At 39.6% G+C, this 572528-nt stretch overlaps 5 protein-coding genes and 1 long non-coding RNA gene across 11 annotated transcripts; 3 read left to right on the plus strand and 3 right to left on the minus strand.

Moving 5' to 3' along the window:
• The first annotated feature begins 14606 nt into the window (after positions 1 to 14606).
• On the plus strand, positions 14607 to 111447 carry GRM3 (glutamate metabotropic receptor 3). Of its 2 annotated transcripts, XM_047695768.1 has the most exons (5): positions 14607 to 15214; positions 34413 to 35268; positions 85435 to 86501; positions 96933 to 97107; positions 110877 to 111447. In XM_047695768.1, the coding sequence occupies exons 1-5, from the start codon at positions 14747 to 14749 to the stop codon at positions 110948 to 110950; spliced, it is 2640 nt and encodes an 879-aa protein (XP_047551724.1). In that variant the 5' UTR covers positions 14607 to 14746; the 3' UTR covers positions 110951 to 111447. The 2 variants fall into 2 exon arrangements, with proteins under 2 accessions (XP_047551724.1, XP_047551725.1); XM_047695769.1 differs by lacking the exon at positions 85435 to 86501.
• On the minus strand, positions 54476 to 67569 carry LOC125081225 (uncharacterized). The gene is made up of 3 exons (XR_007121619.1): positions 67438 to 67569; positions 64936 to 65059; positions 54476 to 54550 (listed from the first exon to the last, which is right to left on the minus strand). It is a non-coding gene; the product is annotated as an uncharacterized LOC125081225 (long non-coding RNA).
• Positions 111448 to 115279: 3832 nt separating the features above from the next.
• ELAPOR2 (endosome-lysosome associated apoptosis and autophagy regulator family member 2) lies at positions 115280 to 290249 on the minus strand. Of its 2 annotated transcripts, none has more exons than XM_047695726.1 (22): positions 289940 to 290249; positions 206242 to 206362; positions 191761 to 191956; positions 186326 to 186473; positions 183222 to 183308; positions 181189 to 181294; positions 180116 to 180268; positions 179398 to 179486; positions 168843 to 169023; positions 166982 to 167110; positions 159556 to 159646; positions 158774 to 158876; positions 155047 to 155184; positions 153326 to 153589; positions 152452 to 152625; positions 150640 to 150829; positions 149355 to 149451; positions 148571 to 148672; positions 138387 to 138513; positions 132169 to 132347; positions 130998 to 131163; positions 115280 to 119170 (listed from the first exon to the last, which is right to left on the minus strand). In XM_047695726.1, exons 1-22 carry the CDS (start codon positions 290129 to 290131, stop codon positions 119111 to 119113), a joined length of 3093 nt encoding a protein of 1030 aa, XP_047551682.1. In that variant the 5' UTR covers positions 290132 to 290249; the 3' UTR covers positions 115280 to 119110. The 2 variants fall into 2 exon arrangements, with proteins under 2 accessions (XP_047551682.1, XP_047551683.1); XM_047695727.1 differs by lacking the exon at positions 289940 to 290249 and adding an exon at positions 206491 to 206509.
• Positions 290250 to 374308: 84059 nt separating this feature from the next.
• DMTF1 (cyclin D binding myb like transcription factor 1) lies at positions 374309 to 419890 on the plus strand. 3 transcript variants are annotated; one of them, XM_047694080.1, is made up of 18 exons: positions 374309 to 374449; positions 385359 to 385481; positions 387077 to 387193; positions 388920 to 389042; positions 393773 to 393867; positions 397376 to 397490; positions 398724 to 398800; positions 404268 to 404425; positions 405594 to 405626; positions 406531 to 406640; positions 408552 to 408780; positions 410003 to 410154; positions 411399 to 411608; positions 414252 to 414337; positions 416606 to 416761; positions 417280 to 417654; positions 418189 to 418336; positions 418516 to 419890. In XM_047694080.1, exons 3-18 carry the CDS (start codon positions 387085 to 387087, stop codon positions 418623 to 418625), a joined length of 2286 nt encoding a protein of 761 aa, XP_047550036.1. In that variant the 5' UTR covers positions 374309 to 374449; positions 385359 to 385481; positions 387077 to 387084; the 3' UTR covers positions 418626 to 419890. The 3 variants fall into 3 exon arrangements, with proteins under 3 accessions (XP_047550036.1, XP_047550038.1, XP_047550037.1); XM_047694082.1 differs by lacking the exon at positions 411399 to 411608; XM_047694081.1 differs by lacking the exon at positions 388920 to 389042.
• Positions 419715 to 439335, minus strand: TMEM243 (transmembrane protein 243). The gene is made up of 4 exons (XM_047694083.1): positions 439203 to 439335; positions 422711 to 422761; positions 421619 to 421723; positions 419715 to 420325 (listed from the first exon to the last, which is right to left on the minus strand). Exons 1-4 carry the CDS (start codon positions 439278 to 439280, stop codon positions 420203 to 420205), a joined length of 357 nt encoding a protein of 118 aa, XP_047550039.1. The 5' UTR covers positions 439281 to 439335; the 3' UTR covers positions 419715 to 420202.
• Positions 439336 to 515880: 76545 nt separating this feature from the next.
• On the plus strand, positions 515881 to 570122 carry CROT (carnitine O-octanoyltransferase). Of its 2 annotated transcripts, none has more exons than XM_047695442.1 (18): positions 515881 to 516033; positions 516630 to 516722; positions 519670 to 519805; positions 530371 to 530495; positions 532027 to 532208; positions 532380 to 532504; positions 539634 to 539742; positions 542568 to 542661; positions 543905 to 544030; positions 545380 to 545481; positions 551578 to 551661; positions 551742 to 551849; positions 552564 to 552694; positions 563052 to 563175; positions 564131 to 564209; positions 564299 to 564392; positions 564517 to 564636; positions 569266 to 570122. In XM_047695442.1, the coding sequence occupies exons 3-18, from the start codon at positions 519691 to 519693 to the stop codon at positions 569384 to 569386; spliced, it is 1839 nt and encodes a 612-aa protein (XP_047551398.1). In that variant the 5' UTR covers positions 515881 to 516033; positions 516630 to 516722; positions 519670 to 519690; the 3' UTR covers positions 569387 to 570122. The 2 variants fall into 2 exon arrangements, with proteins under 2 accessions (XP_047551398.1, XP_047551399.1); XM_047695443.1 differs by having other exon boundaries at positions 515960 to 516142.
• Positions 570123 to 572528: the final 2406 nt, after the last annotated feature.

Raw genomic sequence — 572528 nt, forward strand, 5'->3', positions numbered from 1 at the left:
GAGTAACCGCACAGCTCTGCTGGTAAACACGAGTGTACCTATGATAACGGTACAAAGCTCACCAGGTAGCGTGGACCACACTATATGACCAACAGCTCACTTGTGAAATATGGACTATGACCACACATGTAACACAAATATTCTCTAGAAGAATTCAACCTGGACAAATTAAGTGGTGTCAACGTTATGAGTCCCGTAAGCTAAAACACTGAATTATTTGTCCAGATTTGGAAAAATAGGCTGAATTAAGAATGCAAAGGAAAAGCACAAAATATTATATTTGTGTTCTCTGGGGGCTAAAGAAAATGGGTCGTAAAAGAGAAAGAAGCAAATGGGTAAACCGATAATGATGCTAAGACTAACTTTAGTGAGACAAGAGATATTTGAATCTGTTCAAGGGGCCACAGGTAAGGCATACAAGTTTAGAGCAGTATCTCAAATAAGCTGGTGGGAGAGAAGACAGGTGTGTGGAATTCAGCACACGAGGGCTACAGTGGGCAGAACCGAACCACAGAGGAGATGGATGCTATCCAAGAGTGGTAGCAGGGAATTGAAAGCCAAGCTTGGAGCTACTGTGATCAAAAGAGCAACTAGGATAGGAGGAAAGCTTGAGTTCTGAGAAAATAATATGTACCTAAAAGATTAGGATAAGAAGAATAATTAAAATTGGCTTTCTATAAAATTATTTGTGAACTTTTTAAATGAGAGTCCATTGAGAGCAGAAATATGAAGCATCAGGAAGATATGAGAAGCAGATGCCTCCTTACACACTCTCACATAATAACTGATGGTGGGCATTAGTTTCCCAGTTGTCTGAAATAGCACCAGGACCCACAGAGGCAGGGTGGAATACACTAAAAAATTAACCATATCTGGAAAGGACAGTTGTATCTGCAGCCCTGGGAACTCTACCCTGACAGTTTGCCATCCTACCCTGATATGATAATCTGGTCCAATCTGTGTGGTAGAGGCAAACAATTATGGCAATGAGAAGAGGCATCTTTCGGTCCTTACAGGTTTGGCAACCTGGAGTGCTCTGCCAACATTAGTTTGGATGACATTGCACATTTAACTTTTAATGGCTATCATAGTCCCCAGAAACCATATTTTCTTGAATGTAGCAGGGATGCTGTCCCGTGAACCCTTATATCCTTAGAACCTACTAGAGAGCCTGACATGTCATAGATTCAGTAAGTGATTTTTAAGAAATTATTCTTTGAGTTGAATTTCTTAAACACTGGAACATAATAAAGTCCAGGATTAATTCCATTCACTTTTCAGAACACAGAGAGTAAAAGCAGTGGTTGCCACACCTCAGAATGGGTTCCTCTGATTGGAGCTTATCACCCCTGTTGCCATTCAGCATGAGTTGCTAATTGTAGATACCATTGTCAGGCTGCAGGTGACTGGTGTAACGGCCAATGGCACGCTGAGTCCTGATTTCTGCTGACACAGAGGAAGGAGAACACAGTGCCTAGCTTCTAGTCATAACAAGAAGGAGCTCTCTGCATGGCCAGCACTCACTCACTAAGAGGGAAGACCCCTCCTTGCACACCAGTGTCTCTCCCCAGGCAGTAAGGGATTCTCTCTTGAGGCTGAGCATCATCAATAAGCCCATAGTTGCAAGTTTATGTCATTACCCTGCAGCCAATTTGTCATACAAAACTAATTTTTAAAAAATATAGTTACTCTAGGCATGTTTCACTTTAGCCTTGTTTTTTCATTTTAACTTTTCACTGAAGTGTAATATACAGACAGAAACATGCATCCACCATATCAATGCAGCTTGATGAATTCTCACACACAGCACCCCCCATGAAACAAGAGCCCAGATCAATAAATAAACAGGAAGTTACCAGCACTCTTTGAGAAGGGCTCTTGAGCTTCCTTCCAAGCACTAACTTCCCAGATCCCCAAGAGTGAAATCCATCCTGACTTGTAACACCAGAGATTACTTTTGCTTGGTTTTGGCTTTTATACAAGCAGATTGAGACCAGGCACGCACCTTTGTGTCTCACGCTACCCCTTTCCTACCTGGGGAAACGGGCCTTTGTGTAATAGCAGAGTGCCATAATTCCATGCTGGAATTACTTGGTTGTAACACAAGGAAAGGAAAGCCCGCGTTGAGGCTGTGTTAGAGGAGGGTTTTGTGTTCTAGTTGGTCTTTTGTAAAATACAGATAAAGTCAGAGCCAGTTTAAAAGTTCAGGCTCTATAGGAGATACGTTAGTCCTCCTGTTGAAAAGCTCTAAGCCTCCAGTTACGGCATCGTGTTAGCAGTTTCCCACATTTAGCTGTGTAGTGAGACAAAGGGATCAGTTCTCCCTGAAAAGCATTCAGGGAAGAGGGCACAAGGCAGTCTGGATTTGTCGGCATAGGCATGAGCAGTTGCCATCGAATTTAAAGACTAATAAGCATTATGGCCACGACAGCCCAGACCCTTTGTACCTGAGGCTCTAATGCTTTGGAATAATGAAAATTAAGACCATTTGTGGGCAGAATCATAAACATTCTGCTCTCAATATACAAGTCAATGAATGTCCTAGTCCAGTCAGATTCAGAACAAGAGGTGTCCAGCCCTCCTTCCATAAAACTCAGTCTAAAGGAAAGGATCAAATGAGCATCAAGGGACGAAAACATGTTTTTCAGGAGAAAGGGAATAAAACAATTCGCTATGAACACCTTGCTCCTTTTTCTTAAGTGATCACTTCCCCTCTTCTCCTGGCAATTTAGGGTCTCTAGCACCCAAAAACGCCAAGCAATCCAGAATTTACTGGACATCGAGGAGCTATTAGGTCCCACCTGGCATCATTCAGCCAGCTAGGGATTCTTCCAAGATCACTCCTAAACATCAGCCAAGCAAAAGTCAGTGTAATAGAGGATGACCACGAGGTGGTTCTGGTCACTGACTGAGGAAATAGAGACTGGACAATTAACATGATCCAGTCCTGACACAACACTGACTTTGGACTCCAGCTGGTTACCTAGAGAGTCCAGAATACCCCCAACTGCATTGGAGCCAATGGCAAATTTTAATAGTAGCTAACAGTTACTGAGTTAATGTTTTGTATTATTTCATTTAATCCTATAAACAAGCCCATGAGTTAGGTACCACCATTGTCTCCACTTGACACATATGTAAAATGAGGAACAGGATGGTGGTCATATGCCAACATTATACATTCAAAAATGTGTTTGACTAGAGCCCACATTGTAAAATGGTGGCTTTCAACCTTTTTTTGGCCATGAGCCAGTAAGAAATTATTTTACATTGTAACGGAAGACATACACTCATACACACTAAAAAAAGTTTTAGAATACTCAGCCTTACTCCATGTCTTGGATCAGTGTTTTGGTATTTTCTATTCTATTTTAAATTCTTCTATTTCCTTTTAAAATGCTCATTTCAAGTCACTAATGTATTTCATGACACATGAATAGCTTGCGATCTGCAGGCAGAAACCTTGACTGAAGAAGGTATTATGGGATATTGCTTTCCCAGGCTTTTCCTATTTAATTCTCTAGGAACAGATTTTAAGACCGTATTGTTAAATATACCACCAGTGGTGTGCTGGTAAATGTTTAAGTACCTGATCTGTAGGATCTGTGAGGAGAAACTGATTGTTAATGTTTGCTGATTTCTACAGTGTAAATACTCCCCTCATGCTAATTTGAAGCTACCAATGTGGTATCACTGACACACAGAATTCAGAAGAAATATGAATACGTGGCCCTTGAGAGCTCACACCATCTGACTAAAGCCCACCAATAATTTTCTCTAAAATTTTTCAACACAGAAGAACTGGGAAATGTCCTTTAAAGTCACATCAATGACACAGAATTCCAACACACTGGAGATAACTTGTCAATGGCATTTCATTGCATGGCACTGAATTGTCTATTTGATGAGGGAAGCATTATTTTAAGCCCAAAATTTCACAGTGGCTGATATGTACAAGTTGTTTCTATTTGAGTATGGAGTTCGTAAGTGCTATAACTTGAAGAAAACCAAGTAGGCCCTCATACTGCACTACAGGTACACTGAGGTATCTAAAATTCCATGATTTAAAACATTTCCCTTTTCCTTTAGCCAATGTTTTGGCCCACTGAAAATCTGAACATTCCTAAATGGTTAACAAACTAACTTGCATTGATGTGCTGAAAACTGACAGCTGAATATATTAGATGATTTCACTTATCATAAGTAAGTTTTGAGTAAATGGGAATCCTGATAAAAGTGTGAAAGAAGGGATGACTATAGTAGTTGCATTTCTAGAAAAACTCATTCACAGATGGGGTAACACAACAGGAATCATCACAAAGCCTGGATCCATCTGAGATTCTGGACAGAATCAGGCATCTATGGAAGGACACACCTGGGTAGGAGGAAAACTGCAGGATTAAATAAAATAATCTACATAAAACATTAATCACATTTTCTGGCAGAAGGTAGGTGCTCAATATATTTTAGTATATCTTTAATGGAAAGGGAATAGGAAAAGATAGGTCCTATTCAGGAATCATTTAGTGACAAGTGACAAAACAGATTTCAAACTGACTTAAGCAGAAAGAAGAATTTCCTCTCTCACATAACTGGGAAATCTTAGCTGGATTAAATAGCACAGATAATATTGTCAGGTTTCACTGTTTCTCTGGCTCTTTGCTTTGTACCTCAGGCTCTTGACTCATGGTGGTAAGATGGCTGCCAACAGCTCTGGGCTATATCTATTTCTCTAAGTCACTCTAACAGAAAGAGGATGCTTTTCTCTTGATGGTTCTAAAAAGTTCTCAGATTAACCCCGGTTGGCAATGATTTGGTCACAGACTCATCCCAGAATCAACTGCTGTGTCCAGGGACACATAGCACATTCTGGTTCATCATCTGTATCACAAGTCACCTATCAAGCCAGGGAAGGATTAACCCTACCTTATGAACATATGTGTTGGTTCCCCATGAAAAATTGTGGTAGATTCTGGAATAAAATTAGAAATGGATGCTAATCAGTCAAACTATAAGGTAAAATCCAGTTTTGTTCTGGTTAGTGAGAATTTTGCTTAAAACTGAAACTTTCCCCAAATTTCCCAACATTTTATTCAGCAAGTCAATTCAGGAATGATATTCAAAATGTTTAACAACTAGCACCATGTAATGAAAATGGACAGCAATCATACCGTTGGCACTGGAACCTAAGATCCTCCTGTGCCAGCATTTAACATTTTTGTTCCTAGGTCATGAGGAAATTGGGAAAGGTGATAGAGATAGGCCAGAGGAGGAACCACAGCAACTAGGAAAGTGGAGGAATATTCAGAGGGCTTAGCGGATTTATTGTTCCCAACCAGTTGGAAGTATTTTAATATTTTAACAACTAGTACAGCTGTGCCAGTGTATACCAGTTGGGTTTCATCCTTCACTGAATTCTATTAGCAGTTATATCATAAAGAAAAATATGTTACTGGCTATTACCTATCTTACTTTCAGAAGCATGGCTTTTGAATTATGAGATTGCTCTTTTAGCAGGAGGACTCTAGAAGGTGTGAAAAATTTTTAGCTAAGATCCTGTTAGTTTTTGGCTAACAGGATCTAGGATAAATGCAAACAAATACTAAGAGAGATAAAATCTAACTATAATAGACAAAATGGTAATGGAACCTGTATTTTTAAACCATTTTTTATTTGTGACAAATACAGTTTTCATGAAAGTCTAACAATACCTGGTACATAGACTTAAAGGATATTCTTCTCCATTAACCCATACCTTTACTATTTCGGGTGCTCTTCATTCCTTCCTACATTTGAATTTCCATCTGGTGTCATCTCCTCTTTGAAGTAATTCCTTTAACATTTCTCATATTTTAAGTCTGCTGGCAATGAAATCTCTCACTTTCAGTTGCCTAAAAAATCTGTATTCACCTTCCTTCTTGAAGTGAATTTTAACTGGAAATAGAACTTGGGGATGCTTGGCCAGTTTGCCCCCACCCCAGAACTTTAAAGATGTCATCCCACTGGGTTATGGCCACCAGTGATTTTGAGGAAAAGCGAGCCCTCATCCATATTGTTACCCTGCACATATGTGTTATTTTACTCTGTTTTCCAAGTTTTCCCTTTATTGGCTATGATTTGTCTAGAAAATTGGCTATGATTTGTCTAGAATATAGTTCTATTTGTATTTATCCTATGTGGGGTTTGCTGAGTTCCTTGGTTTTGTAAACTCAAATTGCATGTGTATTAGACCACTTAACATGCTTTGGCCAATTTTTTTCAATGTCTCTCTCTCTGGTCAGATTGGATAATTTCTTTTCATCTGTCTTCAAGTTTTGTTGTTGTTGTTTTTGTTTGTTTGTTTGTTTTGGTTATTTCTCTTTTTCCATCTCCAATTTGTTGTGCCCCCTCACACACATTTTACACTCAAATATACTTTTGAGTTCTAGTATTTGTGGTTTTTTTTTTAAACTTTCCATTCTCTCATGATATTTCTCATCTATTCATTCATATATTTAAATCTTTGAACATATTTTTAATAGTCTACTTATAAAGTTCTTGCCTGCTAATTTCAAAATATGAATCATTTCAGGGCCTATTTCTTTTTTTTTTTTTTAAGATTTTATTTATTTATTTGACAGAGAGAGAGATCACAAGTAGGTAGAGGCAGGCAGGGGGGATGGGGAGCAGACTTCCTGCCAAGCAGAAAGCCCAATGTGGGGCTCAATCCCAGGACCCTGAGATCATGACCCGAGCTGAAGGCAGAGGCTTAACCCACTGAGCCACCCAGGCACCCCTCAGGGCCTATTTCTACTGAATGCTTTCTCTCTGTACTCTGGGTCACATACTCCTATTTTCTTATATATCGAACAATCTTTGATTATATACTGGTTATTGTGGAATTATACTGAAGGCAGTCTAAATTATATCACCTTCCTTTAAGAGTTTCAAATTTTGGCTTAGCAGGCAATTAAGTAACTGGTGGATAATTTTAGTTTTAGTTTTGTTAGAGTTAGTTTTAGTCTCATTAGGGTGGGTCTATTTTAGATGTCATCCTGCAAGATACCCTTCATTCATGAGCTTGGATCTTACTTATACAGGGTAGCCTTTCTGGGAATTTAATTGGAAGTACAATAATGCCTGGTATGGTCTCTCCACTGGAGCTGGGTTAGAACTTCATTAATTTTCTGATATGCATGACCTCTGATATTGACATTTATCTCTCAAACGTCTTGTAAGCAGGTGATCGCTGCCAGGCCTCACTGAATCTCACTCTATATATAACACGACCAGCTATGTAACACATTGTTCTTATGCTCACCATCTCTATGCAGCATTCTACCCTACAAACTGCAACCACTTCAGAAGCCAATAGCTCTAATCTCTGCCTTTTGATGTCAACAATACTGTCACTGGCCCAGGGCAGAAAGGCGCTCCCATGTAGAATGTTGGGAAATCATGGAGTTCCGCTCCTGTGTTTCATTCTCTCAAGGGTCATAGTTTGCCTTATATGTTTTGTCCAGTTTTATAGCTATCTTTCAGCTGGAAGGCAGATTCAATACCAATTACTATGATTGGCCAGAAGCAGAAGCCAGCTACAGATATTCTAACAACTTCTTTGGCACTAGGCAAAGATGGTGGTGTTTCAAACATTTTACCATTTCCCTATGGGTATGATATTTTGGGGGAAACAGGATGATGTGTTGATATGTGTTCTCTTTTGTAAGACTTTATGGGGCAATAATGATTTTTTTTTAAACTTCCTTAGGTCCTAATTCTATATTTACTTCTACTACTGTGAATAATTTGTATTATAAATTTCTCCCCACCCCCACCTCAGCAATAGATAATGTAATTCTTTCTCAACAGGAAGCAGTAAAAGTTAATTCATTGTGGAAAATACTTCAATATTATTCAAGAGAAAGGACTATATACACCCAGAACATTATAAATAACAGCCAAGCCAATTGATAGATCACATGACCAACAGGTAAAAATGTTCTCATATGAAAAATATTTCTCCATTTCTTCTCCTTTACCATTTTGTCCAGAGCTAGAGGGAAAGCTTTTGACAAACCCAGTTTCTGTACTCTCTGTTCATGCTGACAAACCTGTAACTTCTATTAGACTTGGCAGCTTCTAAGAGGAAAAGGACAAAGGTGGACTGCAGAGAATTTAGGGAGGCTCCGATTCTAAGGCTTTGTAAGGAGGTTAGGAAACTTAAGGATGAAAAAACAGCTGACATGGCAACACACACACACACATGCAGGAAAATACTGTGCAGTTTGGTGTTTAGAACAGTAAAGATTTACTTTGATGAAACGTGAATAAATCTTTCATATACTCTATATTGAATGAACCAAGTTAATATTATTGACTGGAAATAAATTACCAGCAATTACCCTAAGGATTAACGTTTAGCACAACTGTAAACCTGTTTGCCTACCTCATAAAAACACTTTTTTTTTATATTGAGAAGAAAGAGGAAATAGTATATGTGATTTTTTGCAGGGGGCAGAGGCAGAGGATTAAAGTTGAAATTGTGAAGTGGGCATTTCTCCTCTTGGCATCATCATCATCTCTTTCTGGCTCCATCAGCCCAACTGGCAGCACCTCTCTCCTCCAGAGAGCCACCTAGAGTTTGCGGGTTTCCTCTGCCTTTACTGTGACTAAAATAGGATCACAGGAAAGAGTGTGGTCAATTCATTTCTTGACCTATGTTTTTGGTTATGTGAAATTTTATATAGATTGTGGTATCTCAAACTTCCTCAAACTAGAAAAAGTTGAGAGAAAGCAAAACTTTCCTCCATAACCTCAAATCTAAATACATTGGCCTGGCCTCCAGTCTCCTGCCTTTTCATTCATGCATCATGGAATCTGACCTGTAGGCCCTGTGTTGTTTCTCATTCTTCTTTCTTCACACCCCTGTATGTCCTAACTTTTCTAATTTCTCCAAGTGCTCTCAACTTTTCTAGTTTTACTTTATATCTTTTCCTTTAAAAACTCAGCAATTCAAAGTCAAAAGAAGATTGAAAGCTATTCCAGTCAAGTTTCTCTAAGCACCATAGTTGAATCTTGACCTATTATAAGGTCACTTGGGGGGGAAAAAAAAAGAAGAAGAAAAATGGTCTTTTCCATTATCTTCTTCATTCTCTGCAGGGAATTTCCTAATTATTTTTCCAATCCTCTGACCAATCTCTCAAAAAATTACACGCTATTTGGAATTTATCATTTAACCAGTATGAGACAACTATACATGTGAGGCACTGGGGGAAGTAGAGAAATGACTAAGGCACTGTCCTTGATATTCAATAGCTTACAATCTAATGAGGAGGAAAGAAAGAACAATTTCCAATTACTAAATTTCAATTTAATAAATGAACAAATAAATATAAAACAAAATATGATCACGATAATAAACACAGCACAAACTATATGGGAATTCAGCAAGTAGAATTAAACCACTTTATAGTTGGAGTAACTTAAGCTAGAAGTTTTAAGCTAGATTTGCTAAAAATAATTGGATTTTAAATAGTCAGCTATTCATTACAATTTCTTAAATGTTTCTGGTGGAAAAAATACTTCTGTCGCCTAGTAAGAGTAAAGGAATTAGAACTGTACATGTTAACATCCTGCTCTTAAAAATGTCAGTAAGCTACAGGCTCTGTTTACCCAATTGAAAATGGCAGTTCAAGGACAAAGGCCATGTCTTTTATTGCCTGTAATTATGGCAGCTGAAAATTTTATAACCAAATGTGCAACCAAATTTCATACAATATCACTAACCCTAAATTTTCTCCAGATAGGTTGGATGTGCAAGGCTCTGAACACTCAAAGCCCTTCAGCAACTTAAGGGTTTCTTTTTAGGAGAGCGTGGGCATGGGGGATGGCCTTATTATCTCCCCTGAATAACTACTTACTGAGTCAAACTGGATTTCATTTTCAACACTGTGTCCCTGGGCAAAGTCAAGGGAGGAAGGAAAATACATATTAGCATATGCGGAGTATACAAATGCTTCTTGCCCACGTATTCCAGGGGTTATATTCACAGCAAACCTCTGAGATTCGATTAATGCACCAATTAATAAAACATTGGTGAGCAGGTTACCTACAGAGAGGTCTACGCATGCTTGTTTATAGTTGACATATCACTCATCATCCCTGAACAGAGAACTTTGACTGCAGAGCTGCTGCTGTTCTCCAGCTGCATATGAATGTGGCTACAGTAGGGAGCCTGTTTATCTGGGGAATGTGCTGCTGGCTGATTTATAATGAAAGGAACCTGAAAAGAAGTGGTTGGTGCCCTTTCCCACAATCCGATAAGCTGTTACTCAGAGATAAACAGTTGTATTAAATTAAGCATGTTTGTCTATTTTTCGATGTTAAATTTTAATTTCCTGTTCTTTTAGCTCTTAGGGCTTCATTTTAAATAATGTTAAGTGTTTTTAAATTATTCATGGCCCTACGGTCTTAATCATTTTAAATTTTGCTTTAAGGAAAAGGTAAATAAGAAAATATTAAGACTGTGTATTTAAACATTACTCTAATTGATTTTTAATTTGTAATTCTCTAAGACCACATTAAATGTTACTCAAAGATGCCTTGTCAGAGGGCTTAAAGGAAAAATATTTTACATAATATTGTCAGTCAACTTGTTTTTAAGATCTGTATATCTAATTTTTAAATGTATGTATTAATATATAATGGATTGCTTTTTGACTCAGGCACTTATTGACAATCACCATGGGGAGCTTATTTTTAAGATTTTCACAAATGACAGCGATAGTTGGTAGAAACAGAGATGAGTAGATTTCCATAACTTTCTACATCAAAATACCTAAGCTTTTAGAATGTCATTTGATAGAAGAGATAACATCCATTTGTTTGCAATTAAAGTTTATATTCTGCAAAGCCAGCTGATGGCCTAGCACACACATAGTAGGTGTTCAATAAATATTTGATGAGCATCTCTGATGCTTTGAAATAGGACAATATGCATGTTCCTAATTTAGCATTCTCCTGACTAAAGCTTTCAGTTAAGTAAATGTAGGTCAATCTGAGGCCACATCTCTCCCAGCTTCATAGGGATCCAGCCCAGCAGCAACTGGCAAATACAAAGGCAACATTACGCTCCAGCATCTTTACAGAATAATTCCTTTCGTTCTACCTGTTAGTGATCCTACCATCAAAGAGCGTAATAGGATAAGAGCCCTTGAGATGATTAGGGAGGTGATGAAATAAAATAACCCCTTTCTCTACTTTAGTTCCCTTTTACTGTGCCACAAAAATAGTAAACAGTCATCTGCAGGCATAATAGCCATGGATTTCTCTATTCCTTCAAGAAATGCTTGCTGAATACCTTCTGGATTGCAGGCAGACACTATGCCAGGCCCTGGATACACAGTGATAAATAAAACAGAACGCCTACCTGTACAACAGATAGACTGCTCTGTATTAGGACTTTCAGTGGAATGTGATGTTCCCTTTCTAAGTCTGCTTTAGAGAAGAACATTTTCTTGAGAAAATTAAGTTTTCCATAAACTATAACGTCATCTTTATTATTTGAGCAAACTTCCTTCCGATGCAAAATACATCTTCATTTTTTTTCAGAGACACATGGTAAGATTGTGTTGATGACCTTCTTTTAATTAGCTATTCTTTTATTAGATCCATTAAAAACAATTATTGTATAGAGCAATTTCTGCTGTTTATCATTAACGATAATGATCACAGTGTCTTTTGCCTTTCATGGCAGTTTTACTTCAAAGGGAACTGCACGTAAAGATCAAAGACTAGAAATTGATATGAGACATTTAAAAAAAGAAAAAAAGAAAAAACCTACCACAGTGTCAACTTTTTTTAAAAAAATTGTTATTATTAGACATTCTGGTGCGCTGTAGCAGCTCTCCCAGATAGGCTCTGGGCTAACACTGAGCACTCCAGTGGCTGCTGTTGTCACTGCTGAGGTTCACACCTAAACAAACAAAACAAAACCCAGATGACTCGTAAGTCTCAAGAAAAGAACCCATCACTTGCTCCACGTGAAAGGAACAGAAAGCATGTGGAAAGCCAGGCTTTAAAGGGCACTGCTAACGTGAGAAGGAAGAAATGTCAAAAATGTTGAAGTACACACTAGACTAGTTCCTGTCTCTATTTTTTTCTTTGTTGAGATTTGATTTTTTTTTCTTCATATTTAAAAATCCTCAACGTTGTGCTATTTTATTTACTCCCAATGAGCAGACAGGGAAACAAGTAAGAATAATAATAGCAACAGCAAACATCTCTGGAACTAGCTAGAGTAGGAATATAAAATAGGCAGTAAACAACTGGGGGAAAGAAGATAGGAAAAAAATTTTCTGGCCTTTCGGGTGGCGACTACTGAGTTTTAAATGATAAGCGGGGTTTCACCAGACAAATGGCTATAGAAAGGCATTTGCAGCAAAGGGAGAAACAAGCAGAACCAAGGAGCCATCAACATCCAAGATGCCCTCTCAGATAAACATGGTTTGGTAACAGCTGGAGCATAAGATGTGAAGGCAGAGGTGGAATGGAACTGACAGGCCTGGTGAGCAGTGAGACTTAAGAGCCAGACAGGGACAAGATCATAGAGCATAAAGAAGTCAATTCTTCAACCTAGAAGCAAAAGGAAGTCAGTACAGATTGAAAGGAGATGGACCATTCTGAACAGCAATTAAAATTATGCATTATTCAAGTGCCTCCTCCAGTGGGACCCCATTCAGATGATTAACATTTGCTAACCTATCTGACAGCACACAGGTGGTGTGGCTTCCAGACATCCTAAGCTGAGATGCAGCCAGGAGAGTCTCCTCCTTCATAAGGCCCCACATAATCATGCACAAAAGCAGGAGAGCAGACAGGCACACCAAACCACACACAGGGACAGGCACCTATACCGGGTCAGGAGAATGTGCCAGGAATCTCTGCTATCACTTCTCTCACCCAATTCTAAAAATATTAAGCTTGTGTCATCTGGGGAGAAGGGCAGTGAACAGGCACAGTGAGGGCACTGGCCAGTGTTTGCTCTAGTCCTAGGGAGCTGGGTGGCAAGGAGTACAATAGGTCTACTGGTTTGTGTGCATGCAACTGGGCTACTCCACATCAGGATTCTGGAAAGCTCTCTGGGGTACCCCTATCGTCAAAAACATGATCTTCATAGCAGGGCTTTGTCTGATTCCTTGAAAATGCATATGTTCTAGCCTTTTTGTAAAAAAAAAAAAAAAAAAAAGCTTGATTTATGGAACTGTCCTAAATGACAACCTACTGTGCAAACCCCCATACTAGTAACCACTATACTCCTCTAACTGTAAGGGCCACATCGGGAGTTACCTGTCACTGGTTGGAGAAGGCAGCAATCAGCAATTGGACTTTACTCAGCATCTGTAGTCCAGGTTACACAATAATAAATTTTGAAAAGTTTGTACTTGAAGAAGGTTATCTTCTCCTAACTCACAAAAATGTGCTTATTGGGCCTGCAGGAATCTACTGCTATGGTCCTGTTAGTGATAACAAGAGCCTAGCGCAGTGGGGTTATAAATAAGGAGGTGGCTTTGAGAGATGTTCAAAAAGTAGATTTCACAGGACTTAGTGGCTAATCAAGTGTGGGAAGGAGTTAAGCGGGAAGGGCTCCAGCTTGCAAGGTTTCTAGCTTGAGAACCTGGATACAGAGAAGATCCCTTCACAGAGATAAGGGAGAAGTTTCGACCTAGAGACTTTGACATGTCCAAAGGATGTATAGGCAGAGCTGTTTAGGAGGCAGCTAACCTAAGAGTCATTTCAGTGACAGATGAAACCATGAAACTCGATGACCTACAGGAGTGGAGGTGGAGAGGAGGGCTTCAACAATGGAATCTGAGATGTAAAAGCAAGAGAACAGAAACCTAGGAAGTTGCAACAGACAGAAAGGAGTCAGAATTTCAATTAAGGTCAAGTAAAATGAGGACTACAATGGGGTCAGTAGATTTGGAAACTAGTAGATCAATAGTAGCTTTTTCCAGAGGTGGTGGTGGTGGTGGTGGTGGTGTTTTTGGAGCGAAGCAGTGAAGGCAGAATCTTGACTGCAGTGGGCTGAGAGAATCTGGAATGAAGGAAGGACAGAAATGTGGTGGCAGAAATGCAGAAACAGTGAAAGAGTTCCCACTGTGTTTTGTTACGTTTCCAATGGTAAGAAAATAGTGAATAAAAAGGGGTGGAATGTAAATGGAACTGAAAGAGAAGGGATCAAGACTCATATCCAAGTTACTGCCCTACCAACAGCAAAGTCAATGACTGAGTAGATTGAGTACTGAACTTGGCATTTGGAAAACCGGAGTCTAAACACTACCTCCATTCTAGGTACACTTTGTCAAGTCACTTTACCTCTTTAGTCCTTGGGATCCCTTTCTGGGAGATGGAAGCACTGAACTCTATGTCATCACATGTTGTAAGGACTGGGTGAGGGTATCTGTGAGAGAGTGCCTGGTGCAGGCGTGGTGCAGTAGTGCAGTATGTGTTTGCTAAATGTTAACTTGAGTCATGATCCCTTCAAAGGTCTGATTGGGGGCCATCCATGTAATCACTGTTGTTTTCTTTACTATTTTTATTCATATAATTTTTATCTCCTTAGGAATTTGGGGACAGGCTCTGTTAGTCTGTTCCTCCCTTGTTTGAAGGACAGGCCAAAGATCCAGTTTGGAAATGAGAGAGGAGGACTAGCGGGCAACATTGGCTTCATCCATTGATATCTCCCAGAGGTACAGAAACAGGATTCATGAAGATGTTGACGAGACTCCAAGTTCTTACGTTAGCTTTGTTTTCAAAGGGATTTTTACTCTCTTTAGGAGACCATAACTTTCTGAGGAGAGAGATTAAAATAGAAGGTGACCTTGTTTTAGGGGGTCTGTTTCCTATTAATGAAAAAGGCACTGGAACTGAAGAATGTGGACGAATCAATGAAGACCGAGGAATTCAACGCCTGGAAGCCATGTTGTTTGCTATTGATGAAATCAACAAAGACAATTACTTGCTGCCAGGAGTTAAGTTGGGTGTACACATTTTGGATACATGTTCAAGGGATACCTATGCATTAGAGCAATCGCTGGAATTTGTCAGGGCATCTTTGACTAAAGTGGATGAAGCTGAGTATATGTGTCCTGATGGATCCTACGCCATTCAAGAAAATATCCCTCTGCTCATTGCAGGGGTCATTGGTGGCTCATACAGCAGTGTTTCCATACAGGTAAGATAGGCCAGTGCTATTGCTTAAATGCTATGTCTCTTTGGTTTTTTGTCCCAGGGAAACATAAAGAAAAAATTCTAATGATTTCATTAATGGATAATATTAACAATGTAACTGATGACTTCTTTGGGTATTTTATAAGACAGGTTTGCAGAAGGAACATTTCTCTAGCAATGAAAATTGTTTAGAAGTGTATCAGGTAGCTACTATAGCATAGCAAACTACTCCAGAATTGAATGACTTAAAACAACAATTATTTATTATTATAGTTTGTAATTCTGAAGATCAACTGGAATGAGTTGATTGAGGTGGGGTTCAGCTATTGGTGGCTATACTCTAGGTTGTCCCTTACCCTCCACCTCGAATCAGTGGGCTAGCCCAAACAAGTTCTTCTCAGGGACATGGCAGAGGTGCAAGGGAATGCAAACTTCACTACACATTCCCCTTCCAGGCTCCTGCTTGTGTCATATCTGCTAGCAGCCCATTAGCCAAAGCAACAGACATGGCTCAGCCCAGAGTCAAGAAGCAGAGAAATGTGTCCTGCCCACAGCACAAGTGCTGCAAAGTTATATCACCAAAGGATGTGTGAATAAGGTGGTGTGGTGATTTGAATCCATCGATATAATCTGTCACAAGAAGAAATAACATCTAAACTCTATTTTTTTATACTAGTTTTTTACTAAGGCATCATTTTGTTCAGAGATAAATCGTCAACAATTTCTCATGGTGTAAATCTGAAAATGTACACAGAAAAGCCACAAATGACTACCATAAAGAAAAAAAGGGAACAATTCAGCATGCAACTTAAATTAGAGAGAAAGATGATAACCGGTTCTCTTACTTTTGTTGGAAAAAGAAGGAACATATTATTCAAACTCTAGCAATGCTCACTTTTAGGGTCACAGAACTTTAGAGATAGAAAACAATTAAGAAATTGTCTAACTCAAAGTTGACACTTTCCCAAGCCCCAGAAAGACTGGTTTCATGAAAACACCCATCGGTAGGTAGCTCAAAAACTAGAACTCAGATCGTGCGTACTTTTGTGCTCTTTCAATTGTCCCATATGATTCCTGTATGTTAGTTGCAGTTCAATATTTTGTGTCACAGTAATAAAAATCCAAGATTCTAAGTCATGTACTTTGTGTCCTACCAAATTACTATAATCAAAGCCACAAGAACTAAAGGAAGTCAGATTACATTCATGTCTTTATATGTCACAAACCACTGAAATTGGCTCTATTTGCATTGGAATAACCTTATTTCTATCTCACAGATTCCTTGCATTTAAAATTCTGTGCTGTTCTAAATGAGGTACTTCAAATTTCTTTCCTTCTTCAGAACACACCCTCATATTATGAGTAATTAGGATAATTGGTTTTTCATAAACACCGTTTGACTTCATTAGGTGGATAGAAAATATTACACATCTCAAAGCATATTATGTTAATTTTGCCACTATTTCTATTCTTGGATCAGAAGAGATGGGATATGCTATTTGAGAAGAGAGAATTAAAAATATGTATCTGTCATCTTTCAATAATAATTTCACCAAATAAGTGTCAACCATTTTATAAATTTTATGTTATACTCAATATTAGCACTGGTAAGGGATTACATATACGCTTTTCTGACCTTAGTTTCTCCCAGTGCAGTAAATAACATTCTATAGCAGATGTGTAAATAACTATTTATCCAAAGTAATTAACAAACTGTGCCAGGCCAATAGATTTTTTTAAATCTAATGTTATTCATTTACTACCTATGTACTCCTCAAAAAAAGGGCAGATTGTTTTAGAAAAAAAAAAAAATGGGCTATTAAAATCCTGTACAAGTTCACAAGGGAAGAAGCCACTTCTTTTTTTTTTTTTTTTTTTTTTTTTTTTTTTTTTTTTTTTTTAAAGATTTTATTTATTTATTTGACAGAGAGAAATCACAAGTAAGCAGAGAGGCAGGCAGAGAGAGAGGAGGAAGCAGGCTCCCTGCTGAGCAGAAAGCCCGATGTGGGGCTCGAACCCAGGACCTGGGATCATGACCTGAGCCGAAGGCAGCGGCTTAACCCACTGAGCCACCCAGGCGCCCCAAGAAGCCACTTCTTAATCATCAAAGGACCTGGCTTATTATTTCATTCATCTGGTCAATATCACCATCAAGTCACAAATGCTGATATAGGTTCTGTCTCCATAGTGTAAATAAGGAAACCAAAACTATCACACTATAATGAAAAGGATATCAATTTTGGCACCAGAAAGACTTGGGTTTTAATTCCAACTCCATCATTTACTAGCTCACCTATAAAATAAGCAAAATAGCATTTATCTTGACAAGTTGTTGAGAGGAAAAATTTAGAGTATCTGTGGGAAATGCCTCACCAAAACACTAAAAGATTCAATAAATGGTGACTATTATGTCCCCACAATGATAGGAAGTCAGTGGAAGAGCCATACCTAAAACCAACTCCACGGCTCTCCCCATGGCCAAATCACTGTTGGAACCCCATGTATTTTAGCATCAAATCAATCCGTATATATCCCCTTCTGCGTGTCCTACACTTCAACAAAGGTAGAAAGACCACTAAAGTAAGAGAGAACACAGCCTTCGCCTCAAGGAACTTAAGATCTGACTCCAGGTACAATACTTCTATGAAATAACAGTAACTATAATTTAGAATGTGTTCATGTGGCTCACAAGGTCAGAAACGACATTTAGAAAGGCTTTGAGGAACACTGATAGAATGACAGTTCCACTGAAGAAAGGCTATGTGGGCCACATTATGAATGAGATGCTGGAGGCCAATTAGAATATTGGTGGCAAATGTTTGTGTGCCAGAGAAAAAGGCCTTGACAGAAGTAATGGGGTGAGCTGGAGAGGAAGTACAGAGAAAGCTTCATTCCCTCCTAAAAGGACACCTCCTGGTGTCCTGAATACTCAGGATCTGACTAGACTACACACTGGTCCCATCCAAAGTAAGCTAGGAGGAGGAGCCATATGTATACACACTAGATTCCAGACAACCTTCCAAGGGATCCTTCCCCACAGGGCCTTGCTTTCAGCTAGGCAGAGTGAATGAAGAGAGGTCCTAGAGGGCTCTTAACTATAGACCTAAGAATTAAAGTGTATTACATATTTGAAACAAACCTTTTAATAAGAATTTTAAAACATATAGTCGAAGGCAATCCAAAGTGATACATTTCTAATGGTGAATTGAAAGCACTCTAGTACATTAAGGAAGAAAACATTTTAGGAGAGTGGCTTTTTCAAGGTACCCCCACACTTACCTACTGATCCTGGACTGGAATCTCATCATTAACCCTGGTGTCTGGTAACTGTGGTGACAGTGTGTAGCTGTCCACAAAGATTCATTCACGTCAGTCAACACTGCAATCTATTTTTAACTACTTCTGACTCCCTGAATATTTATTGGAAAGTATATTTGCTTGAACTGAGCAGAGGGAGAAAAGGAGGTTAAGCTGTAGTAGAAATGTACTATCACGAATCCACCACAGCTAAAAACTTCTATTGTCTAATTGTAGTGCCCAGTCCCAAACTAATGCACAGTTTTCTGTCACAAAATTGCCTGGTGAGAGAGAGAATGATAATAATCTCCCCATGTGAGCCTAGATTATTTTATTGGTGGGATTGCTCCAGGAGATGCTTTCTCTCCAGCTTCCTCTTCTTTCATTATCTCCTCACTAACGGAAAAGAACTCTCCAGAAGTCAGCAGAGGAGATGCCTCCTACTGAGCTAACTCATACAATAGGCATTGTTTGCAGGGAGTAAAAACTGTCTGAAAAGGGAAATTCTTAATGATTTGCTGAGTTAAGCTGTATCACCATGGATGAAGACCTTAATAATTGTTTTCCCAACATTCTTATTAAGCAGTGCAAACTACTCTGTGGTTGTCCTTTTTATGAAACAACAGTATTGATTTCTTAACTGGATAATCAATGAAAGCTAGCATCAAAAATCCTTCTTTATTAGCAAACATACATGGGGTCTATTCACCCCCTCTGGTGAATCGGTTTCTTTTCAAAGCATTTTTAAGATGATGCTGCTCTTCTCTATAAGCCTGCAGTCCACACACTTCGAGGGAAAACCGTATTTATTCAAGAGGAGGATCAGACTGGTTGCCTTTAGCGGGCCGTTGTCTATATGGTACTCATTTTGAAGCACTGTTTATGTTTGCGCCTTTTTAAATAGACTGTAGTTAGAGCTTCTCAATTCTCCATTCAAAAACATCCCTTGAATCCTTCCAAAAAATGTTCCTCACTCCTCTTCAGAGGCTGTATCATTTTTTCAGTCTTTCTTGCCAACCAGTCACATTTTAACTGAAATGACAGGTATAAATTGACCCAGTAGTGTCTTTGAGGGTTAAAGTGACCCCACAACAAATGGGGACATGGATGAGATGGCATCTACAAGGTGAGCTCAGAGAAAGGACGGAAGAGAGTGTTGAGAGCATTTCACTTCCTCTTTCTCATGCGTGGGATAGTCAGGTGCTTTAACAGAATTTTTAGCAATACCCACATCCTAGGACCTCTCTTACCGTGGGAGAGGGTCTTTATAACATTCTTGTTTATCATGACATGGATTTGGACATGCCATGCGTTGCTCACATCATGTCTCTGACAAGAATAATTCCTTAGACTAAATCCTTTGCAGATTTTATCTAGATGGGGCGAGGGGGACAGCACATCAAGACACACTCTATTTTTCCTCCACCCACGTCCACAGTGTGAACGTGGCCCACCACAGGTCAGTTTGTCTGAAGTACTGCTCTCCCTCAAGGCTTCCCTCCTTTACATTTTAATGCTTTGGGAAGAGTCACACATGAATTGCTGGTTTTATTATAACAGCATTAGAAAAACAGTCGAAGGACTTGGAGATACAAGAGCCTTCATGCAGTTAACTGTGTCCAAGTATCAGACAGGCAGTGGGATGGAAAAAATTATACTTATTCCACAGATAAATAAGGTGAATCAAGAGCAGAGTTTCTTGGCATTGGCACTATTGGGCCGGAGCTGCCCCTATGCTTTGGGGGAGGGTTACAGCATCACTGACCTCCACCCACTAGACTGGATGCCAGCAGCATCCCAAGTTGTGAAGTTGTGACATCCAAAAATGTGTCCATGCCTTGCCAAATCACAAAGTTATGGCCCTTCCCCACTGGCAATCACTGACCTAGAACAAGGCGCATTTAGGGCCAACTTAAGGGAGATGTCCTAGAAATGAAAGAGCAGGGAATATGAGGAAGTGAGTCTTCTGTCATTGGAATTACTCATGCAAAACACCCATTTTTGAGGAGAATGAAGCAACATATTGGTATGTGAACTATATGGCATTTAAGGGCATTTCTTCATTTTTATAATTACATGCTGTACAAGCAAAATACTCTACTATTGGGATATAAAGGATTACAAAGGGAAGTAGTATCTAAAACATGAAGCAAAATAAATAACAGGCTCTTTTCTGTCAGGATCACTTTGATGAAGCCCAGTCGATTGTTATTTCACTTGATTATGGTAGTACTTCTATGAGCTCAGTGAATCGAGCATCTCAATTACCTACATATTCAACTAGGACTCTCATAAAATCATTTTTTATCAGAAAATAAGCATCTATTAAGCATTTACATTTCAGGAGTATCAAGAACACTGTTGTGTAGAGTCTAGCTAATGTGGAGAAGAGAGAATATAAAATAAAATTTAAAAATAGACATCTTACAAGGCCCTGAGGCCTGGATAAGCAAATATCACTATTTCCTGGATAGGAAATATCAAATCCATACATAAAACAGGGACCAGAAAAGGACCCGAGTATCACTTGACATCGTAAGCCCTAGGAGACTAGAGAGAATAACAGAATGAGCAGGAAGGAATGGATGTGAGCAGGAAAAAGACATTCAGATCAGTGTAAACAGAAAGCCTATTTCTGAAGTCTCCTTGGAAAGTCACTTTTTCATAGTCTCTGAGATACCATCTGCACATTCTTTCATGAAAAAGAGAACACAGCATTTCTTCCACCTGGAATGTAATGTTCTTTAGCTCTCTGCAGGCCTTGCCTTCAGTTCTCAGTTCTCAGTTCCAACCCTACCCTTCTTGAGAAACCTTTCCCAAGTTCCCACTACATAAACACCCCCCTGCTACTATCTTATTAAGTATAATTGTTTATTTGCATATCTTTTCTTCCACCAAACTATAAGCCACCTGAGTTTAGGAAACACATCCTTTAGCCTTTGTACCAAGGGCACTTAGGACCAGGCTGAAAATAAACTTTTTTTTAATGAAATGAGAGAATTAACAGGATGATAACCTACTACATGTCCAAAAGATTGAAAATCCCTAAACAAATCTTGGATTGGTGGGTCACAGCTATGACCCACCTATTCTAGATCAATCTAGATGTTCATAAGTTCAAAATAAGCATTTTCTGACAGCTGAAAACCTGGGTTTGATGCAAAAGAAAGATGATGCAGCAAAGTGAGCATGTGGGACAAAGGTCTTCCCCCATTCTCCCCTCCTCCACTGCCCACACATGTGCCACAAAAGATGCCTTGATTTGAGAGCAGCTCTAGGGGTTCTACTTCACTTGTCCTTAGAAGCTGGGCACCCAGGGCCACTCCAGATATAGTAAGGACTGCGTCCCTAGTCCAATCTAGTTCTACATAGTCTCTCCGCGCACAGAGTCATCAGAGCACCACATACTATGTGCACCGCTAATGCAAAAGAGAAGGAAACATAACCCTATCCTCAAGAAAAGCAGAGTGACAACTTTAGAGATCCATTGAGGAATCCATCTTTAGTGTGTCTTTCAGCACAAAAGGAAAGATGAGAGTTTCATTAGTAAGCTTAATATTGCAGCTATAGTGATCATAGCACAGATATGTTACAACTACACATTTTTATCATGCCTTTCTTGAAAAATTTCAGCTCACTGATTTAAAACTCTACATGTAGACTGATGAGGATTTATTTAAGCCTTCATTGCCTCTTTCCTCATGTCTAAAATGGAGATATTAATAGCACTCCCTTACCAGCTTATCGTAGGAATTAAATGAATGAGAAAATACATAAAATCCACAAAAAATAGTGCTTCACACATAATGAGCATTTAACATTTTAGATTTTAGCATATATTATTACTGATAGTATAATAATCTGTTAGCTTTTTTTGTTTTTAACTTTTAACAGCTCCAGTCCAAGAGAAATAATTCCTAGGGGAACTGAGGGTCATAAAGGTCAGGCACCAAGTTAAAGTTTTTCCACTCTGCAAGTACTGGAATCAACATTAGGATCCCCACAGCCTGCTGCCTCCCATACTCTATCCTGATCATCCAAACACATAGCCTAAGCTTCAGAAAACTCCAACTCAAAAGTCATCTCAGATACCATCTTTTTATTTATTTCCTTTCTAGACTTTTCATTCTAAAGCAATCTCACAGAGCTGATTGTTTTGAAACCTCCCCTCATTGCTCCTGCTTCCTCTCCTCCAAGAAAAGGACAACACTGTTCAAGGACTTTTTCATAGGGAAGGAGGCAAAAGCAGTTTTTAAAATGTTTTTGTTAACACTGTGACATCATAGAAATTTTTCACCAGAGGTAATTATCTAAGATGTACTGTTTTTTCCCTTGGCTTTAGGGTTAATTTAGTCCTTAATTAATTCCCCTTCTGTCATGTGTTTATTTGGAAACTACTCTTGTGAGAAACAAATGCCATCAGGACCAACATCCACTGGGCAACAGAATGGCCCATGGCTGAGAACCAGCTTGTATTGTGGCCACATGGAGGAGGTTATAGGATGACAAGCAAGGAATGCAGACATTCCTGATGTACAGCAGGTGTTTTATACTATGAGATAGATGAAGAACTAAGCTAATTGAAATAGGACTCCTTTAGCTAAACCTGAGATATGACTTTGCTTTAACAATACAAAATTCTCTTTTCAAATACAATTAAACATGTGCCTTTTAAATGGATCAATATACATAAAGCTCAGTATTTCAATATGGAAGGAGCCAACACTTAGCAGTTTATAATAATGAAATTTCATTGATTTAATGTAGTAGAAGTGCTTTTACTGATCTATGAAAAATGCAGGTGAAAATGTAAGGAGCATTTTTCTAATTAATGGACTTTGGAAATCTAAGAATAGTGTTCCAAAAACACTTGCAGTTTAACTCTAAGCAAACGTTGATACTCCAGGCAGTATATCAGTAGGACTTTGGACACCAAAATTGTGGTGTTGCTATTTTCGACATCACCACCTGGTATATAATGGAAATCCCTCTGTTACTAGTGACAAAGTCTTGATTCTTGCCAGCTCTGACTTTACCTTCCAACAGAGGGAACCAGCAACACAGGGGAGAATACAATAGAATCAACACTTTCAAAAATTATATTCCAAATATAGACCAGATTTCCTTGCCAAGTGGTCAGAATGGCAAAGCATCTTGAAACATTTGCCATCACTTAATAGGGTTGAATGTGTAGGGCATGCATCCCTGGGACGAGTTGGTTTCTCCCAGGCACCATGCCTCCAGCTTGGGTAGCTGCCATCAGGTTCACAGTGAGGCCTCACAGAACACAAACTGGGCAATTAAGCTTTCCCAATGTGGAAAACAGATGTGACTGAACACATAATCTACAATGTGTTCTGAATTTTTCTATAGAAAAGTAACTTTCCATAGAAGTGAAAACTGTATGTTTGTATTAAGCACAGACTACCTATGCTTACACAGTAGTTGTAAGGAATGTCACTGAGAACCAGATTTAAAGAAACGCAACAATAAACAAAGGTTGATGCCATCCAGCAAATTTCAACTTCTACTGACGGCTATTTAACTGACTCTCAATTTTCATTTCCACATTCAAGAAAATCTTAATGTTCACTTTTCTGAGATGCTTCCAGGGATTTGAAAGTTCTTCAGCCTTTCTATACTGTTCAACAACCAATATTATGTATGACCTGCTTCCTTCCAAAAGGAATTCAAGTGACCCGTAATGACATGAACAGGATAACAAAGGGGACTAAGTATTTGAGTAATTACTACCAATCAAATAAAACAATTTTAAGTGGACTCAAACTTTTCTTTACACCTCCAATCTTGATATTCCTAGTACGAATTTATTCATCATTACTAGGATTACATGAACTCACAGCCAAGGCTGGAATGCAAGTTTTGTCCTTTTCATCATCCTTCCCTGACTCTTTCTTTTTAAGTTGGATATCATCCACTACGGCCTTTTGAAAACACAACTTTGATCAAGCCATTCCCTTAATTAAGAATTTTAATAGCTTTTTATCTTTTAAAGAATAAAGTCCAAAATCTTTAGCATAGCATATAAAACACATAGCAGTCTAGCCACAGTCCCTCTATTCTTCTTTACCGTTTACTAAATCTTGCAGAGCACTGGTTGCCCCAACAATACTGAATTAAACTATTAAAACAAATACTTCTTGGTGTCCAAATTCTTCCTTCTGCCTTAAAACTTCCTTTCCTTTCTCTAGCAAAATTTCACTGACCCTTCAAGATCAAGGCTAAATGTCTCCTCTCTACGGGAGTCTGCCATGACTTATATGAGTATCATCATGAGTTGCTCCTTCACCTGTCTTTTGTTTAAGTTTGTATACATGTACCTCAAAATCTTAAACCTTGGTAATGTTTCCTTGTCTCGTACCAGACTCTAATTTCTTGGAATATAGTAGGAGTACATTACTCATCACAGAAACCTAAATTTTAGAATACTGCCTGGTACCATTGGCACTGATCAAAGTTTGCTGGATGAATGACTTTAGGGTGAAAAATTATCAGCATCTCTATCACTTTTTGAGCCCTTACTAAGTGCCAGCGAGTGGGTTAAGTACTTCATATGTGCTATCACTACATCCTCATGTAACTTTTCAAGTAAAGGACTACTATTATTTCCTTTCTACAGGTGGGAAAACTGAAGCTCAATAGTTAAAATAATTTGCCTAAGTTCATGCAGCTAGTGAGGAAAGGAACTGGAGTTCCAAATGCTGGCCTGTTTGATTCCAACGCTGTGCACTGAACCATTACACTATTTGCTTTCATCTCTGACAGCTCTGTTGAAGGAACAGAGAAACCATGGATAACACAGTTCTATTTGCTACACATAATATGGCATAGAATCTTCCGCCCTAAATTATTGCCCCAGGGCCTCAGAAGTAAATATTGACCTTTTTTTTTAAATTAGGCGATAGCCCTCAGCTCCCCTCAAGCATATCAACAACTTTGGCCTTTGGTTAAAAACCACAAGAGTAGAAACGTCTTTCTTATTGGTAAGGCCATATTTGTCATATTGTGATACAAGTAACTTCCGGGTCACAGAAAATATACTTCAGTGCAACTTGTGCTTCTGTTAGACCCTCATCAGGCATTGTCAAAAATAAATACCCAAGGTATTAAAGGACATGCTTCTAACAGGTCTGTTGGTGTCAGGTCTTCCTGGGAACCACATTTTTGCAAGTGTAGCTGGCAAACATCAATATACTGTGGACCAGATCTGACATAGACCTTTTGATCCCACTGTCAATGCCTGGAACTCAAATGAATTTGATTCCATGACTGCTCTTGAAAATACACTCACGGAGGGAAAAGGGAGCAAAAATCAGATGCAGACTGATTCTGTGAGCAAATGCCTTCTGGTTCTTTTTCTGAGTACTTCCCAAGTCAGAGTGGAAACAAAGTTATTCCTGAGATAGTGCCTTGTTAGTAAGGGAGCAAGACAGATACCTGCCCAATGCAGACTGCCACTGTCATGATGAGAAACCTGACGTGTCTTATAATGCTAGTCTCCTGAAAAAAAAAAAATGTGACTTAAGGGATCCTATGTGGTCTGCATATCATTTCAGTTATGAGATGTCAAAATGGATAAACTTTCTATTCATAAATCCCTTTGTCACAAATGAAGAAAATGAAAGTGTATTACTGTCTAGGTTGTAAACCACAGGTGTTGAGTGCAGTGATTTCAGGAGGTTAGATATCAGGTTAGAAATCAGGTTAGCTTCAAGCCATTTTTGTAAGTTTTTGCCATGAATAAGGAATCCTTTGTCTGGACTATCTATACAAAATCATGGGGATTGAGTCATGCTGTTGAATGGGAAAGGCAATATGAACCTTTGCCTAGTGTGGCCACAGCATGTAAGAGTTAGTGACTTTCGCAGATTATACTGAGTAAACTTTGCTACACTCTATTATGTGATTTCCTAAATCCAGATTAATCTCTGGCCTTCCGACATGGGCTGCAGTCAACTGTTTCCATGCAAAATGTTCCCAGATGTGCTGCAGGTAGTGTGGTCCAAAAAAAAAAAAAAAAAATGACTAATCCTTTCCATAATAATATGATTGGCATCCTTTATGGGCAGATAACTCATGTGATGTGAACAGCTTGAATTCCTCAGGCAGTTTCTCAACTCTACACCACCTCCAGTTGCAGTTTAAAATACAAGCCAATCTGGGATTTTGTACTTAACAGTGCAACTCTATCCTTTGGAATAGAGGGGTCACTGAGGTCTCTTACCATCACAACTTTTAGAACCTGCTTTATGTAATAACATGTGTTATGAGGCAGCAGATGGTTCAAAGTGCAGCACTCACTGTTTCTCTTCCAGGCTTATATATAATCATGTAATTAAAAGAATGAAACAAAGCTTTCAGCATTGCACATGTGATAAAACAATTAAAGTTATAGACTTATTCTTAGAAAACAGACCCAAAGAGATAAGTGAATAGCAAAGGATACAAAGGCAAACCCATGGAGTCTATTATTGAGTCTCCTAACTCCCAGGACAGCCATAAGGAGTTATTTTTCAAATGTATATACTTCAGTGCCGTAGACCGCACTTCTCTGGGAAAGTAAGCATTTGATACCTCTCACCATCTGGAACTCTTAGGTAAGTACAGATCCACATAAAAATCAGTCATTGTCATTCCCTTTAATATATTAGCACAGCCTCAGAAGCCAATGACAATGAAAGTGCTGAAAAGCATCCTTGTGAATGGACAATCATTTGAGTAGGTAATCTGTTTCTACCGGATTCTAAATCTGTACACCCCTTTTTGTCTTCTGTTGAAAAAAAAAAATATCTGGCATTGTGCCATCACAGAAGGCAGAAAGCTTGTGTTTCAAATGGGTACATCATGGGGACGCCTGGGTGGCTCAGTTGGTTAAGCGGCTGCCTTCGGCTCAGGTCATGATCCCAGCGTCCTGGGATCGAGTCCCACTTCTCCCTCTGCCTCTGCCTGCCACTCTGTCTGCCTGTGCTCACTCTCTCTGACAAATAAATAAATAAAATCTTAAAAAAAAAAAATGGGTACATCATGGATATCCTAAGTGGGAAAGGTGACCACAGGACTGATGTGCAGGCTCACACGGCCCTGAAGTTTCCTATTCATATTCCCTTTTCACAACCTCAGAAACAGACTACCTGAGCTCTTTCCCATAGTTCATACTTTTTCATTCTCATAACCAGAACATCATTGAAATGAAGCATGACACCTGGAATCCTAAAAAGAAGAGTCCCTCTGACTAGCTAAAAAAATGTTAGGAGAAGTAAAACTTCCAAATAAATTTGTCTTTAACTCAAAATTCCCAACATAAGAACGGTTTCAGTGCCTACAGTAGCATCCATCTACAATCAGCTGGTTATTGGAAAAGTAAACTTTTAAACATCTCAAGAAAGAATAAGTAAGCAACTATAAGGACAGCTCTGGGGTTTGGCTACTTATGTATCTTGTACAGGAAGCACTTGTCTCCAGAAAAACCTTACCTTACCAGCAGACCTTACTATCAGTTTATTTGTTGAAACCTGCCTTAGATATACATTTATAGGACTCCTACTTTTGGTGTATGATGTTCAAGAATTAAGGTTTCATGGATAAGGCTCTTAGTTTGCTTCTCTTAGAGTGAAAAGACAGTTACTTAGCCCAAAAGGAATTGGTTCAGTGGCCCAATGCAGTTGATATCATATTGACTTCCTTTTGTAAACTCCTAGTTAGTGACACAGAGATAATTTGAAGAAATCAGTGTTTATAGTATGAAATCCTTTGCTTCAGATTCCTAAATGTCTAAGCCAATTCCATGTCTAATCTGTCATCTCATTTTAGTGGAATGAACATAATTAGTGAAAGATCCACAATGCAGAGCAAATTATTTATCAATAGTGTTTGAGAGTATCTTTACATTGCCTGCTGGTAGCCAGCTATTTTTTTCCCACAGAAATCTATGCTTGTAATAGAAAAGATTACATAGGAGAGCAGCAAACTACTGACTCATTCATCAATTCATTCATTTAACAAACATCATGGAGCACTTCTATACTGTGCAAGACACCGAGAAAACAGAAATTAACAATACACATCCCCTGTCCTTAAGAGTTCTCATTTCAGTAGAGGAATTAGCAATTAGAAATCACTATTATACTTTGATTTGTGCCATGAGGAAAATACATAATGGAGGACAAGAGTCTCAAATAATAGGGCACCAACTCAGCTTGAGGTGAGGCATAAAGAAAGGTTTCCCAGAGAAGGGACCCTTGAATGGATTCGCTGAGCAGAAAAGTGGTAAAGGTCATTTTAAGCAGAATGAACATTATGTGAAAAAGAATGTAAATTTGAGAACATCATTTGCAGTAAACTTTATGCATAGACCCAGAACATAACACATTGAGGAAACTACATGGAACCAAGCTTCTCCGGAAGGGACAAGAATGGGAAAACAGTGTCAGATGTTCAACAACATGTAACAATAGTTGTTTTGGACAATGACTGCAAGTGATGCCCATCCTAAATAACTCCAGCTGGCAACTACAAAAATGAGAATAATACAAGAAATCTTAATTTTAGACCATATCATCTGCGACGTGCATGATAGTATGTGGCCAGGACCAGCATCCCAGGATCCTAAAAGTTTCTCCTTTAGCCAACAGGATCAATAATATATTTATCACTTAACAGGTTACAGTGAAAACCTGGCAATGGCTAGTCCTACATAAATTCAAACCAGCCAGAAAATGAATACTCCAAGGTGTGCAAACACTGAATATCAAACTCTAATACACACCACATAGGGGAAAGGGTTCCGTTAAATCTGTGTGCAGCCTCTCCAGCCCCTGGAAATAACAGGTTTTGCCATAAGGTCATTGTATTTCTCACATAAATCATGAAGCCGAACATGATCATGATATTTATAGCTTGAAGCTTTCAACCTCACAGTTAAAATTTCCCAGTGGATTCTCAGACAACTGCTGTTATCTCTGAAGATGGTCAATCAGAAAGCAAATGCTCACAGAGCCACAGGAAAATATAGACTGAAAAATGAAAAAAAAAAAAAAAAAATATATATATATATATATATACTTTTGATAACAAGGACTGATTACTCATGGCCCTCAAATCAAGGAGTTTATGCAGTCAGAAATTTTAAAAAAAGACAAATATGTTATAACTTGAAATATATCACTGCCATAGTGTAGTGAGAAGAATCACATATGACAGAGGTGCAGGGCTTGGATTGAGAACGGACTGAGTCTGGGAAGGTGACCGTAGTGCCAAATCCTATCACCTTTGGGCTCTTTAGCAAGATCTGGAGAAACTCTGCTTCTCAGTTTCTCAATCTGTACCACGGGCTAATGGTAGTATCTACTGCATAGATTGTTATGAGAGTTAAGGCAGATAAAACATCTACAACAACTAGAATGCTAGCTGGCACAAAAATATTAGCACTATTAAAAATATGAAAGATCTTTAAAAGGCTTCCAAATAGGGCAGTCCACAAACAGTAATTCAGAAAATAGGGACTATGGGATAGTTCATCCCTGTTCACTCTTGAGGAATTGTGAACTAGTATCTAAAGGGGGTAAACCCCTCAAAAATCCATCTTTGATTTTAGCTCCCCTTGGATTTCTGGTGCTGAACTGCAACTTTGCATTTGTAACCTCATTTTCCCCCAAGTTTTCTTCTTCTTTGTTCACTTTTGTCACTTTAACTTGAATCCAGAAATTTACATCTCTTTCTGTGTCATATCATCTTATTGCCAGAGAGAGTCTAGTCCTTTGGGAGAAATCAAGAAATTGGGCTCTCATCTTAGCTTTTCTGTTTATTGGCTGTATAAATTCTGGAAAGTCACTTCACCCTGTGAGCTTCAGCTTCCTCACCTATAAAACAAAAGGCTTAGATCATCTTCATGGTTCCTTCCAGTTCTAAAATGTAAAGATCTTGTAGCTTATTTACATTTTTTTCCCCAAAGTCTGATAAAAATTTAACCTGACTTGACCACCTCACACAGACTTTGTTTCAAACTATTATCTTAGAATATATTCAACTTTCTCATCCAGTTCCTATCACTTTCTCTTTTCCATAAGAGTCCAAGTAATGTCACTGATGCCTTATGGAAGTCACAGTCCTTCAGGGCTACACTTTTTCCCTAAATTGTTCAACTAATGCTGAGATGTTCTCTAGTGAAATCCATTCTTTATGAATTGGTGCTGTGTCTTTCTAAGCTCTTGCATGACCTCAAAAAAAAAAAAAAAAAAAAACACTCTAGAGAGTTACTGAAATATATCCTGCTTATTGATTTATTCACTCTTTTTCTGAATTTGCCCTTCCTCCTTCCTTTTTAACCCTCTGACAGTCTTCCCATTATTGATTTCTCAAAGATGACTGATGGTGATTCCACAGATTCATCTACTAATTCTTCCAGAACTCAGAACTGGAAGCAAACTCAAATAACATGATTATGGGTTTTTGTTTGGTCTTCTCTCCCACACTGATGTGAGATAACATTTTCATATAATTGATTTACCATCTCCAGGTTAGGACAAATTCTCACTGGAGAGATAGAGGATGACAGAGGGACAGAACAAGGTCTTTTCTTTCACATTCTGGAACCACCTTCCCCAGCCAATGATTCTCCCTTCTCACCAAGTCTTTTGCTGAAGCATAATTTAAACACAAAACAGAAAAAACAATCACTTGGTTCCATTTTCACATTTTGTGTTTTAGTCCCACTACTTCTCCTGGGTTAATTCCCATGTTTTATGCTATCCATGGGGATGCCCGAGGACCCAGCACACCTCTAGCACCTATCCCTTGTCACTAGTACCGTTACCAATCAAATGCCTCCATGCAGTCTAACCCAGTGGTTCTTTGAAGGTCTTGTCTTTTCTGTTTTTTTTGCAATGATTGTATATGGTTGGAGTTATTGTTAAGTCTTTCTATTTCTCTTAACCTGTGTTCCTTTTTAGAGTCTCTGGCCATGAGAAGTGTACCTCTACTTTTAAACCATTTTTTCTAAAGCACATGTAACTTGATTCTGGTTTTCCTTCCTCCACTCCTGCTAATAATATAACTGAATAACTTTCTCTCAAAATTTCACATTAAGTCCCCATCCTACAATGGTTCTTCTTTTACTTTTAAAATGATGTCCAGTGTAGGAGTTCCCCTTATTCCCTCATGCTTTCTCAGAGAAACCATATGGCCAGTAAAGTAAGTCAGGAATGCCTCAGATGCCCAGTTTTGAGACAAATGAGATAGGAAACATCCAGCTGACAACTATCTGGATTTTCCCCAATCCTAGTTTCAAGTTTTATGTCAGTAAGAAAGCACCTACTAACAACAGACAATCCAAGCCTCAACATCACTTGTGTTCTTCTCTCCTATTCTCCCCACCTGGATATCTTTCTGTGATTCACCCTTCGTATTCATAGTCACACGCTATGAATAATTATAATAATTGTAATGATCACAGTTTTATTCTAGCCTACCACCCTCCCCAACGTGCCACACCTCATTGTGGCCCTTCCCAGTGCAGGGAATCTTTTCCGTATCCATTATTCTATGCATGGTTCCTTCTCTTGTACAGCCTACCTTGTCTGAAAATTGTTTTCAGACTTCCTGGAGAGGTAGACATGAAGCCACAGGATCTTATCAGTCAACAGACAAGAACTCTTTTCTTAAGCAACTTCTCATTACTTGTACCCCTCTGGGAGAAGAAAGTTTTGGCAGCTTAGGATCCTTTCACTTGGCTCCTAGCTGCCAGAAAATAATATCTCTGGGCATTTTTCAAGTCCTTTTATTTCCTGCCTCCCTGAGGGGTTAAGGTCATGAAGAATGTAACCTGATGATGAGAATAAACTACAGCATTAAGAGAAGACACTTTCTCCACCCAGAAACACCCAGAAACACCATTACCAAGCCAAGCCTTTGTACGGGTGGGGCTCTCTCTTATTGTACATAAATCCAAAGGAAGCCAGATCATCAGTCTAGAAGTAATGACAGTACTTGCTTATTCCCACATCTATCAGGCTGAGTAAACAAGCAATACTCCTGTTTTCAGATGAAACAGTGTAGGCCATTGTGTTCAGGGTCTGTGCTACTGATGAAAGAATAAATAAGTGGCATAAAAGCCTTCAGCTACCCAGCTACCCAGACACTCACCTCTGTGCCCACAAATTCATCCATATCAGAGGATATTAAAAAAAAGAAGTTTTTACCAAATGCAAGAAAGATTTAGGTCTTAAATTTGCTTTGTTTTACATGGCAAGTGCCATATTTTCTACCTGTTCTATATGTAGTTAAGGAAGAGGTACCAGGATTTGAAAAGATAGAGAAAACATTTTTAATAGCTCTGGGCTATCAAGTGTTGGTTTTTGTTTTTTTTTTTTAAGATTTTATTTATTTGACAGAGATCACAAGTAGGCAGAGAGGAAGGCAGAGAGAGAGGAGGAAGCAGGCTCCCCGCTGAGCAGAGAGCCCGATGCGGGACTCGATCCCAGGACACCGGGATCATGACCTGAGCTGAAGGCAGAGGCTTTAACCCGCTGAGCCACCCAGGCGCCCTCAAGTGTTGGTTTTAATAGCAGGACAGATCTTCAAGAACATGCTGTGTGACTGTGTATGAACTTGGCTGCTGGTTTCCTTTGCCAGATGAAATGATGATTAATCAGGACTCAGATGTCAGTTGTTTTATGTTACTCGTGCTCTTTGCTAAGAGCTGCCTTTTTCAAGCTGTGCTTCCTACATGTCAAATGTAAACCTGAAACCACAATTTCCAGAAGGAAAATTTCAAAGTACTCATAGAGTATATCAGAATACTCAGTGTTGTTTCTGATTAAAGTACAATTAGAATATTACATAACTTAGCTGAAGTCAGTAAAGAGATAGAAGGGTTTGGAACACGCAAAGTATTCAGGAAAAAATAAAATAAACTTATTATTAGGTATACATACAATGTTTGTAAATATTTTAAGATAATATTTATGCAAATATTCAATGCATAAAATGCTCTGATATGCTAATATCACTTTAGTTTTTTATTATGCAAAAAATAAAAACAGTTAAATATTACTGGTAGGTGAATTATAACAAATTTAAATTCTTTATTAAAGCTTTAAAATTTTGAAGTAGGTGGTTCTTTCTTGATAAGATCTTTAGTGTTTCCTATTTGCTTTTTAATTAAAAATGCCATAAGAATCGCATTTTTATGCTTTCTTTTCATACAGCCCAAACAGAAACAACATTTTAAAAGGAAAAAGAAAGCAAAGAAAATGTTGGCCTATCTTTTTAGAAGTTGAGAAAAGCATATGCCTAAAATTTGGAGTGGACCAAAACGAATTTTTTTTTTCTTACCCTAGATAATAAATGTCTAATTTGGACTGTCCATGTGGCATAAGGTTCCCAAATTAAACTCTTTCAGAGATTGCCATTTTTAGCAAAAGAGGGGGAAGTGAGAATCAGACAACACCCAGGCTCTCTCTATACAACCACAGCCAAGTTTTCTAAAAACCAGTTTGGCCAATCCCCTGTAGTTCATCGCCTGACTGGGGTATATAGCAAGACTCCAGAAACTTAAAACAACCACACAGAAGACACCTGAACAGGGCTCATCGTAGCCCGGGGACTAGCATAAAGTCTGGGAGACAGGGAGGACTGCCCTTCTCATTTCTCTCCTAATGCCCTTTCCCAAAGCATAAACTACCTGCTTGAAACCCGCTCCCTGATAACCAAAACACAGTATCCAGGGAAGTATCTGTTGATGTGCTAAGAAAACTTCAGTGATCTAGAGGTGAAAAGGAAGCTGGGTCAACAGTCTGGTATTACTCACTTTTCATGTCCATTTACCTCCAGGTTTCTAAAACAAGTTCTTCTCCCTTCCTCCCCTCCCCCACCCCCCACCCCCTCAGGTGGCAAACCTGCTGAGGCTCTTCCAGATCCCTCAGATAAGCTACGCGTCTACCAGCGCCAAACTCAGTGACAAGTCACGCTATGATTACTTTGCCAGGACCGTGCCCCCCGACTTCTACCAGGCCAAAGCCATGGCCGAGATCTTGCGTTTCTTCAACTGGACCTATGTGTCCACAGTAGCCTCGGAGGGCGACTATGGGGAGACAGGGATCGAGGCCTTCGAGCAGGAAGCCCGCCAGCGCAACATCTGCATCGCCACAGCGGAGAAGGTGGGTCGCTCCAACATCCGCAAGTCCTACGACAGTGTGATCCGTGAGCTGCTGCAGAAGCCCAACGCACGTGTCGTCGTGCTCTTCATGAGAAGCGATGACTCGCGTGAACTCATCGCTGCCGCGAGCCGCGCCAATGCCTCATTCACCTGGGTGGCCAGCGACGGCTGGGGAGCACAGGAGAGCATCGTCAAGGGCAGCGAGCACGTGGCCTACGGCGCCATCACGCTGGAGCTGGCCTCGCACCCGGTCCGCCAGTTCGACCGCTACTTCCAGAGCCTCAACCCCTACAACAACCACCGGAACCCCTGGTTCCGGGACTTCTGGGAGCAGAAGTTCCAGTGCAGCCTCCAGAACAAGCGGAACCACCGGCGCATGTGTGACAAGCACCTGGCCATCGACAACAGCAACTACGAGCAAGAATCCAAGATCATGTTTGTGGTGAACGCTGTGTACGCCATGGCTCACGCCCTACACAAAATGCAGCGCACCCTCTGTCCCAACACCACCAAGCTTTGCGACGCTATGAAGATCCTGGACGGGAAGAAGTTGTACAAGGACTATTTGCTGAAAATCAACTTCACAGGTAAGTTAGGAGCCTTTACTCATCTTCTGTGGGGTAAATAGGTGGAATCAAATAGGAATCAAATACTTCTGTCCCTGTCCCAGAAATCTTTGTTTCAGGGCCACAAAAAGGGTTCAGACTGTTACATATTTCAAGATGCAATATGATGGCCATGATGTTCTTACTTATTTTTGAGTGAATATCTTCGTTGATACACTACATGAAATTGAAAGGCTCCCTAGGCTAGGCTGATCTGTGGTAGCTGCCTATGTGTGGGCCACACTACATTTGCTCTCTTTCTTGTTAGCTATGGGATATGACACATGTGATATGGGCATTTAATCTTCTTTAGCAGAATTGGCAACTCTCTAAGGAAGATGAACTTCCAAGCCTCCTTGTGGGTGATTTGAGCAAAAGAATCTCATAACTTTCACAGTGGGTGAGAGAAAAAAGTCGCTGTTTTCCCAGAGCTTAATTAGGGGCAAAAAAGAGAAAAATACTCAGACCATGGTGATTTCCAGGCATTTTAGTTAATTTTATACAGAAACATTTCCATGTCGACATTAAGAATTGTAGATTTTCTCAAATGATGTGATGAAATGAAACTTTTTCTGGGAGCCTGAGTATAAACAAATTGAAGGCTGATGGAAGTCATTCCAAGAGAGTAGTGAATAGGCAAAGGTGTATTTGAAGTGGCTTTTGTTTCCTCTTCATTTGAGTCTAAATATGGTAAAGTATTTCTAAAGATAGCATTGCATTTCAGTGCATTAGTAGCATAAAAAGCACAAAATTTTTAGGTTTGCATTCTCTAAGAAGGCACATGTGATACATTAAAGTGCTGGTTCTGAGGACTTTAGCTTTACCCCCAAATCATTAATGGTAAGTAATATTATAGAGCACAAAAAACGATGCCAGAAAATATTACAATGATAAAATGCTTTCATTTGCCTAAATTGCTAATAATCATCTCCCATGCCATTAGGGCATCATTCAAATCTACATAGTCTGTTTCAATTGGTTTCTCCCCCAAGATATGAAAGTTTGCATGCTCAAATCATACTGTTATTGGAGTAAGCAGCAGTTCTCACATCTCCTCTATAGGATCACTTGGCAGTCATATGACCTAAAAAAAATCACTGGTAGGACTTATGCCCATTGGTTCATACTACAAAATTCTAATTCCTAAACCAGCCTTGAAAATAAGAACAAATTTATCTGCCTGCATTTTGCATATCTTCTCCTCATTCTACCAAGAGGGAGCCAAAAGTAGTAGAAATCAGTTATGTCAGTATTTTCTCCTATTCCTCTACTAGAGATGTCTCTTACCATTGGAATGACTGTTTATAAGTGGCAAAGATTAAACTCTTTCTATGCCCTGTATTCCCACAGTGCATTCCACATAGAAATAACAAATATATATTTTATATATAATATCAAATACCATTTATCTCAAAATCCCAGATCAGTTTCCACTGACATATCCAAAAAATAAGAATGGACCACAGAATCAGTAAAAAATAGTATCTTTGCTCTAAATATAAATGAATTTCACAGGTATCTGTAAATACCATCTACAATGCACTTAAGTCTTACAGATAAGTAAGATAAGAAGCCTCCATACCCACTTCTCACTACCCCCGGGTTTATTATTGATCTTTATTCACTACATGTATTCATTAACCTTATTATTCTAGTCCATCCCTCACTCCTCAGTATGCAAATATACAAATCTATCTGCTCATCAGCGCAACTATAGAGGGGGTTCTTAGATTTCAGTGAGCCCTTGCAAGGTATTTTATATAACCAAATATTTTCCTTCATTTCCCAGACTGAGTCTTAAATGGCAAAGAAAAGTGAAGAAATAAGGCCATTATTTGGATAAATGAAACAAAAGTATCTTCTTTTTGTCTGTCTTGTTCAATTACTGACTTTGATTCTACAATTTGGTTCAGCTTTGTAAACTTGACCACAAAGTGCTATTTTAGCCTTCTCAATTTGTTCAACATTACCAATAATTCTCCACCTCTGAAGACAGAAGAAGGGTGAAAACCAGGTGGAAACTACAGAGAAGACAGGGAACTTCGACCAGCCCCCACTGCCACAATGCTTAGTAATGTGGGAATTGGACCAGAGAGTACCTTACTATGAGAGGACACTGAGATGCTAAAGGAGCTAAATATGTATATTTTAAAAATAAGGTTAACCTAGTTATCTCTTGAAAAGTAGGTTTTGTTTTACATTTTTTTCTGAAATAGTATCTCTGTTTTTCTAATTTGAATATTGACCCAATGGACTAAGTACAATAGTAAACAACAAACAATCTTTGCTCAACTGGGTTGAAAAAGTCCTCTTCCAGCCATCTGCTTGTGCTTAGCGCATTTACTCCAAGATTGTTCTGACAAGGGATAGTTGCAGCCAGCCTCCTAAGGGCTCTACTCATTACAGGATGGAAAAGCTAAGCCTCCTGAGAATTTTAACTATATAAATTAAAATACTCTTTGGTTCCTCAGTATGTTCCTACTAGCTAGTTCCAGCACTGGCCAACATGAGTATCCTTGGAGTTAACCCAGTTTGATATTCCTTTTACAAAAAGAGATTTTTGCAGAACTATAGTTTGTAAAACATTCTTCAGAAGAGTGAGCTCTCCTGTCATAGGATCTAACCACTATCTACCGCTTGCTATGCACCCTACATTCACCCTTCCTTCCATAAAGACTATTTGCAGTTCCCCAAGCACATCATACCTTTACTTTTGTCCTTGTATCTACTGTACATGAGATGTACATGTAATGTGTACATGTGTTTCCTCCACCTAGAACCTCTCACCCTGTCCCCATCTACCCTATCTAGTACCTTCACTCACTCGTTCTCCATTGCTACCACCCTGGTCCTAGCCACCAAGCCATCTCTAGGCTACAGTTCTACAACAGCCTCCTAACTGATTCACTCTGGCCCCTCTCCATCCCAGCCTCCACAATCCATTCTCTCCACAGCAGCCAGGATGCCCTTTTAAAATTTCAAAAGAAATGAAATCTTGCCATTTGCGACGACGTGGATGGAACTAGAGGGTATCATGCTTAGTGAAGTAAGTCAATCAGAGAAAGACAACTATCATATGATCTCCCTGATATGAGGAAGTGGAGATGCAACATGGGGGGTTAAGGGGGTAGGAGAAGAATAAATGAAACAAGATGGGATTGGGAGGGAGACAAACCATAAGTGACTTATAGTCTCACAAAACAAACTGAGGGTTGCTGGGGGGAGGGGGGTTGGGAGAGGGGGGTGGGGTTATGGACATTGGGGAAGGTATGTGCTGGGGTAAGTGCTGTGAAGTGTGTAAACCTGGCGATTCACAGACCTGTACCCCTGGGAATAAAAATATATTATATGCTTACAAAAAATAAAAATAAAAAATAAATTAAAAAAAAAAAAGAAAACTTCAATCAGAGCAAGTCACCCCTCTACTCACAAACCCTTAAAAAGTTCCCCCATTTCACCCAAAACTAAAAGTCAAAAAATCTTTGCAATGCCCTACAGATGTCTTCCTGGATCCACCTCCTCCCTGTCCTTCTTGCTCTCCTGTCATGACCTTTCATTCCCCCTGTCTCCCTTCACTCCAGCCATCCTTGTTTCCAAAGTCACGGTTCTTTCCACTGGCAGCTCTAGCCATCTGTAATGCCAATCCCCAGATATCCCTGTGGCTAGTCAGTTCCCTTACTTCCTTCGGGCCTTTACTTTAATGTTAGCTTTTCTGAGACCCACCAGGCAATCCTTCCACCCCTACTCCACCACAGGCATCCCTATTTCTCTCTAAGCTGCTCTACTTATTTTATACACAGTGATTTTTTTCCCTTTTCTCTTATACCACCTCATTTATTTTTATGTTTATTCTCCACTGTTTGAGCTTCATACTTGAATATAAACACCATGAAAACAGAAACTGTTACCAGTTTTTTCACTGACACAGCTCAAGCATAATGGGTGGTCAGTAAATATTTGTTGGTTACGAATATCACTTGACACCCAAACTCATATTTCCTTCTCGGTCTCCACTACTACACTGTGAGCTTTTTCAAGGCAGAGAACGTATGTTTCATCTCTGATCTCAAATATCCAACACAGCATCTGGTATAGAGTGGGTATTATATAAATGTTTACTGAAGGAATAAGGAATGAGAAAAACAATCAGTAGATTTATAATATTCTTTTTATAAAAATTTAATGTATATACTGTGTTCACTAACAAGTGAATTTGAACAAAGAAAAGTATATGACTTCTAGAATGGCTTGCATTTACTTAAACACTGTCCTTTGATTATGTCCTATCATTGTATTTGAGATCAATTTAAAACCTAACAGCAATAGCTCTGGCTCTATTATCCATCCCTGTTATACAGATGAAGCCCCAAAACTCACAGTGATTTGTCCAAGGTCATCATCTGGTTAGTGGCAGGAGCAGAGACTGAAATCCAGTCACGGGGTCTGGGGCTGCTTTCACCAAGGACCCTGGGATGTTGAGGTCTTTGAGGCCAAATACCCAACATCATTTCTGACATATATTAGAACTTAATGGTATGTTGACTGAAGGAATGAAAGACAGTCAACCAGTTAAGTTTGAAATATGTTTCTTTCTGGGCTCTTTCTTATGATTCCTTTAATGCTCCTGGGCCACTTCTCCAATTAGTTGGAGCTGAGGTGGTTCATAAAACACCCACACTTTGGAAGCTAAGCCTTAGAATCTAAACCTTAGGATATTAAAAAATTTTTTTCAAAGATCTTTTTTGTTGTTAGTAAAGTGATTTCCATCTGAAAGGGCCATATCATCCAGAATTCTGAAAGAAATATTTAAATGCAAATTGTTGACATTTGACTCTTCATAATGACTTTGAATGAATTCCATGTGCTAGTCATGTAAAAGGAAAGCTTAAACTACCAAGTGAGTTAGAAAGAGATGAAGTAGAGAGGGATATTAAACATCCACAGACATGCAATATCACTCTCTGCTGTGTGCTCACAGTACAGTGCAATCTCTCTTTTTATTCGGAAACCAATTCCAGAAAGTGGAGGAGAATAAAATCATAGAGTGACAAAAGTCCTTCCCCAAAGATGAACTCGTCCCTACCTCTCAATTGACAGAGGTGGAAATTCAGAATGTCAGTATTATTATCTTCACTTACTGAACCACATAAAAGTGAACTCAACTGTCAGAATGATGTGGAAACCTGAGTACACCCAATTCAAAAGAAAAAAGGAAGAGCTCCCACTTACTGAACATACTGCCAGGGGTGCTCCAAGACACATCCACTGTTGAGGAGGCATTCTCTTGGAAATAAGACTCATAGCATTCTTCTGTGTGATTTGCTGGGGTGGGTGGGCTAGAATGTTTAAGAAGGGAAAAACTGAGAACTTGGCAAAATAGGAAATATATCCAAGATCACATAATGAAATAGGTCACGTGAAGGTCCTCACGTAGTCATTCATTCCACAGATGTGATTAGACTTCATGCTGGGACCTGGGGACACAGCAGTGAACAGGAGTAATGCAGTCCCTGCTTCCTGGAGCCACTCAAGTATAGAAGCAGGATGATCGGGGCCTGCAGTATTAGGGTCTTGCCCTAGTCTTTGTGTTCTGTTTTAAGTTTTCATTTTGAATTAGAAAATTGTTATGTATCTTAAGTTAAGCCCAGAAGCAATTTCCAGCTCACTGAACAAATCTCCCAAGGTTTGACTTGCAAGTGAAGGGGACAACTCTTATGCTGGACTTGTGGTCCTAATAGGACTGATAATAGGACACACAACAATGACAGTTTTTGTTGTTCTTGCTCATTTGGTTGGTTGCTTGTTGTTTTCTTTTTTCTTTTTTGGGGGGGAGGTGGAGGGTGTTGAGGTGAGGTACACTCATCTCTTGGTGTCAGCAAGGAGGCAGACTGCTGAGATCAGAGACCTGGAGCCTGGGGGGATGGTGCAGCCTTGTTCTTATGTTTACAATTCTCCACACCTAGAAGAGGACCAGAGGCAGAAAATGAGTAGTCCAGCCTCTCTGTCCCACTCACCTCTGCATCTGACTCTTCCAGTAGGTCCAAGGATCACTCCTGGTTGAGACTATAATCACAGAACACAGGCCAGGAAGGGCAGATTTTCTGGAACACTGCACTCCAAGGAATATGTTTGAGCTGGCCCCAAACCAGCAAGGCTCTCCTCTTGAAAAGTACAGGGCCATCCAAGGCACAGTGAGGAAGCCAAAATGGTAATGGCCACATCTTTAGATGAATGGGCTTTGAAGTCCCTGAAAGAGCAAACTGCTCTTGATCTTGCTTCCTCTCCTGGAACATTTGTAGTTCCCACAAAAGCACAGAAACTTGTTCCAGCTCTGCTGATCAAAAGCATTTCCAAAATGTAAAGATAAATATCCTGTATTTCTTTCTTCCCTTTTCTTTCTGGTCAGCTTCCTGGGGTCACAGGAATAAGATTTAAACCCCCAAAGGACACCACTAATGTGGTTACTTATTTGTTTATGCACCATGCATCTGTGCTTTGGTGTCTTAGAAGCTTGAGAAATGATTCTCATTTTAAGGTCACATGGTGGAGAACAGGAGTCTCTAGAAGACCTCATTTTCCACTTGGCCCTAAGCTTTCTGCTGCTGCTGCTTATTGTTCTTATCATACAGCTGTTGTTATTATTATTATTTAATAATCCTTATGATTCATTTGAAGAGCCATCCTATCTACGAAGCAGAAAAAAGTAATCACCCCTCATGAAGTATGAAAGAAGTGAATTCTACCACTTTGCTAACCAGAAAAAAGTACAATAAATACGCTATCTTCTAGATGTTTCCGGGCTTTTTGGACACTGTGGTATATTTATAGGAATATCATTTGCAAAGGTGTCTGGAGATTGAGGAAAATATTCTGAGCTTTTTCTAGCACTATAGCTAACATGTAGTTTAAAAATAAGTTTAGCCTATGTTCCTGACCTTTGGGACACCTGGTGTTATCCCACAATAACCTAGTCTTTCAAGGTTTCTAATCTCAGTTGAATGGGAAACACGTGTTTTTCTACTTCGTCTACCTTTGTGCTACTACTCATCTTCGACAGAACACTAGAGAGCCAAAACAGATAGTTTCGAATAGATTCAGAAAAAAATTTCTGCTCATGATGGCAATCATATTTTTAAATAAAGACTTTTCTGTGCAGAGTTTAAAAGATTAAACTGTCATCAAATGAAGTAGGAGATTATGGGGGATCCTTCCCAGAGTTGGGTTTGGTAAACCTTCCTAGAAACCTAAGGGAACCTCCTAATACTGAGCAGTGAGCACAACTTCTAGAGATTAAGGATGTAAGGTTGCATCCTGAGGAGCAGGAACTGAGGAGGAAGGCTAAAGAACTCAACGCAAGGTCACCATTCTCACCTCCCTCTTATTTTAAATGTTCAATGAGTGTCCATACTGTTGTTAGTCATTCTATATGATATCTCCAGGAAAGATTACATAGTCATCCTTCACATTTTTTCTCCCAACCTCTAGCATTATACCTGGGGTAGTATAAGCATTCATTTGTATCTAGTTCATTCCAAAACTATCATGGTGAAAAGGATTTATCCCACTGTCTTGGATAAATTAGAATTTGAGAAGGTGGCTGAGTCCCCAGAAGTTACAGTACTCAGTAACATTTTGGAGTATTCAAAAACTTAATTCCATTAAAAAAATTATAAACAATTTCACTAGCACAGAGTTGACTACATATTACATTTCCAAAATAATATCTCCAATACAAAATTATGTTCAAAAAAAAAAATTATGTTCATACACATACTAACCTGAACCAAAGATGATTAGATATTCTATGGCCATTAATATACTTTTATTTTTTAATTTTTTAAAATTTTATTCCAGCTCTACTGAGATAAAATCGACATGTAACTTTTTTTTGGATAATTTTTTTCCATTTTATTTTATTTCTTTTCCATGTTCCAGCATTCATTGTTTATGCACCACACCCACTGCTCCATGCAATACGTGCCCTCCATAATACCCACCACCAGGTTCACTCAACCCTCCATTCCCCTCCCCTCCAAAACCCTCAGTTTGTTTCTCAGAGTCCACAGTCTTTCATGGTTCATCTCCCACTCCAATTTCCCTCAACTCCCTTCTCCTCTCCATCTCCCAATGTCCTCCATGTTATTCCTTATGCTCCACAAGTAAGTGAAACCATATGATACTTGGCACTCTCTGTTTGATTTATTTTACTCAACATAGTCTCTTCCAGTCCCGTCCATGTTGATACAAAAGATGGGTATCATCCTGATGGAGGCATAATACTCCATTGTATTTGTGAACCATATCTTCTTCATCCATTTGTCCATTAAAGGGCATCTTGGTTTTTTCCACAGTTTGGCAACTGTGCCCACTGCCGCTATGAACATTGGGATACAGATGGCCCTTCTTTTCACTACCTCAGTATCTTTGGGGTATATACCCAGTAGTGCAATTGTAGGGTCATAGGGAAGCTCTATTTTTAATTTTTTAAGGAATCTCCACACTGTTTTCCAAAGTGGCTGCACCAACTTGCATTCCCACCAACAGTGTAAGAGCATTCCCCTTTCTCCACTTCCTCTCCTACACTTGCTGTTTACTGTCTTGTTAATTTTGGCCATTCTAACTGGTTTTGATTTGAATCTCCCTGACGGCTAGTGATGATGAACATTTTTTTCATGTGTCTGTTAGCCATTTGTATATCTGCTTTGGAGAAATGTCTGTTCATGTCTTCTGCCCATTTTTTGACATGATTATCTGTTTTGTGTTTGGAGTTTAAGGAGTTCTTTTTTTTTTTTAAGATTTTATTTATTTATTTGACAGAGACCACAAGTAGGCAGGGAGGCAGGCAGAGAGAGAGAGGAGGAAGCAGGCTCCCTGCTGAGCAGAGAGCCCCATGCGGGGCTCAGTCCCAGGACTCTGGGATCATGACCTGAGCCGAAGGCAGAGGCTTTAACCCACTGAGCCACCCAGGCACCCCTAAGGAGTTCTTTAATGATCTTGGATATCAGCCCTTTGTCTGTACTGTCATTTGCAAATGTCTTCCCCCATTCTGTGGGTTGCCTCTTTGTTTTGTTGACTGCTACCTTTGCTATGCAGAAGCTTTTGATCTTGATGAAGTCCCAAAAGTTCATTTTCGCTTTTATTTTCTTTGCCTTTGGAGACATATCTTGAAAGGAGTTGCTGTGGCTGATGTCAAAGAGATTACGGTCTATGTACTCGTCTAGGATTTTGACAGATTCCTGCCTCACACTGAGGTCTTTTATCCATTTCAAGTTTATCTTTGTATGGTGTAAGAGAATGGTCCAGTTTCATTCTTCTACATGTAGCTATCCAATTTTCCCAGCACCATTTATTGAAGACTATTTTTTTTCCACTGTATATTTTTTCCTCTTTTGTCCAAGATTATTTGACCATAGAGTTGAGGGTCCATACCTGGGCTCTCTACTCTATTCCACTGGTCTATGTGTCTATTTTTGTGCCAGTACCATGCTGTCTTGGTGATCACAGCTTTGTAGTAAAGCTTGAAATCAGGCAACGTGATGCCCCCCAGTTTTGTTTTTCTTTTTCAACATTTCCTTAGCAATTTGGGGTCTCTTCTGGTTCCATACAAATTTTAGGATTGTTTGTTCCAGCTCTTTGAAAAATGCCAGTGGAATTTTGATCAAGATGGCACTGAAAGTATTGATTGCTCTAGGCAGTATAGATATTTTAACAATGTTTATTCTTCCGATCCATGAGCATGGAATGGTCTTCCATCTTTTTGTGTCTTCTTCAATTTCTTTCATAAGTGTTCTGTAGTTCCTTGAGTACAGATCCTTTACCTCTTTAGTTAGGTTTATTCCCAATTATCTTATGGTTCTTGGTGCTATGGTAAATGGAACTGATTCTCTCATCTCCCTTTCTATATTTTCATTGTTAGCATATAAGAAAGCAACTGCTATCTGTACATTGATTTTGTATCCTGCAACATTACTGAATTGCTGTATGAGCTCTAGTAGTTTAGAGGTGGAGTCTTTTGGGTTTTCCATATGAAGTATCATGTCATCTGTAAAGAGATTTTGACTTCTTCATTGCCAATTTGAATACATTTATTTCTTTCTGTCGTCTGATTGCTGTTGCTAGGATTTCTAGTACCATGTTGAACAAGAGTGGTGAGAGTGGACATCCTTGTCATGTTCCTGATCTCAAAGGGAAAGCTGTCAGCTTTTCCCCATTGAGGATGATATTCGCTGTGGGTTTTTCATAGATGGATTTTTGAAGTCGAGGCATCTCAACTCTATCCTCTATACTTTGAATTGTTTTAATCAGGAACAGATGCTGTATCTTATCAAATGCTTTTTCTGCATCAGTTGAGAGAACCATGTGGTTCTTCTCTCTTATTGATTTGTTCTATCACATTGATTGATTTGCGAATGTTGAACCACCCTTGCATCTCATGGATAAATCCCACCTGATCATGATGGATAATCTTTTTAATGTACTATTGGATCCTATTAGCTAGGATCTTGTTGAGAATCTTAGCATACATATTCATCAGGAATATTGGTTTGAAATTCTCCTTTTTGGTGCAGTCTTTGCCTGGTTTTGGGATCAGGGTAATGAAGACACTTCAGTCCAAAACCTATGGGATACAGCAAAGGCGGTCGTAAGGGGGAAATACATAACCATCCAAGCCTCCCTCAAAAAATCTGAAAAATCCAGAATACACCAGCTCTCTTTACACCTTAAAGAACTTGAGAATCAACAACAAATTAAGCCAGCCCCACACACAAGAAGGGAAATAATAAGATTAGAGCAGAGATCAACGAGATAGAAACTAGAGATACAGTGGAACACATCAACGAAACTAGAAGCTGGTTTTTTGAAAGAATCAGTAAGATCGATAAGCCATTGGCCAAACCAATCCAAAAGAAAAGGGAGAGGACCCAAATTAATAAAATTATGAAGGAAAAGGGAGAGATCAAAACTAACACCAAGGAAATAGAAACAATCATCAGAAATTATTATCGACAATTATATGCCAATAAGTTAAACAACCCAGATGAAACGGATGCGTTCCTGGAAACCTATAAACTTCCAAAACTGAATCAGGAAGAAATTGACAACCTGAATAGACCAGTATCTAGTAACGAGATTGAAGCAGTGATCAAAAACCTCCCAAAAAACAAGAGTCCAGGACCTGATGGATTCCCTGGAGAATTCTACCAAACATTCAAAGAAGTTATACCTATTCTCCTGAAGTTGTTTCAAAAACCTCCCAAAAAACAAGAGTCCAGGACCTGATGGATTCCCTGGAGAATTCTACCAAACATTCAAAGAAGTTATACCTATTCTCCTGAAGCTGTTTCAAAAAATAGAAACAGAAGGAAAATTTCCAGACTCTTTCTATGAAGACATAACTTTTGTAAGTGTAAGGAGTACAATGTGTTGACTTGATATTTATTCATTGAAGAATGATAACCACCAAAGCATTAGCTAACATCTCCATCCCATCACATAATTACTATTACTTTTTTGTAGTAAATACATTTAAAAACTACTCTCCTAGCAATTTTCAAGCATATAATATAATATTATTAACTGTAGTCACCATGCTGTACATTAGGTCCCCAGAACTTATTCATCTTGCAACTACAATTTATATTATTTGACCAATCTCCCCCAATTCCCTTGACCCTTGTAAACAACCATTCTAATTGTTTCTATGAGCTCAGCTTTTTTAGAGTTTGCATATAAGTGATATCATACAATATTTGTCTTTCTCTGTCTTACTTCATTTAGCATAATGTTTGTAAGGTCATTTACGTTGTCACAAATGGCAGGATTTCTTTCTTTCTCATGGCTGAATAGCATATACATCTTATTTATCCTTTCATCAGTTGTTAATTTGGTTGTTTACATATCTTGGGTATTGTAAATAATGCTGTAATGAACGTTGGAGTGTAGAAATCTTCTCGATATCCTGTTTTCATTTCCCTTGGAAATATACCTAGAAGTGGGATGACTGGATAATTCAGTAGTTGTTTTTTTTTTTTTTATTTTGTGAGAAACCTCCATATTGTTTGTCATAGTAGCTATACCAGTTTACATTCCTACCTTGAGCATACAAGAATTACCTTTTCTCCATATCCTTGCTGACACTTGTTACCTCTTGTCTCTTCAATGACAGTCATTCCAACAGGTATGTGGGTACATCTTCTTATGGTTTTGATTTGCATCTCCTTCATGATTACAGATGCTGAACATCTTTTCATGTACCAGTTGGCTATTTTAAAATCTTCTTTGTAAAAATATATATTCATTACAGTGCCCATTTTTAATTTGTCTGTCTGTTGCCATTGAGTTGTGTGAGCTCTTAATATATGTTAAATATTAACCCTTTATGGCATAGATAGTTGGCAAAGTTCTTCCATTCCATGGGTTCCCTTTTCATTTTGTTGATGGTTTTCTTTGCTGTGCAAAACCTTTTCATTCAATGTAGTTTCACTTGTTTATTTTTGCTTTCGCTGCCTTTGTTTTTGGTGTCAAATTAAAAAACCTCATACCATGACTGAGGCCAAGCAGTTTACTCCCTATGTTTTTTTCTAGAAGTTTTATGGTAGCAGGTCTTATATTCAAGTCTTTTTTAATTTCAATTTGATTTTTATGTATGGTATAAAATAAAGGTCCAGTTTTCCCAACTCCATTTATTGAAGAGACTATTCTTTTCCCACTGTATATTCTTGCTTCCTTTGCCATGAATTAATTAACCATATATGCTTGGGTTATTTCTGGGCTCTCTATTCTGTTCCACTGATCTATGTGTCTGATTTTATGACAGTACCACAGTGTTCTAATTACTGTAGCTTTGTAATACAATTTGAAATTAGAGTGTGATACCTCCAGCTTTGGCTCCTCTTTCTCAACATTGCTTTGGCTATTTGGCATCTTGTGTGGTTCTGGGCAAATTTAATTCTTTTTTCTATTTCTGTGAAAAAATGCCATTCAAATTTTAATAGGGATTGCACTGTATTTGTAGATTACTTTGGGTAGTATGGACATTTTAAGAATATTAATTCTTTTAATCCATGAGCACAGAATATCTTTCCATTTCTTTCATGAACATCTTATAGTTTTTAGTTTACAGATTCCTTATCTCTTTGGTTAAATTTATTTCTATGCATTTTATTCTTTTTGATGCTGTTGTAAATGGGACTGTTTTCTTAACTTTGCTAATAGATCATTGTTAGCGCTTGGGAACACAGCTAATTTTGTATACTGATTTTGTATCCTGTAACTTTACTAAAATTTTTTTATTAGTTTTACGTTTTTTTGGTGGAACTTTTAGGATTTTCTATATATAATATCATGTCCTCTGCATATCGAGACAGTTTTACTTCTTTCTTTCCAATTTAGATCCCTTTTCCTTCCTTTTCTTTCCTAATTACTCTGAATAGGACTTCCAGTACTATGGTGAATAACAGTAGAAAGGGTAACCATCATTCTCTTTTTCTTGATCTTAGAGGAAAAACTTTCAACTTTTCACCATTGAGTATTATGTTTGCTATGGACTTATATATGGACTTTATTATGTTGAGGCACTTGCCCCTATACCCAGTTTATTGGGCATTTTTATTATGAAAGGATGTTGAATTTTGTCAAATGCTTTTTTTTCTTGTATCTATTAGGATGACCGTATGATTTTTATCCTTTCTTTTGTTAATGTGGTATAACACATTGATTGATTTATAGATGATGAAGCATCCTTGCATCCTTGGAATAAATTCCACTTGATCATGATGTGGAATCCTTTTAATTTACTATTGGGTTTGGTTTGCTAATATCTTGAAGATTTCTGCATCTCTGTTCATCAGGCAGGAATATTGGCTTGCAATTTTTTTTCTTGTGTGTCCTTGTCTGATTTTGCTATTGAGGTAGTTCTTCATAAAATGAGTTTGGAAGTGTTCCCTCTTCTGTTTTTTTGGGAAGAAATTAAGAATAATGGTATTAACTCTTTTTTAATGTTTGGTAGAATTCACCAGTGAAGCCATCTGGTCATGGACTTTTATTTGTTGGGAGGTTTCTGATTATGGATTCAATCTCCTTACTAATAAGGGTTTGCTCAGATTTTCTATTTCTTCATGATTCAGTCTGGGTTGTATGTTCCTAGGAATTTATTTAATTCTTCTAGGTTATTCAGTTTGTTGGCATGTAACTGTTCATAGTAGACTCTTATGGTCCTCTGTGTTTGTGTGGTATCAGTTTTAATGTTTTCTCTTGCATTTTTTATTTTATGTATTTATTGTATGTAGTTAGACCCCTTCCAGGGTGTAACTAGGTGATGGATGTTTTCTGTCTGCTCCTTCTGCCCTGAACCCTGGAGTAATAGCTATAGTGAGAGCTGTCCATTAATAATAGCTTCTCTGTTTACTGTGCATTTTGTTGTTACAAGCCCTGTTGGCTCTCAGAGGTAGGCATTTGGGGGACCCTTTCCTCAGATGGAAGTCTTAAAAGTTGGGATGCTATATGCTGAGTCCAAATCCTTTACTCCTCTGGGAGAAGCTGAAGTTGGGGGTTCCCTCCTGACTGTGTGACGCTGTGCTAGGGGTGGAGTTTATGGCAAGAGTGCATCTCAGCCTTTCCTATCCATTTCAATATAAGTATTTTTTTGTTTGCCCAATGTACAGACATCGCTCAGCTGATTTCTGGATTTCTTTAGAGGGAAATGCTCCATGTATAACTGTAAACTTAGTGTGACCATGGGAGAAGGAGAGTTCAGGAGCTTCCTATGTCACTTTCTTTAAAGACTGCCATCTGGTTTCATTCTTACAACCAACAATCTTGATGAGTATAGTATAATTCCTTTATGAATGTTTGTCTCCTAGTGGCCATTAACTGACTACTTGCCCATTCATTCATTCCTCCTAGCAGATATGCAATGAGTTAACAAAAGTTTTTAAAATATCATAGAAAAAAAATTAGGCAATTGAATGTGACTTTAAGTAGTGAACCAGTTCAGAAAACCTCATTATTTCTATTTCAGTTGTAGAATGAATTTAGCATGTGTAGAACCCAAGTGAAGATTTGTTTGAGAGCCATTGGTCTAGGTTACATAGATTCATTTTTGAGATAAGACTATACCCTCTACCTCTACAAGAACTCCGTTGGCTAGCTAGTTCTCATATTTGACCACTGCAAACTTCTTACATAATTCATTTTTCATGGCAAAGCACTAACAGAATTAGGAATTCCTAGTGCTGCAAGGGAAAAAAAAATTTTAAATATGGAGAGGATTTGTGTACTTTTCAAAGAATCTTTAGTATTCAGTGCAATTTAGTGTTAGATCCTACAAAGGATGAGAAAAAAATGAGTAAGTAAGTTCTTTCTGCCCTCAAGTAGCTGCACAGTTAGTACAGGCAATGCAAAAAGATAGCTTTTACAGCCCAGCAATTTATCTTGGGCATCTTGAAAGGGTCTAGTAGCATAGTATAGACATACAAAGGAGGGGTCAGCAGTGAGCAGGGAGTTAGGAAAGACTTCCTAAAAGATGTAACACTGGGTATGAGTAAGATTTGTCAAGAAGGAGGAAGGGAGAAAAAGATTTTCCAAGTGAAGAGATCATGCCACACAGGCATGTTCATAAATTTTCAAATGTTTTACTTCTGTTTAACCTGCATTAAAGTTCACAGCTCCTTTGGAAACTAAGATTAAATTGAAACAGTGAAGTATTGATCTGCTTTTTAGATTAAATCTAAAAAGTACATTTCTAGTCCTCTTATATAAAAATGTATAAATTTTTCCAAAATCATACTGTTTATGGCCACTAGTCTATCATCTTTATCCTGAACTTCAGCTAAAACCAATGAAGGAAGTTCTAACGTGAGGAAGGGGAAAAAAAGAAAAAGAAAGTAGCATTTATTGACTACTACAATCCTAACAATAACCATTTTATATATTTCATTCATTAATTCTTAGAAAAGTCCTGTCAGGTAAGCAGATATTATTCCCCTCTATTTTATTGATTTAATTGAGGCTCAAAGGACTTTAAAGGACTTTCTCAAGTTTGCAAAGCTAAGTAGCTTCTAAAGATAATCCAAAACTGTCTGTTTCTTAATCATGTATTGTCTTCCATTATTGCTTCCTAAGAAGAAAAAATAAGTTTGTAGCTAGAACAAGGATATAGTCCCATCATCATTTGGCTCAACTTACTATGTGCAGTTGCAGCAGTAATAAACAACTGCACCAAAATGTTCATTATTCAAAAAGGAAACTGTTAACTCTCATTAACTGCCATAATGATATCTTCAACAAAGAATGACTCATAACAAAGACCTCCAATTATATACTTCACTTCTTCCTCAGAGAGCATCAAACTGTAGTAGATCAATATATGCAGTATCATACTGTTATTTCCAAGAACCAAATTGAAAAAAAAAAGAAAAGTTATCAGCCTACAGGTCACTGTGTCTTAAATGTTAAGACTACGTATTTTCCATCATTCCATTCTCTCATTCTAATTATAAGCCTTCTTACTTAATTAAAAGTAAAATAATAAAAGAAAGGGGGAAAATAGTGGATCTGAAACTCTTCCAGAATTTTGATCTATGACCCTAATAATTTTGTGGGTTTGTCTGGTGTAGTGGTTAAGTTTTTCTCATTGTGTTCATGTTGTTGGGTCATGGTGGTAATTTTTTTTATAGTACACATCACAAATCAAGTTTTCTTTGTAAATAAAATTTAAAAAACCATTGATACTTTCATAAATTAGAACCTCTTAAGAATTTTCTACCACAAAGTTTTGTTTGTAGGCTATCCAGTCACCAATAATCATATAGTAGCACTGTACCACTTCTTGGGGTACTTAAAACATTTTCTCTGTCCCTAAAATGCTCCTGGTCTAATAAACCTCTAAACCTTGATTATCTCAATTTTTTAAAAAATAGAAAACAAAGAAAATTTAACATTTCTTAATAAGCAAAAGCAAGTCTTTGGATACTATAGTTATTTATATATTCATCAAGAACTTTGTGTCAGCTCCAGAAATATTTTAAACAGAAAAAATATAAATAAAATGTTCCTAAAAGAAAAGCCAGAGCACCAATTTCCAGAGATGGGTTCCTTCACTGCTTTTGCTTACCTAAATTCTCCCTATGACTTTACCCTGTGCATGACTCTCTCTCACTCAATCCGTCCCTTTTCAGTATGGAAATTTATTAAGCTCTTTTTCTGTTATTTTGCCTGGCAAGGGTCTTCTGCTGCTGAATTAATGCACTAGCTAAATAATGCAAAAAAAGGAAAAGGAAGGTATACTTTGTCTTATTTTTCTTCAGAACATTATATCACAGTTTCCTTTAAAACACTGTGGCAGACAAATAGAGAAATGAAGTAAGATCAATTAATTGACAACAGAAGTAAGGAAACAAGAGCTTATCATTCCACTTTGCTGGCATCTACAGTTTAAATTTAGCCATCTAAACTACTAGACCAGGGACTGAATTAATTAATACAATTCCCTGAGTGTGCAGGCTCATCCCTGTTTACCACATCTCAAGCCGCAATGTGGCACGGAGTGTATTTTCCTGTCCCTCAGGTGTGATGGGCCATCGCAAGAACTCACATAGTCAAGAAGCTAAAATGAAGACGTTGCCAAAAAATCAGAATTCTAAAATCTTAATAATAATTATAGATGTAGATCAACGGTCACTTTATCATTTTAAAAACACTTTTAAACTCACTATCACTAGACCCTTGCCACAACCCTCTGTACTCAACTGAGCAGATGTTATTATTATTGTTATTTTCTTGATGAGAAAATGGACAACGGAACAAGTGGTCACTTGCCCAAGGTCAAAGAAAAAGGACCCCTCCTGGATTGGAATTCAGGTCCTTTGATCATTATCCAGTGATATATCCCCTCAACTTCCAGTGTAATAGGCAGGTAATGATACCTGTCTAACAAAGCAGAAAAATGTTACTGAAGGCAAAAACCAGTCTGATTATATTTGTTGTTGGAGCCTTGACAGAATATTGACACTAAGCAGAACAAAAATTCATCTTCATTCTAGATTTGCCACTGCATGGTTCTGGGGCTTGGGCAAATCACATAGACCCTCCAAGACTCATCTGTTAATATTTTAGAAACATGACAGATCTGTTGCTTGCCAAATAGAACTAGCAGATAGGGTATTTTTGCCCTTTTCTTCCATATGACTAAAGTGTTCTGCTTCTGGGAAGATTAAAATTTCTGGATGTAGTTAAAGAGGATGGTAATCCACATTCCACTCACACTAGGAAGACTTCCTGAAAGAAACAGGATTAGAAGTGGACTTTGAATAACCAGGTCAATTTCCTGTAGTCATTCAGTATTTATTGCTGACTTTATATACATCATCTCAGCCCTAGACCCTAGGAATTAAGCAGTGAAACCTAAGAAGGCCCCTCCCCTCACAGAGCTTCTGTTCCATAAATAAGCTAGTAAATCCATAGCATGTCTCATGCCACAGAGAAATACAAAGCAAGGCAAGTAAACCAGAGAGTCCCATGTAAGTGTGTTGGGAAAATGGGGGCAGGTAGGGTGTTACTGTTTTATATAAGGGGGTCAGGGAAAACCACACTGACAATTTGACATATGATCAGAGAACTAAAGGAAGTAAGGGTACAGGCCATGTGGAAATATTGGAAAGAACATCCCCAGGAAGGGAATAAGGAGACCTGAGTTAGTAGGAGAGCCTACCTGATGTGTTTGAGGGGAACCAAAGAACCAAGGTGGCCAGAGGGACTTCGCATGTATGAGGTGGAGGAAGTAAGGTTAGGGACATGGTGGAGTCCAGAACTTGGAGGACCTTGTAAGGACTTCAGTTTTTACCCTGAGTTAGGTTAGAAGCCACTGGAAGCTCCACAAGAGAAGTGACAGGAGCAATAGCAAAGATTTAGAATAGGGCACATTTTAAAACTATGGTTACACATTGACAAAGCTAATAAAGAAAGCCTGTCAGTGCTGACATCCTAATACATATCTTCTACAAATACTGAGGAATCTGAGACATTTTAATTTCTGAAGAGTAAGCTTTTTGTTAAATTTTCCAAGGTACTCAACTAGAACCCCAATCAGTTCTGTCTGTCGTATGTAAGGAGCTAGGCACTGATGAATTTACTTTTCATATTCAGTGGTAATTTTTATACTCCACCTCAAGACTGGACAAAAGAACTTACCAAAATCACTGTGTGATTCTGTAGAAATTTCTACACTCTCCATCCAGGATTCCTACCATACAATTGTTGATCCTACCTACACAAAGAAAAAAAAATCACTTGAGTGATATTTGCTTAGCTCCAAATATTGGTATGATAATAGGATATTCTTCTCTCTGTACTCCTATCTTCCCCACAGCACAGAACCCCTAATCTAAGTGGGCAACAACAGGTAATCCACAAGTTGTTTTGGCCTCTTGCACTTCCTGTGCATAACAGTTGATGCAAAGTGGCGTACTTCTCTCCCCATAATATTTATTATTAATGATAGGACCATCATGTATGGGCTTCATTGATCAAACTATTAAGTCATTTCTGCAACAATTAATGAAGCATCTTTCTTATGTTAGAGACTGGAGAGAAGACAAAGAAAAAGATATGCTCATTACCCTCACTGCTAATCTTCTGGAAGAGACAAGGATATATCCTGAAACAATTAGTATGAGACAGGATGCCTAAAGAGCTATAACGAAGTATTAGGGCAATAAAATCAATTGTTTGGTACTTCACATTTAAAAATATACACGTACATATAGCATTTCATTTAATTTTTATAACATTTGCAAACAAACTGTGCTTATTAATCATTGTTGGAAGTAATGCAGTTTCCACTTACAGAGTGAAAGGAGGGAAGGAGTAGTTCAAGAAAGGCCTCTTGAGAGGAACTTAAAAGTAATTCATTTTAAAATCAGGTGAATATTTGTATAAGTTTAATATGTAAGGCATGTTAAAGATCCCAAAACTAGAGCCAGTGCCTTCTCAGCCGAGGTTGGGAGCTCCTGTTTTTTGGTTTGTGATGACCTTGGATTTTTCTCTTTTAGGGAATAATTGCACAGATTCTGGCCTGTAGTGGTTTACTCAGTCTTATCCCTTGTCAAAAGATCAAGAGGCTAGACACTTCTGCTTAACAGTGCTTAAGAAAAAAACATTGAGACCCATTATGTGATTGTGGTCATTATCTACATTTGATAACCTGGCAAGCACAAATTTTGTTCTCCAGAATAACATGGGTATAAAGTGAAATGAAGATAAAAAGGCCTTTTTGCTAGAAATTCATGATTACTTACTGCTTTTATTATGAAGAAAAATGATGTTGATGTATTCTTTTTCCTCAGCAGTTTCATATTCTGGTTCTACTTGACCAAAAATGACAAGGTAATCTTACCTGATTCTTCCAAATTGGAAACCACTCACATAATATATTATCTGAAAATATTCCCTCTTTATATTTGGAGATGTCTTCTTTCCTGAGCCAATCTAACTCTAATTGAAGGTAACTTGCATAAAACCAAGTATTGTGGCACTGAACAAAGATTCAGGGAATGTAGGTTCGCCCCAGGTTGTGTCATTAACTAGGTCTGAAGCCTTGAGCAAGTTACCCAAGCTCTCTGCGCCTCAGTTATGTCAAAGATCAAAGAATAAACTCTTCTTGAAGGAACCTTCTTTTTTTTTTTTTAAGAAAATTTTAATTAAAATACTAATTTCTCTCTCTCACACACACACACACCCTCCCCACATTACAAATACACCCATTGGAATAAGTTCCTATCTGGTTTCATAAAATCACCATAGAACAGGTGTGTTTGTTTGTTTGTTTTAATTTTTTAGTACCACTAAAACAATGGGTCAATTTTCCCACTTCATCAAAATTTCATGTAGTCAGTTCTGTTTCTTGTCCCGTCCTGTGGGAGCATCTTTAATCGATAATGGCCAGTGTGTCATTGTTCCTGTTTGTTTGGATCTCACAATAAAATGGCCTAGAACATCTACTTTCATGTGATTTTCACCATAAGGGGAATATCAGGTAAGAAGCAGGGAAAGGAGGGCAGGAACTGACAACAACTGATTTCAACCATAAATTTTTGTTTATAGCACATGAGGTGCTATCCAACTGTTTCATAAGCTACATCGTTAGAGGAGAAGTTCATGATAACGGACAACAATAAATTTGCTGAAGGGCCAGGAAAAACCATTTAGCTTTATGTCTTTTCAAATTCTTTTTCAGATTGCTAATATAAAGATTCAACTTTTCGAACTTTAAGCCACTTTTAGCCTGTTCCTAAAAGAACTAATAAAAAGAATTAAAGTACTCCATGAACTGTTTTGTTTCTCTGTCCTTGGTATTTGATTTTTCCTTCCTGCAGTGTCCCCACTCACCCTCCAGGAAGTTCACATCCAGGGACCAGTGAAGGTAGATGAGTAGAGATTCAGCAATTTGGATGACACTTTTACCAATCTGATGCCTCCGTGGCAAATAGCCTCGAACCTTGAACTATGACCTTGACGCTACCTCATATTCATCTGACCCCATACCTGGAGCGGTTTCCAAAGAGCTCACAAAGTGGATCATTTGGGCAAAATGGGAAGGAACCTTCAAGATTACTTAGCCAAAGTTTTTGAGCTCTTTAAAAATATTAGCATAATTATTTTTAAACACTATTAAAAATATACTTAAAACAGATAAAATTGAGAGTCATTATCATTGAACTCAGGAGGTGTTGGGAACCCTGATAGCCATCAGATAGCCTGCTTTCCTTCCCTTCCCCCACTTCCATCCCTTATACTCATTTACTGGAGGAAGAAATCAAAGGCATATTTCTATCTATGTAATAGAAAGTTTACATAATAGGTATATAATTATCTACTGATATCTCAAATATATATATATATATATATATATATATATATAATATTACATAATACAAGCCTCTCTACTTACTGACTTTGTTGTTTTGTGGTTTTTTTAAGATTTTATTTATTTATTTGTCAGAGGGAGAGAGAGAGCACAAACAAGCCGAGTGGCAGAAGGAGAGGGAGAAGCAGGCTTCCCACTGAGCAGGGAGCCCAATGCGGGACTTGATCCCCGGAACCCTGGGATCATGACCGGAGCCAAAGGAAGACGCTTAACCGACTGAGCCACCCAGGCTCTACTTACTGACTTTAAACTTACTACTTTTTACTCTGACTAGCAAACTTAGGGTTTTTTAGAAAAAAAAATTGTACCCACTCTACCCCAAGCAAATGAGGGTGCGAGCCATCGGCTGTGGTCACTGTGTCCACAACCAATGCAGCTTGTTCATTTGAACTGTTTGTATGGAAATTACACTATTTTGAAAGGTTAAAAAGTAGTGAGAATGATTCAAGGTACTGATAAGAAGATACATATGATTGTAAAAGAAAAGGCTGAAATAATTTTTTTTCAGTGGAGAAAAGTGGCCAATTTTGCAAAGCACATGTGAGGTTAAGCTTGGGAGAGTCCCACAGATTCTCAGTGACAGAGTGTGACTCAAAACTTGGCACAAACTTATGAACTTGTTTTGATACATTTGTACATCAGGAGAAAAAAAAGAAACCGAGAAAAGATGGTCAACTTTGGAGTGGGTGGCTACAGAACTGGTATTTACCTCTGATGCCTGTTCACTTTGTGTTAATTCCAAAGTCTGTTAGAATTATAATCAAGAACTTGAAATTGACTCACCTTAAAAGCGTTACTGTTGAAACTTTTGTTTCTAGCCACAGGTGACTCGGGGTTTTAAAGCCTGTTTGAATTCTAAACAGAATCAAAGTGGGCATCACATTTGTGATGGGGAATACAGCTGCTGAGAAATCCCTCACAGCATCTGCGGGGAACCTCAAGGGCAATAGCCTCCTGGCATATTTTTCAAGTGTAAGAATTAATCCATTTAGAAAGAGAATAATATATCTATTATTATAATAATATATCTATTTTACTACTTCAGATGTTTAGTGAAAACGATGTGATTGTGTATAAACTTCCCTTGGTCACTTTGGATTTAGGACCAAACGGATTTATGAACACTTTTTTGGAGCCTCGCTCATTCATGTATTGAGAACCAGTTTGCTTTGCATAGTGAACAAGTAAACTGAGTAACATCAAAAGCCCCTTATCTTGAATAAATTGGTCTATTTAGAGGACATTATACTTAAATTTTTATTTTCCTTGGAGATACAATTTGATTGAGAGAATGAAGCCTAATCATAGTGAGCCTCATTATTATCAGAACTTCTGGAGTTATTTCAGAGTTCCAAGATTACTTTCCTTTCCCCCACAATTTAAAAGTACAACATAAAAATAAATTGTATTGTTTCAAGTAATAAAATCTATACTCATCTGCTAAATGTGCAAAAGTCTCCCCATAAAATTAACTAGATAAAAGGTCCATATCGGGCTTGAAGCAGTTCCTGTCTCCAAGGGCCTAACTTGGTAATTAATTATGTTTCTGAGAGTCTCTGAACGCTTTTCCAGCTTCATGGGTCCTTAGAAATGAGACATCTTGGGCATCATCCAAAATATCTTAATCTCTCAATCTGCTTAGAGTCAAGTCCCTACAAGGATGCAGAGTTAAATGTCTCTAAAACGAGGCCTATATAGCCTCATCATTTAATCAGTTACTTATCTCAGGGTTCAGATAACACTAATTGAATTCTAATCAACCTCATTTTTAAAACATTGTTAACACTGACCATTCATTGAGGTCTGTGTAGCCTGTTGGCTTGGCCGAAATCAAAGATATTAACAAAGCATCAGTTTAGCCCTGAAAGTGTATAATGCCACACAGATGTGCTGTTGGTGAACAGGACACACCGTGGACCCTATCAGAGCTTCAGACATTAGGTGGGATGTACGAGGACACGTCCCAGTGGCCAGCCATCTCATCGTGTTAACTTCACCCCTCTAGGGAGGAAAATACCTTGCCAATTCACGACCTCCCAAGAGACAGGACATTTTCTCAGCTAGAACCCTGGTTGAGCACACGTGCTGTTGAGGGCAAGATCCTAAAGAAATGCACTTAGAGATGGGGTCTCCAGGAACAGGCACCAGGGAGGGAGGAGAAAGTCTAAGATCATCTTCCACACCACATCATTTTGCCTAACCCTCCACCTTGGGCTTCCCTACACAGCCAGACCAGATGGCTTTTTAAAGCTCCTCAGGGGGAAATAGACTATAAACCATATAAGCATAATCAAAAGGCATTTACAGATGACACCATTTCTTTATAAAGCCCATGACTTGGAGTCAGTACCTCAAATTATATGACTGTGTCGCTGCTGCCATCTGAATGTTCTCACCCCCCTATAGTCGTCTCCAGATTTGAAAAACTTTCAAGTTATTCTTAAAAAACAAAGGTAACATCAACTTCAAAAGCAACTAATAACGGATGGGATAGACAATACCAGAAGAAATGCACCATCTTGAAGATGTAAGCCACCCTTCCAAGACTGCTTAAAATGAAACTTGCATTTCTCCCCTTTCCCTTCAGATTTCATAGTGGCACCCTAAAGAAAGCTTGAAGAGGGTCGGAATTTTTAATTACAGGCTCCCTTGCAGTGTTTACCAAACAGCTACTAGCCCTGAGTGTGGAGTTAGGCTGTTCAAAGTCACATTTTAATCTCCTTGGTAATTGCAATTTGATTGCTGGTATAAATTACCTAGTAGGCTTGCCACCTTCAGTGCCAGCCATTTCCCAGAGTGCATAATTTTGAATTAAAAGGCTGATCTCCATCCAGAAGTTTCCCAGAATGTTTCATGGGCTCAGTGAATTATGCATTAAACAGAATTCTTTAAAAAGAAGGCAAGAGGTTCCTTTGATGTCAGCTGGGGTTTTTCATCATATTATGGACTATTAATTTCTAGACTCTTTTAGAGGTGGTTTTTTGAAATCTACGTTCAATTTAGGACTTCTTACTGATCTTTCTCTAACCTTTATATTTTATTTTAACAGCATCTTATGTCACCCTGAATACAGCAGGTTCTGGCAGAAACCTAGTGGTTAAGTTCTTAGGGGTAGGGGCGGGGGAGGATGGAGAAAAGAGCAATTTGCTGCAAACACACCATCTGCTGGACAGAACATGAATATACTTTTAGGAGCTGGCCCTGGTATTAAGAAAATACTTTAGCAATCTCATGAGGATAAAACCAATTAGGGAGCTGAGATGGATATGGGAACTCTGCTGTGCGACATCTCTAAGCTGTATCCAAATGCCAATGGTCTCCTGTGACAACTTTTTTTAACACCCCATAGAGATAACCTTTGGTTGTTATGTTTGATTTTGAGCTGTGTTCCCCATCCAAGTGTAAGATTACAGTTTATAGTAAGCAAAATTGATCCCAAGAAAATAAACAGCCCAGCCTTATGTAAAAGGAAATAAAGACAAACAAGTTTTCATCATCATATGCAAATGCAGATTCTGGGAAAATTATTACACAATTCCATATTACTATTCTCTCTCTCTCCTCTCTCTCTCTCTCTCTCTCTTCTTTCCTGAACACAGAGTACTTTGAAATTTGTCAAGGGCTGTGCTTTCCTACACCCTTTTAAATTGAGTGAACATCGACTTATCATTTACCACAGGCTCCGCTCAGAGTAAAAGCGAGCACTATAAATAATTACATCAGAACAACAGGCACAGACCAGGAACTGTCCTGGGCAAATCAGGATAAAATGTTTCTCTCCTCACAGGTAGTCAAATCTCCTCACAAAAAGAAACCTTCCCTTTCAGTCTGTACCACCTGCCAACTCATGCTAGAGAAGAACAAAAGAAAAGGTTGAAATGATCCAGTATAGTGTAAAGATCCCGGACGGGGGCAGGGAGGAGAAAGACTTAGGTTTTTGTCACAAATATGTTCAGCACTGACATGATTCCATTTTAATATTCATGCATTAATTTATCTATGGCTTTGTACCAGAAGAAAGGTCAGATACGGGTGCTACCTGGATTTACTGTGGTGATCATGGTGCCATATATACAAATATGGAATCAGGACATTATACACCTGAAACTAATATAATGCTTTGTCAGTTAGACTCACCTTAAAAATAAAAGGGAAGGTAAAGTTTCAGCAGTATCTAGAAGAGAGCTAAGTCAGGTCTAGCTGACTGATTCGTACAGAAGGCAGCATTTAAATTGAGCATTGAATGAGAAGCAGGATTTGGCAGATGGGCACTCTAGCAAAGGCAGAAGCTGTCAGTAATTAACTGGGCAAACCAAGAACAGTATGCTGCCGCATCACATCCTTACTATGGCTTTTCGACAAACGTTTCTTAAAGCTTACCAAGTATCAAGTGCTTTTTGACATGCTGATGGATAAAACAGACAGCTATTCCTACTTTCAAGAAAATACAGCCTGGGAAGCAGTAGGTTTTGATGATCTGTTTTTCAGAGTCCTTTTCCTAATTAGAGATAAATTTGGGAATTGTTGGCATATTTAAACTGACAGGAAATAGGTAAAAATCACTTAGGGAAAAGATATAGAGAGAAAGTTAAAAAGACACAGAACAGAATCCTGAATTATTCCAATATTTAGAAACAGGATGAAGTTCTCAGAGGGAAAAACAGGTGTTCTCAGAACAGTAAATTAGGAAGAAAAAAATCTTTTCTCCAATTTAAGAATATAGGTAGAGCTCAGAGGAAATGAAGCTTGTCAAGATGTAGATCAGATAGGGCTTTAAGCTCCCTCATTATCCAACAATTATCACAGTAATTTCAAAATTATGAATAGCTTTCTCCAAGGAACCCTAAATGCTTTGTGTCCCTTCTAATGTATCTCCTTAGGACTGTTATTAAATTATAAAATGATACATTATTGAAAGTGAAGCAATAGGCCATTACCATCTATGCTATATTCAGTTTTAGATTTCCTGTGGGGAAATACTCCATTCTCTCCTTTCACTTTCAATGAGGTGAATCAAAGCAGAGCTACGATTCCAATCTTATTTATGAATATAAAATTAACTCAAAATACAGCTCATTCTTCTCAGCTCCCTCCTGGATAGTGTACTCTGTCATGCTGTCCATCATTTTTTAATGAATATTATTCGATACACTGTTTGGGTCCTGTTTCTGATCACTTTTTATGTTAACTATTACAGAAAATTAAAATATGACTCAGGCTGGAGGTCAGTGCAAGGAGCAGCAGATATTTCCCAGAATTGCTAAGCCTCATCAGAGTTCAGCTGTCATCCTGTTAGGCTTTGGTATTCATTTATCCATTCAGATCATACTTATGAATCACCTACTATGTGTCAGGTCCTGGACTGATGAGCCAGGTAGGAAAGGTGTCAGTCTCTACCTTTAGGAACTCAGAATCTCTTGGAGAATACATGGGAATAAAGAGGAGATTATAATGCAATGTGACAAAGCGAATCCACTTTGGACACAATGAACCATTCACCATGTTATCCATTCCTCTTTAGGCTTCTATGGCTTCCATTCCTGTTCACAACACTATTCTATGACTTCCACGATCCCATGCCCTCTTTCTCCTTGTTCACCGGCCTTTCTCTCTCAATCTCCTTGACATGCTTTCTTCTCCTCTGCCTGTGTCCAAACTCTAAATGCTGAGCTGCCCCAGGGCCCCCATCCTACCAATCCTCTTTGTAGTTATCTGATCAAGTCCGTAATATGGAGCATCAGCCATGTAACGGTGATTCACAAATGTCTTTTCTCTATTCCTAATCTTTCTGCTGGTATCTAGATTTATATATTTAATGACTTCACTGACATCTCATCTTGGATATCTAAAATAATCTCAAGTTTTACCTATCCATTTCAGAGCTCTTTATTTTCACTTCTCCTCTCACTCCCCATCCCCAGAAAAAGCACGCCTGCTCCTCTACCTATTGTTCTCAGTTAATGGCACCATTATCTATCCATTAAATAAAAATCTAGAGTCTATCAAAGATGGGCTCTCTTTTCCTCACTCCTAATGTTCAGTGCATGAGCACCACTTCAAAAGATATATCCTAACTCTGACCACTTCTTATTATCTGTACTCCTCTTCCAAACCATTCATCTTCATCTCTTATTTCTTTCTTTATTGGTTTTCCTTGTCTTCATTCTTAGGTTCTTGGAGTTCCTTTTCCACATAGTAATCAGAGTGAGCTGTTAAAAGTGTAAATCTAGGGGTGACTGAGTGGCTCAGTGGGTTAAGCCTCCGCCTTCGGCTCAGGTCATGGTCTCAGGGTCCTGGGATCGAGCCCCACATCAGGCTCTCTGCTCGGCGGGGAGCCTGCTTCCCTTCCTCTCTCTTTCTGCCTGCCTCTCTGCTTACTTGTGATCTCTGCTGTCAAATAAATAAATAAATCTTACCCAAAAAAAAGTGTAAATCTAATCATAATATTCTCTGAACACTTTTCATTGATGACAGAATAAAATCTAAACACATTACCAGAGTCCCTATGACCCTCCTAGGATCCAATACCCTATTTGCTCTCTTCAACTTTCTATCTTGCACCACTTTTCCCTTATCTTCTACACATGAATGACACTGACTGTCTCTCTCTGTCCATCAATTACTCCCAAGAACATTCCAACCTTAGATACTGTCTTTTCTGCTCCTTCTGGGTAGAATATTCTTCCTCTAGAGCCTCAAATGCCTAGCTGCTTCTTATCTTAAAGCTCCGCTGAAATAGTGCTTCCTTAAAGAAGCCTGCCTCGATCACCCGATCTAAAGAATCCTCCCAACCACCATGACTCATTGTTCACCATACCATTACCTTCTCTTAGTTTTTGTCATGGCACTTAGCACTATTTGAAGTTACTTTATTTGTTTGTTTGTAGCTCACTAGAACAGCCTCTATGGAGACAAGGATCATGGGTATGTTTTTGATGCTTTTAGCCTAGGTGCTAGATAAATGAATGAGTTAAGGTTAGAATCATATACTAAAAGGATATAAAAGAGTGTCATTTTTTTTTTAAAGATTTTATTTATTTATTCGACAGACAGAAATCATAAGCAGGCAGAGGCAGGCAGAGAGAGGAGGAAGCAGGCTCCCTGCCGAGCAGAGAGCCCGATGCGGGGCTCGATCCCAGGACCCTGGGATCATGACCCAAGCCGAAGGCAGAGGCCTCAACCCACTGAGCCACCCAGGCGCCCCAAAAGAGCATCATTTATTCTAACTTTAGGAGGTTAGCAAAAAATTATACATACCTTGAGCCATAAATAAGAATTAGTAAAGATGGACCCATGCAAAGTGTATGAAAGATGCAAAGGAACATAGGCAAATAACATGGATTTTTCAGCAAATAGAAAATTGTTTGGTTCTCATGGAGCATAGAGCTTGAGAGGATGGTCTGGGGAGGGGAGTGGAGGGGACAAGTATTGGGGAGATGGAAGGGGTATAAGAGAGTAGTAGTTAAGCACTTATTAGGGAGGTAAAAGAATCACACTGTCAAAAGCATCAGTTCTCCAGCTAAAGAGTTTGAACTATTAAGGTTTAGACCTAGCAAATGTGATTTTAGGAAGATTTTTTCCTGCTGCAGTGTGCAGAAGGAATTGTGGGACAGAGGATATTTCTCAGATAAGGTCTGGGAAATCATTTCCAAGGCTGAAAAATCTCTGGAAGTACAACACAGTCTTTTCTGAGCTGCTTTAAAAAATGGGATAGTAAGGGAACTCACCTCATGGAGTTGTTATTGAACATAAGAGAATTCCTATGTGGTGAATCTGGGAAGATGAAGAGAATCTGAGGCCTTCTAACCTTTTAACCTTCTAACCTAATCTTTCTTAACCTCTTCCTTCACCCTAATTGAAAAGATGGCAATTTTTAAATTATATTCATAATCAGAACTCACAAATACGGTTTCAAAAGTTATCAATAATGAGATGCTCACAGCAATTATGCTAAATTTATCCAAGACACTGATACCACAAAAGGAACTATCTGGTAAGCAGCCTAGAGCCAGAAAGGGAGTTTGGAACTGCTGAAGTAGACATGCAAGCTATTCCCATACATGTCCCCTGGGCATGTCTCCTTGGGCTTATCTCATATTGCCGACCAGGGCATTCTTTCCAGTCTGGATCACTGCTTTCTATGGGGACAGCAAAAAAATGAATTCTTCCTCAAATGACCCATTTATAGAAATCCTCAAATCATACTGTGAGCATGTTCATTTATTTAGCCTCATCATTCATTATCATTCCTCATCATTCATTTAGTGAACAATCCCTGAAATGCTTACTATGTGCTTCCTACTGTGCTAAACATTGAGAACGAATAAGACATGGTTTCTGCCTTCAAGACAACCAAAGCAGTGTGTGAAAATGACTATGACAGATACATTCAGTGCTTATGGAAGTACCATGAACAGATATGTAAATCAGACTGGGGGGATCCAGGACTCAGAGTAGGATAGGATTGGCCATAGTTAGAAACCAAGCACTGGATTCATGCACCCTGGCTTTGCTTCTGAGACTTTCACTTAGTAGTCCTGTGACACAACCCCTTTCATGCTCAGTCCCCACATCTGCCAAACGTCATTTAGGACCTACTTTGTCAGGTTAAATTAAATGAGGTGATGTACGTAAAACACAAAGCTGGATACAAAGCATTACTCAAATAGATACTCAAATACTCAATAGTGTAAGATTCCTTCCTTGTATGATTATAAGGAAGTGTCAAGAAGGTATCCAGTGGAGTAGAGCAAGGGTATTTATTATTCAGCAAAAGAAGATGCATGCACGCCAAATGGTTCAATACCCAGCAGACGCCAGCAGCTGTAGTCACGTCCCAGCAGCACCTAAAAGTCCAAAAACTAATTACTACGACCAGCAATAAAAGAGGAAGTTCTGATCCAGCAGTGCTGTATAATGTGGGTCAACTTCCTAGGCAGGCAGATGTACACTGTGAACCAAAAGCTTCTCTTCCAGCCACAGAATCCCTATCTCATTGTTCAGACCTCCGAAGGGCACTGGGCAAAGAAGGCTGAGGCTGTTCCCCCGCCATCACAAGCTGATCCAAAGCACCCGACCCGGACCTCCCCACTGTAAGACCTGTCCGCTCGTGAAATGGATGCCTGCGGAGCCCGCTCCCACAGCTCCCAACTCCTCTGCTAGAAAGAACACTTCACTTTACATGGCAATTATCACAGCCAGAGATACCTGTGCCATTCCCTGAATTCACAGGATGAAAATGAAAAAGAAAGTAATAGCTGTCATTGTTTGTATGTCTTTATGCATGTGTGGGAAGCAGCAACTTTAAGGGAGGGGAAATCAGTTTTTCACCTTTCCCCTCTATTCTTGAAACAAAGTTTTTGCAAATTTCTTCCTTCTCTAATCATACATTATTAAGAGAAGCTTTGAAAAAAGGGCTTTATATTCATTCCAATTGCTACCTTAAAAATGTTATGGCTTGTGTTTCGAATGAGTTACCACATCGCGCATTCAAGAAGGACAATCACACACTCGAAAGCCAACAAAAGAAATGCTCCAGGGACAATTCTGAAACAGTTTGAAGAAAAGTATGGAACCCTGACCATTGTGGCGGCAACAATCAGGGCTGGAGAGGCTGAGTGGAAACTAATGCCACGCTGCCCAGCAGGCCCAGGGGCGCGGACGCATGGCAGGGCTATGATCAGCGAGCGAAGAATGGACTGGCCTCAAAGTGCGATTTCGGCGGAGCAGTTCCTCAGACGCCTTTGATCCAAGATGTATAACGTTCTAACCCGTGAATGCCTGAATCGCACACTGTCTCCGCCTCCTTCCAGAGTCCTCTGTCATTAGCTGTGAAATAGAAAGCCCTCGCTACCACGAAAATAGTAAAAACCGAAACAAAGGCAAAAAAAAAAAAAAAAAGGGAAAGAAGAAAAATCCTGCCCATTCCACACTCACAGAACGTACCCTGAAATCCACATGAAATCGAACTAGGAGGAGGAGATGTGAGGATGACCTCCGCCGGGTTCCAGGTGACCCTGGAGATGACAAAGATTCCCCGCTGCTGTTGAATGCATTCTTCCCACCCTTCCAACAATTACCTGGTCCCAGAGGGCCGTATTCAATTCCATTAACTAGAACAAAGCTTTCATTTTCCACAATACGACTGAAGAGTTTTACCAAATAAACCTGCGAGCAGGTTCTCACAGTGACTTAAATTTATACCCCGGTCTCCATACCCCGATACTCACACTTCTTTCTGTGGGTAAGTTTTGATGCGGAGAAGGTGTCTGCCTCACAACATAGGGAAAGGGTGTGAATCTTGCGGGTGAGAAGACTTGGAGGTCAAAACTCGAGGGTGGCGACTTTTCTGACAGAGAGGTGCGAGCGGGGCCTGTCATGGCCGGCGCTAAGCGAGCTGCGTGCGCAGCAGGGCGGGGCCCGCACTGACTTCCGGCAGGATCCCCGCCTCGGGGCTCGACAGAGGACAGGCAAGAAGGTATTACCTTGTTTCAAAGTCATTGTTTTACAATAAATAACAGGAAAGAATACCTGAAATAGGCTTTTCCAAATAAATTCAGCAAGTAGTATACGTTGAGTACTTTTCACAAGCAGATAGTCAATTTTCAGTTTTCACGCAAAAGCCTTCAAGTACTAGCCCCAAATATACCAGGGCCCTTCAGAATGGCAAGACCATACTCACTGCACCGTGCAGTAATATACTCTTACCTTACGTGTTTGTACATGAGTTTCATCAACGTATCAGCTGATGTTTGGGGAGGTTCCTTGCTTTCTGCCTTATATTGTTCATTCTTTTTCTGATTCCTTTATCCATTGCCCCAGCACACATTTGTTAAGCGCTAGGTACTAAGGTGATCACAGTTAGTAAGACAAAATCCCGGTCATCAAAATTGTATAGGTTCTCCGAGAGAAAAAAACAGGGAAGGAAAGCAGGCACGTCTACAGACCAAAACAGACTCCCCAAAGCAAACGCTTCCAGCCTTCCAGTACCTTGCCCTCTCAACACCCTCCAGTGGCCCCCCTCCAGCAAAAACGTCCCTAAATGTGCAGAGAGACAAAGTCCGGGGTTCTTTCTTCCTCACTTCCATAGCCAACATTAGGTCCTACAGACAAAGTCTGACATTTCTTCATTACCTCTTGTTTTCTACATGGGTATATGTGCTGAGGTTCCTGTGATGATGCTTTGAACAGACCTAAGCCATTTAACTGAGGTAAAAACCAGCTGGCTGACCACACAGTGGCTTCACAACTGCGCACACTGGTGCACTTACTTATGTATTCATTCAACAAACATTTATCAACCGCCTACCAGAGGGTGCTCTCTTAATTAAGCCAGGAGTCATGGGACATTCTCTGTGTGCTGGACACTGGACTAAACACACCCCAGCGACGTGACCAGTAGGTGATGAGACAAATTCCAATGCAAGCAGTCGATTAGACTGCAGGAAAAGTGATGCATGTCACAGCCCAGCCCGGAGCATGCTCTCCATCCAAGCAAGGAAACAAATTAGCGAGGGTGAAACAAACTCTGCTGGAGGTGAACACATGGGCTCTGAGACCCCAGAAAGAGCGTTCACTGACGGCCAAGCATTTCTGGTGTATTTGCATTTTCCACCAGCAGCCTCCTTAATTCATTCTCCCTCTGCTCATTTCAAAAAGAAAATCAAATTTAAAAATCTGTAATTTTCTTTCTAACTAGTGGGATTTTTTTTCCCCCTGTCCCTTGAAATTTAGTGAGGTAATTACACTTGGCTTAAAACACCTGTTTTCTCAAGAACCTATTCTGTATTAGACACAATCGCTGGGGTGGAAAGACAAGTACATCATCAGCAGGCTGGTCAGCACCGGGAGGAAGCAGGCAGCCTGGAATTCCTGCCAACAGCCTCTCTTGCTCCACAAAGGCCCAGGGTCACCACATCTTCCTGTGTTTCAAAAAATAAATCTACACTTTTTATCTCAATGTTTTAATAAAAGACACTACTTCAGATATTTTGGAAATACAACAGAGGACAAATAAGACGTATTCTTCAGGCTGGACTTAGCCTATAGATGCAAGGTTATAATTCCTGTGTGAAAGATGGTAAAGTTTGGCTTCTGCCTTTGAGGGGCTCATCACTTAGTGATAATAAAATATAAAAGTGGAAGAGAGATACATGAAAAAAAAATTATAATGTGAGAGACAGGTGGTGAGCACCAAGGAAAAGGAACATGATGTACACGGGATGACAAAGAGGAATGATGCTTTCAGCCTGGAGGCAGCAAAGGGCAGGAGATGCAGTATCTGTGCTGGCCTTCAGGAGCGTGGACAACTTGGCAGGCATTCCAGGGAAGAAAGGGCATAGGAAGCACGGGGAATGATTTGAGTGAAACCTCTACAGGTGGAAAAGTACAGCGTACACATGGGTGAAGAGGAAGTAGGCAGTGAGGTTTCCTTGTGGATTCTGAAGGGACAGGGCAAGAAGGATGCGGTGGCAAAGGGTGGGCGCGATGGTGCAGGACTCAAGAATTCGCAGCCATGCTTGATTCTGTGAGGTATCGTTCCAAGACACACTGTACATAAGATGGTAGGCTCCTTTAGTAAAGTGAACACATTAAAATAAAATTGGGCAGTCGGAAACGTTGGGAAAGGCTACACATACTATCAATTTCTGGATGATTTTCAAAGCAGACTGACTCACAAATTAGATGCTCGAAGGGCTAAATGCTACCTTCAGAAATGAAACTCATTTAGCTATGTTAATCCAGTTTATTTAATCGCAGAACTTTTTTTTCCTTTGGACATTTATATTTACCCTAAAAAGAACAAACAAACAAAAAAATTCAGTCACTTTTGCTAGATGCAGCAGGAAAGCAATTTAGCCCTTCATGCAGTGGTGTGATGAGATTTTGGTGGTTGTGGTACTTTAAAGACATTTTAAGAGGAACCAGAAAGACAAAGGCAAGAGACTGGATACAGAAAATCAGCTAGGAGCCTATCACAACAGTCCACAGGAATATTAATGGCCTCCTCTGATAGAGCTCTCTTTATATAGCAGACATCACTGAAGCTGCTATTCATATTCTGCATATGGTCATGAGAACCAGAACTAGGATGAAAACAAGGATCAATATCCAGTTTCAGGGTAAAGAAGGATCAGCCAGAACTCACTATCACATCACCCTCCCCATCCTCCTCTCAGTTTCTTCTTTTTCTCTCTCTCTCTTTTTTTCTGCTCTGTTCCTGCCTTTTCTGGCCCAGCTCTGTACACCTGCCCGGTAGCTCAAATTTGAAAGAAAACAAACGTTTGATGCTGCTGTTAGATTCTTTTTTTTTTTTTAAGTTATTTATTTATTTATTTATTTATTTGACAGAAAGAGAGCACAAGCAGGGGGAGTAGGAAGGGAGAAGCAGGCTCCCCACTCAGCAGGGAGCCTGAAGCAGGACTCAATCCCAGGACACTGGGATTATGACCTGAGTTGAAGCCAGATGCTTAACCACAGAGCCACCCAGTCGCCCTGGATTACTTTTTTGACTGAGATTCATTTCCCTCTCTTTCCTGCTTTCTGCCCTTTTCTTTAAGACATTATAGGTTAGAACTAACATGGAAAACAGATGGTTAGCTCTGTGGTGGGGCCGGTAGAGGAGGGCGGAGTTCAGAGCATTAGGATGGGATTTTTTGCCAAATCCTCTTTCTCCTTTTCTTCTCCTGGGTTCTAAACACATAATGATGGATCACCAAGAGGAAACTAATTTCAGTTTTTGTTAATAACTAAGCCAGTACCCAATCTCCTCTCCCTACATCCTCCTTCATAGAAGACTTTTCTGATATTATGGCTAGAATACTGGGCAAAAGCCTGAGAGCAAAAAGGCTCTGGTTTCCCACAAGCCCTTTTGAAGGGGCTGGATCATTAGAGCAGATTCCAAGCTTACTAACCCAAATATCCATTTGTATGAGTAGCAAATGACAAGTCTTTCTCCCCGCCTGTCCTGTCACAGGTGGCACAGAGAGCTGAGGGCTCTCTGGTGGGGGCACCACCAGGCAAGTGCCACCCCTTCTGTGCACCCCGGAAACTGTCCATGTGTGGTGGACATGAACACGGAGGTGAGGTTGGCCCCTCCATCAGTAGGTTATTGGAGATAGAAGACCATCTGCCTGTCTCTTTTAGTTATGGTGATACTGTCATTGTTCTCCATGGAGGAGAAAAAATATTATGGGAAAGGATGGAAGTTAAGGAGGAGAAATTCCCTTTTCTAAGGGCTGGTGCTAAACAATGAGCCAAGAACAAAAGTGTTCCCCTTTCCCCAAATGGTATTATTTTAGAAGAGTTGAACAAACCTTCTGGCCAAACTTCTTTCTCCCCTGAGAGAGCAGATTCCACTCTCCGTGAACACTGTCCTTTGACAATCTCTTTCAATAAGAATATCCCTGAAAGGCTTAACATCAACAGAATTTAGAACTTCAATGGGAATTGGTTTTGTTTAGGTCTACATGGGAACCTTGGGTATTGGGAACAAGAAGGAATGCTGAATAAAAAAGAGGAAGAGAAAAAGGCAGTAGAAGATCCCCAAGGTTCTTTTGTCTACTTCATGTGGCTTGGACACTTCACCTGCTTGGACACTGATATAAAAATACCCTCATCATCTCCAGTGATTTCAAGGATGACTTTAGATAAAGTCCTGGGTGTGAACAGTGCCTTATCCCCTGGCTTTTCAATAAAAACACTGTATGGAGGGGCGCTTGGGTGGCTCAGTGGGTTAGAGCCTCTGCCTTTGGCTCGGGTCATGATCCCAGGATCCTGAGATCGAGCCCCGCATCGGGCTCTCTGCTCAGCGGGGAGCCTGCATCCTCCTCTCTCTCTGCCTGCTTCTCTGCCTACTTGTGATCTCTGTCAAATAAATAAATAAAATCTTAAAAAAAAAAAAAAAACACTGTATGGGAAACATGGGAACATAAGCAAGAAAAAATATGTATATGATTTTGTAATAGATAAAGTTAATTTGGTGATAGAATAATAATATATCCCTTAAGCATAACAATTATATAGCATATGTAATATAGAATTAATATATTAATATATAAGTATATCTATTTGTCATATAATATATAAATATATATTATATACTAGTATATAATAATTTTATCTGATATATGTAATTGTTATGTTTAAAGGAATATGTTTATCTACCACCCAGTTTTTTCTATCTTATGAATAACTGGAGGAATGGCAATGAGATTTGTATGAGCTAAAATTATTTCTAAGGTTGGTCGCTTTCTAGAAGTATTTTCTATGAAGGAACAAAATAGCCAGATTTATGATACCCTTATCATCCTTACTTTTATAATAATTCAAAATAGAAATTATGGCACAAAGTGAAGAGAAGTTACTATTTTCAGATTTGCCACCTTAATTATTTCCAGTGGAATGGAAACCCTTTCAGGAAGATGTGAGTTTGGAATTTTTTTCAGCAATATAGGCATGTGCTTGATGACCTGACAAGGTCACTTGAAGTCTTGCAGTTCAAAAATGCAGCCCCTCTCTGCGCAGACAGAAGACAAGCTATGTATGCTAAAGCAGCTTAGGAAAAACATGACAGGCCAACAATAGACTTGCATGCTGGGAGAAGTCATTTATTTTCCCTTGTATTCTCTTCACATGATACCACACAGAGAGTCACACGCATGTCCATGCATGCATAAGACAGGAGAAGAGAAATTAATTTTCTTCCCCCGTAGAAAATTTCAGTTACCTCGTGCTAAGCTGCTGAGCTTATCTTTGGAAAGTTCACCCTTGAAGAATATAATTTCTGCTTTTCATAGAAAGTAGTATGTTGTTTGCTTAAAAATGGAAAGTTGGATTTATTAAGCATGCTTACTGTGACTATGTTCTTCAGTATATTAGCTCTGCTCCCATTTTTCAAGTTGGCTTTTTTTTTTTTTTTTAGTTGGCACTACTGAAATCCTCGAACTCCTCTGAATGGGATTTTCTCAGCCATTTTCACCTTCTGTCTCTATCACATTGCACTGAATTCTGCCGCATCCGAATCTGTGGCATTGCAGGGGAGGAGTGATGCAGGGCAAACCAACATAAGCCTTCTCTTCGTAAAGCCATGGATGGATATATAGTTCCATCTGCTTTAGGGGGAAGACTTTTCCCCCCTGTTTTCTTCTTCTTTTTTTTTTTTAAATCTATGCTCTACTACTTGATGTAGTCACGTAGTTAAAAAACATGAGAACAGATTAAATTTGTTGTCAGAATTCACAATGTCTTTCCCCCAAATTGAAAACCTTTGGTGAGGGTTGCAAATCACCAGTGTTCTTGGGTGCTTTGGTTTGTGCAAGGGACATCCCATTAAATCAGAGAGAAGTCCCACCTTAGTTCTCCCCACTAACATCTATTCTCTGTGTTGTGAGTCTGCTCCAAAGAGCGTGGGTCACCTACCCCAGCTACGTGCAAGAGCTCCCATCTCTCCTAGGACAGGATTGATGGCCAGGACACATCCAGCTGAGGTGACTAGTTGTTCAAAAGGGGAGGAAAGGAAAACCAAGGAGATCCCTGTGAAATGGGGTCTCTGGTAGAGGTGGGGAGAACGCTCAGCACAGCTCTCATTGTGTGTGGAAAGGAGAGGACTTTGAAGGAGAATTGAAGGGAGCGTGTAAGCTGGAACTGTCTGCAGGGAGAAAAAAACCCCAGGTAATAGGAAACTCCATATTGTAACACCATAAAGAATCGATCTGGTGTGAGGGTTTTCAGTCCCTAAAGAAGTGAGCCATTATCAGATAATCTCTAGAAATCCCAACATGTATTACCCTTGATGAGTATTTCTCTGTCTTGGTAGCGGTGACATTAATGGCTGGATAACATTGGCCGTGGCAGTGTATTCTGTGCACCATAGACTAGGTAGCCCCACACTTACCCCCAAGGAGGTCTCTACCCCCGCTGGGGCCAGTGGCAGCACCAGCCCTGAGACCTCAACCAAAAATCTCTTCAGATGTTGTCAAATATTACCTGGGGGCAAAATCACCCCTGACTGGGAAACTACAACCTAGACCCATGGTTTTTAACCGTGGTGGCAAAGTGATAGAGTAAATCATCAAAACAAAGGGGCAAAGGCCCATTTCCCTAAGGTTAGTATTTCATTCAGAGATCCAAGTGTCTTTTAAGTTCCTAAGATGATGCTCTTCAGTCTAATAAATGTACTCATCAGTTTTGGAAACAATTAGTAAAGACCTACTATGTGCCCAGCATTGCCTCAGGTGACCAGGGAACAGAGATGAACGACACATTGTCAAGGGGCTTAAGATTGAGGAAAGAGATGGACATGAAACAGCTACTCCTCTAATTTGTTATACTTGATTCCCTTAAAGCTAAACATACAGGACACTGTGTCAGCGCAGCAGGAGACCCTGATGACACGATGTCCAAGATGTCACTACACTTCCACCTGCATGGCTCAAATTCAAAGTCAGCGACATCAGGGAAGTGAAGCCACCAGAGCTCAAATACGTAGCTCTTTCAGGACATTATGCTTATTCATACATTTACACACTTTTACACACACACACACACACTTCACTGCTATGTACATACCCATACAGATAAGCCCTGCACACACACACTTCGCTATCATATGCATACCCATTCATATAGGCACTTGTATACCACTTGTCACTACTGTATACACACACACACATATGTACTTTATACCTCTCCCACATTCACTTCTGTGTACATGTACATACCTATATACACTTGTACACACACCCATCACTACTGAGTACATATATACACCCTTGTACACATACATGCACTTTAGTACTATGTACATATACATATATGTACTCATACACACACATTCACTAATGTGCACATATACATACATAATACACTTGTGCCCCCCCACATGCACACTTTACAGCTGTGTACATATCCATACATATATGCCCTTGTACACACACTTCATTACCATATACATAAACATGTATATACACTTGTACCCTCACACACACACTTTATTACTGTGTACAGATATACACACACTATCCTACTACATATGTATACATACTTAAATGGGTTTGTACACATATACTTCACCACTGTATACATACACGTATGTTTATACGCTTGTACCCACACACACACCCCACCATTCTGTTCATGTATGTACATACACACACTTGTTCCCACACACATATGACAAATGCCATGTGTATAGAACTAGTCATAGCAGCACGTGGAGGATGCTCTCGGTGACTTGCCCACATCACATTCACACTCACTAACCTCATCTAAGACAGTGGCTTCCATGTAGAAGCATCTGCAGTGCTGCCAGGAGCTTTCCTGGTCACAGGTCACCTGTAGCTAGAGCAGGTTGAAAGTGCCATGAAGCCACCATCGCTGGAAAGACTATCACCAATGACAAACAAGAGTTGTGCTCCCCAAGCTGGTGGGTAAGCTGGGGTGCTGGGTCTCTACTCCTAATTGATGTGGTTTCCCACATCAGTGAGAACTGAGGTGACTAGTTGTTCACTAGGACCCCAGTGAGAACCAGACCCACCGGCACTCCACGAAGCACTCTGTGAGATTTTTTTTTTTCCTGTCCACACCTTACTTTTCTACTCCCCTGCAAGCTCCCACATCAACTTTTGAACTCAAATCTAGTCTTGGGATCTGCTTCTGGGACAACCCAGTCAAAGATACAGCATTATTTATATAAGCTCAAGATGTCATGAAAAGGGGGGGAAAAAAAAGGAATGCCCCTCCACAGAAGCATGGCTAAAAAACGCATATAACAAAATACTATAGCTTCTGACCACTGTTTGAATGAATCTCACCAAAATTAATTTTGAGTGAAAAATGTTACAAAACAATATATACTTTATGATGACATTGGTATAAAGTTTAACATCAGGCAAAACTAGTTCCTTGTACTAAAATGTATGATGGTGGCGCCCTTTGGGGAGAAGGAACAGGAACGAGGGGATGGGTAATGCTCTATTTCTTAACAGCTGTGATAATACATGCATATGTTCACATTGTAATAATTCACTTATTTTTGTAATTTTTCTATATATACGGTCTGTTTAAAAGTTTTAGAAAGTCTAAATATTCATCACAGAGTCTGTGAGAAAAGCCCGTACATTATGTAACAGGGGCAGTGGGAGTGGGAACGGGTAGAAAACAATAGGATAATAGCACTATTTCCCATTAAAGAGGATCCCTAACCAAAGATTCAGTGGCCACCCTGAGACTTCCAGCTGAAGTAAACCGAGTAAGCAAAGGCTGACCCTGAGCCTGACCTCTGAACTGGGAGAGAAAGGGACTGGCATCTTACTAATTTTGACTCATTGTGCCTTTCCTCCCCACTCTCCACTACTATCTAAGAGCACATTGGTCCTTGCTGAGCTGTTTTTTTTTTTTTTAAGATTTTATTTATTTATTTGACAGACAGAGATCACAGTAGGCAGAGAGGCAGGCAGAGAGAGAGAGGAGGAAGCAGGCTCCCTGCTGAGCAGAGAGCCCGATGCGGGACTCGATCCCAGGACCCTGAGATCATGACCCGAGCTGAAGGCAGAGGCTTAACCCACTGAGCCACCCAGGCGCCCTGCTGAGCTGTTTTGAGGGCTGAAAAATTCAGCAGTAATATGTGGAATAGATATAGGAAAACCAGAATAATATGTAATAAAGCATTAGAAGCATAAGCCATACTAACTTTTCAGGACAACTTAAGAGAGTCCTTTTCCAAAGTCATTAATACCCACTTCGCAAGAAAACCTGATGTTCTTTCAATAGCTTCTCTCAAACACTCCCTTTCACTATGGACTACAGGTACTTACTAAGCATTTTTTCCTATGTGAGACTGACCACTTTAGACATCTAGATGGTGCTTTGCCCCAGCAGCTAGGTTCCGCTGATAAATAACTATGAGAAATGCATCCACAATTTTCTTCCTAATCGGTAGGGAAATTAATTACTGATACCAAGGATTCTATTTCCTATTTCCTATCTCTCTGCTGCATGATGTTTGTAAATGATTGTTTGCTCTAGCCAAAGGATTTTGGCTTCTTTACCTCTTGACCTCCAATAAGTAAGGTCTTTCAAGGGAGATGCCATTTTCTGTCCTTTCATTTATGTCTTTATTCCAATTCATCAGATTAGTCCACTGAAACCTCAGTGATTGCCTGGCTGGAAAATGTTGTAACTTGGAGCCGTATTGCCGTTAGTAGCTTTTGCAATCTTCATTAGTATTTATGAATGTGAACCGAGGCCGTGGCAGTAATATTCCCATTACTGAAAGCCTGTTAAGAGCCACATTATTGTCTTACCTTAATTGGACTTCTGTCTGAGAGGCAAAAATAAAGAACTGATTTAATTGTCTCCTGCCATTGACCTACGATATTTTTAAAGCACGGGCTCTCTTCATCTCTACCAAATGGGCCTTAGGAGAGCTGGTCACGTTGGCACTAAACTTCTCAAATAAATCCATTAAAAACTGAGGTCAAAACTAATTGGATAATGAGCTGAACTAAGAAGTTATTCTCCTGACTTCGGGCCACATCAGCCTTCTTCTGAAAAGTTGGGACCTGATTTTGAGGAGGCAGATAGTGAAAGGACTTGAAATTGGGTTTTGGAGGTTACAAATCTTTCCACAAAAGAATTCTGCCATCCTTTGAGTTCCTTTTCCCTCCTCTCATTTGGGTTCTTTCACACTATTGCAACAACAAATGGATTTCTAATGATGTTTGCTCCCTTGGTGAAATTCAATTTTAGAAACAGGCAACTCCCCGAAGTCTCCTCACTCCAAAGACCCGTACAACTGATCTCCACGATTCTGGTTCACTGGACTGTATTTCCCAGGTGAGCCATTTGACTCAGAGGCAACTCTAAATGTGTCGAGAAGGCAATGAGATCAATACCCTAGAGCTTCCAGGCTCTCTGTCATTGGAGTGACTCCAGCAGCACCTGAGAAAGAGCCTGGTTTTCCTCCCTGCCCCCGCACTCCCCAGACTGGGCATGTGTGGAATAACCTCAGAAACGGGATTATTCTCTCTTGTGGAATATTTGACAGACACGGCTCATCTTTTTCTTCTGGGTTCTCCTTTCAGGCTTTGTCGCTGGAGTATAGACACGGCAACCTTTCATTCCAAGCTAACGCTTCTGCTGAGGGTTCAGAATTCGTGATGCATTTATGTGAAGTGTTTTGCATGTACTTTCTGCATTCAAATGATTTAGACATTAGACCATACCTTGCAGTATATTGGACAAATTTAGTACCAGGTACACCGGTATTAAAAAACACAATTTCACCAGAAGTACTATTTGTCCACCACCCTCTTTATCAAGCACTTGTTACAATATTTGCAAAATATCATTTCCGTAAGTTACTTTGCAAGCTGTTGTGCGTGACCTTGCTCAATTATTCATCATGCTTTTTTAACTTCATAGTTTTATTTTTATCACAATACATGCACATAATTTTTACATGAATTCAACTAGCTTATGAGAAAGAACAACTGTCTCTAGCTTTTCTCTTTTCCAGCCACATCCTTTCTTCACAGATATTCACTTTGACTCTTGATAATGTCCTCACTCCATTTTCTCTCTCTCTTTCTCGAACTCTCGTTGATTGAATGTTGAAATTCCACAGAGTAGTCACTAGTTTTCCTGTTTTTCCTGCTTTTCTTCTCAGCATTTTTGTCAAACCTTGAGTTTTCTCAAGTGTACCTTTCATCCTTGTATTGAATTTCTAGTTCTGCTGTTTCTTTTCCAGAAGCTCATGACTGTTCTCTGATTATTCCTTTTTAAGAGGATGCTGCACCCTTTTCTTGTCTCTCAGAGCACATTCCTGCTTTAAAGCGTTTGCCTTGCTCCTTGTGCTGTCTCTGTGGACTTCACGTTTCTTTGTTCTACTTGTCTAAGTCGCTCTCAGGTTAGAAGTTCACTCAAATGTAAAACTGATCAGCAATTTCTGTTTTCCTTTTTTTATTATATTTTGAATAGGTAACATATTCACATGCCTCAAAATGCGAAAAGTCTATGAAAGAATTGAATAAAAATTTCCTTCCCATCTTTGTCATGCAACTGTTCTTTTCTGATTCTGTGCCCATTGGTAACCACTTTCTTGAACATCCTTCTGGAGTTCCTTTGCATATAATAAAGAAAGGAATAGATTCTTCTATTTTTTCCATTTACATAAAGATTGCATATGAAATATTATAGAATATATGTACTGCTTTTGTTTACTTCTAATGGTGTCATTTTTATATTTGTTATATCTCCATAACATGAGACACCCAGAACGACTCCTCATTTCTTTTCATAGCTATACAGTATTCAGTTTTCTCATTACTGATCATATCCAGTATTCTTCTATTATAAAGATCTGAAATAAATAAAACATTGAAAACATCATTTGACACAAATGCAACTATGTATATAGGATACATTCCACAAATTGGAGATGCTGGGTGAAATTCATGTGTATTTATAATTTTGAAAATCTATGTCAAGTTGCCCTCTGTTGGGGGCACACCAATTTACCTACCCACCAGCAGTGTGTAATGAGGCTTCTCTAGAGCCTCATTAGCAGAATAGGTGCACACATGTGACATAATTTTAATGTGCATATTAGTTTTCTATTGCCTTTGGAACAAATTATCACAAATTTAGTCACTTAAAGCAACATAAACTTATTAGCTAACAGTTCTTAAGGTTAGATCCAAAATGGATATGAAGTAAATTGCACCTTCACATATTTTGTTAAATGTATCCTGAAGTTTTTTATTGTGTTTGATGTCATTTAAATGGAGTGGTTCTTTCCCTGATTGTAATTAATATATATAAATTATTTATATTTTCCGTTATATCTTAGCAAATCTCCTAGTAATTCATTATATCGACAGGAGCAATTGATTGTAACTACATGCTCAGCCCCCAAATGTGCTAATCAGGAAAAATAAACACTAGCAACATTAGTCCCCTCGAATGACAAGATTAATTAATACATCTTATTGTGTCTGGAAGAGCATATTCTCGCATTTTAATATTTTAGATATTTTTATTATGAAATGTTAAACCATACAAAGAACATACTTAGTTCAGTTTATGAAGTACAACAATAAAATAATTATTCACAGGAAACACTTCATCTGAACAAGAAACAGAAGATAATGGGTAACCATCTCTGCATTCTTCCCGGGCCCATCCTTCTATATACGTCCTTCTCATCCAATATGCATTATCCTGAATCTGGTCTTTATCATTCATTTGCTTTTTCTTAAAAGTTTATCACTTCTGTATGTATCCCCAAATGGTATATTGAGTTTAGTTCATCTCAGAAGTTTATAAAAGTAGAGTCACATTGTCTTCTCACACAATATTGTTTCTAAAATACATCCATCTTTGTTCCCATTGCTACCGTTAGTTTTATTTCATAACAATATGATATTGTGAATAATACACAAAATATTTTTTTGGTGCCAATTTTTTGGAAACTGAAGTTGTTTCCACTTGTGTTTCCCTTATACACAGTACTCACACCATTCATCTACATGTCTCTGGTACACATGTACAAGAATTTCTCTAGGGTACATGTATAAAAAACATGTATAAAAAAAAACAGATACATGAGTATTTAACTTTACTACCACATTTTATGCTCCAAATTGCTGTGTATGGGTTCCTTTTGCTCTATATATTTTGATATGGAATGTGCCAATTTTTTATAAAATAAAAGTTTATATGATTTTGATGAAATGTATCATATAGTAAATATTTGGGGGCCATACAATCTCAAGTACAACTATTCATCTCTACTGGTGTAGTGGGAACACAGCCATAGATAATATGGCTTAACAAATGAGCATGATATGTTCTAATAAAACTTTATTTACAAAATGGGTAAGAGGCAGAATGTAGCCCATGGGCTAGAGCTTGCCAGCTCTGCTCCATACATACTTCAGTATAGGTATTTCACTTTTAAAGAATTTTAATAGCAAATATATTAGCAAAAAAGAAATAGAGATAGATAAAATAAATATGACAAACTATTAACAATTAGTTAATTCTAGGTGATCCCAATACTGTGGTGTCCCCTATAATTTTCTTTTACCATTTTGGTAGGTTTGAAATTTTTCAAAATAAAAAGATAGAGAGGAAAAAAACTGATGAAAATCTAAATATATTCTGCCCCTCAGCTTTAAAATAGTCTCATGAAAATAATGGCAACATTCTGCAAAAGCAAGAGCTAAAGTCTTTATCTATGATATTTAAAAAATGTATTAATGGTCAACATTTTCCAACAAGAAAAAATGTGGGAATTGAAATGTTATTAGCTTAGCCTCAGAAGTAGGAAGCACTATCAAAATTCTTATGTTAACATCAAACTCAGTTTCTTTATTTTATGCTTAACAAATCATTAAAAATTTTAAAGATTCCTTTCATATTTCACAAATAAGTGAAATCTTGAATGTTTTAACATGTTTTACATCAAATGCAAGAACCTCAGATGTGTTATTTATTCTGTTAACCTCAATTAGCCAGTATCCCCCAATATCCAGTTGATGACCTTAGATCATTTCCGGAAAAGATTTGTAAAAGGAATGTTTTCTATTTCTAGTGCTTATACTGTTAGCTCACAGGTCAACAGTCTTATCCATAACACTTTCCAGCTCAGAAAAGACAAAGCAAGCATTTTTTATCATCTATCAAATACATTACTCTTAAGAAACTTTAAAATATTTGTTAAAATAACGAAGAATTTGGGGCTCCTGGATGGCTCAAGTCATTAAGCAGCTGCCTTCAGCTCAGGTTATGATCCCTTGATCCTGGGATCAAGCCCCTGCTCAGTGGGGAGTCTGCTTCTCCCTCTCTCTCTGCCTGCCTCTCTGCTTACTTGTGATCTCTGTCAAATAAATAAATAAAATCTCTGAAAAAAATAATAAAGAATTTAAATTAAGAATGTAAAACACATTCGTTTCACAAATCTTTTACAGAATAATCTAATATCAGTTGAACATTGGTGGAGATTGATTGCATAGCTGAGAGTAAACAAATTAATAACACATCTGAAGTTATTACACTTGATGTAAAATTGTTAAAATATTAAACATTTCATTGATTTGTAACATAAATGGAGTAACATATGAAAGGAGTCCCTAAAACTTTAGTGATAGACCAAACAAGGTTAGTTTTATGTAATGTAAGAATTCTGATACTGATTCCTACTCCTAAAATTATAGTAAGAAGTTGTTTCAACTCCTATTTTTACTCATCCCGACAGATATTAAAGCATAGTCGAAAGTTGTATCAATGGCAAAAAGATTATACCACTGTAGAAAGAGATGAAGAGAAAAAACAAATACAATAGACTTAATTATCATATAGGTTCATATCTGGCAAGTGCTAAAAATAAGTAGAAAATGTTCATTTTATATTTTTATATTACTTTATTTATAATTTTCATTTATAATTTGCAGATTAAAAAAACGGAGCCAGAAAGATTAATCTGGCTAACTATTAAAGGACAGAGATGAGAATCACATACAAGTCATCTAAATCCCAAACTGTGCCCTCATACCACATCCCTCTGTTTCACTATGAGCTCAAAGCCACTTCACAGCTAGAATATTGACACACATAGGCATATGTGATGGGGTCGTGGAATGTGACAGAAAGCTAGGTAAAGATTAGTTAGTAAAGTTGAAATGTAAAAAAAAATCCAAAAACCAAAAAGAGAAAAAAAAGAAAACAGTTGAATTGCAACTAAGATAACAAAATCATTAAGAGAAAAAAAATCATAAATGAGGAATAAATTTGGCATATTGGACTACACTTGCTAACAGATTTTATATGTGATCTGAAACATCATGGTAAAGCACCCAATGCAGGCCACCAGGGGCATCTATGAGCCCTAAGCAGGAGAGGGCTACTTGGTAAATTGTCAAGTCTCCTTTCACCAAAGACCCAAGTAAGTCACTGAGGGGCTCTTCTCCTTCATAAAGTATCTCACCCAAGAAGGGTAAGACGTTTGCCCACTGGCTGGAACAACGTGAACCCCAGAGAAGGTGGAATGGAGTTCAGGAAGAAGACAACAAAGACAGAAAACCCCTGCAGAGTAAGGACACAGTGTCTTCCAAATTCCATTTTCTCGTTGCATGGCAGGGTTCTAGCTGCACACATTAGCTAAGCTATATTTCTCAGGCCCTCTTGACATGAGTGTGGCCCTGGAAAACTCATTTCTACTGAATGAGATGTGAATGGAAACAGAGGCACTTCCAGGTTTACCCTTTTAAGAAGCAGGGACACCTGCTTCACATTCCCTCCCCCCACTGGATGGATGCCGATGAAGAGGAGACCCTGCAAATTGGCACAGCCTCAAGACGAAAGGAACCTGGGCTCCCAAATCACCCTGTGGAGGAGAGACACCCACCAACCCAGATCTCATGAGGGAGAAATAAACTGTTTTTGAGACATTGAACAATTTTGGGTCTACTTATTCACACAGATAAGCCTAGTCTAACTAGTAGGGTCTGCCTGTGCACCAGTAGATACCAGCAACGTTCTTCTTCTACACCCACTGAAAGCATAAAGATGGACAATGTGAAATAGTAAGCACACAGACCAAAGCAGGTAGCATAAAAACGTATGGTCAGGGTGGCCCAGACACTGGCAAGAGAACCATGATGAACAAACAGCTGGATGAGAGGAAACATAGATGCTCAGAGAGCTGCTCTTCTTGAATCCTTGCAGGAAGCTGTGAGACAGGGAGAGGGCTCTGGACACTGTATCGTCAGGAACAAACTTTAATGCACTGTCACCTAGCTTCCATATATTGTTGGTGCCTTTAAGGTATCCAGGCCACGTATGTTTATGAGAATATAAACATGCTACATAGAGCATGAATATACCCCAAAATATGAAAATATTAGGGTTAAAGGATTGTGGGTGGGTTACCATTTTTTCCCTTCTGAATCACCTGAACTGTTTAAAAGCATACCATAGGCAGCCACTGTAGAAAACATTATGGAGATTCCCTTAAAAATTACAATAATTCCACTACTTGAATATTTACCCAGAGGGGGGAAAAAACACTAATTCGAAAAGATAGTGTTTATTGCAGCTTTATTTACAGTAGCCAGGATATGGAAGCAACCCAAGTGTCCACTGACAGATGAATGGATAAGAAAGATGTGGGGTGTGGGGTTTATTGGTTTTACCATGTGTACCACAATGAAATATTACTCAGCCATTAAAAAAAGAAACTAGATTTTGCCATTTGTGACCACACGGATGACCTCAAAGTCATTATGCTAAATGAAATAAGTCAGACAGAAAAAAGACAAATACCATATGATTTTACTTGTATGTGGAATCTAAAAAGCAAACCAGATTTTAAAAATGCAAAAACCAGACTCTTAAATACAGAGAACAAAATGGTGGTTGCAGAGGGGAGACAAGTGAGGGATAGGGATTAAAGGTACCGAATGGGATTAAGAAGTGTCAACTTGCCCTGTAAAGTAACTAATTCATGGAGATGTAAATTATAGCATAGGGAATTCAGTCAGTAATATCATAATAATGTTGTATGATGACAGATGGTGACTATACTTATTGTGGTGAGCGCTGAGTCTATACCATAAGGACTGTTGCATCCTTATGGTATAGACCTGAAATGAACATAACATTGTATGTCAATCATACTTGTTTTAAAAACCGGTTTAAAAAGGCAGCATACTGTACATTTGTAATGAAAAGCTTTTTCTTCATTTTGAGAGAAAAAAATTCTTTGTATTAATTCTCTATTTTCATGAAAACATCTAACACTTTGTTGTCTATACACCATAAATACATAATAAGGATGAGATACAAAGTTGTGCCCGGTTCCTATGGTGAAATCTTTAAGGGAATGAATATTTACACACTGCAGAGACTCCAACTACGTGTTTGCCAGTTCCTCTGTTACATAATCAGCTCCTTTGAAGGCAGGCGCTGTATTGTGCTCAGGATTTTCCCGAGCACTTGGCACACAGGAGGCACTTGGAAATGTGAAGTGAATGAATTCGTAAATACACGAGTACTCTAGTAGCTTTTAATGTGTAAACTCCATGGTTGTCAATTATTTCAGCCTTGGAATCCCTGTTTGCTGTTTTTTCAGTTTTGCTAGAAATGGGGCATCAAGTCATTGATCTCTCCTTCAATGCCTAAACAGTGTTCTTTTTTTTTCCCCCCTTTCACTTTACATGTCACAGCTCCATTCAATCCAAATAAAGGTGCGGATAGCATTGTCAAGTTTGACACTTTTGGAGATGGAATGGGACGGTACAACGTGTTCAATTTCCAGTATGTGGGTGGCAAGTACTCCTACCTGAAGGTCGGTCACTGGGCAGAAACCTTATCCCTGGATGTTGACGCTATCCACTGGTCCCGGAGCTCAGTCCCCACTTCCCAGTGCAGTGACCCCTGTGCCCCCAATGAAATGAAGAACATGCAACCAGGGGATGTCTGCTGCTGGATATGCATCCCCTGTGAGCCCTACGAATACTTGGCTGACGAGTTTACCTGCATCGACTGTGGCCTCGGGCAGTGGCCCACTGCAGATCTGTCTGGCTGCTATAATCTTCCTGAGGACTACATCAAGTGGGAAGACGCCTGGGCCATCGGTCCGGTGACCATCGCCTGCCTGGGTTTCATGTGTACCTGCATAGTCGTGACTGTTTTTATCAAGCACAACAATACGCCCTTGGTCAAAGCCTCAGGCCGGGAGCTCTGTTACATCCTGTTGTTTGGGGTCAGTCTGTCCTATTGCATGACCTTCTTCTTCATCGCGAAGCCATCACCAGTCATCTGTGCGCTGCGCCGACTAGGGCTAGGAACATCCTTCGCTATCTGTTACTCAGCCCTGCTGACCAAGACAAACTGCATCGCCCGCATCTTTGATGGGGTAAAGAATGGCGCTCAGAGGCCAAAATTCATCAGCCCTAGTTCTCAGGTTTTCATCTGCCTGGGTCTGATACTGGTGCAAATTGTGGTGGTGTCTGTGTGGCTGATCCTGGAGGCTCCAGGCACCAGGCGGTACACCCTCCCAGAGAAGCGGGAAACAGTCATCTTAAAATGCAATGTCAGAGATTCCAGCATGTTGATCTCGCTGACCTACGATGTCATCCTGGTGATCTTATGCACTGTGTACGCCTTCAAAACTCGGAAGTGCCCAGAAAATTTCAACGAAGCTAAGTTCATCGGTTTTACCATGTACACCACATGCATCATTTGGCTGGCCTTCCTCCCTATATTTTATGTGACATCAAGTGATTACAGAGTAAGTCTTTGAATGGTTTTTTCTTTTCCTTCTTCCCTTATCCTGCCAATATTTTGCTATGTAGGATTTGAAATAGACCTATTTCATCTCATTTATTAGGTTGGTAACTGCAAATGCCATGATGAACCATCATATTATATATGGAAATCAATCCAATATATTTTAAAAGCACTTAATTAGTGAGTATAATACACAAAGCACCGTGCTAGTCACAGAAAGGAAAATAAATGTAAATGACATGGTCATTTAAGCAATTTGTAATCTAGTAGGAGAAAAATAAAATACATTCGCCCACCTAAAACTTTTAATTACATTTAGAAAGTGATTCACCAGAGGGTAAGAATTAAACCACTAAGAAACTGGTGAGAATACTTCAAGTAAGATGAAAGAGGACCTGGCTGCCACAGATTAATCCATAAATTAAAAGAGACTTCCAACATTAAGCCAATATCAGATCTAAACACTGTGACTCAAGCTTCAAATAAGCATCATTACTTCTCTAAAACAGATTAAAACATAATGTTAATTTGTTACACTTGTTATACAATTTTAGTTTCTGTAGGTGTATGCTGCATATTCCTTGAACTAGTTAAAAATATTACTGCAGGGGCGCCTGGATGGCTCAGTGGGTTAAGCCTCTGCCTTCGGCTCAGGTCATGATCCCAGGGTCCTGGGATCGAGCCCCACATCGGGCTCTCTGCTCAGCAGGGATCCTGCCTCCATCTCTCTCTCTGCCTGCCTCTCTGCCTACTTGTGATCTCTGTCAAATAAATAAATAAAATCTTTAAAATATATATATATATATATATATATATATATTAGTGCATAAGTTCAAGTAACCTAATGAAGTCATTATTCATAAAGTCTCTAGCAATGCATAGTTCAAATATCTGGGCATCAATATAATTCTTCTCTTCTGAAAGAAACAGTTTGTCATTCTACCATAATTTCTCAAATTGTTGAAACCATCCATCAGTTACTTTTGCATATATTTCTGATTTTAGCATCTTCTAAGGAGTGGGTTTAAGAATTTTTTTCTCTTGAGGCAACTGGTTTTAGTCTCCATATTTCTTAAGTTGTCATAAAGTTTTCCAGAGGCAAAACGTTTCCTTGTTACCTCATAATTTCACAAAGTAAAGTGCTACTGTAGGCTGTAACCGTCCCCAAATCTTCTGTTTACCAGCAATTCCTGTATTACCGAAATCTTGAATATTGCCGCTCAAAAAGAAGACAAAGCTATTTAAAATATGGCCTCAAGAGACTCGCAAAGCTCAATGTTGCTTGTCTTTTAAATGATTCGCAACCATGTGACTCAAACTACAGACTAAACTAAAGGAAGAATAGGGAAAATAACTTAAGTTCAGGGTTGGGGTAATGGTCAGGCATGCTACGACCACCGTAAAAAAAAAGTTGGAAAATGTGTCAGTAGAGAAAACATCAGAACTGAATCAGTAAAATGAAAGGTCATATCACATGAGCCACAAGGGGGTTAGAACCGAGAGAGTCTGGGGATTAAGATGGACAGCTAGAGCTAATGCATTTTAATGCTGCCATCCCCATCCTTTGTCTACATGTTCACAGCCGCTCCTACAGATCTGGAAGGACTTAAGTTCTTAGGAAGCTATCTTCAGCAGACATGATTTAGGGTATGGAGACTGTGAACCAATTACTATATTAATAATTTAACCCTGGATATGTGATTTGAAATTATTCATTCTCCAAAAAGCTACCAAGAAAAAAGAAAAGGTGATGCTACTGAGAATAAACAAATAGCATTATGAAAATTTAATTTTATTGAATGAATTAATGTTTGTTTCTAAAAGACAAAAAAAAATGACTTTTTTCCTATCACAGGATAGCAATATAGGAGATCAACGGACTCAAAGGAATTAGCGGACGATACCAGAAGTTTTACCATGTGGCCTAAAGCAAACGGGCAGAGGTTGCAGAGCATTTTCGGGTCTAAGCTAATTAAGGCACCCAATCACACTGAAATCATCTGAGGCCTCACTCCTTGCAAATAATTCCAATCCTAAATTTGCAAAAGAAACAAGAAGATAGAATGGAGACTCCAACACATTGGTTTTCAAATTCGACTGTGCATTGAATCAATGGGGTAGCTTTGGAAAAAAATGTATTGGTACCTGGAACATGGTCCCAAAGATTCTCATTTAATTGGCCTGGGCTGTGGCCCGGACAACTGGATTTTTCAAAGCTCCCCAAGGGAGTAATTTGCAGCCAAGCCTGAAAACCACAGCCCTACTGAATCATATGCTCTTATTGTCTCACAGATGTTTTTAGGTCGGTGTGTGCTGTTTTGAAATTCTTTGAAATATTTGTCAAAATTAGAAAACTGAGGAATTTTATACACATATTCAAATTCTTGGTTTTTCTCTCTCTTTTTTAAAGCTGGTTCCTTTAATATTTTATTTTTATTGATTTAACAGACAGAGATCACAAGTAGGCAGAGAGGCAGGCAGTGGGGGGGCGGGAAGCAGGCTCCCCGCTGAGCAGAGAGCCCGATGCGGGGCTTGATCCCAGGACCCTGAGATCATGACCTGAGCCGAAGGCAGAGGCTTAACCCACTGAGCCACCAAGGTACCCCTTCTTGGTTTCTCTTAACGGACTCAAATTCCTGCATGCAACATTGAGCCAGACATTGGTGTTTATGCCTCTAGACAGAGCACACAAGCTACCAATCCTGGAATGCTTACAACTGGCTCCCTTCACTTAGGCATATGCATGAACCTATAAGCACTTGAACTTGAGACCACTGTTCTAGAAATTCCAGTACAAGAATGAGATTTAAAATGTCCCAGAGGGAGACCAGGTGTTTCAGACAGAATGAACAGCATTAGAAAAGTACTCAGCCAAATATTTACAGGCAGCCAGTAGGAGTTTGGCCATCAAACAGTCAACAAGGTCCATGACTCAGTACGTTGCCACCCCTTGTGAATTATAAATAAGTATAAAGCACTACTCTAGTCTTCTAAAAGCTCATATCCCAGATGGGAAAAAAATTAACAAGCATGAAAGAATTCAAGATTAACACGGGAGAATTTATAATTAAATTGGTGAAACAGGCTCTTAAATGCCTACTAGTTTGAAAAAAGAGTTGGATCAGTAAGAATGGTCTTTCCAGGAATACTCCTTCAAGAGGAGGGAGTTCACACTGTACCTTGGTAGGAAAGTGCAGTTGCAGAGCTTAGAGAATATAAGGCATATAGGGAATATTCTTGAGGCAAGACAGGAATGAACCAAGCAGAACACAGGAATACTGGTCGTACTCAAGTAGAAAATGGGTTCGGAGGAGGAGTCTAGTGAGAAACTAGTGGAAATTGGCCACTTGGTGAGATTTTTAACAGGCAGAGGAATTCATTTAAATAATGAGTAAGGGCTCTGAGGTCCTGCTATTTTTAAATTTTTATTTTCTTTTGGTTGGTTGTTGGCTCAGGCAAAAAGTGACATGATGAGAAGTAAGAGGGAAAGATAGGAACTCGTACTGATCAACCCTCAACCTTATGCTAGATACTCTGCATATGCGAGTTCACTTATCCTCATTAGCACCCCGAAAGGCAAATGTTAGTATCCCTGTGAGTAAAGAAACTCAGAGGTAATTAACTTCCCCTGTGGCACAGGTAAGAAATAGTAGGACAAGTTTTTCCAATGCAAATCCATGCCTTTCATATTACACCCCAAACTTATCTATCCTTAATATGGCAGATGAGTTTGAAAAAATGGAGTCTAGAACAAGCAAAACTAGTTGAAACTATAAAAGCATCCAAGACCTAGCAAGCAAGAACGTGAGGTAAGAATCCAAAAATTCAAACATCTTTGAGAAATATCCAGGCCATCTCCTTCTGTACCACAAGATAGCATAAGAATCAAACACTGAGTCATCAGGGATCCAATCACAGTTGAAGTGATACAAATAAAAGCTAGGTCATGTTTGGGGGAAAATCATCCATAAAGGATTTAATAGTAATTATGGAGTGTTCTGTTCATTCAAGTCTTCCCAAAATATTTGAGTAATTATTATGGGCCTTGAAGATAGAGCTATCAACACAAACACACCTTTTATAACGTTTATAACTTACAGGCTAGTGAGAGCGAGGGGAGGATAGGGATGGAGAGGAAATAACAAACCCATGAAAATGCAAGGTAATTCATGCAGTGCTTCAAGGGCTGTGATGGCAGAAAAAGGGGGTGATGTCACTGCAGTGTTCCTAAAGCTTCAATGTACACAGCTCACCTGCGTACCTGGCTAAAAAAAAGATTCTGATCCAGTAAGAAATGAGGCAGGTCAAGATTCTGGGTTTCTGGTAAGCTCTCAGGTAGTGGAGATGCTGCTGGACAAAGGACCATACTCTGCATCTCAAGATGATGGATTTTATAGGGTGTGGCACAGGTGGGCACTTTCCCCACAGTAAGCAGAGCCTCTGGAGGCGACTGGAATTTTGACAAGGTTCAAATACTCACAAAGGCATTCCAGTTTTCCATGTTGACTATTTTGAAGATTTAAAAGAAATATATCAAATCTCAAAGTCTTTCAAAACCTGCCACCCCTGCTAGTGCCTACTTCATAATACTCTGCTGAAGGATGGGAAGGAGTTAGCAATGGGGATTCTATGTGCTACTCAAAAGAAACAGCAAGGATGAACACCCCCACGCAAAAAAAAAAAAAAAAAAAAAAAAAAAAAAAAAAAAAAAAAAAAAAAAACCTCTTAGAAAAGCAAGGTATTTATGGCTGTAGTTTAATGTGTAGTTTAATGAGTAGATGGAAGAGTGATTTTCTCTGCGAGGTGGGCAGGGAAGCTAAATCATGTAGGACTTTACAGGCCACAGCAAAAAAGTTTAGATTTCATCTATATGGAAAAAGAAACCATTGGAAGATTTTAAGCAGAGGAGTTAATCTCACATTGTATGATCTCACATTCTATGCCAAAAAGAACAAAAAATATCAAGTTGCTGAAGACACAGACTTAAAGGTAAAGGCGGGAGCAGGGAGACCGGCTAGGCGGCTGCGGTGGGTGTTCCCATCACATGGTACCATATTAACAATGGAGATGGAACCTGTCAAGAACTGCCTTGGGTTTTTACCCATCTTGCAATCTACCAGGTTAGACTGTGAGGCTTCAGGGATGCTGCCAGAAGACATGGGACTGCCGATTCAGAGACAAAGGACTTTACTACCCACAGCCACAGCTGTAGCCAGAGTGCAGCATTTAGGGACGTCCCCCAGGCCCCAGTTTTCACTAGGCAATATAAACGGGGCTAGCTGAACCTTGTACAAACAGTCCTCAACACAGGATCAGTATCTGCCTTAAGACTGATTATGTCTTGCCACAGCTCTGTTATTGATTCTGTCCTTATCTAAAATGTTGCTAGTGTGTTCATCATAGGGGTTTACTTTAACTATTGACTTCTTTATTTGAGAGACAGAGAATGCATGTGAGCGGTGGGAGGCGGGTGGAGGGAAAGGAACAAAATCTTAAGCAGACTCCCCACTGAGCACGGAGCCTGACATAGGGCTCAATCTCAGGACCCTGAGAGCATGACTTGAACCAAAACCAAGAGTCAGATGCTTAACTGACTGAGCCACCCAGGCACCCCCATCATAGGTTTTTAGCATTCATTTTTATTTCTAAAAATTATTGCACCCAAACATTATTTCTGTCCTACCACAGCTCTGTTATTGATTCTGTCCTTATCTAAAATGTTGATAGTGTGTTCATCATAGGATTTATTTTAACTATTTACTTCTTTGAGAGAGAGAGAGAGAGACAAACCTGAGTATCCTTCTCCTTAAAGCAGTTAAAATCAGGGTGGTGGGTGAAGGAGGCATCAGCAGCAGAGGGAAAGAGTAGCTCCACACTAGTGAGTAAAGAACATTAGCTTTCGATTTTAAGCATGCAGAAGCTACTCTTAGCTCAGTGGAACAAAGGTCCAGTGTCTCTGAACCCCCTAAACCCTAGACAGCACAGCAAGATCATCATTACTGTCACTTCATTTCAACTTTGGGAACTCCCTGACTCAGAAGCCAGAAGGAGATAGCTTTCTGCCTGGGGCACATGGTTTGTGCACTTAGGCTAACTCAGCCTTGACTTGAGCAGCAGTGACTTTTTTAAAGAAGTCCATCTTAATCCGGGGCATTTGCTGTCTCATCGTGATAACATCTCTCAGAGTCTCGCCTGGTTTTAGCCAAAGGGCTGGGGAAGTTTTCCAGTGCCGCAGCCAACCACAAGAATTTATCTAGATTTCTTTGTGTCACTTTCATTCTTTCATTCTGGAATGCAGCCCCTCTGTCAGCATTTTAAATCCAATCCAAGTCAGTAAGAACCCAAATACTAATCAGTGCCTCATCTATGGTTTTCCAGAGCATTTTTCTGTCTCAGAGAAATCCTGCAGACAGGTAAAGCTCCTTTTTCGCTGCCAGGTTCTGCTACAAAAAACTAAGAGACCGGGGCGCCTGGGTGGCTCAGTGGGTTAAAGCCTCTGCCCTCGGATCAGGTCATGATCCCAGGGTCCTTGGATCGAGCCCTGCGTCAGGCTCTCTGCTGGGCACGGAGCCTGCTTCCCTTCCTCTCTCTGCCTGCCTCTCTGCCTACTTGTGATCTCTGTCAAATAAATAAATAAAATCTTAAAAAAAAAAAAAAGATTAGGGAGGAAATCCACCCCATACCCTAGGGGAGAGTTAGCAACAATTACAGCACTGATCCGGCCGCTCTATCTGAACACTTCCAGTCACTCAGCCCTCGGCCCTTGCCCAGATCCACCTCATTCATTAATAGGGAATAAGGGAAGCACTATTACTGCCCCGTTGGCCATAGAATTTGGTCAACACTTCTGCTACTGATTCTCTTGTACTTCTCTCAAATTTTGTTAATTCAGCCCCTAAGGCCCTCAGACTTCCTCTTTGAAAAAGCCATTCTGACCTCATTGCCAAAACTGTCAAAGACTGTATCATCTGAGATTTAACTCTACTTATAAGGTAACGCGTTAGCTTGCCACAGTTTTGTTGACCCTGACTTTAAGACTTTATGACTGAAAGCAATAGTGGTAGCCGGAGGGTGAGCTTTGGCTCTGGTTCCTTGAGCTCCACTCCCCATGGGCTGTGCAAAGTGGGTCACGTGACCACTGCACAGACAGTGATGATGGAGAATTGTCTTCCAAAGGATCGAACGGAACATCCTGGACTGGATGAGTGGGTGTAAGAGAAAAGGCCAAATCAAGCATGACTCCCAGGTTTTGGGCTTACACACTGGGCGGGGATTTGATGTCACTTACTCAAGGGGAGACACTTGGAGGAAGGGATCAGTTTTGGTCACCTATTAATCCCAATATGCCTGCTACATGTCCAAGACAATATGCCAAGATAGCAAATGAATCTATGTCCGGAGACCGAGAAGACAGGTTGGAACCAGTAATAAATATTTGAACTATATGAACAGAGGAGGTACTTAAGTAAACTCAAAGAGAGGGTGAAGAAAAGACAATCCAAACTGAGGTCTGGGACATTCCAGCACTCGAAGTTCAAGGAGAAGTGAAAAAGCCAGCAAGAAAACGAAGATGAGGAACTTGCAGTGAGGGAAGTCTGTCTAGGAAGCCAAAAAGAAGGAATTAACCACGTCCAGTGGTGCTGGGAGTTTGAGGAAGGTGAGAGCAAAGCACCATGAAGAATTATAGATCAAGACAAATTTGCAGTGGTGTGACTTATTAAAGGAACTGGACACATGAATTTATGAGGCTACTACTTGGACTCTGTAAAAAAAAAATTAATATGCTGTATAAACTATGATCAACATGTATCTTTAGTTCTGCTGCCTTTGCCTCTTTAGTATTCGGTGAGAGTAATAAGTCCCCACCCCTGGAAGAAAATCCCAGTGGGCACATTTAAATCCTGCGCGTTCACCGCAGGTGAGGCCCCTTTCTGGTGCTGGGGACAGAGCAATGAATGAAAATGCTTACAACCCTGGCAAGGCCATGAGTATGTGTTCTTAGGTGAGATGGTTCTACAGTCATTTTCAGTGGAAAATAGTCTCTATTAGGAAATTAAAATGCCTGGTCCTGTGTAATTATCAAAACCATACCTTGACTTAACATCAATCCTCATTTTCTCCCAAAGTCTGGCCCGCCTCCGGCAGAGAGCCTGCACTCCCTGACTTTTCTTTTCCCCTTGTTCACACTCCCCAGTCCACCAGTTGTTGTTTCCCTCTCAGCCCTGGTTAAAAATAAGGAAAGCGCTAGAAAATTCTTAAGTAACTGGATGGTTTTGTGATCTCTGCAGTGTTTTCTAAACACACGTTCTTAGGATACCTGATGGTGATTAGGGTTGTTTTTCATGCAATATTCAGAAATTTCCAGCTGCTTTCTTTTCTCCTGCTAGTCCTTGAGTGAGCTGGCTGGCAAATCCTACCTTAAGTTGTCCCTTGGGGCTCTGTGCTCAGTCCCAGGGCACCCAGCTATACCCCGCCATTGGCCTCTTTCTAGGAAGGACTCCAAACTCCTCCACCCGAGCCCAAGAGTACCCATGATGGCTCTTTTTAGTGTGGCCCATCTTGCCCATGCATGGGACTCACATATCTTTTGTTCTGATAAATTCTTACAGTAAAGGACAGTCTCTGTACAGTAGCAAGCTGTGCCAAGAAAGTAATTAGCCTTTTCTCACCTTCTAGATTTCCAAGACAGGAATCAGGCTCCAAGCCAGGGCATCCTCCTCCCGCAAGGAAAACCTTAAACCTTCTGTGAAAGGCCATAAGGAAGCTCTCCTCTCTAGGCCTTATAGCAAGGAGATAAGCTCAACCTTCTTCCTTCAGGGAGGAAGGGTCTACAACTCACAGCACAACTTTTCCAATACATCTTCCTCATAAAAGCCTCTCCTCTCCTTGTAATGTCTTCAAGTGTGGGAAGTTTCAACATTAAAGGCACATTTTTAGAAAAGGTTTCCTTAAAAACTGGCACATCGGAACGTGCCTTGCCCTCATTATAATATCTGATATCTCTCCTGTCAGCTCCATAGTCAAGGCTGAGGAGGGAAGGGTAGAGCTCTAAAGGAAGAATACAGTCCTGATATTGTTTATCTATGTAAAAATAAAAACAAATTATGCTGGAAATTGGACTTGCTATAAATAACACCGTTATGATTTATCAAGTTTCTTACATCGTGGAATGAGATAGTTGACTCTTTTCTGAGCAGTTAGCAAAAGGGAAAGGAGCCTGCAATGTGGGGGCCAAGTAGGACAGTTAAAAGGGACAAGAGGTTTAAAATAGAGAGGACAGATTGTGCTTTTAGCATATAAAGTAAACCCAGAGTCTGAAGAATTACGCTACAAGTATAACATGAATTTTTTTAGTCACAAACAGAATGCAGCCTTCTAACGTTATGTGGCTTCTCCAGTTAATTGTTCAGTCTTCAGCTTTCTTTGATCAGGGAAGAAGGTAGGACACTTTAGGGCATGAAAGATTATGCTATCTAGTAATAGCATTGCCTGGAGAAAGAGGACAAAGAAATCTAAAATTACTCTAGGATTTACCGTAGCTACTCTGAGTAGAAACTGAAACAAGAAATAATTAATTTCTGTTTTTCAGTACTGAAAGCAATAAAATATATAGAAGCTAATTTAGAATTTTCCAGAAAATGTATGGGAGCTAAAGTTAGGACAGTTGATGAGATCAGTGAAGATGAAGAGTGAAAGTCAACGAATGAAAAAAAGATGATAAAACCTAGTTCTGAGGTGTACTTTCAGGGGAGGCAAAGAGGAAGCAACAGAAATTCCTCTGTCAAAAACAGGTGTATGGAAGCCTAGAGAACAAAATGATTGAACAGGGAGTACCAGATGTATCAAAATTTCAGAGAGATGCCAATGAAATAACTAAAGATGGAGACCCCAGAAGAAAGTTGACGATGTTCCCCGATTTTGAGTAGGGAAACCAACGGCTGATAGGCAGAGAATTCCCAGAAAAAAAGAGAGATGAAGGAAAGTGTAAAAGACCTCAATTTGTTCATGATTATAGTAAATCTTAAACAAGCCAACTTGATTGATTGACTGAAACCATCAGCAACCTGGTCAGTTCATCACTGAATATTGATATTTTACTATTCAGGATTCTGACTTAGGGGGTTCTGCATAAATGTCTTTCTACAAATATAAAGAAGAAAACAAACAAAACAAGAAAATCCAGGTAAAGTCTTGGCAAGCATTCAGGAGCACCCGACACAAATGTGTTTGCTTACAAATCTTCAGTGACGTTTCCATGAACATCCCAAGCCCAGAAGATCCTATTTAATTATTATATTGATTTGGTAATACTAATGATTTTTTTGTTTGTTTTTGTTTCCTTTTTTAGTTTGGTCTTTTCTCAGTGTTCTTTTTAGTAGCCACATGATTGAATTTGCCGCCAGACATTTAACAAGACAACCCTTTCTTATAGGTGCAGACAACAACCATGTGCATCTCTGTCAGCCTCAGTGGCTTTGTGGTCCTGGGCTGCCTGTTCGCACCCAAGGTGCACATCATCCTGTTCCAGCCGCAGAAGAATGTGGTCACACACAGACTGCACCTCAACAGGTTCAGCGTCAGCGGAACTGGGACCACGTATTCTCAGTGTAAGTACGGAACTCGGCGCTGACCTGTCCGTGACTAACCCTGGAACAGACAACAGGCTCAGAGGGGAAGCCAAGGACATAGTCAGGCGGGGACAACAAAGGGCCATCGCCAAGAACAATCTCAATTCCATTTTCGGAAGTCCTGGCTCAACCCCACAAGTCAGGGGCCGTGCTAGGTGCTAGGGATACGGAGGGGAGTGGACAAGTCAAAGCGCCTATTTTGGTAGGGCACGCGGTCCAGCAGGGAAGGCAAACATTAAATTCACGGGGCAGTTAGGGTGTCTGGCCATGCTATGGAGTCTGAGAACTTACTCCTTAGTCCTGACTCTGTGACCAGGTCGGGGGGTAACCTGGAGCACCTCACTTTACCATTTGCAGTCCTACTTTACTCACGGGTCTGGAGGGTTGGATTAGACTGGTGCTCTGTAAAGGATGTTCTGTGTCACCGAGATGATGAAGGTGCTTCACGAAAAATTAAAAAGGGAAGATGACTGAGTAAGACGGAAAATGGTACATCCTGAATACCGCTTTGGAAGTTCAAAGCACCTCCTTGAACATGAAGTGTTTGTCTTAAGAAACCGTACAGCCACGCAGCCTGTTTAGCTGTGATTTACTGTTTCTTAGATGTAGTAGACCACATTTAAACCAGCTAATGTGTTCCCACGGAACACACGGAAAAATGCTGGAGTACATCTGCCTCCTGCTTCAGTGACACGATGCTTTTCGGTCGCGGGCCGGTTAAGAAGCAGTGTCAAGTGCAGGACAGCAGAAGAACCCCCCCCAATTCACGGTGGTTTCCCCTGCTGACCTGCAAATATCTGAACACTCCCCTTTGTGAATCACTCACGTAATTCTTGGCCTCAAGGAACCTAAAGGGGACAGGCTTTTAAGCCATTTTCAGCTTCTCTGTGGTACAAAGCCTGAGAAATTCACTGACAGAAGGGGAGGGAGGAGGAGGGGCAAAACCACAGGAGGGGGAAGGAAGACTGGAGTGACAGAGACAAATGACTGCTTCACTGTTTTTGCTTCGAGTAGATCAGAAAGGATGCTTCAAAATAGCTCAGCACCACAGAGTGAGCAATCACATTAGTGCCCCAGATTCGGCAACAAAGTATGAACTATAACAGGGCTGCCCTTCCCCCAGCAAACACAGGCAAGGCTGCTGGCTGAAAGGCGGCTTTCCAGGATGCACCGTTTGTATCTACCACTCCCGTGTAGAGACAGGGATGTGACTGTCTTTCCAGATGCCATTGCCAGGCGTCCCCATGGTTGAGTCCCAGGACATGGTACAACTTGTAAAACGATTTTCCCTGGACCTTAGAGAAACCTGCTTACTTCTTGAGCAAACAAATCTCTTTTCTAGAGCCCGACTCTTAACAGCTAACGAGTCCAGACAAGAAAGAACTGGCAATAACAAAGAACAACAATGATAAGAGCGGGGAACAGGGACTGTCATTCGTTGAGTATTTTCTATCTGCTGGGTATGGTGCTCAAGGTTATACACACGTGTGCACCTGTGCCGTATCTTATTTAATGCGCACAATGCCAAATATCAAGAAACCGGCATCCCGCATATTGAAAGTGGCAGAACCGGAATTGAGAGTCAGTTTCTTTGATTTCAAAGGCAGTGTGTCAAACCACTGGATGGTGCCACTTGACTCAAACTGCAAGCTGGGAGATTTCCCGGGAACTTAGGTCCATGGTAGACTTTACCGGGAGAACAATAGGAAAGTTCCCCTAGGCTGGGCAGCAAGATATACTTCTGAGAAAAAGTCATCTTGTTCTCTGAGCTCAGAGTTCCTAGTTGTTATTCAAACAATTTAACAAACTCCTTAAATCTTCCACAGACATGGATACATGCAGACCTCAGTAATTTTGAAATGGCAGCATTTCCTGATATATATATAGGAATTAACAAATTCCTCCAGGAATAACAAGGGCACTTGACCCAACCAAGTCTCTCTTCAGAATTTCAAAAATATCCATTTACACAAAAGTAACGTCTGTTGACCACAATGGATCTGCTTAATCTTTCTCTCAGAATGCTAATCTCTCAGCGGCCCAGTTAATTCTTCAAAGTCAGCATCTACCCAGCCCAACATTTTAGAACAATTTTTTCACCCAATGAAATTTTAAGTAAATATTTTTCTTCAGAAAAGACCTCATTTTTAAAAATAGCCTTTCTCTAATTTATATTAATGAAGTGGTATTAAAATATTAAGGTGAAGAATTTTTCATGTGATACCTCTGGGCATTTCAAAGTATATATGTAAACAAATACATTAATCCATTATTTATAATTCTTTATCTTTCAATCAAAATAGTTTTACTTGTGGGCTCATTCTATCCCATGAGTACTAGACATTACAATTTCTGATTCACAGATGAGAAAATATAGGAGGTACTTCTCAAAGATATACAATGATTCAAGAATCGAAACTGGGTTTCCTGACTTGTGATTAATATCTTACCCATTTTAAGAAATTGGAAATACAGTCACTCATGGAATTCACTCATTCATTAAATGCTTGAGTACCTTCTACACAACAGAAATATCTAAGCACCTGTGTACATAGTGGTAAAAAGGACAGATGCCCTGGTCCCATGAAACTCAGTGTCTAGACAAGTGTTGTCCTTACTGTAGTATAGGACCCATTAATGGGTCGTGAAATTTATGCAGCATGTTTGGCCAGCAGTTTTCAGAAGAAAAAAATTAAATATATCAGAGTTCATTATATGTAATAAGGATAAGTAGTATTTCATGAAGTTTGCTCCAGAGGTGATATATGTATACAAGGTCCAGATAAAATGTTTATTACTATGAATTGCAGCCAAAGAAGTTTGAAAGACACTTGCCTCTGGGACCTAGTTTATGGATGGACATGTTACTGACCCACTATGACAATAGTTAAAGCAACCGGTTTAATTCTCAGTGCCTGTTTCCTACATTAAATAATCAGCTCAATTTATATTCATTTCCTTCCTAAATGCCAGGAAGTACACGGTTTTGGAAATCAAGAAATATCCTTAAATTGCTCCGAGTTCATTAGGTAAAGCATATGTTTTACTTAGTTGGCATGTAATTTATGTTCTGCTAAGTATTATGCAGGCATTTTACTGTATTGAGTTATTATTACCAATATTGCTGCTGGTTTTCTAATTTAATCCCTCCAGATGGAAAACCAACAACTCTATGTGTTGATGAGAATATCTTAGTGCAGCATCAAGGTTACCCCACAACCCATACATACATGTAGGTAACTATTCCCACATAGCATACTTCCCCCAAGCTTTGTGACTTCAAAACAATAACCTTTAAAAAAATACAAATGAAAATAAAACAATATAATGCTTTTATCATCTTAGGATTTGGTGGGCCCAGAATGCAGACAGGGCTTGGCTGAGCAGTTCATCTGCTCTTGTGAGGTCTGGACCAGGTCCTTCTGTGGTTTCAGCAGAGACTGAGCTTAGCTGGAGGCCCACAGTCACTATGATCTCAGACTTCACAGCTTGGCAGGACGACTTGCCACGTGCAATCCTAGAGAGGATGACAAAGCCTGTCCAAATTTGAGGGAAGGGACATAGACGCCCCCACCTCTGAAATAATTCATGGCCATTTTTATTATGACACATTCGCCCAAGCCTTCCCCCAGTACTGCAGTTTTATCAGAAATCACAAAGATGAGACACAAGCAATCCTGTTAACGCCAAGAAGTTACCCAGGCCAGAAGGTGCGGCCAAATTCATTCCCACTTAATTCTCAGGCAAGAATAGGAAATGCCACCTCAGGTAGGAGCCTGGGTGAGCCACCTGACAGCAGCTAAGGTGGCTGAGAGCGGACAAAGTACTAGTATTGGTTTTTAAAGCTGAGCAGTTGCTCCAAAAAGATGGAAAAGCATGACCAAACTTAGAGGCATGCATGGACAAAAGGACATGTTTAAGGACATCTTGGAAAACTCATGGTCTGTGAAATGTTTACATCCTGCTAAGTGCCAAAAAGAACAATTTTAGTTGTATCTGATTAACCATATACGCAGTGGGAGTCAAAATAACAAAAATGAAGGTAACGTTCATTTTTCTCTAGTAAGTACACCACTAGGCCAATGGCTCCCAATATCTGTGAACCAAAAGGACAAAAACCAAACCAAACCAAACCAAAACAAAAAACCCTCTTTGAAATGAAGTTCCCAGGCCCCACCTAGAGATATGCTGAGTCATATGGTCTGGGTCAAAAGCAATCTGGTTTGTAACAGATACTCCAGCTGGTTCAATGGAAGTGGCCCAAGGGACATATTTTGAGAGCCTCGGCCTTAACCATGCTGACTGCTTCACCCACTATTATCAGTGTGGGCCAGGGAGAGCCTCGGAGAGGACCCTCATGGAGGGAGCAGGCAGTGGGTTCAGAGGGGGCCAGGTGTTCTGAACTCCTGTCCTCTGTCTCGTGCCACAGCCCCGTGCAGCTACGATTTCCCCAGCTCTCTCTGGAACCCTCCAGAGAACGCATTTCTAGCACAGAAGTACCTGTCCACACAGAAGACATTTAGTGAAACTGGGAATACTCCCTCAAATAACATTTAACTCAAAGACCCTAAAATCTTCAACTCATACTTGTAATGCTGCTCATATACCCCCACACACAAGCAAACATTCTTCGTATCTGAATGAGAAGGAAGAGACCATCTTTGTTCAGCTTCAGAAGCACAAGGGCTTCCCAGAGCTGGTTCCCAAAGACAGGCAATCAAGAACATAAGCTGCAAGTGTAAGGAGAGCTGCCTAATCACAAAGGACACAAGCTGGGTGTACACATGAGGTTATGCAGCAGAAAACCCTAGGGCCTCCGTGCAGGTCGGAATGTTGTGGACACTAATACGAGTTCTAATCAGTGCAGACTGGGGAGGGAGAGGTGAGAAACAGGAGTGTGTCCAATTGTCTTCCGAGCCATTCTGTATCCAGACTTGGTCCTGTGGGGATGTGTGTTTCTCCTGCTCGTGGTGATCATTCAGAGATATGCATGCCATTATCATTAAGAACAGTCAAGAGGGTTCTACTAACTAATCATGTTCAGATTTGGGTCCCGGAGGAGCCGCAGGCATATGGAGATTGATTTCTTCTGCCAAAACCTTATTCAGAAAGTCGCTTGTCTAGGTGGTGAAGTGCAAATGGCTTCATTAACAGAATCACTCTTTATTACAAAGGATTTTCACATTAGAAGGAGCAGAGGTATAAAAAGATCAAGTGAACAGTCTTCCAGACTCACACTCTAATTTCCCACAGAACTACAGCAACTGAAAGCAAGCCCATGAGGATCAGACTTGGCATTTGTCAATGGCCAGGCCTTTGAAGATACCCCAGTTAAAAGGGGTAAGCCATTACGCAAGTCTGAATATGACTTTATACAAGGAAAAAAAAAAAAAGGCACATCATGTCCAAGTTCCTTCTCAACAGCGCAAGTCCAGAAAATGAGCATAATATGCCTGCACTTGACAGTCGAGGGAGTCCCATAATGACACTATGTACTAGACCGGCCAGGAAAATTAGCAAGTTATTTGACGACACAGATGGAATTGATGGTCTTTTCTGCCACAGGCATAAGTATATTATAAACATAAATCCTGCTGGCCAATCCAGGAAGAGCCAGGAGTTTTCAGCAAGCTAAGCCATCTGCTGCTTCAAAGCAGAATAGACCTAGTGCATCCACATCAGAGAGAGGTCAATCCAGTTTTCCTTTGGAGGGGAAAGTCACAAGATGCCTGAGAACCTCATTCCATCCTCCTGAGGGTGGGAGTAGAGGGGGGCCCTGACTCTCACAAGTAACCCTGCCTGTATCAGGGAACAGATGTTCACACTCCCCCTTTCTTCTACCTAACATTTCCATTGTGTTTGTCTCACAATTGCCTTTTTGCAACCCCTAAGTCATTTTCTCTTTACCTCTACTATTTCACTAGGTTTTCCCCTAAGCAAATATAGCCTACCTTCTTTAATGACAGTGACCAAAGGGACTTGGGCTGGAAGAGAATGCTAACCACATTTCGGGATGGGAAAACCAGAGCCCTCTTTGTTAGACACTTTAAGGAATTTGATAAGTGAAGTCACAGATAAAATTCTCGAAAGCAGTTATGCGGCTATTCTGCCTCTCTGGATTTTCTGCCTCAGCTCAGTTACCAAATGCATCTCAGAGATGATTCTGACAGTGAGAACTTTAGCATCGCAAGTTCAGTGATTTCTTTTTTAAATTAGAAGCCTTCTCTTCAGTGCCACACATGACAGCATCTTGTTCTACTGGCAAAGGTGCGAACATGTATTCCTCTCAAAAGCCCATTCCAGGGAGTTCAATGGCATAAATCATGTCCATCAGAGACCCCAGCGACCCCGCACCCGGGCTGTGCACAGGGAACGTGTGCTGTTCCCAAAGGGCTAGCCATAAGGCTGCCCAGAAAACGTGCTTTGGTGAAGACAAAACGATGTCATTAATGGTGACTGGCTAAATGTTTATGTCCATGATAAAATTTCTCTCATTTAAATATAGTTTAAAAGTAAGCATCATTTATTTTGGGGTTTTTATTTTTTTAAAGATTTTATTTATTTATTTGACAGAGAGAGAAAGAGAGAGGGTACAAACAGGGGAGCGGATGGCAATGGGAGAAGGAGAAGCAGGCTCCCCACTGAGCGAGGAACCCGATGCGGAGCTCGATCGCAGGGCCCTGGGATCATGACCTGACCCAAAGGCAGTCAGTTCAACAACAGAGCCACCTAGGTGCCCCGCATCATTTGTTTTTGTTTTTTTTTAAGGCTCACTTTCTTGCATTAAATGACACTGTACAGTTCCCTTCTGTCCTGTGTCATTGAATATAACAGAAACTCAGTACCCCAAAGAAAGCCCCTTAACCAGAGATGCCAAAAGTCACATGCATTTCCATGTAACCCCAAATCTATTAACACCTTTGGGGACATGGTACAATGCTCACAACTATGTAGCTATGTTAAATTAAAAAGGAAATATGCATATAGTCAAATACTGCCCATACACTGACTTCAGACGGTCAGCTCCTTGAAGCAAGCAAAGAGTCTCACATCAATTTATTCTGTACTATTTTTCCTTCCAGTAAGTGAAATTCACAGGAGAACATTCATAAATGGAAATATCTATATCCTCAGAATGGGAAAATGCCTATATATAGAAAAAAATTTTTTAACATCTTCCCTACCTAGAATAATGTCAGAGGCTTTGGGAGAGGGACTCTTAGTAGGTAACTGTGATCAATTTGAAGGATAATTTACTCCTTCATTCAAGAAGCTTTTGGGTTGAGGCTCAGCTCTAGGCACTGGGGATATAAAGAAAAAAATAGCCAAACCGAGAATACATAATAAGTCAGGTTTTGATAAGTGACAGGGAGAAAATAACATGAAGCAAGGACAAATACAGCCACCTGGGGATGCACGGTTCCTCTTTTTTATACAGTGGCCAAAGAAAGCCTCTCCAATACGGCACCATTTGACCAGATGCACAATGGGAAGGGGACAGGGGAGCCCTGTCCGTATCTGGGGAAATGCAAAAGTCCACAGCTGGAAGAACAACAGAAAGTCCGAGAGGGAAATGACCAAGGATGAAAATAAGAGGAGAGGAGGACAGAGAGGGGCCAGAGCAGGAGGACCTTAGAAATCACTTGTTTTCTGAAAGAACTGGGAAACATGCTTCAAAGGTACGGAATGACCCAGCTGTAAAAGCATTGCCCTCCGCACTTTGGCTTGTGGGCAGGACAGAGGACGGGGAGCAGGCAGAGACGTAACTGAGGAAGCTATGGCTGAGTCCAGATGTCTGTGGTTCCCGTCAGGGCGGCAGTGATGGAAGCTAGTCAAGTGTCCAGATGCTGTGTGTAGTTCGAAGGTGAAGCTGACAAGATGAGCTGCCCTAGAAGGGAGGACGAATGCCTGACATTATTTTACTTTTTTTTTTTTTTTAAAGATTTTATTTACTTATTTGTCAGAGAGGAAGAGAGAGAGAGCACAAACAGGCAGAGTGGCAGGCAGAGGCAGAGAGAAAAGCAGGCTCCCTGGCGAGCAAGGAGCCCAATGTGGGACTCCATCCTAGGATGCTGGGATCATGACCTGAGCCGAAGGCAGTGGTCCAACCAACTGAACCATCCAGGGCCTGACATTATTTTATTAGTGCTGGACACTGGTGGCCTGATTGATCCCTAGACAAAGTAGCACATACATCTCTTAGCAGCTGTTTGAGCCTCAGGGTGAAGGGGCTTCCGTTCCTTGCCTGAAAACACATTTGGGTAAGAAAGAGGAAAACCCAGAGATGTTGGGAAAAACAAAAACAAACAAACAAACAAAAAACCCAGAGATGTTGGGCAACTAAGGGGAAGCCAAAAGAATGCAAACTAGAATAGCACCAAAAAATTATTAAGTCCTTCCATTTTCAAGTTATTTATTGCACTTCCACTTTCATACGTCTTCAGGGAGGAAGAGAGTAACAGAACGTGACTGAAAGAAAGCCTGACAGGGGTGCCTGGCTGGCTCAGTCGGTAGAGCATGTGATTCTTAATTTTGGGGTCACGAGTTCGAGCCCCAGGCTGGGTGTTGAATCTACTTAAAAAATTAATAAATAAAAATATTTTTTTAAAAAAGGAAAGAAAGCATGACAGTATATCTTGGCCACAGTGGACTGGGGTGTTTAGTCAGAGACCGAGTGGAATTTCTGTTGATAAGGTAATTACGCTGTATTTTGGGTTATAAAAAAGTGTCTGCCATATTTTCTTTCCATGAATCTTGTCTCACAAGAAATAAGTCACTGAATGAGGAAGGCTTTGCATTCATAAGTTCCAACTCCACATTTGGAAATTAGATCTTGGATCTGTAGATTTTTATCCCACATCCTCATGAATATGATTTCCTCTAAAATCTACCTTTAACAATTTAAGACCAATACCTAGAGAATCTTAGCCTCATTTCTTAATAACTTCCACTGTGAAATCTGACATAGCAAGGCTACCAAAACAGTGGCCAGTAGTGTCCTCATTGGCGCAGATAACCTGTATTAATCAGCAGAAGAACACCTGGAATGGGACCTCAGGGCCCCAGCCCAAATAAAATTAAGGTGATGAGTAAGAAAACAGGTTCGATAACAAAGCAGGAGGACAGAGCAACAAATGGCTGTAGGAAACTGAATTCCATGACCATAGCATTAAAATATCTCAACAAGCAGACATGCCGGGAAAAATTATTTGGGGTTACCAGGAGCAAGGAAATAGAACAGATGGGAACAAAGTAGAATGTCTGTTCTGTTTAAATGTTTGTTTTCCTTTTTTCCCGAGTCTGCTGTATTACACAGTTAGAAGAACACACTCAGGAACCAAGTCTCAGCCACTCAAATGACTAACAGACTTGGCATCCGTAAGAATCTATTAAATATGTTTAGCATTGACTGAGGGCTCAGGTCCCTGAAAAAAACGGGGTCCTTTTCTCCACAGCCTGGCCAGCCTGTGCATGACAGGTGGAGGAGAAATGGATTTCACAGTGCGAGACAAAGCTGCCACTTGGCTGCATTGATTTCCAATGCCTCCCCAAAGTGTGTGAAGTGAAATCTGCCTTCTGATGGGTGTGAATCGCCCTTTTGTGATCAATGGTGGAACTTACTGGGTCCTTTTCCACAATCTTCTGTTTTCATTTTGCATCACACCACTTTAGCCTGGAAGGACTAACAACTGCTGCTCACCCCCCACCCTCCCCCCCAACCCCTGACAAAGCCCAAAATAAGCCACCATACCTCTTGTTTCTGACAGAAAGTAGGATTATAGAAATTTGCTTAACTGCACTTAGGAAAATGGGCTAAACTTACACCATTAAAAACCTCATGAGAATTTCATTAGAATAATAGCAAAAGCTCATCACAAACACACACATGGAAATGATAGTACTTTGCTCTCCCCCAGATTTCACTACCTTGGGGAATAACAGATGGGCTAAGACAAGAGGCGTATGTAAAATATTTATGAAAGGCAAAGTAATTGAGATAGTAAACTCATAAAACAGTAATTTCCTCTACTATATTCAGCAGCATGGACAAAAATGAGGATATTTTTTACATAATAAAATAAAAGGCGCTGGCAGAAGCTGCAGATGAAACACTAAAAGAGAAGCAGAAAAACACGAGTTACCATTCCCTTCAATACACTGAAAAGTGGTTAGGGAAGAAGTGACTACAGAAAGAGTCTGGGTGGGGGTGGGTTTCACTGTCGTTATTCCCGGTAAGACAACCTTGAGTTCATGCGATGTGTATTATCAAGGCCTGCCATTGCTGTGAGTTTTATCTTCTTTGCAAAGAATTTGGACGCTCTAACATAGGGCATTCCCTTCAATGTCCCTGTGATACAGGCAGGTGAGTTGAAGTTCTTCTGCAGATTCCCATAATGGTATCAATGTGGGGGCAGGGGGGAGGTGCAGGGGAACCTGATGTGAAACTATAACTTGGGATTTTCCACATAACCACCTCTGTAGCCCCTGTCCTTCCTACCCACCTAGTCAAGATACACTGAATTTTTTAGACATTTAGAATGCAGTGAGCAAGAAAAATCGTAAGCTCGAACTTAAGAACAGCATGACACTGAGCTCCAGAATAGTGTGGGAATATCACAGTAGGTTTCCAAAGTGCCGACAGGAAGGTTATTAGACTGATCCAAGATGAACACAGACAGGCATGAGCGTATCAGTCCCTGGTTCTCCTACACGTACCCCACCCCCCATGACCTAGGATTCCTCGTCAAGCTCAGAAAATAAAAAATGGGCACAGAAATAATAAAACTTGATCCTGGAAAAGATGAAGAGTTTAGTCAGAATGTCCAAGGCATTATGCTTGCCACATGGATGTACACAGGATGTACACAGCCTGAGCCAGCTCTCCCTGCAGGGGTAGGGGGTGGTCAATGTCACAGTGTGGTTGGAGCAGCAAAAAGGCCTACCTGTCCCAAAAGAAGGCTGCCCATGTGCCTCCTATCTCCTGGTCATTTCTTCAGGTAGAAAAATTATTTCCTTCTCGAAACTTCTGTTATTTGAAATACAGCCATTTATATGGTCATTCAGAGAATATTTAGAGAGGATCTATTCCATGACCAGCAATTGGGATGAAATAATGAAAAAGACAGAGCCTAGCATATTTTCCAGTCAAGAGTATTCATAGACTTAAAACACTAACAACAACAACAACAATAACAACAACAAAAATAGGCCAGGAAAAAAAATCTGCTTTGAAATTAGGTAATGTGGCAGAGAATAACTGGTCAGCTCTTTAAATTACGTGGCCTGATGATAGCCTTTTTCAGGAGGCATTATTTCAGATGCAGATGACAAGAAGAAGCCAAACACATGATGGGGAGAGGGAAAAACATTCTTGGCAGAGGCGGTGGCTACTGCCAAGGCCTGCCATCGCTGGGATTTTCCATGCTAGAGGACAAACACAAAAAAAGTGAGGGAAGAAATCACAGAATGAAACAAATACAGAGAGATAGAGGCACGATCTGACACACCCAGGGATGTGTCATATGGAGGAAGGAGAGCACAAAGGGGATCATCAGAGGAGCCCAGGGCAATGACTGACATTTCAAAATCTCACTGCCATATGGGGAATGTGTGGCAGGGCAGCAAGTGTGAAAACAGAGACGCCAGCGGCACAACTGTCCCAGGAGCCACATGATGGTGGCTTAGCCCAAGGTAGTGGAGGCACAGAAAGATGGACGGATGTGGGGAGTGAGTTGACTGGGCACATGACTGGTTTGATGTGGGAGGAAGGACCAGAAAGGAAGGAAGTATAACTGTTAGACTTCTGGCTCATGTCACTGGCTGGAGAGTGAGACCATTCACTGAAGAAAGGAAGACTAAAATGGGGACAAGTTCGGGGATCAAGAGTTACCCTTTGGTCACCTGACTGTGAAAACGCAGGGAGAGCCACCTACGGAGGAGTCTGGCAGGCCTCCCACGTTTCCACCCAATGATGGTTGGACATCACCTCCCCTTGTTCTTTCTCTTGCCTTCCCTAGCTTTCATGAAGCGAGGGTTACATAAGTAGGAAGAAATTTCACAAGGAGTAAAGGAAAACCCTCACATTTGAAATTATCATCATCATCCTTTTCCCTCTAGTATTTGTCTAGCACCCACTGTGTTCTTCACTACAGAAAGGGAGCTTGTGACATGTTTTCTCCCAAAGTTGTACATTTTTAGTGGGATCATATTGTAAAGAAAATTGAACCTGATCCTACAAATGATCGAAGGAATAATATCTCCAAGAGTTAGCGTGTCACTGGACTCTGCTTAACCTCAGACAATCCCAGAGACTTGTCTTTATGGCTTTTCTTACACACCTAGCAGAGTAATCAATGCAAAATTGAGGAGTTGTAGGCTCCCTGGTGGGGAGCCTGTTGAAAGACGTCAGTGTCCAAGATTGGTGATTGAGCATATGATCTCAACATTTATAATTAGTTTCTCCTTTGTGTTTAAAGAAAATCATATGGAAAAATGTCATTTTATGGGGCAAGAATATTTCCACTATCAGGCATGAATACTTCAGCAGGAAATGAGCTTATATGATTATTAACCAAGCGATGTACTTAAAGAATGGGATAGCTGACATCAGTTTGACCTGGGCTTTGGTCAGGTAGCCAAGAGGATCAGTTCCTTCTCAGCAAAGCCTATCATCATGGACAGGCCAAGGGATGCAACATGAACAGCTCTGAAAGGAAATGTAAGGTCATCTCTGATTCTCTTGGCTACATAGTTGCACAGCCCAGGAAGAATGGGGCTCCTTGCCTTTGTTGTTGTTGTTATTCTAATTCAGTAAAAAGACAAAGCTGTATGTAGATTTCTCATAAAAACAAAACCTTTAAAGTAACATAAGATATGCCTTGCATTGAGGAAAACTAAATGCCATATACCGAATGAATATACACACCCGTATTATACTCATACCCTGACACTGTCATCACTATTGTCATTAACAAGAGCCTCATGCCTTAGGAATGTCACCACTTCTGAAAATTGTTAAGAATCTGAGTTCTCAGCACCCCAGCCCTTGCTGGAGTGTTCACAGAGGTTATCCACTTGAGCAATGAAAATGCATCAAACCATTCTGTAAGGCAGTGGAGTTCACAGATGACTCGTGAGACTACCCAGAGAGAGCAAATATAATTGAGGTCCTAAAACTGTAACTAATTGGGGCACCTGGGTAGCTCGGTGGGTTAAGCCTCTGCCTTTAGCTCAGGTCATGATCTCAGGGTCCTGGGATCGAGTCCCACATCGGGCTCTCTGCTCAGCAGGGAGCCTGCTTCTCCCTCTGCCTGCCTCTTTGCTTACTTGTGATCTCTCTCTACCAAATAAATAAAATCTAAAAAAAAAAAAAAAAGCCATAATTAAGTTATCAATCTTTAAGAAATTTGCAGTGAACTCTCAGTTTTGCACATTCTATCTTAACCAATGTATAGCTTACCAGAGCTAATTTTAAATCCATAAGCGACTCCTTTCAACAATGATGATGCTTATGAACTCTCCAAGAGGGATGACATTAGCAGAGGTATGCGCCAGGTACAAATGAATTTTGAGCACAACACATTTAGAAGGTTGGCCTACTACAGCATTAAATCACTTATCTTTTTCCAAAGTTAAATTAAAAATGGGTTTTTGAACTTAATTTTAACAAGGGTCTGGGATCATCCGTTCCATCACCTACGTGGCTCACTCGACTAACACCAAATTTTCTGACCTGTTTTGTTTTCCAGCTTCTGCCAGCACCTATGTCCCCACGGTGTGCAATGGGCGAGAAGTTCTCGACTCCACCACCTCATCTCTGTGATTGTGAATTCCAGTTCAGTTCTCGTGTTTTTAGACTGTTAGACAAAAGTGCTCGCGTGCAGCTCCGGAATATGGAAACAGAGCAAAAGAACCCTAGTACCTTTTTTTAGAAACAGTACGATAAATTATTTTTGAGGACTGTACAGTATATAGTGATGTGCTAGAACTTTTTAGGCTGATTTTAGCGCCCCTATTATTAATGATTCCCCGGGACACGGAAATAACCATTGTTTACAGAGCTGAGCATTGGTGACAGGGTCTGACAGGGTCCGTCTAAACAAAAATATGGTGGCAATATTAGGTAACTTTTTTTCCTATGAAGTTTTTTGTAGGTCCTTGTTGTAACTAATTTAGGATGAGTTTCTATGTTGTATATTAAAGTTACATTATGTGTAACAGGTTGTTTTTCTCAGCACAAGATAAAAAGCATCTGTATTAATGTAAAAATACTGAGAATAAAACCTTCAAGGTTTTCCAGCATGGTGGATAATGGCTTATTCTTTTTTAGTCACTTTAAGAAACTGGAATAATATGTTGACTTTAGATTATTTCTACATTTAATGTCAGCTGTAATTTTCTATTGTGCTTCTCTTTACACCTACGTGTGCTCTGAACACAAGCTGTAACCCTTCTAGACAGTTCTGAGCAAATCTGGACTTTGGAGATCACAAAGGTCAGAATTTCACTGATGACACCACAGCTCTCCGGCAATGTCAGTGGCCAAATGACAAAACATACGGGGTTCTTTAAGCCACATCCGTACCACAGCCCAGAATTTGCCCAAATCAGCCTCTGATATAGTCAGGAGAGGGTTCTTGCATTCTGAATGCAGGCACTGTGGCCTGCCAGGAAAGGCGGGATAGCTCTCATTTTCAAAAGCATAAAGATGGGAAACTATCCTAATACAACTATTCTAAACTAACCAGGAAGTTACTAGGAAGGAGGCTGGGAGAGCATCTTGTCAACCCATTGGAAAAACACCCTCACCAATGAGAGCTAAATGGGGCAATAAAATGCAGGATATGTTATCATCCAGGGCGTTTCCGAAGTCCCCATTCATGTTTAGTGACATGCTTGTCACTAAACTTGGATATTTTACAAAGCTCAATGCAGGAATGAACAGGGAAAGTGTGGATAAAGTAAAACTGGCTCATTTTGTACCCACACTTTCCTACTTCCCCTTGTAAATCCTTCAGTCACAAATAGTTTATCAATGTCGGAAAATTCACTAAGAACTCATCTTCCTGCCAGGTCCTGCACCATGTACCATGACTAGAGAACATATTCATGTCCTGTGGCTGATTTAACAACCTACCACAAATGGGATCACTTAAAGTAACAGAAAAGTTATTCTCTTACAGTTCTGGAGACCAGAAGTCCAAAATCAGAGTGTTGGCAGCACTGTCCCCTACCGAAGTTCTAGGGGAGAATCCATCCCATGCCTCTTGTAGCTTCTGGGGTTGTCAGGTTCCTTGGCTTGTGGCCCCATCACTTCGGTCTGTGGCTCCATCTTCACATCACCTCCTGTGTGTCTAGCTTCCCCTCTGTGTGCTTCTGATAACAATAGTTGTCACTGCATTTGGGGCCCACCTGGATAGTCCAGGATAATCTCATCATAAGAGCTTTAAATTGTTCATATCTGCAAAGGTCTTTTTTTCCAAATAAAAAAAACATTCCCAGGTTCCAGGGGTTAGGATGTAGATCTATCCTTTGCAGGGTGGGGGGGTTACTCTTCAGCCCATGGCAGAGAGAAGATGTCATGTAGTTCCTGCCTTTAAGGACCATAAAGACAGGAAATGATGCTAATGGAAGAAGTGTGACTGAGGAAAACAGTGAGAGGAAGGAGGAGGAGATCAAGGATAGAAAGGGCACACGGGGGGCACCTGGGTGGCTCAGTGAGTTAAAGCCTCTGCCTTCGGCTCAGGTCATGATCTCAGGGTCCTGGGATCGAGCCCCGAATGGGGCTCTCTGCTCAGCAGGGAGCCTGCTTCCCTTCCTCTCCCTCTGCCTGTCTCTCTGCCTACTTGTGATCTCTGTCTTTCAAATTAAAAAAAAAAAAAAAAAAAGGGCACACAGGCTCAATAATCAGGGCCTGGTTCATTAGGACGTACCAATGTTATTTTTAAAAAATTTAGAAATTGTGAGCAATGGCACACAGCCAACAGGAGTGGGCTTGGAGGACATAAAATGAGGAGTCAGATGTTTGAAATTCTCTCCTTCCTTCTGAATGCATTTGGATCAGCAATGGAACCAATCCATCCAGAAGTCACCAGATGCTCAAAGACAGCAGTGCAAATCAGTCTCTGAAATTCATATTCAAGGAAGAACCTGTACTGGGCGGGAGTGGGTGGGGAGGACTGGATAGTAGATTCAAGGCAGTAAATGGCAGAAGAGCATCCTGCTGTGGGGAACAGTGGTGGGAGTGCCAGATATGTGCAACCCAAATGAGCATCTGTTCAAGGTAAAGACTGAGGCCAGGCTGATGGGAGGGAGAATAAACATAATCCATTGATGGGATGTGACAGCTGGAGGAAGGCCGTGTCAGATGGGTGGTTCAGAGACACAGCTGATGCCTAAAACAATCAAACTGATCATGGATCTTCTTAAACAAGGCAATGAGGACATGGGTGAATCTTGAGAACACTAGACTGGGGAGGAGGGTTTTGACCTACGGGCCACTGTACCTTTCACACTCCGCCTGCACACTGGACACAGAGTAACTGACAGTTCTCGTCATTTTCTCCTTCTTTGCCCTAAGCCTTGTTTCCTATTGGAAAGAGCCTGACTTAACATGTGATCCCTAGAAATAATTTTTTGGAAAAACATTCAGAGTATGTATGAAAAAACAGCAACTGTAAAACAATTTTTACATAAGCTATTTCGAACAAATAGGTTTTGATTTTTTTTTTTTTTTTTTAACTCTGGTAAGAACATTTCATCCTTCCAGAATATAAAACTGGTTGAGCGGATCCATCTTTGCAAACTGTTCCTGAGTTTCAGGAGGTCAAGCAGGACGATCTGCCCTACTTATTAACATATCAGAACCTAATGCTATGGGTGACAACCGTTGGCATTCAGAGTGTTTACAGTCCCTGAAGCGCTCTGGGTCCTCTCCAGTTTAAATACTACTAGATCCTCTTGCCCACTCAGATTCATCATGGTAATATAAAAAAGTCCCGTTTTCAAGTTGTGGGGCAAGCTGGTTGGCAGACCACACAAGGGACAGATTAAGAAAGAAGCTGAGAAAGAAGGTGATTCAGACAGTGCACTTTTACAACCTTCACCTCCACTTTCCCTGGGCTAGCCCCTGCTTTCCTCACTTAGCCATCACGATAGTTTCAGGTCCCAGAGCTCTTCGCTATAAGCCTGGAGAAGCCAAGAAAAGTGAGGTGCCAGGAACATGGAACGGCAGTGTGGGTTCTAACCGCCATAGCTCTAATAATAAAGGTCCAAACCTGTGAAGAAGGCCATGATCGCCCCTGCCTTGTGACACAAAGTTGAGGTTTATAGAACTCCCACTGGTTTAACTCTTTTACTTCACGCAAACAATGTAATCTGAAAGCAGCCATCTGAGATAAAGGAAGAATTGCTCCGCTCCACACCGAATCTACGAATCTACCGATACCCACAAGCTATTTTGGACAGAGCTCTTCTTCTAAGACTCATTAATAAGATGAAAATTCCAACAGATTAAAAGCTGAACTGGGACATTTTATTCAAGGAAATTAGAGGTCCATTTCTCAAGCCACCATCATTAAAGGAATCCCGTCTTTTTTAGCTCAGTAGGTCTTAAAATAGGATTTGGTAAACGTGTGTGGATGGAGCTGTGTGCTTGCCTGGATGCAGGCAAATGGATCAGGTGAGCCTCTCTGGTCAAGATTCAAGCTGGGATTCAAGATTTTATGCTGAAACTACTTGTATACATCAACAGCCCCTACTTGGGGATAGTACGGTTACTTTAAATGGATCTTTATGTAAGACTGAGTAGTATCTCCAAATCCAGTTATCTTAGCAATAACTATTACACAAATCCCAATAAGAAAAGGTGTGTAAATCAATCTTGCTGGTTGAATTTGAACCTACTCACATACTCTAGCTTTATCATTTGCTAGTCAGTATCTAGAACTGAGTCCCAAAACTACAAGAGAAACGCAGAAGAGTATCTGGCTTTGCCTTTGTGTAGGTGATTACATCATCAAGGGAACATGATGGGTTATTTCCTTCCTGCACATCTCTAGAGACTTGAGAAACTTTTTGAGGTGCTAAGCACCTAACAGGCCAAATCAGATTCTCCTGCATCGTTTTGTTTGTGGGTGGCAGTGATTAAAACTAACGGTCAGCAAACCACAGCTCGCAGGCCAAATCCTAGTCCAGCACCATCTTCAGAAGGCCTGTGAACCAAGAATGCTTCCACATTTTGCAATAGTTGAGGAAAGAATCAAAGAAGAATATGTCATGACAAGAGAAATTTAAATGACACTCAAATTTCCATGTATATAAATAAAATTTTATTGGCATGCAGCCACGCCCATTGGTTTACATTATTGTCTGTGGCTGCTTTCATACTACAGACTTGCAACAGAGACCACATGCCCTGCAAGGCTGAAAATATTTACTATCTGGTCCTTTACAGCAAAAGTTTGCTGGTCTCTCTGATCTAGACAACTACAATAGTAGTATCAATTGCAATGGTAATATCAATATCCACTACGATAGTGTTATCAATTTTCAAATATTTGTCCCCATCTTCAAGCTTTACTTCCTTCATTTATAATCCTAAAAGGAACTCATCTGAAAATGTTAAGCTAAAAGAAATAAAATCCAGCAAGAGTGTCATTTCTAGCCAGTCAATGTGAGGGTGAAATCCATTTAACATTCAATGAATGCATCAGATGTTGGGTTGTTTTTTTGTTTTGTTTTTTTTGTTTTTTTGCTGTTTTTTTTTATTTGGGGGTTCTTTTTTTGTTGTTGTTTTAAAGTTTGCTCACCATGGGACATCTTTAGGGCAACCTGAATTTAGGACTTCATCCTGTAAATCTGAGCTAACATCCATCGTTATGGTAAGAGATGTGAGGATATTTTCTCTCAAGAGGAAGACCTACTCTACATATCTTCTATTTAAAAAAGATAAATGTGAGCATACACTGACTTTAAACTTGCCAGTGAAGTCATCTTCCCACTCCAACTTCCAGGAAATTTACTTTCATGAGGAAGAGAGAAATGATCTGCACATAAACCTTTCATTAGGAATCACCAAGAGCCACATGAAGTAGTTCTACTAATAGATGTCAAAAGACAGTTGACCCAATCTGTCTTGAAGAATCAGTCAATCATGACCCATCACCTGGGAACCTAGAGACTCCAGTTCATAAATGACTGGAGCCAAGCAATTCCTCCACATCACCCTTTAAACCACCTTTTCTCCTTGGGAAGAAAATAATCACAAAACTCTACACAAAAATACTATGAACATTTTTAATCCTGGAAAGGACTTGATTTACTAGTAACCAAAAAGGGGAAAAGTCAACAGGAATAAAATTCAGTCTTTTAAATCAAGTGGACACATATCAAATTGCTCAACATTGTTAAATGGCATGATGTAATTTATCCATAGAAGACATTGTCTCATCCAGGGGAGAAGCGATTTAAATATGTTTTGACAGAGTGCTAGGAGATATTATAGGCGACAGTGGGCTTAATGTAGTATTTAAGGCTTCAAAACCTATGCCTTTTAGAAAAATAATCTAGAACTTCTCCTACTATTTATGAGGGGAAAAAAAACAAAAAATGTCTATTAAAAGTCACAGAAACATGATTAATTTGTTTATCTTCAACATTCCACTAAGCTCCACAAAGGCAAGACATAAAATTATAGTGAATTTTATAGCCAAGATTGGTCTGAATATTCTCCTCATGATATTATTTCTTTCATACTCCCTCAGTGCTTGGAATAAAATGACAGATCACTGGGATCCAAAGGGGGAAAGGCAGCTCCTTTCCAAAGATGGGACTGAGATGACAAAATCTATTTTATATATCTAAAATTAGAAATAAAATAAATTCTTCAATACAAACTACATTTTCAGAGAGTTCATTAAAATTTAAGGCATTTTTTGACATGTCAGAGATTTTAGTCTGGTGACAGGAGAAGAAAGAAGCTACCTAGGAGCAAATCCCAATTATCTCTATGGCTTGGTACATACACATGGAACACAGCTGAAGATGAAGAGAGGTGACAAGTGACTATGTGGAACCTCCTAGCTCTGTCCAGCCTGGACACCTTTGCCAGGGCTCCTCTGAAAAGAAGCATCTCCCATGTAATGTCATTCTTCTGTTTAAATTTTGATCAAGATGGGAAAGGTTCATCAGCACAGTTACCAGGATAAATGTGAGCAATGCCAAAATATTTTCTTATTAAAAAGCAAGATTTAAGAAACTGAATGTGAAAAAGGTTGATGCTAAGTGACGTCCATCCTGAATTTCACGACAAACAACAAAATCATGGCAACCTCACCTATACTGATGAATCCCACAGCAAAGATGTACACAAAAACGAACATTCATCCAATGATAACAGGATGGTTCAGGGTTTCACCCACCAGTCGAGTAACTGCAATTATTTATTTTTCTCCCACTTTCCACCAAAATAAAGACATCACCTGCCGAATCAAAAGTTACAAGTCATACTTCCTTGAAAGGCTTGGGGCAAATCTTACACAAACCCTGCCCCTATGGCCTGCCTCTCAGGCAATCACCAGTCTTTTTTAAAAAATTCTAGATTAAGATCTACAAAGATTACTGTTTATTGAAAACAAACCAGAGCACCTTAGATCATCAGTGGTCAGTAAACTCCCCTCTTTCCCAGTTCTAAAACAATAAGAGGTTTACACACAATTAGTCAGAGCCAACTTCATTCAAACTTCTTTCAACAGATAATATTCAAGTCGTGCTAATTCTTGTAACCCATCCATCAGAGGAAGTATCACAATTACCTGGATCAATTTTGAGTAAGAACAACACGTATTTCCTAATTACTTATGGTACAACCACATTCTTATTATGAATACAATTAAATGCAGTTTCCCAAAATTGAGTTCCTTCCTTATTTACTCAAAAAGAAAAACTTCTATGGAAGTCATGATCCTCAATGTCTTAGCAGAAAAATAACCATGTAACCTTGAATCTTGATATAGGGCCAGTGTCCCACTGCCATTTTCTGTGAACCATGAAATTATCCCAATACCTTTGCACAGTTATGTGTATTTATACACAAGCCATCCCACTTTCTTCTTCATGGTTTTGCATGTCATCTGATAAACAAGACTTCTCACTCATTTGAAATTATACTTCCAGCATTACATAAATGGTCTTAAACCATTTGATTTCCATAATACCATCAGCTTATTTGTTTTAATGGAAAGTCTGGCTTCTCTTTGCCTTTTTTTTTTTTTATATTCCTTCAAGTCTTTCAGTCAAGCCCTTCTTACCAGTTCTAACAAGGATGAAATTCCAAAGGCAAATATAAGTTTAGATAACCCAAACACATGTTTACATGTTTATTCTTCCTGAAAGGTCACTGCTTACTTAGGCTTCTGAAATCAAGAAAGACCCTATGGAAAAATGAAAAATTTATTGTCTTTCTTTGTTCACCATTTTTTAATAGAAAAGATGTTTTTAGGTCAGGAAAATAAATAATGGGAAAAAAACTATACCTTAAAATTTTTCAAATCTTCCCCCAAACTATAAACAAAGAAAAGACATAAACAGAATCACAATGCATATGCTCATATCTGCCCTCCAAAGCACACTTTTTATGTAGAAGTTATAAAGAATAAAAGTTACCCATTAATTATATGGCATGCATCAGCAGTGCGCTGGTGGGCTTAACCTCGGTTTTCAGTTATGTCTATTTACAGATTAATCTCTTCCTGAGTTGAGTTTCATCTTCCGTTGAGACCCAAGCCATTTGCTTTTGTATTTTTGGCAAAATACTTGACCATGTGATAAGGCAATCAAACGTTTCAACCTCCTTCCCTTTTCAGCGGCATGGCCCTCTGTGAGATCACCAACGTGCTGGATACGAAGACAGGATCTAAGCTACAGTCCTGTAGAACTAGAGATCAGGTTTCTGTGTTCTTTAGTCTGAAGGCTACATATATTTTCATATATTTGGAGATCTTGAGGATTTCAGCTGAACAGATTCAAAATGGTCTTCTTTTTCCTATGAAGAAAAAAACATTGAAGCAAAATCAACTCATTCAAATTTCACTAAGATTTTAGGATCTTATGGGTCCAGAAGGAAAGTTCTGGCAATCATTTCAATCTACATACCTGCCAGCTGTGATTAGGATTTTACATTTAAAGGACAGTGGCAGATATAAAACAGATAGCATCCCTACCCTGAAAGATGCTTTTGATGGCCAAGAAATAAGACAGACCATCCAAAAATAGAGGCAAACACATGATCGCAATAGATAACCAAAAAATACAGCTTCACAAAAAAATATTTTAGCGAAGAAACCACTGAGACCAGACCCTTCCTAAGGGGATATCTGACCTGGGTGCTGAAACAGATGACCTTGCCATATGAATTTTGGACAAGAGAACTGACAGAAGCTATATATTCACAAGATGCATAGAATACGTAGTAAGGAGGACAGCAGAAATAAATAAGGAGAACAGCAGTAAGACACAAGATCCTTTGGGTTTGTTGACATGTTTTAGGAAAATCTGTTGGGTATGTATATACTTTCTAAAGATTAAAAACAAGTCATCTTAGATAATAAATCAAAAATTTAACTCAGATATATCATTGCTGACTTTTGTTGCATATTACATTCAAAACGCAGCCTGTTAAAATCAGTACTTCTTTAATGGGGAAAAAGAGAATTAAGAGATTTCTCTCAATGTTGCACTGTGAAAGTCAGGAAGAACTTTCTGGAGTCTGCTGGAATGGAGTGGGGGGACTATGCTTTCAAAGAGAATAACAATGAAGAGAACTAGGAGTATTTTAAAATAAAGGAAATAGGAGGGGGGCCAATCCTAGGTGCAAACCAATGTGTGTCTGAAGTAGAGAAGTGAAATGAGAAAATAAAAGTGAGTAAAGCCTGAGTACGTGTCAGAAAAAAATAAGGCAACTTTTGTGCTTTCTCTCATTTGAGTGGAGAAATCCAAGACTTCAGACAAGCTTTCGGGCTACAGGGAAAGGAGGATGTGAAAAACGTCATGTGAACACCACCATCTCACTTTCCCTTGCCTGCACTGAGACGATGTGCCTGCGGGAGGGAGGGCAGACCTCACATCTCCTCCATGCTCTCACTCACTCATTCTCTCGCTCTGAAGAAGTTTGCCTGGAGTCTCATGTTCACCAGATGGCATTTTGTTGAAATAACCATTGATAATTCCAGTGTTTATTAAGCCCCAAGGCACTGCAGGAACAGGACTAAGCTTGAGGACACAAACTGTCTGTCCTCAAGGAGCTTACATTGTATTGTGGGAAAGAGCATTAGGGTACCAGGAATAAACTAGAAAGGAAATCTGAGATTTTTATGATCTTTCCTTGAGAAGATTTGATTCAATATGTTCCAGACGGGAGGAGGGGAAGAGGCCTGTTGGTGATCCTAAAGCTGTGATTTGAAAAAACACTGAAAACACTCTATAAAATCCTGTTATTAGCATCCTAGGGCTTTAGATGTTGTGTCCTCTTTGTTCACATGGGATTTTGCTCCTATTATTGAGAAGGTGGGATATACATGTACTTACGTGTGTGTGTGTACTTAACACCACTAACTGAGGCTTATAGATGACAAGAACTGTATCTTATTCATTTTTAAAATTCCCAAAACATGGCTCCAGGCCTAGTACATGGTAGGCTGTTACTGCTTATGCAAATGTACTGAAATGCTACATTTCAGAAGGGAGAACACCGGATTGAAACTCAGGAGATGGGTTTTTAATTTCTACCTAACCTTCTCTTAGACAAAGAAGGGAACCTCTCTAGATATCAGTTTACTAAAGTATGACATAAAAATGCCATACAAATGATTTTTCTGAGTTCTAAATTCAAGAATTTATTTAAAAACCAACTTCCCCCAGAAGCTTCTCCTTCCCTGTCACAGCCTTATTGCACTCCTTTCTCTGTACTTTAAGGGACCCTGTGTAATGTTCTCATCACACTGGATAACGGTATGTGTCTGTGAAGGATGTTCATGTGTCGTGTACTAATAAACCAGATATTTCTGACATAAGAAACAGCATCTAATTTGACAAAGCACCAAACCCAGGCAAGATGTCTATCAGATAGTATCCCATGAGTAATGATGGAAAGAACAAAAAAAAAAAAGAAAAAAAAAAACCAAAAAACCCTGAAGACACATTTTTATGGTCGCTGAGAAAAGCCAAGAAAAGTAAACCCGTAAAAAAAATCTGACACATCCAGTGTATTGGGAGGAAATACCAAATAAGGTTTGACTTTAGGACAGGAATAAACATACATATAAGATAAGCCAGATCTTAAATGACATAACAGTTAAGAAACTTTACAACCTCTTAATTTCTCTTTCTTCCATAAGTGACTCTTAATTCACAAAACAAACTGAGGGTTGATGGGGGGAGGGGGTTGGGAGAGGGAGGTGGGGTTATGGATATTGGGGAGGGTATGTGCTATGGTGAGTGCTGTGAAGTGTGTAAACCTGGCGATTCGCAGACCTGTACCCCTGGGGATAAAAATATATGTTTATAAAGCTGTAAAAAAAAAAAAAGAAAAAGAAAAAAGAAAGGATGAATACCCAAGTTTTGTAGCAACATGGACGGGACTGGAAGAGATGATGCTGAGTGAAATAAGTCAAGCAGAGAGAGTCAATTATCATATGGTTTCACTTATTTGTGGAGCATAACAAATAGCATGGAGGACAAGGGGAGATGGAGAGGAGAAGGGAGTTGAGGGAAATTGGAAGGGGAGGTGAACCATGAGAGACTATGGACTCTGAAAAACGATCTGAGAATTTTGAAGGGGTGGGGGGTGGGAGGTTGGGGGCACCAGGTGGTGGGTATTGTAGAGGGCACGGATTGCATGGAGCACTGGGTGTGGTGCAAAAATAATGAATACTGTTATGCTGAAAAAATAAAAATTAATTAAAAAAAAAAAAAAGAAACTTTACAACCATTTTTGCTCCACAGAGCCAGGCACAACACATTTTTTAAATGGGAGACACAGAAAGACTTGTCTAATGATATTAATAGCAGATTTAGCCATAGCTACATATTGGAAATAGCCCAAGTATTCATCAAGAGGAGGACGGTAAAAAAATTTTGGCAAATCCATACAATAGAATACTAATCCTGAATAAAAAAGAATCTACCACCAATTAACACAGGGTAGATACATCTCAAAAATGTTTTTCTGAGTGAAAGAAAACTTACACAAAATACTACATACTGTGTAATTACAGTTATATGAAGTTCTAAAACAGACAAAACAAATCTACGGTTTAAAAAAATCACTACAGTAGTTTCCTCTAGGGGGTGAGGATGAGGATCAATTTCATGCAAAAGTACATGAGTCCTCTTTCAGGGATGAGGTTAATATTCTATTTTTTGATAGGATTTGGGGTGACACAAGAATATGCACTTCCCAAGGGTTCATCGGGTCGCATACTTGTTATGCGGGCGTTTCACTCTATGTGAACATTGTCCCTTAGAAAAAACTGAAAATATCGAATTCTCTCATCAATTATATGTATCCTGCAGTGCTTGGTTGTGAAATGTATTGAATCCCGCAGTATACTTTGAAATGCATCAAAAAAAAATTTATTGGTAAATGAATAGAGAGAGAGAGATTTAGAAAGATAGGTAATAAATCAAAGAGAGTAAAATTTAGGTGGTGGGTATGTGGCTGTACCGTGGCACAGTTCTTTCAGGTTTTCCACAGCATTTTAAATTTTCATTGAAATGATTTTTTAAATTATTATGGCAATTGAAATTGCTATTCAAAACAAAAAGAGGTGCATTCAACCTTCTCAGGGAGAAAGACTTTATCCTCCACCATGCTTCCTGTGACTGTTTTCAGGAATCTTTCAAGCTTTCAATTTTATGGTTATAAAATAACAATGAAGGAGGTACTGCAAGAGGAGGAAACACTTTATAGTTTATTAATACTTGTAATTCCTGGGGAGCCTGGGTGGCTCAGCTGGTTGAGCGTCTGCCTTCAGCTCAGGTCATGATCCCAGGGTTCTGGGTTTGAGTCCCACATCGGGCTCCTTGCTTGGTGGGAAGCCTGCTTCTCCTTCTCCACCTCCCTCTGCCCCTCCCCTTCCCCTGCTTGTGCTCTCTCTGGCTCTCTGTCAAATAAATAAAAATAATCACTTTTCCTCAAAATCTTTCCTGGGGCCTGAATGCTTCCTCCATTACAAGACAATTCCCTCACAAAGAGGGAATCACAAGATCAAATCAGGCAAGAGAAGTCTAAGTATACTGACGATGGGAGATCATTCTCCATGGGTCTCTCCTGTTTCTGCAAGTCTTCTGAGGAAGACATTAATTGCCCTTCATGGTACACAATCTTCTCAAAGCTGTTTATATTACAAAAAGCCTTGGAAGAACACAAGAAAAGTTTGCTTGCAGCCCTGATATTGTCTCTCCCTGCAGAGCCAATGGCAGACATGTTTCCTGACTGTTAGAAAAGATTCAGATTCCCCAAGCTAAGCGCTCATTTCTGCAACATAACACACTGTGTATTACCTAGGCCACCTCACTCTGTGGGAGATGGGGCCTGAGGAAACAAAATAAGCATTCATTTTGGCCACTGCTACTGCTATGAATAATAGACTTGTTTATTTCTGACCCAGGTGACTCCTTTCTTCAAAATGTCCACAAAAGTATGCAGGCTAATTTGTTGGCTAGCAAATATAGTGCAATTTCATAACCATTGTAGTTCCTTGCTGTTTTGCTGATGAGGATGGAAAATTTACAGGTGTCTTTTTAGTAGAATAAGTATGACAGCTTCACACATTGTTTAGCAAGATTTGAGCAAAGTCCATGAGATTTAGCAACGAACATGGTGACCAAACTGTATGATCAACAAGGCAATTAAAGTTCTCCATTTCACTGCCTGGAAGTGGAAAGGAACCGGAGAGGTGGTTGTAGGCTGAATTCTGGGAAGTGGTTCCAAGAGTTCATGGTTCGGCTGCCTGAACGGTAGCCTGGATGCTGTTAATCCTCCTCTGGGGACTTCCTCACCAATCAGGCCATCAATTGCAGGTGTGCTCCTTGGTAACAAGTAGTACTAAAATACAACCTGATGGGAAAAGGTTTCACCCCCTTTCACAAGAGGTTACAGAGACATGCACCAACAATGACCCTTAAAGAAAAAACAGAAACCACTTACGGCCAGAAACTAGGTGAACTGTTATATTTTGGCAGATTCTCTCTGGAGATGATGTGGCAGGAGTCAATGATTATTAAGAATGGCAAGAGCTGGGTCATCCTTGTGTTAAACACCTCTTGTGCTCTATCATGCCAACTTTGGATGTGTTCAAAGATGACAGTAAAAGGTCTCAGAGATTTTGTAGTGGGTCCCCATGGCAGTAACAGAGCTTTGGCCTTCTTTAGCAGATTTCCCTGAAAATCAGTAGAAAATCCCCACAGGAAGTCTAGGGAGGGACTGATAAGCATTGGGGCTTTTAGTACCCCAGATTGGGTTACTATGTGGAAGGTCACTGGAGAATGAGAAACTGACCCAAAGGAGTCTTAATAAGTTAATATGATCAGCCCCACCCTAGAAGCTTCCCCTATCCTTTATTTTAAAACAAGGCAATAATTTAGATTTATGAAAATGGAACAAGAAATAAGGTAGATTCCCTTATTTTAAAAAAGGCTCCAATATGCAAGTCAAGCCTAAATCAATAAAAGACAAAACACTTCCAGTGTCAGTCCGAAATCAATCCGGCTGGGACTGGGACAAGAAGAAGTCCTAACACTGAAATAGATGATGTCGGGAATGATAACCTTGCCATGCAACATAGGATTTTAGGTGGACCAAAACATTGGAAGTTTGCTTGAGCAGTGCTGCTGAAAAACAAAAGCAAATGCTTTTGCTTGCTATTGTCACAGAAACTGTCTTTCTCTCTGCACCCTTAACCTCTTCCTCCTTATCTCTCTTGACCCTGGCTGCTTTATGGAGAAAGATGATTAGTTTTTCTGACACCAAGAGGGACTGAAGGCCAGGCACAACCATCTACATCAGTTAGGGAGCCTTGAGGAGGGGAAGGATTCAAACATTTACGACCATCCTACCAGAACCTGTGACAGGAGAGGGACATGTGAATTCCATTAATGGGGGTTAAGAAGGTTCTCATTGGGGAAGCTAAGATAATGGGACCTTGTGTGATGAGTTCTGCAGGACTATCCAAGAAGCTGCTGTTGTTGCTTCTACATCCAGAAATCTAGAAGGAATTGATGGTACATGCATACACATCCTCCTCTCCTAAGTACCAGCAGTGATTCCCCTGGTCAAGAGCAGTCCCATGGAAAGGAGAGATAGCAGGGCATTGCAAGGGCTCCTAATTCCTCCACCATTTGCAACAAATGTCTGTGTCAGGATTACACACAAGTGTCTTTACTTGCCTGTGCCAAAATGTGTCATGACATAAATGATACAATGTCAGTATCAAGTCAAAAGTCTCAGTCTCAATAGCATTGCCTCTTCTGTCAGACTTCTGCCAAAAAAGGTGGCTGATAACACTCCCCCACCACCACCAAAATTCAGGAAACTGCTATGTAAGTAAAGTTTCTTGAGACGATGTGACCAGACTTGCAATGCTAACTCTATTGGCTAGTCATGCAGGAACAGTTCAGCACTTGTTTAGACACTCTGCTACTGGAGACAGCATGGACTCACTTGAACAGGCTACCTGGTCTTCAGCAAGCTGAATCATGCTCTCCACCTTTGTGGACTCACAGCCCTAATGACCAATTTGGGACAGAATTCTCAGTGATTGCTGATTCTGACAAAGACTTCAGCAATGGAAAGGAGCCTGCCCCAGAGGCATCTTTGGGGATTTTAGATTCATTACCTTGATATGGCTACCAGGTATAGCCCTTCTGAAAAGCAGCTATTAGCTTATAACTGAGTTCTTGTCAAAACTGAAAGCCATTCCTGTGCACACCTTGTGAGTCTACAGCCCGATGGTCACACTGATGGTGGGTCAGCAAGGTGGCAAAGACCTAATAAGTCTCACTTATCAAATATAAGTGGTATATTCAAGAATATAGCTGGTCCTGCCCAGCAGCATCTCAATCTCACATGAAAAAATGGCAGCATACCCCTTTGGGGCAACTTTGTCTCTTACTCTACCTCCAAAAATGAACCCACTGGCTCTAGTCCTTGGTTTATCTAAGTTCTACCTTATGTCTGGGCCTGATTCACTGATGGTTTGCAAAAGTGGAAACCCAGTGGGTGTCCACCAGCAGCTGTAGCTGTCCTATCTCAGCACCAAGTATACATAACTGAAAACCTACAAAATTGTTTGGTCTAGTGGGCTGAACCCACAGCCATTCTCATAGCTGTGGCCAGTACTTATCTTGATAAATCTCATTAGATCACCACTAACTCTTGAGCTATCACCAAGCGTCAATACACTATTTGGTCTGCCACTTGGAAAACTATAGACTTAACACATCAAATTTACTCCTCTCTGTGCAAACAAATTCCAGAAACAAATCTCAGCTGATCAAATCATCTGGGTCACTCATGTAGATACTTGCATTAAGGACTCGTGATCTGAAAAGATCAAAGAGAATTAAGCACACAATAGAGATTGCATAGGACAGACTGCCACAATGCTGCATGGACCCATCATTCTGCCCGCCATAGCAATGAATCTGCTATCCCACACTGGGCATAAAGTAAAGGACTCTTTTGCAGATGCAGAGTTTACCAAGCATGCAAGACTCGGGATTCAGGCCCAGAACTGACAAGTTTTTCCATAGCAAAGTGATGGTCACACCTCTGATCACTTCTTTGGGGTATCAGTAGCACCTTACCTCTTTTGACACCTGTTCACGGTATGGGGTTGCTGTTCCAGTCAGATCTGCTAACTCGAGCCACACCATTATGGCCCTTGAAAAAAACCTTTTTCGTGTTTGTGACTTTAAGGATTGTTTTCAGTCTAACAATGGCGCCCTTTATACCACAAAAGCTACCTGAAAATGGGCTGACCAAGAGGTGTTCAATGGATCTTCAATACCTCATACTGTTGAAAGGTATCACTGAGCACAACCAGGGCCTTTTCAAAATTGAATCAGAAACATTTCTGACTCTATCTCCCCATTACCTCATCCTGGTCCACATAGTTAATAAGGTCATTCAGTTACTAAACATGCTTGTCCCCAGAAAGGGATCATCTCCTCTTGGCTGTGTCATGTATAATTATTGGTAAAAAGGTTATATGCACTTATATAAGGTTATATATACTTACATTAAAACCCAGGATTCTACCCTGTCCACTCACGGACATGAGGTGTCCTTTTTACTAAGCAACCCCTAGAATGTCAGGTGGTAGCTCTGCCAGAAGGTAGTCTAGGGGATTCAAATACAATCCTAATGTAGCCACCTATATTGTTTTATTGAAATGTCATGATTCTAGATCAAAAGGATAAAAACCACTTGGTTGACTACACAGCTCATCAAGACCTCCTACCATAGCCCACACAAAGGTAGAAGACCTATTTTGTCTCCATCATAAGTTTTTTTAAATGCCTTTGTCCCTCTTGCACTTGAATGTTCTGGAGCAGAGGTCTAGGTTCCAATAAGGGATAAGCAGAAATAAGATGAAGTTTTAGCTAAAATGGGGGAAACTTATTTTTGGCAGTGGAAGAAGATCAACAATGCAGTCTGATAATGAGGTGCCTGGAGGGCAGATACCTTAGACCCTGAGAGGTATGAAGGATGGAGGGATATTAATGATAATTTGTTTTTCAGAGTCTCCCTGTCACCTTCTATGAAGGATAGTGCATTAGTGTTCCTCTCTCAAACTGCTGCAAGTACTTTAAACTTAATCAAAGACTAGGTCCACCATACCCATCAGATAGAAGTCCCTTTAAACTTACTGAGAAATCTATAAGAAACAGCAGGAAATGACCCCACCTTCTGCCCCAAGTAACAACATCAACACCAACATTCCCATTGCCATTGCTCAGTCCTTCCTTGGAGTGAACAAGCACCACCCAGTTTCCAGCGTAGACCAACAGGAGAAGTTGGACTGACAGTCCTTAAGCAGCCTCTCAAAAACAAAGAAGAGACACAAGTATGTGAAGTGAATTGGGAACCCTAAGGTTTATGGGTCAGCAAGGGGGCTGCAGGCACCATCAGACAGTATTGCCTAACTAATGCAGGTCCCACTTGGGTGTCTCCAACAACCGTCTGTAAGACTTTCTTTCCAAAGGCACCCTGTGCACCTTCAGGACTGTACTTCTTGTGTAGAAGCCAGTCATTAACTTGTACCCTACGAGGGGTCATAAGTGGTCATAATTCAACTATTCATGAAAATAGCCCCAACATATCATCAACCTTTAGACAACTGCAAAGATTTTCAAAATGAGACTACTGTTGGTTATTCAGAGATCTCTGAAGGGGTAACTGGTGTTATTCCTATTCATCCTATAGGCAGTTATCCAAACAGAAAAGATGGTAAAAAAATTATCTCTGAGTTAGCTAGAATATGACATGCCACTACCTCAGCCTCTGATGACATTTAGGTCAACATCAACTCATGGTTCAAACATTATTATGGACAATGTAATTGCCCTCAACTTTACCCTTAAGGGTCAAGAGGAAGTCTGTGCAGTCACTCATCTCTTTTGGGTATCTGGAATGCCATCATCCTGTTCACTAAGTTCCCCTACCATGGCCATGTACACAAAAGTGGGAGATATGTTGGGCTCTGCAAATTTCTGAAAATACCTTTGACCCTCTTCCACATGAATCTTACACAGGAAAGATCTCAGTGCCAATGCAAAGGTCTCAGGCTGAGTAGAAAGGTCAATACTGGGACTTAAAGCTGCCTAGCTTTCTAAGGTGGACCCTCATGGTTTATGGGATTTATTCAGCTAGTTGGATCTGGGAGCCTGGGGCTATGTTTGAAGTCAATAATTCAGGTTCATCTCATCTTGCTGTTTGGTGTCCTAATGGTAGTAGCTTTATTTAAATGATGTATGCAGTAAATTGGCCAGATTTGAGCCCAGCCTCAGTCAAACAGATTAAACAGAATGGTGGATAGCATGCTGTACTAACGGGAAAATTTACCAGGAGCCAAGATGGTGTAGAAATAAGGTTTGGATATCTTGGGGAGATAATTCTCCATGGTTCCTTTGCATTTCTGTAGATCTTATGAGCAGGACAGTGATTTACCATTGTTTAAGACCATCTTTTTAAGGATCTTTGTATAAAAAGCAGCCTTAGAAGCTCAAGGAATTGTATTTTTCCAGAGCATATGGCAGGAAATGGAGTCTCCCTCTGAAGCAATGAACACACACACTGTCTAGTATAGTAACAGTAATATCTCTCTTTGCAGAAAAGGACTGGCATGATTACTGCCCATTCAAAAAAAGTCAGGTTCCCAAAGCCTAGAGTTCCTTTCCTGTAATGCAAGCCACTGTGTGTGTGTGTCATCTGTTCCTGTTCACAGAGCCCCGAGCAAAGTGGGGTTTGGGGAACTGGTATGAATGCTAATACCCTGGCTAGTGTGTCCACTGGGAGCATTGAGTGCTTTTTCTCTGACCAGGAGTCTTGTGCCTCCTAAATTGTCCATGAAAGAGTGGCAGGCTCATTTGTTACCTTGCAGGTAGGGTGAAATCCCAGTTCTTGACACTAGCTATACATTTGTTATTCCGTAGCAAAAACCTCCTTCCTAAAGTACGACAGTGAAAACTAACAAAGTTAAATCACCATTAGAAGGGGAATATGGCTTATTCATTTTGTTTTAAATCATCCTTTATACTATATTTATGTGCTTAAATTAGGAGAGTAAAAGGAAATAGTTACTGAAACATTCTCAATAAATGTAATCTTTTGTTACCTGTCCTTCCTGCTGAAAATCATTTGAAACACATCTTTTCTTCTGTTTCATTCTATTTTTAAAGCTGCGTGTAGGTACACTGGTAATTTCTCATCTTTTAAGTCAATGGTGAAGAATGTCAACAAAATGTGTTTACAAATAATATTTAAGGCTTAGTGTTAATCTGTTTGGATACCGTAATCATTTCAAAGCTGACAAATGTGATGGCATCTGATAAGGTACCTTTAATACCTCAACAGTTTATATAATTTTACTTTTTCTATGTGAAAAAAACATGTTACAAAATAAAATACAAAACAAAACAAACAAAAAGAATGAGTGGATAAGATCTTTTTTAACCTAAAATTTTTAATATTAGAAAACAACACATTATCTTTGTGAAAATTCAAATATTATAAAAATGTACCACTTCAAAAACTAAAGACTCCCATTGGTTCAAGCCTCCCCCAAAGCAGCCATTGTTTATAGTCTGCTTTGCAAAGACTAACATAAATTGATCTTTAATAGATATTAATAGTCTTTGTGTTGTTTTTATTTCTTTTGGACCTATGGACATACATATGTCCATTTCTACTAGTCGCCTAGTCACACAGGACTCCATTATTTTGCTACGTGGAAATTTCTTATCAACTCCTTCTTCATGGTGTATAAGGTTGTTTCGACTCTGTTAACAGGGAGGGGGGAACAATGCTGTAGTGAATAATCTTATATGTATATCCTTGTGTACTTCCTTTTTTTATTATTAACATATAATATATTATTTGTTTCAGGGGTACAGGTCTGTGATTCATCAGTCTTACACAATACACAGTGCTCACTCCCCAATATCCTTGTGTACTTCTAAGAGTATTTCTGTTGGATACGTATCCATGGAGAGAAAGACTTAATGACAGGGTTGTATGAAAGTTACTCTTAGGTTACGATGGCCCTTTGTTAGTAAATGCACAGTAATACAGGTTAAAATTTTGCTCTCACCTTTGTTGCCAAGGATTTAAGTTTTCCCAGTAGTGACTGTTTATTGGAATAGACAACTTCTTCCTCATTGTCTTCTCCTTCCATGATAGCACAACTGTCTGCCGCTGGGAGTTCACATTCTTTTGAGTTAGTTGTCATCACCAATTTGGAATATTTGTACTCCAGTCTAAGTGATGGTAAACAAATAAAGTGGCTGTTTAATACAAATTAATACCAATTTAGGTGGTCATACACCACCTTGTTAAATGCTCTTGTGGTAAAGTTGCTCTACTAAGCAATGTCCCTCCTTACAGCCAAAGCACTATGAGCTCCCATTTACCTACCATCGACACACAAATCTCTTCCAGGATTTCAGAGAATCATGGCAGTATAGTTAGCTCTATCAATTATTGTACATTGATTAAATTCTTCAATTATGAAGAACTTTTTAAAAATGAAGAGAAACCGTGAAGTCTGAATGCGTTTTCTTAATATATCAATATTTGGAAGCTTGGGCACTATATGATTTTCCAAAGTTTAGTTCATAAGAATAAGAATACCACTGAGGTCAGTGATATGGTCTTTCTTGTTTCTGTACATACCTCATTCCTTTCAATTCACCACCTTGGATATTATAATGGCCTTGTGATACGACAATACAGAACTTTCAGAGCCCTGCTGATATATAATCATTTTAGAAGAGTCAAATCTCATAACAGATCAATATGTATTCAGGAAACAGACTCAATATTCAACCCTAGATTCCTGAAGTCCTGGAGTAAATACAGATTGCATTTGCCTACATACTTAGTTGTCTCACAAGAAACTGAAAAAGAAACATCAGGGCAAGAAGACACAACATGGTCATGAAAAGAAAAATACAGGCAGAGAGAAAACCTGACCTCTCATCTCAGCTCTGCTCCCATTTACTTGAATAACCCAGAGCCTCCATTTTTCTCTATTTTGTAACAAATAGGTCTAATCCAATCACCTCTAATGTTCTATCATCTATTAGCAGAATAATGATCATTCCCGTTCCCTTTCTTAAAGGTCTTTCCTATAACTCCTTCAGAGGAGCAGTTTCTTATCTTTCTGAGAAAAACTATTGGATGTAACAACAATTAGGTCTAACATTTTCACAACAAAAGAGATCCTTCAGTTCTTACATGGTCACTCCAATGAAGTTACTTACTTCTGATTCTTTTTCCAGAAGTAGCAAGTTAGAGCCACCAGCAAAACCGCGGTGAATGCTCCCACACCTGCTCCCACTTTCAGCCAGAAGTCAACTGTTTCGCAGGTTGACAACTTTTTCTCAGGCAAAGAAACTCCTTTAATGCACCATTTAGGTTCATTCCATACATACAAGGTTTCCTTTAAAAACACACACACATATAGATGACATGTGAAATGAGATTCAGAAGGAGAAGGGTTCTGCCCCTTATTCATAGTACACATAGAGGATTTCTCGGCATGCATCTAATAGAAGAAGCTCCAGAAAGAGAAGAAAGAGATAGAGAAGAGAATGAAAAAGGGAATAACGAACAAAAACACAACAAAACCAAATAAAAACATGAATTGCTAGATCACGAGGCTTCGTCCATCTGAGGAGTTTGAATAAAAAGGTATGTCTGGACGTACCATTTGAGCTTGTTTGGTCAAATTTCTTATGATCCCTGACTTTTTTTTTTTTTTTAAGATTTTATTTATTTATTTGACAGAGTGAGAGAACACAAGCAGGGGGAGCAGTGGGGAGAAAAAGAGGTAGAAGCAGACTCTTTGCCAAGCAGGGAGCCTAATGTGGGGCTCAATCCCAGGACCTTTAGGATCATGACCAAAGCCAAAGGCAGACACCCAACCATCTGAGCCATTCAGGTGCCCGATTCCTGACTTCTTAGTCATGATTTTAATTGAAAGCTTAGGTTGTTTAATATAGTTAAGGGGAATAGGTATCACCCACCCATGCTGTAGGTCCATTTCCCCCACCAAGTATCTCCCCTGAGAAGAAGAGCAAACTCTGGACCCAGGACAGGCAGGCACACCATGATGAGCAGGCTTGGGTAAGAGGTAGGGGGGCAGGCACACAGACCGCACCCTTATTTTCCCCACATTATTCTGGGTCATTACTGCCCACGGTAGGTCCTTATTTTTATCCTCCCAAACCAGATGATTCAGTGTTGTTAGAACAATGTTTTTCTTTTTCTTTTTTTTAAAGATTTTATTTATTTATTTGACAGAGAGATCACAAGCAGGCAGAGAGGCAGGCAGAGAGAGAGGAGGAAGCAGGCTCCCCGCTGAGCAGAGAGCCCGACTCGGGGCTCGATCCCAGGACTCCGAGATCATGACCTGAGCCGAAGGCAGCGGCTTAACCCACTGAGCCACCCAGGCGCCCCTAGAACAGTGTTTTTCTGAACTGCAAGTTGCAACTAACTAGGGAATAATAAAATCAATATACTGAATATTAATGATTTTTTTAAAGAATTTATTTATTTGTTCGACGGAGAGAGAGAGCTCACAAGTAGGTAGAAAGGCAGGCAGAGAGAGGGGGGGAGGGAAGCCGGCTCCTCGCTGAGCAGAGAGCCCAGGACCCTGAGATCATGACCTGAGCCAAAGGCAGAGGCTTAACCCACTGAGCCACCCAGGTGCCCCAATCTTAATGATTTTTTTTTCAGATAAATAGATCAAATAACACTAACCACAAACAAAAATTAAAGGACCGGTGGCACCTGGGTGGCTCAGTGGGTTGGGGCCTCTGCCTTTGGCACGGGTCATGGTCCCGGAGTCCTGGGATCGAGCTCCGTGTCGGTCTCTCTGCTCGATGGGGAGCCTGCTTTCCCCTCTCTCTCTCTGCCTGCCTCTCTGACTACTTGTGACTCTGTCTGTCAAATAAATAAATAAAATCTTTAAAAATAAAAAAATTAAAGGACGGTGCATGCTTTTATAGTTCAACAAATATAATCACCAGTAGTAATTTTTGTGATGATTATATCCAGGGACATTAAAGGACATGGAAGACTCAATTTTTTGATCATTGTATCTAATTAAATTTTCTGGTGTCTGATGGTCACTTTAATAATATCCTAACAGGGGTTGCCTGTGTGGCTCAAGTCAGTTAAGCGTCTGCTTTGGCTCCATTATGATCCTGGGGTTCTGGGACTGAGTCCTGCATTGGGCTACTTGATCAGTGGGGAGACTGCTTCTCCCTCTCCCTCTGCCTGCCTCTCCCCCTGCTTGTGCTTGCTCTCTTTCTGTCAAATAAATAAATAAAATGTTTAAAATAATAATAATAATAATAATAATAATATCCTAACAAAAGGATAACACCCTAATGTGTAATTTTACTGTACAAGCACACATATTTCTGCAATTAAACATGAAGTACAGGAGAATAGTATTTACTTTAAGGAAAAGTTTCAACCAAGTTTTGGATAAGAATTCTCAGGTTTTTTAGAAAAGTCATTAGTAATTGAAATTTTTTTTACTGCATGACAACTCTAACATTTTCATTAAATTTAATGTAAAAAAACACTTTTAAAATGGGTCACATTATTTTTATAAGAATGAGATGAGAAATGAGGGGCATGTTCAAAATACAAATGCTACATCTCTAAGTGTAAACAAGGACAACAGAGAGAAAAACGTTAACTCTAGTCAGCACATGTTGGCTTCATGTGAAGCGCATTCTAACAAAAAAAGACCCTGCAGAGGCGCCTGGGTGGCTCAGTCTGTTAAGCGTCTGTCTGTCTTCCACTCAAGTCCTGATCCCAGATTCCTGGGATGGAGCCCAGCACCCTGCTCAGCAGGAAGCCTGCTTCTCCCTCTCCCAGTTCCCCTGCTTGTATTCCCTCTCTCGCTGTTTCTCCCTCTATCAAGTAAATAAATAAAATCTTTAAAAAAATAAAAGACTGTGCAATACATTATATAGTTTTATCAAATGTGCAATAGCGGTGAAATTGGCAAAGCTCTAATGTCTAATGACAGTCATAAACAAAATGTTAAAACTTTGGATTAAAAAGATACTTGTAAACCCAGAGTACTTAACTTTTCCATAAGCTCCCAAATTGTTCAGGGAAAAAAAAAAAAGAGCAAGCTATTGGCCAAATTTCTGAGTCATTCCCTAATTATTAATTAGAATGCCTTATCACTTCATCCAGTCGCATGTCATTGGCAAAGGAGAAAATGGCTGACTCCGCAGCTGAAAATTGTCTTCTTCCAGCATGCTGGGATATTTTGCAAACAGGGTGAGATAAACTTGATGATAAACTTAAAAATACCCCTCTCAGTGATAACACAGTATCTCTTCAAATCTGCATGACTGGGTGACATTTAGAAGTAATGCTTACTACACACACTGAGAACCTGGTATAGATTTCTAAGATCCAAGTTGATAAGAACACTTTCCCCACAAGTTGTGCCACTCTCTTAGTTTACAAACCTCTCTGTGGAGGGCTTGTTGTAATGTGTAAACTTAACTTCATACACACCTGGATTAGATACATTTACAGAATTGGGAAAATATACTCTTAGTCAAGACAGAGAGAAAACTTGTATAGAGTATAGAGCAGGAAACACAGGGAAATTGTTAAAAAATTAAATAATACACATTAGCGATATTTTGCAATCACTGTATTTTTCTCTCCCATGAGGCTTCATGCATCCAAAAAAAATCTACCCTTGCTCCTGAACCTACTGCAGTCCTCCCTTATCTGCAGTTTGACTTTCTGTGGGTTCAGGTAGGAAGCACATAATCTTTCTGATTTATCATCAGAAAGTCCACAGCAGCCTCATGCTCTGTCACGTGCCTACGTCACTGCCCTCACTGGATCTCATCGCACAGCATTTCACCATCTCACGTCATCATGAGGGTGAGCGCAGGACAAGAAGATATTTTGAGAGAAAGAGCACATTCACATAACTTTTATTACTGTATATTGTTATAATTGTTCTCTTTTATTATCAGTTGTTTATCTCTTACTGTGCCTGATTTAGACATTAAACTTCATCCTAGGTACGTGTGTACGTACGTAAAAGGAAAAACATAGTATACATAGTCCTTGGGACTATCTGTGGTTTCAGGCATTCATTCACTGGGCGTCTTGGCACATATCCCCCAGGGGAAAAGGGGGGAGGGTCTACTGTAATGGAAAACAGTGAAAGCTGTCATTTGTGCAACATAAAACTCACTAAACAGCAGACTTTTGCGGGCACCTGGATAGCTCAGTGGGTTAAAGCCTCTGCCTTCGGCTCAAGTCATGATCTCAGGGTCCTGGGATCGAGCCCCACATCGGGCTCCCTGCTGGGCAGGGAGCCTGCTTCCCCCCACCCCTGCCTGCCTCTCTGTCTACTTGTGATCTTTGTTTGTCAAATAATTAAATAAAAATCTTTAAAAAAATTAAAAAATAAATAAAAAATAAATTTAAAAAGAGCAGGCTTTTTGAAATCTTTTATTCAGAGGCTGGACATAAACACCCACTTACCGGGTCGTACCCATTTGTTCTGCTGTTGCAACTGAGCACACTAAGCAAGGTACATTCGCTTCGGAATAACATTTCTATTTTTCTAACTGAAGCCTGATCTCATTTGGCAAATATTTTCAAAATCCATATCTAAGTATAACAGAAATGTTGACTTACCTATTTCTCAAGGTAAATTTAGAACTATAGGAGGGAAATTATGTACTTCAATATGACAAACACAGCAAAGTGTTCCTAAAGATATCTTGAAGGCAAAAGCAAATATTTAAAAAGAATCACCTTCTAACTATCTGTTCCAAACATTCTTAAAACATGCTGAACAGAATTTTGGCAATAAAGAGAGTTAAATTAAAGAGATTATTGCAACCCCTTGGTCTTAATGTTCTCATCATTGCTTTCCAGAAGAGAAATGGTGAATATTAGAGAATGTTTACATAAAAGGTCACCTGACTTTTCAAAGCCCTTGAGTTAAAGTGATGGTCAAAGAAGGGAATGCATCCTTTTCTCATTTATTCCTTAAAAAATGATAAGGGTATCATCACTTTAGAGAAACGATCAAGAAGACTTTCCACTGTGAGACATAAAATGTGTATCATTAGTATTATGAGGACTAAAAAGAAACCATTTTTTGGTAAGCCAAGATTTTTCATCCTTGATCCACTAAGAATGTTAACAAGAAACTGGCTCACCTGTGCACAAGATGCACACTTGATGAATGAAATAAAACATTCCTAATTTTTCTTTACTTGTTGTAGATTGGGAACCTTTCCCGTTTTATATTCAATTATTTCATGACAACACATTTTATATTATCTTTATGCTTAGACTTTATCATCAAATACAAAAATAATTATTGTTCCAGGAAATTTCACTTCATTTTTAGGCATATTGCTATGTGTCTGAGTTGGCGTCTGTGTATTAGCTTTGCTTTGCAATGTATTTCTTACTATAGATTCAATGTCATTAAAGATTGAAAAATCCCTATGTAGAGAACAGCTCTCTGTGTTTTTCCCCCAGAGGTAAAGGCTACTGCTAATACTCTGACTGCAGGAGATGAGGTAGGGCATCCTGACTTCTTCTTGTACTCCTGCCCTCTGACCTGCCAATAATATGCTCCTCCAGACTTTCCTGGAAAAAATAGCACTCCCTCTCTGATCCCTTCTTGCCACCAGCCTTCTAGCACGCTTCCCACTCCAGGAGACCTGAACGTCAGGCCTACTCCAACTTTATCCCAGTTTTCCGAAATCCCATCAGAATCTGATTCTCTGATGCCAATTCCCCACTATGGTTACCACCACTAGCAATGATTTATTATCATTTGTGTTTTTTTCTTGTCGTTTCAACAGAATTCAGAGAGGTTCAAATAGGAAGACATCTTGAAGGAAGAAAAGTTTGTGTTTTTCACACAACACTCCTCAAAGCTTGTACGGTGACCTAAGCACTCTCAGACACTACTCCCAGAAGTGCAAAAGGATACCACCAAAGCATGTTAGTAATATGGATCAAGAACCTTAAAAATGTCCATCTCCTTAGATCCAATTAATCTTTTTCTCATAATAAAATCTAAGGAAATCATCACATTCCCAACAGAGATGTTCATTACAGTTGTTTACAAAAAGACTTCTCAAATTTTCTCTCAAATGTCCAACAGGGGATTTATTAAATCCCAAAATATATATAATAGAGTATCTGTCAGTAACTAAAAATCATGTTTTTGAAAAAAATTAATGACAAGAGAAATACATGCAGTGTAACCATTGATGGTGGTAATGTTATTGGTGGTAACAAAACTTGATTTTAAATGCATACTAATGAGACATTAATTTAACTATAAGCTTTAGCCACAGTTTTGAACCTGAGTTTCTGTGACTTAAGTGACACCAGACTCATCAATTTCTCTTTAATCACACAGCTCTGCTTAGATGGATTTGTCCCTTACCTGAACTCCTCTCTTACAGGCTCCCTCAATCTCATGGAAGTCATGCTCTGTGCACAGAGGGCAAGCTTCAGCACTCTCCCACAGAAAATAGAATGAGCATCCATCACAGGTACCTGCTGGGCACTTGCTGAAATAAAAAAATGAAGTGACAGTTCTTCTAACACATTCAATCAAGTCCAAGCAACATTTAAGTGCTCACTGCATACTGGAAAGCAATGTATGGGTGCCGAGAAGACCAACAAACAAGAAACTGAAAGGAAATGAAGCCACACCTTCATACCTACTAGGATGGCCAGAACAAAAAGACAGATGATCACAAGAGTTGCAAACATGTCAAGAAATTAGAAACTTCAAACATTGCTAATGGGAATGGAAAAAGGTGCAGCTGTTTTGCAACAAGCTGGTAGTTCCTCAGATCATCAAAATGAGTTACCACGTGATCCAGTAACTCCATTTCTAGATAAAAATCCAAGAGAAATAAAAACATATGTCCACACACAAACTTGTACATGAATGTCCATACGAGCATTACTCATGAGAGCCAAAAGGTAGAGACAACTCCAAGGTCCATGAGCAGATGAACAGACAAACACTATGTGCTATAACATTCTGTGGAGTATTACTAGGTCATAAAAAGGAACGCAGAACTGATCCATGTCCCAAATCGGATGAACCTTGAAAATACACTAAGTAGAAGAAGCCAATCTTCTACTAACACATAAAATATAAATCTTCTACTAATATATAGACTCTTCTTCTAATATATAGAATATAGACTCTACATATTAAATGATGTTATTGGGCTGCCTGGTGTCTCAGTCATTCAAGTGTCTTCCTTCAGCTCAGGTCATGATCTCAGGGTCCTGGGATCGAACTCCCTACTGAGCTGGGAACCTGCGACTCCTTCTCCCTCTGCTTGCAATTCCCCCTACTTGTGCTCTCTTTTTCTCTGTCAAATAAATAACATCTTTAAAAAAAAATAAATGATGTTATTTTTATGAAAGTTCAGAATAAGATAATCTATAAAAACAGTAGGTTAGTGGTTGCTTGGGGCTTGGAAGAGAGCTAAGGTGATAGCTAAAGTGTATAAGGTTTCTTTTTAAGGTGAAGAAGAGCTCTCAAAAATGACTGTGCTGATGGTTGTACCTATCTATGAATATGCTAATAACCAGTGGCTTATCTGTTTTAAGTGAGCAAAGTGTATAGCATGAGAATCGTATCCCTATAAAGTTATTTTTAAAGATGTAGAGGACAGATAGAGATAATGACAAAAAAATAAAAAGAGCTCTGGGAAGACCTCTTGATGGAAGGGGTGCCTAGAACAGATATCGAATATTCAGTAAGATTTAGCCAGAAGAGAAAAGAAGAAAGCAAGGGGATGCCTGCTGAGAGATGAAGTGGTAGATGAATTGTAAGGGAAGTACAAGCTGGTCATTATCATAACAGCTTCAGGAGCAGGGCAGTGAGTGGACGCTAGGCATACAGGCAGGAACCAGGTGGGAGAAGGGAGGTGTCATTTCTTTTTAAGGTGACGTACTTAGGGGGTGCCTGGTGGCTCAATGGGTTAAAGCCTCCGCCTTCAGCTCAGGTCATGATCTCAGGGTCCTGGGATTGAGCCCCGCATTGCATCGGGCTCTCTGCTCAGCGGGGAGCCTGCTTCCCCCTCTCTCTCTGCCTGCCTATCTGCCTACTTGTGATCTCTGTCTGTCAAATAAATAAACAAAATCTTAAAAAAAAAAAAAAAAGGTGACGTACTTAGGCAACGGCTCTAAGAACAGAATAATGAACAGGATCATGGTCTAGAGGGTGAGGGCAGCAGGGGGGTGTGAGGTAATTGTTGAAAATAAAACTGCCTAAAGTATAAAAGCAAACAAAACAACTATCAGGTCCACACAAATCTCAGTGGTGCAAATGACTGTGCAAACCTGGGTTTCTTCAGTCTGATGAAGACGTCTTTCAAGAGGTAGTGACCATCACCACTCAGTGACCACAGATGGGGCTTACACACAGGTGCAAGATGGCAGAGAACCAACCACCAGGTGGGGCCTGAAGAGAGACCTTTTGAAACTGCTCTGTGGTACGTGGGTCTATTATGTCAACTTGCTTCTTTCATTTTAGGGACAGATAAACACAGCATGGCTCAAAAATTAAACCGCTATTACTGTGTACAGGATCCTTATTCATTGAAGCAAGAAGTTATGTGGAAAGGTTCTGGTGGGCATGGCTGTTTTGTTCATGACTTCGTTAAAACTAGGGGAATCGTGTTCCGTTCATATGTGTACTAGACTTCCCTTAAGCTGTGGACATACACGGCACTGCCCTGGAAACCTTCACACCTGGGCTGCTGCCACGTACAGGTGTCCTAACACATGTGGGGCAAAAAGACAGACACACAATAAAAGGGAGAACCCCAACACACCCCTTCTTAACTTTTAACTTCAGATGACTTTGTGATGATATGCAGTCTAAAACTGTAATTTCTGGGGCGCCTGGGTGGCTCAGTGGGTTAAGCCGCTGCCTTCGGCTCAGGTCATGATCTCAGGGTCCTGGGATCGAGTCCCGCATCGGGTTCTCTGCTCGGCGGAGATCCTGCTTCCCCCACCCCTCTCTGCCTGCCTCTCCATCTACTTGTGATCTCTCTCTGTCAAATAAATAAATAAAATCTTAAAAAAAAAATTTAAAAAAAATTAAAAAAAATAAAACTGTAATTTTTGGTCTAGCAACAAAGTAAACTTTCATACTCTTAGTATATATTCTAAGGTCATCCTACAATATGAACACTGAAAGAAAAATCTGCCTGCCTAAAAATTGTCTACATTTTTATAGGATAATCCTTCTAAATGTCAAAATGCCTGTAGTATGCTATAAACTAAGTAATCATGCGTGGGATGTAAAGAAAAGCACAGCTCTGTGTAATGTACTTAGAAACAGAGGTCCAGTACTTTCGAGCTGCGAACAGCGACGAATGGGAACTCTTAGGAAAAATAGCTTAATAGCTTGATTTCTGTTTGTAAAAGCCTTAGTAAAGTATTTTCAGACCAAGAAACAAAAAAATATTTTTTTTTAAAGGTAAGTACAATAGATGAAAATCATGCCACTTAAAAAAATTATCACTATTTCCCACCTTCCACATCAGGAAAACCAACTCAAAACTGCATTTTTGAAAAAAAAATCGGGCAACCAATTAGAAAACTTCTTCAAGGGGCACCTGGGTGACTCAGTGGGTTAAAGCCTCTGCCTTCGGCTCAGGTTCTGGGCCCAGGGTTCTGGGCTCTCTGCTCAGTGGGGAGCCTGCTTCCCCCCACCTGTCTCTGCCTGCCATTCTGCCTACTTGTGATCTCTGTCTGTCAAATAAATAAATAAAATCTTAAAAAAAAAAAGAAAGAAAGAAAAGTTCTTCAAGAAAACAATTATTTGTACAACAATGAATTGAAATTTTAAAGGTAATTAACTTTTTGATCATTTAGCATAAATTACCCAATATACTTTCCTGCTGAAGTCTCTCCTTCCCAAATTATTTTATCTTTCCAACACAGGCACATTTTCAAGGGCAGCGAGGGCTGTTTATCTTGGGAAAATAAAAGAGTAAGTCCAGTACAGTTTGAGAAAAAAAAAAAAAACCTCAATAAATAAAGAAAAGGGGGAAAATTAATTAAAGTTGCAAAAACCTCTGGAGAGAAAACTCGGGTTACAATTCTGGCTGGACTTGCAAGTGATTTGTGTTTTTTTTCCACCAGTGACTTAGTCCCTCCCCCCCACTGTTTCATATTTATAATTTAGCGGAAGCGAAATGTCTGTTTCACTGCCTTCATAGGGTGGTTATAAAGGACAAAATAAGAGAATAATTTGGGAAAGTTTCAAGTACTGCAAAATATAAAAGGCTATTAACAATGCACATCACTTTCTCAAGAACTGGTAGAACTACAGAAACCAGGGGGAAAAATCAAGACATTGATGTAGCTTACAGAGCTGCCAGTACGTGTCAAAATACTACAATGATTCACTGCCTTTCCCTGGGAGAATTTACTTTTTAAAATCTGCTCTTAGGTTAAAAGTAGTTTAGTTTAGAATCAATTCTTTAATTCTTTCAACCCAACGAATCAGTTAAAATGTGGAACATCCAAATTCGATTCTTTGTTATAAACCCAAGTTTCACAGTTTGAATCAGGCCTTCCCTATGAAGTGACAAGGGTGTAGGAAGCAGTACTCGTTTCAATAGTGCTTACATGGAAAACGAAAATAGAAAAAAAAAAAAAAGCAAGAGGAAAAAAAAAACACAAAAAGATTTTCTTCTACTAAGAATAAAAAAGCATGTAGTAAGATAGACAAATGCTTTATCGCCAAATATGTGAAACTCTTTTCCCTTTGATGACCTGGGTCACCATCATCTCCATCCTCCCCACACTGGCTTTTCAAAGGTGTCACTAACTGAGCTTCTCTTTTTAAATTTTTGGTCTACAAGATCACCATAGAAACCAGCAAGTAAGTGTCTGAAGAGCAGTACGTGAATCGCTGACAGTTGGAGCACAGAAGACTAGAATTTCACAGGATGACCCCTGTAGGGTCACACCCCTGTCACCAAAGGCCGTGAATTCTAGGTACAGAAACCACCATCGACAAGGAAAACCAGGTGCACCATAATATGGTTTTACTCTTAAATAAGGAAGACTTTCCAGTTTCCTTATTTTGTTTCTGGGCTTGCCATCAGGATAGCACTGGTAACGTGAAAATTCCGATCAATCATTTTTTAAGTAAGTTCTTTTTAAGTTAAGTAAGTTCTATCTTGGATTCTAAAATGGGATACATATTCTGGGGGGGAAGAGGACAGAGCTACGAGTTATTAGTGTCCTCCTTTATATGAATCATCTTACCTAAGACAGGATCTCTTTGGTTCACACTAAAAATTCATGGACAATAATCTTATTTTCTTATGAACTACTACAACCCTATACCTAATCAATTGTTAATTGTAGGGATAGTTGATAAAACAATGTAACCTTGTTTTTGCCTAAACCTTATTCAAATAAGGTACATTGTCAGTAGGGTTCTGACCCTTCTGGAGTTGGTCTCAAGAGACTGGGGGGAAAGTCCATAGTTTTAAGTGCCTCAAACTTTCTCATTTGGTGTCAGAGCACGGTTGTTACTCAGCTTCTTTCGTGCAAGGCTTTTCTGGGTTTCTTGGGGTTTCCCAATCTTGGAGTTCAGAGACTGGCATCCTCTGGCATGGGTGATGCTCTCTAACCAGCTGCTGGTAACCCCTTGGCTTTGGCTTCTGAGAAGTTCAGCCTTTCTCAGGTGAGAATGCCAGTGGACAGAGAGCCTTCCTATGTGGGATCCATAAAATGGCTTTGGATCTTGCTACCCTGACTGAGGCTGAAGAGTATCAACCACTTATGACTGAGTTTGAACATAAGATTTCTGATCCATACCTCTTTGATCCAGGGATCTAAAATTCTACCAGTGTCCTGCAAAAACCTCCCTTTTTGCAGATTCTCCCCTAGGTTAATTACCAAAAGCCAGAACCTGATCAAGACCTATACAAACTACATTAGCTAACACTCTCCAGACCCTTTATCTACAGGTCTGCAAAACCTGTCAGAGTTTTATCATCCTTATTTCAAAATGGATCCTTAAACTTTTTGACTGTTTTGTAATCTTTTTATGTCATGTCCTACGATTACTCATTAGTGCTTGAATTGTTTAACTTTAACAATTCTGTATTCAATTTTTCCATTTCTTGATCATAACGGGTTTTTACTTATGCTCATAGAGCTTTTATATGCCTCCTCACTTTTCCTTGTTCTAAGAACATACTTGGCTTTTATCTTTTAAATTCCACTGCCTTTTAAACTTAACTTGTACCAATTTAGATATCTATTATCTGTCCATAAGTGGTTCAGAGGAAAAAAGAAAACAAGGAATCCACTTAACCAATCATCATCCTTTGCCTCTTACCCCCTTAAAATGGATAGACTTTTGGCTGCAAGAGACCTCTCCCAAAGACCAAAGAAAACACAAGTGTCCTGCAGGTCCGGTAATTTTGACAGAGCAAACTCTAAATCAGAGCCTGTGGAATAAAGCTCTGGCATGTTCCGCCTGTGAATGCTATCACGACAGACCTCTGAAGCATCCGTTTTGTGAGATACAACATTCTCAGAGGCTAAACTCTTTTTTTTTTTTTCCTTTTAATGATCAGTAGCCCCTCTCCATTTGGCCTGGAACCACTCACTAGCTGGACTCTCTGAGCCCAAGGCTACCCTTATGATAAAGATGAATTTGGATTCTGAAGGAGGTTTTGGCAAAAACAGTTTTAGACTGATTCATAAACTCTCCAAGCAGTTAAATATAGTTACATAAATCGAGACAGAGAGAAAGAGAGGATGATGATTTTCCTCTAAATCATATCATTACTAAAGACTACCTCGTTGGAGGAAGAATGACTCATGTTAAACAAAGCACCAATAACTTGCAGACCAATTGAGTTATCCCCAGATAAATGTGATATTTGCCTCTGGGCTTAGTGCGCTTCTTTGTAAATCTCTACCTATGAGAAACTGGAGGGACAAAATGGCAAGATGAACACATGATGGGAAGAAAAGAATTATCGACACAGCCAGGACATCCTTCTGTCTTGACTGTGCCACCACAGCTGTATACCCAGGGTCCTCAGTGTTCCCTACTGCGTCAAGCAAATGCGTCTGATGCAAGTCTCTCATCAGAGTGAAGATGACTCCTTTTTCCCACTTTCTAATAATGCTTTTTTAACCTTTCCATTCACAGAAATTTCTTATGCATTTGAAAGAACACTTAGGACACAATGTTTATTTAGTTCTAAATTTTTCCTATTGAAAGGTGAATCTTTGATTTTCCTAACGACCTAGGATCATGACTGGAGGTTTGAAAAGTTTCTTAGGCAGAGGCTGGAGGGCAACCTATTTAGGGCTATCAGCACTCTAATATGTTAGAAATTTGTTCACTGGCCAAGATGCAAACTCCACCAGGAAATCCCCAAAAGTCCACTCACTCTGGCTCTCAGATTTCTTCCACCACAGATACCATGCTGTTAAGTTTTTATCTAAAATGTCTCACACACCCCCCCAGACACTTTGTGGAATTAGAAACCAACTGCATTTGCCAGACCAAACACAGACAGGATGCAGTTTTCCAACTGCAGGTTAGTAGGCGGCCCTGATAATTTGCTATTCCCTCTGAATTTCCTACGAGATACACAGAGAACACACATTGTCCCTTTCCTCCTGCCCGCCCACGCTCTGTTAAGACCTTCTCATTTTCCCAAGACTAAGGGTCTTATGACATTTTCTTAGGTCACAAGCTTCAGAGCCCCAACCAACATCACTACTACTCCAGTCTCCTTTGCCTGCTTTGCCAAGATTGTTGGCCAAGACAGGAGAATTCCCGGGGGTGGCATCCCTTCCAAACTGCTAAAGTCTGCCTTCTGAGACTTTTTGGTCACAGCATATGAGACTTTTTTCAAGCCAAGTGCCTGGTTAGCACCTTCTTCCCTCTTCTGGAGATCTTAAAGCTCCCCACCCCCAGCTCCCCCAAATTGCAAAGTAAATCCTCTTCAAAAGTAGCCGGAGAAACCTGGCTCTGTTAACATTTCCTCACTGTTAGTAGGAAATCTTTATTCAGCCCCAAAGCTAAAAAAACTCTAATTATTTCAGAACAAGCTGCTGTTTTTCATATGCTGATGCCAGGGCTCCCCCTTGTGCCTTCACGGGGAACTGATTCAAGTAAGAACAGAAGGTTAGCTCATTAGGTTGTGGGGTTCCGGCTGTTCCCTAGAGCAGTGGTCCTCAAACCTCAATGTGCATCGTAATTACATATAAAGTTTTACCAAATATTGGTGAAGGACTACCCTGTAGACCAAGACATTTTAAATGAGCTTTTCAGAAAACTAAAACGCAGAGCAAAGTTTGAGGATTTATCTCAGAAAAAAGCAAGCCAAATCACCAAAATACCAAAATATGGATTAAGATCAGTAGTTCCAAAATTTTTATCTGCACAGAATTGCCTTGTGTTTTTTAAATAATATTTTAAACTAATCCCTCCCCCCAACGTGGGGCTTGAACCCACAACCCTGAGATCAGGCGTCATACGCTCCACCAACTGAGCCAGCCAGGCACCTAAGAATTGCCTTGTATTTTAAAAAACATTCCTATGCTCAACACTCAAGAGATTGTTTTGGTTTCAGGAAAGATCTAGAAATTGATTTTTAAAATAGACACCCCAAGGTATTCTGCCACAGAGTATCTTGAGAAACCCTGGCAAAGACAGCTAAATTCTGTGAAGAGAAAAAACTGCTAGAGGTCAAAGGAAAAACTTAACTTTTCCTCTTCTCACAAGGCAAAAAAACCCCAAGTTTCTAAATGGTATCATCTAACAACATGAGACTTTTTTTTTTAATTATTATTATTACCTTAAAACATCAGAACCCACGTTGGGAGAGTGAGATACTTTCTTAAAGGACAGACCTGGGGGCGCCTGGGTGGCTCAGTGGGTTAAGCCGCTGCCTTCAGCTCAGGTCATCGTCTCAGGGTCCTGGGATCAAGCCCCGCATTGGGGTCTCTGCTCACCAGGGAGCCTGCTTCCTCCTCTCTCTGCCTGCATCTCTGCCTACTTGTGATCTCTCTCTCTCTCTGTCAAATAAATTTTAAAAATAAAAAAATAAAGGACAGACCTGACCTTCGGTCATATTATCTGCTTGGAAGACATCAGAGAGACTTCCTGAGGCCAGACTCAGGGAAGCTAGTTGCTAAGTCCAAAAAAAGGACCTTAGAGGTGCTACCATAAACAAAAGCAGCGTCTAAACTCAAAGCTCTATGGTGGGATATTGCCGAATAATTAAAGCCACTCGAACCACACCTTCTCCTAAACAAAGTGTGGTTTGCTGCCCTGACTCCAGCCTGGATGCCGGCGCAGGAACCCTCCGCCACATGAGGCTCTTGGACATCAGACTCCCCCTGTCTCTTTCACTTGACACCTATTACCTTTCATTGTGTTCTCCTCTCATCATATACTTCTCTCACCTTGAAAAGGTGGAAAGAAAAATTAATTCCCAGATCCATCAGACAGAGAAACACAGCTGGTGAGAGATGAATACTAGTGTACCTTTATGTCCCAAAGTAAACCCGCAATATTGTTAGCACTGCTAATCTTTTTAAGATATCAAGCAGTTGCCATAACACTTAGACCACTGATTTCCAATACTGCGGTGACATGAGCAGAAGAGCTTCAAATCTCTCATGGGTTATGGTGAAACTATCAAAAACAAAATTAAGTCAACCATTTTCTTTTTTAAAATATACATTTTCACTAGCTTGATGGAGAAAAACCTGCAAGTCAAACTGTGCTCCAAAGGTACCTTAATCCCACACAGAGATTAGAAATAATCTACATACGGAACAATAAATAAGTGCAAAGAATGAAAATCAGCAGACATCTAAATGGCACTCACGCCATGAAAACAGTAGGTAAGCTGACAGTTCTGAGTCTATGAAATTGCTCGTTCTCTCCTAGAGTTCCCATCCAGGTGGACTGTATTAGTCAGACTGAGACTGTGGAGAGCTGTTCTCTCAATGCCAGTAAGTTAAATGAATTGTATTGTGTATTCTACAGATGAGACTCTACCTCGGTCATTCTGCCGCCATTCATCAGAAAACGAAGGAGCTGGAAATGGAGCATACAAATTATCTACTGTCCGCCACCCCCCCCCCCCCCCGCGCCTTACAGAGAAAGAAGCTATGATTGGGAGGGTAGATTACTTCCGTCTAGACCACCCAGGTAGTTCACTGATGAAGTACTATCAGACAGGTTATGTATAAAGCAGCTCTTAGGGAAATTAGGACTAAACACTATGAATTAATACGAGGATACAAACACAATAATTATATAATTAGTTAAATAATTTTCAAGACAAACAGACACTTAGGCAAACAGGAGGAGAATATGGCCTTGAGGAGACGGGGAAGTACTGAGATTGGTGAAGACCTACTCCTCTTAAGAGATGCTCAGCACATCCCCACAACAAAAACCTACATATTCTTCTGTTCTTCCTGCTTTGCATTTCTAGAGGATATGTCTTAAAATAGTAGGATTCTGGAGAGTTTTGCTGCCTCACAATAAATACAAATGTGAAATTGACCACATAGAAGTAAGAATACCTGGGGACTGAAATCACTCCTGCTCCTGGTTTAGTAGGATTGCACCTCATTTTCACAGCAGTTGACCGGCCATTGACACAAGATGTCGTAGTCGTAGAAGACCTATTGCAGGGCAAATGGCATTTTACAGAACAGACACAACACAGATCACCAAGACATAAATAACCTGTGTGTAACTGCTCCCACACTCTGTGCAACAGTGAATAAGAAAAATGTGTCCGAGTTCACTAATTAAAAATTTTAATACAAACTGAGCTCATTTGCTTTCACTGCCTAGGAAAAATGGACTATTTTCTCAGGTAAAGTAATAAGCTATCATCAAGGTGTTTAGGCAAGTCACCATAATTATAATCAAAGTCATAATCACAAAAATTTTTCAAAGGGAAGAGAGGTTGTGTCTACTTTGGCTAATATTGAAATGTCTGAATTACAAATACTGCCTGGACAAGGAAGTAGAGTCTCTTTATTGCCCAATTTATAAGAAAAAAAAAATATATATAAAGTATATGTACAAGAAATAGATATAAAGTAGAAATATAGAAAAAATATAATCATAAAAAAGATATATATTATACATACCAGAACTTATATAACATTTTCAAAATAGTTCATGTTTCCTGCTTTACACTAAGTCTTCTATTTAAGAACTAATCGTTGAGTATCTATTAAGTATAATAAGCTACTATTCTGATCGTTGAGTATCTATTAAGTATAATAAGCTACTATTCTAGGTACCAAGATACTCTTGATTAAAATAGTCAAGGGAAGCAGCATCTTCACTTACTTATAAAAGAAATGCACATCTGGTATTTGGCTAGAGGGAACTGGGAACATTTCTTCTTTTATATTAATATTTTGCAATGTTGTTTCAACGGTCACTCCTAGATGACAACAAAAAAGAAGCTGTTAAGCAATACGGAAGAATGAGATTTATTTAGTCTCTGTGTATCTGAATAGAAACCAGCTTTACTTGGATACTGTCATTTGACCAGAAATATTGTATTAAATCTATGCATTCACAGTAAGATAAAGTACCATTCCAAACTCTAAGGAAAAAAAGAAAAGAATCAACTCTATAGCTCTGTAATTTTGCTCAAGTCACTTCACATCCCTGGGCCTTATGTCCTAAATCTGTAAAATGCATGAAATAATTGAGATGATCTCTAAAGCCCCTTCCAGCTCTAACACTTCAACATCCTAACATTATTAAAATTTTCGGCTTCTAATGAGTTGTATTGTAAGAGCTGGGCTGTTTTGTTAATACAGCTTTTCACTCAATATAGACACACCTGAGAAAACAAAAAAAGTTTGTACCCAATAACTTCTAGAAAGCAACTCCAAATTTTGTTTAATCTAAAAGTCAGGCACTTCTCCCATCCCTTGAAGACAAAATGACCACAGAGCCAAAATGCAAGCAGTAACAGCAACCTCTTCAGCTGACTCGGTAACTGACCACGGTGCTGAAAATTAAAGCTAAATTCCTCTGGAGTAGATAGCAATGGTTCTCAACTCTGCTGTACATTAGAATCACAAGAAGCTTGTTAAATTGTTATACTGTTATATCACCATCCCAGAGGTTCTAATGAACTCGATCCATAAAAATCACTAAGTGGTCATTCTTAAAACTTTCTTATGCCTTCTAGTCTACAAAGACAGGAAAGACAGACGGGGAATAAAGCTCCCCACATTCACCTTTACTAAGTGTCACCAACTTACTTATGAAAACTGGTGGTGGATATTATGATTTATGTTTTAAAATATTTGTTTGCTGTCCTTTTGTTTATAGTTTTGGTTTCTAATCTTATTCTGCTTCTTAAGCTCCTGGAGAATTTGATGAAAAGCATAGACTCTCAAAAAAAAATTATGCATAAATTCAGGAGATGCTTGCACTCACTTAGATTGACCAATAGATCTCAACTTCAGGGGCTTTGGAACATGTTACAAAGTGATGATTTAGAATTACCTGCGGCCGTCATCATCTATGGCAAATACCAACACAATGACAAGTTACCAGTACTGTAATTTTAGAATAACTGCATGCATACATACAGGAACCAAATGAAGCTTACCTAGAAATGTATCTGCCAGAATGATGGACTGTGATGATAAGGCTGCTCGGAAACCCTTACTTTCAGAAGGAATAATAGTTGACTGGCATACATAGGCTCCTACCAAATTCGTATAATCATCGGACCCCGCCACTATTTCCTTTACTGTGAAGTCTGTTATATTGTTGGTACAGAGAGCCATCTTCTTCCCCTAGGAAAATAAAGTCATAAAGAGAAATCTCTTTGTGTATGTGTATGTGTATGTGTGTGGAAGAGTCAGTCCTTACATTAGATCTCAGAGAGCTCATGACCCTCGTAGAGCAGTGGCTCTCTCCTCACTGCAGACATTCTGCTTTAATTGGTATGGTATGGGGCCTAGGCACTGGCATTTTTTTTTAAAGCTCTTGAGGAATTCCAACGTTTAACCAGGGTTGAGTCATTTAAATTACAATGAATATAGAAATTCAAGACTGCACTGCTCTTCCAACTACAAGCATCATTTGTGCTGGATGAAAGCCATCTAACTTAAGGAACTAAAAGTCACCCATGAAACCATCAATTCAAAGGATAACAATGTGTTCAAAGAGACCAGATAACTCTTGGTGAAGGTTTTAATGTCAAAGAAAAAGATGTGCTCTTCCTTCTCCTTTATTGGTCTATTGTGGCAAAAAGGTAATATGAAGTCTGAAGAAGAAAGCCTAAAAGTCCTATTGCAGCAAAATTTAGGACACCATCTAAATTCTTAATAGTTGGTCACTACAAGTGTCTTCATTCAGCTACTCAAACTCAATGACGTATAACTACTCAAGGAAGGTGAAGGGAATACAGGAGTTTACTTTTTGAATCATTCACTCAGTTGGAATATGTAATCTATAAAAATTGGAAGACTGTTTAAATATACTATAGTCCCACTACAAACAACTATAGCTTTATAATTTCTATGTAGGACAGTATAAAGGGAAAAAGGAAGACGATTTTATTAGTCTTAACTGTAGGGTGAGCACACATGGGCCCAAAGAAAGGAACGTCGACTTATCTTTCATCATGCAGTTAGCAGTCTGAACTTAAAAGTTTCTTCCTCCACTAAGCCTTCTCACAACAATACAGGTACAATATATTGTTACTAAGCTTAAATTGTTGAAACTGAGAAGAGGAAAACAAAGGAAAAGATCAGAGAGAAACTACTGAGGAAAGAAAGGGGAAAACAGCAACAAAAGGAAAGGAATTAGAATAGAAAAAGAAAGGAAGAGAAAGAAGACAGAAAAGAAGAGGGGATAGAGGGAAGGCAAGACAGTGGTAACAGAGGCATAAGGACAAAAAGAAATGTAATATGTAATGTAAAGAATCTCATTCGCCGCTTCACTCAATATTTAGCAAAACACATATTTAATATTTATTTATTTATTGAATGAACTGAGTGACTAACCAGCTGAGTGCTTTAGATCACTCCCTGTGAAATCAGAACAGGACAAACACCACACCATGTAAAATTTATAGATCCCTTTGCCTGAAAACATCTGTGGTCATCAGATCTCTTTTTATTTTCTTTGCATAAAATCTGGCACAGCATCTCATAATGAAGATCATTATCTCTGGGGTTCCAGGGGCTGGTGAATAAGTGCTCTGATGGACAGAGAGGCAGACAAGGCTGGCCCTGCTGGAGAAAGCTGCCAACATGCTAAGAGGCAACGCAGGATTTAAGCAATCACAGCTCAGTTTCTGACATTTGGTTGTTAGTTTCTGTAGAGATTTTATTGGGCCATCCACACAGAAAATATCAACTCAATCAGAGCTGAAATACAGCTCCATCTCATTTTGACAGCCAGAACTCACCTCATGCCCACATAAACTAATATTGAAGAAGTGGAAATATTTGGTTCCTTTGGAGGTAAAGCTGGGTCCATTCATCAATGAGCCCACGCTGCTGAGGTTGCTGAAGTCATAGTGCAAACTCTGATTTTCTTTATCGTGGTAGAAAAAGCAGTCACTATAGCAAACTGAGTGGTCCTTTGATTAAAGATTAAGAAACAAAAAAAATATATATATAGTAGAAAACAAAATATTAGCTGCTATGAAAAATGTGTTTCAAAAACAGTTCTATGTTTAAAAATATTTTTTTGTCTTAGTTATAGTTTATCACATGAATATAGAGAATTTCGAAAAAATAATTAGACTTTCCAAGGCAGAGTACAGAAAAATCAGCATTTTTTAAAGTAAGAGCAAGGTTATTCTAAGACCAGTTTCTTGAAAAAAGGTATTTTAATAAATAGCCAAAAGTCCCTGTTATGCCAGTTTCAAGAGACAGTAAAACTACTTTCTCCTTCACCCATAATATAACATCAACCTTTGCCCTTAAAATACTCTAAGATATACTTGCTGCTCTCCCCATATTCCTATGGCCAACCCACAGAGGGAGTTTACTTGCTCTCCCCTAAGAGATTACACAAAAATCTAATTTTAATATTTTTGGAAACCATTCTTATTGGAGTGCTTTTCTTAATATCTGATGCCCCCAGGAACTCGGGCTTTCATGGCACATAAAACATGTTCATGTGCTGCATAAATGTAAGAGGAGAGAAAACAAGAAGAATGAAAAGGCCATTTCTAAATAGAATTACAACATAGTTCCTGGAGAAATATTAAGGGGATCTTATGAGTGTCTCTATTAAAGTTTTCCTGGGAATAACAGAAACACACACTCACTTACCTGAGTGCTTCTACTCCCAGGCCCACATGGGATACAAGCCTCCTTGCCATAGACCTGATGTATGGACAGGTAGGTGTCAGGTGGACACTCCTTGCACTGGTTGGTTTCTTTCTCAATGTAGTGGCCTGGGGGGCAGGGGACACACGATGAGCCCGACTGTTCAGAACCGAGGGCACAGGCACGGCATGAGGACGCCACCCCATCAACTGCGTTAGTGGCAGTGATAGAATAAATCTTCACCATGTCATTGATGAACCGTCTATTCTAAAAAGAGAGCAGAAAGTAATGACTTCTGCCTTGGGGCTTAATTGTACAACCAGATCGTTTTGTGTGGATATCACCAAAATAGCTAAGCAGAGTGTTCCAGACTAGCAGTTTATAATCGATAGTGGATTAAAATTACTTCTTCTTGGTTCTTTAAAAAAAAAAATCTTAAATCTTAACACTAGGAGCTAATCTCCATAGTAATGGAGTTCCAGGAGGTTATCCACAATCACCGCAAGATCAGGCATGTTTATAGGCTTTACATCTGGAAGAACTGGTATGGTTTAACACAGGAGCAACTTTATCTCCCATGATGGTTTATTCAGAGATAAGCCTAACTGTAATGATACAATAGGATGTTTGCAGGGTAGCAAATGGTAAAGTTTTTGAAGAGGGGTTAGCCTTGAAAGACTAGGACTCTGGTCCTCACCAAACACTGACCATGATGCCATCACACCATCCCTTTGGGACTTTCTCTCTCTCTCTCTCCAGTACTTTCCCTGACCTATATATGGATTTCTAGTGAAGGGTTGCAGAGTAGAGAACAAATCCCTCGGTCTAACTATACTTTTTCTTCTTGTAACATTGGGTCAATCAAGAACTAGTTCTCACCAGGCAGTGGCACCACTCTATCAGTAGAGAACAGAGCTACCCTAGACTATTAATGTCTTTTGTCTGGGAGAGGGACAACAAGAAGATGAGGAAACATTCCACAGCACGTTCATGCCCCACGTGATAGTAACCCAAACACCCATCAACAATCAGAGTCAAATAACATCTGGGAATGGGTTCCCCAGGGAAAGCCCAAAGAGAAAAGAGAAAATGTTCTGCATGTGTCACCACAGCTTTAAGTGGTTTACCTTGTTTTCACCTTGGGAAGGTCACGTCTATGGAGATCCACAAAAGTAAGTCTTGTTACTATCAAAACATACAACGGAACTTACTTAGGGGAGAATTAAGGTCTACTCTAGCAGGGACAGTAAAAGAAAATAAATAATTCTGTGTGTAAACCCAATCATGTGTACATACACACTCTCCAGGCTATAAAAGGCGACATCACTACAATGAAATAATAAACCAACACCAGTTAATGGCTCCAGGACAAATGTCAGACCATTCAGAAAAACAGGAAGACAGTCACCAGCCTTCTCAAAGTCTTAGAAACCCTTAAAGACACCTTTTAATAACTGCAGTCAGATTTTCTTTCTCTTAAGCTTTCAGCAAATATATCTGTTTAGTGTAGAACAATCCAAAGGATATGTTGTGTTATTCAATTTCATACGTTCTTGCTCTCAAACCATTTTAATACAAATCCTCTCCATAACCAAATGATTGGTCCCATATCAATAGAAAACTAAGTCTTTTCCTCCAAGAGAGATAGGTGATCATTTTGTACAAATTTCCATCAGGAGCATGATCTTTGCATTGGAAAAAAAAAAAAAGTGCTTGGAACTTACATCTTGACCTTGATTGGTTCTCTGGAATGCCCATGTAAATGTAAATGTTGCATTCTTGAATATGATGTGGGTATAAGCTTGCTTTTCTTTGGTCCCACCCCATGATTCCACCACATTGGTACTTTTTCTATTAATATCCTAATATATAGTAGAAAATATAAACAAAAAAGCACAAACTCAGGATTAATATACATGTGTATACATTACAAATATGTCTTTACAAAAACCCCTGGAGGGTCAATGAATATTTATCTGCAGAGCACGTCACCCTAGAACTCTCAAAACCTCCCTCCAAGTCTACGCAAGCACTTACCAGCTTAGTAATTACAGTTTTTCAAACACATTGTCAATATAACCTGAAAGAAGTCTCAAATTGTAGTACATTTAAGGGTGTGTGTGTGTGTGTGTGTGCGCGCGCACGTGCATGTGTCTGTGTGCAGGTGACTCTAGCTTAGGAAATACACTTCCAGAGCGCCTGGGTGGCTCAGTCTGTAAAGTGTCTGCCTTCAGCTCAGGTCATGATCCTGGGGTCCTGAGATCAAGTCCCGCATCGGGCTCCCTGCTCTGTGGGTGAGAAGGGAAGCCTCTCTGTTTTCCATTTCCCCTGTTTGTGTTCTCTCTCAGTCAAATAAATAAATAAAATATAAAAAGAAAAATGGGGTGCCTGGGTGGCTCAGTGGGTTAAAGCCTCTGCCTTCAGCTCAGGTCATGATCCCAGGGTCCTGGGATCAAGCCCCGCATCGGGCTCTCTGCTCAGCAGGGAGCCTACTTCCCTTCCTCTCTCTCTCTCTGCCTGCCTCTCTGCCTACTTGTGATCTCTGTCTGTCAAATAAATAAATAAAATCTAAAAAAAGAAAAAAAAACAAACCCTTATAAAAAGATATATAAAAAGAAAGAAAGAAAGACACTTCAAAGGGAAAACAAATTCCTCCAATTTCTCACAGTAAACGACTAAGCTCCTCACAGAAGAGCAAGGCTTTCCATGTTTGCCTTTTTCCTTGAGAGATTCTGCTAGGCAGCTCTTACACAGGAGTTCTAAGTTCCCCTTGAACTACACTTGCAACTTCCAGGCTTCTCCAAGTATTTATTAACCAGAATGTTATTTTAAGTCCAAAGAATCATCTTCTGCTGCTTAAACTTGAATTCCAAAGGAATATGTGTAAATATTTTATTTCTGATTTCCTTAGCTAAATTCAATATTTAGAATATCCTACAAATGTGTGACATTCTAACCAATATGCTGTCATTAAGATGATTAGAAAACAAATATAGTAAGTCAACCAAATAATGTAATACACAACTAATTAATTTGAAGTGAAAATCAAAGCCAGCCTTGAATTTTCTAATTAGTGGTCCCTATAGAAACCCTACTAGATGACTTAGAAATTCGGATGGGTTTCTGTTACACTATCCGGGATGTTGACCATATGGTGGCATGAGCTCAAGATATGTCTGTTTCTTTCTATGATATAAACATAGGAGTCAAACATTATAAAGTAATCACATATGCTGTAAAGAGATGTGTCTTGAGTTCACACCACAGACAGGAATAACAGAATGTGCTTGTCATACATTACAGAATTCTCCACGTTACCAAATGACCAAACCACCATACATGCCGCTTCCTAAAAGGAACTCAGAATACACAGACAGTTCTCTGTTAAAACATCATCTTTCTACATGTTTATTCCAATAATAAATGAAATTTATTGCATTACCACAAATAATGCCATCTTACCTTTGTAAAAGGTTTTGAAAACCTGCATGGTTTTGAGAGCATTTCTATACACTATTTAATTGACATCACAAAAAATCCTGTGAGAAAACCGAATCAAACAGAGAGGAAAGAAAACTAACAGATTCTGCAATGAGCTAAACCTCTAAGATTGATTTACAAAAATAAATAGCTATGATTCCTACCCTCAGGATTGCTTGGTCAAATGAGAGAGACAAAAACATCAATACAGTCACATAGTTAAAACAGAGTTTTCTCAAGGAGTTTTTGGAGCACACTGGAGAGAACGGCTAATTTCACTTAAAGGACTAAGAGAAAGCTTCCCAGAAGAGTTGAAGTTTGAGCACCCCTTGAATAATGTGTGGGAGTTTACCAGACAAAGGAGCAAAAGGAAGAAAGCCATTCTGGCTCAGAGTGCCAAGTATGAGAACTGAAGTACAGAGCGGCCCTCTAACAAATTCAGGATGTCTAAAGAGGTGTGAGTAGTAATGGTCGACTTGGTAAAAAGAAGCTGGGCAAAGAGGACAAAAACCCAAACCGAGCCATGCTAAGAAATTTTAAGTGTATTCAGAGGCTATTGGCACTCAAACCTTCGTTGATGTTAGAACCACCCTTGTGGCTGGCTAGAACACAGATATCCGGGCCCATCGCCAGAGCTTCTCATTAAGACCAGGAGGGGGCCGAGAAATCTATGTTTCTAACAAATTCCCAGGTGATGCTGGTCCTGCGACCACACTTTAATCGCTACTGCCATAGGCAGTAACCAACCAGCAAGGGGAAGAAGGCAGATTCATTGTAGACGTCTCCATTACTGTTTTGATGCTTATAAAGAACATTTTGACAGTAGCATATATGAGAGAATGGAGAGAAAAAGAATACAGATGGCTACCGAGAAAGAGTGGGAGTCAGGACCTCAGTAATGGCACTGACGGTGAAAAAGAATGAACAGATTAAAGAAATACGGAGGCAGAGCTGGGAATTGAATTATTGCTTATTTGTAGTGTATCAAATGGATGTTTTGGGGCGTCTGGGTGGCTCAGTGGGTTAAGGCCTCTGTCTTCGGCTCAGGTCATGGTCCCAGGGTCCTGGGATCGAGCCCCTTGTCGGGCTCTCTGCTCAGTGGGGAGCCTGCTTCCTTCACTCTCTCTCTCTCTACCTGCCTCTCTGCCTACTTGTGATCTCTGTCAAATAAATGAATAAAATCTTATAAAAAAAATAAATAAATGGATGTGTTGAAGATTATTCGTGATCTTCTTTTACTATGACAAAGTCCTTTTTTTTTTTTTTTTTAGAAGAAAACAGCCTGCCTTCCCTTAAGCTGGCAGTAATTACAAATATTAAAATCTTCATCTAATTTGTCTGTCACAGAGGAAACTGTTAAAAGACTGCTAACTAGCTACTAAAAGACTTGGGAGAAAAGCAAAAACAATGTCTTTGAAGTCACTACTTACAGTGTTAAAATCTTAGCCAACAACATCGTAATACCCACAAAATATCTTAATAAATTTTTTGTTGCTACTTTTCTCAAGCTAAGAGTTGAAATGTATAGGCCATCTAGAAAAAATTGGGCAGAAGTATGACATGCACATAGTAAGTCCTTTGTCTACATTTATTAATTTAACAGTGAAGAGTTTCCTTATAGAGGTTTTTCCTTCCTAGTGGTTTGAACTACAGAATGGTTATTAGAGGAGAGTTTTCATTGTGCTGATGGCATATCTTTATGAAGGAGTTTTTAACCAGATTACTATCCCCCGACTTCCATCAATCACCCGAGCCCCCTTGCTTAGTCCTCCCCATGAGGAACACAAGCTTTCTTTGTGGGCTGCACTGCACATTTCTTAGTGACTTCTTTAGATATTTTTTAACTTTCGGCAAGGAACTAAGAATGGGAAGAAAAATGGGATTCTTATCCCAACTTGCATGAATGAATTGGCACTTGAAAGAAAATGCCAAGCTTAGAAACCTGCCTTTGAAAGCCTCTCTTTCACTTACCACCATGAAGTATAGAACACAGTCAGCCGAACAGAGGGTCTCAAAGACAAATGTTATTCTTCCCAGTTCAGAACCCATGGCTCCAGTCATAGACGTTGGTGGCCTATTTGACAGATTAAAATTATAATATTTATTGTATATTCTAAATACAGTATGACACAAAACTAAGTCACTTTCTTCATTAAGCTGAAAGCAATGCTCTTCTCTTCCCCTAATCAATGGCTTTCCACAGCCACTTCTTCCTTGCTCCATCTCTGTGTCCCCAGACCATCCCAGTAAGGAGCTTACACAATGATGGTAATATGCTTGAATCTCCTGATTTAACTATTACCATCCATCCTAAAGCAAGCAAAATATGCCTATTGGGAAATATCAACATGGAGAACTAAAGCAAAAAAGGATTTGAACAGTTATAACATACTACTTTACAGATAAAACTGAGAAAAAATAAATTTATAAACCAAAAAATACTCCCACAAACAACAACTTGGGCAAAAACTTCTTCATTAAGCATCCAATAATCATGGTTATTGTAACATTTGGATAGAATTATTGTTAAAAACTTTCAGCTTCATCTAAACATACAACTAATGGTTACAGTTTCTCAATCACCAATTCTCAGATATTCTTAAATGTAATACATTATCCTACAACAATTCGTTATTTGCTAAGTCCATCAAAACATAAGTATATTTTAGGAAAGCAGTCCTACTGCATCTATTTCTATAGGGAAACAGGCATGAGGATTCTTACAGAAAGTAATCAGAATTGGTTTTCCTTACTTAAATCCTGGGATATGCAAGTTTAAGATCAGGTAATCATTATCTGAACCTCCAGCTCCACTCTGGATATGATCTCCAGCCACCTCCCAACCTGGAAATGAGATAAGGTAACTTTATCAGTAAAAATCCCATTGATTTCCAACAATATTTTTAAATAGGGTAAAAAAATTAAAAAGACTATTAGTGTTTATGCTCAAAGTTAGAAATAACTCCGTGTTGATCTTCTACTTAGAGGATCTGTCCATTATAGTGAGTAGGGTGTTGAAGTCCCCTATTATTGTATTATTATCAATGTGTTTAATTCTGTTATTAATTGGTTTATATAATTGGCTGCTCCCAAGTTAGGAACATAAATATTTATAATTGTTAGATCTTGTTGGATAGACCCTTTAATTATAATATAGTGTCCTTCTTCATTCCTTACTATTGTCTTTGGTTTGAAATCTAACTTGAATGATTTAAGGACTGCTATCCCAGCTTTCCTTTGATGTCCATTAGCATGATAAATATTTCCCCTCCCCGCCTCACTTTCAATTTTGTAAGTGTCTTTAGGTCTAAAATGAGTCTCTTGCAGACAGCATATGGATGGGTCTTGCTTTTTTATGTACCTGATACCCTGTGTCTTTTGATTAGGGCATTTAGCCCATTTACATTCAGAGTTAACTATTGAAATGTAAGAGTTTAGTGCCATTGTATTACCTGTAAAGACCCCATTTCTGTAGGTTGTCTCTGTTTCTTTCTGGTCTGTATTACTTATGGGCTCTCTCTTCACTTACAGGATCCCCTATAATATTTCTTGCAGGGCTGGTTTAGTGATCACAGTCTTTTAGCTTCTGTTTGTCCTGGAAACTCTCTACATCTCCTTCCATTCTGAATGGAAGGAGATATGCTGGATAAAGTATTCTTGGCTGCATGTTTTTCTCATTTAGTACCCTGAATATAACATGCCAGCCCTTTCTGGTCCTCCAGGTCTCTGTGGATAGATGTGCTGTCAGTTTAATGATCCTCCACCTGTAGGTTAAAGAGTTCTCTTGAGCTGCTTTCAGGATTTTCTCTTTACCTCTGAAATTTGCAAGCTTCTCTATTATATGCTGGGGTGTTGATCTATTTTTATTGATTTTAAGGGATGGGTTCTCTCTACCTCCCAGACTTGAATGCCTGTTTCCTTCCCCAGATTAGGCAAATTCTCAGCTATGATTTGCTCAAATATACCTTCTATCCCTCTTTCTTCTTCCCCTGGGACACCAGTAATTTTAATATTATTTTGCATTATGGTATTACTAATTTCTCAAATCCTCACCTCATGGTCCATTAGTTGTTTTTCTCTCTTTTCTTCGGCTTCCTTTCTTTCCATCATCTTGTCTTCTATGTCACTGACTCTCTTCTGCCTCATTTACCCTACCTGTTAGAGCATCCATTTTAGATGGCATCTCAGTTAAAGCATTTTTAATTTTGGCCTGATTAGATTTTATTTCTGCACTAAGAGGTTCTCTAGTGTCTTTTCTGTTTTGTTCAAGCCCACCTAGTATCTTTATAATCATTATCCTGAATTCCAGCTCTGGCATTTTACTTATATCCATATTGATTAGATCTTGGCAGAGAGTAATACCTCTGGTTCTTTCTTTTCTTGTGAATTTTTCCTTCTAGTCATTTTGTTCAGAGAGAATGGATGAACAAGAGAATAAAATCAAAAGTATCAACCATGGGGTGCCTGGGTGGCTCAGTGGGTTAAGCCGCTGCCTTCGGCTCAGGTCATGATCCCCGGGTCCTGGGATTGAGCCCCACATTGGGCTCTCTGCTCAGTGGGGTGCCTGCTTCCTCCTCTCTGTCTGCCTGCCTCTCTGCCTGCTTGTGATCTCTCTCTGTCAAATAAATAAATAAAATCTTAAAAAAAAAAAAAGTATCAACCATGACCCAAGCAAACTACACACTAGACAAATCTGAAGAGATCAGAAACCAAAAAAGAAAAGGAAAAAAAAAAAGGGTGGGGGGGGTAAAAGGAGAGAATATAATCTCCCAGGTGGACAAAACAGGTGATCCTCCTGGTTGTAAGTATATTTTGGTCTGTTTGTTAGAAGACACTAAATCCTAAAATTGTAAAGAAAACAAAACATACATATATACAAAAATAAAATTGAATACAGTGAAAGGATGCCAAAAATGAAGAACATATTTATAAATGTAAAAGCAAAAGTTTAAAAAAGACTTAAAAACAAAGAGTTGATAAAATATGAAACTAGCTGAAAAGGAGAAAGAGACAAAAAGGAAAATTCTAAACTGAAAGATAAAAGAATCATGAGAAAAAAAGCCCTCAAATTCTACATACTATTTTCCCCTAGCACTGGAGTTTTGGAGTTCTTTGCGCTCGGTAAACTTTGTATTCTCCTGATGTTCCAGCTGGTCTTCTGGGGGAGGGGCCTACTGCACTGATTCTCAGATGTCTTTGCCTGAGTGAAGTTACACCGACCCTTGCCAGGGAGCCAGGGTCAGTGTAAGCTGCTCTGGGTGCTCTATGTGGCTTTTGTTCCCTGAAGGCTTTCTGCCCCGCTTTAGAAAATGAAAATAAAAATGGCAGTGCCTTTTTTTTTTAATAATCTGCAAAGAAAAAAATATTATAAAATGAATAATCCATTTGGGGGTCAATTCCATGTGCTTGATAATGGCATGCCATTTATCAGTGGGTAATTCCTTACCTTCTGTGTTGTTTTCTTCTGAATAAATTGCAAGTCATTAAAAAAAAAAGTCAGGAAAAAAAAAATGGCAGTGCCCTGATCACCAGCCCTGGAACTGAAAGATTGGGGCCCCTCCTCTTTAGTAAACCCTCAGGGAATATCAGTCTTCACTCTTGTGTGTGCCAAACTCCAAAGAAGACTGCATCTCACACCTGCATCTTTACTCAGGGGACCAGAGAGGGAGGAGAGAGGGGAGGGAGCAGAGCCCCATAGGGAGAGCTGTTGCTGGATCATTCTGCACCCTTGTACCCTGCCTGGGGGAAGGAGGAGGTTGCCATGTTCTGTCCTTTGCAGGGCACCCTGTTGCCATGGTTTGTGGTTTATAGAAAACAGAGCTGAAAGCCCACTTGCAGGCTTGCTGACCATAGCCAGTTTCCCCGCTCCAGTGCTTAGGAACTTTGTCAGCTCAGACACCCCCATTCTTTCTGTGACCTCAGGGACCCTGAGACCACGCTGTCCCACCTAGGACTTTGCCCAGCTTCATGACCTGAGCACCTTTCAGGCAGGACTGTCTCTCCCTGGAGCAGAATTATAAAAGTTCCAATTATGCACACTGGGGCTATATTACTTTCCAGAAGCTGGCTTTTAGAGGCTCCCTCCCTCCTACCCCGACCCATGGTTTATCTTCCAATACATCACCTCAGATTCATGTCTCTGCTCCTCCTGCCTTGCAAAAAGTGGTTACTTTTCTATTTGTAGAATTCCAGCAATTCTTTTCTTACATCTCAGATTGAATTCATAGGTTTTTAGAATAATTTGATAGGTATCTAGCTAAATTCAAGGGATCGGATGAAATGAGATCCCCTAGGCTTCTACCATCTTGCCTCATCCCCTCCAAAGTTAGAAATACTCCAAAAGAATTCCCTATGTTTACACTGCAGTTGTAAATTGCATGCAGAGGCAGACTCCTAATATCAATAAAGACGTTCCATATGATTCCTCAGGAAGAATCAAGTAATGCATATTTTTGCACAGAAGCTATTTAAGGGAAAACTAATAGCAGTTTTCTAAGTTCAGCTTTTTTTAAACGAAAATAGATGGTCTTTATCTTTTCCAATAAACTGAAATGGAAAATCTTAGTCCTCAGATAACCAACAGAAACTAGAAATTTCAAATTACTTAAAGAAGATTTGGGGTCCAGAGTTCTTTCTTATAGTTTGCTGTATTGCTGGTCCCTAATTTACAACTACTATTCTGCATTCATTCACTTATTCACCCGAGAGGCCTTCATGGACTGCCAAGAACCATGAGAAGCGCTAGGGTTAGGAAGACAAGGCTGGGTCTCCCCTCTCTGAGGGTCAGTAGCATCTAAGAAAAAACCTATGCTAACAATTGACAAGAGAATGGGGAGACAGAGCTGCACATAGAAGGTGATGGGAGGTCTGTCCTCTGCATAGAAATAATCAACATACCATAGTCTGAAATGGCCACATTAAATGAGGAAAGGAGAAATATCTCCCAAGTACCATTATTTATTTGTTTTCAGAAATCATATTATAAATTATAAAATTTTGAAACCACAGAAAAATTTTAAGATGAAGACTACACTTACTTTTAACCCCATCACCCAGAATAAGACCACTGCTTATATTTTGAGTAGTTTCCTTTCATTATCTTTGGATGCATAGGTTTTTACATCTTTGAGATTGTGTTGTTGATAACATTTAGTGTCACGGTTTTATATGTTAACATTATTGCATAAGCATTTTTATGCATAAATACTTCACCAACATATTCATGATTGAATTAATAGTTTATCATGTAGACGGACTAATTAATATCCATAATTAATAATTAATATCCATAATTTACCAATCAAACTAACAGACTTACCTCCTTTGACCACACACTCAATTTAACCATTTGGATTGTTTTTACCTTTTAGGTGCTATAAATGACACTGTAATAATAAACTTATTTTTGGTAAAGTTTTTCTGTATTTTTTTAGAAAAGAATCTTGGTGAAAGAATTACTAGGTAAAATAGATATATTTTTAAACCAGTGTTTTGTGCTGTTAAGGTGATTTGGAAAGCAATGTGAATCAAGGAGGAATATTTGTTAAATATGGCAAAACTAAACAAAAAAATATGAAGCAATTCATACTTCCCTGTAACTTCCCACTTCCAAGTGAGAGCCTCTTAACATTTCAATGTATTTCTTTTCCATTTTTTTTTTAAGATTTTTATTTATTTATTTGACAGAGAGAGAGAGATCACAAGCAGGCAGAGAGGCAGGCAGAGAGAGAGGAGGAAGCAGGCTCCCTGCTGAGCAGAGAGCCCAATGCGGGGCTCGATCCCAGGACCCTGAGATCATGACCTGAGCCGAAGGCAGCGGCTTAACCCACTGAGCCACCCAAGTGCCCCTTTTTCCATCTTTTTTTAGTGCACACTTTAACATACCTTAGATTTTCATGGATACTCTATTTTCTGGTTTTTTTATTTAGCACTATCTTCTGATTTTTCTCATTAGTATTATTTTGAAAACATTTTCCCATTAAAAATCCTTACTACATCTAATTTTAATGATTTAACAATAGGTTCCATGATTACATAATTTAATTTAATCAAGTCCCATTGTTGAAAATCTAGTTTGTTTCCTCTTAATTAGCACTAAAGTTAACATATTTTTCCATAACTTCTTTCTTTACATCTTTACATTGTTACCCAGGTATAAATTCCCAGAAATGGAATAAATGGGTTGAAGAAGAACATTCAAAATTCTTGAAACACTGTCAAATTGTTTTCCAGATGACTGCCATTTTAAATGTTTGCATAATATTTCTTCTATCAGTACAGCATAACTTTCATAAACATAATCTTTTGCTGGATACTTAGACTATTTCAATTTCTGTTATTACAGGTAATGCTCACTGAACATCTTCATACATAAACAGTAACTTCTCTCCAACTATGGGTAACTTTAAGGCAAACTTGCAATACATGAAGATGTACTTCTGTGTATCTGGTCTGCAATTATGTACAATTCAGACTGAGAAGACATGAATCTCCAAGTACTCCAAGTCACACAGTCAATTTAGCCAAAGCACATCCACTTGAACCCATGACTGGGTGATCCCCTCATGACACAGGCTGTTCCTGGGCCTCTCATTTTGGTCCCCATTCTTGTCAGTGCTATTCCTCTCAAAGCTGAACTGTCCGGGCATAAAAATACACATCACCTTTTATCTTCATTTTTGTATTATATTTTTCACATGACTATTTGTTATTCTAATATCACATACTAATAGTGAAGAGATGTCTATTTTTCAAATTAATAATTAAACATTTCTGAAAATTATCAAAAATGTACATTTTAGCCTCTAAGTAAAGGAGGAAGCAAGTGGCTACCATTGAGTATTATCATGAGAGTTAGACCAAGTTCTCCAAAAGATCAAGTAAAAGTTCCAGATAATCTTTACTAGTAAGTGAATACACACACACACACACACACACACTCGATGCTTTCATGAGTTCTTTCAATTCTCTGGCCTTCCCAATTTTATTTTTCCTCCATAAGTCTTAAGTTCTTCAACTTAGAATTCAATCATGGGATCTTTTAGGAACATAAACCCTCATGGTCAAGTAATTACTACTGTATTTTTTTCTTCTTCTCCCTTAGGATAACTTCCTAGAAGTGGAAGTATTCAAGGACCTACTATTTTTCAATCTTCATTTTCATGTGTTCACCTTACTTCCTACATCCCAAGTATATTTATTTCAGATAGGTACTGACTTAAAACAGAAGCAATTTAAAAGAATTTTTTAAAACAACAAAATGTAATATGGAGAAAAAGTGGGCTCATTAAAATTGCTAATGAAATGATGAAAGTAAAAGGATGCATTTTGGTATAAAACCCTAGTATTTGTGAATAGCTACTCCTAGCATTAAGTTTAAAAATACATGTATAGGGGCGCCTGGGTGGCTCAGTGGGTTAAGCCTCTGCCTTTGGCTCAGGTCATGATCTCAGGGTCCTGGGATCGAGCCCCATATCGGGCTCTCTGCTCGGCGGGGAGCCTGCTTCCCCCGCTATCTCTCTGCCTGCCTCTGTGCCTACTCATGATCTCTGTCTATAAATAAATAAATAAAATCTTAAAAAAAAATACACGTATAGATACTGTCACTCATTCAACCAGAAAATATTGCAGAAAACTAAGTGCTAGCCTCTCTCTGGTCTTAAAATATTGGAACAAATAAAATTCAGCCACAACTTATAAAACTCTGTCACATTTTCAAGTTTTCAATAAGTGAGGCTTACATATATTTTGTACACACAATCATAGATTTCACAGGGAAGGGGACTTAGAGCTGACCTCACCTCTCAACACAGCTCAGTCCTGAGCCAGACGCAATGCTGGCAGAAATGCTGTCATCCTGTTCTTCGAAATAGCAAGTGACATGGATTTCATTACATCCCTTGGTGAGCTACTCTAAACACATTTATAACCATAAATGGTGAGCCTGAATATCTACTTCAAAGCTGACTCCAAAAAAATGCAAAATAGTTCATACTGTTACAGAGAAGTCGACTGGTTGTGACACCCCATTCACCACTTCCGTGTGAGGGCTGGAAGGCAGACAAGTAAGCCAATGGACAAGAATGAAGTTCCTCATACCCACATTTGGTATGTTTTTAGAGAGCTGGGCCCAAGAGTCTCTATGACCCAATATGTCCAGGAGGCCGATTCTGAACTCACCATTCATTCCATCGCACTTTGAATTCCCAACATTAAAGCAGGAAGTTTTCATGTTGCCAGGAAGGACATTCCACCATTTATATTCAAACCCAAGCGCAGGCTCCATTCCTGCTGGACACGGCCTACATTCTATGAGAGACAGGTGAAGGAGATAATTACAGTTAAATTGCATTTGGACATCTTCCTCTTCCTTTGTTCTAAATACTACTAAACTTTAATTAGCAGAGAGGAATGCAGGAAGGAGAGATAGTAGAGCATCAATTCTCTTAAGAATTAATAACTTTTTCTAAAATAATCTGGAAAGATAAATATTTCTGGATATAGTTTACCCATATACACTTGATTAACATGAAAAAGAAAAGGGATCAATATAAAATATTTTAAAATTATTTTTTTCCTTCATTTCTGAGAGTAACTGCTAATATCAATCACCCTGCACAAGAAGGGTAACCTGAAACTAGTTCTCTTGTATGTGCTCTTAAGATCAGTTCCCTCTACCTCATGAACCAGGAAATATTTCAGCCTTCCTATTGGTTATTAAACTTAACAGAGTACCATTTAATTATGGACTCATTACTTGAAATACAAAATATTGGCTATGTTGAAAAATGATACTGGGAGTTGAGAGTCATGTTTATCAATAAACCTGATTTAAATTAATATGTGCAACAATGAAATGGAAGGATACTGTCCAACCCTTTCCAAATTTATCCAACACACTTGCATTAATCATGTCATTAGAAATGTTCACTGAGCAAACACTTCTTGATACCAGAGTACTTTAGACACATTTTTACATAACCTGTTCAAAGAATACAAGCTAGATATTATTACTCACAATTTTAAGGATACGAAAATTAAGGTTTAAAAGATTTAAGGAACTTGGATTAATCACACTAATGGCTGCCTGTTCTATGTGGATTCAAAACCAAGTTAATCAGACTCTTAAGTCCCTCTTGTGCTATCTACCAAAGGCTCTGGGTAGTAAGCAGATAGCCTGGCTATATTCAAGAGAGATGACCACAACTGAAATACATTGTAATTTTTGTCTATCAAAATTAAAACAAACTCTGCAGCGCTTTCTATATTATTTGGTAAGCACTAACGTTTTCTCAACTGTACATCCTGAAAAATTAAGAGACTATCTTCACTGCCATATGTTCAAAACAAGTAATTTTTTGCTATTACTATAGCACAAAATGTAATTTATGATTCCAAAGCTGAATTAGAAGGTTATAATTTATACTTGTATAAATATATCACTGGAAAAAGAGTGCCTATCCTTATCCATACCACTCACTGGAAAAAGAGTGCCTATCCTTAACACTTAATATGGTGGAATGGTTTTTTAAGATTTTAAGATTTTATTTATTTGAGATTTGAGATTTTATTTTAAGATTTTTTTACTTGAGAGAGAGAGGGAGAGCATGAGTGGGGGAGGGAGGAGCCAGGTTGGGCAGAGGGAGGGGGAGAAGCAGATTCTCTGCTGAGAAAGGAGCCCGATACTTGACTCGATCCCAGGACCTTGAGATCATGACCTGAGCCAAAGGCAGATGCTTAACAAAGTGAGCCCACCCAGGCTCCCTATGGTGGAATTATTTTATCAACATTCAAAGGCAGAGTGAGTCATCCAGTGAAGAGGGTATTACACATATTATACAAAATGCCTAGAAAAAACTATCCTTGTGGTATGTTAAAGAAGCCACTGCCACCTCACAATTCATTATGATATTTCTCAACTCTTCTTCAGTCTCTGTGAGATAAGTATGTTTTATAAATAAGTCTTATGTAAAAGCAATGAAGAACAATGTCACAATAGTCCAGCGAGATTATTGTGCTAAAGGTCCAACTGGCATCCTACCCTTTGTTCCATCCGAAAATGTTCCAGGAGGGCAGGGATGGCAAGATGATGATCCATTGTTATAAAATCCAGGGTTGCAAGGGGGACAGTCCTTCTTCTCTCCAGAAGGGGGCAACCTAATAGCATCTGTGAGATCCTCCCGGCAGATTTTGGGCTCTATCCACTTGTACATAATTTGCGTCTGCGGGGGGGAAAAAAAGCTTGCAGGTCATATAAGATGCTTTATTTGCTTTAACTTTTCCGTAATAAAAACATTAAACAGAAAGCCTAGGAAAAGTCAAATAGTGAAAGAACAGAAGGGCCAGGTGAAAAGAATCTAAACCATTAGTAACAGAATGAGATAAAAAGAAAAAAGCTTTGGTTGGGAGAATGGCCGTTACTTCCACATGTTTTTACTATGAGCTACAGGTGTGCCTTACAGAATCCAAAAGCACATTCATCATCATCGAATTCCACTTCGAAGTATAGATACGGGATTATAACCCTCATTCTCACAGCCACCCACGCACTTTATTCCTTAACAACATAGGCGTCTGGGCAGACTGCCTTTTCCGTTTGGAGACCTTCAGTACTCTCTTCCTCTCCCTCACCCTCAGCACCTATCACCATGCCTAGCACAACCTGATCGCAAAAGAAAAGGTGTACGTTTTTAAAAAGACAGTGTCTAGCTTCACATTTCAATCCTGCATTTCACAAATACATGTGGTTGCTCTCTGAATCTTTTCCAATAACCTGATGTTAAACCACAAGAACCATAGCTAAAGTACTTCTAATTCTGGGCCCTGTTGCAGGTGCTTCTACCATCAGAATTAAGACAACCTCTACTTTAAAAGACAGAAGTCTTTTAAACCTTATCTTCTCATTCTCTCTCACACATACACACACCCCTATGTGACACAAAATACACAAGATCACTATAACTCAGCCAAATCCAGAAAGTTGCAATTATAAAATTACTCTCTTTGTGAAAACAGAAAAATTAAATGGTTTAGCCATTTCACAAACAAAATCAATATGCTCAGTAAAAATAAGAAGGTATTTTAAATGCAAAGGGAAAATCAACTTCCTAACTATAGTTTTTAAAACAAGACTCCATTTCCTTCACTAGGCGTATAATCTAATGAAAGAATGTTTTCTCCTTTAAAACAACTTGCAATAGTAAGTCTAATACTGAAGATGGAGAAACAAAATTAAAAGCAGTTCTTTATAACTATTTTCAGTTAATAGGAAATTAAATATAGCACACCCTTTAGACCACTCAATTTTATTCTCAAGTATTCTCTTATGGAAGAGCAAATTACCTTATCTGAAGAAGGATGCTTAAGGAAATGGTTTAAAAGGTAGATGTCTCAACAGAATTATAAATAACATATTTTTTCCTTTTATAACTCTCTTTCTACATTCATTTTATGGCCCACATCATGATACAGTTCAACCAGTCACTGCACCCAACTGCCTCTCTACCCATCTGTAAAATGATGCCGCTCCGGCTGAGGCTTCCTCAACAGCTTAAAAAAAAAAATTACCTAGATCCTGTATCCATAAAGGGTTCTCAATTCCTCTGAAAAAGGATGTACAAAATTCAGAGAATCTAAGCAAATAAAACATCATTATATCTGGGGGATTGTCTTTCTAAAAATCCAGCTTAGCAAGTAGAGAGAACAAGTTTCCAACCCACGGAAGTCACAAATTTGCTGAATTATTTGGACATGAATTAAAATCACATTGTATTAGGTGTGAGCTATTGCACTGTTGAAAATAGGCAGTTCCCGCATGGGAGTGGGGGTGGCATTGAGGCTGAGCAAACGCACTGATCCTGGGGGCACGCCTTGCGTGCCTCTCCACCACTGTGGGAAGTTGTTACTATTGTCCTCAAGTTTATAAATGAGGAAGTTGTGGGTAAGAGCTGTTGAACAACTTGCCCAAGAATTAGGCAAAACTCATAAAGAGTGACGTAACACTTAAGAAGGGTCAGTTCAGTTAAGGTAAAAATAGTAAAATAAGGAAATATATTTTTGACAAGGCATCTGACCACATGATTCTGAATCCAAGCACAGTAAATGTTTAAAAATTAGAAAATGTGCACCACCTTTAAATATTTAAACAGTGAGAAGCCAAATTTCAAAGCTATACAGTAAAAGTTGCATTTACGAGACTTCTTGCTTCACATGGAAGGTTGAGTCTATGCCTCTCTTTCTACTGAGGACAGATGCTATCAAGTGGAGCTGGCTGGGGAAAGATAATAATATAAATGATACTTAGCGCCAGATGGCTCACAGTGCAGGTGAAAAACCAACAATCAACTCATTCTTTGGCAAGTCGAAATAAAATAATGAAATATTTTATGAAACCAAAAAGCCCTAATATAGCAAAATCTATCAGACTGTAAGATTAGAGAAAACCTATAGTGTCCGAGTATTTTATATTAAGCATGAATAAAATATATCTTAAAGAAACACATGTAGGTATCAATTCTCATGTCAAAAAAAAATACAGGACTGGGAAGACTAAAATTTAGACAAATTTTGAGAATATATCTGTCCATGGCTGCCAGCTTTCTTCCTTGAAATGTCCCTACACATTTGTAGACTGGCTGAATTCATCAGAGTCAAATGACATGTGCTTTACAAGTCTACCAACCGCCACTCCAGCCTGCCACCTTGCACTCTATAATGTTCTGACTTGTATGTTCCCAACCAGGTGAGCTATTGCTTGCCTTCCTGCCTTTTCCAATCCTTGATCTTTTCCAGAAATGAGACACTGGGCCCTCATGATTTGTCTCTTTGATGGCCCACACCATTCTGCCAAGTTGCATCCATTGCCTCCTTCAAACCCATGTTCAATGTCCAATGCGCTCTAAGACTCTCCCCAGCTCACCCGTCTATGTATCAGCATCTACTTGGATTCCTTTTCTATGAAGGTTCTACTGTTTTCTCTTTTCCCTTGTGGTTACATCCTTGTTCCCTCTCTAAATGCATCAAAGCCCCTCTTCTTCCTCTATGTGGAAGACAGTGTGGGGATGGAACATTGTCCTGGAGACTGTAGCCAGGGCCTTAGGCAAGGAAATGTTCTAACATTAGATTGAGGCAAAAATATTGAAAACACTGAACAGAGGCTCTAAAAGGATACAGTGTCTAATATGACAATTCAATCTCAATAAAGCTGTTTTTAAAAATAATTTAAAGAAGACTATCATGAAATTTTAATTTCTACAAATTTGAACTCCCTAATCACTGCGAAATGCGATGGTCTTTCCCCATCATCCTAATTCAGAAACAGTTCCCAATTATATTTGACTTACTTAAACTGCGTATCAAGAAAGGCAGTTCTAAGAGCTGTATCCCTTTATACCCGACTTATTTTTTTTAAGATTTTATTTATTTGACACAGAGAGAGAGAAATCACAAGTAGGCAGAGAGGCAGGCGCAGGGGGTCGGGGGGAAGCAGGCTCTCCGTCAAGAAGAGAGCCCAATGTGGGACTCAATCCCAGGACCCTGAATCATGACCCGAGCCAAAGGCAGAGGCTTAACCCACTATACCCAGTGTGCCCCTATACCTGACTTTTTAATGTCCCCTACACCTTAACTTTGCTATGTAATTCACAAGTACTGCATAAGAGACATTGAACATTTGGAATAACTTGTAATAGTGAAGATCATTAAAGGACAAAGAAAGTACTAGACATATTCCATCAATTTCCTAGCCTCAGGGATGACTAAGTCGTATAGTCAAATGTCCCCTCTCCAGACTTCCTTCTAGAAGATCCTGCCCTGGCAGGTACCCTTCTAGCCTTGGCTGCAAGTTTGCTCTTTGACAAAACATTCTGTTCCAGAAATGGGCAGCTCTGCTTGTTTGAATATCATTATGCACCAATGGAATTTACCTTCTAAAATTTCACCCAAATTCTCCCTTATGGAATAATACAGAAAAGTCTGCTTCCTCTTTTCTGTGATTTCCTATCAAATGCTTCAGCTTACTACTTAGGAAGTTCTTATTAAGCACATATTGTGTATAGAAGAAAACACTGTGGGGAATTTAAATATTAACAAGACAATTTGCTCTGAAGGAGGTTCCAGTCTAATAGTGACAAGACGGGTTCACAAAGTGCTAGAATATAAAAAAAGAAAATATGTGAAGAAGACGCAAAAGCACTGGATTTGGAAGCAGACACAATTAGGGTTAGAATTCCAGTCTTAAGACTTACTGGCTGTGGCTACCTATAAGCTTCCAGAAATTACTTAACCTCATTAAGCCTCAGTTCTCTCGTCTAAAAATTGGGTATAATAATGTCTAAATTGCACAGCTATTGGAAAAAAGAATTAGAGGCCATGTCTGAAAACACAAGCACACACACAGTGAGGGTGCATGCAATTACGTAAGTGACAGATGCTTCTGCTACTGATACCGTCACTACTATTTCCATAATTATGGTCACCATCATCACTTTGAAGAGAAACATGAAATGTCATGGATATTCACAGAGAAGAGATCAAATCTCTTTGGGACAAGTAGAACATGTAAGAAATATGATCCAAATTCTTCCATCCCGTGGTCTTTTCTCCAACCTGAAAAAAAATTATCAGCAACTTCAACCATATTTCATATCAAATAGTTTAATATCCTGGTCTCTCTTCTCTAAATTCTGCCCAGTTTGTCAAAATTTTCTCAAGCCCTCTGCCAAGGACAAAACACAATTCTCTAAATATGTTTACATTCACTCACTAACTTTCTCATTCATTAATTTATTCAAAAGATGCTTCATTACCTTCTGTGTTCCGGGTACTCTATTAAGCTTACAGATTTTTTTTTTTAAAGTAATTAAGAATGTGTTTCTGTCTACAGGAAGCTGAGTGCCTGGTCATCATTACAAGAACTGTATTTGCAACAGTGATCTGATACCAAAACACTAGCAAACCTATGACCACTCTGAAAATATCAGGAGAGGCGTGCCAAAAATTCTGTGGGAATTCCCAGCATCAAGACAACTTTGGCAGATCTATTCATGTTTTTTAAGAGTAGGCAAGTTCTGTGAACCAGCACAGAATCACTCTCTTTTTACTATGGTAACCGACACTATCTTTTCCCCTTTAGGAACTGATTTGTATGACACTGACAGGAATAAGGAGTTAACAGAGTCTGGCAGCCCGTAGGGCTCAGCTGGTGAATGATGGTGAATGAAGCTGTTGGACCAAAGTATCCCACACCACTGGAAGAATGGTTGGGGGCTGGGGAGACGAGTAACAAGGCGATGGGTATTAAGGAGGGCGCGTGTTGGGATGAGCACTGGGTGTTATATGCAACTAATGAATCGATGAACACTGCATCAAAAACTAATGATGTACTATATGCTGGCTAATTGAACATAATAATAATAAAAATAATAATTTTTATTTGTCCACAGTCAGGGCAGGAGAGGGAATTACTTTTCTCCCTGAGATAAAAGATAGATAGATAGATAGATAGATAGATAAATGTATGTATGTATATATGTATGTATGAATGTTACTACTTCTATGGAGTTCTCGTACCCAAAATAAATAAAAGCTTAAGCCTTGTCTATACGAGGCAGATGCCCTGACAAAACTGCCTTATCCCTCTAACTTCTGCGAGCATATCTAAGACAACTTTTGTGGATATGATAAACAAATGAGCAACTTGTTTTTTAGCCTTGAACCCTCTTAATTAAAGATAAGTATCCTTTGTACTCTTAGGAGGTTTTTTCCTTCTTTAAATGTCTGATGCATTGGGGTGCCTGGGTGGCTCAGTGGGTTAGGCCTCTGCTTTCGGCTCAGGTCATGATCTCGGAGTCCTGGGATGGAGCCCCACACTGGGCTCTCTGCTCAGTAGGGAGCCTGCTTCTCTCTCTCTCTCTCTCTCTGCCTACTTGTGATCTCTCTCTGTCAAATAAATAAAATCTTTTAAAATAAATAAATAAATAAATAAATAAATCTATCTATCTATCTATCTATCTATCTATCTATCTATCTATCTATCTCTGTTGTATTGTTTTACTTGGTAAGCCAGGTTCTAAAGCTTAGATTCTCTTCAAAATATTTTTGGCAAGTTAATGTTTTCTCTTTTCTAAATACTTCTATATCTGACACTTTGACTAAAATAAATGTTGACTTTGTTAATTCGAGCTCAATGTGCTAGCACACTAGGGTCTCTCTAAATTTTACTTCTGCCATTCTCCCCAGCGTTATTGCTACAATTTAACATACTTATTCGCAATATCCTCAAGCAAGGTGAGGATTTTTAAATCAAATATTGATTGTACTCATGTGTCCTCATATTCTTCTCGGTATGACTTAGGATATGCATAATTATGTTATTGAATTTATATTCTTGTAACAAATACATGATACCAACTATATTACTAGTTAATATCAACTATATTCCTCACTGATATATCCATTTATTAAGTCAAACATTTTACATATAGTTTCTCAATTAGACATATATCCTCTTAACCATATCATTTAGTCCACAGTTCTCTATCTTAGCTGTACGGAGATCATGAGAGGCTCTATCAAATATGGTGCTAACATCAAAAGATGCCTTCTCTTGATGACTATGTGGCCATTAACGAGGTCAAAATTTTTTTAAGATTTTAAGAGCATAAATTAAAATTTAAAATTTTAAGATTTTAAAAGCAGGGGGAACGACAGGCAGAGGGAGAAGCAGACTCCCCACTGAACAAGGAGCCCAATGCAGAGCTCAATCCCAGGACTGTGGGATGACTTCAGCTAAAGGCAGATGCTTAATTGAGTGAGCCACCCAGGCTCCCCAAGGTCAAGATTTTTTTAGCTCAAATGTCAAGCACTGAATCTGTGCATGTGTATGCATCCATATGAGTGTATCTCATTTTATGTAGAAAGTGGGCTCTGAACATTTTGAAAACATACTCAAAAATTTCAAGGTGACTCACCACTACAAAACCTCCCCATTCTAGCATGAGTCTGTGTCATTAGATGCAGCTAATGCCACCCCCTTGACACCCCCCCCACAGTCCAGTCACACTCATACCCTACTAGCTCTTCAGCTATACCATCCTCCTTCCCACAACAGATCATCACCATCCTGCTCCTTTCCCAGAAAAGCTCTTCTTCCACACCTTGGCCAAGAGTTCATACAGTTCTGAAGCCTTCCCAGGCTGGGTCCAATCCCCATAAATCTTGAGACTTCTCTGCTGTAGCACTAATCTAGAGCTGGAAATAATTTCTTTTCTTTTAACAGACCATCTCTTCCTCTGAAATCCAGACTACTTGTTCTCAAATTGGTGAGATCCTAGAGCAGCAGAATCAGAATTACCTGGGAACTTCTGAGCAATATCAATTCTCAGGCCCTGCCCCAGATCTACTGAAACAGAAAACTGGGGACAGGAACCACCAGGGGAGTCTGCTGCAAACAAAAAATTGGCAACTACCGCTCTACCCTCCATGAAGACAGTTGCCTTCTTCTTCTGCCTCTCCTTGGTTCTGCCCTCATCACCTAGCACTCTGTAACATAACCAGTGCTCAAGGAAGACTCACTGAATAAATGAATGAGTGAGCAGAAACACCGCAATTTTCATGATGTTAATGAAAGTCTCTCAACCAGGATTAGAAGGGTTTCCGTTACTAATTAAAATACTTCTGAAAAATATTCCCTATAGGAGGGGAAGCAATCAAATACCTGAGCTTCAAATGAACAGAGAAACCTGTACCAGTCCTGTGGCATATACATGATTATGTTCAAAGTCTGTCAACCTCAGTTGCTTCCCTTGAGGATGCTCTCCAAGCAAGGGGAAAATAACATCAAAGAGAGGATGACAGGACAAAAGGAGCCACAGTCACTGAATGACCTGAAAACATCACTAAGCCACCAGCAAATCATCAGGCTATGCCAAGCAAGAATAAAATATCTTTTTAAAAGAGGAAACCAGAACACATGAAAAGGTTGAAACCAACAGAAATAGAAAAAAGATTAAAATTCCCATCTAAAATCTACATTTCTCTACTGTATCAGTTAATTAAGCTTCTATTGTTTTTTTTTTAACTCCTGAAGCTAGACACATCTCTTTTTTTTTTTTTTTAAGATTTTATTTATTTGACAGAGAGAGATCACAAGTAGACGGAGAGGCAGGCAGAGAGAGAGAGAGAGGGAAGCAGGCTTCTTGCTGAGCAGAGAGCCGGACGTGGGACTCGATCCCAGGACCCTGAGATCATGACCTGAGCCGAAGGCAGCGGCTTAACCCACTGAGCCACCCAGGCGCCCCACATCTCTCTTGTAAAAAGTCTTAAATCACTTTTTAAAGAATCACTGAGTTGATGGAGAGCAAGTGCAATGTGTTCTATACTGAGAACGTGTTCAGAGTTCACCTAGACTCAATAGGAAAACGTAGTTTGTGTGTACATGTGAACACAAAATGCCTGTGGGCATTTTACGTGTACACAGGTGTGTGTGTGTGTATTCTGTACATTCTACATTTAATGCATGGTTTTACTCCCTTTAGGCCCAGGTCAACTAAATTTTATCACACTACTCACTCATGTAATAAGCTACTTACGGACAAAATAAAAAGAGGACTTTTGAGTATTTTCACCACAGCAAAGACAAGAACCATTTGTATATTAGATCTCATTCATTTAAGCTTCAGTGATGCTGAATTAGTGATTAGTATAGAGAATAAAACAAATTCAATTTGCCCTGCTTATTAATAAGACAAGTTTAACTAAAAAAAGTTTAGGTAAAGAACTATAACTCATCTTAGTGGCTCTCCGCATGTATTTTCTAAAATAATCCTTCCTTGGCCATTATTATAGGAACATTGAGATCTTACTTCAAAACTCCTTCTAATTTTTTTTTTTTAAGATTTTATTTATTTATTTGACAGAGAGAAATCACAAGTAGGCAGAGAGGCAGGCAGAGAGAGAGGAGGAAGCAGGCTCCCCGCTGAGCAGAAAGCCCGATGTGGGACTCGAACCCAGGACCTGGGATCATGACCTGAGCCGAAGGCAGCGGCCCAACCCACTGAGCCACCCAGGCGCCCCAAAACTCCTTCTAATTTAATGACTGTTTGGGTTACTGTTCTTATTAAAAATAATACATATACTTCTAATTATTAAAATTTTCCACTAATTTAAACTGTCCTTCCTCTGAATTATTCTAAGTAGAATTATTCTGAGTAAGTAATGGCTCTCCTGCAAATACTAGAATGAGCTTGGTCTTAAGTACTCAAAAGACAATTCCTAAAAATAATTTGAGGACTAAAGATGAGATTAATAATCACACAAATATGAAAAGCACAGCTTAGAACTTAAGGATACAAAATTAAGAAAAGAAAAGCAATACTGACATGTACATATATCTCCAAACTAGGTCAAGAAATTAAATGCCATGATATAAAAGATGTAAACGCAAGGAGGGAGTGCTGCATTCCAACCACTTTTTTAAAAGATTTTATTTATTCCTTTGAGAGAAAGAGACAGAAAGGAAGAGTGTGAGCAGAGAGGGGCAGGGGGAGAGGGGGAAAGAACCTGAAGCAAACTGCTCAGAGCACAGAGTCGGGCGCTCGGGGCTCGATCCCACAACCCTGAGATCATGACCTGAGCAGAAACCCGAGTGCAGGGCTTAACCAGCTGGGCAACTTGGATGCCCTGGCAGCCACTTGAATCTCAGTTTCTCTACTGACATACACTTTACAGGCTCACTGTAAAACAGAAGATGCCACATCAACCGCAGGGTTCGTGTGTGCATTTTTCCTCTGGCAAAGTGCCATCTGTATGGTAATTACTCTGCATTTTCTAAACGCAATTACAATGTCATCGGCCATAACTGAATTTGCCTATGGCTGCATGGCTCTTACTGATCAAACCGACTGAGGAAACAAATAATTGAAAAGAAGTTTCAGGATATTTCCATCCTGTGAGTCACAGTACACATTTTAGGGCTGCGCTCCTCCTGATCCAATTATTTTTGAAAAAAAAAAAAAAAATTAAGTGTCGAGGCACCTGGGTGGCTCAGTCATTAAGCATCTGCCTTTGGCTCAGATCGTGCGTGATCCCAGGGTCCTGGGATCAAGCCCCACACCCTGCTCAGTGGGAAGCCTGCTTCTCACTCTGCCGCTCCCCCTGTTTGTGTTCCCTCTCTCACTGTGTCTCTCTCTCTGTGTCAAATAAATAAATAAAATCTTTAAAAAAATTTAGTGTTAAAATAGCAGTCCTTTAGGGGCACTCGCTCTATGACAGACACGACGCCAGGACCCGCAGCCGGAGGGTGTCTTGCGTTCTCAGCACAGCTTTGTGAAGTAAGACGTGATATTAGCCCCACTTTACAGATGAAAAAGCAGACTTAGAGCAAATAAATGGCCCACAGCACTAATAATTTTACTAGTGTAAAATCAAAGCGGGGCAGCAAGATTGAGATTCTACATTCTTAAACTTCCTCCGTCCTACTTACAAACATGTGTTATAAATCAACTCATTTAAGTGTCTCAGGAACAAACTGGAGGCTGCTCCAATTGGGAAGAAGGTTGGATTAGCAGGAAATGCAGTCGACTGAACACAGCCTGTACCTTTCCTTCCTCATCACACGGAGTATGGATCTGGAAATAGTCTTTTGTGGTGCAGGGAGGTCGCTCCACACACTGGCTGGATCCTTCCTCTGCAACACAGAAACGTATTTCAGAAATGAATCATTTATGTTGTGACTCTCGAAAAAGGCAAAAAATCAAAACAAACAAAAAAACCCAGACAACTAAAAATTTAAAATAACCTTACACCAGATGAATTTAGGAAGAACTAGCTAGGCCTCAGGAAAATAAAAGCCTGCATCTTTATTTACCCTAGAGCAACAAATGTTCCCATAATACACAAGAAACATATCATAATTTTTTCCAATAAGACATTGATTTTTTCCATTATCACTGAACATTGTAAATTTGAAATAAATGGAAATTTTCCAAGCACATGTCTATGCCAACCAATCATGTAAAACTACACTATGATTTTTTTTTTTTTAGATTAGTGTACATATAACCAAAGCACGGGGAGAAATAGATCCCTGTGGGGTGTGGAACAGAAAAAGTGATAAATGGAAAAGTCACGCACAAAGGGGTAAGAAGAAGTCGTATTTTCTCCATTCAATACTGATTCCCTTCAACACTTGGTTTCTGACACACTCTTCCCACCCCATTTGGTGTGTGACTTCTGGCTAAAGACACTACACTCTCAACAAACATAAATTTAGAGAGAGAAGAACAAAGAGCATAAGCTGGCAAAGCCTGGTCTTACCCGAAAACTGGGAGTGTTCGTCACACTTTATGCATTCTTTGGCTCCCTTCTCAGAGTAGGTGTTTCTGGGACAGACTTGGCAGTTGAACGAACCTGGTCTGTTGCTAAATGTGCCCGGCTTGCACGGGAAGCATTCTGACGTGTATGCCACCCCTGTGTGGTAAAGAAAAACAGAGCATGGGAGGGAGGACCCACCAACAACACGCACATCAGGGCCTTCTTGCTGCTTCTATCAGAAGTGAGAGAAACAGTAGTAGTCAGCAAGGATCCTTTATCCCATCCACTCAACACCAAGGAAGCATTTACTGTGTGCAAAACACTGGGATAGATTAAACATCCTAAGGAGAGCAAACACTTAAACAAGAGGGTGAGATGTGACAGAGGTATACAAAATTATAAACTGAGTATTCAAAAGACAACTCGGCTCCCTCTGACCTAGCCGACTGGCACAAATGGCCTTTTCCTCTGGTTTGTAATTCCAGCCTTTGCCAGCAGATGTCCCTATGACTAATGAGTTAGTGTCACAGGAACCAGTATGAACGTAGTAAAATATAAGCCATTAATAAAGGAGAATGACTGGTTTAATTAAGAGTAGCCCTAATTGAGAATGAACCTTGCCAGGGTTTATTGGCTGCTCTCCTGGGCCAGCAAATGCCTGGCTGGTTCAGAGAGGCAAAAGAGGTTCAGGAGACAGAAAGAGTTTATTTTATTTCTATTTCTGTGGATTTTACAGTGACCTGGGCGGGCTCAATGTCTGGTACAATAGACATTTCTTGAATGAGGAATAGTGTTTTATTAACAAGGATCCTTTTATTTTATGTAGAGACACTGGAAATTGTATCATGCTTTCTTTTTCACACAGATTCAATTAATTTAGTTTAAGTGTACAAAAAAAAAAAAAAAGCCAGTCGACTTGCCAAAATTAAAACCAGGATCTCTAGACATGTACAATGCCTAACGTATTAATTCCTGCCCCATAAACCCTTGAGCCACCCAAACCAACAATTTAATTAACGTTTTAACAAGCTCCAAATTCTGATATGTGACTACTAAAAAAAATTGCTGTGCAATACCTTCAATTGTGATATTTTTTACCAAAACCGGCTTGACTGCCTTAGAACCCATAAGGATGCCAGTGGTTCTCCAGTAAAGTATGTTGGTGCCTGATTTCAACATTACCTGTAAAGAGGAACAGAAGGCACTTGGGTCAGATAAACCACGCTACTTCAATCATACCTCAAAGCTAATCCCTTTTATACTTTTCAAGGCGTTATCATGAAACACCATTAATTAGGAACCTACGAACTTAAGTCTACTGTTAGTTCATATATAAGCTCTGCTGTAGTCATATTTCCTTTAAAAAAAAAAAGCTTGACAATAAAAAAATATAGCAATAAAGAAAGAAAAGGAAATTCTTTAAGCCTGAACAAAAAGATAAAATGATTTTTAAACCATGTACATGAAGTCTTGGTTTGTATTTAAAAGGAATTCATTCCAGAGAGTGAAAAGGCACTCAACCCAATCACGTATTTATGGACTGCCACTATTCATAAGTAGATCTCTGGGCTCTGAAAACAAAAAGGCAACAGAATGAGTTTGCTTCCTTCTAAAAATTTTTTAATAAACTATACTGCAACAGCAACCAGAGAAAAACAGGGCTGTTATAAAATAACATGATTTAAATGACTGCAACTGATGTTACATGTAATATTTGCTTCCTTGGCCACCAGCACATGGTTCTATTTACCTACCAAACTACGTTTCTCATAAACCTCATGCTGTTTCTGTCAAAGCCAACAAATTAATTTAAGGGCTCCTTGCTTTCTCATTTGCCACTCTTATTCTTCTGTGTAGTCTCTGGCAGGCCAAGTTCAAGCTGTATGAAATTAAAACATATCCAAGTACTGCACACTGCCAGAGACTCAGAAAAGTCATGCACTAAGTACTTTCCCCTGTGTTAAGTGAAGAAAGTATATTTGTTGCCAAGGGTTACTTGTACCTTCAAAGCCCAGCTTAATAAATGCTTAGGTGAATGGGATCTTAAGTGGTTCTAGCATCACTTCCAGGCATACAGATGAAAAAAGAAAGGAAGGAAGGAAGGAAGGAAGGAAGAAAGGAAGGAAGGAAGGAAGAAAGAAAACAGTCCAAAAGGGTACATTGTATTAACCACTTAAGAGTGAGGCTAAACTCGAAAGTGGGGGTGGACGGCTGCTTACTGACATACAGCTCAGTCTACTCTGCAGGGACCACACTAGCTCACTCCCACGTATCTTCTCATTTAATCCTGCAAGATCACTCCCATTTCTTACAAGCAAAATCAGATTCAGAGAGATGAAGCCAAAAACAGAACAAAAAAGATTAAGCCAATTGCCTACAGAAACACAACTACTGTAAGCCAGAGTTAAATTTGAAATCCATGCCTCATTCTAAAGGGGTAGTGCCCCCGGTAATAATAGAGTCACACACCACGTTGTCTGATAACCGCTTTCAAGCATTTGGAGTTGTCCTGTGGAGGCTAGGCTGTCACCTTACTCCAAGTGACAAGAGACGGGAGAACTTTTGAGCAAAAGGTAACAGATAGATAGGAAGAAGGTTAAGGCTCCAGCCATGGGTGAATTTTGTGATATGCAGAGCTGTCCAACAGAGGAGTCAGTACAGACCCCCAACAAGATAAGCTGGAAAGTCACTTGTTGGGAGACTGCAGAGAAAGTTGGATCAAAGGATCCTGCCAGTGCCAGGAGCCACTGATTCAAGCCATGTGACAAGCACATATGTAAACATACATACCCCAAGGTTCTGTGTGTTAGCTTTGAATGGCGTGTTTTCTTGTCAATGCCCCTTTGAAAAGGAGGAAAATTGGAGTATGATGGGAAAGAGAAGGGAAAGAAGCCTAAGGAGAAAGAGAAAGGTAGGAAAAAGTACCTAAGACAAAGAACAAAGAGTCCCTGTCCTTGGAACTTTGGGACAATTTCTTCCCTAACTAGAAACTGTCTAAATTAATGAACCATTTTTTCTTCTTTGTTCATAAACTTTTTTTTATAACGTTGGGAAAAGGAAGGAGAAGAATGGGGGTTGGTGGGGAAAAGACAAACAAACAGAGACTTACAGAATGAGAGCCCCATTCTCCATTGTCTGTGAGTTTTACCCACTTGTCTGCAGTGGTGTCCATCTCCTGGCACTGATCGTTTTGAATCTGTGGATTAAACACAAGGGCCCCAGTAAAGCTTCTTGAATAATGACTTTAATTAAACTCATTACTCAGCATAGGACAGGCTGCAAGAGCTTCTTTCAATAGCTACTAAGTAATGACAGTGAGTAATTCTCAGCAAGTAAACCTACCAAGACTTCTGGAACCTAAGTGACATCTGTATATGGTGATTCTAAGTAAAGGATCCTCATTATTGTAACAAAAGGGTTAAGAAACAGAGAGGAGGGAGGGAGAGAAGATGAGAGCAGCTAACTCTGAAAATTCACAGAAGGGAGAAAAAATCATTACGAAAATCTTACCAAAAGTTTAGAAGCTTTCATTCACCATCCAGGTCCAATAAAAATGAAGTATGTTTTTATAAGACTTAGGGAAGCAAGGTTTTAAGTTAATAAATAAATGACACCTGCTTTGTTATCAATTCCCCAGGACTCATTCCAGACATGCAGGTAAGTAGCTATGGTCAAAGTCGAAGCCCTAAATGTTGATTTGGGGGGGGCAATGTTAATCATGTGCCATACCAGTTCAAATGACTATAGCTACTATCTTGAGCACCAAACACACGGTGCTCTCCAGACTATTCTTACAAAATGCCTAAGGGTTTTTGCACATGACTTTTCCAGGCCTGTGAAGAATACACAGGCACCAAAAAGCAAGGCCATTTTGCAGTACTGCCCACAAGTCAGCAACAGAGGGGGGTTGGGATAAGAACTTGTCACCTCTACATCTTGGCCACTTCATTCATCGTCCTGACCAGTTGGCCAACAACATTAAAACATTTGCTGTAATAGGTATTTCCTAAAAGCTTATAAGCTAGAAAACAGATCTTTTTAACATCCAAAAATACTAGAGACTCTCAGCCACTGAGGGTATTTGTTTAAGCTGAATTTAAGTATTATATTTACACATACTTATATAATAGGCATAATGACCATTCTAATGCAGGTGTTAAGCCATTTCTAAGCAGTTATGCACCCTAAATATACCTTTGGTGGTCCATGTGCGGATAGGCTGAAAGCCTTTTTTTTTTTTCTTTTTTCAGCTAAAAGCAAACATCATGTGTTTTGGGGGTATTTTAATGTCATTTTGGGATCTGATTTCTGTTCTTCAGTAAAGGTATAATGTTGGTCCAGTCACTTATTCCCTCTAGGTCTTGACTTCATCACTTAAAAAGAAGAGTAGAGGAGCTGAATGAAATTCCCATAGTTCTAAAATTAAATGCTTGACGGCTTTAAATTATGGGATGTCGGAAGGTACAACTGTATCTTTCAGTCTTCAGACATTTCCTTTCCATTAACCATGAGCCTGATGACTGAAGTGTTGACCCTCTGAGTCAATAAATTGCAACCTATAAACCTGAAACATCAATAAAAGAAGGAACTCACCACCTCTTTTCATTCTGTAACCAGAACAAAGGCACCATTCAAAGGAAGTAATGAAACTTCATGCCTTAGGAGTACCTCTACTTAAAATTCTCAACTTACTCAACAATACAAAACTAAATGCTTATTTACTTCCTAACCTTACTCTAGTTTTAGTTATATTGCAAACATGTCCCATGGAATAGAGAATCATTTACTCTAAGAAGTGTTTTGCAAACAAAATGTAGCTTAAAAATCAAATCAGTTTGAATATTACTTAACATCCTAAACTCCTCAAAGGATATTAGGACAAGGAGGATCCTTAAAGGTCTGTCTGGTCAAACAATCCACTTTGCAAAAGAGAATGCTGAGAGCCGGAAAGTTAGCTTAATTGCCCAAAACACACAGCCAAACACTGTACTTGGGACTTGAGCCAGAATCTCTTGACTTCAAGTCCAAGGCTCGTACTTTCATGGTAAGTATCTCTTCCCAACAAACTTCTGACTTACAAATTTCCAAAATCAGAAGCAAAATAAATTTGTTTTAGAATTATCAGTACCTGAGCTTCTGAAATCTGAACCAAAGAAACATTTTACAAGGCAGTTTTCCCCAGTTACCTGTACAACACACCTTTGTTTTTTTTAAGAAGTCAATCTGAAAATATTTTCTCAAGCATTTGAGAGACTGCCACAACAGATATTTGCTAGATTAGATACAGTTTATATTATTTTTTAAAGTTTATTTATTTATTTATTTATTTATTTATTTATTTAAGCAATCTCTACACCCAGTGTGGATCTCGAACTCCCAATCCCGAGATCAAGAGTCACGTGCTCTTCCGACTGAGCCAGCCAGGTGCCCCTATATTAAATATTTAAATAATTTTAGTAGCAACAGTCTATTCTTTTTAATGTAAATTCAGTTGATTAACATATAATGCATTTTGAGTTCTGGAGGTAGAATTCAGTGATTCATCAATTTCATGCAACACCCAGTGCTTATCACATCACGTGCCCTTCTTAATGCCCATCACCCAGTTGCCCCATCCCTTACCCACCTCCCCTCTGGCCGACTCTGTAAGACTTCTATTTCATCCTACATTCTATAATGCTATTTCTTCTCTTACCAAAAACATCAACTATCTCATCCCCTGATTCCTTTAGATTATACCAAATTGACAGAATCAGAAACACATAACCACTTCCACTTTTGAAATACTGCCCATGCTTATACTTAAATCAATCAAATATTTGAAACTGCAAGGAGAAAAAAAAAAAACAAAAACTGAAATTGGTGAAAACATATTTTGAATGAAATAACATCTGTAGCTATAAAGAAAATTAAAATGAATGTTGAGTGAAAGCGTTTTTCACGCATAAAGTCTAAATCAAATAGTCATCTAATGATCATAACCAAAAATAAACAAGTCCAATGTTATTCAACAAGATGAGAGCTCAGAGGTAAATAAACAATATTAAGCAAAAATAAAATATTACAGAAAAAATAAGGTTTTCTTTTAATATTAAAAGGTTCAGTTGACAGAAAAAACTGAAGAGGTATACCACGCAAAAGCAACAACCTATTAAAAGAAATTTTACATGAATTTCCCTCAAAAAGGAAGTTCTAGAACATAAAAGGCCTTACAAAGAATTCAAAGAAGATGTTGTTGTCGACATACTGGTACTCAAAGAAGACATAACCCGACTTCTTGAGGTGCACAGCATAGATCAAAGATACCGTGCAGTCATCACGATTGGACTCTATGTAATTTCCACGAGGGACCCAAGAAGAGCTGTGGAAACAAAACCAAGAGGCATTTTTACATTAGCATTAGGAACCCTCTTCTATTCACAAGTTACGTAAGTCAGTTTCGAAAGTAGTTCCATCAGCAAAGCACAGCAGGGAAGTCTAAAGCTTTTCTGGAACTCAAAGGCCAACAAATTACTGGGAAAATGCTCATTTCCTATGGCAAAGTGCTTCCTAAACCTCGGTAAGGTTATGTGATCCATTTGCTAGGAAACAGCTATTTTTCATCAAAAACTTGGTCACCAAGTAGATGACCACTAATTGCAACAGTCTGAGGTAGAATTATTCTCTCAAGCAACACCTGAAATTTTATTTATACACCTATATATCTGCCAGGGAGATGAGGAGTTCCTTGAAATGAAAGAAGGAAAAATACATTGGTGAACAAAATTTAAGTTGTAAATTTAACCATAATTCAGAGCTGAACCAATAAGGAGTTACATGTTGACTCTTGGGGAAAAAAAAATTTTCTAACAAACAGTATGAAAGCACAACTTAACAGCCTTCTTTGTTTATATGGATGATAAGAGTCAGATTTTGGCAAATTCTTTTCTTTTTTTTTTCTAAAAGAAATCTGAAGACTGGGATTTCCACATCCCAACATGACTCACTAACTGGTACTGGAGTTGCCCTTTCTCTTTCACAAACTGTTAAACTAAGGAAAATAACATGAGCCATATTCAGGCACTGACAATAGGCAATGCCAGATTGAGATTCTTGAGAGCAGGAAAATGCATGAGGCAAAGCCCAAACTGACTTTGACCTCACTCTTCAGGACGCTTTCCAGATTGTGGCATCCCAGCAGAGCGAGTGGTCTCACTGAGCTAAGGAGCAGAGATAAGTGTTTAGGGCAGCTGAAACAGCTAGAATTTATGGGCCTGAGAATCAGAGAAAGCAGGGGTCCAGAAGTCCATATGGAGTTTCTCTGTTGGCCCTGGGCTTGAGGCTGGAGGATACAGACAGACATGGCAGAGAACAGCCATGCAAAATTGTGACTTAAACAGAGAGACCACTTTAGTGGGAGTCACAGAAGCTTCTGGTCACCCAGAGAGGAGAAAACTTGAAAACCACATTGGGCATTCATCTGACACCCCAAAATTGCCACCCTGGGAATAGGGCCTTGCGCTAGAGCAGGTATCAGCAAACTTTTTCATAAAGAGCCAGAGAATAAATATTCCTGGTTTTGTGGACCATCTGGTTGTTCCTGCAATACTGAACTCTGCTATTGTAATTGAAAAGCAGCCACAGACAATGCATAAATAAATGAGTGCAGCTATCTTGCAATATAACTTTGTTTACAAAAACAAAGGGCCCACAGGTCATAGTTGGCCTGCTAGAACAAAATTCAGCATCCTTAAAATAAAAAAAAATTTAAAAATCCACATTCCCTACACCTTAACACTCACAATGCCAAGATACACTAAAAATTTACTAGACATGCCAATAAATGGAAAAATACGACCCTTCGATGAGAAAAAAGACAGTTTAAAAAAAAGACAAGTATTTAAGGTAGTTCTTACAAATATAGTCAACTATAAATAAAAGATGAACACAGTGAGTGAAGGGATGAAGAATCTCAAGTATTTTAAAGGAAGTAAAAGCCATAAAATAAACTAGATGGAAATTCCAAAACTGAAAAATCACAGCATATGCAATTTGAGAAACCCCCCCAAAAAATTGATGATAGAACAATAAAATTCATTTAATCTGCAATACAAGAGAAAAAAATTGGAACAAAAAGAGCCTCAGCGACTTTTAGACAATATCAAGTGGTCTAACATACATGTAATTGGAGTAAAAGAAGGAAAAGAAGGAGAGAATAGGGCAGAAAAAACATTATTGGTGAAATAATGGCTAAAATAGTTCCTAAATTTGGTAATGGTATCAACCTACAAACCCAAGAAGCTCGCTAAACTTGAGGTAAATACATGAAAACCAACGCCAGGCACATCACAGTCAAACTGTTGAATAGCAAAAAATATAGAGAACATTTCATAAGTAGGCAGAGAAATAAGGACACAGGTGCATCTGGGTGGCTCAGTGGGTTAAAGCCTCTGCCTTCGGCTCAGGTCATGATCTCAGGGTCTTGGGATCGAGCCTCACATCGGGCTCTCTGCCCAGCGGGGAGCCTGCTTCCCCCCACTCTCTCTGCCTGCCTCTCTGCCTACTTGTGATCTCTCTCTCTCTCTGTGTCAAATAAATAAATAAAATCTTAAAAAAAAAGAAAGAAAGAAAGAAAGAAGGACACATTACACAGAAGGGAATTAATCATAAAAAAATCAGTTTACTTTTCATCACAAATAAGGGAGAGTTCAGAAGGTAGTGGAACACCTTCAAGCACAGAAAGAGAAAAGTAAAGTCCAGAGTCTGATGCCCAAGAAAATATTCTTCAAAATGAAGGCAAAAATAAGGGTGTTTTTAAGTAAACAAAAGCTGAATTTGTGAGCAGCAGACTTGCATCATAAGAATGGATAAAGAAAATTTCACTGGTTGAAAAAAAATAATCCTAACATTCACATCTATGTAAAGAAAGGAGCACCAAAAATGGTGACTATGTAGATAAACATACAAAGCCATATTTTTTCATCTCTTAAGTTCTTTTAAAAACAACTGGGGCACCGCCAAGATGGCTCAGTTGTTAAGTGTCTGCCTTCAGCTCAGGTCATGATCCCAGGGTCCTGGGATTGAGCCCTGCATCGGGCTCCCTGCTCTGAAGGAAGCCTGCTTCTCCTTCTCCCACAATCTGTGCTTGTGTTCCTTCTCTCACTGTCTCTCTGTCAAATAAATAAATAAAATCTTAAAAAAAAAAAAACACTTGATTATTTAACATACATTTCATTGTATTATAGGCTTTATAATACGTTTCTAAATATATGACAATAGCACACAGATGAGGATATAACTGTAACTACTGTTGTAAAGTTTTACATCTTGTATAAAAGTACAATAACTCTAATAACACTAGAATGCCTATTGTGATTTGTAGCCTTTGCAAACAAGATTAGAAAAGATATCTGAAGATATAAAAAAAATTAAGCATAACAAAAAATAAATTGTACTTTTTCAAATTTTAAACTTTTGTTTAGCAAGACACCATTAAGAAAATGAAAAGGCAAATACGACAAAGAAAATATTACACATATGTGAATATGTATTTGCATGTACATGCATGCATGTGAATATTATGTAAGTATTATACTAATATATACATGACAAGACCTCATGACCAGAATACAGAAAGGACTCATACAGCTCAATAATAAATTGACCCCCAAAATAGAAAATGGGTAAAACTGATATCTCATGCACACAAAAAATTAAACACACAGACAATGACTATATGAAAAGTGTTCATGGGAAATACAGCTTAAAACCACAAGGAGGTATCATTTCACACATGCACCCAGGAATGGTTAAAATAAAACAAGATTTGACAAAACAAATATTGGTAAATATGGAGTGTGAATAGACTTCAAATGTACCACTAGAGTTTATAATGATAGAAACATTTTGGAAAACTCTATGACCCAACCAATTACAAAGAATGAAAACAAGGTTGGATGAATGGAAAAAGAAAAGGAGGGAAGGAGGGAGATGATCATAGCAATGTCAGACTGAAACTCATATTAAGAAAATTAGATGAAACAGTACACTGAAAAAGTTGTACTTATCATTAAATTTCTTTAATGAATAAACTACATATTCTAAGTAGAAGAAAGCTATGTCAATATCTCCTGTTCACCAAAACCAAGATCTGAGATACCATAACATCCTACTACTACCCTCTCCTAAAGAGCAATTTTATTTATTTTTTTTTTAAAGGTTTTATTTATTTGACAGAGAGAGAGAGATCACAAGTAGGCAGAGAGGCAGGCAGAGAGAGAGAGGGGAGGAAGCAGGCTCCCTGCAGAGCAGAGAGCCCGACGCAGAGCAGAGAGCCCCACGCGGGGCTCGATCCCAGGACCCTGGGATCATGACCTGAGCCGAAGGCAGAGGCTTTAACCCACTGAGCCACCCAGGTGCCCCCTAAAGAGCAATTTTAGTTTAAGAAAATAAAATTACATTTTTAAAATATATACACACTGAAGCACATATGTATACACATGTATATATGCATATATGTGTATACACGTGTACATATATACAAAGGTATATACATATAAATTATACATATGAAACATGCATTATAAAATGTACATATAAATATATATTTTTAGAGGAATAATCCTGTTAATGATATCTAATGCCACAACCTTATATAAAGAAATGATTATCAGGAGAGTAAAAATGTCACTTGGAAGAGAGAGAAAGAGAGGACACTGGAAAGCAAGTGAGATTAAGGAAGGATAGGAAGGGGAGAACACATCTTTCAGCACAGCTAAATAATTCCTCAGCATCCTTAGCTCATGGTAAAAAGGCTGAGTTCCTGAGAAGCCATTTTGGTCAGAAGATAGCTAGAGGCCTGAAGTTTAATTTCCCATCCCTGGCCATATGGAAGGAAATATTACATAGTCAATCCAAGAGAACAGGAAGGATTACAGCCCAAAGGTAAGATTTTACATCTTTTCAAAAACAATTTAACATTCCACCAATGTTGTCACAGGCAAAGCTAATAAGTCCCTAAAGAAAGGAAGAAATTACAGCACAGGTAACAAAGTCAATAATATTGTAATAACTGCTCATGGTGACAGAGGTTAACTAGAGTTACTGTGGTGAACATTTCTTCATATATATAATTGCGTTAAATCACTTTGCTGTATGCCTTAAACTGCTGTATTATATGTCAACTATACTTCAATTCTAAAAAAATTTTTAAAAGGTAATAATTAAGCAAAGGAGCTTTCCACTTTATGTATTTAACCTACTCTCTCACAGGAGATAATAGGGTATCTAAATGAAGATTACACATTCTTTCTTTCAGAGGAAAAGAAAAATTAATCCAAAATTACCCATTAGAAATTCGAGAAAGGTTAGTAGAAATACCAGTCTTGAATGTTACAGATATATTATTAGAAAACTGGTTTGTTTTTCTATTAATAACTTTACTGCACCTTTGCATATGGTATTTATTATGTCCTAAGAGCAAATACTTTAACCTCATGAAAATTGAGCTACATTATCTGTATAACCATCAAAAAAAGATGACTCTTTGCAACTAGCTTCTCTGGAATCCCAGTCAGCACCAAGATCAGCCCCACCTTCTTTCTAGGAAAGAGCAACTACATGCTTCTCAAGGACTCAGTCAAGATCCAGAGACTCCTTTGGATTCTTACTTGTTACAGCCATCCGGCCTGCTGTCAGAAGGGCCAACCACAGTGTCCATGAACGTCGCAACGTTGGAAAATCCAGCTGGCAATTCATCCCATTCATCAAACTTGATGCCACTGCCCAAGGAATAGGTACCTTCACCACACTTACTGCATACCTGGTTCTTCATTTCTAGATACTCTCCCGAAGCACAGGAGAAAGCTGGAAGAGAGAACGGAGAACTCGTTAGTCACTGCGTTCCTCCATCAATTTTGTCACCAGAATTATTTTGGTTTTGTTTTTAGATTTTATTTATTTATTTGATGGGGAAAGAGATATCAAGAGCAGGGGGAGCGGCAAGCAGAGGGAGAGGGAAAAATAGGCTCCTGAGTGAGCAAGGAACCCGATATGGGGCTTGATCTCAGGACCCTGCGATCATGACGTGAGCTGAAGGCAGATGCTTTACTGACTGAGCCACCTAGGAGCCCCACCAGAATTATTGTGTAAAGCTCTGGTCATGCCATACCCTAATTAAAGCTTTCTAAGCTTGTCCTTATCACCATTTGTGCTTTATAATCTGGCCCCAACCTATTTTTCCAGGCTCATCCCTTGCTCCTTCCTCTTTCAACCCTAACAAGATTCCTATCCCAAGATATTTCATCCTCTCTCTCCCTGCTGTGCTCCTCTTTCTCCAGAAATGCTTACTGATCCACCTGTTCTACTTGCCAAACTCCTGTTTCTAACCCCAAAATGGCCCTCTTTATAAGACCTCCCTGACCCCACTGGGCAGTCAGCTGGTCAGTTGTGTCTCTCTCTCTGCTCCTAGGATACTCTTCTCATAGCACCTGCATTAAAGCGTGTGTGCTCTCTCACACACACACACACACACACACACACACACACACACACACACACGAGATGATGTATATACTTATCAGTTGATGTGAGATTTTGAGCTTCCAGAAAACAAGGATCATTATTTTTGAATTCCTAATTCTATCTGGCAAATACGAAGTCCAAATAACAGGTTGATCCAGTCAGTGGGAACAAAATATAATGGGGTAATTGGAGGGTAGTGTTTCTCATGCAATAGCCAAATCAGTATCTCCACTTTTTCAACATTTATGACTCCGACCTAGTAGTCATTTCTGCAACCCACATCTTATTACTGATGTCAAGCTCTGGGCTAATTCTAAACTAACTATAACCAGAGACAGCAGGCATGGACATTGTGAAGAACAGTTGACACAGTTACAGAAAAAAAGATAGCTCTGCTGCTAAGTTATTAGTCATTCAACAAATGCAAATCTATGGCCCCCAAGAGGGTGCTCTGTGTTCAAAGTGCTCTTAGTGACTCAAACACAGCAAAGAGCTTTCTAGTCATTTAATCAGGATATTAAAGAAACAAGAACAAAATAAAACCTCCCAATTATTCGATAAAGAAAAACAAGTCTCCCAGCAGAGAGTGAAGGAGCAAAGCCTCACATTTAGATACATTCTTCTTTTATAATACATTTCAAAACTTAGCCAGAAAAACAAACAAGTTAATTTTGAATAACTAAAGAATTAGAGCTAAACCCCACAGCTGTCTACTTATTCATCCACTGAAAAGTTGTAATTTTTTCTTCAGAAAAGCTTACGATGCTGTACAAGGAAATTTGAACTCTCAAATCAACATCCCACAATTAGTAAAACATTAGGAAATAAGAAAAGTGTAAGTGAAAAATAGTGCATGCTGGCTACAAGGTCAAAACTATCCTGGGACCACATTGTACCACTCTTCTTGTGACCTTAAGTGAGTCACTTCATCTGTCTGGGGTCCGCAGAGAGCTTCTCTCTCTGGAAAATGAGATAATCATCACAATAGTCTTATATGGCTATATTAATTTAAAAAAATATAGTATAAAGTGCTTAGCACAGTGCCTGGCATTTAATAAATATTCGCTATATGCTATTATTGTCACTACCAGAACTACCAGCAGAGAAACACAATGATGGGAAAAAAATTATTTCACTTTTACTGTTTATGGGGCTTCTAGAAAACTGATAAGTACTAAAATAAATCAAGCACCAACATTACATTAAATCAAGGGTCAGCAAACTCCAGCTCACAAGCCAAATCCAGCTTGCTTGTTTTTGCAAATAAAGTTTTACTGAAACACAGACACAAGCATTCATTTACATATTGTCTATGTTTGCTCTTGTACCACAATGGTAGAGCTGAACAGTTGTAGCAGAGACTACACCACCTGCTGAGCTGAAAATATTTACTTTCTGATAACATAGTCTTTGAAGATAGTTTAGCCTAGTGTCCTAAATGGTACTTTTAATTCATAAGGAGTAATATTTTGTTAAGTTGTTATAAGGGACTCTAGAAGGTAAGAAGAAGATTGTGTTGTGTATTTCAGAATGTTCATAGCCCTGTTAAAATCACTGAGAAGAGCCTCAACGCTCTAAGACCAGAAGGAAAGCTGAAAGAAAGTTGACAGTGAATGTTTTAAGTATTTATTACACAATCAATTCTTTTTATTCATGGTAAAATCCTGGGTTAGGCTCCTATGAGACTGGTCACACAATATCTTCTTGTCTTATGTGTGTTTCAGTTGGAAAACATCTTATTTAATATATATAGTTGATTCATTAACATTGAACTTAAGGCCAACAGCACTATAACTCATCCTTGAACTAAGCTTATTTAACCCACGTATTTTCTCCACAAGGCACATCATAGCCTTCTTGCACTTAACAGCACCTCACCACATCTGGGGGGCCATTTTAGACAGCAAAATCACCAAAAAAAAGCATAAAAATGCAGGGAAAAAGTGGCATTAAATAAATTGTAAAGAGGATTCTTGTTGACACCATGAGAAATAAGGCAGAATGTGACTTGTTTGAACTCGACTGAGACCAGGTGATCAGGTGACTCAAATTTTTAAGCTCTGTGTATGTCAGCAAATGACCGTGAAAGTATTATTTGCACTGCTGTGGGGAGAGTCATGAATAAATTTTATAAAGTAGGTGAATTTACAAATGTAGAATCCGTTCAAAATTGGGAGTGACATGTTTATAACATACCTGTGAAGGAGGAAGATATGCCCATTTACGAGATGAAGACAATGAGGCACGGTACATTTAAATAACCCAATTAGGAGGGTGCCCGTTAACAAGTGGCCAAACTGATATTCAAATTTAGATCTGATTCCAAAGCAGGTGCCCCAAGAAAATTCAACTTGGGCAATTAGTATAATAAATGCAAAAACTCAAGCAATTTCAAATGAACCCATCATTGTATTTGACATCACTTTCCATTTCCTGTCTTGAACTGTTGAACAATATTCATTATTGTACATATTGTGCAATAACCATTCCCCACCCTCAGATACCTTGTGGAATTTTTAATATATCACTCCTAAAATTTTAGCAAGATGCTAACTTCCCTAAGTCTCAATATCCCCGTCTATGAAAGGAAGACAGTAATAACATGTATCTTGAAGAATTGCTGTGAGATTCAATGAGCTATTCTACATGAAGCATTCAGCAGTGCCCCTGACATAAAGCACTCAATATATGTTAGCAGTAATTATTAATAACACAATTCAGGGGTCTGAGACAATAGGAATTCTGCCAGTGGCCTGATGATTTGACATCGCCAAAGAATAATTATGTGTTCAAAGACAGTCCAACGAGTATAGAGCCTTTAATGACACAGGGGAACTAAAGAGTCTAAACCTTTTTGTATTTTAATCATTTGCTGCTACTCAGTTTTTTTTCCTACCCTGGAAGCCAGCCCTCCAGCCACATGTCAAAGGAAGAGAAGAGCCACACGTTCCTATAAAACATAATTTACTCCATGAGATTATGTCAGCACAGAACTGCCCATCTCTTTAGGCAGTCACCAATGATGACCAGCTTTCCCTTTTCTAGTATCTTCCATCTTGGCCTCATTCACTTTCTACTTCAGCACTGCTTTCTTGGCCTCTGATTTTTAGTTGGCTTATAAAAGTTTCTACAATCTTAGGTACGACATTCTTTTCATCAGAATTTTTTAGAGTATAACATAGGACCTTTTCAACAAAAGCAGGATGACAGTTGTTGTAAGTTGTTGTTAACGACAGTTGTTGTTTTAAGTGTTGTACATGTCCCTTGACTAGGTTTCAGTTGAACAACTAATCATTTCTAAAATAAATACAATTTTTCTTCAACAATCTCAAAATTCTAGAATATCTGAATTGAAGTTAAGCAGACCCCAAAGTTCTGCCGTAAGAACACAAAAACCTGATTGGCATAAGGTCACACACCATGTAACAGTGGGTTTAGTCTGGGATTTCACAATATTTGCCCTAAGCACCCAGAGAAAGAGTGATAGTAAAAATCCATCCTCTAAAAGTCTAAATTGTAACCAAGAGGTCATGCGCTAAACTCAGTGTTCTTGTTCTCAGCTTTATGCCTCTGTTCTGACCTCAATTTCTGCTACTGCGAATCTGTAAAGGTTGAAATATGCAGGTGTGAAGAATCAGATATGGAAAAAAAGCATTTATATTCATCTGTCACCAACTAGCAAAAGGCTGGCGCAATTTACTTAACCCTCTGTGCCTTCATTCGTTCACATTCCAATGAGAATACGACTTCAATTCCTCCCTCACAGGACAGCTGTGGTCCCATGAGACACTGGAAACTACTCTGACAGTGAAAAGCGACATGAAAATTCAAAGCATCATTATTATCAGGCAACCACCCAGCACAATGGACTAAATAATAGCTACTGAATGAATCATTTCTATGATTATCATCTATGATTTATGCCTAACAATAAAGAATATCTATTTAATCCTCTCACCACAAGGGTCTTTTAAATTTGCTTTTTCTTCCTCCAAAGACTCCATGCTTTGAAAGATAATAACTATCAGTTACATTTATTCATAATTAATCCATTTTTCTATTTAATTTAAGATTGCTCATTACTGGAATTTGTTTCTTAATAGTAAACAGCAATAACAAGTAGTAATAAAAGAATTTTCAATTATTTTTTAAAAAATTTTTTAAGTAGGATCCATGCTGGGCCCAAACTCATGATCCTGAGATCATGACCTGAGCCAAAATCAAGAGTTCAATGCTTAAACAACTGAGCAGCCCAGGCGCCCCAAGAATTTTTAATTTTTAATGAGATGCTGATTAATTAGGAAATGGATACAATGTCATTTCAGGTGAAGTATCTAGGAATCATTCTATGTTACAGGAAGTCATCCAACAAGTACTTCTTGAGTACCTAGTATTTGGTTGGCAAATGCTAGACACCAAGGGTATTTTGGAAACAATCCCTATTCGGATGAAGTTTCTATTCTAATCTAGTCTAGACTTATCTTCCTCAAAATAGATTCAAAATTTATATTCACTAAAATAAATTCACTGTAAAATCTATCTTATCTGTTAACCTAATAGCTAAGTAAAAAAAAATTATATTCATTTATGGGAAATGAATAATTAAATCAATTCCAGAAATAAGACAAGCAAATATGTCTCTTTTTCTTCAGTTGTTCAGTTTCATCTAAATAAGATCAATAGAATAAGTTTAAAGAATAAGGTTACAGCTGTAGATACTGTTCTTCTTGACTAGACCACAAGGCTACTTTTTTTTTTTTTAAGATTTTATTTATTTATTTGACAGACACAAATCACAAGTAGGCAGAGAGGCAGGCAGAGAAAGAGGAGGAAGCAGGCTCCCCATGGAGCAGAGAGCCCGATGTGGGGCTCGATCCCAGGGTCCTGGGGTCATGACCTGAGCCGAAGGTGGAGGCTTAACCCATTGAGCCACCCAGGCGCCCCCACAAGGCTACTCATGCAACCATTATTATTCACTGCCATTGAGGACAGAATAAACAGGGACAATAATGCATAGTTCATGAGTCTCAACGATAAATTTTACCTTCATTAATCATTCAGCCTATCAATTATCATTATCATATCATTAAAACTTCAACTGGCTGCCAGGTTTATTATTACACTGCTCACCAAAAACAAAAGAAAGTAGAAAATGGCATCTATGAGAAATCAAACATGATACTGAGCCTGGCAAATCTCAGCTCTTGTTTTTCCTCTCTCACTGCGAGTGATGAAGAGAACATGACCTTTGTAAGTTCTTACTTGTGAAATTCTTAAAAAAGAAAAAAAAACTATTTTTATATTTCACTTTACAAAAATGGAAGGGAGACATATGAACAAGTACATTAACACAAACCAGGTCTGACTCATGTTCTCTAATTCCCTGTTCTTTGAAAAGAGTATTTAGTGAAAGCACAGCCTCTACATCTCTGAAAATGAATTCTCACCCCTAACATCCTTTCAGCAAATGGGTCCTCACACAGCTCTGTCAGGTAGGACTATATGACTGTCCCTGTGCTTCTTCAAGGGGACTGATGGGCTAGATTATCCATCCTCCCCTCTCCCCACAAAAAACCCACAAACTCTTGTCCAGAAAAATGATCCATGAAACTGGAGAGATAACAACCCCAATTAAATTAGTTTCCAACTTTTGATGAGAGCGCCAACTAAGGCAGTTTTCTTCTTTTAAGAAAAAAAAAAATAACAAATGGATTTCATTGTGGCTTCCTGACCTAAGTGTTTGATGGAGGAGAAGACAATTTCAGTCCACTGGGCGCAAGATGACATAAGTTTTACAGAAAAAAAAAAAATATAATCGAGACCGTGAGGGAAAGGAAAGAGTTCAGAGTACTTGATGAGGTGACCAAAGAGGGCAGAACAATGCATTTGCGAAATCAGTTTTCTCAACTTCCAATTATGTCCTAACACTTTGATTCTTATCATCCTGAACTTCTCCTTTCTTAGAAGGTGTCGGTAACCCTCTACTTCCTAATAGGCTTGCTGCCCTTGATTCTGCAGTTTTGAGATCTGAGTTCTCTCATCTCCTAATAAAACATGTTTTTCAGAGAACCTTCCTCAACCGTAGCTCCCACCAAACACCACAACTAATAAGCCTGATTTTTGAGCTGTTCTTTTCATAATCCTCTTCACTCGGACCTTTCACCTGTCACTGGTGTGTTGCTAAACCCATTAACCTCAACACCCTCCCAACCTGGAACTTGGGGCATCAACATCTCACACAAAGCCTACTAAGGACAAAGTGTTTCTGTCCTTTTTCCATACAGAATGAATTTTCACAAATCTGATCAGATCTCAATGTTTCACCTATAGAATGAAACAGCAATGTCAGTCTCCAATTTAGGACACCCCAGGTATCTAATCCACACACATTCCATGGTTCTGGAGCTTTCTGAAAAGCCTTGAGAGTGTTACAGCTTTATCTTTTGGAATGAATAAAAAAGGACTCTATTCTAAATTAAGAATTTCTTTAGTTGAAGAAAGTATCAATTTTTTTCCTAAGACACATCAAATAATGAAAGAGTACTGTATGTATTAAGCACCAACAAGACTCTAGGCACAGGGGGAAAAAAAAAACGCCAACTTCTTGTTGTATATGAGGCTATAAATGCAAATGTGCTCTAAATTCTGAATGCTATTCTTTTACCTTTCAGAGATATATGTACAATTAGGAATGAAATCTACAGCCAGATCATTAATCCATTAAAAGGACCCAGAAAGCAATATATCTGAGGATTTTTACATGCTATTTTTAAAAAATCACTTGGTTATCCAGATCTTAACTTACATCACATTTCATCAAGAGATAAATGTTAAGGGAACATGGATGCCAAAAGAAGGGGGAAGAACACTTGTTCAGTATGTGCTATAGTATATTCTGAAGAGTCAGGACACCACAGAAGTTACAAACATGAACCCAGGAGCTGGACTGCCTGGGTTCAAATCCCCATTCTGCAAAGTACCTACATCCCAAGGTTTTGGTGATGCCTAATTAATTTGAGTCAATACATGTAAATCAGTTGTAATTGTGCCTGGCATGTAGCAAATAATGATGGGCTATTACCACTTCACATTATTATTATTAAGTTATAATTACAATTCGGGGCACTAAAGGTGATACGTATCACCTCGTTTAACTCCTTCAGACACCCATGAATAGCTGTCTCCAGGTCAAAGTCCTTGGTATGACACATAGGAAGGAGACTGTGAGATTTGCCAGAAACTCTGTCCCCTCTCATAATCTCCCCGACAGTCAGCCACGTGGCTCTCACAAGGCACTCAGGGAGACCCAGTGCTGCCTCTAGTCTGCACCTCTGCCCATGCTTCCAGCGCCTTAAAGGCTACTTCACAGCCCTGAAGTCTAGAACTTCTTTCAGAGTTTGCTTCAGAGATCCTCAGAGAATTATCATCTATGGCCCATTAAATATGGCATTTATTGGCTCAGTCCTCAGTAAGGATTTTTGACATGAACAATTTTTCAGTAACAATTCTTAGTAATGATTCTTTCTCAGTAACAATTTTTCATATGAACCTGCCAAGGCTTAGATAATTTTCCAAGGTTACTCAGCTGGTAACAGATGACTCTGAACTTCAAACTTAAATCTGCTTCACCATGAGCCCTTTTCCTGTGAGCAGAAGTCATCCATCTCTCCTTGGTAAGATCACCTCTGGTATTTCTATCTTTCATTTACTCTGCCCCTATACTATAAGTAACTTATTTACTTATCTGCTCTCTTATTAGATTGAAAGGTTATGGAAGACAGCAATCTTTTTAAGTTTATTTTTGGATCCCAATTGTCAAGAATATAGGAAATGATAAATGTTTGTTCAGTGAATGAATTAAAGCTCAATAAATAGCTGTGAACTAAATATTTTGCCCAAGACATACAAGCTGGTTGCAGAGCTGGGATTTAATCTCAGGCGTATAGCACACCTGACCATCATCACCCATGGGAGGTCTTTAACTAGACACCAGTATGGTAAGACTGCAAATGAACCTTGCAAAGCAAAGAAATTACATGAAATTAGTTAGACCTAGTATAAGTAATGCCATATAAAATTTTTCTAAATTAGGGGTGCCTGGGTGGCTCAGTCAGTTAAGCCTCCAACTCTTGGTTTCAGCTCAGGTCATGATCTCAGATCATGAAATTGACCCTATGTCAGGTTCTGTGCTCAGTACATGGAGTCCGCTTGTCTCTCTTCCTCTGTGCCTCCCCCACCCTCTCTTTCTCTCTCTCTCTCCAATAAATAAATAAAATCTTTTTTAAAAATTACTAAATTAGCAACGCATGTGTGTTTACACCTCTGTGTTCCAGAAATTGTATCTGCAGAAATTAGCCTGGGGGGGGGTCCAACTACACATTAGATAAAAGAGGCCTATAATCAACTAAACTTGGCAAACTGTGAGTAAAACAGGATGCCCTTAACACACAGGAAATGTTCTATAAGTGTATATTAGGTTTCTCAGAGATTTTAAAATGAAAATGTTCACTGCATCTCTCTGTGAGGGGATTCGCCACTTTCCAAACTTTCTCATATTTCACCACAGAAAACAATGAAACACTTTTTTCCATAAAGTATTTCCACAACATATTTCTTGGGGTCAGTGTTCCATGGAACAGACTCACGTCATGCTATGTGACTGGCACTTAGCGCCAAGTACTCAGGGCGCCCATGTGCACTTGCTCCTGTCCCAGTAACAACTTTTTACAAACAGAAACAGACTAGGAGTTGAATCCTGGGGAAATGCCTATACTAGGAAGAGCTATGACGCCAAGGATTGGATTTCTCTATCTCCCACTTATAAAGCTAAAACCAACTCTCTCTCCCTGAGAATCCTCCCTCTTCCTTCACTTCTCAACTGAAATAAAAATCTATTGACCCAAACCATCTTAAGTTACTCTGCTTCTGGATATGTAACAATATAGATGTGAGAGAAATCAAGAAACAGGAAAAAAAACTTATATTCAAGTTTTTCCTACTTTGTACCTTAGCACTTTTTGATCCAAGAAAACCAAATATTAGAACTTTATATAAATACGAAAGTAGAAGAAAAAAAATGCCCACAAGACTATAACCAATTTGATGACAACCTATCAAAAGGAATCACAGCTATCTGAAATAGTCATCCTCAATTAGAAAAGTGTGTTATGGTTGTACTCAAAGTTACACAATGACTACCATTTGAGGGAGTAAGTGATAGAAGATAACTCCCAAGAGGAAGAGATATCTCATTGTGTTCATTTCCCCCCTCAGGGCTCTAGATTTGTCTAAAAGAATGTAAAGAAACAGGTAGAGGGATTCTCACCCTACTCTCATTGGCCAGGCTTTTCTCTTTCCTCCTTTTAAAAAAATTTTTTTTATTTATCTATTTATTTATTTATGAGAGAGAGAGAGAGAGAGAGAGAGAGAGAGAAGGAGAGAAAGCAGAGGGAAGAGCAGGGGGAGAAGGACAAGCAGACCCCATGCACTGAGCTCAGAGCCCAATGTGGGCCTGATCCCACGACCCTGAGATCATGACCTGAGCTGAACTCATCAGTGATATGCTTAAGGGACTGAGCCACCCAGGTACACCCTGGCTCTTATTTCTAAGGTTTGATTTGATTATAAACAAAATGGCCTTTTCTCCAGGGAGATAGATAAAGATAGAGAAAAAGGAGGAGAGAGGGATAGGGCGGGAAGGAAGGAAGGAAGAGAGGAGGGATAAGAGAGAAGGTATCTCCACCTAGGGAAGCATTCCAAAAGACTTGTTTTTGATGATCTAAGAAGGTCAAGCAGACCCCAGAGGGTCAAGGGAAGATTTTAGGGAAATGGCCCAACAGTGGAGAAGAGACAGATTAGGGATAGGGGTTATATCCTCTTGTTCTGGGGAAAGACAAGGACTGTTGTAGTTCAGAATGGCATGCTATCTGCAAGCAGTCTCTGAGCGATGCCGAGACCTCACACGATGGTGATACCCACAAACACAAGACCCTTGGCACCAGGGCTTTGGAGAAGGAGCAACATTCTCTGGAGCTAAGCCTGGAATTACCAGACAGAGGGCTGAATATGAAGCATCTCAGTGGCCTGCCCTTAGAGCAGTACTACCTAAGAGACTAAGGAGCTTTCCACAGCAGAGGGGACAGGAGGACTATGGGGACAAGTGTCAGTTAATTACCAGAGGCTTCTCCATCCCATTTCCTGAGCCTTATAAGCTTCCTGCTCACAAACCATCCAGGATTCTAGCATAACACGAACTCCACTAACTTCACTTAGAGAAGCCTTGCAGCCAGATTTTATATGCTTTTTTAAAATTAACGATTATGGGGGCACCTGGGTGGCTCAGTGGGTTAAGCCTCTGCCTTCGGCTCAGGTCATGGTCTCAGGGTCCTGGAATCAAGCCCTGCTTCAGGCTCTCTGCTCAGTGGGGAGCCTGCTTCCCTCTCTCTCTCTCTCTGCCTGCCTCTCTGCCTACTTGTGATCTCTGTCAAATAAATAAATAAAATCTTAAAAAAATAATAAAATTAAATTAAATTAACGATTATATAATATACCTTGCTCATCAATTTTCTGAAAAATTTATAGCTTCTACCTCAACATTCCTATAAGCCTTTTCCTAAGGAAAGGCCTGTACTGCTTCCTTTCGATAAGAAAGAAAAAAAATCTCCCCAATTACATTCTGAAAAATCTACAGCAATTTCAACTAAGGCCAAACTCTGGGTCTGACTTCATTTAGAGACATTGAGATATGCGGAAATTAAGTCCTACACAGTCCTTGCCCTAGATATTCCTCACTCGTTTGAAGTGCCATACACCATAGTTTTATTTTGTCTTTGTGACCCAACTGCTGGGTCATATCGTTATGGCATAACTACTGAGTCTAGCAGCTAGGGGCATCACTTGCCATCCAAGTTCCTGGCATCATTCAGGCATGGTTTGCAAGAAGCATGCCATTCCTGAACCAGGATGCCCTTACCCTCCTTTGTCCTTGAAGCACAAGAGGGTCTACAGTCTTCTCTTGAATACGTCCACCAACAGCGCTTTACATCTCCTACGTGGGGCCCTGCAAGGCCTGCCATCCAGAAGTGGCAGTCTAAATCAGTGAGTAAGAGGCAGGCACTGGAATCAGGCATGTCTGGATTTGAATCCCAGATCTGCCACATCCTGGCTCTATGACCTGTGGTAAGGTACTTCCGATATCTATCTGAGAGGGCTGTTGTAAGGATACAATGGGACTAAGCACAGTGTTTAGTATACAGTCCGTGCATGAGAAATGACAGCTGTTATTAGCAATAGAAAATCTGAACCACTGAGCAAATACTCAGTTATTACCATAACTGCCTTCTGCAACACTTCAAAGGCTAGGAACTTGGTAAACACCAGGTTGAATGCTATGAATTAACTGAGTTTCTAAATTACTTAGATATGTAATGCTTTTTGTGCATTGTAGAATAATTTATAATTGTTTGCCTTTACCGTACAAAAAGAAGTCACTTTTCAGAGGCCAGACCAACAGTTTCTAGAGCAGACATAATCAGATTACATGGAAATCACTGAAAATTCAGATATCAGACAAAACACCAACATAAAAAATGTACTCAGCCATCACATAAGTATTGTCATTTGTAAAGTCAGTATCATTTTTAAAGTAAATAGTATCATTTTTAAAGTAATAACTTAGAGTCTTGATGACTAGTCAATTTTTTAGAAAAGCTCTAGCTGGAGTATCAGATTCATAACATTATCTGTGGAAGACTGTAGTAAATAACGTGCAAAAAATATATATATATGTCCCTGGTCATCCTCAAATAGAAATAATTCTTATTTAAGCGTCAATTCTATGATAAATATTTGAACCTTTGGCCAGTAAATGTAATCAGTGGTATGCTAATAAATGTTTAACAACTAGCTCTCAGTGGAAGAGGCATGTGATTTGTAGTGTTTGCCAATTTCCATGGTGTCAAATACTCCGCCCAGGCCCATTTCCAACTAATAATCAGCTTTCAAAAGCCAATGTTGGCCAGCACAATCCCTGCATAAGGAGTAGGGTTTATGATGGTTAGGTAGTCCACTCCCGCCCCCAGGGTTGTTTACAAGGGAACCAAGGTATTACCCCACAAGTAAAAAGTAAATAGAGACTAAAAAAATACACGGATTTTCTAGGAAAGTAACTGAAGCATTTTACAACACGCTAACTCCATAGGTATTTTTAAGACTGTTTCCATTTCCTGCACAAATCCTCCCTTACTGAGAGCTGACGCACTTTCTGCACAGGTGGCTGGGAACACCCCAGGTCATATCATCTTATTCCTATCCGACCCCACTATCCTCTTGAGTCTTGCTGGACTGAACCCTTAACCTGGCTTCAAGGATCCCAGGCTCTCTCTCTACTCATTTAGTATCATTTACGAAAAATAATGGTTTTCTCCACTAATTTTCCCCATGAGACATCTTCCATCTTCCTATCTCCCTTTTTTCAGTAAACCCACCACCTATGCTAATACTTCTCTCACTGGTAAGTGAGACACATTTGATGAATGGGAAGGAATTAACTACCATTTAATAATTTGCTTATCTATCTGCTCTTTTATTTGGAAACAGTTAAAAGTAAGATTTTAGGAAGACCATTTGAGAAATAGCAGGAAACACAAAATCTCTCTTTGTCTTACTTTCAGCTTTGAACTCCAGTCTGCCCCAAGACTACTTCACTGCAGGAACCTGTAGCTTACCAAATGAAAGGATTTTAAAAAGTGGAGTTTAGGGGCACCTGGGTGGCTCAGTGGGTTAAAGCCTCTGCCTTTGGCTCAGGTCATGGTCCCGGGGTCCTGGGATCGAGCCCCGCATCGGGCTCTCTGCTCAGCGGGAAGCCTGCTTCCCCCCTCTCTCTGCCTGCCTCTCTGCCTACTTGTGATCTCTGTCTGTCAAATAAATAAATAAAATTAAAAAAAAAAAAGTGGAGTTTATAAATGAAGACAAATGTAATAACCTATTTCTCTATTCACTCACAATGTTGGTCTCCCAACCTGTTTATCGCTCAGACAAGCTCCTGGATGCAATATTCATCAATTCTACCATCTCAATGGAGGTTACACTAAAAAGATAAATTGCACAATCTCTTAGGCTTAAAAAAAGAAACCCATTGCTAAACAGTGGAGTTCTGTGCATGGGTGTAGGTGATGACAGCACAACAATGCGAAAGCACTTCATGCTGCTGAACTCTACCCTTAAAAAGGGCTGAAATGGTACATTTTATGTTATATGTATTTTCCCAAAGTTTTTGAAAACTTTCTTAAAATGTAAAGAAAAAAATCCATTAAAAAGAGATTCTGCCACTCTGCCCTCTAGAGTTTCAACTGAGACAGTAAACCCGATTTTAAATGGATTTTTTAAATAAATAAATAAATAAATAAATAAATAAATAAACAAACATAGCATCCTCTAATTCTGCCTGTGTCTCATTACAGACTTCAGGCATCAGGGCGCCGAGGGTTAAGAAGAAGCTCTTGCTCTACTAGACACCAATGCTCTATGTTCCTTTTCCCCAAAGTTGCTTATATTCATTTTCATTCACTTCTTGGGCTGAAGGGATGTAGTTTAGTGAGGGAAGGAATGGTGCAAACGTCAAAACATACTGCATTCTTTGCCTCTCACGGGGTCAGGCAGGCCCGAGCAGTCGGCTGCGGAGTTCGGGATGGCCACTCTCCACCTGGAGCCGCTGCTGTCACACTCCGTGTATTCAAAGTGGTAGTCATTCTGCAAACAACCACAGAAACAAGCTGTTATTGGAGCCGGTTTTCATGGGACAACTGTGCTTTTCCATCAGTCCCAGCCTGTGTGCAAGCCTGACTGCAAACTGTCCTATGCTTGGCTCTCATTCTTACCCTCTTCCATTCATACCAAGCAGGGCTTTGTGCTTTGTTTTGTTTTGTTTTCTCAAAAACTATCAGGCCAGGCAGTGAGTTGGCACTGAGGATAGGATGAGGGGACGGTCAATGCGCCCAGGCTATGACCAGTGACCTTTGGTCTCACCTCTCCGAAAAGGCTACACTTCCCTCTTCCTCTTGCAGACATTTTAAGCTCCAAATAATTGATAGATAGGATTCTAAGAGCTAAATAATCCTCGGAAACTGAATGCTATCACTGTCCCCAGTTTTTCAAAGAAAGAACTATTCTCACTGACCTAATTCTCACTCTGTTTAAAAGTTACAGCAGGGGGACACCTGGGTGGCTCAGTGGGTTGAGCCGCTGCCTTCGGCTCGGGTCATGATTCTAGGGTCCTGGGATCGAGTCCCGTATCGGGCTCCTTGCTCATCGGGGAGCCTGCCTCTCTCTCCGCCTCTGCCTGCCTCTCTGCCTGCTTGCGTGCTTTCTCTCTCTCTCTTTCTGACAAATAAATAAAATCTTTAAAAAAAAAAAAAGTTACAGCAGGTATAATAATTAATCACCCAAACGCTAGTAAAGGACGAGCACTTTTTTAAGCACCTTTCCCAGACACATCCACCACAGCAGGCTGCCATCAATCACTGACTATAAAAGAGACATTTATTACAGATGCCAAATTAAGACCAACCCACTTATCTCTAGCCTCTGGATGCTTTGAAATTTTCACAGTGACCTCCCCTGATCTGAGCACATTACATGTGTGAGATGCTTGGACCGAGGGTGAACAAGGACACACCACCACTGGAGCATTTTAAGAGTAAAAGAAATTCTAAATCTTCATCCAAATATTTTCAATCCAGTATCTTATTTATTCAGTTTAATATCCCAGATGTTGTCGTCTGGATTCATCCACTCTATTTTACCTCCCTTACTGGATCAGTGACCAAAGGGAACAGAAATATCAAGTCCTATCAACATCGGGAAATCAGGCGCATAAGGTGAGAAGGTATGTATGTGTGTGCGCGTGTGTGTGCGCGTGTGCACGTGAGTCTTTGCACATGCATACATGTGGAAACATTAGCAGTTAAGAAATGAGCTCTGAAATCAGAAAGGTCTGCATTTGAATTCACACCCCCATTACACCAAATACAATTTATGTCATACTGGGCAAGCCACTTAACCTCTCAAAGCATCCAATTGTCATTAGGAAAATGAAAATAATAATATTTCTGGGGCAACTGGGTGGGTAACTCAGTTGTTAAGCGTCTGCCTTCAGCTCAGGTCATGATCCCAGGATCCTGGGATCGAGCTCCATGTCGGGCTCCCTGTTCTGCGGAAGTCTGCTTCTCCCTCTTCCACTCCCCCTGCCTGTGTTCCCTCTCTCACTGTCTCTCTGTGTCAAATAAATAAATTAATAAATAAAATCTTAAAAAAAAAAAAAAGAGTATTTTCTACCTTGTATAGTTGTTGTGGAAAGTAAGTAATAACACATGTAAAATGTTAGACACATTAAGCTACACTGCGTTAGCACTTGACAAATGGTTGAATTATTATCCTTACTAAGGACAGTGAGGGTAGAGAGGATGACACTGAGAAAGGAGTTAATGGTGATGTGGTAAGGCACAAACCATTTGAGTCTCTGTTTCTTCTGCTTCCATTTCTGCATATACTTAAGATAAAATGAGAAGGGGTCTTAAGTTAGAGAAGGTGGAATTATCAGGCTAGAAGCAAAGGTGTTATGCTGCATTTAGGCACTCCCCCAGAAATAAAATTTAGTATACCCTCCAGGCAATCTTCTATGAATATTATTTTTTTCCATTCAAACTTTTAACCAAGCTTGACAACAGGAAATCTGAGATTAAGTTGACAGGATCCTGGATTTCAAATATGTCTTACTGTCCGTTAAGGGCAAATCTACATACCTAAAAAAAAAAACAAACAATAAAAGGAGTCAAATAGGAAAGACTTTCTAGAGCGAACGATGTAAGGAGGGAGAAAAGAAGGGAGGGAGAAAGGAAAGCAATAAAAGTTCACTAAATTTAACTACACACAAAGGTTAAACACAAAAGTCATCACAAAGTAAAAGGTAAACAACAGAACAAACTGGTGAAGAAACAAAAATACAGCCAAGATAATTAACTTAACAAATGCTGGTTTCTAAAAACCAGCCCAGAAGAGAACAAATAACTACTTGAAATATGATCAAAGAACAGAAGCAATTCATTAAAGATTAATAAACTTTAAAAAGTTGGGGCGCCTGGTTGGCTCAGTGGGTTAAATCCGCTGCCTTCAGCTCTGGTCATGATCCCAGGGTCCTGGAATCGAGCCCAGCATCGGGCTCTCTGCTCAACAGGAAGCCTGCTTCCTCCTCTCTCTCTGCCTGCCTCTCTGCCTACTTGTGATCTCTGTCTGTCAAATAAATAAATAAAATCTTAAAACACACACACACAAAAAAAAAAACTTTAAAAAGTTAAACCTCACCAAAGATATACAAACTAGTTTCATCAGGTAGACATACCATTTTAAAATGATGTTTAAAAGCTGTCTGAGGTTACAGGGCAGTAAAAGGAACACTTGTGGCCTCTAATGAGAGAGTTAAGTGGTATAACCTTTCTGGAGAGAAAGAGATCTGTAAGTATCAAAAGCTTTAAAGTATTCAAAAAAATCTGAACCCCAAATCTCTCTGATATTATCGAATTCCAGGGGGAATCATATTTAATATGGTCACTGATTTCTGTGCAAAACTGCTCATCATAACTTTGATATAGCTAGAAGGAATATAATTAATCGGTCAACATGATATTTACCTGGTATCTTTCCCATACACCTGTTTCATTAACTACTTGTTAACAACTATATGGTTCAGGAAGGACCATAAATAACATTACCATTGTTCCACTGAACCTCCGATTGGTTAAGTGATTTAGCCAGGGACAGCCAGCTAACATGCAGCATAGCTGAGAGCCCAAGTCAAGCCTTGTGTTTTTTCTTAACCAGTGTTCTCAGTTTATGTAATGCTATTCTGCTTCAAAGAGGTTACTGTTTTAAAATAGAGGGAGTAGTAGAAGTTTCTAATATAAAAGCCAGATGGTTACACAGTCTACCAGTCATCTTAAGGATGGCTCATATTCAAACAGAATACAAGAGTACACAGAGAAGCAGAGAACCTACAATTCCCCCCATGTCTGTGTTAGTTTTGCACAGCTGCTGCAACGAGTCACCACACAGCCACTTACGACAGCCTCCATTTACCCGTCCGCAGTTCTGGAGGCAAGAAGTCCAACATCAGAATCACTGGGCCAAAATCAAAGCTGTCAGCCTCCCTCCAGAGGCTCCACGGGAGAACCCGCCCCTTGCCTCTTCCCATTTCTGGTGGCTGCTGGCATTCATTGGCTTAGGAGAGCATCACTTCAGTCTCCGTCCCTGTGGTCACACTACCTTCTCCTCTTCTGTCTGATCTCCCTCTGCTTCATGCTTATAATGATTACATTTAGGATCCTCTCAAATAATAAAGATTAATTTCCCCATCTTCACTTTTTCACATCTTCAAAGTCCTTTTCTCCATAAAAGACAATTCACGGGTTCTAGAGATGAGGACACGTGTATCTCTTTTTGGGTGGGGGAGAGACGTTACTCAGCCTCCTGCAGTCCACCCTCTGGCACCAAAGATGCATGTCTCTCTCACATGCCAAATACCTTCACCATATCCCAACATCAGCTCAAGTCTCAGCCCATTACAGCATCAACTCCAAGTTCAAAACCTCATCTGTATCTCATCAGTTCAAAAATCCCAAATGTGCTCCTCTACATCACGTATATGGAGCCACTCTGGCTATGATCCACACTGGGGCAAAATTCCTCTCTATCGGGGGCCTGTGTCACCTGCTTCCAAAATACAAGGGTTTTGGACCTTAACCACAGTTACAGATGATCCCCTTCCAGAAGGGATAAACTAGAAGGGAGGAAGGCCAGGAATAAGTCAACAGCCCTAAGTAATTTCAAAATCCAGCAGGGGAGACTGCATTGGGTTTCAAGGCCGAGAAATAATCCCCTGTAGTTTACAGCTCCAGCATGGGGCCAGAGTCATTCTTGGGCTTGGTTTTTTGTTTTTGGAAAAGTAGAACATGTTTGCAGCTGAGCAGTTTTAGTAGGCTGTTTCTTGCCTGTAAATTTTGGGATTCCAACAGCCTTCCTCCATTTCATCCACCTCTGTCCCTTTCAGATCAGGTCAGCAGTATTTCTGCTCATGTTCTCAAAAACCTTGTGGTCTCCTGTGCAGTCACAGGATTCATGCCATTAGATGGAGGAGCCACCACAGATCTTTCCTGAACAGTCCCATCCCTATTGCTGGCTTCTGCTGAGGTGGTTATAGAAACCCACGAGTCAGGCACCTAGTTTCTGTAGCACTAGCAAAAGGATTTCCTTTCCAGTGAGTGTGTCTCACTCTTTGGCTTCTTTCTCTCCACAGCGTCGTTTCCCAACTGTGTGTGGGTCTCCTAATTTTACCATCTTTTGCAATCTGGACAAGATGAGAAGTTCCCAAATCATCAAGTCTGGTTTCCTTTTTGTTTAAGAAATTTTTCCTTCAATATACCTGTTTCCTCTTACGTTTTACTATAAGCAGCAAGGAGAAACCAGGCTCTCCCTTCAATACATAAATCTGCTCTGGAAATAACCAAGTCCATCCCTTGTAAGTGTTGCCTTCCACACATCCATAGAACAAAATTCTGCTACCTTTACTGCTGACTACATAACAGGCATTGTCTTTCCTCCAATTTCCAAAGGCATACGCCTCACCTTCTCAGTCCTAACTGGTAGCACCTTTACTATTTCTACCAACATTATGCTTATGACAGCTTACTTTTTCTCCAAGACAATCTCGGCTTTTTCCACTGTGCTTCTCACTGAGTCCTCGCTGGCAGAGTCTGATATCCCTGTCTTGGCCAACAGTCTGTTCAATCCAGGCTTTCCCTATCATGTGCCTTCAAACTCTTCCAATTTCTGTTCCTTACCCAATTCTAAAGCCATCTGCACATTTTTAGGAACATGTTCCAGCAGCTCCCCACTAGCCATTACCAAACTCTGTATTGGTTTTCCTACAGCTTCTGGAATGGGTGACCACAAAGTCAGCAGCTTAATACAGAGATGCCTTCTCACAATTCTATCTTCAAGTATCACTGATCAGCCAAGCCAGGCTCTCTCTGGAGATTCCAGGGAAGAATCCATTCCTTGCCTTTTCCAGCAACCAGAAGCCACCAGCACTGGCTGGCTTGTGACCACATCACTTCAGTCTCTACCTCTGTGGACACATGGCCTTTCTCCTCCCGCTTTAACTGCATTTAGGGCCCACTCAGATAATCTCCCATCTCAAGATTCTTTTTTTTTTTTTTAACATTTTATTTATTTATTTGACAGAGAGAGATCACAAGTAGACAGAGAGGCAGGTAGAAAGAGAGGGGGAAGCAGGCTCCCCGCTGAGCAGAGAGCCCGATTTGGGGCTCGATCCCAGGACCTGTGAGACCATGACCTGAGCCGAACACAGAGTCTTAATCCACTGAGCCATCTCAAGATGGCTCCGGCATCTCAAGATTCTTTTTTTTTTTTTTTTTAAGATTTTATTTATTTATTTGACAGAGAGAGATCACAAGTAGATGGAGAGGCAGGCAGAGAGAGAGAGAGAGGGAAGCAGGCTCCCTGCTGAGCAAAGAGCCCGATGCGGGACTCGATCCCAGGACCCTGAGATCATGACCTGAGCCGAAGGCAGCGGCTTAACCCACTGAGCCACCCAGGCGCCCCCTCAAGATTCTTTTTCACCTCTAAAGGTAACATTCACTGGTTCCAAGGATTAGGACTTGGGCAGGGGACCATTCTTCAGTCTATCACAACCCCCATTATAGAAAAGCCTCGACCAGCCACGCACTTACATAAGGACAAACTTGTTTCTCTTCTTCCCAGTTATTTGTATTAGGAAGTCTTTCCTATTTTCATATCCCACTGAGAAGTTCCCGGCCCTCATATGTAAAATGCAGGTAATTTGTTATCATCCTTGCAAAGTAATGATGCTGAGAAGTCTGACATGAATTTCAAATGAAGACCCCAGAATAAATAGGAAGCTCAGAAAGCGCTCATGGACCACTGGACCATTGCCTCTGTGTCATTCAATTTGCCAGCTCGGGGATGAGAACAGCAATAAGAACAGGTCAAAGGCATATTGTGTTCTCTAGCTGTAATGGTAGATGTCATGTACCAATTAGTTTTCCTAAAATTCTTTATCCTCCCTGCCTCCTCCAGATTACTGACCTCTGAAGGGCCACAATTACTTCCATATTACAAAATTCTTAGGACTATAGCAAGAAGCTTTAACTGTGTTTATTTATAATTTAAAAATACTGAAATCCAGACCTGTTTCATGGAGAGGGCAGCACTCAGGGTTGGGAATTTAGATTGTAGCCCAAGCTAGATGGGTTTTAAATTATTTAATAGGCTATTTCATCTGAGCTGGTAACAAAGCCCTTTTTTTAAATCTGTTTCTGAAAGCGACCTTAGATCCATAGCAAAGATGTAAGAAATACTGTGATATAGTAAAATCACTAAAGATACAATATCTGCTCCAGCAAATATTCTGAGTGGCGTTCAAGGTCCTGATTTACAGCCAACTCCAAAAACTCTAGCCACAGACTTACCTAACCATTTATCACTTAAATTGATCCCTTGCAAAGAAGAATTTCCCAGGTGTTAAAGAGCAATTAAAAAGGTAAAATTTGAGGGCGCCTGGGTGGCTCAATGGGTTAAAGCCTCTGCCTTCGGCTCAGGTCATGATCTCAGGGTCCTGGGATGGAACCCCAGGTCGGACTCTCTGATTGGCAGGGAGCCTGCTTCCCCCCCCACCCCCATCCCCCACCTGCCTCTCTTGTGATCTTTGTCTGTCAAATAAATAAAATCTTTTTTAAAAAAAGGTAACATTTTTTCTTATAAAATATGGAATTAATACCCACCAAAAATTTTATTTATCATTAATCAGCAAATCAATCAGTAACATGTTATAACCAGTCAAAGGAGAATTCAAAGAACACACAGAAGCGGGCAATCTGGAAAGTGAAATGAACTAAGAGATGCTGAGGGGTAAATATATGGAGGGTACTTGGTTAATTGCATTCAGAGGATAAAATACACTTTCATTTCCACAGACAGGAGCCGTTTGTATGACTATCGGTTTCCTACAACTCAACAATGCTGTAAAATAGTTCAAAGACAAAGGTATAGGCTGCCACAGGAACTGATCTTTCCACGAAGGGCACCACGCAGGACACCTGGTCATCTTTTCTGCCTATTTCAACACGCTTCGTAAGTTTTCCTGGCAAATTGTGGGGGTAGAATTCCTGACAATTTTCCCTCCACTTCAGGCTCCAGGTAGTTTATCACCAAACAGACTGACAGAAGTCAGCGTGCGCTCGAAGAACAACGCAACACCAGCTCACAACCCATCCTCCTCCAATCATGAACCGGACGAAGCAGCTGGTCTTACTCCACTCAAAAGATGGCGGCTATTCAAACAGTTCTGCCAATCCCAGAATACTGCGGCACAGGGACACTGCCCCAAATAACAAAGCGATGGGATCCTTTGAAAATTTTACAGTGTAAATATGTGGGAACCAGGAAACAACCCAAAAAAGACACAGAACATGGAATTACTCCTGATCACCAGACACTTAAGGAAAGATTATCCCCCTAGAAATCATGGTACACCCCCCCACACATGATCTCTTCCCATAGAAGCCTTGGCCTTTGGGCTTCCATGCTCAGCTCTACATCACCCAATTTTAGAAGTGAGTTTAGCCAGAGTCCCCCAACTCCCCTTACCCCCGATGGCTCCTCTTAGTAATTTTTCATCCACTGACCACCCCCCCACCCCGCTCCTTGCCTACAAACCCCCACTGATCCATGCTATATTCAGAATTGAGCCCAGTTCTATATTAAGGTCTCTGTACTCCTATTTCAACAGTTTCTGAATAAAATCTGTTTTTACTACTTGAACTGCTGACCAGTTCTGCTTTTTCTCTAATACCCCCAAACACAAAAATCATTTATGGTACAAAAGCTTCATTCATTCACAGAAAACCTGGGGTACTGTCTCCCAATTATGATGACAATTGTTACAATCTAACTACACGGAGGCTCGACAATGCTTCAAATAACTCTCACATATAAATATAATATGCATACGTACATATATATCTTGACAACACATGTTTTTATAAAACATTAACATATGTAATGATTTGTGTCTGTATCAACAGATACCATTTTTATACATGAACATTAACATTTCATTCTTAACTATGTGGTACTTAATAAGTACTGTGACCTAAGTGCTATGGGGAAGATTGAAAATAATTAAAACACATAGTCCTTGTCCTCAATAAGCTTCTGATTTTGTTGGAGTGGACAGGACACACACATACACACATACCCTGTCATTCTATAAAAGAGCATATACACGAAGGGCTCTGAAGTGGAACAGAACATCACAGGTCAGTGTTCAAGTAAAAACTCCATCTGGTGAAAATTACCAGATCCCTTAACTCTCCCAATAAGTACAATGTTGTAGTACTTCTCAATCAACTCATCACGGCCAGTTTTTCCCTAAGCCTTCCAACAAATACCTATTTCCTGGCACTCAAATGGCTTGCCTACTAGGGGCTGTGTTTTCTGGAAAAATAAGGTAGAATGTGCATGATGGGACCTCATTATATACTGATTACAGGGTCAGACCAAATATCTGCGAGCTGAAACCACCAGAAAAGGCTTTGAGGAGAAATCCCAGAAAGATAACAGGGTTTTTAAGTCTTCAAGGGCCCCTGAGCCTTTCTAATAAATTAGCCAGTAAGACAGGGTGTGACAAACAGCGAGATGAGGCCCAAAGGTAATACGCTGGAAGGTATGCAGTGAAATACAGCAGCCTAAGGACAGACAGACACCTGACGGACTGAACTAATAAAAGAACAAACGAAGTTGCCTGATCTTCTGGACTCTGAGGTTTGTTCATGGCAGTGACCCACCCATGAGAAATTCAGCTCCCACGTGCTCCCCACCTAGCCTCAATAGTCAATTAAGAAGTGACCACAGTTAATTATCAAGGCCCACTAGATGGGCACAAATTGTAGTACAGAACCAAAAATAAAGATTTTTAAAAATATTTTATTTATTTATTTGACAGAGAGGGAGGGACAGCGAGAGAGGGAACACAAGCAGAGGGAGTAGGAGAGGGAGAAGCAGGCTTCCCGCTGAGCAGGGAGCCCGACATGGAGCTCGATCCCATGCCCCAGGGATCGTGACTGGAGCCGAAGGCAGACGCTTAACGACTGAACAACCCAGGTGCCCCCAGAATAAAAAATACAGAGGCAGTAAGAGGCCTCAGGCCTCAAAGAAGAGAGCGTGCTGATACCTAAGAGAACACACATAGAGGAATGGAACCAAAGGAAGCAAATGAGATCCATTTCCTTCAGACAGGGTTCTTCTCTTTGCATGTTTTTATGTAAAGCATTGAGAAGAGCAGAGCCCTGTGTTGGATGAGAGAGTCTGCACCTCATCTGGGACAAAAGCTCCGGAACTGAAGTGCTCAGCAAAGAGCTTGGCGCTGTATTTGAGAAAGCGAGACAGTGAGAAGGAAAGTGAGCATGAGACGGTAGTCCACAGCACAAATACTTCAACTCGGCTTCCCGTGAGGGAGCATCCTCGCCCGACTTCTGTGGGAAGGTCGAAAGGGTGAGAATACTTCATGCAGACACACATCCATCTTATAATAAAAACTTCCTTAGCCAACATTATCGAGTACGTGTGCACAGTAGCAGGGTGCAGTAATATTTATATTCAGATTTTTCTTTTATAAAAGGAACAAGAAGTTACCATGGGAACCTCAGGCTAAGTAAAGTAATAGGTATCTAATCTATTTATGACACATCCTTGTCTCTGCATTTGCAGACACTACTGCTTTTTAGAAATTATTTTATTTTTTTAAGATTTTATTTATTTATTTGACAGAGATCACAAGTAGGCAGAGAGGCAGGCAGAGAGAGAGGAGGAAGCAGGCTCCCCACGGAGCAGAGAGCCCAATGTGGGGCTCGATCCCAGGACCCTGGGATCATGACCTGAGCCGAAAGGCTTTAACCCACTGAGCCACCCAGGCACCCCTAGAAATTACTTTAAAAGAGCTCATGTTTTAAATCTGAGTTCAGAGTCTGTTTTGGTCAACAAGGAATTTCATGTATTCACTGTGTAAACCAATATAGATGGATTGGGTTCCACCCATGTGCCAACTGTAGACATGTGGATGCTGGGGATACTGCAATGAACCAAGCAGCCAAGTCCCTGCTCTCATGGGGCTTACATTTTTGTATCAATGAAAGTGCCCAGGGCTTCTGGGAAAAATCCAGCTTAGACCATTTTTCTTCTATGGTGTCTCTGTGCAAGCTTGTAAAGGGTAGGCAATAAACCAGCAACAACAGACCTAGGTCCCAATCTCACCTCTGCCAGTGTGAAACTGTGAGAGGGAAATGGAACGGACCCCATGAGAGAAAAAGTTGTTTTTCTTTCTTTGTGCCTTTTCTGGTTCCTATCCTTGCTAGGATCTGCACCACCACCCCACTCTGCACAGGCCTTATAATGCAAATAGCATATGTTCTCCTTTTAAGGGATAGGACTTAATGATTTCTCTAGAATAGATAACATCTAAGGAAGGACCAGGTGAGAATGACCTAACGAAGCTATCACATACTTATTCCAGACTGCTGGCACCAGATAGCTCCACACCAAGGCCCTGGCTCATGGAATAACATTTGACTCTTGTCTTTGTTCTAACTGGTTCCTGGAAGCCCAAGAGGACAGGTGTACCAGACCACAGTCCTCAAAAAAGAAACCTCCAGACCCCAAACAAAGAGAAGACTCAAGCTCTTTTCCTTTCTGGGTCTCCCAGACTGTCTGTCTGTATCGGTCTCTTTCTTCCATAAATCTGCTTTCACCTCATGTTTGACTTCCATCCTTCATGAAGTCAAAGACTCCCTTGGCTGGTCCAGCAGGACACCCTGTGGGTCCTTGGACCTGGCCTGCCTATATCCAAATATAAGACCCTGAACAACTCAACCAATACCCTGCACCCAAATTCCTCTTCATGTTTAAAAGAAAAATCTATATTTGTACAATTATAGTCTGTATCTCATATTTTCACTGTTCTTAATAAAGGGAAACCAACTATCTCTGTCACTCTCCTGTACTGTGAGGGCAAGTTTCAAAAAAAGAAATTCTAAACCAAGTCTACTGATGAAGAAATGATGGAAACTTCAATTTCCTCCAGAAATTTATAGCTAGACAACCTATAATAATATCAATATTAGAAATATTAATTTTAAAATTCTCATAGAAAGTACTGAGGAAAATGTGTTATAAAGTCTTTAAACACATGGAATCACTATGTTATTATATAACTACATTTAAACTTGCTAAATTAAATATATATTCTCTTTGCATCCACAAATCCACAAAAGAGTAATTTCTCAAGGGATCAAGGAGTGAAAAACAGTAATACTTTAAGATGACAAAAATAAAGATATTAGAAGTGAAAATGACAACAGATGCAGGTGTCAACAATTTTTTGGAAGATGAAAAGCACAAGATAAGCTTTACTGACTTATCAAAGTAAGAAAATCTGAAAGCTAAGGGCTACATAGGCAGATGATAAGAAGAAGAAGGAAGATTTGAGCTGCAGGAACTCTCAGAGATGAAAACACCAAATCTCTCAGAAAGCAGAAAGATCTATAAACAGCAAGACTGGATGAAAATCTGATAAAGAATGTAGACCCCTCCTTCCCAATTCCCTTCCACATCATGATGAAAGACAAGGATTATTTCCTCTACAAAAACATAATTAGGGAGATTCACGGACATGAGTACAGCAGCTGGAAGGAAAGGCCTTACAGACAATAGGGGACCACGTGAACAGCTTCCTACTGAATGAAGAGACCCACTTCAAGGACACTTCCCCATCAACACTGAAACCCAAGCCCAGGCAACTCCAACATCACCGTCCTTTCCACTTGGACCCCCACCCCCAAGACTAGCACAGCCACTTTCTTGTGCCAAAGGAGCCCTCGGGGGATGTGACACCTCACATCAGGATGGTTAACCCTATCATTTTAGCTGATTTTCACATCCGCTTACATTAGAATTGAGACTAGCTAGAATCTCAATTTTGTCCTTTGTCCACAAATACGATAAATATTTTTGTTATTAACAATAACACTAACAACATTTGCAGAACCTTAAAAGCTTTCCAAAACAATTTTCAGAACATTTTGTTACTTGAGTTGGGCCACACAATAGCCCTACAGAGGGAGCAAGGGTCTTACGTTGGTCATCATGGCCACTGTCCTTTTTCATTGGCCATCTCCTACTGCTTGGATGGTGACCACCAGCAGCCTAAGTGACACCTGTCTTCCACACCTGTTCTTCCAGGACACTCCCCAGCTAGTTCTAATGATGTCATCCCTGCTCAAAACCCTGCAATGATTTCTAGTTGGCTGAAGAAAAAGTCTATGATTCTAGCAGAGTATAAAAGGTCTTTCGTGATTCATTCTCTGTCTACTTTCCACATTTCATTTCTCACCGTTTCGTGGATGAAATATTGAAAGGGGATCAAATTCGCTATCCTCTTCCTTGCCTCCAGACTCTAGCACATACATGACTTTTTCTCTGCCTGGACGTCTCTCTCTGTCGGTACCTGGTAATAGCCTCAGGGCACACGTACAGTAACAAAGCACACTGTAGCCAGTTCTCTTCCAGGCTCACCCCTCACATTTGCAGGACCACCTTTGCACCCCACACCTTAAATAACCTCCATGTGTACAAGTGACAATCCCAGCTGCATATCCACGGTCTGTCATCTCTCCTTTCCCAATCACGGTCTACAATCAGGTGCACCTGGGAAAAGCCCAGGAAGGCCCTGAAGGCAATCCTGGGCCTTTAAAGCATGGAGTTCCAAAGTCCTGTCATCCAGAGCATAGGATAAAAGGGTGGGGGGAGTGGAGAACATGACATCAGGTGGGCACGGCTGACAAGGCAAGAGAAAGAACACAATGGGGCGAGAACCAGAATTAGGCCCTCTACAGCAGAGACCAAGGTAGGAGCCAAACTTGCCTGGTCTGAAGGTGTTACCAGTCCCCATTATATAACAAGAAGAAACAAGAAAGAGAGCTGCCACTTCCTAAGACAGAATTTCCTAGGAGGGAGGGAGAATCTGTCTACCTTTTGAAGTTTGTTTTTTTTTTTTTTATTTTTTTTTCTCCTAACCCAAATTAAAACTCTACAATGGTAAGCAGAAGTTCAATTTTTCCAAAAGGGGGAAAAGCTAAATCCTTGGAAATCCACCTGTTATGTCTAATTACATATGGCTACAAGCTTATCTGCCTGAAATAGAAACTACAAATTTTTGGATATGAATCAGGCTGAAACTGAAAAGGCACCCTTGCTTCTGCCAAATTTGAGCAACTACTTACTATTTAATAAGCACCAAGAGAAACTTACTATTTAAAAAGCACCAAGAGAAATAAGCATCGAAAGTTTCAGAAATGTATTAAATATACCCTGTGACACATCGATCCCACTTCCATTTCCAGGCATGTAACCCAAAGAAGACACAATAGGTTTGCGATTTAGGATTATTTAAAATACTAAGAATTTGGGCACCTGGGTGGCTCAGTCATTAAGCATCTGCCTTCAGCTTGCTGGAGTCACGATCCCAGGGTCTTGGGTTCAAGCCCCGCTCCGCGGGGAGCCTGCTTCTCCCTCTCCCACTCCCCCTGCTTGTGTTCCCACTCTCCCTGTCTCTCTTTCTGTCAAATAAATAAAATCTTTGTAAAAAAAAAAAATACTAAGAACTTGAAAATAATCTAAATGTGCAACCATAAAAGATTAGTTAATAAACTGTGTACTCATGACAGGACTGCAGAGAGTCCTGAAGTGATAATGCCGGGGTCATCCTTAATCAAAAAATACTTCTGAGGGCGCCTGGGTGGCTCAGTGGGTTAAGCCACTGCCTTCGGCTCAGGTCAGGATCTCAGGGTCCTGGGATCGAGTCCCGCATCGGGTTCTCTGCTCGGCAGAGATCCTGCTTCCCTCTCTCTCTCTCTGCCTGCCTCTCCATCTACTTGTGATCTCTCTCTGTCAAATAAATAAATAAAATCTTAAAAAAAAAAAAATACTTCTGACATTTAAGTGTAATATCAAGGTTAAGAAACACTATGCCTGAATCCTTTTAAAGCATATGAGGGTATAATCACTACATGGAAAAATGACTCGGGTATATATCCCAAAAGACTGACGACCGTGAACCAAATGCTGACCATAGTGATCTCTGTTTTCTCTTTCGTGAATCTGTATTTTCCAATTTTTCTACAGTTACAATGTATTGCTTTCTCTAGCTCAGGTAGGCGCTTTGCTAAGACATAAAAAACATTCATATTTCTCCTGACTTTAGGATAAGGCACCTACTCCATTATCACTCATGAGTTTCTCTGATGAGTGTCATTCGCCACCCGAGCAAGGCCTTCAGGGCAAAGGTCTCAAGACTTGGGTCACATAAATTCTGTACCAGGGAGCTCGGAAGAAAAGACCCAGAGCGTAAGTGCTGCAGAAGCAAGCGGACAGGAGGAGGATTCTGCTCAAAGGAGGGAAAAGAAAAATGTGAACAGCCAAACGGGAGAAAAGAGGACAAGGAGGTGAAGGAGTTCTGAAAATGCACTTTGCTGACTTCATTGTTTGGCTAAGGAAAAGGCAAACTTCGCATGTGAATCCAGCTAAGCCGCTGGCAGAGTTCAGCCAGAAAAGATTTATAAAAATACATTTTAAATTCAAAAGCTAATGGTCGTCAATGCTGCCACCTGAAATTTAGCTTTACCTCCGAAGGGTGTCTAGAGAAACAGCGCAGGTAAAAGTGGCTCTGGACAGTTTGACATCCAGTCACGGTTTTGCACGCAAATTTTGTGAGCTCAGTAAAAATAAGCTAGTTAACTTCTTCTGCACTCAATGGATGGTGTAAGAATCTCTCAAATCAACAGAATTTTTAAAAACCCTAATAAATCCTAATAATACCTACTCTCGTAACGACACTCCTAGAAAACAAACTTAAAATATCTACTTTTCTTTTTAATCAGAAAAAGTAAGAATTGTTCTGTCTGGCTAGCATCCTTCTCCCATTTCTTCAGGTTACGGCATGCCCCTTGCCATCTTTACTTTGGTGGGGGGCAACTATTCTAAGATTCCATGCAGTTCTGACTGGACAGCCCATCTCAGAACACCTTCACATGAACATGCTATCTGGCCAGTATCAGTAAAGACTCACTGGTGTTGGCCAAGATGGAGAAAGCCCACTACAGCTTCTCTTTCCCCAACCTGCCCCAAAAAACAAAAATCAAAACAGAACAGAAAATAGCAGGTGGGCTGGGGAAGAGAATCACAACTTGACGAATAACTAGCACACAGGGAATTCCTTTGCTGGCTTCTCTTCTGACTTTATCTCCTGGCTTCGAGCTGAGGGTGCGCCAAATCAGGGATCTGGCTGGTAGGTGCGGGCTGCAAAGACTCCAAGAGAATCCTATCTTTCTGGCCACAAGACCAAGCAAAGTGAACTCTGTGAGCTGGATACGGAGGGAGCGGGGAGGTGGGGACCCTGTGCTGCTTCTTGTGTCCTCTGTTTTCTTGCAGCCCTGTCCCGAGGCCAGCCCCAGGTGCAGAGCAGCGCCGATGTCAGGCATCGATGTGAGGCAGGCAGCTTTACCTCCAGAGAAAACCCTTCTCTCTGGCTGGAGGAACTGAACAGGGGCTCCTGCAGCATAAAGTTCCAGAAAGAATCCTCCTTCTTCTTCCTCTCCCTTCCTTCTCTTCCCACTTCACCCTAGTCAAGCAGAATTACAGAAAAGCATGGAGGCTAAAACTATGCAGTAATCCATCCCTCTGGCCAGAGGCAATACAAAAAGGGAGCCCCCGAGAAAATACCCCAGAGGAATAGGGAAGGGGGTCTTTCAGTTCTGTATCGGAACCAACACCACAAGTCTCTGGGCTCCCCTTCAAGCTGGGGCTGTGCGGCATCGAGTGAAAGCAGCACAGGTCCTTCACAGAGAACTCAACTAAGCTATGAACCAGAGCTCCAAACACCAGAAAGAAACAATAGCAAATGCTCTGAAAACTGAATTAACACTGGAACCGCCACATACCAAAGGTGACCTGTGGTCTGAACTGCACCAGCCAACTGCCTGCTAACACAGACAAAAACCTTTACAAGGGATTGTAAAAGGACCCAGAGTCTCACAGTGGAATTTTGTTTTTAATTGATGTACATTGGACAAATAACATTAGATTGGTTTCAGGTGCCCAACACAGTGATCAATATTTGTTTATAGTGCAAAACGATCACAATTAACGTCCATCACTACACATATGTACAGATTTTTTCCTTGTGATAAGAACTTTCAAGATTTATTCTCTTTGCAACTTCCAAATATGCAATACAGCATTATTAACTACAGTCACCATTCTGTACGTTATATCCTTGGGACTTGTTTATAACTGGAAGTTGTACCTTTTGATCCCTTTATCCCTTTTGCCCACCCCGCCCCCAACACACTCCAACTCTGGCAATTGCCCATCTGTTCTCTGTATCTATGAGCTCTGCAACATAATATTTTAAATATCCAGAATATAATCCAAAACTGTTTGATATACAGAGAACCAGGAACAATCTGACAAATACATAAGAGAAAAGACACTAATATGTGATAACCTTCAAAATGCACAAATATCAAAATCGTGAAAGAATTTAAAGCAGCTCGTATAACCATCCCCCATGAGATTAAGGTGTTCAAGAGCCTGAGGTCCTCATGGCTGTTCCCTCTTTCAACCAACTTGTAGAGCTACCCCACAATACATCTAATAAACACCCCGTTTTAAAGCTGAAACTGATCAGGGCTATGTTGCTGTCACCTTCAACCGAGGGTGGTGAAAGATACTTGAGATACGGTGTAGTTCCATGGAGCCCACTCATTTCATGACTGTCTCAAACCCCAGATCAGGGAGCTGACTGCAGTGGTTGGGACAGCTGCGACCCATCATGGATTAGCACGTACCAGTCACAGCACCCAATACCTTCCACAAGTCTTGGTGTTCTCCATCACTTTCTAAGGTCGAGTTTTTACAGATAAGGAAACTGGCAAAGATTTAAGTAACCTCCCAATGTCATACAGTTCATCTGTAGCAAAGCCAGGATTAGAACCTAATCTAATCCTAAATCTTCCTAACTCCAAAGTATGTCATCATGACCGTGAGAGTCTCCTTGTTGAATCCTGAGAGCCAATGATAAATTTTAAAACCTTATAAGCAGAAATCAGTATAAAAACTGCACTCTCACTACCTCTCTCTGCACGTCATAGAAAGGAGAATTTAGCCAGCAATAATTCCCTTTGTCCAATCCCTCTTCACACTTCCCCATGCTCAGTATCCTCCCAATACCTTATGTTCTGGGGAATCCATGACCTCAAAGTAAATGTAAAAATAATTCTTCAAAAGTTACTTGCTCCAAAATATTCTTAATTTCTACCATAAGGCTTCTAATTATTCAACTTTATCTATTTTCCTCTTATGATGGTTTTAAAATATTATTTAATGTTTTGCTTTCTAACTACAAAGCAATAGATGTTCAGTGTAACAACTTTAGAAAATATGGAAACACACAAAAACAACAAATATCTGCTATAATCTCATCAGCCAGAAATAACTGCTGTTAAGATGTCAGTTATATTTCTAAGCATGTTTATCTTAAAAACTGTTATCGTTTTTATTACTTACTTTGTATTATGTAGGTAATAAATATTGACTCTGGAAAAATTAGAAAGTACAGATAAGGATGGCTTTCCTTTCTACAGGTTTCTCTTGATTCATAATTTTTAAAAGCAACATACGACAGTCACTTCCAACAAGAAAATTAAATATCTGTCTTTCCAAAATATAATACATGTCTCTGCACACAGGAATAAATTAGGACCAAAAATATAAGGTATACTGCATAGAAACTGTAAAGTCTCTATGTGTTCCCCAATACTTATGAGCATCTGTGGAAAAATACTATTTTCCCAATGCTTTCTCACAGCCTTGTCTATGATACAGCTCAGGATGTTTAACCAGACAGACGAACTGAACCATAGTCTGAGATGACCCTGATTCTAGTCCCACCACCTCCATTTTTCCAGCTTTGTGCCTTAGGAAAACCACCTAACATCTCTGAACCTTGATTTTCTTTTAAGATTTTATTTATCTATTTGAGTGCTCGCTTCGGCAGCACATATACTAAAATTATTTATCTATTTGAGAGAGAAAGAGAAGCACAAGTTGGGGGAGGGAGAGGAAGAAACAGACACTGTGCTGAGGAGGGAGCCTGATTTGGGGCTCGACCCCAGGACCCTGGGATTCTGACCTGAGCTGAAGGCAGACACAAACTGCTTAATCAACAGAGTCACCCTGGGGCAGCGCCCCAGCCTTGATTTCCTTATCTGGAATAAAGTTGCAATAGTTTCTCTCTTTATCTTGTAGGACTATTAGAATAAATAAATTAACTGATCACTATATAAACATGAGATGATCATTCATACAGAAGACAAAGTATTATTTAGATTTATGTGCCAAAAAACCTCTTCCTGAATTATCATATTGCAGGCCATACATCATACTAGGCATAGAAAAGAAGAACTGTAACCTGTTTGGCTCATGGTACTTTACAAAGATGTTTCACGTGTCTTTTCTGATTTGATCTTCATGGCAGCATGTGAAAGAGGCATTACTACATTTCTACATTTCTAAGATGCAAATCTGAAGATTTCTGAAATCCCTATCAAAAGAAACATGTCACCGGCTATGCAGAATGACGTAATTGCCATGAATTGGGCCTGTACAACCTTAACAATAGGTCAACCATCCATTCATTTGACTATCGCTTCAGTTGAGTTATTTGAGTATTCCAAGAGTTGAATGTTATCTTTGTTGCTTACCATGTCCAGAAAAAAAAAAATTACACAAGGAAGCGACACAGCAACCACTAGTGAGGGTATGTAAAAGACCTCCTCCCCAACAAGAAGTAATGTAACCAGAGGGAGCAAAGTTGCTGATCCCCTAAGAACAAACCAGTGACCAGTGATGTTTAAATGCTAGAATAAAAGCACTTCCTGCAAATTAAAGGACTGTCACTGCAGCACATGGGTGGCTCAGTTGGTTGAGCAACTGACTCTTGGTTTCGGCTCAGGCCATGATTTCAGGGTCATGAGATCCAGCCCCGTGTCCAGCTCTGCACTCAATGGAAATTCTGCTTCTCTCTCTCTCTCTCTCTCTCCCTCCCTCACTCTTCCTCTCTCCCCTCTCTCTAAAGTAAATAAATCTTACCAAAAAAAAAAAAAAAGACTGTCACTGAGATATCTGTCAAACACTTCGTAACAACTCCAAATAAATAGTATTTAATTACAAGTTAAAAAGCCAGGAGTATAACCAGTAGAAACATTAACAATTTTAGGGCTATTCATAAAAACAAGGCTCAAATCATTTACATTAGGAAGTAGAAATTTTTTTTTTAAAGGAGCAGTTGGAAATGTAAGACCACAGTCCAACATTAACCATAAGATACTCTAAGAACTGATTAAGGATATAAATTGACGCAACGCTTAAACCCCGCTGAGCTGGGGCATGAACCAACAAAAGACAACCATCTCAGTGGCAAGTCAAACCAGAATGTAGAGAGAATGCACGAGGGAGGACAAAGGAAGATGAGGCAGAGACCAATGCCATGGAAGGCAAGGCAAAGGCTGGGCCGGGTCAAGACAATACGGACCCGGATCTCGAGCTCAGGTTGAAAAAGAAACATGCCACCCAGTCTCGAGAACCACTGATTGAAGTAATTCAGGAGAATCTAGCTATTTCATGTAAAGGCACCGACTTGGTCTTTGACAGAGAAAGTAATGATACATAATTAAGTGGATACATTTATACTATTACTAGTGGGGAAAAAAATTCTGTATGCTGAACACAATAAGGAATTCCTTCTCCTTCAAAAAAGGTAATAGAACTCTGGCACATTTTAAAACAAATGGTGCCTCAGAATTGAGGAAATATGGAATTGTGAGAAACCCGAGACCCAGCATCACGTGTGAAGTATAGCTAGGAGTCAAAAATAGCACCAGGAAAATTCTGTCTTCACTCTATCACGGCCACTAACATTAGCAATTTACTTATTAATATGTATTATGGTACTTCTGTCTTTTATGACTTGCTCTCAGCACATAGCCCTTCCTGTCTCAGCTGGACCCCAACCCCTTCAGCTGTCTTCTGTGCTTCTCTCCCAGTCAGCTCACTTTCCCACTGTCCTCAGGACAATTCTATAATTAACACTCGTATTTTCAAGCCATATACCAGTCCCTTCATTCTCAACAGATAACCTTGCCTCCTCCCTCAACAACAAAGTAAAGGCTCTCCGGGCACAAGATTCTTCAAGTGGTCTCCCTTCTGTGCCTGCCTGCGAGGGCCCAAACTTAGCCACTGGCTTTGTTCCCTCCCTTGGGTCTCATGTAACAGTGCAAACTTCCTATTTTATAAAACAAGTATCTGCTCTTCAAGTCTTATCCTCTCCTCAAACTTGTTCCATCAATTACTCTCCTCCCTCTCTTCTGGCTCTTCTCTCCACATGTAAATTATTCACATGTCTCCTATTTCTTTTTTTTTTTAAAGACTTATTGAGAGAAAGAGAGAATGTGTGCGTGCATGGAGGGAGAGGCAGAGGGAGAGAGAGGGAGAGAGAGAATCTCAAGTAGACTCTGCACTGAGCACGGAGTCCACCATAGGACTCAATCCAACGACCCTTGGATCATGACCTGAGCTGAAATCAAAAGTCAGATGCTTAACCAGCTGAACCACCCAGGCACCCCCATGTCTATCCTACTACTAAAAAAAAAAAAAAAAAAAAGCTTCCTTTTTTTGTGTGTTGGTGCTTCCTCATTTGTTCCTCAGATCCATCTTGAATCTTACTGCCCCAAGCTAGGCCCAAAGAGGCTGACCTCTCTAGACTTTTTCATTTAAGTTCCTTTATCTTCTGGATTCTGGTTAAGTTTGTCCAATGGGAGGCAATGACAAGAGACTGGTGGGAAGTATTTATCTCCCTTCTGCCTTCCATAGCAGCCAAGATTCCATTCCAACCCCATTCCCGCTCCTGGCCCCTTTGGGACTATGAGTGCTAACAGCTTCTTGACCTGTTCCTGCTGGTTCCTGGTGTCTGTGTTGCTGGGCCCTTTAAAATATATCGACAGCTCCATAAAAAGTTTTTATATTAAATTCTATTCAGTTCAACTTTTTGTGTGAGCTGTTTCCTGCCAGACCTCTGACTGTGATACCTCTCATGGGCCCCTCTAGCTCCTTCCCATTTCTTCCCAGCCATACTTCTCGAAAGAGTTATCTGTACTATCTTCCACTATTGTCTCTCATTTACACTTGAACTCACGGTGAAGGGTAAATGGCTTCCACTCCACTCCACGAGTCCACCAAGCTGATCTCTCAAGTAGGATAGTCAACACCATTTGTGACCTGGCCCTGTCTATCTTCCAGCTGTATCGCCCACCTGCTGCTACTGATTCATGCATGTACCAGTCAAAACAAGTGTCCCTGGTTGTCATAGGCCTCTTACATGATTCTCTCCACCTAGAGAGTCTTTCTCTGCTTCAGGCAGCTGGTCCATCTCTACTCACTAGGCACGCTTCAGCGCAGGAAGCACCTCCTTCTGGGAATCCTTCCCCCACTCACTGGGCCTCCAGCACCTAGAGTTCTTCCTCATCCACTTGCCCAGCTTCTGTATACAACTCTTGCACTCATCACGCTTTATCATTGTGATTTACCTTGTAACCCTACCAAACATTTCTCTCTTTCAGAGCAGAATGACCCCAGATTCCCCAGAGAACACTTCTCAGGGCAAAAGCTCATGTGATAACAATGTATTGAGAAATGCAATCCCAGGGAAGCAGGAGTGAGGCAAGAAAGAAGAGAAAGCAAACAGAAGAAAGTATGTCACCGAGCTAGCCCGAACTTCCTTGTAACTGAATGCTGGGATTTGCAGAATGTCTTCAGAGAGGCAGGATGAAGCCACTGGCTCTCCAGAGAGCCCGTGCAGACTTAGGAAGAAAGAAATCAGCTACTGACCCCTTTCTCTTATTGGTCAAAGTTTGGCCACATGGGATGTTGACTCCCCACAATTTGTAGGTTGCACATATATAAATGCTGAGTAGGTCCCACCATGTTTCAGGGGCAAGAGGAAACTTCAGGGCTCAAGAGAGACACACAGCTTAGACATGAAGACACTGTTGGGTTCTTTCTGAAAGCAACTTGAGGGATTGTTCCCATGGCCACTCAGCTGTGCTGTGGAAGCCAGAGACGCTGCCTCAGTCAGCAGGACTAATGCACAAATCTGCGGTGATACATAAACTAAATGTTGTTCAAGAGCCCAGTACAGTTCTAGAAAAATAATAGGCACTCAATATATATGTATTGATTAACTTATTAGGAGAGGAAGAACTTATACTTGTGCCCAATTCATAAATCTGAACTGAGAAGTATCAATCTCTCAGTGCATAAGTCCACTAAGGCATTAATATCAAAAGCAGTACCAGACTACAACTAATAGTGAGACTCATGAACAGAATTAACTTTCTAAAAATTAGATGGGCATCCAGAGTCACAGGTAAGTTTAACCTTGTTATAACATTTTCCCTTTCAGACACAACTCCATACCGAAAGTTAAAATCAACCAATGTTTCTCAATTTTGAGGGATGATCTTCCTTGGGCAGGGCTATCCTACTCAGCTGATCCAGGTTAATCTTCCAGTTTAAAAATTAGAAATGTGCCATTTTACTGAAACCATTTTTTCTAATAGTAATATAGTGGATAGAGGTTTTTAGAAGATGGATCTTCTACCGGATACAAATCCTACACTACATTAATAAAGGGCAACTAATCATTCATACTTGAAACCAAAGTAACCATTCTCTGGAGAACCAATGCTGTCATGTTCATTTTACATTATAGTCATGTTCATCTTCTATTTCCTCTAACACACTCTACTTATCACTCACTAGTATCTAGAGAAGGCCAAAATTATATAATGTTGACAAAAGAGCAAAAAGAACTCTATAGTCCCCTTTTTTGGATAAGAAGGAATCAAAATTAATTGTAATCATAGTGACTCCATCACATGCTTAAACCAAGCAAATAGGTAGGGTTAACAATTAGACATTTCAACCTTAGAGGAGAAAAATTAACCTGTGTCCATAACCTAATTCAAGTACAACCAGATCTGTTCAAGTCCTTGATCATGATGAGCTGAAATTTAGATCTGGCCAACATTCATGTCCTCTGTGTCAGTCCCCAACAGGAACCCATTGCTGGAAGACATCTTAAAATGTCATCTAATCCTTTGTCCTCCCCTACAGGCAATATAGTATCAGAAAGATACCAGAGTTTCCATCAAAATTTTCAGAACCACCCTCCTAACACAGAGTTAGTCTCCTCCTAAGGATGGAACTGCCAGGCAGTTTCCATACCCAAGAGAGCTGAGCTGTGATGTTAAGCCCCTACTAACCTGGTGGCTGGGCTCCAAAGTTCCATTACTAGAGAACCGAAATTTCATCATAATGAGCTGGAAGGCATATTCAAATTTCCGCTCTAGTATCACATTCATTAATTACATACTGTTTTAATGAAGGCCTCACAACCTTTTAATAATCGTTCGTATTTACATTTACTGTTAAGTATTTGACTCACAGATGATGCTGTGGAACCTGTCACCCTCTCGAAAATTAAATTGAACAGTGAATTTCTCCTTTAACATTTTTATTAAAATGCTTCTGTCTAAATGCTTGTTTGACTGCTTTCACAAAGAATTTTAAAGTTGGTGTTGAAAGAAACCATGTATTCACAACTATTTTCTTATCTATAGTAATTTGCCTTTCAATCAAAAAGCAGAATTATGTCGTTAACCTAAGTACAAGACTCAGAAACTAGACCTGCTTTGATTTGTGGGCAGATTGCTTAACTTTCTGTCCTCTGTAAAACAGGGGTAATAACAGTATCCTCCTGGGGTACCTGGGTGGTTCAGTAAGTTAAGCGTCTGATTCTTGGTTTGGCTCAGGTCATGGTCTCAAGGTCCTGAGATTGAGCCCCTCATCAGGCTCTACAGATGGCACGGTCAGCTTGTCCCTCTCCCTCTGGTGCACGTTCTCATAAATAAATAAAATCTTTAAAAATAACAAAAGTATCTTCCCCCCAAAATTGCTGTGACAATTAAAGGAGTTAATATATGAGAGTGCTTAGGATGTGCCTGGATCCTAGCAACCACTATGGATATATTGCCACTATTATTAAAAAACAGTTTAAACAGAGTTTTGCAAAAAAGTATGTCTGTGTTAATGTGAGGACATATTCCTGTTACATGGCTGTGTGTGCATGTCTCCCTCCCTCCAGAGAATGTAAGCCACCCAGGAGAAAGGGCAAGGCCACCTCTATCTTTATAAATCTCATAAAGTCTATTGTGGGGCCTGAAACTGCACACAAGTGATTCACAACACATGTGCTCATGAAACAATGAACCAAAATATATCCCACTTACCCCAAAATAAAATTCTCTCCGAAGTTTTAAGGAAACAAAAAGAAAGCCTAAGTGAGTAATTTTATCTTCCTCTCATGCCTACCAGCAATTTAAGTAGAAACTGACCCAACAACAGTGTTACAAAACTATTAATAACGATAAAATCAAATCCCCAAAGCCTTTTATGGTGAAAGGTTCTCCTGCTATTACATTAAAATGAACACATGATGCCTAACCAATCACCTATTTTTGTGAGTTTCATAAATAATGAACCAACAGATTGTGGATATTTTTTTAGATAAACAGTTTCAATCAATTTAGTCTTTATTTCCCTTTTAAATTACACAGACTATATGCTCTGGGCTCCAAATATCATTTGGAGTAGCTGTAATGAAGACAGTAAAATATGCACATACAAAACATGTGCCTATTTAGAAATAGGAGGTTCTCCCACACTGGCTTTTGGCTGTGTTGGCTCCCAGAACAGGAGACTGGCTGCAGCAAGTGAACCTGAGAAGGCTCGGGGGGCTATGGACTGTTATTTTTATTTCAAGGTGTTCTGAATAATTTTAAGTGTAAACAAGCACCCTAGAACAGACAGCCCATTTTTAAAGTAACATTTGCATATAGCTTGGTCCTTTTATTTAAAGAAAAGAAACTCCCATGTCATTGCCAATGGCACTTACTACCACTTATGCAGAAGTGACTGAAGAGAAATTCAGGAAGCAGAGTCGATTTTCATTTTTAGCCCACACTTTATCCCCCTTGTGGCAGCTCTGACCAGCATTTCCCATACGCACTGTTCGCACTTTGCTTCTTTGTCTCAAGCTTCAAGTGCAATGCCCTGAGTTCTGTTCTTTACACTGAGATCCCAAGGAGTAGAAAATTTACAAATTTGAAATATACAGAAAATAATACATCATTATTATTATAAAACTAAATTAGAAGCCCCCCAAAACCTTGACTCAGTCTTGGATAAAATTAAAAGAGAAACTGTAGGTCAAAAGAAATAATCTAGCAAATCTTAGCTCCTTAAGAATCCAAAGTATTGAACTAGCTGTTACTACTCCCAGGGAGATAAAAAAGAGGTAAAAGAGTATTTATGTTCCAAGGACCACTGGAACATACTTGAACAAAGAGCAAAAAGAGAGAACTAGTTCGGTGGGTTAATAGTCTTACTTCAGTTTATATCTATATAGTCTGTGGCCCTGACCATAAAATATTACTTTTCTTCAGTGTTTGCCGAGAAGAAATCAGCTTCCCAATTGCAAACTACAAAGATTTTATGTAATTTCCCTGGAACATAACCTTTAACCATACAGCAAGCTGTTGCGACAAAGCTTGGAAACCCAAGCTGTCAAAGGAAATGATGTTTGTCCCTTTCGTCTATAGGACACATTTGCCACAAAGACAAAATAGAATTTGTTCATCTGAGCTATAAATAAACTCACCAGCACTGTGTTTATAAGCTATCAATGTATGCAATCATAGATTTATTTATACATGTGTCATATTTAGACCTGCCATATATCATAAAAGAAGGCGATGAGCACTAAGTTAAGACACAGTTTAAGTGCTACGGAAGTCCCAAGGACTAGCAGAATGACTACACAGAGTTGGCACAAAGCAAACTGTTGGCAAGTGACTGTATCAGGTGATGGGGAGAGTGATGATGATTCATTTTATAGCTGAAGAAACAAGAGTTCCATGCTTTTAAATAACTATGCCACTGAAGAGCTGGTCAGTGACAGAACAAGGGCAGACAATCCAAGGCACCCTACTCCCAGTCTGATGTTTTATATAATAAACCACACAGCCTTTCCTTCCAGGAAAGTAGTTTCTCACCTCCACACCTCCTTATTTCTAGTGATTATCATCGTCTGTGCAGTGTGGTTGGTGAGAGAAATTTACCATCTTCTACTTTCAAAACACATGCATGATATTCCCTATTATAAATGCAATTACAGGATTATTGTTGACAGGTGGGAAAATGTGCCCCAGCTGTTATGCCAGGGTTTGTTCGCGTAGGCAAACACAAGCAAGAAACTAACAGTTCTGAGCTGGTTTGGAGGTTCGATGAAGTTGTGAGTTTCCTCCTGGCTTTCTGCTTCATCCTTCTTGATTTCCAGCCTCCAGGCTGCCTCATGATCCAAGATGGCTACTGAAGCTCCTGCCATTATTTCTTATGACAGTCAGCAAGACAAAAAGAACCTAAGAGAAAGAGGAGAATATGGGCACCCTTCTCCCTTTAAAAAAAAAGCCTTCCTGGAAATCCCATCTGACATATTTATAGCTCATTTTGCCAAATCTTGGTCCATGGCCACCAGCTGCAGAGGATCCTGGGAAAGCCTGCTTTCCAGGTGTCTGTCACTAAGGAAAAGAGGACAATGAATACTGGAGGGGAACTGTCTCATGTGCTTTTTCCAATCCGTAAATAAAAACAGTGTTATCACTGAAGAGAAGGGAAGTAAGCTATTGCTACAACAGGAAAGTGACTCCAAAAAAAAAAAAAAAAAAAAAAAAAAAAAAAATCCAAATAAAAGAGATTTCTAAAATCTAGTGATCTTAGATTTAGTTACGGAATCTTCAGTCAGGATGAAATCTGAATAAAATGGAGATTTACCATAGCTCTTGCTAGAGAAATGAGACTCACATTATTTCCTAAGCTACGTTGATGTGGGAAAATTAGGAGAGGCAGTTTTAACTAAGCCCTCGCAAACATTCTGCCTTTCCTAGTACAAACTGACTAGTCACATTAAATGGAAAGGTGAAATTCCTCCTTTCTATGCTGCTATAGGGACAGAACACTGTCATTATAAAAAGAAGTTTGTCTCAGGTCTTCACTGACACTTGACCCAAAATAAATCCAGAATGTTATGTTTTTAAAATTCTACATCAATTTGAAAACAACACCTAAAATCTTTTTAATTAAACAGTGTCAAGCGGTGCCTGGGTGGCTCAGTCGGTTGAGTGTCCAACTCTTGGTTTCAGCTGAGGTCATGATCTCAGGGTCATGAGATCAAGCCCTTTGTCAGGCTCCACACTCAGCAGGGAGCATCTGCTTCTCTATCTCTCACCTCTGCCTCTGCACTTGCCATTGCTCTCTCTCTCTCCCTCCCCCTGTCTCTCTCAGAATAAATAAATAAATCTTTTTAAAAAATATCATGATCATTTATCTTAAAAATGTCAAAACTATAAAAACTATAAAGACGAGAGTAAAGATGAAATCCTATGAAGTGACTAGAACTAAGTTCACTTAATTAGTTCATGTCCACTACCTCAGAGGGATTCCCTACTGTGCAATAAGCACTAGAGAGACATGGCCCTGCCCTTGGGAACACATAGAGGAATTCAAGAGATGATGAGTTCTTTCAATATAATATGGTAATAATAGAGAAGGCACATGAGCACATGATGTTTTCAGAGGTTAGTAATTAGATCATTTGGGCCGGAATGCTGGGATTGGGTAAAACTTCAAAAGAGGGATGGAAATCATCCATCTTGGCTATTATAAAACGAGGAGAATCCCACAAATATTGGGAAAGCAGCTGATTGTTATTTACTAACAATGATACATCTCTCATTTTAATAACTATTTTTATATTAAGTTGGAATTATCTTATTACCCCTCATTTTCTTTTACAAATCAGGATTGTTAACAAAAACAATCATGGATTTAAAATTGTAATAGAGTCCAAACTACTTGGACTATCATTACAGTTTCTCAATAATCTGGTCCTCGAAGCTTCTCAAAATCCAATTTTTACACAATCCCAACATTCTAGCCAAACTGGTCTACTTATTAACCTCTAAAGACACATGTGCCATCTGCTTCCTCTCTGATGGCAACTCCTCACCCATCTCCCTTCCCCCTCTCCCTCTCTCCTTTGCCTCCTTCAATCTCTCTCTCTCTCTCTCTCACACACACACTCTATTTAGCTAAGTTCTTCTCTTCATACAAATCCGCCTAACACTTCTCCACAATAACATCTAGACCAAATCAAAATCCCTGCTCTCCTTTAGCTTTTCCACCTGTACCAATGATATGATTCCTCGGACTTCCCTTCTTATAACACATCGTATGTTCCTGGCCAAAGTTTCATCTCTTATGGGAGCAAGAATTAAGTTTTACATCACCGTATCATCAGAACCTAGAGTAGCAGAGGAGTTCAGTGACTATGGATGGTTTTGGTAATTATCAGTCACATCCCTTTACCCCGTACATGGAGAGAAAGGCAAAAGAAAAATCCTAGAAATGAGATGCCCACCTGGGACATGGGGAAACCACACTGGACTGTTCTAGCTTCCAAACACACAGAGAGTTGCCAAGATAAGTGTAAAGTATTCTCTTGAACTAAGAGGCATAGCAATGAGTAAATCAAAGTCATTTATCAGGTGCTTTGAAATTCCAAGATAAAAGCTATCAAATTAGTGTAAGGTCCTCATTAATCACCTCCGATGCTTAAGTTAGGTGGCAGAGCATGAAGAAAATGCACATCCCTGAGGAATGGCTCCATTAACACACATACTTTTTTAGAAATTGAACTGGTTAAATAATCCATGTCTAAAATATGATAAAATTTCCTTTTAGGGAGTCCTAATACCTTACAATAAGAAGAACAGTTTCAAAGGAATGTTCCCAGTCACAGTGCTTGGGTGGCAGGAGTCTAGGGAGAGGCAGTTTCAACTGTCAACAGAGAAAAAATAAAACAATAAGCTGATGAGGGTCTCAGGAACTGAATGGAAGCATAGCGGCAACAAAATTTGACTTTTCAGCTGACACAAAAAAGGAATCTGAGTTTCACAGACAAACTTAGCAGTCAGTCCATAAAGCAACTCCCCAAGAATGAAAGGAAAAGGGGCACCTGTGTTGCTCAGTGGGTTAAAGCCTCTGCCTTCAGCTCAGGTCATGATCCCAGGGTCCTGGGATCGAGCCCCGTATTGGGCTCTCTGCTCAGCGGGGAGCCTGCTTCCTCCTCTCTCTCTGCCTGCCTCTCTGCCTACTCTGTGATCTCTGTATGTCAAATAAATAAATAAAATCTTTAAAAAAAAAAAGGATGAAAGGAAAAGAGACAGGGTTATACTTCCTCCCTAACACTTCACTTATTCATTCATTCATTCATTCATTCCAACATGTGAACTACTAACGTATCTGTTAGAAAACCTTGGGCTGCAACTAACTGGAAATGCCCTTTCAAACCGGTTTCAACAAGAAAATTGAATTATGTCCTATAAAATGAAGCACCACGTGAGAAGACTTTTCAAAGTTGACGGACTCAGTGGCTCAAGGATGTCCACATGGACACAAGTCCTAACTATTTTTCCTTTCTAACATGGTTGACTTCATCCTTAAATTGGCCATAGGATGGTTATAGTAGTCCCAGACAACTCCACACAACACAATGTCCAGAAACAGAATAATCCTCTTTTCAATTTTTCTTATGGTTAAGGAAACCTCTCCCTTGCTTCTTAATAGCCAGGACAGAACCACATCCTCACCTTTAATCACTAGCAAGGGAAAGATCTCCATGACTGGCTTAGATGGTCCATCAGCAAACTGTTTAACTCTGCCACTGCAGCAGGAGTAGACAATACACAAAAGAGGAAGAGTTGCTGCATTTCAACCGTATTTACAAAGATTGGCTGGATTTGGTTTGGTGTAGTTAGCTGACTACCAGTTTAGACTAACCAAGGGTATTTCTAGAGTAGGGTTATTTTCCCTGAAGAACGTGGGAAACTCAGAAAACAAATTGGAGTAGAGACGAGGAAGATGGAAGTGAGTAAATGGTTGTAGTACCCAGCTGGGTCTGCTACAACCTGCTCTGTGCCCCACGCTGATGCTACCAGCAGGAATTAGGCCAGGCTCTGCCTTAACCTTCTGTGATTTCATTTCCTCTTTCAAGAATTATAATAAAAAAATAAAGTGACTTGCCTCAGGGGACCGGGAATGGGAAGCAAGGGAAGAAGTATAAAATAGGTAAGATTCAGGAAAAAGAATGTAACTAGCAAATAAACTTGAAAGCCAGAAGAGGAAATTCTCCCCAGGAGTCTATTTTTGTGGATTAATTTATTTTTTGAGCAATTATTACATATTGTATTACTAGTTAAAATTTACTGAGCACTTACTAATGTGCAAGCATGGTGCCAAATGCGAAACATGCATTATGAATGATCTAATTTAATTTTCACAAAAGTTCCACAAGGGAGATTCCCCTCTCTCACAGAAGAAATACAAGTAACATGATCACAATGGTAGTACAGGGAATCCAGGCCATCTGCCTCCCAGAGCCAAATCCATAATCACAATGAAACCAGACACTGAGCTAAAATGTTAAGGAACCATGAAGGAGAATAAGAGAGACAAGATCCTCACCTTTGGGAAACCTACACTCTAGTTTGCGACAAAAAAACCCCACCAAAATAATAGATTATTGAGGCTACAATATAAATTGGAAACAAACAGAATGTCCTATATCAGATAAGGGACTCATGGTAGGTGGCATTTATGACACAACCTGAAGGATGACATGTAGAAAGTCATGGGGGGAGGGGAGTGCCAAGAACAAGGAGCAAAAGCAAGCCATCAGCAGCAAGAGCCAGCCATAGAGAGAAGAAGCCTGCAGAACATTCCCAGCAGAGGGACCAGCAGCTACAAAAGCCCAGGAGAAAAACAGAAATGGAACACTGAGGAACATGAAGGAGGTGAATCTGACTACGGTTTTGAGACTCAAGAGCGGCATGATGATAGGGAGACCAGAAGATAGTGCCTTATAGACCATCAGGTGGAGTTTGGATTTAATCCTCGGTATGATGGGAAATCATTAAACACTCTGTAGTAAGAGGATAGTTTGAAATCACCGTTTTGATTTCTTATCCAATAGAAGTGGCTGCAGGGGAGCAGGGACACCAGTAGGGGGCGCCAGTGCAGCTGTCCAGGCCAGAGAGGAAGCCGTGTGGCCCTAGGTTCTTGGATTCCAGGTGTAGTTGCCTTTTTGAAATTGAGACGTAATTCATATACCATAAAATTCGTGAATTGTAAGTGTACATGTAGGTCATTTTCTGTGTATTCACAAGTTTGTGCAACTATCAATGGATCACCTATGAAATTTTCTAACATTTTGATCACCACCCCTTCCCCAACCTCATACCCCCATTATCCCTCTTCCCATTCCCTGGCAAACACTAATTTATGAGTCAGGGTTCCCCAGAGAAACCAAGCAAATAGGATACGGAGATACGGAGATACGCAGGTAGGTAGGTAACTACATGGATAGATGGATAGATATAGACAGATGATAAGGAACTGGTTCACACAATTAGGGAGACCATCAAATCCCACCACCTGCACTTGGCGAGCTGGAGACCCAGGATAGCTGATGGTGTAGTTCCAGTGAGAAGGTCAGCAGGCTCGAGACCCAGAAAGAGCTTAGTGACACAGTTTGAGTCCAAAGCAGGAAGAGGGAAAAAAAAAAAAAAGTCCCAGATCAATGCAGGCAGGTAGAAGTCCCCTCTTACTCACAGGAGGGTCAGACTTTTTATTCTATGCAGACCTTCAATTCATTGGATGAGGTCCTCCTAAATTAGGAAAGGAAATCTGCTTTACTCACTCTACCGATTCTAATGTTCATCTCATCCAGAATAATTAACGTTTGACCAAAAGTCTGGACACTTTCTGCATCAGTCAGGTTGACACACAAAATTAACCATCACACAAGTCTACTTTCTCCCAAATATATTTTAAGTGTAGAACAATCAAGACTCTGAGACAAGCATCCTAAGTTAGAAGTTGTAATTGACTATCTCCTCAAACTTTTAATTCTAAAAATGGTATTAACTCTATTCATATTCAAACAAAGTTGCAAATTTAGCTATATTCAGCATTTATTCTTATAAGGCTTTTAGAGCTATCTCTATTTAAAAAATTTCTCTCTGAGCCTGTCATTAGTTTTTCCAAGTAGCTATCTATCACTATGATTAAATCAATAAGCAAGAAGGAAAGAAAAATCCTGCAGGTTTCACAGTCTATATGGGTGTTTAAAGCTTTAGAATAAAGGGTGTGACAGGGAAAGTACTGGACAACATGTTGAGAAGCGGCTGTCCAATGAAAGATGCTGGCAAGTAACCCAAATACATTTAAATAATATTCCACCTGCCCGAATGGGCAGTATTCATGTATAAATTTAAATGAAGGCAGATGCCCCTCACAAAGAGCAGCCACTGTAGTTCTCCAGGGATTTAACAAATAACACTAACTTTGATTTCAACTAGAGAGCGACCGGAAGCTGCCGGCCGCCACTTGTGCTCAGCCTTTATGCCCAAAGGAGCTCTTGCTCTGTCTCTCACAAGAGACCACCAGACTCAAATAGTTTCAGGAATGATTTAAAGTTCAACATTAACAACTCTGACCTATTTCTCTATACATTTGGAAAAGTTCAGCTGGTATGAAACTGGTATGAAACTGGTATGAAAAACTGGTATGAAAGAACATGGCAGCATTAATAACACCCTTAAGGGCTGTGTAGCCAATGGGTTTTCACATCAAGTCAAGAAATGCAGATCCCTTCCACAACTGTTCAAAATCCCTATCTGACTAAAGAATAGTCCTGAGTATCCCTTCCCACCACGGTCACTTGGCCAAGGGTCTTTCTGGGTCCATTCTACATCACACATAAACCCAAATCCACACCAGATACACAAGTGTCTCTCTATCAAGTGTTCATCTAGTCATTATATTATAAAGTGATTCGCTCCAGAAACCCTAACCTCATCAGTTAGTTTGGATACCAAACTGTTTCGGAAAAAGCCTTCAGTATGTCTTTATATAGGAATCGCATTGTGTGTGATTGACATTTCTTCAAGCAAATTAAAGCAGCTAGATCCACTATCTACGACTACAATACTACGATCAAACAGTACTACACAAGGGTGGACACACTAATCAAAGGGCAGATTTTCATTAATGGAGGGTCTATAATATGTGTATACATAATTAACAAAAATGCGATGTTTCCTTTATACACATGGCATTTTACTTGAGGATATTAAAGAACTATAAGTACAGGTCTTAACCTTCAAGAGATCATCACTCAGAAAATTCTGAGTTCATCAAGAAATATTCTGGCTAAACAATGATAATATAAAAATATCCAATTTTTTTTACTCTATTATCACACAGTTTGTACATAGCCTTCCTTTAGTTATAAAACATTTTAACATCCATTAGCTCACAGTGATTTGCACTGCAAGGCTAAAAAGTTGGTGGATGATGAAGCATTATCTGTATTTCTATGGAGAGGAAATTGAGGCTCACAGAAGCCAAGCGGTTTTGTCCAGAGCTGGTTGATTACTGAGTGGGGGAGCTAGAATCTAAACCCAAGGCCCTGACTTGTGGATCTGGTACAGGTTTTACAAAAAGTGGCACTTCTGACACTCTGGGCCAGATAGTGCTTTGTTATGGGGGCTGCCCCATGCAATGCAGGGTTTTAACAGCACCCCTGACCTCTACCTACCAAATGCTAGCAGGAAAGCCTCCCTTCCCCCAAAGTCATGATGATCAAAAATGTCTTCAGCTACAGCCCGATATCCTCTGGTAGACAAATTCACACGCCCTAGTGAGAGCTACTCATCTAGTCTACTCCGTAGTCTTCAAGTTAAAAAGAAACCGTACATTTATAGCACGTGACAATTCTGTTTTATTAAATCATCAATTTTTCATCAACCAAATGTCATGATAGAGACAAAACAATTTATTTTACCAAGCACTTTTTAGGATTCCACAGTTTCTCGATTTTTTCCAAGAACCTGAGGCAACTATAACGAGTGCTCATAACCGACAGGAACTTCAAGCTATAGATGTAGAGGAGGGACAGGTAAAGGAGAAGGGTGGTTAACAGGAAGTTCTGGAACTTCCATGATTTCAAAAACATGTTTTTCTTAAATGTATTTACATATTAGTGAGGATAACAACAACAACAAAAAATACTAAAGTGGCTTCATTTCCATTTCCTCCCTTCTGGTACTATCCATATTTTTCAATGGTGGAAAGGAGGAAAAGAAGAGACACTTAATAAATTACCTAGTCACTAACAGCCAAGAAAAAACAGCTGACAAAGACCCTACACTCTGGCACCAACCGCCTTTCCTTCTCATTCTCCAGTGTGGCCACTTAAGAACATCAGCTGGGTAATCCTATCTGATTTATGCAGGGTATTCAGTTATTTTGATTTTCCAGTATTTTTTCAAAAAATTTGTTGTAATCACTATGTCAAATGTTTTGCTCTACTCCAAGAATAAAGAACGCTTGCTTCTTAAAAGCCCTAGAAGGGAAATAGTTAAAATGAAAACCATATACCCCCATCAGTAAGCTCTCTAGGGTAACGTTTGGCTAAATTTAGTAAATGATATATTCTATCAATTACCGTCTTGATTATTCAACTATAAAAATCAATTGAGCATATAAAATGCAGAGTAAAGAATATAAATGATTTGAAATTATAGCTTGAAGTAAAAAATTAGGTCAGTTCCCACAATCATGTGTCCTGGGTCTCCTTTCTGCTCTGCTCATCAGAATTACGCAGCAGCTTCAAGAGACAGCATACCCAGATTTATGAACAACACTTAGTAAGGCACTGAGCCTCCCCAAGGAAAACCACAATAACAAGCTTGTTATAATATATATAATATATAATATACATAATAACATTCAGTTCAGTTTTAGCACTGCATTTCACCTGTATTTTAAAGGGCCAAATCTAGATTACAGTGAACAGATTCTATTCCTCCATGTGATCTCCCGTGGTTAAGAATAATTTGCTGACCTAAAACACTAAGGATAAATTCTTTGCATTTCCATAGCCAAGATCCATACACTTGATGATTCTCACTCATATTTCATTTGTTTTTTAGAGGAGATCAATTTTAGGTGTAAAGGTCAATACCTAACAGTGCCATATGGATCTTCCTGATTTTGCCTGAAAAACACATCCAAAAGAGCCAGCTTCACCTCACAGAAAACACATTACTGCCCATACGCAAGGCAAAATGCCGCATGAACTCTCGAAAGAGAAACGTGACATCTGAAGACCATCCCCGCAAGCCATCGCACCACTCCTTCTGAAACCGTCCTGGTTAATACTCATCAACAAAGACTGTGCTTTCTCTTTGAAAACTACATGTTTTAAAAAAAGAGAGAGAGAGAGAAAGAGAGAAGGACAGGAGGGGAGACATTTGCAAAGGAAGCTGCGGGGTGAACCTGGCACGTTCTGGGTAATTGCAGACTTCACAGATGGCCATTTAGGAAAAGCCCCTCCTTGCCTCCAAGGCACAGACTGAAGGGTGGTTTTCTAAACCAGGAGAGAGAAAGAGCTGCTGGACCCCTTCCCCCGTAAACATTAAGGTGTCCTGTAAATATAATTCATCCCAGAGATGCCTGAAGGAGGAGAGAGAAGAGCAGCCTGGATCCGTCCACTGGCCCACATTCAGCGTCTGACGCAGCCCTGCAATGTCGTTGACTTGCCAGAGGTTCCGAGACAGCCATTTACTGTGCTGCTGCTGGTGTCATTACTCTGCCTTTGCTATTAACTGAAGCCAGCGCCAACCCCATTCCACGTATTGTACAGAATATACAATAGGAAATGAACCCCACTCCATGGCTTTGCATCACAAGCCTCAGCTTGGCTAATTAAAAATGTAGGAAAAGCACCACGATTTCAATATTTTCAGCCAAGGGAACAAAACATCATCCATTGACCCGTATCAAGAAGCACCTGCCCCGCTGAATTTCTGGCATAGTAGGGTGCTCTGCAGAGGGCTGACCTAGAACCGACTGCGCGTTCTGGGGGGCAGCATCAGGGAGGGAGGGGTTTCGATCTCGATTCTGTCTCTTCCTAGATGTGTGGCCCGGGACATCTCCTTGACTTCTCTTAGCTTCTTCTACAAAAGATTCTTCACTTATACACAGAAATACTGTAGTTCAGAACTGGGGGAACATCACATGAGAGGTGTAGCAGGGAGAAGAGTGGATTGTTTGTTGCTTTCCTATGTGAATTAGGCTTCCTGGGAAAACATTCTGCCAAGAAATGACATGAAGGAAAACGGGGTCCAACCAGAAGAGGAAAGCCCACTGCATGAGGCTCTCCGGCGGCCGTGAGGAGAAACAAGAGGGTGTGCAAGCAAGTGGTAGGGCAGGTGTGTCTGAAGCTCGCGTGTTGTCTGAAGCCCCAGAAGGGCTAGACGCATCGTTAAACAGATTAAGGAGATTCTGTTATGAAAAATGCAGCAGCTTTATTTTCTATGCACATCTGAACTTAGTGGAGTAAACTGTGATCCACCAGAGCTGCAAGTCACAGCTGATCTGTTCTGTCAGATTTGGCTGAAGACTCTCAACACCGTGCCTTTTTTCCCCCCTCATTAAATGTTACCAATCCCAAAGTCAAGGATCCCATCCAGTTGGGTAAAGGTCAAACTAACTTGCCAACTGGAGCCATCTCAGTCCGAGGCAACCACGTTCCCAGTCACTTCTACTTTACAAATCAGTCCAACCCAGTTCAAAGCCAGGTTGTCCATCCCTGCTAACACAGGTTGCACGTGCCAGTTACGAGTTCTGGCTGAGATGGGGAAGGAGCGGCCTGTGCACCCTCCTCTGGGCCCCAGACACTGGCCCTGGCCAAGACCAAGGAAAAGCCAAGGGGGTGGAGGCTGCCTGGGCAGCAGCACTCCCCAGTCTGTTGGCCCCACCACCTCTCCATCCGATGCCAGCGGCAAATAATTGTTGCCATGGACATGGCCTCTTCTCCCATATGAGTGCTACATACAGAAGCTTTCTACCCACCAGGTGTTCTTAGGGTAGGCAAAGCATGCGAGCAGGAAGTGTTCCCTCCACAAAGACACACAAGATGCTGGGGGTGGAGGGGTTGGGGGGTTGTATCTCCTCTAGACCCAGCAGTGATAAGCAGAATGCTCTCTCCTCAGGCGTGAACATCAGGCACGTAACTGGGGTACATCTCCCAGGAAAGCCCAACAAGTCTCCCACTCGATCAGCTACTGTGTCCTTAACACTGAGGACCTTCTGAAACTTGACCCCCTACCTTCCAGTTCCAGAGGATGTTGTGAAGCTCTGGCATGTGGGGCTTGATGCTTCTGCCCTGTTCATACCTAGCTGTCCCTCCCCCCACCTCTTCACCTGAGTACACACGGGGCCCTTCTGTGAGCTACCTGCCGACAGTAACTGCAGGTAAGCCGTGAACCATGCTCCTTCCAAACCTCCCCTGATACACACTGGCCCAGACATTCTCTCTGGCTTTGGGGGCTTGGGTTTGGCCCTTCCAAGAGGAGGGAAAGTGTTAATTACTATCACCACCTTAATCTCCCCAGAGGCTCCCTGTTGCTACATACGTGAGTAAACAGGGAGTCACAAAAGTTCCGTAGCTCTGCCCCCTCTTGGCAGGCCGTGCTTTAGGGGACAGCGAACACAGGGCGGTTTTCTAAACTAAAAATCTAGAGAACTCATCTCCTTGCGTTCTCAGTTATGAACTGCCTCCAGGGCAAAGAAGAACTGTGAAGCAGATCTCTCAGTGATTATACATCACCGTGGGACACCCTTAATATCAGGAGTTAGACCCTTGGGTTCTTACCTCCAGCCCTGGCGTGGACCAGCAGGTAATGGTGGGGACCATCCCCCAACTTCTCAGAGGCTGAGTTTATGCCCCTCAAAAGAAACTAATACCACCTGCATTTGAAATGAAGGTATCTGGAAAACTATAAAGCTGTAAAATCACATGTTAATCTGCCCAGAGAAAAATACCACCTTGTTTATTTTCAAAGAAAGCTAAGGGACAAGCGGGATATAGGAAGGGCCCGCCCTGCATTTTTACAAATGCAAAGACAGAGGCGCTTTGCAGAGCCCCAGTGAAACTACCATTTTCCCAAGGCCATCCAAGCGCGGTGCCAGCCAAGGACTCCTCTCCTTGGGTCCTCAATTCCTGCTATTATGGTTTACCCATCTCCAGAACTTCAACACTCATTAAAGATTCTAAGCTTAGAGCTCAAAAGTGCCTGAAAGCACATCGTGGTTCAAATGTCTTGCTTTAAAACGGAGGAGCTGGCGCTCTGACAAGAAAGCATGAGCTATGCCTTTCTCTCAGATGCCGAGCTGCACCATGTGGGAAGAAAGAGCTCGTTTTCCTCCAAAGCAGGGCAAGGTCCAACACAAAGGAGCCCCATGAAGTAGCCCAGAAAGCGGTCCTGCCACTTCGTCAGGGTCAGGCAGGAACAAGGGTGCTGAGAGAACGCAGGCTTCGCTGGGCCGCCGTGGGAGTTGAACGCGGCTCTCGGGAGGCATGCATGCCGCTCCCCGGCTCATTGTGCTGTCCAAGTTCTTATCTACAAAGCCATCTAAAGAACTAAGTGTGAGGCGCTGGCTTTGCCAAGAGCTCACTAATTAAAACGTATTAGCAGCATCGAGTCCTATTATCCCTTGGAAAGGGAGAGAGCTAAGCCGGGCCTCCAGCGGCAGGGAAGATAATTAAGTAAAACTGTTTCTCACCGATAAATAATGGATATGACAACAGATGCCCCTCGGTCCTGGGTGGGTGGGGACCACAAAGGAAGAATGTGCTTATTGCCAAAACAAATGCAAAATAGAGGGGCCTTCTGGAGATCTGCCCCCTTTGAGCACCAGAGCAGAGGACAGACCTGGCCTCTGTGCACCAGGATGAGACAAAAATCAATGTTTCTACACACGTTACTTATTTCATTATGTCCTTGCACTTTGCTTTACAAAAGAAGCTAATACAAATTCAATGCGTGTCCACACTGCCAGCATAATGCTGCTGCCTTGTTGGCCATGGGGAGCTCCCACGGCACACTGGGAGGCTCTCTCACAGGTCGCTGGGCACGAGATGCTGCGGAAAGCAAGGCTTCTGGGGAGCCTTGAGCTGGCCAGCCCCAGGCATTGGCCATTATTCCTGCCCCGCTGCAGCGGGGTCCAGAAAGCCACCGTCACCCAGCACAGCGGTTTCCCACACACACTCTCGAGGTCGCGGGCGGACGGCTGCCGGGGGCCCATCGTCAGCTGAACACCTAATGCTCAGCAGCACGTTGTTACCATGAAGCCATGGGACATGGTAATGGCAGAGGAAGCCCTAAAGCCACTATGAGTGAAAGGTCTAAAAAAAGAAAGAAAAAAAAAGAGAAGCATGGCAGTCGCCTTTATTTGTTATAAGCATCTTGACACATATGCTTTAATAAAAATGAAAGTCTGACTTACTGCATTATTAAAGTCAGATTTCTTAAGCAGGGTGAGAAAAGCAACTACCCAGGAAGCTTTCTATATTGGCAAAAGGACAATGCTGAGAGAAGCTCATGGCACATGTGTGAGGCCCCACTGATAGATTTCACCCCAGAGCAAATCACACGCCAACTTATCTTGACAGTTGATAAAAAAGGTGGTCAAACCAGAACAAATTTTCCCCAGATTAAAGCTGAGTAAGAGTTTTTATGAATGCCGCTTAAAATATAAAGTAACAGCTCAATGAAAAAGTCACGTTTGTAATTAAGATTATTCAGGGAACTCACACTGACGTGGGCAACTGATTTTCTAAAAGCGTGCCAAAGGAATCCAATGGGGGAAAAACCGTCCTTTCAATAAATGGCGCTGGAACAATTGAATATCCATACAGATAAACAGATCAACCTTAACCCCTCATGTCACACCTGCACAAAACAATTAATTCAAGATAAATCATGGACCTAAATTTAAAGTTAAAACTATAAAACTTGTAGAAGAAAACAGACGAGTATCTTCAAGACAAAGGCCAAGATTTTTTTTTAAGATTTTACTTATTTATTTGACAGAGAGAAACAGTGCGAGAGGGAACACTAACAGAGGGAGTGAGAGAGGGAGAAGTAGGCTTCCCGCCAAGTAAGGAGGCCCATGTGGGGCTCAAGCCCAGGACCCTGGGATCATGACCTGAGCCAAAGGCAGATGTTTAATGACTGAGCCACCCAGGTGCCCCAGGGCTAAGACTTCCTTGGGCAGGGTAAGAATGCAACAATTATAGAAGAAGGAAAAGGATAAATTAGACTTTATTGAAATTTAAAATTCCGGCTCAATGAAGGTAATATTAAGAAAAAAGATTAGGCAAGTCACAGACTGGGTAGAATACTCTGAAAACATAGTTCTGGCAAAGAATTCACATTCAGAATATATAAATATATATAAAGAGCTCCTACAACTCTATAGTAAAAACAACCAGATTTAAAATCTGCACAGGACCTCAACAGAAACTTCACAAAGATACATATACAAGTGACTGAGACACACATGAAAATGTGCTTTCATCACTGGGCACCAGGGAAATGCAAATTAAAATCGTAGATACTCCTACACTACACTTGCTATAGTTAGGTGGAGGGAAAACTCAGAATGTTGACAAGGGTATAAAGCAAATGCAACACCCATATCTTGCAAATAGAAGTGAAAAAAACAAACAGTACAACCACTTTTGAACAAGTGCTTGGCAGTTTCTAACACAGGTAAATCAATGCCTATCCTTTCCTACCATTCCATTCCTAAGATATTACTCCAAAATACAAAAACAAAATGTCCTCAAAGAGATCCCCTTGGAATGTTGATAGCCACTTACTTTATCCTAATAGATAAAAAACCAACCCAAATGTCCATCAGCAGAAGAATGGATAAACAAATAGTGATACAATTACAAAAGGGAATACTGTTTAAGCAATTTTCAAAAGAACAAATTGCTGGTATATAAAACAATGTGGATGAATCTCAAAAACATGATGAAAAGTGAAAAAAGCCAGATGCACACACAAAATATACTATATCACTCCATTTATATAAAATTCTAGAACTGGCAAAACTAAACCATGATTTGGAGAGTCAGAAAAGTTACTGCATCTTGGCAGCAGAGTTGGAAAGAGAATTAACTGGTAAGGAATACAAGAGAGCTTTTTCAGTGACATAAATATCCTTTGTCTTGGTACAGATGGGTCACACAGACATGTGCATGTGTCAAACTTGCATTGCACACTTAGGATTGTGCCCTTGATTTTGTGTGCTTTGTACCTCAAAAAAGTAAATAAATAAATATTGAATTCTACTTAGCAGGTTTACTTTTTGCAGGAGTATGAGCTAGTAATTCTCAAACTACTTTCTGTCCATCCTAGACTTGGGCAAATGAGTATTGTATACCTTGGGTATAACTGAAATCACATTTCCCACTGGTGAAAAGAGAATTTCACATATAGAAAGGAAGAAAACATGAGCATACCTGGTGTTTTAGGTTGAAATTGGCATTACCAATATAAACCTGTAGCTTTTAACATGAAGAGATACAGACCTAAATAAAATACATATGCATATATGTGTATGCATACACACAAACACAAGCACAGATTTTCCAGTTTTGTCTACTAATGAGATCTAGAAAACATGACACCCAGTATAACAAACAGGGTTGGCTCCCAGATCTCACTTTCTAAACACCATCCCCAAAGGAATTAGGGCTCCTTGAAGAAAAAGCTAATTCAAGGGCTGAACAGAGAATTATACAGTAAGCCTAGAACATCCTATCCCAGGAAGCAAGAAAGTGTTAAAAACTAAATGAAACAGGTGAAAGTGAACCTGCAGCTAGCTTGACAGGTCTCTGAGTGGCTGACTCGGGGCCAATTTGTACATCAAAATAAATACTCAAAATTATTGGCTAAACTATGGAATCCACCAATACATATTGGTATCAATAAGAAAAGAAAGGCCTTCTTCTCCGTAGAAGGTTAACTAATAAGCAGGGAAGGAATATTGATGTTAGAAAACCATTGATGGTGGCTAAAAACCAATGGGTAAAAGTTTGATAGGGACCAGGATATTCATAAAGCCTAAATGTGTAGCCCACAAATAACTAATTGCTTACAAAGGAAAAACAGTACTTTTAGAAATGGAAGGTGCTGGCAGACCTAACAATATGACCAAAGTTACCATCAATGCCAGGACAAATATCTCCTGATATGATATACTGGCAAGGACATAGTATTATTTGTTACTGGGTCAAAAATATATAATCTCAATTTAATCATGAAGAAATATCCTACAAATCCAATTTAAGGGACATCCTACAAAATAGCAGGCCTATACTCTTGAGAAATGTGAGGGGGGAAAAAAAAAACTCTTAACATTGAGGAACTGTTCCAGATTGAAGAAAGCTGAACAGATACGACAACAAAATGTAATCTGGGATCCTAGACTGTACAGGACTAGGGAAAAAATAGTCATGAAAGTAATTCCTAGAATTGATGAAATTTGCATATGAACTACAGATAGGAATAAAGTATCAATATAATATATCCTGATTCTGATCATACCATGATTACGCTGGAAAATGATCTTGTTCCTTGCAAAGGAACACGGTGTCTCCAAATTACTCTCAAATGGTTCACACACATGTACACACACACACACACACACACACAGAGAAAGAATAAAGTAATTAAGAGGAAAAAATAAACAGTGAATCTGTTTAATAGTTATAATTAGGCAGGAGTTCCTTGTACTACTCTTGCAACATTTCTGTGAGTTTAAGATAAAAAAAAGTAATCAGAGAAACCAGAAGAAACCACAGAAAACCCATTTGGTAAATGGAAAACAATCCATGAGTAGTAGTACATCGGATTTAGAATACTTGGAAGGGAAGTGAACTTATCTGTGTTCTTTAATTCATGAATCAAAAAATATTTACATTTCCAATTTCAGTTAAGCACTGCTGATAGAAAAGAGACCTGTAAGACATGAGCATGCATCTTCAGCATAGGACACATAAGACATCGATTCAACAAGTCAGCATGTAGGATGACAGGGATCATCACGAAGGTGTAACTTGAACGGGTAAGCAGAGAGAGCACTGACTTCTGCCCAAGAGATCCCAGAGCAGCTTCACAGAGGAGAGAGGGATTATGTCTATGGGTAGGATCTCAACAGACAGAAAAGAAGTTGGGAACAGAGCGAAAAGGTGTCCCGCACAGAGGGAACATTATGGAGACATGCACTGAGGCGCACATTGTAGTACTTATTGCAAGAACTGGGAGAGAACAGTATGGCTTGGGAGTGGAGTATGAAAAGGAGCAGTTTAAAAAAAAAAAAAAAGGAAAGAAAGAAAACACTAGAAAAATAGTTTGAGGACAGAGTATATGGGAGCTTTTACTGACAGAGGTGTCAGAGTTTAATTAGTCAGTGGAATGGTTCAGGATAAGGAAGGATCAGGAAGAAATAGCTATTTCACATGTGAAGTCAGGCCAGAGGCTAATCCAACAGTCCAGGAAAGCAGGTGAGCACCTAGAGGAGGCATAAATAGACCGGTGTTCCTAAAACTGGTCTCTGGTCTTCTCACCCTTATCCCTAAGAAGGCTCAAAATAACCACTGGTTATCAAGCAAACTAATAATGATGAAGTGTACTCACCAAGTGTTCTGTAAGTTTATCTTGAAAGTGACCTATTAATATTCTTTGCACTAGAATGAAGGTATGTGTGCAGAGTTATGAGCTCTTATGTTTTCCTCCAATAAACCTAGGAAAGCTTTAAAGAACACCCTTTAAAACCTCAGTGTTTAAGCTGTTCTTATACATACTACCTTTGAAGGGTCTAAGTAAATTCATTTAAAAAGAAAAGGCCCAAATTCAAAGCACTGCACTTCTCCAAAAAAAATTTTTTTTCCAGATTCAGAAACAAAGTCTGTGCCTGCGGCTGTTGTCAAACTTTGCAGTGGAATTTGCATTTAATATTTCCTACATATCATCATTCTACAGCTACAGGGGGGTCCCCACCTTAGGATGGTTCAACTTGGGATTTTTCAACTTCAAAATGGCACAAAAGCCATAAGCATTTGGCAGAAACCATCTTCTAGAGATATACAGTACAATACTCACACATGATGCAGGCCAGCAGGCCAGGAGCTATGAGCCCCAGCTCCCCGTCAGCCTCGGGATCACCAGGGTAAACAATGGATACACTTACAACCATTTTGTACCCATTCCACCATTCTGTCTCTCACTTTCAGGACAGTAGTCAATAAACTGGATGAGATATTCATCACTTTATTATAAAATGGGCTTCATGTTGTAGGATCTTGCCCAACTTCAGGCTTGCCTAAGTGTTAAGAGCATGTTTACCATCAGCGAGGTGAAGCTATCATGTTCAGTTAGCTAAGGCCTAACCTCTAACCTAGTAACTAGTCTAACTTGTTGACATTTCAAAGAGCACTGACCCAGCATAGAGAAAACCAGCTCAAATAGATACCTAAAGTGATCAGTTGTGATGAACAAGAAATAAAATGATCAATTATTTCATGCTATGGCACTTTTTTTGCCTAATGTAACTAACCAAATCTAAAACCAGCTCCACAGAACAGAGAAATCCAGAGAGGATACCCTTACAAAACATTCAGAGGAAAAGAATACTGCCAGCACCACTACATCAACATTATTTCTGAGCCAGAATATACCATTTCCTTCTATAGCCAGCAAGTGGATAGCCTTTTTTCAATTACTTTTTTTTTAACCTATCACATGATATCAAACATTAAATTCACCAGCAAATATTAGAGATGGATCTCCATTGTTGCCTAAAGGTAGAGACTTAATTGTGATAAGCATATTAAAACTAGTGTTTTTGTGTGTGTGTGTGTGTAGGGTATAATATATAAAAAATAAATATAAATAACATATAAAATATACATGATATATATAATATATGTATAAAAATAAATATATATATTTGCATTGTCTAAATTCAAATGAGTACAATGCTGCTTTTATAGTAAGGGCTTTAGAAATCTAAAAATACAACCACAAAGCAAATTTGCAAATAAAAATTGTCCTTGAGGGGCGCCTGGGTGGCTCAGTGGGTTAAAGCCTCTGCCTTCGGCTCAGGTCATGATCCCAGGGTCCTGGGATCGAGCCCCGCATCAGGCTCTCTGCTCAATGGGGAGCCTGCTTCCCCCCTCTCTCTGTCTGCCTCTCTGACTACTTGTGATCTCTCTCTGTCAAATAAATAAATAAATAAATCTTTAAAAAAAAAAAAAAAAGCCTCTGCCTTCGGCTCAGGTCATGATCTCAGGGTCCTCGGATTGAGCCCCACATCAGGCTCTCTGCTCAGCAGGGAGCCTGCTTCCCCCCCTCTCTCTGCCTGCTTCTCTGCCTACTTGGGATCTCTGTCTGTCAAATAAATAAATAAAATCTTTTTTAAAAAATTGTCCTTGATGCTACACTAAGCAAAATAATAAAGAGCATAATGTATCCTGGAGTGCACCCACCTCTATATACTGGACAATAGCATCCAGCCTTTTAAAATGCATGCTACTCAACACCCTGGTAATATTCAGTTCTTATTGACTGACAGTAAAAAATTTCAAAAAAAGTCTCTTGAGCACGGATTGTTGATATTTATTCCAAATCTCCTTTCAGCCAATTTTCAATACATTTTTTCACCTTTGGTGAGTTCTCTAAATTGCCAATTGGTTTAACTTCCTCGTGTGTGTGTGTGTGTGTGTGTGTGTGTGTGTGTGTATTCTTATATTACTCAGTTTTTACTAATTTGGTATCTTGGGAACTTCTATGGAGTAAATAACTACTACCTATAATGAGAAGTGTAGTTGGTGAACCACTAGGGAGTTCGTCATTGGACAAGGGTATTATATTTCTTACCTTCTACCAAAGGACAACATAACAGGTGTATTCAAAGTAGGGGAGGAGAGATCAGAGAAGGAAATAAGAGAGAGGGTCCGTACATTTTAAACATCCAGCATAACATTGATACCAGCTATATAACATCCCAAAAGAAATAGACTATAAAGTATAAACGTGACTCACATATGTAATTTTAAGTTTTCTAGTAGCCACATTAAAAAGGGAAAAGAAAGAGGTAAAATTAATTATAAAACTATATCTTGAACTAGTATAATCATTTAAATATTTAAGCATATAAGATATTAATGAAAAACTACATACTTTTATTTGTATTGAATTGTGGAAATCAGTGTGAGTTCTGGACTTACAACACATCTCGGTTTGGACTAGCCACAATTCATGTGGTCAACACTCACATGTGGCTAGTGGCTATAGTATTAAGTAGTACAGATCTATATGCAATCATTAGGTTTTACTCAATTACATCATGTCTCTATCTTGAGCGAGTGATCGTTTTGGCATTAACAATGTATAACACCCTGACAGATACTGCACAGCAACAAAAATATGATTGAAACTAAATCTTAGAGAAGCAGGGATTAAAAGGACATTCCAATTGGCATAAGCAAAGTCTAACAAAAATCGTATCTGAAATGGGTCCTTTGGCAGAAGGTAGCTCTAAATCGGCAACTGTTCATAGAAGGGAATAAATTTCACACAGCCTGCGTTTGCCACTAGACCAGGGAGTAAGTCACTGGACTAAATCCCAAGAAATTTAATGATTAAGAAGCCTCTAGAAAATTGACCATGAAAAAACTTAAAGCTGGCCTGCAGAAGAAAGAAGTAAAACAAAATTCTATAAATGTGGTAGCAATGTGATCGAACACTGGACAAAGAATTTGGCAGACTTCCTCATCAGTTCTGCTATTACTCTAAGATACTGAGCTTGTTTCCAGACCTCAGCATCCAATCTTATAAAATGAAAATACAGTACCTATATACAGGAATGTATGCAAAAATGACCAACAGAATTCTGCTTTCTACCACTGTTTATATATACTCTCAAAAGAAAATACAGCTCAAGATGTTAAATTAACCCAAACTTGAGTGTTGGTCCACACGGACCTAATGGCAGAAACTCTGCCATTCTGAATTAACTTACACATTGTAGAAAACAAAATGTTAACAAAACAGGAGCCTCGGAGTCAGCAGGGAAATCAGTGTCACAAATGCACTATCGTTCTTCTCTCAGTCTCATTCTAAAGTTGATGGAGTTTAACTTATATCTAAAAACTATTCTTAATCATTCAGTAAGTGTGGTTTTCTGCTTTCTCCTAAAATCTCCAGGTTCCTCCCAGGTTATAGGAGACAGCACATTAGGAGCAGCAAGAAACGGAACGAAGGTGTTAGGTACCTAAAGCTGCCACAGTGAGAAGTACCGGCTGGGTTGGAGGGATGGACGGGCAAGGGGTAAAGAGGACAAGGGTGAACCACTGAGGACATTGGGATGGGGTCAGACACATTGGGAGCAGCAATGACAGACCCTCAAATCCTGTTGAATCATCCTCATAAGCATCTTCATAATGAGCTTACAGCATCAAGTTAAGCTTAAATTATGTCCAATTCTATTTCATTTTAGAAATATTTCAAAGTATTTCCAAAAACAGCTACAGTTGATTCTCATTTTTTGCATGGGCTGCATCTGCAAATTCTTCTGCTTGCTAAAATTTATCTGTAACCCCAAGGGCAATACTCATGGTGCTCTCACATCATTCACAGCCATGCCCAGAGTGGCAAAAAATTTGAGTCACCCAACATGTATGTTCCCAGCTGAAATCAAACAAGATGACACAATGCCTTCCTGTTTCACCTCTCATGTCCTAAATAAGTGTCCTTTGGGCAGCACATTTTGTGTCAGGTTTTTTGCCTTTTTTTTTTTTTTTTTTCCGCTATATACGGGTGATTTCACCTTTTAAAATGGCCCCAAGCATAGTGCTGAAGGTTGTGACATACCTTATGGAGAAAACACATGTATCACATAAGCTTCCTTCAAGAGTGAGTTATAGTGTCCTTGGTCATGACTTCCATATCATTGAGTTAACAATGTATATTAAATAAGATGTTTTTAAATGGAAACATACACAAACACAAGGTTATGTTTTGATCAGCTGATGAAAATGTTGTAACCAGAGTCTCCTATTTCCACTGGGAGCAAAGGTTCAGTATTGTTAATTCAGTCTTTGCGGCAACTTTACAGACCAAAATTATCACCACAACCAAGATTTAAATGTATACGGTAAAAGGGTGAATGGTTAAATAAGTGACATTTCCAGACAATTATCTGGTAATACTGGATTTGGTTAAAATGGGGCTGTAAGAAGAAGCTAAACATAATAGTTGAACACAGCTTTATTTCCAGAATATCAATCCCTTCAATGTCACACATTATCTACTCTATTCAAAAATAGTCACAATAATGTGATTCCTAAATAATATAAAGGTAAAAGGAATAACCAAAAAAAATTGCTGAAGTGAAGCAAATATGGTATAGATTTTAAAATTCAAATACTGACTTATACAAAGCGCCCATTTAATATAAGAAATTAGCAAACTTTAGGGGCGCCTGGGTGGCTCAGTTGGTTAAGCGGCTGCCTTGGCTCCGGTCATGATTCCAGGGTCCTGAGATGGAGCCCTCCATCGGGCTCCCTGCTCAGCAGAGAGCCTGCTTCTCTCTCTCCCTCTGCCTGCAGCTCTGCTTACTTGTGCTCTCTGTGAAATAAATAAATAAAATCTTTAAAAAAAAATAAAGAAATCAGCAAACTTTTTCTCTCACCCAATTTCATTAGACAGCTATTGGTTCCTATAATATAGAACTATATTTACATGAGAAAATAGTAAAACCAAACTGCATATAAACTGAACATTGTTTGATTCACTCTATGCAAGAAAACTTCTGGAGATGATAGATATGTTCATTACCTTGATTATGATGGTGATTCAACAAATGTATGCATACGTCCAAACTCACAAATTGTCTACATTAAATATGTATAGCTTTTTTTTTTAAAGATTTTATTTATTTATTTGACAGAGATCACAAGTAGGCAGAGAGGGAGGCAGAGAGAGAGGAGGAAGCAGGCTCCCTGCTGAGCAGAGAGCCCCGACGCGGGGCTCGATCCCAGGATCCTGGGATCATGACCTGAGCTGAAGGCAGAGGCTTTAACCTACTGAGCCACGCAGGCACCCCTACGTATAGCTTTTTGTATATAAATCATCTTTCAATAAAGCTGTAAAAAAAAGTAGTTCGTTGTAGGAAAAAAGTTAACTGCTGTGACTATAAATCAACCCTATACAAATAAGAGTATTCGTGTATGTTAATAGAATGACAGATTTCTGTTTCCAGGAAATAATCATGTAGTATATTACAAAGTCTGTCCTCATATATTTCGTAAATTTTTGCAATATATGCAAAAAATACCTTTTGGGCTTTAATTTTTTATCAAAACAATCTTTACTAAAACAATTCTCTATCAAAATCTAGGACCACACATAAAACTGATAAATTGGTTGTGAACTGTAAAATTATATTCGTATAACCTATTTGTGTCAGTGGACACAAATTATCTGCCTAAAATTTTCCTGACACCAATTTTAATCCCCGGTCTTTGCTACTCTCTGCCTGCAGTTTTTTCAACAATTTAATCCTACACTAACAAACACTATCTAGGTCAAAGGCCTGTTTCAAATCCTTCAAAAATGAAAAATTTTTTTCTACTGATAATATCACTACATTTCCGATTTCAGCTTGAAAGACAACAGGTTTTCCTAAAATGGGTTGTCAGTCAACAAGACTGCATTGGCCAATGCCTTAATTAAAGCAGTGGAAATAACAGTACCATTTCTTCTCCAGGCAACAAATCTCTCTCTGAAGGTGTGATTACCTTCACACACTCAGGTCTTTTCCTAAATTAGCGCTGTGCCCTTTTCTGGGCTCAGTGATTCACAGCAGAAACTGAAACCCGAGACAAACAAATCTAAACACATGAAAGCAAACAAGTCGACAATTCTTTCTTAACCTTCAGGAAAGAGAGAGATAGTCACCATTTCTCAAAGACTTTGTTGACAACGAATCTGTTCTGCATCTTGGTATTTCTGTATCCTGGAATATTTTAGCCCCAATCTGTAGCTTCATTTTCAGAATCAGATCACTCATCATTGATAAAATTATAAAGTTCAAGGTTACAAAGTTTTCAGACTTGTGAGGAAGAGAACCCAAAATAGAAAACAGAGCACTACCCAAATAACTTACAGTTAATGTTCCAATTGCTTTACTCAATTATATAAGAAGTGACCCGATTACAGTATTAGCCACACCAGATTGCATGACCATGCTGAGAGACACAGGACCTATCTTTTCTCTATATCTGTCATCTTGCTCAGCAACTACATGTCCATGGAAAAGGAGAGGGCAGAAGCTGAACACAAGGTAAGTAATCATCAGTCAACAGTAAGGTCAACTGTAAGAACTTTTCCAAATGTCAAAATAGATAGAATAGGCATGGTCAGAAGAATAAACACCTCCATTCCAAAAACCTGTCCTTAAAATTAACCCCCATGCCCTCCACCACACACACACAACTGATGTTTCAAAAAGAATAAAGATAGCAAGCAAATCTAGAATTCCCGGGATGCCTGGGTGGCTCAGTGGGTTATAGCCTCTGCCTTCAGCTCAGGTCATGATCCCAGGGTCCTGGGATCGAGCCCCACATTGGGCTCTCTGCTGGGCAGGGAGCTTGCTTCTCCTCCACTTCTCTCTGCCTGCCTTTCTGCCTACTTGTGATTTGTGTCAAATAAACAAAATCTTAAAAAAAAAAAAAAATCTAGAGTTCCTATCACACTGACCCTTTCACATTTGTTTTCTACAATGAAGAAAATAAATTAGAGGGGAAGATGAATTGCCAGTGAGAGAGAAATAGAAAGATAAACAATGTCTTTAAATGTAAAGGATTTTTATTTGATTTCATGTAATACATTTTTAAAAGGTACCCAAGCTATATTTTTCACATTCCTGGCAATTCCAATTAAAAAAAATTTTATAAGGGGCGCCTGGGTGGCTCAGTGGGTTAAGCCGCTGCCTTCGGCTCAGGTCATGATCTCGGAGTCCTGGGATCGAGTTCCGCATCGGGCTCTCTGCTCAGCAGGGAGCCTGCTTCCTCCTGTCTCTGTGCCTGCCTCTCTGCCTGCTTGTGATCTCTCTCTGTCAAATAAATAAATAAAATCTTTAAAAAAAAAAATTTTATAAGATTCAGAGATTAGGAAATTGGAGACATCCCATCTTGGGGAATTTGTCCTAAGGAAATATGTAAAGGTAAATATCTAGATATAGCAAAGATATAGCTACAGTAATGTTTATTACACACATGTAATATCAAAAAGTAGAAAACATTCTAAATGACAGACAATGGGGAACTGCCACATTATATTTTGATGCACCCACACAGTAGCCTGTGGTGCATTTATTTTAAACTGTATACATCTACTCTGACATGGCAATATGTTCGTGATATGATTATAACATGACCATATTTTTATAAAATGCATGAATGACTATATATATCATGAAAGGGATCTGAATGGATCTGTACAAAGGTATCAGCAGTTACCATCTTGGCATGTTTGGCTTGCTTCTATTCTCTGATCCCCTTCATTATAAACATGTTTCTTTTTGTCCAAACAGAAAAAGTCCAGATCATTTAGAAATAAAATCCAAAAACAAATGAACACTAAATGACTTGTCATTAACATCCTCAGCCTAAAGTGAACAGATCTTGCTTTTTATACCACCAGAAAAGTCACTTCCAATTTTTAATCCAAGAAAAGATGTTAGCTTCTTTCCTAGGTTAGCATTGATTCGTATGGTTCCCTAAGATGGAAAAAGGCAAATGAATTGGAATGCCTCATAATTGCAGTATTCCAGTTAAATTATTTTCAAAGGGGAAACACAATTTGCACCCAAAAAGAACCAGTCCAATTTCCTGTACATGTAAATTGGGCATGATGAACAAGTTCAATCTGTTTGATGAATGAGGATCTCACTGCCTCAAGAGTCAATGCAAGTTATAAGACTCTGGACACAGAGAAAATATGGAGAGAAGATAAGGAGAATATGTTCCAACACAAGCCACGCCATGGAAACATGTTCCCTGAATGTATGCCCTTGTTTTCTATGATCTGTGTCTCTCTCTGAAGTTTAACGCAAAAGATCTTAGACTGATGGTTCAAGAAGTTCTTAGGGAACTGCAATTTTGTCTAAGTCACTGGAGAAAATTCTTATTTGGCAAATAAATACTGAGAAGCATATGCAAACAATATGTAAGTTTTAAACCACATTCACACAGGACAATGTAAGATTTTTGCTCATCACCAAGCACAAATACCAATCACCTAAGGAAATCTGAGAAAAACATATGCACAAAGGCAGAAACCAAAAAAAGCAAAGAATGATAGATTTCACTACATAAAACTTTGAAGTCCTCTGTGACCAAATAACATAAAATGAGAACACAAATAACTAGGAAACATATTTGTAACAGATTGTCAAGATTTACAACTTCATTATGTATTTTTAAAATTCTAGTTATTAAGAAAAAGACAAAATTCACTAGTCATGAAGTAGTCTTTCACAACAGGAAAACAACAAACATATAGTGAAACATTTCATATGAATAGAAATAAAAATATAATATAAATAGATATACTTTTTTGTTAAAATGACAATGACTGAATAAAAGAATATGAGCAAATAAAAGAGGAAACAGATACTCAAATACTACTGAGAGGAATGTAAATCAGCACAACAGTTCGGGAGAGAAATTTGGCTTTGTGTGTGTCAAAAGCCTTAAAAGCATATACTCTTGGGGGTGCGTGGGTGGCTCAGCAGGTTGAGTGTCTGCCTTCAGCTCATGACCCCAGGGTTCTGGGATCAAGCCCTGCATCGGGCTCCCTGCTCAGCTGAGAGCCTGCTTCTCCCTCTCCCTGCCTTTCAGCCTACTTGTGCTCTCTATCTCTCTGTCAAGTAAATAAATATAATCTTAAAAAAAAAAAAGCACATACTCTTTGACAAAACACTTCTATTCCTAGGACTTTATCCTTAGACAATAATTAAGCAATATTTTGTCTAAAAAGTTATTCATCGTAGCTTTAAATAGAAGCCAAAAGCTAAATTTTTATCAAGAAACTGGTAAAAATAAATACTGTTTATTGAAAACCATGATGAGCCAGAACACTGATAGACATCAGAAAATATTAAAAAATGTTAGATGGTAAGTACTGACATGAAACAGAATCTAGCTTGTTCACAGCAGGTTTGCCACCCAAACACAAGTGTCATGAAAACCATCACTAAATTTAAGCCAAAATGAAAAGGAAAAGATTCATATTCATATTGTCCTCGGTGCACAGGCAGATGCAGGAAGTCTACCACTGCTGGCCGTCTGATACACAAATGCGGCAGGTAGAAGAGAACTATGGAAAAACTTGAGGAGGCAGCTGCTGAGATGGGAAAGGGCTCCCTCAAGTATGCCTGGGTCTTGGATAAACTGAGAATTGAATGTGATCATGTTACCACCACTGATAGCGCCCTGCGGAAACTCAAGACCAGCAAGTATGAGGTGACCTCCACCGATACCAGAGGACACAGAGACTGTATCAAAAACATGATTACAGGCACAACTCGGGCAGACTCTGCTGTCCTGATTGTTGCTGCTGGTGTTAAGGAATTTGAAGCAGGTACCTCCAGGAATGGGCAGACCCATGATCATGCCCTTCTGATCTCACACGGGGTGTGAAACAACTGTTGGTATTGAGAAAACGGATTCCATTGGGCCACCCTGGAGCCGGGAGAGACACACAAAAAAATCATTAAGCAAGTCTGCACCTACATAATAAAATTGGCCACAACCGCCACACAGTAGACTTGGTGCCAGTTTCTGGTTGGAATGGTGACAGCATGCTGGAGCCAACTGCTAACATGCCTTGGTTCAAGGGATGAAAAGTCTCTAGTGAAGATGGCAATGTTAGTGCAACCATATCGCTGGAAGCTCTAGACTGCTCCTGCCACCAGCTCATCCAACTGACCAGCTCTTAGGTCTATCTCTCCAAGACATGTACAGAATGGATGGTATTGGCACCAGGGCCATGTGGAGAGTGGGGTTTTCAAACCCTGCAGGACGGCCACCTCTTCTCCAGTTGACATTGCAACTGACATAAACTCTGATGAAATGCACCATGAAGCTTTGAGTGAAGCTCTTCCTGGGGACAAAGAGGGTTTCATTGTCAAGAATGTGTCTCTCAAATATGTTTGTTGTGGTATTGTGCCTGGTGATAGCAAAAGTGACTCAGCAATGGAAACAGGTGGCTTCATGGCTCAGGTACTTCTCCTGAATAACCCAGGCCAAATCAATGCCAGATATGCACCTGTGCTGGATTGTCGGCCAGCTCACACTGCTTGCAAATTTGCTGAAGTTCCGCCATCATGCTGGGGGAAAGGCTGAAAGATGACCCAAATCCTTGAAATCTAATGAAGCTCCATTGTTGATATGGTTTCTGACAAGCTCCTGTGTGTTGAGAGCTTCCCTGACTATCCTCCTGTGGGCCATTTTGCTGTTTATGACATGTGACAGGGAGTTGCTGTGGGTGTCATTAAGACAGTGGACAACTGGGCAACTGGAGCTGGCAAAGTCATCAAGTCAGCCCAGAAGCTCGGAAAGCTAGATGAATATTATGCCTAATAGCCACCATGCCGGTCTTTTTTATTTTTTTTTAAGATTTTATTTAACAGAGAGAGAGAGATCACAAGTAGGCAGAGAGGCAGGCAGAGAGAGAGGGGGAAGCAGGCTCCCCGCTGAGCAGAGAGCCTGACGCAGGGGCTCGATCCCAGGACACTGAGATCATGACCTGAGCCCAAGGCAGAGGTTTAACCCTCTGAGCCACCCAGGTGCCGCCACCATGCCAGTCTTAATCAGTGGTGGAAGAATGGTCTCAGAACTCCTTATCTCAACTGGTCATTGAAGTTTAACAGTAAAAGACTAGTTAATTTTACCAATGTGTCATAAAACCTTCAGCAGGGGGCGCCTGGGTGGCTCAGTGGGTTAAGCCGCTGCCTTCGGCTCAGGTCATGATCTCAGGGTCCTGGGATCGAGTCCCGCATCGGGCTCTCTGCTCGACAGGGAGCCTGCTTCCCTCTCTCTCTCTCTGCCTGCCTCTCTGCCTACTTGTGATCTCTGTCAAATAAATAAAATAAAAATCTTAAAAAAAAAAAAACCTTCAGCAGAAAAGGAGAGCGTTTTATGGACCATTTGTTTTATGTGTGAGTGAGAGTTTGAAGCTACTAGTTTTTAAAAAGAGTACCTTCAAAAAAAAAAAAAAAAGAAAGAAAGAGAGAGAGAGAGTACTTTCTCATGGAAACAACTTGACCAAAAAATCTATCACAGAATTTAAGACCCATTATAACAAAGTTTAATGAGGAAAAAACCCAGAATGTATAATATGATCTTCAATTTTCTTTTTAAAAGGTTTATTTTTGTACACAGCTATGATTTTTTGTTGTTTTGTTTTGTTGTTTTAAAGATTTTATTTGTTATTTGACACAGAGAGAGACAGTGAGAGCAGGAACACAAGCAGGGGGAGTGGAAGAGGGAAAGCAGGTTTCCCACCGAGCAGGGAGCCCAATGTGGGGCTCAATTCTAGGACCCTGGGATCACAACCTGAGTGGAAGGCAGATGCTTAACAACTGAGCCACCCAGGTGTTCCACACAGCTGTGTTTTTATACGTGTATAGATGCACAAAAATACTGAAAGGACCTATACTAAAATGTAAATTAGGATTATTTGCATTTTGCAGTTCTTAATTTTTTTATTTTTTTCATAATGTCAAGTGCACTCTTTAATCCCCATTTCTATTTCCCTCATTTCCCTCCACCCATTTTCCCTCTGGAAACCATCAATTTGTTCTCTATAGTTAAGAGTCCATTTCTTGGTTTGGCTCTTTTATTCTCCTTTGCTCATCTGCCTTGTTTCTTAAATTCCATGTATGAGTGAAATTATACAGCATTTTTCTTTCTATGACTGACTTATTTGCCTTAGCATTATGCTTTCTAGCTCTAGTCATGTTGTTGCAAATGGCAAGATTTCATTCTTGTTTGTGGTTCAGTAATATTCCCATACACACACACACACACACACATTCCCATATACACACATATACACACACACACTACATATATATATATATATATGTATACATATATATATATACACACATACCACTTCTTCTTTATCCATTTATCTATCAATGGACATTTGGGCTGCTTCCATAGTTTGGCTATTGTAAATAATATTGCAATAAACATAGGGAAACATGTAACACTTTGACTTCATGTTTCATATATTTCAGGGGTAAATACCCAGTATTGGGATTCCTAGATTATAGGGTAGTTCTATTTTTAATTTTTTCTGCATTTTTTACAACAAATACACCACCAGTACCACCAAAAGAAACTATTATTTAATAAAAGTAAACATCTATTCATAGCAGAACTATTCACAAGAGCAAAAATGAAGAAATAACCCTAGTGTCCATCAGAGGATAAGCAGATCATAATACACACACACACACACACACACACACTCTTGAATATTAATCAGCCATAAAAAGAAATGAGCTACTGTTACATGTTATGTTGTGGACACCCCCCTACAACATTATGCTAAGTCAAAGAAGGCTGACATAAAAAATCACGTATTATATGATTCTATCTATATAAAATATCCACAATAAGTACATAGACAAAGAATGCAGACTGGTGGTTGCAAGGCACAGGAGGGATTGGGGAATGGACATAAACTGCCTACTAGGCACAGGATTTTATTTTGAAATGCCGGAAAATATTTTAGAACTAGACAAAATTGACGGTTGCACAATATTGTGAATAGGCTAATTGCCACTGAACTCTTCACTTTAAAGGGGTCAATTAAAAATAAAACCGTTAATTTTATGTTATGTGAATTACACTCTATTTTTAAAAGTTAAAAAATACGGGGAAAAGGTGAACATCTAATCATCACATCCCTCTTTAAATTTACCAAATGGTTTCTATTTGATATGCTTGATACCATAAGAGATCATTACCTCTACCAGTGAGTTCTAGGTATGCTAGTGTGTCTGTCTGTCCATCTGTCTCTCATTCAATTGCTCACTATTCTTATTAACAAATAATGATAAGCAACATTAATATGGTACTTAACTATAAATTGTTCCCAAAGTTCACATACATTAAGCATATTGAACCTTACAACGAATCTGTGAGGTAGGTACTACTGTTACTTATGATCACCATCTCTGATTTACAGATGAGAAAAAGACACGAAGAGATAAAGTGACTTCCTCCAGACTATACAAGCAGGAAGTGACAGCACTGGGATTTAAACCCAGCCAGGCTGGCTTTGGAGTCCTATGCTCTCAAACGCTTCACTTGTTGTATTCTACTTCCTCTCAGAGAATGCATGTTCTTGGTAGAAAATTAAAAATAGAGATTAAGCATATGAAGTAAGAGGGAGAACATCCTGCCACCCAGGTATACCCACTGTTAATCTGTTTTCCATTTTTTCAAATAAATACACATACTCATATAGGTATATACAAATATACCTATATACCAAAGCTTTCATAACATACTGTATTATTTAACATATTATAAACCTATTCCATGTAAATAAATATGTCATGGTATTCCATTTAACACAGGAAACAATTTAACCAGTCACCTATTAAAATTTGAGGCTGTGGGGCACCTGGGTGGCTCAGTCAGTTGAGCGTCTGACTCTTGATTTCAGCTCGGGTCATAATCTCAGAGTCATGAGATTGAGCCCTGTGTTAGGCTCTGTGCTGGGTAGGGAGCCTACTTAAGATTCTCTCTCTCCCGCTCTCCCTCTCTCCCCCTCCTTCTCTCTCTCTGATAAAAGAAATAAAAATAAAATTTGGTGTTGTTTATGAATAATACTGAGATGAATTACCTTATAAGTACATCAGTGTTAACCAATTTACTTAAGATATAAAATACTTGGTGAGAATATTTGGTGAATATACTTAAGATATAAAATACTTGGTGAGAATACTTGGTGAAAAAGCTCTTGACATATGTCACCTACAAAGTCTTTAATTCTCGATACTCCCATTTATAGATTATAAGAACATCTCCTCTTACCACTTCTTTTTCAGAATTTTCCCAGTCTGTCTCAGAACACATTCTAATAAACCTAAGGATCATTTTATTTCCTACTCCACCCTCCAACAGATACATAGTCCCAAAGAAGAAAAATTATATATTTAGGAAGATGCTTTTAAACATACAGATTTGTGGAGATTTGTGGAACACAGATATCTTTATAATGTTGAGCCTGTCTAAGAATGGATCTCTGTTCAGAAGTAACTCTTCTTATAAACATCCCTGTGGGACATGATCAAATGAGAAAATAAAGGTTTCAGAAGTTAAAATAAGGCCATAGGCCGGGGGCTAAGGAGGATTCAAAAGAAAAGCAAATTTCACTCATGACTGCTTCATGTCAATAACCTGTGAATCTTTCCCTACAGGAAAAAATCCTAGGCTGTCACAGATAAAAGTTATTACTAAGATTGAGTCCTATCTATGCTAGGTCGTCCCGTAACCCAAGGCAGAATTATAGAAGGCTAAGACTTTCTAACTCCCCAAAACCTTTTCTTGAGAATAGTTAAGTATCTCAAGATAAATGTCTAAACTCAACTGACTTGGATGACTAGATGAAATTATAGAGCCAATCATCAGCTGGTAAAAAATGCAAACATGCATCCATGTTGAACAGAAGTAGTAGGGCCACTGGGTGGCTCATCCAGTTAAGCATCTGCCTTTGGCTCAGATCATGATTCCAGGGTCCTAGGATCAAGCCCCAAATCAGGCTCTCTGCTCAGTGGGGAGTCTGCTTCTCCCTCTCCCTCTGCCGGCCACTCTGCCTACCTGTGCTGTCAAATAAATAAAATCTTTTTAAATTAAAAAAAAAAAACAACAGAAGTATCATGGGCCAGATTCACCAAACCTTCTTGCTGACCATTTATAGATAATGCTTAGTTTCTAAAAACTATCAAACTATATCACTCTGCCCAGTATGACCATCATGGACATAAAAAAATTCCACTTAGTCAAAAGTGTCCAATAAGAAGCAAAGGCATAACCCTTCCTTCTCCGAAAATATAAAACTACAAGAAATAAAGGGGGAGGGCGAGAAAGCCTTATAGATTATCTAAACCAATCTTTTTCTCCTCCAAATGATAAGATCGAATCCAAGTGATATCAAGTTCCCCAAGGTCACAACAGTCAACTACCAGTGAGAAAAATGCCATACCTGGGTCCCTTGACTCCCTGGTCAATGCCCATGCCACCCCAGTCTGGCACATATACAACCAGGTGGACATTACCTCTGTAGAAATTCATTTGCCCCCCAAAAATGCGATAAAAATAAAACCTTTCTTTTGAATAATTAGACTATGTTTTTTAAGCTGTTGTAAATTAAGGCCGATTCTGTAAACAGTATTTAAGAAGCATTGATCCTCTATCATTAAATAATTCTAATAAATTCAAAATATTCCATTTCACACAAAATCAAATTTGAGCACAATTTTTCAAAATTCCTCAACATTCTTAAAATACACATATTGAAGATATATTGCATTTCTCATGGAGCTTATTAACCCATTGAAAAACTGTCAATTGGAAACTTCTGTCAAACAGTATGGGAATAAAGGTGTGCATTTCTGGCAGGCCAGTCTAGGAAAGAGGAAAAAGCAGCAGCTGGTACAAAGGCAAATCTTCAACAAACATATTCGCCTGTTGTATCTGCTTAAATAAACCAGTCTACCAAAACATAAAATCAAGACCTACGCATATATCTGCTTCCATATGCTCTTTGTATTCCATCAGTACAGTCACTGAGAAAATACTAAGAAAAAGATGCCTTTCCAGAGTCACTGAACACAAGAAAGTAAGGGAGGAAGCTGGAAGAAGGGTTGTGATTTCATGAATGCACAAGAATAACGAATCCGATTTCACTGAGCCATGGGCATCAATTAGGTAGACTGTGGACCCAGAACAAGAATCCATCCTAACAAATTGTCTGCTTTAATGTAGTTATTATCTGAATTGCTGCCAGGCTTAACCTGTGGAAACCCCACTGAGGATATTTTGCTGCTATTTTATACTAGCGAAGAATTCACTTTCTTATTCAGCGTGGGTTTTTTTCATGTTTAAACAATATGAAAAAAATTATTTCATTATTTGAAACAAGAATACAAAGTTAAAAAAAAAAAAAAAAAACAATCAAGGCTGTCTCCCAAAGATTCACTCAGGGGTTATTTCAGGGCATTGCCAAATGATAGGTTTCTAAACCAAAAAGTGATTTTAAAAATATCCAAGTGGCTCCTGGGTGCCTCAGTGGGTTAATCCTCTGCCTTTGGCTCAGGTCATGGTCTCAGGGTCCTGGGATAGAGCCGCACATTGCATGGGGCTCTCTGCTCAGCAGGGAACCTGCTCCCCTGCGCCCCCTCCCTGCCTCTCTGCCTACTTGTGATCTCTCTCTGTGTCAAATAAATAAATAAAATCTTCTAAAAAAAAATCCAAGTAAGTATTCTATTTAGCACTAATTTTCACCACAGATGTTTTCTTCATTTTAAAACACTATATTCTGCCTTATCCTATAAGGGAGTAATAAGCCCATGAAAACTATCTGCTATTCCACAATTAAATTTACATGTCTTCCTTGTTGTGCTAATGAAGAAATGAGCGCTAGCGGGCCCATGTGCTGACAACTACAGTCCTTAGTTACATTCTGTAGTTTAATGGTTTCCAAGTAAAATCCATTACAGTCACAAAGCTGTTTTATGAGGATACATCTTAATGACCTATATTCCAACCAAACCTGATGCTGGGAAAGCAACTCATTAGAGAGAACAGGGTAGGCAAAATCTTGCTGGAGACATTTCCTGGGATCATGCACCTGGTTAAGCAAATATGAGCCAATTTCTGTGATGCAACAGCAAAAAACTTCTTATAATAAACAACTTAATTTCTGTCTATAACAAGGGTAAGATATTACAGGATCACGTGATGGCCTTTATTTAGAACTAAGCTGTGCTTTCATCTCTGTAATATCAGGGAGAAGGTCCATGTATTTAAGGTAAACATACTCCTAGAGAAGGCACTGATTTACCTCTTCTTCCTCCCAAGGTAGAGAGTCTGTATCTACTAGCTTACTTGTTCCACTATTTCAAACATGAAAGTGATTGAGAAGTCTAAGAAAAGTCTAGCCTCATGTTCAGAGAAAGTTTTAAGAAATCACCTCTCTAACTCATTTTATATTTTTTTCAAAAAGGCAGTTGACCAAAGTTCCGATTCAGCAAGTGCTCATTTTACATCAGGAAATCCACCTCCTGGCCCCAATTCTCTTAAAGCAATTCCTAATGTCCCCAAAATGAATAGGCTAATTGTGCCTAAAAACCACCCAGCAGAAAAATTTTAAATGTTATCAGAATAAAACTTCGGAAGTGAGCCTATGAGAAAGTAAAGGTGTCATGCCCTCTCCCCAAATCCATACGATAGAGTCCAAATCCACAGTATCTCAGAATGTGACCTGATTTGGGGACAAGCTCTACCGAAGTAATCAAGTTAAAATGAGGTCATTAGAGTGGGTCCAATTCCAATACGACTGGTATCCTTAAAAAAGAAGCAAATTTATACACAAAAACAGGCTTAGAGGGAAGAAGGACAGAGGGAGAGGGAAGAGAGACAGAGGGAGAAGATGGTCACCTACAAGCAAGGGGAGGGGCCTGGAATAGAAGGAACCAATTGTGCTGACACCTTGATTTTAGACATCCAGCCTCCCCAGCGGTGAGACTGTAAATACCTGTTCTTTAAGCCATCCAGTATGTGGCACTTCATTATGGGAGACCTAGAAAACTAAAGACATCCCCAACCCAGAAAGGAGGAGAACCAGTCATGTGGTATAAATAAAATGGCTGAGCTAGATTTTTAAAAGTCTCAAATTAAATAGGAGAGAAAACTATACTTGTGCCTCAAAAAAGTCTTTAACAAGGTATTAAAAAATAAATAAATGAACAAGAGCCACTAATTATAGGAGAAAATCATGCATTTGGAAGAAGCCTTGAAGTACAGTTTGGCATTACTGCCCCCAAGTAACTATGTACACTCCCCCTTGAGCTTCTGCCATTTTTCTCCCATCCCCTCACAACCACTAGCAATGTTCCTTCCAAGAACTGCCTGTTCTCACAATTCTCTCTTGAACCCACTCCTATCACGTTCTTGCCTCTACCCCTCAATCAGAATTGCTTTTGTAAAAATCACTGTTGACCTCCACCTCACAAAATCCAAACATCAATTCTCAGCCTTCCTCTTGCTCCATCTAACAACACATTTGATTCAGTGCCTCACTGGCTTCTCCTTCAACACTTTCTTCATCTAGCCGCAGGGCCCCCATTCTCCTCCACTGGCTCTCCCACCTCTCCTGACATGCCCCAGCACTTGGTCACCTTCAAAGTCACTCCGTGGAGTGCCTGGGTGGCTCAGTCCATTGAGCATCTGACTCTCGATGTTGTTTCAGGTCATGATCTCAGGGTCTTGAGATCAAGCCACAAGTCGGGCTCTGCACTAGATGAGGAGCCTGCCTAAGATTCTCTCTCTCTCTCTCCCTCTGCCTGCCCACCTCTCTCTCTAAAAAAAAATTTTTTTAATAAATAAATAAAAAATAAAGTCATTCCCTGGGAGATCTTAGTAAAGCCTATCATCCCCTTAAAAATATATAAAAATAGGTTTTAATTCAAAATACACACAGAATCCAACTGCTTCTTACCATTCCACACCTAAAACCTTCATCTAAGCTGCCATAATGCCTCACCTAGATTATTGGAATAACCTAATTAATCTGTTTTCACCCATGTTCTATCACTATTTCCATACAGCAGCTGGTTTTAACTTTATACATATAAATCATGTTATGTCTGTACTCAAAACCCCCTGGGCTCTCCTCTCAACCAGAATAAAAGTCAGAGTCTTCAATGTGTCCTAAAAGGCACCTCCCTGTGATCTTGGTGTTCACATCTCCTGTCACTTCCCCCTCCCTTGTTCCACCCCAGCCACAGGGGGTCATTCTTCTTTGAACACGCCAAGTGTATGCTTCTCTCAAGGCCTTTGCACTTGCTATTCCGTAGCTTGGAAATGCTGTTCCCAGATGTCTGCAGAGCTTGATCCCCCTCTACATTCAGGCGCTGCTGGAAAGCCATAGCATCAAAAGACTTTTCCTGACCTCATAGATAACAGACACCTCCTCTCTGTCCCCTCCCCTCTTTTACTTTTCTTCTTAGACTTCTACCAACTGTCACATGTTTGTATGGTGTCCATATTCTACCCTTCTACAAACTCCCTAAAGCAGGAACCCTGTTTTTGTCCACTGATATGTTCCTGGTACCGAGCCCAGAGACAAACACAAAAGAGGGGGCTGAAAAAGTATTTGGTGAAAGAATAAATGAACATCATATAGCCTGCCCTGGAGTAGGTATTAAATAAATGGCACTTTGAAAAGTAACTGTATGTGATTATAATCATCCATGGCTGTACACTGGAGGATGTTTCCCAGACTCTGTCCTCCAGGATCTCTGAAATGGAAATAAATCACTGGTCTGTGATTGTAATCTGCAGCCAGGTTGAGAACCATGACATTAGACTCTAAGCTCCTTAAAGAAAAGATTTTATTTTTTCATCCTGAGACCTCCAGCACAGCAGCTAATAAAGTGATTAATAATGTTGATTAAATTAATAAATCTAGGAGAAATGGTCATTTAGTCTTTGCTTGTACACTTCTACTGATGAAAAACTAACTAGTTTATAAAGTCACTCCCACTGCTATACATCACTAAAGGGTACAGTTCTTCCATAATCTGAAGAAAAATCTTCCTCTCCATACCATCTACTCAGTGGTCTCAGATCAGTAGTCTGAAATACACCTTAAGTCCATCCTTTAAAGGTCGTCTTCACAGATCTAAAAGCAATCGGAAGGAGCCCTTTGAATGGGCTTCTTCTCCAGGCCGAACAAATCAAAGCAAATGTAGGAAGTGCTTGGCCCTAGATTCATTCTACCTGAACAGGGGTAGCTCAGCTACAAGTAAGGACACTTAATCCAGATCTTGGATGATAATTAGAGATTTGCTACACCAGAGAGAGAGGAAATGGCTTTGCACATGTGGCCATGAGCTCCGCATGGAAGGAAGAAAGAGCAAGAGAATCTCTGACAATGGGGAGTGACAGTTAGATTGCAGAATAAGACAGAGGGCTGAAGGAAGTGGAAGGGAGTAGAGAACACAAGGAGAGAGCTAAACCGGTCTCCTGAGACCACGTGATAAAGGACTTTGTAGACGAAATTAAAATGATCTGTTTTATGACTGAGTGACATGGAGCTTAGAGACAAGAAGGAAAAAAACTAATGACATCAAGTCTCTATTAACCAATCAGAAATGGAAGCAAGAAGAAAAACCAGTTTCAGGTACAGAGAGGAAACACATTAAATTTGGTTCAGATGTATTTCATTTGAAGGCATCCATGGCATCCCACCAGAGGTGTCTTTTAAGGAGCTGTAAATATGTTTTTGGAAGTTGTTGGAGAAGCACTGGAAGTTGGATTTAAGATTCATCTGAACAAAGGCTTATGTCAGACAGGCATCAGAAGAAAAATTCCAACAATGGTTCTCCACAATGCGACTGCAGGTGATACTCATCTTTTTTGCTTGTTCAAAACTGTTTATAATATGCTCAAACCATGTACTCTCAAATGTATACTCAAATTGTGTATAGTAAATATGTATTACTTCTATTTACACAAAATTAAGAACAAAGAAAAATATGGTTAAGATTCAGAGAGGACACGTATAATGCAAAGAGAAGGCAACCAAAAGCAAAAACCCGGGGAAATCACTTACCAAAAAAGAAAAGAGTAGCTAGCTAAAAAAAATAAGGCTGTTAACACTGAGTGATACACGATTACAGCGACTTTGAAAGCAAAGTGAGCAGCCTGGAAACAGGACTAAATGCTGCAGAGAAATGGAGTAAGATGAGAAATAAAGAAACCACTAATAATTAGGAGATGATTACTGACCATAACAAGAGGTTTAGGAAAATGACTGGGATAAAAGCCAGACTATATCGTGAGTTGAAAAAAAGAGTAGAAAGATGAAGAAATAAAGGTCAAGGGTCTGGTTGTGAAAAGGAGGTCAGAAAAAAAATCATAGCTGAAAAGAAGGTCAGGGTTAAGGACTGGTCTGCGTGTGTGTGTACCCAGCAGAGAACGGAGAACTTCACTACTAACAAGTCGAATGAGTCACATCATTCTCCCTGTCCTGTCAAAGTCATCAGCTACTGCTACAGAAGAAATAAACTCAAATAGGACAGGTCAGCCAGTCTCACAATCCTTGTTCCTTTTAGCACCTTTTGTTTCTCTGGAGGGAAAAAAAGAAAAAAACGTAAAGGAAAGGGAAGAAAAGAAGAGAAAAGAAGGGAAGGGAAGGGAAGCGAAGGGAAGAGAAAAAAGAAAAATATAAGGGTCCCCAAAGTTTGCCGAAGCACTACTAGTCTAAAAGAATTATTACTTTCTTCTAAAGGCAAACATGTTAAGTCAACCCAAATTCCCATCACTTCCCACCAAAAAAAGAAAAATGCAATTAAAGTTAGCTATTTTGCTGGATTTTTCTTTTTAGAAATATAATTTCAAATAGTAAATGAAACTAATGGATACATTTAATTGTCCTTCCAAATGAATACCAACATTATTCACATCTAGAGCATAAACAAACGCTCATCACCATGAACTAAAAAAGTCCTCATTTCAGCCTCTGAATGCTTGGTGGGAGGTCCTCCTTTGTCCCCTGTACTCTGCCAAACATTAAATGATAACGAAATGATCTATAGGCAGACAGGCAGGCAAATGGAAGTAATTCCAACAACAAGCCTATCTGACTGACTAACCGAATGATTAGCTTTTCAAAAAATCAAGACTTATCTGAAATAGCACTAAATACTGAGTAAAACAGAAAACCAAATTACCTCCCAGAATATCTCAGAACACCAACAGTCCTTTCACGCTTACATTTACATTTTAGGCTGCCGCTGCCGAACTTTATAAACAGCCTATTTGAAATGCTCGCTAATGAGTTCTTGATATTCATAGATTACATTATCATACTGGAGCTTAAGCATATCAAATACCATGATTAGAACTATAGTATGTTAAAAATAGATGGGCATATGTGGTATAGCCATACAATGGAACGCTACTCAGCAATAAAAAGGAACAAAGGAACAAACTATTGAACACACCACAACATGATCAATCTCAAACTCATTATGCTAAGTGAAGAGAGCCAGGCCAAAAAAAAGAGAGAGAGAGAGAGAGAAAGAGTGCATGCCATTGGATTCTATTTATGTGAAATTCTAGAGAACTCAAGTGAATCCACAGTGAGAGAAAGCTGATCAGGGCCTGCTTAGGGACAGGGCAGATGAAGGGGTGTATTACAAAGGGGGAGCAGGAAACCTTTGGGGGTATTAGAAAAGGCTATCGTGATTATGTTACTGGTTTCTAAGTATATACATGTATCAAAACTGACCAAATTACATACTGCGTATTTATGCAGTTCAATGTGCTTCAATTAATCTTCAATAAACGTCACAAAAATGTTGAGACAATTGTGTAACCTTTCCATAAAATATCTGAATAACACCTTAAAACAGTATCATTTACATAAGAAGGAGTGGACTAATAAAATGATCGCTTTTAAATGGGTTAATACATGCCCAACACTTAGAACCATGCCTGGACCCTGTAGCTGTGATGTAAGTCTTTAATGAAAGAGGGAATAGAGAACAAAAACATTAAAATCATTTTGATAAAATGATAGAACTATAGCCCATTGATTCTAATTCTGAGTTGTCTTTGGTATGGAGTGTTTTTTCCAGCAACAGAGTTTGGCCTTTTACATCTGAAGGCTCTTCCCACAACTGCACATCTCAAGACAGGGACAGAACATGCCCTACATCCAGGGCCTGTCATGTGTGTTTACTGTGGAAGAACCACAGAGAACTCTGCTTTTTTCCTTCTTAAAAAAATTCTTATAAAATTTTCCCATACAAGAATCTAGTAGAGAGAGAATGAGCTCCCGCCACCCCCCACCTCAGGTGATCAGTGTACCAGGGGAATAAAGTTTGCCAGACAAGAGAAATTGGACTAGAAATTGGACTCTGCACAGACACCACATCCTCGAGAAAAGAGGACCAATGGTCACGGCCACGTATGCCCCTGTGTACTGGTGAAACACAGCAGGAAAGGGACCTCTTTTTGTTAAAACATGTGCAATGCTAACATCTACCTTGGAGCAGAGATAGCAATGGGAAACACATGAGGAAAGGATTACTGCATTGAGACAAAGCAATCTAAAAACGATTGACTTAAAGTGAAAAACATTATAAAGCGGTGTTGGGTGCAGGTAAGATCCAGTACGAAGCCTGAGAGAAGCAGGTGTAGAAAGCTATAAGTGTAGACCCGTTCTGGGTAGGCAGACTGGGAGGCAGTGAAGGTCAGTGGAAAGCGAGGTCTCTGGGGACACAGGTATCCCAGCCTTATGGCTCACTACCTCTGACTTCTTTCTCAAGTTATACATTGCCTCTGAGCTTCACTTTCCACAAGCTTTACTTTCCTAAAGGCAGAGGAAGGGACGGCTGTACGGATTACTGTGACTATAACTAAAGTGCTTCACGCATTTAACTGCTCAATAAGTGGAACTTGTTATCAAGAAAATCGAAGATAATTAAGAAAATACTAGAATTAACAAGACCACTGTGTAAGAGACTGGATATACAACTAATTTCCAAAAACCAATGGCTTTTCAACCTATCAGGGAAAACTCCATTAAAAAATGGTAGGGGACAGCTGCCAGAAAAAATAGTAACAAAAAATACTTAGGAATACAAAGTCAGTGCTCATGAAAAGTACAGAATATTCCAAGCACCAAAGCAAACTAGGTCTTCAAACACAATGATAAGTGTATAAGGATGATAATTTTTTCCAAATAACCTAAGAGATTCAACAGAATCCAACAAGCTTTTTTAAACTTCTCAAAGTTATTCTGAAGTTGAACCTGAAGACTAAATGAAGTGAGAGCAGCTAAGAAATCTTTGAAAGCAAAGCAAGAAGTATCTTATAAAATCATATTATAAAGTCCTGTGTGCAATCTTGGTAGAAAAAAAAAATCAATAGTATAGAAAGTAGGGCACCTGGGTGGCTCAGTCATTAAGAGTCTGCCTTTGTCTCAGGTCATGATCCCAGGGTCCTGGGCTGAGCCCCACATTGAGCTCCCTGCTGGGTGGGAAGCCTGCCTCTCTCCCCTACCCCCCACCCCCAGCTTGTGTTCCCTCTCTCACTGTGTCTCTCTCTGTCAAATAAACAAAAAAAGTCTTTAAAAAAAAAAGTATAGAAAGTAGCCCAAAAGAAATCAAATGTTTTCGAGTATATATATGTCTCATATTATATATAAAATAATAGATTAAGAATATATCTATATGCACCCAAGAGATGGTATAGAAAACAAATCAACGGTGAAAGGATGAATTATAGATTGTTCAAACTACTATTTAAGAAAACTGGTTATTCAGGAAATCAAGTCAGAGTCTTACCTTACATTAAGCACTGTATAAAATTCTAGGAGTCAAACTGAGGGGATAGGTTCACAGCAAATTGTTAAATGCAAAAAAAAAAAAAAAAAAAAAAGATTACCAAACTGTGCAGAATATTCCCATTTTGTAAACATACATGTATATTCATAATGAAATATATGCAGAGACGTCTGATATATGTGATGTAGACAGAGCAGCCTGATGGTTATGAGTATGGGTACTGGGGCCACAGCTGGGGCTCACAAGTAGTAATTCAACCATGCAGGAAGTATCAGGACCAACTTCATTATAGAGTCTGGAGGACGAATGAATTAATTAATAAAGGAAAAGCCCTAAAATTGTACCTGACTATTGTTCTTTTTATTTATCACTCCTATTACAAATGCTACGGTGTTAAGAGTAGTGTGTTTACTTGGCGGGATTATGAGTATTTTTATTGCCTCATTTTTCTAGAACGCACACATACTGCATTTAATTTTCAGAAGGTCAAATGTAAAAAAAGGAGTCATAAAAAAATTGAGCAAATAGTGTTAATATTTATCTGCTCTTTAGAAAGGGAAGTATTTCCTTAGCATACCAAGCTCAGATATGTGTAAGCATTTCCTGTTATTTTGGCTCAAGTTATTTCCCAGTATGCATTATTAATATGCCCAAGAATTACCAAATAGAAGTCAAACTTAAATTTCAAATGGCCAATTTTTTCAACTCTCAATTTTAAGATGTTAAACACCAAAGGCATTGTTTTGTGTTTACACTGTTGCAATCTTAGAATAAAGTGCTAAATATGACAAATTAAGAACGAATGTGTCCTAGAACTAAAGCACCAAGGATAAAGATTTATCTTTTTGCCTGTTACAACAGGAATGTATGTAACCTTGAGCAGTCATTGAACTGCCCCTTAGATCCACCATAGGAATATAGGCACAGTATAGCAAACCAGAACTCATAGATGTGACCTAGGACATCAGTCTGTCCAAAACAGGAACCCTGCAGATTTCAAAGTACAAAGAAGCAGTTCATGACTCTATAGATATAAAACACCTTCTTGGAAAAAAATTTTAAAAATAAAAATAAAAAAGATGGGCACCTGAGTGGCTTAGTCATTAAGTGTTAGCCTTCGGCTTGGCTCATGATCTCAGGATCCTAGGATTGAGCCCCATATCGGGCTCCCTGCTTGGCAGGAAGCCTGTTTCTCCCTCTCCCACTCCCCCTGCTTGTGTTCCTTCTCTCACTCTCTCTCTCTCTCTCTCTCTGTCAATTAAATAGATGAAATCTTCAAAATAAAATTAAATTAAATATAAAAAAGAAGTAAAACACCTTCTTGGATGAACTAAATTCAGCATTCTTTGGTCTACTACCCACTAATCCTAATTTCATCCTCTAAATGAGCATTATATCAATGCCTCTTACACATGATTGCACATAATACATTTGAAGTTCACGATCATGATGACTGTAAGTCTCCTCAGAGCTAAGCAGTCTCAATTCCTTCGGTCAGTCCTCAAGTATTTGGACATACTTTCCAAAAAGTTCATTTCCTAATTGGCACGTCAAGTCAACATCTCCATATGTCAAAATCCCTCTTCAAATATTACACCTAAGTTGAATCACTAACCTAACTTAAATGTCTACCTTCTCGGAGCCAAGCACTCTGCTCATTATTAATAGAGCCTAAGACACATTACCCTATCATTGCTTTTAGCAGCCATGTGACATCTATGGCTTTAAAAGTACTTTTAAGCAAGACTTCCTCATCCTAGGCTTAAACATCTAAATTTCAGAAGCAAAAAGAACAGTCGACATTTAACAATTATGTTTGCCCATTTTTCTAGCCTTTCAAATCATCTTAAATCCCAATTCTGCTTTCCAACTCATTAGGCATCTTTCCCAGCTTTCTGACTTTACAAAATTTGGTTAAGCCTTCCCAAAACCAAAACATGGATTAAATAGTGAAACAACAACAGCTCAGAGATAACATATTAATACCACAGGTATAGGAGGCCCCTCTATCCGTGGTTCTTCCACGTCCAAAAGCAGACAATCCCCCCTCCTGATGTAGTCAGAAGGTCAACAGCAGTCTAATGCTACGTGACTCACCTCACTTCACCTGATCACGCAGGCATTTTATCCTCTCACCCCATCACAAGAAGGGTGAGTACAGTACAGTGAGCTATTCGGAGAGAACACATTCACATAACTTTCCCTACAGTATATTTTTGTAATTGTTACATTTTATTATTGTTGTTGTCAATCTCTTACTGAACCTAATTTTTAACTTAAACTTTGTCACAGGAGTGTATGTACAGGAAAAAAACATAATATATACAGGATTCAGTACTGTCCAGGATTTCCAGCATCCACTGGATGTCTTAGAATGTATCCCCTGTGAATGGGGGTGCTGGGAGGACTAGAGCATTATACTGAAGACCTTCCTCCAGATTAGCATCAATTCCTTAAATTAATATACGTTAGGGTACATTTGTGCAAATAGCCAATGATCTGCTTGTTATACCATCCTTCAGCATATACCCCCGCTTCTTGGCATACAAAGACACAACACTGCAAATGCCTTCCTGAACATCCAGGAACACCACATGTCTCTCATTCTCCACACTTACCAGCCAGCTACCCTCAGCCAGCTTCTGTGCAATCGCTCTACTGGCTGCCCCTTCTCAGGCTCATTCTCCATTGCTTCTCACTCTGTTGATTTTGTTGTTTTGTTTTGTTTTGAAGATTTATTTATTTATCTGACAGAGGGTGGGAGAGGAGGAAGAGAGAGAGAGAGTCTCAAGCAGACTCCCCACCAAGCGCAGGGCCGACCACTGAGATCATGACCTGAGCTGAAGTCAAGAGTTGCACCCTTAACCCACTAAACCACCCAGGGGGCCTCATTGGCCTGCTTTTTAAACCCCAGTATTTCCCTGTGCCCTCTCCTCAACACACTGCTCCCGCGATGTGTTCACAGCCCAGGAGACCTCATCAACATCAGTGGCCTCAAGTACCTCTCCCTGGGCTCCTGGCTCGAGAGGTGTCTGTGGCACTGGCAGACTTGCAGCTGTCTTGGGGAGAGCCCAGTGTGGATGTCCCTGGGGCACCTGAAACTCTGGATGTCAATAATGAACTCATTCTCTTTCTTCCAGCCACCCAGCCTCCTCCTCCTCCTAAATGTTCCACCTCAATGAAAGAGGAGCATCCATCCAGTAGCCCAAGGCAGGAAAACCTAGCAGCCACCGGAGCCTGCAAATGTCCCATCCAGCACCACCCTCCCCCTCCACTCTGTCAGTCGCTTAGCTCTGGATTTTATTCTCCCCTTGGGAGAGGCAGCAGTCCCCCAACCGATCGTCTGGCCTCCATTAAGATCCCTGTTTTATCGTCCTCCATTCAACAACAGAACAGCCCTTCCCATCTGGTGTCAGTGGCTCCCCAGAGCTTTCCTGCCTTCTTCACAGCCTCCTCATCCCCTGCCACTCCTACCCATGTGCCTTCCCTCTAGCCCTTGAAATGCTCCCAAGAGTTCGTGCCACTAGACCGTCACACAGCCCACTTGCTTTGACTAAGGTGGCTGGCCTCTATGCATCCTGGGATGCACTTCTGGAAATCTCAAAACTCAGCTCAAACAGGACTTTCTCTGAAGCCAGGGCTCCTTAATCTGATTGACCGGCCCCCCTCTCTGTGCTTCTGCTGAACCCAGCGCACGACTCTGCACAGCACTTAATGGTCTGTGGTATAATCAAAGACTGACGTATTATTAGCTTTCCCGTGAGAGAAACACACCATATGAACTCATTAAATGCTAGACGAACGGACAAACATGTGAATGGCCACTGAAAATGAGGAACAAAGAATGAAGTAGGGCAGTCTTAAAATTTCAAAAACAGAATCTTAGAACAAAAGACTGTCAATCCAAGCCCAAGGATTCTTAGTCACTTCGCAGTTGCTTCAGTATTTTTGTCAGCCAAACACGAGACTTCATTTACTGTAGGAATTTAATAAGACACTATGTGCCAAACATCAGTCTTGTTAAAAATTAAATTTATTCCTATTTGATATGTTAAGGGAAGTAAGTCCATCTACATTTTTATGGTGTAAGTAATTACTCTGGGTATTCTCTCAAAACATGTAGACAGGAAAAAAAAATCAAGGAAAAAATATTTTCAATGTATATTGAATATTATCCTTACTACAATGAAGAGATCATATATGTAAGAAAAACACTGAGTGAAAAACCTAAACAGAGAATTGCCCAAAAAGTGAAATATAAAAAGGTAAGTGATATGAAAAATACTGACCCTCAGTAGCCATTAAGGAAACATAAATTGAGTCAATGAGACAGCATTTTCCACCATCAAGTTAGTAAGAGTAAGTTACAGTTTTCACTGTCGGCCAGGATATAGTTCATATCCTTCAACCTAAGATTTCCCACGCAAGTGATCTAGCTTCAATAATAAGAAATTCAGACATGGTTTATGTAATTTTAACATTTTTTAAAATTACAATTAAAAACCTCAGTGCCCCAAATTAAATTTACTTATTCATTCAATAAACATTTATTAAGCGTTTACTGTGTCAAGCACTATTTGAGGTACCAGGGAAAAAGTAGCTTATTTTGAAAGAGAGAAAGAAAAAGGGAGGGAAGCTGGGAGAGAGGAAGGAATATAGATATAGGCCTATCTTTTTTTTTTTTTAAAGAATTTATTTATTTGAGAGAGAGGCAGTGAGAGAGAGCATGAGCGAGGAGAAGGTCAGAGGGAGAAGCAGACTCCCCGTGGAGCTGGGAGCCCCATGCGGGACTTGATCCCGGGACTCCGGGATCATGACCTGAGCCGAAGGCAGTCGTCCAACCAACTGAGCCACCCAGGCGTCCCGATATAGGCCTATCTTTATGGAGCTCGCAATTTATTGAGGGGGAGTCATAAATATTTTTTAAAAACCCAAATAACTAGAATATATATTATCATGGATGCTGAAAAATGCTATGGAGAATAATAAAAGCATAAAATGAGGAGAGAAGGAGGAGGGTGCTATTTTCAACAGGTGCCCAGAGAAGGTCCTACTGAGAAGATGAGAACTGAGCAGAAACCAGCAGCACATGAGGGAGAAAGCCAGGCAAACACCTGAGTGAAGGAAGGTCCAAGCAGAGCCAAGAGGCAGCTCCTGAGAAAGGAGCTCACACAACCATATTCCACAAAGAGCAAGGAGACTGGGGAGGCTGAAGTCAAGAGAAGAACAGAGGGAGCAGTAAGAGACAGGCTTTCTTAAGCCTCACTGGGGGCTTAGTGGATGCTGGACCACACTGGGTCCTGTAAGCCACCCTCAGAGCTTTGATTGGGAATGAAGCCTTCCCAGAGCTCTGAGCAGTACAGTAACACTGTTTTGGACTCAGGTTTTAGGTGATCTCTTACCGCTCTGTTGAGATTAGACTAAAGGAAGTCTAAATGAGAAGTTATAATCCAGGCGAGAGATGACTGTGGTGTGGTCCAGAAGGTGAAAATTTCTAGAGCTAAATGTCTTGAAGCAGAGACAAGAATGTCCTATATCCAGACAGACTGGATATAGGATGTGGGAGAAAAGGAAGTCTGTGGAGACTCCCACATTTTATAGGCCTTAGGAACGGGAAGGGAGGAGCTGTCATTAAAGGAAATGGGGAAGGGGTAAGTTTGGGGCATTGTCAGGAGATGAACTTCAGATATGTCAGATATGTCAGATATGCGGGGTAACTACCCACGAGAAGACACACAGGCTGTGCTTGCTGGGAATCCAGGGAAAGCTCTGCCCCAGAAATGTCAACCTGAGAGCTGTCCACACGTAGATGGTATTTAGAGCCGAGAAACTGGATGAAATCACCAAGAGTGTGAGGATGACAAAAAAGACAGAAGGGCCAAGGAGGAAGGGCTGGAAAGCCCCAGTGTAAAGAAGTCAGGGAGATGAGACAGAACCAGGAATGACTGAGAAGAATCACCGTGAAGAGAAAAGCCATGGGAGTGAGGTGTGCCAGAAGCCAAGTACAAGTTTCAGCCATGACAGAGCAATCAGGTCCAGGGCCTCTGACCAAGCAGGTAAAAAAGTGGAATGACAAGTGAAGAAGAGGTCATTGTTGACCTAGAAGAGAGCATCGTCAGTGAAATGGTGAAGTAAATGACTCATAAGTGAACAGTGGCAGACATTCAAATGATGCACTATTTTGCAATATATTACATATTAAAATATTTTATAACTATTATGGAAATATTTACAAAAAAGTGTTAGGGTCATTGGGAAATGGTTACAACGAGAGAGAAAAAGACACTCTGGGCTTACTTGTAGTTTTGAAAAAAGAAATGCATAAGTAGAAAATGAGCCAATACTTACATCCAGGTATCTCCAAGTGGAAGAACTAGGGCTGAATTTTTAAATACATTCTATTGTTTTCTAAAATTTTCACCATGCACAACTTGCATAATTAGGAAAAATACTTCTATAAAATACTTTCATAAGTAAACAAATTTCCTTTCTACTTCCTAGCCCTTTTACACTTCAATCCATCCTTTCAGAAACACTGTTTCTTAGACAAGCATAGTAACTACTATCTGGCATTGCATTAAAATTTACAAAGCATCTTCAAATGCATTAGATTCTCCCAGTAACTCTAACGTGGATAAGGCAGGAGTTACTGTCTCCATTTTCAGACAAAGAACGATTCAAAGAAGTTGATATGCACAAGGTCCTATAAACCAGTGGCAGAGCCCAGATGTGATTCTTCGATCACCTCTGATCCTATGTCTACTATAATAAGAAGACACTTTGCAGTTGGAGCAAAATATACATAACAATCTCCTTCCCATAACTAGCAAACATTGGCAAACATTTACCAAGAAGCCTGACCATACTTTCTTAATATTACCATGTTTTGTTTTGTTTTTCTATTCCAATGTCTAGTGCAGGGAGAAACACTCATTAATTTCCATGAATGCATGCTTCTTTCTTCCCTCAGGCCTCAGGCTCCTAGAGAGGGATGACAATGTCCTCTGCATTCTGTATTATCAGCAGCATTCTGCCTAGTACCTGGTGTATGGAAGATAACAGAGAAATGCTTGCTGATACATGGTAATGGGAGGAGCTTGGGCTCCATTTGATGTGTTTATTGTAGGAGTTTCTGAGATGCCCTGCAGAAACAGCAAGTCCGCTTGAGTTACAGCTAACGAAGCATTAACAATGAAACAAGTCCCTGGGTTTCAGGCAACTAAACTATATTCCTCACCTTATACCTAGAGCAGTGATTCTCCTACTTCAGGGTACAACACAATCCCCTGGGGAGATAGCTCTAAGACAGACTGCTGTGCAAAGCACAAGAACTTGCATTTCTAACAAGTTCCCAGGTAATTTTTCTTTTAAGATTCTTTTTATTTATTTGACAGAGAGAGGGAGCAAGCAAGCACAAGCAGAGGGAGCAGCAGAGGGAGAAGCAGGAAGCCTGTTGATCTTGATCCCAGGACCAGGGGATCTGCCAGAGGCAGATTTTTAACCAACTGAGCCACCCAGGCACCTGTTCCCATGTAATGTTAACACTGCTAGTCCTAGGATCCCACTCCAAGAACCACTGACCTAGAGAAAAAAACTTTAAAAGTGAAGGTTTGAATAAGCAATAAATAGTCTCCTGAGCTCCAGAGCTATTAACCGAGTTGAGAGTAAACTTCAATATATTCTAATCACTGGGTTTTTATTGCAGTCTTAAATCTGGTATAACTGAGAGAAGATGTCAATTAAGATTAAATGTACTATAAAGATCAATCTCTTTTTATAATGGAAAAAGTGGAGGCCACCCACATTACTTTATTTTCAAGGCAGTGATTAGTGCAATCAGAAAAGATTGTATGAAATTTAAAGAGTAGTATGTCCTACTCCTCTTTAAAGCCCCTAAGGTGTCTTAAACATAAAGATATCTAATCACTGTTTGCTGAGTAACATGATGAAATCCTTTCCTCCACGAGCATATCATGGACTTGGGTGGGGTGGAGAAGGGAAGGGTGCTCAGAGCCTCTGGTAAAGCACATGGACCTTTATAGGACTTAGGAAATGGTGCACCTTTGGACCTATGAAGCAGGAGAAGAAACTCCTTCCTGCAGATGGACACAGACCTGTGCCAGGATTGCTGGCTAGCCACACACATACTGGAAGGGTTCCAGCTCTTACCTGTCCCCATTGCTGTGTGCCCTTCTATAGTACACAACCCTCCCATCCTTACAGGGAGGTCCTGAGTGTGTGAAGAAGCACTTGTAGAATGGCAAACACATGTCCGGGAGAAAACAACAGGCTATGACTACAATCCTGAGAAAAGATCCTTTGTCTTTAGCAGTTAAAGGGTTGAGGGGTTAAAGGAGGATACAGAAATTGCTCCCTGCCAGGAGGCTTCCTTTGTTTGAGATGTTCTATCACCACCAAGCTTAACCTCCATCCAACAAACGCCCACTCATCCTTAATGTCTGAGCTTAAACGTCTTTTGCTTGGGAATCCCCCCAACCCCAGAGTAGAATGGCCATATACTCCCACTGCCACAAAATTTTCCATTATACCACTATGGCAAACATGCTTAATGGTGGGTGGTGTTTTGATTCTGCCCCCACGAGCCTGTAAAGCTCAATGTGGGCACAGCCATATGTTTTCTTCATTGTTCTACCGCCAGTACCTGGTACTTAAGTACACAATAAACATGGGTTTAATACCAAGATAGTACACATAGCTTAGATTCAGGGACGAGAATTATCCATGGTTTCTTCAGGAGGAAGGAAAAGGCACCAAAATTTGACTGGTGTTTTCTGACAATAAGGAATTATTATAAGATCCAAGACACTTCTGAGGAATTCTCTATGATAGGCAAATGTGCCACTCTATACTATGCTCTATTTCCATCCCTTGTGCTAAAATATGACACTTCACAGAACTGTCAACTCTTAGTTTTACATTGTAAATATTGATGGTGTGAATACTTGTTCACATTTGCCTAAAACATGAGAAACGATTCTGAGCTTAAGAGCTTGAAATGGAAAATCACCTCCACAAGCCTCACAGGCAAGATTAATTATTGTAACCGCTTGAAAATGAAGGCTGAGTCCTAACCCCTTTCAAAACAGTGTGACTTTAGAAGCTCTGCCACCCTTACCCACAGCCCATGACCTTCGGAGACTGCCTGCTGAAAGGGCATTTCTCAACTGTTGCCCTCCAAGTCTGAAACAGAAGATAGGGCCCTTTGCCACTCTTCTGATTTGCGTGGACTTGAAAGACCCAATCTCTTACCCAATCTACAAAGGCTATTTAATAAAATTCTCCTCTTATCACTACCCCCATTGCCTCACCTCCCAGTTACTACTCAAGCCATCCCCACCATTCCACAGAGACCACATGGCATTGAGTACCAGCAACCCATGGTCGGATTCAATCTTCCCTTTTTGGTCCTCATCTTATTTGAGTTTCTTTGGCCGAAGGACACTACAACCACCCCTTTTATCTTTCAAAGGCTTTTCTCACCTTCCTCATACTCTGTACAGTCCATCTCTCTTACTCTAGCATTACTTGCATGTCTCCTTTGTGGACGCCCCCAATTCTGCCACAGTTAATGTTGGTAAAACCCATCTTACCCTTTATCCTCTCTGTTCTCACTCCTTGGACGACTGCATCCTATAAAGCAGTTTCAACCATGCCTTTTGTTCAACTGATTCCCATATCAGCACAGACCAGGCCCCTGAGCGACACGGCCTGATACCCAACTCCCTACTGGTCAACTCTACTTGAAGTCAACCTCTCCAGAACCAAGCTCCTCATCTGCTCTTCAAGCCAGGATCTTTCATTTCCTCATCTTCCACATCCACTTCCCGTCAATTCTGACCTTGCACCAGCATGCCCTCTTTGCCTTCTTCACTGCTCCTCCTCAAGGAGGTCTGTCCTCCTTTACCTGGATTACTGCAACTGTTCCTAGCAGGTCTCACCTCTTTGTCTCCTCCCCCACTGAGATGGATTCTACACCATTGCCAAACTTAAGCGTATTTTGTTGCTCCTGATGTTTCCATTAACCCATTGCTCCCCAACATCTATCGGGTGAACACCAGCTTCTCAGCATACACACAGCTCCCCAGGATCAAGCTTTTCCCGCTTACCTCACAGACTCATCTCTCACTAAGCTCTCCATGCTGTATCTCAGCTACACCCTGTTATAAGACAACAGTTTTATCTCTCTGCCCTTTCTCGAGCTGTGTTCTACACCGGAAATGTCCTCCTGGCCCACAGGCACACCTGACCTTTGTCTGCTTGGCATATTCCTTTCATCTTTCAGGTCCCACTCACTTCCTCTATAGGGCCTTTTCTGACCTTTCTCACTGCATAGGACCTCCCCTTTCTTCTCTCATGGCCCCAAGTCGCTTCATTGCAATTGTTGACATTTCTGTCTCATCCTTACCCATTAAATTTTTTTTTAATTTGTAATTTCACATCACCCAACATGTCACCTGGCACATTCAATAAATGTCTGTGGAATAAAAACTGCTGGCACAAAGGCATCTTTCTCAAGATTCGGAGACTGGTAGAAAATCGTATTATGTAGGATTTCAGAGCTGTGAACTAAGAATCAAGCTATTTTGTGATTTAATTTTCCAAATTTAAATAAAGCATACATAATCCACTTAGTTCTGTTCTTTTTACTCTCATGCACTCTATCTTCTAATACCTTACTCCACCTCTGAATCATCTGTTGGCCTTTATCATTTTTTTCCTCTGGCACTCCCATTAAGTCCTATTATTCAATGAGTCAAAAATTCCAGTCCATTCCATTCTTGGATAAGTCTATCCTCTGAGCCTCTGAAATCTCCCCGTAGACCTTTCCTGAACTATCAGGATCCAGGCCTACTAAGTTAGCAATAATCAACTCTAACATTTACATAGATTGTTTTCCTTTAATGTATATTAATCTCACCAATTTTTATTTCTGTCCTTTTACAAGTAAAACACTGGTGCCAAGAAACCCAGAGGATGCTTATCCTTCCTAAGTTTCCCCATCCATAAGCCTGAGAAATTAATTCTGCACTCTCTGACATCTAGTCTTCATACTTTTTTCCCTTCAACACCACCAACCAAAGTCACATCCTCTTGTCCTTCCTCTCTGACACACTGACTTTACTTTTTTTTCTGTCTCCCCAACTACAGCCTTCCTGTTTGTGCTTGTGCTTCTACCCTGCTGATCTGATCACCAGCTGAACATTCATTCCAAAGGTCCTCACTTTCTCCCCTCTTCAGCTCCATAATCCAATGACTTGACAAAGGAAGCCATACTTCATGAGTTTCACCCCAGAGTCCCATCCTCTGCAAAAATCGAAGTGAAACTTTACCCATAACTCAATTGTCTTTTTGAAGGTTTTTTTTCTGAACTCTAGTGATTGTAACTTGATTAGTCCCAGACCAATTTTCTGTTTCTTTTTCCTTCCCTTGCTTTCTTCTAAGGAGCAAGCAAGGAAAATTAAAGTTTACGTAATGTAATCATGTCTACTTTTATAAAAATACTGGTCGATGAGGGTGAAACTCAAACTACTAGGGAGGTGGGGGGAGGAAGTTAGAATCACAGACTTTTCCATCCTTTTCAATATTGTCTCCTATTATTAAGAGGTTGGCCTTAGTTTCCAGCTGCTGACACTCACTGTACTCTCTCACTCTGCTCCCCAGCACATAGCTCTGTTCTGGGGTATGGCATTCACTTCCTTTTCTTTTACTCAATCATGGACAGGGATAAACAGGTAAGAGTGAACACAAAATAATTATTTTATATCTTTGTCCACAAGAGTTGGCCTATAATTCCACAGCTAGCTCCACCTCAAACGACAACAGACCCTTACCCTCAGAGCCTGGAAAATACCTGCTCCTCTCCCTTTCCTCTTAAAAACAATGTCTTAGAGAAACAGCGATCAATTCTAGAAACTGTCTCAGCTAGTTAGACCAGATGCCCTGGAGCAGATTCAGCCCCTGTGAGACTGCTTGGCCTCTCCTATTTCCAGAGGAGCCTCTAACTTTCAGTCAGTCATCATACAAGTGTTGTCAGTCATCAGGAAGAATATCAATGCATCCGTGCATCACCATTTCTAAAAAGACAACCAGCCACAGGCAAGCTCAATACGATCCCTCCACAGGAGTCATGCATTCCCACTTTTGGGGGGCAAATTCAAAGGAGACCTCAAGGAACTGAATCACATGCAATTTCTAAAGTCAGAGCAACAAACGAGCTGGGATTAATTGAAGAGAGTGTTCCTGAACTTTGTCATCTTCCTCCTTCTCGTGTCACTATTTCTTTGTTAGGCTGCAGATTCTTACTCTGTTCCTCCTAGGTGTACATGCCTGGTGCGTGTGATCGTCCAAATGATCAGTTTAGTCGTAGTGACCAAAAATCATCAGTCCACTGGCCCCAAATCTCACCCTGGCATTTCAAATAGATCCTTCACTACTAAGAATTAGTGTGACAGGGACGCCTGGGTGGCTCAGTGGGTTAAGCCGCTGCCTTCAGCTCAGGTCATGATCCCAGGGTCCTGGGATGGAGTCCCGCATCGGGCTCCTTGCTCAGTAGGGAGCCTGCTTCTCTCTCTGCCTCTGCCTGCTTGTGTTCTCCTGTGCACGCTCTCTCTCTCTCTTTCTCTGATAAATAAAATCTTAAAAAAAAAAAAAAAGAATTAGTGTGACAAAAACCTCAAGATGTTTCATTCCATTTCAGAAGAAGTATGGTGTGCCCATTGAGGCTGGGGTCTGGAAGCAAAGCTTTACATTTGTCGGGTTAGAACAGTTCAATCTGAGGATGTCCAAGAAGCAGCTTTCTGTGGAAAACTGGAAGAACGGATCATTCCCAGGTGAAAGGTAAAGTTGGAGAACACAGATTAAACTACTAATTACATTGATCAACTCCGAAGTTAAACACAGCTCTTTCTTGAGAGCTTGCCCTCATTTCCCCCATTGCAACACTCCCGTGCGCTCCCACACATGCCTTTGATCTGCTTCTCTCTCATTTCAGTCTGTCTTGGGACTTGTACTATGAGAGAAGATGATGAAAATCCAAGGGTGATGGATGATATCCAGAACGCAGATAATCTATAATTCAAGCCTGGGTGAAATTTAAAAGTTACAGCATCACACACAAAGGAACAGGGTCTGGCCTTTCTTCCCAGAGGGGCTATTGGCTAACCTATTTTTGCTACAAAAATTAAAATGACCCATCACCCTGATTCCTAGCAATCTCCCTAAAAACAGTATCTACTCCCCATATCCTGCCAAACATAATCACTCAAAGTAGGTCAGAAATGTTGCTTCCTTCCCCTCATTGATTTTCGTTAAGAGGCTGCACTTTCTGGAAGACTAAAAGGAAAGATAAACACCCACTACAAGAACCAATGACACCCCCTGTAAATTTTTGGCACCTTAAGTCCAGTTCTCCTAAAAGCGGGAGAAAATCTCATCACCCACAATTTCTTCTTTTTGGCTAGAAGTCAACAATAATCTCGAAGTACAAAATAAATAGTGGCGATGCTTCAGCCAGATGAACACCCCCCAAAAGGAGCATATTCACTGTCTTTTCTAATTTTCTAGATCACCAACCCGCCTCTTCCCTAAGTACACACTCTTTTATTCTAATTCATATCCGTATTTTGCCAGAAGGATGCCAAGTGATACCACACAGTGGCTCAGCAAGTCCCCAGGGCCTTATCAGGAAGCTGAGTGCGGGGGAGTGGGAGAACAGGGTTTGTAGAGACCCCTACAGGGTCTAGGGGAAGAGAAGGCGACGGAGAAACGGGGAGGAGGGACATGGGGGTGGGGGAAGCGGGAAACCCTCCTGTGGCAACATCTGGCTCTCCAGAAAAGCTGTGAAGGGATGGGTCTCCAAATGCCACTAGCTGGGCTTCCCCAGTCTCCCCGCCACCCCACTTGCTGAAATCTCTGCCAAGGCCCAAGTCCTCAAGCCTGGCACTCTGAAGAGGGCGCCGCAAAGTCCTTCAGAGCCCTCAAAGCAGGAGCGCGAAGAGAAAAGCAGCCCCCAAAAGACAGCAAAGCCACACACCCTCTATCGGCCAGCCTCCCGGGGCGGGCAACTTCATCCCTGCAACACACGGAAGCCCCCGTCCTCCAAGGAAGGCAAAAGGCGACGGCAGGGAGGGACACCCGGGCACCCGCCTCGCCCCTCGCCTCCCGCTCCGTCCTCCCCCTCCCCCGCAAACTCCAGGTAAAGGACCAGGTGCGGCTCACCTCCAGGCAAGGAGGAAGCGGGCGGCCGGAGGAGGAGGGGGGCAGGTCCCCAGCCCAGGCCGCCCGGCAGCCGGCGAGCGCCCAGCAGCAAATCCAGGCGGGGCTCCAGGGCGGCGAGAGCTCGCAGCGGGGAGCCCCCGCCCGCCGCCCCCGGCCCCTCCCCCGCGCCGGACCCGGGGCGAGGAGCCGCATCTCGGTCCCGCTGCGGTCCGCCGGCCGGCAGGAAGGCAGCCTCCCCGGGTGCGGCGCGCTCGGCTCGCCGCTCGTTCGCCCACTGCCCGTCTGCCCGCTGACGGCTCGGCTGCGCTCAGGGCCGGGCAGCCAGCGCCGGTGCTCCCGTCACGCCGGAGGGAGGGACCGCGGGGCGCGGGCGCGGCGCGGGGGCGGGACGCGGGGCGGGGACGCGGGAGCCCCGGCGCAGGTGGCGCGGGCGGGTGCTGCGGCCCGGCCCAGCGGGTCCAGAGGGGATGCGCCGCCGCCGGGCCCGAGGCTCGCCGCGCAGGGGAGGGGGAGAGACGCCGCGGTCCCCCGTGGTATCCCCGGTCCCCGTGGCCCGCCAGGAGGGGCGCTCCAGGCGTGAAGCCAGAGTAAAAAACACAGGACATCAGAGTATTGTTTACCCTGCGACGGGTCTTTAAAACCTCCCTGCTTCCAGCATCACACACACTCACAGACGCGCCCTAGGGACGGCCCTTGGTGAGGATCCAAGCTAGCTAGCGTCAGAGCGAATTTTTGGGTCATCAGGATCTGCCTAAAATTGCAGGGAGGAAAGGAGAGTGAAATACCGATGCAGCTGGTGACTCAGTTTCCTCACTTCTTTAACGCAGATAGTAACAATATCTACCCTATAGGGTTGTTAGGAGGGTTAAGTTAATTGATGCACCATAAAGCACCTGGGGGAGTGCCTGGCAAGCAGTAGATAGCGGTAGGTGTTGGTAATAGTAGTAACCCCAAGTACTTCTACTATTGGTGTCATTTCATGGGGAAAACGTGTAATCTTGGGCAAGAAAGCCCTTTTGTTTCTGGAGGAAGCAGTTTTTCTATACGTACAGTGAACTGGGGTAGTCTTCTTATTTTCTTTCATTGCAAATATACTGAACTGGGTAATGGGCACCAACTGGTGAACCAGATGGGCACAGTGCCTTCCTGTTGTGGGGATCGAAAAGGTCCCTTCTTGCTCTATAATTCTGTGATGATGTAAATTCTCCCGTTGTTCAAAAGAAGTACCCAAGTTTCTGATACTTGAGTACCTGCAGAAAGGTACCTGGCAGACTCATAAATTGACCTGAATTTATCTTTGTCTCTATCTTTAATATTTTTTAATAAACATTTCCACATGGAATGTGAAAGTTTCCCTCTCTCACTCTCTCGTTCTGATTATTATTATAATGTATGTTTATTGTAAAAATCTGGAAAAATTCTTAAAAGTGTTAGGAAGAATGTAAAAATTACTAGGGATCCCACCAATAAGACATAACACCATTAATGGTATTGGCATCTTGAAGAATTTCCTTCATGGTCTTTTAACCGCTTGTGTACTATGAAACTAGAATTGTTATTTTTAACCTGCTTCTCTTCTTCCCTTAACAACACGAATGTTTTCTCGTCAGTGAAGTCTCTGACAAAACAGCTTTAATAATTGTCTAACAACATCTACACCTTGGAGATACATAATTTACTATTGGATATCGGGCATTTTTTCCTCAGGTATTTGATGTTAAGAATAGTTCTGGAATGATTGCCTTTGGTATATAATCTGTTCACACTTCTACTTTTAATTTTCTATGATGCTTTTCTAGAATTGAAATCATTGGGTAGCAACGTATGTGTATTTTTGGGTTTTGTTTAATAGTGCACAAATTCCCTCCAACAATTTTATATCAATTGTTTCCAGCTGTTTAAGTATTTATTTAACATCATTCTAGATTTAATGATACTTTAGATACTTGCCATTTAGAATTTTAGCAAAATGCTAATAAGATAGTATTTCTAAATGTATTTTTATAATTTGTGACATTGAATAATTTTTCTTTATATATTATTATATATATGTTTATATATGATATATGATTATATATTTCCTTCTCTTGTCAGGAAATATAAATTCTTGTGTGAATTTTCCACTGACACTTTGGCTATTTTCCTATTAAAGCTCCATCTTTTTTTTTTTTTTAAGATTTTATTTATTTATTTGACAGAGATCACAAGTAGGCAAAGAGGCAGGCAGAGAGAGATGAGGAAGCAGGCTCCCTGCTGAGCAGAGAGCCCAATGTGGGGCTTGATCCCAGGACCCCAGGATCATGACCTGAACCAAAGGCAGAGGCTTTAACCCACTGAGCCACCCAAGCACCCCAAGCTCCATCTTTTTCTATTACTTTGTAAGCAATCTTTTAAGTTTTCTGTACTACACATTGTTTACCATATCTGTCACAAATACATTTCTGAGTTTGTAGTCTTTTAATTTTGTTTCAGGAGGCCTTTTTTGCAAAAGATTGTCATTTTTATGTACTCAAATATAAAATTTCCTTTTGTGATTTCTTCCTTTATTTTATCCTTAGAGACACCTGTTCCTCCATAGATCCTATAAATACCTATAATTTCTTATTTAGCCATTATTTTCTTTTTGTATATTTTTATTCTTTAATGCATCCAAAATGTATGAGTCAGATTATATTTTTTCATCTGAGCAAGACTTAACAACATGGCTAATGTTTAGTTTCTTTCCTTGTAAAAATAAGGATTGTCCTATACAATGCACATAAATTAAATGACAATTACAGATTTTCTCGTCATTGTCAATAAATAACTTTTTCACTAACAACGAAGTCACAGAAAGAGAAATTCAAAAGAAATTTTTAAAATAATACCATTTATGGGACGCCAAGGTGGCTCAGGACACCTAGGACAGTTCAGGGTCTGACTTTTGATTTTGGGTCAGGTCATTACCTCTGACTTCCGAGATGGAGACCCACTTTGGGGCTCAGCCACTCAGCACAAAGTCGGCTTGAGATTCTCTCTCTCTCTCTCTTATCCTTACCCCGCTTGCCTGTGCACTCTTTCTTTCTCTCTCTCTCTCAAATAAATAAATAAATAAATAAAATATTTTTAAGAAATAAAATAAATAATACCATTTATTATTGGACCAAAAAGAAGAAAACACTGAGGAATAAACTTAACCAACAGAGTGAAAGACCTGTACTCTGAAAACTTAAAACACTGATGAGGGAAATTGAAAAATGACACAAACAAATGGAAAGATATCCCATGCTCATGGATTGGAAGAATTAATATCATCAAAATGTCCATATACTCAGAGTAATCTACAGATTCAATGCAATACCTATCAAAACACCATCAGCATTTTTCACAGAAATGGAACAAATAGCATTAAAATTTATATGGAACCAGAGAAGACCTCAAATAGCCAAAGCAATTCTGAGGAAGAAGAACGAAAGTGAAGGTATCACAATTCCAGATCTCAAAATACACTATAAAGCTGTAGTAGTCAAAACAGTATGGTAACTGGCACAAAAACAAACACAAAGATCAATGGATCAGAATAGAGATCTTAGAAGTAAATCCACATTTGTGTGGCCAATTAATCTATGATAAAGGAGGCAAGAATACACAATGGGGAAAAGTGTCTTTTCAATAAATGATGCTGGGAAAAGTGGACAGCTTCATGCAAAAGAATGAAACTGAACTACTCTCTAACACCATATACAAAAATAAACTCCCAACTGGATTAAAGACCTAAATGTGAGATCTGAAACCATAAAAGTCCTATAAGAGACCATAAGTAGTAGCTTCTCTGACATTAGCCATAGCAACATTTTTCTTGATACCTCTCCTAAGACAAGGAAACAAAAGCAAACATAAACTTTCACACAGCACAGTAAATTGAAAACTTTTGCATAGCAAAGAAAACCAGTAAGAAAGCAAAAAGATAACCTACTGAATGGGAGAAGATATTTGCAAACAATACATCTGATAAGGGGTTAACACCCAAATACATAAAGAACTTCTACAACTCACACCAAAACAAACAAACAAACCGATTAAAAAATGGGCAGAAAACCTGAGTAGACATTTTTCCATAGAAGACATACAGATGGCCAACAGACAAATGAAAACATGCTCAACATCACTCATCAGGAGGGAAATGCAAATCAAAACCACAATGAGATATCCCCTCACACCTGTTAGATTGGCTGAAATCAAGAAGACATGAAACAAAAGCATTGATGAGGATGTAGAGAAAACACTTGAGCACTATTGATGGGAATGTAAATTGGTACAACCACTGTGGAAAACCGTATAGAGGTTCCTCAAAAAGTTCAATGTAGAACTACTATCTGATCCAGTAATTCCACTACTGGGTATTCACCCAAAGAATATAAAAACACAAATTTAAAAAGATATATGCACCCTTATGTTTATTGCAGCATTATTTACAATAGCCAAGACATGGATATAACCTAAGTGTCCATCAGTAGACAAATAGATTAAAAAAAAAAAAGGTGTGGTATATATATATTTCTTTTTCCACATCCTTTTTTTTAAGTCTCTTTGTAATATTATGGAATATTACATAGCCATAAAAATGATGATATCATGCCATTTGAGACAACATGGATGGACCTAGGGAAGATTATGCTACGTAAATTAAGTCAGACTGAGAAAGACAAACACCATATGATTCCACTCATAAATGGAATCTAAAAAAAAAAAAAAAAGAAGGGCACCTGGGTGGCTCAGTCGGTTAAGTGTCTGCCTTCAGCTCAGGTCATGATCCCAGGGTCAGGTTCCCTGATCAGCAGGGAGCTGCTTCTCTCTCTCCCTCTGCCTGCGTTCTCCCTGCTTGTGCTCTCTCTGTGTCAAATAAATAAATAAAATCTTAAAAAATAAATAAAAATAAATTTTATAAAAAATGAATAAACAAACCAAGAGCAGAAGCAGAACTATAAATAACACAAAACAAACTGATGGTTGCCAGAAGGGAGGTGGTGGGAGGTTGGACAAATGGAAGAAGGGGAGTGGGGGATACAGGCCTTTGATTATGGAATAAGTAAGTCACAGGAATAAAAAGCAGAACATAAGGAATACAGTTGATGATATTTTATGAGCGATGTAATTGGACAGATGGTAGCTACAATGGTGGTGAGCATAGCATAATGTGTAAACTTGTCAAATCACTAAGTTGTACACCTGAAACTAATGTAACATGGTAGGTCAACTATACTCACAAATATTAATAATCATCATTTTCTCATAGCAGTTTTACTTATAGAAAAGATCTTGACCTTAAGTGACTAAAAGCAGCACACAGACTAACAGAGAAAGGAAATTTTCAAGAAAACACTGGTTCCCTTGCACCTTTCTCAAATATAATATCAGATTATTCAAATGGTTTATGATTATCTGATCAATAACTTCATTTTTAAAACCCTAGTTTTAAAAAAAACACTTTAATATAAAATTCTTAATGAAATTCAGGGTGCGGGGTGAGGTTCAACCATGAAAGCTTAAATAACTTAAAGTCACTAGACAGTCATCAATTTTCCACTTTCATTTATGCAGTATGTACCTGAAAATTGAACCAAACTTTGCTAATCAACAAAAGTCATTGCTATACCCAAAAGATGCTAAACACATAGATTTTTAAAAATTTTCTTTTTTAACTTAAAGCAGATGGTGGTATAACAACCCTAAATTTCAGAGATTGTCTAAGTACACAAAGGTTAGAAAAAAAAAATCTAAATGAACTCAAGTAACGAATTTTCTAGAAATCCATTTTAAACAGTCAATGAAAAAATTAACAATTCTGTATCTAATTAGCAAAGCAATAATAGTTTTGGCAAATGTATGTTCTGCACTATACACTCAGGAGAAGAGGTCTTTTGGAAATCAATCTAACAATAGACATTAAGTGTCTTTAATGTATTTGTGCCTTAATGCAGTAATTTTTACTCTCATGACTCTATTTAAGGAACTAATAAGAAAGGAGCACAAAGTTCTGTATAAGAATAGTCACTATTGTCAAATACAATTAAAAATGAAATAGCCCACATGTCTTCAATAGAGGAATGGTTATATGAATTATGCTACTTCACAAGGTAGAATTATATAGACACTGAAAATTATGTTTCCCAAAGAATACTAAATGAGTCAAGGAAATGTTATCACATAATGTTAACATAAAAAAGCAAAAAGAAACTTTCATAAACAATGTATTCCCAAGTACAGTGTGTAGGTAGGCCAGGAGACAGTGTCTAAAGTGTGATTTTATAGAAGGAATATGACTAGAAATAAGTATGTTGACAGTGATAATCTTTTAACATTGGCATACAGATATTTTTCTTTTATTTTTACAGATTTGTTTTCAATTTTTTCATAATTAACATGTATTATTTTCCTAATCAATCAGGCATTCTGATTCTCAGGATCATCTGCTTAGGAGGTTAGTTTTATTACCCTCAGTATTTCTCTTTATTTTTGAAATACTTAAAAATTTAAATTTTTACATTGAACATAATCTTTTACTAGTTTTTAAAACTCCATATTAAAAAGACAAGGGGGATGCCTAGGTGGCTCGGTCAGTTAAGCATTGGCCTTCTGCTCAGGTCAGATTCCAAAGCCCTGGGATCCAACCCCACATCAGGTTCCTTGCTCAGCTGGGAGCCTACTTCTCCCTCTGCTTGCCACTCCCCCTGCTTGTGTACTCTTTCTTTCTCTCTGTCTCTGACCAATAGATAAATAAAATCTTTAAAAATATATAAATAAATAAAAATAAAATTAAAATACTGAAAGGGTTAGACCAAATTATTCACAACAGAAAATACATATTGGTTCAGGTTTCGAAGAAGAAAAATGAGGTGTATTAAAAAGGAGTGTGATCCTTAAGCTATTCTTCTACCATAGCCTATATTTTATATATCAATTTTTATCAATTTATATATCAATTTTTTAAATAACTAGTAGGGGAAGAAGAAAGGGGGGTTGGGAAGGATAAATGGAAAGGATTCGAAACGGAACAAAAAAATTATTCAAAAAATGGGAAATAGGTCATATGAGGAAAGGCTAAATTAGGGTGTCTTGATTTATTGTCTCTAAGTCCAGAAAGACTTTTACCACTGGTATTATGTCCCTTGCTCTCCATTTCCTTCAAGGATCAAAACAAAACTATTTTTAGTAAAAGGAGGAAATTTTTTCACTTGTGGTTGAACCTTCTGTGAGAGGTTGTAGAGATATTTAAAAAAAAGATTGTGAAGTCAGGCAAACCCGCATTTAAAATCAAAACTCCACTGTTTGCTGGCTGCTCCCTACACGCCAGCCACACTGGCCTCCTTGCAGTTCCTTCAACCTCCTGGATGTGCTTATACCTTAGGGCCTTTGTATTTGTTGTTCCCTCAGCCCAGAATGTTCCTTCTTCTTGAGGTCCTCATTCAAATGTCATCTTCCCAGTAAAGACTTCTCTGACCACCATTTCTAACATCCTTGACATTCCCTATGCCCTTTCCCTGCTTTACTTGTCTCCTCAGCAATATCATCATCTTGCATGTTGCCTATTTTCCTTACTATTTCTCCTCACTAAAATGGAAGTTCCATGAAAATAGGTTTTGCTTTTGCTTTTTTTTTTTTTTTTTTTTTAGATTTTATTTATTTATTTGAGAGAGAGAGAGAGAGAGCACAAGTGGGAGGAGGGGCACAGGGAGACACAGACTCCCCACCAAGCAGGGAGCTCCATGCAGGCTTGATCCCAGGACCTTGAGATCTCATGACCTGAGTCAAAGGCAGATGCCCAACCAACTGAGCCACTCAGGCACCCCATGCTTTTGCTGCTAATTGTTGTGTTTCTAGATCTAGTACATAGGCACTCAATAAACACAGGTGGCATGAATGAATGCATTATGAGATGACCATAAGCGAGAGAAATTCATTTGTTACCATTAATATGAAATCTTTCAGATGCACAGCAATTAATTTAATAGTTTCTAAAAATTATCCAAAGATGAACTTGAGGGGAATCCCCAAATTCTCAGTTGAGAAACAAAGGAGGAGTCTCCAATAACGGTATCCACTTTATCCAGTTTAAGGAGAAAGGATCTTATTACACAGTATTGACTACTTTGCAAAATTTCCTGAGGGGCCAGGGAATAAAGCTTGGATCTACACAGCCAGGAGACTCACAGCTATGAGTGATACCCTACCATCCCATAACACGACTGTGTTGGAAACCCCCTGCAGCCTTCACATACCACTCAGAGCACAGGATGCTTAAAAACTCAACATCCAAAAACAAAACAAAACAAAACAAAAAAAAACCCTATACACCAAAACCTCTGTGCCTACTAGAGCAGAAGACAAATGCCCGTGTTGCCATGTCAGCTGGAAGAATTAATCTACACTCACACAGCTGCTATCTCACATGGCTCACTCTCTCCTTCCGAATCTCATGTGAGGATATTCCCTTGGCAAAATCTAGTTTTAATGTATAATCTGGTTACAAGGGAGTCTTGGGAATGTTTTAGCTAGCTGTCCTTCCTCTTTGTTTCAGGAAGGCAGGCTTAAAGTAGGACAGATTGGGTAAAAGTGAGTCAAAGTATATTTTCCACAGCAGTTGCCCCTCCTGCCACTCAACCTACATAAACATTCTCATCCCTACATTAAAACTTCCATCTCTGAGGGATGTTCATTGCTCTTCTAACTCAGGGACGATCCCCACCTTGATATCTTTAAATCTATCATATAAATTATAAAGTTAACTACCACCAATCCACCATATATTAAAACTGGGGATTACTATTCAGTAATAAAAAGAAATGAACCATTTTTTTTGAAGATTTTATTTATTTGACAGAGAGATAGAGAGAGAGGGAACACAAGCAGGGGGAGTGGCAGAGGGAGAAGCAGACTCCCCGCTGAGCAGAGAGCAATGCGGGGCTTGGTCCCAGGACCCTGGGATCATGACCTGAGCTGAAGGCAGATGCTAAACGATTGAGCCACCCAGGCTCCCCAAAGAAACGAACTACTAAAATCATTATAACTTGGATAAATCTCATAGGCCTTATGCTAAGGGAAAGAAGCCAGGCTCAAAAGCATACATAGTGTATGATTCCATTTATATGGCACTCTCAAAAAGACAAACCTATTGTGATAGAAATTAAATCAGTGGTTGTCAGGAATTACAGTGTTAGTAGGGAAATTGTGACTAAAAGGAATAACTCAAGGGAGATTTGCGGGGAGTGATGAAATTGTTCTGTATCTTGATTGTGATGGTGGTCACACAAATCTACGTATGCATTAAAACTCATAGAATTGCACACCAAAAAAACTCAATTTTACTGTATGTTAAAGGATTAATTTTTTAAATATTTTTATTGATTTGAGAGAGATGCAGAGAGAGCACAAGTGGGGGGAGGGGCAAAGGGAAAGGGACAAGCAGACTTCCCACTGACTGGGGAGCCTGAGACGGAGCTCGATCCCAGAACCCTGAGATCATGACCTGAGCTAAAGGCAGACACTCAATCCACTGAGCCACCCAGGCACCCCAAGAGTTGTTTTTTTTTTTTTAAATACCATAACCAGTGACTACTGAAGTTAATAATCACTAAAGTTGACAATATATTAGGTTTTGTAGACATTAGATACTTAATAATTTTGGGGAAAAAAACTAGGGAAACAGGAAAAACAATATGGAAAACACTATATTATTATTATATACTCATATTTTCTTGTTTTTGTATTATATACAAAAACAAGAAAATATGAACAGGGACAGTAATTTTCATTTCTGCAATTGCTTCAACATTACCTTTGGTATTGATGACTTTCTTCACATTCCCTTTGTGCTCAGACAGCAGTTCCGCAGTCATGGTTATTTGGCGCAGCAATCCAAAAGTAAATTTCTGAACGTTCTGAAACTTGCTGACCCTAACTACATGAGGTCTTCCATTAACCGTTATCATTGGCTATTACAATACTAGGAGGCGTTCCAGAGGCATTCTGAGCTCCATCGCTGAAAATCATAGTAAACTTTTTGGGTTTCTTTTTGCCTCCTGGCTCTGTTGTCAGGAGGAGCCCAAAAAAGGCCACAGCGGTGTCTTATCATGTCAACGCCCAGTTCAATTGTCTCCTCTGGCGGAATACTTCTCCACTAAATACCAAGACCTCCAAATCAGCAGAATCTAAAGGAATGGACTTGGGAAGGAGAAGTTTTTGCTTTGTTCATTCAGTGTAATGAGAAATACTACCCCCACTTCACTCATAATTTCTGGACCAGGGCAGTCTGGTTTTGGAAGAAACAACATCATATATTAGTCACTAGTTCAGAGAACATGCTTTATCCTGATGGACCATGCTGACGTCAAAAGGTACTGTCTCCCAGTTGACACAGTAAATCACTTCCTTAGGTCGTTCTGCTGTGCCGTAAGCCAGGCGCTCTGGGTGAACATTTTGTGGAAATACCAGCCATGAGCACTGGACTTAATTAGTTTACTGTAAAATGAACTTCTTGATTAAAAGTAGTATAGTGTGAGAAAGCAATATTGTATTATGTAATCAGACATGATGTAAATAAGGCATTAAGTCAACAGAAGCAGCATACTAGACCAAGAAAATAAACCATCCAGATTGTTTATTTCAGTAAGGATAAAACACTGTTCATTCTATAATGTAGGGGACCCAATATAATCAGCGACAGTGAGGTTGGTCCCCCATTATATCACACAATTTCAAGAGCTCACTATTGTTCTCTACTGCTGGCAAATTGAGCATTCACCCATGGTAGGGATCCAGGTCAACCTTGGAGACAGGTAGTTGATTTTTTTATTAAGACATGAACAATTCTTAAAAAAAAAAAAAAAGACATGAACAATTCTTATCACTGCTGTGATGGAACATTGTTTATGAGCTCACTGACACCGTAAGGCAAGCAGCCAAAGGAGTTGACTGACATGAACAGAGTGGATCATCTGGTTCACCTGGTTATTGAGCATTTGGTAAAAATTCACATGAGACATTAATAGTCCTAGCCACTAGGCTCTTTCCAAGAGACTGATTTACATAATTCTCAATCCTCTTTATTAGCAAACCTCCAATCTTGCTCCTCCCAACTCCTTCACCATATGCCAAATCTTTCACTGTGACCCGTGAACTGGTACAGATTAGAGATCATGTCACCTTCTTCCAGGCCATGTTTACCATGAGGTTGTATCTGTTGGAAAATTCCCTTTTCCATTGTCCTTCAGAGCCACATATGATTTATTTGTTAATCATATAGAATTCTTCAACACTAAGGCCAAGAGGCATAAGCTAAAAATCAAAGAAAAATTAAACCACTTGGAAGCAGACTATTATGCCAAATGAGATAGTAAATGTCAATACAACTTTTTCCTATGAGACTCCTTGTTCAAAGAATTCTCTGCAATAACAAGCTTGCTTATGAATCGCATACACAATATTTGCATGCCTATTAACTAATATTGACATTACTTGGGACAAGACATTGCTGGCTCATAAAGCTGAGCCATTGGAAATCCTGTGACCTGACAATTCTTTAACCGTTTTGTCAACTTCCCTCTTTTAAAAAGAAGTGCAAGTATGATTGGCATGTGCAGATCCTGCAAATCCATCCACCCAGATACCGCAGATAAGAGCAGTGAAGGAAATAAATGTTAGTCCTGAAAGGTCAGGGATATGCAATTCTTACTTCAGGTGAGATGCTTCAGTCAAATGGTTTTTTGAAAGAGAAGACTGGGTGACTGGACACAGATTTTTTAAAAGATTTTAAATGTTAAGCACTGTAAAGGAGTCAACAGCTGCAGAACCACAGAACCTTAAGAGAGGATTGGCCTTTAAAGATCACTGAGCCAAATCCCATCTCAAATCCCTGAATCCCCGAATCCCTGCAACTCTCCATCAAATGACTTTTCAGACCTAAAAAAAAAACTTCTGTCCAGAGCCATCACTCCTTTCCCAGGCAGGCATCCTACCTTGGCAGAGCTCTCCCAGGAAGAAAGTCTTCAGGGGAACAAAAAAACATGTCTCACTGTCATAATCCTAACTCCAGGGCCCACACAGAGCGAGCTTTGTTCCTCTTCCCATGAGGACCCTTCCAACAGCTTCCTCCCATCACAATCTTCTCTCCTCAGAATAAACATCCCCAGTCGCAGCCATCATTTTGCACATCATTTGATTTTTTTGTTGTTGTTCAATTTTCCAAGATTCCTCTTAAAAAGTATACTTTTAAAGTGAAGTAATAGCATAGATTCCATCCATAATAGAGTACAAGTATAACTTCCCTTATTCTAAACAGGCTATAGTTCTATTTTTGCAATTTCATTCCAGGTAGACTCTCTGCAAGTCATATTAATGTTCCCTGTAACTGCTACCGCTCATTAGGGGTCACTACGTGTCAAGCACCTCAAAGAAGGCCTCACATATGTCATCTCACATACGTCATCTCACTTTTTTCTCTCGACAACCACCTCTGAGGTAGGTACTATTTCTATCCCAATTTTCAAAAGAAGAAAATGAGGCTTAGAAAATAAGGCTTACACAGAATAAGTATCTTACCCAAGTTTAGATACCCTATAAGTGACAGAATTCATTGGGGGTTTTTAAAAAGATTTATTATTTATTTGAGAGAGAGAGAGAGAGAGTACATGCAAGTGGGGGGGGCAGAGGGAGAGAGAGTCTCAAGCAGACACCCCGCTGAGAAGGGAGCCCTACTCAGGGCTTGGTCCCACGACCCTGAGATCATGACCTGAGCTAAAATCAAGAGTGGAAGCCCAACCCACTGATCCACCCAGGTGCCCCATAAGTGGCAGAATTTGGATTCTATCCCAGGATTTCTGGAAAAGTAGTATCTAACACCTATTGAGAACTGACTATGTGCCAGCACTGTTCTAGCCTTACCTCAAACTGTTAAACCTAGTATTATTATTCCCATTTTACACATAGGGGAACTGAGGCTGAGAGAGGTTTAACAAAGTGATTTGAAATTAAAAACTAGCTTATCCGAACAGGATTCGAGATTCAGGATTTTATGTTTATCTCTTATAAAATTTATCTTACTGGATTCCATCCATCCCTCTACTCTGTCAAATTTTTTTAGAGATACTGATTTGATCTGAAGTATTTTTATACTTGCTACTTTTTTATAACCACAGTCTTATGAGAAAGGTTTCCATGTATTCAAGTTACCAACAAATTACACTACACAGAATAAGGCCTAGGAAAGGGTTCTCTCCAGATGCCACCAATCCTTTCATCAGACCATATCCACCCAGTCATTCGACCTCTGATACACTAGCTAATCTAGGCCACATTTCTTCATTTTTGTCCACAGGAATACAATGAGTTTGTTAAGTGTTCTACTGAAATATAAATTTGTTACCCTATCTCAAGCTTAGCAACCCTTTCAAGAAAGAATATTATATTCGTGTGAATTAATTTAGAAATAGTAAATCCATCTTGGATCTTAGTCATTACCATTTTTGCTTTTAAGAATTTATTATGTTTTCAGAAACAAAACACTAAATTAAATATATATTATGTTGCTTTCATGCTCATGGTACTATATTTTTATTCACGTAATTGGAGACAGCCCTTTCCCCATCATCAAAATGCAATTTGAGTTCCAGTGTCTTCCCACTCAGACTTCTGGGTTGATTTGAAGTCTTCTGAGTTGATTTTGGTCAGGCAGTGTGACAATATGTTGCTTTTTATAAATCTAAGTTTCTGATCTTGGCTCTTGGGCATCTTTTAGATTGACAGTATTATTTTAGGGTTTTGTTTGCATTTCTTATTTGGTTAAGCTGATAGTTTCACTTTTTCCTTAATTGAATTACCCATCACTGTAAGTGAATTATCTTCTCTTGAGAGTCATCCAGAAGCTTTTGATAGATAGATACTTGCTTGGCACCTGAGTAATAATCCTTTAGGACCACAAATCTGTCACTCAATCTTTCCTGGCTTTGAAAGGCCAGTAGATTTGGCAGTTTTCTGTTACCTTTGATTTCATTGTTCACTGTTTAATAGTCCTTCTTTGTATAAAATAATGTTTTCTTTCAGTTCTGTGTTACACTGTTGTGTCTTTTAAACTTTTAAAGCACCATTACAGATTCAAAACTTAATTCACGCTTTGAATCCTACCACATATGACTGTGTCATCACTCACAAAGATAAGGAGCACTAAGACGAGTAGGAAACGGGGCACGTTCTTTTTTGACATTGCTTTTTAGGGAACACCCAGATTTCCAATATGTCAAAATATGAAAAACAACTACTTCTGAAAAGAAACAATAGTTATGCTAATTATTGAGGAGTTCAGGTTACAAATTGTGCCCATATTTCAAAGCAGTACAAAACAGAATTTTAAAGCATTTTTCTGTCCTCCATTCCTTATCTACAACCTATAACAGAAGATAAAGTTGTTTGGTTGGAAGTGATTAAGGTCACATATTTAATATTATGAAATGCTTTGTATTACATGCTGTATATTTTTTTAACTGAATACCAAATTTGCCCCCATATTTTTGTAAATCTGGTAGCCTGTCCCAATTAGCTTTATCTTAAATATATCTGTATGGTTCTTAGCCCTCTGAGAGATATAAAAGTTCACTTTCCTTTTCTAAAATATGGAATTATTCAACAGAGCTTAATAACTACACTGCTAATGTAATTCTTACTATACCTCTGAGAGAAAATGCTGCTTGAGATAGATTTGGAGCAACTTTCATTTGTAATGTTAATGCATTTTGCCTGAGAAAGCCTCAGCTGTGTCGCTTCCCCACAGGCTGGTCAGAACCTAATGAGGTTTTGGTACTGGAGTGGAGAAAGACACATTCTCATTTTTCTTTCTTCCTTTCTTTTTTTTTTTTTTAAGATTTATCTATCTATCTATCTATTTATTTATTTATGACAGAAAGAGATATCAAGAGAGGGAACACAAGCACAAGGGAGCTAGAGAGGGAGAAGCAGGCTCTTGCTGAGCAGGGAGCCAGATATAGGGCTCTATCCCAGGATGCTGGGATCAAGACTGGAGCGGAAGACAGACTCTTAACGACTAAGCCACCCAGGTGCCCCTTACACATTCTCATTTTTCATCTCAGTTCAGAAATAAAAATTATATTAGCCATTTGTAGTATGTCTATTAATATTCCTTTGATAATTTTATGATCCTTAGCATTTTTAAGCAGACCTTGAATTTTGATACCACAAATCCTAATTGGCATTTAATGATTCTTTTTCTTATTAGCAAAATGAGTGGACCTAAGAAATTTATAGGGATGCTCTGTTAAACTAATATCATGACCAAAAAAATAAGATAAAATGATCAAAACTGTTTGAGTAAGAACCAGCCCAGTAAAATGAGGGAAATATTAGTTCCTAAATATTGTGTCCTTAGAGTTATAACTTGGGCTTGAATCCTAACTCATGGAAGGAAATATCAAGACGTTGGTTCAAACCTATTCAGAAAATAAATATTTTTTATTCTAAGCAATGGAAGTAATTATGTAAATAACATCCCGCTATCCTCAGGAACCAGAATAAAATATCCATATTTTGCTGTCTGGCACTCCCATACTTCAGCCCAGCCTCTTTTACCCCTGTTTATTTATTTTATATATTTGCTTTATTTTTTATTTATTTTCTCACTATTATGTTCCATTAGCCAGCATATCATACATCATTAGTTTACCTGTTTATAATTGCAAGAGATTAACTGAGTAAGTCTTGATTCCTCTATCAGCCTCCCATAAATTACACATTTTAAAACTATATAAAACTGAAAGGTTTATCTATTAATAACTCAGTCCCCCTACTAATTTAAGTTCAAATTGCTTGGCCTAGAATTCGTGGCCCTTCACACTCTGGCCTCAGCCTGACTTTCCCTTCTTATCATTAACCATTTCCTTAAAGTCATTATGATCCAGAGAAGCATATAGTTATCCAAAATCATTCCATGCTTTTTTAACTCTACATCTTTTTTCAGGCTCTTTGGTCCTTCTACCTGGAATGAAAGGCCATTCATCTCTCTCTCTGTCTATCCTATAGATTAAGATAAAGTATCACTTTCTGCAGTGATTTGTTTCAGTTCCCCAGTTGGGTATGAGTATTTAGTTTATATCACCTTTATGGAATTTATCATTATATCTATAAATGATATAAACAATCTCTAAAGTCCAGGGACCATTCCGTATACTTACTGATCTCCTCCGCAGTGTAACGCAGCACCTCACAGAATGCCCAGTGAATATGTATAAAAGAGTGAATAATTGAATAAGTGTTTAGTCTCTGATCTTATATTTATACTATGTATTATTCATAAAGATACCCCCATTCTTTTCATACCAATGCAACTTTATTATAGGGATAAGTTATTTTCAAAGACCCTAAGAAATCCATTTTCCAGTAATATGACACACTTGACACATGACCAACCCTCCCACTAAAAATAATTAAAATAATTTTTAAATTTTTAAATACATTCCTATATTAGCAAGAGAGTAAGGACACTCAGAAACCAAAAAACTAAATGAATATAGGAATCCAGAGAGGTAACCTGAGCTTTGAATCTGGCTTTCACTTTGAGGACATTTGCCTGTGAAGGTGAACTTGAGCGTCTGTATTTATAGGTAACAGGAGACAAATCCTAAGAGGCACCTGACCAAGATGAGAAATCTAACAGGAGATGCCTTAATAAATCAGGTACCCCAGAGGCCTAAACCCTCAAGGTATATGTGAACTAAAAGTAAATCCAGAAGACAATCAGGAAAATGGCTTATTATAAAATGTGGTATTAGGTAGAAGGAAACATTAAATCCTCCCTTGGAATTCCTATCCACAAGCCGGCCTTCACCTGAGCTCATACTACCTGTGAATATCAAAACATAAAATGAAATAAAAAATAAAAAACAAAAAATCCTCAAGCAAGAAAATCTAAAGTGTTTCTATGTTGGTAGCGTTCCCCAATGTTTGGCAAAGCAAATGCAAATAGTCACTGGAGGTATAAATTGCCAATACAGGCCTCAAAAAGTTTGAACAGATAGGGATGCCTGGGTGGCTCAGTTGGTTAAGCATCTGTCTTTGGCTCAGGTCATGATCCCAGGGTCCTGGGATTCACCCTGGCATCAGGTTCCCTGCTTCTCCCTTCCCCCCACCCCATATTCTCTCTCTTTCTCTCTCTCTCTCTGTCTCTCAAATAAATAAATAAAACATTAAAAAAAGACTAAACTGGTTTTAAAAGAGACAATGAGAGAGAGAGGAAGGAGGGAGGATGAAACTAAATAGGACACTTGGAAATTAAAAATATAAAAGTTGGAATTAAAAACTCAGTGAAGTTTTCTTTCCCCTTTTCCTTTCTCTTATTCCAGCCCAACAATTCAGCCTTGGCTTTTTTTTTTTTTTAATTAGCAAACTTTCTTCACCCGATCTACCAAAAAAACTACCACTAAACATCATAATAATAAAAAACATTCCATTTGAGATCAAGACAATGACTAGAATGTCCACTTTTTCTCAACTTTGTGTAGGAGTCTCTAGCTAGTATCTAAAGGGAATAAAGGAAATAAACACTAGAAAGATGGGAAGAAATTAAAATATTATCATTTTTAAGTGGTATGACTATTATGAAAATCCAACAGAATCTATAGATAATTTCTAGGATAAGAAGAAAGTTTATTAAATGTGCAGAGTAAAACTCTATTGCATTTTATGGGGCATGTGGCTGGCACAGTCAGTCAAGCATCCAACTCTTGGTTTCAGCTCAGGTCATGATCTCAGGGCTTTGAGATTGAGCCCCACATTGGACTCTGCACTTAGTGCAGAGTCTGGTCCAGACTCTCTCTGCTCCTCCCTGCAGTGTGTTTGCTCTCAAATAAATAAATCCTTTTTAAAAAATCAATTGCATTTTATATGCCAATAATACAGAGTTGAAAAAAAGATTTTTAAAAACTAAAATAAAAATACATGAAATACTCAGAAGGAAGTTTAATAAAAATATGTAAAACCATTATAGACAAAAATATAAATCTTTACTTAAATATATTAAAGACCTAAATAAATCAACAAGTATACCACGCTCATGAACTAAAAGACTTATATCACAAAGTTCATAGCTCATAGTAATTGTAGTAATTCATAGTAATTGTTATGTAAATTTGAAACAGTTGCAACAACAATCCCATCAGCTGTGTGTGTATGCATTAAAAGGTTTAGTCCCAAATTTAATATTTTTAAAAAGGTTTTATTTATTTATTTATTTAACAGAGAGAGAGAAATCACAGTAGGCAGAGAGGAAGACAGAGGGGCAGGGGGAAGCAGGCTCCCCGGGGAGCAGAGAGCCCAACACGGGGCTCGATCCCAGGACCCTGAGATCATGACCTGAGCTGAAGGCAGAGGCCTAACCCACTGAGACACCCAGGCACCCCTAGTTTAAAATTTATATTGAAGTTCAAGGATCAAAAAAAATTGTCAAGATGCTATTCTACTGAAGGAGAAGAAACAGTTTGGAAAACTTGACCTATTACATATATTTTTATGAACTTACAGAAATTAAAATTAGGTGGTGTTGACACAGACTGACAATCAGAGAAATGAAATCTAGTAAAAAGCTCAGAAATAAAGTCCTACATTTATCACATGATATATGGTCAAGATGGTACTAAAAATCGATGAGAGGCAAATGGACTTTTCAAGGTGGTACTGGAACAATTGAGTATCCACAAGAGGTATAAATGATGGTGTATCCTTACCTGATAGCGTTACACAACATTAAATTTCAGATGGATTAAATATCTATATGTAATGGTTAAAACTGTAATTAGAATACAATATAGCAAAGTAGTTTCATGACCTCACTGTCCAGAAAAATTTCTTAAAATGGGCAAACATAAAGAATATAATTGAAAGACTTAACTATATAAAAATTAAGAACATCTGTTCCTCAAATACACCATAAAAAGATTTAAAATAATAACAGTTCCCCCCCACACACACATCCTGGGAGAAGGATTCATATCCAGAATATATAAGGAATTCCTATGAAACACTAAGAATGTGGAAACCAACAAAGCTTATTAAAAACATCCCTCCAAAGTATAAATACTTTGTAAATCAATACATGTCGCCACATCAATTTTAAAGAATTTAACATTGAAATAATCGTTTTTCCTAAACCCAGAGTTACCCAATATCAAAACCTGTAGTCACATGCAGAAAAATGAAATTGGACCATTTCCTTATACCACACACAAAAAGAGACTCAAAATGGATGAAGGACCTCAATGTGAGAAAAGAATCCATCAAAATCCTTGAGGAGAACATAGGCAGCAACCTCTTCGACCTCAGCCGCAGCAACTTCTTCCTAGGAACATCACCAAAGGCAAGGGAAGCAAGGGCAAAAATGAACTATTGGGATTTCATCAAGATCAAAAGCTTTTGCACAACAAAGGAAACAGTGAACAAAACCAAAAGACAACTGACAGAATGGGAGAAGATATTTGCAAATGACATATCAGATAAAGGGCTAGTGTCCAAAATCTATAAAGAACTTAGCAAACTCAACACCCAAAGAACAAATAATCCAATCAAGAAATGGGCAGAAGATATGAACAGACATTTCTGCAAAGAAGACATCCAGATGGCCAACAGACACATGAAAAAGTGCTCCACATCACTCGGCATCAGGGAAATACAAATCAAAACCACAATGAGATATCACCTCACACCAGTCAGAATGGCTAAAATTAACAAGTCAGGAAATGACAGATGCTGGCGAGGATGTGGAGAAAGGGGAACCCTCCTACACTGTTGGTGGGAATGCAAGCTGGTGCAACCACTCTGGAAAACAGCATGGAGGTTCCTCAAAATGTTGAAAATAGACCTACCCTATGACCCAGCAATTGCACTACTGGGTATTTACCCTAAAGATACAAACGTAGTGATCCGAAGGGGCACGTGCACCCGAATGTTTATAGCAGCAACGTCCACAATAGCCAAACTGTGGAAAGAACCTAGATGTCCATCAACAGATGAATGGATAAAGAAGATGTGGTATATATACACAATAGAATACTATGCAGCCATCAAAAGAAATGAAATCTTGCCATTTGCGACGACGTGGATGGAACTATAGGGTATCATGCTTAGCGAAATAAGTCAATCGGAGAAAGACAACTATCACATGATCTCCATGATATGAGGGAGAGGAGATGCAACATGGGGGGTTAGGGGGGTAGGAGAAGAACAAATGAAACAAGATGGGGTTGGGAGGGAGACAAACCATAAGTGACTCTTAATCTCACAAAACAAACTAAGGGTTGCTGGGGGGAGGGTGGTTGGGAGAAGGAGGGTGGGGTTATGGACATTGGGGAGGGTATGTGCTATGGTGAGTGCTGTGAAGTGTGTAAACCTGGCGATTCACAGACCTGTACCCCTGGGGATAAAAATACATTATATGTTTATAAAATAAATAAATTTAAAAAAAAACCTGTAGTCACACTTACCACTTACCTTATTTTGCTTTCCATATCCATTTGTTTGACAAATACATTCAGTTCTTCCTCTTCAAGTTTTCTCACATTTTTGTCATTTCCCTTACTCTGTCACTGTCACAATTCAAAACTTCATTTGTTTAAATTTGTGATAAGTTTTTAACTGGTCTCCTTTCATCAAAGTTATCTTTTACACCCTTCCTGTTTCCTGCTCACCAGATCTAGATTAATTCAACTTAAAAACCACTTTAGTTTTTTTTTTTTTTTTAAGATTTTATTTATTTACTTATTTGACAGAGATCACAACTAGGCAGAGAGGCAGGCAAAGAGAGGGGGTGGGGGAAGCGGGCTCCCTGCTGAGCAGAAAGCCCAATTCAGGCTCCATTCCAGGACCCCGAGATCATGACCTGAGCCAAAGGTAGAGGCTTAACCACTGAGCCACCCAGGCGCCCCCACACTTTAGTTTTCAACAAAAACACATTTAGGGGCGCCTGGGTGGCTCAGTGGGTTAAGCCGCTGCCTTCGGCTCAGGTCATGATCCCAGGTCCTGGGTTCGAGCCCCGCATCGGGCTTTCTGCTCAGCAGGGAGCCTGCTTCCTCCTCTCTCTCTGCCTGCCTCTCTGCCTACTCGTGATTTCTCTCTGTCAAATAAATAAAATATTAAAAAAAAAAACACATTTAATCACAACTACATAATAACAGGCTGAAAATATCCTAAAAATGGGGAGCTGCTTTTCGATTATACAATTCATAAAACCTGATATGTGAAAGAACGCCCCAATTTGATGGATACTAATTTCTGAACCATATGGAAAAAAGATAAATTGTATTTCTAAAGCACACATATATATTAAGAAAATCATGTATTAAAAAATGAAACAGTTTTGAAGATGTAAGAGACTATCTTTACAACCTTAGAGTAGAAAAGTTTTCTTAACTACAATACAGTAAGTACAAACTACACAGGAAAAGATAATAAATTTGACTAGATTAACATTTAATACTTGTATTTACTAAAAAATCCATTTAGAAAATGAAAAGATAAATCATACCCTGAAAGAAAAGATTTGTGTCACAAAGTACTGTCAATGGATTACTATCTCGAAAATATGTTAAAAAAAATTGTCCAAGTCAATGATAAAAAGACGAATAACCCAGTGGAAAATGGGCAAGGGTCCTGGATAGTAATAGAAATGGAAACATGAAGAACCAAAAAGCATAAGAAACCATGTTTAATCTCATCATTACTCAAGGATATACAAGTTTAAACTACACTGACTGACCAGACTGGCAAGAGTCAAGTGACAAGAACAAGTGTAAGATGCGGTTGTGGGGCAAACAAAACTGTTCCACAGCTGGGCGCCTGGGTGGCTCAGTGGGTTAAGCCTCTGCCTTCGGATCAGGTCATGATCTCAGAGTCCTGGGATCGAGCCCTGCATCGGGCTCTCTGCTAAGCAGGGAGCCTGCTTCCCTTCCTCTCTCTCTGCCTGCCTCTCTGCCAACTTGTGATCTCTGTCTGTCAAATAAGTAAATAAAATCTTAAAAAAAAAAAAACCAAAACTGTTCCATGGCTATAGCATCACTATAGACTTGTCCAATCACAACGTTGTATATCTGAAACTAATGTAACACTGTGTGTTAACCCTACCTCAATCAATCGATCAAATCTGTTACATGGTTGTAGGGAGTGTAAATTGACACAACACTCACTCTGGAAAAACACTATGACATTATCCAATAGAGCTGATGCCCTTACTCTATGACTCAGCAATTATACTCCTAAGAACATATATCCCCTACAGAAACACTCACATATGTGCACCTTGATACCTGTAAAAAAACGTTCACACCAGAACTTTTTGTTATGGCAAAAACCTGGAAACAACCTAAATGTCTGTCAACAATACAAAGGATGAACAAATAGTGGCATATGTGTAGAATGGAATTTTCATATACAGCAGTAAAAATAAAAGAACTACAGATTACACAAAACAACATGGATAAATCCCAAGAACGTAATATCAAACACAAAAGCTGGCTATGGAAAATGTAAATAATATGATTCCATTTATATGAGGCACAAAAGCATGTCCTACCTACATGGATATTTTTCTATTACCAATGTCAGTTCTTCACAATCTGGGTGCAAGCAATCTATTTAGTTAGAAATTTGAAAACAGTTTTACATTATTACTTTCCTGGGAGTCAGCCAAGAACTTCCGTCAAAGCTTTTCCAGAAATTGATGAGATATAAATTAGAAAGGAAGAGAAAGAGAATGAGAGCCTGAACGGTAGAGTGAGAGGTACACATATTTTTGTGATGCCAAATCAATACATTTCAACATTTCACCTTTCTTTCATTATTTTTAGAGTTCAAGTAAACAATCTTTTATTTTACTTTACATCGCTTTATAAACTGTTCAAAATATCAACCATCTCTGGATGACAATAACCAGTTAAATTTATATCGCCATTTTAACGTAAACCCTTTACCATGTCCAAAGACTTGGTTTCTAGCTCCAATTCCACAGTTAGTCATGTGTCCTTCATTAAGTTACACCCCTTCACTGGGCTTCAGTCTTCCTTTCTGTTAAAACAGGGATAATCATCGGGCGCCTGGGTGGCTCAGTGGGTTAAGCCGTTGCCTTCGGCTCAGGTCATGATCTCAGGGTCCTGGGATCGAGGCCCGCATGGGGCTCTCTGCTCAGCGGAGAGCCTGCTTCCCTCTCTCTTCCTCTCTCTCTGCCTGCCTCTCTGTCTACTTGTGATCTCTCTCTGTCAAATAAATAAATAAAATCTTAAAAAAAAAAAAAAAAACAGGGATAATCATGTCTGCCTCAGAGCATCCTCATGAGAATTAAATAGTAAACATTTTTTTTTAAGTGTCATTGTGGTTCCCAACATATAACAGGCATTCAACAAATAGTAATTCCCCACTACCATCACTGGGCTACTTGACTATCTGAATCATTTAAAAATAAGAATGGGAAAAAAAATTAAAAAATTAAAAAATTAAAAAAAAATAAGAATGGGGGTTGGGGGAGGGGACAGAATTGAACCTCAGAAGGCAAGCAGCTACTTCAATGCTTGGTCATCAAGTCTGTTGAAAATATACTTGTGTCTATTGCAGCAAAAAAAAAAAAAAAAAAAAAAAAAAAAAAAAAGGTCATAGTAATTTCTAACTTGTATTTTCTCTTCTTTAACCATAAAGATCATCACATATTCCATAATCACAGTAGTTCACTGCTCCCCTTATTTTATAGAACAGTTCTTGCCAATTTGATGGCAATCATCATGTCCTGTCACTTCTGTTTGTTTATATAGTTTTCTCGTGACCCAGATCCCTAGCTCCGATCCCATCCTCCTTTAGGTTGTCACTGCCTAGTCACTGTCGCTGCCTAACACACAGTATCCTTCTTTATGCTTAGGCAAAGAATTAGCCTGTTAACTGGCATACCTAATTCCCTACCCTGCTTTCGCCCACCCCTTTCTGCCGCTTCAGCTGTTGAACATGGAGGATGGTCTGCAATCTAGGGATCTAGGCACCTAATATTTGAACCCAGAAAACATGCTATCTGATACACACACTATAATTTATACCTCACTTCCGGGGTTAAATATACCCCTAGTTTTTAAAAAACAAACAAACGAAACAGAAAAACTAACCTGCATTGGAGCATTGGACTCGACCTATTAGTAAATGATTTACATAAGGGCACCTGGGTGCTGCCTGTCTTTGGTTCAGGTCATGATCCCAGGGTCCTGGAATCGAGTCCCACATCAGGGCAGTCCCCCATCAGGGTCCAAGCTCAGCAGGGTCTTTTTCTCCCTCTACCTCCCCACCCCTGCTATGCACGTTCTCTCTCTCTCAAGTAAATAAAATCTTTAAAAAAAAAAAAAAAAAAAGATTTACTTAAAAAGAATGAGTCTTCTTGCCTGAACACTTCTCTAGATCCTTGCAAGGGAATTTTGACTTCCTGTTTTCATGGTGCTTAATACAATGATATGCACCAAGCTGATTACCAATAAGTACTGTTGACTGACAGATTCTTATTAAAGAAAATGACAGTGACAATGGGAAGATCATATTTCCCCACCTTTTGCATGTAAGTCAGACTGTGTAACTAGTTTCGGCCAAAGAAATATGGGTGGTGATATACCTCACTTTCTGGCCTCTTAAAACATCCCCTGGGGTCCTCCACACTCTGCTAGCCATCTGCCCAAATGAAGGGTACCCACTGAAGGAGTCTGGGGGTCTTACTGAAAAGTAGAACCACCACATGGAAGGACCCTGGGTCCCTGACTCAACGTGGGGTGTGGAGGTGGAGAATCTGCAGGGGAGCCATCTGAACTACTCTGTTCTGTGATTGAGTAAGAAAAGAAACTTTTTTTTTTCTTTAAAGATTTTATTTATTTATTTGACAGAGAGAGAGATCACAAGCAGGTAGGGAGGCAGGCAGAGATAGAGGGGGAAGCAGGCTTCCTGCCGAGCAGAGAGCCCTATGCGGGGCTCGATCCCAGGACCCTGAGATCATGACCTGAGCTGAAGACAGAGGCTTAACCCACTGAGTCACCCAGGCACCCCAAAATGAAACTTTTTTGTATTAAGCTATGAAACTTGTGAATTATTTGTTATAGCGGCTAATGTTAATTACCCTTGACTAATATTAGGAGTTACTTTACTACCTGACAGTTTACATGTCAGAATAAAAGACAAAACACAGCCATGAAATACTCCTAGAAGTAATTTGTCAATTCAGGTAAATGCAGCCTTTAGATCATTATGGTCCTAGACAAGACAATATCTGTGTGTTACAAACATCATACAGTTGTAATCTTCCTAAGTTTTAAATAGAAAAGGTATAAAAATTTAAAAAATAAGTAATTTGGGCAATATTTGGGTGATAGCAAGCCAATATATTTTATCCTTAATAATCCCTAGTTTCTAGCATTCTGAAGCTCTTGTAACAATAGGCAAGCCTAGGAAACACTGATTATAATTTCTTCCACAATGCAGAAATAATACATCCTCTACCTTTAAGGCTGAGCTATAAAAAATGCTTACGGGTTAGAGATGTGTGTGTTAGGAGACAATTCTCCACAGATCTTCACATTTCTTCACATCACATCACAGTAGAGGCACTGACCATCTTCTAATTCTGGACTATCTTTCTATGATACTTTACAAAGAACAGTCTTGAAAGATAGAAGTAATGTGTTCCTCTGGAGCACAGAGTAGTTTTGTTTGCTGCCTAGTAAAATGAAAATAATGTTTCCCTCTGATTCAAAGTTTGGGAAGATTTGGAGTTTCCTAAGCTTGCAGTTCCTCATCTGTGACATAAATCCACTGTGTACACAACACTCATGTAGGGCCATCAACATTTCTCCCATGGGACCTGGAGCACGTGGGCACTAGCAAAAAGTTCATACTACCTCACGTGCGTTGAGTAATAAAGCCCCCAGTCTCTGACTCAGATGTCTTATGTCTTCAGCCAGACATCATGAAGTTGTGGCAAGCTTACTTGCTGGGTTGAGAGCAAGGTAAAATCTCAGACCCTTCACCATTCCTGAGAACATGATACAGGAGAAGTTCACTGCAGAGAGGAGGAGGACAAAAGAAAGCCCACACTTACTGTCCAGGGAGAGTGCAGAAAATGAAATGACAAGGAAATAAAGAAAAAACACCAAATGACTATGCCCCTTCTTTTGCCTCTCAGGGCAGACCGCCTAGACAGAGTGGGGGAATGGAGACACAGTAGAAATATCCAGACGGATGAGGGCGGATCCCAAGTGTGTCATTTGGGAGTCAGGAGTAGCTAATGGCATGTTTCCCCAGGATAGTGAATGCTATGGTGTGGTCCCCAGTTCCTTCCTCCTCCAATACTAATGCACTCATTTCCCTAGGTGGTGACAATATTGATGTCTGACAGTTCACAGCTAAATATTTCTCAGGAAACTGCTTTCAGCTGAAGAGAGCTCCACTGTGCAAGGGAATGACCCTGGGGGGCAGGTGAGCAGAAAGCAAGTCTCCCCAGGGAGTGGTCAATGCAGGTCTAATACTGATCCAGCACTGGTCAATAGAGGGTTCCTAGCCCCCCTTGCCTTAATTCAGAACACCTTGATGGTTTATTTCAGCTCCAAAGCCTCTCTACAGGATTAGGAGACTATGTGGCATTCCATCACACTTCTATCCTGCTCCGATCATTCCTCTACCACTTCCACCCAGCTGTAGGCTCTGGGAGCCCTCCTCAACAAACTTCTGCATGCAAAGCTCCACCTCAGACTGTGTCTCCTGGACATCTTACCTGCAACACTTGAAAGATTTTATGCCTCTAGTTGGGGTGCCACATACAACCTCATCCAGAATGATACAGAAGAAATAATGCTGCAAAGAGAGCCTGAAGTAGCACACAGGTCTCCTGCAGCCCCCACACAGGAGGGAAGCAGGAGACCTAGTGGTTTCCACACGCTCTGATAAAGGGACCAAAATCTGAGAGCTGGGAACGCAGCTTTCCCGAGAAAGCTTGGGAACGCAAAGCCAAAATACATGGCTTTCTCCTCTAGAAACATATGTTTGGGACCGGGATATATACCAGCATGTGCCCAAATGACCACACAGGCATTTCAGCAGATGTCTAAGAAGAAAGCCAGAATGGCCACTCCACAGCAAAGACTAGCTAAAATCCACAGGCCCGTGTAGCCTCTTACAATCATGTGGTCACATAAGCCTCATCCCCAAATACAACCAAATACTATTCTAGAAGTATAGAGAAGGAGGGAAAATCAATTTTACACCTAAGAATCTGAATCATGCAGAGAAGAATATTCAAACCAGAAGACATTAGGTAATGGCAAATTTGAAGTTTATGTCTCACCACTTCCTCCCCAAATTCTGCAACCAGAAGGTATAAGAAATTTGAAGGCTACATTCCCCTGGCACATTTGTACTAGTAAATTTGCAACCATTGGTGAATAGAGGTCCATAGCAATTCCATAAAGAAAAATTCTAGTTTTAAACCCTAATTTTGTGAATGATAGTATAGCTAAAAAGGACTAGAACTTACATGGGTGGTTTGAAAGTCCTCTGGTCCAATAATATGAATTTTCAATGGACCAGATTAACAACTTACTGAGAATTGAACTCTCCTTTTTGAATTCCCCCAGTGACTAGCATAGCATATGATGAGTAAATATTTGAATATAATTTACTATCAGTGTATTACCGATTTTGGATCTTATAGCTCCATAACGTGTCCTAAAGACTTAGAAGTCTTTTAATTTTCAAAAACTGTTTGATAATGTAAAAATATCTGTAGGAGCATCATTTTTTTAGCTCCTATTACAAAATACCTTATCAGGATTAGTTGAAGACTACAAGTCAGAAAAGAGAGCAGAGTTCTGGGAGGGAAGAAATAGGACTCAGGGAGGGTGAGGGGGGATAGACAGGCCAAACTAATTCTTTTGCAGGTTCACAATTTGCCCCAGGCCAGCTCTGAAAAGGGGCATACAAGAACAGTAATTTTATCCCCAAAACGTATTCTATCCTGTAACAGCTGAAGTAGCAAACTAGTATGACTGAGAAATAGCAACAGGAAAACAAAATCTCCCCAATGATTCTGGTCCATTTCAGACATTATCTACTCTTTTGAGTGAAACTGTTTGTGGCAGGTAGGGTAATACGCCCACCAGGAAGATGCCCACGTCCTAATCCCCAAGAACCTGTGAATGCGCTGCCTCACATACCCGATGGGACTTTGAACTGTACTTAAGCTGTGATTAAATGAAGAATCTTGACCTGGGAGACTTCACCATGGGTCATCCATGGTGGGCCCAACGTAATCACGAGGGACCTTAAATGTGCAGGGAACCCACAGTGTCAGTGTCAGTGTATTGTGACTTGAGAAAGACGGAACAGGCCATTGCTGGTTTTGAAGATGGAAGGGAATGAAGTGGAAACTGGAAAAAGCGGGAAAACAGATGCTCCCGTGAGGCCTCCAGAAAAGAATACAGCCCTGCAGTCACCTTGATTTCCAACTAGTGAGAACCAGTCTGGACTTCCGACTTCCAAAAATTCCAAGCTAATAGATGTGTGTCACTTTAAGCCATTGAACTTGAGGTGATTTATTTCAGCAATGGGACATTAATACAGTGTTCATTGAAGCAGAGGGGATCAAACCTGAAGGAAGAATCAAATCACCATTCAATTAGTATATTTGTTTAATCACTTGAGAAAAGGCATTGGAGTAGGTCTTCAGACTGACACAGTACCCATTGTCCATCCATCAGGAAGCATTCTTATGTGGTGTTTTTTGGGAAGAAAAATCTAACCAAGACAACGTGATGGAGTTCCACAGGAAAGACAGAAGCTAGATGAGGGCGTGTGTCAGAGCAGCCATAAAATGGAGACAGATCCTAGGGACTTTTTTTGTTTCTATTTCCCTGAGAGATTTTTTAAAATATGAATGGTGAGAAAGAACACAACAGTAAATATTCAGGCTGGTGGGATAATGAAAAAAATCAATCATCTCAAAACAACTTCATCTTCAGGGTGACTTTAGTAATTTAGGAAATAATGGCCTGTCCTGGATATGAGCATGTTTCTTGACTTGTGGAAAATACATGCAATCTTACATTCCTCAAGAAAAAAAATGAGGGAGGTGACAACTAATTATTTATTGACTACATATGCTATAAATATTACATGTGGGGCTAAGCAAGAAACAATCAGAGAATAATGAATGCCTCCATTTAGTCTTTGTATTTATCTAGCATTTTTCAACAAAAACTAATGCTCATCAAGAACCCATATTAACAATAACAATGGTTGTCTTTAGGTGGTTGGTCTACAGAGTTATATTGAAGGAGGTGTTTTTTTTTTTTTAATATAGTGAATGTTGGGGCACGTGGGTGGCTCAGTCAGTTGGGCATCTCACTCGTGGTTTTGGCTCAGGTCATGATCTCAGGGTAGTGAAATCAAGCCCCACACGGGGCCCCACACTCCATGAGGCATATGCTTGAGATTCTCTCACTTTCCCTCTCCCTCTGTCCCTCCCCTGCTCGTTCTCTCTCTCTCTCTCTCAAATAAATAAATAAATCTTTAACAATATAGATAGTGAATGTTAGCAATTATAAAAGTAAATTTTGCTCTTAATCATCAAGATTAAGGGGGCATCAGGAGGCAGCTCTGCATTGTACCAGTGACCTGTAAAAATTCTCTCTGGTATTATACTCTTTAAGATTCATCTGTGAAAAGGGAGGCAAGAGTGCCTGGGTGGCTCAGTCAGTTAAGCGTCTGACTCTTGATCTCAACTCAGGTCTTGATTTCAGGTTTGTGAGTTCAAGCCCCATGTTGGGCTCCACACTAGGTATGGAGCCTACTTTTAAAAGGTGGGGAGGGGCGCCTGGGTGGTTCAGTCAGTTAAGCCTCTAACACTTGATTTCAGCTCAGGTTATGATCTCAGGGTTGTGGGATCAGACCCTGCATCAGGCTCCATGCTCAGCATGGAGTCTGCTTGAGAATCTCTCTCTCCCTCTGCCCCTTCCTTGCTCGTGCTCTCTCTCTCTTCCCTAAATAAATAAAATTTTTAAATAAATTAATTAAATAAAATTTAAAAATTAAAAAAGGGAAGACAAAGTAGCCCACCTTCTCAAGGAGTCAGTCATTCTGTTCCATCTTCTGGAAAAATTGTCCCCATCATTCTTAATGACCAGAGAAATCACAGATTATTTAAATTGACAAATAATCTATAAACACAAAAACACAGTATTATCAAATTTATGCTGACAAAAGGAAGAGTGATCACCTGAAACTTAAGCTTTATCTGCAGTGGGTCTTTTTTTTTTTATTTTATTTATTTATTGGAGAGAGAGACAGAGTGAGAGAGCATGAGAGGGGAGGTCAGAGGGAAAGCAGACTCTTCATGGAGTTGGGAGCCTGATGTGGGACCCGATCCCAGGACTCTGGGATCATGACCTGAGCTGAAGGCAGTCGCTTAACCAACTGAGCCACCCAGGCACCCCAATCTGCAGTGTTTTTATTTTTAGAGCAGGGGTAGGCAAACTTTTCCCATCAAGGGCCAGATGGTAAACTCTTCAGGCTTTGTAGGTCATAGGATCTCTTACAATCGCTCAGTGCTGCCTTTGTAGCTGGATGGCAGCAAAAATGTGCACGCAGCCACTAGTATAGGGACTGTCATGTTTGGTTGTGGATGTTAGAGTTTGTCTCAGTATTTTCTCCTCATAAGTCAAAAGCAAGGAAGAAAACAAATACGTGTGAATATATACATGTAAAACCAAAGTGACCTTGAGTCTTGAAGTATATGCCAGAACAGGTTTGATGGATTTGGACCTAATGAGGTTTAATGAAGGGGTCTCAGACTGGAAATCAAGAGATACATGTTCTGGTTCTACTTCTACTCCCAACAAACTTAAATTTGAGGTGCCTCGCTGTCTTCCTGTGTCAAGAGAGTCAAAGCATTCTGATGCCTTTATCCCTAGCCTCCAGAGAACATCTACCACAGTCATGCAGTCTTTAACAGATGCTAAAGCTCCTCTCACTAATGTATCTCTCCATGCCTACATGAAGGAAGTCATCACTGGGCCCTCTGTAGGGTTAGAGTGAAGCAGGTGGAGAAGTATGAGGCTATCTATGATTAATCTACTCCAAAGTTTGCAACTCTGTAAACCTTTGGATTTCTTCTGCCAAACTTCTCCCAAAAGCTCTGACATCTCAACCTCACTGAATGTAGACAACCAGTGAGCGCAAGTTTCAGTCAATCGGCCAAACAAACAGTTACAGCCACTTTCAGCTGCCTGAGCTAACACACTGAATCCAGACTCTCTGTGAACTCACTTCAGTAAATTTAGCCTAACCCAATGTTATATTTCATTCTTCTCAATCTAACAATCAGAAAACCCATTCCCACATAAATTAGCCATGTTTCTGCAAATATGTAATAACACAATTTTGCAATTATTTTTATCATAACTATACCCTCCCGACTCATACCATGTACTTGGTCTGACTCAAGTTATAGAGACCATGAGGGGTGGTGCTGGTAGGTGTTGACAAGGTGAGGTGGGAGGAGTTGATTTTGGTGGTAAGAGAGTCTCAGAAAAACTCAAGGGTTTAAGACTCTCAGCTTTGAGTTTACACAGATACCCCATTCCAGGTCTTACTCCTTCCCAATCTTTCCAGTAAGAAGTTGGCAAGTTATAAATCCAATTGATATTGTAATTCTGCAGCCTACCCAATTAAATTATGGACTAATCTGCAGCAAAGTCAGCTTAGTGGCTACAGAAAAATAAGGGAGTCTTTTGGGGCTGCCAAAGAAACTCTGATTATCCAACAGTGTCTTTAGTTGAAAGTTTAAAGGCTGGAAGTTGGTCATTTTTTCTCTCAGTCAACTCACCAGTGCAGTCAAAAGCAGCTACCCTCCCTTCTAGAGTTGGCAGTTTTCATTCAAAACAAAACAAAACAAAACAAAACAAAAAAGTATGACAGCTACTTGGTCTCCCAGGCATTGGCTTCAGCAAACACTGCATCACAATCAACCACAAGAGGTCATTTACCTAATCATGATACCAATGCAAGTCATGGATTATTAGTAATCCCCTCCCCTTTTTTTTTCCCAAGGAGTTAAGTAATGTATTTGGTATTTTTTTGGTTTAAGATTTTATTTATTTGACAGAGAAAGACACAGCGAGAGAGGGAACACAGGTAGAGGGGGCAGGAGAGGGAGAAGCCGGCTTCCTGCTGAGCAGGGAGCCCAATGTGGGACTCTATCCCAGGACCCCAGGATCATGACCTGAGCAGAAGGCAGACGCTTAACAGACTGAGCCACCCAGTGCCCCTAAGCAGTGTATTTAAAGCCAAGAAACATAACTGAACCAATTCCAGAAATCTATCTTTTAGGATATGTTTCCTGGATCCAATCCTATTATTACATATTAAGGTCTAGCCAGGAAGAGAATTAAATATAAGGAATTGATTACACAGGTGTTTGCTGGCCGAAAGAGCAAAATAGAAAACACTGAGGTAATGCAGAGATCCTAAATGCGGCTACCAGCTTACATTATCAGAGCCTAGAAGCTCAAAGGAGGGACACCTGGCTGCTCTAGGTACCTCTGAGGAGACACGCAAGAAAAATAGTACAAGAAGCTGGAGACCATGACAAAATGCTGATGTAGGGGCCTTTCTAAGAGGAACAACAAGCCAGCAGGATGAAAATTCCTTCTCTCCTCCTCCCAACTCCCAATTCCTTTGTAGGGCCTGCTACTTGAGGGCCTAACAGGCAGAGAATTCTGGGAAATGTAGTTTGCAAAGTCCTGGATGCATCATCACGGAGCTGCACAGAGATGGTTAAATTTAGAGTGAAATAATAATAGCTCAGTCCCTGGTACTCTGCCATGTCCCAAGGGAGGACTCCCATTAACCCACTCAGAAGACCGCAGTATTCAAAACCAAATGCCAACATAGTATTACACAATAAAAATAATTGCCAAAAAGCCAGAAGGCTTAGTCAATAGGCTCAGCATATTTTCTCCCTGGAGGCAAACCTCCATGAGGGTAAACAGAAACTTTAACCCTCAGTTCCAATTCAGCCTTTACTCTTAGAGCTTTAGATATGCGTAAATACTAACAGCTTCCATGATTCTGATGTCAAAATCCTAATTTATCTTCTCATTTATAAGTAGTCTGTCTAAACACCACCTGAGCCTTTGCCCTCCAAAATCAGGAAAATGAAGTCATCTACTTTTTCAATTCTTAAGGTTCCCTGGAAACCTCTCCTTGTATTTAACAGAAAAAGAAATTATATTCCCCAAATTATGTGGCCTGATTTATCAGGACCCTTTCTGCCTACACATTACAAAAATTTAACTCAAAGTGGCTTAAGTTAAAAAAAAAAAGTGGGATTCATTAGCACATGCCAATCAGTCAGTATATGTGTAGTAGATAGACTTGTATTTAGTTCTTCAGGAGTGCAGAGATACAGTGACAAGCTCTTCCTCATTGTTCTGACCTGTTCTGATCTCAGGTGCCTGCCCTTCATGTTTATTAGTCTGCTTGTGACCTTATGAAAAGAATCTACCTTCTTCTCTGCTCTAGTCCTCTCCTCTTCCCACCTACCTTCAGGTTTCTGGCTGAGTAAAACATAACATAAATTAAGTTAAAAGAAGACTGGGGTGCCTGGGTGGCCTAGTCAATTAAGTGTCTGCCTTCAGCTTGGGTCATGATCCCAGGGTCCTGGGATCAAGCTTCCTGCTGGGCAAGGAGTCTGCTTCTCCCTCTCCCTCTGCCCCTCCTACTGTTCCTGTTCACTCTCTCTCTCAAATAAATAAAATCCTAAACAAACAAACAAACAAACAAAAACCCCACAAACGACTGATAAACTGGAGAAAACTTTAGCATTATATATAACATTAGCTAGGAGTTAATCTCCAGATAATATTCTTAATATAAGATCTCTTTAAATAAAACACTTTGAAAGAGATGAAGAACCCAAATGAATATATAAAGGACATAAATAGGCAATTCACAAAATAAGTGAAATATTCAAGACACCAAACTATATCCAGGAGAAAAAGGTATCCATAAACCCATGGAGAAAGCAAAATTTTGTCAGTTTAACAATGAGTATGAAACCATAAAATCTGTACATTTTTTGGCCTAATAATTTCTCTTCTAATCTAGCCTGAGGAAATCATTAGAAAAGTGTAGATGTATAAAGGTATTGATTGTGATGCTTATATAGCAGTAAACACGAGTTGTAGGTTAGTGTTTCTTTAAGTTTAGTGTTCTTAAGAATACTATGAACACAGCATTACTAATTTTTTCATTTCTTTTGCCCCATGCTCCAATATGCTGAGCATGAAGCTGTTACTGATCCTATTGCTCTTTAAACTTTTGATATTTAGGGCATTGATTTTTTGCATTACTTTCAATTTTTAAAAAATACTGCATTCAGATACTATTTATTTTGATTAGTAAGGGCCTTTTTTTTTTCGTGGTGCCCTTTAAATGTGCTGAGGCAAGTGCTTCATTTGCTTCACCCTCTTCCCAGCTTTAAGAGAAATGGAGATTAATTTTACGTGTGTGTATTGGTTTGCTAGGGCTAGTGCTACAAACTGGATGGCTTAAGAGAAATTTATTGTATCACAGGTCTAGAATCTAGAAGCCCAAGATGTAGGTGCCTGGGTGGCTCAATAGGTTAAGCATCTGCCTTTGGTTCAGGTCAAAATCCCAGGGTCCTGGGATGGAGCCCCACATCAGGCTCCCAGCTCAGCAGGGAGTCTGCTTCTCCCTCTCCCTCTGCCCCTCCCCCTGGCTCATGCTCTCTCTCTCTCTCTCAAATAAATAAAATCTTAAAAAAAAAAAAAAAAAAACTGAATAAAAGGAAAAAAAATAGAAGCCCAAGATGGAGATGTTAGCAAGCTTGGTTCCTTCTGGGGACTGTGCTGCAGAATGTGTTCCATGCTTCTCTCCCAGCTTATGGTGATCTGCTGAAAATCTTTGGTGATCTGTACTTCATAGATGCCTGAACTTGATCCCTGCTTTCATGTTTACATGGTGTTCTCCGTGTGTGTGTGTGTGTGTGTGTGTGTGTGCGCGTGTCCAAATTTCCCTTTTTTATAAAGACACTGGTCATCTTGGATTAAAGGCCCGCCCTCCTTCTGTATGATCTCCTCTTGACTAACTCCATCTACAATCATCCTATTTCCAAATAAGTTACCTTCTAAGGTACTGAGGATTAGGATGGCAGCATATGAATTTGGGGGTGGGAGTGGGAAACCCAATTAAACCTCTAACAGCACATTTAGTAAACCTTCTCTTTGCTTTAGTTTAATATCCCAGAATCTTTGCTCTGCATTCAGTAAGGAGAAGGATTGACTGAGAGCCTCTGGCTTCCTTTTGACTACAAGTAATTCTCTACCTACCCAGATGCTAGCACCTTATAGGCTGAGAGATGTGTAGCACTTCAGGATTGCCTATTCACCAGTCTTACAGCTACGGCTCTGGAACAAAAGGAAGCAAAGAAAAGTCAAAAAGCCAGTGAGCAATATGAACTCTAGGAGATACAGGAAATCCTAGGTACCTCCATGCCATCTCCAGTCATATACTCATCCCCTGTTCCCTATCACTCATCCACAGTCCCTCAGAAAAGAAGCATCATGATTTATATTTGAACTTGTACCTACATCACTAAAATAAGAGTGAGCAGCCTTAGTTGAGTGTCTTTACAGACATGATTTAATTTAATCATCATCACAGCTTTAGGAAGTATTACAAAGGTGGAAACTGAGAATTGGAGTTCACACAGAGTACGTGGCCGACCCAGGATTTACACCAAGATCTCCTACATCAGAGCCCTGACACGAGGAGCTCTACTGCATGACAGATATAGACCTTTGACCTAATTCTAAGGTTCTGCCAAACCAGAGTAAAGCCATTAGACAAAAGACCCTCCAAAAAAACCTCACTTCTGCCCTTTTCCGCTGCTCATGGAAAATGCCCACTGCTGCCCTCCCTCTTTCCAACCACCTGGAGTAGAGATTTAGAGCTCTTTGTAGCCACACTTCACTTTGTCAGTAACTTTCTAACAGATACTGTAACATATATCTCTTAGTAGGAAGCTAGTACAGTATATACTCCCCAGTTAATGTGAACATAGTTTTCTTAAAGGTGAGAGACAGTGGAGCTCTGGCCATAATCTTGCTCAAACTATGTTAGAGCACTGTGGGGAGTCACCGTGAGCCAACAATTATCGCGGAGTTCCTCAACTGTGTTTGTGCAGGGTCTATAATCTATAAGCTTCTCTCCTCTTTCCTCATCAAGATCTTTGCACAGATGGCTGTTCCTAAGGAGAGTTTGCAAGGATGGTATATAAATGAGCAGAACTCACAAGTGTTTTTCACCCTGATATAATTTAATGTTTTAATGATGCCACTTAATGATGTGCAACAGAGAGCAGAACGTGTGTCTCTACAACTCATGATAATTAATTCAAGGGGTAAACAACTAGAGTATTAACTAATGTTGTCCCAAGGCCAAGCAAAAGGGAAAAAGAGGAATGTGAAAAAGAAATGCAAAGCCTGAGAGATTTCAAAACGGCAACAAAATTAAGAAAGAATAACAAACAGCCTATCTCCTAGTTATTTGTTTTTTTTATTGCCATCTTTTCATGAAAACATGAAATTATACATGGTGGGTGATGGGAAAAATTGGTCTATGTGTTAAAGAACATTCCATGCATACCCAATTATCTGTGCCGTGCTGAATTGTACTAAGCTTTGTCATCATTGAAGCCTTAATGCTGTCATCCTCCAAATCATTGTTTGCACATTCCCTAGAAAGCATCATTCTAGAATTTTCAGGAAAGGAGAATAAAATGCCCACTCTTAAAGTAGTCTTCTTTCCCATCATTGTCGGCCCCTTACAGTTTTACATTACCTACTTTCTCCTTCCATTATGACACCATCTCTTAATCTAGTTTCGGTCAAAGCATGAGAATTCTATGACATAAAGTGAGATCACTTCACTGCTGTCTGCCGTGATTTCCCAGTGCCTGTCATACTTTTTGCCTCTAACCTTCCAGAGATACATAAGTTGTTATTTAAATCTTACACAGAAAAGTAATTCTGGAATCATTTTGGAGCTTTGAAATAAACCATACAACCAAAAATTAAATATAAAAATAAATACGTCTGAAGTTAAAATTTACTCTGGTAGAAAAAAACATCTGTTCATTTTGAACTGTGCTCTTCTCTGCTTATTATATTATCTCTGATAGGCTACCTACAACCACACTGGAGAAATAAACATTTACTTGGGACAAATCCATCCTTGGACCATACTTTCTCAGTTCTCCTTGTTACTCACAAAGTGGGCTAGGTAACACTCCACTCCTGTTTCCTGTAATCTTCGCCTCTTTACTTCTTCCCTGCTAGGATGAAAGAGGTGTGACTATCTATACCCAAGGAGGAATCCACTCACTAAGAAAGTATAAGTGCACCTAGCTTTAAAAAAACAAAACAAAACAAAACAAAAAAAAACCTTGGTAAAATAAAATGGAAACTTACATGAAACAAAATAATGCACTACAGAGCTTTAATTATGATTCAACTCCTTATAAAATAATATTTACAAATAAATATTCAGTTATCATTGAAAGGAATATATCTATAATTAGGGGAGTAAGGTCCTGGACCTTCAGATCCTACCACCACCTCATCAGCCATAAGCAAAGTAATTAGTGACCTACAAATCATTAGCTGTAATAATAGGTTCTTTAGAAAAAAATTATATTCATTCTTCCTGTTTGGAAGAGAAATCACTACATTACCATCTAATGAGTGTCATTTTTTAAAAATTATGAATATCTTGGTGAAAGAGCAATTTTCCCAAATAGAAAATGAACAAATGCCTACAGTCACTGCTAACACAACAAGCCCTTTCTCCCTAAGTATCAGGTCCCTCCAGAGTCTTCTGGAATACAACATGAACACAGATAAGGCTCTGGCAGGTAGAACCTTTGGAACTATTATGCAATTGAGCCTACTGGCATGATGGGAATATATAATGAGATGCTCAAAACCCACTCAAAGGCACACATTCTTGCAAAGTTCATATTTGAGTTAAGAACCTGTCCACAGGGGCGCCTGGGTGGCTCAGTGGGTTAAAGCCTCTGCCTTTGGCTCAGGTCATGATCCCGCGGTCCTGGGATCCAGCCCCGCATTGGGCTCTCTGCTCAGCAGGGAGCCTGCCTCCCCCTATCTCTCTGCCTACTTGTGATCTCTGTCAGTCAAATAAGTAAATAAAATTTAAAAAAAAAATAGAACCTGTCCACATTTCATTACATATTTAGAGTTCAATACCACACTAATTACCATTACCACCTGCCATACTAAGCACGAGGATATAAGGAGATGGGTGGGGTAAGGGCGATCTCACAAAGTGGTTTCCATCTGGCTGGGGAATGTGAGGTCTCGGTCAGTGACGTCATCTTCTTCCTGAGGTATTCTAGCATCTCGTGGAGCCTTAGCTCTTAGCACAAGAAAAAGGCCCCAGATAGAGAAGAGTACTCCTAACGTAACATCACCACGTATGTCACTTAGATTATATGTGGCCTTCCAAGATTTTGTTTAAAAAAAAAATCACAATTACAGAAAAACAGTACAGAAAGACAAAAGGGAGGGGAACACACCAAGGTGGTTTAAAAGAGCCCATGTCTTCAGACGTCTGTTGATGAAACTGAGTTCTAGCATTTCTACTTGGAAAATCTCTCTTTTTAAACTCAGTCCAGATATAGAAGAGAAAATACATCTGCCACTCTACCCACCTTATGCCAAACCCTTTCTTCTCCCTGAGGAAAGAGGAATTGCTAACCAGATTGATAAGGCTCAAAATATTCATGTGGCCACACTTAAAAGTATGAGAATTCACTGTACAATAAAAGCACTTAAGGCACACACGGATTCTCCCTTGGCTTGCTTTCTTCTTGGCGCTGGGGGTGTAAATACTTGGAATTGCCATTCAGACAGGGCAGGTCCTGCCAGGTCTTGGGGAGTTGGTCTTGACTTCTCGGTATTGTAACTTGTGGCTGCCCAGAGGGTGGTGATGACAAGCTACAGACCGGGGTTGGGAGCAGCAGGCTTACACAAATGCCTTTAAAAGAAACACTGATAAACTGGAGTGTGTCCAGAGGTACAGAAAGGTACAAAAGTCACCCTTTGAGAAACACTCTTCTAGGCTATGCAGATCAGATAAACAACCCTGGGCCACCTACGTTTCCCCTTCTTATCTCTTGTTGAAAGATGAATTGGAATGCGGGGAAGCACCCATGGGGGTGTGAGGCAGGAGTTGGTTCTGCCGGCAAGTCAGACCTGAGTCTTACCCATGAGCACTCAGTGTGAGCCCACCTTATTCTCAACCACCTAGTGCAGCTGGAGAAACCGCCTCTCCCTCCCTGCCTTGCACTGTCCACGGGTGGGCTGGTCCTTTTAGCAGCTTTTTGCCACCAAAGCCGTCTGTGTTCCTCATGACCTGATAGCACTAGATTAACAGGACTGGTGGGGCAGAGAAGGGGACATGCAATAAGGTCTGCTTTAGGCCCTGTCCCTGTTGCCCCACTCCTAGGACTGCCCACTTACTAGAACTACTTAGAAAAAATTCAATCAATAATGCATTAACCAGCCTTTTGAAATTTCTCATGGGTCAGCCGGCATGGGCCCTGTTGAATTTTACACTTGAGAAGTTAAATGACTCTTGCTATTATTTCAAAAGTCAGAGTAATAAGGGAACTACTTCTTCCTTTTCCAGGAAATTCATTTAAAAATTGGCATCTCACATAGAATAATATCACTTACAGTAAGTCTGAAGCTAAAGTAAAAAGAATAGTGTTTTCTCTCTAAGAATTGTCTTATTGACTTTTGAAAATCCTCAGGTATTAATGTTAATTAACAACATCTGCCCCCTCACCAGCAATAATAGTCACATAATACGGTGACTCTGGAAAATGATGTTCAAATATGTGTGTACCAGAAATATTAAAAATTTTGAAGTAAGAGAGAAACAGAAGTATTCCAAGATACCATAATTGTATACATGCTGCACTTTTGAAAAGGCATATTCTTGGAATCAAAAGCAAACTACCCATCAGTAGGAGACTCAGTAAATGAATCACAGTACATCCACAAAAGAATATTACATTCTGCCTTTTGCTTTTTTATTTTTAGCTAAATTTTATATCCTACAGATCTTTAAGCCATAAAGAAAAAAGAAAACAAACAAAAAAAAAAGCTAGGTAGATAAACGTCTGTTTTTCTGGAAAAATCTCAAAGATACATAACTAATTTTATATTTAAAGATAGCATGATGCTATTGGCGTAAATATCTTTGTGTGTGTGTCTTCGTACTTGCATCTGTGTGTGTATATGTTTGTGTGTCCTTGGGAAGGTATATTCATTCATTCAACAAATATGCACCAGGCGCCAATCTTTTCTAGGTATTATAGGAACATAGACAAAAAAGACAAGGTCCTTACTCTCATGGAATCTACTTGTGTGTGGAGGAGAAATATAATGTACAATTTTTTTAAAGATTTTATTTATTTTGACAGAGAGAGAGAGAGAGATCACAGGTAGGCAGAGAGGCAGGCAAAGAGAGAGGAAGAAGCAGGCTCCCTGCTGAGCAGAGAGCCCAATGTGGCGCTCCATCCCAGGATACTGGGATCATGACCTAAGCCGAAGATAGAGGCTTAACACACTGAGACACCCAGGCGCCCCTATACTGCACAATTAAACAGAGAGATACTTTGGGAGAGCTACCAGCACCCTAAAGAAAATAAACCACACTAAAAGACACATTGTATAAATTGGCTGAGGAAAGCCCTGAAAGCCAGATTTGATCTTTCAAGCAGAGAAATCATCCAGTGCAAGAACCTGGAGACAGCACCAAGCCAGGGAGGTGAAATTGGGCTAAAGGAGACGGTAGAAAAAAGTTAAAGAAGTGGGCAGGACCAGATCATGAAGAGTCTTTTAGATCATGTGAAGGAGTTTACATTTTATTCTGTATGCAGTGGAAAACTAACGAGGCTAAGTTTAGGGGAAAGGGGGAGGTCAGCTCAAAGGACTTATATATCTTAAAAAGTACACAAACATTCCCCTTGCCAGTCCCCAGGATGCATTCAAAACATCTAATATTGAAAGAGAAAATCTTCATTGTTTTATTTTTTAACTATGTACATATAATATTTGAAATTTTTGATGAAAAAATAGGCTAAGAATATAAGGTAGTAAACTAATACTGAGCTTTGTTTCTTGATTTAATGTGCAACACTTTTTTTTCATGTTCAGTCAGCCAACATATAGTACCTCATTCGTTTTTGATGTAGAGTCTAATGATTCATTAGTTGCATATAACACCTAGTGCTCAATACTTTTTTTAAAGCATACTCGGCATGTCATCAGTCCTCACCAAAATGAGCAAGAACAGTGTCACATTAATATTAACTAAGATCTCCAAGCTTCTAAACTCCCCACCAATTCAGGCAGAAATTACCTTTTTTTTTGTTAGAAATTACTTTTTTAAGTCCTCCCCATCTTCCAGCCCAATCTGAACCAATCACTTAACCTCTAGAAATCCCAGGCTGGGATTCTGTAATGTCAGCAATGATATCCACCTCAAGTACAGTGAGTTAATGCAAGGAGAGGTGAAACTTGAGGACATATTGGAGTACTACTACCTGGAGAGTTAAAAAAGGATACAGACCCCCACTGAAGTAGGATAAAACTTGAAAACCTGCATTGTGTGCAAAGTTCGCAGGTGATTCTGACCCAACACTGAGAAACACCAATATATTCGGCCAATCTAGTGCAATTTCTGGCTATGCAAGCCTTGATAAGACAGGGTTTTTCTCCTCACCTTTCCCTCTTCTGCCTGAACTACAGACTAGGGGGGCTTCCTTCCTATTATCCTACTCACCAACTATAAACAGACAAAATGAAAACTGACCAACATAAAATAGATCATCTTGCATAAATAAAAAGTTACTTGTGTAACTAGTAAATATTACATGTCATATGATTATAGTCAGTTTTAACATCTATTTTTAGAATGTGCATATGCATGAGATGGGTGGGAATTGCATGAGCCCCAGTCCTCTCAGTGAGGGGCAGTTGATGGTACTGGATCTGTTCCAATAGGGACGAGGCACTTGTGTCCAGATTTACCCATGCCGTTGGCAGTGTGTTCCAATAGCACTAGCTGACCCAGTCTCCCCAGATTTTTTTAAGGGCCAAACACTGGCATGCCTGCTGCTGTGCTCTCTGTTACAGAACCACCACAGTTCCTGTGTCCCTTCCAGACAAGAAGGGACCCACTGAGGTTCTGGCTCTTCCCAACACCCCAGAGCAGATGAGCTACATGGGTCCCCAGTGGAGGGGCCAAATAAAAACAACTCACACATTTGGAGAAGGTTACATATTCTAAGAGATGAAACACTTAAAAAGGAACCAGCAGATAAATACCTTGCCCTTTTTGGTCCTCCCCTTCCCCCTCACTGTGTGCCTAACTCTAGCCCCCGATTCTACTTCACATATCAACTTGATGTTCTGTCAGTCAGCCCCTAAAGCCATCCTCAATCACCCCAAACTCACACCAACTAGAAGTGAGCCATTAAAACAGAGCAGCAGACCTCACCTCTGGTCATGAAATATAATGGACAAGGAGGATTCCCTACTCCCACCTCAGCAAGTACCAGACGCTGCGGAATGAAACAACAGAGATTTCCCGGAAAACAAAACCAGGGTCTGCTAGATTGGCAGCGACTTCCCTGACCTCGAAGAGAGTGCTTGCTACTCCCACCCATCAGGATTCGATATTTGTTGTGGACCAGGGAAAGCTGGATGTTTTTTGTTTTTACTGTCTCTCTCCAAACAGAAGCTTATATTGCAGTTTTTCCTATTGCTTCTTAATTATAGCATATGACTATGTTGAGAACCGATAACTTGTCTTTTAGTCTGTATGTCACTTGAGCCCAGGGAAACACAAGGAGACCTGAAGGAGTGGAGTGAACATCACCCAGAGATCTGGACTTTGAGAACAGAAGGACAGTTTATATATATGGAAAGAAAAACGTGATGTTGGGTACCAAAGAGGTGGACTATGAAAATTCACCTTTACCGGCATGATAACTGTTACTTTCAGTTCCTGAATCCCTGCTTGCAGTAGCTGTTAACACCATTTAAAATATATACCAATCTGGCAGGTAAAAAGCAATATGTCAGTGTTAATTTAGTTTGCATTTTTATGAACTACTATTGCATTAGACCATCTTTTAATATACTTATCAGCTGTTTGGATTTGCCCTTGTGAGCTGCAGATTTATATCCTTGGTCTATTTCTCTAACAAGTGGTCTTTTTTGTCAAATTGTAGAAGCGGAGTATTATAGTTATTAACCCTTACTTAATCCATCATCTGCTTTGCAAATATTTGTTCCAAATCTAAGGACTGTCTGCAAGCATTGCTTATAGTTTATTTTTCATACAAGACTTTTAATATTTATGTTCTCAGATATGTAATTTAATCTAGGATTTTAATCATTATGGTCTTTCTCTCTCCCTAGATTTTATGTTATCTCCTAAATTTCTTTCTAAAATTCTTAACATTTTAATTTTTATATTTAAGTATTTGAACTGGAATTGACTTTTGTATATACAAAATGTCAGAATCTAATTTTGTACTCCTATAGGTGGGCAATCAGTTTTACCAGCACCAACTGTTAAATGAATCTTTCCTCCCTGAATTAAAATAATCTTGTCATATGTTATATTTTAATGCTTCCTGCTCTGTATCTGGATGAACAATTTGTCTATTCCTATACCAGTTCCATATTGCTTGGGTTTTAGTGGCTTTAGACTACATTCTGATATATGGGATGCCCTGGTCACTATTCTTTTAGATAAATTTCCTGGATGTTTTTAAGATTTTTTTTTTTTTGTCTTCCAACTGAACTCTAAGGCTATTGTGTCCAGTTCTACAAAACATATCCAAGTTGGTATTCTAACTGTAATTATATGAAACATATAAATTGATTTGGGAATAATTAGCTTCTTACAATTAAATCCTCTCATCCAAGAACATGGTATGCCTCTCCATTTGTTCAGATCTTGATTTTTACATTGAAATTACTATAGTCTTCCTCATGTAGAGCCTTCATTTGTTTTGTTTTTGTTTTTGTCTTTTGGTAAATTGATTGTGTAATGTCATCATAGAGAGAGACTATCTTTTCTACCTCATGAAACTTGCTTTGACCAAAACAGGCAGGTAAAAGTGAGAAAATGCAAGTTCCAAGCCTAGGCCTCAATATGCCTTACATGTTTCTGGTGCTTCTCTTCTACTGTTGCCATGGCCATGAAAGGAGCTTCCTCTATAGACACTGACCCTGCAGCCTAAAGGCAGATCTTAGAGCAGTACCACTCAGCCAAGTCCAGCCAAGAGCAGTGGGTGAAATTACCTACCAAGATGGGCCATTCAAAGGTCCTATTTGCCATTCCCACTGTGCTCTTGTGAGGAGAGCAGCCCCCTGCCATCTCTGCTGTGCCTTATACCACGTACTTCAAGAACAACCAACCCTACCACTTAGAGCACAGCAGATTGGACTGGATATTCTTGTCCATGCTAAAAGCAGACAGGGTAAGCTTAACATTAGGAAGAGTGAATCCTCTGAGAAACTTGCAGTGAAACTCTGCCCACTTGGGATGCTCTGCCTCAGATGGCAACGTATCAACACACTCTGTTCCTCTTGTGAAGGATGAGATAATATGCACACAGAAGTGGGTCTCACAGGCACCGTATGATGAACAATTGCTCCCTTCATCCTATAGCTTGTTCACAGGCCAATCTGGGAAGTGCTGACTACTAGCCTCTTTGGATTTGGCCTGTGAATGTCAACAAATCTCTATACTCTAACTTTTTATTTTCCAGCAACAAAAATAATAACTGGCATATTTTAGTATTTATCATAAACAAGACAAATAATACCAAAGAAATCTGCTATTTTATAACACTTATCGGTCTTACTTTGTTTAATCCCAATGAAGTAATCTATTATTGTTTCCCTTTTACAGGTAAGGAAACTGAGCCTTAGAGAGGTAAAGTAACTAGTTCAGTGACATACAGCTTGGAAGTAGAGGAACTGGGATATAGATCCAGACCTGTCTGGTTACAAAGGTGGTCTCCTATGCTTCCCGTAACAGTGGTTCTCAATGTGTGGCCCCCAGACCAGCAGCATCAGCCTCTCCTGGGCACTTGTTAGAAATGCACATTCTTGGGGCATCTGCGGGGCTCAGTTGGTTAAGTGTCTGCCTTTGGCTCAGGTCATGATCCCAGGGTCCTGGGACTGAGCCCTCGCATTGGGCTCCCTTCTCAGCGGAGAGCCTGCTTCTCCCTCTCTTTCTGTCTGCCACTCTGCCTAATTGTGCTCACTCACTCTCTCTCTCTGTCAAATAAATAAATCTTTAAAAAAAAAAAAAAGAAAGAAAGAAATGCACATTTTTGGGTCCCACTCAGATCTATTGAATCAGAAGCTCTGAGAATGGAGCCCAGAAACCTGTTTTAATCAAGCCCTCACATGAGGATTCCAATGCCTGCTTAAGGTTGAGAACCCTATGCTCTACGCCATACCATCTCCATAAAATGATTTTAAAGGAAAGAAGGAATTCTGTGAGCAGAAATGATCTAAAAGACTTCCTAAAGAAGATGTACTATAAGCTGAACTTTAGAGAATGGAAGAATAGAAGTGGGTGTAAAGAAGAGATGGGGAAAGCTAAACCTACTTTTATCATATGATCCCACAACTGCACTCCAAATGAGCTGGAAATTTATGTCCACACAAAAACCCGCACACGAATATGTATAGCAACTTTGTTCATGCTGGCCAAAATTTGGAAGCAACCAAGATGCCCTTCAGTAGGTTAATGGACAAATAAACTGTGGTACTTCCCGACAATGGAATACTATTACCAGTGCTAAAAAGAAATGAGCTATCAAGCCATGAAAAGTCATAGAGGAAGCTGAAATGCATGCTACTAAGCAAAAGAAGCCAATTTTAAAAAGCTATTTACTTACAGTTTTATGACTCTAACCATATGACATTCTGGACGTGGGCAAAACTGTGGAGACAGTTAAAAAGATCAGTAGTTGGGGGCTTGAAAGTGAAAGCAGACATTTTTAGTATTTAGTGAAAATCCTCTGTATGCTACTATGATGATAGATGCATATCATTACACAATTGTCCAAACCTACAGAATATATAACTTCAAGAGTGAATCCTAATGTAAACTATGGACTTCAGATGGTTATGATGTGTAATTGAAGGTTCATCATTTATAACAACATATCAGTCTGTTGGGGGATACTGATAATGGGAGAAATTATATGTGTGGGAAGGTGGGGGTATAAGAGAAATTTCTGTACCTTCCCCTTAATTTTGCCAATGAACCTAAAACTGCTCTAAAAAATAGTCTTAAATAAGTTATTTAAAATACTAAGTACCAAAAGCACTTTGCTTAGGGAAGTCTGAAGTCAAAAGAGGGATTATTTGGATGGAAAGGCCAACACTAGCTTGCATAGAGGAAATAATCATTAAGAGGCCATAAAGAGTTTGGTATTGAAACAGAGGGAAAGTACTATTCAGGTAGGTTTTCTTAAACCTAGAAATGTTTTGGGAGAGACAATTATCTGTCCTGGAGGGGCTGTCCTGTGTATTGTAGCAGCATTCCTAATCTCTACCTGCTAGATGCCAGTTATCCTCTAGCTGTGATAACCAAAAGCCTCCAGACATTGCTAAATGTCCCTGGTGAGGGGAAGAGGGAAAAGACAAGATGGCCCTGGTTAAGAACCAGTTAAACAACCAAGTGAAGGGAACAGCACATGGAAAGGCAAGCAGGCAAATAGCATAAGGAAAGGAACTGTTTGGTTGAAATACAGTATTGTAACCACTATTCATTATAAAAGGTGGGACTGAAAAGTAATAAAGTAATGAAAGATGGGGTTAGAAAAGTCTTCTGGGAACAAAACTTTTCATACTTTTGGTTTAAAAGTTTGAGGTATATTATACACAAAGATAAACTCAAAATGGTTGAAAGGCCTCCATGTGGGACAGGAATCCATCAAAATCCTAGAGAAGAACATAAGCAGTAACCTCTTCAACATCGGCCACAGCAACTTCTTTCAAGACACATCTCCAAAGGCCAGGGAAACAAAAGCAAAAATGAACTTTTGGGACTTCATCAAGATAAAAAGCTTCTGCACAGCAAAGGAAACAGTCAATAAAGCAAAGAGGCAACCCACAGAATGGAAGAAGAGACTTGCAAATGACACTACAGACAAAGGGCTGATATCCAAGATCCATAAAGAGTTCCTCAAACTCAACACCCAAAAAAAACCAGATAATCAAGTCAAAGAACGGGCAGAAGACATGAGCAGGCACTTCTACAAAGAAGACATACAAATGGCTAGCAGACACATGAAAAAAATGTTCATCATCATTAGCCACCAGGGAAATTCAAGTCAAAACAACATTGATGTGGTCCATATACACTATGGAGTATTATGCCTCCATCAGAAAGGATAAATACCCAACTTTTGTAGCAACATGGATGGGACTGGAAGAGATTATGCTGAGCGAAATAAGTCAAGCAGAGAGAGTCAATTATCATACGGTTTCACTAATTTGTGGAGCATAACAAATAACTTGGAGGACATGGGGAGATGGAGAGGAGAAGGGAGTTGAGGGAAATTGGAAGGGGAGGTGAACCATGAGAGACTATGGACTCTGAAAAACAACCTGAGGGTTTTGAAGGGGCGGGGGGTGGGAGGTTGGGGGATCCAGGTGGTGGGAATTAAGGAGGGCACATATTGCATGGAGCACTGGGTGTGGTGCAAAAACAATGAATACTGTTATGCTGAAAAGAAATAAAAAAAAAATATTCAAAAAAACCCAACATTGAGATACCACCTTACACCAGTCAGAATGACAAAAACTGACAAGGCAAGCAACAACAAATGTTAGAGAAGCTGTGGAGAAAGGGGAGAAGCTGTGGAGAAAGCTGAAGAACAATGTGGCGGTTCCACAAAAAATTAGAAATAGAGCAACCCTATGACCCAGCAATTGCACTACTGGGTATTTACCATGAAGATATAGATATGGTGAAAAGAAGGGCCATATGCACCCCAATGTTTATAGCAGCAGTGGCCACAATAGCCAAACTGTGGAAAGAGCCAAGATGCCCTTCAACAGACAAACAAATAAAGAAGATGTGGTCCATATGCACAATGAAATATTACTCAGCCATCAGAAAGGATGAATACTCAACTTTTGCATCAACTTGGTCAGGACCACAAGAGATTATGCTAAGTGAAATAAGTCACACAGAGAAAGTCAATTATCATATAGTTTCACTTATTTGTGGAACATAAGGAATAGCATGGAGGACATTAGGAGAAGGGAAAAATGAAGGGGGAGAAATTGGAGTGGGAGATGAATCATGAGAGACTATGGACTCCGGGAAATAAATGGGGAGTTTTAGAAGGGGGGAGGGTTGTGTGAGCCTGGTGATGGGTATTAAGGAGGGCATGGGTTGCATGGAGTATGGGGTGTTATACACAAACAATGAATCATGGAACACTACATCAAAAACTAATGATGTACTGTATGGTGACTAACATAACATAATAAACAATAAATTAAATAAATTAATTAAATAAAAGTTTGAGGTATATTCTGTAAACAAAGAGAAACTACTGGAAGTCTTTGATCTGGGAGCAACAGGTTTAGAGCACTAGGACTTTCAGATAAGGTTGTTTGGGAGGGGTTAAAAAGACTGGTTCATGTCCTTTGGTGAGAGAATTTTAAAGAACTGTCACCTAGTTAAGCCATTTACACTAAATATTGTCTTCATTAACTAAAAGGTGGTGAATGTTTTTTGGTAAAAAGTTTATACATGTGCAATATATTTCATAATAAAATTTTCTCCTTAGGGGCACCTGGGAGGTTCCATCAGTGAAGCAACTGACTTTTGATTTTGGCTCAGATCATGATCTCAGGGTTGTGAGATCAAACCCCAGGAAGGGCTCTGTGTTCAGCAGGGAGTCTGCTTGAGATTCAATTGTCTCTCCTCCAGGTTGCCCCTCTCTCAGCTTGTGTGTGCACTCTCCCTCTAAAGGAAATAAATAAATCTTAAAAGAAGAAAAAGCCTTCTTCTGGGACACCTGGGTGGTTCAGTTGGTTCAGTATCTGCCTTTGGCTCAGGTTATAATCCCAGGGTCCTGAGATCGAGGCCCACGTCAGGCTCCTTGCTCAGCGGGCAGTATGCTTCTTCTCCTTTCGCCTGCTTCTCTGTCTGCTTGTGCTCTCTGTCTCTCTGTGTGTCAAATAAATAAATAAAATCTTTTAAAAAATATTCATAAAAAGCTCATTTGAGATAAAGAAAGATGGCACTATTTCGAGCCATTTACTCCTGTTTTCTCTATCATACCACGAGCTCTGCAGGAAGTGACAATTCTCAGCTGAGAACTGGCACATATGGACACTCAATGCATTTCGTTCAATGAATAAAATGTTCAACAAAGGATAATGAAATACATTTTTTATTCTAGAATTTAAGAGAAATTGATTTTTGTACTCTTGCATTATCTATGTACAGTGATTATATTTCAAGGGGTTTGTCTTTAGAATCAACCTCTGGACCTAGACTCTTCAGGACAAAATGTTAATGCCCTTATCTCCCATGCCTCTCCGCATATATCCCATGTGCTCCCGGGGCACTGTGACAATACTATGGTCAGTACTGCTCAGTCAGCTTTAGCAACAAGTGGATTACTGCCTGAACAGATGAAAGAGGACACTCCAAATTTTGTCTGTTAAACAGAAAACTTCCAAGAATTGGGGAAAATCAAATCATATGGAAACCAAAAATAACACTTTTTGTAGAATATAACATAACTTATTAAAATCTGAAGTGGACACAAATTCAATAAGCAGAAGGTCATAAGTGGCTTCCCATTATAATCATATAATGCTGAACTAAAACGTTAAGGTTGTCAATTCTCTTCTGTTAGAGATAATCCGATTATTGCAGGTCACGTAATAGAAATGGGATATGTAGGCTTTCCACGGCAGCAATTCCCTTGCTGTGATTTTGACCAGCACATCTTTAGTTATGCATTAATACATAAATAATAAAACAATTTTGAATTTATAGAGTTCTCCCAGAATCACATGACCTGAAGAATTATACCCAAAATGACCCTGAGTGATAAAGATTTTCCTTTTTCACAAAATGTCCTCCAACTCCCAAGAATAACTGGGAAATAAAAAACAACAAAGAAATAAGAGGCAGACAAGGCACATGAATCAAATATAACTATGAAGTCTTAAATACTTTGCACCCTTTTTTGAAAGACAGTAGAGACGTCTTTAGGAAGATGGTTATTTTTATTAATATATAAATATGCATTATGACTTCCTGCAGGATATTTTAAAAGGGGGTCTGGTTTGATTGAATCCAACCAATTGGAAAAGAAGTAGTTCAAAGCTAAGATGAATAAACAAAATAAAAAGGGTAGAGATAAATATCTGTGGGATTTTAGATGCTTTGAGTCAACCAGCAAAGGCTATCCTATCCCGTGACTTATGACAGAGAAGTCCTATTTACAGCAAATAAGAAATGCACTGATGCAGGCAGTTAAACTTTATAATCTCCTCCGCCTGGGCATGGGCTGTGTTAGTGACTTGCTTCTAACAAATAGAGTAAGGTAAAAAGTGATGGCCTAGGGGCACCTGGGTGGCTCAGTGGGTTGGGCCTCTGCCTTCACCTCAGGTCAGGATCCCGGGATCCTGGGATTGAGTCCCGCATCCGGCTATCTCCCCTCAGCAGGGAGCCTACTTCCCCCTCTCTGCCTGCCTCTCTGCCTACTTGTGATGTCTCTCTGTCAAATAAATAAAATCTTAGAAAAAAAAAAAAGTGATGGCCTAAAATCTGAGATTAGAGTACAGAAAGACCGTGGCTTCCATTCTGGGAGCTCTCTCCCATTCTCTTACACCCTCATTCTGGGGCAAGTCAGCTGACATGTGAGGACCAGCCCTCTGGAGATGCACAGCTTAGAAGTAGAGGTACACAGCAAAGAATTGACCAACAGCCAGCAAAGAAGCCCTCCATCCAACACCCCAAGAGGAACTGGATCCAGAAGACGACCACATAACGGAACTTGGACGTGTATCCTTCCCAGTCAAGCCTGACAGGAGACGATGGCCCCCTCTGACAACTTAACTATAACCTCAACAGAGACTTAGAACCCGAGGCATTGAGCATCTGACTCAGAGAAATTGTGAGATAATACATGTTTGTTATTTTAAGCAACTGAGTTTTACAAGCTGAAATAGAATGGACAACTAGAACTTGGCATTGGCGCAATGGCTGAAAGAATGTATTTTTAAAGTGTGTAACTCAGAGACTGATCCTTAGACAAGAGATAAGATCTTAAGACCAAAGGGTAATGATGGCAGAGGAGACTGGGAAAGATATATCAAGGTTCCAAAGCCCTCTCAAGTAACCCAGTGAAGTGAGAATTTGCTTTTAATTTTGCTTAAAATATACGCCTTTCTTTGTGAAATGAAAACATTTAGTTCTGCCTTGGAACCAACTCTTCCGGACTGTACTTTAAAAGGCAGAGAGGGAAATGGGGAGCTATCAAAGGAAATGAAAAATGAGAGAGAGATCAGAGCTTAGCCTTTAATAGAGATAGTTCCCTGCTTGGGGTATATAAAAAAAAAAAAAAAAAAGTTAAAGTTCCACGATAGCATTTATTCTATATTGCGGTTACTGGTTTATCTGTCTTCTGTGCATACTCTGAGAAACTTGGGCAGAAACTGGGTCTTAATTATATTTGTATTCCAACACCTTTTTTTAGGGTATGGAACAGAGTAGGCATTCAACTATTTAGTGAATAAAGAAATCAATCTATAGGTAACTCCAGGGGATTAAGTTTCCTTATATCACAGTACATATTGAATATATGATCACACAGGAAGGGGGTATCTCAATTTAAAAGATACATTTAAAGAGTTTCTGATTTCACATAAGTTGCTGTAAGCCCACTATACCCTAGCTCACCTGGTGATTATAACTAGAAGTCCTGCCAGATTGTAGACAGCAATGTCCCAGGACTCTGAAAATAAATCAGAGCAGACATATTAGGGAAGGAATCCAAAACTTAAACAACAATGTATGCAACATGTTTGCAGCTTAGACTTGAGAGCAGCCCAAAGTCTACTGGGCAGTATACGTAGACGTGAAAATCTCCAACAGAAATACTTTCTCATCACAGGATGAGGTAGTAGCTTGATAGCATGCAAAAAATCTTTATTTTTTTTTCTTTCTCTCTGTCCCAGCCTTCCCTACAGCAAACTCCGGCGAAAGTTAAGGTCTTACGGGCTCCTAAAACTCAGAGAGAAATGCTTATCTCCGGGCAGAAGACGGGGGAGGGCCTGCTCCCCATACCAGAATGTAAGAGAAACCCAAGATATTTCTCTCACATTTTTTTTCTTTGTTCTTTTATCCTCTTGCCCTTCTGTCCCAGTTATGGGAAGTGCACAATAGTTGTGGGGAGGCTAAAACTCTAAGAGAAACTGCAGCTTTCTAGCGAGGGGACAGGGATAGGGTATCCATGGAAGACGGGAAATCATAGAAGAGGAAACTGAAGGAGAAACTCTCATTCTGTGTATCCCTGTATGAACCCACACAGGTCTCGGGCTCACCCGTGAGATGTGCATGTACAACAGAGACCCAAAACAGCTTAGTGAAGTCTTTACAACCAAACCATGGTATAGAACCCCACCCAGGTCCCACACTGGCACGGTGGGACACACATGGGATGGGATCCAAAGAGCTGTAAAAACTGAAAATTGAACCACTGCCCACGAAGACAGGATTTGTAGTTTCAACTCAATCAGGCGGACTGTCTACTAAAACAATAATAAAATCAACATTTCTAAAGGACATTTACAGGACCCAGAGAGTTATAATGTTCCAAATGTTCAAAATAAACTCCAAAATTACTAGGCATACAAAGAACCAAGGAAATCTAAAAAGCTCTTAAGAGAAACGACAAATCATAAGTTCGCTGGAAACAGGCAGAAAAGTTCAAGAATGTAGAGGTCTCTGGTAAACCTATAATTATGCAAATTTAAGCAGTTTCACAAACCAAAAACCATGAGATGCCTTCTTTGGGAAAAGAAAGCCTCCGGGCAAAAAGTAGGAACCCCTAGACACCATCAGAAGCTTGAAGTGGGCTCTGGGTACACTCACGCTCCCTCGATGCCTAGGGTACAGACTGACGAGGTCCATCCTGTCTCCAGCAATTGCCCACTTGCCTACTTTGTAATCTCGGCAATGCTAGGCTTGAGTAACTCCTTGGTGAGGGTTTCCTAATTTGCAAAATGGAGATAAAACAGCACCTGTTTTAAAGGTACTTAAAAGTACCTAATGTGCAAATGAAAGGAGTTAAAACAGGTAAAGCACTTAGAGCAGCTCCTGGGCAGACCACAGACTGTGCAGAAAAGGGAGGCAAATGGATGGCATTGCCTGTGTGCTCTTGTGCCTGCTGCTTTCTTCTCCCACCCCCTCAGAGCTCTTCTGATGCAGTAGGCTCTGCACTAAGTGCTTGACATGCTTCCCTCCCTTTAATCTGCACAAGGCCACTGTGAAATAGGTGCAATCATTATTTGTATTTTTCAGATGAGAAAATTGGATTGCCTTGCTTTATATGTGCATGCACTCACAAATATATACCCACACACATCACCAGTCAGGTCACCATTATGTCTTACACTTATTTCTGAGTCTTTCTGACTTGCCGGGTAGTATTTTTTACATCTGACACAGCCACCATGTACTGATTTTGTAGAATAAAGCACAAAGGAAAATACCAATTTCCATTTCAAAAAATCTCTTGGGTGGGACCCCACTCTTGCTGCTGTATACCACCTACCTCACCACTGATTACTTTCCCCCTTTAAATATGCTATTTTATAGACTTCCATGTGGATCTAGCCTGTTTGGCTTTGTGATGGGCACACCAAGGTACATGTCCAGAAGACTGATCAGTGGGGTATTTCCTGCTCCGGGACTAGGCACTCTTGGAGGCAATGTGGGAACAATTTTCAGTAGCCATCTCATGTTGTAATGATAGAAATGTAGTATTGATAGATTGGGCTCTTCCTAGCATTTGAAAACAGACCTGACTCCTTTGGAATGTTTTCTTTAAAAAAGTTGATCAATTTTTCTATACTTAATGCCAATGACTGTGTCAGCATTGCTGATTTGGAGGCTAATTACATGATTTCATAGCTATTCTGGGAAAACATGAACATACTGGAAATAGAATGAGGGAGGGTATGAGAGTGTTGACCTAAAAATGGAGACAAGCCAAACTGTTAATGACTTCCATGGTGCTCAGCAGAAATCATCTCTCATGGTGTGTGTTGATATAGTTAGAATCTAGGAATTACAGATTTTCAAGTTACGGATCACTTAACAAGTGGCTATAAGAAGTCATCAAAATCCTAGAGGAGACCATAGGCAACAACCTCTTTGACCTCCATCACAGCAACTTCTTGCTAGGCATGTCTCCAGAGGCAAGGGAAACAAAAGCAAAAATGAACTATTGGGACTTCATCAAGATAAAAAGCCTTTGCACAGCAAAGGAAACAGTTGACAACACCAAAAGACAACCTACAGGATAGGAGAAGATATTTGCGAATGTCTATCAGAGATAAAGGGGTAGTATCCAAGATCTAAAAAGAACTCATCAAATTCAACACCCAAAAAACAAATTATTCGGTCAAGAAAAGACTGAGTCAGAAGGCATGAACAGACATTTATCCAAAGAAGACACACAGATGGCCAACAGACACATGAAAAGATGCTCAACATCACTCCACATCAGGGAAATAAACATCAAAACAATAAAAAACCACCTCACACCTGTCAGAATGGCTAAAATTAACAAGTCAGGAAATGACAAATGTTGGCGAGGATACAGAGAAAGGGGAGCCCTCCTACACTGCCAGTGGGACTGCAAGCCGGTACAGCCACTCTGGAAAATGGTACGGATATTCCTCAAAAAGTTAAAAATAGAACTATCCTATGCAATTGTACTACTAGGTATTTACCCAAAGGACACAAATGTAGTGATCTAAAGGGGCACCTGCGCCCCAATGTTTATAGCAGCAATATCCACAACAGCCAAACTATGGAAAGAGCCCAGATGTCCACCGACAGATGAATGGATAAAGAAGATGTGATATACATATGTGTATACACACACACACACACACATATATACCATGTAGTATTATTAAGCCATCAAAACAATGAAATCTTACCATTTGCCATGACGTGGATGGAACTAGACGGTATTATGCTAAGTGAAATAAATAAATCAATCAAGAGAAAGACAATTATCGTATGATCTCATTCACATGTAGAATTTAAGAAATAAAACAGAGGATTGTAGGGAAGGGAGGGAAAAGTAAAATAAGATGAAATCAGAAAGGGATACAAACCATAAGAGACTCTTAACTCTAGGAAAGAAACTGAAGGTTGTTGGAGGGGAGTTGGGGGGGTAACCAGGTGATGGGCATTAAGGAGGGCACATGATGTAGTGAGCACTAGGTGTTATATGCAACTGATGAATCACTGAACTCCACCTCTGAAACTAATAATACAGTATATGTTAATTAATTGAATTTAAATAAAATTAAGTTAAATTTTTAAAAAGAAGACATCTCCTCCTATAATTAAAAAAGAAATTAAGGTCTGCTTTTTAAAATGGTCATTATTCAACAACATTTTATTGACAATTTTTAGCTTGGTCCCTATTTGAAGGAAGTACAGTGTATCTCATATAAAAAATTACATGTAAAGACAGAGTAATCTTTGGAAATCCTTCAAAATTAAGTCAGACATAATAGAAGTTAGGGGACACCTGGGTGGCTCAGTCAGTTAAGTGGCTGAGCCTGCTTCTCCCTGTCCCTCTGCCTGCTGCTCTGCCTGCTTGGGCTCTCTCTCTATCCCTCTGTCAAATAAATAAATAAAATCTTTTAAAAAACAACAACATCAACAAAAAAGAGGATAGAAGTTAGAAGAGATGAGAGCAGAACAACTCACAAGGGTTAAGGAACTCAGGCCAACCATTTTATGTAGCTCCTTCCCAGGTCAATATTTATATACATGTTTTAAAATGTACATGTTAAATAATTTACATACATGTTAAATTTATATACATGTTAAATACATGTTATACTACATGCATTTTTAAAATAATTAAATTGTTGAATCCATTAAGCAATCGGTATGTATGAGACAAAAACCTACTCAAATTGGTTTTAGCAATAAAGGAGTCTATATGATCAAAGACTCCGTTTTCTCTCCACTCTGTCTTTTGTAACATAAGCTTTATCCTCAGAATCTATATAATGGCCTCCCAGTGAAGCTTCACGGTTTCACTGCTGGTGACAGTAATACAGACACAATAAAACCAACTTTACATGTTATATATCTCAGCATTTAGGACAAAAAGGATATCTTCTCTGCCATTTTCCACAATTGAATTTTTTTTCTTTACCTTTCTTTTAAAAAGATAGCTCAGCAAGTGTGACCTTAGATATCATTGTTCTGATCTAGTTATGCACCCATGTCTGAAAAAAATCACTGTGGTTAAAGGATGGGATGCAGAGATTGGCTTAAGTCAGCACAGCCCACATGTTCCAGAACAGAGTGATGTACCCAGCTCTACATTCATGAACCTCCAGATTTCCATTAGCAGACACTTTCCCTCCTTCCCCAATCTTTAGCAACCTTTTGGGGGAACTTTAATGACATTCTCACAATGGTCTTCCATTAGGACCAACACCTCTCATTTAAGATTTTTATAATGTTAGACCTCAAAAGAGAAGGGTTGATATTTCAATCACCACTCTCCCAGGAAGTGTCTCTTTTCACATAGGAATCACTTATCTCAGGGGCCAGCCCTTCATACCACAGAATCATGGGAGAGACTGTCCTTGTAAGTCCTTATTTCCTCCAAAGAAATAGGTTACTATTGGCTTATCTTAGAATAACTTTAAGTCTGGACAAAAGGTAAAAAGTTATATTTCTTGATCCAAAGAAAGTCAGTTATATTCACTTTTAACTTTCTGATAAGTATAACAAATTAAAAAAAGAAAGATGGACAAATCACAAGTATACAGCTAAATCAATTTCATTAAGTGAATATACTTTATAACCAACATCCAAATCAAGATATAGTACATGACTATCAGCCCAGAAGTTTCCCCTTAAGCCCCTTTCAGTCACCTAACCCCTACCCACCAAGACTAATCTGTATCCTACCTTTTAACATCACAGATTGATTTTGCCTCTACTGACTTTATTTAAATAAAATCACATAGTATCTATTCTTTTCTACTCAGGCTCTATAGCTCAACATTGTTGTCTTAGGTGATTATAGTTCCTTTCCTTCTTACAAATACATTGTTAAGAAAGAAAAGCGAAGGGGGAATTTATCATTTCACTCACAGAAATAAACGAGATGCATTTTCAAGTTATATAAGTGTCTCTCAAAGATGTGGCATGAGGTTTGATTCCAGAGATCCAAAAGACTTCCAGGTAGCCAAACGGTGATAAGGATACCCACTCTGATTTGACCCTGACAAAAAGAACATTTAGAAGAGCAGCCAGATACTATACTAAGTGTTTTATGTGGATTTTTTAATCCCCACAACTTTATAATGCTTTATATTTAGTAGATGAAGAAATTGAGATCTTATGTTATGAAACTTGTCTAAGGTCACAGAGGTAATCATATTACAACAGTGCATATGAATCTACTGTCTCTGGAGCTCATGTTCTCAGCCACTAAGCCATGTTCTCCTCTGAGACACAGAATAAAATAATTCACATTATTCAATGTAATGTGCATATCTATCTCCAGTATGCTACAAATACTACTTCACATTAATAATAATAATAAAAAGAAAAATATTTTAGATGACTTCTCCCTACTGTAAAAAACATTGCCTGTACATTCAAGGATGGTATTTGGTTTAATTGACCAACATGTTAAGGAAATTATAGACTTGGCTTGTAGCCTATAGTGGGCATTTCCTTCTTCTTTCTCCTCTTATAGAACCACAATTTTCATTCCAGTGTCTTACCTCTCTCATTCATTCCATATGTTTCATGTATATACACTGATGGGTTTAAGGCAAATGGTACACTCCATTACCCGGTCACAGTAATTAATTCAGGGAAGGGCCCATGAGGCAATTCACACCAATGAAAAAAGAGATGTTTGCTGGAGGCTTTAGGGAAGAGAGCATCCTTACTTTCCTGCTGAAGCTACTTGAAGATATACTTTGAATTCTTCTGATCAGTGGGTGTGTAGATGGGAGGTCTAGAACTGTAGCTGTTTTTCTATCATAAGGGGAATCAACCCGAGAAAAGAACCAAGACACAGAGGAAGGAAAAGCCAAGAGAATCACTGATGAATGAAGACCCCTGATAAAACCACATGTGGAGGGCCACCTGGGTGGCTCAGTTGGTTAAGCATCCAACTCTTTATTTCAGCTCAGGTCATGATCTCAGGGTCGTGAGATGGAGCCCAGTATCGGGCTCCATGCTGGGCATGGAGCCTCTTAAGATTCTCTCTCTGCCCATCCCCCTCCCTCTTTCTATCTCTAAAACAAAACAAAACAAAAACAAAAAACAAGCATGTTTGAGTCCCCCCTCAACACCACATAACAAAGTCTCAAGACCACACTACTGTGGTTAACTGATGAATTCATCTGACACTTGCAGTTGTATCTTCAATGATTATCCAACTAACTGCCCCGCTGCAAAACTAACACTCTCCATTTATTCTACAATCTTCTTTAAAACATACTTACTAAGACCCTTGTCACACTTTATTTTTTTTAAAGATTTTATTTATTCATTTGACAGAGAGAGATCACAAGTAGATGGAGAGGCAGGCAGAGAGAGAGAAAGAGAGGGAAGCAGGCTTCCTGCTGAGCAGAGAGCCCGACGCGGGACTCGATCCCAGGACCCTGAGATCATGACCTGAGCCGAAGGCAGCGGCCTAACCCACTGAGCCACCCAGGCGCCCCCTTGTCACACTTTATAATCATCACCAATACCTCCTCTTTTATGCCCACACACTTCTTTTCCCACCAGTTGAATTATGTTGCCAACAAATCAGTCAGGTTTGCTCAAACCTGTTTATTCCAGTTGAGCTTATTACTATAAACATATAATTCAGACGAATATCACAAAAAACAATTAAATATAAATGAAAAAGCAAAGTTGTTTTAATACAAATTAAGTTAAATATTTCAGAAACTCCAAGTAATAGAATTATACCGCGTCATGCACTTTAGTGAGTCAATAAACGTGAAACTCTAACAACTACTGTCTTTGAATTACAAATTGAACAGACACTCCAAAAGATAGGTGAAGAAATCTTAAAAACAGAGGAGCTTTCTCACCATTCATTTCATAAGTATTTTCAAGTTTCCATCCCATTTTCAGGAGACAAAACTGGGAATCACAACTGATAACACTACTGTGTTATCATGTACATACATCATGTATGTATGAAAGAGATTACAGACCTCCGATCATGAGACCCATGTGGGGGGGAAAAAAGGCCATAACTCTATTCCAAAAACTTGACAAAAGTATACATATTTACATTTTAGGTTTGAATTACACATTTAATATGTTAATTTTTAAAGATTCCCTGAAAAAAGGGAAAAGAAAAAATTTAAGAAAAGATTCTAGGTTTTAGCCATATTGTTGATTAGCCAACCAACTGTCCCCATCCTGGCTATATCAGGTAAGAATATTTCTATGTTTCTGCCATTGTTCAAAAGCAAGAAAAGTTGTACAGTGTACCAGGGTCCCCCGCAAGTACCTTGGGTCCAAAATGAGATGGAGAAACCAAGTGTGGATTACCACAAATAAATCCAAGTTCATACTGAAAACAATGCTAGCTTATGGAGTCATATCGTCTTTTATTATCTCATATGCCTAAGAACTGCAACAATGTCTCTCTCATAATAGGTGATCAAAATATTCTCGTTAAGCTATTTTTCCTGGAAGTATTCTAATTTTATGGAAGACTGTCATTTCAGCTGTGGGATATTGCTAAATGATTGTCAATGATATCATACTGTAAGGGGTCTAAGATAATTCCTTATCACTTTCTCAAAAAACTAAAGAACAAGATAAAGTCAACAAAAATATATCACACTCACTCACTCACTCATTATATTCAGCCTCTCTGTTAGTCTTTAGTCTTGTCCAGATAGAATCTTTCCAATGGGCTAATTACTCTAACATGCTAAATGTTCTAATTTCAGTGAATTGTCTCACTTGATATTGAACTAGTAAACAGCTACAAATTATTTGTCTATATTTCCAGGCAAGTGCCATTTAATTTATTTTTATTTTACTCTGAAAAGTAAGGGTACATAAAGATACTACTACATTTATTGCTATGTACAAATTACTAAAGTAAAATGCTTTTTCTTTATTGTTTTTACCGTATATTTTACTTATTTTTTCCAGTTAATTTTGTCCATTAGTTAAATGTTTGAGTTAAAATTTAAAGTTCTGGGATAGATAATTCTCAAAGTAACTAACATAATATTGAATGTGGATAAAATGCCATACCCTTATGAGTAACAGTACACAATGCATGTGTCTGGGGGCAGGCCAGAAAGCAGAATGGGCAGACCCTAGTCCAGTTTCTGCCCTCGTGAGCTTTCTTGATCCTAGCATAACAAAAATAATTCATGACAATTTGTTACCACTGAATGACTGTTACTTTAGATGGAAAGTTTAACTTTCTCAACATTAACAAAATTAAAAGTCTACCTGTTCTTGCAGTCATCCCACATGGATTTCTTTCTCGTGCTAATGTTTAAGAGTTTCACTTTACTCATTTCTGACAATAATCTAAGTGTATTCTCCCATGTGAGTATCGAATGTGATCCTTTCAAATATCCAAATAATCATCATCAATGATTTAAGCCAGCAAATATTTTACACTTAGATGATGGGAAACAGAAGCCTACACAATTTAATTATGGTCATAAAATGTCACTGAACAGTACAGCAACATAGCCAAGCTAATTACTTCGGCAATCTACAAACAGTACAGATTATGACACGGAAGAGAGTGGGTGGTAATCCACATCACTGCCATTAAAACTGTTACACATGTTGATTCAGATGTTTCCATGGAGAAAGGCTGAGATAAAAGGAAATTACCCAGGTTTCTCTTATCAACATGGAGTCAAAAATTCAGCAAAACTCAGGGGAGGTTGCCTAAATTAAATAAATAAACACAACAATTTCCTACTTTCTCACCTAACTTTGTGAGAGAAATCCCAACCCCCTCAAACCTAAATAGGAGCTAGCATAGATCCTTGCTCAGAAGAATACTTTTAATAATCAAGTGGAATAATAAACTATAGGATCTGTAGGCTAGACAAAACAGAGTGGTATTATCAGACCCAGCTCCTTTCACAAGGAAAAAAAAGAAAGAAAGAAAGAAAGAAGAAAAGCAATTTCAGGCAAACTGGCATCTGAACTTTTTTCCTAAAGTAAACAAATAAATAAAATTACATTAAAATAAATATAAAAAAGAAACAAAATTTTCCAAGCACACACCTGTTAGGAAATTCTTCCTTTCATCTGATTTCCCCTGTGGGGTCATAATCTCCCTCTGTTTCCTGCTGATACTTTCACCCTGAAATGGAAGCAGGAAGGAGACCGTGAAAGTACATAGATATTAATATGCCATTAATACTGACACACTTGATTAATCTGAGTTATATAGGCCAGAAATCTGAAGAAAATGTGCTCACTCACATGCATGGCAGTGGTTGGAGGAAAGACGACTGGGGAAGAGGGGTGAGCTACACATTTAGCTCCTGGTGGGCTGGCATTACCTTGATAAATCCCTCACAGGCTTGGCTCAAGAGCCTCAAAAGCTCATAAACCTGATGTCTCAATTCACCATGCATCATCCCACTAATCCAGTGCACAAAGACTGATATATAAACTCAATTTCAAGAAATTAATTTGCAAAGAAAAGTGCTCACTGCTACTCATTGCTATGGCCCATGTACTCTTTACTTGCAGGACCACTGTATGGGCAGCTAGATTATAATCAAAAGGTTTCCTGGAGATCATAACCTCACAATGAGTAGTGTCAGTTCTATACTTCCTCTAGGTCAAGGTCTCTTTTCCCTCGATATAGTCAATCTTTGTCCCCGTGATCTTTCTTTTTCTGAAATTTCAGGGCTAGCCAAGGCCCCGCACCATCTGACTGACGCTATTTTCTTAAGCTACTAAATATATTCAATCAGGTTACAGTTCAATGTTACCTGCTGAGCCACCATTCTTTCCCTTTAGAGAAGATTTTGCTATTCTGTCCTGTGATCCTTTTAAACTTTTAATTCTCAACAGACAATCTAAAGTCTGACTGAAGAGGAAAGGCATTCACCTTCACCTTCAAATATTCACAACACATAGTAATTTGAATTTTTTAAATTCCTCTTTAGTTAGCCTTTCTTCACACGTCTCCAAAGTGTCATCTGGGCAAAAGACTGTTTCAAGCAAGAATACCTCTGTGAGGGAAGGGGAGGTGACTGAGAAGCGTTAGTATTCGGATACTTGGCTATGGGAATACCAACTTATTTTAGCCATTGTCAGTTCCCAGACCAACCTGTCAGAAGCTCAAAATCATATCTAAAATAAAAATAGGATAAGAAAACTAAGATGAGTCAGAAACGAAAAAGGCAAACAGAAACCATAGTTCAGCAACAGTGAACCCCAGAATAGGCTCAGGCAGAAAATGGGTGCAGGTGGGACATGAAAGAGTCAGAGGAGAACTGGGGTTGCCTCACTGGACATCTCAGAGGGCACCTTTCATACCCCCATGCACTGTAAATGTTGCCTGCGACACTGGCCACACATATGCACAGCATCTTCAGAAGTTCTAGATCCCAGATCTCAAGAATAAGGAGAGCCAAGGGAATAGAAAGGGGAGGGCAAAGCAGGCAGGATAGAAGATGGGAGGCCTCTGCACTAAGAGGCCTTTTAAAAAAATTAAAATTGTCTCAGGGAGCTTTTCTATAGTTCTGGCAAGGTAGGAAACACATTCTTTAAGTAGGACTGGTCTATGACAGCAAATTGAAACAAGCTACACACCCTGCTAAAATAGGGAGGGGTAGGTGGGGAAGATGGCAAACCCCAAGAAGTATTGTTTCCAAGTTACACTTGATGGAGGATGGTGTTTCCAAACATATATTCCAATACAGCCAGGTGCACCACTGAAAAAAAGCTTGGGTAGCCAAGAAATATTTGTGAAACGAGTTAGAGTGTGTTCCCCTGGTGGGAATTTACAATTTTCAATAATTTATAACAGTTCACATATAAACGGCTCATCTGGTTGTTGTTGGTGGTGGTTTTTTTTTTTTTTTTGAATATGGAATTTCTTCCTGTGACATGAATAATCTGTGGAACATGCTTTAGGAACAGACAATCACTGTCATATGAAAGAGCTATTTAATTCTCCCTCAGGACTGATAGTACATTTAGGTTGAGAAATACTGTATTTCTAACCCAACAAGATGAGAGAAAAAGAGATCAGGTGAGGTAAAGTGGTTAGGGAATGGCTTAGGCTGCTCGAACTGAGGCTCAACCATAATGACTTAAACCCATTAGGCTCTCAATCTCTTTCTCTCTCTCTTTCTCTCTCTCTCTGTTACACACACACACACACACACACACACACACACACGCACACATATATTCTGGAACTGTACAGTCTACAAATGCCATATGGTCCTACAAAGTCATAAAGAACTTAAACTCTATCTTTTTATTCTGCCATTCTTTTTTTTTTAAGATTTTATTTATTATTTGACAGACAGAGACCACAAGTAGACAGAGAGGCAGGCAGAGAGAGAGAGGAGGAAGTGGGCTCCCCGCTGAGCAGAGAGCCCGACGTGGGGCTCGATCCCAGAACCCTGGGATCACGACCCAAGCCGAAGGCAGAGGCTTCAATCCACTGAGCCACCCTTATTTTGCCATTCTTAACTCATGGTTTCCATGCTCCAACTTACGTAACAGTTAGGGCATAAAGTCAGCCCACCACCAGTTTTTTTTTAATTGAGTTAAAATTTATATACAGTGAAATGCACAAATCTTACATGTACAGTTCAATGGGCATACTGTAGAACAAACACCCCAATGAAGAAAGAAAATATTTCCACAATGGCAGCAAATTACTTTGAGTTCCCACTCAATTCTATTCCCTATAGGCAACCACTGTTCTGGTCAGTTGCTATAGGTTAGTTTTTCATGTTCTTGAACTTCATATAAATGGAGTCATACAGAGTATTCTTGGCTGTATCTGGATTCTTTCATTCAGCATGATGATTTTGAGATTTATCCATGTGATAGCATATATCATTTGTTCTTTCTCCTTAAAAAAAAAATGTTTGTTGTGCAGTATTTTACTGTATAAATATACCACAGTTTTCATGCACTATCCTATTAGGAGATGTTTGAGCTATTTCCAGCTTTGAGCTTTTATGAATAAAGCTGCATAACTATTCTTGTATGAGTTTCTTTCTGAAGACATGTATTCACTTCGTATTCACTGAGAGGCCTGGAAACAGCAATATTCCAATAGTTATAACAACAGCTAGTACCCAGTTCTTGACTTCTAAATACCATCCTGCACTAAAATATCACGGTGGGAAATAGACACTAAAGTAATCAGGGGTGAGGTATATCACGTTAGCAACTTACTCTCAAATGGCTTAGGAAAAAAGTTGATTATACTTACTGCCAAATATTCTGTCGGTTCGAGACTGCTTCTATTTTACATAAAAAATAAAACCAGGGAGAAAACACACAGATTATACTTAAGTCTTTAGAAAACCATGAATAAAGTTTCTAGTACATATTAACCTGTCCAAGGACAGGTAAGAGTAAATGACAGGAGATACCATTAAATAAGAGATGCAAACTTCTGGCCCAGATTTATAAAGATTGTTCCCTGCAGGAGACAACTATGACGTTATTTTGGGTCACTTTAAATTGTCCAGTCTTCATCTCAAAAATTTCAGATGTTCCTGTCTTCAAAGTTGAGTTTAAATCCAGTTTCTGATTCTATTCTCATTGTGCTGCTCAAAGAAGACAAATAGAGATTTTTGATCTCTTTGGGTATAGGTCATCTAAATCCAGTTCTCCGGCGGTAGTGGGGAGAAGCAAGGGAAAATAACAGATGAAAAGTAAGGCAGGTTATTCTTTTTTTTTTTTTTCAATGTAATTCTGTCCCTGCTTTTCAGAACATTCTTCCTACCTTCCATTTCTTCCCTAGTGAAAACCCAAAGTGACACATGTACCAAAATATTTGGGGAATGTACAATATGGTGGAAGAAAGAGAGAACCATCATATTTCCCTCTCCCCAACCTAAGAAAGTATAATGACATAGCCGTATATTTTATAACTTTTCCACATATTGTAAGAAGTCATTCACATTACAACTTTTCATGTGAATATTTGAAGTACCAATACTTCCAGTACTCTCCGATGCATTATGTAAGATCATGGTTCTAATGTAACGTCCTTCCATTTTTGTCAACAGCTCATCGAAGTACTGACAGCTCAAACAGGCAGCATATGCTCTTCATTCATTCTTGCCCCAAATAATTCTTTGAGCAAACAATTATTAGTTGCTAATTTACCATTTGCCAAAAGATATTTTTATTCATTCATTTAACTATCAAATCCCTTGTCTGGAGCTCAAACTGAGATACTGCAACATGGCATAAGTACCCTTTGGATTCATGAAGCTAAATCTCCATCTTTCTCCCTCCCTTTTTCACAGCCCTCTACTTCTGCCAGACACTTTATTATTTCCTCTTATTGCATTCTATTGCATCCCTGTTCAGCTGTAAAAACTCTCTGCACCTTCAAACTTTTCCAGAAGTATTTTTTGGTTATAACAACATAGTCAACATCTGGCTTTTCCCTGATGATATCTTCAACCTCGAAATCTGCCAAAATAGATTAATTCTTCTTATTCCTTCCAACTCAAAGAAAAGAGGGTTAAGCCTTAACTTACTGACCACCACCCTTCAGTTGTCCTCATGCAAACTTCCCTTTCCGCCTTCCATCTTTTATGCAATCTGTTTCTGATACACATGCAGCCCAGTCAACATCAGCCTACGTTGATAGGGACACTTCACTGCAAATAGCTCTTAGTCATCAAAGCTGAAACAATTTGAGCAAGAAAATAAAGATCAGTATTAAATTACATCATGAGTCCATACAGATACAAATAAATTATTGAATAAATTACAGTTGACCCGTGAACAATATGGGTTTGAACTGCATGGGTCTACTTATATGTGGATTTTTTCTTTGATAAATATAGTACTGCAAATGTACTTTTTCTTGTGATTTTCCTAATAATACTTTCTTTTCTCTAGCTTACTTTACTGTAAAAAAAAATACAGTATATAATACACATAACATACAAAACATGTCTTAACCAACTATTTATGTTATCAGTCAATAGTAAGCTATTAGTAGTTAAGTGTCTGGGGAGTCAAAAGAAATACATGGACCTTCAATTGTGCACCTCTAATCCTCACATTGTTTCAGGGTCAACTATAATAAGTGGGGAAGAAGAAATAAGTCTCCCATATAGAGTATAATTCCAAATAATTTACATAGACACTCTACCTTCAAAAAGGGGGAGAATAATGATCCACTCCTTAAGTGTGGTTTGAGCATGGTAACTTTCTTCCAGAATATGTGGTGGGGGAAGGGGCAGGCATAATGGCTCATAGGACAGAAACTTTACAGGGAGGGACCTGATAAAAACTACCTCAACCAGGTGATCAAGATTCACATTAACAGTGGGAAGCAGTGTACCTTTGATATAATATGATGAAACTGGCACTTTATCTTTGCGGTCTTCCTTCCAAAAACCTATAATCTGAGTCTAATCATTAGAAAAACATCGACAAATTCCAATAGATGGGCATCCTACAAAATACCTAATCAGTACTCCTCAAAATAATCCAGGTCATTGAAAACAAGGAAAGTCCAAGAAAATGTCATAACTGAGAGGGGTCTATGAACACATGACACCTAAATGTAATATGGCATCCTGGATGGGGCCTTGAAACAGAAAAAGGACATTAGGTAAACTCTAATAAAGAAATCTAGAGTCTGCTGGGAAGATGGCAGAGTAAGAGGGCCCTAAGCTCACTTCGTCCCACAAGTATAACTAGAACATTCATATCAGCTTAAATAACTCCCAGAACAAACTCCACAACTAAAGGTAGAAAAGAGGTATCATCAAAGAAAGTAGGAAAAAGGTTACCTAGGTAGTTCACTTGGTTAGGCATCTTGATTTCAGCTCAGGTCTTGATCTCAGGGTTGTGAGTTCAAGCCCTGTGTTGGGATCTGCCCTTTGCATGGAGCCTGCTTAAAAACAAACAAACAAACAACAACAACAACAAAAAAACTAAAAAGATTTAAAAGAAGGTAGGAAGGATAAAGACATGATCTGGGAGCAAAATGGGCCAGGACCACCAGCAGTGGGTAGGGAGCCCTGGCATGGAAAAAAACAAACTTTCACATCAGAGAATGAGAATGCACAAATGAGGAGGATGAATCCCTGTAACATTTCCCTTTGAAAGTGAGAGGGGCTGCATTTTGCGAGTTCTTACAACCAGCAGGCCTTAAAGCCCAGATCTTTAAAAATCAGAGGGCTGAGGACACCTGGCTGGCTCAGTCAGCAAAACATGCAAATCTTGATTTTGGGGTCATGAGTTCTAGCCCCATGTTGGGAGTAGAGCCTACTTTAAAAAAAAAAAATGCTGGGCTCAACTCTGGGAGAGCCTAAAGAGCTTTAGGAAGCGCAACTCCCACCCCTAAAGAGACAGAACCACAAACAAGCTGGGCAGATACAGCATAGAACCAGCAGTTTGAAAAATGCCTGGGGAAGATGGAAGAGAGAGTGATTTGTTCAGCTCAGGGCATGGCCCAGAGAGATAGGGATCACAAGGAGACCCCTCCTGGAACAAAGGAGCTGGCAGGCACCATTCCCACCCCCACCCACAGCATAAACAACAGCCACCTCTGGGAATTAGCAGAGTGCCTACACTGGATACATAACTTACATACACCAAGCCCCACCCCACCTCCCACCTCCCACCTCCACATCACCTGCCTCACCCCTACCGCCCAACCGTGCTTCTGTGGATCTGCCCTTCCCATGCATGCTTCCGACTGCTGTGGGCCCATAACACCACATGTCCCAGCCCATGTATCTTGCAGGATGTTGGTTTCAGCAGCAGCAGGGGCAAGTCTCATTTCACAAGCAGACCACCACACATCTTGTTAAAAAGCACTCCACTTCTGCTGGCAACCAAACATTGCCCACAATAGGCAAAGAAAACCTCAACTGACAACTAGGCTGAAGGAAAAAGAGGCCAAGAATCAACAGAGAACACATGCAACACATGGAGGAGACATTCCCCAAGGCACCAGGCCTTGGGGAACAGGGGAAACTGCAATGCAGGGCACTATAGTGATGTCGGAAACAAAGACAGAAGAAAAATTCTTAAATTTCCTTACTATCTACAGCCCATTGACAAGACCTTGAAACAGGCAGAGTGACGTTCTTCTCGGGATTCAACTGCCTCAATGTTAATATTTTGCTAAAGGCAACAGGTAATCTTAGCCCAACCCCCAGGATCCTGTAAGTTTACTTTAACATATAAAAATTCATTAAGAAACTTTCTTTATCTCTACCCACCCCTGCAAGATACATGCTGGCAATCATCCCCCAAGGCTATGACCCACTGATATACATCTGAAGGCTTTCATGACTCAGGTTTTATTAGCCAGTAATAAATGACCCTTTCCTAACAATACCTAGCATCCTAAAGGCCCTGGAAACCTTGCTTCCAAAATTCCTTAGAGATTTATGCTATCCCTAACTCCCTTCCAACTTGAAAGTACATAATGGACCACTCCTCATGAATCCAGTACAGCTCTTTCTGCCCACAGGTCCTGTCCCTATGTTTCAAAAAAACCCACGTTTTTACACTGAAGACATCTCAAGAATTCTTTCTTGGCTGTTGGCTTCAAACCCTAATGTCTTTCCTACATCATGTAAGACCTCTTCTTCATAAGGCTATTATGGTTAAGAACAAGAGAAAAAACTGACTTTCTTAACACATAGAAACAGACACAGAAAGTCAGACAAAATGACGAGACAGAGAAATATCTTCCAAATGAAAGAACAAGATGAGGGGGAAAAAGATATAAGTAATATCCCTGATAGAGAATTTAAAGTAATGATCATTGGAGCACCTGGATGCTCAGTTGGTTATGCTTCTGCCTTTGGTTCAGGTCATGATCTCAGGGTCCCAGGATCAAGCCCTGCATAGGGCTCCCTGCTCAGCAGGAGCCTACTTCTCCCTCTGCCACTCCCCCTGTTTGTGCTCTCTCACTGTCTCTCTCTGTCAAATAAACAAATAAAATATTTTAAAAAATAAAATAAGGTACTGATCATAAAGACACTCACTGGACTTGAGAAAAGAGTGGATGACAACAGTGAGACCATAAACACAGTGAAAAAAAAGAACTAAGCAGAGATCAAGAACACAATAAATGAAATTTAAAATATACTTGATGGAATAAATAGCAGGCTAGATGAAGCAGAGGAATGAATTAATGACCTAGTAGACAGAGTAATGGAAACTAACCAAGCTGAGCAAAGGAGGGAAAAGAAAGAAAATTACACAAATTGAGAATAGTCTTAGGGAACTCAATGATTCCATCAAGCATAATGTCATTCACATTATAGGGATCTCAGAAGAAGAAGAGAGAGGAAAAGGGGCAGAAAATTTATTTGAAGAAATAATAATTACAAACTTCCCTAGTCTGGAGAAGGAAACAGATACCCAGATCCAGGAGGTACAAAGATCCACCCCCACAGACAAATCTCAACCCATGGAGCTCCACACCAAAACAAATACTAATTAAAATTTCAAACATAGTGATAAAGAAAAAATTTTTTGCAGCAAACAAGGACAATTACAAAAAATGGAAACCCCATAAGGCTATCAGCAATTTTTTAGCAGAAACTTTGCAGTCCAGAAGAGTGTGGCAGGATATATTCAAAGTGCTGAAAGGGAAAAATCTGTAGCCAAGAATACTCTATGCAGCAAGGCTATCATTCAGAATAGGAGAGATAAAGAATTTCTCGAAAAAAACTAAAGTTCATGACCACTAACCCAGCCCTGCAAGAAATATTAAAGGGGACTCTTTGAGAGGAAAGCAAAAAGCATAAATAAGAGCACAAAAAGTTAAAAAAAAAAAAAGAACTATTTCTATAAAAATTAGTAAGGGGATTCATAAAATAAAAGGATATAAAATATGACCACATATACCTAAAACATGGGGGGAGAGGAGCAAAGATTGGGTTTAAGCTTAAGTGATGATCAACTTAATATAGATTGTGATTTGCAGAAGATATTATATACAAACTAATGGTAACCACAAATAAAACCCAGTAATATATATACAAAAAATAAAAAGAAAGGAATCCAAGTATATCACTAAAGAAAACCAACAAACAATGAAAGAAAGAGAAGAAAGGATCAGAGAAACTATAGAAACAACAACAAAACAAGTAACAAAATGGCTATATATATATATATATATATATATATATTTATTTATTTATTATTTTGGATGAAAATGGACTAAATTCCCCAAACAAAATACATAAGGTGACAGAGTAGATTAAAATACAAGACCCATCTATATATATGTGCATAAAAGAGACTCATTTCAGGCCAAAAAACACCTGCAAATGGGAAGTGAGGGAAAACAGTCATCATGCAAATGGGTGTCAAAAGAAAACCAGGGTAGCAATATTTATACTGGACAAAATAGACTTTGAAACAAAGACTGTAATAAGAGAGAAAAAAGGACACTATATAATAATAATAAATAATAAAGGAGATAATCCAACAAAAGGATAAAGCAATTGTAACTATTTATTGCACCCAATACAGGAATACCCAAATACATAAAATATTTAATGACAAACATAAAAAAAACAGCAGTAATACAGTAATAGTACGGGACTTTAACACACACTTACATTGATGGACACATCATCCATACAGAAAATCAGCAAGGAAACACCAGACATGCTGGACCAGATGGATTTTACAAACATATTCAGTACATTCCATCCTAAAACAGCAGAATACATATTCTTTTGAAATGCACAGAGAACATTCTCCAGAATAGATCATCTATTAAGCCACAATACAAGTTTCAACAAATACAAAAAAAATCAAAGTCATACCATGTATCTTTTCTGACCACAGTGCTATGAAACCAGAAATCAACCACAAGAAAAAATTCTGGAATGGGCAGAAATACATGGAGATTAAATAATATGCCACTAAACAATGAATGAATTAACCAAAAAATAAAAGTAGAAATCAAAAATTACATGGAAACAAATGAAAATGAAAACACAATGGTCGGGGGTACCTGGGTGGCCCAGTCATTAAGTGTCTGTCTTCAGCTCAGGTCATGATCCCAGGGTCCTGGGGTTGAGCCCACCTCAGGCTCCCTGTTCAGTAGAAAGCATGCTTCTCCCTCTCCCACCCCCATACCCACTTGTATTCCCTCTCTTGCTAATTCTCCCTCTCTGTCAAATAAATAAATAAAATCTTTAAAAAGAAAACACAATGCTCCAAAATCTTGTGACATAGCAAAAGTGATTCTAAGAAAGTAGTTTATAGCAATACAGGCCTACCACAAGAAGCAAGAAAAGTCTTAAATGAGCAACCTAACACTCTAATTAAAGAAACTAGAAAAAAGAACAAATGAAACCCAAACAATAAAACCCAGCAAAAGGAAGGAAATAATAAACATTCAAGCAGAAATAAATGAGGTAGAAACTAAAAAACAGCAGAATAGATTAATGAAAGCAGGAGCTGGTCCTTTGAAAAGAGCAACAAAGTTGATAAGCCTCTACCAAGACACATCAAAAACAAACAAACAAAAAAAAACAAAAACAAAAACAAAAGAGACAGAGAGGACCCAAATAAAGACAATCACTAATGGAGGAGGAGAAAAAGCCACCACCACCACAGAATATTATGAAAACCCATATGCCAACAAACTGGACAACTTCCAAGAAATGGATAAATTTCTAGGAACATATAACCTACAAACCAAAGTGGAAGAAATAGAAATTTTGAACAGATCAATTACCAGCAATGAAACTGAAATAGTAAACAAAAACTTCCAACAAAAAAAAAATCCAGAACCAGACACAGCCTCCCAGGTGAATTCTACCAAACATTTAAGGAAGAGTTAATACCTTTCTCCTCAAAGTATTCCATAAAATAGAAAGGGAAGGAAAACTCCCAAATTCATTCTATGAGGCCAATATTACCTTCATACCAAAACCAGATAAAGACACCACAAAAAAAGGAGAACCACAGGTCATTAACTCCAATAAGCATAAATACAAAACTTCTCAATAAAATACTAGCAAACCAAATTCAAAAATACATTTAAAAAAATCATTCACCAAGATCAACTGGTATCTTCCTGGGTTGCAAGGATGTTTCAATATTTGTAAATCCACTAACATGATACACCCTATCAATCAAAGAAGGATAAGATCATTTTGATAGACACAGAATAAGCATTTGACAAAGTACAACATCCATTCTTGATTAAAAAAACCTTCAACAAAGTAGGGTTAGAGGGAACATACGTCAATATAATAAAGCCATATATGAAAACCCACAGCTAAAAATCATCCTTAAAGGGGGAAAACTGAGAGCTTTTCCTGTAAAGTCAGGAAAAGATAAGGATGTCCACTCTAACCACTCTTATTCAACACAGTACTGGAAGTCCTACCCACAGCAATCAGACAACAAAAAGAAATAAAACGTATCCAAATTGGTAAGGAAGGAGTAAAACTTTCACTATACACAAATGGACATGATTCTATATATAGAAAACCTGGAAGACTTCATGAAAAAATGCTAGAACTGATAAACAAATTTAGTAAAGTTGCAGGATAAAAAAAAATCAATCTATAGAAATCTGTTGCATTTCTATACACCAATAATGAAGCAGCAGAAAGAGAAAAATAAGTAAAACAATCCCATCTATAATTACATCAAAAACAATAAAATATCTAGAAATAAACTTAAAGGAGTGAAAGACCTGTACTCTGAAAACTATAAAACACTGATGAAAAAAATTCACAAAGAAATGGAAAGACATTCCATGTTCATGGGTTGGAAGAACAAATATTGTTAAAATGTCTATATTGCCCAAAGCAATCCACAGATTTAATGCAATCCCTATCAAAATACCAACAGCATTTTTCACAAAACTAGAACAAACAATCCTAAAATTTGTATGGAAACACAACAGACCCCAAATAGCCAAAACAATCTTGAAAAAGAAAAACAAAACTGGAGGTATCACAATTCCAGTCTTCAAGTTCTATTACATAGCTATAGTAATCAAAACAGCCTGGTATGGACATAAAAACAGATCAACAGAACATAATAGAAAACCCAGAAATAAACACACAATCATATGGCCAATTAATCTTCGACAAAGGAGGAATGAATATCTAATGGGAAAAAGACAGTGTCTTCAACAAACGGTGCTGGGAAAACTGAAAGCCACATGCAAAAGAATGAAACCGAACCACTTTCTTTCACCATACACAAAAATAAACTCAAAGGGGATGAAAGACCTAACTGTGAGACCTGAAACCATAACAATCCTAGAAGAGAGCACAGGCGGTAACATCTCAGACTTCGGCCAAAGCAACATTTTCCTAGATATGTCTCCTCAGGCAAGGGAATAAAAGCAAAAATCAACTATTGGGACTACATCAAAACACAAATTTCTGCACAGTGAAGAAAACAATCAAAACAACTGAAAGGAAACCTACTGAATGGGAGAAGATATTTGCTAATGACATATCCAGTAAAGGGTTAGTATCCAAAGTATAGAAAGAACTGATACAACTCAACACCCAAAAAAACAAATAATCCAGTCAAGAAATGGGCAGAAGACATGAACAGACGTTTCTCCAAAGAAGACACACAGATGGTCAACAGATACATGAAAAGACATTCATCATCACTTACCATCAGGGAAATGCAACTCCAAACTCCAAGGAGGTATCACCTTGCAGCTGTCCAAATAGCTAAAATCAACAACCCAAGAGACAACAGGTGTTGGTGAGGATGTGGAGTGAAAGAAACCCGGGTGCAATCTTGGTGGGAAAGCAAACTGGTGTAGCCACGGTGGAAAACAGGATGGAGTTTCTTCAAAAAATTAAAAATGGAACTACCAGGGGCACCTGGGTGGTTCAGTGGGTTAAGCCTCTGCCTTCAGCTCGGGTCATGATCTCAGGGTCCTGGGATCAAGCCCCACATTGGGCTCTCTGCTCAGCAGGGAGCCTGCTTCCCTCTTCCCCTCTGCCTGCCCCTCTGACTACTTGTGATCTCTCTCTCTGTCAAATAAATAAAATCTTTAAAAATAAAAAATGGAACTACCATAAGATCTAATAATCACACTATGGGGGCACCTGGGTGGCTCAGTGGGTTAAGCCTCTGCCTTCAGCTCAGGTCATGATCTCAGGGTCCTGCGATCGAGCCCCACATCAGGCTCTCTACTCGGCAGGGAGCCTGCTCCCCGCCCCCACCACTCTGCCTATTTGTGATCTCTTTCTCTCTGTCAAATAAGTAAATAAATAAAATCTTAAAAAAAAATAATCACACTATGGAGGATTTATCCAACAAATACAAAGACACTAATGCAAAGGGATACATGCACCCCTCTGTTTATTGCAGCATTATTTATAATAGCCAAACTATGGAAGCAGCCTAAGTGTCCATCAATAGATGAATGGATAAAGAAGGTGTGGTATATATATATATATATATATATATATATATATATACACACACACACACATACACATATATATACATACATGTATACGTACACATATATATGTATGTATACATATATATGTATACACACACAATGGAATTTTATTTAGTCATAATAATGAAATCTTGCCATATGCAATAACATGGATGGAGCTAGAGAGTATAATTCTAAGTGAAAGGAATCAGGTAGAAAAAGACAGATACCATATGACTTTACTCATTATGCAGAATTTAGGAAACAAAAGAAATGAGCAAAGGAAAAGAAAAACAAACCAAGAAACAGACTCTGAACTATAGAAAACAAATGGTGACCACAGGGGAGGATGGTGGGGGGATTGGTGAAATGCGTGAAGGGGATTAAGAGTACACTTATGAGCACTGAGTAATGTATAGAAATGTTGAATCACTATATTGTATGCCTGAAACTAATATAACACTGTATGTTAACTATACTGGAGTTAAAAAACTTAACAATATTAAATACAGAGCTGTATGTAATTTAGAAGAAAAACACAGTGCTTTGATGAAGAAAAACCAATGAGCATTGATCCACCTTTCCTAATATTTGCAATTCACACTAATTTGATGATGCCAAGTGATTTGATTCATATTTTGTCTTAATCCCTCTTTAAGTTAATAATAAGCAAGTTTTGCAGGCAGTTGAAACAATTCAGTAAATCGGTACTTTAACCAAGAAGTTTTTTTTGTTTGTTTGTTTTTTGTTTTTTTTTACAAAGACACATTGAAAAAAAACTACTACAATGTAAGCTCCTCCATTAGAAAATAAGTTCTTTGAGGGCAAGGACATTATGTCTCTTGATCCCTACCATATTTCTTCTGCCTAAAATAGTGCTCAGGGAGGTCTGCAGAACAAAGCCAGTGAATAAGTGTACCACAGATGCACAAGCTCCTGAAAGCTAGAAGTCACACACATTCCTTATTTCCTTCTCATTTCTTTCACTGTGTATTCTGTGCAAGGAAATTAAAGGTGCACTGAATAGGGGATACATCAATGACAAGTCTTTAAATGATAGAAAACCTTTCACATTTGGGGCGCCTGGGTGGCTCAGTTGGTTAAGTGACTGCCTTCGGCTCAGGTCATGATCCTGGAGTCCCGGGATCGAGTCCCACATCAGGCTCCCAGCTCCACGGGGAGTCTGCTTCTCCCTCTGACCTTCTCCTCGCTCATGCTCTCTCTCACTGTCTCTCTCAAATAAATAAATAAAATGTTTAAAAAAAAAAAGAAAAAAAAAGAAAACCTTTCACATTTGGATTTCAAAGCATATCCCTTTGGTTTTCCTATTGATGAGGCTTATCATTGGTCTACCATAGTGTAACAGGAACAAATTCAAACCACATAATTCCCACCTACTCTTAAAGCTACTACTCTGGAAAGAAAAAAAAAAAAAATCTTGCTAAACAACAGGGACATCTGCTGGTTAAAATGTAATGCTTCTACCCTTAAAATACTGCATCCAAATGGACAAGGAGATTTGGGCAATAAAGTAATTCCGAACCTTCTGTTAGACAAATGCTCACTGTCAGAGCATTCTGTTAAAAAAAAAAAACAAAAAAAAAAACAAAACCTCCTTGCACTATAGTAATAATAAAAGGTAGCATGTATTTTATTCCAGAGTTACACAAATAGTGATGCTATCTGAAAAAACAAGCTATCTGTGGTCAGTAACTATTGCCAAAGAAGAGAAATGACTATCTTCCTGATCTTCTGGCTTAAGACACTATTTCTCAACTCAACAAACATTTAAGAGCCTATTAAGTTAAAATATTGTGCCATAAGCTGACAAACTGAAGCAGTAAGGCAAAGCAGAAGTTGCAGATGGTCCAGCCACCTCTGGGCATATGCTGACCTCCAATCTTAGAGGAGAGGACTTAAAAATGAATTAACGTTGCAAGAGAAACTGAGCCTACCCCTTACTCACACTGTGCTCTTTCCCTTTTATAAACATTATAGAGGCCAGTTGCTTTCTACAAATACACTCTTTCCCATATTAACTTGACAAATGTTCTCCCACCTTTTACCCTTTTACCCCTATGTTCGTTTCTTCTCATCTTTCCAGTCTCTCTTCAAATGTCTTCTCAGAATGCCATACTCTGAACACCCTATGGAAAGCTCACTTTCAGAGCATTCAATTTGTGTCCTCCTTAGAACTTACAAAAATTGGCAATGATTTACTGGCTTATTGGTATATCCTCCTTCTTTCTCCTATGACAGACTGTAAAGGAACGGGTCTTTGAATCTGGGTCCAGACATTCTTCCAGTTTTAGTCAAGTAATTTAACTGTTTTATTTTGCACAAAAAAATTTCAAGGACAGAATGAAAACTTTTATCCTCACTTGCTGGGAGTACCCAAAGTCTTGGTTCTCCATTTTCCTAACTGAAAGAGAAACCAAATTTTTCTAATATTCCATTAATAAGTCTCAGTAAAGACCTACTGCAAGAGAAAAGGTGAGGAGCGTATAAAGAGGTGGTGGCTAGATTCAGAGATTTTAGAAAGTGTGGAGATGAGACACTGATCCAAAAGGCAGGGCATAAAAAGGAGTATTAGATGGAATGCCATAAGCCCCGGAGAAAAGCTTAGAGGAGAAATGTGAGATGAAGGAGGACCTGGAAGAGCCTGATGTGTGGGCCTAACTAGGGACAGTTTGTTCTTTCCCCTATTAGCATCTGAATCCCCATCAGATGTCCAGAACTTCTTGAAAGCCTTCCAGTGTAACCCACAAACTGTATTAACATGACTCAGAAACTGTGTAGAAAGAAAATGGACTACTCAGTAATTGCATTTGTCATGTACTTTGAACAAAAGCCCTTGGAAACATCGCTTTCACATCATCCAAGATACAAGAGGATCACAGAACCACAGAACCTGTCTCTCAGTATATGAAACACCTTTTGCACTAATATATCATCCTTTCATAAAAGAAAGCTAATTTCATCAATATTCTATCATGATGAGCTTCAAGAAAGTGTTATAAAAAAATCTAGAGTCCAAGAGAATTATTCATAACTAGCAAATGCAGCAAATACCATAACTCGGCTGTAAATACTTTTATAATATAACTTCTATTTGGGATAGGACTAATTCTCATGATTTTTCTACAAAATATTTAATTCCTAATTAGGTAAATCCTAGGATAATATTAAAAATTTCTTGCATTCCGTAGGTATACAGTTACAAAGTACTAAGGTAGAAATAACCTAGATGTGTAACTACAGAAAGTTGCCCTAGTTTTCAAATTACATTATGGATAGTCCTTACAATGATTATGCAAGTTAAAGATAATATGGTGTTATTATAATAAATTATTTTTTTATTTAGTACTAAAAAATTTTTTAAGTACATCCATTTCTCCACCCTATACCCATCACCTCTGACAGCTATCAATTTGATATCTATACCTATAATCTTCAGGTTTGTTTTGGGGTGGAAGGGGCATTTTGTTGCCTTTCGGGTTTTTTTTTTTTTAAGTTTCCACATATAATCATATGGTATTTGTCTTTCTCTGACTTATTTCACTTAACGTAATACCCTTTAGGTCTATCCGTATTGTCACAAATGGCAAGATTTCCTTTTTTTATGGCTAAGTAATATTACATTACCACATCTTCCTTATCCATTTATGGATACTAAGGTTGTTTCCATAGCTCAGCTATTATAAGTAATGCTGCAATTAATATGAGGTTCACGGATCTTTTGTGTTTTCGTTTTCTTCCAATAAACACCCAGAAGTGGAATTGCTGGATTATGTGGCTATTCTATTTTTAGTTTTTTGAGTAACATCTATACTGTTTTCCATAGTGGTTGCACCAATTTACATTCTCACCAACAGTGCACAAGGGTTCCCTTTTACCAACATCCTCATCAATGCTTTTTTTTTTTTTTTTAATCTTTTTGATAATAGCCATTCTAACAGTGTGAAGTGATATCCCCTTGTGGCTTTGATCTGCATTTCCCTGACTGGTGATGTTGAAAATTTTCTCATGTATTTGTTGGTTATCTGTGTCTTCCTTGGAACAATATCTATTCAGATTTTCTACCCATTTTTTAATCAGATTTTTTTTTGCTATTGAATTGTATGAGTTTTTCACATATTTCATGTATTAGCCCCTTATCAAATACATGATCTACAAATATTTTCTTTCATTCAGTAGGATGCCTCTTCATTTTATTGATGGTTTCCTTTGCTGTACAGAAGATTGTTAGTTTCAGATAGTCCCATTTGTTTATCTTTGCTTTTGGGTTTGTTTGTTTTTGCTTTTGGTGTCAGGTTCAAAAAATCATTGCCGAGACCTACGTCAGGGAGACTACTGCCTAGGTTTTTTTTTTTTTTTTTAAGATTTTATTTATTTATTTGACAGAGAGAAATCACAAGTAGGCAGAGAGGCAGGCAGAGAGAGGGGGAAGCAGGCTCCCTGCTGAGCAGAGAGCCCGATGCAGGGCTTGATCCCAGGACCCTGAGATCATGACCTGAGCCAAAGGCAGAGGCTTAACCCACTGAGCCACCCAGGCGCCCCTGCCTAGGTTTTCTTCTAGGAGTTTTATGGTTTCAGGTCTTATGTTCAAGTCTCTAATCCATTTTGAGTTAACGTTTATATGTGATGTAACATAGTGGCCCACTTTCATTCTTTTGCATGTGGCTGCCCAGTTTTCCCAAAACTATTTATTAATGAGCCTGTCCTTTGAACATTGTATATTCTTGACTCCTTTGTCATAAATTAATTGACCATATATGCATGGGTTTATTTCTGCACTATTTTGTTCTATTGATCTATGGGTCTGTTTTTAATGCCAATACCATACTTCTTTAATACAGCTGTGTAATACGGTTTGAAATCAGAGAGCATGATGCCTCCAGCTTTGTTCTCTTTCTCAAGAATGCTTTGGTTATTTGAGGTCTTTTGTGGTTCCACACAAATTTTAGAATTCTTTGTTCTGTTTCAGTGTAAAATGCCATCAGAATTTTTAAGGGATTTCAATGAATCTGTGTATTGCTTTGAGTAGTATGGACACTTCAACAATATTAATCCTTCCAACCCATGAGCATGGAATATCTTTCCATTTATTTGTTTTAAGTTCTTTCATTAGTGTTTCCTAGATATCAACACACAGGTCTTTAACGTGCTTGGTAAATTTATTTTTAGGTACTTCACTCTTTTTGATGCAGTTGTAAATGGAACTGTTTTCTTAATTTCTTTTTCTGATAATTTGCTATTAGTGTATAGAAATGCAACCAATTTTTGTGTGACTTCGTATTCTCCAACTTTACTGATTTATTAATTCTAATAGTTTTTTTATAGTCTTCAGGACTTCATATATATACTATGTCATCTTCAGATAGTGAGTTTTACTTCTTCCTTTCCAAATTAGAAGCCTTTTATTTCCTATTCTTGTCTAATTGCTCCGGCTAAGACGTCCAATACTAGGTTAAATAAAAGTGGTAACAGTGGGGGTGCCTGGGTGGCTCAGTGGGTTAAGCCGCTGCCTTCGGCTCAGGTCATGATCTCAGGGTCCTGGGATCGAGTCCCACATCGGGCTCTCTGCTCAGCAAGAAGCCTGCTTCCCTCTCTCTCTCTCTCTGCCTGCCTCTCCGTCTACTTGTGATCTCTCTCTGTCAAATAAATAAATAAAATCTTTAAAAAAAAAAAGTGGTAAAAGTGGGATTTCTGGTCTTGTTCCTGATATCAGAGAAAAAGCTTTCAGTTTTTCACAGCTGCATATGGTTAACTGTTGGCTTGTCATATATGGCCTCTACTATGTTGAGGTACATTCCTTCTATGTCCACTCTGTTTTTATCATAAATGGATGTTGAATTTTATTTTAAAATTATATATTAAACTATTATTAAAATTCATTTGTCTTCACCAAATATTTACTAACTGACTTTGTAAAAGGTAGATATGAAAGAAACTCAGCCAGAAAGGGAGAATTAATTACGAGGATGGGCTTGACTTTTTCAGGGAGTTAACAGCAGAGTGCAGTAGAGTGCAGGCTGCAAATTTTTGCAGAAGACAATGGACAGACTGTAATTCAGATACCACTCTGTCTTGCCTTGAAAAAGAATCCTACATGATTATGCTTTATTAAAAATGTAGCTAATTAGGAGCCACTTCCTCATAAATGTTAATGTTAACAATTTTACATATGTAGTTATTATTTCATTAAATGAAATAATTGAGAGTAATTGCTTTTCTGGCTCATTTTTAAATGCTTACTACACATGTCAGGCTCTGTGCAGTGCATCCCATTATTTTGGGAGGTAAATTTTATTATTTCCATGTATTGAAGGCAAATGAAGCTGAGCAGTGAACTATCATACCCATTACTAAGCAATTAAGCCAAGATGTATACTCGGGTTTAACTTCAACATCTATTCCCCAATACAATCCTACCTCATGGTTTTGCTTACATATTACTTATGTACTCATTTAAAAATTGAGTGATATACGTAGTAACCAAAAGGATACAGAGTACCTCAAATTGGTAATAAAGTTAGATGGAATAAAATGCTGCTTCTGGCATTTATTTTTGAAAATTGGTCAAACATGTCCACAAAGATTGTTGCCAAAGTGTACTTTGTGAAGTGCAAAAGAGTTGTAGTTCAAGCATGGGCTGTGGAGCTGAGGATTCAACTCTGAATCTATCACTTATCTGCTCTGTGCCCTTGGACATTTTTTCACTTGTTTTTGGTTGTCTAAAATAGGATTCATTTGTAATAACTGTACTGATGCATCTAACACCTGTGAACATTAAATGAGTTTAATACATGTGAAGCATTAGACACATAAGCACTCAAAAAATGCTGGCTCATGTTGTCCAAGTCCAAAGGCTTATTTCGCACTTCCATTCTTTCTTTTTTCAAATAGACTTTTTTTTTTTTTTTTTTTAGAGGAGTTTAAGATGCACAGCAAAACTAAAAGCTACACACTTCTGGGCACCTGGGTGGCTCAGTGGGTTAATAAGCCTCTGCCTTCCGCTCAGGTCATGATCTCAGGGTCCTGGGATCGAGTCCCGCATCGGGCTCTCTGCTTGGCAGGGAGCCTGCTTTCTCCCTCTCTCTGGCTGCCTCTCTGCCTACTTGTGATCTCTGTCACATAAATAAATAAAATCTTAAAAAAAAAAAAGCTACACACTTCCAATATACCACCTGGTCTACACATGTGTAGGCTCCTCTATTATTAACATCACCCACCAGAGTAGTACATTTATTACAAAAGAACCAACAATGACACATCATTATCACCCAAAGATCATAGTTCACATTAGGGTTCACTATTGGTGTCGTAAATTTTGTGGACTTTAATATAGAAGCATTTTTATCTACCATTTTAATATCAATATCCTCTGCTCCATCTATTCCTCTCACCAGCCCTAAATCTTGGCCATTACTGATCTTTACTATCTCCAGTCTTCCCCTTTCCAGAATGTCATATAGTTTGAATCATACAGTATGTGACTTTTTCAGATTGACTTATTTTACTTGGTTATGTGCATTAAAGCTTCCTTCATATCCTGTAATGGCTTGATAGTTCATTTCTTCCTAGCATTAGATAATATTCTACTGTATGGATGTACCACAATTTATCCCCATCACCTACCGAAGCACATCATGGCGTCTTCCAAGTTTTTGGCAATTATGAATAAAATCACTATAAATATCCATGTGCAGGTTTTTATGTGGACACAACTTTTCAACTCATTGGGTAAATATCAAGGAGCAATTGTTGGATCTTATAGTAAGAATGTTTAGGTGTATAAGAAACCGCCAAACTGTTTCTCAAAGTGACTGTAACCTTTTGCATTCCCACTAGCAATTAATGAGAGTTCCTGTTCCACATCTTCACAAGAATCTGGTGCTGTCTGTGGTTTTTATTTTAGTCACTCTAGTAGGTATATAAAAGTATCTCATTATTGTTTTTACGCTCCTTTTGTGAAACCCAACGTTTATGACAGAGAAATTCTTTTACCCCAAAGAATAGCATGGTTATGTGGACTACGGCTGAAAACTATATACATCTGGGTTAAAATCTAAATATTTATGGTTCTAAGCCCTTTTCATTGTGTAGTTTTTTTTTACCACCACCACCCCCATGTTTCTTTGTGAATTACTGTCCCTTCCACAAAATCTTTCAACAATATTTTGTAGTCAAAGGAAACCACAACTGTGTAGAAAAATCAAAACAGGCTAAGATAATGGGGGGGGCGGGATTACTAAGTATTATTAACCTCATTAGCTACTTAGGACCAATTTGGGAGTACCTTTTCACATTCTCCACAGCCTTACTTGACCTTTACGACCGAGGCTGACTACATTACCCTTGTGACAACATAGTTTGAGTGTGCACATAGTTGTTGGAAGCAAGAACATTAGTTAAGTCTAACTTTTAAACTTGTCAACTCAGTACCGAAAGACTACAAGAATCTAGTTTCCTAAACAAGTAAAATGAGGTTGGAATCATATATAGTGCTAACAGGTTCGGACCATTCCACCATAAGATTTCCAAGGCCTTGACTCTTTAAAAACACAATCTCTGCCTGGGTCTCACGGAGCTTCTAAAACACGGTCCAGAGGATGGACCCGAGTATTGGTCCTTCTTAAAAGTTTCCCACGCAACTGAAGAGCAGCCGGCTTAGAAAAAAGTGGTTTAAGACGGCCTGTGCCCTAGAGGAGAATCTTCTTTTGCTCACAGAGGATACTTTTGACTAGAACCGCACCACACGCCCAAAGCGCCTATGGCAATGCACACTGTGAGGAGCCAGACAAAATTCCCGGCTTTCTTTTGCATCTAGATAAGGCTCTTATTCCGTTCCACGCCCGGCCGTATCGGCTCCGGAGCACAGGGAATTTGTGAAACTGCTGGCTGGGCCCAACTGCCCCACCCCGAGCCAGAAAGACCACAGTTACGCCCAAGAAAGATGGACCTCCTTCACAGCATCAGCGGCAGAACTGTAGGCACCGCGATTTCCTATTAGGAAGAGAGAAGAAGGGCGGACCACAAAGAACCACCACACCGACCCGTACCAAAGCTCCAAAAACCCGGGACTTAGAGCGCTCCGACTTGGCCGGAAGTGACGCGAGCAGCCACCACGCAGGGCAGTCCCAAGGGAGAGGAGAGCGGGAGGGGGAGCGTGCGGGGGCTGGGGGCGGGGCGCGGCCGTAGCTCCGTTTCCGGTGGCTCGTCGCGCTCGCTCACTCCAGCTGCAGCCACTCTTGCCCGTGGCTGCTTCCTCCATCCTGGTATTTTTTGGAGCCTCCATCCTGGTTCTTCCAAAGTGCCCGGACCCAAAACAGGAAGTAAGTGCGATGGAACCTTCAGGTCCCAACCGCCGCCAGGGCCGCTCCGCCCAGTGGAGCCTGTCCGGCCCCCTTGCTGCCAGCCTGTTCCCGCCGGCCGGCGCAGGCTGTGGGCACTCGGGCACCGCGGGCGGGGTCGGAGCTGGGCCTTCATGACGCTGAAGCTGCAGTCCCCGCACGCTCAGGCCAGGCCCTCCCTCTAAGGGCCCGGCCCGCGTTGGTGGCTCGGGCTACAGAGTCGGGTAGTGAGCGGCCGCCGAGGCGCAGCAGCGATCCGGCGGGGGCGGAAAATGGCGGCGGCTTCGGTGGAGCTAAATGGCGCCGGGACCCCTGGGGGTGGGGTGGGCCGGCAGCTTCGGTAGAGAATTGGGCACGAGAATGCGGAGAGTAAGGAAGCCTTAGTTGCTTTCTCGTGGTGTTCCTTTTTGGGTTTTTTTTGTTGTTGTTGTTACCTTTTCGGTTTTATGTGGTCTAGTGAAGGAGAGGTGGGCTTGAGCGAGTTGGGCGGGTCTCGTCCCCCCCCCCTCCCTTTTTTTTCTTTTACCTTGTTTGCGTTTTAGACTCTTCCATCTTTTGGGATTCGTTCTAGCTCTGCTGTTCAAGGCCCATGCAGAGGCAGTCGAGGTTGTTGGCCGCACTATCTCGGTCAGCCTCTCTTAAAACGAGGGACTAGGACTGACTGCGGAGGGGAGAGTGTCCTCGTCGAGCAGAGACCCGTAAAAGGCGTCTGCAGAGTAGTAGTGTCATATTTTGCTGAGTTCTGAGGAAGTTTTTGAATTTTTTAGTCATCTTATTCTTTACAATAGACTTTGTTTTGACCCAGTCTCTGGCGTAGATTTGGGAGTAGAGGTGGCCAAGTGCCGTGCCATGCAGTTGAATGATACAGCATCTGTTTTCATAATAAAAATACTCGGCGAAGATGAGGAGAGGGTGAAAATTATATGGAATGTAAGTCAGTAGTCCCTCTCTTTTTCCATGTTTGAATCTGGAAATTCAAATTCGGTGTGTGGTTGCTCTTATTGTAACTTGATTCATCGTCGTGTTCCTCTTGACAGTAGGCGAGGCTGCTTGTTGGGACATCCAACAAAATTCATAGTCCGTAGGGTGACTTTCGAATATGCCGTGTTTTAAGAATAGAATAATACCCTTTCGAAAATTTTTTTTATCTTTTCCTAATTTTATTTCTATTTTTAATTCGTGCAAGGCGATTAACCATTTATAGCTTTTAAGCTCCAGCCCAAGTAAGAAACTATTCTTCCATTGTGTTGAAAGTTTTACAAACGGGATATCTTTTTTTCTTTTTTAGTTAAAGGTTTTCATATTTTTCAGTGGTGGTTCTTTATTTGATCCGGCTTTAAAGTTGTTTCTAATAATCTTTTTAGTACTACTGGGGTTTTTGTTTTGTTTTGTTTTGTTTTGTTTTAGTAATTTGAATAATTACCACCACTTTAACATTTAAAGATTCTTTGGTGGGGCGCCTGGGTGGCTCAGTGGGTTAAAGCCTCTGCCTTCAGCTCAGGTCATGATTCCAGGTCCTGGGATCGAGCCCCGCATCGGGCTCTCTGCTCGGCAGGGAGCCCGCTTCCTCCTCTCTCTCTCTGCCTGCCTCGCTGCCTACCTGTGATCTCTGTCAAAAAAAGAAAAAAAAAAAAACTTTATAAAGATTCTTTGGCGATAAATACCAAAAACTTAGCGTTTTACTCTGGTGGTGTAGTGATAAAAGCGCATTTATTAGGTTAAGATTCAGAAATGTAGTTAAGATTTAGAAAAAAAATAAATATGCAGTTCCTTACCAAAAAATAGGCTGTCTGAGAAAAATTTGGTGTGAGAATAGTTGCTGTTTTTTCATTCACCAGGGACAAAACAGCTTGAATTTGTATGGAAAAAAATTACAGTTATGAAAAATACACTTCATGTTTATCTCATTTTTACTTCCATATACTTTTGTGCCACCAAGAAGCTAATTTTTATCTTTTTTAAATTTTTTTAACTAGTTGATAGGCTTACCCCAAAATATGCTTTTGGGGACTGATCGAGAATCTGCCTTTTTTGCGTGACTATCTGACTATTTGCAGTTGAGCTAGATGGTGGGGCCAAATGCTATTTGCCCTGTCTTCATCAGTAAGTACCGGGCATTGCATACTTGCTTAGAACTTTAAGTTCATACTTTGAGCAGTTAGACAAATAAATATCGTATAAGTATTTTCCTCAGAACGTAAAGATTTTAGAAATATTTTGAGGGGAAGCAATCACAAGAATGTTTTAGAGTTAGGATTTGATCTTCGAAAGCAGAGTATGGCTGGGATGTGGTTACTAATAGAGAATTCTATCAAAAGAAGGCAGATGTTCTTGAATCTTTTTTAAGTTCCCTTTTTTAAGGTTTTTGTTTGTTTGTTTAAGACAGGTTTATCTGATTTCACCCTGAGGCAATGGGAGAGAAGTGTATTTGTAAGGTTAGATATTGCTGGTTAGAATTGAAATACAAACAGCAGAAGCTTATTTTTCTTTTTTTTTTTATTCACTTCATTTATCTCTCCAGTATCTATAGACCCTAGTTTTTATTAATGTTATAATAAAATTGTATGTTCTGACAATAACTTTGTTATTATAAACAGTTGCTTTTGTCATGCTCCATTAAGTACATTGGCTTAAGTTAACACCTGTGAGGATGAACACACTAATGTGAAACACTAGCATCCCTAGGGGTTTACAACCTGGCATATTGATGTTAAAAATTGAGGAGGGCTGGGAAGTGTTTTTTGAAACACTGAGCTTCTAGATCATTTTGAACACAACATCTGTAATTGTTGCAGGGACAGCAAAACTTTAGAACACTAATGAAGTTTAGGAAGAGTTGTACTTTTTATGTCTTAGATGCTACTTATGGGATGTTTATCTTCTTAAAATGGAGTTCTGTTTTTAATAGTCAATCTTCTCTTACTGCCCTAACCTGTAATACTTTTTTTCCATATAAAAGGTTTGCCTAGCAATTGGTGTACCTCTAAATGCTGTGCAATTTCAGTTCCAAAACCTTTTTTATCCTCAAATGATAGGAAATGACCTGAGAAAGTTAATAACTTTATTGCTTTGTTAAATGATAGATTCATTAAATGTATGTGGTATTTGTTTGCTTTCATATCATTCCCCCCCCCTTTTCCTTTTGTGAAGAGAATTCTTGTAAGAGAAATCACAAATATGTTTTGCTTTGATTCCATAAAGATAAATAAAAGAAGGAACCTGTTTATCATGTCTGCTGCTTCAAGTTTGTGGAAATATACCCCATTCCATGACTGAATTCCAGAAAGAAGTTGTCAGGAAAAAACACACTGGAGATACTTTTTAATTTTTTTTAAGCTGTCAGTTTGGTTATGTACACTGTTGTCAGGCCATTCTTCCAAGCACTGGGTTGTCTACAGTAATCTTTATTTACCATCACATACTATGTAGCAAAAGAAATGCTCATTATGTTTATTTACTGCTTATGTGTATGTTACTATCTGTCAAGAAAGTGTGCTTTAAAAATAAACATCAGTGTAAATCAGAGGACTATGGAGATAATTTGATATATTTCCATTTAAAAAGTTTGTGATGGTTCCTTGCATAAAGTGCTCAGTTTTGAATGGATAAGATTTTTAAATGTAGCCAAATACACATGATTATAAGCTCTTAAATCATGCAGTGCATGAAAAATAGTCTTTCTTTTTAATCAACAATATAATTTTATTGTCAAACCAGGTATGAAATGCTGCACTTTTAAATGAACCATACTACCAAGTAATTCTCTTTGATAATAACATTGTTTTTCAATAGTTGGTTAATTGGGGATGCCTGGGTAGCTCAGTCAGTTGTCTGCCTTCTGCTCAGGTCATGATCCCAGGTCCTGGGGATTGGGCCCTGCTTAGGGTTTCCTGCTCAGTGGGGAGTCTGCTTTTCCCTCTCCGCCTGCCTCTCCCCCAGCCTGTGTGCTCACTCACTCTGGCTCTCTCAAATAAAATTTAAGAAGAAAGTAGTTGGTAGTTGAAATCAACAGCTTAAGCAACTAAAGCCTTTTATAATAAACTGCACAAATAATTTTGACACGGTGTGTAGTCATATTTTGCCACCTCAAAACTAAGCTGTTAGGATCATTAGTTACCTTAGTCTAGTATGCTTTATGTTCTTTATAGCTTTGCTTCTCAAATTCTTCACAAAGTGTATAGAAGAGCAAATCCCCAGGGGCCTGGAACCACCATCCAAAGCATTCAACCTCAGTATGAAGTGTCCTGTTCCTGTCTTAAAATCGGTGTTCTGCATCTTTCTCTTCTGCCAACGATCTGTGTACCCATGTTCAGGATACAGGCATTTGATCTTGATTCTTTTCACTAAGATTTTCTAATTAGCAAAGAGTTTTATTTCAAAATATCTTAAAACATATCTTTTAATTATTTATACATATTCTGGAGGAAATCCACTTTATAAGCATTTCCTAAGGCATTAATTACATGCAATGATAGATACGGTGGTGGTCAGTATGGGGTCTTCATAATAGCACAACCTCAAAAGTTCATTTATAGGATAATGGTTGATAAATTTAGATAGCATGCACCCATTGAAAATGCTATGGAAAAATAAGTAGAACTATTGGAAAATACTCCCAATAAAGTAAGTGCAGGAAAAAGTTCAAAAGAATGGATAGTATGTTTGGAAGATCATCACAAAATGTTACAGTGGAATATATGAATAACTTTCCTTATATTCGTTTAAGAAAAGACATCCGAAAATTAAATGTGGCCTTAAGCCAGAAACCTTGCATCTGTGTTTTTCAGTCAACTCATTCAATAAAATTCTAGTGTTACAAGTTCTGTAGCTTGCTTGATTTCCCTGTATAAAAGTATAAAAGTATCTTATAATGTTTAGTCTTATCATATCTTTCAGTGTAGAATCCCGACTCCAAGCTTGTAGGGTCAGCAACTTTTAGCTCCTGTGCTTTTCATGATCTCCACTAAAATATGCCCTCCCACACTTAGACAGTCAGAAACGGATACAAATTTATCTACAAAACTAATTCCCAAACTAGGGAAAAATGCATTTTTCTTGGTCGTGGTTTTTGGAAAATCTTGACACTTTACTTAGCAAATTAGGACCATTAAAGGCATACCTTAGAGATACTGCAAGTTCATTTTCAGACACTGCAATAAAGCAAAGGTTGCAATAAAACAAGCCAAATGAATTTTTTGGTTCTCAGGGCATGTACAAGTTAGGTTTATACTTACTGTAGTTCATTTAAAAGCATGCAAGAGCATGTCAGAGCCAATGTGCAAACTTAAGAAAAACTGTTACAAAATGTTATCATCTGAGTTTTCAGCTAGTCTTAAGCACCACAGATCGCCACAACCAATATACAGGTGTTGGGTGCTTAGGGGAGATGGCCCCCTGGGGAGTTGAAAATCCCTGTATAACTTTTGACTCCCCCCAAAAACTAATAGCCTACTATTAACCAAAAGCCTTACCACTAACAGTCAATTAAAACGTATTTTGTATGTTTTATGTATCATATACTGTATTCCTACAATAGAAAAATGGAAGAAAACACATCTACAGTACTGTATTGTAAAAAGTCCACATGTAAGTGGACACATGCAGTTCAAACCTGTGTTGTTCAAGCGTGAGCTGTAATAATGAAAAAATTGTAAATAGTGTGAGAGTTATCAAAATGTGACACAGATGCAAAATGAGCAAATGCTATTGGTAGTACCAATAGACTTGTTTAACACAGGATTACCGTAAACCTTCATTGTATTAAACTTAATGTATAATAAAATGAGTTAGGCCTCTCTGTAGATTTAGTGGATGGAAATACCAGTCCTAAAATAATCCATTGAATGTGAACTTTACATCAATATTAGAGTGAAGCAGGATGAAGGATTCGTTTCTTTAATTAAATTCTGTATTAAGTACCAGATCCAGAGTTGTTCTTTCGTTCTACGTTAAATAGGGTTCTCGTTCATTGGGAGCTCTCAATGAACACAAATACATTTTTCATTATAAATGTTTTATACTGCATTTCACATGTTCTCTTGATTTTATTACTATACTGTTGCTATTTAAGAGACCCACCAAATGATGGATGGAAACTTGCTAAAAAGCCATTTCACCAGTTAAGATGGCTGTTAAAATTTTTTTCTTCTTCTCATTTCTAGTTAGTATAAAAACAGTACACACGATATAACCCTTTACAGAGAATGAAGGGAAGATATCTTTCTGATACATTTCCCCTATAAACCAAATAAGGAACAGGTCCAGAAGTTAAACATAGTTTCATGTATAATGAATTAGAATGGAAGGCACTAAAATACTCAGCTTTGTACCTTACTATCACAAGTTTATTCATCAACATTTCTCAGATACTCTCATAGTCCTATCAGAATACAGTATAGATGTGCTTTTCTAAATAAAAGCTTTCTAGACATTACTGTACCTAGTACTCTCACTTGCCCTGAAAGCTAAACCTCATAAAAGACCTGTTTGTCTTGTCTCCCTCCCTTGAATTCTCTACATATTCCAGTAGGGCTGCTGTCCCCATTATACCTCAGATACTTTTGTTAAGGCCACCAACGTTCTCCGTATTGACAGATCAGATAGTCACGTCTCCATGATCTTCTTTCTTGCCATGGTTGACTACTTAATGCTCCTTGAAAAACACTCTGTGTGTTGGGGCGCCTGGGTGGCTCAGTGGGTTAAAGCCTCTGCCTTCGGCTCAGGTCATGATCTCAGAGTCCTGGGATTGAGCCCCGCATCAGGCTCTCTGCTCGGCGGAGAGCCTGCTTCCCTCTCTCTCTCTCTCTCTGCCTGCCTCTCTGCCTACTTGTGATCTCTCTCTCTCTCTCTCTCTCTCTCTCAAACAAATAAAATTTAAAAAAAAAAAAGAAAAAGAAAAAAACACTCTGTGTGTCTTAACACCTTAGTTTTCCTTCTCCATCACTAGCTGGTCCTTTTCATTCTCCTTTGCTTGCTTATATATAGCTTGATTTCCACCTGTTAAAGGGTGCTCTGGAACTGGAATCTAAGCTGTTTTACCTAAGCTTTCTGGGTGATACTGTGTTTAAAAATTATTTGCGGGGGTGCCTGGGTGGTGCAGTGGGTTAAGTCCGACTCTTAGTTTCAGCTCAGGGTTGTGCTTGAGCCCTGCCTTAGGCTCTGCACTCAGGTCAGAATCTGCTTGAGACTTTGTTTCCCTTTCCCTTTGCCCTTCCCCCGCCAAAATAAATGAATAAATCTTTAAAAAATGTATTTGCATGACACTAACTCATTTGTCTGATATGTCTAATCCTTGTTGAATTGCAGCTTCCAACAGTCAATGTGATATCTTCATTTGAATACCTTATAATGTTAATTATTCCTACTAATAGTAATAAAAATACATAATACACATCTGAGTGCCCCCAAACTCAATCAGCTGTTCAAGCCTAAAGCCTAGGAGTGGGCTTGAGATAGTTCCCCTTTCCTTAATTTCCATCATCTCTTCATTGAGCAGAACCTGTCAACACAGCCTCCAGAATATATCCTTTGTTCAGTCTCCTTCCTTTGCCTGCTGTCAGCAGTCCAACAAGAGTCCTCTCTTAGACAACAGCTTGTCTTCATAACTTGCTTATCCACTCTCCATTCTGCAGTCTAAGTGATCTTTTAAAAATGTAAATTATATTCCCCAACAGAAAACCACCCAAGGATTTGGAAGGCTGTGGGAGATCTACCCCTGTCTTTATCTCCAACCTTAAATTCAGCTACTCTTCATTATGGAAAGCCTCTGCCATACTGGCTGCTGGGTTTTGGGGGTTTTGTGTTTTTGTTTTTGTTTTTGTTTGCCCTGCAACAGGCCATAGCAAGCTCCACTTTAGGGACTTTGCTATTACTAATGAGCTTTCAATCACATTCTTGTAGTGGTGTCTCCTCATCTTGCTGAAGCCCTGGAAAGTAGCCATTAAGGTACTGTTCAGTGTTGATAGTATGATACTATTTCTGTAAAGAGTATATGTAGCAGGAAGGGCTATGTTGACTTACATATGCATAAATTAACTGGAAGGAAGCCTGAGAAATTGATAAGAATTTACTTATAGAAGAGTTTACTTACTTAAAGAGTTTACTATAAACTTACAGAAATTTACTTATAGAGTTTACTTATAGGGGACCGGGTGACTAGGGAACTGGAGCAGGAAGCAGACTTCCCTGTATAACCACCTTTATCTTTTGAATTTTTAAGTATGTAAATGTGTTACCTATTAAAAATAAATTTCAAGTAAAACCAGATTAGTTTCTTAAATATTAATAAATAACACTGACCTCCTAGTTCTAACTACAGTGGAGAGTGGGAAAGGCCTCAGGAAAGTGAGTCAAGACCATAGCTAGAGACAGTTAATAAAAATAAGTGGCCACTGTATCCCCAGTGCCTGGAGAGTGCCTAATACATTGTAGGTAAGGGATAAATATTTGTTGATGGAACAGATATGCTTGTTAATTTGCAAATCACCTTAGAACCATTTACTAAGCTCAAACCTCAGTTGCCAAATTTTTAAAAATGAACCTAGATTTCTGATTTAAAGCTAGTACACTGCATAGGATTACCTATAATCAATGGTTGTCGAGAATTAAATACTTTATTTCAGCTAGCTATTTCGGACTCCTTTTTTCTGGTATTATTTTACCATATCTCTATATTGTCTTAAATCTACCTTTATTTTTTTCTTAGATTTAGACTAATTTGGGTCCTGATGAAATTGATCAAAACACTAAACCATTGACTACTTTGCACCTATCAAATGAACTCTTGTGCTGTTTTTTTTTTTTTTGCTTCATGCTTTCTTTTTATTTAAAAAAAAAAAAAAAATGGTTGCCAAGAATAGAGTTTCTACCTTGGTGGCTTGGATATAAATTCAAACAACTTTTCTGGAAAGGGAGACTCAAAGGAAAATGGGCAAAATTTCTCATCTTTCTTTGCCAATCTGGAGTTGTTATTAAGGGCAGTGGTCTGGTGTACATGTCCTCTCAGGTATCCAGGAACTGGTCAAACAGCAACTAGTGCTCAGGTGTCCTCCTTAAGTCACTTAATGGCCCTGGAGCCTGGGGTCTTGTCCCCAGTGTTTGGAGTATGTTCCTGAGGACCTCGTCTGGTCACTCCTTAGTTAGATGTTACCAGTTGTGTTGGAAGACTTCAAAGAAATCATTAACTCCTTGACCTTTACGAGGAGGACATACATTAAGGCCTGTATAAGGTGGGGGTACAGGTCCTAGCAAAATTAGAAGCACGAAAAAGAACAAAAGAAAAAAAAAAAAAACACTTTTTTCTTTTCATGAGGTCCCTTACAGTTTCCCTGTCTCAGTGTTTCTTAAGAGTTCCAAGTTCTGGGATGCCTGGGTGGCTCAGTCAGTTAAGCGGCAGCCTTTGGCTCAGGTCATGTTTCCAGAGTCCTGGGATCCCGCCTGCATCTGGCTCCCTGCCCAGTGGGGAGTCTACTTCTCCCTCTGCCTCTCAACCTGCTCTTGTGCTCTCGTTCATGCACCCTCTCTCTCTTTCTCTCAAATAAATAAAATCTTTTTTTAAAAAAGCTCTAAATTTTTACTACATAAAAGTCAGATTCTTTTATGCAGTAATTTCCACTAATTAATACTGTTTAAGGAAATAGAGTATATAAATGTTTGAGTATGTTTTAAGGAAATGAAAACTTAGGAACTCATTTGCTTACCGAATTCCTTTACTACTTATCCTTTCCCTCCCCACTGTCTTTGTATTTTCTTTGGGAAAGAAGCAGGATGTAATAAATGAGATCAGTCACAGCAAACTCTTAGCCATCCCCCATTTTCCTCGGACATTTAAACTCCCATGCAAGTACCCTCTGTGTGCCCAGAAACTTAAAGTCTGGGGAGAAACTTGTTTTCCAAAAATGCATGTCACCTTTTATTGATTTGTTCTTTATAGCCATTGTTCTTGTGCTTTGTTTCTCACCCCTTAATAAAGTAAATTTCTAAGAAAAAAAAAAAGAAAACTTAGGAACAGCGCAGATGTCCAGTGATAGGGCAATTATTAAATAATGTCATGGTTTTTATGAGGTTTAAGTTTACGTGATTCCGAAAACTTCAGTTAGATACCTAGTTTGGTTTCATCATACTTTTTAATATGAATAAACTCTAAAAAGCAGGATATAAATTGCTTACACACTATAGTGTATACACATTTATAAACACACACACACACCAAAGAGAGTAAACTCTGCTTTTGATAAGTTAATGGATGACTTTTTTTTTCACATTGAATTTCTCCATCTTCTGCAGTAAAGTATTACTAACCAACCTTTTAAGAAAATTTAATGGATTCAGAAATAAGAACAACATTGGATTCAAGAGCTTGCTTGTAATTGACCTTTTCTGGCTCAATTGTTTAGGGTTTCTTTTTTTCCACAGATCCATAGACAGGACTGTTTACAGATACACAGTTTTTAATGCCTTAAGATGAAATACAGTATTATGTATAAAGAGGTGTTAGTAAATTATATAAAGAAAAAATATAGTTCCTGGTAGTATTTGTGGTACTCTACACCCGGGGTTAGGTTACACATATTCTGTAGTTCATAGAGCCAGTAGCATAGTTGAACCTCTTTTTTTTTCCTGAGAATATTTGCCTGTTGAGGGACAGCTTGGGTTGAGAAACTGCCTATAAACTAAATAAGTACAGGATCTCATCATTTCTGCGGGGAATACCTTCAGAGGCTGATTTGATTTCTAAAATGAAATCTATTTAGAAAAGAATTCTGGTTTTTGTCATTTCTTTTCTAGTTGAGACATCACGGAGGTTTGAGGCTAGAGTGTCATGAGTGTATTGACAGAACTCATTTGTGTGTTCTTATTTAAGCCTTATTGTGTAACGCTTTTACTTTTTCAGAGTGTTGCAGAGGTAAGAATATGGGAGAGAAGCAGTCTGGATAACATGAAGGTGATGCTGGTGTCTAAGGGAAAGCGACTTGATTCTGTGGGAAGGGCTATACCTGATTCATCTATTTTCTAGGTAAGCCTGCCTTTGTTCCAAGGACTTCACCTGTGTTTTGCAAATTCTGGTGTTAACTAGATCATGAGTTCTACTTATCTTTAATTTTGGAAATGTCATCTTTATTATTGTTAAATGATTGGTGTCCATTAAAACAGTAATTTGTAGAGTAAGACCTGAGTGAATCATTGGATCTTCACCATGTGCATGTCAATAGATTTTAAGTTTTTCTGCCAAGGGAAAATACAGTTGAATAAATGGCAAAAATGTGAACAGACTAAGATGTTGTATATAGGAGCCAAATATTGAGTGATTAGTATACATTAAAGCTTATGGCCTCTGTTAGTTGGTAAAAAGTAGGTGGACAAGACCAAAATTGAGTGTTGAGGGAAGAACTTCGTTGAGCATTATAAGATAAACCCCAAAGACTTCAAACAGGCCCTTGATTTTAATTCAGTCCATTTCCTCCTGTCAGCCATGAAGTATTTGTATTGTGAGACTGATCATTCAGTTTGTCTGAACAAGAGGAAAATAATGTATGTGTAAAATAGCAGTCAAGGCACTTTAAACAAAATCAGTTCTCTATTCCAAAAAATGACTTACCTCCATATCCATTAAAAAAAGCAATTTGGGGGGCGCCTGGGTGGCTCAGTGGGTTAAAGCCTCTGCTTTCGGCTCGGGTCATGATCCAGGGATCAAGCCCTGCATCGGGCTCTCTGCTCAGCAGGGAGCCTGCTTCCTCCTCTCTCTCTCTCTCTCTCTCTCTCTCTGCCTACTTGTGGTCTCTGTCTGTCAAATAAATAATATAAAATCTTAAAAAAAGAAAAAAAAAGGTAATTTGGTCAGTGATGGATGTATGTGCTTATTTAATATCATGGAAAAAAACATGGTGGGGATAATTCCACAGTGTTCTTAGTTTTCAGATAATAAAGCTTAAATACTTGCAAGAAGTGTTTTGGAAAAATAATTAGATTTATTGTAGAGTTTCTAAGATACAAGGTTTAATGAATCTTCTGAAAGAATCAGAAGTTAAACACCTATTTGAATGTATCACAAAATTGCCAGTAAATAGTGGTGAGAGTTTTGCTAATGAGACATATTTTATGGATAAGACAACTTGGAATAGTCATTTTCATTGGACGTGGTGAAACCAAGTCCATTTAAAAAATAAGTGCTGTAGGGGGGCGCCTGGGTGGCTCAGTGGGTTAAGCCGCTGCCTTCGGCTCAGGTCATGATCTCAGGGTCCTGGGATCGAGCCCCGCATCGGGCTCTCTGCTTGGCGGGGAGCCTGCTTCCTCCTCTCTCTCTGCCTGCCTCTCTGCCTGCTTGTGATCTCTCTCTGTCAAATAGATGAATAAAATCTTAAAAAAAAAAAAATAAGTGCTGTAGGTTTTTAATTAGAGAAGTCAGATTCTTGGAGATTATTACATCTCACTCTAAATAGTGGGTATAACCTTTTGAAAAACAGTTTTTGAAGTCTGAACTGTCATTGCAGTTTCACATAAAGAACACTGTAGTGGATATAAATTGGGGGGTGTTTTGGTGGGGAAGAGGGGGAAGTTGGAGGCTACTCTGTATTTGTAAATAATGTTTTAAATCTGAAATCTGTTCTACAGATTTGAGTATGAGCACAGTTGAAGAGGATTCTGACACAGTAACAGTAGAAACTGTGAACTCTGTGACTTTGACTCAGGACACAGACGGGAACCTCATTCTTCATTGCCCTCAGAATGGTAGGAGAACTTGCTGATGTAGAATTGTGGATTTTTTTTGAATTTCTGGATTTTATGTCACCTTTGATCCCTGTTACCCAGATAGACAGATTAGGCCAGGATGGTAGAAAAGGGGGTTTTCTCTTTGGATCATGAATTAACCTTAATTTATATATATATTTTTTAAATATATTTGTATTTTTAGAATTTACTGTAAATTTGAACTTTCAGTCTTATAGCTACTTTATGAATGAGTACAATCTTATGAGCCTACAAAGATGATGATTGATTAACTGTAATATACTTCCTCTTTGATAGCATTTGGTGCCTGCAGTGTACGTAGTACATTAGAAAATATAGAAGTAGTCCTGTCAGGTTTTTTAGAGGATTCTACATGACTATTTGAATAAGATTTAATATGATTATCTGTAAAAAGTTAAGATTCCATAACCTTGAGGCTTGTAATTTTGTTGTCACTTCTCTACTATTCCTTATTTGTATTTATTTTTTATTTTGCTTTAAGTTTATCTTTGCTCAACCTAGGTTTTATCTTCTTTTCTCATTCAATACTTAATTTCTGATTATTTTATTCAATAGATTTTAGTTACCACCTACCTATTAAAATGATTCAAACTTCTTTTTTCTGAATTCTTTGTTTCTCACAGACACCATAAATTTCACATGTTCCAAACTGAATTCTTTTACAAAATCCCCAGTCCTAGTTCTCTCAGTCAGTTTCATTACTTCGTATCCCAGATCATAAATGTGGGTAGGAATAAACCCTTCTCTCATCTCCTATGTTCATTCCATCATGAAGACTTGTTGATAGTATTTTGTTTCTTGAATCCATCGCTTCCTTTGTCTCAAGTCGCCCTTTCTTAGTTCAGAGTCTCATTTCTCACCTGGGAGGCCCTAGTAGCCTTTTAATGCATCTACCCACTCAAATTCATCTTCCAGACTGCTGATGACCTTGCTCATAATACTCAGTAATGCAGTTTTGTTTGTTTAAGTGTCCCATGGTTTTCAGAGTACAGTGATGGACTCCCATCATCTCCACTTTCCTTCCAACCTCACTTCCTGCCTCATTTCATAGATCTGTGTCTCAGCAATTCACAGCTGGCTTTTTTCCTTATAGACCTTAAGCTTTTCCTACCTCGCTGTCACTGCAAATAATTATTCCTAGTGCCAGTAATAATCATTTACCCCGGCATCTGTTCATTCAAGTTCTTTCCAGTTTAAGACACCTTCTCCAGGAAACCTTCCTTCACCTGTAGTCTAAATTAGCTGCCTCTCCCCTCATTCCACCTGCATAACTCTTAGAACACTATTTTGAAATCGTTGTTTTAGTCATCTCCTCCACTACCCTGTGAGTTTCTGGACAGGAAGAGTATCTGGCATTGTTCTGTTCCCAGCACCTAGCACATAGTAGGCATTCAGTAAATATTTGTGAGTGGTTTAAAGAACCAGCCCTTGTCTTTACGTGGGAAATATTTGGAAAAACGGGTCGTTAGCACAGAAGCTTGATGTTTAAAAAGTGGCACCCCGGTTCTCATAGTTCTTGCCATAAGAGTAGGAGCTGAGGTTCTGCAGTGGGGACAGAGTAGGCAGTGTCATTTGGAGTCCTACCTGCATAATTGGGTTAACTGAGCAGATTGATAAGGTGGTTTTACAGTTACCGATTGGAGATTTTGGGTTTTCCTCATTGGTTTGAAGATTTTGAGATTTTTGTTTTATTTTGTTTCATTAGAAGCTGATGAAATAGACTCAGAAGATAGTACTGAACCTCCACATAAAAGGCTTTGTCTGTCTTCTGAGGATGATCAGAGTATTGACGATTCTACTCCTTGCATATCAGTTGTTGCACTTCCACGTAAGTCACCACGTGTTAAGAACAGAGTTCCCTTTTGAAATCAACTTTTAGCTTGGGAGAGCTCTAATTGGCATTTCAGGGTAGACTTAGACCCATTATTTTTCTCTTTGTTTAGTCAAAACAACTCTTAACTAACACGTAATGAGTGGGCATGGCTCTAAATGCTTTTACATATACTGCCTATTTTAATCTTCTCAGCCTTTTTGTTTTTAAATGTTGTCATCCTCCCCACCCCAAACTTTTGTAGACGTTTTCTCCTGATCGTGCTCTCCCCCATGAAAATGTAATACCACGGATACACTGTTTTGGTTTTTAAGTATGTGTGTACGTATTCTTGTTTTATTAATAAGGAGAATACTTTTTTCACCCACACCTCGCCCAGAAGCGCGTATGCCCGTGCCCTCATTGAGAAGACATGCCGTAGAGTAGGTATTATGACCCCTGTTTTATAATGAGGAAAGTAAGGCACAGAGAGGTATGAGAACTTGTCTAAGGTCATACCCAGCCATTCTGGTTCTTGAGAAATTTAACTTTGCTCTCGGTATCAAGCAAAATCATATCTTCATCCTGTTGGAAAAAACGAAGATTAGGTTTTCATCATGGCAAACCTTGCCTTCACAAAGTCTGTGTGTACTTTTTATGTACAGTTTATTCTTACTCAGTTAAATAGAAAAGAAACCATTTGCTATATTAGTTTACTGTGAGACTTTGTTCCAAGATATTGTTAATGTTAGCATTACTAATATTTACTAATATTGCTTCCAGTGACATACACAAACATAATGTATTTGTGATTAAATGATCTTTCCTGGGGCGCCTGGGTGGCTCAGTGGGTTAAGCCGCTGCCTTCGGCTCAGGTCATGATCTCGGAGTCCTGGGATCGAGCCCCGCGTCAGGCTCTCTGCTCAGCAGGGAGCCTGCTTCCTCCTCTCTCTCTGCCTGCCTTTCTGCCTGCTTGTGATCTCTCTGTCAAATAAATAAATAAAATCTTTAAAAAAAAATAAATAAATAAATAAATGATCTTTCCTTCTAGTGATGATTCATATGATTTTTAAACTGCTGATTTGACCATCATTAGGTTATGATGCAGTCTTAAAACTTGACTGGCCTGTCTGTACAGATACAATCCTATATGGACATTTCCTAAGCTGGAATTTTTTAAAACTCAGATATAATTAATCTGTAACATTTTATTAGTCTCAAGTGCACAACATAATAATTTGGTATATGTATATGTTGTGCAATGAACATAATAATTCTAGTTAAAATCTGTCACCACACATAGCTACAGGGTTTTTTCCTGTGATGAGAACTTTCAAGATCTGCTCTCTTAGCAGTTTCCAAATATACCATAGAGTATTATTAATTTTAGTCACCATGTTGTACATTATATCCCCAGAACATAAAATAAAACAAAAATATTTATTTTACTAAGCCAGAATTTTTGAGGGATTATTTTCACATAAATTATGACTGGTTTATTCATTTGCTTAAAGTTGAGTACTTTGGTCATGATTGTATGTTCAAACTACAGTTGATATTTTCTTCTATTTTACGATGTTAGACTGAATCCTTCACACACTCACTTACTTAACTGGGTGGGATAATTTAGCTGTGCTGACCTAAAAGCTCCTGACTGCTTCATATGGGGTCTTACCATCATCATGTTTGGAGGACATTCTGGAACCTAATATTCATAGTAAGACTAAATTTATGAAACATGGGCTTTAAGTATTGTTCTCTAAATTGTTAAAAAACATGTTGATAACATCAACTTGGGAAAACTTCTCCATTAAAAAAAAAGTCACATAAAAACATGAAGTCCTGTGTCCGTCACCATCACGTGGGGCTGACTGAATGGGCAAGTCATTGTTTGTTGGAGTTCAGGGAAGTAAATATCATTAGCTCTTAAAGATTTAACTTCAAATTTTATTTTAATAGTTAAGTTTTCATTATATGCTTTATAAAGCTGATAAAAGTTTATCTGTCTGGTCCTTAAAAATCCTCTTCTCATGTTAATTATTCTATATCACTTACTACTTCTTACTGCAATTACCTACCACCCCATGTACTCCATTCCCTATTCACAGAACTCTGGTGATTGTTTCAATGATTGTTGCAATATCTTAGCCTCTTCTACCTTTTGTTCTCCACACTACCTTGTTTATTTCTCCCATTACCTCCTTTGCTGTTACCTACTAACTGAAGTCCATTTGTGATCCACTTCCAGCACTGCTTCCTATCTTTCCAGGTTTCTTCCTCTAATACTCTTGAATGCTTACAGTCCTTTCTTTGCCCACTAGGACCCACTGATCTTAGCACTTTTACATTGTTCTTTTTCACTTGTACTTTTTGTTTCCTCCATACCCAGCTTGTTACATGGTTAATCTTGCATTTACCTGCAGATCCTTTTTTCCTTCTCACTTCATTGCCCTTTAGTGAAACCACAACCCTGGTTAAATCTGTGGCTATTTATGTCTATACTGGTATAGCCAATTGGAAAACAGCATAAACAAGCTAAGTGATCGTACTTTAAATTCATGATTATTAACTTGAAGTGGGCTCATACTGTTACCTGTCAGTCACACAACACTTACCAAATGATTTTTCTTCTCCTCCTCAGAAATGACTATTTCATACATTCCTGAAACCTCCAGTGTTTTCTCCACCTTCGTTAATCTCAGCAGATAACCTTGCTTCTACTTACTGAGAATATTGAAGTAGTCCAGATAAGTTTCTGCAGATTTCCACTACTACAAAATGCACACCCACATGTAGCTATGTCTATACATTCTGTCTGTCTTCTAGCTAAAGCCAGCCCTTTGCTTAACTAGATCTCATCCCTTTGACCTACTCAGGGACATTGTTGCTGCATTTCTTCCCCCTCCTCTAAATCATCAGTTTTCCATTCTCTACTGGATCATTCCCATCAGCACTGCAAACCTACTATAATTTCTTCTTTAAAAAGTCCCTGGGATGCCTGGCTGGCTCAGTCAGTTTAAGTGTCTGCGTTGGCTCAGGTCACGATCTCAGGGTCCTGGGATTAAATCCTGCATGGAGCTCCTTGCTCAGTGGGGTACCTGCTTCTCCTTCTAGCTGCCACTCCCCCTGCTAGTGTACGCACTCTGTCTCTCTGACAAATAAATAAAATCCTTAAAAAATAAAACAAAAAATCTCATTAGCCCACTTTGGACTCCCATCTAACTTATTTCCTTTCCTTTAGAGCAGAATACTTTGAAAGAATTGATATACTTACCTCCATTTCTTCCTCCATTCTTCCTAAACCCACTCCAGTCAGGGTTTCACCTCTTAATCATTTCATCAAAACTGTTCTTCCCAGGTCTCCAGAGACTAGCTTGCTGCTAAGTCCAGTGGTGATTTTTTTGTTTGTTTCAGTCTTCTTTACTTGAGCTATCCATAGTTTTTGATAATATTTATCACTCCGTCTTTTCTGGAACATTTTGTCCTTTGGTTTTCAGGGAACACATTCCTGTAGTTTTTTTCTACCTCACTCTCTGTGCCTTCTGAGTCTCTCACGTTGACCTGTTCACATCCCCGGGCTGTAAATTGGAGCAGTCCAGGACCCAGCCCTTCTGCTGCTTCTGTTTTGTTTCCTCTCACTTTCTAGAATGGATAGTTTCAAATCCTGTCTCAGGTGATGATGCCCAGATTTATTCCAGTCCAGAATTTATCTTAATTCTAGATGTTCAGCCTCAAACTAGTGTGTTAAAACCAAGCTCCTGAAACGTCTTAAATTCTAACATTTGCTTCTTCCGCAGTCTTCCCTAGTTCATTAATGTCAGGTACATTCTTCCACTAGGTCAGATTTTTAAAACTTTCATAACATCCTGGACTTTACGGTTTCTTTCGTGTTTAGTTTATCCACAAATCCTGTTGGTTCCCAAATCAAAATATATCCACAATTTGAACTACTCATCACGCTCACTTGAGTTCTGCCCTGGTCCAGTCACCAAATTCTCTTACCTGGATTATTGAATTAGCTTCTTAAGTGATTTCACTGTAGCCCTTCCTGCCGTCAGACTGTTGTCTCCTTAGGAGCCAGAGTGATCCCATTAAAATAAAAATCAGATTGTCACTCTGTGTCTTCTAGTAGTTTCCTCTTTGAGTGTTAAAGCCAGAGTCTTTACATTGGCCTTCAAGCCCCCACACAGTATCTTAATGTTCTTGTTCAGTCTTCTCTGGTCACACTGTCCTCCTTATCATTCCTTTGAACAGTCCAGGTGTGCCCCTATCTCAGAGTCTTTGCTCTTGGCTTTCCTTCCACATGAAGTGCTCTTCCTCAAGATACCTGTATGACTAGTTCCCTTTGTCATTTGGGTTCAAATCTTTGTTCCTTTTCCTGGCCTGTTACCTAAAATTTTAGTCCCCTTCCCCAATACATTCCCTTTTCTGCTTTATTTTTGCTCATTATTCATCAACATTTGACAAAATAGGTTCATTTTGTGTCTTTCCCCTACTAGAATATAAGCACCACGAAGGTAGGACTTTGTTTCATTTGCTTACTGCTATCTTCCCGTTACCCAAAGCAATACCTAGTATGTATATCAGGTACACAATAAATTTTTGTTAAGCATATATGGCAAGGAATGTATTAGGAAATTAGATGGTCACATATTTTTTCCCATGGATTTCTTTCTTTCTTTTTTCTTTTTTTTTTTTAATTAGAATGTGCTACTATTCTGGAGTTGAATTGTTCTTTTTTCTTGAAGTTTCAGAAAATGATCAGAGCTTTGAGGTGACCATGACTGCAACCACAGAGGTGGCAGATGATGAGATTACAGAGGGAACTGTGACCCAGATCCAGGTATAGTGAGTCTTTTTACTGACCGCAAGAGGATTATCCTTAACACATACCTTAGGTGGTAAAATGATGAGAACATAATTTGTCTGACAAAGGACAGAATTGAGGTAAGACTTATTATTTTCATTCAGGTTTCCAGTTCCCACTTATACGACTCTCAGAATAGTAGGCAAAGATAGAGTTTGAAAATTCATTCCCTGTGAGTAGTTCACATCTGTTGAGACAGATGGTGCACGTGTATTCTTTAGCTACATAGAATGATCTCACTTGAGCTATTAAATAACCTTATATCTTATCTACCAGTTATATAAGATACTGGTGTAAAGCTTTTTAAGTGTTACCCAGCAGTATCTCTGGTGACTGATTTAGAAGGGCTACATATGTGTTGCGTTCTAGTATGAATGGAAGCTATTCATTTCACTTGGATTTTAATTTTAACAGTTGTAGTCCCTTTTCGTCCTTCTAGGACTAAGATACATTTTACCCTGAGTTAAGTGGTTGGATAACAAGCAGGGCCTACTGCTTTCCTTTCATGTGAACTTCTTTGTATCTTATATATGACTTATTTCTGGGAAGTGTAATCAGAATTCTTTGCTCTCTTAGATAGCCTGGAGCTTAAATCTATTTTACTTTAAAGTTAATGTCTGGCTGATTGTGCCTTTCTTTTTAGTATCTTATCCTTTTGCTTCATTTCTTTATTTAATAACATATTTTTGAAGTAGATAATAGAGACATTAGGTCATTATTTTTCCAGTGACCCTTCAGTTAAGTGTAAGAGTTACGAGTTGATACATAACATCAAGGAGTGAGGAAATCTCCAGTGGGTGCACTGTGAACCTTCTTCACAGGGAGCTTCACAGTGGGTCTAGAATGACAAGATTTCTAGAGGAGTGAGTCTTTCATGTATATCAAACAGTTTTGAGCCTGCCTAGAGATCCTCATAATCTGCTCTTGGATTTGAGTGAGTGATTTGGACAAGAATTTTTTCTAAGTCCTCTGAAGCTATAGAGCACGTTCTTCAAAACTGGGCTTGTCAAATTCATTTCCAATTCAAAGACTGTATGGTCTCACTTTGTTTCATTTTCAGCACAGTAAAAATAGCTGTGTATATATACATGTGTGATTTGGTTTACAACCTGCTTGTTAAAAGATTGGGCAATGGCAGTGTGAGTTAGACAAATTATAGGGTTGTTTTGTTTGGGTTATTTCTTAAAAGTTAATGAGCTATAATTTGATATTAGCCTCTTGGTTTGTCATTACCATTTTAGTGTATGAAAAACATTTAATAATTTCTAATACTTGTTTCATAAAAATACCATTAGGTTGTGAGTGAAAGCATAGTTCAGAGTTCAGAACGAGCCTACTTTTTGCGGTGTCCTGTGCCAAAGCAGGTGTAACTGTTTCACATACTGCTGTAGTTAATGTACTGTCCATTTCAGCGTTGGAGCTAGCAGGAAAGATAATTAGAAACTCAAAAATTTCCCAATATTTACAGTGCTTTGTGGCTACAAGAGGTATTTCGTGGGGGAATTATTTAGATTTCCAAGTCTGTGTATGTTACAGACATAAAACCCTACAACTGCACCAACTCAGAAAGGCTGCATATCAGAAACGCAGCATACTAAACATAGCTGAGTAATTTTTAAAAAATGAGTATATAAAGTAGTGAAAAATGGGGGTAAAATACTGTAAAACTTAATAATATGTGTATACTAAATATAGTTAGACATTCTTTGAGGAACCTAAGTCATCTACAATACTCCATTAACTTGCTATCGGATGGTGTTAAGTTTTACTGCTAAAATTTAATAATTATTGGCTTCATTTGATGGCTGTTTACATGTTTACTATTTACGTGTTTAGTCTTTGTAAATAGTAATCGTATTTCTTCATCAGGGTAATTTGAGACAAAAAGCATTAGGTTTTGCCCAAAGAGAGCAGTTGATCAGCATGACAGGGATATTCTTAGGTTCAAAGAGTGGGCTGTATATTTAGACTCGCTTTGGGAAATGGAGATTTTATTCTTTTAGCCAGCTGATTAATATATAAGAGAAGATCATCTCAAGAGAATATTTTCTACATTACATTTCCTAATGGTGGGTATTGTCAGCAATCTGTCACCCTTGATGAATAACCTCTGTGTCAAATCTTAGACAGTTGGGATGTTCAGAATACAAGAGACCTTAGACATTATCTGTCTAGTCTGTCTCTGTTCTCACCTTTATAAAAGTAGCCTCTTGATCTTTAAAACAAAAAAAAATCTAAAATGTATGACACATAAACATAGGGTGACAAAACTTTTCATACCTACTCCAGTGACTCTAGCTTTTTGTCCATAGATTTAAGAACAGTGCTTTTTTAAATACAACACATTCATTATTTCCAGATTAAAAGAACAACAGAGATAACGGTAGAGATGTGTCTTTCCTCCTTGTTGTGCTTTGGCTGTTCACTGACAGCTACCGTCTTCCCAAGCAGGATGATTTCAGTGCCTTTTGAAATTAGAAATTCAGTTTCTGCCTCCTCAAGAAGTAGTCCAGTGTCTGTTAGGACTTACCTCCGGTCAGTGACATAGCTTAGTTGACCCACTCTGGAGACTGAACTTAGTTGAGTGGTCACTGGGCATGTGACTGTCCTCCTGGCCTGCATATGATAAGTGGGCTTGTCCGTCGAATGGTAGCCCTGTTGCCACATCTTCCTTACTCATACGATAGCTGTCTTTAGCCCAAAGCCAGCTCTCTTAAGTGGTTTTGTTCCTGCAGAATTTGCTAGATCACGTATGTCTGTAATTGAAAATGTACCTGGTGTGATAATTGCATAAAGATATTAAGAGCCACTGAATTGTATACTTTAAAGGGTGAACTTTATGGTGTGTGAATTATTATCTCAATAAAGCTATTAGTTTTTAACTACACACTTCTCAGTAAAGACTGCTTTAGCTGCAATAAGAAGAAGAAGCAATAACATACAGTTCTTTGAGAAGGAGGTACATTGATGAGGTTAGGAATCAGTTCTAGAGGCTGGCTAAAACAAACTTGTCAATAAAGAGACCGTGATTTTGCTATGTCTTCTGATTTGGCCTATTAATCCTTTAAATTTAGCAAGAGATTAACATTACAGATGACTATATTCTGGCAGCAAACTACCTAAGGGACCTGAACAATCATGACAGTCAAATGAAACCTTTCTATTTTATTATATGTATGAGCTTATTCTACATATATAAATAAACAGATGGCTTTAGATATCCTGTATTTCTTTAAGTACTTACTGGAACCCTAGCTACTATTTTATAAAATTCATGCCACTAGTACGGAGTTAACTTACTTAAATGAAGGTCATATTTTGTTAATGCTGGCAGGTTTGTTTTCATACTGTCATAATAAAAACAGAAAAAAAAATTGTTTTTCCATAGATTAGAGTTTTTATAATGTTTAGTATTGCAGATAAAGATGAATCAAGTTGTATTAAATAAAGCTATACTTTTTTTTTCCCCCTTTACGGCTTCAAGATTCTACAGAATGAACAACTAGATGATATATCTCCCTTGGGTAATGAGGAAGTTTCAGCAGTTAGCCAAGCATGGTTTACAACTAAAGAAGATAAGGATTCTCTTACTAACAAAGGTAAGAAGTAATGTGAATTTCAGTGTCCATTGGAAAAAAAAGAGGAGGTAAGAAGAACTTGTAGTCATCAGGATTTTGAGGACTTCGTAATTGTGATTGAGTACAGTAATTGAGTTTTTGTGATTGATTAACTTTGGCTCTGAATGAGACCATGAAACCAACATTTGTTTTTCAATGATCATAATTTCTCTGAGATGCAGTAAATCATAAACAGATGCACAGGGGTGGCATTTAAAAGTAGTTACTTCACATGGGAGTGGGAAGTCAAGTCTTTTCAAAACTCTTGGTCTGATAAGCGGCTTAGAAGTTTAAAGTAAGTGTTTATAGTGCTCCGGAGTTCATGAGGATTGGTGGGAAGCTGCTACAAGGAAGTGGGGATTATGCTTACACCCCCCTGAAGTTAAGGAAAGGAATTGCATTCATCCACTGCATAGTAAATACTCATTATAAATATATCATTCGCTTCGTATCCAACATAGTATGTTTACCTTGTCCTAGAATCATTTGTGCATGCTCTTTTGCCCATGAAATTTATTTTTTTCATTGGTGAATTTTTCAGACAGTTTTGAGCATGATTTGGCTTTTATAATTTTCATGTCTTTTTAGCATGCCTGTATTGCTCCAAGAATAAGACCTATAACTGAGAGGAAGTAATAAATTCTTACTCTTTTACTTACTATTGTTTTTCTGTAGTAGAATCAAATGTTGGGTTTTTGGGTTTTTTGAGATTTATTTATTTATTTTAGAGAGAGAGAAGGAGAGTGTAAAAGAAGGGGGGGCAGAGGGAGAGGGAGACTGAATCTCAGAATCTCAAGCAGACTCCACACTGAGCGCAGACCCTGATGCAGGGCTCCATATCACGACCTTGAGATTATGATCTGCGCCAAAAACAAGACTTGGACAACTTAACTGCCTGAGCCACCCAGGTGCCCTAGGAGCAAATGTATTCTTTCTTACAAACCAGAGGTTATGGGGCGCATAGCTGGCTCAGTTAGTAGAGCATGTGACCCTTGATCTCAGGGTCAGGAGTTCCAAGCCACGCATTGGGCTTGGAGTCTACTCAAAAGAGATTACAAAAGCAACTATTTGGGGATCTTTCAGATTTCAGATGAATAAAAAAGTAGCTATATTTTGTTCCCATAGATAATTTATTTAATCACAAAGCAAATTTGCAGTATTTTATTCCTCTTGAGGGATAACATTTTCTGTAACATTATTTCTTTTCCCTTAAAGGACATAAATGGAAACAGGGGATGTGGTCTAAGGAAGAAATTGATATTTTGATGAACAATATTGAACGCTATCTAAAGGTATTTTATGGCATTTTTTTGTTTGTTTCACAAATTCCTTCATTGCCAATTGCAAAAATCATCAGAGCATCATTTTATGTACTTTATAAGGAGCTTTCCACTAGTTTTTCTAATGGATGATTGGTTAATATGTCATAGCTTCATAATTTTAACATGTATAATTATAGCATATTTTTGAACAAATTTCAAATTTTTAGTTTAACATAACTTTACTGTGTTAGTCAACACCTGAAATTTAGGCAAAATCCTAATAGCTCTTAGAATCTTAAAGCCCTGTCTTTTCAAGCAGCCTGTAAATTAGTTTATGCTTGTATTGTCTAAAACCTAAGATTCATGTCATCTTTGATCCCACGGTCCTGGGATCGAGCCCCGCATCAGGCTCTCTGCTCAGCAGGGAGCCTGCTTCCTCCTCTCTCTGCCTGTCTCTGCCTACTTGTGATCTCTCTCTGACAAATAAATAAATAAAATCTTTAAAAAAAAATGAATAATTTAGTTCATTTTGCTACTGAGGCTTATATGTGGTTAGCTAAGTCATCCTTTTCATTAAATGTCTCTTGAACATAGCATTTTTGAGGTACTGGAGACATGAATTGCTATAATACACAGTGTTGGCTTTTTAAAAGCCAGCAATTCATTTGGGAGTGTTAAAAGCAGGTGAAGAGTAAGGCTTTGTACCATGTGAGTGATACATGTGAATTCTGCATGAGATTGGAGAAGAAAGAGTATATTCTTAGGGTTAGGACAGTTATGGGAAATATTTGGAAGAACAAGGATTTAAGTGGAGTCTTTTTTTTTTTTAAAGATTTTATTTATTTATTTTGACAGAAATCTCAAGTAGGCAGAGAGGCTGGCTGGGGGGTGGGGGTGGGAAGCAGGCGCTGAGCAGAGAGCCCAATGGGGGGCCCAATCCCAGGACCCCAAGACCACGACCTGAGCCGAAGGCAAAGGCTTTAACCTGCTGAGCCACCCAGGCACCCCTATTTTTATTTATTTATTTATTTATTTATTTTTATTTTATTTTATTTTATTTTATTTTTTTGAGTGGAGTCTTAAAGGAAGAGAACTTGGGCTAGAATGGGGCTGGAGGGAGCATGAGCAAATGCTGAGCACCAAGGAGTCAAATGAAACTCAGAGCACATTAAATTAGCCCCTTTAACTTGAACCGAGTAATTATCTGGAAACTTGGCTTTGAAGTCCAGTCCAAAGAAATAGAACTGTCTTATAGGAAATGAGAAAAGCTAGTAACTTAGTTGAGTGAGGGATTGGTGGAGTAGGTTTGTGCTCTTTTCAAGGGAATTTTTCTAGTAATTTGCTGACCATTCCCTTATTGGAGTTAGTGCATGTTTGAAATACAGACCATCAGCATTATTTGGGAAAGGGACGTGTACAGCATTTATTTACCCATTCTCCTATTGTTTGATACTCGGGTGGTTGATAAAATTTTTCACTACTATAAATATATTGGTGCCTAGACTGTCCATATTCCTAAACCTGATTTTAATCTGCACTGTTCCCGAGCTAAGCTCTGTAAACTGTAAGGAGTAAATAAAAAAACTTCAGTTCTTTGTTAATGAATAAAGATCCTTCCCACCAAACTAATATTTTTAAGAGAAACACAGATGCAATGACCACTGAAAGTATATGTCCACTGGCCACATAAACTTTAGTTAAAACTTGAAAAATGCTGCAGGTTTACATAAGGCAGTAACAAATGATAAGAACCCTGAACTTTGGGAATTAAGCTGGTTTCTTGTCTAGGGGTTGGAGTTGATGGTTTTCAAGGACCCCTTCAATTCTGACTAAAGGGCAGGAATGCGACTGATGCAAGATCTTTGAGATCTAAATCTTTTAGACTGATTTGAGATCGCTTGACTGGATGAGATAATTAAGGACTTTATAAACTAGAGTGGTGGAAGAATTGGCAGATAAGCAGATGGTCGGTAAGGACACCTGGTGACTGGATGTCGGAGAAGAGGGAAAAGGAGGATTTGGAATAACTTCAGGGTGTTTTATTTTGGATGCCTGGGAGAAGGATGAATGGATTGGCAGAGATAGGAAACGTCCAAAAGGGCATACTGATCTTGGGAAAAGATACCTGGTTTGATAATTGATCATGGTTTTTATTATGTGCTGCTGTTTAAGAACACTGTGGAGCCATTTTTTTTTTAAAGATTTTATTTGTTTATTTGACAGAGAGACACAGCGAGAGAGGGAACACAAGCAGGGGGAGTGGGAGAGGGAGAAGCAGGCTTCCCATGTAGCAGTGAGTCCAATGTGGAGCTCTATCCCAGGACCCTGGGATCATGACCTGAGCTGAAGGCAGCCGCCTAACAACTGAGCCACCCAGGTGCCCCATGTGAGGCCATTTTTAAACCAATTAATTAGACATCAGATAAATGAAAGTATGATACAAGTGGAAAAAAGAGCAGAAGCATCTTCATCTCAGTATATGGTCATCCTGCAACACAGTACCTTTCATATATTTAGATTGTAAATGTTAGATTTATTATTTGCAGAACTGGAATAAGAGGATTTTAAATTCTAAAATTTAGAAACTTGGGGCATCTAGCTGGCTCATTCAGTAGAGTGTGACTCTTGATCTTTCTGTCATGAGTTTAAACCCCATGTTGGGTGTAGAGCTGACTAATAGGGGGCGCCTGGGTGGCTCAGTGGGTTAAAGCCTCTGCCTTCGGCTCAGGTAATGATCCCAGTGTCCTGGGATCCAGCCCTGCATCCGGCTCTCTGCTCTGCGGGGAGCTTGCTTCCTCCTCTCTCTCTGCCTGCCTCTCTGCCTACTTGTGATCTCTGTCGCTCTGTCAAAATAAATAAATAAAAATCTTTTAAAAAATTAAAGATTAATAGAAAAATAAAATGTAGAAACTTTTTCCTGTGAAGTTCTATACAATCCAAGGAATGTATAAAATGCACATCAGTGTAATTTTACCTCTTTTTGAAATTTATGTAAATAGTTTCATTCTCTGGGTGTTCTATAATTGGCTTCTGTTGTTTATTGTGATTTTGTGATCCATACCCTGTTGACTTTTTTTTTTTTAGCTGTATTTCATAATGCCAGTATAGATACTGTAAGTTACCATGTACAGTTAACGGTCATTTGAGGTCTTTTTAGGTTTTTTGCTATTAATTTAAACAAATTTGATGGGTGTGAATGCTACTCTATTATGGATTTTAATCTTTATTCCTCTGATAACATACTTTTATATGCTTACTGGCCACTTTCTAGGTTTCCTCTTTGAAATTCCTGTTTGTTTTTTGCAGGGTTACCTTTTTCATTCTCTAGACATTCTTAATGTATGCTGGCTCTTTGTTTATTTGTCTGACAGATATCTTGATTCAATTCAGTAGCCTATCTTTTCCTTTTCTGCGGGGGTCATTTGATGAAAATCTTAATTTCAATATCAAAATCATTTTTTACTTTTATATTTTGCATGGTTATTTGGAAATCCTTCTCTGCTTTAGGGCATAAGGATATTGCCCTATATATTGTCACATAAAAGTTCTATAGTTTTGTCTTTCATGTTGATTTTTTTTTTTTTTTTTTCCTATAGCTCTGAGATAGGGTTTCACTGTTGGGATTTTTTTGTTGGTTTGTTTTGATTTTTTGTGGGGGGGGGGGGGGGGTTATATGGAAGGCAGTTGTCCCAGCATCACTATGGAATGTCCATCTTCTCCCAGTCTACAGTGTCCATTTTGTTCCAAATCAAGCTTCCACAAATCTGTTTGTAGGTTTCTAATTTGTTCCCAGGTTCTGTTTGTTGATACTTGGCACTAGTATAGATGACACTACCTAGAGAAATCATAGCACCTAATGGGGCAAGTGTCTTTATGAATGTCTTGCCCCTTTTGACCCTTTGCTTAGAATCGAGTTGCAGAGAATGGAAAACTGTTGGAATTTTTATTGGACTGCACTGAATCTGTGCATCAATTTGAGGGTAATTAACATCTTTACAGTATTCCACTTTCCTATAGAAAACACTGTATACCGTCTGTTGTAGTGGCTTCCTGTTTAATGCCTTTTGGTACTTTGTTTTCCTCCATAAAGGACTTGTATACCTTGCCTAAGATTTAGTCCTATTGCTTTTAATTTTGGTGATACTGTAAATGAGAACTTTTAAACTTTTTTTGATCTTTGTATAGAAATGCAAATAACTTTGTATATTGATTTTGTAATGAGAATTTGCTACTCATTTAAGTTTCTACATATATAACACCTGTAAATGATTTTTCTTTTTCAACCTGTGCTTTTTATATATTTTCTTTTATTAGGTTATCAGCAAATCCAAATTCACTAGGAGTGTAATTATGAATGTTCTATGTTATAAATGTTCTTTCCACATCTATAGCTATTTACACTTTTTCCATAAATTTAATAATTAATGCTATAATAATAATTTTTTTTAATTAACACAAAATTCCTGGAATACAGTTTACCATCTGTATCCATCTGTATTGATTACTGACCTTCTTACACATTGCTGGTGCTCAATATTTTAGGGACTGGGGGATCTGTGTTAGAGAATGAACTTACCTGAAAATTCTTTTCTGAAACTGTCCTTGTCTGGTTTTGCTGTTGAGGTTATAGTAGCCTAATAAAATGAATGAGGAAGTGTTCCCCCTGTTTTTTTATACCCTAGAATAGTTTAAAATCAGAATGATGTTTCTCTTGATTGTTTGGTAGGATTTACCTATGAGGTCATGTGGGCCTGGTATTCCCATTGTGAAAAATTATTAATAACTATTAAATTTTCTTGGTGGTCTGTGCTTATTAGATTTTCTATCTCTTCCTGAGTCTGTTTTGGTAAGTTGACTTTTTCTAGGAGTTTATTCATTTTATGTAAGTTTTCAAATTTATGGCCATAGAATTTTCATAATGTTCAACTGTCTAATCTCTGTAGCATCTCTACTTAGGCCCCATTTTTTCATTTCCAGTGTTTTGTCTTTTAGTTTTGCCATAGTTTATCTTTTCACATTTTATTAGTCTTGATGAGTCTTTTCAAAGTACCATTTTTTTAGCATTGCTTATAGTTTTTGTTATTTATTTGATTCCTAATTCTGTTAATTTTATTCTTGTGATTTTCTTCTACTTTCTTTAGATATTAATTTTTTTATAATTTATAATTTTTTATAATTTTAAAAATTTATAATTTTAATTTAATATATATTTATTATTATATATAATATATAATATTTAATTTATAATTTTTTATAATTTTAAAAATTTATAACATGACTATGAATTTAATATGAATTTTGGAGCATTTAAGTATCACTTTATTATCTCTTGAAACATTTTAAAGTTTATATTTGATTTATTAATGAATTAGCAATACATTATTTTTCTAAATGCCATTGATGATCTTGAAAATAAAAAAACAACTTTTAAAAAGCATAGTATATCCATATGCATTTTATCAGAAATCCCTAAATCAAAGAAATGTAACCCATTTAGGCACGCGGAATAAAAGATGCTACAGAAATCATCTTTGAGATGTCAAAAGACGAAAGAAAAGATTTCTACAGGACTATAGCATGGGGTCTGAACCGGCCTTTGTTTGCAGTTTATAGAAGAGTGCTTCGCATGTATGATGACAGAAACCATGTGGGAAAGTATGAAAACTTGTAATGCTGCATGTTTTCATGTAATTAGGGGAAATATTTAAAGAGCTATCTTTTTTTAAAAATATGAGCAGAATTTTAATTGGAAACATCTGAATTACTGTTTGCTATGTTAATATTTTTTTTCTCCAGGTCCATGTTGTAACTATGGAAATCTCATTATAATAATGCCTCTTAGAACTTAGAATCTCAATCACCTTATATGTCAGATTTTAGACTTAGCTATCTTCATCAAAGTCTGCTATATAATAAAGTAACATTATAATAAAAAAATATTATAGTGAGTAAAGATTTAGGAGGTGTGGGGAAAAAACCCTCTAAATTCATTGGTAACATCATTCCTATTTTTTTATAGTATAGCATTTCCTAGGTTAGTGACCCTTTTTTTATCTTTTTAAATAAAACCAGAATGGAAAATAAATAAATTTCTAAATACAATGCCTGGATTTCTGTTATAGGTAACATTTATGGGAAGGCATCATTTTTTTTTTCAATGCAATGATTCTTTGGTGTTACTGACTTTTTTAATTTCCCTTTGGGAATTTTAGGTAGTCATAATATGACTACCTAATATTGACTACCTAATACATACCTATACATACCTATAATATGACTACCTAATACAGCATTGGCTGTATTGAGTACTTAACCCTCTAAAGAAAAAGAGCCTTTACATTGGAGCAAGAGTCTGGAAGATGTCCATGCATGGGTAGGGGAAATAAAGAGAAGTTTTTTAAATTTTTTGGTGCCTTGTAACAGTTTACCATAGATTTGCATTTTGGCTCTGGTTTACAGTGTCATACATAAGTCTTTCAGAATAACTATGATATTAGAGGGCCTGAAACCAGTTTTCAAATAAAGGAAGACTTAAAGTGGAATAGGTGCAAATATGTTTTAAGTGTTGAATTTTCCTAGAGAAAGATGTACATTGCTCACTTTTATTATAGCTAAAAGTATTTTTTTATAAAAAAGAAGATAGAAGCATCAGTTTCAATTTTTAGTAATTTACTTTGAAGTTGGTTACTTTTAAAATATTATCAATGTGCTAAGTGACTTAACATTTGGGTCCCTAAGTAAAATTCTGGTTTTTATTAAGTTTTTTTTTTTTTAACATTCTTTGTTTTAATCTATCTTTTTAAAAATTTCTTTAAATTTCTAGATATACACCTGAAGAAATTGAAAAGCTCAAGGAGTAAGTTAAAAAATTTTTTTTCTTTTCCTGAATTCTGATAGTTGGGTTTTAACTTTTTTAATACCTTTGTTTTTTCTAAACTTTTACTTTGAAACTGTCAAGAGATTTTTAGTAGACTGGTATAATTTAATCGTGCTATTAAGCATTATTGACCATAAAAAGAACTTTTCAGGTCCATACGTGCACAGAGTAGCCATGCCCATAAATTTCATCTTCTCCTTAGTGAGTTGCTGAATTAAATGTGTCCTCAGACCACTAATAAGGGTTACAGAAGAGATTAGGTGGCCATTCTTGGTGGCCTGAAGACTGAATACCGGGCTTAGAAACCAGGCTCAAAACCGGGGTTGTGCTACATGCTTAGTTTAGAATGGTGACTTAGCAAATGTTGCACTTAATGTCTGGGCGGACTCTACTTTATGAAGGCTATTTTGCAGGAAAAATAATTTTGCTATGTTGAGTAGGGCCCTAAAGTATGGGTTGATGGATTGTATGGACCATGGAAAAAATTGAAGGTTGATCCTCTTTATGGTGATAGCAGCTTAGGAAACTTTTTCAGATGTCTGAGAAGAGCTTGTTAGGCGTGCTCAAAGGGAACAATCTGGGGATTGCCTGGGAGATTGTGTCAGTAACCTGAGGGGAAATTTGGTCTTTTTTGAACACATATCCAAGTTACTTATTTCTTCTCTGACCCAGGAAAAAGGCAATTGCTGCCTGTTTTTTTTTCACCCACAGACAACTGTGGACCCCAAAAAAAGGCCACACTTTCAAACTTTGGCTCTCAAAGTATTGCTGCCCACAACTTCCAAACCAGTCAAATGGGAAGAAGAAGAATGAAGAATAAATGATGAAATTAAAAGGGAGAAAACAGTTGAACCCAATGCTGATTGGCAGACTCTTGTTTTAGGCTCCGGATAAAGCATGGCAATGACTGGGCAACAATAGGGGCGGCGCTAGGAAGAAGCGCGTCTTCCGTCAAAGATCGGTGCCGACTGATGAAGGATACTTGCAACACAGGTACTGTGAGCGCTGCCGCGGGGCAGCTCTTGTCTCCATCAGAGCTTCCCGCCCCTTCTCATATTGCTTTCTCTTCTCTTCCAGAAAGAAATTTGTCATTCGCTTGAGTTCACATTGTATTTTCTAGTCTTTTTCTTCGTGCTTTGTAGGCCCGAGTAAGCCTTCATTTTTCTGCCTTTGTGTGAGGTGACATTGTTCACAGGGACACATTGCCTCCTTTTCAGAGGTTTTAGGTGTAGCATGTTTCCATTTTGTAGCAATGCAAAACTGCTCCAGTTGGGAAAGTTTTTATTATTAAGGCTTACATAACAGGAAGTAGTTTTAATTTAAACCCATCTAACTGTTGAGTTTCTGTAAACAACACCTTATCAACTTCATGTTATAAAAAAAAACTTCAGTTCGTGCAGTTCCCAGCTCAAGTTACCTTCAGTGCTACGGCTCTGTTTTGCTTATTTCAAGCAAGTAAGTATATTTTTCTATAGAAAAAAACTTGTCATTAGTGTTTCAGTCTCTGGTACAGACCACAAATGCCTATTTAACTCTTAGTGTATACAAATGCACTGATGATACTGTTAAACCTAACCTTTGTGACCAATAACAGTATTGAGGCTCTGGCACCAGCTCTCACATAACTTTCTGAGCCTGAATTTCCTCGAAAATGAAGAGGTTAGAATAGGTGATCTGTAGTTCTCATATATGAGAAGGAAAGTAAGATAGTTCCATTTTAGCCCTAAAATTTTCTGAAGGAGCCACAATCTGTGCTCAGTCTTTCAGTAAGAAGAGTGGTTCTCAAGTTAAGCCTAACCTTCCTAGTTGTATGTTTTCCGTTTTCACTTTCCTACCCTGCCAAAGTGGAATCGGGAAATATCTCCTGCTTAACCATTGACTCCACCAGCCCTGTGACCCACAAGACATAGAGAACATAAATCCCTCCAACTCTGTCATTCTTTGGTTAATGACAGCTTAATGAATGAAGCAGGAATAGGAGCTCTAGATTTATAATTTGGCCCAGAGTTTTTATGTAAGGCACTGTGAGTACCGTTTTGCTGCCATGCTAAAGTAGAAGCAGGACTTTGTCTTGAATATATGGTATCCAGAACTGTGCTTAGCGCATAATAGAAGTCCAATAAGTATTTTGAATGAATGAATCCCTGGTGCAAGCACACAGCTCTTTTGAAATTGTCTAGGCATTTTAGCTACTAGTAACAAAATGGAAACAGAAGTGGAAGGAGTTTTTTAAAAAAAAAAAAAAAAAACTGTTTTTATGCTCAAGTTCCTTAAGAAAAGACCAAGCGGATCATTTGGTGTCATTACTGGTTTATGGCTTTGGGAAAACCTGGAGTAAAATCATGTGTGAATACCAGTCTCAGACTTCTGTTCTGTCACAGTTTCTTAAGAGAGTTGGGCTGGTGGGGAAAGGAGATGGTATAAACCTAGTTTCCATTTTACTAAAGTGGGTAGGAGCCCATAGGAGTTACTCCACTTGTCTCATCATTCATTCCTCTGGTGAGGGATCTCTGTTAGCCACACCACTTCTGCAGAGCAGGGAATTCTAGACAAGACTAAGGAAAAATTTTGTGAGGTTTTGTGTCCCAACTCGCCACCATAAAGCTCTTCCCACTTAGGTTTAGTGCGGCTGGCAGTGTATAATTCTTTCTAGGTATGTACTGGGTAGTTTTTCTTTCCTTAAGGAGTCAGTCAGTGTTTTCCATCAGGATTCTGTATTTTCTTTTGTATCAAGAACCTTCCTGGCCTAGTCAAACGCGGTCGTCTTAGTAGATACATGCAGTGTCCTTCCCCAGAGTCATTCAGAAATAACTTACTGGCACTACTGCGTACTTCCCATCAGGGCTGCAGCTGATTTGCAAAAAGGAAGGTAACAGTAATAGTCTGATGATTTCCTTCTTTCAGGGAAGTGGACAGAAGAAGAGGAAAAGAGACTTGCAGAGGTGGTTCATGAATTGACAAGCACTGAGCCAGGTGACATAGTGACACAGGGCGTGTCATGGGCAGCTGTGGCAGAGCGAGTTGGTACCCGCTCAGAAAAGCAGTGTCGTTCTAAATGGCTCAACTACCTGAACTGGAAACAGAGTGGAGGAACTGAATGGACCAAGGAAGATGAAATCAATCTCATCCTCAGGTTTGTGTCCTAAGTCCTTTAAAGACAATAGCAGTAGGTGGCTTGATTGATGTTTCCTCTTTTGGTTTCCTTAGATGCCTAATGTCTGAAAAGCATCCTTTCCATAGAGAATGGGTCCACGGAGGATCCTTCAGACCCTGTGCATTTCATATTGAGCTCTTTTGTTTTGTGTTTGTTCCTTTTTAGTGGATTTAGTGCTCATGCAAAGTACCAGATTGAAGGCGTGGAGACTGAAGTCCTCTCTCTCCCCACAGAACAGGTATGGCACAGACAGTGGCACTGCAGCCTGCCACTGTCCACCAGTGTGCCTCAGTGCTAGCAGAGGGGCACCGTATGCAGGGGAAGAGGGCAGTTCAGTCTCCATGCCCTTCAATCTTGGGTGACTGTGCTAAGATTGCCAAGCAGGGGGCCCAGGCTACAGTTACTCCACACCTTCACACTGGACCCAGTCAGGCACTTCCATGTCATACGTATCCAAAAAATAGCTTTAAGGTAATAATCCTGAGCTTATTTTTTTTTTTAAGTTAGTTGGTACAACCAATAAGACTCAGTGACTCGAGGCAGAAATACCAGCAAGGACATGTTTGAGACATCAAAGTAATAAAAGCTCCTCCCTCTTGAAAATCAACATCATCATGACAGTTGAAGCTGGAGAACAAATATCGATCACTCATACCCCAAATCTAGTGGAACTATTATATTAGGGTTTTTGTTTTGGTTGCTGCTGGAGTATTGTTTTTGTTTTTATTATTTTATTTTGGGTTTTGTTTTTAATAAACCTGTTTCAACTAGTCATCTGCAAATAGCTCATTTTTAAACATTTTTATTTGTTAAAGATATGAAAAAGGTCAGATCTAGGAAATAACTTGCTATGGCACACTATAACACATTACAAAACACTTTTCCACTAACACTGCTCTTACCCTATTCTAACCTTTAGCTACTCCCTTGCCTTTACAGTGTTTCATTGGCTTCTGACCATTTACAGTCTGGCCCATTCCTTGTACCATTAACAAAAGGCTCTTGATAGTGCTAGGTCATAGCTTCTAGCTGTGGGGGCAGTTCTGCACCCTTGTAGTCCTTTCCCATGCAATTAACAGTAGCATCTCCATGACATAAGCTGCTCTCCCCTTTATTGCCAGTGCCATCATGTGTAGTCAGGGGAGGGTTCTTCCAGAGAAATAAGTTAACATCTAACAGATGTTTGTTTTGTAACCTGTAGGATAGCAGAGCTTGATGTAGCTGATGAAAATGACATCAACTGGGATCTGTTAGCAGAGGGATGGAGCAGTGTCCGTTCACCACAATGGCTTCGAAGTAAATGGTGGACCATCAAAAGGCAGATTGCAAATCATAAGGATGTTTCGTTCCCTGGTAATGTATTTTTTTGCTTCTTAAGTCCTTCCCTTGTCTTACCATATTTACTCCTCAGGACTTAAGAGGTCAGACGTTCTTTGCCTCAGCTAAAGAGATATGAATCTTAGTAGATCTTCACTGAAACAGCTCTATTTCTTTGGCTAACTGTCTTTCCTTCCCTTGAGAAGAGTTGATGTGATGTGTAATTCTCAAAGCACCTAAGATGAAAATAAATACATTTACATACATTCTTGTTCTCATACAACTGTGCAAAAAATGATTTTACATATTGTGTACAAAAATGTATTTTTGAAAACTTAGGTTTAAATCAACTTTTAAGTGTTGAATAACTTCACATAACTGGGTTTGTCATTTAGAGATTTTCTTTGGTGGTTTTATAGTATAAAGACTATAAATTCATAATTCATTAATGATGTAAATCTAGACATCCTAAGTTGGGTTTGCTTAAAAGTGAAAGCATGTTTATCCCTTCATTGCCTGCTTTGCACTCAGGTATGAAACTAAGATGTACAGTCCATTTAATTAAGGCAGTCAAATTCATGCCCCTTGATACAGTGCTCCAACTTCCATTTCTCCAAAGGAAAATACAATACTGAAGAACTTTGGCTCGATGAAAATAAGATTTTTAAAAAATTAAGTCCATAGTTATAAATTTATAAATCTAATATTAAAACCAGAAAAGCGAATGAATACTAATGTGACATAAACCCACCCATATTGCAGTTACCACCTGAGAGGACTGATAGGAGGGGGGCAAGTCTAGATTTGACTTTCCTGCACAAGAATTCAAGGTGGTTGCGTATTACTGTTTGGAAAAGATAAGCTGCTTCTCTTGAGTTGTGAGTTCGACTCACAGCCAGCTAAGGAAGTAAGCTACTTTGCATTAACAGTATTCTCCCCAAATAATAAGAATTTTATCCTGAAGCCCTAGGACATAACAAAGGTCTTATTTTCATGTTCCTCACAATGGCTTTTTTTTTTTTTTTTTTTAATGTATCTTAGGTGGCAAGAATAACATTGTGTTAGGAATTTTTAAAATTTCTTGTGATGGATAATGTTTCCAGAAATTTCAGACAGGTTGTAGCTTTAAAATATTTTTATTGTTATTTTGCTGAGATCCCACATGCAGTGTGCAGTTATTTATTCCCAATACTTTCCCTCCTTACCCCCACCTCCCCTGCTGCTTAGATGGTGGTCTGTCGGAGAATCAATGTTCTTTTTGTCTACCCATCTCCCTTCAGTCTTAATAAAAGGTCTTAAACAGTTACATGAGAATCAAAAAAACAACCCAACGCTTTTGGAGAATAAATCAGGATCTGGAGTTCCAAACAGTAATTCCAATTCCAGTGTACAGCATGTTCAGATCAGAGTCGCCCACTTGGAAGACAATACAGCCATCTCTCCAAGCCCCATGACAGCCTTGCAGATTCCAGTCCAAATCACTCATGTCTGTAAGTGTCTATTGGAGACTCCTTGCTCTTGGACCTCTATGATTTGTTAATGGCTCTAATACCTTTCATTCTTCCAGAATGTTGACAGAAATTTATGCAAGTTGACAGAGGCAGTCTAAGGCATTTTATGTTCATTAGCTTAATTAATATTTGCACAAAAGATGAGTGTGTGACAGAACTTCCCAGCCATAATAAACCATTTTAAATCATTTTACTTTTAGAGGTTGTAAAGAATTAATGATTAATAGACTACTACCTAAAATCAGTTGGACAAGGAAATAGAGTTCTTCAGGTGGCACATCATTTGTAATAATTAACCAGAGACACACAGATTAGGGGTGGATTTGAAGTCATGTGTAGAAGAAATGGGTTTGAGGAGATTGAGATTTTCTTCAAGAAGGGCCAGTTTTCCTTTGGGAACTATTTTATCCTTTTTTTTTTTTTTTTTTTTTTTTAAGCCTCTGATATTTTTTCAGTTTAATGAGATTATGAGAAATGAGATTATGAGAACCGAACAGTTGTTACAGGGAGAGGATTTGATAGTTCTACCTTTTTTTCCGTGACAGAGTAATAGAAAAGAATTGCGAATAAAATACTCAGAACCAGATGATTCTTCACTTTTTTCTTGTTTCTTTTGTCTACCTAAATGCTATGCCTATGTAAAGGTCATTTCCAAAAGTATGCCAACTGCTGTATGTTATTCTCAATCAGGGGATTATTAGCATTTTGAGTGAGATAACTGATTGTTGGCCGGGCTGTCCTTCACACTGCAGGATTCTCAGTGTCCCTTGACTCACAAAATGCCAGTACTACTTCCTAATCATTATGGCAAATAAAAGCACCCTAAGGATTTTCAAATGTACCCATTTTGAGAATCACTGGGCTGCCTATTGGTCATGGTGACACTACATATACCCATATCTCCAGTAACTATCAAGGTTACCTTGGAGACCTTTAAAATGATCATGCCTGTCTTAAAATTCTAATTTAAGTTTGGTTATTTGCTTTAGCTTTCTACCAGTATAATAAAGCATGAAGAAATTTTTTAGCCCTCTGCTTATTTAACTTTATAACCTGAAGAATTGCAAAAACTGGTCCGCCATAAATATGCGAGCTACTGTTGGTTATAGATTGTGCACAGAGATTGTTAGAACTTCCCTTGGCTGTTGGGGTGACTGTACTTACTGGGAATGCAGACACTGGTACCTTAATATTCACAGGATGGCTTTTTTAAAATATGTAGAATAATTTTATTTCTTCCAGCAAGAAAGTAAGAGTTTATACCATATCAGTTATTCTTTGCATTCAGGCTAAAATCTCATATGATTGTTTCTTCCTTTATGTTAGGAGTCAGGGACTCGCAAACTTCAGAGCCAGAATAGTAAATATAAACGTGTTAAACTTTGCAGCCCACATAGGTCTTTGTGGGATTTTCTGGTTTTTAAACAATCCTTAAAAAATGTAAAAACCAAAATAATTAAAAATGTAAAAACCATTCTTAGTCTTTGGCCACAGTTTGGCCCTGCCCAGTTTGCTTACCCATGACGAAGGTTATTTATCTGGAATCCCTTTAAATTATTCTAGGTTTGATCTTAAGATTCCATCAACTAGAGAAATAGTAACATGAATCAAGTGCATTTTTTTGAAAGGTGTCTCATATCCTTTCCCACTGAGAAGTATTTTAGGAATAAACGCTACACATTGCAAGATGATTCCAAATCATTTTTCACATGGACTTATCTACAGGTGCAGTTGAGATCACATTTCATCCAGTTACTCTTAATTCCTTATAACCTTGATCAGGTGTAACCAACACTGCTCAAGTCTGAACCCTCAACTGATACACCCATAAAGAGATAATATACTGTGTGATCTCTAAGTGCTGCTCAGTCTTCCAAATGTGTTCTTCTGAAATAGCACTACCTTTGTTTTTGGGGTTTTTTTGTTTTTTCTTTTTTGTTTTTAAGATTTTATTTGAGAGAGCAAGCGCGCACAAACCAGGGGTGGGGGGGGGATTGCAAAGGGCAGACTCCCTGCTGAGCAGACACTTAACCAACTGAGACACCCAGGTGCCCTGGAAATATTTATATTTCATGTTTGTGGTTCCTCCTAAGGACTACATGAGGTAGGCAGGACAGATAAAGTCTCTGAACACTAACACTAGTAGGTTCAAAGCAAGCCGTTGGCTCAGGTTTACATGGCCCGAGAGTAATGCTGCTAAACTGAAGCCTGGTGTTTGGGGACTCCCGTTCCAGGAACCTATACTGCTTATCAGAATGTCCAGGAGAATTTATTTTTTACCAAGTTCCTGTTGACTTGTAAGTTAGCCTTAGTGTATTCCTCTCACTTCTAATACTAGAAATATTTTGTGATCTCTGTCAAGGGTTAGCAGGTACTGTCTCTGTAACAGCTAGTCAATTCTGCCTTTACAGTGCAAAAGCAGCTGTGGAAAATAAACAGGTATGGCCGAGTTCCTGTAATAGTTTTCACAAAAACTGGTAGTGGGCTGGATTTGGCTTTGAGCCAGCCCCTAATGGGTGCCATCCCAGATAGGATTGCTTCTCATAAGAAATTTAAATGACTTCAGGTTTCTAGGCAAATTATTACGTGTTTTATTTACTGTTGTCTTTGTTCCTACCACAGCTTCAACAGAGTCCCCTGCTGCTACTGTTGACTCGGAAACAATAACACTAAACAGTGGAACACTACAGGCATTTGAGATTCTTCCAGTGAGTAATACTTCACAAAAGAGAAAGCGGTCATTTTATGCATAAGAAAAACCACTGGTTTTAGCACTGTTATCATATGAACAAATGAACTAAAAACATGATTGGCATTCAGTGCAACTATGCCCATGTTTCTGAGGCGAGATGATTAAATGAGGACATCCGTCAAGACTTCCCCTTTTTTCTTCCTCTGTAGAGGTTTAAACCAATAATATGCTCTTTTTACATAGGAAAAGTGACAGGGCTTAATGAGGAGGGTGCATGTATGACTTTGTATTGATAAACAAATACTATATATAACCAAAAAGTTTATTGTACTGGCCCTTGGGGATACAGAATTGAAAAGTCCCAGTCCTAAATGCTGTAGCTACTTTACAAAAGAATCTTGAAGTTCCTAGAAAGGTAAAAAAGTATAGTTAACATCTGTGCCACCAATTCTAATCCAAGGTTTACGTAAGAGAAATGAAAACATGTCCGCGTAAACGTGTACATGAATGTTCCTCTTCCTAATAATCAAAAAGTGGAAACCCAAATGGCCATCCACTGACAAATGGGTATATAAAATGTGCTGTCACCATACAATTAGCCAGCAGTAAAATAGAAAGTACTAATACATGCTCCAAGGGTGAACCTTGAAAATGTTATGCTAAGTGAAACTAGCTACAAAATACCACATAGTGTTTGATTCCCATTTATTTGAAGTGTCTAAAATAGACAAATCCATAGAGACAAAAAGAGGAATGGTTGCCTATGCTAAGAGGTTTGGGGGAGCAAAGGCCAAGATTGCTAATTTGAAGAAAGGGGGTTTCTCATAGAATAACTTTTTAAGTCCTCATTCTTGTCCTGTTTTCTAAAATGGTAATACCCAGAATTAGCTTATTTTTCAGGAAAAAAATATAAAGTAGGTTTTATTTAAATTATGTCAAGGTTCATTTGCTGTGAAAAACAGGGGGCTGTTAGTGCAAAAGTTTATCCTCTGCACAAGTTACATCTCATGAGGGTAGCCAATGTGGCTGAAGGTTCTCTTTTAGAACAACTTTGGAATTTCTGCTAGCAGTTTACTTAACCAAAGCTTCCGCTTCCTAATCCTGTAGTCTCCACACTGGGGATGTGTAATAGCCTTTGTCACAGGTTGATAACTTCATTTTGCCACCTCCACTCCTCCCCCTGGACAACTAATAGAATACATATATTTAGAGTATGTGTTCAGGTTTTTACTTACTTGGGTCACAAATATTTAAAGATTTCCATCCTAACTTATTAATAAAGGATGATAGTGCCTCAGCTTCAAAAAAAATCATGAACATTAGAGGAACTTAAGTAAATTAAGATGCATATATATAAAGTATTTACTGTCTGGCCACATCTAATTGACTGAAGGTTGTGTTGTAAATGATCAGCTTTTACTTTTATGGAGAGGGAGGAAAGAAATTGAATCTTACTGTGTGCCAGGCACCATTTACTAATAATTTGTAATGCCTACAACCCCTTCCCTGAGATAGTTATTTATGCCTGCTTTAGCAATAAGGTTCATTGAGCTGGTCCCAGGAGAGCTGTTGTAACATCAGTACACAGGACCACAGGCTCTAGGATTTCAACATCACCCTCTAAGTGCAAATACCTTCCCTTTGGGATAGTAAGATAAACTGAACTCAAATTATCAAATGTAGAAGCTTATGGCTGTGAAGGGCTTATTGGCATTGAATAGTTCTGTTACAGTTCTGTGAAACATATAAGATAAACCTATTGTCCATCAAATACTTTTTGTCATTCACAACACTACTATCTCTGTACATTTCTGCTTAGTAGAAAAAGTATTTCGTAAAATTTTACTATGAAAAAAATCTTTTCAGCACTGCTGTAGTAGTGCCTTTTCAAAAATGGAGAGTGGCAGTTCTTTATGTTCTAGATAGACATGAAGGAAGACTGTGTGTGAGTTACTGCACTGGACACAGTGGCTTATGCTACCATGTCTTGGTGTCTTGAAATAAATGGCTAAGACAGCACCACAGAAATACATGGGAGTGAAGGGCAGGATCAAGGTCTGGCCTTGCCTCTCTGTTAAACCTCTAAGACAAGTATAAGGACGTAGGACAAGTCAATATTATACCCTTCATTTTATTACTTGGGGGCAGCTTCAGAATTGGGAAGTACGTTTGTGCCGAGTATAGTAAAGACCCCATTTTGGATATAAACCTAGATTTAATAAATAAGCTTATTTACTTAGTCTGTTGCACCTGTGTCATTCTTAAATTTTTTTTTTTCCTTTAGTCTTTCCATTTACAGCCCACTGGCACTCCAGGTACCTACCTACTTCAGACAAGCTCAAGCCAAGGCCTTCCCCTCACTCTGACAGCTAGTCCCACAGTAACCCTGACAGCTGCTGCTCCTGCTTCTCCTGAACAGATCATTGTTCACGCTTTATCCGTATGTTACGTCAATTCCTTAATTTTTCTAGTTTCTGTAGAGAAGACTGTGATGTCACAGAAGCTTTTTGTTTTGAATACCATGAGAGAACCCAGATGCCTTCAATAATAATAGGTCTAGGGGGAAAATGATTATGTTCTCTGTTTAAGTGTTTACCTACATGTTAGGGACCAGGATTAATTGAGAACAGAATTTAAGAGCCAGAACTAATGTAGTCCATGTATTTAAACAATTTCTCCTACTGCTGTTGTCTCAGGAACATAGTTTTACACCATCATTCTGCCTTCACTGAGGCATAACCCTTAATCCCATGTGTCTCCTTCCATGAGATGGAATGATGGGGATGAGGGGTCCTAGAAAAACAGTGGTAAGAACACTGCAGTTCCAGAGGTAAGAGAACAGGGGAGGGGACAGGAGGGTACCACCTATAAATTATAAATGATAGTTGTCGCTTATAACTGAAGTCTGGTAGGGATTTTCTCATTTTGCCACTGATCGTTTTCTTTGACATTTTATAGCCAGAACATTTGTTGAACACAAGTGACAACGTCACAGTGCAATGTCACACACCACGAGTCATCATTCAGACCGTTGCCACAGAGGACATCACTTCTTCCATATCCCAAGCAGAACTGACAGTAGATAGTGATATTCACTCATCTGATTTTCCTGAGCCTCCAGATGCCCTAGAAGCAGACACTTTCCCAGATGAAATTCATCAGCCTAAGATAACTGTAGAGCCATCATTTAATGATGCTCATGTATCCAAATTCAATGACCAAAATAGCACAGAACTGATGAATAGTGTTATGGTCAGAACAGAAGAAATCTCTGACACCGATCTGAAACAAGAGGAGTCGTCTTCTCCTTTAGCCCGTGCTTATGTTACTGAGGTAAGTTGCAATTAAGGGAACAGCCTTCTTGCTTGAGCCTTAAACCTTCAGTTTGGAAAAAACCTAGCAATAATTTATGGGGCGGGGGGGGGCGGGGGTCTCCATTAACTTCCTTTTTCCTCTGGACACAAAATCAAATGCAGACTCCACCTGTGACCTCACAAGTATGAGACAGCTGTGTTGCACAGCCTTAGCACCAAAACTTTCCCCCCATACCCTTCCAAAAGATTGAGAATTGTTTGTTGGGACCTATGGAACCATTTTCAGGAGAGTGGTTCGTAGTAGGTCTTTGTGGTACAGGTTAGTAACTTTCCTTAATAACCTTCCAGCATAACAGCATTGTTTCTTCTACATTCAGGCTTCTATTAAGTTCTGTTTTGTGCATTTTTCAGCTTTAATTTTCTTTTCTTTATTAAATGGGATAATGTTTGAATATTAAGTCCTTTTAAAGCTAAATGTGTTTAGAATCTTTAAAGAAAACTAAGAAATAGGAGTCAGAATGTCTTTTTTTTTTTTTTAATTGCCTCTGTTTAGGGACTAGAGTCTCCTACCATAGAAGAACAAGTTGATCAAACCACCATCGATGATGAAACCATCCTTATCGTTCCTTCACCACATGGCTTCATCCAGGCATCTGATGTTATAGATACTGAATCTGTCTTGCCTTTGACAACACTAACAGGTACTATAATAGAACTCCATCATGTGCCTGATAAATCTCAAGGGGAACATCAGGCTACTTGATCCAACAATAATTGGTCATCTTGTTAGATTTTTGCACTTCGATAGGGTACTTACTATATCTTCTTGATATGCATTAGAGAGTACATGTAAACTTACTGAACACTTAACTCATTACAGATCCCATACTCCAACATCATCGAGAAGAATCAAATATCATTGGATCATCTTTGGGCAGTCCTGTTTCAGAAGACTCAAAGGATGTTGAGGATTTGGTCAACTGTCATTAGGTAATTCTTCAGAGACAGGTAGCTCAAGCAGAGAAGCCACACTGTTAATTACAACATCTCCAAAGAAATAGGAGCAACTCCCAAGAGGCTTAATTCACCATTCCTTTGGCTTTTAAATAGCTACAGTGCTTAAAGCCACATACATGTTGCTGCTATGACTTTTACCTCCTTAAACTATACCATCTGAGGTCTAGTCTTAGGACAGTGTGTAGATGAACTGAGTATGGAAGTCTTAACTGCATACATCCCTGTGATTCATGTTAACTGTCAGCAGGGAATTTCATTCACTTCAGCTCCTGAGAAAAGTTTACAGTCACCAAAGCTTATCTACTCTGTTTTAAAAGCAGTCATATTCATCTCTAAACACCGGAACATGGCTCTATCCAGTCTCAAGTAGGCCTGTTCATATTTCAGAAACGTCCCATCAACATGGCATAGAGCTTACCAGTGACACTCGAAATGTTAAGTATCCTTAGTTTGAAAGGTGACCAGCATCCCATACAGAGACCTAGGTGGGGACTGTGTAGCCGTTACTGTTGGTTTACCCATTGCTGGCAGTGGGAGCTGATTCAGGCTCGGTACACAAAGAAGCATTACAAGATTTAAGAACATTCACTACAGGTTTTTATGACTTAGGGCATATGGAAGAGAATAGCAACACAGTTCACCAGAAGATAAGTAGAGTTTTCACCCCTTCAGAACCCACTGTTGTCAGTTTACAAAGTTAGCACTTTGAAGTAAAATTAAACTAAATGGGACAGGAAGGTTGCCTACCCTATACTATGACTCTTAGATGTTTTGCTATACAAATTACCCAGGAAACAGTTGAGGAAGGTATCAGAGTCTGCCCTTTACTTTAGTGCATTAGCTGGTGGGGTGTGACATAACTACTCCCTCTCAGGCAATTTAAAAAAAAAAAAAAAAAAAAAAAAAAACAACACAAAATTTGCTTCGGTTATAAAAGGAAAGAAATCAAGAGTCATTCCTGTATTAGAGAAGGTAAAGCCAAAATTAGCCTCTAGGGTTTTAATGAACATGACCCCTATAGAAAAGTCACCCCAAAAAAAAGAAAAAAAAAGAAAAAAAAAAAACCTTGTATAAATTATTTTATTTATTATTGTAATTAGATCTTCACAATCAAAGTTGTCTTTTCACCGTCTGTGTTTTGTTAATGTGAAATTGTAGTTATAAGGAAAAGTTGGTTGCCTAGGGAACAATAATTGTATATTCAGTTTAACAGAAATAAAAGAATATTTGTCTTAAAATGCAAGATTGTTACATAGCTTTTCGCCATGCACTTACATTATAAAAATGTTCAATTTCAAAAGTGAAAATTGCTTGTGCCATTTGAGCTTTAAGGGTTGGAATGTTTTAGTGCAACACCACCTCCTTAAAGAAAAAGCAAAGCAATCTAGGATATGTGTCCCCTGCAAGAGGGAATTTAAGATTTACAGTTAACATGAAAATCATGTATCAGACTTGTGCAGGAGATTCTTCAGCACAGCTTACCCAGCTCTGACTCATAGTCCTCACGTATAGCTTTGAAGAGACCTGGTCAGTATTTCTCCTTGGCAGCCTCACCTTCCCACGTCATGGAAGTACAGGTTCGCACATATACATAACATGATGATAGAAAATAAGATATAGTAAATTAAATTTCTAAATTTCGGTTCTAAGTCTCCTTGTCGATACCAGTAGATCTAAAAGAAGAAAAAATAAGTAACAGTTTAAGTAATAGCCACTGGGCCTGGCATGAAAATTTTTAAATACAGCTAATTCTTTTCAACTATGACCAATTCCATCCATATATACCTCCCCTGCCCAAGCGAGACCATCTTTACATTAGTCTATATTTCTGAAACTAACGTGGCCAGAATGCAGTTTTTCTCTTTATAATTCTAGTAGTACCAAGTTTCCACATCCAGGATCATACCAATTCCTGCTTTCTCAGCTACTCCTGTTCTGTTCAAACCAGTAGTCATCCAATCACTAACAAGCCATCCAAGAATATCTACCTTGTATGTCTGTTTTAAATGGATTTGAGTAAACGGTAGAGCTCTCTCACATACTGGAAGGGATGGCAACATTTACATTCTTACTGATTACAGAGTCAGATTGCCAATACACTAAGTTTTTATACAAAACTAGATCATGTTAGTCACTCCTGGCTTTAGGCTGGGAGTAAGAAGAGCCATCTCTGGTAGCTTTGTTTCAAAAGCTCCAGAAGTGCATGGGCCAACTCTTCCTTAGAGCAAAGGAGTAGAGCAGAAGAAATGCATTAGATAAGCACATAACAGTGGTGATTTAAGCCCTTTGTGAGTTGTGAGTCAAAACTTGCTTTTAAGGGTTTATAGTTTGGGTTCTACCTCTCTTTGAGAGAAATAAAAAATAGCCAACTAATGAGTGACTAAACAACTGGCAAATATCTAAGTGAGGATCTATTACCATCTTTCTTTTCTTTATGTAGAGGAAATGCATCTTTATGGTAAAATTGTACATTCTTGGGACAAGGACAAAGCTATAGCTTAAGATTTCCCAGGAGAGTCTTGGTGTTAATTACTTTCATTTGGGGAGATAAGCACAGAGATTAAAATAGACTAATTCTGTAATTAGAATTAAATCGGGAATGTTGTATCTCTTCCCTTTAGAGCAGTAATGGCATTTGCCAGATCCTGCTGGGCCTGTATGCAGTCCTTGAAGGAAGATGAATTAGGTCAATTAAACCAAAGCTTTGGCCACCGAAGTCTTAACTCTCCCCGCCCCCCACAGGCTTTCAAAGGAACAGTGTCCCTTTAGAATTAATGACTCCTGATTCTAGAAACTAAGAAATCTGTCAGTTAATACTGAGACTTCTGACATCCTTTGCATCAAGGTGGGGACAGGTAACTAGATACACCCTTTCTTACAGACCCAAAGCTGGGAATCAATCCTAGGTATACACTGCAACCTTCAGCCCTCAAGGATACTCAATTTAAATTCTAAATAGTACTCACAAGTATGCAGGCAGTAATACTACTCAAAGAGATGCAGACAGCAAAAAATATATTCAACGGTTTTGGAGGTAGTTGAGGGAAAACAAAAGCACTGATCAGCGTGACCTGTATGAAAAGAAATTGTGTCAGGCCTTGGTTAGACTGGAGTTTAAGCTATGTCCTATTATAAAACACTTAACATTGTAAAATAGTATCTACCAGCAGGTTTGCCTTCTGGAATGTTAATAGTTAATATTTAGTAAAGTATTTGTAAATCTGTTCCAATATGTAAACTTCTTTTTAGTACTTTTCTATACTTTTCCTCTACTATGAAAGGAGATAAAACATCATAGCTCATAAAACTAGCTAAGCTCAAAATAACCTTTTTACAAAAAGATTACAAAGCATTTAAACCTCATTCCCAGGATTAAGGATTACACTGGGAAAAGTTCTAACCTTTATTAGGTTATTTTGAATACGCCAGCAACAATTAAAACCAAAAGGGTTTTTGAACATTTTGGAAAATACGGAGATAGGTTTCTAATATACTGGAGTTCTGTTTCTACTACAGATAAAGCATTATACTCATTCTTTTTCTTAAGAAGTCATTGAAACTTCACTAAAATTCTCTTCGATTTAATGAAAATGTGCTACAAAAATGCCGTTTTCAGATTCTGGGAGCTATAGCTTTACAGCAGTAGCACCAAACTATATAACGTGGGATAAAGGATAATGAGTGTGCTTTTAGGGACAAAATAAACTTGAGGGATTAGCAGAAATGGGGAGTTGTGGGTGATACACAGAGGGGAACTGCAGGTGCCACTGAGAAGTTACAAATTTACTAAATATACACTGCAAACTCAGAAAGATTCCTTCATGTGTGCTATTTCAGCTGGGGGGGTGAGGGTAGAAATCCTAAGTATTCCCATTGCCAACTGCAATTTTGTTTAAGCAGTAATAAAACAATACTAGACGATGACTAGAATACCCCACAGGTTCACATACTGGCCTCTTATAAGTCTTTTTTCCGAGTGTTAAACTGAACCACAGTCCTGAAGCTTTCAAAAAACTTTAGCGAAAAGCCTGGGTGAGACACAAAATAAACATACTTACTAGGATCAACAAGGATGTTAAGCTGCCAACAACTAAATTGATGATTCGATCCTGAAAGAGAAAAGCATTTTTGAGCTCTATCATGAGCCCACGGCACTGCCAGAAAAGTACAGTTCTAGCCACTAGGGGGATTTAGAATTAAGAAACTGAGGTCCTGCCCCTCTGAGCATTACACATACACAGAACTGCCAGAAAGGCAAAGTGTACCGTGCCATCAGAGTGGAGAAGGTACCTTGGGAAGACACAGACAACTAATTAGAAAAGGTTTCTGAACAGACAGGATGCTTTTACACTACAGTCTTTTGAAGACTGGGGAAGGACTGACTGGGGAAAGGATGCTTAGGACTATTCCATGTGCTGCTGGGAGCAGTCTGAACAGAGGCAAAGGGACAAGTGCACTGGGATGTCCAGCCAGTCAGGAACCAGACTACAGATGATGTTGAGGGCCATGAGTTTGGGCCTACTTACATGATAGCTCAGGTGTCCTTGTCTAATATGATTTAAAAGTAGATGCTACTGCTGGAAGGGATCATACAATGCTGGGGCTGGAGGCCATCTCAGACCATCTAGGCCAGTGCTTTTCCAACTTAATAACAAAAGCCTTTAATAACAAAATAACCATTTGACTGAATGCAGAGCCTGGGGTTACCCACTGAGTCTTGTCATTCCCATCCCCACTCCAACCAATTCCACAGAAAGGTCTGGAAAACTTCTCATCTAACTCAATCTTTATTTTATAGATTAAGATAAATTAGTTCCAGTGAGTATGATTAAAATTATTTGCCTAAAGCCCCACAGCAAGTGAGAGTCAACTCTGTAACAGGATTCCCAAATCAAGGTCACTGGCTAGATAAAGCCTCAGCTGTATATATAAAACTAATATAATATTAGTAATATGTAATACATGTGTAATATATAGATTTGGTTGAGCTTACAGAATAAGGTCATGATTAAGAAACACTACTTTAAAGGCCACTGAGAAGACCAAGTAGTCTTATTTCTGAGAAGTCAAAACAAATAAATCAGTAGTCTTAAAGATTGTTTTGGTAACATCTGAGCAAGGAACAGCAGAATATTGACCAAGAGTAGTCAATAAACAAAAGCTCACAGATAGGAAGGGCACAGGAAGGAACAAGCACGGAGCAGCAACTTAACACCATTTCCGAGCTGTCTACATTTAAGCTAAGAATCCAAAGTTAAGAGGCAAGCAAAGCTGAGAGGAAGAGTGAAGGAAAGCCAAGTATCCTGTGCCTGATCTAACCAAGGACAAACCACTGTCTAGACAAAGGCCACTGCAATTCACATGTTACTGGGACAAAGGTAACAACTCAAGCCACACCCTTCCTAACCTAGAAGGACTCCAAACCAATCTTTTCACCTTTTCACCACCTCAGCTAGAGAAGCCTGCCCAGCCATACTGAGAGTCTGAAATTACAGCTGTTTGTGACGAAAGAGACCCAGAGGCAAATTCACTTAATCACTAGTCACTAGTGTCCACACGCAAGACAACTGTGTGTCTCAACCTAAGTTGTACAGTCTATTCTTGGGAGCCCCACTGTTTTTTGTTTTTTGTTTTTTAAGATTTTTATTTATTTGACAGAGATTAGAAGTAGGCAGAGGAGATAGGCAGAGAGAGAGGAGGAAGCAGGCTCCCCATCAAGCAGAGAGCCCGATGTGGGGCTCGATCCCAGGACCGTGGGGCTCGATCCCAGGACCCTGGGACCACGACCCGAGCCGAAGGCAGAGGCCTCAATCCATTGAGCCACCCAGGCGCCCCGGGAGCCCCACTGTTTTTACCTCAAAAAGGTTTAACTGAACTCTGGTCTGTTGGGAGAATATCTGCGCTCATCTCTTTAGGAGTTCCAGGGACTTGAAAAGTTTACAAAGGTCTAAATACTTCACAACAGCTCTCTTACCCGTAGGAAGAAGACAGTGAAGAGGTTCAGGTGAGGTAGCCAAGAAGAATCCCTTATCTCCAAACAGCACAGCAAGATGCCAACTAGGATCAGAGCAGGAGGAAAAGTAATCATAGTGAAGGGATAGTAATTAAGCCAAGAGCTTTTACATATCTTCTAAAAAAAAAATCCCGGGATGGAATGGTATCGGGACTATTTTACAGGTGGTAAAAACATGCTCTGGGAAAAAGAATTTGCCCAAGGTCTCACTATGGGTAAGAGATAGAGGTAAGAGATGGAGATGGGATTCGGTGCCAAAAGAGCAAATCCTATTTATGCTTCTCAATGGAAGAACAACTTAGAACACTACTTCTGGTCTTAGCAAAGACATCAACTAGCAGGTGGCCCCTCAAAAAGCCCATTAGCAAAGAACTACAGTGGAGTATCTTTGAGGAATGTAGAGATCCTCCAATGATTTTTTTCACCTTGTTAAACTTATATAAGCCTAACTGGTTTTAATCTTTAATGATAAGATACCTAAACTTTAAGGAAGACTCCTTGCTTGCCTTCTAGACAGTTCACTGAGTAGAATCCCAAGTCATCTTCATGAGTGTCAGTCATTCTATCATAATGCAGCCCCTCTGGGACTCCCAAGATGGGATGAACCATTTAGTGTTTCTCACCGGGTTTTCCTTCTCCAAGCCAAGGACTTGGCTTCAGGCCTTTTGCTATCCAAGTAACCATGAACCAGGCCAAAGAAACACCAGAGTTGACTTAATAAGACCTCACACTTTCAGGCCCTTCTAAAAGCTGGCTATGGAAAGTGTGGTCTGCAGCCTAGCAGCATTCGCCTCACGTGAAAGCCTATGAAAAATGCAGAATCCTGGGCCTTGCCCCAGAACCCACAGAATCAATCTGCATTTTAACAAGATTCGCACATTAAAATGTGAGTTCGATAGAGAAGAGACCCTTCCCTGGGCCCAGAGATTACTTTGCGGGCTTTACGATCTCTCCCAGCTCCCAGTCTCCAAAGATAGAGCAATAAAAGCAAATAATAGCACTTCAAAGGGCAGTTTTCAAACTAATTGTACCAAATAATTATAAAATACATAAAGATAAGAATATTAAGTTCTCACAGAAAGTCTCCTCCCAGTTTTATTATTCTTATCTCTGCCTACCAAAACTGCTCCCCTTCCAGACTTTAGACCTTCTACTGTGCTTTATTTTCACTCCCCAAAATAGCTTGATAGGATCAAAATCATCCTTGACCCTTAATTGCAGAGAAGACAGGATTGGGAATTAGGACATTCTAGCACATGAACACAGGAAATGTATAGTTCTCAGAGGAATTCTACATATATTACTTTGTGAGTCATTTATTCACTTGAACATCTCCATTATATCTCAATAAAATGAAGAAAATTATCATATTCCAGATGCAAATACAACAATGAATAAAACGGTCTCTACCCTCCAGAAGTTGACACTTTCCAGAGCTCAGGAGGGCACTAAGGAGAAAGGAAGTGAGGTACCTTCATCGGACAGAGAATATAAGACAAAGTCAAACCTGAAAGAGGACTAGCAGATGAACAAAAAGACCCCAAAGAGAACAAAGTATGGCAAATGGAAATAGCCCATAGCTAAGCCAACTTCATTAGACCTGAGCAAAAGGGCTGGCATCAGCCCAAAGCAGTTAGCTCTTCATCTTCCTTGGAAATGAGGAAGAAGAAAGTGATGGACCTACATGCTAGTGGCTTGATAGAAGGTAACCCTGTGAATCAAGTAAGAAAACACAATCTCCATTTACCAAAGGGTAAGTTCAGTAAGACTGATCTGCCAAGGTCATACAACCAGGTAACAGCCAAGTCTATCCAATGCTCTTTGCAAAATCCAAACCAAAGGTCTAAGAATCTTTAGACAAATAATATGTATGGATCCAGAAATTTGAGTTAAGAGACCAAGCTGCTTATCTCCTGCCTGCCACTGGCTAACCATGTGACTTTAAAAAGATCCCTTACACCATCTGGATCTATCATACCAGAGGACTGGGCTACATGGTATTTGGACCCTTCCTGCTTTAACGATTTATGGTTCCAGATTGTCAGCTTCAAACTGCACTTGGGCCAGAGTAGAAGGCCTACTCCCCAGCAATCAAACAGCAGAGAAGCCCCCAATCTTTCCTTGTTAGTCATTAGCCAGCTCGATACAAGACAAGAGAACCCCAAACACATGTCAAATGCTCAGGTTTCATAATGGCCCTGGGAGGAAACGGACAGTAACATCCCAAATAAACAAAAACTGGCATTTGCCCCCAGCAACCTGGAAATACCCTGGTTCTAAACTGTTCGGAATGCTAACACGTATTCCATTTCCAGAGCAATTTATTTTTTGCCTTCTTCCAAAATGGATTTAAGGGCTTGTGCTACTACAGTAAAACCCCAACGCATTCAAGCAACAACAAAAAGACCAAGGCAAAATTTCCAAAGGGGTTTAGGGAGTGGAGTGAGAGGGCAGGCACAAAAACTGTGGACTAAAGAAAACTCATCTGATTTAATAAGCTCAGATGTTAGTACTAGATTGCTGGGGAAGTGGGAAGTGCAGTAGGGTTTATAACCACTTGCTGATTAAGCACAATGGATCATTGGAAGAGGCAAACTTTGGTTGCATGGGTCTTTGCAAATACAGGGACACAGAAAACAACCACCTCACACATAATCATCTCATACTGACCCCTAAGAAAAAGAGAAGGCCTAATGTTCTCACGAGAGTGAGCTGTGGAGCGGGAGGTGGGGTGGCGAACATGCCACCCTCCCAATTTGAATGCTCACCCTTCAGAGCTCAACTTGAATATCAAGTGCACCATAAATCCTTTCTAGGCACCTTCCCCTCAGGATGAGATACTCTTGTCTCCAGACTCCCAAGATCACACCACCTGGCCTTGCCACTTATTGCCGGTCTCCTCCACTAGGGCTGGCAGTCAGTTTCAGGCCAGGCAGGTGGCCTCCTTGTCTTCCTTCCCTGCGGCCTGGCACACATTTGACTCAGAATTGTCAACAGAAGTGGCCAAACAGTACCTCTCTCCGAGGCCTCTCTCCAACAGAGGCTCCTCTTATTATTCATGTGGGGTCCGGCTCCTCGAAATCTCCACTCCCGGGCAGAGTAGCACGTGGCCTCACAGTTCCGGGACGGACATGCCACAGCCCAGCAGAAGCTATGGCCTGCTCCTGCACCCTCAGAGGTCCATTCCTGCCAGCCACGATGGCCCGACACCTTCCCAGGTACCTCCAGGCTAGGTTCCATTAATTCCATGGAAATACATAATACACCATGGTTCAGCTTTCCCTTCCTGAGGACAAGCCCAGTTACTGACTTCGGGCTAGAGGAGGACCACACACTCGTTTCAGAGGCTTGACAGCAACTCCTGCCAAGGAGTCCATCCTCTGGAGATTCTGCTCAATACTCCCAGGGAGAAGCAAAGGAAAACAAAAGCTCTGCAGGAGAGAAAATCCCTGGATGCGCAAAGTCACAGAAAGGGTCTCTTCTACCCTCTGGAGAGAGACAGAGAGTACAAGTCTTGGGGTAAGATTGAGAATTCCATTTTTAGTGTTGCCTCTAATTTTGACTCCATAAAATCCTTCACCTCCAATACTATTGTGGGTAGCCCGGCAGACCTACACCTGCCCGCTGAACGTTCCACAGGTCTGTCCTCGCACCTGCACTCACCAAGTCCCGTGAGCCGTCTCACCCTCTGAAACCCACTCATGTCAGCCAATGGCTTCATGGGCTGCAGAGTTCTCCAACACGCTGCATCTCCCTTGCTGCCTGTCTCTGAACGCTGTTCCCAAGAGAGCCATGTCACCATGTACTCATGCCAGGTTCACGGCTGAGGAATGGGGTACAGGGCATTGCCTACTCCCTCCCTGGGCCAAATGGAGTTAGCAGCTGCAGTAACATCCTCTGCTATGGTCCGCATGTTTGTGCCCCCTAGTTTCTCAGGTTCACATCCTACCGCCCACTTGACACTATCAAGAGGTGGGGTCTTTGGGACATAATTCGGCCACAAGGCTAGAACTCCCAGGAATGGGCTTCTTGCCCTTCTGACACATGAGGGCACAAACACAAGCTACAGCCTGGCAGAGAACCTGCATCCAACCGTGCAGGCATCCTGACTTCGGACTTACAGCCTCCAGAATGGAGAGAAAGCAATGTTTGTTGTTTATAAAATCACCTGGTCCTTGGTCTGTGCTATGTTGCTGTAGCAGGCCAAATGGACTAAAGCATCCTCTTGAAGACCTATGTCCAGTCAACTTCTTCCCCCTCCTCTTCTCAGTTCCTCGATCATTTCTGCACCTGCTTTGGCCAAATCTGTATCCCTCCAACGTTCTGCTCTGCTGCCCCTCAATCTTGTCTTCACCTGCATCCACAAACTAGATCATTCCCCCGCTGTTCCACCGAAGCTCTAACTCGAGGGCCTTCCTCCTGATCTCAGGCCATGGAGTCAGCGGTTTCAGCTGTGCATGAAGACTCCCCAGTGGATCTGTTCATCTGCTCTTGATGCTTTGAAAACCCAGTCCTGAGTCCCCCTGCAAACCTGCAACGACTTCTGTGCTCCAGCGCTGAGCCTCGCTGTGAAGCCTTCCCACTGTCCTAACCCCACCTGCCAGGTTACACCTCTGTCTCCCCCCTCTCCCTTGTAAGGTCTGGGAGCCTGAGGGCCACGTCTTCCTTGTCCGCTGTCAGACTGCAGGCCACTCACTACACGAGGCTGCGTGGCTGCAGTCCAGCCCCATGCTTTGTCCTCCCCGCTGAGCACCCTGGCACCAGCCCGCAGCACCCCATGGCAGGAGCACCTTTCTCTAATTCGGACAAAGCCAAGCCATGTGGCTGAGGAAGCTACCAGTGCCCAGAGAAGAAAACCTTCTCTGGTTTGTACAATGGTGCCACCGAATCGGCGGGTAGCATGAGTCATGCTGACCACAGTGCCCGGCATCAGATACCCAAATATTCACTCAAATACAGACTAACCAAGTTGACTGCAAATTCCTGTTGTCAGCTGAGCCTTCACTGCATTCCCATGGCCTCTCATGCCGAGATGACGGTCCCTGCGTCTCTCCAGAAACTGGCTTGCAGGTCCACCTCATCTCAGCTTCCTGATCCCACTCTTGCAGCCTGTGTATCAGCAGACATCCTTTAAAAAAAGATGCCAAGGAAAAGAGGAAAACTCCTCCTCCTCCTCCTATTTCCATTCTTTCCAGCGTGAAGGGGACCAGAAGGTGACCTGCTTCTCTGCCAATCCTGCACCCACTCCCTGGCTCGGTTATCTCCATCCTCATATGTACGTTGAAGCTCTCTGTCATGGAGTCCATCTCTAGCCCACAAAGCTCAATTCCCTCCAGCATCAGAAGAACTTTCCATCCATACTACCTCCCACTCTGATGTTAGGCATTCATTCTCCATTCATCTCACATGCCAAGTGTTAGGAAGTTAGGAAGAAAATAAAACCCGGTAAATGAAGAGTGATGGGGACCGGGACAGGTGGCGGGGAGGGCTATTTATAAAAAGAGGTCAAGGAATCCTTTATGAGGATGTGACCTAAGGAGTGGAAAAGGAATGAGACACGCAAGGATCTGGGCGAAGGGTACTGCCAACAAGCCACTACAGCAAGTGCCAAGGCCATGAAGCAGGAGTAAGCCTGGGAAATGGATTAAGGAAATAAAAAAGGGGGTAGGGGAACGCCCGGGTGGCTCAGTTGGTGAAGCCTCTGCCTTCGGCTCAGATCATGATCCCAAGGCCCGGGGATTGAGCCCGGCATCAAGCTCCCTACTCAGCGGGGAGCCTGCTTCTCCCTCTGTCTCCCACTCCCTCTGTTTGGGTCTCTGGCAATAGATAAACAAACAAACAAATAAATAAATAAATGCCCAGGATGGCTGAAGCTCAATAAGGAAGAGAGAGGGAAGAAAAAGGTTTAATGCCCTTCTAACTTCCCTGTAGTGCACACATGCTCCATGAAAAAAGATACACATCCCAGCACATGGCACACCTCCTTGGAGATAGTGTGGTTAGTAAGTGAATACAAGAATACACGTGTGCACACTCAACAACCTATAGCCTCCAGAGGGAAATCATATGCACTAGCACAGCATTCAAGGTTCCCACCCAGCCATTCCCAGCAAGCTCTCGAGTCCAGTCAGAGGTACCTGGAGTTCCTTCACCATTCCTGTACTCTCCTGCTCCCCACCCCTTTCACACAAGCGGGACCTCCTGCTTGGGATTCCCTGTCACCTTCTCCTATCAAAAATCCTAATCCTACTTCAAGGTCTAAGACTCAAAAGCCCTCTGATCTGGTGTCCTGAGTAGAATTTTCTCTTTCTTCAGGCTCCCAGAACTTTGCTCATCCTTTCATTAAAGACCTCGATCCCATTTTAAATCCAGAATTTATCCTCCATAACCCACGAGAGCTTCAGGCCACTGAAGATTATCTTCTCTGGTGAGGCCAAGAGAAGACAGTCCTATTCAGCACGCAGGAAATGTCCAAAGGGCACCACTTCCTACCATTGTTAACCCGACTGACTGAGTCAGACCCTTGAGCCACATCCTCCAACTTGGTGCCAAAGTTCTTGCATTTCTCAAACTAAACCAATACTATAAATAAATGGCCATTCTCAGAAATGATTTTCCTTTTATTTCTTCCAAATCTCGGGGGGAAACTTCTTGCCAGGAAAGTGCTGGAAATGGCACAATCAGATGCCTCAAGAGGCAGCCCTATAGGTATAAACCTACTGAGAGGATGTAAAATGTGAGAGGCTGGGGCCCAGCTGAAGTGGGAAATCTATGCCTTGTCAGTGGGTTAACGTGGTTCCCCCAGAGCTACACAACTCTAAGCAGGAGCTTCCCCTCACGCTGTCATCCGGGGCCAACCCAGGCACAACCTGCACACAGTAGAAAGCCGGGGGAAAGCTTATCTCACTGGCAAAATGTGGCCAATTGTGAACTTGATCCTAGGTGCTGCTCTTCTAAGACAACCCAAAGAAACACCAAACTTGGAATGGCGCCAAGAGCAGAAGCAGCATGAGAAGGTGGCCACCAGGGTGTAGGCACACCCACACTTTACGACCCTCACCCTCAGCTCCCTGTCAAATGCGCCACGACCACCGTGGCCGCATGTCCCATCTGAACACCAACCCCCACCCCCACCTCCTCTCGATCTGGACAAAGTACACGCACAGATATTTTCAAAGGTTTCCCTTATTTCACACACCCACATCTTGAAGCAGCTTTCATTTGTCAGTATTTTTGTACCTCCATCCTACCTGATTCTCTTTGTCATAGACACATGAACTTAAAATAGGTGGATTTTATTAAAGCACCACTTATGCAAATCAGATCACAGTGAAAACAGAAAACAAACTTACTCCATGAGTTTAAGGGGCAAAATAACCCCTAGAATCCCACAGGAAGGTGCCGTGACCTCTAGCACAAGAGGCACAGTACAAGATTACGAGGTTAGGAACCTGACGGACAGATTTATTCTCCCACCAAAAGCCGGCCTGCGGCCTTAGAGGATCATTCAACTTTGAAGCCTAAATTGCCATTTTCATACAATGGTCGAACGTGTGGGGCTACTGAAAGGATCTGGAGGTAGTATCCTGGTAAAGCCCTTAGAACAGTGACAATTCCCAAAGAGTCAGTAAGTGGCTGCTGATGTGGTCAGAGTACTATTTTTACATCTAATGGGGCATCTTACCTACGAGAGGCTGGGTCCTCAGAGATGAGTGGGAGTACAGAGGGCTCATACCCTGGCCCCAATTTCTAAGTCAGCCCCAACTTCAAATGCATTTCATCATTCCCACAGGGACATTCAAGTCTGTCAACCCACTGGATCCTAAAACAGCTCCAAAAATATGACTATACATAAACGTGGCCCAAAGCCTGACCCTCAGGAAAGAAAGGACTCATTTCAGCCGACCTAGCCTACCACCCGAGACCTGCAAAAGTCCATCTGTGGAAGAGTACTGGCCACTCAGCAGGCCAGAGAGCTTCTGAGAGGCCAACCTCAGGTGAAGCTTCCAGTACAATACAGTATTAGGTTTCCTACCTGCCCCTCGGCTGACGCACAGCAAGGAGATGATCACGGGAGGCCGTCAGATGGTTAGCTGCCAGAGGGCCTGAAACCCCTTTCCTGTTTTGGTTCCTAGTGTTCCAGGCTTCTCAACACCAGCCCCCTCTTCTACGGTCACCCAACATGGCCCAGGAATGTAGTTACCCTTCTGGTGATGCTCACTTCTCACATATTAACATGATGTTAATATACTTAACATCAAGAATGGACATTGTGCCCAGGGCTGGAATGGTTGGAGAAATGAAGCAAATGGCTCCTACCCTCAAGATGCTGACACTCGGGGTCAGGAAGGCAAGATCTAGACAAATCCCTCACAACACAAGGAGTAAGCGCCAGGGGGCACCTCTGAGGGCCAGGCTCATTGGAGGGCAGCATGGATGCAGGTGGGGATTTAGACTGAAGAGAATTCAGACATTTGGAGAAAGGAGGGCACTGGATCCAGGGACTAGGTTTCTTTGTTCACTTAAACCTTTACGAGGCTCTCCCTCCATAATAACTTCAGGGGCTGCAGACAGACACATTCCTTCACCACCCTGCAAAAAATCATCAACCCTGTCCTTTTATTCTTTTTCCTGAAGTTAGTTAGAGAGCAGGGGTGGGATGCCAGTTGATATGTCTTATACAACCGGCTAACACGTCATGAACCAGGACCCCCTGGCTGGCACCAGGTGGGGAGGATAGCACATCATAACCTTGAGAACTTTCAAGGTCCACCCGGGTCCTACTCTAACTGCCACTTACTTTGCTAACCACAGATCAGCCGTTCCTCGGTTCCACAGATAGGGTTTGCTCTCCCTTGCTTTCTTGTGGGGCTGCCCTTCTAATAATCCATCTTTCTCTGCTTCAAACTCAGGGACACAGAGACTGGCCTACTACGCATCACGAGTCTGGTTTCAGGGTTCAGCAAGAACACTACAGAAAGGTAAACAGAATTTGCCAAGAAAAGGCAGCAGCTGGGGGCGCCTGGGTGGCTCAGTGGGTTAAAGCCTCTGCCTTCGGCTCAGGTCATGATCCCAGAGTCCTGGGATCGAGCCCCACATCGGGCTCTCCACTCAGCGGGGAGCCTGCTTCCTCTTCTCTCTGCCTGCTGCTCTGCCTACTTGTGATCTCTGTCTGTCAAATAAATAAATAAAATCTTTAAAAAAAAAAAAAAAAAAAGAAAAGAAAGAAAGAAAAGGCAGCAGCTAAAGGAAACAGGTCCACGGAGAGGTTCCAGCCTATTCTGGGCTTCCACACAGCATGGGTTAGACCACGGGAATCAGCCCTCTCTCCACGCTCCAGCATCCTCTGAGGGGCTTTCTAAAATTACAAATGCCTGAGCCCAACCGGCAGAGATCCCCAGGCCTCTGGTCTGTGGGTGGGAGAGAGCAAACTTACTAGAGTAAGAAAGGAAAAAGGCATGGCATGGGTCATGCTCAACTACGTCCAGCACAAGAAATCCCTACTCAACATGGCTGGTCAGTGGAAGAGAGGCAAGGGGCCAGCTGATCTGGTACCTCGGGCTACCAGATCCCCTCTGAGGGAGACAAGAGTTGAGATCAGAGGATCATCCAGAAGCTGTATCAAGAGGAAAGCTAGAAGCCTGCACCCCTCAGAGTAAAGACTTCAGCTTTCTAGGCAGGGGGAGGGGCGGCAGGCAGACACAGTAATCTTAATCACAGCTTTGTTATTAATTAAGCGGCAACCCTAAACCTCCTCCCACAAAAAGCACAAAATAACTCTCTCTCAAATTAACTCTCTCATTTTCTGCTATAATCTGCAGAAGCTAAAGGCCCCAAGTTGGAATTGCTTTCACTGGAGTACAGGCCATAAAAAGACCTTCTTTTCCCAATCTGTTTGTCTGTTTTGTTTATAGGAAGAAGAAAAAGTACTTTTGTACATGGACCTTTTGCCTTTGGAAACAAAGATCTGAGCCTCAGGACCCAGGAACGTATCCCTACACAGACCCCACACCCCACTCCTGTTAGCTGAGTTCAGTGATGTACCTTCACCGAAGTCACTTACCTTCTTCCATCGCATCCAGGTATGAATGGAGGGGCAACCACAGTCACCATCCACAGTCACCATTAAAAGATCAATCACTCATTTTTGGAACCAGTGACAAAACACAGCAGGCTGGTCCAGAAAACAGTTTACATGACCTTCCACCAGGGGTAGCGTTCCTGCTTTCCCAGTGGTGCTAGCTGTGGGGTGCTGGTTTGCCTTCTCCCTGGAGAGAACCATCTCTCCCTCCCATCTTAGATTCATCCTCCAGACTGGAGGGCACTGACTTCAGATGACTGGGCAGGCAGCCAGCAAACCAAAAGAAGATGGACTCACAAGCCCTGAGGTTAAATTAGGGTCCCTCCATTACTTAGAAAGATGGCCCCAACTATGTGTGGTGCTAAGGCAAATTTTTAAAGGCAGCCACAGACAAGAGAGGAGGAAATTCTCCAGTTTTAGTTCACACTAGGGTAGGGAAGGGAGGAGCAAAGGAAGAGGCTTCCTACAGGAACATTGCCAGGTAAGTGTTCTGTGGAAATTGGGCTCATGAATGCTCCCATGGGGGAGGGAGGACGTCCATAACTCATCATGTCCCTAAAAGGCTACCTTATCAACAGTCCACAAGTACTACTTACCCACCCTCTCCAACCAGAGTCCTGGTGAACATCTGCTTGTTAAAGGTTCTAGCAAGTCCCCCAGAGAAGGAAACTTTCTTCTGAGAATGACTGTGGAAACAGCGTAACTAAGAACTAAGCTGCTTCAGAACTGTGCTGTCCAGTAAGGCACCTGCAGCTGTTTGTGGTTACTGAGCACCTGGAATGTGCTAGTCTAAACTGACACAGGCTCCAAGGGAAAAATACATGCCGGACGTCCGAGGCTTGGTCCAGAAATGTCTAAGTAGATCTGCTTTTGTATGGATTAAACATTCAAATTTACTATTTTTTTATTTGACAGAGAGACTGAGAGAGCACAAGCAGGCAGAGCAACAGAGGGAGAAGGAGAAGCAGGCTCCCCACTGAGCAGGGAGCCCAATGCGCGGCTCGATCCCAGGACCCTGGAATCATGACCTGCGCCGAAGACAGACGCTTAACCAACTGAGCCACCCAAGGTGCCCCTCAAATTTATTTTTGGTAGAAAATTAAAATGTATTAAAATTAATTTTACCTGTTTATACTTTAGTGTGGTTACTAGGACATTTAAACTCACATATATGGCTCAGATTGTATTTCTACTGGACCGTGCGTCTTTAGAAAATGCTAAGCTAGAGCACGGGCTTGGCAACCCCAGATATGTCCATCTTGGCAACTGTGCCATATTTATGTTTTCCCTTTGAACAATGTACATAGGTACATCCCAGACTTTGGGAATGGATAAAAACAGCCGAAAACAACATTCAGACCAGGATGCGTAAGCTAGCCCACCCAGCAATACGTAATTCTAAAGGGACAACAGACAGGTCTCCTCTTTTGTCCATCATCCGAGAGATTTATGCAAGGACAGAACGGTTTCACTTTGCCCCTCCCTCCACGGCTCTGAGAAAGTATTCCTAAGTATCATGCTGAAGTCTGACTATGTTTGATCATGTTTGGTAAATGAAAAACATGTGCATCCCATACAGGTGAACATAAAAGAGACTTCAGAGACTTGCCCACAAGGAAGATGCTCAAGGCCCACTGGGTTATGTATCTTCTGTCCTACAGTAGATTCTGGAATCTTTCACTCACACCCTGACTTTGGATGAACCCGCTTCCTGGGACTGGGTAACTGGAATGTGAATGTCTACAGTGCTTTCCAAAGTATGCACACAGACTGCATCACTTACTATCTACTCTCAGGGGCAACTCCTGAAAGGGAGTTGTTCAAACATTACCAGGGAAGAGCTAGTGGTGTGACTGAACAAGCAGCCTGCTGTGGGGATTAGCTTCCTCAGTTACACAGCAGCAGTCACAACGCACACCTTACAAAGGAACTGGATGACCCAACAGGGGAAAGGCTGAATGCCTAGCAAGCTGCCTGGCACTGAGGAAAAGCAGCTTCCATGGACACCCTTCTCTGCCCTGGGGGCTTTCAGTCATCTTTGCCTAAGAGGTAGACACTGGACCTAAAGCTCTAGATTTAAAATTGGGAGACTAAAAAAAAAAATAGAGATGAAAGTAAAATTGAGAGGCTACATATGGTCAGTTGTTGTACAGCAAACAAGATTACTGAAAGTTCAGAGCATCTAATGGAGTAGGACAGGAAGTGGGCTTTCTCCTTGCTGGGTTTTCTCCTCAGAAATGGCAGCTCGTTAATACTAAGTTTCACGGTGATGTGGCTTTTGGGTCCATTTTCCTCGTATCTGAAAAGAGAGCAGGCTGGGGAATACCTGCCAGAGGGGCCAGTGAAGGGTTTCTCCGGGTCACCAGGGATCCGGCCTGCTCCGGCAGTGACTGCTCTCCACAGGAATGGCTCCCCTGCAACTTGCCCAGCCCAGTTCCCGGGCCTGGTCTTCTGTACATCCTCCAATAAAGCCACCTGCCGTCATTAAGGACCTAGGTCTCTCCTTCAGACCGGACATCTCAACTTGCAAGATGCAGGATGTTTTCTCCCTTTCTCAGACCAACGGTCTCTTTCTTCTCAGTTCTGGATAATTTCTCTATGTCTAGTCATTCTGTCAGCCTCACAGAAGGAACTAAATTTTGATATGTGGAATTGTACCTCATTCTAAGTCTCTGAGTACCTGAACCTACTATTATAAGGCCCAAAGTTGCCTAAGTAATGCTAGGCCTATCTGCTCTTGGACTAAGTAAGCAGGCCAAAAAGAGAAACATTTCGAATAGTCAAGTTCTTGGATAGGTTTCAAACTGATCACAGGCTACAGGAAACTTACAGTCAGTGACGTTTAGGCCCAAGCAAGTCAGAAAACATCCTTATTTCTCAATGTCTCTGTAAACCAAGCCCATTATCAAGTCATCTACCTCAGTGTTAAGGCACGTGGGGATTAAAGGAGGTCACAAGTCTACATCACCCAGAACCCCAATCTGTGCACCAAGGCATGTGAGGGAGACCCTGAACCTCTTAGCTCTTGGCACAACTGGACAGTCAGGTGCCCCAGGTCCAAGACCTTCGCGTAGGAAGCTGCCTCCACTCTCCAGGCCCCAAATCCTCTTGTTAAACCCCAATTTAGGGGCATTCATACGTGCAAGCCCAAGGCTGTCAGAAACCAAGATCTTCCCCAACAAAAGTGACCAGTTTCTCCAGCACACCCCCTCCATGTCCCATCATAACACAGATCCAATGCATCTCATTTGTCTATTTCACCCACCAAACTGTGTTCCTTGGACCATGAGGACCCTCTCACGTAATACTTAATAATTGCAGTAGAAATAGTAACGTCTAACCAACTAAAACCACGCTTCTCAAACCTTGTGCACTGAGCCAGGATTATGCAGAGCTACACAATAGACAAGGTGCATCTTCCTAGAGATCAAGCTTAAAACATTTTCTTGTTAAGCAACTCTACAAAAGAATACCCCCACACAAAGTTTAAAGAAATCATGGAGTAGTCTTGCAGAAGGCCTGCAGCTTCCAAATTCAGAGTTACACCCCCACCCCGCCAGGTGTACAAGTTTCCTATCCTTTCTGTCAGAGGTCCCCCCAAAGCTGAAAAACCCAAGAAGTTCTGGACTCCACATGTGCCCTACTTTTTGAGAGGCCTGAAAGGACTTTGTCACCTCTCTCCCCCTCCTGCTTTTGCACTCCTGCACCATCTCTAAAAATAAATAAATAAATAAATCTTAAAAAAAAAAAAAAAAAAGGACTTTGTCATTGGCGTCAAATGTCACCAATACCATCCTCAAGGTTGGGGTGGGGGGAACCACAGGCTCGTTTTGTCAAAATGACTGAGTTAAAGCAGAAGAGAGAAAAAGAGCTCTCCTCGATTACTGGCCCAGAACATCCTAAAATGAAGCCTCTAAGAAGGCATTATACTTTTTGTATTAAAAAATAAGGTCCTGCAGCTTGTTTAGGTCCAGAAACCCTCTGATCTCTTCCCGGAATGGAGCGCCATCAAAGAAACCCTCCTATGGCGCCTCTTTGCTTGGCTGCCTCAGCAGTAAACTCTTAATGGTTCCATGTAAATACTCGTCAGAAGCACCTCTCCGGGGTTTTCTTGCGGAAGCTTTAGTTGCACACCTGAAGCCTCCGGAAGGTTAGCACTCCAGCGCCACCTCCCCTTCCCAGAGGGGCTGAAGAGGGGCTTCCGTATTCCCTTGAAGGATCCCCAACAGCCCGGAACTTTCTCAACTTTTCTCCACCCCCGCCTTCGGGGCTGCGGGGCAAACCTGTCTGGAGCGAGCCGAGTGGCAGGACAAACATCTTAAGAGGGAAGTAGGATTGAAGAACCAGCTGTCTCTTCCTACAAGTACCTTCAGGGGCCGCAGCCAGGACTCCGCGGGAGAGCAGATACACACAGAAACACACACATCCCCAACTCGGTCTCCAGGGCCGCACTCACCTTGGCCGACGTCTCTCCGAACAGAGGTCTGTTGTCCAGGCCGCTGGTGCCATAGGTCCTGGTAGAAAAGTCCTCCATTTTAGGGTTTCTTCGCTCTCCCAGGCCACTCAAAGCTGAGCCGGCATTACTTCCCGAAGGGTCAGGTCCACGACTGCCCACGCCGCGTGCTCACCGAGAGCTCATGGCCGGAAGCGCAGGTGGTCGGGGACGTCCCCGCGGCGTCGGCGGCGGGTGGGCGCTCAAGCCGGGGGAACCCGGCCGCTCTGCCCGAGGACCGCTGCCCTCCTCATCGCGAACAGCTGCTGCAGGAAGTGAAAGGAAAGAGACACCGCGTGGCGGACTCTCTCCGGGACGCCCCGCCCGCGCGGCTCCCACTTCCCCAAATCTCAGCACTCAGCCGGGCCGGGCTCGGTGCCAGGTCCGCCGGGCGCCGCAGCTCGCACCGCAAGCAAATCCGCGACCGCGCGCTCCCGGGGGGACCCGCGATTCCCCACCCCTCACCACCGCATTCCTTTACACGATTGTTTCCCAAGCCTTCTCAGTATTCTCTTGGGCACCAATACCTCCACGCTCGAGAAGGAGGGGGGTTCCAGTGAAGACTTCATTACGAGCCCCTCTCCAAGCCCTCGGCACCTCCCCTCCCCTCCAATTCTCGAGCGGTGGGAAAAGTGAAGTTGCCCCAGCCGAGCGCTCTGCGGGCCTCTCCCCCAGCGCTGCAGCTGCACGTTGCAGCCGCGGCCGCGCCAGGCACCTCGGATCCCCTTCCATCTGCCGCAACTCCCGCGCACCGCCGCGCTTTCCGCAGCTCTCCTCGGCTCTCTCCTGCGGGAGCCCGGGCTGGAGCACCCGCCGGGCGGAGCGAGTCGAAGAGAAAATCCCGCCTCGGTCGCGCACAGATTGGCCACCCTCCCGGGAACCGCCCCGCGCCCGCCCCGTGCCCGCAGGCCAAACCTCGGCGTCCCCTGCCGCCCTCGCGCTGGGGAGTCCTGGCGGCGCGGGGGTCCGCGGCTCCCGGGCTCACACACCCGCCGGAATTCGGTGCCAAAGACTCTGGGACGCGGGCGAGACGTGCGGAGAAGAAAGAAACCTTCCGGGCTGGCGGAGAGCGGGCTCGAGTGCCGAGCGCCGGGCTGCGGAACCCCTCTCCTCGGCTCCCCCGGCCGGGACCCGCGGCCTCTGTCGCAAACCGACTTGGCCCGCCCAGGCGACGTCACTTCGGGGACAGCCAATCCCGCGGGCCGAGGCGCCGCATTGGCTGCGGAGCTTTATTTCTGGAGGTGCCTGTTTATTCCCGCTGGGGCGGCCAATCTCCCTGGCTGCTTGTTTCTCAGCCTCTTAGTAATTAGCGTCTGCGCGAGCCACGTGGGTACAGAACCTCTCTGAAGATAGCTTTGCATTTGGCTGAAAACATCTTTAAAACAACCAGCCTGTTCTAACCACACCAGTTTTTGCGCGACTAGGACGCAACGCGGGTCTTTGAGAAATTTGGTTTAGGGTGGTTTGTATGTTTGTCTTGTTTTGTTCTGGGATAGATATCCTGCGACGTTTAAAGAAACAGTGGGCACGTGACACTGGCAAAGTACTTCTTTGACTTGCACACTCATGCTGTTAGGGATTGCGCTGAGTAAGCATGTTTGCAGCCACAGAGAACGCTTCGTGTGTCAACCTCTTTTCCGGGTGACAGAGCATAGCGAACTGGAGGTGGACAGGCCTTACAGGCAACATAGTGTCACCGCATTTGGAGTCATAAGTATTAAGGAACAAACGGAACCACGCTAGGTTTGCTGGACAGTGCAGCTCCGAGATTCACGACCGCTCTGACAATGCTTGTATGCCGGGAGAAAGCGCGTTGGAACGCTGTGGCCCTGTAACATTTAGAGTCCAAGCAAAGATTCCAGGTGGTCTTTCAGCGGTTTAGATTAAGGGATTAGAACAGGAGATGGACTAAGAACCACAAACCCATCCATCTGAAATTTGCAACACTGAGTAGAGTGCGGTGTGTTGCATATCTGATCTACTAGTTATATATTTCATAAATAATCTTTTTGTGCAGGATTTTTTTGTTTTAACAAGAATGCTAGACAATCCTGCACCCAGTTCTGATAGAAGGTCTATACGCTTATCAAATAACCTCAGGCACTCACATTCAGCCACATTCATTCAACAAATACCTCTGAGAGCCTGCTCTGTACCTGCCAACCACCAGATAGGGTAATTTGGGGATCGAGAAAGAGACAGGCAAGATACATTGGCTGAGAACACAAGTAGATCATATCTTCCCTCAATGAGTTTTTATAAATAAAAAAAAAAAAAATTTAGGGGCACCTGGGTGGCTCAGTCATTAAGCGTCTGCCTTTGGCTCAGGTCACAATCCCTGGGTCCTAGGACTGAGCCCCACATCGGGCTCCCTGCTTGGCGGGAAGCCTGCTTCTCCCTCTCCCACTCCCCCTTCTTGTGTTCCTGCTCTTGTTGTCAAATAAATAAAATCTTTTTAAAAAATTTAGTAGAGAATATACAAGACATCGGGCAAATAAATATCCAAATGGTGATTGTCATAATGGTGATGAATGCTATGATCAGGACTCCCAGGGGGTGCTATAGGGATACACAGGAGGACACCCACTGACTTCACCTGACAGGGAAAGCTTCCTCAAGGAGTCTTCTAAATCAAGACCCGAAGAGGAGTATAATTTACCCAATGTGAGGTGAAAAGTCACGAAGGCAGGCCAGAGAGGCCAGATATTCCCGTAGGGTGCGTTTGAGGAGGAAGGTTGAGTTGGAGACAATGACCCCTTTACTCTAGAGCTTCTTGTTCTTTTGTCTCACTAATTTTCTATGCCTCTGCTCTGCTTCGTTTTCCTAAGAGCCAGCTTCCTCATCTTTACTACTCCCCAAAATTTCCAGTGACATAAGGCCTAAGTTTGTTTTGCTGCTAAACTTGGGGAAAATAGACCCATAGAGCCGCTGCCCACCACTGGTTTGCCCCTTAGTCTCTATTTTGTTAGTTCAGAATCTCATGAGAAATTTCAGTCAGCTGAGTTCAGATTATGGGTGGTTTCCAGTTGCCTCAGGTCCTCCACCCCCAACCAGCCAACAGGTAGGACCAGGGACAAGGGGTATCTTCTAAGGTCCACCCCCTTCCGCAGAGCAGGGTAGAGGGTTACTTAAATAAAGAGGAGAGTATGTGTAGAAGACAGTGACGGGGTTACCTAGTGTCTTGCCACTCAAAGCGTGGTTCCCGGACCAAGAAATTGTCATCACCTGGTAACTCATTGTAGCCGCAGGGCTTCAATCCTCATCCCAGAGTTACTGAATCATAATCTTCATTTTAATAAGATCCCTAGGGGATTTATATGCACTTTGAAAAATACTTCTTTCTTCTACTTCCATTTTTTTTAAGATTTTATTTATTTATTTGACAGAGAGAGATCACAAGCAGGCAGAGAGGCAGTCAGAGAGAGGAGGAAGCAGGCTCCCTGCTGAGCAGAGAGCCCGATGCGGGGCTCGATCCCAGGACCCCGAGATCATGACCCGAGCCGAAGGCAGCGGCTTAACCCACTGAGCCACCCAGGCGCCCCTCTTCTACTTCCATTTTTATAAGTTGTTCCTCAGGCCATTACATGACACTTCCAATACCATAGCTTTTCATTTCTTCATCTTCATTGTACTTAAGCCACTCATTGTAATACAACATTCTGGATGTCATCAACATGCATGTTTGAAAGAAGCCAGCCCATTTACTAAGCCTTATCCTCCAGTGCTGCCAATTTATTCATTCTACATCAGTCCCTCGACCACTTCAGTGTCTCTGATCCTTTGGTCTCTTGAATTTCTCCCATTGGGGCTATTCACGTCCTTCCCATTCAGATTGTGTGTGCTATCAGTAAAATTGCTCTTTTGACAATAGCTTCAGTTCCCTTATTCCGTTTATTTTATCACACCTGTGCAGAAATCCCCTGAGATAGTCATCATTCTGCCATCTCAACACCCATGGCCAGGTGTCTAGTGCAGCTGGAGCCAAAAAAAAAAAAAAAAATCATGAATGTCCCTAATTAAAATAATTTTAAATTCAGGGCAGCCAACCTCAACTGCACCCTTAAAACCACCTGGAACTCCTGTGTTACCTAGGCAACCCTCTCTGTGTCTTGTGTCCCCTTACCATTGGCAGATAACTCAGCCACCCACTTCGCAAGGAAGATCCCAAAGCCATCTCTGGAGATCCCCTCCATTTCCCAGGAAATCAAGACATGTACTGTATCCACCCTCTTCATTTCTCTTTCCCTCCAATTAGAATGAAAGAGACCCCATCCATCTCTTGTGTTCTACTTCCCATGCATCTCACCATCATGGGGTCTCACTATTATAATTATGTTTCCTCTACAAAAAGCATTTAAGCACACCCAGCTTCAACCATGTTGAAACAGAGAACTTGCATTAGGCCATGTCTACCTCTGGCTACCATGCTCACTTCATACTCTATATACAACTCTTGGGGTCACCTATAGAGCCATCTTTCTCTCGCTCCCCCCTCCTCTGCCCCGCCTTCTTCTTTGAAAGCAGAGACTACCTTCCAATGTAAAGGACAAAAACGCTGGATGTTCACTTGCTGACAATCCCTTGTAGCTAGGGGAGGGGTATATGAGCGTTAAGGGCAATGAGTCACTAGAGCAAGTCAGCTGGGGGCTTTCAGGAATGTTTCCTCCCTAATAAAAGGAGAGGCAGAAGAGGAGACCTATCCCTTAGATGTTGTCATGTGAGGACGTCATATTTGAAGATGCTTCTACCACCTCATGACCACAAAGGGAGGCCAAGATTATCCCAGAGAAGCCAACTAGAATCTGTGAACCACCCTCCCCCTGCCTTCCTGTTACATGGTGTGTGTGTGTGTGTGTGTGTGTGTGTGTGGTGTGTGTGTGTTTGGAACAGGACGGCCTCTATTGCCTTAGTCACTTTTATTTGGGTAATCCCATGCTTACAGTGGAAAACACACTGCTACATTTTTAAAGCCAAGATTTGAGTAGAAGTGCCCATATAGATTGTATCCACTTCCTTACCTCCAACATTTGCCTCATTCTCTGGAATCTGCCTTACCCACCTGGCTCCCTTGAGGACTTGGAGCTGATTCTGCGGGTTTTTCAAGGCCTTCCCCTACATGGCCACTTGGCAGCACTCAGCATTTAAAAATCCTGGAAGTAGACCGTATGATAGCGCTTTGGCTATTCCTCTACACAGCTCTTAAATGTTACCCCCCCCCCGCCCCAGGGCTCTGTTCTTATCCTTTTTCTCTGTCCCTGTTGCAAGAGCCAGCTCGCCTACAACCACAGCTTAACTTCTTTTTTTTTTTTTAAGATTTTATTTATTTATTTGAGAAAGAGACAGTGAGAGAGAGAGTATGAGCTAGGAGAAGGTCAGAGAAAGAAGCAGACTCCCCGTGGAACTGGGAGCCCGATGCGGGACTCGATCCCGGGACTCCAGGATCATGACCTGAGCCGAAGGCAGTCGTCCAACCAACTGAGCCACCCAGGCATCCCCACAGCTTCACTTCTAACTTAGACGGATAGACTACCGCAATGTGGCAGGAGACATCTAACTTACGAAGCATTTTTGAAGTTAAATAACTCATTTATTTCACTTATCATTTGTGTTTCTCCTCTTCTGTTGTCTCTACAGTGAAGTTGTCAGAGCGGTAGCTAGAATTAAAACACTTGGAGTTTTGGAGTTTCCTGATGCCTGGGCCCACACCCCAGGCCAGTTACATCCAGATCTCTAAGATGAGGTAGCAATAGTTCTAGAAGCTCCCCAGATATGTTCTGCTGGACTGCCAGAGAACCACAGGTTTAAGGGCAAAGCATCAGGCTAGGTAACTGGATCGGGAGGTCCACTGGGTAGCCTCACCCTAGTATCTGGCAAGGCTAGACCCTAGGGAGTCCACACACCCTGATTTGAATCCCAACTTACCCCCTCACTAGGTGCATGAATTTCAGAAAGTTACTGAAGCCTTCTGAGTTTCAGTTTTTACTTTTGTAAATAAGATGAAATGAGCAAAACAATACTTGCCCTGTAGGGTTTTGTGGGAATGAAATAACATATTTTAAACACTGGACACATAGGCAACACTCTGTAAATTATGCATATGATGCATCTACTAAAATAAACATAATGAAGACTATAGCAAAATTTTTAAAATGCACATGATTTAATGTTAAGGGGAAAAAATTAAATATAAAGTAGAATCTGTATTGTATATTTGTTTAACGTATCTACACATGTGAACCAAGACTGGGAGGAAACATGAAAAATGGAAAAACATGAAAAATAATGAAAATCTGGCTGGCTCTGTCAATGGAGCACATAACTCTTGATCTCAGGGTCTTTAGTTCAAGCCTCAGGTTAGGGATAGAGATTACTTAAAAAAATGAATAAAATGTTCTAAAAAGAAAAATATAAAAGCAGAATTGTTATTTTTAAAACTTTCTCTCTTTTCTGCGACGGTTTTTCAGCTCTATGCCTTTGCCAGAAGATGGAGAAACTGGCAATAATGCATTTGTGTTCTGTATTGTTTTCCTTTCTCTTTTTTTCCTCTTTGTATATGTTCACTGGCATCACATGATCTTTCAACAGCCTAGGGCAACAGTTTTCAGAAACCAAAACTAGAGGTCAGGAGAGGGTGAGGAGAGAAGCAGCGCTCACAGTCCAAAGATAAGAACAGACTTGAAGGAAAATTCGTTTTCCAACACCTGTTCAGCGAGGTGGCTTGCAAAGGGAATAAAGCAGTTAAACACATTCAACCTTTGCTGGGGAATAGAATAATATTAATAACTTCACTTGGGTTGGATCACAGAGCAGAATTTTGAAGAAGTGTGCCTCTTGTTGATCCCAGAGCTCAAAAATGAGGTGTGCACGCCAGGCTTATTGTACCTGAGTCTTACTGAACCGGGATGTCTCTTTTTTAAAAGATTTTATTTATTTATTTATTTATTTATTTATTTACTTACTTACTTATTTATTTGAGAGACACGAGAGAGAGAGAGCACAGGCAGGGGAGAAACAGAGGGAGAGAGATAAGCAGGCTCTGTTCTGAGTGTGGAGCCTGGAGCCTGCCTCGGAGCTCAATCCCACAACCCCAAGACCATGACCTGAGCTGAAATCAAGAGCCGGATGCTTAACCAACTGGGCCACCCAGACACCTCTAATTGGAACAGGTCTCTTAAATCATAGGGGTGAGGAGAAGCACACATCTTCAGAATTTTGCCCTGAGTGCCTCCCTCACAGCCTCACTCCATGGACACAAGAAGAAAAGGAAGTGGGAAGGAAGAAGTCAGTTGGCAGAAATGCTGTGGTACCAATGAAAAGCAACCAGAAGCAAGAGTAAGAGAACATGTGTCTTCTAACATCCCGGGGTCAGATGGCAGGAATTGCTGGGGGCCTTTACAGGTGCACATAGTTTGAACAGTCGTGTGATAGGAAGATTGATTCACAAATATAATGAATTTAGGCATTGCAACAGAGTGTACATATTCCGCACAGGCCTGCAAGAGGAGATAAGCAGTCTTGCTGACAAATTTCTTTGAATCCAAGTATGTGATTTCTACACGTGCTGTGCAACCAGGCAGGTGTTGTGAAAGATCCAGCTTACTCATTGGGAATCTAGTCTGGTCAGTTTTGGAAAGTCAACCTGAGCACCAGTTTCCTTATCTGTAAATGGAAAGGTTGTATTCTACCCGGCCAGATCTAAAATGCTAATAACCTCTGAGACTAATTAGAGGAGCTCTTTTTAAATCTAAGTTTTTTTTTTTTAAGATTATTTATGTATTTATTTGACAGAGATCAAAAGTAGCCAAAGAGGCAGGCAGAGAGAGAGGAGGAAGCAGGCTCCCTGCTGAGCAGAGAGCCCTACGTGGGGCTCGATCCCAAGACTCTGAGATCATGACCTGAGCTGAAGGCAGAGGCTTAAACCACTGAGCCACCCAGGCACTCCTAAATCTCTCTTTTTATTTTAAATTAATTTTTTAAAAATTTTTTATAAACATATAATGTATTTTTATCCCCAGGGGTAAAGGTCTGTGAATCGCCAGGTTTACACACTTCACAGCACTCACCATAGCGCATACCCTCCCCAATGTCCATAACCCCACCACCCTCTCCCAACCCCCCTCCCCCCAGCAACCCTCAGTTTATTTTGTGAGATTGTCTCTTATGGTTTGTCTCCCTCCCGATCCCATCTTGTTTCATTTATTCTTTTCCTACCCCCAAACCCCTCACATTGCATCTCCACTTCCTCATATCAGGGAGATCATATGATAGTTGTCTTTCCCCGACTGACTTATTTCGCTAAGCATAATACCCTCTAGTTCCATCCACGTCATCGCAAATGGCAAGATTTCATTTCTTTTGATGGCTGCATAGTATTCCATTGTATATATACACCACATCTTCTTTATCCATTCATCTGTTGATGGACATCTAGGTTCTTTCCGTAGTTTGGCTATTGTGGACATTGCTGCTATAAACATTTGGGTGCATGTGCCCCTTCAGATCACTATGTTTGTATCTTTAGGGTAAATACCCAGTAGTGCAATTGCTGGGTCATAGGGTAGCTCTATTTTCAACATTTTGAGGAACCTCCATGCTGTTTTCCGGAGTGGTTGCACCAGCTTGCATTCCCACCAACAGTGTAGGAGGGTTCCCCTTTCTCCGCATCCTCGCCAGCATCTGTCATTTCCTGACTTGTTAATTTTAGCCATTCTGACTGGTGGGAGGTGGTATCTCATTGTGGTTTTGATCTGTATTTTCCTGATGCCGAGTGATGTGGAGCATTTTTTCATGTGTCTGTTGGCCATCTGGATGTCTTCTTTGCAGAAATGTCTGTTCATGTCCTCTGCCCATTTCTTGATTGGATTATTTGTTCTTTGGGTGTTGAGTTTGCTAAGTTCTTTATAGATTTTGGACACTAGCCCTTTATCTGATATGTCGTTTGCAAATATCTTCTCCCATTCTGTCAGTTGTCTTTTGGTTTTGTTCACTGTTTCCTTTGTTGTGCAAAAGCTTTTGATCTTGATGAAATCCCAATAGTTCATTTTTGCCCTTGCTTCCCTTGCCTTTGGCGATGTTCCTAGGAAGAAGTTGCTGCGGCTGAGGTCGAAGAGGTTGCTGCCTGTGTTCTCCTCAAGGATTTTGATGGATTCCTTTCTCACATTGAGGTCCTTCATCCGTTTTGAGTCTATTTTCGTGTGTGGTGTAAGGAAATGGTCCAGTTTCATTTTTCTGCATGTGGCTGTCCAATTTTCCCAACACCATTTATTGAAGAGGCTGTCTTTTTTCCATTGGACATTCTTTCCTGCTTTGTCGAAGATTAGTTGACCATAGAGTTGAAGGTCCATTTCTGGGCTCTCTATTCTGTTCCATTGATCTATGTGTCTGTTTTTGTGCCAGTACCATGCTGTCTTGAGGATGACAGCTTTGTAATAGAGCTTGAAGTCCGGAATTGTGATGTCACCAACTTTGGCTTTCTTTTTCAATATTCCTTTGGCTATTCAAGGTCTTTTCTGGTTCCATATAAATTTTAGGATTATTTGTTCCATTTCTTTGAAAAAAAATGGATGGGATTTTGATAGAGATTGCATTAAATGTCTAGATTGCTTCAGGTAGCATAGACATTTTCACAATATTTGTTCTTCCAATCCAGGAGCATGGAACATTTTTCCATTTCTTTGTGTCTTCCTCAATTTCTTTCATGAGTACTTTATAGTTTTCTGAGTATAGATTCTTTGCCTCTTTGGTTAGGTTTATTCCTACGTATCTTATGGTTTGGGGTGCAATTATAAATGGGATTGACTCCTTAATTTCTCTTTCTTCTGTCTTGTTGTTGGTGTAAAGAAATGCAACTGATTTCTGTGCATTGATTTTATATCCTGACACTTTACTGAATTCCTGTACAAGTTCTAGCAGTTTTGGAGTGGAGTCTTTTGGGTTTTCCACATAGAGTATCATATCATTTGCGAAGAGTGATAGTTTGACTTCTTCTTTGCTGATTTGGATGCTTTTAATTTCTTTTTGTTGTCTGATTGCTGAGGCGAGGACTTCTAGTACTATGTTGAATAGCAATGGTGAAAATGGACAACCCTGCCGTGTTCCTGACCTTAGCGGAAAAGCTCTCAGTTTTTCTCCATTGAGAATGATATTTGCAGTGGGTTTTTCATAGATGGCTTTGATAATATTGAGGTATGTGCCCTCTATCCCTACACTTTGAAGAGTTTTGATCAGGAAGGGATGCTATACTTTGTCAAATGCTTTTTCGGCATCTATTGAGAGTATCATATGGTTCTTGTTCTTTCTTTTATTAATGTGTTGTATCACATTGACTGATTTGCAGATGTTGAACCAAACTTGCAGCCCTGGAATAAATCCTACTTGGTTGTGGTGAGTAGTCCTTTTAATGTACTGTTGGATCCTATTGGCTAGTATTTTGGTGAGAATTTTTGCATCTGTGTTCATCAAGGATATGGGTCTGTAATTCTCTTTTTTGATGGGATCCTTGTCTAGTTTGGGGATTGAGGCGATGCTGGCCTCATAAAATAAGTTTGGAAATTTTCCATCCATTTCTATTTTTTGGAACAGTTTCAGGAGAATAGGAATTAATTCTTCTTAAAATGTTTGGTAGAATTTTCCTGGGAGGCCGTATGGCCCTGGGCTTTTGTTTGTTTGGAATTTTTTGATGAATGTTTCTATCTCCTTACTGGTTATGGGTCTGTTCAGGTTTTCTATTTCTTCCTGGTTCAGTTGTGGTAGTTTATATGTCTCTAGGAATGCATCCATTTCTTCCAGATTGTCAAATTTGTTGGCGTAGAGTTGCTCATAGTATGTTCTTATAATTGTTTGTATTTCTTTGGTGTTGGTTGTGATCTCTCCTCTTTTATTCATGATTTTATTTATTTGGGTCCTTTCTCTTTTCTTTTTGATAAGTCTGGCCAGAGGTTTATCAATCTTATTAATTCTTTCAAAGAACCAGCTCCTAGTTTCGTTGATTTGTTCTATTGTCTTTTTGGTTTCTATTTCATTGATTTCTGTTCTGATCTTTGTGATTTCTCTTCTCCTGCTGGGTTTAGGGTTTCTTTCTTGTTCTTTCTCCAGTTCCTGTAGGTATAGGGTTAGGTTGTTTATTTGAGACCTTTCTCGTTTCTTGAGAAAGGCTTGTACCGCTATATATTTTCCTCTCAGGACTGCCTTTGTTGTGTCCCACAGATTCTGAACTGTTGTGTTTTCATTATCATTTGTTTCCATGAATTTTTTCAATTGTTTGTTAATTTCCTGGTTGACCTATTCATTCTTTAGAAGGATGCTGTTTAGTCTCCATGTATTTGGGTTCTTTCCAAATTTCCTCCTGTGATTGAGTTCTAGCTTCAGAGCATTGTGGTCTGAAAATATGCAGGGAATGATCCCAATCTTTTGATGCCGGTTGAGACCTGATTTGTGACCCAGGATGTGGTCTATTTTGGAGAATGTTCCATGTGCACTAGAGAAGAATGTGTATTCTGTTGCTTTGGGATGAAATGTTCTGAATATATCTGTGATGTCCATCTGGTCCAATGTGTCATTTAAGGCCCTTATTTCCTTTTTGATCTTTTGCTTGGATGATCTGTCCATTTCAGCGAGGGGAGTGTTAAAGTCCCCTACTATTATTGTATTATTGTCGATGTGTTTCTTTGATTTTGTTATTAATTGGTTTATATAGTTGGCTGCTCCCAATTTAGGGGCATAGATATTTAAAATTGTTAGATCTTGTTGGACAGACCCTTTGAGTATGATATAGTGTCATTCCTCATCTCTTATTATAGTCTTTGGCTTAAAATCTAATTGATCTGATATAAGGATTGGCACCCCAGCTTTCTTCTGATGTCTATTAGCATGGTAAATTGTTTTCCACCCCCTCACTTTAAATTTGGAGGTGTCTTTGGGTCTAAAATGAGTTTCTCGTAGGCAGCATATTGATGGGTTTTGGTTTTTTATCCATTCTGATACCCTGTGTTTTTTGATTGGGGTATTTAGCCCATTTACATTCAGGGTAACTATTGAGAGATAAGAATTTAGTGCCATTGTATTGCCTGTAAGGTGACTGTTACTGTATATTGTCTTTGTTTCTTTCTGATCTACTACTTTTAGGGTCTCTCTTTGCTTAGAGGACCCCTTTCAATATTTCCTGTAGAGCTAGTTTGGTGTTTACAAATTCTTTCAGTTTTTGTTTGTCCTGGAAGCTTCTTATCTCTCCTTCTATTTTCAATGATAGTCTAGCTGGATATAGTATTCTTGGCTGCATGTTTTTCTCATTTAGTGCTCTGAATATATCATGCCAGCTCTTTCTGGCCTGACAGGTCTCTGTGGATAAGTCTGCTGCCAATCTAATATTTTTACCATTGTATGTTACAGACTTCTTTTCCCGGGCTGCTTTCAGGATCTTCTCTTTGTCGCTAAGACTTGTAAATTTTACTATTAGGTGATGGGGTGTGGACCTATTCTTATTGATTTTGAGGGGGGTTCTCTGCACCTCCTGGATTTTGATGCTTGTCCCCTTTGCCATATTAGGGAAATTCTCTACAATAATTCTCTCTAATATGCCTTCTGCTCCCCTCTCTCTTTCTTCTTCTTCTGGAATCCCAATTATTCTAATGTTTTTTCGTCTTATGGTGTCACTTATCTCTTGAATTCTTCCCTTGTGGTCCAGTATTTGTCTGTCTCTCTTTTGCTCAGCTTCTTTATTCTCTCTCATTTGGTCTTCTATATCACTAATTCTTTCTTCTGCCTCATTATCCTAGTAGTAAGAGCCTCCATTTTTTATTGCACCTCATTAATAGCTTTTTTAATTTCAACTTGGTTAGATTTTAGTTCTTTTATTTCTCCAGAAAGGGCTTTTATCTCTCTGGAGAGGGTTTCTCTAATATCTTCCATGCCTTTTTCAAGCCTGGCTAGAACCTTGAGAATCGTCATTCTGAACTCTATATCTGACATATTACCAATGTCTGTACTGATTAGGTCCCTAGCCTTTGGTACTGCCTCTTGTTCTTTATTTTGTGGTGAGTTTTTCCGCCTTGTCATTTGTCCAGATAAGAATATATGAAGGAGCAAATAAAATACTAAAAGGGTGGCAAAGACCCCAGGAAAATGTGCTTTAACCAAATCAGAAGAGACCCCAAATCATGGGGAGGGGGGAGAAAGGGGATAAAAAGAAGTTCTGAAAAAAAGAAAAAATTAAAAAAAGAAAACAAATAAAGAAAATATATAAAAAAGAAGAAAAAATATATATATATATTAGACTGGTGACTAGAACAGGGTCACCCACTTAATTTTGGGAGTATTTTGGTCTCTTAGAAGAAACTACCTCCCAAAATTTTAAAGAATGAAAAACATATATAAGGGTGAACACAATGAAGGGATGGAATATGCCTAATAAAGATGAAAAAAATTTTTTTTAATTTCTAAAAAAGGAGTTGATAAAGTAAGTTGGTTGGGAGAATAAAGAAAAAGAAAGTGGAGAGAATTTGCTTGGGCTGGAGATTAGAACAAGCCCGGAACTAGAGGAAAGGGTAAAAGTTAAAAAAAATTAGCATAAGAAAAAAAATAAAATGAAAAAAAATTAATTAATTGCAAGACTAAAGAATCATGGGGAGAAAGCCATGAATTCCATGCTTTGCTTTCTCCTCCTCTGGAATTCCGCTGTTCTCCTTGGTAAGTGAACTTGGTCTTGGCTAGATTTCTTGTTGATCTCCTGGGGGAGGGGCCTGTTGTAGTGATTCTCAAGTGTCTTTTCCCAAGGCGGAATTGAGCCGCCCTTACCAGGGGCCGGGCTGAGTATTCCGCTCGGGTTTGCTTTCGGGAGCTTTTGTTCCCTGAGCGCTTTCCGTAGAGTTCCGGAGGACGGGAATGAAAATGGCGGCCTCCCAGTCTCCGGCCCGGAGGAGCCGAGAGCTCGGGGCCCCACTCCTCAGTGCACCCTCAGAGAACAGCACTCAATCACTCCCATCTCCCTGGCCTCCGGCCGCGCTCCAAGCTCACCCGGCCTGTGACCGGTTCAAGGTAACCCCGAGTTAAGAGCTCACTCCTCGGCTCTGTCTCTGTTTAATACCTGCAAGCTCTGCAACACTCAGACACCCCTGATCCTTCTGTGACCCTGCGGGACCTGGGCCACGCTGATCCCGCGTGGGTTTCACCCCAGTTTAGCCTCTGGAGCAATGTCCCTCAGTGGAGCCGACTTTTAAAAGTCCTGATTTTGTGCTCCGTTGCTCTGCTGCTTGCCGGGAGCCGGCCCCTCCCCACTGTGGTCTATCTTCCCGTCGCTTTGGAGTCACTTCCCCACGGTCCTACCTTTCAGAAAGTGGTCAATTTTCTGTTTCTAGAATTGTCGCTCTTCTTCTCTTCGATCTCCTGTTGGATTTGTAGGTGTTCGCAATGGTTTGATAAGCTATCTAGCTGATCTGCTGCTACCTGATGTCGTCTCAGCCTGCTACTTCTCCGCCATCTTGACTCCTCCCCTGACAGTTCCAATCTAAGTTTTGTAACACTTTGAGATTTCCTGAAAAGTTACAGAAATGCTACAGAGAGTTTCAGTCTATATTCTTCATCTGGTTTTCCCCAATATTAACATTTTATACAACTATGGTACATTTATTTATCAAATCTAAGAAAATTAGCATGGGTATAATACTGTTACCTACAGATACTTTATTTGGAACTCTCTACTTTAAATAAGGCTGATATGTAATAGAGAACTGTGACTTCGAGCAAATCTCAGAGGCTCAGTTCTACATGTGCTAAAAAAAAAAAATGAAGAAAGAAAATAAAATCCCTCTCAGGGTTGTTGTATGAGAATTATGTAAGATATGGTGGGGGGAATTGATTTTTATACTCTGAAGTGTTATTTGCTGGAATGAGCTACAACTGATAAAAAGTAATTTTTAGGGGTTTTCATAATGAATTTAGCACTGATACTAAAGTGGATAAAATCTGAAGCAGTTGTTTCTTGCCCACAGCTGAAACACTGTACTCAATTCGAAAGTGCAATTTGCACAGAGAAATTGAATTAAACAAATATGCCAATTTATGCCAATCCTCTCTGACAGGAAGAAAAAGAATTTTAACTACAGTGCCTTCTGGGTTTCACATTGTGCGGGTGTGTGGTGTGTGTGTGCATTGTTTTTAATTCTATGAATTAGAAATTGGAAAATAAAGATGCAAGGACCAAGTATTTTTCAGGTTTTGAACTATAATATATCTCTTAAGAAAACTTAGGAAAAACTGATGGGAATGATATTTACTTTTTTAACCATTTCATATGAGATCTAGAATATTCCTGATGATGATTTTGAATAAACTGTTTAAAGTTCAGGCATTTAGGTTCAGGAGAAGTGTGTGCCTGGCAGAGGCTCTGTCACTAACTGTGTCACATTCAGGTATTTATTTAACCTTAAGAGTTTCCATTTCCTCACTGTGAAATGAGAACAATAGATAATAAATAAGTAACTTTTTAACAAATAAGTAACTTTTTAAGGGTCTTCAGCATGAAAATCATGGGATTTTTTGACCTTAAGAGAGGAGGCCAAAAATTAAAGGGGAGAAAGAGAAAAATATAAAAAAATAAATAGGGGCACCTGGGTGGATCAGTGGGTTAAGGCTCTGCCTTTGGCTCAGGTCATGATTCCAGGGTCCTGGGATCGAGCCCCGAATTGGGCTCTTTGCTCAGCAGGGAGCCTGCTTCCCCCTCTCTCTTTTTGCCTGCCTCTCTGCCTACTTGTGATCTCTGTCTGTCAAATAAATAAAATCTTTAAAAAATAAATAAATAAATAAATAAATAAATAAACGTTCACAGTGCAATTATATTAGCTTTTTATGCAGTGACTTCGGATACCTTGGGCTTTTTTTGGTGGGGTAAGATCTTTCTCACAAAGGTAGTTTCCCTGTGATCCTCAGATATTTTTAGTACTGAATGCAGAGCACCACAGTCTAGTCCAAACCTGCTAGCCTTGCTGAGGCACCTGTCTGTACCACTTACGATGTTGTCTAAATAAACGTAACAGTGCAGTATTGCACTCCTTTTCTTAGAATAACATCACTTTCATTTTTTTAAGGATGCCTGGACAGGAACACAATGATCTTATTGTTTAGAAATTCAGGTTCAGGAGTGCCTGCGTGGCTTAGTCAGTTAAGCATCCAACTCTTGGTTTTGGCTCAGGTCGTGATCTCCGGGTCATGGGATCACCAGGCTTGGGGACCACTACACTCAGCGGGGAGGCTTCTCACTCTCTGCTCTTCCCCGACCCCGCTCGCACACTTGTGTGCTCCCTCTCTTTCTCTCTCTTTCAAATAAATAAAAATAAATCTTTTTAAAAAGAACAGGTTCAGAATGAACAATAAGCATCTGAAGAAGTAAATGGCATTGTTTAAAATACCTCTGATGTCTCTTGCTAACTATGAGAAATTTACCAAATGAACTTTTCACTGTAGACACAGAGAAAAAAAAAACCCACAAGAATTAAAAAGTTCACATGTTGTCATTCTCACCTCTGACTTTTTTCAATAAAATACACAGAATAAGTTAATTTTCCAGGGAAGAACTTGTTGTTGTTTTAAAGAAAGATATTAAGATCAGGAAGAAAAAATTAAATAAATAACAACCAAGATAAAGAAAGTCTTTACAATCTGTCCACCCAACAGCACATTTATTTTTCCTTCTTGGAGAGTCATTTATAGTCTCCCCAGTGAAAATATTAACGCCACCTCCTGTTGGCTGCTTCCTTGACAATCCCTAAGGTGAGATCAGACATCTATTACTGAGCTTCTATTTGGGGAAAAGCTATTAACTCTCAGAATAACACAGATGAAGAAATCTCATCTCTAATGCCCAGCATGGTGTTTTTCCACCCCACCCACTAAAGAGAGATATGAGCAGAACCTCTGAATATCGAATGTCATTAGCTCTCCACTTAACCACATCTTTTGTTGCCTCCTGTTAGCAGGTTGAATTGTGGATCCTCAAAAGATATGTTTACCCAAAAATCTGTGACTGTGACCTTATTTAGAAACAAATGTCTTTGCAACTGTAATTAAGGTAAGATTCTCCAAATGAGAGCATCCTGGATTGTAGAGACCAAGTCAGAGCGAAGGACTGCAAGGGTTGTTGACAGCTCCTAGAAACTAGGAAGACACATGGAATGGATTCTTGCTCAGAGCGTCCAGGAGGAAAAAACCCTACTGACACCTTGATTTTGTACTTCTGGGCTGCAGAATTGTGAGAGGATTGGTTTCTGTTTTGTTTTTTTTTTTTTTTAAGATTTTATTTATTTATTTGATGAAGAGAGATCACAAGCAGGCAGAGAGGCAGGCAGAGAGAGGTGGGGGAAGCAGGCTTCCCGATGAACAGAAGGCCCGATGCAGGGCTCAATCCCAGGACCCTGAGATCATGACCTGAGCCAAAGGCAGAGGCTTTAAGCCACTGAGCCACCCAGGTGCCCCCAATTTCTGTTGTTTTAAGGGCACTCAATTTGGTGTAGCAGTCCTATGAAACTAATACTGGGAACTGCTACCTCCTTCACTAGAGATATCGCAAAGATTTATTAATGTTGACCAAGCTCTCTCCTGTGATAAGTCCTCAGAAGAACCACTTGCTCCAAAGTGAAAACGATCTTAAGAAAATCACTAAGTCAGAGTACAGAGAGGGAAGCCTCTCATCTGTCTGGCATGAGACCTGCATGTAAGATAAGGACACTGAATTTTTAATAGACACACAGAACTTTAGTGTCATCGTACAATGTATCCTCAGACATTACACCTGCCTCCAGGTGCCAGCCTCACTCATGCTTGTGAAAGTCCTCCTGTCGTTGACTCTTAGAACCTGCTGGCAAGTTGTACTAGTCAGTGTTCTCTAGAGAAACAGAGCCTATAATAATAATATACATTATTATATATGTTAAATATTTATATAATTATATAATATATAATATAATATATATGATTATATAATATAAATGTATATGATACATGATGTTATATATAGTAACATATAATTAATATCATATAATTATATGTTGATGCATATTGATTATATCATATATTATATATCATATATATATATAATAACATAGACTCGTGCAATTATAAAGGTTAAGAAGTCCCACAATCTGCTGTCTGCAAGCTGAGACCCAATGAAGCTGATGCTGTAAATCAGTCTTCATCTAAAGTCCTGAGAACAGGGGCGCCTGGGTGGCTCAGTCATTAAGCGTCTGCCTTTTGGCTCAGGTTATAATCCCAGCATCCTGGAATCAAGCCCCACATCGGGCTCCCTGCTGTGCGAGGAGCCTGCTTCTCCCTCTCCCACTTCCCCTGCTTATATTCCCTCTCTCACTGTTTCTCTATCAAATAAATAAATAAAATCTAAAATAAAATCTGAGAACAGGGAAAGCTTAATGGTGTGGGTACCAATCCAGATCTGAAGGCACCAGGAGTGCCAAGGGCAGAACATCAAAGTCCCAGCCCATGTACTTGAGAAGGGCCAAATCCTTCCCTCCACTTTTTCATTCTCTTCAAGCCCCCAACAGACTGGATGATGTCTGCCACACTGGAGGGGGTAAATTGCTTAACTGAATCACTGATTCAAACATTAATTTCATCTGGAAGTGCCCTCACAGACACATACAGAATAATGTAGCCAGATATCTGGATGATCCAGTCAAGCTGACACATTAAATGAACCATCACACAAGCAATGTCAGCAAAACAATTCATTCATTTATAGTCACACCGTCAAGTGTCATTTCCCATCTTTCTTCTTTGACAATCTAAATTGCAATGACAGAGACCAAAGGTGGCTGGGTGGTCTCAGTAGGTTAAGCATCTGCCTTTGGTTCCCTTCATGATCCTAGACTCACGGAATCGAGCCCCATGTTGGGCTCCTGCACAGCAGATCTCCCTCTGCCCCTTCCCCTGTTTGTGCTCTCTCCCACTCTTGCTCTCTCAAATAGAGAAATAAAATCTTTAGAAAACATGACAGAGGGTGCCTGGGTGGCTCAGTGGGTTAAGCCGCTGCCTTCGGCTCAGGTCATGATCTCAGGGTCCTGGGATCAAGTCCCACATCGGGCTCTCTGCTCAGCAGGGAGCCTGCTTCCCTTCCTCTCTCTCTGCCTGCCTCTCTGCCTACTTGTGATCTCTCTCTCTCTCAAATAAATAAATAAAATCTTTAGAAAAAAAAAAGAAAGAAAACATGACAGAGACCAAATTGAACTTGAATCCATGTGACCTTTAAATTTTAAAAAATACGTTTATGTGGTTGTGTGTGGTATCCTCCCAAAAGATGAAGAAATATCACTTTATTCCACCAGCCTGGCAAAAATGAAAAATCTAACAATATCATTTTGAGCAAAGGTATGAAACATTAGGAAATCTGAGATGCTGTGGCTGAAACTTCTACTGGAACAACTGTTGTACTCGTCATGTGGTAAAGAGTAAGATGCGAATACTTCCTACCCCACCAGCTCTAAACCTAGGTGTAGAGGAGAAGCTCTTGACGATGGCCAACAAGAGACTTGTGAAAGAAGGTAACATTACTTCTGAGAACAAAAAGTGGAACAGCCCAAATGTCTGTTAACTAAAGAAGGGATTAAAAAAAAAAAAAGAAGAGATAAATAAATGAAACATCGTCCTAGAATGGAATGTAGCAGTGAAAATGATATGAACTACAAATTACACGTATCAGCAGGCCAGCGAGGGATGAATCTCTTGACCACAGTGGTGAACAGCAAGCAAAAAAGCAGCAGATTGCAGGATTATTTCCCAGAGTATGTGACAAGGTACTAGAAGCTCCCTGCTCATATATCCTTAGGCCTGACCGGTCAGCACAGGTCAATCCAAGCCCTGTGTCCTCTGCCAGGGGAGTTTCTTTCCAAAGCTCATTCTGTCTGCACACAAGGCAGCCAGAGTGCTCAGGATATGAACGATCTAGGAGCCAGGCCTTGCCCACGAGGGCCACGAGTTGCTGTATTAATACTCTGGTTCGCTCCCCCATTCGGTGGGATAAATCTTTAGTGTCTGTTCTACTCTGTGCTCCTTACTGTGATTAGATGTAGTTGCCCAAAGTGGTAACTTTTTTGTTGGCGTTTCCTTCCTTGTTCCAGTTTTCCATTCCCTTCCCGGGTTTTTGTGGCTGTGCTGGTTAATTGTATATGTCAACCTAACTGAACTAAGGAATGCCCAGAGAGCTGGTAAAAACACCAGGTACGTCTGGGAGAATGTCTCTGAAGAGATAGGTGTTTGAATGGTAGCCTGAGCCAAGGAAATTACCCTCACCAATGGGGTGGACAGCATCAACATTTCGAGGACCTAAACAGAACAAAGAGGCAGGTAGAAGACAAATTTTCTCCCTGTTTGAGCTAAGTCATCTATCTTCTCCTGCCCTTGGACATTGGTGCTACTGATTCTTGGACTTTCAGACTCAGGATTTACCCCATTGGGCCCTGATCTCGGGGGCTCTGGACTCAGACTGAGTTAATACTACCAGCTTTCCTGGTTCTAGAGCTCACAGACAACAGATGGTGGGACTTCTAAGTCCCCATAAGTGTGTGAGCCAAATCCTATAATAAAAATAAATCTCCTCTTATATCTACCTACGTATATCCTATCAATTCTATTTCTCTGGAGAACCCTGACTGATACAGTGGCTCGCCTCCCAAAGAAACCGCTCTCATTAGAACCCACATCTGGGAATGCACTTCTGGACAAATAGAACTAACACAGTGGGATTCTATTTGTATATGATTCAGAAATAAAGAGAATGACAATATATTGTTAAGAGTGGGTAGAATAAGTAGTTAAGGGTACAGAAGCTAGAGCAAGCTGCTGGGTTTGAAACCAGGGCCTGCCATGTGTTAACTGTGTGACTTTGAGCAGGTCACTTAACCTCTCTGTGCCTCAGTTTAGTCAACTGATGAACTGGGATGTTAATAACAATATTTACCCCTTCTGGTTGTACAGATTAGAATTAAAATACATAAAGAATTTAGAAATTGTCTTACAAAGAGCAAGCACTCAAAGAATGTTAGATGTTACTATTTTTTAAAAAATTTTTAAAGATTTTATTTATTTATTTGACAGAGAGAGATCACAAGTAGGTGGAGAGGCAGGCAGAGAAAGAGAGGGGGAAGCAGGCTCCTGCTGAGCAGAGAGCCCGATGTGGGGCTCGCTCCCGGACCCTGAGATCATGACCTGAGCCAAAGGCAGAGCTTTACCCCACTGAGCCACCCAGGGTACCCCGTTACTATTACTATTTTAATTAATTTATTTATTTTAGAGAGAGAGAGCAGACTCCCCATTGAGCATGGAGCCCAAGGCAGGGCTTGGTGTCAAGACCCTGAAATCATGACCTGAGCTGAAACCCATGCTTAACTAATTGTGCCACCCAGATGCCCCTAGCTGTTACTGCTGTTGTAAGGTTGTATACATTTGCAGTAAAACCGCAAGGGTCATGTTAAACACAAAATTCAGAGAGTGGTTACTTTTGGAAGGGCAGGCACTTGATGGGTTTGGAGAGAGGTATATGAGGGTCTCAAAGGCATTAGTCATGTTCTATTTTTTAAGCTGGATAGTGGATATGTTTTTGTTGTTTAATTACTATGCTTCATAACTTACATGTAAATTGAGTCACTTCGAGTATCTATCAAAAACTGCATCATTTTTAGAATTCTAAAAAGATAAAGCAATTTCTATCAAATATATTCAAACTTTTGTATCCTTTAAGAGCTCGGGGTGCTCTCTGCTTCAGCTATTGTCAGCCCCCCACCATTTTCCCAGTATTCCCTGGGGGCACTAGCCTTTCAGACTTTACTCAGAGTGGCCCCTTTGAGGAAAGTTCCCAGGACACCTGTACCCTGAAAGGCCTCTGGGACCCAGCCCAAATCACATCATCCCTTGGAAGACATTCAGCAACCCTGTCCTGTTGTCATGATGTAATGAGGCACTGGGTATTACACAAACTGAGGAATCACTGACCTCTACCTTGGAAACTAATAATACATTATATGTTAATTAATTGAATAAATAAATAAATAATAAAAATACACAAAATAAAAAATAGACATACTAAAAAAATCTTGGTTTTTAAAATTCCTTCTTTCTTTTAATAAGCGTTGCACTTAGCACATCAAACATTTAGTATATGATTATTTTAGGAAAAAAAAAACTTGTGCAAAAAAATAGTATGCTCACAAATCAATCATTCAGCTGTAACCACTGTCAGTATCTTGATGTATATATACCCTTTCAGATTTGCGTTCTACATTTTAAAACAAAATTACCTTATAAGAAATGCTCTGAAGTGATATCCTTTTTTTTTTTAACTTAATATGGGAACATTTTAACTAAGCTGGGAAACACCTTTCTTTTTGCTTTTTTTCAGTTAGTCTCCTTTGTAGGAATAAAGCGGGGTCTGCTGCTGGGTGAGCAAACCGAGAAAGCATTTGCTGTAAGGATGCTGGGTGCTCAGGAATAGAGGGATCCAGGCTCCTAGAAGGGAATTCAAGAATGACAGGGCCGCAGAGAGCTAGAAGCTCCTGGGACACCCACAGCACGAGTGTGGGAGCCAACGTCCATGTGACGGCACACCAGTGTACACTGATGCTATGAGTCTATCTCCTCTTCCTATCGGCAGCTTCCCTGCTCCAAGTATCTTTTTAGCTCCTTCTATAGTTTTGTTCAGTTTCATCTTCCCAACATAACTTGAACTTACTGAACTTTGGCTCATTTACTGACCCATTATTACCCTCCAGCTTCTTATCATCTCATGGATTTTCATCTTTACTCTGCCAGTCACTCCTTTCTGCAGTTTCCACGTCAGATGCATGTGACTGAACCCCTGACAGTCTCCACAGGGATTATTAGATTATAATAATCTAATAATTAATAATGATAATAATAATAATAGTAAGTCTCCACAGATTATTGTTTCATGCCTTTCGATAAGTTCATGGTCCAGAGATGAGCTGTCCTTCGGCCAGGTGCCTTGCCCCTGGTCCACTGAGTTGTGTCCAGCAAAAGACAACATCCCTACTCTCTCTCCATCCCCAGCCCAGGGAGCCTTTGGTGTAAACTTGCCGGTCTAGAATTGTAGTGCCTTCTTGTGGACACTTTAGGTATTACAAGCACTGTGATTTTCTTCCAGAATCCGTTTCAAATCATGGATACATTAATTTAGGATGATGAGATCAACTAAAGGCTGACAACCAGAATCTTAAAAATGGAATAGAATAGAAATAAAGAGAAAATATAAGACTGCATCACACTTAGTAAGACATTTAGTAAGAATGTGGTTTTCATGAAACTTCTATTTTCAGATGTGTGTGTGCGTGTGTGTGTAAAACAATGTACATGATATTCCAAAAATTTAAGAACTGCCATGACATAGGAAGGAGGCATGCACCATATACAACTAGTACAGTTGTCCTGGTGGAAGCCAGCTTACTTCCCACCTGTCATAGATAGGCATGTTTGTGATGCAAAATGTTTCTTTCTTCCTTTGTTTAAGATTGACTTACTTATTTGAGAGAGTGAGGGGCAGACAGAGAGAGGAACTCAAGCCGACTCCACACTGAATGTGGAGCCTGACACAGGGCTCGATCTCACAACCCTAAGATCACAACCTAAGCCAAAACCAAGAGTCCCACAACCAAGTGACTGCATTACTCAGGTGCCCCAAATGTTATTTCTTAATACAGGTCATGTCAAGAGAATTTAAAGACACTGTTCCTAGAACACACTCGATGCAGGCAGACCTCAGAGTAGTCTGGAACCTGGTTCGGACCACGTTCCAGACTACTGCAATAAAGCAAGTATCACAATCAATTGAGCCAAATGAATATTTTAATGTTCCAGTTACATCATAAAATTTGTGTTTAGGGGGCGCCTGGGGTGCTCAGTGGGTTAAGCCTCGGCCTTCGTGCCAGGTCAGATTCTCAGGGTCCTGGGATCGAGCCCAGCATCGGTCTCTCTGTTCGGCAAGGAGCCTGCTTCTCCCCTCTCTCTCTCTGCCTGCCTCTCTGCCTACTTGTGATCTCTCTCTGTCAAATAAATAAAATCTTTAAAAAAAATTTGTTGTTTATACTCTACTATAGTCTATTAATTGTGCAATAGCATCATGTCTTTAAAAAAAAGTACATCTTTATTAAATAATACTTGATTGCTAAAAAATGCTAACCATCATCTGAACTTTCAGCAAGGTGCAATCACTGATCACAGCGTACCATAAAAAAATAGTATTTTATTTTATTTTATTAAGATTTTATTTATTTATTTGACAGAGATCACAAGTAGGCAGAGAGGCAGGCAGAGAGAGAGGAAGGGAAGCAGGCTCCCTGCTGAGCAGAGAGCCGGACACGGAGCTCGATCCCAGGGCCCTGAGATCATGACCTGAGCTGAAGGCAGAGGCTTAACCCACTGAGCCACCCAGGCGCCCCAAATAATAGTATTTTAAAGTTTGAAATAGTGTAAGTTACCAAAAGGTGACACAGAGACACAGTGAGCAAATGCTATTGGAAAAATGGTGTTAATAGACTTGCTCGAAGCAGAATTGCCACAAACCTTTAATTTTTTTTTTTGAAAAATGCAGTATCTGCATCAACAGTAAAACAAGGTATGCCTGTATAGTTTGCATTATCATTTTTAATAATTGCATTGTGTTAGTATACATATGCTATAATTCATACACCATCTCTTTCTTTTTTCGTCCCTTCTCCTCTCCCTCCCCTCCTTCTTCTTTCCCTCTCTCTCTCTTTCCCTCTCTCCTGCCTCCTCACACCCACACATGTTGAACATTACTGATTTTAATGATAGCTATTAATGGTTGTTTAGTGTGGGCGGGAGGTGGAATGGAATGGTTAAGAGCATGGACACTAGAACTAGACAGCTGAGACTAAATCAGACTCTTCCACTTACAGATGACCAGATTACATAACCTCTGTGGGCCTCAGCCCATCATCTGTAAAATGGGGATGATGATAATAATAGTATCTCCCCCGTATTGTGTTTTATGAGGTCTGCATGAATTAAGGTGGGTAAAGTGTTCAAGCAAGGGTCTAGGACATAGTAAATACTCAATTAAATGTTAGCCATTATCATTATTTAGATTGTGTCCAGTTTTTTCACTATGAACTAGTAAAATACTGATGCGATGAGGATATTTGTAGTAAAATCTTTGGGAAACAGGCTTGCTTAAGTCTACTTGTGGAAATAGAAATGCTAGATGAAGTATGCATGTTTTTAAGGTTTTAAAAAATTTTGCTAAATTATCACCTGAGAGGATCTACTACCAGTGTTTGAAAGCCAAACTTAAGTACACACTGGATATTATTATTTAAAACAAAAAACTTTGCCAATTTGATCAAGGAATAATGAATCTATTACTATGTGAAATTGCTTGTCTGTGATTACTAGTAAGATAGGATAATTTTTCAAATGCTTACTACCATTAATATGACTCTCCATTAGGGCAGCTTGACCAGTCTCTCTCTTTTAAGATTTAGGGAAAGAAAGAGAGGAGCGCATGGGTACATGCACAGGAGATGGAAGGGGAGGGAGGGGTAGAGAGAGAGAATCTTAAGCAGGCTCACACCCAGCACAGAACCCTACACAGGGCTCAATCTCACCACCCTGAGGGTCTAACACCTGAGATCACACCTGAGCTGAAACCAAGTGTCCGACACTCAACCAACTAGAGCCACCCAGATGCCCCTGACAGTGTGTCCTCATGCAGAGTTACTTTTACATGTGTCCTTTCTCAAGTAAACGGTGAGGCTCTCACTTTGTCCTCTTCCTCTCTGGCTGTGAACACAGGTCTGCACACAATTGGTCCCAACATTTAACTGAACTAGGAATCAAAGTCACTACATGTGATCTCTACAGTGAATTTTTTGAGCAGAATTATCTGGCAGTCAGAAAAAGGAAGACATTACTGAACTCCTCTACTCTCTCCAAATGGCCTTGGGCAAAGGGAGGCAGTTATGCTTTCTTTGTGCTCCTGAGAAAGGTTTGACTGCATAAGAGTGTTTAAATGCCTTTCTTTTCTATTATGTTTCTCTTCGGTAGTTATATGTTCAAATGTTCCCCTCCTCTAAGAAAAAAGAATTATTTTCATATTTGAGACTACACAAAGGCCGTAGTTCCAAATGGGACTCCCCTTTCGTCACCAACAAATTTCTAAAACCAAGACTGGGTGGGAGGCAGGGGAAAGATATGCAGGTCGGCGGAGCTGGAGGGAATGGCTATGTATACAGAATGCAAAATGCATTCTCTCCCCACAGGGAAGTTAGCGTTTAGTTGATGAAGGAAGCAGTATATTGTGGCAGGATGATGCTGAAGAGGCATCCAGAAATTGACATTCTGGGGATCCCTGGGTGGCTCAGCCAGTTAAGCGTCTGCCTTTGGCTCAGGTCATGATCCCATGGTCCTGGGATTAAGTTCCACATCCTGCATCAGGCTCCCTGCTCCAGTGGGGAGCCTGCTTCTCCCTCTGCCTGCCACTCCCCCTGCTATGCTCACACCTCCCTCGTCTCTGACAAATAAATAATAATAGATAAAATCTAAAAAAAGAAAGAAAGAAAAGATATTGACATCGTGTACCCAGGCTGCTATCACTGACTGTGTAAACTTGCCTAAGTCCCTCAGCCTCTCTGCTCTTTTGTTTCTTTACCTGGGAAATTCAGAACAGATTATGTTCTAGCATCTGCCTGGGAGCTATACTGTCTAAGGGATAAAGGGACAGAACCAGAGAGACATGGTAAAACTCCTAAGCGGTCACTGTCAGGTAAGAGATAGGAAACAAGGGAGAAGGGTTTTAAAGTGAGGGCTATGACATATCCATTTGTGACAATCAAGAGAGATTTGTATAGGGGTTAGACTCTGATTCAAGCTATGCAACAAAGCTGTGGTAATCAAACAGTCTGGTACTGGCACAAAAACAGACATATATAGATCAGTGGAACAGAATAGATAGCCCAGAAATAAACCCACCCTTATGTGGTCAATTAAACAGTGACAAAGGAGGCAAGAATGTACAATGAGGAAAAATAGTCTCTTCAATCCTGGGGATTGGGTCCTGGGAGAACAGGACAGCTACATGCAAAAGAATGAAACTGGGCCACTTTCTTATACCATACACAAAAATAAACTCAAAATGGATTTAAGACTTAAATATGAGACCTGAAACCATAAAACCCCTACAAGGAACATAGGACAGTAATCTCTTGGACATCGTCGGCACTTGACAACATTTTTCTAGATATGTCTTCTCAGGCAAGGGCAACATAAGCAAACATAAACTATTGGGATGATCTCAAACTAAAAGCTTTTGCACACCAAAGGAAACCATCAACATCATAAAATGTAACCTAATGAACAAGAGAACATATTTGCAAATAATGTATCTAGTAAGGGGTTAATATAAAAAAATATAAAGAACTTATGAACAATTCAACACCCCCCCCCAAATAATCCAATTAAGAAATGGGCAGAGGACCTGAAATAGACATTTTTTCTGAAAAAGATATATAGATGGCCAATAGGACCAGGAGACGATGCTAAACATCACTCATCATCAGGGAAGTACAAATCAAAACCACAATGATATACCACCTCACACTAGTCAGAATGGCTAGTATCAAAAAGGCAGGAAGTAACTAGTGTTGGTGAGGATATAGGAAAAAGGGACCCTCATGCTCTTTTAGTGCCAATCTAAATTGGTGTAGCCACTATGGAAAACAGGCTCCTCAGAAAAATAAAAATGGAAATACCATGCAATCCAGGAATTTCGGTGCTGGGTATTTACCCAGATAAAATGAAAACATTAATTTGAAAGGGTATGTGCGCTCTTACATTTATTACAGCATTATTTACAATAGCCAAGATACGGAAGCAACCTACTTGCCCATTGACTGATGAATGGATAAAGAAGACGTGTATGTGTGTGTGTGTGTGTGTGTGTGTGTGTGTGTGTGTGTGTGATGGACTATTACTCAGCCTTAAAAAAAGAAATGATATCTTGCCATTTGCAGCAACATGGATGGACTCAGAGGGTATGATACTAGGTGAAATAAGTCAGACAAATGAAACCAGACCCCACAGGTACTGAGGTTGAAACAAACAGGAACTTAAAGCTTATTTTTCAGAGATCTGTTTCTCTCTCATCAGCTACTGTTTTCTTTTCAGACTCCAATAAGTTATGGTTCCAGCCTGTGAGTAAAGGGTTGGTCCTGCATTCCTTATCTTAGATTAATGAGCCCCAGACCACATCCGGTTATACAGGCTCTGGGAGCATATCCGGAGCTCTCTGCTTGTCCTAAAATAACCTCCTGATGTCAGAGGTGAATTTGCCACCTTAAGTGTCCACCCCAAAGCGAACATGGGGTGCATTTTACATACCTGTTTGCACATGCACAAATAGTTGCACATAAATAGTCATACATCTCCTCACAAATAGTCATAAATTCCTCCACCTTTTTCATCAATATGTACATAATTCCCAACCCCAGGATTATAAAAAACTTGTTCTAATCTTAGTCTAGGAAACAGACTTGAGCCAGCCTCCTGTCTCCTTGTTGGCTATCTCTAGAATAAGCCCTTCCCTTGCTACATGCTCAATGTCTCAGTGATTGGCTTTTCTGTCCATGGGGCAGGTGAACTTGGGCTCCATGACACCAAATACCATATGATTTCACTTCCATGTGGAATTTAAAAAACAGACAAACAGAAGCAGACTCTAAATATAGAGAACAAACCAGCGGTTGCCAGAGGGGAGCAGGTGGTGGATGAGTGAACTAGGAAAAGGAGATTAAGAGGTACAAACTTTCAGTTATAAAATAAGTAAGTCACAGTGATAAAAGTCCAGCATGGGGAATCTAGTCCGATAATATTGTAACAGCATTGTGTGGTGACTGATGGCAACCACACTACTGTGGTGAGCACGGCATAACGTATGGAGTTGTCAAAACCCCTTTAGTGTACAACTGAAACTAACAGAGCATTGTATGTCAATGCATTTCAATTTAAAAAAAAAAAAAAAAAAAAAAGAGGAGTTAGAATCTGAGCTGGACCTGGCAGGGAAGAGGGTTCAGCAGGTAGAACAGGGTGGGGTCTGGGAAACAAAGTTTGAAAAACAGCACGAGCAAAGAACAAAAGCCAGGGTGAGAAAATGCCAGACATGTCCCTGGGACAGGGAATAGAGCCGTTTGGTAGAACAGAGGGCTCCTGCAAGTATCCACGAGACTCCACCTGAAGAATGAAACCTCTGTGGAGGGAGGCCTTGACCATGCAGTGCAGGAATTGACCCTCACGGCTCTAGGTCACAATACAGGAAGGGTGTTTCCTCTGTGCACCTGACTTGGTGGGGTGTCCAGAGCACTCGGCTGAGAGAGAAGACAGCTGTGGCCTGTGAGCGCTGCACACTCTGCTAAGACTGAGGGACAGGTGTGGGGCACAGAGGGGCTCTTCTGTGACCTGTGCTTGTCCATTCCAGCCCTAAGTCCTAGGAGGACTTGAAGGTTTCAGAGCAGAGTCCCCACAAGAGCCAGGTTTCAGCACAAGGAACCATGTGATACACAGATTGGTCTATAGAAATAAGAGACTGGAGGACAGAACGGATTAGAAGGCTACTATATATTCAAGGCATCACACCTAACTGGGGACCAGCGGTGGGCTTGAAGACATTATGGCTTCAAGACCTGGTTGCAAGGAATGGCCGATAGGAAACTCTCAGCAGGAAGTGGGCAACCCAGGCCCGGAAGGCGAGGGAGGGAGGATGGGGTCCAGCGAGGGACGGACAGTAGAAGCACAGAACAGAGGAGCGGAAGAATTAGCAGGAAGGAGAGATGCTGAAAGGTTCCAAGGAGAGGAGGAGCTTATGCGTTTGGTTTTCTTTTCCGTCGGTACGTGTGGCGGGAGGCAATCTACTGCCGTGGTCAGACACACGCAGAGTGATTTTTTGGTCCCGGAAGTTCAGTCAGTGGCCCCACCACTGGTGGCACATGTGATTACCTACAAGTCCCTTTGAGCCTACCTGAGCTCTTGTTCCCTCTCTGTGCATGTAACACCCCCTGACTGGGGCCATGGGTGAAGGAACTCACCTGGAAACGAGTAAAGACAAACCATAGCTATTGGTAAAAGTATTTTTATTTTCAAATATTTACATTTGTATACGTACAGAGAGTAGAAGGTTTCCACACTGTGTGGCTGGTGGCTATATAGTCCTGCCTTGAGGGGAATAGAAAAGGGAGGCCTTTGATGATCAAACCTCTGGATTCTCCATTTTTTCTGCCTTTTTGTTTTTTTAAAGATTTTATTTATTTATTTGACAGAGAGAGAAATCACAAGTCGGCAGAGAGGCAGGCAGAGAGAGGGGAAGCAGATTCCCACTGAGCAGAGAGCCCGATGCAGGACTCGATTCCCGGACCCCAGGATCATGACCTGAAGCTGAAGGCAGAGGCTTAACCCACTGAGCCAACCCAGCACCCCTTTTTTATGCCTCTTAAGAAAATTTTATTAAGGACATTTCAAACAAACATAAAAGTAGAAGGAAGAGTAGAAATTCCTTTGTACCTGTCACCCCAGTTTTACCAATCTTGTATGGATTTGGGGGGCGATGGAATTATTTTAATGCAAATCCCAGTTATGATTTCATATAATCTTCTAAAAAGAATACATGGGGGAGCCCGGGTGGCACAGTCGCTTAAGTGTCTGACTGACTCTTGGTTTCAATTCAGGTCATGATTTCAGGGTCATGAGATAGAGCCCCGCACCAGGCTCTGCACTCAGCAAGCACTCAAGCACTTTGCTTGAGTTTTTTTCTCTCTCCCTCTGTCCCTTCTGCTCATGCTCTCTCTCTCAAATAAATAAGTAAATCTTTAAACAGAAATAACAAAAATATATAAAAAAAACACACAAGTTCATTTTCCAACAGGATCATGGATGAGGTATCATTAGGAAATACCACACCAAATATTTTTTCTAATGCTGGATTAAATTAAGGTGGAAGATCTTTTAAAACGCATTGATGAGTCAGCAAGAAAAAAAGGAATTTTCAGAGGCAAAAAAACTGAAAGTAAAAATGAGAGCAGGCAGAGAATTCCAACTGGCTTTCACCTTGAGGATTTTAACTAAACTCAGATGAACTTGTATTTTCATTCTTAATGGTATCTATGGATTCAGGGGACAGAGCCCCAAAACTAGAATCGACACCAGGCGGAGAGCTTAGTAAGAGCCTCCCACACTTATGGTGGGTGTCAAAGGGCTGCATTCTAAGGGTGAATGCAAAGTAGAAATAATGAGCTTTTCATGAAGCAACAAAGAAAACTGATTGTCTCAAACCTTAATATTGGGTGAAGATAAAACAGCAGAATTTTAGACAACAAAATGCCCTCGCAATAGAGCTCAGTTCCCACACAGTGCTATTAGAGTGTTCTGGAAAAAGAAAAGCCTCCAGGGTGAGCATTTAAAGTGTCCCTGGGTGAGCCTCTGGAAAACATATATTCTCCCTGGAGGAAAAACACTTAAAAGTCGGACCCCTGAGCATTCCCACAGAGAAAGTTCCAAGAAATCTGAACTCACTGCAACAATCCCAGGGCTCATAAGGAAACAAACAGCCATGAACAAGAGCTCAAAGAAACAGCAGGCACCAAAACTCAGAATCGGAACCACACAAAGTATCAGAACATAAGATACATTTGCAGAGCAGTGGAAGCTCCAGGAAACTAAGGAACTCCCCTAAGCGCCGAGCTCGCAAGTGAAAGAGCGCAGAGATTTCAGCTACAGTCCCAAATCAGGTCTGTCAAATGCTGAAGCCTTTTGGTTTTTTTCTTAAAGCTGCTACTGAGCACATTATATACACACCGCCCCTGAGCTTTGCCAGTGCTTGGTCATGTTTCCTGAATATGTAACTGACAACATGGAAGCCCCATGGGTTACAACATGTAACCCTTCCCACAATTTATTTCCATTTTTCTCTGCCCGGGGTTTTGTAATACTTAGGCATACTTTTGTAATTCTGCAGCTCTTCCTTTCACCTGAATCTTAAATCTTGAGGATTTATCTATACTGATACATGGGGCTCACCTAGTTCATTTATTTAGCTATTGTTTGAAGATATACCACAATTCATGGATGCATTTTCCTATTAATATCAATTTAGGTTTTGAATTTTGCACCGTATGTGCGAGTTTCTTTGGGGCATACCAAGGGCAGGAACATATGAGCATCTATAACCTTAACAGATCTACGCAGATGGCTTTCCAAAGGGTGGCACACTTCCAAGCTCTCACCAGCTCTGCAGGTGTGACTTTAGCTCTACATTCCTATGGTGCTCGGTATTGCTGGGTGTCTACCTTTTTGCCCTTTGGACCCTTATGGGTCCAAAATTGTATTTGTATTAATTTGTATTTTCCCGATTACTAGTTAGACTAAGCATCTTTTCAAATATTTATTGGCCTTTGGGTTTTCCCTTTAGTGACTTGCCTGTTCAGATCTTTGCTCATTTTGTGAGCAGCTTGTTTGCTCCCTTTTCTTATTGAATTGTAAGCATTCTCTGATAAATTCTATATACCAATTCTTTTTTTGGTCGTAGGTGTTGTGAATGTCTTCTCCCAATCCATGGTTTGCCTTTTCACTTTTTGAGAGGTATCCTGTGATGCACAGATGTTTTAATTTTGACACAATTTATGAATATTTTACTTTGTGATTTGTTTCTTTATGTCTTGTACAAAAAAGCATTTATACAGGACAGCCTGTTTTATGCTTTGGAAACTGAGCAAACAAGCCTGCTTTCACAAAGAGAATGCCTTTGATTTTTCTCCACTGTCTTGCTTTCCAGATATTCAGGGTTGAGCATTTGTGGGTGCTGCTTTGGAGGCAGAGCACTCTGCCTCTGTGTTACCCATTCTCATTCTGTGTGTCCTATTTTCCTTATTGCCACACTCATCAATTTGCTTTTGTGTAAAGTCCTTTGAAATGTACCTCTCTTATTCACCTCAGTGTCCCTGAGTACCTATTATAATGCTTAAATCATACTCTTCAGTTAATATTTGTTGCATGAGTGCCTTAGGTGAACCAGGTGCTTTCTTCCTATATTCACTCAACGATCACAATACTCAGAAAGCAGTTAGGCAAAAGGGTATTTGGAATCACACAATACATGCTACAGAATGCAGTCCCCATGATCAAAGCTATAAACAAGGGCAGAAATAGATTCTGGGAAATATATTTTTTTCCCACTTATTGGATAACTTACTGGAGAAAGAAGATGGCTCCATCTCAGTTGGCAAAGTCACACAAAAGTGTCTGGCAGATGCTTGACAGCAGGAGAGAGGCCCCTAGCTAAAAACACAGGAAGGGTTGTCACCATCCCCCAGCCTGGAACAGAGTGGTTGACATGCCACAAAGAGAGCATTTCGGAATCCAGGCTGCTTTCAGGAATATCTCTATGGATTCTTTGGAGCCCGTTTTCAGAATAAGTCACACAGATTTCAAAAAATGAACTGCATAAGTCCAAGATGGCAGAGGAGTAGGAGACCCTAGTTTCATCTGGTCTCTGGAATTCAGCTAGATAGCTATCAGATCATTCTGAACACCTGTGAACTCAACCAGGGCTTCCAGAAAAGAGCTGTAGCTCCACAAATAGTAAACCAAACACTTTCTGCAAGGCAGGAGATGCGGAGAAGTGAATCGGAGGAGATATAGAGGAAGATAAACCATGGGGAGGAGGGAGCCTCCAACAGACAGTGGAAAGTGATATAGCAGCAAAACACAAAACCATAACTTTTAGAAGTCTGCTCTGGTGAGGGACGTCCTTGCCTGAAAGGTGCTCAGGTGAAGAAGTGGGGTGGAATACTAGGTGGGACAGAGTGGTCCCAGGATCCCTGGGGTCATAGGAAGATGGGGTGGGGGTGGGGGGATCGTGCCTGAGTGCAGCAGAGCTCCCAGGCATCGGAGCAGGGGAGCTGGCTTCAAACTGAGCCCAGGAGGGAGCTCTCAGCTCGGGTTTGCTATAAACCGTGAACAACCACTGCACCATCCGGCAACTGCTCTGCAAGCAAAGGCCCAACAAGTGACAAAACTGGCAAGACCCCTCCTCTCCCCGCATAAGGAGCGCCACAGGAGTGAGCCACAGGAGCCTGAAGGGTTTGGAGACTTGAAACAGGGTCCCATGCCTGAGATACAAACGCTCTGTCACAGGCTGGATGGAACAGAGTGTAGACTGAGACCAGGGAGACAGGAGTGACTGACTGCTTTTCTCTGAGGGCGCACTGAGGAGTGGGGCCCCGAGCTCTTGGCTTCTCCTGCGGGAGACTGAGAGTCCACCATCTTCATTCTCCTCCAAGTGTTAAGGGAACAAAAGCTCCCTATAGCGAACCCGAGCAGATTACTTAGCCCGGCCCCTGGCAAGGGTAATGCAATTCCACCTGGGGCAAAGACATTTGAGAATCACCGCAACAGTCTCCTCCCCCAAAAGACAACAAGGACATCCAGCCAAGACCAAGGTCACAGATCAATAATAATGTGGGAACTCCAGCAGTAGGAGAATATAGCATAAAGAATTCCTGGTTTTTCCCCCCATGATTCTTTAGTCTTCCAATTTTAATTTTTTCTCTTTCCTTTTTCACCCAATTTCTTATTTCTTAAAATAAGATATCAATCTTTAAATCATTAAAATAATTAAAATTATTAAATTGCTAATAATAAAAAATTAATTATTAATTATTAATAAATAATGATTGATTAATTGATTATTAATAAAATTTAATTATTAAAATTATTTAGTTATTGAAATTAATAATTTTAATGTTCATTTTTACAGTTACATTTGATTCTTTCATTGTATTTAATTTTATTTTTGTATATGTATAACTTTTTCTTTCTTTGTAATTTTAGGAAGCAGTTCCTTCCTAAGAAACAGAATCTAGTGTATGGCTCTGTTCTCATCACCTGTCTGATCATATTCTGTCTCTCTTTTTCTCTCTGCTTTACTCAGACTTTAAATTTTCATCTTACAGTTACATTCTCTCCTTTAAATGTATTTAATTTTATTTATGTATATATGTAACTTTTTCTTTCTTTACAATTTTGAGATGTAGTTTCTTCTAACAAACAGACCAAAATACACTCAGGGTATAATGTATTGCTTTGTTCTGTGTTCACTTGTCTGTTTATATTCCTTTTTTTTCTTTTTCTTTCTTTTTTTGTCTTTTAATTTTCCTTTTTACAGTTATGTTCTATCCTTTCACCTTATTTAATTTTATTTTTGTGCATATATAAGTTTTCCTTTCTTTATAATTTTGGTATCCAGTTTTCTAACAAACAGATTGAAATACACCAGAATCCAGTGTATTACTCTGTTCTGTTCACCTGTCTGATTATATTTTTTTAATTAAAAAATTTTTTAAATCTCTTCTGATTTGTTTAGTGTATATTTATCTGGGGTCATTGTTGCCATTTTAGTATTTTGTTCTCTTGTTCATCTATCCTTCTCCAGACAGAATGACAAAATAGAAAAACTCACCTCACAGAAAAAGAGGCAATACTGAGTGTCTGGGACATAATCAGTATGGACATATCAGCATGGACATAAAGTATATAACCATACAAGCCTTTCTCAAGAAATAAGAAAGTTCTCAAATATACAACCTAAGCTTACACCTAAAGGAGCTGGAGAAAGAAAAGAAAATAAAGCCTAAACCCAGCAGGAGAGGAGAATGAATAAAGATTAGAGGAGACATCAATGAAAGACACCAAAAGAATAGTAAACTAGAGCAACAAAACTAGGAGCTGGTTCTTTGAAAGAATAAGATTGATCAGCACCTGTCCAGACTTACCAAAAAGAAAAGAGAAAGGACCCAAATAAATAAAATCATGAATGAAAGAGGAGGACCACAACCAACACCAAAGAAATACAGACAATTATATGAACATATAATGAGCAACTCTATGGCAATAAATTAGGCAATCTGGAAGAAATGGATGCATTCCTAGAGACATATAAACTACCAAAACTGAAACAGGAAGAAATAGAGAACATGAACAGACCCATAACCAGCAAGGAAATTGAAGTAGTCATCAAAAATCTCCCAAGAAACCAAAGTCCAGGCCAGATGACTTCCCCAGGGAATTCTACTAAACATTTGAAGAAGAATGAATACCTATTCTTCTGAAGCTGTTTCTTTCTTTCTTTCTTTCTTTCTTTCTTTCTTTCTTTAAGATTTTATTTATTTATTTGACAGAGAGAGATCACAAGTAGATGGAGAGGCAGGCAGAGAGAGAGAGGGAAGCAGGATCCCTGCCCAGCAGAGAACCCGATGCGGGACTCGATCCCAGGACCCTGAGATCATGACCTGAGCCGAAGGCAGCGGCTTAACCCACTGAGCCACCCAGGCGCCCCTCTTTCTTTCTTTTTTAAAATATTTTATTTCTTTATTTGACAGACAGAGATCACAAGTAGTCAGAGAGGCAGGCAGAGGGAGAGGAGGAAGAAGGCTCCCTGCTGAGCAGAGAGCCCGATGAGGGGCTCGATCCCAGGACCCTGGGATCATGACCTGAGCCGAAGGCAGAGGCTTTAACCCACTGAGCCACCCAGGTGCCCCTGAAGCGGTTTTCAAAAAATTGAAATGGAAGGAAAACTACCAAACTCTTTCTAGGAGGCCGTAGGATCCAACAGTACTTTAAAAGGATTATTCACTACAACCAAATGAAATTTATTCCTGGGCTGCAAGGATGGTTCAACATCCACAAATTAATCAACGAGATACACTACATTAATAAAAGAAAGGACAAGAACCATATGATCCTCTCAATAGATGCAGAAAAATCATTTGACAAATATAACATCCTTTCTTGATTAAAACTCTTCACAGTGTAGGGATTGAGGGAACATAGCTCAAGATCATAAAAGTCATACATGGGGGCACCTGGGTAGCTCAGTCAGTTAAGAATCTGCCTTTAGCTCAGGTCATGATCCCAGGGTCCTGGGATCAGGGCCCACATTGGGCTCCCTGCTCATCAGAGAGTCCGCTTCTCCCTCTCCCTCTTCCTCTGCTGTTCTTCCTGCTTGTACTCTTTCTCTCTCTGTCTGTCAAATAAATAAATAAAATTTAATTTAATTTAATTTAATTTAATAAGCCATATATGAAAAGCCCACAGCAAATATCATTCTCCCTGGGGAAAAAACTGAGAGCTTTCCCCCTAAGGTCAGGAGCAAGGCAGGGATATCCACTATCACCACTGCTGCTTAACAGAGTACTAGAAGTCCTAGCCTCAGCAATCAGACAACAAAAAGAAATAAAAGATGTCTGAATTGGCAAAGAAGAAGTCAAACTCTCACTCTTTGCAGATGACATGATACTCTGTAGAAAACCCAGTAAGACTCCATCCCCAAATTGCTAGAACTTCTATAGGAATTCAGCAAAGTGGCAGGATAAAAATAATCAATGCACAGAAATCAGCTGCATGTCTATACACTAACAATCAGACAAAAGAAAGAGAAATTAAGGAGTCGATCCCATTTCCAACTGCACCCAAAACCATAAGATACTTAGAATAAAACCTAACCAAAGAGGCAAAGGATCTGTACTCAGGAAACTATAGAACATGGGGTGCCTGGGTGGCTCAGTCATTAAGCCTCTGCCTTTGGCTCAGGTCATGATCCCAGGGTCCTGGGATGGAGCCCCGCATTGAGCCCCACATCAAGCCCCACACCGGGCTCTCTGCTTGGCAGGAAGCCTGCTTCAACCTTTCCCACTCCCCCTGCTTGTGTTCCCTCTCTCACTGTGTCTCTCTCTGTCAAATGAACAAACAAAATCTTAAAAAAAAAAAAAAAAGAAAGAAAGAAAAGAAAACTATAGAACACTCAGGAAAGAAACCAAGGAAGACACAGAGAAATAGAAAATCATTCCATGCTCATGGGTTGCAAGAACAAATATTGTTAAAATGTTTGTGCTACCTAGAGCAATCTATACACTCAGTGCAATCCCTACCAAAATACCATCAACTTTTTTCACAGAGATGGAACAAACAACCCTAAAATTTATATGGAACCAGAAAAGACCCCGAATAGCCAGAGGAATGTTGAGAAACAAAACCAAAGCGGAAGGCATTACAATGGCAGACTTCAAGCTCTATTACGAAGCTGTGATCATCAAGACAGTATGGTACTGGCAGAAAAACAGACACATAGATCAATGGGATAGAACAGAGAACCCAGAAATGGACCCTCAACTCTATGTAAGTTCAAGTAATTTTTGACAAAGCAGGAAAGAATGTCCAATGGAGAAAAGACAGTTTCTTCAACAAATGGTGTTGGGTAAATTGGACGGCCACATGCAGAAGAATGAAAATGGACCATTTCCTTACACCACACACAAAAATAGACTCAAAATGGACGAAAGACCTAAATGTGAGAAAGGAAATCATCAAAATCCTAAAGGAGAACACGAACAGCAACCTCTGTGACTTCAGCCGAAGCAGCTTCTTGCCAGGCATATCTCCAAAGGCAAGGGAAGCAAGGGCAAAAAATGAACTATTGGGACTTTATCAAGATCAATAGCTTTTGCACAGAAAAGGAAACAGTCAACAAAACCAAAAGACAACCAACAGAATGGGAGAAGATATTTGCAAGTGCCTTATCAGATAAAGGGCTAGCATCCAAAATCTATAAAGAACTTCTCAAACTCAACACCCTAAAAACAAATAATTCAATCAAGAAATGGGCAGAAGACATGAACAGACATTTCTGCAAAGAAGACATCCAGATGGCCAACAGACACATGAAAAGGTGCTCAACATCACTCGACATCAGGGAGATACAAATCAAAACCACAGTGAGATACCACCTCACAGTCAGAATGGCTAAAATTAACAAGTCAGGAAACAACAGGTGTTGGCAAGGATGTGGAGAAAGGGGAACCCTCCTACACTGTTGGTAGGAATGCAAGCTGGTGCAGCCGCTCTGGAAAACAGTATGGAGGTTCCTCAAAAAGTTGAAAGTAGAGCTACCCTATGACCCAGCAATCGCACTACTAAGGATTTGCCCCCAAAACATAAATGGAGTGATCTGAAGGGGCACCTGCACCCTGGTGTTTATAGCAGCAATGTCCACAATTGGAAAACTATGGAAAGAGCCCAGATCCATCAACAGATGAATGGATAAAGAAGGTGTGGAATGTATACACAATGGATTATTACTCAGTCTTCAAAAAACCTGAAATTCTGCCATTTGCAACAATATGGATGGAATATTATGCTAAGCGAAATAAGTCAATCAGAGAAAAACAATTATCATATGATTTCACTGATACATGGAATTTAAGAAACAAAACAGAGGATCATAGGGGAAGGAAGGGGAAAAATAAAACAAGATGAAATCAGAGAGGGAGACAAACCTAAGAGACTCTTAATCATAGGAAATAAACTGAGGGTGGGGGAGATGGGGTAACTGTATGATGGGCATTAAGGAGAGCATGTGGTGTAATGAGAACTGGGTGTTATATAAGACTGATCAAGCGCTGACCTCTACCTCTGAAACTAGTAATACACTGTTAATTGAATTCAAATTAAAAATAAAATAAGGGAACAAGAACTTGAAGATTTGGAAAATTCTCGGCCTATGTATATTGCAAAAAATGAGAAAGTTCTCCAGAGGGAAACAAGAGATTCGGTGTGTGTTTCATGGACCTCATCATCCATCTCTGCTGACACTCTATAAGACTGGACTGAAGTGGGGCAGAGACTAGAAGAAATGAAGGGAGGCTTTTAGGCTTCTGGGATTTTCCAGGCAAGAAACTGGACAGTAGAGCTATTTGGTTGTGATTACGTGCTGTTCTTCTCCAAGAAAAGGGAACTACCCATAAAAATGATAATATACTATATGTTAACTAAATTGAATTTAAGTAAAAAATTAGGAAAATAAAAGAAAAAAAAAAGGGGAAGGATATTCCCGCAGGGACCAGCTCCTCCATGGTTCCAGAGGGTGGGGCCACCTCCTGGCTCCACGAGGCTATTGCCAACCGGTGGGCCTGGAGGACAGCATCCATCCAAAGAAGATGATTCTCAAGTCTCAAAATCTAATGCAATTTTGTTGTGTTAGGTTTCTGACTTGCTTGGGACCCATGACCCCTTTTCCCTTTTCTTTCTCTTCCTTCCTTCCTTCCTTCCTTCCTTCCTTCCTTCCTTCCTTTCTTCTTTTTTTTTGTAATTTAAGTTTTTCTTTTAATTTCACTTAGTTAACATACAATGTAATATTAGTTCCAGGCATACAATATAGTGATTACACAATTCCACACATCACCCTGCGCTCATGACAACAAGTGCACTCCTAATCTCCATCACCTATTTCATGTATCCACCCAATGCCCGTCCCTCTGGTAATTGATCCAGCAATTGCACTACTGGCTATTTACCCAAAGACCACAAAAACACCCATTCAAAGGGATACACACATTCTTATCTTTATAGCAGCATTATTTACAATAGCTAAGAAACGGAAGCAGCCCAAGTCCCCATCGATTGATGAGTGGGTAAAGAGGATGTAGCGTATATATACAATGAAATAATATTCCGCCATAAAAAGAATGAAATCTTGCCCCCTTTTCCTTTTCAATTTCTCCATTTAGAACAGTTTAAAATAGTTTTAAAGTATTTTTATTGTTGAAATTTCCAAATACATTCAAAAGTAGAGAGAATAATGAAACTCCATGTATCCATCACCTAGGTTCTGAAATGATCAACAAATGGCCAATCTTACAGTTTATTTTTTAAGAGAGGGGGTATTCTTTTGTGTGTGTATATTTAGGAGTATGTGTGGCTGTGTGTGTGTGGCAGGAGAGGGGTGTAGTGCTAATAGCACTGAATTTCATGATGCTACTTCCTTTCCAAGGAATCCAGGAATCAGAGAATGATGAGTATTTGTATATGGATAACAGGGGAGCAAAAATAAGATTTCTTTAGTTGAGGGAGCTTGCTATAGCATGCCAGGTGAGAGAGAGAACATGGCCAGTATTTCCCAAACATAAATTGAAACATGGGCACAGATATTGGTAAATGTAATTTCCCAAATTTTCCCTTTTTTGAACGGGATTGTCTGTCCTATGGCTGTTATATCTTCAAAGTTTGCAATAAGACAATCTGTCTGGTTTTATAGGCTCCCACACAGAGAGGGATGTTTTCCAGAATGACTCATACCCTGGATCCCAACCAGACCTGATTTAGAAGAAACTTTGACTTCAAGTTGATGCTGGAACAGATGAAGACTTTTGAGGACATGGGGATGGAGTGATTGTATTTTGCATGTGAGAAGGACATGAGTTTTGGGGACCAAGGGAGAAACTGTTACAGGTTGAATTGTGTCCCTGTTCTCCCAACGATCCCTACATTGAAGTCTTAAACCTCCAGTACCTCCAAATGTGAACTTATTTGCAAATAGGATCATTGCAGATGTCATGAGTTAAGGTCAGGTCATACTGGAGAAGGGTGTAACTTGAATCCTTATAAAAGAACACCCTGTAGAGAGACAGATAAGTACGCTAGGAAAACATCATCTGAACATGGAGGCAAAAACTAAAATGATGTGTCTGCAAATCAAGAGACACTGAACTTAAGAATTTCCAGAAAAACCCCAGGAGCTAGGAGAGAGACATGGGACAGATTTTTCTGCACAGCTCTCTAATGAAACAAACCTTGCTGAAACCTTGGATCTCAGACTTCTAGAAATGGGAGGAAATACATTTCTATTGTTTCAACTTCCCAGTTGGTGGTACACTGTGACAGCAGCCCGAGCAAAGTAATACACTGTTTTCCTCTTATGAAGTTAGGAACCCCGTTATTGTGTTTGTGGGGTGTTTTTCCCTGCTGTCTCAGGGCCCATTAGAACAACATGAACCGTAACACCCTATAAAAACTAGCTTCCTACCTGTATCAAAGAGTGTCTGGAATGGGCACTGTTGCAAAACTTCATTTCATGTTCGTTCATATGATATTTCCTCTTGGGTTGGACAAGAAGTGGGGCAGCGGGAGGTGCGGAGAGTCTGGCTGATAATTCCCGTAATTCTAGGAGAAAAGTATGCTTGAAGCTGCTTTGTTTCTCTCCAAAAGGTCAGAGGCTAGGAACAACTTGCAAAATTGAGCAGTGGAAGTTATGAACTCTCCAAACAACATGCTCACGAACCTGTGACCCTGTTGATGAAACTGAACTTGGTCAGTGGAATTGATTGAACTCTTCTTGGTTTAAGGCTAACCTGAGGGGCACCTGGGTGGCTCACTTGTTAAGCGTCTGCCTTCAGCTCAGGTCATGATCCCAGGGTCCTGAGATCAAGCCCCACATCAGGCTCTCTGCTCAGTGGGAAGCCTGCTCCTTCCTCTCCCACTCCCCCTGCTTGTGTTCCCTCTCTCGCTCACTGTATCTCTCTCTGTCAAATAATAAATAAAGTCTTTAAAAAAAAAAAAAGGCTAACCTGAGCAAGAGCCTAATTTCAAAGGGGGCCAGCTAGCGTGCAGTACTCCACACGTACCAGAAGGTGTCTCTCCATCACAGCCAGCGTTCGCGGGAGGCTCAGCGCTCCTCCTCCCTGAATCCACGTCTTTAAATCTGCAACTAAGTTATTTGTTACCAGTCTGTGTGCAAGCGTGTTTTCACCGTGTCATTACCCAGAGGAGGTGTATCGGGTTTTCAGTTTACCCTGAATTCTTTGAAGCACTTTTAAAATTAATTTCTTCTGTAGCCAAGTATTTTAAGATTCTCATTAGGTGATAATGTTTGTGTTAGGAGCATTCCCCAACACGGGGCGGAGGAGGGGGGTGAACTATGTATGTTTCGCTTTTTTTGAGGGATAAAGCCACTAAAGGAAATCGAGTCTCAATGAATAAGTCTGTCGCAACGCTAAGGGTGTAAAGCCTACGCTTGGCAGGAAAGGGACCGTTTGGGAAACTAGAGCCGTATGGTCTGATCATCTTGGCTAGACATTCTAATGCGGTGAAAGTAGTAGCGCCTGCAGGTGAAAAGGAAACAGACTTGAAAGGCATGCCTGACTCTGGATATGGGGCAAGTTTGCGTGAGATTGTTCTCTTCCCCTGGGGGGAAACATGGTTATGATGAATTACCTTCACATACAACATACAGATTTATATGCAGAGAAAAGAGAACACACCACTGAACCCAGCCTGTCTGGGTGTGCTCTGGACAGAGGGAAAAGGATTCTGTCAACTGTTCATCCTCTGCTCATAGAGGCTGATGTCCAGGAATTTGATCTGGTCTGAAGTAAAGGCAAATGGACCATCTGCTTCAGTTTGGATAACCAAACTGAAGGATAACCACCAGGACCATACTCTCTATTGTTGGATAAACATTATAAGGGATCGGATCTTTTAAAAATAAGAAAAAATAATAGGTTTCTGGGCAAGTTCTGGAAGCAGAGAAAATGATGAACTGATACAGTTGCCCTACACAGTCAAGCTTTCTCTCCACTGAGGGAGGGGGAAGTTTCTCATGAGATTGCCCTTGGAGCAACAGCTCTTCTCCTTGCTATGGGTTTAGACTCCCCAGGTTCTGGCTGTTTGTCCCTGATGGATGCATGTGTGGGAGTGAGGGGAGCTGCGTTAGGGTTCTGCAGGAAGAATAAAGAGTCCCATCATTATATCACACCAGTAGATAGTTCTCAAAGACACCAGAAGACTTGGAGGGTTAAAGACTGTGTAGGGCCAGTCTGACAGAGCTCCTCTCCGCACATTATGTTCAGATTTGGGGAATTGTTCTATGGCAAATTGTTGCCTTCAGGATGCCCCTGGGGAAGAGAAAGGGAATCAAACTTCAGCTCTGTTAAGGTTTTTGTTTGTTTGTTTGTTTGTTTCAGAAGGATGGAGTGCAATTTGTATTGGGGGTCAAAAGTTATACATGTGTGGATTTTCAGCTGCATGAGGGATCAGTGCCCATAATCCCATATTATTGATCAAAGGTCAACTGTATATTGCCTGTATATTACACCAGCTTGCCTTGCCTGCCCAATCACTTCCCCCAGGCTGAATTCCTCCACCTGACCATTACTTTAGGCTTCAAGGCTACTCCTCATCCCCACCCCCACACCTCACCTGGGAACAAACACACACCAGTCCCCAGCTAGCTGCTATTACCATTTTGCAGCCTGGACTATTGCATAGACATCATCGAGGGATCTTGTGAAAAATGCAGATTCTAATTCAGTAGTTCTGGGACTGGGTCTCAGAGTCTAGCAAGCTCCCAGGTGACACTAATGCTCCTGGTTTCTGGACAAAATTGAGTAGCAAGCGTCTAGACCAGCATTTTCCAATAAGGGTTCCCTGACCCTTTTTACACATACATAAACTGAAGAAGTTATTTCTAAACCCTTCCTCAAAAACATATGATACACATTTGAGGAAGTGTCATGTTGAGCCATTATCTTTGAACACGGTCCTTTCCATGGCTCTCTTATGATTAAAACTTTTGAACTTCTTATATAAAAGGGTGAACCTAGTTCCCTTCTTTCTGCACTCTTACTACAATGTTCACAGTTTATTTCCTGATTTGGCTTAGAGTTAGGTAGTTTCCTTCTAAGTCCTGGGCAGGACAGGACATGTCCCATCTTGTACTTCACTTCCTGAAGAGTTACATAGGGACAAAACTTGCTCAAAAATAAATGGCAATTGCTTTGCTCACTGAGTAAAAATCCAAATAATAAGATCCTATTCATTTATCCTGGGTTGCACTAGAGACACAGATCCTATTCTGGGGGTGGACACTTTGGAGACAGGTGGACAGTTTTAGGAAAGGAATGCCTTTGGGGTTATGGCACATGTGATTAATTAGGAAACGAAGGAGGGCGGTGAGGTGGGTAGGGATTGTTTCTACTCAGGCATCCTCTTAAGAAGTAAGGGCAGTAATGTGATGAGCTTTGGGTGTCTTATGCAACGAATCAATCATTGAACATTGCATCAAAAACTAATGATGTGGGGCGCCTGGGTGGCTCAGTGGTTTAGGGCCTCTGCCTTCGGCTCAGGTCATGGTCCCAGGGTCCTGGGATTGGGCCCCACGTTGGGCTCTCTGTTCAGCGGGGAGCTTGCTTCCCCCTCTTTTTGTCTTTGCCTGCCTCTCTGCCTACTTGTCATCTCTGTCTTTCAAATAAATAAAATCTTGAAGAAAAGAAAAAAACTAACGATGTACCATAAGTTGGCTAATTGAATTTAAGTTTTATTTTTGTTTTTTTTTTAAGGTTTTATTTATTTATTTGACAGAGAGAGAGAGACAGCAAGAGAAAGAACACAAGCAGGGGGAGTGAGAGAGGGAGAAGCAGGTTTCCCCCTGAGCGGGGAACCCGGGACTCAATCCCAGGATTCTGGGATCATGACCTGAGCTGAAGGCAGATGCTTAAGTACTGAGCCACCCAGGTGCCACCTAAATTCAAATAAAAGGAGAAGAAGAAGGAGGAGGAGGAGGAGAAGGAGAAGAAGAAGAACAACAACAACAACAACCACCACCACCACCACCACCACCACCACCACCACCACCGAGGCGGAGAGGGGCACCTTTCCATCTCTGACCATCCTGGGCTTTCGGTTGAAACTCGAATAGTTGTGAGGAGCAGCAGCAACCATCTTGGGTTGAGTTTCTGGGCAGCTGGGGAGAGAGCTGTGTATCACAGGATTTGGGAGCAGATCAAATTAGATAGGAATTTTGTCTCTGACCAACCACCTCCAGCAAGTTACTTACCTCCCTGAGGAAAACAGTATTTTTTTTGTTCAAGAGTGTTGATTACACAAGATGACATCTGTGTGTGGGAGATTCAGCAATGCAAAGCATGAAATGGCTGATGTTTGTGTTAGGATTAATATTATTGAGTCTCGATCAATGGGAGCTAGCTAGTATTCGTATTAGTATTCATACTATCAAGCCCTATGAGATATGTCAACAGCCAGGTAGCCCAGTCATGGGATCTGTACTTTATCTCCCTCTTCCTATCTTGTCAGGAAATTTGGGTAGAGGTGATTTGCTAGGTGTCGAAACCTGGTAGAGTTTAGGCTACATGTGGGACATGAGTGCTGTGATACACCTGGGAGGCTGCTGTTAACGGCAGGCAGTTCTCAGCAAGTTCAGTAAATCAAATAAAGAAACACAAAGTCAAGTGTAGAGTTGGTTCTTCATGCAGAGGAGGCTTGGGTTGGAAGGAAAGGCAGCTGGCCCCAATCTCAGGTCTGCAGCTTTGGTGAGCAGTCACTTCCTTCATACCTTCCCACCATGGCGCATAGTTATTGATGCTGAAGGGGTAGTTCAGATCTACCCTTTGAATGAAATCTTGGTTCAAGTCATGTCTCTTGCCATCTTTTTGGAGCAGGTGACTTTGGAGAAATTGTCTCTCTGAGCTTCATTCTATTTCATTAGCCATGAAACTGTCATCATTTACCTGCCCTTCAGTCTGGTTGATGACTACAAATGCCAGACTAGCAAATAAAAATATAGGACATTCAGTTCAATCTGAATTTCAGATAAACAATAAACTATTTTTACTATAAAGGATATCCAGCTAAATTTGATAGATTTTTTCTTTATCTTTCTTTTTTATTTTTTTAAAGATTTTATTCATTTATTTGACAGAGAGAGAGACCACAAGTAGGCAGAGAGACAGGCAGAGAAAGAGGGAAGCAGGCTCCTTGCTGAGCAGAGAGCCTGATGCGGGGCTCAATCCCAGGACCCTGAGATCATGACCGAAGGCAGAGGCTTAACCCACTGAGCCACCCAGGTGCCGCTTAATAGTTTTATAACACATCCCAAATGTTACACAGGACATACTTCCATGAAAAGAAAAAAAAGTTTGTTGTTCATCTTAAATTCAAATTTAAATTGGGGGTCCTGTATCTTATGTGGCAGCCGTATTCATGAGATTGAAATGTTGAGAATATTTAGCATGAAGAAGGAACAGAACTGGCCGTCTTTGTTCCCAAAGAGCTCTGTACATACTCATGCCAGGTCCTCAAGGACAGTGAAAGAGAAAGGAAGAAGTAAAGGGGAAAGTCAGATTAGAAACACACTTTAGAGGATGTAATATGGGATCTGGCTTTGAAGCCCAAGGAGTTCATCTGGCTTAGAATCCAGCAGAGAGTGTAAGGGGTGGTCAATGAGTGAAAGCAGGTAAGGACCACTATGAAGCCTGAGTATTATATTGGGATCACTGGAGAATCACTCATCTTCTTTTCCAGGAGAGCGATTTGATCAGGTTTGTGTTTTGGACAGATTTCTCTGGCAATGGTGGAGATCTTTGGGTAGAGATTGTGGTGTGGGCGGGGGTGGGGGAGGATGGATTGGGTGTATAACAGGTGAGGAGCTTGGACCAAGTTCATGGCAGTGAACAGAGAGGAATGGATGGATTCAAGAGACATTGCATTTGTTAAAGGACAGGAATTTACAAGAGGTTGACTGTGAAGATGGAGAGAGGATTCAAAGGTCCACCATAATTGGTTTAAGTGAAAATTTTAGAGGGAGAGAAATTACACAGGTGAAAGTGGCATCATGGAAGTCAAGGTGGGAAGATTGGAGGGAAGATGGTGAACTGATGTCTGACCCCCTGAACTCGGGAAATTTCTAGTAGAACCTTCTGCCTGCCAATCTTATTTTTTAGGAACAGAGCTCCTAGAACCTTCTGCCTCACTATCCATCTTACCTTGAGAAACTAACTGACAAACTGCGGGAACAGAAAAAGAAACATTTGAGAAAGATACCTGCATAAATGAATCAGAAAGTGGCTCAGTCTCATGATAATGTTAAAATTCCCCTCTGAATATTCATCCCAAACCCTAGTACAATGGAAGGGAACATCCTTAAAGCTGAGGTGAGGAATCGTGCTCTGCTTTCCCTTGCTCAGGTAGGCACAACTTTGGAAATGATTTCCCATGATCCTCTTATTTGTACAAATAAGGATGACTTTATGTGTGACGACTCTGCATGGTACAGTCTCTGTCTATAACTCACTAGTAAGGGGACCCACTTTGGCCTGCCAGTGGTGTTTCCTTCAAAGATGAAGGAAGATGAAGATAGGAAAAAGAAAGAGGTTATTGAATCCCACCAACTGGGCACTTGTGATGGAGGTTCCAGCAAGGCACTTACATGGATATTTGTAGAAACACTGTGGAGTACATGGGAGGTGAACGGGAGAGAAATGAAGGCGGTCTATACTTTCAAGACATTTAGAGGTGCAAAGACAAATCAATTTAGGGGGATGAATGATCCATGGAGAATGTTTGGTTTGTGTTTTAGTATGTGCAGGAAAGGACCGATTTGTGTAAATGAGGTAAAGAACCCAGAGATTAAAGATCAAGAATGAGCAGATAAGGTATGGGTAAGCTCCCTGAGCAGAAGGGAGATAGTAACACAGGCGAAAACTGGTAAAGGACACTTCTTCCCTCTGCAGCAAAAAGGAAGAATGTTGAACTGGTAAACACGTGGGTCCTGAGGGACAGAGAACGGGAGTTGGGGGAATTCAAGACTAGATGATCTCCATTTCCCCTGGGAATTATAGATAAACTGAGGGAAGAAGGAAAAGTCAGCAGGCTGTAAGTCCTGTCAAGCCAATAAAAAGGTTTAGTGGAACAGAGAGTGGCATCAGCAATAGCATAGGAGGTTGTGGCAGAAAAGGGAATTTACGACAAAGATATGTTTCACTTACCACCATATACACATCACATAAAATTTACCTTCTTGACTTAAAAATTTTAAAGAAATATTTCAGGGTGGTAAATAGTATGTAGGTTCCTGAAATGAAAGTGAACATCCTTGAAACTGAGGTGAGGAACTGTGAAACTCAATGAGAGAATTTTTGAAGGAAGGTGGTAGAGCAATGAATGGAAAGAGGCAGAAGGCACAGCCAAGATGATACCAACTCTTTTTCCTAGTCTAGAGATGAGGGCGTAGGGGTGAGCAGACTCCACCTGATACTCAGCAGGGAAATCTTTATCAAGGGCCGAACTTCAGGCCTTTAGTTGCAGTGATGAGATGGCAGCATTTTAAGGGAGAGCTAAATTTTTAGGGAGATCTCTTGGAAAATAATTTGTGGCTTGAGAACATGGTAGGAAGAGTTAAAGAGAGAATCAGTTCGAGGAGGCAAGGAAGTGGGTAGAACTCAGGTGGGTAGTCACAAGCCTATGTGAGAAATTAACCAGAGAGCAAATGTTCTGGGCTGTAATTATGGTTGAGTGTTGGGGATGGCAGTTCAAGGGCTTGACTTGAATGGGCCTAACTTGGCTCAGGGTCCATCTGATATCAAGTTGCTCCTGTCTCTGCAAACTCTCCATTTTACATCTAGACAGAACTGTAAGCCCTTTTGAGAACCAGGAACAGAATATGTGGAGATGGTGCCATAGATTACTGGTTCTTTGGTGGCCTTGGCATTTTACTGAGACCTTGTTAGTTTTCATCTGATGTATTTAAACTGACTAGGAATTAACTTTACCCCAACCAACTTCTTAGGTTTCATGAGAAGAGATGGGATTAAGACAGTCACGGACACTAAGAAAATAACTCTTTCCTCTGGTGTTTTTTTGTTGTTGTTGCTTTGTTTTTGTTTTGTTTTGTTTTGTTTTGTTTTTGCTTTTCCACCCTGAATATAAAAGAAACACTCCCAACAGAAAGTCAAAAAGTTTCAAAGAAATAATGCAAACAAAGAAATAAACAAAACCTTTGTAAATCTGTCGTTCAAGATTAACCCTCTCCAACATTTTGGCATATTTCCATCCCATGATTTCTTTGCCTTTTCCCACCTTTATGTAATTAGAATCATAATACAGATGTAGACTTGGCTTTTATCACTAGATGGTTTATAGTAATCTAGTAGGATGTTTTAAAAGATTCATTTGATAAGTTGTATCTATTTTTCTAGGTTTGTTCTAGAGTTCATTCTTGGTTTCTTCTAAAGTCTGAACCTGGTAGAGAATGCCTTTTTGAATCTTCTTCTAAATGCCATATAGACTTGCAATACCTTATTTCCTAAAATAGAACTTTATGGGAGAACTACATTGTATGAAAAATCCCATTCATATGCTTCTTATTCTGGAGTGTATATTGATTGCGGATGACAGTGATATTTGCACTGTACTGACATATCCCTTAATTGCATAAACTTCTAAGATTTTTAAATAAAATTTATAGAATTAGATGAGAAAAATATGTGCATAGAAAACCACATTTTTGGCAGAAAGGTTAAATTTAAACAGTATGTATTAACTCCTGTAATACCCTGGATTCATTTTGGCAAATTAAAATAAACTTATGGGGGCACCTAGGTGGCTCAGTCACTTAAACGAGTGTCTGCCTTTGGCTCAGGTCACGATCGGGGTCCTGGGATCGAGTTCCTCATCAGCAGGGAGCCTGTTTCTCCTTCTCCCTCTGCTGCTCCCCTGCTTGTGCTCTTGCTCTACACCCCTCACTGTCAAATAAATAAATAAATAAATAAATAAATAAATAAATAAATCTATCTTTAAAATAAACTTATGTTATGGGATTCAAGTGAATTTACTACTTGGAATTCTAAAAATTAAGAAAGTTATAACTCTTACAGGTGTGTCAAAGGAAGAATTGATGTTTCTTCATATCTCTGGGCAAAAAAAATAGAAAAATATGAAATGTGATGCACTTTTTAATGAAAAATTTTCATGATTAAAAATTTTTGTATTGGTATGAAAGAAAATTTAGAAGAAAGTTAAGACAGTTTTGAGGCCAGTCAAGACCCAGGATTGCTGAGAGGCCTCTGGGCTGCCCCAAGAGCCCTAGTCCAGGCTTCACCAAAGCAATTACTCACAAAAACAGAACCTCCCAAACTCTTCCAGATCTGGGCATGGTTGCTCAACCCATCTCAGACTGTGCTTCTATAGACTGAAAAAGAACGGCTTGATTAAAAGGTTTTGGAAAGTGAAATGCCAACCATCTTAAAGAATTCTGTTACTTGTCCCAGGGTCCCATTATATGGGATATAAGGAAGCACAAGATATTAGGCAAGAGAAGTCACATAATGACTTACTAATTAAAAAATGTATTGAGTGAATCTTGCTCATTGGTAGAAATTTCAAAGAACAATTCCATTTAAGGAATAAAGAATAATGCATTTATCTAACTACATCATTTTTCAAGGATTACTTTAATAATCCATCAGACTAAAATTAAATGAATTCCAACTCAAAGACTCCATCTCCAGTTAAAATGATGCTTTTAAAATTAAAATTTTCGGGCGCCTGGGTGGCTCAGTGGGTTAAGCCGCTGCCTTCGGCTCGGGTCATGGTCTCAGAGTCCTGGAATCGAGCCCCGCATCGGGCTCTCTGCTCAGCAGGGAGCCTGCTTCCTCCTCTCTCTCTGCCTGCCTCTCTGCCTGCTTGTGATCTCTCTGTCAAATAAATAAATAAAATCTTTAAAAAAAAATAAAATTAAATTAAAACTTTCATCTCAAGATACATAGATTTATATCCACTAGGAAGAAATAATACAAAATCACCTGTGTCTACTTGCCCAGTTTTCCCTAATGGTAAGATCTTACAAAAAACTATTGTACAATATTACAAACAGGATTTTGACATTAACATAGTCAAGATAAAGCACTTTGTTGAACAAAATGTTAAGAAAGAACATCTCCGGGGGTGCCTGGGTGTTGTAATCTGTTGTGCGTCTGGCTCTTGGTTTCAGCTCAGGTTGTGATCTCAGGGTCCTGAGACTGAGACCTGCGCTGGGCTCCTTGCTCTGTGTAGAGTCTGATTGAGATTCTCTCTCCCTCTGACCCTCCCACGATTTCTTTTTAAAATGAATTTAAGGGGCGCCTGGGTGGCTCAGTGGGTTAAGCCGCTGCCTTCGGCTCAGGTCATGATCCCAGGTCCTGGGTTCGAGCCCCACATCGGGCTTTCTGCTCAGCAGGGAGCCTGCTTCCTCCTCTCTCTCTGCCTGCCTCTCTGCTTACTTGTGATTTCTCTCTGTCAAATAAATAAATAAAAAAATCTTAAAAAAAAATGAATTAAAAAAAAAAAAAAGAATGAACACCTATCCCCTATTTTCTATCTACAGGGAACATCATTCGGTTTTTCACCATTAAATATGATGTTAACTCTAGTTTTTGTAGATGTTCTTTGCCAGGCTGAGAAATTTCCCTCTATTCCTAGTTTTCTAAGGGGTTTTGTTTTGTTTTGCTTTAAATAATAGATGGCAACTGAATGTTCTCAAGTGCTTCTTTGACACTGATTGATAGGAGCATGTGATTTCAGCCTCTTAATGTAGTGGATTACATTGATTGATTTTCTGATAGTGATCAGCCTTGCATTCCTGAAATAAACTCCACTTGGTCATGGTATATAATTCTTTTTTGATATATTTTTGAATTCTATTTGTTAATATTTTGTTAAGGATTTTGCATCTTTAAAAGCAAGTCAGATAACAATGTTCATGTCTGCTCAAGGAAAGTTTGCAAATTTGCCAATGAGATTTTGGTAAAATTAACTTATAGAGGTAAGATTGCCATTTGAAAGTGGTCCTTAATTATTTTCTTTATTGTAATACCTGTTTTTATTTAAAATACTCTTATAAATTTATTTACATCTTATTCCCTAATAAAAATATTTGTCTATGTATTTGTTTTCTCTCCGAACATGTGGGTTAGTGTGATAGTAAGATTCTTCATGCTGTTTCTTGACCCAGCCCTTTCTTCACATTACTCAATACATTTTTTTAATGCTCCATGCATTTTTTGTTCAGTGATATTTAAGGCAAACGCTGCTGGCATTCTCATTCACTCATTTCCAATTTTCTCATCTCTTTCTTTCATATTACTATGTCCTTTTCTTTTTTTTTTAAGATTTTATTTATTTATTTGACAGAGAGAGAGAGAGATCACAAGTAGGCAGAGAGGCAGGCGGGGGGGGGGGGGGAAGCAAGCTCCCTGCTGAGCAGAGAGCCCGATATGGGACTAGATCCCAGGACCCTGAGATCATGACCTGAGCTGAAGGCAGAGGCTTAACCCACTGAGCCACCCAGGCACCCCCGCCATGTCCTTTTCAATTGCATTCCTTTCTTCCTCTTTTATGTTTTCCCTCCGTGTTGGCCTTTAGGTGATACCAACAGGCTTGGGACACTCTTTGGTCCCACTGCCATTTGAAGATAAAGTTGGTGATTGTCATGCCATCAGAAATCATTAATATTTAATATACATGAAAAATCGGGGTCAATAATGAGGTGAAAGTAAAAATAGATTATTTGGAATAACCCACTATCCACTGCTAGTTTCTCAGACTTTGCAAGTTTAAGTGAGAAAACCCGGAGAGGGGAATTGATTGTTAATCTCTGCGGAGAATATTAATAGCAAAAACTAGGGGTAGAGAGTGGATTATTCAGAAGAATACCTTCACTTAATTATTGACCGTGATTTTGCAAAGTCTGTTGAAGCTACCAAGCTAAGTGAAGTATAGGATGAGATTTTGCACTCCTATAACTCACCAGGCAAATGGTAATGGTAATTCCTTTATGTTCTGTTCTGTAACTAGACCATATTGGCTGCTCTGGTTAGTATTTACATGAGCAGTTTTCCCTGTTAGAATTAAACATCTCTCAAGGCTCCGTTTTACACAGGTTCGTTTTAGATTCAGTGCTCTTGCTAGTTCTTTAAAAGCAACCGTTGTTATGATTGCCCTTTGGAATACAGGTGTCCATTAGGTTTAGTACTCCGTTTCCATAAAAATAAGATTTCTAGGGGCGCCTGGGTGGCTCAGTGGGTTAAGCCGCTGCCTTTGGCTCAGGTCATGATCTCAGGGTCCTGGGATCGAGCCCCGCATCGGGCTCTCTGCTCAGCAGGGAGCCTGCTTCCTCCTCTCTCTCTGCCTGCCTCTCTGCCTGCTTGTGATCTCTGTCTGTCAAATAAATAAATAAATAAAATCTTTAAAAAAAAAATAAGATTTCTATATTCTTTCAGAAGCGTCTTTGGAAAAATGGACTGACTGCCTTTATTTTCATCTTTAAGCTTATTTTTGAAATGAAAGCTTACTCCAACATGGATTCTAAGTTCAGCGAAACCAATCACGAATAGCTGAGGTTGTATTTCTTTTTTTTTTCTGGCTTTATTGAGGTATCATTGACAAACAAACTGTATATACTTAGGGTGTACAACATGAGTTATATTCATAGACATTGTGAACGATTACCACAATCGAGTTAATTAGTAAATCCATCACCTCACATAGCTACATTTGTGTGTGTGTGGTGAGACACTCAAAATCTACTGTCTTAGTAAATGTCAAATAAATGGTATTATATTATTAACTGTATACACCATCCTTAAAACTTAGTTTTCATACATCTGAAAGTTTGGTTTTAGAAACCTCACTTGATGTTTTAGAAATTTCTATTAATTAAATAACATCTCTGGTTTCAAGTGTTCCTTTTATATTCAAAATCTCTAAAAATTATCATATTATTTTTCTTTAACAGATATAAGTTGCTTCTTTCCTATTTCGTGAACCCCCTGTTTATTTACTATCCTAAAGTTTTTCCTTTTCTCAGTGAAAGAGGAATTTGCTGTTGAAATTGCATCCTTTTACAAATCAGATTGTTTATAAATGGGGTTTGATTATCAGCCAATTTAAATTTTCATTCTTTTTACCCTGTACTTTTAGGACGCAAAACTAAGAATGTTGTAAGGAAAAGAAACAAATTACATGGGTGGTCATATTTAATAATCATTTTTAAGTTAATAAGTGGAGACAAAATTCACATAAAAATTTATTCTCTTGATTACGCAATTCAGTAGTCTAGGAAATATATTCACAAAGTTGTATGACTATCGCCACTGTCTAATTCCAGGACATTTTTATGACTCCAGAAAGAAGCCCCAAACCAATTAGCAGTGGCTCACCACTCTAGCCTCTGGTAATGACAAATCTACTTTCTGTCCTTATGGATTCACCTATTCTAAAAATGGAATATTTTTGGAGTTATATAAATAGAATCTTACTTATGTGACTTTTTTTGCTTTTTTCATTGAGTGTAATGTTTCCAAGATTCATCCATGTTCTGTTATATATCAGTACTTTTTTCCTTATCATGGTTGTACATTATTTCATTGCATGGGTATACTACAATTTGTTTTTGTTTTGTTTTAAAGATTTGACAGAGAGTGAGAGAGAAAGAGAGAGCACGAGCAGGGAGGAGTGGCAGAGGGAGAGAGAGAAGCAGACTCCCCTCTGAGCAGGGAGCCCTATGCTGGACTCCATCCCAGGACTCTGGGACCATGACCTGAACTGAAGGTAGACGCTTAACCAACTGAGCTACCCAGACACTAACACAGTTTGTTTACCATTCATCTGTTCACAGACATTTGGTTTGTTTCTGCCTTTTCAGTTCTGTGAAAAATGCAGCAGCGAACATATGTGTGCAGCCATTTCTTTGAGTATCTGTTCTCAGTTTATTGGAGTATATAACCAGAATTGGAATTGCTGGGTCATATGGTAAATCTATGTTTAACATTTTGAGGAACTGCCAAGCCACTTTTCAGAAAATTAATACATGTACAGTGGAATTTGCATCAGTTCCTTTGGGAATCTACAATATTGGTAATATCAAAGGGCACGTTTGTTCTTTTCAGTGGTAATAACCTCCTGTGTTACTTTTTTCCTTTTTTTGTTTTTGTTTCTGTGGCAAAAGATTTGGAAAATAACCAAAGGTTTCCCTTCTATTTCAAAACATTCTCTCTGGAACTTGGATATTATTGAATTTCGATCTTTGACATTGATATAAACTGTGTGACTTGGAACTAATTTAATCCAAGTGAGTAATTTTTGATTTTATAAAATAATTTAAGATAGGTACATAAATTGCTCTTGGTAACTCAAGTGTATGTAAAATTAATTCCTATATAGGTTCATCTTCAAATTGCCTACACAGACCTATTTGACCTTTATGGCCACTTGTGGGGAAGATGAGTAGATTTGCTGATGTGAGCAGAGTTGTCAAGTACCTTTGTCAAAATATCTAATTTGGTCAGATAATTATTCCAGTTACAGAATAAGTATCATTAGAGGGCAAATGGACAAAGAAGTGGTGTGTGTATATACACCCAACCCACTACCCACACAATGGATTACCAAGCAGCCATAAAAAGGTTGAGCTCTTGTCCTTTGTCACAACAGGAATGGACCTAGACGGTCTTCGGTGAAGTGAAATAAGTCAGACTGAGAAAGATAAGTACCGTATAATTTCACTCATATGTGGAATCTTAAGAAACAAATTCATTAACAAACAGACCTCTAAGGAAGAGCAAACTGTCGATGGTTGCCAGAGGGGAAAAGGGTGGGGGGATGGGCAAAGAGGGTGAGGGGGAGTGGGAGACATGGCTTCCGGGTAAGGAATGAATAAGTTATGGGACTGAAAGGCAGAGCACAGGGAAGATAATCAATGGTACCATAATTATATTTTTTGGTGACAGGTGGTGGCTACATTTGCGGCAAGCACAGCATAACATACAGACTTGTGAAATCACTACAATATTCACCTGAAACCAATGTAGCATTGTGTCAACTGATGAGGAGAGTGAAGGCTTGAGGTGACATTCCTCAAGGAGTTCATGGCCGCCTTATTGCCTTAATGTTGTATTTCATTATAGACTAAAAGTAACCCTATCTTGACAACAGCTAAATATTACAGCTCCTGTAAGAATCTGCTTTCGGCATGTAGAAATTCCTTAGAAACCTATGTTATCTCTACCTCTCCTCCCTCCACAAAACTCTAAATATATAATCAATCACCCCAACTGCTTCCAGGTGCAGTTCTTTCTGCCCACTGGCCCTGTCCCCATCCTGTAACAAAATCACTTTTTTGCACCAAAAACATCTCAAGAATTCTTCCTTAGTCATTCACTCACCAACCCAAAACTTCCAAATTTCATATCAACTACATTCAAATAACATAAAACTTATAAAAATGCATCAAGAGAAAACGTTAAATATATATTTAAATGTTAAATATATGTATGTGTTATATACCCATATTTGAAGCGATTGGATATCCATGGGCCAAAAAAGAAAAGAACCTTGGCCAAATCTCACACCTTATTCAAAAATTAATTCAAAATGGATAATAGATTAAAATGTAAAATATAAAACTATAAAACTTCTAGAAAATAAAAGGAGAAAATCTTCAGGATCTAGGACTTAGTGAAGAATGCTTAGACATGAAAATAGGATTCAAAAAAAGGAAAATTTGGTAAATCGAACTTGATCAAAATGAAACTTTTTCTCTGGAGAAGACTGTTAAGAGGATGAAAAAGTAAGTACAAACTGGGTAAAAAAAAATTTGCAAATTACATAGCTGACAACCAACTGTATTTAGAATATATAAAGAACTCTTCAAACTCAGCAGTAAAAAAACCTCAAAACAATCCAGTTAGAAAATGGCCAAAGTACTTGAATAACTATTTCACTGAAAAGGATACATAGCTGTGCAATAAACACATGAGAATAAGTTCAGCATTTCTACACCATTGAGGAAACATAAAATCACAACCATGATGAGATGCCACTACCCACCTATTAGAATAGCCAAAATTTTTTAAAAAATTGATAATACCCACTAATGGTGAGGTAGTAGAGAAATGTGACTTCTCATACATTACTGGTGGCAATGTAAATTTGGTACAACCACTCTGGAAAAGTTTTGGAAAATTCTTGAGAAATCAAGTACTTCATATGTAACCCAATAACTGCACCCCTGGGCATATATCCCCAAGAAATGGAAACTCATGTTCACACAAAAACTTGCATGTAAATGTTCATAGCAGTTTTATTTGTAATATACTTAAATGTACCCAACCAAAATGTTCTCAATAACTGAATGGTTAAACAAACTCAGGTACTTCTGAAACTTGAAATACCATTCAGCAATAAAAAGGAATTAACTTTCTGGGTTCTCTATTCTGTTTCATTGATCTATGTGTCTGTTTTTGTGCCAGTACCACATGGTCTTGATGGAAAGAGCCTAGATGTCCATCAACAGATGAATGGATAAAGAAGATGTGGTACATACATACACACGTACATTCATACATATAATGGAATATTACTCAGTCATCAAAAAGATTGAAATCTTGCCATTTGCAATGAGGTGGATGGAACTAGTGTGTGTTATGCTAAGTGAAGTAAGTCAGTCAGAGAAAGACAAATACTATATGATTTCACTCATATGTGGCATTTAAGAAACAAAACAGGGTCATAGGGGAAGGGAAGGAAAAGTAAAATAAGATAAAGACAGAGGGAGGCAAACCATAAGAGACTCTTAACTCTAGGGAAGAAACTAAGGGTTGCTGGAGGGGAGGTGTGTAGGGGGATGGGTAACTGGGTGACAGGCATTAAGGAGGATACTTGAAGTAGTGACCACTGGGTGTTGTATGCAACTGATGAATCACTCAGTTCTACTTCTGAAACTAATGATACAGTACATGTGAATGAAATTGAATTTAAACAAAAGATTTTTTTTAGAAAAAGAATTGACTTTGGACATACAACAACTTGGGAAGGTATCAGCAGCATCTTGCCAAGTGAAATAAGCCAATCTCGAAAGTATGATTCCATTTATACGATGTTCTTGAAACGACAAAGTTGTAGAGAAGGAAAACAGATTAGCAGTTTCCAAGGATTGAGGTGGTGAGAGAGGGAAGAATAAGTATAATTATAAAAGGTTAGCATCAGAGCATTCTCTCTGGTGTAGGAAAACCCTTGTACTTTCATTACAAAATGTGTAGTTACAAAATGTTACACAAATATACACAGCTACAAAAATGTACACAAACTTGATAAAATAATGTAGAACTATATACACACATTGTTCTGAGGTCAGTTTCCTGGGTTTTGTATGTACTATATTATATTAAATGGCATCATTGGGGGATCTAGGGGAAGAGTATGGTGGGAACCCTCTATCCTACTTTTGCAACTGCATGTGAATCTGTAATTATTTCAAACTTGAAGTTTTTTTTTAAGTCATACCTTAACAAAAAATATTTAATTCTAATTTAAATTTGTATAAGCTGCTCACTTACAGACTAAAGCAATAATATGTAAAAACAAAACAAACAAAAAAACACAAAACCAAACCAAAACAAAACATACCCTACAGTCCTGAGGGCTTCTCTGGTGAATCCTAGCAAAAATTCGAGGAAAAAAATAATACCTCTTTTACGCAGACTTTTATGGAAAAAGACAGAACACTGTAACTCATTTTATGAGACTAGCAGAACTTTAATATCAAAATCCCACAAGGACATTACTAGAACTTAAAAATTTAGGCAAATGTGCTGATGAACATAAATGGAAAAATCCTAGACAATGTGTTGGCAAACCAAACCCAGGAACATATAAAATAGATGATACATTATGACCCAAATCTAAGTGTTGCTAACTGATAATAGGTCTTTTCTTTTAGTCCTCCCCTTCATTTCTGTTCTTCTTTTTTCCCCTCCAAGGCTTAGAGAAATGTGCTTACATTCTCCACCACCAAGGAATTTTCTAGATTTCTATTCACTTGATTGTATTTTTTTTTTTTTATGTGTTCAGCACAGAAATCAGGAACGCATTCACAGAAAACCTGATGAAAGCTATATGCAGAACAGAAAGAAGTAAGGCTAAAGAAGGATCATGAGGGAGGTGCTGGTGTGGATTCAGTAGAAACAAACTGGATTCCTCCCCCCCATCTTTGTAATCCTCTCACTTTCCATTACAATGCTTGACTCAAGGCAGGGGTTCAGCATAATTGTAGCCTGGATTGCCTAGGGCGGTCCTGATTAAATCATCCTAGATTCCACAAGAATCACACAGAAGATGAAGTTAATCATTTCTTGTGATTGAAAAGGAAGAATTTGAGATTGTGGAAGAAAGAAGAGCCAATACACAGGAGGGAGATGTTATAGCGGGCGCGTGAGGGAGGGGCAGAGAGAGAAGGAGAGAGAGAATCTTTTTTTTTTTCTTTTTAAGACTTTATTTATGTGACAGAGAGAGAGCACAAGCAGGGGAAGTGGCAGGCAATGGGAAGGGGAGACGCAGGCTCTCCACTGAGCAGAGAGACCAACCGGGGCTCAAACCCAGGACCTTGGGATCTTGACCTGAGCTGAAGGCAGACACTTAACTGACTGAGCCACCCACCTGCCCCAAGAGGATCTTAAGCAGAGTCCTCACCCAGTGTGAAGCCTAACATGGGGCTCAATCTCATGACCCTGAGATCATGGCCTGAGCGGAAACCAAGAGTTGGTTGCTTAACCAACTGAGCCCAGGTTCCTCCAAGCATCCCAGGTGTTCTGATGAAAATTGTAACTCATTCTTTGAACAAGGCTGAGAGAGTATGTATGAACAAACTTCAAGGTATCTGTGAACCTCGAGAAATTTTTTACATTTTGCTTGTATATGTGTATTTGTATTTCTCTGGGGGGAGGTTTTCATAACTTCCAGTAGATTATTAAAGGAACCTATGACAGAATATGTTTTTAAAAAGCAGTTCATTTACAGTGTTAAATATTTACCATGAATATATGTCCTTGCTGAGTAAAACAAAACTTCCTTCCTATTTAAGGAATAAAACATGAACTCAAGGATATCAATTGTCTTCTTACAAAAAAAAAAAAATCAGTCTTGATTAATGGTAAGCTACGCAGTAGTCATTATGGAAAATAAGAAAAACATGGAAAAATATAAAGAGAAGGAAAACATTTACTCACAACCCAAAAGCAACCATTGTTAATGTTTTGTTATATTTTCTTTAAGACATTATTGTTGAGAACCTAATATATGCATATTACTGTATAAAGCACTCTTAGATTTTAAAAAGGGACAAGATCTTCAAAGTGATTAAGGACCACACACACACACACAAGATGTGGAAAGAATCAAAGTGTACATCAACTGATGAATGCATAAAGAAGATGTGGTACACACATACATACACACACTCCTGTACTGCACACCTTACATTTCAGAATACCAGAGGTTTAATATAGAGCAGGTACCACATATGTATAATGCTACAGGAAGGGTGGTTCCACACTTCCACCTGTTATGTTCATTTTAACAGGAAAAATACAAAATAAAATATAAGCCAGAAACATCTTGATTCTGGTCCCTCCTCCATTACTTCCTGCTTCTATAATTCTCAGTAAGCCACTTAATATTTCTAGGCTTCTGATGATTGACCTTTTTTTAAGGATAATGGCACATAATATTTCAATGGCAGGACACAGGACTGTACGATATCCTGAGGTCCCATAAAAACATGTCTGTGGATATAGATAAATGTATCAATATATAGGTATGTATGCATACATACAAGTATATATGCAAATTATTTATGTTAGGCCAATTGGAAAATGCAGAAGAGTGCAAAGAAATAAAAACAATTCCTATTTTTATAAGCCAGAGATAATAGCTCTTATCCTTTATTTTTTTCACATATAAAAATTCAAGCAGCATCCACTTTGCCTTGGCATTGAGTTAGAGACATGCAAAGTGTGTCTAATAAAATGATACATGATTTACGTGTGAATTTTTATTTAAAAGGAAACATTAATACAAGGGTTAGCATTAAACCCAGAATTGTGTATGTAATGAAGACACACAAAATTCTGCATTTGTATTTATACAAGCAGAATCTCAAATACATTTTTTTTTTGGTAGAAGTTACACACTTGGCAACCTATGATTATTTTTTTTACAGTATATATGTTTCACCATAAAATACAGCAAAAAATGGCCTGAGGATTCCCACCTTATATGAGTTGTCATAACCATGGATACAGAAAGCTGGAAAATACAGAATTGACTCGCTGATTTCTTTCTTTTATTTTTTTAATTATTTTTTATTACTAATGTATAATGTATTACTTATTTCAGGGGTACAGGTCTGTGTTTTATCAGTGATTTATCAGACTGATTTATCAGTCTTACACAATACACAGCGGTCACTGTTGGGTCCCCCAATAATGAGTCCATGGTCAAAGGAGCGAGACTAATACAAAGCGAAGGTCAAGCAAAGCTTTATCTCGCGCCAAGCATCAAGAATCAAACTGACCAGCCAGGGCCGTCTCTTGCAAAGAGGTGACCTCTCTCTTCTTTACAGACTAGTTTTTAAGGGCAAAGGCCACGTGGTTGGGCCTGGCCAGCACAGGTGACCAATGAGATTGTAACACACAGAGAAAGCTGCACAGTCCTGCTAGGTCACACATAAGTGACCAATTGAATTACAGTTTACCCTATAGTAGCTTTTTTAACTAGCCTATCACCTTGGTCAGAATTGGTGCCCAAAGGGCACGCAAACGGCGGGGCCCATACTCCTTGGTAGCTAGGGAGACAGTATGCGCCCCCACCGATTGGATACCTCCACCTGGCCTGACCCACCCTTGTGTTTGGGCTTTGTTACCTGGGACTGGTTTCCAGGACTTGTTTGTAAGTAAGTTCCCTGAAAGGGGGTGGGGGCAGGGTCAGGATAGAGCTGCTCTGGCTAAATAGACCCTTATAGTCACCACAATGCATACCCTCCCCAATGTCCATTTGTATGGAACAGAATATTAGGCTAGGGGCAGGGCTCGATAAATACTTCTACAGCTTTTTACATCTTCAGCTAATCACGTGTCACTTTGTAGAAACCACAAAGAACAGGAAGTGAACCTGATACACACCGAAGCGGAGAGAACAATATTTGGAATGCTAACAAGAAAGCCACGGTATGAGGCAGCCAGTGTTAACAGGGTATCAAATTGCCGGTCACATTCACCGTCCCCGCCCAGCAGATCCAGGAATGCAGGGATTTGGGGGGAAATTGCACCTGAGGAGGGTTCACAATGATTTCGGAAATGGGCAGTGGAAAAGATTTGCTAGGACACAGGTGTGCCGTCAGCCTGGGTTGCTAGTGACCGGTGAGAAAACAAGAGAGGAAAGAAAGGTTTCCTACAGGATTTTGTGTGTAAGAGTGGATAGCAGCCCCAAGAGATGCTGGAACCTATGTTGTGTTCTGAGGACTCCTACGAGTTTCTTGTAGTGGATTATAAATCCTACTCACACTATGACCACTCCAGTTCCTGTGGGATTTCTGCCCAGCAGGAGACATGGTCATGATGGACCTTGCTTTGGGACACCTGATAAAGCTCTTTGGGAGTTTCTCAGAACTATAAAATAAGTAGGGACGTCGGAGCTCAGAGAGTAATCATTTTATGTCCCAGAAAACTCTGTAAACTGGATTACAATGGTCCTGCTATAGAGTCTTGAAGCTCTTCAAGGCTGTTCTGAAATCTGCTTATGAAGGTTCATTGTTTATTCAAGAATATATCATATTGTCAGGGTTCCTGGGTGGCTTAGTTGGTGAAGCAGTTGACTCTGGATTTTGGCTCAGGTCACAGTCTCAGAGCTGTGGGATCGAGCCCTCACTCAGCAGGGAGTCTGCTTATCCCTCTCCCTCTGTTTCCCATCTCTCCCCACCCCACCCCACCCAGCCCTGCTGGCTCTCTCTTGCTCTCTCTCTTTCAGATAAAGAAAGAAATCTTAAAAAAGAGAGAGAGAGAGAGAGAGAGAGAGAGAGAGAGAATATTGTATTCTCATCAGCAAAATGTTGCTGGAAAAATGATGGCGGTAAAATCTAGATGGTTTTGTCCACCAAGATAAGTCTCAGAACCCGGAATGGACACGAGAAGGACCTCAGGCATTCTTGGTACTACACATGAAAGATACTTGCCCCAGCAAAGCAAGAAGACAATGCTGAGCAAAAGTGGAAACACTACTGTGTAAACACTAATATGATAGAGTATCTTTATAAAAAGATAGTAAAGTATCTTTAATCTTGGTGCTCCAAAACTACTATATTTTTACTGATATAAAAGCAGGTCATTTCTTTTTGTCCTCCTCCACTCTTTTTTTTTTTCATTGAAGTGCAGTTGACACACAGTATTATGTTAATTTCAGGTGTGCAACATAGTGAATCAGCATGTCTACAAGTTATACTGTGCTTACCCCAAGAGTTGCTACCAGCTGTCACCATACAATACTTATTACAATATCACTGACTCTATTCCCTATGCTGTTCTTTTCATCCCCTTTAGGTCCAACCATATTGTTGCAAATGGCAAAAATCTCATTCTTTTTTATGGCTGAGTAATATTCCTGTGTGTGGGGGGGGCCATGTGTGTATGTATATATTTATCTTCTTTATAGATGATATAGATGATGGACACTTAGGTTGCTTCTATATCTTGCCTATTATAAACAATGTTGCAATAAACATAGGGGTGTACATATCTTTTTTGAATTGGTGTTTTTTGTTTGTATGTTTCCTTTGGGTCAATACTCAGCAGTCAAATTAATGGGTCATATGGTATTCTATTAATTTTTTGAGAAACCTCCATCTTCTTTTCCACAGTGGTTATCCCAGTTCACATTCCCACCAACAGTGTAGGGGAGTTTCTTTTTCTTCACATCCTCACCAATACTTGTTATCTTGTCTTCTGATTCTAGCCATTCTGATCAGTGTGAGATGATATCTCATTGTACTTTGGATTTGCATTTCCCTGATGATGAGTAATGTTGAGACTATTTCAAATAGCTACTATGGGGTGAATTGTAATTCAATTGGCCACACGTGTGTGACATAGCATGACTGCAGCTTTTTCTATGTGTTGCAATTTCATTGGCCACCTGTGTGTGGCCAGGCTCAATCACATGGCCTTTGCTCTATAAAAGTTAGTCTGTGAGGCTGGGGGTGGTTGCCCTTTCTGTAAGAGGCAGCCCTGACCAGTCGGTTTGATTTTCGATGCCTGGTGCAAAATAAAGTTTGCTTGACCTTTGCTTTGTATCAGTCTCGCTCCTTTGATTACGGACCTAACGGTGGGCACTGGGAATGCTTCTTAAGTAACAGTCTCCCCCACCCCTCTCTCTTATCCTTCGGTAATAAATTCCTTCTTGAAAATGAAAGCCTCGGGACGCCTGGGTGGCTCAGTTGGTTAAAGCCTCTGTCTTCGGCTCAGATCATGATCCCAGAGTCCTGGGATCGAGCCCCCCATCGGGCTCTCTGTTCAGCGGGGAGCCTGCTTCCTCCTCTCTCTCTGCCTGCCTCTCTGCCTACTTGTGATCTATGTCTGTCAAATAAATAAATAAAATCTTAAAAAAGAAAATGAAAGCCTCTTTTTTGGTTCTCCCTTTTCACAGCTTATCACTCACTTTGCTACACTTTCTAAAACACTTTCCAGCATATAAGCCTACAGTGACTTTCTACTGCCAAGAAAGATCTTGAAAGGCAATGGGATATAGCACAGAGTAAGGGAATCCACATTCTAGACCAGTGACAGTAGAGATGGAAATCAACCCGCTGGGGTCTCTGTCTCTTATTTTTAAGACAGAAGGTTGCAGTTCCAGTTTTCAAATTTTGCATCTTTTTCCTTTGTAGAATTCAATGCTCTTCATCAATTAGCACCATCTATCCATCTCTCTCTCTCTCTCTTTCTGGATACCCAGTGTGAATCTTTGAACTCTGCTGGCTGCCTCAACATCCTTAACACATGTGTCAAATAATTTACCGTGATCACTTTCAGAAAAAAAGCCTTCCTACTCACCAATTGATACTTTTCCTTTGTGATCCATCTATCCCAAGTTTTGTCTGAGTTAGAGCTCATGATAAGCTCACCCATGTTTCAAAATGCTATGGTATTAGTATTTATGACCTGTACAACACCCCCTGGCACTCAATTTTTATTTTTTTTATTATTTTTTTTAAGATTTTATTTATTTATTTGTCATAGAGAGAGAAGCGAGAGTGAGCACAGGCAGACAGAGTGGCAGGCAGAGGCAGAGGGAGAAGCAGGCTCGCTGCCAAAGCAAGGAGCCCGATGTGGGACTCGATCCCAGGACGCTGGGATCATGACCTGAGCCGAAGGCAGCTGCTTAACCAACTGAGCCACCCAGGCATCCCTCAATTTTTAAAAGATACATCATGTTCTCCAATTATTTACACATGAACATTTGTTTCTGAACTCTTTAACTATAAACACTTTTTTCTCCCTCTTGGTTTTTCCTTTCCCACTCCTCTCTCTTATTACACAGGATTTGTGCTTTCAACCAAAAAGGTAAAAAAAAAAAAAAAAAATATTTACGTAGGACAAAGGACACCATGTGATCAAAATTTTGCTGAGTTTCCTGCTAACTATAGCTTAAAGGAAACCTAGTAAGTTATTTAAATTTCATCATCAGAAAGGAGGAACCATACCAAAACTTTCTCTGAACTCAAACCTATAAGGAAGTTTTAATGTGGGACATAATAGGAGATACTGTAAGTGATGTAATGAACTACGTTCTTAACATGTTTATAGCATATTTCAATTTGATGTGGTTGCTCTTTGAGAGGGCTTCCAAAAAAGCTGATTTTGCCAAACACTGACATAAGACTAGTGAAGATGATGCTTTAAGAAAATTCATCTTGGGACGCCTGGGTGGCTCAGTGGGTTAAGCCGCTGCCTTCGGCTCGGGTTATGATCCCAGGGTCCTGGGATTGAGTCCCGCATCGGGCTCCTTGCTTGGCAGGGAGCCTGCTTCTCCCTCCGCCTCTGCCTGCCTCTCTGCCTGCTTGTGTGCTCTCTCGCGCTCTCTCTCTCTCTCTCCTTCTCTCTGACAAATAAATAAATAAAATATTAAAAAAAAAAAAAGAAAGAAAATTCATCTACAGTTCCCCGCGGAGTTTTACACATTCTGTAGATGTAAAATAAAGACTGGTTTGACCTCTTGAAGGGAACTTTTACATTATTGCTTCTTAAAAACTACTGACGGAAGTCTGTCATGTTTTTTTCTTAGGGCACCTAAGTAATCAAAGAGAACTAGGGGTGTAGGGAAAGCCAGCTCCCTAAAATCGTAAAGTTTTAATCATTGGCTATGTAGACGGTTTTATTTTTCCTCCACAAACAAAGTATCAGATTTGGAATTCCCACTGACAGGAAACAAGAATTTGGTTGTTAGACTGAAAAGATACTGGTTACATGGCATTGGAAAAGATTTTGAGATCTATCCTGGCTTCGGCAAGCTCTCAGTATGTACGAGTTCCAGCCCATTTTGGTTCCAAGGCCAAATGGCATGGTTGAACCTACTTCTTTCCACATATTTACTTAGACCAGGGTTTCTTAATCTCAGCAGTATTGACATTTGGGGTCAGATAATTATTTTGGTGGGGTTTTTAGCAGCATATTTGGTCTCTCCCCCCTGAATGTCAATAACATCCCCACTTACAGTTGTGATCAGCGGAAGTATTTCCAAAAAAATATTTTGGGGGGCAAAATCACCCCATCTTGAAAATTACTGCTTCAGAATATGCTGAGACAGCTACCAGGTAGTACCAGCCAAGCCACTTTATAGCTAGATTTTATTTTTTTTTTATTTTTTTTTAAAGATTTTATTTATTTATTTGACAGACAGAGATCACAAGTAGGCAGAGAGGCAGGCAGAGAGAGAGGAGGAAGCAGGCTCCCCGCCGAGCAGAGAGCCCGATGCGGGGCTCGATCCCAGGACCCTGGGATCATGACCCGAGCTGAAGGCAGAGGTTTTAACCCACTGAGCCACTGAGCCACCCAGGCACCCCACTGAAGTTCTCTCTTAAAGTAGCTCACTACTCTTTCTTTCTCTCCTGAAATTTCATAGGATAGTTATATATATTTTTTGAAGCCTCATATGATCTTTCTCTTGAGCTCCAGATTTGTCACCCAAATATTTACTGAACAAGGCTTCTGAGTATTTCAAGAGCCCTCAACATCAGCATTGTGCCTTTGAGCCAAGTTGGAGAGCCTGGTTATAAATCACATGTGTCCTGTGAGCTTAGGTTCACATGCGGTGATGTGCCCCAGAGGTTTAACAAGACAGACATAAAAATGAAAAAGACAAAGATTGTTCTAGAGGTTCCATGAATTCAGAGAAAGGGAAAGCACAAATGTACTAGCTGAGATGGGACGCTTTATTATTTTAAAAGAATTTATTAATTTATTTGAGAGAGAGAGGGAGAGAGCACACAAGCAGGGGGAGAGGCAAAGGGAGAGGGAGAGGCATGTTCCCCACTGCGCAGGGAGCCCAACACAGAAGTGATGTGAGGCTTGGCTCTATCCTGAGACTCTGAGATCATGACCTGAGCTGAAGGCAGCAGCTTAACCGATTGAGCCATGCAGGTGCCCCAAGAGATGGGACATTTTAAAGATACTGAATGTATAGAACTCAAGTAAAGTTAGACAGGCACTGTCAGTACAGGAGAAATCAGTAGTTGCTAGAAGTTTCAATAAGGAACACATGGTTCCCCTAGGCTCTAATAAAAAATGAAATTGCTTCTTCAAAGAAGTATAGTAACCTTATGAGCTTGTGTTTGAAAAGTAACCAGTAACTGGAAAGGGAATTAGGAAAGGGATTTGCATTTAATTAATTTCACCACAACAGAGATCTTATTTGTATGCCATGTATATCTCAAGTCACTTAAATGTTAATATGTTTAGATAAACTTGACGCAGTGGCAAAAGGATGCTGTTCTAGGGGGAAAGGTGAGTTTGATATTTGGAGCAGAAATGGAAATCTTCCTTCAGCTTCTTGATATTAAAGATGGTAGTACAAACATCATACCATGCTTTGTTTGCCCCTGCTTAGTAGTATAAGGATTGTCAAGAATAAAAGTATAATAACTGCTGCTTCATCCTGAGTATATAGAACATAATTTCAAATCTCTTTGGCAATTCAGAGGGTACTTGAGATTATGCAACATTTCAGATCTTTATAAATATCAATTATCTCAGCATATACTAAATGTAAATTCCAATTATTTGTGATTCCCATTTTTTAAAGTTCCATAATTACAAGGAAGTGTGACATAACAGGTGACTTCACCTCATCTCATGGCTGACACAAAAATCCTTATTATAAAACTTTCAAAAAGTACTTGGAATTTTAAGTGTTAGCATTTAGTCACAAGCATGACAGACAAAAAGCAAGCAAGCAATCCCAGGTCCTGGGTTCAAGCCCCGCATCGGGCTTTCTGCTGGGCAGGGAGCCTGCTTCCTCCTCTCTCTCTGCCTGCCTCTCTGCCTACTTGTGATTTCTCTCTGTCAAATAAATAAATAAAATCTTTAAAAAAAAAAAAAAAGCAAGCAAGCAAGCAAGCAAACAAAACAAAACAAAAAAAATGGGAGTTCAGAGGTGGTGCAAATTAGTAAAGGTACTGTAATGAAAAAACAGAATAACATGACACCTTCCCTTCTGTACAAACCCGTAATGAAGATCCCTCTGTTTGGTGTATGGTATCCTTTCTAACAACTGAAGGAAAGAAAAAAAAAAAAAAACAAACAAACCCATGCAGACTGATGGTTAAGTACCCAGAATTATTTTATTTTTTTTAAGATTGTTTATTTATTTGACAGAGAGAGAGAGTGTGCGCAAGTAGGCAGAGCAACAGGCAGAGGGAGAGGGAGAAGCAGGCTCTCCACCGGGCAGGGAGCCAGATGCAGAGCTCAATCCCAGGACCCTGGGATCATGACCTGAGCCAAAGGCAGCCACTGAACCAACTGAGCCACCCAGGCACCCCAGAATTATTGTAAATAATGCAAGGCCTTCAATATACTTCAAAGAAAATATACATGTGTTTTAATAGGCAAAGTATATTATAAGGTATGTATCAAAATATGAGGTATAAACTAATTTGGAATGTAAATTTAGAAAGACAAAATATTCAGTGTATTACAAAAAGGCAACAAAAGTCACTCTCAAAATCTGACATTTTCCTCTAAGCACTTAATTTTTATGTGTCAGTAGAACATTTCATATTGTTGATTATAAAAACACAACTAAAAATGGAAAAATATTCCTAAAACTAAAACAAGTTCAGGTTCAAATGTGAGTAAACATGATGAAATATAATCAGGTAGATCACGCACAATTTCATGGTAACCATTTATTCAAATGACTTTCAAAGTTAGATTCTTGATAATACTAGTTGCCTTGTAGCCTATGGCCTGCTGATCAGTCCTTACTGATGTTTTTCTAGAGGACTGACCATAGCACTTTTTTGGTAAACTATATTCATTTAAAAACTAAATGGAGGGGTACCTGGGTGGCTCAGTTGGTTAAGCATCTGCCTTCTTCTCAGGTCATGGGATCAAGCCCTGCATTGAGCTCCCTGCTTAGTGGGGAACCTGTTTCTCCCTCCCCTGCTCCTCCTGCTTGTGCTCTCTCTGTCTCTGTCTCTCTGTCTCTCTCTCTGTGTCAAGTAAACAAATAAAATCTTAAAAAAAAAACAACAACTAAATGGACTAAGACTGGTTTCCTTTTGAGGATATTTCCTTTTGAGGATACATTATTTCTATCATCTTATTTTTTGATCTGGGGAAAGATCCCCTAGATACCTAGATACATGAATATTATGCCATATGTAGATTATAAACCCAGTGTTATTAATAAATATTCACATTAACTTCACATTTGTAATAACCTTTTCTTCATAACAACTGTGTAAATGAAGATATAGCTGCATGATACTGGAAAGAACCGAGAATACTGGTATTTTCAGTGTATTAACTAGATTAGGTTGGTTTCTCAGAAGCATAATCTAGATGAAAAGTCAATATATATACTAAGTCAAATCTGGTGTATATTCTGGTGTCCCTAGCTATCTTGCAAAATGATATGTCCCTGGAAACACAGGAAATCTCAAATACCCAAACCAATCTTGAAAAAAGACCCACGAAGTCAGAGAATTCAGACTTTTATGTTTTTTTTTTTTTTTAAAGATTTTATTTATTTATTTGACAGAGAGAGATCACAAGTAGACAGAGAGGCAAGGCAGAGAGAGGGAGAGAGAGAGGGAAGCAGGCTCACCGCTGAGCAGAGAGCCCGATGCGGGACTCGATCCCAGGACCCTGAGATCATGACCTGAGCCGAAGGCAGCGGCTTAACCCACTGAGCCACCCAGGCGCCCCCAGACTTTTATGTTTTAAAATTTAACTCTAATAATCAAGACAGTGTGGTACTGGCAAAGAACAGACATATAGATGAGCCAGAGAGAGTTGAGACAGCAGAAATAAGCCCTAACACTTATACTCCATTGACTTTTGACAAAGGAGTCAAGCCAGTTTTACAAGGAAAGAATATTTCAACAAACGATTCTGGGACAACTGGATTTCCACATGTATAAGAGTGAATTGGACCTCTTCTTCACAGCACGCAAGAAAAGTAACTTAAAATGGATCATAGGCATAAGTATAAGAGCCAAAATGATAAAACTCTTAGAAGAAAACACCAGAGTATGTCTTTATGATCTTAGGTAATGACTTCTTAGCTATACTATCAAAATTATAAGTGATAAAAGAGAAAACTGATTAGGACATCATTAAAATTAAAAACATTTTGTGCTTCAAAGGACACTATCAAGAAAGTGTAAGGACAGTCCGCAGGAGGGGAGAAAAATATTTGCAAATCATTTATCTGATAAGATTTGTATCCAGAATATATAAAGAGCTCTTAAAATTCAACAACAAAGAGACAAATAAACCATTTTAAAGAAAATGGGTAAAAAATCTGAATAGCTGTTTCTCCAAAGATATACAACTGGTCCATAAGCACAGGAAAAGATGCTCAACATCATTAGTCTTCACAGAAATGCAAATTAAAGCCACAATGAGGGGTGCCTGGGTGGTTCAATTGGTTGAGTATCTGCTGTCTGCCTTCCACTCAGGTCATGATCCCAGGATCCTAGGTTTGAGCCCCCTGTTGGTCTCTGTGCTCAGTGGGAGAGCCTGCTTCTCCCCTTCCCATTGCCTGCCACCTCCCCTGCTTGTGCTCTCGATCTCTGTGTCAAATAAATAAATAAAATCTTAAAAAAAAAACCAAAACAAAATAAAACACACACACACACACACACACACACACACACAATGAGCTAACACTTCCCATCTAGGATGGCTATAATCAAAAGGACATACAATAACAAATGTTACTGTTACATTGTTATTGTTTTTAAGGTGTGGAGAAATTGGAATCTTTATTCATTATTGCTGAGAATGTAAAATGGTGCAGTCACTGTGGTGGAAATCAGTGTGGCAGTTTCTAAAAATGTTAAACATCGAGTTAGCATATGACCCAACAATTCTGCTCCTAGGTATGAAAACATATGTTCACACAAAAACTTGTACATGAACATTTATAGCAGCATTATTTTAATAACCAAGAGACAGAAACAATCCAAATACCTATCAATTGATGAACTGATAAAGTGTGGTTTATCCATACAATGTGGTATCATTCAGCCATAAAGAGAAATGAAGTGCATGTATAAGCTACAACATGGATAAATGTGGAAAACATGATGCTCAGTGAGAGAAGCTGGTCACAAAAGATCTATTTTATGATCCTAATCATAGGAAGTGTCTAGAATAGGCAAATCTAGAGAGACAGAAAATAGATTAATGGTTGCATATGGCTGGGGAGGTAGGAATGAAGGGTTGGTGAGGAATGATTGCTAATGAGTACAATGTGCTCTTTTGGAGGTGATAAAAAAAATTCTAAAATTAGATTATGGTAACTGCATAACCCTGCAAATATAGTAAAAGCCATTGATTTATATACTACAAATGGGCAAACTGTGGTATGCAAATTATATCTTGATTAGGCTCTTACTTTTTTTAAAATGTCATGTTCTGTTTAGTAATAAGGATTTTTATATCAGATATAAGAACATCGTAGTTACCTTAACTCTTTGCCAGGATTTTGGTGGTAAATTTTTATATACAGTAAATATCACCAAAGGCAATCCTGAAACAATCATCACTGCTAAAAAGAGGCTCCTTGTGTGTTCTTCTGTTGTTGGTAGTGGAGTTAATTTTTAGTCTCTGGTTGGTCTCTTTGCATTCAGCATGCCTTAGTTTGTTGTTGGCTGCTTCCCCAAATGACCACCTTTTTACTGTCCTCCCCATTAAAAATAAGAAGAGATCACATAATTATTTCTTCAATATGTTCATTTTACACATTGGAATGAAAGTAAAGATCTATCGCATTAGATTAGAGCTATTTATATAGTACTTCATTACTTCTTAGTGATCTAGGCAAGCCATGTCTGAGAACACAAATGGGGTCCCACAGGAAAAGCCAAGAGGGCCCTTGGCTTCATGCAGGATAGAAATCAAACACAAGCCAGGAAGATGTGAGAGCAGAGTTTAATGAATAGCGTAAGTGATAACATATAGCATAGCAGATGGAGTGCCTGGGAGGCTCAGGAAAGGAGAAGTGAATTTCTCCATTGCTTGAGATTAGGATTTATACTGGAAAGGGTTCCAAGGTATGGGTTCCTTTGAAAATCCAGGTTAGTCTCTCTTCCCCAGCACTGCCTGTGGACGTGGTAGCCATCCCTTACTGGGCATTGTGGCTGCCCCCAGACCTCTGGTGAAGGCCAAATTCATTAAATAGAGGACCTAGAAGTTCAGCCAGCAGCAGTCAGACCGATATGTTGAAATTAAGCATAACTGGCAGAAACCCAGAGGCACTGACGATAGAGTGCATAGAAGACTCAAGGGACAGATCTTGAAACTCAACAGTGACTACAGGAGCAAGAAGAAAACAAAGCACAGGTCACCCAGTGGCTTCTAGAAGTTCCTAGTCCACAATGTCAAGGAGCTTGAAGTGCTGCTGATGTGCAAAAAGTCTTAGTGTGCAGAGATTGCTCAGAATGTCTCCTCCAAGAACTGCAAAGCCATTTGGAAAGAGCAGCCGGGTTGGCTGCCACAGCCACCAATCTCAATGCCAGGTTGTGCAGCAAGGAAAATGAATAGACAGCTATGTGCACATCATATTTGTGTTAATAAAACAATAAAACCATCAAAAGAAAAAAAAAAGGAATCCAGATTAGGGTCTCAATGAAGGTGAGTGTCTGGTGAACAGGTATAATTCCATAAATCACTGAAGGGGCTACTGGCCCCAGTGTCCACTGTGGTTTGTTCTTAAGATGTTCTCAGGTGTGTGGGGACCTAGGACAAAACTCAGAGAATGATCAACTGTCTTGCTTCCCCCCTAGAGTGGGAACATAGCTTCTTTGGTTTACTCAGATGCAAGATGAAATACAGAATATGAGTAAATGGGGCCTAGCAGAAAAATACCAGGGCTGGAGCTTTCTAATATGGAGTCCCTTCAGTTTCCGTATCTCATTAGAGTTACAAGTTTTAGCAGGAAGTTTGATGTGCAGTGGAAATGCAAACTTCTAGTAGTTTTGTATTTTTATTATGGAACTCATCTAGACTTGTCCATAGGGCTTTTTCTATTTGTAGTATAGTGAGAAAGAGCTATGTAGGACTAAAAACGAAAGCTCTTTTATGGCAACTTAAAAAAACTTATTATCACCACTTGTTGTACTTAAAGTGTTTCTCCAGAAAAATATTTTGATTCACAATTGATTCTTAATCTTGGGACAGCTTCTTGTTATCAGTGTACTTCATGTGCCTGAAACATCTTCCTTATTAGCCAGTATCACCCACATCATCCTAGGAAGTGCAAGGTAGTTCAAATTTAACCTGAACGGAACATAATTTGGAATATGCCATTAAAAATATATATTATGCATTTTTTAAATAGAAACTCCTTGTTTTTTTTTTTTTAAGATTTTATTTATTTATTTGACCGACAGAGATCACAAGTAGGCAGAGAGGTAGGCAGAGAGAGAAAGAGGAGGAAGCAGGCTCCCCGTTGAGCAGGGACCCTGATGTGGGGCTCCATTGCAGGACCCTGGGATCATGACCTGAGCCGAAGGCAGAGGCTTTAACTCATTGAGCCACCCAGGCTCCCCATATTACGCATTTTTGAAGAAAAAATCACTTACATGCTTTTTAGGTTTATGGGTACATGCACTTACCAATGTAACATATTTTAAAAGATTACATTGTTTTTGCCCTGCACACTCAAGTCTCTGTTCCTGTCATTTTCATTCAGTCCACATTTTTCCCCCCTTCCAAGAATACAGGAATCTTTACAGAAATAATTTGCTTCCCTTTAAATCCATATCAGGAGTAGGAGAAAGACAGCAAAGGTAAGTTCTATGCCACCAACAGCCATTAAACATGCACAAACTTTTTAACAGGTGCCAAAACTCACTAGGAAGAAGCAAAAAGTAGAATGAAGGCTTTTGAGCAGTTTTTAAAAATTACTCTGTTTAAGAATACTACCTTGTAAGCCAATTTTAACATTATCCAGAACACAACATTTACATACTTTGAGAAATGTTCTTATCACAGCTTCGGAGATAACTACTACAAGCAATTTACAATTCCGTATCTGAAGCCTTTTTGGCCTTGTACTTCTCAGAATTCAGAACTTTTATTAGAAAGGTGTGCGGTCATATATTATGCAATACTTCCAGCATGGGTTGGAGCTGCACTGTAATTAAACACGTTAATTGTTCCATAGAAAACTTAATGACTATTCACACTAAGTAAATATCCACTTATAAATGGCTTCAATTCCGTTCAGGTCAGATTTAACTAGAAGGGATTTAGGAAAGACAGATGACTGGTTTGACATGTTTAATGCAATGACATGTATATCTGAAATCCGGTTCTTTTTTTTTTTTTTTTTTAAAGATTTTATTTATTTATTTGACAGACAGAGATCACAGGCAGGCAGAGAGCCAGGCAGAGAGAGGCAGGGAAGCAGGCTCCCTGCTGAGCAGAGAGCCTGATGTGGGGCTCGATCCCAGGACCCTGAGATCATGACCTGAGCCCAAGGCAGAGGCTTTAATCCGCTGAGCTACCCAGGCGCCCCTAAAATCCGGTTCTTTATCATTGATATCTGGTTCAGAGCCAGTGCAAACTCTTGGTCTTTTCTTCCCCCAAAGAGGAACAATGTATTTAAAACGAAAACTGAAACAGTATCTTTTGTTTCAAAAGTTAAATGTATAATGGACTAGCCTGTGAAACTAAGTTAATTACATCATGATCCTCTTGAACTTGTCGAGCTCCACTTTGGTTAAAAACTCCCATTTTGGGGGCACAATAGGAAAAGACATCAGATCAGGCCCAAGCTTGTACTGTGAGCATCCCTTGGGGCTTCACGGACCCTGGGACCAGGAAGAAGGGCAGAAGGGTAGGGAAGGTAGGGATGCCGCGGAGTGTTCCGGCCATTATCTACGTTGGGCTAACTTCAGTCTCAGTTGGATAAAGGGAAAGAAAGTAGAGATCTCTGCGGTCACTGTTCTCTTGCCAGAGAACAGGATTCCTTTCAGAGGCATTGGTATAACTTCTTGCTTGCCGGTTGCAAAAAGAGTCTCACTGGTAAGGAGGAGGAGCGGCTGGTAAGGAGAGAAGGGAAGGGCAACAGGGCGCCGAGTCTTGCACAAAGTGGGTGAAAACGAGTCTAAGCCACTAGTTCCTGAATCGGTCCCAGAGGATTAAGGGTACCTGCGTGGATGGAGCACTACCGGACCCGAGCCTCCTGACCCGACGCTGTGCTCCACCTACACCAAGTAGTTAACTGCTATGCCGCAGGGCTTGTGGCTGTTCCTCCCACGTCGGGGCAGCCTGGGACAGACCTCTATGAGGAACAAGCCCGCGGGAAGCGAGGCTGGGTCCTACCCGAGCGCAAGCCCGGCTAGTCCCCGGCTTCAAGCACGGGGCAGGACCCTCTCGGCTTTCCATCCAATCCTCGTTCCCCGGTGACCGCGGGGCGGGACCCTCGCGACTTTCCGTAGAATTCCCTCTCAGCGGCAGCGGAGGAGCGGGCAGTGGCTGCTGTGGGCTGCGGCTCAGTAGGCGAAGCGCAAGCGGTGAGATCTCCAGGCTCAACGCGACAGCGCTCTCTCCCTCCCTCAGTCCCTGGGGATCGTGAGGGAAAGTTAGGTTGCTTCGAAGAGAGCTGAATAAAAGTAGAACGGCGGAAGTGCCGGGACTCAGCGGGAGCGTCGTGTTGGCAGGCATCTATCTATCTTGCTTATGGGGGTCGGAAACTTAGCCCTGAGGTTGGGTCGCGGGGCTGTCCACAGTGCAGCTAACTCGCTTTCTCTCACTTGGCCTCTGAGTGTGCAGAGATGCTCTTGGTGGGGTGGGAGGGAGGAGGCTGAGCTCTCGTCGCACTCTGCGCCCCCTGTTTTCTCCAGTCGAGCTTTGAACTCCTTCCCCTGAGACCCGGCACCGGGAGGCACTTTGTGTAATGAGAGAGAGTGTGATTGTCGGAAACCTGGTGAATCCTGTAGTCCTTGTGAGCCAGCGTTTAGGCGATGAACTTTTTTGCGTGTTTGCTCTGATTCCCAACAGTTTAAGTCTTGGGGCTTCCCAGTTTCCGGAATTTTTGCCTTCCACGTTCTTTCACCAGTTTTTGCTAAAAATATCCCCCTAATATAAAAATATTTTTTCTTTCCCACAGTCACCAGCCTAGTTCGTTTAACCCCTGTATTCTCGAAACAAGATCGGTGCAGCAGGCTCCTGGCAGTCCTAAGCAATTCATCTTAGTGTACAGGTATGTGACACTCTTTGTTTACCTTCCTGATTCTGCTTACTATTTTATTTGCATGGTTTACATTTTATTGCTCCAGGAAGCCTACTGTAAATTAATTCCAGTGACATCATTTTCTTAAGGCGTTTGTAGGTTCTTTTGGAATTATTTAATCTTCGTGGTAGAGAATTCAGAATAATCCTTCCTGAAAAAAAATTTGGTAGTTTATATTTTCAGTGTACCTTTTGGTGAGTTAAGACTAGTATGGGATTGGTAGTCTCGGTATGAGTTTTCTAGGGTCTACTAAGTAGGGAGGTACACAAGGAATAGGGTATCTTTTCTGTATATGTGTATTAGATTCTTACTGCTGACAACAATTTATCACATACTTAACAGTTCAAACTATCACAAATTGGTTAGTTATCTCACAGTTTCTATAGATTGGAGGTCCAGGTAGGTTTAGCTGGATATTCCGCAAAGGATATCACAAAGCTGAAATAAAGTTTTCTGTAGTTCTTGGCCCTTGACTGGAGACTCTGGGAAAGAAGCCAGCTCTAGGCTAATTAGGGTTGTTGGCAGGATTCATTTTCATGCAGTTTTACAGCTGAGGTTCCCATTTCCTCACTGGGTTCCAGCTGGGGGCTTTTTCAGTTCCATAAGACCACCTGTATCTTGAGAGCCAGAGAGTACCTTCAGTCCTTTTCATGCTTTTAATCTCCCTCACTCATCTACAGCCAGCTGCTGGAGAAAGCATTCTGCTCCTGAGGGCTCCAGTGATTAGACCCACCTGGATAATCTATTTAAGGTTAACTGTGCTGTGTAAGACTACATGATCACAAGCATGAAAGTGATGATCTCCCTAAATTCACAGGTTCTGGGGAGTATAAGGGTGGAATCGTGGGAGCCATTCCTAGAAATTTTGCCTAGCATAGTTTGGTTGTCTCAACTAGATTATGCTATTTAAAAAAATTTTTTTGTAGGCATTTAAAAATAATCCTAATAACATCTTTTTCTTATTATGATTATCCTCTTTACAGATAAGGAAATTCAGTTAAAGTTAGTTGCCCAGGGGCTCATGGCTAGAGAGCAGGGAGTTGGTATCTACCTATATTTCCATTTGGTCTAAAATTTATATTTATGCGTGGTCAAATACATTTAGGCGTGCAGCCAAAGTCACTATATGGGAAGAAGCTGAGGAATTATGAGATCTTTGTTGTACCTTATTTTTGGATTATATCTTTTTTTTTTTAAAGATTTTTATTTATTTGACAGAGAGAGATATCACAAGTAGGCAGAGAGGCAGACAGAGAGAGGGGGAAGCAGGCTCCCACTGAGCAGAGAGCCCGACGTGGGGCTTGATCCCAGGACTCTAAGATCATGACCTGAGCCAAAGGCAGAGGCTGAAGCCACTGAGCCACCCAGGTGCCCCGGATAGATAGATAAAAAGAAAGATATTTTCTTTTAGTGGTGTAGGTTACACTCTTTTTTTTTTTTTTTAAAGAATTTATTTATTTATTTGTCAGAGAGAGAGAGAGAGAGCGAGCACAAGCAGGCAGAGTGGCAGGGAGAGGCAGAGAGAGAAGCAGGCTCCCCGCTGAGGAAGGAGCCCAATGCGGGACTGGATCCCAGGACCCTGGGATCATGACCTGAGCCAAAGGCAGCGGCTTAACCCGCTGAGCCACCCAGGCACCCCTGTAGGTTACACTCTTTTACCCTAACAAAGAAAGCCCAAAATACAATGACATGAATAAAAGTGTTTTCTCATACATCTATTGGGAGGAGTCTAGGGCTAGTAGGAAGATTCTGACAGCCTCAATACATGGCTTCCATAAACAGTTTCATGGTGCTGCTTTGGTTGGTCCTACTTGTTAGGCAGTGAGGAGAGAAAGCACAGGGAGAGTAAGTGTAGTTAGTCCTTAATAGGGGCATGACCTGGAGGAGACGCATTACAAAGTAAAGTCAAACTGAGCTCCAAGGCATGGTAGGAATGAAAGCTGTGTGGCTTTATACCCTTTTAGAACTCAGGATTCTGTTAAGACAAAAAGGGGAAAATTTATATCGACTGATAACAGTCTGTCACACCCTTGCTTTTGATGATGTTTTATTCCGTAACCTTCTATGAGTGGAATATTTTGTATGGCTTTGCTATTGTAATTTAAAAAGTGGCATTTGAAAGGCAGGTAATTCCTGTTAAAGATCCTTGATTTCTCAATTGCTATTATAGAACTTATTTTTTAAAGGCTTCTTTGAGAAATCTCATTTTCCATTTAACATTTGTATACATTCACATTTTGGGTTAGTTTGAGTTCTTTGAGGAAAATTAATAAATTTGTGATAAATGTTTAAGATTGCTTTGGGATACTTGAAGCTGTTTGTGTAGACCTCAAACCATCTGCATAAGTAGGCTACAGGAACTTGTCATGATTTATGTATTCTGTGATATTCTACAGCTGGTTGAGTTTTATACTGCTCTTCATACTTTATTCTAGAGACTTCTTTCTTTCCACTCATCATACTTTGCTACACATCTGAATTCTACCTACCCATTTAGACCTACAGGGAGTTTGCTCACAATCTCAGCTTTAATGTAGGGCAAAGATTTTAATAAAAGAGATGTGGGTTTTGGTTTCTTTATACATAAAATGGAGGGGAATGCCAAAAGGCAGAGATACTAGGAAGATTAGATATTTATCTTCTATCACACCTGATTTACTACTTGGCAACTAGTGGGTGCTCAATAAATCAAAATTATACTAATTCTACTGATGACTCCTTGAATTCCAGCAATTGGAGTCTGTACTTTTTTTTTTTTTTTCCCCAATTGATTTTCTCTGACAAGTTTATGAATTCCTTAAGGACTAGGACCAAATTCTGGATATACTGTGATCCCTAAATAATGGTTTAGTGAACTTTACTAGCATATATAAGAGTATTTATGAGATTTAAACTATCAGGGCTTTTTTTCCTTTAGTTTTCCTGTTTTGATTGCATCATGGAAAATCAGTTGGCTAAATCAACTGAAGAGCGAACTTTTCAATACCAGGATTCTCTTCCATCTCTGCCTGTTCCTTCCCTTGAAGAATCATTAAAAAAATATCTTGAAGCAGGTATGTTTGTGATCTTCTAGTAAATATTAATATTATTAGCAACTTAGAAAACAAAGTATTAGAAGTTGATGAAGTTCTTACTGTTTTTTCCTTTAGGCTCATGATAATTAAAGTATCCTTAAAATGTCCAGAACTTGGAGCACCTGGGTGGCTCAGTCAGTTGAGTGTCCAACTCTTGATTTTAGCTGAGGTCAGGATCTCAGGATCCTGACACTGAGCCCTCTGTTGGGCTCTGAGCTGGGCATGGAACCTGCTTAATATTCTCTCTCTGTCCCCCTCCCCCTCCCTCTGCCCCTCCACCACTCTTGTTCACTCTCTCTTAAAAAAACAAACAACAACAAAAAAGGCATTTAAAAATGTCCAGAACTTTGTTGTATCTCTCAAGTTAATTTTTCCTTAGTTTAAAAAGCCAGATACTACTATTAGGTTTATAAAAAAAAGTAGTAGGCCTCTGCCTTAAGCTCTACTTCCCACCCAAATCCCACTCTCTCAGTCAAATATTTTTTCTTTTTTTTTTTTTTTTGTATTCTTTATCTCCAGATTTAAAGTAAACTTTAAACTTACTTTAAACTTAAAATAAACTTACTATTAAACAAACAGTAGTTAGGTTTTTTTTTAGTTGTGGATATTATAAATTTGTTCCTAAGAAGATGTGGATTTAGCTCTTGCATACCTTTAACCTTCCCCCTCTTCACACCCAACATATAGGCAATCCAACATATCCACATTTTCCTTTCATTCTTTCAATATAGTTGTACAAAATGACCATTTGGGATTAAATTAGTATTCACCTGCTTTAATTCCAGGTTTCAGCTGGTTTAAATCTGTATGTACCCGAGTTAATTTACCTGACCATCTAGGGTTTCTTTTTTTTTTTTAAATTTTATTTTTAATAAACATATATTTTTATCCCCAGAGGTACAGGTCTGCGAATCGCCAGGTTTACACACTTCACAGCACTCACCATAGCACATACCCTCCCCAATATCCATAGCCCCACCCCCCCCAACCCCCCTCCCCCATCAACCCTCAGTTTGTTTTGTGAGATTAAGAGTCACTTATGGTTTGTCTCCCTCCCAATCCCATCTTGTTACATTTATTCTTCTCCTACCCCCTTAACCCCCCATGTTGCATCTCCTCTCCCTCATATCAGGGAGATCATATGATAGTTGTCTTTCTCCAATTGACTTATTTCGCTAAGCATGATACCCTCTAGTTCCATCCACGTCGTCGCAAATGGCAAGATTTCATTTAGTTGATGGCTGCATAGTATTCCATTGTGTATATATACCACATCTTCTTTATCCATTCGTCTGTTGATGGACATCTAGGTTCTTTCCATAGTTTGGCTATTGTAGACATTGCTGCTATAAACATTCGGGTGCACGTGCCCCTTCGGATCACCAAGTTTGTATCTTTAGGGTAAATACCCAGCAGTGCAATTGCTGGGTCATAGGGTAGTTCTATTTTCAACATTTTGAGGAACCTCCATGCTGTTTTCCAGAGTGGTTGCACCAGCTTGCATTCCCACCAACAGTGTAGGAGGGTTCCCCTTTCTCCGCATCCTCGCCAGCATCTGTCATTTCCTGACTTGTTAATTTTAGCCATTCTGACTGGTGTGAGGTGATATCTCATGGTGGTTTTGATTTGTATTTCCCCTGATGCCGAGTGATATGGAGCACTTTTTCATGTGTCTGTTGGCCATTTGGATGTCTTCTTTGCAGAAATGTCTGTTCATGTCCTCTGCCCATTTCTTGATTGGATTATTTGTTCTTTGGGTGTTGAGTGCTAAGTTCTTTATAGATTTTGGACACTAGCCCTTTATCTGATATGTCATTTGCAAATATCTTCTCCCATTCTGTCAGTTGTCTTTTGGTTTTGTTCACTGTTTCCTTTGCTGTGCAAAAGCTTTTGATCTTGATAAAATCCCAAAAGTTCATTTTTGCCCTTGCTTCCCTTGCCTTTGGTGATGTTCCTAGGAAGATGTTGCTGCGGCTGACGTCAAAGAGGTTGCTGCCTGTGTTCTCCTCAAGGATTTTGATGGATTCCATTCTCACATTGAGATCCTTCATCCATTTTGAGTCTATTTTTGTGTGTGGTGTAAGGAAATGATCCAATTTCATTTTTCTGCATGTGGCTGTCCAATTTTCCCAACACCATTTATTGAAGAGGCTGTCTTTTTTCCATTGGACATTCTTTCCTGCTTTGTCGAAGATGAGTTGACCATAGAGTTGAGGGTCTATTTCTGGGCTCTCTATTCTGTTCCATTGATCTATGTGTCTGTTTTTGTGCCAGTACCATGCTGTCTTGATGATGACAGCTTTGTAATAGAGCTTGAAGTCCGGAATTGTGATGTCACCAACTTTGGCTTTCTTTTTCAATATTCCTTTGGCTATTCGAGGTCTTTTCTGGTTCCATATGAATTTTAGGATTATTTGTTCCATTTCTTTGAAAAAAATGGATGGTACTTTGATAGGAATTGCATTAAATGTGTAGATTGCTTTAGGTAGCATAGACATTTTCACAATATTTATTCTTCCAATCCAGGAGCATGGAACATTTTTCCATTTCTTTGTGTCTTCCTCAATTTCTTTCATGAGTACTTTATAGTTTTCTGTGTATAGATTCTTAGTCTCTTTGGTTAGGTTTATTCCTAGGTATCTTATAGTTTGGGTGTAATTGTAAATGGGATGGACTCCTTAATTTCTCTTTCTTCTGTCTTGTTGTTGGTGTAGAGAAATGCAACTGATTTCTGTGCATTGATTTTATATCCTGACACTTTACTGAATTCCTGTACAAGTTCTAGCAGTTTTGGAGTGGAGTCTTTTGGGTTTTCCACATAGAGTATCATATCATCTGCGAAGAGTGATAGTTTGACTTCTTCTTTGCCGATTTGGATGCCTTTAATTTCCTTTTGTTGTCTGATTGCTGAGGCTAGGACTTCTAGTACTATGTTGAATAGCAGTGGTGATAACGGACATCCCTGCCATGTTCCTGACCTTAGCGGAAAAGCTTTCAGTTTTTCTCCATTGAGAATGATATTTGCGGTGAGTTTTTCATAGATGGCTTTGATAATATTGAGGTATGTGCCGTCTATCCCTACACTTTGAAGAGTTTTGATCAGGAAGGGATGCTGTACTTTGTCAAATGCTTTTTCAGCATCTATGGAGAGTATCATATGATTCTTGTTCTTTCTTTTATTAATGTGTTGTATCACATTGATTGATTTGCGGATGTTGAACCTGTGGATGTTGCAGCCCTGGAATAAATCCCACTTGGTCGTGGTGAATAATCCTTTTAATGTACTGTTGAATCCTATTGGCTAGTATTTTGGTGAGAATTTTTGCATCTGTGTTCATCAAGGATATTGGTCTGTAGTTCTCTTTTTTGATGGGATCTTTGTCTGGTTTTGGGATCAAGGTGATGCTGGCCTCATAAAATGAGTTTGGAAGTTTTCCTTCCGTTTCTATTTTTTGGAACAGTTTCAGGAGAATAGGAATTAGTTCTTCTTTAAATGTTTGGTAGAATTTCCCCGGGAAGCCATCTGGCCCTCGGCTTTTGTTTGTTTGGAGATTTTTGATGACTGTTTCAATCTCCTTACTGGTTATGGGTCTGTTCAGGCTTTCCATTTCTTCCTGGTTCAGTTGTGGTAGTTTATATGTCTCTAGGAATGCATCCATTTCTTCCAGATTGTCAAATTTGTTGGCGTAGAGTTGCTCATAGTATGTTCTTATAATTGTCTGTATTTCTTTGGTGTTTGTTGTGATCTCTCCTCTTTCATTCATGATTTTATTTATTTGGGTCCTTTCTCTTTTCTTTTTGATAAGTCTGGCCAGGGGTTTATCAATCTTATTAATTCTTTCAAAGAACCAGCTCCTAGTTTCATTGATTTGTTCTATTGGTTTTTTTGGTTTCTATTTCATTTGATTTCTGCTCTGATCTTTATGATTTCTCTTCTCCTGCTGGGTTTAGGGTTTCTTTCTTGTTCTTTCTCCAGCTCCTTCAGGTGTAGGGTTAGGTTGTGTACCTGAGACCTTTCTTGTTTCTTGAGAAAGGCTTGTACCACTATATATTTTCCTCTCAGGACTGCCTTTGTTGTGTCCCACAGATTCTGAACCATTGTGTTTTCATTATCATTTGTTTCCATAAATTTTTTCAATTCTTCTTTAATTTCCTGATTGACCCATTCATTCTTTAGAAGGATGCTGTTTAGTCTCCATGTATTTGGGTTCTTTCCAAATTTCCTCTTGTGATTGAGTTCTAGCTTCAGAGCATTGTGGTCTGAAAATATGCAGGGAATGATCCCAATCTTTTGATACTGGTTGAGACTTAACTTAGGACCTAGAATGTGATCTATTCTGGAGAATGTTCCATGTGCACTAGAGAAGAATGTGTATTCTCTTGGTTTGGGATGAAATGTTTTGAATATATCTGTGATGGTCCAGTGTGTCATTTAAGGCCTTTATTTCCTTGTTGATCTTTTGCTTGGATGATCTGTCCATTTCAGTGAGGGGAGTGTTAAAATCCCCTACTATTATTGTATTCTTGTCGATGTGTTTCTTTGATTTTGTTATTAATTGGTTTATATAGTTGGCTGCTCCCACGTTAGGGGCATAGATATTTAAAATTGTTAGATCTTCTTGTTGGACAGTTCCTTTGAGTATGATATAGTGTCCTTCCTCATCTCTTATTATAGTCTTTGGCTTATAATCTAATTGATCTGGTATAAGGATTGCCACTCCTGCTTTCTTCTGATGTCCATTAGCATGGTAAATTCTTTTCCACCCCCTCACTTTAAACCTGGAGGTGTCTTCGGGTTTAAGATGAGTTTCTTGTAGGCAACATATAGATGGGTTTTGTTTTTTTATCCATTCTGATACCCTGTGTCTTTTGATTGGGGCATTTAGCCCATTAACATTCAGGGTAAGTATTTTGAAATATGAATTTAGTGCCATTGTATTGCCTGTAAGGTGACTGTTATTGTATATTGTCTCTGTTTCTTTCTGATCTACTACTTTTAGGGTCTCTCTTTGCTTAGATAAGGACCCCTTTCAATATTTCCTGTAGAGCTGGTTTGGTATTTGCAAATTCTTTCAGTTTTTGTTTGTCCTGGAAGCTTTTAATCTCTCCTTCTATTTTCAATGATAGCCTAGCTGGATATAGTATTCTTGGCTGCATGTTTTTCTCATTTAGTACTCTGAATATATCATGCCAGCTCTTTCTGGCCTGCCAGGTCTCTGTGGATAAGTCTGCTGCCAATCTAATATTTTTACCATTGTACGTTACAGACTTCTTTTCCCGGGCTGCTTTCAGGATCTTTTCTTTGTCACTAAGACTTGTCAATTTTACTATTAGGTGACGGGGTGTGGACCTATTCTTATTGATTTTGAGGGGGGTTCTCTGAACCTCCTGAATTTTGATGCTTGTTCCCTTTGCCATATTAGGGAAATTCTCTCCAATAATTCTCTCCAATATACCTTCTGCTCCCCTCTCTGTTTCCTCTTCTTCTGGAATCCCAATTATTCTAATGTTGTTTCGTCTTATGGTGTCACTTATCTCTCGAATTCTCCCCTCGTGGTCCAGTAGCTGTTTGTCCCTCTTTTGCTCAGCTTCTTTATTCTCTGTCATTTGGTCTTCTATATCGCTAATTCTTTCTTCTGCCTCATTTATCCTAGCAGTGAGAGCCTCCATTTTTGATTGCACCTCATTAATAGCTTTTTTGATTTCAACTTGGTTAGATTTTAGTTCTTTTATTTCTCCAGAAAGGGCTTTTATATCTCCCGAGAGGGTTGCTTTAATATCTTCCATGCCTTTTTCAAGCCTGGCTAGAACCTTGAGAATCATCATTCTCTGACATATTACCAATATCTATATTGGTAATATATCTATATCTGACATATTACCAATGTCTGTATTGATTAGGTCCCTAGCCTTTGGTACTGCTTCTTGTTCTTTTTTTTGTTGTGAATTTTTCCGCCTTGTCATTTTGTCCAGATAAGAGTGTATGAAGGAGCAAGTAAAATACTAAAAGGGTGGCAACAACCCCAGGAAAATATGCTTTAGCCAAATCAGAAGAGATCCCAAATCGTGAGGGGGAGAAAGGGGATAAAAAGGGGTTCAGAAGAAGGAAAAAAAAAAAAAAAGAAACTATAAAAAAAAGAAAGCCGATAAATATAAAAATGAAAAAAAAATATATATATATTAGATAAACTATTTAAAAAACGTTAAAAAAAGAAAACGGTAATAGTTTAAAAAATTTAGCAGAAGAAGAGAAAAAAAAATTGAAAAAGAAAAAAAAAATTAAAATAACTGCAAGGCTAAAAAATCATGGGGAGAAAGCCATGAGTTCCATGCTTTGCTTTCTTCTCTGGAATTCTGCAGCTCTCCTTCGTATTGAAACTGCACTCCTTGGTAGGTGAACTTGGTCCTGGCTGGGTTTCTTGTTGATCTTCTGGGGGAGGGGCTTGTTGTAGTGATTCTCAAGTGTCTTTGCCCCAGGCGGAGTTGCACCGCCCTTACCCGGGGCCGGGCTGAGTAATCCGCTAGGGTTTGCTGGGTTTGCTTTCGGGAGTTTTTGTTCCCTGAGCGCTTTCCGTAGAGTTCCGAGGACGGGAGTGAAGATGGCGGCCTCCTGGTTTCCGGCCGGAGGAGCCGAGAGCCCGGGGCCCCACTCCTCAGTGTGCCCTCAGAGAACAGCGCCCAATGACTCCCGTCACCCTGGCCTCCGGCCGCGCTCCGAGCTGACCGAGCCTGCGACCGGTTCAAGGTAACCCCGAGTTTAGAGCTCACTCCTCGGCTCTGTCTCTGTAGCCGGCTTCCCTGTTCTAATACCGGTAAGCTCTGCGACACTCAGACACCCCCGATCCTTCTGCGACCCTGCGGGACCTGAGGCCGCGCTGACCCCGCCTGGGCTTCACCCCAGTTAAGCTTCTGGAGCGATGTCCCTCAGTGGAACAGACTTTTAAAAGTCCTGATTTTGCTCCGTTGCTCCGCCGCTCACTGGGAGCCGGCCCCTCCCCCCGCGGTCTATCTTCCCGTTGCTTTGGATTCACTTCTCCGCCAGTCCTACCTTGCAGAAAGTGGTTGATTTTCTGTTTCTAGAATTGCTGTTCTTCTTCTCTTCGATCTCCCGTTGGATTTGTAGGTGTTTGTAATCTTTAGATAAGCTATTTAGCTGATCTCCCGCTACCTGAAGTAGTCTCAGCCTGCTACTTCTCCGCCATCTTGACTCCCACCATCTAGGGTTTCTTACTAGGCAGCTATCCACGAGAGAACTATTCATTTTACTTTGAATGCCTTGTTATGGCATTCTTTGTTTTGTTTTGCTTATTTTTTCCTTTGCCTACTTTGCTTTGTATCCTTAAGTAATTCACTCTCAAATACTTCAGTATACTGAAAATCCCTGACTACATTATATACTTTATATATATATAACATATAAAAAATGATATATGTATATACACATGATCTGTACAAGTATATAGATATGTACCTGTACATTATATACATGAGCTATTCTCTTGGTTTCATTTCTTGGAGACATCCCTCCTGGGGCCCTCTGCCTTCTTGCTTCAGTTAGTGTTCACTTTCCTTGAGTGGGCTGGACAACTGTTAGCTTGGAGCTTTCCTTCCCCCATCTCTGGCAGTTCTTTTTACCTCTCTCTCCTGTGTTGGATTCCCTGGTTCCTTGCTGTCTTTTTCTTCCTCTTTTTTACTTTTGTGAAGTACATCTTCAGTAGCTACTTGAGACAAAGAGTTTCTGGGAAGGAAAGAATGTAAGACCTTAAATTTTATTCTACCCTCGTACTTGATTTTCTGGCTGAGAATAAAATATTCTGGGTTGGAAATGATTTTTCTTAAGAGTTTTGAAGGTACTGTTTGTTTCTCCTGAAATGTTCCTCCTGAGATGCCATTCTGTTTGGTCCTTTATATGTGACTTGTTTTTTTTTACACTCCGGCTGTATTTGGAAACTTTTTTCTTTATCCCTACCATTCTGAATTTCTTTTTTTTTTTCTTTAAAGATTTTATTTATTTATTTGACAGACAGAGATCACAAGTAGGCAGAGAGGCAGGCAGAGAGAGAGAGAGAGAGGAGGAAGCAGGCTCCCCGCGGAGCAGAGAGCCCCATGCGGGGCTCGATTCCAGGACCCTGGGATCGTGACCTGAGCCAAAGGCAGAGGCTTTAACCCGCTGAGCCACCCAAGCACCCCCCCCATTCTGAATTTCTTGATGTCCCTTAGTGTATAGATTTTTTCATTTATTTCTCTGAATATACAGTTGATTCTTTTAAGTTTAAAACATGTTATTCAATCCTAGGAAATTTTCAAAATACCTTTTCTTGGGTAGTTTTCTCCTCCTTTCTTTGCCCTCTCTTTCTGGAACTCCCATTAATTGGATCTGGGGAGCTCTGGACTAAACTTTTTTTTTTTATGAATTTGTTTATTTATTTGACAGCAGAGATCACAAGTAGGCAGAGAGGCAGGCAGAGAGAGAGAGGAGGAAGCAGGCTCCCCGAGGAGCAGAGAGCCCGATGCGGGGCTCGATCCCAGGACCCTGGGATTATGACCTGAGCCGAAGGCAGAGGCTTTTTAACCCATGAGCCAACCAGGCGCCCTGGACTAAACTTTTAATTAGAAAATTATTTCCCTTGTTATTTAGTAGCTTTCCCTTTCTGGTTTGTTTAGTGTTGGGTGTCACCAATCCTGTTTTTGCTCATTCTGCTCTTTGATTCTCACTTGAGAGGCTTTCTTCAAATATCTGACAATCACTGGTCATTCATTTTTAAGAGTTAGACCCTAAAAAGCTGATTGAGAGCTCTGTGCATGGGTAGGGGCTTGGTGACTACCGGTGGGCCTTTGAGGAACCTTCTTGCAGAGATCTAGCAGTTCGACTGGAGCATGCCCAGTCATGTCATACTTCTCTTGGACTGATCCGTTTCCCCAGAGAAGAATCCTCTTTTGTTTAGAAGGCATGAACCTAATGTCTAGTCTTTTGTGGGCTAACTAGGGGAAGGGGGCTGGAGGGCTTATTTTTTTATTATAATCTCTCTTTTTTCCAGTATGGGTTAGGATCTATTTATACTGTTTGTCTGGTTCAATTTCTCTAGACTTCTAGATTTCTTCTGGTGTTGGTAGGCATTTGCCTGGCTTTCTAGAATGGAGAAAACATCTACAGGTGTGGGTGTGAATGAGATGGTAGTCTGCTGCTTTGAATATTTTTTTTTTTTAAAGATTTTATTTATTTGACAGAGAGAGATCACAAGTAGAGAGGCAGGCAGAGAGAGAGGGAGGGAAGCAGGCTCCCTGCCAAGCAGAGAGCCCGATTCGGGACTCGATCCCAGGACCCCGAGATCACGACCCGAGCCGAAGGCAGTGGCTCAACCCACTGAGCCACCCAGGCGCCCGGCTTCTGAATATTTTTAAGCAACCTGTCATCAGTCTCTGTTTGCCCACTTTGGAAGTCCATTTGCCTTGGACTTGGAAGTCCATTTACCTTTCTGGGATTCCACTGCAGCCATTTGCTTGCTTCCTGGTTTGCACTTAACCCTACCTTGTCTCTTCCTACCTTCTACTCTCCAGGCTTTAGATACTTTCACCATTCTACAAATTCAGTTACCATTTTCTCACCTCTTTTCTAATGCGTGAAATCTTAGTTTAACTGGTCTGCTGCCCTCTCCTTTCAGATTCTTTGTCCTTATAGATTTATACCTTTTAATTACTGTCATTTTAGTGAGTTTCTAGAAGGATTAGAGATAAATGTATGCATTTAGTTCACTTTGTTTAACTGAAAGTCCTCTGATATTTTTATAATTTCTTCCTTTTTTCCCTCTTTTTCCTCATTTACTTTTATCTGGGAATTCTAGTTTCTTTTTTAAAAATTTACTGTTTATTTGCTATATTTTTATTACTCATTTTGCTTGTACTTTCTCTAAATAGAGCTATTTAAATTGACTTTAAGATAGTACTTTGAAGAGACAAAATAAAACAGAAGGAAGATATTAATGTCCTTTGGTTACTAATTGACTTGTCTGTTGCTTAATTTTCAGAACAGTTTTCATTTTCATGGACTAGGAAACCTCCCATCCTCTCCCCCACTTTTGGGGAAGGAAACCATTATTGGCTATGGGCAGGCTTTATACTTAAATTTACATATGTATTGCATTTACATTCATGATGTTCAAGTCTCTGCTTGAAAATTAGTGGAAAGAAGCTTTGATTTCTCTTATTTATTGCTATACAGGATTTACTTCTCTGTTGGACCAATAGCTAGAGGATAGTCCTGTCTTCATCATTTTAACTGTCATCATCCAGAATGATTTTGAAGTAATTTTTCAGAAAATGGTTATCAGATTACATAGTATCCCCTGTTTAGGTTTTTTTTTTATAGCATTTTGCATTGTTGCTTCTCGGTCATTTTCATGTTGTAAATTCTCTTATGGTTTATCGGACCACTGTGATAATTAATGCATATCTTACATAATTGAGTCTCATTATTTGTGTAATAGTGGAGGTGAGTTTGTTTTACTTTATGTCGAAATATTTTAACGCATATTTTTTCCTTATAGTAAAGCCGTTTGCAAATAAAGAAGAATATAAAAAAACTAAAGAAATTGTCCAAAAATTTCGAGATGGTATTGGAAGAAAACTGCACCAGAAGTTACTTGAAAGGGCAAAAGGAAAAAGAAATTGGGTATTTATGTTATTGGACTTAGAATTAGAAAATTGATGATGCCTAAAGAATGAAAAATAAAAATGTAAATAGCTTTCATTTTAAAATTATTAGCATAAGTGTCCTTTCAGCCATTGTTATAGTCATCCAAAAGAATTAATAAATTGTTTAACTCTAGGGAGTTTTGAGTGTTGTGTGTGAGCTCCTCTCTTATATGGGGAACCTGTCAAAATACAGATTGCTTGGGACCAGGTATTTTGAATGGGGGCCCAGAAACCCTTATGTTGACAGCTGTCCCATGTGGTTCTGATGGAGGTGTTTGTAGCCCTTGCTTGTGAGAAAGACTTTGTTCAGGTAATCCTAGTCTGACAAACTCCAGACACCAAAAATAGATACCACATAGGTGGTATACAAATATTTAAACATCATATGGGAGAGAAAGGGCCATTACAAAATTGGAGTGGAGAATGATTATGAGTATTATGTATTTTAGTTAAATAGATTGAAGGGGAGATGTTAGTATAATAATTACTGAGGCACTAATTTTCTACAGGGAGTCTTTGACTTCTTCAGCTTAATTACCTCTGTAGTATGAACCAGAGGATAAGTTTTTGTAATTAAAAAACATTGCCTTACTCTAGAAATAATGATTGTAGCTATCTTTAAGTTTTAGAAATAAAAAGGAAGCTGATCTTTTCATTAGTCATTGATACCTGTGATGGAATAATGAACTGTTATACTTCCAGATTCCTTTATTCTCAGTCTTGAGACTTGAGTGACTTTATAATTAAATCAGGGTAAAGATAAAGAAGTCTGTATCCTTTTGCTTATTTCTTTTCCTAAATGATTGATTATAGTTTATAACATCAGTTCCTTACAAAATAACTCCACGTAGTTTGATGGGATCTGTTTACCTAAGCATGAAATTCAATTGCAGATTGTAAAAGATGGACACACAAAGCTCTGTCTGTGAAAAATCTAAATTAGTTTTAGGTATGCTGAAAAGGTTTTAGATTTCTGATTTAGTATTTCAGTTTTTGCTTAGAAAAGGGTAATCACAAATGCCTTAATAGTTGTTAAAATTAAATGAGGATTTGTTTTATATTTATTTACCCAAGGTGCTCTGAGAAAACACACCTAAGTACTTAGTTTGGTATTTGTGACTCCAATAAGATCTTTCTGAAAAAGTGCCTTTTCATTGTTTTCTTGTTGCCTGTTTTTGATAGTGTAGTTAAACAGAATAGTATTTAAGATCTGATAGTTCCAAAAAAGGAAATGATCACAGTAGCATTTTTCAATATCTACGATGATTTAAAACAAGAAAATGTCTTTATTTCTTAATTTTTTTTTGTTTTGTTTTCAAAACAAACTTACTGAGGTAAAATTTACATATAATAAAATCTGTTATCAGTGTAGAATGGGCATGGGTAAGAAAACATGTTTCTAAGTGTTAAAGAGTAAAGAGAAAAGAACAAATACAGCTTTTTTTCCCCCTTGCAGTTACACATTCAAGTATTCTCAGCATTAGGTTGATGTTCTTATTTTCTTTTAGCTGGAAGAGTGGTGGCTGAATTGTGCCTATCTGGATGTTCGTTTACCATTGCAACTGAATGTCAATTTCGCTGGTCCTGCACCTTATATTGAACACTACTGGCCTCCAAAAGAGGGCACTCAGTTGGAAAGAGGAAGTATAAATCTTTGGCATAACTTGAATTACTGGCAGCTGTTAAGAAAGTAAGGACAGTTCTGTGAATTTAGTAAGAGATTTACTCAAGGTTTGACATGCCAAAATGTTGAGAAGCTTATTTAGAGGATCCTACAGTTGTGACTACTCGGTTTATAAGTTTTAGAATGACTTGTTGATCAAAATACTTTGTTTGTTTGTTTGTTTGTTTGTTTTAATAGAGAAAAAGTGCCTGTTGATAAATCTGAAAATAGCCCTCTAGATATGAATCAATTCCGAATGCTGTTTTCCACCTGCAGGATTCCAGGAATTACTAGAGATTCAGTTATTAGTTATTTTAGGACTGGTAAGTAGAAAACATGGGTGATTTTTTTGGTAAAGGCATTGGGATTTGGGTAGTTTTGCTGCAGTTTCTACTATGACACTATGGAACATACTCTTTTGAATATTTCTTCACTGAATTTTGACTAATCAGAGGCTTTTTTTGAACCTTTCAGTCATTGTAATTAGTCAGAAATAATTTATGGGAATGGATTTTGTAAACTGCATCTTACATTGTTCTGTGCAAAACCTGATGATTACATTGTGTCATTTGAGAGTTGAAATTATAAAGAGTATTATTAATCAGAGTATTAGGAAGTCTGGAGCATGGGATCTGGATCTATCTATCTCTGTCCTCTTCTTTAAATTCTCTTTTTGAGTGTGCTTATCTGTGCTTATCATGCCCCATTTCTCTTTGTGAGTATGCCCTTCCTTCTACCCCCAATCATATGAGCTGAGAGCCTGATATCTGTCTTCTCGAAGACATGTGAGTTCAGATTGACTCATCAAAGTTTTTGTTTTTACTGTCAGCTTAATGGCAAATTCTCCTTGGTGTACTAGCATATCTTAAAATGGAAAATAGTTTTGTAAGTGCTATTTTCCAGTTATTTCAGGATCTTTTTCTTTTTTATAAATTTAATAACATAGCTTATGGTGGGGTGCCTGGGTGGCTCTGTGGGTTAAAGCCTCTGCTTTCAGCTCAGGTAGCGATCCCAGGGTCCTGGGATTGAGCCCCTCATTGGGCTCTCTGCTCAGCGGGGAGCCTGCTTCCTCCTTTCTCTCTCTGCCTTCCTCTCTGCCTACTTGTGATCTATCAAATAAATAAATAAAATCTTAAAAAAAAATAACATAGCTTATGGTTACTGTGGAATGTAATATTTTTCTTAACTGAAATTTCATTTAAAAGTAAAATTCCTATAGCCAGTTTTGTTTGTAGTGTGGGGAGTATGAGTTTACTTTCATGTATAACTCAACTCATCTTTGTAAACCTCATTAGATGCTTGAGATATTTAATGTCCTCAAGCCCACTCATACTTGTCTTGATGTTGCAACTGAAAGGCCTGGTTATTTATGGCATAAAGTTTAATGGCTAAATATGAATGGAAAAGATGAATAGGAGAAAATGGAGAACAGCCATAACAAAGAGAGAAATATACCTATCAATTAGGATCTAATATCAATAGACCTGGTTTTCAGTTTAATCTTTTTCACTTCATAGGTCCTTAGATAAGGTAATCCTTTAAGTTACAGTATGTAAAATTCAGATTCATTAATTTAATAATGTGTCTCTTAATGCAGTCCTTTAAGCTGTTGTGGTTAGTATATTCTTGTACTTAAGACCATGTGAAGATACGTAGATAGCTGAGATGTAGACAAAGCTGAGGGAATAACTAAAAAAAAAATAACAGAGTTAGTGATACTGTATAGGGAATTGAGATAATATGAGTAACTGAGTGGCTATTTTAGATTAGTCAGGGAAAACCTCTCAGAGGATCTGAATGATATGATGATCCAGCAGTTTTTTGGCTTTTTATTTTTCTTTTTTTAAGTTCAGTTTGTTGTTTTATGTGTTGAGGAGGGAATCCCCTGGGCATGAATAAACTTGGCATGTTTGAAGGGGAATATGGATGGACCAGAGTAGGCAGGAGGCAGAGGGGACTATTGGAGTGTGACTAGAGATGAGATCATATAGTACTTTGTAAGCCAACTAAGGTTTTTGGCTTTTTTAAGAATGTGAATAGATAGTGAGTTTTGAGAAAGAAAGTGATGTGATCAGATTTATGTTTTGAAAAGATGATTCTAGGGTTGCCTGGCTTGCTCATTTGTTAAGCATCTGCCTTTGGTTCAGGTCATGATCCTGGGGTCCTGGGATTGAACCCCATATCAGGCTCCCTGCTCAGTGGGGACCTGCCTCTCCCTCTCCTACTCCCCCTGCTTGTGTCCCGATCTCACTGTATCTCTTTATGTCAAATAAATAAATAAAATCTGTTTTGTTTTGTTTTGTTTTTTTTTAATGTGCTATGGTGAGTGCTGTGAAGTGTGTAAACCTGGCGATTCACAGACCCGTACACCTGGGGCTATTAATACATTATATGTTTATAAAAAAATTTTAAAAATTATTATATATATATTTTTTAAAGATGATTCTACCTGCGATTTGAGGATTAAGATTTTTAGGAACAGATCAGGGTAGAAGCGGGGATATCAGTTAGAAAATTGTTTCAGTAATCCAAGAGAGCCATAAAAATGTCTCGTAACTAAGGTGATAGCATGGAGCTGGTAAAAAGTTGCTAGATTCTGGATATATTTTGGATTTGCATTTGGTAGAATTATTCATAGATTGGTTGTGATATGTGAGAGAAAAAGGAGAATCAGAGATTAGTTACAGATATTTGGCTTGAGTAATGGGATCTATAGGTGTGTTGGTTCTTGAGGTGGGAAACTTTGGGAGGAAATACTTAGGGAGGAAATTAAGAGGTCCCTTAGACTATGTTGAATTTAAGATGCCCTTTAGACATCTGAAGTGGAAATGCAAGTAGGCAGTTAGATAAAAAGTTTGGAGTTCAGAAGAGATTTCAGTACTGCACATACATAGGGATTCAGGAATCACCATTAGTAGTCATAAAATACATTTTTAAAGGCATAAGAGTCACTTTTGTGACACCTGGAGATGGGGATTATCAGGGGAATCAGTACCAGTACCGAATCTTACCACAATTAAATAGGGCATTTGGTAGTCTGAAGAGGAGAACATAGCAAAAGAGACCAAGGTGGGAAGAAAGGAAGGACAGTGGTCGTCCGTCGGGAAGCCAGGAGAAGAAAGTGTATCAAATGCACCAGAGGCCAAATGAGATTAAAAAAAAAAAAAAAGTGACCATTGTATTTATCAACATGATATGGACTGAGTCCGCCCTGACAAGAGCAGTCTTAGTGGAACTTGGGGATGGAGCTCAGTTGGAGGAGGTGAAAGCAAACCAAGTAAGTAGTGACAACATTTGGAACTAATGCTTACAGAAGAAGCTTTGATGTGCAGTGGGAGGGACTTCATTTATTTTTAAAAAATGAGTGGTATTTAACATAGGAATGACAGAGGAGAGAGAGAGAAAAATAATCTGGCAGGGGAAAGGATAAGCAGCCAAAGTCATTGAAAAGATAAGAACTGAGAAGATCAAGAGTAGAAACAGTGGAGGGTTGGTCTTTGATAGGAGCAAGGATGAGAAGGAATGCAGAAAGTGCATCTGGGTGGAAATAGATGGGTCAATTTTGTTGTGGGAAGATGAGGAGGTCTATGTAATCTTTGTGTTTTCCTTGGTGAAATGAGAACTGAGGTCATTAGCTGTGGTAGAAGACTTGAGGAGAAAGGAAAAGGTTTAAAATACTAGTCATTTTGGGGGGTGCCTGGGTGGCTCAGTGGGTTAAAGCCTCTGCTCAGGTCATGATCTCAGGGTCCTGGGATGGAGCCCCACATCGGGCTCTCTGCTCAGCGGGGAGCCTGCTTCCTCCTCTCTCTCTCTGCCTCTCTGCCTGCTTGTGATCTCTCTGTCAAATAAATAAATAAAATCTTTTTTAAATTAAAAAAAAAATACTAGTCATTTTGGGAGGGTACCTGGCTGGCTCAGTCGGTAAGTATCTGTCTCTTGTTTTTGGGCTCATGTCATGATCTCAGGGTCGTGGGATGAGCCCCACGTTGGGGTCCGCACTCAGCATGGAGTCTGCTTGAGATTCTCTCTCCCCCCGCCTCTGCCTTTCCCCCAGCTTGCTCTCTCTTTCTCTTTCAAAATAAATAAATAAATATGTAAAATCTTAAAAAAAAATTCATTTTGGAAAGTGGGAGAAGCAAATGTGCTAGGGGAATGCAGGATAGCTGATCAGTGTTGTGTGCCCATTTGAAATGGTGTGTTTAAGAATTTAAAGTTAGATTGTGTTTTTTTCTTCAGCAACAATCAGGCAGGCACAGAGCCAGAGAGTGAAAGATTTAAGGGTTTTACAAGGAAGAAATTAAAATGCTGGGCCATGGACTCTATCTTTGATACAGAGAAAATTGAAGAGATTATGCATGCAAAGGCAGCATGTAAGGCTCTGGCTAAGAGGATAATGTCATTAAGGAGGCAATAGTTGAGAACTATTTTTATTTTTACTTACCCCATAAGAGACCATTAAGACTAATTCAGTCATGCCTTTTATCCTGTTTTACCTCATTTGCCTGAGCAGTTCAAACCTCTCAGGTAATCTCTTATCTAGATTCAGGGATTTCTGTGTAGCCTAATTTGATCCAAGTTTTCCCACTACTGTGACCCACCCTTCATTTCCCCGACTCTTCTGCTATACTTTCTGGAGCTCATGGTCAGCAAAATCCTTTATATCCTCAATGTTTTCTCTGGAAGTTCCTGTTTCCTTCTGAAAGGTACTATTACTGAACCTGGTTATTTGAGATCCCTGCATTCCCTCTAACCATCTCAAGTGGGTATTTTTTTTTGTCATACTGTGGTACTAAAGGATATACAGGAGATGTTGGTGTCGTTTTTATTTCTGGTGGCCCGTGTCCCTTTTTTTTTTTCCCTTCCTTACAGTTCAAGCTCTTGAAAAAAGGAAAGCTATCAGGTTATGTCACCAGAGCTTGTCATTGTTGTAGTGACCTTTTTTCCTTTAATTCTTAACAAAATTTTTTAAATTTAAATTCAATTAAACATATATGGTATTATTAGTTTTTGAGGTAGAATTTAGTATTCCCCCATTGCTTTATCACCAGTCTCACTATCTTTCTTTTCATCACTACTTCATTCACATTCTTTTCTTTCTTTTTTTTTTTAATTTTTAAAAAGTTTTTATCAATTTATTTGACAGAGAGAGGGAGAGAGCACAAGCTGGGGAACAGCAGTCAGAGGGAGAGGGTGAAGCAGGCTTCCCTGCTGAGCAGGGAGCCTGATGCAGGGCTCAATCCCAGGGCCCTGGGATCATGACCTGAGCCGAAGGCAGAGGCTTAACCATCCGACTGAGTCACTCAGGCACCCCCCACATTCTCGTTCTCCATGACTTTAGCTTCTAGTTGTAGATAATCCATGTCTCCTTTCCTTCACTTTTTTCATCCAGTAATCTGTGCCATCACTCCTTCTCAGGCAACCACACACCTGTGGTCATGCCATAGAACTTGTTATTATAAGAAACTCATGTCCTCTAACATAGAAATTATAAGCATTTCATTCTGATCTCCACCTTCTCTTCACAACTCACTTCCTTTACTAGTCAACCTTAGCTATGTCTTTGACCATACTGTGATTTCAATTGAGTTATGGAATAGTTCTTCACAGTTCCATTCCTCCCTCTTCCACCCCCAATCTGTACTTCTTTCTGTGCTTATTCACTGGAATTAACTCCTTCATACACATTCAAATCTTTGCCCACTCACTCCTTCCTCACTCTACCCATACCCCATCATGGTTTAATTTTCATTGTCTGTCTTGCCTAATGTATAGAGCATTAAAGATACCTACCCTAGCAATTTACTTGGCCTGAGAAAACCAGAAAACCTCTTTTGATTTTCTCAAACCCCAAATGGATCCAGAGCATGAACTTGCCATATTGTTTTGTCATGTTACTCTCTCACTTCCAAAGAGACTATTTCATGCCTTTTTCCTTCCTTATTCTCAGCTAATGGACTCCTCTTCTCAACAAATGTAAAACAGTCTTTCCATCACTAAATCTAGTAGCCTATCTGTTAGGTGGAATGATGCTCCCCACCCGCCAGAAATGTTCGCTTTCTAATCCATGGAACCTGTTGAATGTTTTAGGTTGCATGGTAAAGGGCAGTAAAGGTTGCAGATGAAATTAAGACTGTTAATCAGTTGATGTAACATGGGAAGATTATTCTGGATTATTCATGTGGGTACAGAGTAATCACAGGAGTTGTCATAAGTGAAGAGAGAGGCATAGAGAGAAACTGATGGCAGCAAATTGATGGAAAGTCATGAACCTCCCTTGATGGCTTTGAGATGGAAGAGGCGAGTCCTGAGTCCAGGAGTATGGGTAGCCTCTGGAAACTAGAAAAGCGAAGGAAATTCGTTCTCCTCTAGAGCCTCCAAAAGGAACACAGGTATGCTGACACTTTCATTTTAGCCTACTGAGACACATTTCAGACTTCTGGTCCCCAGACCTGTTAGGAACTGGTCAGTAAATGACAGAAAAAAAAAAAAAAAGGTAGTATTAAATGTAAAAAGATATGGAGGGTTTTGAAGGAGAAGAGAGAAGAAATGTTTTGGAAATAGTCATAAAAGACAAGAAAAATACATGCCTTACCTCCTAGGACTTGAGAAAATAGGATATTAGAGAAAAAAAGTGCTGTCAGGAGGTGGTGTTTCTCATAGTTGATGGATTTCGGGAGATAATGTGTGCAAAGTATTTACCACAGTTCTTGTACATATCAACCAGTAAATTTCCTTCTGTTGGTAATATATGTCTTCTCTTTTTTTTTCTTAGAGGCAAGAAGCAGAGATCATATAGGAAGCCATTTGTTAAAAGGAATAATAATTGAAAAATGAGGCTAAATCAGAATAGTCTGAGATTTACAGCAAAGCTGTAGTTCTTGGGGAGTAAAGGCATACCCAGAAAATCATAGACTAAGTTATCAGTGGCTTACCAGGTATCATTAGAACCTTAAATAAAACTAGATTTGGCAAAAGCATTGTTGCCACGCAGGCAAAGAGTGCTCTTTCTCAACTGAAAACTATTTTATTTAGAAACCATAGCTAGATATTACTGCAATTTAAATTATCTGTTGAGTGGTCAACATTGAAATAAACCCGAAGAAAAACTAATTCAAATAGCTCTTCTCCAGGATTCCTTGCTACCCTTTTCCCCTCATCATTGCTGTCCATGAATAAACCAGAGAGCCCTGCAGTAGTTTGGGATTTATACGAGTCTCAGGGTGTACAAATACTTGAAACTCCATGGGTTTTTCATGTTTCACATGGACAGTTTTCAAGAGTGTGTATTTATATCATAGTTGAAAGTCCACCTTATTGTTCATATGATATATTTGGTGAGTATATGACGAAGTATTGGAGCAAGGGTTATTTTCTTCTACTGGGTGTAAATACGTAGTTATACTCTTATGTAACTTTGAGAGCTTGAGTTTGTGTTTCTCTTTCTTTTTCCAGAGAGTGAAGGCCATTCCCCAACTCACATTGCAGTGCTTTGTCGAGGCCGAGTTTTTGTCTTCGATATAATACATGAAGGATGTTTGATCACCCCACCAGAGATTTACAGGTTTTCATTCTACTTTCTTGAGCCTTGAGGTGTTAAGCCTTTGCTTGAGTTTAAAAAATAAATATTCAGAATTGCCTTTTTTATAGGCAAGAGTAAGCTAAAAAGAAGAATTTTATGTATGCTGATTTTTCAAAAGTATTTTTATTTCATTTTATTTTAAAAAATTTTTTAAAGATTTTATTTATTAGAGAGTGAGTGAGAGAGAAAGCACGAGCAGAGGGAGAGGTAGAGGGAGAAGCAGGCTCTCCCCTGAGCAGGAAGCCCGATGCTGGGCTCCATCCTGGACCCTGGGATCATGACCTGAGCCTAAGGCAGATGTTTAACCATTTGAGCCACCCAGGCGCCCCTGTCTGCTGTAGCATTTGTTAATCTTTTGACTTTTTCAAGAAAAATCATTGTTAGTCATCTGTGTTTTAGAGCCGCTGACAGAGCTTGCATTCGCACCAACTGTAAGAAGGTTCCACTTTCTCTACAACCTCACCAAAGTCTGTTGTTTCCTGACTTGTTAATTTTAGCCATTCTGACTGGTGTGAAGTGGTATCTCATTGTGGTTTTGATTTGTATTTCCCTGATGCCGCCGAGTGATGTGGAACAGTTGTATTTCCCTAATGCTGAGTGATGTGGAACATTTTTCATGCCATGATTAATGGTTTACGGCAACATCAAGCTGAAAGCCCCCTCCTGGGCCAGCTGATTGCCGCTGGCTTCCCCACTCCGATGCCTGGGAGCTCTGCTATACTCAGGCACCCCCAATCTTCCTGTGACCCTGGGGATCCTGAGACCATACTGCCCCAACTAGGATTCCACCTCACTTCGCCACCTGAGCACCTTTCAGGTGGGTGGCCTTCACCAGAACAGACTTTCAGAAGTTCTTATTTTGTGCTCTGCTGCTAGATAATTTTCCAGTAGCTGGAAGCTCCCTCCCCTCCATGGTTTATCTTCCTGTATATCTCCTCAGATTGACTTCTCCGCATCTCCTACCTTGCAGAAAGTTGTTGCTTTTCTATTTGTAGAATTGCAGCTCTTCTTTCTTTAGAACTCTGGTTGAGTTCAGAGGTGTTCAGAATGATCTGATAGCTATCTAGCTCAGTTCCAGGGACCAGACGAAACTAAGGTCTCCTACACCTCCACCATCTTAGAAAGTCCTCTTTGTTAGCAATTCTTAAAACACATCAGGTTATCTGTAATCTTTGCATGTACTTGTGCTTTCTGTTTGGAATGCCCTTTTCTTCCTTATCCACCTTTTGAATTAAGCATTCTTTCTCATGCCTTATGTCTCTATTCACATGTCACCACAAAGTTAACTCTTTGCTGATTTCCCCTTCTCTTTCTGATAATAACCATCCAAATAGCTGTGAAGATTTCCTTCCTTTTTAAGGGTGAATAATGTTCCACTGTGTGTGTGTGTGTGTGTGTGTGTGTGTGTGTGTGTGTATCTTTAGTACACTTTGTTTATTCATTCATCTGTCAACAAATAGTTAAGTTGCTTCCACCTCTTGGCTATTGTGAATAATACTGTGGTGAACATGGGAGTGCAGATGTCTCTTCAAGGTCCTGATCTCAGTTCCTTTGGATATATACCCAGAACTGGGATTGCTGGATCACAAAGTAGTTCTACATTTAATTTCTTGAGTAACATCCATACTGTTTTCTATAGTGGCTGGACCAATTTACACTCCCACCAGCAGTGCACAGGAGTTCTTTTCTCCACATCCTCACCAACACTCATTTCTTACCTTTCTGGTAATAACCATCCAGATAGCTGTGAGGTGATATATCGTTGTGGTTTTGATTTATACTTCCCTGATGATTAGTCATGTTTAGTACCTTTGCATGTACTTGCTGACCATTTTTCTGTCTTCTTTGAAGAAATGTCTGTTCAGTTCCTTTGCCTATTTTTAAGTCAGACTGGTTCTTTTTGCTGAGTTATAGGGGTTCCTTATGTATTTTGGATATTCTTATCAGATATAAATATCAGATATAAATATTCTTATCAGATATATGGCTTGCAAATACTTTCTCATATTCTGTAGGTTGCCTTTTAATTTTGTTGTTAACTGTGTGGAAGTTTTTGGATTGATGTAATCTCACTTGTCTGTTTTTACTTGTGTTGTCTGTGTTTTTGTTGTCTTTGTGAAACCTGTGGATTTTTGTCTGATGAAAATGTATTTCTTTGTTGAAGAACCCTGTTATTTACTTGTCATCTGTGTAAAAATCTGATGAAATTCATCAGATTGGCAGAAGCAAGTACTTTGAGAGGAAATAATTTGTCTTCATCTATCTAATAATCTTTACAATGATGATAAGTAGCAAGAGCAAATGTGAAAATATTTAAAACTGACTGCATAGTACTTCTGTTTTTGGGGTTACACACAAATATTAATCGGATATAGTGTAATTTGTTAAGTATATATGCACATAGTTTTTAGTTAGATAAGATATGCATAATATTTATAATATTATTTGTCATAATATTTTTCAAGTTCTCTATTGTAAGAGATATTTATTGTAAGGAGTATTGACTTGGACCCTAGAAGTACAAGTACATTTGGAAGTATAAGTAATACTAGCCAAACAGTCAGTTTATTTACTTAAGTTGTTGTCAAATGTACTTTTGTGTGAATAGGCCACATACTCAATTATTTTTTTAAAAAATAAGATGGGTATGAGAGATAAATCCATTTCTGTTGAGATCATAATCCCTTTCTTTGGATAATATATGAAAACATAAGTACTGATAAATATTATGACCTATTAAAGGCTAAAAGTAGCTAGTGATCGTGCTTATGCTCTTTTTAAATACTCTTTCTTTAATCTTTCCTAAGGCAATTGACATACATTCACAGGAAGTGCCATAGTGAACCTGATGGACCTGGGATAGCAGCATTGACTAGTGAGGAACGAACTCAATGGGCTAAGGTTATATGGTTTTCTTTTGTTGTTGTTCTTTTAAGATTTTATGTATGTATGTATGTATGTATGTATGTAAAGAGAGCTTGAGCAGGGAGAAGGAGAGAGGGCATCTCAAGTGGACTCTGCGTGGAGCCTGATGCAGGGCTCCATCCCACAGACCTGAGATCATGACATGAGTTGAAATCAAGGGTTGGACATTCAGCCGACTGAGACACCCAGGTGCCCCCCCCCTTTTTTAATTGAGGTATATTTGACATAAAATTATATTCGTTTCAGTGTACAACATGATGATTAGATAGTTGTATATATATATTACAGAATGATCACAATAAATCTGATTAACATCCATCATCTCATATAATTACAAATATTTTTTCTTGTGATGAGGACTTTTAAGATTCTAGGGGCACCTGGGTGGCTCACGTCATCATCCCAGGGTCCTGGGATTGAGCCTTACGTGGGACTTCCTGCTCAGAGCAGTGGGGAGTCTGCTTCTACCTCTCCCTCTGTCCCTCCCCTAGCTCATGCTCTCTCTCTTGTGCTCTTTCTCAAATAATTAAATAGATAGATAGATAAATAAATCTTTATTTATTTATTTATTTATTTTTTAATAAATCTTTTTTTTTAAAAGAAGTATTCTGTTAGCAATTTTCAAATATGTAATACAGCATTATTAACTTTACAGACATCCTTCATGTTTTGAAAGTTTGTGTTATGTCACTTCACTTTCACAAAGGACCTACTTTAGTACTTGTTTTTGTCCATTGAAAGAAACCCAGAAAGGATTTTTGCTGTTATGAAAAAAGGCAAAAAGCAAAAATAGTGTTCAGCATGGTTTTGTTTTTTTTTTCTGCACGCTCCCTGGAGGAGCATGCGCCTCCCTGGCAGCAACAAGCTCCTTCCCCAGGAGCTGCCCTCAGTATCTCAGCATCAAGCTTTGAACATCAGTGCCCACGAGCATCTGTGCTTTATCTCACTTTATTTGTAAGTCCTCTTCCAAAATGTGTCCTATGTTATCAGTAAAGCCTCTAAGAGAGGTCATTTTTTGGGCCCAGGAATGTTCAAACATTTTTCCGTATAAATTAATAGCAATTGCTTTTCTGATTTTTACCATTTTGACTTAAGAATGCTCTACTTCCAGATAGCAGTTTACACTTTTCTTGATGAACCTTTCCCTAACAAACTATTTTGAGATTTTTCTGGATATAGTTAATTTGTAATATTTAATCACTTTCTCTTTACACATTAGGCACGAGAGTATTTGATTAGTCTTGATCCAGAGAATTTGACTATGTTAGAAAAAATTCAGAGCAGTTTACTGGTATATTCCATAGAGGATAGCAGTCCACATGTAACACCAGAAGATTATTCTCAGGTACGTAAGTATCTTGCTTTGCTATTTCTTCTCACAAATTATTCTGGAAGACTCTTGTGTATACCAAAGATGAGAAGATTTTTTTTATTATATGCAGGGTCTTAAAATTTTTTCGTAGCTATCATATATATTTACCAGGTTGGAGCTTATACATAAATAATCCTTCATAAAGGATTGTTATTGTCATTGTTTAAGTAATGTAGATATACCTTGGACATTGTTTAAAGAAGTATGACTTGTTTGCATGTACAGAAAATTTGCATAGGACACTGGGCTAAATGAGCTTATGCCAGGGGTGACCTGAGAACCTACCTGTGACCCACACCAGTGTATCTTGACACCTTAGTTGCTGGGGTCTGTCCTAAGAGTTATAGCACTCTTCTAAGTTATTTATTTTAGCATTTAGTTTTATTGATAGACTTTAGTGAGTTTAAGAGTAAATGTGGCCTTACTTTGTTTCCCCTCTCCCGCCTACTCTGGGTAATATTATCATTTCCTGGGAAATAATAAAAGGTAGTAGTCTTATTTGTAGACGTCTCTTGGTCTTTTGAAAACATTTATATTAAATGATAGAAATAGTACAGAGTTGGAAAATCTTGTAGGTAGAAATAACTTTCTTTTATATAAACTGAACTTTATTTTTTAAGTAGGAGGGTTACCAAACTTCTTGAGGAAGAATATATTCTAATGTAGTACTCTTTGAACTTTCACTGCCAGAATCTAGTTAGCCTTGCGTTTAGATTGTAGTCTACTACATATATACACACACGTAACGGAAGTTTCAGAAAATAGTAATTACTTTTACTATCTGTGATAGAGTCGAATATTTGTATTCTCTCTTTTTTTTTTGTAATGAATGTTTACTGTGATATATTAAATCAATTTCATGACTCCCTAATGGGCCAAAGCCTACTGTGTGAGAAACAAGCTTAGTGGATATGAATTCAGTGTAAATTACAATATTATTAAAATATCTTCTTCATAAGTGGACTCTAATGACTAAACTTACCACAGCTTCTTAGACTATTCAAGCTGCAAAAGCTTTGTCTTTTCTTTTTAAGTTCTCTAAACCCCCATGACTATTATACCAGCTTTCTGTTTTTCATAGGATTTTTGAGATTTTGAGAAATATTTAAAGACAGGGCTGGAATTAGTATAATCTCTTGAGTATAATTATTATCATTTTACTAAATTTGGTTTACCTGAAGAGGAAAAGTGACATCTTATATAGGTGTGTGTGTGTGTGTGTGTGTGTACTTATATAATATACACAGACATATAAGATGTAAATACTTATAAACCTCTTAACATTAAATTCTCTTAACTTTAAAATACTACATGTATTTTAGGTAACCACAATGACCCTTACAGGAGATCCAACTGTACGCTGGGGAGACAAATCTTATAACTTGATTTCCTTTTCCAATGGAGTATTTGGCTCTAGTTGTGATGTAAGTAAACTTCCTGAAGTTATTTTTCTTTTCAATTGTTTAGGTTAATTTAGTGGCAATAAACTAGGTAGGCTGTTCTGTGTTCATATAAATACACACTTTTATAGCTCTGTGACATTATACTAAAAGGTTTAGTTTTGAATTCTCAGTGAAAACAGAATAGGACAAGTTATTTTCATTTGTAGTATGGCTAATAGTTTGGTGTGTATCTGCAAAGTGAAAGTTGCATGTATTTTATGTAGTTACGGATTTTAAAGAATTATGAAGCTCTTTAAAATGCACTGTTACCTATTGAGAATTAGAACCTATTTCTTTTTTTAAGATTTTAATTTATTTTTGCAAGAGATAGGTAGAGGAGAAGGGAGCATGGCGGGGGGAGGGGCAGAGGAAGAAGCAGACTCCCTGCTGAGCGGGGAGCCCCATGTAGGACTCCATCCTATGATCCAAGGATCATGACCTGAGCAGATAATTAACTGACTGAACCACCCAGGTGCCTGAATTGCAACTTACTTTAAAAGATTCAGTGTATGTCTGTGTTCTTTGCACAGAGAAGTAGATGTGCATATATTTCTAGATTTTCCCAGTAATTTAATTATTTTCCTAAAATAGCACATGACCTTTGGAACATTTATTTACACTATAGATAATAAAGTGTCAGGTGCTTCTACTATTTTTTACCTTCTTATTTAAAAAAAATCTCTTTATTCTCCTGTGATCATCTTTATTAACTCTACCTTGCCATTTTCTGATGGACGTTCAAGAAGTCTGTGAACCTAGAAAATGAAAAAAACAAAAAGTTGCAATATACACTTATAATCTCATTGTAAGATCTTTCGTAAAACATGGAACTGACTATAAAGTAGTGTGAGGTAGTTTTTTTGACCTGTCATATTGATCTGGGCTCAATAGCTGTATTAATCAGTATTTATTCAGTTTTAGGTGATAGAAACCTAAATATACTCACATTAGCTTAAGAAGGTATTCATTGGCATAGGAGTACATTTAAGTTTGGGTAAGACTGACTTCCAGTGTACAAATGCTTTCATTAGAAATTTCTTTCTCCATTTTTGGGCATTTTTCCCTATGTTTGACTTCATCTTCAGGTAGACTATCCCCTGTGATTGTCGTATCCACAATCTCATGTCTTCACAGCTCCTTTCACAGATTAGTGTTCCAAATGCAAATGGCCAGCTTACCATGGCTGCCCTCCCCCTTCTTCCCTGCAGTGGTTCCAACACAAGTCTTGGGAATAATGCTCACTGGTTGTTATTGGCCTTTGTCTATCATGTGCCCGTTCTGAGGACTCAGGTACTCTTAATTACCTGACCTGGGTCACATGTTAAACCTTGGACTCTAGGGGGTAGAATCATTCTCATTCAAACCATTATAGATGTGTGGTGGTTGCCTACAGAAAAATCTCGGAAGAAGGTTAAGTGGTTGATGAGCAGGTAATAAAACTAGTTGTCTGTTATAGTAGCTCATCAGAGTGAAAGTTTGCTATGAGTGCTTTTAAAGATTTATGGTCTTTCCTCTTCCTTGAAGTTCATTGTTGACAAAATATTTCTTGTTAATTGCCCCAGTTTTCTTCTCTTGAGTTCTTTATTCTTCTTGACTTTCTCAATCTGGTTTATATTGTCACTGTTTCCTGGCACACTATCCTTTGTGAAGTAGCTAACTACTTCCTACCATCTTCCTCTATTTCCTCCTCATAGTACTCAGACACTGCCTCCATCTTAACAGCCTTTTCCTATCTGCTGATTCTGACCCTAATGTTAAGTCTCACTTTTCCCTCCTGTGTGTGTTCTCTTCCTGTTTTAATAGTTTCATTGACTGTTTTTATATAGGTAGCTTGCAGTTAGTCTTTTTTAAAGTTTTTGTTTAAATTCCAGTTAGTTAACATACAGTGCAATATTAGTTTCAGGTGTACAATAGTGATTCAGCAATTCCATACATCACCTAGTGCTCATCATTACAAGTGAACTCCTTAATCCCCATCACCTATTTCACCTACCTGCTACCCACCTCCCCTCTAATAACCATCAGTTCTCTATAATTAACAGTCTGTTTGTCTTTCTCTTTATTTTTTCCCTTTGCTCATTTGTTTTGCTTGTTAAATTCCACATATAAGTGAAATCATTTGGTATGTGTCTTTCTCTGACCCATTTAGCTAAGCATAATACTCTCTAGCTCCATCCATGTTGTTGGAAATGGCAGCACTTTTTCATTTTTTTATGGCTGAATAATATTCTGTTGTATATGTATACCACAACTTCTTTACCCATTCATCAGTTGATGTAGCAGTTTTTCTTTTCTAGTTTTTACCTCTTCTCATTTTGAGAATTTTGTTTCATTGTCTATTCTTCAAACTGGATATTATATTGTTACATAAGGTTAAGTTGTTCTCATGATCAAGAACTCATCATCTTACTTGCCTTACTCACTTACAACCCTCAGTGCCCCCCCAACACAAAAAAAATTGCACTACTTTGGTTTTTTTAAGTTTTTTTTTTCCCATTTTATTTCTTTTCTGTTCCAGCATTCATTGTTTATGCACCACACCCAGTGCTCCATGCAATATGTGCCCTCCATAATAACCACCACCAGGCTCACCCAACCCCCACCACCATCCCCTCCAAAACCCTCAGTTTGTTTCTCAGAGTCCAGAGTCTCTCATGGTTTGTCTCCCCCTCCAACTTCCCCCAACTCACTTCTCCACTCCATCTCCCCATGTCCTCTGTGTTATTCCTTAGGCTACACAAGTAAGTGAAACCATATGATAATTGACTCTCTCTGCTTGACTTATTTCACTCAGCATAATCTCCTCCAGTCCCGTCCATGTTGATACAAAAGTTGGATATTCATCCTTTCTGATGGAGGCATAATACTCCATTGTATATATGGACCATATCTTCCTTATCCATTCGTCTGTTGAAGGGCATCTTGGCTCTTTCCACAGTTTGGCGACTTTGGTCATTGCTGCTATGAACATCGGGGTACATATGACCCTTTTCACTACATCAGTATCTTTGGGGTAAATACCCATTTGTACTACTATGATTTTTATTAATAGTACTAAACTCTATTTGGTCAAATTCAGGATGAAAGTAACTTGAGGGATCTTCATTATCTCTGAATAAAGAATATTGGTCCCATAATAAACATACATCTCACCACAGATGAGATCTTTCTTGTAGTACGTGTATGGACATGTTTTATGTGTATGTATTAACATCCATTTATTTATAAAATTGATCTGATTATCTCTCCTTGATAATCTGCTTTTAAAAATCCCATATTGGTTTCCCTCGTAACTTAAGATGATTGTAGAAAAAGCAATTTAACCTATGTAAAACATCATTAGTAAATTGTATATAGTTGGTCTTTGAACAACATGGGTTTGAACTGTGTGGGTCCTCTTAAATGAATTGTTTTTTCAATAAATACATATTTTACTCTGTGATTGAAAAATAAGGTAGAAGTTGCCACATGACTAAAAGTGAAGGGAAGGTGATGGAGAGTTGCTGAGAAGGCTGGAACAGCAGGCTGTCATCTGCTTGTGGCACTCCTCATCGTACTACCTGTGCAGAGTTTGGTTCACTGAGATTTTCAACAAAAAGTTGTGAAGGGGCTGTCTCTGGAGAGGGATTCTCAGTGAGGTGCCAAGACCAGTCATTGTCCACAGCTGGCCAAGGACCACAGAATGATAATCTGCTCTCCCCCCACCCCGCTATCCCTAGGGGTCCAGGAAAATACTTGGGGCAGGGTATCACCAGGTAGTAATGTGGGCTATAAGGCCCAAGGTAGGAAGGAGAGCCGTCTGAGGTGCTGAAAATTCTCTACAGCAGAGAATTAATATTGCTGGGAGCAGCTTGCCGGAATTTCCCACAAGCAGAAACTGAATTAGAACCACGTGGAGGGACCGGGTGGAGAAAGCAACCTAGAGAGAAGATAACAGTGCTGTGCCTTCCCCTGTTTTCTGCCTTTCCCTGGACTCCGCTTGAAAGGAGGTTGCCCACATTCCTGGGTAGCTTTGCTAACTTTGGGTGGGGATGAGAAGTGTGGTGCCTTACTCAACTCCTGTACTATATAGGATTTTCCTTATGATTTTCTTAATAACACTTTATTTTCTCTGTCTTTATTGTGAGAATCCAGTGTGCATAATACAACACAAAACATGCTAATTGACTGTTTTTGTATTGGCAAATGTTATGTTCTGGTCAACAACAGGCAATTAGTAATTAAGTTCTGGGGAGTGAAAAGTTATATGTGGATTTTGATTGCAGGGGAGGTCAGCGTTGTTCAGGGGTGAGCAGTATACTATATACTGTAAAAGTTGGTCTGTTCTAAATGCAATGCCATGTTGCTGCTCTGTTCCATTGGTGTTTAAATATGTACTTTTGTGATCACAGTGGTTAATTACATTTCCCTCTTGGGATTTAAAATCCGGGGTCAACTACTTTGTCTTCTCCATCTAGGGTTTATTATTGGGCTTTGTGAAGAGCACATAGGAAGCATGTAATAAAGATTAAATACTAACAGCAGTTACTGATTTTTGCTGTGGTCTATGTTCTGTAGGAAGCACTTTATAAGCATTATGAAGATCATTTGTTACACCAACTATATGATTAATACCCCCACTTACAGATGAGGATTAAGTAACTTAAGAATTAAGTAACTTCAACAGTTGCACAACAGTTGAATGGTAGAGTTTGGACACAGGATTGAAGCCCTATTCCTAGAAAGCATGTTACACATATTGTCTCCATATAAATTAAAAAAAAAAAAGTTAAATGAACAAATAAAACATCAGGAAAGCATATGAAGTTTTCATATTTCCTAACTTTTTAAAAAAAATTGATATTTAGCTTTCCACCATGAGATGGGTAGGTAGAATTACCAGTCAGAGATACTTTTATCCTTTAGCCTTGCTCTTTCTTACTGGGTCCAGTAAAAGAATTAGAAATTAATTTTACTGAATGAAATGAATCAAATGAAACAATATGTGATATCTCTGCAAATTCTTTGTAAAATTGTTAGATGCAGTTAGAAAATGGACTTGTCAATGACCTGTGAGGGTCATTACTGTATCAGAGGACAGATGGGGTGAGTTGCTCATGCATCTACTTCAGACCTCCCTCAAGAGTTTTCTGATGCTGTAGCCACTATCTAGTTGGTAACAGTATTCATACTATATTTCTAGGCTCCACTGGGCTATGAGATAGGCCAACAGATTTCTGTAATATTAGGGTGATACCTAAGACACCTAATTTACTCCTCTGAATGTGGACCCAGATGTGCTGGTCCATATCTTAAGCCTTCCTTCTTTCTCTCCAAGGCTGGTAGTCCCACATTCAGTTCATGAATGGTAACTGTTTAATGTAAAGTGATAGCAGTAACATAGAGGGAAAAAAACTGATGGAATTGTCGCCAAAGGACATGGAGAAAAGAAAGCAAAAATTTGTCCTCCAGAATAAATGATGGAAAAATTCACTAGCTGAAGTTCCTTCCTCTCAGTATAGCTGTTAAATCTCTAATACCCCTATAACTCAGCCCATCTTTCCAGCATTCCTTAAACATTGAGAAATATTTCTGCTGCATCTAAACACTCTTGTAGACATAAACACAAACTGATTATGCTTTTTAATGCTCACCTAGTGGCCTGTCTTTACTGATAAAGTTCATACAGTGCTCAATTTAGCCTTCAAAAAGTCTGTCATCCTCCTTTGTTTTTTGCACAGTGCTCTACAAATTTCAGAATATCTTAGCATTGCACACATACACCTGCTTTCATTTCCAGTTTAAATAATGGTTATTTTCTCTAGATAGTTCATGGTTGCTTTACTTATACCCCCCTGCTTCATTACCTCAAGATCCCTCATTAGGTGCTTCCAGCTTTAAGTATTTGTTCCTTTGCAGCAAATAAAATACAGCAATCACTTACTGTGCTGTAGCATTTCTCTGTCCTTGGGTGAGGCATTTGAATTCTGCACTTCAGTATGTATTAAGATTGGAGGGGAGGGGAATTGAAAATAAAATATTGGGTCATGAATACATGAATACATAAAGTATTCAAAATCTTGTGTATTTTCATTTTAGCATGCTCCTTTTGATGGAATGGTTATGATAAACATCAGCCATTATATTAATGAGAAAGTTTTTGAGAATGAAGGAAGATGGAAGGTATGTTAGAAAAAAATTTTTCATTTTTTTCCTTAATAGTTTTTTGATTTAATATTTTTAAGTCTTTTCCCTATTTTCAGGGTTCAGAAAAAGTACGGGATATCTCACTTCCAGAGGAACTTGTTTTCACTGTGGATGATAAAATACTAAACAATATAAATGAAGCTAAAGCCCAATTTCTCAAGCAGGTAGATTTTTTAAACTTTTTTTTTTTTCTTAGATACTAATGCTTTTCTTTCAACTACCACATATAAAAATTGGGTCATCATCTGAGCACAACAACATAAAACAATTTATTTATTTTTAAAGATTTATTTATTTAAAGAGAGAGCGCAAGCACGGTGGTGGGGCTGGTGGCAGAGGGAGAGGGGGACTGAGAATCTCAAGTAGACTCCCCACTGAGCCCAGACTAATATGGGGCTCAATCTCACAACCCTTCATCATGACTTGGGCTGAAATCAAGAGTCTGATGCTAAACTGACTGGGCCACTCAGGCACCCAAACAACATTAAAACATTTTTTTAAAAAAGATCTTATTTATTTGGCAGAGATACAGTGAGAGAGGCAACACAAGCAGGGGGAGTGGGAGAGGGAGAAGCAGGCTCCCCGCTGAACAGGGAGCCTCACGCAGGGCTCTATCCCAGGACTCTGGGATCATGACCTCAGCTGAAGGCAGATGCTTAACAACTGAGCCACCGAGATGCCCCAACATTAAAACATTTTAAATTGTAGCTTTGATACCTTTAATTTTTTATATGTAATGTTTAATGCAGATGATGATTTGGTTATCTTTGGGGTATTCTTCTTAGCTGATTTTTCACTTTTCCCATTTATTTATTTATTTATTTATTTATTTATTTATTTAATTTTATTTTATTTTATTTTATTTTATTTTTTGTTAGGCATCCGATCTGCAGATTGTGGTGTATCCCTTTACATCTTTTGGCAAAAACCTAACCAAGAAGAAGCTGCTTCACCCTGATACATTTATTCAGCTTGCACTTCAGCTGGCCTATTATAGACTTTATGGACGGTGAGAACCCTTCATTTTCCGTTTTCAGCATCTTGAAGTCCAAGGGTATATCTTTAGCATTGCTATTCCATCCTTATTCCCCAGTGTTTTTCCTGCCTTTTTCCGTAAGCGGCACTGTGTCCTAATTTGGACTTCCATCGTCAGTGTTTTGGAGTTTTGATGTGTGACACTTTCTACAGAGTGTCCACTGTCTTTTAAGAGAGGTTTTACTGTTCTTTGGAATTCAAATCACTTGATTTCCTTGTAGCCTCAGTTTCCTGATGGGTTTATGATTTTATAGATTATCCAGTTTTGACTAATTTTTAGGATAAGAGAGATGGTGTGTTGTGACTTTCTACATCTTAGACAGGAGTAGAAACTCTGTAATATTGCTTTTTAAATATCCAGTCTCAGAATATGTGTCTTTAAATGGGTTTTTAGATCATTTGCATTTAATATAGTTATCAGTAAGTTTGGGTTTAAGTCTACCATATTGCTCTTTCTTTTTATCATATCCGATTTTTTTTTTTTTAAAGATTTTATTTATTTATTTGTCAGAGAGAGAGGGAGAGAGAGCAAGCACAGGCAGACAGAATGGCAGGCAGAGGCAGAGGGAGAAGCAAGCTCCCTGATGAGCAAGGAGCCCAATGTGGGACTCGATCCCAAGATGCTGGGATCATGACCTGAGCCGAAGGCAGCTGCCCAACCAACTGAGCCACCCAGGCGTCCCCGGATTTTTGTTTTTTTATCTTATTTTGAATTCATAGTGTTTTTAAAAAATTTTATTTTTTTAAAATTTTTTAAAAATTTTTAAAAAATTTTATCTCCATTGTCAGATATACTCTTTTGTTTTATTTTGTTTTTAGTAGTTGCACGGGGTCTATAAAATACATCTTTAATTTACCCAAGTTTACCATCAAGTAACATTTTCCACTTGAAGTGTAACATAAGAACTTTAAAACAGAATGCTTCTCCCATTTTTTTATGCTGTTGTTGTATATTATACTTCTATAAAGGTAGTAAGCCTCACAATACACTGTTAATATTGACATTAAGAAGTGGATTATCTTTTTTTTCTTGTGGTAAAATATAAATTAAAAAAACCTTTCCAGGGGCACCTGGGTGGCTCAGTGGATTAAAGCTTCTGCCTTCCGCTCAGGTCATGATCCCAGGTCTACCCCGCATTGGGCTCTCTGCTCCGCAGGGAGCCTGCTTCTCTTCCTCTCTCTCTGCCTGCCTCTCTGCCTACTTGTGATCTCTGTCTGTCAAATAAATAAAACCTTAAAAAAACAAAACAACCTTTCCAGTTTAGCCATTAATTACATAATGTAGCATTAATTACATTCTCAGTGTTGTGCAAGCATCACAGCTGTCTATTTGCAAGATGATTTCATTGCCTCAAAGGGAGACTATAACCATGAAACCGTAATTTCTTATTTCTCCTATTGCCTCAGCCCCTGGTGATCTCTAATCTACTTTTGCTCTCTATGAACTAGATATATTCTATGAACTAGATATTCTAGATATTTCCTCTAGGTGGAATCATAGGATATTTGTCTTTTTTGTCTCTGTTTTATTCAACTTAGGATAATGTTTCCAAGGTTCATCCATATGGTATAATAAGAACTTCATTTTTCTTTATGGCTAAATATTCCACTGTATAGATACACCACATTTTCTTTATCCATTCATCTGTTGATAGACACTTGATTTGTTTCCACCTTTTGGCTATTGCAAATAATGCTGTTGTAAACATTCACATACAAGTATCTGAGTTCCTGTTTTAATTTCTTTTGAGTCTATACCTAGGAGTGGGATTGCTGGATTGTGTGATAATTCTTTTTCACTCTTTGAGCACCTGCCAAACTATTTTCCACCATGGCTATACATTTTACATTCCCACCAGCAGTTTACAAAGGTTCAAATTAGTCCATATCCTTGCCAACACTTATTTTTTTCATTAAAAAAAATCATAACTATTGGTTTTGATGTAGTATCTCATTGTGGTTTTTATTTGCATTTCCCTATTGACTAATGAGGTGGTTTATCTTTTCATATGTTGGTTGGCCATTTGCATGGCCAGATGTATATATGTATGTATATCTTCTCTGGCAAACTGTCTATAGAAGTCCTTTGTGTTTTTGGTAATTGGGTTGTCATTTTTTTTTTAATTGTATGAGTTTTTTATGTATTCTGGATATGAAACCCTTATCAATACGTAATTGGCAAGTATTTTTCTCCCACTCTGTGGTTTTTCTTTTCATTCTGTGCATCAAAGGATACCACTGTGTTTTTAATTTTGAAGTACAGTTTATCTATTTTGCTTTTAATTGTAGCCTGTACTTTTGTTGTCATGTTGAAGGAATCATTGCTAAATCCAGTGTCATGAAGTTTTATTATTATTATTATTATTGTAAGATTTTATTTATTTGTTTGACAGAGAGTGATCTGGAGAGCACAAGCAGGGGGAGTGGCAGAGGTAGAAGAAGGAAGCAGGTTTCCAGTGGAGCAGGGAGCCTGATATGGGGCTTAATCCCAGGACCCTGGGATCATGACCTGAGCTGAAAGCAGAGGCTTAACCCACTGAGGCACCCAGGTGCCCCATCTTCCTGGAGTTTTATAGCTGTAGCTCTTACTTTAAATCTTTGATGTGTTTTCTTTCTTTCTTTCTTTCTTTTTTTTTTTTAATTTTTTTTTTTGGAGAGCAAGAGCACAAGTGGTTGGAGAGGTGGAGGAGCAGAGGGAGAGGAAGAGAAAGAATCTAGAAGTAGACTCCATGCCTAGTGTGGAGCCCAATGCAGGGTTTGATCTCATGACTCTCAGATCATGACCTGAGCCAAAATCAGGAGTCAAACACTTAGCCAACTAAGCCATCCAGGCATCTGTCTTTGATGCTATTTGAATTAATTTTTGTGTATAGTATGTGGTAAGGGTCCAACTTCATTCCTTTACAAGTGAATATCTAATTTTCCTGGCATTATTTTTTTTTTTTTAAGAATTTATTTATTTATTTGACAGAGAGAGATCACAAGTAGGCAGAGAGGCAGGCAGAGAGAGGAGGGAAGCAGGCTCCCCGCCGAGCAGAGAGCCCGATGCGGGGCTCGATCCCAGGACCTTGAGATCATGACCCGAGCCAAAGGCAGAGGCTTAACCCACTGAGCCACCCAGGCGCCCCCTGGCATTATTTTTTTAAGAGACTGTTCATTGAATGGTCTAGATGTTCTTGTTTAAAAATAAGTTGATTATACGTGTAAAGATTTATTTCTGGGCTTTCAGTTCTGTTCATTGGTCTGTATGTCTCTTCTTATGTCGGTACCATACTGTTTTGATTATTGTAGCTTTGTAGTAAGTTTTGAAATGTGAAAGTGTGTGTTCTTCACCCATGTTCTTTTCAAGATTCTTTTGGCTATTCTTGAAATTCTATATGAATTTTAGGGTTAGTTTTTCCATGTTTTTCAGAAATATTGGAGTTTTGAATCTCTAAACTCCTTTGGGTAGCATTGTCACCTTAATGATAGTCTCCGATCTAAGAACACAAAATCTTGTTCCATTTATTTATGCTTTTAAAAATTTCTTTAAACATTGTTTTGTAGTTTCCTGTGTATAGTGTTTTTGCTTCTTTGGTTAAGTTTAAACTTGAATATTTTATACTTTTTGATGCTATTATAAGTGGAATTGTTTTCTTAATTTTCTTTTCAGGTCATTTATTGCTAGTGTGTGGAAATGTAGCTGATTTTTGTGTGTTGGTTTTGTGTCTTTAAGCTTTGTTGAATTAGTTTATTAGTTCTAATACTCTTTTGTGGACTTGAGATCAAATAATCTGTCAATAGAGATAGTTCTGCTTTTTTTTTTTTCTTTCCTAATTTGTAGGTCTTTTATTTCTTTTGGCTTGAACACCCAATAGTATGCCGAATTATCTTTGTCATATTACTTTAGGTGGAAAGTTTTTAGTCTTTCATAATTGAGTATGATGTTAGCTGTGAGTTTTCCATAAATGTTTTTTAACATGTTGAGGAAGTTTCTTTCTATTCCTGGTATATTGAGTGTTTTTATTATGGGAGAGTGTTGGATTTTGTCAAATGCTTTTCTGTGTCAGTTATCCTGTAGGACTTACCCTTCATTCTATTACTAAGGTGTATTACACTAACTGATTTTCATTTGTTGAACCACCCTTGCATTCTAAGACTATATCCCACTTGGGCATGGTGTATTATTCCTTTAACACACTGCTGAATTTGGTTTGTTAGTAATTCTAAGATTTTTGCATCTTTATTTATAAAGGGGTATTGGTCTATTGTGTCTTCTTATAATAGCTATATTTTAAAGCTTTTATTTAAATTCCAGTTAGTTAACACAGTGTAATATTAGTTTCAGAATCAATTTAGCTATGCAGCACTTCCATACAATACCTGGTGCTCATCACAAGTGCACTCCATAATCCCCTCACCTATTTGACCCATCCCCCATGCATATCCCCTCTGGTAATCATCAGTTTGTTCTCTATAGTTAGTCTGTTTCTTGTTTTGCCTTATTCTCTCCCCACCACCCTGACCCTTTGCTTGTTTGTTTTGTTTCTTAAATTCTACATATGAATGAAATCCTATGGTATTTGTCTTTCTCTGACTGACTTTGCTTAGCATAGCACTCTATTGCTTCATCCATATCATTGCAGATTTCATTCTTTTTTATGGCTGAGTAATCTACGCACACTATATCTTCTTTACCCATTCATCACTCAATGGACATTTTATCTGTTTCCGTAATTTGACTTTTGTAGATAATACTGCTGTAAACATTGGGGTGTATGTGCCCCCTCGAATCACTATGTTTATGTCCTCTGTATAAATACCCAGTCATGCGATTACTAGGTTGTAGGGTAGTTCTATTTTTAACTTTTTGAGGAAACTCCATACTGTTTTCCAGAGTGGCTGCACCAGTTTGCATCACCAACAGTGCCAAAGAGTTTTCTTTCTCTACATCCTCACCAATACCTATAAAACCCACAGTTTCTCAGAGTCCAGAGTCTCTCATGGTTTGTCTCCCCCTCCCAATTTCCCCTAACTCACTTCTGCTCTCCATCTCCCAATGTCCTCTGTGTTATTCCTTATGCTTCACAAGTAATTGAAACCATATGATAATTGACTCTCTCTGCTTGACTTATTTCACTCAGCATAATCTCTTCCAGTCCCGTCCATGTTGTTATAAAAGTTGGGTATTCATCCTTTCTGATGGAAGCATAATACTCCATTGTATATATGGACCATATCTTCTTTATCCATTCATCTTTTTTTTTTTTTTAAGATTTTATTTATTTATTTGACAGAGAGATGACAAGCAGACAGAGAAGCAGGCAGAGAGAGAGGAGGAAGTAGGCTCGCTGCTGAGCAGAGAGCCTGATGTGGGTCTCAATCCCAGGACTCTGGGATCATGACCTGAGCTGAAGTCAGAGGCTTTAACCCACTGAGCCACCCAGGTGCCCCTCCATTCATCTTTTGAAGGGCATCTTGGCTCTTTCCACAGTTTAGCAACTGTGGCCATTGCTGCTATGAACATTGGGGTACAGATGGCCCTGCTTTTCACTACATCTGTATCTTTGGGGCAAATACCCAAAAATGCAATTGCAGGGTCATAGGGTAGTTCTATTTTTAATTTTTTGAGGAATCTCCACACTGTTTTCCAAAGTGGTTGTATCAACTTACATTCCCACCAACAGTGTAAGAGGGTTCCCCTTTCTTCACATCCTCTCCAACACTTGTTTCCTGTCCTGTTAATTTTGGCCATTCTAACTGGTGTAAGGTGGTATCTCAATGTGGTTTTGATTTGAATTTCCCTGATGGCTAATGATGATAACCTTTTTTCATGTGTCTGTTAGCCTTTTGTATGTCTTCTTTGGAGAAGTGTCGTTCATGTCTTCTGCCCATTTTTTGACATGATTATGTTTTTTGGGTGTTGATTTTGAGGAGTTCTTTTTAGATCTTGGACATCAGCTCTTGTCTGTAGTGTTATTTGCAAATATCTTCTACCATTCCTTGTGTTGCCTCTTTGTTTTGTTGACTGTTTTGTTTGCTGTGCAGAAAATTTTGATCTTGATGAAGTCCCAAAAGTTCATTTTCACTTTTGTTTCCTTTGCCTTTGGGGACATGTCTTGAAAGAATTTGCTGTGGCCGAAGATCCTCCAGGATTTTGATAGATTCCTGCCTTACATTGAGGTCTTTATTCCATTTCGAGTTTATCTCTGTGTATGGTGTAAGGGAATGGTGTCGAGTTTCATTCTTCTATACATAGCTCTCCAATTTTCCCAGCACCATTTATTGAAGAGACTTTTTTCCACCATATATTTTTTCCTGCTTTGTCGAAGATTATTTGACCATAGAGTTGAGGGTCCATACCTGGGCTCTCTACTCTGTTCCACTGGTTAATGTGTCTGTTTTTGTGCCAGTACCATGCTGTCTTGGTGATCACAGCTTTGTAGTCAAGCTTGAAATCAGGCAACATGATGCCCCCAGTTTTGTTTTTCAACAATTCAGGGTCCCTTAGCAATTCAGGGTCTCTTCTGGTTCCATATAAATTTTAGGATTGTTTGTTCCAGCTCTTTGAAAAATACTGGTGGAATTTTGAAAATATAGATTGCTCTATGCAGTACAGACATTTTAACAATGTTTATTCTTCTGATCCATGAGCATAGAATGCTGTTCCATCTTTTGTGTCTTCTTCATTTTCTTTCATGAGTGTTCTGTAGTTCCTCGAGAACAGATCCTTTACCTCTTTGGCTAGGTTTATTCCCAGATATCTTACACTTCTTGGTGCTATAGTAAATGGAATCGATTCTCTAATTTCCCTTTCTATATTTTCATTGTTAGTGTTGTCTTTGTTTTTGGTAGGAGGATAATGCTGGCCTCTCTTTGAGTTAGGAAATGTTCCTTCCTTTTTAGTTTTTTGGAGGAATTTGAAAAGGATTGGTGTTTATTTTTTAAGTCTTAGAATTCATTGATGAAGTTACGTGACCTAGGACTTCTGTTTGTGGGGAGGTTGTTGAGTACACATTCATTTCCTTACTTGAAGTAGGTTCAGATTTTTTTTTCCTTGAGTCAGAATATGTCTGTTTAATCTAGGTTATCCAGTTTATTGGTTTACAGTTATTCATAGTATTCCCTTAAAATCCTTTTTATTTCTGTAAAGGAGGTAATGCCCTCTCTTTCATAACTAATTTTAGTAATTGGAGTTTTTACCCTTTTTTTTCTTAATCATTGTAGCTAAATGTTGTCAGTTTTGTTGACCTTTTCAAAGAATCAAGTTTAGTTAACTTTCTCTAATTTTTAATTTATCTATTTTGGTTATTTCTAGTCTTAATTATTTTCTTCCTTTTGCTGGCTTTGGGTCTACTTTGCTCTCCTTTTTTCCAGTTCCTTAAGGTGTGCCCTTAGTCTGTTGATTTGTAGGGGCTTCTTCCCCCTCCAATACAGGTATTTACAGCTATAAACTTCCCTTTGAACACTTTTCATTCTATAGGTTTGGTAGGTTGCGTTTTCATTTTCATTCTTCTCAAGGTGTTTTCTAATTTCCCTTGTGATTTCTCCCTTTCCCAATTTGTTGTTTGTGTCTTGCTGGATGTCTTCATATTTGTGAATCTTCCAGTTGTTCTTCTGTTATGATTTCCGGCTTCATTTCATTGTCATTGAAAAAGATACTGTTTATGATTTCAGTATTTTTAAATTTATTGAGGCTTGTTTTGTGGCCTACTCACTGGTCTTTCCTGGAGAGTGTTCCATGTGCACTTGAGAAGAATTGGTATTCTACTGTTCGGAAGTGGCATGTTTTATATATGTCTCTTAGGTCTGGTTATTGATACTATTGTTCAAGTTCTTTGTTTCCTTATTTATCTCCTGTCTACATGGGCTATCTCAGTTATCAGAAGTTCGATATTTAAGTCTCCAGCTGCCATTGGAGAGTTGTCTAGTTATCTCTTCAATTTTCCCAGTATTTGCTTCGTATGTTTTAGGGCTCTTTTTAGGTGCATATATTTTTATAATTGTTATGTCTTCTTGATGAATTAAGCCTTTCATTAATATATAGTGTCCTGTTTGCCTCTTTACTCTTGACTTAAAAGCTATTTTGTCTGATAGTAACATAGCTACTCCAGCTCTTGTACTTACTATTTTTAGGGAATATCCATTTTTTCCTTTTACTTTTAACCTCTTAATGACTTTTTATCTACAGTGAATATAAGATACTAGATTATGGGTTTTTTTAATCCATTCTGTCAATCTCTGCCTTTGATTGAATAGTTTATTTACATTTAAAATAGTTACTGATAAAGAAATATTTCCTTATGCCACCTAGCTCTGTTTTCTATAGGTCTTACTTGGTTTTTGTTTCTAAATGCTTCTACTACCTCTTTTTTATTTGTTTTTTTTGTTTGTTTTTTTTTTTTTAAGTGTACCATTTTGGTTCCCTTCTTTTTTTTTTTTTTTTATTTCAGCTTTATATATATATATATATTTTTTCAATTTCTTTTCAGTGTAACAGTATTCATTGTTTTTGCACCACACCCAGTGCTCCATGCAATCCGTGCCCTCTCCAATACCCACCACCTGGTTCCCTCAACCTCCCACCCACCGCCCCTTCAAAATCCTCAGATTGTTTTTCAGAGTCCATAGTCTCTCATGGTTCACCTCATTTTTTATCTATTTTATTCACGATTACTTGGAGAATACAATTCATATTTTATATTTGTAACAACCTCATTGAATAATAGCTTAGTTTTAGTAGTAGACAAAACTCTGCTTCTGTACATCTCTTACTCTATTTTGTTAACGATTACATCTTTATACATTGTGTGCCCATTGATACAGGTTTATATTATTGTTTTATGCATTTGCCTTTTAAATGAAAGAAAAATAACTATTAAACATGTTGCTCTATCTCCCATGTTCTCCATAAACTCGGAGTTAGATCTAGAGACTTGAGACTAAGAATCAGTTATTTTTATTATTTTTTATGACAGTACATCAAGTAATTAACATCATTTGTTTTCTATTTCATCCTGTTGAGACTGAGTGGATTTGTAAACCAATGTCCATTATAAAGTTTCCTCCCTGAGTTTTTTACCTAATGGTTTTAGTAGGCATTGATGATCATAACCAAGATATATTATTTTGTTAGAGGTTACAGTGCAGTGATATTTTTACTTACTGCTTTTATTTTTAATCTTTTTTTTTTTTTTTTTTAAAGAATGTTAGTGTTAAGTTTTCATTTATACTTTCTCCTCTTCATACTTGAAAAGGATACTGTTTCAGCTCAGGGAGATAGCTTTATAGATACACTGGGCAGAAGAGGCTTAGTAATTCTGTTTGAGCCTTCTTAATGCCCATGTTCACATCTTTTCCTCTCACTCCATTTGATCTCTTTAACTCTAGATTCCAACCATCAGAAATAATAATGTTACATAAGTAAGAGAGCTCTATATCTAAAATTGTTTACATCATTCTTCAACTCAGGAAAACAGTCATCACTCTGGGGAACTTCTTAGAGAATGCTTTTACTTCATCCTGTAGTGATTCATGTAGTGTATGAAGGAACTAAAGGCCAGGGACTCGGTATTATCTATTGCTGTGTAACAGTTATCACAAACTCATTTGGCATAAGACAGTAAATGCTATTTCATATTTTCTGTCACACAAGAACCCAGGTGCAGGCTTCCTGGGTGCGTCTACCTTCAAGTTTCCTGAAGTCATAGTTAGAGTGTCATTCAGCTCTCATTTGAAGGTGTTCCTCAGAGGGGATCTGCTTCCAAGCTCACTTGTGATTATTAGCGGAGATCACTTCCTTCCAGACTATTTTCCAGAGGCAACCCTCAGTTTCTCATCCTCTGGGCCTTCTGTAGGGCACCTTCCAGTGAGGCAGCCTGCTTTCCTCATACTAAGGAAGTGAGAGTGATTCAGATCTCTCTTTGTAACCTAATTTCAAAAGTGACATCCCATCACTTTTATCCTGCTCTTTTCATTAGGAGCAAATTACAAGTCCATCTCACACTCAAACTGAGGAGTTATACAGAGTATTACTACCAGGAGGCAGAGATCACTGGGGGTGCTTCTTAGAGGCTACCTACCACAGATGCACTGCGGTATAGAACCTGACCACAGCCAAGCCTTGGAAGGAGGGAAGCCATGGTGTCCCAGACCCTGTAGATCAGAATATTTTTTTACTCGTTGATTATTGAAAGTAGTCTCTTGGTTACTGAAAGTCACAACAGTGGCCTGTAGTGTAGAACTTAGTCTCTGACCAAAGCCAGCTTTATTAGGTAAGGTTTTTTTTTGTAATAATATTTGAATATTTTCTTTGTTATGACACTTTCTTTTATTTTCATTTTTTCTTGTAGCCCTGGCAGCTGCTATGAGACAGCTACGACAAGGTACTTTTATCATGGCCGTACAGAGACTATGCGCTCGTGTACTATAGAAGCGCTCCGGTGGTGTCAGTCCATGCAGGATCCTTCTACTGGTGTGAGTATTGAAAAAGTTATTATTTACTTGTTTACAGGAACCTTAGTCCTTAAATAACCAACTTCTTTGCTTCAGTTCCCCTGGATCAGTAAAATAGTTTCAGATATTTGTCCCTCAGGTGTTTAAAGCATTCATTCACTGTATATACTTGGAAAGAATATGAAACAGGAAAGACCTGAGAAGAAGCTCAGTTGTGTCACTTTCTGGGCAAAGTATCTTTGATACCATGAATATTTTACTATTACTGATCTACCTTTAGGATAACACCAGTGAAGTACAGACTATCCTAAAGTGCCTTAAAAAGATGCTTTTCCTTGATATGGTTGAAAGGTTTTGAAATCACAGATTCTTGTTTTCATGTATTAGAACCAGAACAGTTATGTTTTGCTTTATACTTCTTCTTTTTTTCAAAGCAGTCTCTCTACCTAGTGTGGGGCTTGAACTCACAACCCTGGATTAAGAGTCACATCCCTTACCAACTAAGCCAGCCAGGCGCCCCTGTAATTTTTTTTTTTTTTAAGCCATTTAGACAATAGGGTGGTTCCCTTCCACTGTTGTTTTGGTATTGTATTTGTTATTTAGTTTTGATAGACAAGGTTATATATATGTTCATTTATTTTAATAGCATAGAACTATTTCATTATTATTTTGAACAGCTCTGTGTTTTGAAATCATAGTTGCTTCTGTCTTTACACTTATGAATATCACTTCAGTGTTGCCCACAAGTTTCCATTTTCCTTCCTTAGAAAGAAATAATCAAGATGAAGGATGATATAGGAAAGAAAAGACAGTAGAAGAAGTAAGGAAAATATGTAGAAACCCGTGTCTCAGCATCTTCATAGAAATCTTTTCTCTTTCAGATTTCTCAAATTATGTTCAATCATGTTGAATTCAGGGTTTTTAAAATTTGGTTTCTGTATAGTTTACTGAAGTATTGTCTTGATTTTTAACACAGCTTCTTGAGAGGCAGCAGAAGATGTTACAAGCTTTTGCAAAACATAATAAAATGATGAAAGATTTTTCAGCTGGAAAAGGTACTTATATTGGAATTATTCTGACTTTAAAAAATTCTCTAATGTTGAAACATTTTTTTTCTATCTTCATACTTCTGGTTTCATTGCAGGATTTGACCGTCATCTTTTAGGGCTTTTACTCATAGCAAAAGAGGAAGGTCTTCCTGTTCCAGAACTCTTTACAGACCCTCTTTTCTCCAAAAGGTAATGTGATACAGTGTTTTATAACTTGATTCATCAGAACCTTTTTTCTGAAGGTTAAAAGCTCTTCAGAAGTAATGTAAGTTTCTGTAAGCCTAGTAAAATAACCTCTCTTTATGCCACACAGTGGAGGAGGTGGAAACTTTGTTCTCTCAACCAGTCTGGTTGGTTATTTTAAAATCCAGGGAGTGGCAGTTCCCATGGTCCACAATGGCTATGGATTTTTCTACCATATCAGAGATGACAGGTAAGGCTATTAGGCGTTTAATGTGTGTTTCTCTGTCCAGTTTTTGGGACACTTGGCAAATCAGTCCTTTAGGTGTTTTGTGCAGAACACCATTTAAGGTTGACTCAGTGACATATCATCATCATTCTCAAAACCCAGTACACATATTAGCATATTTGTTCCACCCAACGTGTTTTATGCTAAGTTCAGTTAAAATTTGATTGCCTATAAATGTGTGGTGGTTCATATAGTCATAGATAGTACTGATGTGACCAAGATAAAGATTGGTAAATTAATTTATATTAAAAAAGAATGTTTTACCAATTCCTATACATTTCATTTGTGTTGTATGAGGTTTATGGAGAGAGTGAGAAAGAAAATGTTATAACCTGGTAGGTGGAGAACAAGGTAATATGAAATTGGCAGAAAGGCTTGGGAGGTCCTCATTCACATAGTCTGGCCATCTCCTCTCAGAGGTCTTTGGTAGCTTGGGGGCCTTTATAAAAAATAAAGTGGCTACATCTAGCACGGTGAATAGATGATAGGTACAGAGGCTTCAGTTGGAATGTAAAAAATTAGAATGATCATATGTAGACATATTTCAATGGGTAATGTTTTTATACTTTAAATTTTTGAAAGAGCTTACAGTCAGTGTTATTGTTCAAAATGTTATTATCGGTCTCCATGTCAAATGTCACCTGTGCATAGCATGTTATACCAGTATTACCTATATTTGTTAGCATCTACATCCTAAATTATCCATTCCCGTAATATTCAGTTTATGTACATTAATGTACAAATTAAAGGGTAAATTACAGAGGTTAAACATAGATCTTACTCTTTTTTTCGTAATAAAGGGCCAAAGGTGTAAAATCATCATCAGGCACAGAGAATAAGTAAGCATTCTATCATATTTCCTGACACATCTGGATATTGTATTGCGCACACTGACAGGAGTTCCAGCCAGACACACCTCAGCTGTCTGACTTAAGAAAAAGTCCTGATCCTGGGGCAGAAATTACATTCACTCATTCACGAAGTATGTAGTGAGAACTTGTTTTTTACATACTGAGGACACAAGACAGACAAGATTTCCTTCTTAAAGATTTTGTTTTTTTACTGGGAAAAAGAGACAAAAGCAAACAAGCAAGATAACTAGTGAAGAATGCTGCCAAGGGAGTAAGCAAGTTGATAAGGTGATAGAGACAATCTGTGGGCGGGAGTGGAGCATTGCTTCATTTAGTGTGGTCAGAGAGGGCCAGCAGAGCAGAGATGCTGAGGAGGAGAGGGAATTAACCACATGAATAACCAGGAATACAGCTCTCCAGACTTTGATTGCTGCCAGCTGTCTCCAGTGCCACCCGCCAGGCTGAGCCACTGCCTTCTCCCACGTAGGTTGTTGCAACAGGTTCTCCTGCGGTCTTTCTGCTTCAGCCTCTCCTTCCCTTCAGAACACTGTCTACACAAAACCCTTTGATGCCCTTTTAAAAATGCCCTTCTGCTCAAAATCCTCCAAGAGTTTCTTATTTCACTCACAGTAAAATCCAAAGGCCTCCTACAAGATCCTGCATGATCAGGCTGTCATTCACCACTCTGACCTTACGTTCTACAGTGCTCCTCCTGTTTACTCCACTCCAGACACTTTTGTTTTCTTGTACCTTGAATATAGCAAGCAGGCTCCCTCCTCATGGCATTTGCAGTTACGATTTTCTTTGTCTCCTACTGTTCCTTGAAATATATGTAAGGATCACTCCTTTACTTCATGCAGGTATTTGCTTAAAATTTGCTACCATCTGGGAGGCCTCCTCTGATGACCTGTAATAGCACTCCCCGCCTCCCTCACCTGCTACATTTTCTTTGTAACACGACCATCCAGTGGGTATACATATTTGTTGGTATAGCAATCTTTCTTCCTTTCCTAGAATATAAACCCATAAGAATAGGGTTTTTGATTTGTTTATTGCTGTATTCCCACCTTTGTAACCATGCCTTGTAAATAATACATGTTTTCACAATGATTTTGTTGCTGAACATAATTATATGGTCCTAAGTTAGGATGTGGCCTGACATTCATAAGGAACAGAAAGAGGCATTATGGCTATAAATTAGCAATTAAGTTGCAGCGGTGGGGGTTGGTAGAAGAAGTTGAAGAGGTAGGTATGAACTGCATCTTGGAGGACAGTATTTTCAACTCTGAGTGCAATTAGAATCACCTAGAAAGCTCTAAAAATATTTCTTTTGGAAACACTGATTTGTTTGGGGTGGTCAGTTGATAATAGGGCCTTGTGAGATGGTAAGGAGTAGAGATTTTCTCCTAAGGATAATGGGAGCATTTTACCAGCTTTTAAGCATGAAATGTACACATGTATAAGGGACTTGCCATGTATAAGGGACTTTTGGCTCTTACATGAAATATAAATAAGGTGGAAAGTAACAGGAGCAAGAATGAGATGAGAGAACTTAGCATAAACGATAAGTTGGACAAGGCAGGAGGTAATGAAGGTGGAGAGAAGTGGAGGGATTTGAGAGCAACTTTGGAGGTGACTTAACTGATGAATTGGTGATTTCGATGGTAGCATTTACTGGAATGGAGAAAATTTGGGGAGGACTGTGGTTGGGGCATGTTAGGGTAGAATTTTGTTTTATACATGTTGATTTTGTTTCATCTCATAAGGAAGGTATTATCTTCATATATGAGAGGATGTGTCAGTAGGCATATGGTTACATGACTGTGAAGCTCACAAAAGAGATCAGGGCTAGAGTTACACATTTATAAGTCATTACAATGAATACATAAAAAATAGTTTCCAAATGAAATACATGGAAACTATCTGGAAAGCTTTTTCATTCATTGTTTAACTTGAGAATTGTATGTCTTTACAGAAAATTGGTTTATTTTTGAAATAGCATTTTATTTTAAATGTACTGCATGCTTATAAAAATCAGTAAAAAAATGAAAAAGAACAGAGTCATCTACAATTAAAAGACAAAAACTGTTAGAATGTTTCTAATCTACAATGCATATAGTATATAATTTCTGTAATTTTGGATCATATTTTAAATATTTTAGTGTCCCTTTTGGGAAATTCACTTCCGCTTAACATTATTTCAAGCAATTTCCACTGCCGTTAAATATGCTTTTTTTTTTTTTTAAGATTTTGTTTATTTGACAGAAAGACAGTGAAAGAGGGAATACAAGCAGGGAGAGTGGGAGAGGGAGAAGCAGACTTCCTGCTGAGGAGAGAGACCAATGAGGGTCTCGATCCCAGGACCGTGGAATCATGACCTCAGCCAAAGGCAAAGGCTTAACAACTGAGCCACGCAGGCGCCTCATAATTTGAGATGTTTTAGTGGTTGCATAATGTTTCATAGATTTCCATAATTTATGTAACTGTCTCCCTATTTTCAGTTTTTCATCATTACAAATAATGTATAATAGTATATACTCATTTCATCACATCATTGCAAACTCTAGGCATTATAAATCATTGTTGACTAGGTCTATAGGCAAAAATAACATAATTTGAATGCTTACAAAGCGAATTTTCTCTTAATTGACATCTGTGTACATTCTTTTGTCAACTGCTTATAGGAAAGCTTTCCATGATTTAGAAATATAACTGAATTTTAAGAAATTTCAATACTTAAATACCAGTTGTTAATCATTGCAAAGAAATGTATTTAGATGTTGCTAAATATTTGAGAATTGTATGCACAGTGTAGTTGGAAAATGATGGGTGATCATGAATCACTAGATGAAAACAAAGCAGAACTTTCTTTGGGTTCCTGTATACATTTCAGCAAATATAATCCAGTCAGACAGTGGTTTCATCATTATACACTGGGCCAGAGCATGTTTTTATTTCATTCTGCTTAATCAAAAGCACATGCTGAAGTTTTAATTTATTGTCTTTTTTAATGATGTGAACATTGCATGATTGTCCACAAGCTTTACATTGTACAACAGCATTTTGATTTTAATTTATGCTTAATGCATTTTGCTATAAAAATCTGAGTGTCTGGAAAGGGGAAGGCTAGTTTCAAGAGACTTTGAACTGCCACATAGGGGATTATTATTATTATTATTATTATTATTTTAAATCAGGAGAATATAGAGGGAGATGACTTATCCCAAGAGAGTTTCTGTCTGGCTTTTCTAGAAACATCTTTTCTCTCCTCTTAGCCTTTCTCTAATTTTTTCTTTCTTAAACTGTCTTCAAGCACTATATTCTTTAAAAATAGTCTCATTGCAGACAGTGGTGTGAATTCACCCTCAAGCTCATTACATTAGGAAATGTTAGGAAGGTTTTTTGTTGTTCTTGTTATTTTTGGAAGAGGTGAGTGGGTTGTTTGAACACACTAATACCTTACTCCAGAGCACGCTTTGATCTCTGGCCAATTTTTTGTTTTCTTTTGTCCTTACTCTCCAGTCACACAGTAGATAAGGTATTCCTAGCATTATGTATACATATGGCTTTACCCTTCAGTTGTGTCCAGTAACATTTACCTAATGTCAGTAAGAATTCACACTTGGTATGTGAATAACTAGATGGAGTAAAGCTCATGGCTGTATTTGTCATCAGTATTTGGAACCTCTTTGTGTTGTGATTTTTGTGTAGTCCTCACTAATTTTTTCTTTGTGCTTCACAGGTTTGTTGTGGCTTGTTCAGCCTGGAAATCATGTCCAGAGACTGATGCAGAAAAGCTAGTTCTGCTGGTGTTTCAGGCTTTCCATGATATGATGCAACTGATGAACACTGCTCATCTTTAGAGACTAAACATTTATTTAGCATTTATAAAAATATTAAGTGGGGTATGGAGAATGGGCTGGTGATGTGATAGGAAGGAATATTAAAGGAAACTTGTTAAATGTAGAAATTAGTAGAATCATGCTCTCTAAATTTTTTCTAACATAGGAAGAAAAAAATGATTTTTAAGCTTCTTCTGATATAGTAGCAATGCAAATTGATATAATGAAATATAGAACTATGCAAAAGTTGAAGATAAGTCTCAACAATGCAAATCTACAAATTTTAATAATGCAAGTCTTAGAAGGATTTTTGTTGGTTACCTATATAAGTTATAAATCCTGTCTCTGAACATCATTATAGGGTCTGCCAAGCACTTTAACATTTCCTAGTTGCCAAAGGGTATGGAATACATGATTAGATGTTAACTTCCCTGAAATCATTGCCTTCCACATTCACCACAGGGATACAAGCCTATTATGTTTGATGGGAAAGACCACTACAATTTAATGATCATCTAAAAGTAGACTTAGTGTTGGACAGAAGAATTAGAGGAAGGTTTATACTCCGAAGCACACACAGAAAAACCCTAACAAAATTCATTATAGTATATTGTATTTAGGTTTTTGAATATAAAATTAAAGCACTTATTTTTAAAATTAGAGTTAGTGACTTGAAGATTACTGAATCAAATTGTCAGGATTTTACAAGTTTTTCCCCTGCTTTTCAAAATAGAAAATAAAGTTCTCAATCATGTAACTTCTTGTTTGGTGTTTGGATACAGAATCTACTCCTGGGGTGCCTGCGTGGCTCAGTGGGTTAAGCCTCTGCCTGTGGCTCAGGTCATGATCTCAGGGTCCTGGGATCGAGCCCCACATCGAGCTCTCTGCTCAGCGGGGAGCCTGCTTCCCCCTCTCTTTCTGCCTGCCTCTCTGCCTACTTGTGCTCTCTCTCTGTCAAATAAATTAAAAAAAAAAAAATCTACTCCTGTTTGACCTTATACTTTCTGATCTAAGTTATGTATTACTGTGTAAAAAAAAAAAACTACCCGAAACTTACTGTCTTAAATCAATTTATTATTTCTCATGGTTGTATCAGTTGATTGTGCCCAGATGGGTCGTTCTTCTGGTTTTGCTGTAGTTTATTTATGCAGCTGCACTCCTGAGCTTGCTGGGCTGAGGCTATAAAGTTGGAGATGCCTCCCCCCGCTACCTGGGGACTTGGCACCTGGGACTCTATCCACGTGCTCTCTGATGATTCAGTATTCTAGCCTTGACTTAGGTACTTGGCGGCAGGAGTGTTCCAAAAGAGAAAGGGAGCATCTGCAAGGCCACGTGAGGCCTATCCCCTGAAGTCCCAGGATATTACTTACTTTGCATTTTATTGGTGAAAAGTTGCAACGGCAGTCTAGATTCAAGGAGTGGCGGCAAAGTGTCATTTCTTGTTATGAGAAACTGCAAAGTCATTTTGTAAATGTAGATAAGTAGGCCCATTTACTGAGGGCTGTTTTTTTAAATTTTTAAATAAACATATAATGTATTATTACCCCCAGGAGTACAGGTCTGTGGATCACCAGGTTTACACACTTCACAGCACTCACCATAGCACATACCCTCCCCAATGTCCATAACCCCACCCCCCTCTCCCTACCCCCCTCCCCCCAGCCACCCTCAGTTGGTTTTGAGATGAAGAGTCTCTTATGGTTTGTCTCCCTCTCAATCCCATCTTGTTTCACTTATTCTTTTCCTACCCCCAAACCCCCTACATTGCATCTCCACTTCCTCATATCAGGGAGATCATATGATAGTTGTCTTTCTCCGATTGACTTATTTCGTTCAGCATAATACCCTCTAGTTCTGTCCATGTCATTGCAAATGGCAAGATTTCATTTCTTTTGATGGCTGCATAGTATTCCATCGTGTGTGTGTGTGTGTGTGTGTATATATGTATGTATGTATATGTATGTGTGTGTGTGTGTATATATATATATATATACATACCACATCTTCTTTATCCATTCATCTGTTGATGGACATCTAGGTTCTTTCCATAGTTTGGCTATTGTGGACATTGCTGCTATAAACATTCGGGTGCACGTGCTGAGGCCTGTTTTTGTAGCAATGTTCTACATTATACCTCCTTTAAATTTTCCTATCTTGTCAATTTGGTAAGACGTTTATTACTTTGTGAAAACACTGACTTAGCGTCTGTGGCATTTGATATATCCTGAACAGATATCTTCTTCCCGTTCTATACTGTGGACCTTTTTCCTCACTAGTAAAGTTTTATAGACTACACTGTGATTGGCTTTTAGAATCATCCAGTTGGTTGTTTTTAAATGTCTAAAGACTAGAAAGTGTTCACTTCCTGAAGAGAAATCCCGCAGTGATTTTTTTTTTTTTTTTTAAGATTTTATTTGTTCAGGGACGCCTGGGTGGCTCAGTTGGTTAAGCAGCTGCCTTCGGCTCAGGTCATGATCCCAGCGTCCTGGGATCGAGTCCCGCATCGGGCTCCTTACTCATTGGGGAGCCTGCTTCTCCCTCTGCCTGCCATTCTGTCTGCCTGTGCTTGCTCTCTCTCCCTCTCTCTCTCTGAAAAATAAATAAATAAAATCTTTAAAAAAAAAAAAAGATTTTATTTGTTCATTTGACAGAGATCACAAGCAGGCAGAGAGAGAGGAGGAAGCAGGCTCCCTGCTGAGCAGAGAGCCAGATTCGGGGCTCGATCCCAGGACTGTGGGAACATGACCTGAGCCGAAGGCAGAGGCTCCAACCCACTGAGCCACCCAGGTGCCCCCCGTAGTGATATTTTAACATGCTTCCCTCATCTGCCAGAAGTTGAAAATCATCTGGAATGCTTTTTACAAAGATTTCTGAGCCTCTACCCAGACCTGTAGAGTAAGAACTTCCAGAGGTTTTGAGTCACTGAGGTAATGTACCCCTTGTCCCATTCTCTTGGTTAATCTGAAATTTAGTCCATTATACACATGGTTTCATTGAAAACATCTTTGGTAAGGTCTGATTTGTTACAAATAAAGGAACTTATTTGGGTAGCTTACACCTAAAGAACCTGTGATAGTGGTGAACACTGATGTTGCTTCAGTTATTTATAAAGGAAACAAATGGAAAATTAAGGAAAAACATAATGGTGTGGTTAGCTTCTAAA

The sequence above is a fragment of the Lutra lutra genome, chromosome 11, assembly GCF_902655055.1.
Source record: "Lutra lutra chromosome 11, mLutLut1.2, whole genome shotgun sequence".
Taxonomy (NCBI): domain Eukaryota; kingdom Metazoa; phylum Chordata; class Mammalia; order Carnivora; family Mustelidae; genus Lutra; species Lutra lutra.

What these genes read in the sequence shown, in the direction of transcription:
- ELAPOR2 (XM_047695726.1), bottom strand. Translation starts at nt 290,131, where the DNA reads ATGCGGCTCCTCGCCCCGGGTCCGGCGCGGGGGAGGGGCCGGGGGCGG. An exon ending in CGAACACTCCCAGTTTTCGG is followed by an intron (nt 179,487 to 180,115) that starts GTAAGACCAGGC and finishes TCTGTGTTGCAG; the next exon opens with AGGAAGGATCCAGCCAGTGT. An exon ending in TCTGGCAGATACATTTCTAG is followed by an intron (nt 149,452 to 150,639) that starts GTAAGCTTCATT and finishes GTTGTCATCTAG; the next exon opens with GAGTGACCGTTGAAACAACA.
- GRM3 (XM_047695768.1), top strand. Translation starts at nt 14,747, where the DNA reads ATGAAGATGTTGACGAGACTCCAAGTTCTTACGTTAGCTTTGTTTTCA. An exon ending in ACAGCAGTGTTTCCATACAG is followed by an intron (nt 15,215 to 34,412) that starts GTAAGATAGGCC and finishes CCACCCCCTCAG; the next exon opens with GTGGCAAACCTGCTGAGGCT. An exon ending in TGACATCAAGTGATTACAGA is followed by an intron (nt 86,502 to 96,932) that starts GTAAGTCTTTGA and finishes CCTTTCTTATAG; the next exon opens with GTGCAGACAACAACCATGTG.
- CROT (XM_047695442.1), top strand. Translation starts at nt 519,691, where the DNA reads ATGGAAAATCAGTTGGCTAAATCAACTGAAGAGCGAACTTTTCAATAC. An exon ending in CAAAAGGAAAAAGAAATTGG is followed by an intron (nt 530,496 to 532,026) that starts GTATTTATGTTA and finishes ATTTTCTTTTAG; the next exon opens with CTGGAAGAGTGGTGGCTGAA. An exon ending in AACGAACTCAATGGGCTAAG is followed by an intron (nt 542,662 to 543,904) that starts GTTATATGGTTT and finishes TTTACACATTAG; the next exon opens with GCACGAGAGTATTTGATTAG.
- DMTF1 (XM_047694080.1), top strand. Translation starts at nt 387,085, where the DNA reads ATGAGCACAGTTGAAGAGGATTCTGACACAGTAACAGTAGAAACTGTG. An exon ending in TAAGGATGTTTCGTTCCCTG is followed by an intron (nt 410,155 to 411,398) that starts GTAATGTATTTT and finishes ATCTCCCTTCAG; the next exon opens with TCTTAATAAAAGGTCTTAAA. An exon ending in TCATTGTTCACGCTTTATCC is followed by an intron (nt 416,762 to 417,279) that starts GTATGTTACGTC and finishes GACATTTTATAG; the next exon opens with CCAGAACATTTGTTGAACAC.
- TMEM243 (XM_047694083.1), bottom strand. Translation starts at nt 439,280, where the DNA reads ATGGAGGACTTTTCTACCAGGACCTATGGCACCAGCGGCCTGGACAAC. An exon ending in TAACATCCTTGTTGATCCTA is followed by an intron (nt 421,724 to 422,710) that starts GTAAGTATGTTT and finishes CTTTTCATACAG; the next exon opens with GTCACGCTGATCAGTGCTTT. An exon ending in GTATTACTGCCTGCATACTT is followed by an intron (nt 420,326 to 421,618) that starts GTGAGTACTATT and finishes TTCTTCTTTTAG; the next exon opens with ATCTACTGGTATCGACAAGG.